The sequence below is a fragment of the Sphaerodactylus townsendi genome, linkage group LG13 (genome assembly GCF_021028975.2).
Source record: "Sphaerodactylus townsendi isolate TG3544 linkage group LG13, MPM_Stown_v2.3, whole genome shotgun sequence".
NCBI lineage: Eukaryota > Metazoa > Chordata > Lepidosauria > Squamata > Sphaerodactylidae > Sphaerodactylus > Sphaerodactylus townsendi.
In genome coordinates this window covers 11935479-12493704 of record NC_059437.1, presented here as the reverse complement: position 1 = coordinate 12493704, position 558226 = coordinate 11935479, and the positions used below count along the sequence as shown (strand labels likewise).

Genomic DNA, 558226 nt, shown 5'->3' with positions numbered 1-558226 from the left:
ATTTGTATTGTCAAAGGCTTTCACGGCGGGAATCACTTGGGTGCTGTGTGGTTTCCGGGCTGTATGGCCGTGTTCTAGAAGCATTCTCTCCTGACGTTTCACCTGCATCTGTGGCTGGCATCAGATCCTCTGAAGGTGCCAGCCACAGATGCAGGCGAAACGTCAGGAGAGAATGCTGCTAGAACACGGCCATACAGCCCAGAAACCACACAGCACCCACAGCTAGTAATTGTTTGGAACGGCTGAGATCCCTTCCGCACATGCAGAATAATGCACTTTCAATCCACTTTCATAATGGTTTGCAAGTGGATTTTGCTATTCCGCACAGTAAAATGTTGACCCTTGGTGGGGTTTTCACGGCAACGGACATTCGGGAGTGGTTTGCTATTGCCCTGCCTCCACATCACAACCCTGGTATTCCTTGGAGGTCTTCCATCCTAGGAAGCTACTATTTGCAGTACTCATAAATTTCCATTGGGCAAAACAGTATCTCCCCAAGGCTGTTTTGGGTTGGGTTGGAATTCTTAAGCTCCCTCATCCTACGCACCTTGTTCCTGATCCAAATCAGCCCCCGCACCCAGGAATTAAGTTCCAAACACAGAATTTACAGTCCCCACCTTGTCATCAGGACTCATGGTAAAAGAAGCTTAATCCTTAAAAGAAACTTAGTGAACTATGTTGGCACTTACTAACAGCTGCAAGTGTAATAGTTGGATCCCATTGGAAAACTGAAAAAGATCTTAACGCAGAACTCTGGGAAGATAAAGTTAGAGAACATGCTACAATTGCCAAATTAACAAATCTTGTAAACAGACAATCAAAACAAGAGTTTGATGAGAAATGGGAGCTGTATTTCTGAAATGAGACTGGATCGATTATGCAAGAACAATAACAATTGTAAGGATATTAATTTGTTATTGATTAGGGCATTAATAGCTGCTTACTGGATACTTGTTTTGGAATTAAAGGTTAGAAGGTGACGAATTTTAAAACTATGTAATGTTCTCTCTAAATGATATTAGTGTAATTCTGAGATCCAATGTGTTAACTAACGTATAAGTTTATGGGTAGCTGTATTTTCTTTTTCCTCTTTCTATATTTTCTTATCTGTTTTTAATCTAAAATTGAGAAAATTAATACGAATATTATTTTTAAAAAAACAGGACTTGGAGCAGATGTTGAGAGGGATCGACATGAGGGCATTGAATCATGTAGTCGGGCCTTTAGGGGTAGAGCCCCTGTTTAGTATCCCAAAGATTTCCAAATCTATCTCTGACACAGAAGAACCAAAAAGACCCTGGAGAGCCATTACCAGTCAAAGGGAACACCACTGAGCTTGACTGACAAAGGGTCTGAATTGCCATAAGCCAGTTTTTGCACATGTACATTACTCCTTCAATTATAAGCATTTATATGAAGAACAGGCATTTCAAGGAGCGCACAAGCTTCATCTATATACCGTGATATTCCATCCCCAAAGCGGCGTTAGGCATTCTTATTGCCAAATGCAGTATCCTATTAGGGCAGAGGGGTCCCCCCCCCCCCCTGTGGGTTGGGAAGGTGTCCTTTGTCCTGTTCGCAGCGACTGAAAAATAGATGTTGGTGCTTTTAACGTGAAAGCCATCAAGATACTTAAAGACGAACTTGAGCTCAGCTAATTCTATTAAACTGCCAGATGCCAATGAGTAATACTGTCCAGTTCATCATAATGTCAGCCTGGCTTTCTGCAGCGAGCCGGCGTACATTTGAATATATACAAAGTTGTTGACTGAGAACCTCACAAGTGTTTCATGTAGATGAAAAAGGTATTTATCCCCATTGTCGTCATTTAGACCCAGCTTTCTAAATTTATGTTTGTACTTCTGTTGATTTATTTGATATTTCTCTTAGCCACTTTGGACTTAATCAAAAGCACTTTCTGCTTTATGCAGAAGTAAATAAGGCTATTTCCTCAAAAGCCGCGCAATTCTAACACTGTAGAATTAAACTCTCATTTTTAATCCACAATACAGAAGCTGAACACTGGGAATTGGCAAGGAGTTGTGGGGCGGGCTGGATAAAATTATTAAGCAATCCGCCCTACACACTGGCCACTTATGCATGCAGTACTTACCCTGCAGCTGTTTGCGTTGCAGCGGGATTTCTCGTGTTTTTCTATTTACTTTGCAAAGTGTCAGGGACAGCCGAGCTGAGCCACCATTTTGTCACCCCCCCCCCACTTCCTTGTTTCTGCAGCTGCCATTTGGAGAGGTTGCCTGCCATCTTTCCCCCCAAAAGGGTTTACATCAGAGGTGGGATCCAGCAGGTTCTCACAGGTTCCCGAGAGTAGGTTACTAATTATTTGTGTGTGCCGAGAGGGGGTTACTAATTGGTGATTTTGCCACGTGATTTTTGCCTTAGTTACGCCCCTCCTCTCAGCAGTAGCGCGCAGAACTTGAAGCAGTCTAGCAGGAGGTGCACTGGTGTGCGTGGCAGCCTGCGCCTGCGTGCATTCGTTTCCCGCCCAAGGACCGGCGCAGCGGCTGCGTCCTTGTCACAGCCCCGCCCAGGAATGCCCCGCCCTCGGAATGCCCGGCCACGCCCCCGTCGTACCCCGCCCAGCCCCATTAGTGCTACGCCACAGTTTGAATCCCACCACCATGGGAACCTGTTCCTTAAAATTTTGGATCCCACCACTGGTTTACATGATCTATTGCTTCTGACAGACCTGCAGCATTTTTTTTTTAAAAAAGATGCCCCTCTGATCCTCCTGAAAAGATGCCCTGAAGAGAGGTGGAACTGCTGCAGTGTGGACAGGGAAAGGCAGAGAGGAGCAGGAAACCTAAAGAAAGCTGAATGTACACTGGTCACTTTCCCTGTAAAGAAGACAAAACTTTGCACTTTAACTGGTTTTGGAAACTGCATGGAGAGTCTGATCTGAGAGTGTGGTGAGTTCTGAAGAGTGGAAAACAAGTGCATAACTAAGAAAGGGAATGTCTCACACCAAAGGAGACCATAAGTGCGCATATGAGCATAGTGTACGGTGACCAGAAGTCCCGCTTTTGGCGGGACAGTCCCGCCTTAAAACAATTTGTCCTGCGTCCTGTGGGTTTTTTGAAGTGTCCCGATTTTTGGAAGGCTGCCGCACTGCCTTCTGGGGCGCACCCCAGAAGGCAGTGCGGCAGCCTCCCGCGTACGTGGCTGCAGGAGCGCACTGCCTTCTGGAGCGCTCCTGTTTCCCGCCCTGTCACAGGGCGGGAAACGGGAGCGCGCCAGAAGGCAGTGCGCTCCTGCGGCCGCCTGCGCTGGAGGCTGCCGCACTGCCTTTTGAGGTGCAAGTCAGTGCGGCAGCCTCCCGCGCACGTGGCCGCAGGAGCACTGCCTTCTGGGGCGCTCCCGTTTCCCGCCCTGTCACAGGGCGGGAAACGGGAGCGCCCCAGAAGGCAGTGCGCTCCTGCGGCTGCGCGCGCATGTGCGCGTGCGTGCGGCCGCCCGGCCGCCTACCCGCCCGTCCCAGTTTACAAAGGTGTCCACTTGGTCACCTTAGCATAGTGTAATATTGGGAGATCTGAGGCTAGGTTTTTTTTTTACAAACAAAAGAAAAGCCCTGCCAGAACAAACCAGTTGTCCGTCAAGTCCAGCATCCTGTCTCACACAGTGGCCAACCAGTTGTCCCGGAGGGCCAACAGCTGGGCACAGGGGCCAAAGATTCCCCCTGATGTGGTCTCCTAAAGCTGTTATTCATCCTGGTTAAAATAAGCCACGGCTGTGCTATATCTGAACCAAGACATAGCGTTAACAGAAGTGCTGGATCTTCTTTATATGGAGTTAGAGATTGGCCTAAAAATTATTTTTTAAAGATAGGCCAAAAAAAAAGGTAATAATGGCTTCTTCAGGAAGTAAACCTTTTTAGTCAAAGTTTGTCGCTGACACTGCACCGTTATCTGTCAAGTCGGGTTGCATCAAAGCACCAGGTGATGAAAAAGTAATGAAATGTGACTGATGGAACTTGAGGGAAACTGTTACATATTGTAAGCTAATGTGTCAGCATTTTTGCTGGACTCTCTCTGGAATGCTTTTGGGTATCATACCTTAAAAATCAAAGCTCCTGCCACAAGCCCTTGTCCACTCATACTTAATAAAGCAGCTTTATAAAAATGCATTGCCCATTGATAGTGATGGAGGATGCCGTGAAGCACTTTGCTTGATTGTCTTGAAAGTTATTTCAAACAGAGTTGAAATCTGATGTTTGAAAGAGATGGTCTAGTCTTGACCTGGATGCTGCAAGTTGGCTTGATCTCAGAAGCTCAGCAGGTCAGACCTGGTTAGTATTTAGACGAGGGGCCACCACAGTGGTATACCAGGTCTAAATGGCACCCGGAGACTAAAAACCCTCCAGGCGCTCCCCCCGCAGAGGCCCACTTACTCGCAAGTAAGTGCCACAGTGCTTACTTGCGAGTCGTGCGTGCTGTCAGGCTCTCGGACGTGGAAATAACAGAGACCGTAGGAAAGTCCTAAAGCAGTTTATTTCTTACAACGCATAGAATAACAATAGAAAGCAGGATCTGAGCTAGAGAGCTCAGATCCAGGAACTATATTTTTCAAAAAAACCCCACCCGTTTCGCCCCACACCAAATGTCCCTTACAGTTTCTACAACATTTGCACTACAGAGCTTCAAAGAACCTGGGAACCGTTCACACCTTCTTGCAGATGAGCTGGCGCCAGGAGGTTGCCAGGAAGGGAAGCGGGAAACAGGAAAGCATTTACAGGAAAACATTTGCAATTCCCACACAGCAAGACATCTAGGCACTGACAGGCATGGTCCTGACACGCGCAGCACTCACTGTGTACTTTCCCCACAGGCTCTGAGATTTCGCTTCAGGGAATCTGCCGCTTGGGCAGCCTGTCTCTATGATTTCTTAAAAGGGCAATGCTGCAAAGGAGCAACCTCCTCTGTAATCTTGTGCCTTGAAAACACTCATGCATGATCACCATAAATTGGCTGTGACTTGAGGGCACTTTCCAGAGCCATCAGGCGGCTGATGTTGTAATGAGATTAGCTAGGTTAGGGTTGCTTCCAGTTGGAACTTTTCTTCCAGTCTGGCGTTCAACAGAAACTCCCCCTGCCCCCAGCTGAGTATCCACACTTTTTTTTTCTGAATGGTTTTTAGCTGTTTTCAGGAACCTTCTTTAATAGGATCAGCCAACATGTATTTGCATTCAGTGTGAACAGGGAACATTTTTGCTGCTCTTGCCTATATTAAAATCACTTTCCTTGGGCATTTCCCCACTTGCCACGACCCCCCCTTATGCCGTGTGCTGCTCTCAGTGTGCGTCATTTCTGGCGCGCGCCCAGGCTTCCCCACGAGCGCGGGGTCATCAAAAGGCGCTGTTTGGAAGAGCGCCAGGAATGACGCGCGCTGAGGGGGCGCGACGGCGTCAGCATTGGGGCGGCTGCGTTGTCGCAGCCCCTGTAGTGGGGAGTGCCGGGGGATCCTGCGCTACTTGCCTACAGTAGCGTGCAGCTACTGGTAAGTGGGAAAATGCCCCTTGTCTCCCACTCCGTGGCCACCCGACCCCCATGGCACTGGAAGGTATTGTGGGGAGGGCTTTAAGAAGAGAGAAGAAGAAGAGTTTGGATTTATATCCCCCCTTTCTCTCCTGTAAGAAGACTCAAAGGGGCTTGCAATCTCCTTGCCCTTCCCCCCTCACAGCAAACACCCTGTGAGGTAGTTGGGGCTGAGAGAGCTCAGAAGAACCGTGACTAGCCCAAGGTCACCCAGCTGCATGTGTTGGAGTGCACAGGCTAATCTGAATTCCCCAGATAAGCCTCCACAGCTCAAGCGGCAGAGCAGGTTCCTCCAGGTTAGAGTGCACCCAGAGGTGGGATCCAGCAGGTTCTCACAGGTTCCCGAGAGTAGGTTACTAATTATTTGTGTGTGCCGAGAGGGGGTTACTATTTGGTGATTTTGCCATGTGATTTTTGCCTTAGTTACACCCCTCCTCTCAGCAGTAGCACGCAGAACTTGAAGCAGTCTAGCAAGAGGTGAACCGGCGTGCGTGGCAGCCTGCGCCTGTGTGCCTTCGTTTCCCGCCCAAGGACCGGCGCAGCGGCTGCATCCTTGCCACAGCCCCGCCCAGAAATGCCCCACCCCCAGAATGCCCGGCCACGCCCCCGTCGTGCCCCGCCCAGCCTCACTGGTGCTACGCCACAGTTTGAATCCCACCACCATGGGAACCTGTTACTAAAATTTTTGGATCCCACCACTGAGTGCACCTGCTCTTAACCACTACGCCACTGCTGATCCTTTGTCATTCCTATTTCACTGTAGTGTTACAATGAAACACCAATTGTTGGGGATTTTTAAGCCTGAAAAAGGCCTTCTGGGAAAGAGAAAGGGTGACTGGGTGGAGGAAAGGGCAGAAATAATTGCCACAAGAATGCTCTGTAGCAATGAGAACTCCATGGAGAATTGTTACCCTTCAGTATCAATGCCAAATATTTGAAAGAAGATATGAATTGGAATCTTATCAGTATATTAGCCTTTTTGAGATGTTCAAAGAAGGGAGAAGGATTTCTTATCATACAGAGAGAGCTACACATGCAGAGAGTGGAGTCGCTGCACATATGTCTCTCTCCTTATGATCAGGAATTCTAATTCCTGTCCCGATCAACACAGTGAACACAATATGCACAGGGAACCAGTGTGGTGTCGGCGGATTCTTATCTTGTGAACCAGGTTTGTTTCCCCACTCCACGTGAAGCCTACTGGGTGACCTTGGGTTAGTCACAGTTCTCTCAGAACTCCCTCAGTTCCACCTATTTTACAAGGTACCAATTGTGGGGAGAGGAAGGAAAAGAGCTCCCCCACATGTCCGGGAAATATTCAATCCTCCCTTCCCGACCAATGGTTGACATCAGTGGTGGGATCCAAATATTTTAGTAACAGGTTCCCATGGTGGTGGGATTCAAACTGTGGCGTGGCGCCAATGGGGCTGGGCGGGGCACGACGGGGGTGTGGCCGGGCATTCCGGGGGCGGGGCAATCCTGGGCAGAGCTGTGTCAAGGACGCAGCCGCTGCGCCGTTCCTTGGGCGGGAAACTAATGCACGCAGGCGCAGGCTGCCACGCACGCCGGTGCACCTCCTGCTAGACTGCTTCGAGTTCTGCGCGCTACTGCTGAGAGGAGGGGCATAACTAAGGCAAAAATCACGTGGCAAAATCACTAATTAGTAACCCCTTCTCAGCACACACAAATTATTAGTAACCTACTCTCGGGAACCTGTGAGACCCTGCTGGATCCCACCTCTGGTTGACATTCATCAGTTCTCTAAGTGTAAGAAATCCAAAACTGGTGAGCAGTCCAAAACAAGAAAAATTATACTCTGCCTCCTGTCCAGATGATTTTTTATTTTAAAGTTATAAATTGTTCAGTTGCTTTACATCAGCAGGGGCAAACTGGAAAAAAAAATGCTATCCAAGTGACTTTATCAAATGCACTTGGTTTTACATAGAAGTAAATAAGGGGATTTCTTCAGAAGCCTCAAAATGCTAGCATTGTATGATTAAGCACTCGTTATGCCCTCACCCCAGTCCGGACGAGTTTTATTTCAAAGCTATAAATCGTTTGTTTGCATTATTTCGGCTGGAGCAAAGTACACACGCTCCATCAAGAAAGGGATGGTGAAAAGAGACTAAGAAAAGGAAGAACGGAAGAGCGTTCATTATTCATGACCATTAGAAAAGACACAAGGAGAGACAATTGACAAAATAGAATATTTAATTTATCATTGATGTAAAGAAGAACCGAAAACCGAATTTTGTCCGGATATTGAATATGCGTGTAATGATCAATTTTCCCATTGATTTTTCTAAAGGAAAAACTACACATGCCAAGGCTGTAAACCTCTGAACCCCCACGCTACTAATAAGTGGCATAAACGGGCAGTATTAGCCTCTTTATGCCCTGTTTGTTGGTTGGGCAAGCAGCTGGCCATTGGGTGAATCTGGATGCTGGGCTAGACGGAGACACAGGTTTGACCCAGCAGACAACTTCTTATGTTCTACTTTATTCCTTAGTGTTCAAGGTTTTAAAAACTAACATCTTGGATTGCATTTAAAACATGTTCCCTAAATTTTTAAAAAAGAGATAGAAATTAGAATAATCTCTACTGGCACAATATTTTTAGCCCACTCTAGAATATTACTGATTATATTCCAAGACTGTTTTTCAAAGGTGGGCTGCAATATTCTAAAAGAAAAAAGAAGCTGGTGTCTTCACATGGGTTATAAATGCCCATGGCTGTCATAAATTGAAACAACTAGGGATATAGGTAAAGTTGTTTTCCTTTGGCATGCCCAAAGGATTCACTTATTTTATCAGGTATTCCAAAAAGCTCTCCTGCCTAGGCACTGCCCAAACCACAGGGCTAGGTTGACATGCTGGGACTAAGGCTGCTAACCAGCCTGAAGAAACACGTTCTTTCCATTTAATAGAGGCTTATTTACTGTTTAGGTAAAGTTTCCCCTTCAATCGTGTCCGACCCTGGGGTACCACTGCAAGCAGTGATTTCATAGGCAAAGCCGTTTTTGTGGGATAGTTTGCCATTGCTTTCTCCGGCTATTCTTTACCCCCTAGCTATGAGCTAGGTACTCATTTACCGACCAAGGAATGGAATGGATGGCTGAGTTGACCATGAGCCAGCTGCCAGGATATCTGACCCACAGGGGGCTTGAACTCCTGACCATGTGAGTGGCAGTGCAAGCACTTAACCATTACGCCACGGGGCTCCTGTTTACTGTTTACCAGGATGTTATTTAGCTCCATGTCATGAAAACTTCTACTGCCCATTTCTACATTTGAAGCCTGTATGGACGGACAGGATATTTTTCTCCAGGCCAACTGGGAACCCTAGCCATGGCTCTGTTTCAAGTGTAAGAGGCCCTATAGCAGTACCCCCCCCCCCCATCCCATGGTAATGTATACATTTTTAGTAATTTCTTTATATTCAGAGACACCTCCTGGCTGAAACTGTAAACTATAGCGTGGATAGCCTGTGCCTAAACCTCGCTCTTCCAGACTCACTCTGTTTCAACAAGGCTGAAACAGGACTGTGTGACTATCCTATGAGGAGGCCCTCAGTGCATGATGGAACTTGGGTCAGAGTTGTGTCATCTGAGAGATGTGACATCTTAAAACCTCATTGCCACCCACATTCTTCCTCAGCCGACGAAAGACAGTTAGCGGTGGCTCTTCAGCAGATTAACAGGGGTAGCTGTTTTTGTTTATCTGCCCAGTCAAGGACAATTTACAGTTCAGTTACTCTGAAGGAAGGACTTGTTGATCCGAGTACACGCCTGTTATGGCTCCAGGTAGAGGGTGATAGATCTACCCGTCACTGTGTGATAAAGTGCCGCCTATAGGGAGGCTGTACACAAGATAAATAAAACACTGGTAGATCCGTTGGGTTCAGCTATTTAACAAGTAGCTGTGGTGTGTAGGTGCAGGCATCCATGGAGAAAATGTGGCACCTTGAGGGCCCCCAGACTCAAGCACTTTTTCATTTGCTGAAAAATTACACCCCTTCGTATAGGAGGGAGAGAAATATTTTACAACTACCAGTAAATCCCATTAAAAAATGAAATAAAATGGGCTCTAGACAGGGAGGAGGGTGGCCTGTTCTCCCCCCCGCCCCTGCTTGGGAAACAGGAAAGGGTCCCCAATCCTCCGTGCAGGGTTCAGAGAGCTGAGCCTCCATGGAGAAACAGGCTGTTTCCCCCACCCCTGTTCCTTGTTTCCCAAGCCCTGTGCAGCTTGGGGAACAGAGAAGGGCCCCCGATTCTCCATGCAGGGCTCAGCTAGAGAAGCAGATTCTTTCCTCCCTTCTTCATGTTTCCCGAGCTCCATGCAGCAGGGAGGTGGGAGTCCAATCCTCTCTGTTGCAGATGGCACGCTTCTCTCCCCACCTCTCTTCCTGAGGTCCACAGATCTTAGGAAAGGAGGCAGGGTGATTGGAATGGGAGGGACCAACTTCCAACCAATGGCTGCACAGGACACACTTCGTGTGAGTCCTGTATGCCCATTGACTGGAGGTTTGTTGTCGGACATTCCAAACCCTTAGCAAATAAGCTCGTTCTCGGGCAAGTTGCCAGGCAGTTCAATAGGATTTACTTCCTAATCAATATATACCAGTTAGTTATTAATTAAATAGCACAACCACAATGCCAGAAACTAGGTCTCTACCTTAAAGAATTTATGGTCTAAAAGTCAACATAAAGGGAGACAGCACAGAGCGGGTAAGGAGGTAGAGGTGAGATAAATTGAGTGGATACCTGTACATATGCCGATGCCTAGTTTAGAGAGGACAAGGGGTTGTGTCCAAGCCTTCCTTTATTTTATTATTTCATATATTTTTATTTGGTTTCTATACCTCCCCTTGGTTTCTATACCCTTCCCTTTATGGGCTCGGGACCAGAGGCGTATCTAGGGGAAATGGAGCCCGGAGCAAAATCTGAGACCCCTTTCCCACGGGCTCCATTTACTTACAGGGTGTGTGTGTGTGAGAGAGAGAGATCAAGCCATCTGCCAGTCTCATGGAGGAAAGCCAAGGTCTAGTGCTGGGCAGGCTGGAAGGGCCTAAGTTAAGGTGACCAGATGGTCACCTTTGTGATCTGGGACGGGGAAGTGGCCGCGTGCGCACGCAGCCGCAGAAGCACACGGGCTTCTGGGGCTCGCCGGCGAGCCCCAGAAGGCCATGCGCTCCTGCGGCCGGGCGCACTGGAGGCTGCCGCACTGCCTTGCGCCTCCAAGGCAGTGCGCCAGCCTCCCAAAAATCGGGACAATTTGTAGAATCTGCGGGACGCGGGACAAATTGTCCAAAGGCGTGACGGTCCCGCCAAAAGCGGGACGGCTGGTCAGCCTAGCCTAAGTCAGCATGCCAGCATGGGCTCTGGCTCCGGAGGGTCGGTGGCTCTTAGGGCCCAGCCTGCTGGCCTGCAAAAGCTCTCACCCCACCTCGCAACCTCCACGATGTGCGCGGAGATTTTCAGGTCGATAGGTTTCTAATATCACATATGTGTTGTGGGGGGGTGGGGGTGATTTTGTGCTTCCAAATGATGAGATGGGGGTATGCCCCTACTTGGGGCAGTTTCCAACACAATATATACAAAGGGCCAAAATAAACATTGCATGTCAAATCTCAGATGTGAGTTCCTGGTGGGAACTCAATTGTCATGTGTGTGAGACGCTTGCCAGCTGATGAGAATCGTAGTCCATGAACATCTGGAGGGCCAGAGTTGGACACCCCTGCTCTAATGTATGAACTCTTTCACAGATGAATGAACGAAAAAATGTGAATATTGTACTGGTTGTGCAAACTGGCTGCGCCAATTGCGCAGGGGCTTGTGTGATGCAGCGACTCTCTTCCATACATTTATGGGGCAAGGAAAGGCCAATCAGATCAAAATTTCCACTATAGCAAATTGGGGAAATCTATTTTAATAAAAAGAGAATAAATTAACAGAAAGTCCAAACAGGCAGATATACATACTTCTAAAATCATGCAGGTTAATTTAAAAGGGGGGCACTCATTTAAAGCGTTTTGATGATGCAAATAAAACATTTTGGTAACCAAAGAGGGTAAAAACAATACAGAACTCCTCGGAGGAAGTGTTTTATTTCCTGCCTCAAAAAAGTTTTCCAGTGTCTGTGCGGAAAGGGCCCAGGTGTGGCGGAGAGACCAAAGAGATTTAAGGGACTAACTGCACACTGTGTTTTTCAGCATCATCCCCAAGTCCCTTGTGATTATCTATCTATCTATTGTCTGTCTGTCTGTCTGTCTGTCTGTCTGTCTGTCTGTCTGTCTGTCTGTCTGTCTGTCTGTCTATTTATTATTTAGATTTTTAAACCGCCCTATCCCCGAGGGGCTCCGGGCGGTGTACAACATAAATCAATACAATGCTAGATTGGGGAGCGAACCATACAAATACACAATAAATTACATAGGCTCCATCCATGTAGATATTCATTAAAAACTTATTAAAATTCCGTTAAAACAGCGGTTAATACGATAAAAGGCACCCGGTAAGCCCATTTTAAAAAACCCTCCCCAGAGATGGGGAATTCCTGGACCCCTCCATAGGAGGGTTACCCAGATGTAGCAGGGCAAAAAAGGGGGCACCACACTCAGCGGCTGGTCACTCCAAAGGCCTGGTGGAACAATTCAGTCTTGCAGGCCCTGCGGAATTCACCAAGATCCCGCAGGGCCTGGACAGCTGGAGGAAGAGTGTTCCACCAGGCCGGGGCCGTAAAGGCCCTGGTCCGTGTGGAGGCCAGCTGCATCATTGAGGGGCCGGGAACCACCAGCAAATTGGCCTCTGTTGAACGCAGAGGCCGAATAGGGACATATGGGGTAATGTGGTCCCGAAGGTACGAGGGTCCCAGGCCGCGTAAGGCCTTAGACATGCATCATTCTAAAACACATGGGGTCTCAGATTTTGGAGGTTTCAGGATGTTTTGATCTCTTGCCGCTTGTGTTAGAGTGGCTGTAGGGAAACTAGTCTCAAATTGAACTCCCATCTGCAACATGGAAGAAATAATTCTGACTTACTTGGTGGAACTGTTGCGAGGATTACAAGAAGAGAGCATATGTTAAAGACTGTAGACATGTGAAAAGTGTTGTGTAAGTGACAATATTGTTTTATCCCATAGCCATGAATGGGGCATATCCACAGATACACAGTGTACATCTTCTGGGAAAACTTTGTCACAACTCATAAGAACATAAGAAAGAGCCTGCTGGGTCAGACCAGAGTCCATCTAGTCCAGCACTCTGCTACTCGCAGTGGCCCACTAGATACCTTTGGGAACCTACATGCAGGATGTGAAAGCAATGGCCTTCTGCTGCTGCTGGTCTGCTAAGGCATTTGCAACATCAGATCAAGGAGGGTCAAGATTGGTAGCCATAGATCGACTTCTCCTCCATAAATCTGTCCAAGCCCCTTTTAAAGCTATCCAGGTTAGTGGCCATCACCACCTCCTGTGGCAGCATGAAAGATGTGCTCATTGCTTCTTGCCTTTTGCTCCACATGGCTTCCTAAAAACCTCGATCTGAACCCACTGACCATGACAGTAGCCATTCCTTTTATTTCATTCATAATTAGATCAGCATGTTTATAAATACTTCTAAACTGTTTGGCATGGAGTCTTTTGCCCCATTTGTTTCCAGTAGGGGGCAGCAAAAGACACAGAAACAAGGCTGCCTCCCCCTCCCAGCCCATTAGAAATTAACAACACAGGTTGGACGCAGAAAACAAAGTTGAATGAAGGTTATTTTAATTAAAGAAATTGGCAGAGTTAGCACAATTCCATCTCCTTCCCCACCCCACCACCCCGTCAATTTCATAATGCTTTTAAAAATTCACAGCAGCCTCTGTTTAGCAAAATCGACTTCCCTCTCTTTCTGAGTACAGTTCTTATTTTTTTTTAAAAAAAAATAACTTGGCATTTTCACATTCAACGGTCGTTCAAGGAGATGATTTATGGATGACTGGCAAGAAAGGGGGTTGGTTAATATGATCCTTGAATCTAGGAAAGTTAACAAAATAACCTGGATATTTTGAAATTCAGATATATTTGGACAGGCTTTTCTTTGCTTTTTTTAAAGTGGCATCCAGAAGAATTTGCTGAAAAACGTTGGCCCAACTGGCTGAGGGTGTTATATCCTGACAGGGCTGCAAGTACCTGGAAACCAAAATGATAAATACTGCGCCCCCACCCCCCGCCCCGCCAGTTTTTGACCAAACTATTTAAGGTGAAGAAAGATGTGCATAATTTGAACAGTGAGTCCAACTTTGGTTGCAGTCAGACCTCTATGGACCACCTCCTAAATGTATCAATTTAAAGACTGCATAGAATCAACAAGCAACCCATCCTTCCTGTTCCCAAGAGAATCCGGCTGTGCAGACAGCCAATTGGCTAGCTCTGGTGACAATCATGTAGCCACTCCTCCCTCCAGTAGTCCGCAGTATTGTTTGGCTGGTCTGCTTCTTTATGTCAGTCACAAAGCTCCTCCTTCTCTTGCCCCTGAGGAAAGCGCTAAAGAAATGAAATGAAATGGAGTATTTTAAAACGTACTGAATAAATGTTAAAATAGATACACACACTATGTGGCTGAAAGAAAAGATTTTGTTGTTTTTAAAGATAGGTCAGTGGCCTTCCTTCCTTCCTTCCTTCCTTCCTTCCTTCCTTCCTTCCTTCCTTCCTTCCTTCCTTCCTTCCTTCCTTCCTTCCTTCCTTCCTTCCTTCCTTCCTTCCTTCCTTCCTTCCTTCCTTTGTCTGCATTTCTCCTGACTAAACTCAGGACCCAAGGCAGGGGATAACAACATAAAATGCAAGACAGCTATATAAAACGACAGCATTAAAAATATGAAAGCATTAACAAAATAAACATAATACCCACAAATTAAATTGAAGTCACCACAGTAAAAAGACCTGAAACAGAACTGGAAAAATGTCCTTGTTAGACCCGCACTCAGGCTGGCTCTGAAAAATAAGGACAGTAATTACATAAGAACCCCGCTGGATCAGACCAATAGTCCATCTAGTCCAGCGTCTTGTATCACAGTGTCTTGTCACACAAGTTACTCTGGAGGGCTGCACAGGGCATAGAGGCTGTGGTCGCCAACTCCTGCTTGGGAAATATCTGGATATTTAGGGGTGGATCCTATGGAGGGGTAGGATTTGGGAAGGGGAGTGATCTCAGTGTGATACAAAATTATTCAGTGCACCCTGCACAGCAGCCATTTTGTCCTGGGGAATTAATCTCTGTCAGCTGGAGATCACTTGTAATTTGGCAAGGGTTTTAGTCTCTGCATGGAGGCTAAGGCCTTTCCTGGTGTTGACTTCCAGCACTGGTATTCAGAGGTTTACTTCCTCCGAATGTGGAGGCTCCCTTTCAGCACCATGGCTAGTAACTTGAGAAATTAATGCTGCGGTCTAATAGTTGCTGTAGTCTTTGATGTCTCCCTCTTCTAGAATTGGAATGTAAATTGGAATGTAAATTGACAGTTTTCAATCTGTGGGCCTTTGTTTTGTTTTCCATTTCTGTTGGCATATTCTTGTTCTGGGATTTTGATGGACTCCATTTCTATGGCTTGGAATAACTCTATCAATATCCCATCTGCTCCTGATGATTTGTTTCTTCCAATTGCTGTCAGTGCAACTTTCACTTCACTTTCTAAAATTGTAAGTTTTTCTTCAAAAGTTTCTTCTTTAAAAGAATCTGTCATCCTTTCATCTCTGAATAATTCTTCAGTGTACTGTTCCCATATTTTCTTTATTTTGTCGTGTTCAGTTAATGTATTTCCATGTTGATTTTTCAGTGGGTTTTTAATTTTCCTTTGATTCCTTTGATCATGTGGACCAGATTTCTCATTTTCCCATTGTTGTTGTCTTCTTCTATTTCTTTACACTGGTTATTATAATAGTTCTCTTTGTTTCTACATATGAGTTGCTAGATTGCTGCATTTAGACTTTTGATTCTGTTTGTCACGTCTTTACTTTGACCTTGTCTATCTTTAGCCATTTTCAAGGTTTCCTTAGTCATCCATCAAGGCTTTTCATTTCTTTTGGCTACAGGAATAGTCTTTGTGCATTCTTCCTTTCTAATATCCATGGTTTCAACTTATATTAGTAATGCAAGTCTGTTCTACATGATCTTCAAACTTTTCAGGAATGTGGCTTAGATAGTATTTTGGCAATAGAGAAGCAAACATAGGAGAAAGTTATACAGTGGAATACCATGCAAATCAAAGGAAGCTCCTTTGGTTTCACTCAAAAAGTGTTTCAAGAGACTTGTTAGCCAAGTAGTATAGAAATCCAAGATAAATGCTGGTGTAAGATGTTCCCACACAGCAGTGAGTTGATACTAATCTGTACAAACTTAATAATAGGTTCTGTACTGAAGTTTTGCAAACAGGTAATTTTCTAGATGTTGTTTACCCTTCTGGGAAGATCTAATAGGAGAGCCAAGCATCAGTTCTATGATCGTACTTTGGAAAATTCATGGAGATTTGGGGATGTTGGCTGGGATGGGCAAAGTTTAGCAAGGGGATGGAAAACAGCAAATATGAGATACTGTAGAGCCCAGCCTCCCAAACTGCCATATTGTCCAGGGGAACTAATCTAATCTCTGTTGTCTGTAAATAAGTTGTAATTCTGTGAGAACTCCTGACCCATTTGGCAGTCAGTCATCCTAGTCAGTTCAGCAAGGTGACACAGCACACGTCCCTATGTTCCCAGAAATGGATCTCAGCAAGGATCTCTGACCGTGGTGGCGAGCCTTTGGCACTTCAGATGTTATGGACTACAATTCCCATCAGCCCCTACTAGCATGGCCAATTGGCCACACTGGCAGGGGCTGATGGGAATTGTAGTCCATAACATCTGGAGTGCCAAAAGTTCGCCACCACTGATCTATGAGAAAGAAAAGTAGGAAAAGAACGCGAAGTCCCTCTTGTGGATGCTCATAGACTTTTTTTCCCAGGGAATGTCCCTTTTTAGGGGAAAAGACTTTTCTGCTACTAGCGGATCAGGCCAAGCCTGACTTGGGTAGAACCCCCAAATGTACCCCAGAACCCCTGGTCAGGAACAGCAATAGCTAAGATCCAAGTGAGGCTTAATGTTGGAAAGTATTGGGGGAGGCATTTTTGTGAGCCACAGATCTTCTTTGAACAGAGGAGGCACTGCCTTTGGCAGAAAAAAAAATCTGCTGATGCCTACAGCCGGCCTTGAGAGTTTGGAAGGATTTATGTTCATCATTCTTAAGTAGTAATCAGTTTTCTTACAACTGTTCCCTCCGATTTCCAAGATTATTTAGTGTCAGCAGCCTTCCATTCTCATGATTTGCTTCCCTTAGTAAAACTTCGGCTCGAAATAAATTACTCAATAACCAATACAGCTTGAATATTTTAGCAGTGCTCCTTCAGCCGTTTGTTTGCTTTGAACTGTAATTTTTCCTCGTTAGCAGCCCACACAGCATGGCCGGTTAACAATCTGTTTACAGAGAAAAGACTTTCCTCTCGTCATATAGACAAGGATATGGAACGCTGCCCCTCGTAAAATGACCATACTGAAATGATCAAGTGGATAATATCCTTTACCACCTTTCAACTGTCCCGCATTTTCCGGGGCATGCTGGATTTGGGTCTGTTTTTCTGTTAAACCATCCGGGAAAGAACTTTGGCTGAGTCCTAGAAACAAAAAAACAGACTTCATGTTTGCATAGCCCTTTCAACCTGCACTTTACGCTTTTTAATTCTTGCAACAAACCTTTAAGGCAGAGGTGGGATCCAGCAGGTTCTCACAGGTTCCCGAGAGTAAGTTACTAATTATTTGTGTGTGCCGAGAGGGGGTTACTAATTGGTGATTTTGCCACGTGATTTTTGCCTTACTTACACCCCTCCTCTCTGCAATAGCGCGCAGAACTTGAAGCAGTCTAGCAGGAGGTGCACCGGCATGCGTGGCAGCCTGCGCCTGCGTGCATTCGTTTCCCGCCCAAGGACCAGCACAGTGGCTGCGTCCTTGCCACAGCCCCGCCCAGGAATGCTCCACCCCGGAATGTCCAGCCACGCCCCCGTCGTGTCCCGCCCATCCCCATTGGCGCTACGCCACAGTTTGAATCCCACCACCATGGGAACCTGTTACTAAAATTTTTGGATCCCACCACTGCTTTGAGATCGTCATGATCCCTTCTGACCAATCCAGTGACTTGGACTTGGAGTCTTCAGGGGAGGGGCCTGAGGAGCTAGGGCCAATGATTGAGGAGAACCAGAGAGATCAGGGACAGCCCAGCTCCACTGTGGTGCCTGTTGTCAATGGTCCAGCAACACTGGGGCCTTCAAGGGAGGTCTCTCCACCAGACCCAGAAAAAGTGTCCAGGTCTCTGCTGGCCGGGATGTGTATCTGGGCCCATAGGATTGCCCTTCAGTCATGAGTCAGGGATGGGGGTAGGGTTGCCAGCTCCAGGTTGGGAATCTCCTGGATATTTGGGGGTGGAGCCTGTGGAGGACAGACTTCGAGGAGGAGAGGGGGCACCCCCTTTGAGGGTCCATAACTTTGGACCCCCTAAACCAAACTGCACCAAACTTTGGGGGTAACATAAGGACAGTTTCCAGATGATACCTTGACATTTTGGTGCCGATACATCCAAAAATGTGCCCCCTGCAGGAACATCCCAGAAATTTGCCCAAGAATCTTTGTTCTGCATTGAGTTTTCTGTATTGCTGTCCATGGGGGTTGCAGGCTGGGGGGGGGGGGACATTTCTGAAGACACAGTCGCAAAACTTTCAGGGTCTCATCAGGAGACTGCCCTGATGATACCCCCCAGGTTTGATGCAGTTTGGTTCAAGGGGGCCAAAGTTATGGACCCTCAAAACTGTAGCCCCCATCTCCTGTTAGCTCCCATTGGAAACAATGGGGGATGGGGCACCCCCTTTGGGAGTCCATAACTTTGGACTCCTTGAACCAAACCTCACCAAACCTGGGGAGTAGCATAAGGACAGTCTCCTGATGATATGCTGAAATTTTGGTGCTGATAAGTCTAAAAAATTCACCCCCTGTAGGCACCAATGTCCTGGTGCAAAAAAAATGTGGTCGTGGTGGAGTGGCCGCCCATGGGGGGGTGGGGGGCATCCAACTCAGGTTTTGCCCAGGGCTACAGTTTGCCCAGGGCTGCCTCGTTATGCCCCTGCCCATGGCAAATGATGGTCACTAAGATCTCTATTCTGTTTGTTCATAAATCCATTTCACTTGTTTCAGTGGGTCTCCCTTCAATGTGCCTATGCTCAGAATAGCAGCCGTTTTAAAATGGCATCTTCATTATAGGCAAGTGCTTCCCTACCGGCTCGTTGCTTTGTGGCATGTGAGGCTCATGCTGGACATCATTTGTTTTCACCCTACTGAGTCTCTGCAGGACCTAGCACTTTCTTGCCTGCTGTGCTTTGGAAGAGAGAGCAACCCAAATGGTATTGGCCTTTTTAGCAACAGCATCACATTGAAGGCTTATGCCATTCATTGTACCTTTCCCTATTTACCATAGACCATGGTAAATTGGCCATGCTGGCAGGGGCTGATGGGAATTGTAGTGCATGAACATCTGGAGTGCCATAGGTTCGCCACCATGGCCATAGACAGTTCCTCTTTTCTGTCCTTGTTGGTGGTAAACTCCCTGTTTTATATCTGTAGTTGTTTTCTGTCCTTGGTCAAACTTGTGAGTAGGAGTTCTTAGCATTGGTATTCTTCAAGGTCCACTCCTTTGTGATGTTTAGCAGCTAAATTGAACAGGATGTTTTAAAGGAGCAGCAGTGGCGTAGTGGCTAAGAGCAGGTGCACTCTGATCTGGAGGAACCGGGTTTGATTCCCAGCTCTGCCGCCTGAGATGTGGAGGCTTATCTGGGGAATTCAGATTAGCCTGTGCACTCCCACACATGCCAGCTGGGTGACCTTGGGCTAGTCACAGCTTCTCAGAGCTCTCTCTGCCCCACCCACCTCACAGGGTGTTTGTTGTGAGGGGGGAAGGGCAAGGAGATTGTAAGGCCCTTTGAGTCTCCTACAGGAGAGAAGGGGGGGTATAAATCCAAACTCTTCTTCTTCTTCTAAAGTGCAAGAACCTTCTCTGTGTCCCCATGCCTTCAGAAGTGAGGTGAAGAGCCAGAAGCGGCAGGGCTTTTCTGGAAGTCGCCTGGTTTGTGAAACACTGGCCCCCTTTCCTCACATCTGGCGTCTTCACTTATCATTTTCTGATGGCAGGCATTTTTTTTTCCAAGTTGCTTTGAACTGATTTGTGTCTCTGTTTCTTTATTTTATGTGATGTTTCATGTTTTTCAGGGCTACTGTGGTTGATGTTGGCCCGGGTTGATCTAGCAATTGTTCTTCCTTTATTTTTATGGGGTTATACTTTATGTATATTGATTTCGATACTGGTTTTATATGGTGACAGCGTTTGTTTTCTTTATTGTATACCAGTTCGCACACTTTTAGTGGAGAGATAGTATATAAATGTTTTTAAGTACATTTTTTTTAAAAAAAATTCGTGAGCAGAGAGGGATGCTCTTCTGTCTAGCATGGTGTAGTGGTTAAGAGGGGTGAACTCTAATCTGGAGAATTGGGTTTGATTCCCCACTCCTCCGCATGAAGCCTTCTGGGTGACCTTGGGCTAGTCACAGTTCTCTCAGAACTCTCTCAACCCCACCTGCCTCACAAGGTGCCTATTGTGGGCAGAGAAAAGGAAGGAGTTTGTAAGCTGGTTTGAGACGCCTTATGGTTGAGAAAAGTGGGATATAAATCCAAACTCTTCTTCTTCTAGCGCGCATCCAAATAAATGCATGCACATGCACAGTGAGGCACCATGCAGTGCACTGCCTGCGGCTTGATTCACTGCAATTACTGAGGCAATATTTTGAACAGTTGACACTGCCATTCGAGCCAAATTTCTAGAGCAGCTCAGAAGACTTGATGTCACTTCCAGGCACAGGGTGTCTGTCTATGATATCACTTCCTGGCAATATGCCATGATTCCCACAAACCCTCATCTTTACCATAGAGACTGGAGCAAATCCCTCATCAGTGACATTTTCCACCTTCATTTTGTCTCTTATCACTAACATTCGTGAGGGTGGAGGCCTGAGATCGAGGGTGTGAGATTTAGGGTTGCCAACCATGGATTGGGATTGGAGATTGGGGGGAGGAGAACCTGGGGAGCGGGGGTTGGGTTAGGGTTTAGGTTAGAAAAGGGAGGGACTTCAGCAAAATATTATGTCATAGAGTCCATCCCCTATAGCAGCCTTTTTTTCCCCAGGGAAAATTATGTCTGTAATCTGGAGATCAGTTGAAATTCTGGGAGACCTGCAGGCCCCCACTGGAGGCTGGAGGCTGGCATCCCTATCCCCCACTGCCCCTGGGCAAATGGCAGCACTAACTAAGAACTCTGGCCTCATAAAGACTCAGTTTGTAGTCTTCTGTTCTTCACACCCACCATTCCTTTTCAGCACTCTCACATTTTGCCATGCCCTTCCTCTTGCTCAGCTCTTGCTCAGGCTGTGAAGAAGAAGAAGAAGAAGAAGAAGAAGAAGAAGAAGAAGAAGAAGAAGAAGAAGAAGAAGAAGAAGAAGAAGAAGAAGAAGAAGAAGAAGAAGAAGAAGAGGAGGAGGAGGAGGAGGAGGAGGAAGAGGAGGAGGAGGAGGAGGAGGAGGAGGAGGAGGAGGAGTTTTGATTTATAACCCAGTGGCATAGTGGCTAAGAGCAGTGACTAAGAGCAGGTGCACTCTGATCTGGAGGAACCAGGTTTGATTCCCCGCTCTGCCGTTTGAGCTGTGGAGGCTTATCTGGGGAATTCCGATTAGCCTGTACACTCCCACACACGTCAGCTGGGTGACCTTGGGCTAGTCACAGCTTCTCGGAGCTCTCTCAGCCCCACCCACCTCACAGGGTGTTTGTTGTGAGGGGGGAAGGGAAAGGAGATTGTAAGTCCCTTTGAGTCTCCTACAGGAGAGAAAGGGGGGATATAAATCCAAACTCCTCCTCCTCCTCCTCCTCCTCCTCTTCTTCCTCTTCCTCTTCTTCTTCTTCTTCTTCTTCTTCTTCTTCTTCTTCTTCTTCTTCTTCTTCTTCTTCTTCTTCTTTCCCTTCCTCTCCCCAAAAAAGACACCTTGGAAGGCAGATGGGACTGAGAGAGTTCCGAAGAACTGTGACTAGCCCCCAAGGTCACCCAGTAGGAATGTAGGAGTGTGGAAACACATCTGGTTCACCAGATAAGCCTCTGCCACTCAGGTGGAGGAGTGGGGAATTGTTGGCATTTTTGCAAGTGTCTGTCACAATTCAGTTACAAAGGGTTAACTGTTGGTAGGTAAACCAGTTGCTGAGGTCACTGTTTATGACCTATTCTATTGATTTGCCATTGGTCAGATTGACCACCCTTGCGTAAGTGCCAACAGGCACATAGAACAGACGTTGTAAAGTTAACTGTTTTTCCTTTGAGCAAAAGCCATGAGCCACAAGGTTAGTTAGCAAATAGCTGCAATGTGTAGTCTTTGACTGTGAATATGTAATAGAGTAGTACAGCATTTATTGTTTCATCCCATGTAACCCTTCCCTAAGCTAGTAAAATACTTTTTATACGAAAGCAACTCCAAGTATCTCTGGCTATTCTTTCTGTTCCTGGTTCCGCAATCTCTGCTTGTTAAAGTGAATATATTTGAATATATTTTAAAATATATTTAAAAAACTGCAAGAATCAAACTCGGTTCTCCAGATTAGAATCCACCTGCTCTTAACCACTACACCGGCTCTCCTAGGGACCTTCCTTCACCGCTCGCCCCCCTCACAAAACAACTCTGTGAAGCAGGTTCGATTGAGAGACAGAGTGACTTGCCCTTGGTCCTCCAGAAGGCTCCAGGGAAATTTGAAACTGAGCCTCCTAGATCTTAGCCGAAACTTCTAACCACCACCGCTCCGTTTAACCCTTCCTCCTCGCACTTTCATATCTACCCAATTTCTTCTTTGCTATGGAGAGAAAGGTATTATGTTATATAGGGGACGATGGAATTTCCCTTTCCATATAGAATGATCATGCTGAGACCGAATCGTTGCATGAGCATATTATATGTGTGTGTATATAAAACCAGCAATGAACATCTGGTCACAAAATGCTTTTTTCGTATGAACTGGAAAAAAAATAAAGTAATTGCGGGGATGGGGGTGGCGAGTAGAGATGCAATAAAATCTTTTGGCTGCTTGTAACTTTCGGGACTTTAAAATATTTCCCCTCCCAATCAATATGTTCAGGCAAAGTTTTCAAATGGTAACAATCAATTTTTAACAAGGGGGAAGGGGGGAAAAAGTCTGCTCTGTCAAAAACGTCTCCTAAATACTGTTTATGTATTAATTGGGAAGCTTAATGGAACATTTTATGCGTCTGAACAACTAGTTTACATAATTAAAATCTCCTTTGATCTGTGAGCAAATGATTTAATCATAATGCTCATTAGGCTAAACGGGTCTTCCGTGTGATTGTATCAAGATGGTATGGAAAATTCTCAGACCTTTTAGAAATTATTTGTGTGGTTGTTAAGCAAGCCTGGAGACCTATTTGTGAGCAAATCGCTTTTTGTTTCTTTTTATGAATGTAATTGATTCTAAAATCATTCAGATGAAAGCATTCTGCGCTCCCCCCCCCCCCTTATCTGATCTTGTTTTCTGCAAGAGTCTTGCTGCGGCGTAAGTAGCTTCTCGGTCAGTTTATGTTGCTGAAACGCTTTGCGACAGAAATGACACATTGATAAAGTAATCTGATTGTTCTACACTTTACAAAAAGAATCAGACTTTATTTCCCTGTTAAGAAGACATTAATTGTTTCCCTTTGAAGGAGAAAGACACGCGCATTAAGCGGAAGAGCCGGACTGTTAAATATTCAACCATCGATACACTTGAGGTAATGTGATTGGTTTATGTTTTTCCATAATAAGCTTATAATGAGAGATTCAGAATGGGTTTCATGGGCCCGTTGACTAGGGCGGCCAGCTCCAGATTGGGAAAAGCTTGGAAATTACGGGGGTGGAGCCTGAGGTGGGCGGGGTTTGGTGCAGGGCGGGACTTCAATGGGTATAATGACAGAGTCTACCTTCCAAAGTGACCATGTCCTCCAGGTGAGCTGATCTCTGTTGCCTGGAGATCAGTTATAATAGCAGATCTCCAACCACAACGTGGAGGCTGGCAACCCTCCCTGTCATAGACAGGCCCTCAGGAACCAAGGATGGTCCACACACACACACACACAGGTCTTAGCAGGTTCAGACATTTAATGTGCACAGAGCAAGGAATCCAGGCAAGACAAGAAACAGTAACCTGCAAACGAAACCACAGTGTTGCTGCCACAAGCTAGATCAGCTGCAACCTCTCTTTTATAGCCAACCTCCCATTCCCTTGTGCAATTACCTCTTGCAGCTAGGTTACTGTAGACTGGCTTCTGAAAAGACTCTGCATCTACTCTAGCTCGCCCCATAGCTGCTAACCTGCTGCTGCGTCTCCTTTGCTGTAAGCTAGCACGTAGTCTCCTCCTGCATTGCTCCTGGAGCTCTGGAGATGGGGGGGGGGGGCGTGAGAGAGTTGTCAGGGTTCCCTGTGGCTCTGTATCAAGGGGTTGAAGAGTCTCGGAGCTAAGCTCTTGCTGGGGAATCTCAAAGCTTGGACCTGGCTGTGGATCCCAGCCTGAATGCTCTGCCAGAGCTCAGAGACCTGGTCCTGCAGGAATTTCTGGCTGTTCAGTCTCTGCATCTACAGGTGGTGCCTGAAAGGGAATCTGGAAACCAAGCACTCACGCATACTCTACTTACTCTACTCTACTCTTACCCGCCCTTGCACTTACTGCTACTTGCCACCCTTGCCACTTGCCACTTACCTTACTCTACTACTTGCCTTGCCACTTCTACTTACTTACTTACTTACTTACTTACTTACTTACTTACTAGATTTCTAAACCGCCCTCCTCCGGAGAGCTCAGGGCGGTAAACAACAAGCGTACATGATAAAAGGACTTAGTTCTAAATGCTGGCACTGTGGAGACCAAGAGGCATATTATAGTCATATGTAGATAGAATGAGTAGAAATAGAAATGTTTTGGACAATTGTATTGTTATATATCGAGAAACTGGTGAAGACAAATATTGATTTAAATAATGACAATGTTCATGGGTGTAATGGAAGACAGAAGGGTGGATAAACAATATAGTTATATGTATAAAATAATGATTAAAGCAGCACATGCAACAATAGCCTTGGGCTGGAAAGAAAATAAAAAATGGACACTTCAGAAATGGTTAGAATATATCTGGGAACAAGTGACACTTGATATTTTCGATATATTATCCAAAAATAAGACGTGGCAAGATAAACAGAATGAAATTTTGAAGATATGGAAAATATACGTGGACTGGATGAAAGAAGCTCGAGTCGATGAAGAAATATGGGAGAAGAGGCTACACAGAATGAACTTACTGCTGTTTGTTTGACAGAACTACGAAGAAGTAATGAGGGGGAGGGAGAAAAGGGGGGGGAAAGTATCGTTTGAAAATGTATGAAGAAGGAAATTATTATAAACTGTAAAATTCAAATGATACAATAATTTTTTTTAAAAAAGGGCGGTAAAAAACAGAGATAACAGTAAAACAATAATAAATTACTGTCCCCTCTTCTCTATCTGAGTCTTCCTCCCATTCAGACCAGGTTGAGCCCTAACACGACCTTTTCAACAGCTAGGCAGTGACCAGCTTATTTTAATTAATTTCTTGCATCTATGTTCCATCCCCCTTAAGATACATACGAATACAATGTCTGTTTGCTTCTTACTACAGCCTTATGAGGTAGATTAGGCTGAGAGCGAATGACCGTTCCACATGGGCTGACCAGACGTTGGAACTGTGATCTCTCCAGTACATCCAATGTTCTAACCACAGGGCCTCATAACAGTCACATTTATATACATGTGCTCATTTCCTCAGTTGTTTGAACTGTACCGCGTGAGGATAGTGGTAGAAAATGTTTCTTTACACCCTACTGGGCCAGTGCAGAAGAGAACGTCTTATTTATTGGTTTACTAAAGTTATATCCTGCCTATAAGCAAGATCTCTAGGCAGCTGCAACATGAAAACATCCCACATAAAATCATCCCTTAAAAAACAACATACAACATACAAAAGTTATTGCCCTCAAGAGGTCCCGAGGAAGCGGGGAATCATACCCGGTTCTTCAGATTAGAGTGCACCTGCTTTTAACCACTACACCATGCTGGCTCTCTGCAGGAGGAAGGTGAGCTTCCACCTGTAACCTCAGTGCTCAAGCAGGTACATACGGGCTCAGATGTTCTTTTAGGTAGGCAGGCCAAAACCATTTAGGACTTGGTATGTATGGTCTCCCAACTAAATATTATGCAAATATGGCCCAAGGGGGGTGTTTGTCATTGCCTGGCTTTATGCAGAAACCCGTGACTTCCTTGCTGGTCTCCCCTCCAAGTACTAACCAAGCCTGACCCTCCTTAGCATCCAAAATCTGACAAGATCAGGCTAGACTGTGCCATCCAGGCCAGGTCACCAGGGGCCGTTGGTCACACATCTATCTTGACAGCTGTGCTTCTCACCATCGACTTCAGTTCAGTAGTTAGTCCTGAAGATCCCAGAGAATAATTTTGGCACAGAAAAGCAGGCACGGAAAAGGAGTTTTATGCATTTGCTCGCTGGGTATCTCCCCCTCCCCCTACTTTACAGTAGCTTTTATAAGCATTCTTTCCGGGCCGTTTCATCTGCTAATGATGAAACGGCAGTCACACGGAAGAGAACTGAGAAAACAGCCGCCGACATCTCTGAATGAACCTCTCCTCTCACACGGCAGTACTAACACTTCACATTTTAGCATTAAGCCACTAGATCTTTGCAAAAGCCAGGTCGGAAGAACAACACTCTTCAACTGAATGACTGGTGTTATATTACAAGGCCAGCCCTAAAAGGAGGCTGTAGAAGAGGACAGATCTGGGACACTCCAACAAGGGCGCAAGTGGCAAGTGGTTGAGGCTGCGATCCAAAACACGCTTACTAGGGATCTCAGTGGGTCTTCTTGCTGAGTAAGCATCCTTAGGATTGCATAATAGGAGCCCAAGGGAATCCCCAGGATCCTGTTAGGGCCACTGGGCACACCTTCTCACCTGTTACAGCCCTAGTAGAAAGGAAGATGGCCTGTTGCCCAGAGTTTCAAGCAAGATGGCTGTTAATGGGAAGAAGGGAAACTCTCACCTGGCAAGAAATCGATGGACCAGGGTAGGATGCCCACCTATTCCCTCATTCCCTTCTGGCCTCAGCAGTGATGCTGTCAGGGTGCAGCCAAGGTATGTGTCATCCCACCTGAAGCACTGGTTTGCCCCACCTGGGAACGTGCAGGTCCGTCTAATGAAGTAAGCCAACTGTAATAGCCTTGCAATCCTGCTCAAGAGTAACAAGAGGTCACCCTAAGAAAGGTCCATCTGCACATTACAAAGGAGCAGCAGTGGCGTAGGAGGTTAAGAGCAGGTGCATTCTAATCTGGAGGAACCCGGTTTGGTTCCCAGCTCTGCCGCCTGAGCTGTGGAGGCTTATCTGAGGAATTCAGATTAGCCTGTACACTCCCACACACACCAGCTGGGTGACCTTGGACGAGTCACAGCTTCTCGGAGCTCTCTCAGTCCCACCTACCTCACAGGGTGTTTGTTGTGAGGGGGGAAGGGCAAGGAGATTGTAAGCCCCTTTGAGTCTCCTACAGGAGACAAAGGGGGGATATAAATCCAAACTCCTCCTCCTCCTCCTCCTCCTCCTCCTCTTCTTCTTCTTCTTCTTTTGCTAGACCATGTCAATTTCATGGGGTCTATTGCTCCAGCAATAGACATTCAAGGTTAATCTTTTTTTTTTTAAAGGAAGCCCTTTGGTTAGTTCAGAAATGGTGGCTCAAAGAGTGGGAAGGATTGCTGTGGTCTCTGTGGGGAAAGGTTGGGAGGCCCAGCAGGAACGAGAGCAGCGGCCCAACTCCCAGGCTTCACCGGCAAGAGTCAGTTAGCGTCTAACACCAGCATAGCTGATCACAGGGAGGAAGAATTTGAACAGTCACTTCTTCCTGCAGGCAACCAGGCAATCTCATAGAGGCAGGGGGCAAATGGCTGCAGATTCAATCAACCCCCTGAAACTGATGCAATCAATCTGCGGAGCCTTCTTCAACTGGGAGGCAGCCTTGCAGTGCTACTCAAAGCAGAGTTACACCTTTCCAAGCACACAGTTTTTAGTGGAGTTAGAAGGATGACACAGCTGACTTTTGCAGAGGAAGAGGGATCAGAAAGAACAGAGCTCAGTGAGTTTTTGCTTCTGCTAAGAGGAGATTATGAAATGATGGCCGATGTTTTCCATAATCTCCCTTGTGCCTTTCTAGAAGCCTCAAAAAAAATGTGCCCAACCAACGTGGCCCCCTTTTTGCACTTGATACACATTGATTGGTTATCCTGTTCCTAATGGGGCTTGAAATTAACACCACTATTTTTATTTACTCCCTTGTTAGCGCAACCGAGATCATTGGTAAAAACCATCACATCATGATCCAAAAATGCATTACCTACCATCCACCGGCAATGCTCTGCTGCTACTTCATAAGCTGTGCAAATTAGTTTATTGGTACTCTAGAGCTAGGAGAGGATGAAAGAAAACCTGCTCAGACTGTAAGGGATAGCCTGCTGTATTTAAACATTTGAAAAGTCCAAGAAAAAAACCCCTTGAAGCACATGACTTATTAGTTCTTTTCCTGTGCTCACAGCTTGGGGAATATGCAGAGGTATAGCTCCAAGGGGACAGGGGGTGCATGATGTACCGTGCGTGCGCCCCTGCAGGGGCGTGGTGAGGGTGTGGCAGGGGTGTTCTGGGATGTTCCGGGGCAGGATGGAGGCGAACGGGGCATGGCAGGGGCTGAGGATGCATCAGTGCTTTTCCCCCTCGCTCCGTCCCTGGGAATATGTCATCCTCGGCCCACCCTTCCAGGCATAATTCTCCAGACTGATGGGGGAATATCACTGCTTCCACTTCCTTTAGGTAGCTGATGGTGCCCTTGTGACATCAGTGGCCACTATGCCAATCCCCATCTTCATCTCAGACCTATTTGCATGCACAGCAACCTTGCACTCGGGAAAGAAGCAAAAGCTAGCATGCTTGGCCAGTGTGGAACCAAGGAACCAAGAATGAACGTTGCTGTAGTGGTAATAACAACCCCCAGCAAGGATGCAGAGTGGCTTTTTTTTTGCAAAGGAAATTGACTGAAAATGGAAGCTATGGGGGAAGCGTAAGTGCATAAAGCTTGGGTCATACAAGGTGACTCATCAGGAAGAGCATTCGGACATCAAAAGGGCTCTGTTATGGGGATGGATCTATACATTCGCTTTCCTACCTTTTATTGATCTTTGCAATGTAGAGGCTCCCAAGAACTGGACATTCCTCTTATCTTGAGAAAGAGCAATGGCTCAGACATTCTCGTTCTGTTTCACACCGTCTTTGATGTGGGGGGCGAAAGGGGTGTGATGGGTGGAGGGGAACTTTGGGGTTTGCCCAAAGACAGTTTGCTAGAAGTGGAGTGGAGGTGGTTTGCTGTTCACTTCCTCCCTGTAGCACCCCCAGCTTTCCTTGGTGGTCTTCCATCCAAGTACTGCCCATGACCAACCACAGTGGCGTTGTGCTAACAGGGCTGGGGGGGGGGGGCGACGCTCTGGGTGAAGCTGTGGCGGGAACACAAGGTGTGGCATGACCAGGGTGTGACGGGGGTGTTTCAGGCTGGGGGTGGGCGGTGCTGCGGCAGGAGCACAGGGCGCGTGTGTGCCCTGGGCGTAGTTTTCCCTCGCTCCAACCCTATTTGGCTCCCAAACTCTGAGAAACTTGGGCTAATCTGAACTAATCAGGTTTCTAGAATGAAAAGGAAGTGTCATATCAAAGGAGAAGGAAACATCACGTTTGTAAAAGGCCTTGCCTTTCTCTAGGTTTCATGTGTCCAGCATTTACTATGCATTTTGCTAGTTTCATGTATTGCTGGCAAAATGGAAGAAAATGTAAAGTTGACTTTTAATGGCCGCTACCATTTTTCAAATATTGCACCTATTGTTGGATTTCTGCAAAACTGAAATTAAACTTCATGCTGTTGAGGACATTCCAGCGAATGGATTTTTGCATCCAGCTGAATGGGTCGTATCGCTGAAGCTCGCTACCATGTGCCTTTCTATCCTCAGGCGTGTGTTGCAATTATGTTAAGTATACATTTGTTTCTTATGCTCGTGCTGCTAATGGTTTGGATGAGAATGCATTTTCCGTCGGGAAGAAATAGACGACTAAGGAGGGGGCATAATAGGAGTTTATAAAATTACGTACGGCGGAAGTGGATCGAGGGAATTTTTTCTCCCGGTCCCAGAATGCAGAACCCCAGGGCACCCCATTGAGTGGGTGGACAATTAGTCCAAAACAGACAAAACGAAATATTTCTTGATCCAACAAGTAATTACACTGTGGAATTTGCTGCAAGAAGATGTGGTGATGGCCACTAGGATGAACGGCTTTAAAAATGTGTTAGGCGGATACAGGGAGGAGAGATACATCAATGGTTACTAAAGGAACCTCCATGTTCATAGCGAACAAACCCCTAAACAACAGCAATTGGGGGCATCAAGGGAGGGTATTTGTGCCAGTTCGTTGACCATCCAGGGCACCTGTTCAGCCACTGCATGAAACAGGTTCTACACTAGCTGGGGGCAGAGGTGGGATCCAGCAGGTTCTCACAGGTTCCCGAGAGTAGGTTACTAATTATTTGTGTGTGCCGAGAGGGGGTTACTAATTGGTGATTTTGCCACGTGATTTTTGCCTTAGTTATGCCCCTCCTCTCAGCAGTAGCACGCAGAACTTGAAGCAGTCTAGCAGGAGGTGCACTGGCATGCTTGGCAGCCTGCGCCTGTGTGCATTCGTTTCCCGCCCAAGGACTGGTGCAGCAGCTGCATCCTTGCCACAGCCCCACCCAGGAATGCTCCACCCCAGAATGCCCAGCCACGCCCCCATCGTGCCCCCCAGCCCCATTGGCGCTACGCCACAGTTTGAATCCCACCACCATGGGAACCTGTTACTAAAATTTTTGAATCCCACCATTGGCTGGGGGTCTGCAACCTGCAGCTCTCCAGATGTTCATGGACTACAAATCCCAATTGGCCACGCTGGCAGGGGCTGATGGGATTTGTAGTCCATGAACATCTGGAGAGCCGCAGGTTGCAGACTCCACTGGACCACTGCTCTGATATAGTAGGGCTCTTCTTATTTTCTAAGAGACAGATAACTATTTGGTATTCATCTGAACCGTAGCCCCCCACCAGTAGTTGCAACTCAGATGAAGGAGCTTAATTTTCCAATAAAGGTTCCGTTTTATCCAGACCAGTCCCGTGTTCACATGCATAGGCACACAAACACATGTCCTCATCGTTGTGACATGTACATCTGCGCTTTATTTATTGTTTCTGCAATATTTTATTATCTCATATGCAAGGGTACTTTGAACAGTAATTCAATTTAGTATTAATTTGGAGATTGCGCTGCTTGGTTTACAAAAAAAGGGACTTAAACGGGGTTGAATTCCTGTATGTGTTTACGTTCATCCACAATAAAACCAGCCACTGCCAAAAGAGGGAAAAGAATTCAATATGGCTCAGTCCAGTTAACAAATAGAGTTATTTGGAAGACAAAGCGTGGCCTGCGTTAGGGCCAAAATAGACCGGAGGGCATTCATATATGCATCGTGACTTTTTTTTCCATTCACAAAAGTGGAGGGGTGTAGGTGGTCTATTCCGAACCAGAAATGGAATATGTAAGTGAGCGCAGCCCCCTCCACACTGTGCTTTATTTATTAAGCACTTTTCTCCTTCGCCAGCTCAATTCCAATATTGGAACCAGGCTGGAATAAAGTCCTAAAACTGCCACAATGCCCAGAGATAAAGCAAGGAAGGCAGAAATCGAAATGTTCCAGCTGTAAACATGTTTCCCATTAGAGTCAATGGAAACAAGAATAAAGACAATGTGTAACAACAAAAATAAAAATCGTTGAAGCCTAAAACGAGCTGAAAATATGCATGATTAAAATGGTGCATGTTTGTATTGCAGAGGGGTGGGTCTATGGCTCGGTGTCTGATTGGTTGCATTGAACGCAAAGCTCCCAGTTCAGTTTCAGATATCTCCAGGTAGTGTAACCCCCATGCCCAGAATGGGTTGGCCCAGAATGGGTTGACCCAGTAAGGGGGTGGAGACTCAGAGCAGCAGAAAGGCTGCAAGAGCTCTTTGCAGAAGACAAGGCTACCAGACTCGGACCTTGATTTCTATAAGCCCTTAACACCTTGTTAAGGTAATTGCAATATTGTTGGGAACTACTGGGAAGGTAGTTGTTGTTTTTGCTATGTTGTAAATGTTGGAGTTTATTGTTTCAGGGTTTTCTTTTGTGGTTGTAATGGGTGAGAGTTCTCCTGGAGACCTTCATCATGTTGCAACCTGTTCATCAAGCCCTTGGAGTCTTCAGGAGCCAGCCAACTTGCAAAGAAGAATTTGGACTTGGCAATATCAGTAGACTGTAAATAGAAGGACTTGAAATGCAACCTGAACAGGACCTTGAATTGTAACGTTAAATGTTGATGTTTTAAAAGTGTAAATTGTAAAGAAAAGTAAACCATTTTGTTGTTTAAAATTTGTTGTTGCAACTCATTCCAAGTACTGCCCCACAGAACCCACAAGCTGAGGTTACAGTAGCAGACGAAAAGGTAGTGGAAAAGGATCAGGAAGAAGACGATGCCCAAAACAAATCCTTCCTGAAACCCTGGAAAGTTTATTCAGAGTAGATGCTGATCATGAGAGACGAGAGGTCTGACTAAGGCTGATTCCGCACAGCAAATATACAGCGGGTTGCAGTCGTTATAAAGGAATCCATTAACACGCATGCCATGCAGGCAGCGATTGGAGCCAATGGAAACAATCCAGGTTGCTTTCATGCCTTTGCATGGAGACACTTCTCTCTTTCTCTCTCTAATTTCCTGCTACACATGGGTGCTACACAGGCATTCAGAAATGAACCCCCACAGTCAGGCTGATTGTTTCCAATCCCAATACAACCCCAATACAACAACCTTTATTAGGCACATTAAAATAGGCTCCAGAGCATTACAGACATTTCTGAAGTACAAATCAAAAGTACATTCAAAAGACAGACAGATAAACTGCATCTAGCATCGGACGTTACTTAGAACATTCTGTCACTTGTAAAAGAAATTTTGCTACTTTTTCCAAGAGCATGGCCTCTGTGTTATTTAACAAAAGCTCCACAACAGAGTTGTCAGAGTCTCTTTCAGATTTGTCTAAGACCCGCCTAGGAGAGAAATTCCTAATGCCCACACATCTCGGACAGTCAAGTATAATGTGAGCAAGAGTCTCCACTTGGTTTTTACAGTGTGGACAGACCCGATCCTGGAGAGGGATCGATAGGTAGCGACCCTTTGTAATGGCCAATGGGAAAGTATTGCATCTGGCCCTTGTAATAATCCATCTCTGTTGGGGTTCAGTTACTAGTTCAAGATACTTGGCTATGTGCCCCTGTTCTGGTACTATTCTGACAGAAAGGGGTGAGCATGATTTATTTGCTTGGCCCAACAGGTTATGGTATTCCTGTTCTAGATGTCTGCTTTTTAAGGTTTGTCTGGGTGACAGCATACAGAGATCTTCAAGTATTAAACCCGAGAGAGTAGATTTTTGATTTAAGAAGTTGATACCATTCGGAGGCAAATAGGTCTGGGCTGATTGTCCCATAATATGATCAGTGGCACCTTCGTAGCTACGCATGTGCGGCATACAAAGGAAAATAAAAAGCCCCTCCCCCCGGAATGGCAGGGCACTGGCAGGTGGATTCTCCCTGCGGATGGTGCGGTGGGAGGGAGCCCAATAAAATGCCTCCTGCCTGGCCGTTTGCGCAGGAGCGGCTGCAACCTGGGATTTTGTAAAAGGATCACTGGCTTAACGATTTTCGAAAATCCTGGGTTGAGAGAAATAAAATGGGACATGCTCATTTTGGGGGCGGGACCTGTGGGAAGTCCCTCTCTGCAAAACAGTTTGTATCGCGTCCTGCACCAGTTGCATTTGCTCCGTGTGGAATTGACCTGAGGGGTCAAAATCTGCTCCGCCTGTCCCAGGTTCGACTCGAACGTCTCTGGTAAAAAGGGCCTCGCTGGATAGGCACTAGAAAGTCCTTCCTCTGTCTGAGACCCTGGACAGCCACTGCCAGTATAAGAAGACTTGACCCCAATGGTTTGATGTAGTCATGGAGAGAGCGGTAGGGTAAGCAACTCCATGTTCGGAAATTGTTGTACATTTGAGGGTGGAGCCACTGGAGTTTGGAGAGGGGAGGGACCTCTACAGGGTGTAACACCATACAGCTCCCCCCCCCTCCAAAGCTGCCCCTTTCTACAGGGAAACTGATCTCTGGGGATTGGTTGTAATTTCCAAAGGTCTCCCAACTCAACCTGGGGGTTGGCACCTAGGGAAGCCATGTCCCCTCTGCCACTGGTGAGTGATGGGGGAGGAGGGGTTGGGTTGTCACATCCAGGTTAGGAAACCCCTGGAGATTTGGGGATGGAGCATTGGGAGGACACCACCATGCAAGTCCAATGCCATAGAGTCTATCGTCCAAAGCATCCATTTGCTCCAGGGAAACTGATCTCTGTAGTCTGAAGATAAGATGTAACTCCAGGGGATCCTCATATCCCACCTAGGCTGGCATCCCTAGAGAGTTCATAAGCACGTTGGCCTTGTTCCCCACTTCTGCATGATCCCTGGTTTACAAGCACAGAGCCTAGGTGAGGAGGAAGTGTCCTCATGCATGCTCTCTCCCCATGATCAGCAATGTTGGAAAGCACAGGAAGGAAATGCATACCCCGATACTTCCTCCCTCTGTTTGCAGCCTGCTAACTACCTGGAGATGGCATGAAGGGGCAGGGTGGAACCAGCGCACTCATGCCCACCATCCTTTCCCATCTGTTCAGCCAGTGTGTGGAGGGGTCCTGTGTATTGGGCTTGTATAGAGCAGCTTCATGTGGTCATCATTGCAGAGCAAATGAATGCAGCTTATAGCAGCTGGACTAGGCCCTTCAATAGGGTGGTCAATTTGGGATTGGGAGATACTGGAAGATTTAAGGGTGAGTCTTAGGGAGGGTGGGAAGGGGAGGGGCCTCTGCAGGATGTGATGTCATAGTTCCCATCCCCCAAAGCAGCCATTTTCTCCAAAGAAACTGCTACCTGGAAATCAGTTCTAATTCCAGGAGATCTCCAGGTCCTAACTAGAGTTTGTCAACCCTACCCTTCCACAATGTGTCAACAGCTGAGTGTGCGTGTCTGCCTGGAGTAGCAGTATTTTTCATGACAATAGAGATGTCACACATGAGTTTCTCTTGTCATCTGTGAAATACCGAAAGGTACACAGAAAGAAAAACTCCTACAAAACCTGATGCTAGGATTGCTGTTTAACGGGGGCATGGGGTAGGATTTGACGGTTTGGTTTTCTTAACTCAAAAGTTTACTCCTAGTGTTTGGGCTGTCGCTGTACTTCTGCGAGCCAGACTCCCAGAATAGATTCAGGGAAAGAAAACATACAAAAATATACAACTGGTTCCTTCAATCCTCAGTATTATAGTCAATTATGGGAAGAATGTGCTTGCCGTGTGATTGAGCCACTGAGGGATATAGCAACAGGACTGTATATTTGCCTAAATATGTCCACCCGTGGAAAGGAACAACAGATTTTGGAACCTTTCCTCTTTATACAATGGAAAGAATAGCACAGACCAGCTTGTTCCCGTCATGAAAAATGGCGTGATCTCTTCTGTTTCTTCAGCATGACATTGTAATTTAAGAGAGGATTTTAATCTCATGGTTCTGGGGGCATAATCAACTATTTCAAACAGAGGGGTTTGGCAACAAGCCCTAGCAACTTGCCCTACTACGTATGTTTCATGCAGCATTGAATTCTGGTGACACAGACTGTCCTTCCAGTGAATCTGATACAGGGACCGGGAGAGGTGCTTACTGGGATTTAGAGTAGTGCAGGTAAAAGGATGTCTGACTGTAGAGCAGAGTTGCCCCCCCCCTTGCCTCCTCTCATGATGGTCTGACACCCCCCCCCACACACACACACACACCGCAAGGGAAATTTGAAAAGCAATACTACCCCTGCTTTCTAGATATTGTCACATTTAACAAGCAGGATAGACAAAAGCAAAACAAAAATTATTATTATTTATTTTATTATTTATTTAATTTAATATACCGCTCCATCCCCGAAGGGCTCTGGGCGGTGTACAACATAAAACCATAAAACCATCATAATATAGCTTCCATAAATACAATTAAAAACAGCAGTTACTTCCTAAGATAGGCATCTTACGAAAGACCTTATTTAACTTAAACTTTACTTAATCTTCCTAAAAAAGGGGGGGGGGACAGTGGGTCTTGATGATATTGAGAACCCATGGAATAGAGGGGGCACACTCAGTGGCTGGCTTCTCCAAAGGCCCGGTGGAACAATTCAGTCTTACAGGCCCTGCGGAAATCGCCAAGGTCCCGCAGGGCCCAGACAGCTGGAGGGAGAGTGGTCCACCAGGCAGGGGCCAGAGCCGTAAAGGCCCTGGCCCGAGTGGAGGCGAGCCACATCATTGAGGGGCCAGGGATCTCCAGTAGGTTGGCCTCTGCCTAACTGCTAGGCTGAAAACTTTGCATCAAGCATGTTTGCCAGGCAAATATACCTTTTAGTTTATTTATTTACTTATTCTCCACAATACTTCTGCCTGAAACGATGAAGAGGTCCTATTATGCATAAAGGCTGTGCCTTCCACTCCGGACCCAGGGCCAGCTTCACGGCTCCTTGGCTCCCTGCCTGCGTGGAGAACACTCTACCACCACCAGCTGTCCGGGCCCTGCTTGGGACCTTAGGAGAGTTTCCGTCAGAGGGCCTGTGGCAAGACCGACAGTGCATTCCACCGGGCCTTCGGAGAGACCAGCCGCTGAGGGTGCCCTGCTTTCATCCTCCCCCCTGCTGTATAGGGTCCCTAACATCATCGGGACCCATCACTCTTCTTGGGAGGGTTGCATATGGGTTCGTGGGATACTGTTTTAGAATGAAAATTTTAAACTTTTATATATTTATGTTTATATATGCTTTTATATTGTTCACCGCCCTGAGCCCTTTGGGGATAGGGCGGTATACGAAATCAAATAATTAATAAATAAATAAATAAATAAATATTAGAGTTATATAAACCTCACCCACTGACGTTTTGTGATTGGCTCCACCTCCTGTAGCTGCCATTTTGTGACTGCGCCCATCAGCCTGTGGCAGAGTTCTGAAGTTACTGCAGTCTCTAATAGGTTGGGGAGACCTGCTCTAACCACTGCACCACCACACATTTTCATCAGCTGTGCCTTACCCGCAAGCTGCACCCAGGACTGACTTGCCTTGTCCTCACTGTTTGTCATCCAGTTTGAGCAGTAACCCAGACAACTTTGTAGCTTTTCATTAGTTGTGGCTACAGGTTTTATATATCTAGCAGGAAGTATACTTTAATCTGGAGAACCAGGCTTGATTCCCGGCTCCTCCATATGAGCGGCAGGATATCGTTGGGTAAATCAGTTTGCATTTCCCACTCCTCCACACGCAGCCTGCTGGGTGACCTTTGGCTAGTCACAGTTCTCTGAGAACTCTCTCAGCCTCACCTACCTCACAAGGTGCCTGTTGGGCGGGAGAGTGGATGTAAGTCACTTTGAGACTCCATAACGATAGAGACAAGCAGGGCATAAAAAACAACCCTTCTTCAATAACTACCTACTATTGGTGGCTGTGCAGTGACTGTATGGCAAGATTTCTCACCTAGAGCTATGACTGAGTCAAGTCACGCCAATTCAGATGAACACTAGATGATAAGGCACAGGATTTCATGTGTGTGCATGTGTGAAACTATTTCTGTGACAGGGCAGGTGGCATGGTATGGCCTGATCCCATCAGATTTCAGAAGCTAAGCAGCAGAGGCGGAGCAAGGGGGGGACTGTGCCTGGGGCACCCATGTGACATGCCCTGTGCCCCTGCTGCAGCGCCGCCTGCCCCCGCCCCCAGAATGCCCCCACCACAACTCTGCCACGCCCCTACCGCAGCACTGCCTGGGGCGTTGCAGCCCCCCCGTCCCCGTTGGCGCTACACCACTGCTAAGCAGGGTTGGTATTTGGAAGGGTTAAATACGTTTATTTTTATTTGATTGTATTCATCCCTCAAATCATTGGTGCAGTGGGCAGTAGGTACAACAGCTGTAGAGAATGGATGTGTTTCATTAACTGATGTGCAATCGGAGGAAATTTCCTGTTATATTATCCTCACCCACAATTCCTTGTGGGCCCACGTTGTTGAAAGTCACACTGGAGCTCCTGCTAGCAGCCAAACCCACATTCTAGCAATGTTCCTGTGCCAGCCCTACCCAAGGCAACAACTTAACAAAATGGTATTACAGAGAAATGTACAAGTGAGTCATTTTGACTTCAATGAACTATTTGGCAATTTATTGGTATATGCAATTTGGGCTACTAAATTGAATATGGCCTAGCATTGTGAAGAAAGGCCCCTGATTAAAAATGGAGGATATTAAGATAAAGAATATGTCCTCAATTTGATAAATTAAACTTCACCTCCCTGTTTGAGCATCGTGATTATTTTGATGTTTCATAGTGCTCGACAACAGTAATAATAATAATTATTCTAACCTTTATTTTTTTATGCGCACAAGCTCTGTTTTTTGCTTTTGTGCCTGTAAATGGAAGAATTCTTCTGCTTTATCAGCAAAAAAATACCCCACTAAAGCGAACCAACAGGAAAAGCATAGATGAATTTTGCACCCAGACCTGAAAGTTCATTCTCTTCGGTCATCACTCACTGCTTTTTCGTTTATTACAAAATTATAGTTAAAAAAACAATGTTTCAGAATAGCTGAAAACTCCAGGCTATTTCATGTAATTGTTGCAGGTTTACGAAGTAAATAACTGTAATTGCTAAGGAAATTCTTTTGTTTCGTTCACAACTAAGTTATGAAAAAGCTGCCTAAAGCTTTTTGGAGATATAGGCTAGGGTCAAATGTTCACAAGGACTCTTTTTATTGCATAGTCTCTGAATCGAAACATGGGTAACTCATGAGCTGACCTCTGGTATTTTCACACAATTCACCATGGGAGTCAAATTCTTAGTTGCTTCCATAGAGAGCTATTGTTCCATTGACCTTTTCCCACTTACCTTTTTCTGAGGGTTGAAGCCCACAATTCCCAGCGCGCGGCATCCCTGGCGCGCGCCTGGGCGTCCCCACGACCCCGCGCTCTGCGCTCTGCGTGGGGTCATCAAAAGGCGCCCTTTGAAAGAGCGCCAGGGATGCCTCGCGCTGAGGGGGCGCAACAGCAGCAGCTTCGGGGCAGCTGCGCTGTCGCTGCCCTTCTCGTGGGGAGTGCCGGGGGACCCCGCGCTAATCTTCTCAAGTAGCACGGGGCTTAAGGTAAGTGGGGGAAGGCCCCATGTTCCCCACCAAATTGCTGTGGATTTAATTTTGGCTTCCAAAGAGAATGGTGGCATTTCCTCCTACCTTCACTTTATTAACCAATGTGGATGCTGAACTAGATGATCTGATACAGCAGGGCTCTTCCTATGCTCTTATCCTCTCCTTCCATTCTTTCCATTTGCAGGAGTCTGGATTTTAATGCCGAATAAAGGTTTTTGAACTTTGAGTCTGGATTAAATGTATTTACAAGATACAATTCCCCATCTGCATAAATACTTTATGCAGAAAGATGGCGAGAGATGTCAGGTTCCACTAGGCATGTTATAGGTGTTGATGAAGATGGGCTGTCTTGCTGTCATCTTATCAAGTTAATTGCTGGAGATGTGTACAGTCATTTGAGCTTTCCTCTGAAACTCCAAAATACGACGGATAAATCCTTCACTTTGTTCAACAATGCTTGGGGGATTGTCCTAGAATTGAGTAGATCATGATGCATGGAGGTTACATCCCTTGACCCAAAATAATCATATTGTAAGTTTGTTGTAATCGTTGGGAACCAGAATTGTGCAGTGATTAAGAGCTTGAGCCTGCATTGTGCAGTGGTTAAGAGGGCCTCTAATCTGGAGAAGTGGGGTTGATTCCCTGCTCCTCTCTAGGAGCAGCAGGATCTAATCGGGAAAAGCAGATTGGATTTCTCACTCCTCCATGTGAAGCCTACTGTGTGACCTTGGGCTAGTTATAGTTCTCTCAGAACTCTCTCAGCACCTACCTCACAAGGGGAGGGGAAAGGAAACTGATTATAAGATCCTTTGAGATTTCTTTTGGTCGAGAAAAACTGGGTATAAAGAGCCTTCATGTTGTTGTTGCATTTTCTTGGTTGTGGGCTCCTTATGGCCAGCTTATACCAGCTGAGAAAGGAGTCTTGAATATAACTGAGGGGGAGCCATGGATTCCTACCTAAAAGATATGTGATAGGTTCCATTAATACCGGAGATTATATTGCATTATGCCTAAAGTCCCCATAATCCAGGAATTAGCCTGTCTTCAACAGGACCACTGTTCAAATGTGCAATAGTCAACAACAACAACAACCACCACCACCACCTTTATTTGGCATTTAAAAGTAGGTTCTAGAGCATTGCCAGACATTTTTGAAGTACAAATCAAGAGTACATTCAAAGTACAGACAGGAAGACTGTATATGGTGGTATACATTACTTAGAAAGTTCTGTCACTTGTAAAAGAAATTTTGCTACTTTTTCCAAGAGCATGACATTTGTGTTGTTTAACAGAAGCTCCACAACAGAACAGTCAGAGTCGCTTTCAGATTTGTCTAGGGCCAACCTGGGAGAGAAATTCCTGATGCCCACATATCTTGGACAGTCAAGAATAATGTGAGCAAGAGTCTCCACTGGAGATTATATGCATAAAGTCCCCATAATCCAGGAATTAGCCTGTCTTCAACAGGACCACTGTTCAAGGGTGCAATAGTCTTGCAGCAGGTAAGAGCACAGACAACTCAGTCCTGCCAGGAAAAGACAGGAAAAGCAGGAAGGGAAATTCTGTTCTGCCTGATCCTCGCAGGATTAGAGGGCAATACTTTCTCCTCCTGCTTTCCCCTATGAGAGGAGACAGTGGCCATTTATGCATGTACTACTTATCCCAGTGATGGCGAACCTTTTCGAGACCGAGTGCCCAAATTGCAACCCCAAACCCACTTATTTATCGCAAAGTGCCAACACGGCAATTTAACTTGAATACCAAGGTTTCCGTTTAGAAAAAACAATTGGCTCCAAGGTGTGCTTTACTCGGGAGTAAGCTTGATGGCAGTTGGTGGCTTTGCTTTGAAGCAACTGTGCGTTTCACATGAGTGAATCACGACCCTAGGAGGGTTTACTCAGAAGCAAGCCTCATTGCCAAAAACCGAGCTTACTTCCAGGTAAAGGATTGCGCTTTCGTTCTTTGCATGAAAATCAGTGGGGTTTAACAGTGCTTAACAGGGTTACCTACACTGCTTCCCCAAAACTAGGTCTTAAGTTTAATGCTAATAATCGAGCCCAGGCCAGCCTAGATGTGTGTGTGTGTGTGGGACTCTGAGTGCCACCTCTGGCACCTGTGCCATAGGTTCGCCATCACTGACTTATCCCATGCCTGAGAAGCAGTAACTTCTTTAACTTTTCTTCACAGTGGGGGTTTTCTGTTTACAGCATTTTCTCCCTGTGTTTTTTTTTTTTTTGCTTCTCTATTCCAGCAGATCTGCCATTTTGCCCATCCCCTGCCTCTTTGTTATTGCTGTGCCTCCTCCATTTGGGAGGCATATTTGCATAAAGGACCAGTGTTCATTTAGGCACCAAAGTATGGAAGGACGGAATGCACTCCCCACCTTTTATTCAGTCAAGAGTAGCGTTGGTGCAGAACGAGAGCATACTCCTGTTTCCCATCCCCCTCTGTTCTCCAGGTTCCCAGGTCACAGATGTAGCAATCAATCAACATGCTTCTAATGCATAGGTGTCAAACTTGCAGCTTTCCAGATGTTATGGACTACAGTTCCCATCATCCCCTGCCAGCATCATGCTGGCAGGGGATGATGGGAACTGTAGCCCATAACATCTGGAGGGCTGCGAGTTTGACACCTATGTCCTAATGCATATATTCTGTACAAATAGTACTGCTGAGCACTAGAAGGGCGGATGTGTTTCAGTGGCCTTAACCCCAACCACTTTTCTCCACACAGCCATTTCTATACAAATGAATACCTGAACCTGACCCCTGTCTTAGGTTCCCAGAAGGACCACTCATACGTCTCCTATTTCTCCCACTCTCCCTCCCTAGGGAAGACAAGATTTGGTGAGCAGGGAAACTGGATGGGTGCCTTGTCCTCTTGCAACCATGTCTCCCCCTGCAGAAAACAATGGTGTGGTCTATATGGCAAACAGGATGCCTCTCAAGTTCCTGGCCTGTTTGACCAGCACTAGTAAGGTGAGGCTAGGTAGGGCAAGGGATCAGAACACAGGCAGTTAGGAAAGAGAGATCTTCAAGGGAACGGGGAGGCTGTCCATCATTAAAGTCAAGTATCTTCTCTAGATGCTCACAGATGAGAACTGATTGGTTCCTTCCAGGCCACCTGCTTCCCCATCCAAGAAGGGGAGTGCCATAGAGTGGTCTGCCTCCCTATGGACTAGGGTCGATTCCGCACTTGGGTTATCGACCTACGTTGGAGCTGCGTTCGATCTAAGTGCTCCGCACAACCACTGGGATCAACGTGGTTTTGTACCAGCTTCGCCCTGTGTAACAGTCAAATTTCCGACTCCAGTTGGGAACTACTACTTTGTCAGGGAACCACGCTCGAACTCAGCTCGATTCCAGTAAAGTGCAGAATCTCTGGTGCCAGGAGTCCCCCATTCAGCCAATCACAGCTGAGTGTTTCAGGCATGCGTACAGCTGGCCAATCAAAAAATGCCACCTTCATCCCTCCATACCTGTGGCAGTTTTTTAAATAACGTGTGTGGGGATAGACAGAACATGGCCGTAGAACAGTAGCCAATCGGAATGGAGCGGCGAAGAGGCACAGGATGGGCCGCTTCCAGCCCTCCGAGCTGGGATCAAGCTTCTGGTGCAGTGGAGGGAACAACAAATGAAAACTTTGACCCCTAGAGTTGAAAGAGTACCCTTCTCAGGGAACTGGGTAGAACCTATTTTACTCATGTGCGGAATCACCCTTAAAGACTCCTTCTTCCCACCAGCAGATGTGATGCACAGTGAGTAAGCAACTGGTGCCTGACCTCTAGGTAAGGGCATGCCCTTGAAAAAAATCATTACAGTTTTAGATCCGGGCTTTGGAGGCCAACACTGATATTCTCTCTTCTTTTCCCACCTCATTCTCTCCTCAGCTATTTGCCAATCTATCTTTTATCTGCCCCCCCCCCACATCTTCAGCTGTATTTATTATTACTATTATTAATGTACTTTGTTTACAACCCACCTTTCCCCCCAAAGCAGCTCACACCATTCTCATTTCCCCCATTTTATCTTCACAAGAACCCTGTGAAGGAGGCTAGGCTAAAACTATATCACTGACCCAAAATCACATTGTGACCTTTCACAGCAGAGTGGGGATTCAGATCTGGGCCTCCCAGATCCTAGTCTGAAACCTAACCATTACACCATACTGGCTTTTGAGGGGTGACCACTGTTGAACCGTTGCAAACAGGCAAGATCTGGCAAGAAGCACAATAGTTGGTCACAAGACAATTGCTGCCATGACTAACTATGATTTCTCCTTCAAAGACAAAAAAACAGCCATGGAAAGAGCCCTGACTCCTCCCCCTGCCTTTTACTGTTAGAAGCCAAGGCGTGAAGACTGGCAATACTATTGTGGTTGCCTAGCGATGGGCATTGAGGGCATCCATTTCTTTAAGGTCGAAGAGCTTCTTATATCATTGGGGAGAGGGGTTAACCCCCCCCCCATGAGTTTTCTTAAGACTGCAGATTTAGTCTGACATCCTGAGGCGTTTCTTAAGTTTGTTGAAGAATCTGTCTTGTCTAACTGTGGCTCTAATCTCTAGATTTAAGTATCCACAGATAGGACCATGTGGAGAAGTAGATATGCTGATACTGTCCATTAACCCTTTTATAATGTATATATATTTTATCATGCTTTCATGTCAACACTGCTGTCTTGAGTGTTAGTTTTTTAGTAACAGGTTACTTTTTTTACAGTTACTTTGAAACTTATTCTTAATCGCTAAGTAACAGTTTTATGATTAAGTCGTGACTAATGCGGTTAACATGTGGACACGTATAGAAATATCTAAAGTTTAGGATGTCTTCAACTCACATCCCAGTGGAATGACTGGCCGCCCACACACGTAACTTAATAAATTAAGAAAATGTCTGATATTTCGGCAGAGAGGGTACCCAAACACCTACCAACCAACTGTTCGCGCGTTTACCCTGTGTTAGCTTGTTTAGCATATCATGATACCAGACACAGAAGCCCCCACACTGTGTTTGTTTGAAAATCACCTCGAAATAATGTACTGAATCTTTCCAGTCCAAGGCAATTCAAATGTTCTTTGCCAATACACCCTTATACAGTGGGGGGTGCAAAGGTCTTCTGTTTAACATAACCCCTCCCTCAATCAAACAGATATTTATGCATGTGCTTTGGAGTTCTTCATTCATCTTATAGCAAGGGACTGGTCCACATTTGTAAAGGAATGCACATAAAGAGCATGTAACTCTACAGGAATTAACTAGGGAAGTTGCTTGTGCAGGAAATGGCTGCCATATGGAGCATAGGGGTGCCAGGGGTGGCTGGAGACCTTCTGCCATTACAAAAAGTGGCCGAGATTTAGGGAGGCTGCCATTGCCGCTTGGGAAAGGGCACTGCGAAGAGGCCTGGCTGTGCCCACCCTTAGAAGGGCGGAAGCAGTGGCGGGATACAAAAATTTTAGTAACAGGTTCCCATGGTGGTGGGATTCAAACAATGGGGCTGGTGAGGCGGCATGAGCCAGGCGTGGCTGGGCATTAAATACCTGGGGGCTCCGGGGAAAGGCATTAATAATTTCTCTGTTACTGTAAAAAACTCTTGCTGTAAAAAAAAGTTCCTAATTTCCAGCTGCTATTTTTCTGTCCATAATTTAAACTCATTATAGCAAGTCCTATCGTCTACTGCCAACAGAAACAACTACTTCTCCTCTAATTGACTGCCTGTCAAATACTTAATACTTTCAAATACTTCATTTTGTTTCTAGAAATCAAAAGAAGGATACTTTCCTTAAACAAGGAGCTTTACCATATTACTAAAACATGTTTTTAAAACAGCCCAACAGGGAGAATGATCCCGTTTCCTACCTTCGCTAATCAGCCGCATAGGAAACAACAGGACTTTATGATTTTTGGACCTAATGGAATTTCTAACGGAAAAGCAGACCCAATTAGTAACCCCCTCTCGGCACACACAAATAATTAGTAATCCACTCTCGGGAACTGGTGAGAACCTGCTGGATCCCACCTCTGGGCGGAAGGCAGGCAGCAGCCATGCCTATTAAGGGCAGAGACGTCATGATGCCATGGGCATGTGATATATTCAAGAAGGGCTGGTCGGGAGCCTTGCAAGTCTCCAACCAGCCTGAAGTCCCCTTGTTGTACACAGGGGGCAACGCATTTTCCCACCCACCTCAACCTTTTTGAGCTATGTTAATGCATGTGTTCATTGTCATAGCCAGACCAGTGGGTTGCTCATGGGAACTGATCTGATGGTGAGGGGAGCTGCCCTCTTTGGCGGTACCTCCATAAGAGGTTTGGGGTGGAGCAAACCACGAGTCAGGATGCCCAGGTGGGAGCTACTGAAGCTTCCGCCCCTTAGTGGTATAATGGTTCTTCAGCATGGGGCCTTCCGCCCACCTGAGTTCCACTATTGCTGCATTGCGCAAAACGGATCTACAGCATGGAGCCTACAGCCCAGCTGAGCTCCACGTTTGCTGCACAAGGTTATTGGCCTCCTCCAACAGGTGGGTTGGAGGAAGGTTTCATTTGGGGACAGTACCAGGGCTGGCCAGTGTACAGATCAGGTCCTATGCTGCGCCTCACGCTTCTTTCATCCTTGGTCAATAAACGGTTTTGACTATGGCCAAAAATTTACCCCACAGACAAGAGTGCTGTGTTGTTATTGTGGTTTGGGGACCCTGAGCAGCACCAGTCCTGCCCTCGGATGGAAACAGATCTCCAGGCAACAAAAATTAGTTTGCCTGGATAAAATGGCTGCTTTGGAAGGTGGACTTTATGGTATTACATCCCATTGAAGTTCCTCCTGTCTCCAAACCCCATCCTCCTCAGTCTCCACCCTCAAAAATCTCCAGATATTTCCCAAACCAGAGCTGGCAGCCCTTAATAGAATCCCACAAATGAATGTGACCCCCATTGCTGGCAACTGGTTAACAGAATTCCGGAAGCACCACTGGACTTTTGTCAAATCCTGCTGCAAAAAGAACTTCACCTTGCTATATTGTGGGGAATTCCTTTATTGTATCCTATTGTATAGTTATTTTAACATAGTCCCTTTAGGGAAAAGATTTGCTTTGGTTTCACTGTTGACTTGGTGGGTGTTACTGACTGTAGCTATAGGCCCTGTTGTTTTGGTTCTGGATGCTGTAGACCATGACACTGCTGGTGAGGATAAAACTAACATGACCATGCTAATGTACAGCGCAATGTTGGAATTTCCTTTGTTAAAGTGCTTAATTGATTTATCAATGTCCTCCTTTTTCCAGGGTTAGTGCCACATTCATTCCTCCTGGAAGTGCTTGACTACTTTTTCTTCCCATAGCAATTGTGGCGTAGGAGGTTAAGAGCTCGTGTATCTAATCTGGAGGAACCGGGTTTGATTCCCAGCTCTGCCGCCTGAGCTGTGGAGGTTTATTTGGGGAATTCAGATTAGCCTGTGCACTCCCACACACGCCAGCTGGGTGACCTTGGGCAAGTCACAGCTTCTCGGAGCTCTCTCAGCCCCACCCACCTCACAGGGTGTTTGTTGTGAGGGGGGAAGGGCAAGGAGATTGTACACCCCTTTGAGTCTCCTGCAGGAGAGAAAGGGGGGATATAAATCCAAACTCCTCCTCCTCCTCCTCCTCCTCCTCCTCCTCCTCTTCTTCTTCTTCTTCTTCTTCTTCTTCTTCTTCTTCTTTTTAATTCTCAGATGGCTTTTAAAAATAGTTTAAGAGACTACAGAACCCATGAAGCTGTGCTGCTGCGAGTTCATTGTACAAACTTGACAACATCCAGGCCCTTGTCTTAAAACAGTGAAGAAATGGCAATTTCAATGGTACCAGCCAGAATCTGCCGTAGCTGAGATCTCATAACAATGTTTTTGAAATAATCCAGAGGGACACAGAGAGGACTTTCTACTACCATTTCAAACAATAGGTGAGCAGTGGCTATATTCGTAAAGCCGCAACACTGGATTACAGCCAATAATTATTCAAATGTTTTCCTCGTTATTGCTCCCCCCCACCACCACCCCAGAGAGTTTTTGGATAAGAAATCACTTTCAAAATGTGTTGTCAGAAAACCGCCCTAATGCAATAGAAATGTTTCCAACTTGTGCGGAGTGTCATACACAATGTGTTGATCTATGCTGGCTGCTTCATCGCAGTCTGTTTACCAAAAGGAAGAACTGGAACACAGCAGAATGGGTTTATTATCTGAAAGGTGCTCTTTGGAATGCTAAATAATTTTGGGGAAAGCATTAGAGGAAGAAACATTGCGCAGAGGGTTCATTTCATGGGCGCACAGGGAAGAAAGGATGGATTTGCACAATCACTGTGCCATTATCTTTCTGTGGCTTGGGAGCAGGGGTGCACAAATGGGATTGTCTTGTTTACATTTTCTGTGTTGTCATGATGAGCCTTTCCATCTCACCCATTTTCATTCCCACCGGGGTCTGTTTTAATGGCAATGATTCGATTGGATTTGATTAGTACGTTGAGAAACACATTATATGCTGAGCAGGGAGAACCTGTGTCAGAAACTGGGTGTTTTCAGATTGAAGCTGGTCCCATGATATGTGCAAATATCTCTGTTTGGGTGTACAATGAGATACTACAGTGTCCACAGGCCTGGCCTATGAATGGCAACTCTATTTGACAGCTGAAGCTGAACCTGGGTCATTTAAAAATACCATGAGGGCCTAATCCTGATTGGCCCACAGTGTGGTGGGACCAGGTTCTCTTGTTATCCCCAAACAGCCTTTTCAAGGGTTTCATCTCCCTGTTCACACAGCCTGGTAACCACACATATCAGGAAGATCTATGTGCCATTAACAGGTCCCTGGAATACCTGGGTATAATGTCTGAAAATGTCAAGTACAGCTTATGTATATACACATAGTGTTTTCTCTGCAAGATCAGGAAAGCAAAGTTCATTTCCTTTCCTTTCCTTTCCTTTTCCTTTTCTCTATTCGCAGCAGTAGTTATTTTATGGGGGGTGTTGGTGGTGGGGGAGTTAAAATGGAAACAGCTACAGCTCTATAGTGTTATAACAACCTGTCTGTTGAGTTCTTTCAAAGGAATTCTCTGCCCCGTCACCCAGTTGGCGTGTGTGGGAGTGCACAGGCTAATCTGAATTCCTCAGATAAGCCTCCACAGCTCAAGCAACAGAGCAGGGAATCAAACCTGCTTCCTCCAGATTAGAGTACACCTGCTCTTAGCCACTATGCCACTGCTGCTCTATTAGACCAAAGATGCGGGGGGGGGGAGGGGGAGGGGGCAGGGGGGAGCAGCAGACAACTTCCCCAAATAGAGGTTGCACATAAACAACAAAGTGTAGATCAAACTTTAACCCCTCGTTCTACATCATTCATGTGGATATATCCAGTCCCTGAAGGATACATGGATGGTAGCTTAGCTTGATTCCACAAGGGTTTCCTATGACATAGGGTCCATCACGTACACCAGAGCCCTCAGAAAAGCCACTCAGCGTTGTCTTTTCATAAATTATCTGCTTATTTCAATGTATTTATTGTAGAAACTGACACTCCACTGTCTATCCCAAGGACATCTCAGCCAGTAGCACCACACGTTCCCAGTGTAGGCATGCTGTGAAAGGTAGCCGAAGTTCAAACGTTAAAGGCACCCATTCAAAAAGATGTCCGCCATGATGTGTGAAATACATTTCCCCACAGACGGGGCAGAGAATTCCTTTGAAAGGTCACAGTGAGATCAGAAGCAGAAATAAATATACACGTTAAATCTCTGTCTTTAGAGGCTGCCATGGAAGTCATGAGAACAAAAATATTCAGGACAAGCAATTTGTTCTGAACAGCAACTAAAATATACCCCTCCACGCATATTAAAAATTTTTTTATTATAAATGCCAGAAAGTTGGTGTTCTTTCCTCCTGAATTCCTGATTTGAAGAACAGTGGACCTCCTCAGAGAATAGGCCTTTTTGTGCAAGGGGTCCTTTGAAGATCAAAGTGATAAAGGGGCTGCTGCCCCTGTCTGTTTAATGATCCAAACTATTTCCAAAATGACTGCTCTATGCATGAAGAGAAATCATTTGCAGTATAAAGACAAAGTAGGATTGTCAGTCGGGTGTGTGGCAGCAGGGGGGCATGAGGGAACGCTGTTGGATGATTGTGTTACATCAGTTCTGGGCAGTGGTGGGATCCAAAAATTTTAGTAACAGGTTCCCATGGTGGTGGGATTCAAACTGTGGCATAGCACCAATGGGGCTGGGCGGGGCACGACAAGGGCGTGGCCGGGCATTCCAGGGGTGGGGCATTCCTGGGCGGGGCTGTGGCAAGGACGCAGCCGCTGCGCCAGTCCTTGGGCGGGAAACGAATGCACGCAGGCGCAGGGTGCCACGCATGCCAGTGCACCTCCTGCTAGACTGCTTCAAGTTCTGCACGCTACTGCTGAGAGGAGGGGCGTCACTAAGGCAAAAATCACGTGGCAAAATCACCAATTAGTAACCCCCTCTCGGCACACACAAATAATTAGTAACCTACTCTCGGGAACCTGTGAGACCCTGCTGGATCCCACCTCTGGTTCTGGGGAAATGTGGTCATACCTATCTAGAAATTGTCAGAAACTCTGTGGTAAAACCATCAAGTTTCTGGCAATTCTTAGAGTGAAATGACATCACTTTCATGTCTCCTCCAGAAGTAACACTGTTGGTTGTTTTTTTTTCTTCCACTAGCTGTTGGGACACTGGCAGGCAACAGGAGCTGGGAGCAATGTATCTCCTGACCGTAGTAGGTAAATGGAAAACCTAAGATGAAGTGGAAAAGCAGAACTGGATATATCCAGCTATGGCTGTATTCAGAGATCATATATAGGAAAACACGTGCATGTTCCTCATTCCTTTCTCCTCCCATCTTGGGGCAAGAATTGTGGTTAAACGCTCACTTTGGCCAGCTGAAATTCACTAATGTGAGAGCATGGGTTAGCCAGAGTTAATTTCCACCTTCCAGGAGGCTACGTTCATATGATTTAGACTCTTTGTTGATGAGGAAAACTATCTCCATTGAACCAATGTGCCTGCATTTGAACACTAGAGTAACAGGAATCAGTATTAAACAGCAGTTGTTGGCATGAGAATGGATGGGGAAGACCAAGCTCGGAGGTGGGATCCAGCAGGTTCTCACAGGTTCCCAAGAGTAGGTTACTAATTATTTGTGTGTGCCAAGATGGGGTTACTAATTGGTGATTTTGCCACGTGATTTTTGCCTTTGTTACACCCCTTCTCTCAGCAGTAGCACGCAGAACTTGAAGCAGTCTAGCAGGAGGTACACCAGCGTGCGTGGCAGCCTGCACCTGCGTTTCCCGCCCAAGGACTGGCGCAGCGGCTGCGTCCTTGCCACAGCCCCCCCCAGGAATGCCCCGCCCCCAAAATGCCCAGCCCCATCGTGCCACGCACAACTCCATTGGTGCTACGCCACAGTTTGAATCCCACCACCATGGGAACCTGTTATTAAAAATTTTGGGTCCCACCACTGGAACTGATCTACATCATCTGGAGAGCAGTGGTAGTAGTTCTGGGGGGCTGTCATCCCTGGAAGCAGGGAAGGAGGGCATGTGCCTGCTGTGTGTGAGCAAAGATGCCTCTTTCCCAACTTAAAACAGCCCTGGGGAGCAGTCTGACAGGGCCGGGCTGAGGGCAGTCTGGCGGTGGCCCAGCCAGGCTGCTCTTTCGGCTGGTGGAGGCTCTGCCAGCTGATAAGAGCAGCCTGGCGGGGCCGAGGGGAGGGGTGGGGGGCAATTCTCCACCCCCCATATGAACAGCTGGGGACATGTGACCCCACATGTCCACATGAGTGCTCCACCCCTTACTGTAGCCCTTTTCCCCACACATCACAGCCTAAATCTGAATTAAACCACCGCATGCCTGGGAATTGAGTTCCCTTTGGGGGAGGGCGGTTTATAAATATAATTAATAATAATAATAATAATAATAATAATAATAATAATAATAATAATAATAATAATAATAATAATAATAATAATAATAATAATAATAATAATAATAATAATATGAAGCTCATAAGTAATGCAGGATCTCGTGTAAGGTAGCTTTGCGTGATGTGGGCAGTGCTGTATTTTGACACGATACGAACTTGAGTAAGTTCAAAACCACAATGTTTGATGTAGTTTAAAAAGACTTAGAAAATTGTACTGCCTCTTTCCCCATTATGTGTTGGACATTCCTGTATTTGTTCTGACAGCACTGACAAAAATCTTTTTGAGATTTCTTTTTGTCCTTGACACTACCTGGCCAGATTCCCATTCTGAAAATTAATATTTATACCCAGATCTCAAATTGCCAATTCAGTAACGGAACAGTCAGAGATGATCTGACTCCTGTGCCTGATGCGTCATCACACCTTGCGGGTCTGTGTTCATTCTACATCTCCATAAATATACTTACTCATCCAATTAGTGTTCCGTGAAAAGGTAGCAGAAACTCTCCAGTAGAATGAGCTTTTAATGCAGGGGTGTCCTTCTCTGGCCCTCCAGATGTTCATGGACTACAATTCCCATTAGCAGGCAAGGGGTGATGGTAATCATAGTCCATGAACATCTGGAGGGCCAGAGTTGGACACCTCTGTTTTAATGCTTCAGGATCATTTTCAAAAGTTTTTAAAAAATAATATCCTAACCATTGTTGTACAGTCAGTGGAATCCCTAACTATTGGTTGAACTCACGTGATGTCACAGCAGGTTCATTTACCACTGTTCATAAAAGGAATGGTCAGTTGTATTGTATTACTCATGCAGTTGTTGCTGTGAGGAAATTGAAAGGTTTGCTAGTGAGGAATAACTTTATGTAACATTAAAACAGTGCATGCAGAGAGTGGCTAGTTTACACATTATGGAGTAGACGGGCTGGATCTGAGGTTTCTCTCTGTGTAACAGTCAGATATGAGTGGAAAAGAAGTTTCAGGTTTACCCTCCTGCTCTATTTTCCCAATCTTAAACAACCTCAGTTGTGCTGTTTGGCCCTTGGGGAAATCTACGTGTTCCCTAACATAAAGATAGGTATCCCCAAAACACCAAATAGCAATCCCCAGGGGCAGAGCATGGGGAAATTGTGCCTGAGGTGCGCACACGCCCTGTGCCCCTGCCGCAGCACAGCGCCACCTGCCCCTGCCACGCCCCAGAATGCCCCGCCCCAGAACGCTTCCTCCCAGGGCATCGCCCCCTCCATCCTGTTGGCACTACGCCACTGGCAATCCCCTAGACTGTTACCTATGTAACAATGATGGGTGGATGTTATAATGCTTTGTGGATTTGATCTATGTTAAGAGTGTAATGCACGTGTATCTGTGTGCTGTCAAGTCACAGCTGACTTATTTCAACCTTGTAGGGTTTTCAAGGCAAGAGAGGTTCGAAGGTAGTTTGCCAATGCCTGCCTCCATGTGGGCTGAGAGAGCTCTGAGAGACCTGTGACAGGCCCAAGGTCACTCAGCAGGCTTCATGCGGAGGAGTGGAGAATCGAACCCAGTTCTCCAGATTAGAGTTTGCCACTTTTAACCATTACATCATGCTGGCTCTCAAAAACACAATAATTATGCTTTAAAAAAAAGAAGAAGAAGCTTACAACAGAACCAGAGATTCTGCAACAGTATTTACTTGTGTATTATACACAGAACCAACCTATAGGATTACTGGGATGATCTAGATGGGGATTTGAACTAGAGTTGTCAACTAAGCTGAGACCTGGAGATCTCCCAGTATTACAAATGATCTTCAGACTACAGAAATTCCCCTGACAAAGTGGCTGCTTTGGAGGATGGATTGGATGGTGTTATGCCCTGTGGAGTACTCTTCCCCCCCCCCACCCAGTCTGCACCCCCAAAGTGTCTATAAATTCTCCAGCGTTTGGGACTCTTTAGTTCGGAGAGGAGACGGGGGATATGATCGAAGTCTATAAAATTATGCAAGGGGTAGAAAATGTTGACAGAGAGAAATTTTTCTCTCTTTCTCACAATACTAGAACCAGGGGGCATCCATTGAAAATGCTGGGGGGAAGAATAAGGACTAATAAAAGGAAACACTTCTTCACACAACGTGTGATTGGTGTTTGGAATATGCTGCCACAGGAGGTGGTGATGGCCACTAACCTGGATAGCTTTAAAAGGGGCTTGGACAGATTTATGGAGGAGAAGTCGATTTATGGCTACCAATCTTGATCCTCTTTGATCTGAGATTGCAAATGCCTTAACAGTCCAGGTGCTCGGGAGCAACAGCGGCAGAAGGCCATTGCTTTCACATCCTGCATGTGAGCTCCCAATGGCACCTGGTGGGCCACTGCGAGTAGCAGAGAGCTGGACTAGATGGACTCTGGTCTGATCCAGTTGGCTTGTTCTTATGTTCTTATGTTCTTAAATATCCCAACTTGGAGCTGGTAGGTCTAATCTGAAACCAGATCTCCACATTCCTCACTGGACATTCTAACCGTTGCGCCATACTACTGCAGATGACGTAATGGAAAATATAGTGAAATAGGCCATTGAGAGCTACAGCCGAGCAAGGTGGACTGGATTTTGCTCCCTGGTCCCATAACTTTCCCATCATCTTCTGATGGGGGATTTCTAACAGCAATAAATGGACTCTAAATATTTATTTTCAAAGTCCTTTGGAGATAAACCTCTAGGTATTTTCTTCATAGTTGTGGCCAGCCGAAGGCTTTCTTTGGCTGCGGTTTTCCTTTCAGAGCAGAGACTTTAAAACTACTGGCCTGCCGGGAATTTTTCAAGGCGCACAAATGCAGAAGCAGGAGCGGGAAGGGGGAGAAAGCTGGCGTCAAATGAAAAGGCAAAGAATCACTTCTTGGGCTACTAAATTAATTATCTTCAAAGTTTTCATTAGCAGCAGATTTCTTATCAGCTCAGGCAAATTTTAAATTGGAAACTGGACAGATTTCCCTTTTATCAATAGTGCATTAGTTTCGCCTTTATTCCCTTGCCCTTTATGTTGTTTTTAGAAGATTGGTACGTGGAAGTCACACTGGGTTTCTTTCGTTTTGTCTGCAAATCTGTTTTCAGAATCTCATCAGATTCGTGGAAGCGAAATCTGTTAGTGTTCAGTTGAGCTCCTGACGGGGAGCTAATGTGGAATCATATTTTTGCCTTTTGCAATCCCACACCTGCACAGTATTTCTGTAAGAGTAGTTTATTGTTGTAAATTGCTACTTTGTCAACCTAGGTTGTGTAAAGTTTAAAAGCTCAATCTTGCAGGGCATCTATGGTCGATTCCGCACTTGCGTTATTGACCTAAGTTTGAGCTGCGTTTGACCTAAGTGCTCCGCACAACCACTGGGATCAACGTGGTTTTGTACCAGCTTCGCCCCGTGTAACGGTCAAATTTCCGACTCCATTTGGGAACTACTACTTTTTCAGGGAACCATGCTCAAACTCAGCTCGATTCCAGTAAAGTGCGGAATCTCTGGTGCCAGGAGTCTCCCATTCAGCCAATCACAGCTGAGTGTTTCAGGCATGCGTACAGCTGGCCAATCAAAAAATGCCACCTTTGTCCCTCCATTCCTGTGGCAGTTTTTTTAATAATGTGTGGGGATAGACAGAACATGGCCGTAGAACAGTAGCCAATCAAAACGGAGCGGCGAAGAGGCACAGGATGATCCCGCCCTCCGAGCTGGGATCAAGCTGGTTGCAGTGGGGAACAATGGCTTCGACCTAGGTTAGTACCCTTCTCAGGGAACTGGGTCGAACCTATTTTACTCATGTGCGGAATCGCCCTATATGAGTCTTTCTCCTGACACTCCTGTGTCCAGAGTGGCCAACCTCCAGATAGGGCTTGAAGAGCGACTGAAATTACAATTGGTCTCTGGACTATAGAGATCAAGTCCCATGGAGAAAATGACTGCTTTGGTGTGTGCAATGTATGGCGTTATACCATTTTGAGGTCTCTCCCCTCTCAAACCTCAGGTGCACTCTAATCTGGAGAACTGGGTTTGATTCCCCACTCTGACACTTGAGCTGTGAAGGCTTATCTGGGGAACCAAATTAGCTTGTGCACTCCAACACATGCCAACTGGGTGACCTTGGGCTAGTCTTCAGAGCTCTCTCAGCCCCACCCACCTCACAGGCTGTTTGTTGTGGGGAAAGGAGGGGAAGGGAAAGGGAAAGGAGATTATAAGCCCCTTTGAGTCTCCTTACAGGAGAGAAAGAGGGGATATAAATCCAAACTCTTCTCTTCTTCCTATGCTACACCCCCCATTCTCCAGGAATTTCCCAAGCTAGAGTTGGCAACTCTGTTTGTATACCTCCCTCCCTTTAAAATATGGTAATCTAAGACCATATTTCTGGATACCATTGCAGAGTCTGTTATGATTATTTAATTGACTGGCTAAATTTTTTGCATCCAGACCTGAAGCTTGGGTTATGTGGTTGATGTGTCGATAAACCAGGAAGGTTGTATTAGATCGTACTTTAAGGCACCACGAGGGTAGTTAACTGGTTGCCAGTTTTAATTGGTTTTATGAAGGATGTATTTTTGTATTGCATTTTGTAAGCCATGCTTACCCTGTCTCTAGACAGGACGAGGCGGGATATAAATCCAGCAAAATAAAATAAACAAAAATAAAATGCAATACTCACTTTGTTGTGTGTGAGTTGTGCTTAACGCACAGGTTTGAATCCCATCTAAAATTTCTGGGCATAGAAATGTAGACTCCAGAAGCAGCAGTAGAGGGAGCTGGACGGTTTCTGTGGAAGGGGGAAATCGATAAAGATCATCTCTCCTCTGATGGGATCAAACTCACTGCATCATCTTTAAAGACAAGAAATAAGTAAAAACTGTACGTACAATTCAGATCAGAACTCGTGTGATGCCATGAGAGGAATTTATAAAAATGTTTCACAGAAATGTTTGAAAATTTTGAAATACATGTAGGATGTACTCAATCAACCTCAGTTTTACAGCTTAAAATACACCATTTATAATGGGGCTAACAAGATGGGTTTTGCATTTACACGAGGCTGATCTCTGGCTGCACACTGAGGCCAAATGCACTAGGACTAAAGGGCAGTTCTTTTCTACAAAATCTCCCCATATCCCTCACATAATGATTTTGCACTGAAATAATGCTTTCAAGCCCCCATTTATAAAAGGGACGGGAAATAGAGTCCCCCCCCCCCAATTAATAAATACCAATACTTGGTTTTATTGTGTTAGAAAAGGAAGGAAGTTTTGTTCTTCATAAACCGATTTTATATTCTGTCGTTTGGGGCTGTTAGCCTTTGTGCGGCATTTGATGTTGCTGCTTGAAAGGCCGGTTGCCATGAAAACCAGGTGTTCTGAGTTAATATTTACAATTGTTGCAGTGTTAAACAAAATTATAGAAGGCTAATAAATAGTCGAATCCCTTCATTTAAAAAAAGAAATTGAAAAGAAGGCACTTTGAAATCAAAGTCTTTCCTCTTAGCTCCGGTCTAACATTATGCCCAGAAGTCCATCTCCAAAAAAGCCTTCTGGAGCCTTTCATCACCTTGGAACTTCAGGGAAGGATGATGAGGGAGCGAGGGGGTGATTTTACTTAATAAATGGTCTACATCTGAGGTAAGTAATAGAGATAAAGTGGAGCCCTCTCTGTAGGGAACAATCCCTTTGTAGCATTGCTTGAAAAGTCAACTGATAAATAGCACGAGGTTCCTTTTTCCTAGTTAAACGGTCAACAGGGAAGCTGTTCAGCTTCTGTGAACAAAGCTTTATATCGGCGAAATTCAGCGCTCCTGATGGGAAATTCACTTGCTCCTGAACTAGATGTGAAGTGAATCGGAGTATGAACCCCTCAAGCTGGCTCAGCCACTGGTCTTTACAGAACTTGGCAGAACCTGGTGCAGGAACCATCCCATCCTATCTTATCCCCGCCTGAAATTGACAACCCTGATTCATCCCCGCCCTAATTATTTTCGTTCATCTTAATCCAGTTCCTCTAAATGTCTCAGGTGTTTTTTTCTGAGGAGGACCCCTTGGATGTTTTGTTTTGTTGAGGAGGGGTACTTTGGGTTAAGACATGGTGGTAGTTTGAATGCCCTCAGCCAGTGGTTCCCAACCTTCTTGGTATAATTTAAATTTACTTGGTACTGTGATGTATCTCAGACTGGTCTAAGATCTTTTGGCACTCTAAGCCAGTGATGGCGAACCTTTTCGAGACCGAGTGCCCAAATTGCAACCCAAAACCCACTTATTTATCGCAAAGTGCCAACACGGCAATTGAACCTGAATACTGAGGTTTTAGTTTAGAAAAAACGATTGGCTCCAAGGTGTGCGTTACTCGGGAGGAAGCTTGGTGGTAGTCGGTGGCTTTGCTTTGAAGCAACCGTACAGCTCTTCCAGTGGGTGAATCACGACCCTAGGAGGGTTTACTCAGAAGCAAGCCCCATTGCCAGCAAACGAGCTTACTCCCAGGTAAAGGATCGTGCTTTAATTCTTCGCATGAAAATCAGGGGGTTTAACAGCGCTTAACAGGGTTACCTGCACTGCTTCCCCAAAACTAGGTCTTAGGTTTAATGCTAATAATCGAGCCCAGTGGCCCAGGCCAGCCTAGATGGGGGGGGGGGCTCTATTTGTGAGTGCCCAAAGAGAGGGCTCTGAGTGCCACCTCTGGCACCCATGCCATAGGTTCGCCATCACTGCCCTAAGCAGACTGACATTGACATCTACCCAGTTCAGCATTCCATTTTCTACAGGGGCTAACCATGTGTTTTTGAGAAACCAACAAATGTGTAGCTGCCCCCCTAATCCATGAGATTCTACGAAGACACATTTTACTTGTTCAACCTGTATAAGCAGTGAAGAAAAAATACAAACTAATGTATCACTGTAGCAAAGACTGTACTATCTGAGACTTTTAAGGAAGCAGCAACTGGATGGAAAACTCCTGGTGTCCTTTTACCGCTGTGCTATAGAGAGTGTCCTAACCTACTGCATCTGTGTATGGTTCTCCAGTTGCACAGTGGCGGATAGGAAGGCGCTCCAAAGGGTGATCACCACTGCACAAAGGATTATCGGCTGCCCTCTCCCCTCCTTGGAAGAAATCTATAATGCCCGAAGCCTAAATAAAGCCCAAAATATTCTGAGGGACCCGTCTCATCCAGCACACTCTCTTTTTAAACTGCTACCATCTGGCAGACGATACAGGGCCCTCAGAACTAGGACAAAGAGGTTTAGAGACAGCTTCTACTCTAGAGCTGTGGCTATGCTAAACTCCGCTGCTTCATATTGATGTATTTGGGGCTGTGTAGGGATGGGTGGAGGATGATGATGTATGAGTCTGAAATTGTGTGCATCGAGGAATGCTGCTGTAAATTTCGTTGTGCGTGCACAATGACAATAAAATGCTTATGCTTATGCTTATGCTTATGACATGCAAAATACTGTTTCCAGGACCAAAACTTGGTTTTCCAAGGTACTGAAGAGAGCAATGGAAAGGTTAGGGGTAGCCATGAGTGGGGGAGGGCTGGCCTGCAACCCCCTTTCAGATGCTTTAAAACAGGGGTGTCCAACTCTGGTGCTTCAGATGTTCATGGACTACAATTCTCATTAGCCCCTGCTGGCATGGCCAATTGGCAGGTGGCAGTGGTGGGATCCAACATTTTTAGTAACAGGTTCCCATGGTGGTGGGATTCAAACAGTGGCGTAGCGCCAATGGGGCGGTGCTGGGTGGGGGCGTGGCCGGGCATTCCAGGGGCGGGGCATTCCTGGGGCGGGGCTGTGGCAAGGACGCAGCCGCTGCGCCGGTCCTTGGGTGGGAAACGAATGCACACAGGCGCAGGCTGCCACGCACGCCGGTGTACCTCCTGCTAGACTGCTTCAAGTTCTGCGCGCTACTGCTGAGAGGAGGGCATAACTAAGGCAAAAATCACGTGGCAAAATCACCAATTAGTAACCCCCTCTCGGCACACACAAATAATTAGTAACCTACTCTCGGGAACCTGTGAGAACCTGCTGGATCCCACCTCTGACTGATGGGTACTAACCCACAAGTTAGAAACACTGCCCTAGGCTACAGGCAGACCGCACCTCGGCCACCAATCAGCCATGGAGCTCACAGGGGATTTAGCGTACCTTTGCTCCTCAATGAGATACTCACCTGTAAATTCTACAACGGATAAGTAACAGCTAAAAAGACTGCAGGTGGTAGGGAGCCAGGGATGACTGATTACTCGGATTCGTAATTCATTTTGCAAAAGTTTGTTAGCCTACTCTTTTCACCTTAATAGCAAATCTCAAACAGGATTAGAGAAGGTGCCCCCCCCCCCCAATGAATTTCTCATGGGCAAGATTTGCAGACTGCAAACAGCTTTCATAAGTTTGGTTTTCTGGCTGAAAAGGCTCCAAAAATATGCCTAGATTAAAACTCGTCTTTTCCAAACAAACGGGCTTCACATTCCATATTCTCATTGCTGATCTGTTATTTTTTTCCCCCTCTTTAAAGCAAACAGAGATATGTTAACTGTTGGGTGTGACACAGAGGAGGAAGTGATTCATTTTGATGAAACATGTCTGAAATATTGGCGCTGATTAATTACTTTAGCAGAAGTGTACTGTTTCTTTTGTATCTCCGGCGGATCACAGTATCTAACATATGCTGGATTTTTGGCACTCCTCTGTTTACAGAAGTTTCAAAAAATATTTTGAGCGGTTGCACATGAAATTTATTTAATTTCCCTCCAGAGAGGAAACACTCATAATGTTCAGCCCAAAGACAAGCATTTCCACTGCAGGCTTTTCTCATTTCTGATGACAATCTACCAAACACTTTCTCAGCTTTCCCCACAAGTGCTATTTTGGGAAAACAAGCAAACAGGAGGCGGTAACACCTGAAGTCCCGGCCCGAAGCAGCCTTGCCAGCTGAGGGCTGACACTCCACCAGGAGTTTTGGTGGGGGGTAGGGCTCTAGCAACGTCCCCTCCATCTCTTTGGGAGAACCATAGAGTTGGGAGAGGGGATCGCTGGAGTGTCAAGACAGCACGTGACGTCACTTCTGGTTATGGGACCAGAAGCGAGGTTGTCATGACAGCACCTTTTCCCCCTGAATATTTCTCCCACTGTTATTCCAAGCAGGGGGAAGCAGGGTCAGCAGTACACATTGATATGGAGACTCTTAATGGCCCCTTCGGCACACGCAAAATAATGCGTTTTCAAACCACTTTCCCAACTGTTTGCAAGTGGATTTTGCTATTCCGCACAGCTTCAAAGAGCACTGAAAGCAGTTTGAAAGTGCATTATTCTGCCCGTGCGGAATGAGCCGATAAGATTGTTATCTCCTGCAGTCTATGGCAGAGGTGGCACTCAGAGCCCTCTCTGTGGGCACGCACACACAGAGTTCATCATGGGGGGGAATCGCCCCCCCCCCACATCTAGGCTGGCCTGGGCCCCTGAACTTGATGTGCGTGCACCACAGTGAGCAGGGAGGACTCAGCTGGCGGGCCTGGTGCCTGTGCTCCAGGTCACTGCTGCCCGGGGGTGGTGGTGGTGCAGAGGCAGCAGAGATGCTAGAGAGGTGCAGAGCGGTGCATGTGGGACTTGCTGGAGGCTACAGCAGGCTGGCCCCTGCTTGAGGGGGTTATTCAGGTTAAATTGCCGCGTTGGCACTTTGCGACAAATAAGTGGGTTTTGGGTTGCAATTTGGGCACTCGGTCTCGAAAAGGTTTGCCATCACTGGTCTATGGTCTCCCTCTTCCTTTAGAAGAAGAGGAAGAGTTTGGATTTATATCCCCCCTTTCTCTCCTGCAGGAGACTCAAAGGGGCTTACAATCTCCTTGCCCTTCCCCCCTCACAACAAACACCCTGTGAGGTGGGTGGGGCTGAGATTCAGCACCTTTAGTTCCACTCCACTCCATAATTTTGTCTGCACATCCAGAACTTGCAAAGGGACAACCTGTTAGTGTGTGGTAGCAAAATAACAATAAAAAACTCTTTTGTCTTTTCCTTAATTTCTCTAACTCTTTTCCACACTATTCTTCATACTTCACTTGGCTCTCTTCTTTTCAAGTCTGCCATTCTTCTATCCCCATGTCTAATCCCCTCTTTATTTTTCATTCTTTGTACCAACTTCTTCCCATCCATCCTGGTTGGAAACTTGGTGGTGGAAAGTTAAGGTGATCTCATGGGGTTTCCAAGGCAAGGGATGAGCAGGGTTGGTTTGCCAGTTTAGTAACCCTGGAGTTTCTTGGAGATCTCCCGTTCGGTACTAATCAGGACCAAACTAGTGAACTTCCGTGATCTGACCAGATTGGGCTTGCCTGGGCCATTCAAGTCAGGGTAACTTAGAATGTGTTAAATAGTAATATAGCAGCAAATCTTTCTTATTATGGCATATTTGATCACTTGATTCTATGGCATCATACTCCACCGAGGTCCCTCCCCTTCCCAAACCCTCCCCTTCCCTAGGCCCCACCCCCAAATCTCCAGGAATTCCCTAACCCAGAGCCAGCAATCCTAAAGATGCCAAACAATGTCAGCTGTTTATATGACACCCCCGTTTTTTATATATTCTCTTGCCTGCTGTGCTTTCTTTTTGCGGTCCTCAAGGACGTTCCTTTTCGTTCTCTGCACTGTTAGTGCCAAACCAATTTTAATGGACTTTTGACTGTTACTGAAATTTGTCCCATTTTTCATGGGGAAGGGGAGAAATTTGTGAAAAACACTTTCACTTTCTGGTTCTGGTGGGTTTTCCGGGCTGTGTGGCCGTGGTCTGGTGGATCTTGTTCCTAACGTTTCGCCTGCATCTGTGGCTGGCATCTTCAGAGGTGTATCACAGAGGGAAGTCTGTTACACACTGTGTCCAGTGAGAAGGGAATGTTTTATTTAAAAAAATTATACCCCACTAAAATATTCCTTTCTCACTGTACACAGTGTGTTACAGACTTCCCTCTGTGATACACCTCTGAAGATGCCAGCCACAGATGCAGGCGAAACGTTAGGAACAAGATCCACCAGACCACGGCCACACAGCCTGGAAAACCCACCAGAACCAGTTGAATCCAGCCATGAAAGCCTTCGACAACACCTTCACTTTCATTATCTTATGCTTTTGGCAAACATGCGTTGCTGCTGGACTAGGTGTTTCTAGCTGTATAATGTCTGTGTGTAACTGTGTATGTATTCATATCCTGCCTTGTTGGGACATTTCCTGGTAATTTAAAGGTCTAATCTGCCCCTTGATTTTCCTTCCTTGTTACCCTTTTTATTGGAATTTCCGCTTGCACAATTAACATCCAACCACAGACCTATATAAACTACAAATGGCACCAAATCATTTTCTCATAATATAATCAGGCTTCCGAGTTAACATTCCATCTTTTCAATGTGAGAGTCTTTCTCCTAATGATGAAGATGTTGAATCAGGTATTGTTTTCCCTTTTGAACACAAACTATTAAAATTTCAAATTAAACCTTTCCTCTTGTTTTATATTATCACTTCCATTCCGTTGCCTTTTCCCCACCTACAACAAGAACTAGGTTACTGCCACTGCTCACATTTTATTTTCATTTTAAATTTTGCCTGCAGATTTCTCTGAACATACAAAGAGCCTTATGCCTCTGCGGTCCCCTTTTTCTGCACAAAACCAAAATCAAATGCTAACTTCAGTTCATCTTACATGTACAGGAACTGGATTGAAGCAGTGGTGCAGTGGTTAAGAGCAAGTGTACTCTAATCTGGAGGAACCGGGTTTGATTCCCTGCTTGAGCTGTGGAGGCTTATCGGGGAATTCAGATTAGCCTGTGCACTCCAACACACGCCAGCTGGGTGACCTTGGGCTAGTCACAGTTCTTCTGAGCTCTCTCAGCTCCACCTACTTCACAGGATGTTTGTTGTGTGGGGGGGAAGGAAATGACTTTGTAAGCCCCTTTGAGTCCCCTTACAGGAGAGAAAGGGGGGATATAAATCCAACGCTGCTGCTGCTGCTGCTGCTGCTGCTATACCTGTTATGACACTTTAATTCCAGGACTGGCATGGAATTATCACAAACTTTCTAAGTGTTTGGGCTGAAACTGTCAGAGCACAAATAGAGCAACTTTCTGTGAAGGACAAGAAAGGGCAGCAGAGCAGACAAGGCGTTACAGATGTTAACCAACTTGGCACAACTAAGGAGATATCATAATCACTGATTATTGCTGCTGTAAGCAATTTGGGCACTTTTTATTGATTATGTTTGGATTTTACCCAGTTACTGAAGTAGGTCGAACCCTATACTACATTCACTTCCCTTTTCTTCACCGTCTCCTGGGCTCATTCCGCACACGCAGAATAATGCACTTTCAAGCTGCTTTCAGGGCTCTTTGAAGCTGTGAGGAATGGCAAAAACAGTTGTGAAAGCAGCTTGAAAGTGCATTATTTTGCATGTGCGGAATGAGCCCTGGTAAACTGCAGTACTGCAGTCAAAGCTGTGCTCAGGGCCTGAGTTCCATCCAAACAGAAGTCAGTTTCAGGTAACCAACTCAAAGTTGACTCAATGTCATGTTTTCAATTCCTCCCTTTACCATGGTGTATGTCTGCACTCACTCTTTCCAAATGATTCCTGGCCACAATTTTGTGATTTACAAATGTTTTTGGAGATTTGTGCAGAAAGGGCCAATATGTGCACATATAAGAACATAAGAACGAGCCTGCTGGATCAGACCAGAGTCCATCTAGTCCAGCACTCTGCTACTTGCAGTGGCCCACCAGGTGCCTTTGGGAGCTCACGTGCAGGAGGTAAAAGCAATGGCCTTCTGCTGCTGCTGCTGCTGCTCCAGAGCACCTGGTCTGCTAAGGCATTTGCAACCTCAGATCAAGGAGGATCAAGATTTGGAGCCATAGATTGACATCTCCTCCATAAATCTGTCCAAGCCCTTTTAAAAATTATCCAGGTTAGTGGCCATCACCACCTCCTGTGGCAGCATATTCCAAACACCAATCACACGGAAGACTGTTTCAAGGATGGGAGAAAGCTAGACTAAGAAATATGGTTATAGCACAAGCAGTGCACACTAATTTCAGTGGTGATGCATGGTTCTAATTCAATCCTTGTACCCATTCTTCTTCCCTTACCATATTCTCTTCTGATCTGACAGATCTTCAATAAGATTTAAATAATGGAAAGGAAAGAAGGGAAAAAAGACAAACAGAAGTTGAAGAAGAGTTTGGATTTATATCCCCCCTTTCTCTCCTGTAAGGAGACTCAAAGGGGCTTACAAATTTCTTTCCCCACCCCCCACCCCTGCAACAAACAACCTGTGAGGTAGGTGTGGCTGAAAGAGCTCAGAAGAGCTCCCAAGGTCACCCAGCTGGCATGTGTTGGAGTGCACAGGCTAATCTAGTTCACCAGATAAGCCTCCACAGCTCAAGCGGCAGAGCAGGGGAATCAAACCCGGTCCCCCAGATTAGGGTGTACCTGCTCTTAACCACTACACCAAACTGGCTCACCATGCTGGAAATGAATGTTTCTGTATGGAGAAGTGGTGGTGTTTCTTGAACGTTTCTTTGTTATCTCATCCCTCCGAAGGGGGAACTACGCCTGGGGCACGCATCTGCCCCACACCCCTGCCATGCCCCCGCCCACCCCACCCTGGAATGCCCTCGCCATGCCATGCCACACCCCGGAACACCCCCACCAAACCCTGCACAGGTGCGCACGCCTGGGGTGTTGCACCCTCCCCCGCTTCATTGGCACTACACCACTGCATCCCTCTCCTGGCTGCATTTTCAAAGAATGGGTATGATGGCACTTTATATCAGTGGAGTAGAGCGGAGATACCCATAGTAGACAAGGTGGGTCCAACGGCATACACTCAGCAGTCTCCCACCTTCATGGAATAAGACACTTCACACGAGATGTTCTTTCCACAGGAAGGCTTTACTTGATAGTTGCAGCTTACAAACACTATGCAAAGTTCTTAAACTACACAGGACTAAGCACTAAGATAAGTAAGAAACCTAAAGATACATAGAGAGTTCTATTCACAGCTTTATAATGTTCAAGCTAGCACTTTGCCCAGCAACAGTCTTCCATAGGCACAGAGTCACAGTCTCTTGCACCAATCACGTTAAAAGTTGACTATCACAAGTCACTCCAGACTTTCTGGCTCTGTTGCTGACCCAGCTATCTGCTGCCTAGGAAATCGACCCTTTTTTCCACATACCATAACACTTTGAAACCCAAGGAAGAGGCTGAAAAGCTGAACTGTGGAGTGAGGGAATTTGGAGCCATGAAACAGGAGTCAGGGAAAGGATTGAGGTCTCTCAGCCAATCTTCTGCTAAAAAAAACCCCGTCCTGTTTCCCTGTGCTAATGTGCAGATGTATTAATGTGCAGTGGTGCTGGATCCTGGCCTACACTTGGAAGGTGATGTCTTCTCCACCGTATGCAATCATCATTTTTTTCCTAGGATGTCCGAATGCAGCCACTGGATTCTGTGGGAAATCTCTGAATCCATAAGCACAAACGCTATAAAAATCAAAGATGAATTTAGGAGGGGAGGGAAAGAGCGGAAGGGGACACTCAGCAGCAACGCCATTTCGCTGTGGATTGGTTGCTCTTCTCTTTCTTGTCTGGCCATCTGTAAAACTTGAGCGTGTGTAACCTCTATCTGTGGGTTCTGTGGGGCAGAACTTGGAATGAGTTTGCAACAACAAGTTTTAAAAACAAAATGGTTTACTTTCTTAACATATAACATCAAACATCAACATTTAACATCACACTTCAAGGTCCTGTTCAGGTTGCATTTTCAATTCCTTATATTTACAGTCTACTGATACTGCCAAGTCCAATTCTTCTTTGCAAGTGGGTTGGCTCCTGAAGACTCCAAGGGCTTGGTGAACAGGATTCAACATGATGAAGGTTTCCAGGAGAACTCTCACCCATAACAAGCATTAAAAAAAACCCCTTAACAAGGTATTAAGGGCTTATACAAACCAAGGTCCGAGTCTGGTAGCCTTGTCTCCTCCAAACTACATGAGCTCTGTAGCCTCTTGCTGCTTTGAGTCTCCACCCCTTACTGGGTCAACCCATTCTGAGCATGGGGGTTACACGTGCCCTTTGGCTTTTAGGCCTTTGGTGCTTAGCCTTTGGCTTGGAACTTCTGGACAGCTCAAGAGGTAGCCTGACACTTTGCTGTGGTTTATAGGTTTATGGCTATTGTCTCATTTGTTTGTTTGTAAGCTGCTTTAGGGTCCTCTAGAGAGAAAAGTGGAGTACAAATATCTAAATAAATAAAACAAACAGCTAAAAATCATCGGTGACATTGCGGAAGGGATTCAGAGAGTGCCCGCAAAGTTAATTTACGCACCTGCCTCTCTGCGAGATAACAAATTTCTCCCACACTGAAGGGCTCTCTCCGTTCTTAATAAGCGATTGCTGAGTGGAGAAAAGACGGGCTTGACATTTCTTTCCTCCTGCTCAAAAAGCTGAGCTGCTGATTTCTTCAACATTTCTGTTGATCTCTGCATCCAAAGGGAAGGTCAAGGCCGAAGACACTGAAAAGAAAGAGGGATATATATAAAGTTTGGTTTCTTGCCAGCCATTGTGTCTGTTTTTATTTGACAACAATAATTGCCTCACAGGAGGAACTCCGTTTAAAAACCCAGGTTGGTTTTCATGTTGAAAACAATCAGGAAGATATCCAGCTTGCACAGAGCTGGGAATCAAAACCCACCCAGCTGAAATACGCTTCAAATAGTTGGTCTGATGTCCTCAAAACAGGGTTCTTCGTTTGTAGTGCGGCTGTTCACACTGAGCAAGTTTCTGACAGAGGGATGAGCAGATGTACTCAATTCGATTTAGGTCCTCTTTGCCCTCTGTTTCACCCATCCTTCCTTGTGATCTTTAACTAGGAGAATTTTAACACTTGATTCCAGAACTGAAGGATTGGCAATTTGCTGCAGTCCATTTTCACCTCCCCACTGCAACTGCGTTATCAAATGCTCATGTCCAAGCTGGGAAAACATTGCAAAAAAACAGAAAGCAATTTTGATGTCACCATATCTATGACTGCACCAAGGTTCTTTTTTGTGTAGGTTTGAGCACTTATACATTGATGAAGCACCACACAGAAAGGAATCGCAAGGTAATCACAGATAGGATTATTATTATTATTATTATTATTATTATTATTATTATTATTATTATTATTATTATTATTATTATTATTATTATTATTTATAAACCACCCTCCCCCAGAGGGCTCAGGGCGGTGAACAAGACAAATAGATAGAGCACGATAAAATCCATAATATCAAGGTTTAAATAATCATTAAATATGGCTCTATATGTTAAAACAACCCAATTAAAATGCAGCATCCTAATATCAAACACAATGATAACATCAAGACTGTGCGTGTATTCATTTACACCAGGGATCTTCAAACTATGGCCCTCCAGATGTTCATGGACTACAATTCCCATCAGCCCCTGACAGCATGGCCAAGTGGTAGGACTCATGGGAATTGTAGTCTGTGAACATCTGAAGGGCCATAGTTTGAAGACCCCTGATTTACACAGACAATGCTGCAATGAGGAATTACTCTGAGGTTAAGTAAGTAAATCTGCTTCCTACTCTGGGTAATTCAGAGGCATAGTTGGGCCAAACTTTGCCCGGTGCGCATTGTGTTTTTTCCACCCCCCCCCATGCCCCCCACCCACCTGTGGCGCCCCCCCACGGCACACACACCCCACCCCCATTTCTACACTTACCTACGTTCCGTGTTAGCCCCAAGGTCTCCTGGGAACTGTAGTTCCTCAGGCAATTTTTAGCCTGAACTGTAGATAGGCCTCTTTTTTCAGCCTCAAAAAGTACTAAAAAAGAAAAGGAACATGTGTGTGCCATGGGGGGGCACTGCGGGGGGAGACTAGGGAGGAAAGGGGGAGGGGCCGGGGAGGGGGGCGAGGGTGGGGAGGGGCCAGTGCACGACACACACACCCTTTGCGCTCCACCACTGGGGTAATTAGTATTTACAGTAAGAAAGATGTTTTTGTCCTTTCAGTTGTCTTTCACTTTGTAGCCTATTTACTATGTCCCACAGAATTCAGTAAGAGCCACGGAGAACAAAGTCCACACCTGTGTTCATAGCTCCACCCCCTTCTTCTACATAGCCCCATCTGGATTCTATGTCTTGGTCACAGTAACATGGGATAGGATAGAAGGCTAAGAACTGGGAGAGACCCATGCAAGGGAGGGACCTGCAAGGTGTGTGTGTGTGTGCGCGCGCGCGCGTGTGTGTGAAGAACTCCCCTTGCCTGCTTACCAGACAGCCTGCCAGTGTTACTGTCTTCTCTGTCTGACTGCCTCATGAGGTGGCTGGCAAAGATAATAAGGAGAGCAGGATACTTACCCACCTGCAGTGCTTCTACTGGCCAGGTTCATATAATGCCAGCTGCTTGGACTCCTGTTTCCCCTCCCCACAGCATTGCCCCAGGGGCCTGTGAGAAACTTGTAGGGTGAGGGGAAATCCTAGTGACTGGAGTGCCCCGTTTCTGCCCTGCTCATTCACTCTGCCTGCCTGCTACTCTGCCCGATGGTCTATCCGCCTGCTGTCCCTGTGCTCGAGCACAGACTATGTTCCTCTCTGGGGGCCAGGATTTCAATCTCCCTCCTTTCTTGTTAAACTTTTCTAATTTTCTACAAACCTGGAGGGTCCTCCACATCTGTAGATAAACCTCCTTTCTGTGTACTTGGCCTCAATCTCTGGATTTAAGGATCTGCAGCTAGGGCCAAGTTGAGAGTTAGATATAACAATATCAAATAAACAGACTGACAGCCTCACCTTTTGACTGCTAAATAAATACATTTGAACTTTCCCTGTAACTGGGCCCCCCCCCTCCCCCGGCAACCTCCATACAAGGCATTTGTTTTCCTAGAAAGGAAAATGCCTTTGTGAGAAGTTCAGCATTTGTTCCGCAAAGGTATGCCAATTTTTTTAACAAAACAGAAACCCTTTGGGAGAAAAAGTGCATATTTGTGTTTTGATTTGTTTTGGTTTCGTGCTGCCTTACAATGAGCAGTTTGAGCAACATTCGTGCAGCCATCTGACTCCGTAATAATACTTTAGAAAACGTTTAAATGGTTGTTTTAGATGTTGGATCTGAAACAACAAGCTCCTCTCCATCCTTCTCCCTCTCTTGCTCATTTTCCCCTCCCTTTCCTCTCCTCTCTGTTATCCTATCCCCAGTTTCCCAGCAGGTTCAAACGCAGATGGCTGCCGTATTGCGACAGAAGCAAAAATGCTACATTAATGTTTAAAGGGATTAAAAATCCTCTCGGCAGTAGTGGCATATGTTACTGGTTAATTGTAGCAATGGAGGCTTCCCTGCTGTTTTAAAACATGGACTCATTTTACATGCTTTTCTGCAGAGTAGTATGAAATGTCAACTGTGTGTTGGTATAAGTCTGGAATCCAGTCTGATGAGAGAAAAAAAGTCATTAAGAACAATGTTGTTTTTGCTACCTAACAGCTTTTGTATCCAAATAATGTTTTGCGACGTTGCCAACGTTGGTGGCGCGATGATCAAACAGTGCAGATTGTGTTTTGTGTGTGAGTAGCTTGGCATTGGGAAGATTTGGAGGGGGTGATATCTCATGTCGTGGTTCCCTACGTTTCACTCTGACAAAACTGTCGTATCTAGTGCATTTGGCCTCATCCTTCCTTCAAGGAGTTCAAGGTGGCATGCGTGGTCCTTCTTCAACCTTCTGGGGCAATTTTAGGCTGAGAGTTTGAGTCTTGCCCTCTGTTTCCCAGTGAGGTTTGTATGGACCAGGAGCAGATACCAAAAGTTCTCTCACACCAACTGCTCAGCTCAGGAGAAGAGAATGGAGCTGATGAACTTCACTGGTCTTCCCTCTTTGGACCTCCTGACAGCATCCTTTGGAAACCAGTGCCCTCAAGATAAAACTATCAAGTCCATCCTGGGAAATTCTTGGAGGTTTGGAAGCAGTGCCTGTGGATTTGAGGAGGGGATTCATGAGTCTATGGCAGTGATGGCGAACCTTTTCGAGACCGAGTGCCCATATTGCAACCCAAAACCCACTTATTTATCTCAAAGTGCCAACATGGCAATTTAACCTGAATACTGAGGTTTTGGTTTAGAAAAAACAGTTGACTCCAAGGCATGCGTTACTTGGGAGTAAGCTTGGTGATAGTCGGTGGCTTTGCTTTGAAGCAACCGTGCAACGCTTCCAACAGGTGAATCACGACCCTAGGAGGGTTTAGAAGCAAGCCCCATTGCCAGCAACTGAAACTTACTCCCCTGGAAAAAGGTTGCACTTTAGTTCTTCCCGTAGAAATGGTAGGGTTTTAACAGCGCCGCTGGGGTTACCACATGTCATGCCCAGTGGCCCAGGCCAGCCTAGATGTGTGTGTGGGGTGTGTGTGTGTGATTTTCCGGGGGCCCACACATGACGAACTCTGTGCACGCGTGCCCACAGAGAGAGCTCTGAGTGCCACCTCTGGCATCCGTGCCATAGGTTCGCCACCACTGGTCTATGGTATATCAAAGAGCTGACCATCATGTATCCCCACACTGAACAACAGCTGTGTGTATTTTGCATGTGCATGAAGCTTTAATATATGCAAAGTGACCACTGGATATTTTCATGGTTTTGGGGTTGTGTGTAATGCAGCTGAACAAACATGCAAAACATATGCATCGCCCCTTTTCAGACAATATGGCAAGTGTGTGTTTCAGAAGCACTACAGGTAGCACACGCTCTAGACATGTGCATCGTCAGGCTCCTGGTAGGTGCAGATGTAACATCTAACTAAACCTTTGGTGTAGATATAGCAAAGAATTCATTCATGCTCAGTGCTCAGAGAAAGACCGGTTGAATGCTTGATGGTTGCCTCCCTCGTGCCCTGTGTCTGTGAGCTTCCTCAAAGGCACCTGGTCAGCTTTTGGTCTGTTCTATCATAATGACTCTTACGCTATGACGTACACACTCTCTTTTCGACAAGCACTTATGTTGTTCCGAGGACACTTTTAACTGCTGTGGTCAAGCAATTAGCATACTGCTGAGTAACATCATTCTTCCGAAGTCCCTATTCACAGATTAACATTTCTCAGTAATGAGTTCCAAAGATTATGTAGCTATTATGCTGTTATTGTCTAGGGTTCTCGTCACTCCACCACTCCTGGCTTATATTTCAACCCAAGAAAATGAGAAAACTTTAAACCACTAAAATGTGCTGCTGACTACCCTCAAGGCCCCTTCCGCGTGGGCCAACAAGCACGGGCTAACCACGGAATAAAACTCGTGTTGGGGGGAACTTTGCACAGATCCTGCTCCTAACGCGAGTCTGCTCCACATCCCTCCCCCCCGCAACCCGGGTTTTCCAAGAATCGCACTGTCAGCAATTCTTTTGTTTTAACGTGGATTGCAGTCGCGGCTGAGCAAACGGCTACCCCGGGAAGCATGCTACTTGGCCATGCTTCCCCATTTTTTTCAGTCTCTGCCTCTCTGTTGTGTAGCTATGGAGAGGCACAGGGACGGCAGCATGGCTGTGGAGGTCCAGGCTTCGTAGTAAGTGGTGGGATCCAAAAATGGAAGTAACAGGTTCCCTCGCCAGCCCCCCCCCCCACAGCAAAGGGGGCAGAGGCGTACCTAGGCAAACCTGAGCCCTGGGCAAAACCTGAGTTGGATGCCCCCCCATGGGCAGCCACCCCACCATGATCCCCAAAACATTTTTTGCACCAGATCATTTCTAAATCATCATCACCTTATAGAAAATGCCACAAACTCACAAATCTGAACACAGCAATGGTGAAACACACAGGTTCTTTAATAGAGACTGGTGAGATAAAAGGTACGAAAGGCTGAGAATCCATGAATTGCAGTACCTGAAAGGGATTAACCCAGTTCAGGGAGTTACATTATTAGTCGCAATTGCTATATGGAACCTTCACGTTCAAAGGCAGGATGCCTCTCGGGGAGGCGAGGGCGTGGAGACAGAAAAGCGGACCCAATTAGTAACCCCCTCTCGGCACACACAAATAATTAGTAACCCACTCTTGGGAACTGGTGAGAACCTGCTGGATCCCACCTCTGTTCATAGCTATGCAGCAGAGGAAGGTGAGTGGGAAAAATGTGCCTCCGTGCAAAGGCATGCGCCCCGGCCAATGCGCTTGCTGACCACGGGACGCCCAGCCATGCGAACGACCTGGAGCTATGATGAGTTCATTTATACCGCCTGCAACCCTCTTTACATTTGCTGTGCAGAAAAGGCCCAAGTCACACTTCAATGACACTGGGTTTTCTTTCCTCTCCTTCACTGGGCCAGGATGTTATTCTAAAACAAAGCACTCGACCTCTCTCTTCGACCTCCGAGCCCCAGCTGGATTGGAAAAACCCAAAGAAACAGCATAGAAGTGGATGCTCATTCAGAATCAAGGAGCTGTGTGGTGTGCTGATTGACTACAGGACAAAGTCAAGGGAAACTTACATTCAAACTCTACTCTTCTAAGAAGCTTATTGGAAGACCTTAAGCATTATAGAGTCCTTGTTGTGTTTCCAGACTAGCCCAGCACGCATGAGAATTTGGGCCCAGAGCAGTTCATTTATTTTATTTATCAAAATATTCCAACTCCATTGTTCCCTTCTAAGATTAAAATATACACCTGTGAGTGAGCGCATTGCCCTCTTCCTTCCATCTCTATGCATTCAGCTATGAATTTAATCCTATGCTCATGCATGTTCAGTCCCAATGATGGGGGACATTTGAAAAGAAGCCTTATTGATCATGGGAATAGATTCTATATCCTTACAGTTTGTATGTGTGTAGGGTATTGCTCCCTTGTGAAGCAAATGTGCAAAGGTAATGATGGGAGTAGGCAGAGGAGTAGCTGGGTCAGAGTGGGCCCAGTGCGCACTCTGTGTTTTCCCCCTCCACGGCGCCCTGCCCCCCTGCCCCTCACCTTAGTTCAGCCTGGAAAAGCGGCCTGTTCCCTTCAGGCTGAAAATGGCCTGGTGGGAACTACACTTCCCATGAGACCCTGAGGCTCGCAAGGTCTCCTGAAAAGTGTAGTTCCCACCAGGCCATTTTCAGCCTGAAGGGAACAAGCCGCTTCTCCAACCTGCACTGTTTCACTAAGGTAAGCGTGGGGGGTGGGAGGGGGCACTGTGGGGGTGATTTTCTGCCCCCCCCAGGTGCTTGCCCAGTGTGACGCACGCACCCCCACCGGCCCCCTAGTAGCTCCACCTCTGGGAGCAGGTGTTTAATTTTGGTCCTGCAAGATAAAGTCAGGGATCACTGAGTGCAGTCCCATTCCCACTCTACACGTGTTGCCCCTATTCTCACATGTGGTCCATGCAATGAATGTGTGCCTGCAGGGGCAGTGTCTTTGCAGCATCAAGTCCTGACCTCAACCTCCATGTTCATTGCAGTTTCCAACTCATTTATATATGGCATGCAAAGCCTTAGCTAATGGCTGGGCTTGGATAAGAGTAGTTTACAAATAAAAGGAGAGGAGAGGAGTGGCTCAGATACAACCCTAACAGTGCCATGCTATGCAGAGTTACTCCAATCAAAGCCAATTGAAATGAACGGTCTTAGATGGGAATAACTCTCTTTAAGACTGCAGAGCCAGCATGATGTAGTGGTTGGGAGTGATGGACTCTGCTCTGGAGAACTGGTCTTGATTCCTCACTCCTCCAAATGAAGCTTGCTGGGTGAGCTTGTCACATATCTCTCAAAACACTCTCAGCCCCACCTACCTCACAAGGTGTCTGTTGTGGGGAGGGGAAGGGATTGTGATTGTCATCCACCTTGAGACTCCGTACAGTTGAGAAAAGCAGGGTATAAATCCAAACTCTTCCTCTTCCTCTTCCTCTTCCTCTTCCTCTTCCTCTTCCTCTTCCTCTTCCTCTTCCTCCTCCTCCTCCTCTTCTTCTTCTTCTTCTTCTTGTTCTTGTTCTTGTTCTTGTTCTTGTTCTTGTTCTTGTTCTTGTTCTTGTTCTTGTTCTTGTTCTTGTTCTTCTTCTTGTTCTTCTTCTTGTTCTTCTTGTTCTTCTTCTTGTTCTTCTTCTTGTTCTTCTTCTTGTTCTTCTTCTTCTTCTTCTTCTTCTTCTTCTTCTTCTTCTTCTTCTTCTTCTTCTTCTTCTTCTTCTTCTTCTTCTTCTTCTTCTTCTTCTTCTTCTTCTTCTTCTTCTTCTTCGTTGTAAGCAGAATTACCCTTCAGTGGATTTGGAAGGATGGAACTTTGCTCAGGATTGCGCTGTCCAAGGTCCTGTAGGTCACACCGGTGACCTGAAAAAAGGTTGCTTTTATGATTTGGGGAGGTTTTAGATCTCTTATTTTCTGTTTTGTATTTTAAATTGTAATCTGCCCTGATCAGCTTGGCAGAAAGGCTCTCTAGAGATGCAGCAGACTCATAAACAAGAACTCAACTATCAGGTCTCTCCTGCTTTGACCTCCCCAGAAAATGAAGGATTTTATATTAGGTTGTCAGTGACTCTCAACAATGTTCAAAAGTTGTTAATAACTAGAAGAACCAACATGTTGTATATCTTGAAGTGTGCCTCCTTGTTTCTTTTGTGCACTTGTTGTCTCTGGCCAAACAGGTTTCGCAGGTTTTGGACTAGCTGTTAAGAACCTGCAAAGTCATGAGCAGAGGCAATGATAGGATGACGGCACATAGCTGTGGGAGGAGAATGAGGTGAATGTCTCTAGTCTGCATCCTTCACGGTCCTTCTATTGCAATCTGTGTATTATGCCTGCCTGTCACTCTTCCATCCTATAGATGGCAGCATGATTCCTGCATATACAAATTTATACGACTGGATGGAACCAGCCATACGAGAAAGTGCAACCAGATTTAAGGAAGATCCTTGATCGATAAGGAAAATAACAAATGTATATATTTTTATTAGATAAACGTCCAATCTTGGCAAGGGTTTTGTCAGTTATCATAATGTTCCAGCAGATCACACTTGTGACTTCCTAGCGCATGACTTGTGCATGGGTTCCATCTGATGGTATGTGCACCGTAACTGCATGATGTCTTGCATGGAAGTGATGGTGATATAGGAAAATTGTCAAGAAGTCTGACAATTTGTTTTTTGAGGTGTGGTACACATAGTCACCTGATATACATTTTGTTGGATTGTCCTGCATGTCCAGGGTGCCTATTTGCAAACTCCCCAATATATATAAAAATCAGCATGGTGTGGTGGTTGAGAGTGGAGGACTCTGCTCTGGAGAACCAGGTTCGATTCCCCACTCTTCCACATGAGCAATGGACTCTTATCTGGTGGAGTTGTTTCCCTGCTCCTGTACATGAAGCCTGCTGGGTGACCTTGGGCTAGTCACAGTTCTCTCTGAACTCTCTCAGCCCTACCTACCTCACAAGGTGTCTATTGTTGAGAGAGGAAGGGAAGGAGTTTGTAAGCCACTTTGAGACTCTTTGCAGGAGAGAAAAGAGGGGTATCAATCCAAACTCTTCTTTTTGGCTGATTCCGCATGGGCCAAAAACAGCAGTGTGAAAACGGTGTGAAAATGGTGTAAAAGAGTTTAAAACGGTGTAAAAGGGTTTATACTGTTTTCACACTGCTTTCGCACCACTGTTTTTGGCCCATGCGGAATCAGCCTTTCTTTTTCATCCCTGTACATAGATTGGGCCAGTCACACACTCTCAGCTCTGACCCTGGCCGATATTTCTATGGGAGACCTTTAAGGAATACCAGAGTCATGACACAGAGGTTGGAGATGGCATTGAATTTCTGAATTTCTCTTGCCTTGAAAACCTCGCCATGTTCAATTTCAGATTAGAAAATCTGCAATAGTTGCCTTTTCTCTGTCCGTCTCTGGATCCATCACCCTCTGGGCTGTAAAAAAAACAGTGGCAGGTGCTAAACAGTGAACAGGAAAATGGGTTGGGATAGGGCAGGGGTCTGCAACTGGCGGCTCTCCAGATGTTCATGGACTACAATTCCCATCAGCCCCTGCCAGCATTGGCCATGCTGGCAGGGGCTGATGGGAATTGTAGTCCATGTACACACACACACACACACACACACACCAGTTAGGGTAAATATGTACAGTATTTCTAAGACTTGAGAATTCTTCTGATGAAGAAGGTGGCTACTCTCACCTGATGCTAGATTAAATTGGGTCAAGCTTCCTGAAATTTTACTGGCTCTACAACCAAGTATGAGGGAGAGAGAGATCATGAGAAGCATGTATGGGAAGACCACGTTTTTGCTTGTGTAGTAAGCTCACCCTATATGACACGCTTCACTAAAGGTAACTTACTACAGGACTTTCATGACCTTTGGAAGAGTTTAAATTATTTAATGCCTTCATTTTCAGGTTCTAAAAGAAAATTATAGAAAAGCTAGCTTCTGGCACTCAGTTTCCTTAAATGGGCTTTTCCACTGTTCCTGTGGGCGATGCCATTAACATACCCCCCCCTCGCGTATGCTTTCTCTAACTCCACTCCTTGCTTTCAGAAGTTTCATTTTGAAAAGGGGGGGAAGATGGAGTCAACCTCTGCCGCATAAAAAACCCTGTTGGGAAAGGCAGATGTGTTTCACTAGGGCCACTGCAGCACTTTAGCAGAAGGACCTGCTGGGTAATTTAGCTCCTTTGATCAAGAAAGCATCTGTTTGAAGATTATAGAAATCCTCTTCCTTTGAGCTAAACATCTGCTCTGCTGCAGCTGACAGTTTCCACTGGTGCCTTGGAACTCTTAATTCTTAGCCAAAGGAAAAAAAATAATGGATAGGAGACATTTAGCCATGGGATCCATTCTCTGTACTGAGGACCACCCATGTGCCCACTGTCATCTACTGTGGAGCACCTTTAGAGCATCCAGTCTCTGGCCTTTCTTCTTCCTTTGTTGTTCCTGAGCAGCAGAAGTGTGTGAGCCAAAGTGTGTCCTCACCAGTAAACTTCTTCTCACTTGCCGTTGCAACAAAACACAGTGTTAGCAGCTACCTGTGCTATCACCTGTGTGCTAAAGGTCTGCTGCATGGAACTGCTCCCTAGTGTTATGGGGCAGTAGAGTTCCAGAGATAAACATTATTATGAAGATTCCATTACAGCCTTCAGACAGGCCTGTAGTCAGAATTTTTTAATCAGGGGGCAAATGAGTATATAAGGGGGCATCCTATTTACTAGCAGCAGTGGCGTAGGAGGTTAAGAGCTCATGTATCTAATCTGGAGGAACCGGGTTTGATTCCTCCAGCTCTGTCACTTCGAGCTCGTGGGAGGCATTTATCTGTAATCTATCAGATTAGCCTATGACTTCCACACATGCCAGCTGGGTGACCTTGGGCTGGGGTCACAGCTTCTCGGAGCCTTTCCAGTCTCTGCACCCACTTCGCCAGGTGCTTGTTGAGCAGGGGGGAAGGGCAAGGAGATTGTCAGCCCCTTTGAGTCTCCTGCAGGAGAGAAAGGGGGGATATAAATCCAAACTCTTCTTCTTCTCTATTCTATATTTATAGCCCCATTTTCCACTTGAGACTCAAGGTGGATTACGTGGTATAAAGCAATGTAATCAAACAGCATTAGAGATCTCTGAAGCAAGGCAACAGGACGAGGGTTACAAAAATGCAAAAAGTACAGAAAAGTATTAGATATGCTATGTCAAGCAATGAAGAAAATGGAATCACAAAAACTGAAAACAATGTTGTAAGATCTTGACAGAACAGTATGCTCTGTAGCATGGACTGCAGTCCTGTTCTTTATTATCTTTATGAAAATGCTATCCCAAACAACTATCTTACATAGTTTGCAGAATTAAAGAAGTGTGGGAGCCCTTCTTCCAGTTATTGACAGCTGAAACGGCAAATACAATCTTCTTTTCTCCACACTTTTTCTGCAAAGGGAACAGAAAGTTCCGTGTCATCCAAAACAAGAGTTTTCAAACCAAGAACTCCCATCTTTCCATCTGTAGCTAACTGTTCAGTGTTCTTATTTTGTTTTGGGGTAAACAAGCTGAGGTTGTGATTTTCCATACCTAAGTCTAGAGAACAAGTTAATTTAGTCCTCTAAAACTTTTGGTCTCTGCTGTAGCTCCTTGTGCCTTGAAATTTAGCCATGGTTGGGTTATTGTTAGGAAACTCCGTCCATTTTTTCACAGTGATTGGGTTATTCAGCTGGTGCCAAATGAGACCTCCAACATTCATGCCTACCGCTATAAAAAACTTTTTAAAATGTTTTGCAAAATCTTTAAACACACTTCGAAAACTTCAAATCTCATTAGCTCATGGTATTTCTAATGGCGCCCTCCAACAAATGTGCGGCGATCAGCAACTGCATGCATAGGCATGCATTTTCTGTGGAATGGCCCTCTATGAGGACGCCGGAAAGCCCCAACACTCTTGTCATTCTGCAAACTATGGCCGCTTCACATGACGGGTTACCAATGCTGGGGCTTCAAGATCGCCACTGTTCGCGCATGAACGGTCCTGAAACTACCGGGAAGATGGCGCCTGCTACCGCCGTCGGATCTAATCTACCTTTCCTTTCTGAGATCACACCGGGTCCACGCTGCCGCCGGAAAGCTAGGGACACGCTTCCGTTTGGCGCCGATCAGCTCTGAGCACAGCCCTTGCTTTAACAGCTCACTGGGGATGGCGTTTTTGCCGTCCCCAGGGCGCTGTTTTTGGCCAGTGCGGAAAGGGCCGATGTAAAGCAGAATGGTACAAATGGGCATTTTTATAAACACAATAGAGCTACACGAAAATGGAATAACTCAAGAAAGAGCTTTTTATAAAAGCAACAGGACTGTGGATTATATCACCGTATTTATGAATTATCTGTTTGCCATATGTATTATCCTTTGTAATGCCATTTTCTGCATTATTTGAAATATTAGGTGTCATGATTTTTGCTCTGTTTCAAATTGCTATAATCCTAGCCTTGCTGCATTTTTATTAGATATCTCATCTGATTAATTGCTTTGATTTACACTGTGTAATTTGTTTTGAATCTCATTGAGAAAGGTGGACTGTAAATAAAATAAGTAAAATGCATAGTAGCAGGCTGTGAGTAGGATTTTTTTTTCTAAGTGAACACGAACATGTCAAGCAACAGTGGCATGATCCCTGAGCTCCCCATGGGCAAAGGTTTTTTTCCATCTTCAGAGCGAAAACCACAACCCTCCCTGGTGAATGATTCCTGTGGGGGTCACGTACATTAGCAAAAAAAAAAAGTTCTCACTTACCTCTGGGCCTAAATACCTTATTATTTGTCTCTTGTCCTGTCAAAAAACAATTTCCCCAGCACAAGCCGCTCTTCAGGACTTCTGCGGAACACTGTGTCATTCTCTCTGCCTTTTTCTTTGCTTTGTTCCAAGTCTGCTACAGCATGATTTTTACCCCTTCATCATTTAATCTCTCTTTCTCTCTTTAACTCCTACATCATTTTACCTCACTGTTTGCAGGCTCTTAAAATCAGGAGTGTTCAGCCTTGCTAACTATTCGTTCTGTTTTCGCCAATTGCACAGAGAATAGAGAATTGGAAAGATTTATGACAGGATTCACCAGTAGCATAGTGCCAAGGGCTGTTGCACCATCTGGTGCCACTCTTCCAGGGCATGGGTGAGGGTAAGTTCCGGGCTGCCTCGGGCATGGCAGGGGCGCTAGGGTGCATGCGCCCTACGAAGGGTTCCCCTCAAGCCTCGCCTCCTGAATTCACATCTTTTGCTCTCAACTTTCCTCTTCTAGTTTTACGTGAAGAAGAAGAAGAGGAGGAGGAGGAGGAGGATGAGGAGGAGGAGGAGGAGGAGGAGTTGGATTTATACCCCCCTTTCTCTCCTGCAGGAGACTCAAAGGGGCTTATAATCTCTGTCTTGCCCTCACAACAAACACCCTTGGTGAGGGTGGGCTGGTAGGTCGGAGAGTCTAGCTGTGACTAGCCCAAGGTCACCCAGCTGGTGTGTGGGGGAGTGCAACAGGTTGCTAATCTTGAATTCTTGTGATAAGCCTCCACAGCTCAGGCGGCAGAGCGGGGAATCAAACCCGGTTCCTCCAGATTAGATACATGAGCTCTTAACCTCCTACGCCACTGCTGCTCCTAGAGAATTTACACTTGAAAGACTTATGACAGATTTCACTATCAATTTAGTCTCAAGATACAAGATAATGCACTTTCAATGCATCTCGCAGCTAAACGGAATAGCAAAATCCGCTTTAAAACAATTGTGAAAGTGAATTGAAAGTGCATTATTCTGCACGTGCGGAAGGGGCCCTAGTGGTGATTGGAGGGACATGACAAATAATTGATGGGGCACCGCCCCCTTTTGCCCCACCATGGCTACGGGCCTGCCTCCAGAACTAACTAAAAATCCTTCTTGATATCGATGACGTATGATAAAGCAGGTCCTACTTTATTAAGCCATTACCTGGATGATCTAGGCTCGCCCAATCTTATCACATCTCAGAAGCTAAGCAAGGTCCATCCTGATTAGTATTTGGACGGAAGGTCATCAAGGAATATCAGGGTCACAATGCACCGGCAGACAATGGCAAACCATCTCTGAATATCTCTTGTCATGAAAATCCTAAGGGGCCTCCATAAGCCAGCTGCAACTTGGTGGTACTTTCTACCCTCCACACCTTTGCCAAGAAAATTCCCCAGGTTGCTACAGATCACACTCTTCAGTTGGCGGGGTGTGCTAGGGGAGAACATTTGATTGGTTGTTCATTTCGGAATTGTTCTTCTATGCTGTGTGATCGTAACACTTTATAAAAACTGAACTCCAGAACTTCATCTGACTGATCCACGTGTGCTAAATAGGGATTTGAGAAAATCATTACAACAATCTGAGAGCTCTGGTCTTTTTTCTTTTTTTGCTTAAAAAGCCATGTTCCTAGCCCTGATGGACGCAGTACACAAAGCCTAATTAAAGAAGGCTGAGCAGTGGCTCAGGGCATGGTCTTCTATGCTCGACATATATCCCTCAGGCTTCCCATTCCTAAAAGAACAACCTGTAAAAAAATGAGCAATGTATGAAGAGAGTTCAGTTGATCAGTTCTGTGTAGTGACTCACTTGTGCCAAAAGTTCAGGATGGATGACTGCAGAGGCATGGGGGGGATGGCACCCGCGAAAACACCTAAGGTTCCTGACCCCCCCAGACCCCTGCAAACCCTCCCCCCCCCCCCCGTGCCCCTATTTATTGTAGGCCAGCAGGAGCCTCCGCTGCAGGCTGCCCTCAGCTCCAGCTCCCTGCTCCCCTGCCAGGCTGCCAGAAGCAGCAGTGGCGTAGGAGGTTAAGAGCTCGTGTATCTAATCTGGAGGAACCGGGTTTGATTCCCCGCTCTGCCGCCTGAGCTGTGGAGGCTTATCTGGGGAATTCAGATTAGCCTGAACACTCCCACACATGCCAGCTGGGTGACCTTTGGGCTAAGCCACAGCCTCGGAGCTCTCTCAGCCCCACCTACCTCACAGGGTGTTTGTTGTGAGGGGGGAAGGGCAAGGAGATTGTCAGCCCCTTTGAGTCTCCTCCAGGAGAGAAAGGGGGGATATAAATCCAAACTACTACTCCTCCTCCTCCTCCTCCTCCCTCCTCCTCCTCCTCCTCTTCTTCTTCTTCTTCTTCTTCTTCTTCTTCTTCTTCTTCTTCTTCTTCTTCTTCTTCTTCTTCTTCTTCTTTCAGCCGGCAAAACCTCTGCCGGCTGAAGGAGCAGCCTGATGGGGCAGAGCTTCAGTAGGGAGGGGCGGGGAATCCATTCTCTGCCCCCCCCCCCCCCCCCCCCCATCGCGACCAGCTGGCATGTGTCAACCGGGAACATGTGACCCCACATGTCCCCATGAGTGCTCCGCCTCTGCATGACAACCATTACAAGCTGAAAGAACAAAAGAGATCCCTCTTTCATAGAGGCACACTCCAAAAGTTGCAGAGGAAACTGTTGGATGGAGGAGGGAACTGATCCAAATGACATCAGCAAAAGCAAAACATCAGCACAAGTTGAACAAAAAGGACCTGCTCCCTCTTCTGAATCTCAACAAAAAACGTGTAGATTTGACCACAAACAGCAATTGCGGAAAATCTTCTGGAATAGGGCAATGCTGATTGAACCTCTTTGTTTGGTAGAATTAGGGTAGGGGAGATACAACTGGACCACAGTTCCATAACAGGAGAGATGGTCTTTTAGATATGGAGATCAAACAAAATGCAGCTCCACAGATACTAGATTGATTTACCGCTCTCCAATGTCTGTAAAGCTGTGCTGATGACCTGTATTCAGTTCCAACAAAAGTTGGTTTCAGGTAGCTGGCTCAAGGTTGACTCACCTTTCCATCCTCCCAAGGTCGGCGAAATGGAATCCTTTCTGCGAGTAAAGTGCAGCTGATTGGGGAAAGCAACAGCAAACCACCCCATAAACATAGTCTGCCTAGTAAACTTTGTGATGTGACGTTCACCCCATGGCTCAGTAATGCTCAGTAATGAGCAGCAGTGGCGTAGTGGTTAAGAGCAGGTGTACTCTAATCTGGAGGAACCGGGTTTGATTCCCTGCTCTGTCGCTTGAGCTGTGGAGGCTTATCTGGGGAATTCACATTAGCCTGTGCACTCCAACACATGCCAGCTGGGTGACCTTGGGCTGGTCACAGTTCTTCTGAGCTCTACATGTGTCACCTCAAGCTCCTTGCAGGAAGGGCAGGGGAGAAGTATAAACAAATACATGTACAAGATGGCAAGTTGGCTAATGTTTGATGGGTGAGCAAACATGAAGAAAGGATCTTTCTGAAAAGTCTCAACAGCAAGGAATTCAGAGGAAAAAACGTATACCACAGTACCTCTTATCCACTGAGGAGTGGGGGGAGGGAAAGGAGTTTGTAAGCCCCTTTGAGTCTCCTTAGAGGAGAGAAATGATATAAATCCAACTCCTTCCTTCCTTCCTTCCTTCCTTCCTTCCTTCCTTCCTTCCTTCCTTCCTTCCTTCCTTCCTTCCTTCCTTCCTTCCTTCCTTCCTTCCTTCTTCCTTCCTTTATTTCTTTCTTATGTTCTTCTTCTTCCTCTTCTTCTAATGACCCAGTGCTTGCCCAGGTTTACCTTTACCTTTTTAATGACTGTAATGCCTAAACACGATGTATAGCTAGCAACTGAGGGGAGAAGCCAGCTCTTTTGGCCAACAGTTTCCAGTGTAGCAAAAAAAAAAAGAAAAGCCACCCTGGATGTTACTGTTACCAGTGGTAGACTGGAAGGAACACCAAAAGTATTGTGGAGAAACAGGTAAGGTGCACTCTTGGTCTTCCCTGCCACAACTATTTCTGTCCCTGCGTAAACCTTTACATTAAAACAGGACAACTCCAGCATGAGCCTCTTTACCTCACTCATTCTCACCTGACATTGAAAGTCAAGAGATGTCTGATGGAGACAGGCATGTGGAAGGGATCCTGCCTCCCAGCCATCTCCAACCCACCGCTTCTCCCTCTCTTGAGTTGGTTATCACCAAAATAGGAACTTCGGGCGTAAAACACCGGGCCGGCTGTCTTTTCTGTTCATGCGTGATTCCCTGCTCCATCTGCCTCTTTGGATTGGCAGGAAAACACCTCACCAATTGGGGATTTCACCTCATTAAATCATGTCTCATCACAGGGTTTGGGATCACTGTGCAAGCTCCTTTATGCTTCACAGCAGTCACCTAATGCCCAGTCAGACAAGCTTAATGAATATGATAGGGCTAGAATGTAACGCAAGCTAATTAAATGTCATTAAGGCGCTAAATACACCATCAGAATTTCTTAGCTTTATCCGAGCCAGCTGAATCTGCATTTTACAGATACTCAGCGGAATTAAGCTCTCTGTCAATGGGAATATATTTTTCATGCCTTTAACGCGGGGAGGGAAATACCAAGAGAGGTTGTGTGTAGTGATGCACTGCTGACCCAGCGCAGCACCGTGGTAGAACGTTGGGACGCCTAATGGACCTAATGCCACTGCTGGTCGCGACCGCATTCCCCACTCCTCATTCCCCCCCTATGAGTCACTGGGTCATGAACTGTCTGCCTCAGGTCACCGGGCTTAGGGACAATGGTCTCTGCCCCCAGGTGAGGATTAGGCTCAGATCCACGCCCCTCTCCGCACGTAGCCAGGCGTGAGATCATGGGCGCACTACATGATGATCTCCAGGTCTCCTCTGGTCTCCCTCGCCATCTCCCTACCGCACCTCCTTTACACTTTACACCGAATGCACCTTCTAATAAAGGTGCCGGTAGAGACCAGTACAGGGGAGAGTTGCCAGGATCAATGCAAACTCGCTGGCTTCCTGTTGCTGACGCCTCCGCCAGATGAAACCTCCTCCTCGCTGCTCTCGGCCTATTCCTTAGCTTAATGACCCCAAGCGGGTTGGAACTTCAAGCTGGTGCTGAAAAAAACCCGGGAATCCTCGAACCTCCACCCTGCTCACCGCCAGCCAGGGGCAAGGGTCGCGCGATACACGGAAGTCCGCTGGATCGGGCGCATCCAGGGGACTTCACATCAACTGCTTCGGTATCGCTTCGGTCCTTCTGGATCGGCGCGATCCAGAGACATCGGCCCTAGGGACATCTCTTCGTCCGGGACGGAACATCGGGTGGAGTATGGGAGCTTCGCAAAGCAGGGCTTATGACAAGCACGCTGATCGAACTGAAAGCTGCTTAACGAAATGCGCAGGGTCCCCGCAAAGAGGCAAGTTGGAGCTGGCGCAAATCTGGTTGAGGAGATTGAAGCCTTCAGTGTCCATGGTACCCAGAGGGGGACATTGGAATCTTATGGACTGTGGGAAAACATCGGCGACTCTTTCGCGATACAGAGCCTCGCTACCGATAAACGCTAAGTCGCTACCGACGCGGAGATAATGTTTTGTCGCCATCAGTCTGCAGCAGACCTATGGCTCCCTTTGCTGTAGGTCAGCCTCCTTCGATCTTCAATCTTCAATTTCACCAACCCCGAATTTTCTATCCACTAAATTCGGACGCCTGTCCTCCTTCTGCCCCCCCTCGCCTTCACCCAATTCAAACTTCTCCTCATAGCTCAGTCACCTTCCCCTTGTTCGGCCTTTCATTTTCTCCGGGCCACTGTGACCGCCAGCTTCACCGCACGGCGCTGGTCCTCTCAAGACTCCTCGCGAGAACGATAGGCCACCGCATCTGCAGAAGAAAAGAAACCTCTGACGGAAGACGATGCCGAGATTCTGCATTGTGCCCCCGCCTAATTCGCTACAGATAATTCGAGGGGAGGGTGGCGCCATCTCGGGCGGTTGTCGGTAGTACCGCCTTTTAAGCTATAATATCCTTCACTGAGCTCCGCAAAAGCGTAAGGGACGAGGAGTCACCAGCCCTTATGTGAGAGGCAAGTATGCTAGAGGCGGTCAGCGAGGAATCAATTTCTAATGGTTCCGGACGACTGGAAGACTTCACCTTCCGCGATGTTCTGGAGCTCCTGCAACAATTTAGATCTGGAGAGCCGCAGTTCCTCACGGGTACGTTTATAGCAGCCCGGGCGTTCTCTTTACACAGTCAGCTTCAGCTTTACGGCTTTGATGCCTTCAGTAACCCCAACAATCAGATCGTCTGTGCCGTGGCCACCCTTTACGGCACGCCTTCTTCTGAATGCGCTTCTACAAGGCGCTTTTGAAAGTCCCCAATGCCGGACAGCCAACCTTAAAGTTTTTTCTAGCATCTTCGGCAGAAGCCTCAAGAGCTCCTATGCTGAGCCGTGAACAGGTTCTTTTGCAGGTTCTCGAAGAGGCAGGTTGATTAACGCAGTGGAGTGCCCAGGGCGACCTCATGCCTTTGCCAAGCGAGAACGCTGCTGAGTGCGTCGCAGTTTATCACAGGCCTAGGAAGGAACCCCGGAAGGCCGACATGTCGCAAAGCTTGCCAGGATATCGGTCTTTTCGCCCCATCGCCAGTTTAGTCGCCGCCGCTCCTCGGGCTGCCATGAGGCAGCCCCGACGACTAGTGTTTCTAATTCGCGCAAGCTGTGACATTTCCGGAGGAATTGTAGGCTGCCCCGGGCGGGGGCCTTCATGTAACCTCGGTTTTGAGGAGGGTCTTCTCCCTCAGAGGGCGGCGACCCTCTAGGAAAGCTCTAGGGCCGGCGCCCTAATGCCCGGGCTTGGGAGGCTCAAGACTCCGCCATCTCCCTGTAGCCCGAAACTTTCAAGATCCGCGACCTTCAAACCCTCTTCCCCGGAGTTCTACATGAGATCTTCGCTACTCCAGCTCAGTATGGTGATCCCATCCCCACGGGAGCATCCATTAGGCTGTCTTGCTAAAAGCTTCCGCCATGAACAGGGTTGTTCATCGCCCCAGGGGTCATCGACCCCATGCACCAGGGAGCCATCCACATCCAAGTATGGACAAACATCCCGCAGAAACTGCCAAGTTCACCGAACACTTGCCTCTATGCTCTCACTTGAGTCTAATCTTAAGTTCAGCTAATCTAAATCTCGCTTGCTCGCCTTCTCCTCTTACGCCTATATACTTCCTTGCTCTGCTAGCCCTTCTACTTCCAAAGTCACTATGCCCTCCGCCTAGTGCTCCCAGAATGGCACGCATTTCAAAAATCTCTGCAGAGTCCACAGTCACTGAATTGCAGCAGAAAGGAATGTTTGACGGAAGAGGACTGCCGCTTTTGAGTCTCTTCCTCTGTAAATGCCCCATAGGCCAATCTACAGGTGACAATGAGGCATGGAAAGTGGGGAAGATGTTTCGCGACAATGGCCTTAAGCCAAAAAGTCCTTCGTGGAAGAAGAAGCCCTTTGGCCCTCTCCAGCTGTGGGTTCAAAACCAGATCTCATAGCCTCTGAGCCTGTGCAAAGCCTCTAAGCTCAAAGTCTCTAGTAGTAGCAAAATCGCCAGCACCTCAGAGAGAGCAAAATCTCAAATCAGAGCGTAATCCTCCCTGCTACTTCTATATGTGCTCTTGTATGCCTATGTATGTTCCCAGGCTGTCTTGCCCCTTCAAGAGACTTCTAGAGACCCCTCATAGGGATTTTTCCATTGCTTCTAAGCTATGCTCTTGTGCTTCAATTAAAGTTTTTCCTTCTGATTATGTGTGCTAATGTTTTGAAGTGCTTCGCCTAATAAGGTATTACAGCACTTTAAACGGGACACAGCTCGTATGCGTTCTAGGATACCGGGATGGGGACTTGCTTCAAGCCGCTTCCATCTTAGTTTAAACCTTCTTCAAAACTTCCTTCAAACCTCTCTCTTTGAGTAGTCCTTTCTTCCGGTCTATTCTGAGCCTACTACTGCCACATTGGCGTATGCCAGTTTACATATGAAGCCAAAATCATTTTCATGCTCCCACATTTCCTTCAAGCGAGGCTCCCTGGCTAGTCACAGTGCCAAGGGGTCTCTCAGCCATTATTCACCTATATCTTACACAGCCTCCGGCCAGGAAGGTAGGAAGCGAAAGGCTCAAGCAAAGTCTCTTACGTGGAGGGAAGGTAGAGCTGACTTCCCAAACCTTCTGCCTTCCTTTCCTGCACACTCCTCCCTTCTAATGGGCTGGACGCACTTTAACTTAGATCTAGGATCTCGGGATAAAGGGTTTTGCAACCCTCTCAATTCTGCTCCTGTGATCAAAACCTCGCCCAGGAACTGTTTTCTTTGCATCTTCTATATCTTTCCTATAGACGCTTATATTTGATATGACTATAATTGTGAATTGTTCAAGTTGCTTTTAAAACCCACACCTTAGACGGTGATTGGGATTGTTTTACAAACAAACATCCGACCTGATATGACTCCTCCTTCTCCTAAGCTCTCGGCAATTCCCTCGCCTTGTATCTCTTAACTTTGAATGTTGCAAGTGATTTGTCGAATGGGCCAACCGCGCCTAACGAAAAGCTTGGCCAAAACAACGAAAAGGGGAGTAGTTCCCCCCCTATTGACTCCAATCAAGGTCTCTATCCAGTAGACCATATCCAAAGTACTTCCTTCTATTCTCTATCGTACCGTTCGGCCTCCCCACTCAGGGCTCGGCTTTCCATTGTCATCTATAAGAACGACTAACTCAGCCAGCACGCTAAAACCTGGGGAAAAGCTGCCGCTTGTTTCTTTCTATACAGGAGTCCACAGCTCGCCATGCCAGGCTGTGCCCCCTATCCCGAGATGGAGCCGGGCCTCCTGGAGGATCCCACCTCGCCGCCTCTGTTGAGAGAGCCCGACCACCCTCCAGCCTGGGCCAAGATGGTGGGAGGGACCTCTCTGGAACCAGTACACCCATTCTTTCCACGAGATCGCGAACCCAGGCTGCCATTCGGCCAGCTATGGTTCAAAGGTTGACGCCAGGTGTCGCTGCTCCTCATCTACAGCCGCCTATTCTCTCCTCTCTGCCCCTGGCTGAAACTTGGAATTCGCAGCCAGAACATTCCTGATAGATTTAACCCCTGAACTCTCCTCCGCTTCGTTTCGCCGCCATCAATTGCTGCTGAACACTTCAATAACCTGTTTCGAGAATCACTGAACTCCGTAATGCTAAAAGACTATCAGTAGCTCTCCTCTACTCTGAGAAATCCATGGACTCTAACGCCATCGCCTCTGTAGCGCTTTGGTAGTCAAACAGCAAGAGCCATGCATTGGACAATTATGCAACCACGGCTACCTTCCTTCCTTTATTTCTTTCTTATGTTCTTCTTCTTCCTCTTCTTCTAATGACCCAGTGCTTGCCCAGGTTTACCTTTACCTTTTTAATGACTGTAATGCCTAAACACGATGCTAAACTGAGGGAGAAGTCAGTTTTGGCCAACAGTTTCCCAGTAGCAAAAAAAGAAAGCCACCCTGGATGTTACTGTTACCAGTAGACTGAAGGAACACCAAAAGTATTGTGGAGAAACAGGTAAGGTGCACTTGGTCTCTGCCACAACTATTTCTGTCCCTGGCAAACCTTACATTAAAACAGGACAACTCCAGCATGAGCCCTTACTCTCACTATTCTCACTGACATGAAAGTCAAGAGATGTCTGATGGAGACAGCATGTGGAAGGGATCCTGCCTCCCAGCCATCTCCAACCGTTCTCCCTCTCTTGAGTTGGTCACCAAAATAGGAACTGCGTAAACACCGCCGGCTGTCTTTCTGTTCGGCGTATTCCCCTGCCCATCTGCCTCTTGATTGGCAGGAAACACCAATTGGGGATTTCACCTCATTAAATCATGTCTCATCACAGGGTTTGGGACACAAAAGGGGGGGGGGAAGCCCTTTATGCTTCACAGCAGTCACCTAATGCCCAGTCAGACAAGCGAATGAATATGATAGGGCTAGAATGTATCCGTGCTAATTAAATGTCATTGGCGTTTAAATACCCGATCAGAATTCTTTAGCTTATCCAGCCAGCTGAATCTGCATTTACAGATACTGTGCGGAATTAAGCTCTCTGTCAATGGGAATATTTTTCATGCCTTAACGTGGGAGGGAAATAATAAGAGAGGTTGTGTAGTGATGCACTGCTGACCCAGCAGCACCGTGGTAGAACGTTGGGACGCCAATGGACCTACGGCCTTGCTGGTCGCACCGCACCCCCACTCCTCATCCCCCTATGAGTCACGGGTCATGAACTGTCTGGCTCAGTCACCGGGCGCAGGGACAATGGTCTTGCCCCCAGGTGAGGATTAGGCTCAGACGCTTACGCTCCTCTCCGCACGTAGCCAGGTGAGATCATGCAACAGGAGGCATGATGATCTCCAGGTCTCCCGGTCTCCAGGTCTCCCGGTCTCCCGCTCATCTCCCTACCCACCTCCTTTACACGCCCACAATGAAACCCTAATAAAAGGTGCGAGAGACCAGCACAGGGAGAGTTGTCAGGATCACGAAATCCCGCGCCTCCTGTTGCTGACGCTCTCCGCCAGATGAAACCTCCTCCGCGTCTCGCCTATTCCTTAGCGACGACCCTGCGGGGTTGTCTTCAAGGTTGAGTGTGGCGCGATCCCATCGGATGTCTTCCTCGACTTTCCCTTCTGGTAATCCCGTCTGAAGTGTCAACATGGTGGACGGTCTGTTCGGACTGTCGACAGCATTCTGGAAGAGGAAGGGCTGTCCTAACGCTTGATACCTGAGATCCAATACTTGGAGAGGCCAGCGTGAGACAATCTGCATGCTCTACCCCTGAGCCGTGGGCCCTCCCCAGCAATTAAGCAGCCTGATACCAATACAGACTACTGGTCTATCTACTCAGTACTAACTTCATTGACTGGTAGTGGTTTTCCAGGCTATCACTGAAAAAAAGCATCTCCAACCACTTTTCTCCTTGAGAAGCTAGAAATTAAACTAGGACCTCCTCCCTATGAACTGCATCCTCTGTCTCTGAGCCTCTCCTCTTTGCGACTCCATGGTTAATGAAATCTTTGCAGTCTCTCCCTTTCCATGTTTGTAGATATGTGTATGTGGGATCTGCCTACATAGAACAACTTCATGCATTTGTCAAAGTGGGAACTGGCTCATGAAGTTGGGGTGCTGTGTGGTTTCCGGGCTGTATGGCCATGTTCTAGCAGCATTCTCTCCTGACGTTTCGCCTGCATCTGTGGCTGGCATCTTCAGAGGATCTGATAGTAGGAATGGAAAGCAAGTGGAGTATATATACTGTGAGGTCAAAAGGTGAGGCCCTCTGAATAGAGTAGCCTGGCATGTGAGTCACAAAGAAGTCTGTAGCCTGGGAGTAACAATGAAGATCGCAAGATGCAAGCGAAACGTCAGGAGAGAATGCTGCTAGAACACAGCCATACAGCCCGGAAACCACACAGCACCCCAGTGATTTTGGCCGTGAAAGCCTTCGACAATACATGACTCATGAAGGTTTCTGCCACAGTAAATCTGCTAGTATTTATTCTGGCTACATAAGACCAGCAGCTATTCTTCTGGAATGCATTCTTTGGCCATTTATGCACTCGGGGTCTGCCCTGCAGTGAGCGTACATTCCCTGCGGGTCAGAGTCTCAGTTGTGCATACATTCTTCCCCTTCCTGAATTCACCGCATCAAAGTCCAGAGAAGCCCTGGGACTTCCAGACACGCCAAAAAGTATGACTTTTCCTCAGCTTGCTTTGGCTTCGCTCACCCCTCCTGGTTTCCCCTGCTTACCCGACAGCAGTTCCAACCAGTCTTCAGGCCAACAGAGCAGCCCAAAGGGTATTTTTCTTTTTAAAAAATTTCCTGGCCAAAACCAAACTAAAAAAAGGTGGCAGGCAACATGGGAAATGGCAGGAAGCGACTGGTTTATCAGGAGAATCCCCAGTTTAAACAGACAACCATGGGACAAACCCGGTGTGAGGAAAAGAGCTGCAGGGCAAGCACTCCGTGCATAATAGGCCTCTGATTCTGTTCTGACTAATAGCCACAATATAATGACTTTAAAAATTACATTTGAAAAATGGAAGAGACTATTTGGCAACTCCTACTTAATTGATTCAAATAAACTGACTAAAAATCTAAACATTGTAGCCCCCCCCCTTTCTGCTTCTCACATTCAAATCATCCTCACAGTGAGTGATGAAGGCTTCTTCTCCCTTTCAGTTGAACACTTTTGGGTGCCATAATAAGCCAGAAGAAAAGCAATTAAAATGCGGAGGGATGACTGAGCAGGTGAGGTTTCCTTACCTTCTGGACGTTGTGGCAGATGAGCGAAGCACACATGGAGCCTTGGAAGGAGGCCAGCTTATTAATGGGATTTGACCATGCAAAACTTGTTGAAATCCCTCTAGAACTTTGCAGTGCTCCATGATTAGCGCTTTACCGAATTCTCAGCAAAGATATTGTGTCATTTCATGGCCTGGGGGATGATTCCTGGAACTGGCATTTGGAAGATGCATCATGCGTCTCAGTTTTCTTCTGTTCTGGTAATCGTGAGGTCGGGAAACTTATTTTGCCAGTGAACGTTGGCAAAACGGGATTTTCTTATGTATTTATTATTTAGATAGCTCTTAACTGCAGTGGGCATGGAGAAGTTGGAAGGCAAGTCTGTGTTGGAAATGCATAGAGCCAAAGTACCAACAAGACACAAGATCAGAAACCATTGAAAAATTATTTTAACTTGAAGTATAATGTATTAGATTTAGGTAATCACCCATATTTTATTATTTTCCACACAAGTTTGTATAATGATAATTTACTAATTTTTGGAAAGAGAAGTCTTTAGAGTAATGAGTAACGAAGTATATGATATCAATCTTCCAATTGGGGAAGAAATGATTTTAATTGTGTATACTAATCACTGTACATTGTTTCCTGTACGGATTTTTTTTTACAAGATCAAGCATATATATATACTACAAAATCTTTGTAGTATACAACTATTTACTTTAATAAACTAATAAAAAATACACAAGGTCAGGGAAGACAATTGCAAATCATCATTTTAAAAAATTTCAGATGTCACCTGAATTTTATTTATTAGGACTATAAGGGAAAAAAACTTATTCTGCATACCAAATTTATAACATATCTAACTTAAGCTGCATGAACAGAAGTAGCTAAACATTGGAAATCAACAAAGATACCCCCTTTACATGACTGGTATGTTAAAATATTGATATATATGGACCTAGATCTTTTAACACTTTCTTTGGAGACGAATGAAAAACAGAAGAAAGAAGACTCCTGAACTCCTTTGAAAGAATTATCCTGGAACAAATGTATTATTCAATTCTGTAAATTTCTTAACGATTTTCTTTCTGATTAATTGACCTAATATTATATTATCTTGTAATTTTACAATTGTATGATGAATCAGTAGGCAAATAGAAATACTGGTTTTTGTGGGTTTTCCAGGCTGTGTGGCTGTGGTCTGGTGGATTTTGTTCCTAACGTTTCACCTGCATCTGTGGCTGGTATCTTCAGAGGTGTATCACACAGGAAACGCAGCGTTCCCATGCAAACTGCACAGCCGAGAATCCCCCCACCTGAGAATTCACCTTACCTGAGAATCCATCCCTGAGGAACCCCCCCCCCCATCTGAGAATCCCCCCCACCTACCTACACAGCATGGCAGCTACAGAATCCACTCTAATGGTGGCTGCCTGTGGAATCCACCATACTGGTGGGTGGAAGGGGGTGGGAATTGAGTGCTTTTGGCTTACTTAAGGTGACCAGATTGTCACCTTTTAAAACCGGGATGGGGGTCCCCGCGCACATGCGCGCGTGTGCATGTGCGCGCGGCCGCAGGAGCGCACTGTCTTCTGGGGCGCCCCCCTGTTTCCCGCCCTGTGACAGGGCGGGAACCGGGAGCGCCCCAGAAGGCAGTGTGGCAGCACGGAAGGCTGCCGCACTGCCTTCTGGGGCGCTCCCCTGTTTCCCGTCCTGTCACAGGGCGGGAAAAAGGGAGCGCCCCAGAAGGCAAAATCGGGACAGTTAAAAAACCCCGTGGGACACGGGACAGATTGGTTTAAGGCAGGACTGTCCCACCAAAAGCGGGACATCTGGTCACAGGCTTGCTGTAGTTCGCACAGGTGAGCAAGAAGCGTTTGAAACCCTGGTTAAAGGGAAAAGTCACAAATTTAGTGACTTTCATTTAACCAGGATTGTGACAAATAGAAGGGGTTAGAAGCATTTGGGAGGTGAGTTCTGTGAGAATCCCTCTCCCTCCAACGCTTTTAAAAAGGGCCTCAACCTGTTCCAGTTGGCCCGTGCAGAATCAGCCGTAAAGACAGCTCCTGTGGCCACAGGTCTGAAGTACCAGTGATACGATAACAGCAGACTCGAGCAAAGAAAGCCGGTTGGCTTGGAGGTGTGGGGTGGGGAGAACAAACCAGCAAGCTAACAAAATATTGCAATTTTGATTTAAAAAAAACAACAAATCTGTCTCTGTGAAGTTCACTCTGATCTGTTCATCAAGTGATAAGTTAAAATGATACGGGTGTATCACATATTGAAGACACCCAGTTTGATTTCTCCTGTCATGCCTCAGAACATTTAAATAATGCCACAAAGGTCCAGCAAAGAAAACAGATGGTGAAGCACGAAGAGAGGCGCATCCTGGATCTCCACATGTCAGAAGCAAGAGAAGGCTTATTTCATGGTGGGAGGATTTGCCTTCTTGCTTTCTCTGCCCATCAACATTGAAACACATGCCCAAAAGTTTCCATATGTTTGCTACCATATTAGTTAAAGTAACTTAAATAGAGCAGAGGAGCATAAACTCCAACTGTTGCTATATAACCAGGAGAGATCTCTATTTTCTGATACTGGTTCCTGATGAAACCCTATCACTGTTTTACCTTTGGGGAAACTGTTAAGGGAGGACTTTTTAAAATATTGCAAGCGTGCACACGTGTTTGACATTTTTTTTTGCCGGTGGAACAATTTTTTAAAGGCATACTTTAAAGGCATACATAAAGAATGAAAAAGGAGGAAAAAAACACCCCAGACTAATAAAAAGGAAAAAGGACACAAAAATAAGTTTAAAAACAAAAAGTACATTTAAAAGGCTCCTGATTTCGTCTGCACCAAATATAAACACACTAAAAAATGTACTACTTGCTCTGCAATTACAGTTATAAAATGAATCCTTAATTATTCTTACTAATGAGGTTCACACTTTCTCTTTTATATCTATTTTCTTGCTCTTCTAGTCTTCAAAATCAAACAAATCATTTGTTCATTTTTTCCCCCTGTCTTATGCAAAAGGTCTATCAGGGCTTTCCAATCATCAATGAATTGGAATAAGTTCTTTTCTCTCATCAAAGCTTAGCCTTCTCTGCCACTTCCAACAACTTCACAAGCCATTCTTCTGTTGCATGTATAGATGAAGGTTTCCGGTTTTGCACACATCATGTTCTTGCTGCTGATGTCATACATAAAAACAGTCGAATGGGGGTGTGATCCAGCCCTTACCCAGGCCCACAATTATAATTTACTATGGGCTTGGGCGTAAGCAGCTGCACTGCCTGATCCTCCCTCCTTCCGTGGGGCCACTAGGAAGGAGCCCTGCCACTCAGAAAGGGCTACTGACCTGCAGAGAGGTGAGGACAGGAAGGCCCCTTCCGCACACGCAAAATAATGCGTTTTCAAACCACTTTCACAATTGTTTGCAAGTGGATTTGGCTATTCCGCACAGCTTCAAAGAGCACTGAAAGCAGTTTGAAAGTGCATTATTTGGCATGTGCGGAACGAGCCGAAGATTTAGGGTGCTGGCCTGACAATGCTCCCAGCAGTGCTCCTACTTGTAGGGGGCCCTCTGACACTTCCCCAGACAAACTCCCAACAGTTCCTACCAAAGGAAGTCTACTTGACACACCATCTCCAGCTTTAAACGAGTCTGGCTTGCTCCAGAGGTGGAGCCTGACCTGCATGAGTCAGAGCCTGTCACTCAGCAGATGTCACCTAGCCGTTTCACTTTGGGAGGCTTATGGAATGCCTGGGGCCCCTTCCTTCTGTTTTTTTGTCTTGTGTTCCTTATTTGAATTGCCTTCTAGTTTGCTTTAATCTTTGTTGTTTTTTTTACATACATCCTGATTTAATGTCTGTTTCAAAGACCCTAGTTGGGTGGAAAGAAGAGGAGTGAAACCATTTTTTTTCAGTTGCACCAAATTCATTTTAATAACCATGCTTCAATAACTGCCAAATTGGACTATGCGAGGCCTGCACCATCCTTGGCCTGGCAGAATGCGCATTCACAGCCCTCTCCAGCTGGCCCATGCATTTTCATCACCCAAGGCCATGGGGCCTCTTTCTGATTGTTTGCATGTAACTAGCAATAGTGCCTGCCGGTTGCCCTCATCTGTCTTTCCTAAGGGAGTAACCTGCCTGTCCCCAAAACAATATCTCTTTTTCCTGCCCGGGAATGCGAGGGTGGGGGGAAGTCTTGGGATGAGTCAAATTGAGTTAATTTAGAGTGTCCAGTCGCTGAGTGGCGCCCCCCCCCCCCCACCTTATGCTTTTGTGCATCTATTACCATCTTAATTCTGGTTCCATCTATGTTACCCTCCTAGAGAGGGATCTGGCCTCTCCTTCTTTTGGGGGAGATTTTAATGAACTGGGTATAGGACGCCTGTAATTGCTATGTTGATCGCAGTTTTAATAGATTTTAATGGATTTTAGCTAATGTGTTGATTGTTATGTGGTCACTATTGTGAACCTCATTTATTGTATATATAGTAATGTTGTGCACCGCCCAGAGCCCCTTGGGAATGGGGCGGTCTATAAATCGAATGAATGAATGAATGAATGAATGAATGAATGAATGAATGAATGAATGAATTGTAACCTCTGAGTCAAATTGAGTCAAATTGTAACCTCTGAGTCAAATTGAGTCAAATTGTAACCTCTGAGTCAAATTGAGTCAAATTGTAACCTCTGAGTATATACTGAGGCCTAGAGAGCCGAAAGCCTGAATAAAGCTCTTGAATCTACCTTGAGTCTTATTACTGACTGGAGTACCAGATCCTTACAGACTACTACACTTTTACTGCAAAAAAATTCACAGGTATAATGCTACACCAGCTATCATAACCTGCACCAGTTTTCATAGAGAAATAACGTTGCTTAGCCTCCCCAATAAAGAAAATTAGGAACATTCAAATAGGGTGCATATTCAGAATCACAATAAAAATTACCTAGAAGTAAATATAATTGGATTTGAGATTTTTCATCCCCACTTTTTCAATTCAAAAATCCCTGTTTCGTTTTTTCCTTCTCACTTGTACAGATTAAACCTGTGAATCTTTTATTAGCATATCACTTCCTCTACCCTTGTGCCAGATTTTCCCCGCCCCATTAAATAAACAAAACTTTAATTTGCTTTCTATTCAACGGCCATACCAGTGGCAGAAAAATGATGCGTACGGGCTTTTAAAATAACTGGCTTTTAAAAATTGGCACGAAGCTTCATTAAAATGGTGCACAAAAGAAATAAATCAGGAAAACCAACAACAAAAACAGGCAAAACAAAAGGCCCACATTGCTATTGTCCAATAATAAAAAGGAACAAAAAAGCACTTCTTCGTAGCTTCTAACTCATGGTGCAATTCGCTGCATCCAATACTCACAGCAAAGTCACTCACGATTCCCAAAGAGCATAAAGAGTTCAGACAGTAGCAGATGACAATCAGCTTGTCTGAGGTTGTGTTTCTCCCAGCCTTTCATATATTCATGCTCACCAGCCTCCCCTTCACAGCTTCATTTTTTAAAAAAATCTTGCCCAGTTCCTTAATCATACAAACATACACAGAGTTCTGATGGTGTCTTCTTTCAGCTCATGATTGTAAGTGTGAAAAACACGCTGTGACATTTTTATTCAAAGATCTGTAATAAAGTATCCAGGAGGAAGTAGGTTGAAGTAAAAATGAAATCCATCCCTCAGCCTATCTTCTTTCAGGGAGTGACATTTTCTAGGAAGATTTTTCGCGTCTTTTTTGAGCGTGTGCGCGTTGGGCAAAAGTTTGTCACCCATAATTTTTATGAAGATGACAATTGAACAGGCCATCTGGTAAGAATTAATTTATGCCTTTCTACATTTTAAACAACCTGGCTATTTTTATTCTCTTCATCCTCTCCGAGGGAGTGCAACGTAATGAAGCATGAGCTGGAACTGGGCCACACCTCAGCTGGAAAATGTCAAATTCTATCATGCAGCCTTCCAAAGCATAACTCATAGCTGGGTTTTTTTGAAAAGGTACAGAAATATTGAAATGACATCGGAGCGGTTACAAGAAAATACTGTGTCTCGTGACAGCAGCAAGATGGGGACAAAACAGTTTAAAGAGTATTGAGAGGACTCTAAAGACACTTTGGTGTGGTGGTTGGAGTGTTGAGCGTGGATGAGGGAATGTTGGATTGGGAAATCTGGGTCCATACCTGCTTCCAACCATCAAGCTACTGTGTGACCTTGTGCCCCGCTATGTCTCTCAGCCTAACTTACCTCATACTGTTATTACGAGGGGGAAAGTAGTATCATTCTAATTGTGAGCTCCTTGAAGGAAAAGTAGGATACAGAAGTAACAAATGAATGTTATAGAATCAGACTGTGGGCTTCTCACAGGAAAAAAAAAGATTTATATAGGGCTGCAAGTTTGAAATGCTGTATTTGGGTCATATATCAGCTAACAGTGGCTCATTCCGCACATGCAGAATAATGCACTTTCAAACTGCTTTCAGTGCTCTTTAAAGCTGTGCGAAATAGCAAAATCCACTTGCAGTTGTGAAAGTGGTTTGAAAACACATTATTTTGCGTGTGTGGAAGGGGCCAGTGTGGGCTACAATTGTAGAAAGCCATGTAGAGGTTTGGGGGTGAATGTGCACATAGCCAGAGGAATTTTGAAAGTCTGTACTGCATTTAATAATTTGGAGATATCGGCACTTGACCTTTTATTTATTTAACTTTTATTGTATCCCCTCCTCATTTTTTATTTCACCTTTCCACCAGCAGTGATAGCAAAACAGCCACGAAAGAAACAAAGTCATATAGAAACAGGATGATAAAGGATCAGAAGCAAGACAGCCAGCGACACAAACAGGACTTGCAAAAGAACTGGTATTATGGCCTTGTTCTCACTGAGGTGTTTCTGATAGCCCACTTGGGGCTCACTTAACTGAATGTTCCTACATGCAATCACCTTCACCTAGAAAGCTAGATATCAGGGAGAAGTGCTCTAGCCAAGCCTGCTTCCTGGCATGATACTTTTCTATATGTAAGGAATCTTTTGTTGTAAATGTTCCAAAAGTCTAAGAACATAAGAACATAAGAACAAGCCAGCTGGATCAGACCAGAGTCCATCTAGTCCAGCTCTCTGCTACTCGCAGTGGCCCACCAGGTGCCTTTGGGAGCTCACATGGAGGATGTGAACGCAATGGCCTTCTGCGGCTGTTGCTCCCGATCACCTGGTCTGTTAAGGCATTTGCAATCTCAGATCAAAGAGGATCAAGATTGGTAGCCATAAATCAACTTCTCCTCCATAAATCTGTCCAAGCCCCTTTTAAAGCTAGGTAAGTGTCTAGTTTAAAGTTGCTGGGGGAAAACCAGAAGTAATGCCTCATCACTGCAGAATTTGCTGGAAATGCTATGGCTTTACCACATATACATACACATGTTGGCTGTTTAGGAAGGGGATTTAAGTTGGTTGATAATCAGTGTTGGTTCTTTATTAAGGAATACTGGCCTACTTTGCAGGGCTATTCTGTGGATTGAGATAAAGGCCTTTTCCACACTTACCTAATTTCAAAGGTGTTTTTGATCCCATGGTCTACCTTGAAATCTGTCCACGCTCCCCTCCTCAAAATGTTGTTTCCTGGCTGGCATAATTTTTTAAATTTTTCCATGCATGCACTGTGGCAGTGTTTCTTAGGCCCCTTCCGCACACGCAAAATAATGCGTTTTCAAACCACTTTCACAACTGTTTGCAAGTGGATTTTGCCATTCCGCACAGCTTCAAAGAGCATTGAAAGCAGTTTGAAAGTGCATGATTCTGCATGTGCGGAATGAGCCTTAGTTTCGCTAATTTGGTTTTCAGAAAAAAATGGCCAAAAAAAAGGAAAGAAAACTCACAAAATAATAAACATTGAGAGGAGAGGTGAAAAGGACAGAGGTGAGGGACTGAAAAAAATTGCGGAGCAAGCACCAAAGGGGAGGTTGGGCCACTACAGAGGCGGTGTGGATTAAAAAAAATTGGTTTATGTATGTGTGCATTGTGAGGGCAGCTAGCTTAAAAACGTTTCAACAACAACAACAACCCCCCCCCCCCCAAACATGGTAAAAGTATTTTCAGAAACAATGAGGCAAAAAGTGTTTGGAAGTATTGTCAGAACCAAATGGAGGGGACGGGGCAAGGAATTTCTCAAAGGAAACATTTTATTAGTGGGCTGGAAATGATATAAACGGCTTTGTGGGGGAAGGCCAATATTTGTGCCACAGTAGTATGAGCACTGGATTCGGACTGCCAGTTCTTAATAAATTCCACGAGACCCTCTCCTTCTCTACCTACAATCTCCCCAGCCTACCCAATAGCAAATCATCCCATTTACAAAGAAATAGTTTTCTTGGTTGACTCAACTCCTTGCTTGTGGTGGCGGCAGAAGAAGCTGTGATGCTTATCCAGTTTGACCCCTGTTTTGATTCCAGTTTGACTAGGCTGACCAGACGTCCCGCTTTTGGCGGGACAGTCCCGCCTTAAAACAATTTGTCCCGCCGCTGGCCCCGGGCGTGGAGTTATTCTCAAAGCGTCCCGATTTTTGGAAGGCTGCCGCACTGCCTTCTGGGGCGCAAGGCAGTGCAGCAGCCTCCTGCGCGCGCAGCCGCAGGAGCGCATGGCCTTCTGGGGTGCTCCCGTTTCCTGCCCTGTCACAGGGCGGGAAACGGGAGCGCCCCAGAAGGCTGTGCACTCCTGTGGCTGCGCGCGCATGTGTGCGTGCACAACTGCCCGCCTACCCGCCCGTCCCGGTTCACAAAGGTGACCATCTGGTCACCTTAAGTTTGCCCCCAGTTTTGATTCCCAAAACTGCCTTCGTTTTAAATGGAGAAATGTGGCTTAGGCCCCTTCCACACAGCAAATATATAACGGGTTGCAGTTGGGATAAAGTAACCTGTTTTCCTGTTTGTGCATTCACATGCATCCATGCAGGCAGTGATTGGAGTGCACGGAAACAATCCGGGTTGCTGTTGCGCCTTTGCACAGAGACGCGTCTCTTTTTAAAAATTTGCTTCCCACTGATGCGTTGCCACACAGGGATGCATAAATGAACCCCTATAGCCGTGCTGATGTCTCACGATACAAACATCTGCACCTGTGTAGCTATGCAGATGTAAGCCATTTTGTAATGTAAGCAAAATTTTAAAAAAGGAAAACAGAGGTGAATTAAGTTCTCCCTGCCCCGCCATTTGCTCGCGAGCAGCTGCAACCAGGAATTTTTTGAAAAGACTCGCTAATAATGCGATTCTCAAAAAAACTGGTTTGGGTGAAATAACACGGGGCAAACTCATTTAAGGGGCAGGATCTGTGGAAGTTCCTCCCCAAAACTTTCTTTTTACTGTCCTACACCAGTGTTTATTGGCCTGTGCAGAATGGGGCTTAGAGGGGTTTTTTAACAACTAGTCACACAGGTTCATGTTCAGTATTTTCTTCTTTTTATATTTCCCTTTTTTATATAATAAAAAGTAATACAAAAGTGATTGAAACTGGGAAGAGCAGCCATAAAGGAGATAGAAAAGTTTCTTAAGTGTAGGGATGTGTCACTGGCAACCAAGATCAAGTGAATTCATGCCATAGTATTCCCTATTACTGTGTATGGCGGTGAAAGTTGGACCATGAAGAAAGTTGACAGGAAGGAAGTAGATTCTTTTGAAATGTGGTCTAGAAAGTGAGTGTTATGGATACCAAGGACCAGCCGGAAACAAATAAGTGAATTCTAGATCAAATGAAGCCTGAACTCTCCCTAGAAGTTAAAACAATGGAACTGAGGCTATTGTACTTCGGTCACATAATGAGAGGACAAGACTCACTGGAAAAAACAATAATGTTGGGGAAAGTTGAAGGCAGCAAGGAAAAGAGGAAGATCTAATATTAGATGGATTGTCTGTACGAAGGAAGCCACATCCTTCAGTATGCAAAATCTGAGCAAAGCTGTTAACGATTGGATGTTTTGGAGGACACTGATTCATAGAGGTGCCATGAGTCAGAAGCGACACACACACATGCACACACACACACACACACAAATGGCAGGTAATACAGAATGATGGAACAATTATATATTCTGGTGTTCTACAAAAGAATTCTTATTATCTCTATAATGATTTTTTTTAATCCGCGTAGTCTTTATGACAACACCCACACAGAGACACGATTATGGTCCTGAAATCTTGAATTCCAATAATACATTACTAACATCCACTTTCTACAAAGTTCTCAGATGTTCACCGAGTGTTCTAAATTGGATCCAAATGCTTTATGAATTCTCATACGGCCACCTGGGAGTTGTAGTTTGGTCTAGTACAGTGGAACCTCGGTTTTCATTGCCTTCGGTTTTCATCGGTTTCAGTTTTCATCAATTTTTTCAGGGAAAAATTTGTCTCGGTTTTCATCAATTTGTCTCGGTTTTCATCGATTTGCAGTAAGGTGCAAGGGTTTGTGGAGAAAAATCACCCAGACAAAGCTGTTGCAGGCCGTGTCTGCAACTTGTTTAATGACAATGTCTTGCCCCATTTCAGACAAATCTTAAAGAGGCATCAGAAATAGACCTCTTTGGACAGCTTTCTGGTGCGACATTGGTCCACTGGCTCTGAAGCTGGTCCTAGTGTTATTGTCCGTTACTGTTTTCAGCATTAAACACTATGTTTATTCACCCAAAAATGTGTTTTGGGTATGTTTTTTGGAGTGCCTAGAATGGATTAATTGGATTTACATTGATTCCTATGGAAAAGTTTGCCTCGGTTTCCATCGGTTTCGGTTTTCATCGATTCTTTTCGGACGGATTACCAACGAAAACCGAGGTTCCACTGTATGTTCTGCGATTGCACCTGCGTGATGATTGCTACTGACTGATCAAACCCACCGACTGATCAAACCCACCGACTGCCACAAGCCCAGGCACAGGCACATTTTCTCATAATGTAGCTGTTTTTAAATGGTACATGACATGATGACCCTGGGGAAGACATAATTCAAGCAAGCTAGTGAATAGTTTGCACACTGCAAAAGGGTAACTTGGCCTGCTGCCATGCAAAATGCTGCCATAGGCCAAAACACAACATACTGCTCTGAAATACAAATCTTCAATGCAGTCGTCTGAGGTGCTGGACTCAAAACAGGCATTGTAAAAAAGATAAATTCAATTTCAGAATAACGTATTTATAAAAATGAAATTAACCACAATTCTATTCCCAGCATTGTCCAGATGGCTGATTGGGAAGGTTTAGAAGCAGAGCATGGAAGGTAAATACCCTCCTCTGATCACTGTGCTCAGGCCCTGATGTTCAGAGGTACATTGCCTCTATACATGGAGGTTCCACTTGGCTCTATTTGCTACCTGACATCAATAGACTAGGAATTTCTCTAAACTAAACTAAGCTAGTCTCAACTAGTATCCATTCCCAGTTCGAGTGGTAGTGAATCCCTTATGATCAGTACCATCTTCTGAGCTCAGGGTCTCTTAATCCCTAGTGAGTACATACAGGATCACATTTTAAGCTTGTTTAAAGTCAGAGGCAAGTTGTCTCCAGCGAAAAGATATACTTTCCCTCTATAAGAGTGCAATATTGAACACGGCCGAGCCGGCATCAAATCTAAGTTGATCACACAGTCAAGGAGAATTACTCTGAGATCTGAGCACACCGAGGGGATCATTGTACATTGAATTTCTCTAGGTAATATGTTATAAATCTCCATGAGAGGCTCAGCTTTTATTGGACGTGCAAAAGGTGCTTTTTTTCTTATTAAATGCAAGAGATAGTCCGGGGGGGGGGGGGTGTCTAGCCTTCTAAAACATCTCTATCAATTTCCCCTTCCTTCCCAAGGAGCTCCGGAAGGCTGAAAGATACAGTATGGTAAAGCGTTTCTTCTTGGTTTTAAACTACTGGCCTCCTGGATTGAAATTCCCTCTCTTACAAGGAATACATTTCTATTTGTTCAGTTACAGCAAATAAGCTTCCAAGATTATTCCAAGAAACAGACCATTTCCCCCCCAGCAGGAATGAAGATGATGGCCATTTGGTTCAATTACAGTAAAATATCAGGGAATTTGCTATGCCTGAGCTTTCAGCCCGGTATGTAGCCAGAGCTGTGTTTGTTCCATGATTTCAGCAAACTATATAGCAACGGCATGGGATACTGGATAGCAGAATCAGCTTTCTAAGAATGCTACGCAGCTGTCACTTATGACTTAAAGAAACAACTTTGGGGGTTTCATGTATCCATTGATCAGTAAAAAAGAACCGATTTGTACAGCATTTATTGGCAGAAGCTACAGATGGGTGATTATTTTTCTGGTTCAAATGGCAGTTCTGAGTTTCTTGCCAAGTATTAGGAGAAAGCAAGCCATTTCTCAAAGTCCCCTCTAGGCCTGCAATATTGGAATATGGGCATCCTATTACCTCCGGGGACAAAAACTTCCGGCACCAACTGTGGCTGGGTGTTACTTGGAAATTCATGCCTCACACACCCCCCACACACCCTCATGGCCACAAAAACAAGAAACAGTTTTAGATTGGGGACAGTGACTGCATCCAGACCACAGGAGAGCGCTTCGCTCAACTATCAACAACCTACTGGGGATCCCTGGCCTGAAAGTTGTCCAGCTGTCCTCAACCAGAACTAGAGCCTTTTTGGTTCTGGCCACGGCTTGGTGGAACACTGTCTGATGAGACCAGAGCCCTGCAGAACATTATCACAGCTCCACAGGGTCTATACGATGGAGTTGTTTTGGTCATCCATCTAGCAGGCCTCTCCTCTATTTTATTCTTTTATATTTTATGGGCTTTTTTTTACATTTTATTATCTTTATTGATATTTTATAATTGTAATTAACCCTACCCTCCGGGGTAAAAACGGCAGAGTTCCGCACATGCAGAATAATGCACTTTCAGCCCACTTTCACAATTCTTTGCACGTGGATGTTGCTATTCCGCACAGTAAAATCCAGCTGCAAAGTGCATTAAAAATGGATTGAAAGTGCATTATTCTGTATGTGTGGAAGGGGCCTAAGACAAAAAAAATTGTATTTGTATTTATTAGATGTAATATCCCAGACCACTCCTTTCAGGCTCGGGGTGGCAAACAACAATTATAAAACAGCAAAACGTTTACAAACATTCAAGTCCTTAATAAATATGAACTATCAAGCGGCGACTGATCCGAATTATCATTGTTTGGAGCCTACACGACAATGGGCCACGGTCAGGCTGACAAGAACAGTGTTTAGACAACAATGGCTACAAGCTGACAAGAACTGATATCAGCTGGAAAAAAGTTGATGGGTGGAACCAGCAAAAGCATACACCTTCCTGTCCACTCAACATGCAAAGGCATTTTCACGGTGATCTTTCTAAAAGAGTTTACCAAGCCCGGTATGAAAAAGGTTGTGGCAAAGACAATGCAGAAAGTGGATAGCCAGGAGGTGATATTATGTAACTGCTCCAACCTCTGACGCTTGGATTAGATACAAACCCAGAGCAAAACCTTCTCATGGAAGCCAGCGGCCACACAAAACATTTGTAAGAAATAAGACGGATCTGGTCCTCAGCTACCAACAATGGAGGAATGGAGGGAGAAAGTTCAAACCTTATACATAATGGATAGACTTTCATTTCAGATTAAGTAGTTACCAGCGGAAGATTATAAACAGATCTGGCTACCTTGGACAATTTACCAATCAAACAAATATAACGTCAAAATCTCTCCAATAAAATATTAATTGTATTTGAACTTTTATTTTTAGGCTTTAAGGAACTTAAGTCTAGATGAGGAAATATCTGTAATGTCTTTGTTAAGTTATATCTTATATCTTATAGATTAGAATAATAGTCGTTAACAGGACGAATTATATTAAGGAGATTGAGGGGAAGTCAAAGGGGAAGGTGAATGGGTGGGGTGGGAAGATGGGGGGAAAGTGGGAGGGAAGGAGTTATTGATTAATTAAGGAAACTGATATATGAAACGAATATACTAGACAACTATCAAATGCTCCCTTTTTAAGTTATGTATAAACTTTATGTTAGACGATGTATGATTATTTACAATCAATTGACGAACGAAAATGTACAGCTGATTATTATTTAATAAAGTTATAAAAATTTTTTAAAAAAGAAATAAGACGGATCTGGTCCAAAGATAGGAAAGATCATGATCAGACAAAAGAATTCTCGGTCAGGAGACACCATCATATTCTTCACAGCCATTCACTTGCCCCTGATCCTGCGCGGCAGGCCCTGCTTGTTGAAGCCAACTGTGAAGTTTGGGATGATTTCACAAACTTTCGTTATATATGACCCCTGGGCCACCGAACTCCCCTCCTCCCTGCTTTTATTTTGTAACTCTGGATTGCAGCATGGAGACGGGTGACAGGTAAAATCTATAACCACGTTTGCCTCGCCTATAAATTATCCTACACCTGCCAGTGTGGGTAAACAACTTGGGATGCAACCAGAAGTTCCACCTGCTTTGAAGCCACCCATTTTTTATAAGGCAGACACTGCCGGAATAACAAAACTGGGAAATGTATAATGAATACACACAAATCTGTCGCCTTCCAGGAGTGCCTTGTCTTTGCTATCTCTCACTGCTGTCCTGTGCCTTTCTTGGGCTGATTCGCAGAACTGGGATATAGTAACCACAGGTCATTGTCCGTGCCAACTGGGATGTTTAATTCTATGATGAAGAATCCTCCACGGGCCTCTTGTAGGGCTCAAATCACAAGTGCAACAGCTCTCCTGAAACCAGTAATTGATGTGCGTGGAAATCCAGTTTGAACAATCCGAGCGATCTAGCAGCCAGGCTTTTTCCAGCCTGTACCCAATGGCAAAAAGCAGTGGAGTTTTGGGTTATTCCCGGCCAGATGATTATCATGTTGAGGTTATTCTGGGCAGATATGACAAAATCCTAGAATCAGTGTGGTGTAGTGATTGACAGCAGCAGACACTAAACTGGAGAGCCAGTTTTGTTTCCCCACTCCTGCACATGAAGCCTGCTGGGTAGCCTTGGGCTAGTCACAGTTCTCTCAGAACTCTCTCAGCCCCACCTACCTCACAAGGTTCTGTTCTGGGATGAAGAAGGGAAGGAGTTTGTAAGCCGTTTTGAGTTTCCTTATGGTTGAGAAAAGCAGAGTATAAAAACCAACTCTTCTTCCCCTCCTCCTCTCCCTCCTTCCCCTCCTCCTCCTCCTTTGGCTTGACACAGATACAGTGAGTTAGCTATTAGAAGCCTTGAGATAGAACCAGGGTGGCATAGTGGTTAGCAGGTTGAACCCAGATCTGGGTGACCTGGATTCAAATTCTGACATTGCCAGACTGAATAGGACATCAATGAGGTCCCTAGACCTTGGGTCATCCCGCAATTGAGGGATTATTAGTCACAACTACACAAATTTAATAATAATATGAAATAATAATAACACAATACAATAATAATAATAATAATAATAATAATAAACATAATAATAATAATAATAATAATAATAATAATAATAAACATAAGAACAGCTAAGAACTGGTGGGAGCATTGTCCAGAGAAAGTAATGGAAAATGAGAAGGTCAAGATCCTGTGGGACTTTCGAGAATCCAAGCAGGACAAAGCAAAGTTGAAACAATAACACACCAGTGAACATCCACCATGACTGAGGGACAAAGAAGAGAAGAGGTATGGAGCATCACTGAGAGGGGTAGTCCTGCCGGTGACAGGTCAGGGGTCATTGAAAAGAACAGGGAGAAGGTCACTAGATAATTGCTGATTTGAAAATCGAGCTTCAGCGTCTATGGCACAAACCAGCTGAGGTAGTCCCAGTGCAGTAATGCGGCACTCTGGGAGCCATCCCAAAAACACTAGGGCAGCACTTAAAACATCTTCGAATTGACAAAATTCAACATCCGTCAAATTCAGAGAGGCAGCCTAGCTAGGATCCACTCTGAATTGACTATTTAGATACATTCGACCCTAACTTCCTGGGCCTCTGGGTGAGGCTCGAATTGTAATGAAGGCCAACAACCAGCTAAAGATCTGGCAGCTGTGAAATCTACAATAATAATAATAATAATAATAATGATGATGATGATGATGATGATGATGATGATGATGATGATGATGATGATGAAGAAGAAGAAGAAGAAGAAGAAGAAGAAGAAGAAGAAGAAGAAGAAGAAGAAGAAGGACCATCATAGGGTCATGACAAAGAAGAAGAAGAAGAAGAGTTTGGATTTATATCCCCCCTTTCTCTCCTGCAGGAGACTCAAAGGGGCTTACAATCTCCTTGCCCTTCCCCCCTCACAACAAACACCCTGTGAGGTAGGTGGGGCTGAGAGAGCTCCGAGAAGCTGTGACTAGCCCAAGGTCACCCAGCTGGTGTGTGTGGGAGTGTACAGGCTAATCTGAATTCCCCAGATAAGCCTCCACAGCTCAGGCGGCAGAGCTGGGAATCAAACCCGGTTCCTCCAGATTAGATACACGAGCTCTTAACCTCCTACGCCACTGCTGCCTAATAAAGGTTAAAAGAAGGAGGAAGAACCGTTATGTATTGACCTGAGCTCCTTGGAAGAAGGTCAGAATTAAAATGTACTAATTGGAAAGATACAATCATAGTGCTGTAATGATTTGGGACTAGCCATTGACTTTCAGCCCGTTTTCCATTTGTAATAAGGGGAGAGTCATCGTAATGCTGGTCTACTTTTTGAGGTTTTGCTCCAATAAAACTGTATTGAGATTTTGCTAACACACACGATGTTATCAACAAGAAGGCAAATGATAAATGTACAGAAGCCTTTTATTTGTAGGCAGCATTTAGGATCAGTGTTTCCTTGTGTGCTCTGCTTTCAGGGTTGTTTTTGTCATTTTTTGGGGTTTTTTTCTAAGTGATGAGCCTTTTACTACACTTTTACAGCATTCCATGCAGCAGCGATCGCCCTGCTTTCAGGCAGAATGTGAACTGCTGTGTCATCATCTCAAGAGCACAGGGCTGAAAGATGGGCCAGCTGGTTATTTTGGATGGCACTGCTCTGTTTTGGCACTGGATCTTCCAATGAGTTTTTAAATTATTTGTCCCTAGTTCACACAGACCGGCTGTTTGTGCTGCTTGTGCACATCACCGCACGCACTCGCCTGATTTCTTATTTCTTTCCCTTATTTATCCTTCCATCAGCCACAGTGACAGCTTGTAAATAATAGTGCATAATGGAAGAGCATTTACTGTATATGACATTGCTGCACGTTTTCAGGAGGTGGAATATTTACAATTTCTGTTTATTTACTATATTATAAAAGAAGTGACCTTGGCTTCGAAGCATAATCTGCAGGGAAAGAATACACGCATTACGCATACAGTTCTATAAATTCATGCAAGCTTTCATTGGGTGGAATCAACCGAGTGTCATTCAGGTTCACTAGCTGCCAGCAGGACAACAGATGTTGCAATAAATCCACCATCTTTTTGGCCCATTGTTTTCAGCAGAGGTGAGCAAACGGCCCCTATTTTTTTTGGTGCTTTTAAAATAAATATGGCTGCGAATTCCTTTTCTCTCGGACTGTAACTCCCTGGTCCACCGTCAGCTCTCTGACACCCATTCCAACCCCTGGTTTTCCATAATTGAAGAAAAAATTGCCTCTATCGGACTGTCAGTGGATTCACTTTGCCCTTTGTCCTATTCAGAAGCTTATAGGAAATTACAAGGTCAACTATTGGATAGAGAGTTCTCCACCCTAATCACCGCAGCCAAGACAACATGCTCCCCCCTGTATTTTTCTCTCCCATTTGAACTACCTGTATTGCTTAATAAACCCTGTTCAAAGGAGTGCCATAATGCTCGCCAGGTTTAATGTTATGCCTTCTGCCTTGTTACATGGCAGATTTAATAAGCAAGAAAAGGCTAAAAGATTGTGCCCATGTAATGATGGCTCAGTTGAATCTCTGGCCCACCAATTACTTCACTGTCTCAGATTCAAGGAAATCAGATCCAAGTATGTGAATCTCGCTCCTTTACATTTACCCCATCTCCCCGATTTATTTAGATTACACTGCTTGTTGGAACCCTGATCCTTCTCTCTGTATGATAGTGGCAGACTTTCTCCTGGAAATTACTAAATGCCAGTAGATTTCCCTCGTCCTAACATGTATATCCTGTATTGTATATGCTTTTTAATCTGTTTTTATTATTGTTGTACTGCTGTCTATGCCAATAAAGGCTTGCTTCTGAATATTTCTTTGGCTTTTGTCAGTGGGGGTTCAGTTCAACCCTTTTTGCTCTTGGCTTTGCAGATTTGGTTGCTTTGCCTAAGTACGTCGTTTGGTTGCTTTCCACAAATCACATAGCATTTATTTGAATGACTGTCACCCAGAGAGATTCTGCAAACCTTAAAAAGCAGACTTCTAGAACAGAGATACCATATCTTGTTGGGCCAAGCAAATAAATCACACTCACCCCTTTCTGTCGGAATAGTACCGGAACAGGGGCACATAGCCAAATATCTTGAACTACTAACTGAACCCCAACAGAGATGGATTATTACAAGGGCCAGATGCAATACTTTTCCATCGGCCATTACAAAGGGTCGCTACCTATCTATCCCTCTCCAGGATCGGGTCTGTCCACCCTGTAAAAACCAAGTGGAGAAACCTCCACCGAAACATTTCAGCAATAAAAGGTGAAGTCCCCAAAAAGAGTTGTTTTACCTTTACTGTCCATTTACAATTATCCCAATATTCTTCCCTAGTAGGGATCCCCACCCCCACCCCCCAGGTGTATCAATGCATGGGAAAGATTTATGGGACTGGACATACAAATAGGGTTCAGCTTTGCGGAATTACGAACCCTTTTAGATATGTGATGTTATTGGAAGTAAAATGCATGATAAAATACAGCAAATGAGAAGAAGTTAGTACGGCTCGTCTCGTTTAGTATGCTACTCATTTCTCCCACATGTTGTCCTTTCGCAAGATTTTTATGATCAGTTATTGAAATTGTCATAAACACTTCTGGCCATTATTCAAGGCAACATAATGGAAATTCGTGTCGCGGCAAAAGCATCCCAATATTGAAGAACAGAAATATTGTCTCGAGAGCTAGTGCGGCTTGGGTACCGGTGAAAGGAGAACTGGGCGTGGAAACACTCCGCATCTGAGGAGCTCAGGGTTCAACGAGACAATGTGTGAAATATCAGTGATTTGGACGTGTAAAGAAGATCACAAACAGCCCCAGAAAAGTACTTTGAAAATGTTGGAAGTGAAGGACTTCCCTGCCTCTGTGACAGAGGAGGACTTATCAGTGAATCAGATTGCTAGAGGGGGTCGACGCTGGGCACCTTTTTTCTACCACTCTGACACTATCCCTTTAATGTGTAGAGTTCTACTCTCAGGCAGGGGCGTACCACCCATGGGGACATGTGGGGGCAAATGTCCCTGGGCAGTGCCCATTCAGTCATCTGTGGGGCAGAAAAACGCCCCCACACCCCCCCCGTTCCCCCCATGCGAGCGAGCGAGACCAGGGAGGTCAGGAGGCCTGCTGTGACAAACTGATCAGCGGCGAGCGGCCCCTTGGTGGGTGTCTCAGGCACAAGCCGCAAGAGTCTGGCAGCCCCGGCCTCCCTGTCAGGCCCGAGGACGGCCCCCATGCCTGACAGGGAGGCCGTGAGTGAGGCTGGGCAGGCGGGGTGCGCCCCCCAGAAAACTCAGTACTTACCTCAAGCTCCATTTTCTGTCAATTAGCCTCTGCTCTCAGGGAACTTCCTTCCTTCATGCTTCTCCTCCACTCTCCACCATTCTTACACATGCCTTCCATCTAGCACCATGTGTGGAGAGAGGTGCAGACATAATCTCTCACTGTCCAGTTAGATAGACTGGAATGGAGAACCTTTCTCTCCACTTTTCTATCCAGAATGGCGTTCACTAATAAAGACTCCTCCTATTAGTTAGAAACTATTAATTGGCTCCACGATTCTTTTGTTGCCAGCTTGCACACACGTGTAGGTAAGCTTTGATGTGTTTTCCCTCAGTGCACTCTGCTGTAATGCAAAAGTACTGGTGAAAGGAGAACTGGGCTTAGAAACACTTCACATCTGGAGAGCTCAGGGTTCAAGGAGACAATATGGGAGATATCAGTGATTAAGATGTGTGAAGCAGAGGCATAGCTGGGACAAACTGCACCCGGTGCGCATTCTATATTTCCCCCCATGGCTCCTCATGTTGCTCCCCCCCCACGGCGCTTCTTCCTTCCTTTTTCCATTGACTTTCCTTCTGGTTCCTTTCTTAAAGATCTCTTTCAGGCTGCAAAGATTCTTGTTCAGGTAGAGTATAAAAAATGGCCTGATGGGAACTATACTTCCCAGGAGACCTTGTGAGCTCCAAGGTCTCCTGGGAACTGTAGTTCCTCAGGCCGTTTTTACTGTGCACAGGCCTTTTGCAGCCTGAAAAAGTTCAAGAAAAAGGAAAGGAACTAAGGTAAGTGTGGGAAGGGGGGGGCGCCACGGGGGGGTGCTGCGGAGGAAAGGGGGAGGGGCCTGGGGGAGATTTTCTGTGCCCCCAAGCGTGCACCTGGTGCACGGCGCACCCCCTTTACCTTGTAGCTCTGCAACTGGTGTGAAGAAGGTGACGGTCAGCCCTAGAAAAGTACTTAGAAAAAGGTGGAGGGGAATCACTTAGCTAGAAGCCATGTAATCCTTTCCTAGTACACCTCACAGTCCCTCTGAAGCAACAATTAATGGGCAACTGAAATATGATGGTGGGCAAAGTAGCAAGTTTCCCTGTGCAACTTTCTACCAGCTCAGCACCTCACTCAGGTGCTGCAAAGATGTGTTTTGTTTACAGTCCAGGGTCGATTCCGCACTTGAGAATCGACCTAGGTTCAACCTTGGTCCCTGAACAATACTGACCTAGGTCAATTCCGCTGTAATTCCTACAGCAGCCAAGGTTGTTCCGCTGGAGCCGACCTCAGAGGGCGGGATCACCTCGCCACCTCTTCGCTGCTCGTTCCTGATTGGCTGCTGTTCTACAGCGGGAAACATCAACGTGCGTCCCTTTTTTGTTTTTGTTTTTTCACATAACGGCAACGTAGCCACAAAGCGGTGCTCTGTAGCTAAAAGCAGCATGTAAACGTGCGCTGTTTATATGTATGGCCGTCGCTTCGTATACAAGGAAAATGTTTTTTGAAAGGCACGCTTTTCCCCGCTGCGAATCTCCCGTTCTGCGCATGCTCAAAACACTGAACTGTGATTGGCTGAATGGGAGAGCCGTGGTAAGGATGATTCTCCACTTTATCAGCTTCGACCTGAGTTCGACCTGAAAAAGCTGTACCTCCCTGGTGGAGTCGGAAATTTGACAGAGGGGGCGAAGCTGGGACGAACCCGCGTCGAACTCAGCCGCTGTGGGGAGTACCAAGGTCAAACCCAGGTTGAGCCTAGGTCGATTCAGCAAGTGGGGAATTGACCCAGGAGTCTGTAGCCCTTGCAGAGGCTATTCTGGTGTTGCTAAATATGCAGGCATAGTTCCTGGCACTGGTAGCAACTCAGTTGAAAAGACAGACTGAGTACATGAGAAGTTGCACAGAGGAGCTTTTTTTTGCCTCAACTCCAGCTTAAATTGTGAAATTGGGAAGACAGAAAAATCTTTGGATTGGGAAATCCCTGCAGATTTTTAGGGTGGAGCCTGAGGAGGGTGGATTTGGGGAGGAAAGGAAATTCCATTGGCTGTACAGCCATAGAGTCCACCTTTCCAAAGCAGCCATTTTCTCCAGGTGATCTGATCTCTGTCACCTGGAGATCAGCTGGAACCCCAGGAGATCTTCAGCCACCACCTGGTTACCCTATATGTGGAGCTAATTGCAACTTCAGAGGGGCTGTTTCAATGATTGAAAAGGCATGGGAGAAAAGGGTTAAACGCCATTGACCTTCTTGCTCTTCAAACCAACCATCTGGCACAGCTGGCTTACTTTGTGAAAACAACCGGAAGTCTCTAATCGTGAATCTTTGGTGTCTCATCTACTTTGATTTTTTGCTATATCACCTCGAGTCAATCGAATGCTTCAGCAAAGCTCACAGGTTTGTCATGAGGACAGAATGGAATAGTTTCATTCATAAGCCCTGCAGGAAGGGAGTAATGTAAATGTGTGGAATTAATGAATTTTTCCATCAGTTATCATCAACAAGATGGGTTTTAACTAGCTAGGACAGAGGTCCTTAACAGTGGGGACATTTGTACCCCCAATACCTTTCCTGGCACCTGCCATATGTTTTTAGGAAGGTGATGAAGCTAGGTAGGCCATTTGCCAAGCAAGGCTTCTGACTGACTTGAAGATTTGATTGGCTGTGCACGTTTTTTAAAATGTTGCTTCGGCAGTAGCTGCTACCACAGCCGAAATATCAACTCTGTGTTGATATTGGCAATCATTTTGTGACTGGTTCCAGCTCCTTGTGGTGGCCATTTTGTTGTTGAGTCCACCATGCCGTGTCAGAATTCCAGATGTGCCTACAGGCTCAAAAAGGTTGGGAATCCATGAGCGAGGGACTGTCTGGCCTGCACTTTGGCAGCAATATCACCATTCCTTTCCATCCTATCCCAAAATGAAATAAAAGCATTTAAAAGCAATCAACCTCTCTGTTCCCGCATCATAAAATCACAATATCTATATTTGGTCATTAGTGTAGTGGTTAAGAGCAGATGCACTCCAATCTGGAGAAACGGGTTTGATTCCCATCTCTGCCACTTGAGCTGTAGAGGCTTATCTAGTGAACCAGATTAGTTTGTGCACTCCAACACATGCCAGCTGGGTGACCTTGGGCTAGTCACAGTTCTTCAAAGTTCTCTCAGCCCCACCCACCTCACAGGGTGTTTGTTGGGGGGGGGGAAGGGAAAGGAGATTGCAAGCCCCTTTGAGTCTCCTTACAGGAGAGAAAGGGGGGATATAAATCCAAACTCCTCCTCCTCTTCTTCTTCTAAATTCCTGTTTTTGAAGAACTGGAACTGGTACTTGCACCATTAGCCACAGTTTTCAGTTCTTTTGGTTTGTTTGTGTCTTTCCCCTCTGTTTTAATAATGTGCGCATGTGTACTGATAAAATACTGCAAGAAAAATCTTGATGAGACTACATCATTGTTGTGGTTGGCGTTTATTGATCAACCCATGCACTCTTGTCTAGTTGTAAAATCACGCACAAAGAAGTCTTAAAAACCTGGATGTGTTTTTTGCTTCGTAAATGTGTATATTAGTAATGCAGAGCAGAACACAGATGGAGGTTTACAGAAGTTGTCGGTTGAATAGCAGCACAAACAAGCAAAAGAACCAAAAACCATGGTCTGAAGGGGAAAAGAACAGTGCCATGCCATTCATGTCTTCCACCTGTGCTTCTTTGTGGAGATCTGCGTAATAGACTCCAGCAATTCCCTCAGCAAAGGGATTTCAGGGTGCTATGGGAAGTGCTAGAGACACATCGGCTGATTCTGCACGGGCCAAAAACAGTGGTGTGAAAACGGTGTGAAAACAGTATAAACCCTTTCACACCGTTTTAAACCCTTTTACACCATTTTCACACCGTTTTCACACTGCTGTTTTTGGCCCATGCGGAATCAGCCATCCTTCTGAGGAAGCGTTGGCGAAACACGTTGGGGCACTATAATCGAATGAAACTATTATTTTCTTCATCAGGCTGTTGTTTTCGGTTCTTTCACTTTGTCGTCTGTGCGGCCCTCTCCTCCTCCTTTCTACACAGGTTAAAACATGCCCCAAACCTGTCTCGTTTAAATTATCACAGCCCATTGTTCATATGTTTTCTTAGTAGGGATGCCACAAACAGCACAGATGCCTTCGTCAGGAGAACTTCCCCTATTCAGTGGGGAGGAAGCAGTAGTCGTTTAATTCCGGATCATCTTCAAGGTGCTGGTACTGACCTTTAAGGCCTTACGCGGCCTGGGACCATCGTATCTTCGAGACTGCATCACCCCATACGTCCCTACACGGCCTCTTCGATCAGTTGAGGCAAATCTACTGGTGGTCCCTGGCCCCTCGGCGATATGGCTGGCCTCCACACGGGCCAGAGCCTTTACGGCTCTGGCCCCAGCCTGGTGGGAACGCTTCTTTCCTCCAACTGTTCAAACCGGCCTCCTGGGCGGGACTCCTCGTGAGTTCCGCAGGGCCTGTAAGACGGAGCTGTTCACGGGCTGGCCTTTGGAGGAACCGCCGCTGATGGTGCTCCCCCTCCTTCCCTCGCCCTGACACCTGGGCCAACTGTCATCTCAGACTCGCCACTCCTCCCTTTTGGAAGGGGGAGGGAATTTTTAGATTGGAACATTGGACGCCATCTCTCCCCCCCCCTTTAGGGGAGGGGAGGGAACTATAATAGCAGATTGCTGAACGCCATCTATCTTATTGTAATTTATTATATTTATTAGAAATGTTTTTACGGTTGTCGCTGCTTTTAAATGTTTTAACTGCCTATATTGTTTCCTTTCATGTTGTACACCGCCCAGAGCCCTTCGGGGATGGGGCAGTATAAAAGCTCAAAAAATAGTTAAATAGTTAAATAGTTAAAGTTTAAAAAAAATATTGAGGGGAATCTATTCACTGAGCCTCCATCCTTACCACTAGCTCAGTCGGCTGTCTTTTCCGAACATTTTTGCATTCTAATATGGATGAAGTAGCTTCAGGAAGTAATTTCCTCAAGGTTTCTTCCCCCCCCCCTCCTCCCCGAGCTGCGTAACCCTTTTCATATGTAATTACGCTCACCGTACATTAGATAATGCCGCATTTCCCTCAGCTGTATACACATCTATAAATCATTAATGAGGCAGTTAACTGAAACAAAACTATAAAAGATTTGCATTACCCAGCAGAACGTGGCTTTAATTGACTTCCAGTTATTTACAATTTATTTTTCCCCATTTGGAATAATAATAGCAAATAATTTTTTTTAGGTTTTTATATGTGTTTTTTATGGTTTACGGAAGAAGGTGCTGACTGTACGTCCAAAGTTTTTCCACCAATATCTTCTCCCTCGTACACAGCCTCATATTTTTCGCATTAAATGCTGTTTTGCTTCTGTTCGTATGTTACCACAGGCTCGGTCGTCTCCAGCTCACATACAGGCTGAGCAGCCTTGAGCTAGTCACCTGCTTTCCACTTAACTTGCCTCAGAGGGTCATTGTGAGGCTAAAATGGAGAAGGGCTGAAAGTGTGATAAGGGGAGGCAGCATGGCGTCGTAGTTAAGAGCGGTGGACTCAGATCTGGAGAACCGGGTTTGATTCCTCCTTTCTCCACATGGTGAATTAGATTTGTTTCCCTGTTCCTACCCATGAAGCCTGCTGGGTGACTGTGGGCCAGTAACAATTCTCTCCAAACTGTCTCGGCGCCACCTACCTCACAAGATGTCTGTTGTGGAAAGAGGAAGGGAAGGAGTTTGTGAACTGCCTCGAGTCTCCTGACAGAAGACAAATGCAAAGTACAAATCCAAATGACTACTACTATGACTACGACTACGACTACTATTACTATTACTACTGCTGCTGCTGCTGCTGCTACTTTTCTCGAACAGGGCTTATCAGCCAGCTTTCCCCAGCCTACAGGCAATATTCTATCCCAGTGTTTCCCAACCTTTTTTGACATCACAGTATCCTTGACCTCATATCTCATGGCACCCCTGCCATCCCCCCCCACCTTCCCCTCCCAGTGCCCCTGCATGCCACCCCCTTCTCCTCTCAGGGAAACCACTCGGGGGAGGGCGTTTGCAGGAAGTTGCTGCTGACCTTGCGGCAGGCCCTGCCCCCTGGACAGCTCCATGTCCTTGCTGGGGCCGGTGGGAGACACCACAAAAGTGAGGGGGGGCGGTAGCATTGCCGCGGTACCCCTGGGACATGCTCACGGCCCCCCGGGGTACCACGGAACCCTGGCTGGGAATCGCTGTATCTAGAGTCTATCCACTGTATCATACTGGCTGCATAAATCTATTTGGGCAAAACAGAGAAGGTAACGTAATGCTGGACAGAGAGGAAAACTCTGAAATTGTGAGCACTATTCCAGTTTCCTAAAGTACCGTGGTTATCATGGAGAACAAATATTGGCTCATTGTTAAATATCACCATTAGAGTAGTTAATTCTGGGCTGGGAAATTACTAGAGGTTTGGGGATGGAAAAGCAGAGTTTGGGGACATCATGTAGGTCTGATGCTATACAATCCATCCTCTGAAGCTTCTATGTTCTCCCGGGGAACTGATCTCTGTCATTGGAAGATCCGTTGTAAGTTCAGGAGAGATCTCCAGACGTCACCTAAAGGTTAGTAACTCTACCATGCTTACTGACTGTTGAATTACAGAGCCATCCTTAGCTGAGTTACACCCCTCTACTTCCACAGTCAACGAGCATGGAAGGCTATAACTAACTCTGCTTAAGGCTGCAGGGTTATATTATGTAATTTGTGCTCATCAAAAGCCAGAATAATTGATCCTTGGAAGATGTAGCCAATCCAATCAGCCATGAGTAACCTTGACTTTTTTTTTTAACAATCTTCCGCTCAATTCCTCCTCCCCTCCTGCTTAGAATTGTGTTGGGTTATATTCCTGTTGCACTTTGTTATGGTTTGTAATGTAAAGCAAAGCCACTAGACAAGTCAGGGGTCAATCGGACTGCCAGTAATTCAGGTGCCAGCAAATTGGTCCTCCCTCTTCACCATCCCTGAACTTCACAGACCTTTATCTCATACATGCCGGCCTAGCCTACCCCATTAATTTGCCCGGGAAAGAGGTGAAGTTCCTTAAGTTTAAAGAGGCTGCCCCAGAGGTGTGACCGGATGGCAAGAAGATTTGTTGTTTTCATAACTGTGGTCAGATGACTTCCCCAGTTTTGCTATAAATCACCATAAACTGGAAATCGTTATAATGCAATATCAAAAACTGCAAAAAAAATCTGTTTTTTTCAAAAATACAGCTCCCATAGTAACTGAAGGCCATACTTCCCTTGCAAACATTTTAAATCTTTTAACATAACATCTTTAAAATCTTTTCACATACACGCTACAGGGGTCAGTTCTATCAGTCACAGACCAGGAAAGGGATTTGGGCGTCTAAGTTGATAGTTCCATGGGAATGTCAACTCAATGCATGGCAGCTGTGAAAAAGGCAAACTATGCTGGGGATAATTAGGACAGGAATTGTCATGCCCTTATATAAAGCAGTGGTGCGACCACACTTGGAGTACTGTGTTCAGTTCTGGTCGCCACATCTCAAAAAGGATATCAAAGAGATAGAAAAAATGCAGAGAAGGGCAATGAGGATGATTGAGGGATTGGAGCACCTTCCTTATGAAGAGAGGCTGCAGCGTTTGGGACTCTTTAGTTTGGAGAGGAGACGTCTGAGGGGGGATATGATTGAAGTCTATAAAATTATGCATGGGGTAGAAAATGTTGACATTTTCTCTCTCTTTCTCACAATACTAGAACATTCAGTTGACATGGAGGTGAAGCTGTGATGTCATGTCCAGTATGAACCTGGAATTAACATCACCATGTTGGCACAACACTCTAGGATTCCACCGAAACTTGATGGTTCTACCTTTGAGGTTGGGCCAATGCACTGATGCCATCAGATTTGATGTTTGCATCAGATGTGATGTTTCAGTACACCATTTTTCTCCTGCTTGGCTGGGCCCAGGGGATGAGAAGTTTCTATCTGTAGTGGGAGAACTTTCCATGACCTTTTTGGATCTTTGTACCCTCTTGAAGGCTGCCCCATAGGGAAAACATACAGACTTTGACAGTGTAGTACCTGTATGCTTTCCCATCTTGTGCATGATTCAGATTGAGAAACTAAGTTTGAGTTTAATTTATCACAGTCAACGGACCCGTACTAGCAACCATGTACAAATTACAAATACAGTACAAAATCCTGCTAACTGTATCATATAGAAATATGCCTGTTGCCCTTCACTATTAACATAAGAAGCTTCTGGGGTTCTCTGATTTTTAATTTTGAATCCTTTTCCAGAAAACTGGCAACCTCCAGTGTGATCCTGAAGTTCTTGTCTTCTAACAGATAGTAAATGCAAGACTGTACTGAACTTCCTCTCAGATTGGTCAATGGGAGGAGAATCCTTTGTTGGTACTCATTATGGTAAAACTTGCGAAATAAAAGAATGTGCCGCAGGATTCTGGTATCCTGGAAATTACTGGGACCCAGTCTAAAGGAGTATGGAATACATGTAAACCTAGCATGGAAGTTTTCTGATAGGGATGCATTTAACCTTGATTTCGTAAGCAGCCTGCTATAATGAAAAATAGTCAAGGTCTTCAGATAATTTGCACAGCAAAAAGGACCCATGTAGTTTATATGAAATGGGCTGGAGAGCAAACAGCGTGGAAGTGGGACCAAAGATTGTGAAACTGGTACAAGGAGGGATGAATTAACCACCTTTTCTGATCCTTGGCACCGAACAGGTGTCCTGAACAGATGCAGTTTCAAATTAAAAAATACCCATTCATGGATTGCTAGCCATCACATCGAATTTGGTTTTGCCTAGACCAGTGGTGGCGAACCTATGGCACGGGTGCCAGAGGTGGCACTCAGAGCCCCCTCTGTGGGCATGTGCAGAGTCCCCCCCCGCCCCCCACATCTAGGCTGGCCTGGGCCGCTGGGCTCGATTATTAGCATTAAACCTAAGACTTAGTTTTGGGGAAGCAGTGTAGGTAACCCTGTTAAGCACTGTTAAACCCCACTGATTTTCATGCAAAGAACTAAAGTGCGATCCTTTACCTGGGAGTAAGCTCGCTTGCTGTCAATGGGGCTTGCTTCTGAGTAAACCCTCTTAGGGTCGTGATTCACTCGTTGGAAGAGTTGCACGGTTGCTTCAAAACAAAGCCACTGACTATGACCAAGCTTACTCCCGAGTAATGCATGCCTCGGAGCCAACCGTTTTTTCTAAACTAAAACCTCAGTATTCAGGTTAAATTGCCGTGTTGGCACTTTGAGATAAATAAGTGGGTTTTGGGTTGCAATTTGGGCACTTGGTCTCAAAAAGGTTCGCTATCTCTGGCCTAGACTCTGGGGTCAAGGAAGGTGGGGAAAAAGGATAACTATCAAATCAACATGGTAATTTGGATTTTCGGATGGAGCCTCACACTTGGCTGGTCTTCCTGTTAAATGATACACTCCTCCAGTGAATTAACTTTCTTCAAATGGAAGTGTTACTTACCAGTCTGCTCATTAAGTTGGGTTGAGACATAAAAGTCCTGCGCTTTGCTTAGTCAATATTTATCAGGCGTGAGCTAACAACAGATCCCTTCTGAAGCCTCTCAGTTCCCTAAATCTCATTTGCCAGGGCTTTGACATTTAAAACTATTCTTGGAAGGGCAAATTAGAAATCAATGAAGTGCTCACCGAGGTAATACCAATGCAGGACAAAGTAATGCAGCGTGTTCTTTGAGGAGGAAAAAGATGCTTAGATTTTTCTAGAGTAGAGGTTTTTTTCCGTTTGTTTTACATTATGCAAGGTAGTTAGGATTTTCAAAATTGCTTCCTTAAAATTCCTGGCATTCTTCCTTTACCTCGGCATTAAACTTTCTAAAATGCTGCAACGACTTTCAGCAATGTTATATTGGCAGTACAGCCTGATGCCTTAGTAGACTAGGCCCGGACACCATTTGGCTCCCTTCCTAGCTAGGAGGTCAGTACAAGGAAAGAACATTCATGAGATCCAGAAATGGGACACAGGAAACCAGTTTGATCCAGAGAATAGTGAATGGTGTACATAAGAACATCAGAAGACCCCTGCTGGATCAGACCAGTGGCCCATCTAGTCCAGCATCCTCTCTCACGCAATGGCCCACTAGTTATTCTGGGTGGCCAACAACAGAATATAGAAATCAAGTCCTTTCCCAGATCTTGTTGTTCAGTGCTGGGATTCAGAGGTTTTGTAGCTCTGAATGCTGAAATTCCCTTTAGTCCCCATGATAGACCTTTGCGTGTGAATGCATCAAGTTGCAGTTGACTTATGGCAGTCAATTTATGGCAACCCTGTAGGGTTCTCAAAACAAGGCTGCTTCAGCTCGGCCACGCTGGGGGGGGGGGTGTGTTGGCGTGTACACACTCACCCTCGTGCTCATTTTCTCTCAGCAGACTTGGTTTCTTTATGTGCCTAATTATTCTATTCTCCCAAATGCTGCTCCACCCCTGATCCATCTCAGCTGGGTGGAAGCCCACCTCCCTAATTCCTGCTCTCTTTCTCCCCCCCCCCCCGGACCCTGGGAGGTCTTCCTCCGGTGTTGTTCCTCTGGTCAAGCAGACCTGTCCTGCTGTGTTCCCTTGTTGAAGTGTTCGACCTGCACCTTTCTTGGGCTCCACCATTCTTGCAAACTGGGCCTCAGCAACCAGCCGTGAGGTGCCCTCATGCTGCCAGCTGATGGTTCCCTGCCTGGCTGAAGCTGCTCCGACTGCAGTGTGTGGCAGCAGTTCCCGGTCTCACCGCAACATCTTAGTGCCCTCCTACTGGAGATCTCCCAGTGCCGCCTTTTATGATGTGGCCTCCAGGTTAGTGTGGGGAGCCGCAGGAAGGAGGTCTGAGGAAGCTGGCAGAATCAATGCCAGACAAGAACACTTGTTCCTGCTTCCCAACTGGACTTCTTGTAAAAGGTTCACTTAGTACAATGTAGTTGGAGTAAAATATTTGCAGAATTTTGAAAAAGCAGGTTTCCATTATACCTTTGTAAAGGGGTGTGCTGTATATTAGGGATTACATTTGACGCAGGCATAAATGTAAGGCTTCTTTGAGGTGGGGTTGTCCTTCCCTAAAAATGACACATCAGTTTGGCTTACTTCTGGCCTCCTCATTTTCTCTGGATGAACAGGTGGTGGAGATGGTTAAGTGTGTGCTTTAGCTGTTGTAGCTGTTCCCTGGAACAACTGATGTAACCAGCATTACACACATTTTGGGAATATTCAGACTAGAATACTGTAACATGGGCCAACTATGCACAAGGTATCTGGTGCACGATGGGGGCAAATATCCGTCATGGCAACATTTCTAGTACCAACATAATTCCTTGAGCCCCACTTTCACTTTCCATTCTCTCCGTGGTAAGACCACATCTAGCATGACTTTTAATTGGCTTCACCACCAGAGCAGGCAGATTTGCCAGTGAGCATAGCTTTGCCCCAGACATGTTCCCTCTCCCAGGCTAGCCTACCTAGCTCCACCCTTCCCACTGTCTCACACTGCCGTCCATGCCATCCTTGCCTTCCCCCTCTCCCCCCTTTCATGTTGTCAACTCCTTTCGGCTTCTCTAAATGCTCATATCAAGATATCAATATGTTGCTATAATAACAACAATGGAGAGGGCTTTTCCAAGGAACAGTACAAGTAGGGTTTCTTTTGTGCTCCATCCCACTTCCCCCACTCTACTTCAGCCCTCCCAAATGACTGGGAGAGATTTTTAAAACTTTATTTCAAACATGCCTTTATTTTAAAAGAAGTCTCTCTCTTCTCCTGTGGCAGCAGCAGGGACAGGAAGTATGTGTGTGTGGAAGGGAAGGGGAAAGAATATCAAGTCTAGACATAATCCCCTTATTCAGCAGAGTGTGGTTCAGGGAATTGCTTTGCCTCGTTCATCTGGAGGGGATTATTTTTGGGAAGGGATACAATATCAATATAACTGCATTAATAGAAATATTGACATAATAATGATTTTAAAGCTTTTATAAATCCAGCCAAATCTTGGCACTACCAGGTGTGATGAGATCTGTGCCTTAAAGGTTGAGTTGATGGGCAGAGAGAATCAGGAGAAGCAGAGGCCTGGGAGAGTTATCTGCCGAAAAAACTCTGCGGCACGAGTGAGTGCCTCCTCGCATGTAAATAATAAAACACAAAGAGATCCCACTACAAGCCTGCTGCACAGTGAAACGTCCCAAGATAAGTGTTCCTTGTAATAACAGGCCATGGTTTGTGTGGGGCTGCCATTGAAGAGGAATCAGAAACATCAACTGGTACAAGTGCAGCAACCAATATGATAAAATATGTCCATCTTGAGTACTTTGGGGGAGACTTGGTTTCAGAGATGTTGGGATGAAGTTGATCACATCCTTGGGCGAGTGGTGGTGATAGTAAACAAATTATGTATCCCCAAATATAACGGAAGGCATCAATAAAGAAATAAAGCCATTTTCAAAGTCAAACAAAATGTTTTTAATACTGTAGTTTTTAGCAAGAACATTTTAACAAAGAATGTGTACTTTTAACTTAATATGGTACAACAGAGAAACTATACTTTAAAGTTTCCATTATCTAACATTCTACTGTATATTCACTCCTTTCCGTCTTATTTTAAAAGACCAAAAAAGCCAAGCGGAATTGAGATTTTTTTTTTTTAAAAAAGCATCAATTGATAATCTCCTTCTTAGATCATCTAATTGGAGGGTTTTTCGCTCGTTCACATTCTTGAATTGGTCAGTAATGGAAAGGACTTTTTTTTTTACATCATCATGTTAAAAAATGTACACACTGTTCTCTCCAAAACGTAATATATATTGAGTTTCAGCTTCAGTAAACAAAGCTTAAATTTATAAACACAATTGAAACAGCTCCATGTTTGGACAGTTTCAGTGATAAAACTGGGCATGTTGTATGAACAAGCCCATGAGAACCTTAACGTTCATTGTGCCATAGCTATAGTGTCATAGCTAATTCCTTGACCAAAGAAACAAAAATGTTAGTTTTTCTTTTGGGAAAATCATTCCTGTGTGTGCTTAAAAATACTAAAACTTTTATTCTCTCTCCCTCTTCCTCTATCCACTGGGACCTAAAATGATCTGTCGCGACAGGGTTTGATTTGGTTTGGCAAAGCTTACGAGAAGCTTTGGCATTCCGAAATTTCGGCAGTTCTCGGGACAGGAACAGCGAATTGCTTGAAATTGTCCAGGTTTTCAATGCTACCAATCCTGTTCTTCACACAGCACTGAAGGCATCCAAGGTTAGAAGGGACTTCTTTCATGAATTATATAGTCTTCGAATTTCATATATATTTATATATATATATATCCCCCCCCCCCCAATTCATAATAAGTGTCTTCAGTACATAATGGTAGGTTTGATGTATGTTCTGTTTTCTGGAAAAAAAAGAAAGAAAAGAACACAGAATAGTAATTCCATATATTACGTTTTCATATTTTAAAACTCTGCATTTAAATTGCTATTTAAGACTCATGCAAATGTTGCAGATTTTAATAATTATAGGACATTCCCGGTGGGCTACCATATGATGTTAGACAATAAGAGCAAGGTAAGACTGCCAAGAGCTGAGTCGTTGAGGTAAAAGTACCTCCTCCTGCATGCCAATGAGCTTCTCATAAGACCACAGTTCCTTGCGTGGCATCACTGAGCCAAACTACACGAACTTTTTTGCATGCGCTTTCAGGTGTTACCCGCAGCCCCACAAAAGAAAAAGAAGAAAAAAGAAAGAAAGGAGAGCCTGAACGAACTGGGAATGGTGCCGCAGTGGGAGGAAGAGATCCTGCCTCCCTGCAAGCAGTTTCTTCTATGAAAACTACACTGGGGAGAGGGGATTATTTCAACAATTTTGCTGTCCCAGATGCAGTACTCTAAATGGAGCAGCAAAATTAGCGAAATCCCTCCCCCCCCGCCCCGTGTGACTTTCACACAAGAAAACTGCTGGGGCGGGGGAGGGAGAGAAGGAGCCCTCCGTGGTGTCGTTTTGAACCTGCGTGGGTTCTCCATTTACAGAAGCTGTTCCCTGCAGCTATTATGTGGCTGCAGGAAATATATGAAAAAAGTAATGTATATAGCCAGCTTCTAATCTTCTTGCAGGGCACTGGTGTCTGTGTAATAATGAAAAGAAGCCTCAAATGCTGCCGAGAAGGTTATTGCTCCTTTCCAAGTTAGTAAAAGTTATAGTCTGTCTCAGAAAAAGATGTCAATAGGGTTGTATAGTCCTCCGCCACAGAACTCAACGTGCCGGACCTTCTTTGTTGTAGAATGTTCTGCCTGGGTCCTAGTGCCTCCCTAGCCCTGCTCCCCCTCTGTCCGTTTGAAAGTAAAAATACGTTTTGGCATTCAATTTAATAATAATAATAATAATAATAATAATAATAATAATAATAATAATAATAATAATAATAATAATAATAATAATAATAAGAAGAAGAAGAAGAAGAAGAAGAAGAAGAAGAAGAAGAAGAGGAGGAGGAGGAGGAGGAGTAGGAGGAGGAGTTTGGATTTATATCCCCCCTTTCTCTCCTGCAGGAGACTCAAAGGGGCTTACAATCCCCTTGCCCTTCCCCCCTCACAACAAACACCCTGTGAGGTAGGTGGGGCTGAGAGAGCTCCGAGAAGCTGTGACTAGCCCAAGGTCACCCAGCTGGCGTGTGTGGGAGTGCACAGGCTAATCCGAATTCCCCAGATAAGCCTCCACAGCTCAGGAGGCAGAACTGGGAATCAAACCCGGTTCCTCCAGATTAGATACACGAGCTCTTAACCTCCTACACCACTGCTTACACATCATTATATACCCAACTCAGTTACACACCTTTATCCTGGCTAGCCTTCCCACAATAAAAATGAAGGATAATTCTCATATTTGTTCACGACTATATTTTAATGAGGAAGCATGCCATCTTCTCATCTGCTGCACCTCAGCCAACTGAACAAACATCTTTTTTCTGAGACAGAGTACAGGAGTCATCATAGGTGGAGTATTTCCTCCAATAAGTGGTGTGTGTGTGAGAGAGAGAAACAGTTCTTCTGTTTCTGTTGATGCTGTTGCTGGGACGCAGGCCTGCATGATCTAAGAGCAAGGCATTGTTTTCCTCTTATGCAAATACATGCAAATTTAATCCATTAATTTACTAAAACTAATAGAATGAATTAAGGTTTCTTTAATTGAGTGACAACCCTAATCAAAATAAAACTTTTGCTAATGCGGAGCCACTTGATTGACCGGGTGATACTCTCAGAGCTCTACGCCAGACCTTCTGGCTGCAGGCTGAGAGTGGGCTAGTTCATCACAAAAGCGGAATTTTTCTTCTAAAAAAACTCATAATTTTTCCATTCAGTTTTATGACAATAAGCAGGGCATTTCTTTGATGATTTGCTTCTCCCCCCGGTTTAGGAATAGCAAGTGTGGTCTGGGGGTCAGAGTACCGGAGAAGGATGGGGTGACCTTGGTTCCAATCTCCACTTGGCTATGAAGTCCAGCAATTGACTTGGGCCAGTCACTCACTACTTCTGCCTCTTACAGCTCTGCTAACCTCACTGTGAACATAAAGAGTGTGTTGCTTGAAGCTCTTTGGAGGTAAGGTGCATCAAAAAAAAAAATCAAGGGTATGGACTGGAGGACAGTAGAGAGCCCAGAAGCAGAAGGGTGTTGTGTGCATGTGCGTTGTGCTGTCAAATTGCCTTTGGCTTGTGGCAATCCTATGACTTAATGATCTCTAGAACAGTGGTGGCGAACCTTTGGCACTCCAGATGTTATGGACTACAATTCCCATCAGCCCCAATTGGTCATGCTGGCAGGAGCTGATGGGAATTGTAGTCCATAACATCTGGAATGCCAAAGGTTCGCCACCACGGCTCTAGAACATCCTATCATTAACAGTCTTGCTCAGTTCTTGAATACTGTGGAGTGTGGTTTCCTTAATCAGTCCATCTCCTATTGAGTGTTCTACTTTTCCTGCCTTCAACTTTTCCTAGCGTTATTGTCTTTTCCAATGACTCCTGTCTTCTTATAATATGACCAAAGTATCGTAGTCTCCCTGGGTGTTGTGGGTCTTCTAGGCTGGTAGATTTTGCTCCTCATGTTTTGCCTGCATCTATGGCAAAAAAAAATTACCAGACCGCAGCCTGGGAAATCCTCACCACTCAGTTGATTCTGGCCATGAAAGCTTTCAACAATACTTATGATAGCCTCAGTCCAATCCTTTTAGCTTGTAGGGAGAGTTCAGGCTTGATTTGGTCTATAAGGTGTCATGTATAAGTCGGCAAGTTGGCCACTGAACCAAAGACATTGCATCTCCATGGGAGCATGAGAACAAGCTCATCCATAGCAGCAGCGGAAGGAGAGTTGGTTTTTCATACCCCCTTTTCCTGTACCATAATGAATCTCAAAGCAGCTTATAGGCACCTTGTGAGGTAGGTGGGACTGAGAGAGTTCTGAGAGGACTGTGACTAGCTCAAGGTCACCCAGGAAGCTGCATGTGTAGGAGCGGGGAATTGAACCCATCTCCAGATGAGAGTTCGTCACTTATGTATAGGAGCAGGGAATCGCACGTGGTTCTCCAGATGAGAGTCTGCCACTCTTAACTGCTACACCACACTGGCTCTCACAACTAACACGGGGTCTGGGGACAGTAGGGAGCAGTATCCCCATGGGAGGGACTGCTCCCCATCTCCCACACCCATAAAAATGTAGAGGTGATGGCAATGCTGTTGGGCCCCCTGATGCTCAGAAGTCTCTCCTTTCCCCCCTCATTTTCATCAGCAGGGTGTAGTGTTTAAGAGCAGGTGTACTCTAATCTGGAGGGACTGGGTTTGTTTCACCGCTCTGCCACTTGAGCTGTGGAGGCTTGAGCTGTGGAGGCAGCAGTGGCGTAGGAGGTTAAGAGCTCGTGTATCTAATCTGGAGGAACCGGGTTTGATTCCCAGCTCTACCGCCTGAGCTGTGGAGGCTTATCTGGGGAATTCAGATTAGCCTGTGCACTCCCACACACGCCAGCTGGGTGACCTTGGGCTAGTCACAGCTTCTCGGAGCTCTCTCAGCCCCACCCTCACAGGGTGTTTGTTGTGAGGGGGAAGGGCATGACTATAAGCCCCTTTGAGTTCCTGAAGAAGAGAAAGGGGATATAAATCCAAACCCTCCTCCTCTTCTTCTTCTCTTCTTCTTCTCTCTTCTCCTCTCTTCTTCTTCTTCTTCTTCTTCTTCTTCTTCTTCTTCTTCTTCTTCTTCTTCTTCTTCTTCTTCTTCTTCTTCTTCTTCTTGTATATTCCAACACATACATGCCAGCTGGGTGACCTTGGGCTAATCACAGTTCTTCTGAGCTCTCTCAGCCCCACTTATCTCACGGGGTGTTTGTTGTTGGGGGAAAAGGGCAAGGAGATTGTAAGCCCTTTTGAGTCTCCTTACAGGAGAGAAAGGGGGGTATGAATCCAAACTCTTCTTCTTCTCTATGGTAGACGTGGCTTAACAATGAAACTGAAAACAATCCTTTTAAAGGCTGGGGGTATTTGTGTGACTCATGGCAGCTACCTGCCCTAGGCCAGTTTGAAAGTGGAGCTGAGCTTCCCCCCTTTCCATAGTGGTGACAGGTGCAGCATCTAGACAGAGGTCTCTCTGCTGCCACCCCTTTGAACCAGACCGAAGTAGGTTTATTTCTGATCTGGCTTAAAAGAGAAAAACAAAACAAAACAAAACAGGACAACCGTGAGTAATACTCAGAATGAACACAGTGTTGTCTGGATCTTCTCATTTCATTTAGGGGGTTTCCTGGATTCCATGCTGGGGAAAAAAATCATGTCTGAAAGCAACCATATTACACACATAATGCATATACAAGAGCAGATGCCCCTACGTTAAAAATCAGTGTTTTCCCCGAGAGAAGGGAGAGCCACTTAGAATATTTTTGACCCACTCTGGCATTCATTATCTGATAAAGGAGAAAAAAAAATATTTCTCCTCCTTCCGTAAAACAAATCTGACAAATGTGCTGGTTTTAAACTCACCAAGGTGGTGGGGAGAATTCAAATACTACACAGCTGTAAAGAGCATGAAGCTACCTGCCTGTTAGTCATAGAATGGATCTAAAATTCAAACAGCTGCTCCAGCAGCTATCAATGTTGAAGGTTGCAGTAAAATAACCATTCTGAAATAGCATGTGCGCAATGCTGAAATCTCTCCCTTCCCTATTTTACATATGCCAATATCGAACCTTCGTACGGAAAGAAGCCGTATTGACCTGCTAACAGACACAGACCCTCCTAGCCATAGCCAAGTTTTGCCACATTTCAATTTCAAAATGCATTTCAGCTATAATATGAGTGATTTATCATTTAACGGGAGCTGTCAAAGTAAACTCCTAGATAAAACAAAAACATCTGGAACCATAAACAGGCGAGCGCGGGAGCTGAATTTTAATCTGCATCCAACATGTTCACTTCATTACAAACAGGAAACAGCTAATTAGTAATTGAACATTTCATGTTTTTAAGAGGGCTCGTGCTCTCTGAACAGAGATGATCTAATATGGAGCTTGGACATAAACACGGATCGAGATCTTGCCAGAGGAATGCTCAGGAGCCTGGGAAACACCAACTAAAAACAAACTGGGCTGTGGCTTATGTGGTCTTTGCAGCTTTGGGTCCCAAGGTACGAAGAAACAAGAGTGCAAGTATCTTCTTTTGAAGGAGCTGTGGCTCAGCGGAAAAGAATCTGCTCTGAAGGCAATGGTCACAGTTTCAACCCCAAGGATCCCCAGTTAAAGGATAGAAGATATCAGGAAAGGCCGCCTTCTCCTTTCGGCCTTGGAAAACTGCTACCAGGTAGATTAGATAAAACTGAGCTAGGTGGACTAATGGTCAGACTACTTCTAAGGCGGTGGTGGCGAACCTTTGGCTCTCTAGATGCTATAAACTACAATTCCCATCAGCTCTTGCCAGCATGCCCAATTGGCCATACTGGCAGGGGCTGATGGGAATTGTAGTCCATAATATCTGGAGTGCCAAAGGTTCACCACCACGGCTCTAAGGCAACTGTTATGTTAACAGATGAAATTAGGGGCATTTCCAGGCATGTGGAGTCAACAGTGGCGTAGCTGCCATGGGGACATTCGAGGATAAACACCCCGGGCGCCCCTGTGGGAATCACATGGGGGGCCGGAAAAATCACCCCCCACACTTCAGGGAAGGAGGAGGGGCATGGCTGGGCCTCGGCGCAATGTGAGCGCACCGCCTGGGCCAATTAGCCTCTACGCTAATTTCAGATTGTCATGGGTTTGCAGAACACACATGTAAACTGAAGCTGCTGTACTGTTATTTATTTGAATGATTTCATATCCTGCCTTTCTACACAAAGGAATAAAGCTAATTTACCAGGAAAACAAATATCAAAACGTTCAACTGAAAACCATACAAATATTTAAAACGAACAAATATTTAAAACAGGAGATGGGCCGTAAAATGCTATCAGGAGTCAAATTCAGCAGACTAAAATATCTGGCAAACAAGAAAACACTGAAAAAGCAGAGGGAATGAAATAACGTAGCATTTACAGTCAACCAAAGGCAGTATGAAAAACACTAAAAATCCAGTACAAATAAATTGTTAATTTAGTTGATGTTTTCTGCATTGGCCTTTTCTAAAAGTTATTTTAGACCCTTAAGGAAAGACCTGTTTTTAAGTTATGCAGAAAGGTCAAAGGAGAACAGAGCAACCACACTTCCAAGAGCTGTGCACATAGGTGAAGCTACAAGGGGGCGGGGGAGGTGTGCCTTGCATCGGGCGCATGCCTGGGGGGCGGAAAATCACCCCAACCCCTCCCCCTTCCCTCCTGCGGGGGGCAGGAGCGGGGCCCATGAGGGACGGGTGGTGGTGGCAGAAAATGCAGAGTCAGCACCAGGCACAGTTTGGCCTAGCTACGCCTCTGGCTGTGCATTCAACAATATGGGGGCCATCCCCGAAAAAGCCCTGCCATGAGTGTCTGACCTTTCTGACCATACAAATTTTTGAACAGGGCACCGCCAGCCAATTGTAAAAAATCTTAAATGTGAAGTTATAGTTCAGTCTCAGACTTGTGTGATTTCATTCACACATGTAAGTCGTCATCATTCAATGGTGCTCTTGTCACAGGATTAAGCAGTATGAACAAAGCTTTATGATACGTGGCTAGATCTTCCTCCTTTCTCTTCCCAGCAGCTAAAAAACCCCCAATCTTGCTGGAAACTGGGAGGAAGGAAATAAGCCAGGGTCAAAAATTCATCCCGCATGGAATTTTCAGTACCTATCGATGTTTCCATTTTATAGCATTTTTACTGTATTACATAGTCAAGGTTTAAATAAATCTTTCGGCCATAAACGTATTCTTTTATTAGGTTTATCTCACAATCAAATATTCACTTATGTGAGCCTCATTCTATTAAAAAATGAAATTAGACAAAGGTGAGCCAAACTGTAGATTTACAGTAGTTTAAAGCATAATTTAATTCTCCTGGGATAATATTGACAATATAAAAAGGGTATAAATGATATTCCCTAACACTAAAATATGCTTATGAGCCCCCTGTGCATGATAGGCTGTTTTATAACCTACCGTGAAATGCATGACTGCCTTAATAAGCAAGACATTTAGAAAAGGGGTTTTCATATCCACTACATTGTGTAACATGAATAAAGATCTCACAGTTTTGCCTATGAGCCAAATCCTACGTTAATGATGGTAATTTCCCTTTTGGATGATATTTTCTTTCCTAACAGGGTAGTTATTACATGCATAGAGGTTTCCCTCTGCTCTGTATCTGGTACCATGAAAGAGAAGAAGAAACACTAATTTTGCAGGCAAGGACCCGACTCCAGTAGCAGAAGGGACCCTTTGGTGTTGCACAACCGAAGTATGTGTGGCGACCATGGCAGAAGTATGCAGATCACAGACACTTCCAGTGTGTCAATCTTGACCCAAGCATGCCCTCTGAGGGCTAATCTGGGTTTAAAACAAGTATGTGGTAGAGCCCTCTTGGAACTACCCCACTTAGATTTCAGTGCTCCCTCAGTTACACCTCAAACAAGTTCTGTGTGTAAGCAACTGGAATAGGGATGCCAAATCCCGGGTAGGAGTGGCAACAGCGTGTGCATGCACGCATGAACACACACACACACACACACACACACACACACACACACACACACACACACACACACACACAAATCCCTCACCTACCATCCTGAAGTCCTACTGTCTAAGAAAGCTGTACCATGTGCATCTTTTAAGAACATAAGAACATAAGAGCAAGCCAGCTGGATCAGACCAGAGTCCATCTAGTCCAGCTCTCTGCTACTCGCAGTGGCCAACCAGGTGCCTTTGGGAGCTCACGTGCAGGATGTGAAAGCAATGGCCTTCTGTGGCTGTTGCTCCTGATCACCTGGTTTGTTAAGGCATTTGCAATCTCAGATCAAAGAGGATCAAGATTGGTAGCCATAAATCTGTCCAAGCCCCTTTTAAAGCTATCCAGGTTAGTGGCCATCACCACCTCCTGTGGCAGCATATTCCAAACACCAATCACACGTTTTGAATGACTAGACTGCTTATAGGCCACTGATTTTTATTGGGGAGCATATCTCCCCCCCCCCCCTTGGCAATCTTCAAATCGTTAACTTTGGGTGGCAAATGGTGTACATTCACTGTTTTAGAAGCCTTTGCTCTCCAACTGAAGAACAGCAATAACAAGAGTTTTTATATAGCTTGCTTTTCTGTACCTTTCAGGAGTCTCAAAGCAGCTTGTCACCTTACCTTCCCCTTAGTACAACAGACACCTTGTGAGACAAGAGGGACTGAGAGAGTACTGGAGGAACCGGGTTTGATTCCCAGCTCTGTCGCCTGAGCTGTGGAGGCTTATCTGGGGAATTCAGATTAGCCTGTACACTCCTACACACGCCAGCTGGGTGACCTTGGGCTAGTCACAGCTTCTCGGAGTTCTCTCAGCCCCACCTACCTCACAGGGTGTTTGTTGTGAGGGGGGAAGGGCAAGGAGATTGTAAGCCCCTTTGAGTCTCCTGCAGGAGAGAAAGGGGGGATATAAATCCAAACTCTTCTTCTTCTTCTGCCCCGTTAGATATTGCTAAAACCTCTTCTACAGTAGCCTGTCCTGCCAAGAAGGTAGTGGCTCTTTCAGTTAAAGATATGCCAGAAAACCATAATATATCTTGTTGAAGGCTTTCACGGCTGGATTCAACTGGTTCTGGTGGGTTTTCCGGGCTGTGGGACTGTGGTCTGGTGGATCTTGTTCCTAACATTTCGCCTGCATCTGCGGCTGGCATCTTCAGAGGTGTATCACAGAGGGAAGTCTGTGTGTAACACACTGATGTTACACACAGATGCCAGCCACAGATGCAGGTGGAACGTTAGGAACAAGATCCACCAGACCACAGCCACACAGCCCGGAAAACCCACCACAACCAACATAATATATCTGTTACCAGCAGTCAAAAAGGAGTATCACTAGCATGCAAATGGGTCAGCAGCACGAGCTGCACGGCACCTTTATATTAATCTAAGCTTTTATAATTTTAACTGTATTATATACTGTTTTGTTTCATATGCCAATAAAGGCTTACTAAACTGAAGATATTAATCTAAGCACTGTTGGCCCGTTGCAATGCCCTTCCATCAGCCATATCAACAGGGAGATTCACTAAAACCCCTTACCGCCAAAGGCTACGCATATGCAACGGGAATTGTGTTGACTCTATAGACCATATTTTACTTTACTGTCCACTTTACACAGTACCCAGAGTCAAATACTTGTCACCCCTGCTACTCAAAAAAGAGTATGCATCTGACTTGCAAAAGATTACCTTTCTGTTGGACAGCCCCAGTAGTGATGCAAACGATGCAGTCACCAAATTTTGGGATTTGTATACAAAACAGCGCTTTAGGAGCAAATCCTGAACATCAGCCTTCTCTACCTGTACATTTATTTTAGTTTCCCTCTACTTGGTTAAGTGGATCTGTGTATATAATGTTGTTATGCCAATAAAGGTTCTTTGTTGTTGTTGTTGTTGTTGTTGAATCTAAGCACAATTACAGATATGGGTCTCAGAGATGCAAATTTACCAGTTCACACAAACCCCAATTTTGAAAAGGCATCTCCAGAAGCACAAAAGCATAAGAAATTTTAAAAAGAAGCAGACCATGGGTACCCTTCAGGTCGGGGTGGGGGGGGGGGGTGGAATTCACAATAGAGCTGAAAGCCCTGCTCTTCAATACAATTTAAGATTATGCTGCAAAAAGAACATAAGAACATAAGAACAAGCCAGCTGGATCAGACCAGAGTCCATCTAGTCCAGCATTCTGCTACTCGCAGTGGCCCACCAGGTGCCTTTGGGAGCTCACATGCAGGATGTGAAAGCAATGGCCTTCCGCTGCTGCTGCTCCCGAGCACCTGGTCTGCTAAGGCATTTGCAATCTCAGATCAAGGAGGATCAAGATTGATAGCCATAGATCGACTTCTCCTCCATAAATCTATCCAAGCCCTTTTTAAAGCCATCCAGGTTAGTGGCCATCACCACCTCCTGCGGCAGCATATTCCAAACACCAATCACACGTTGCGTGAAGAAGTGTTTCCTTTTATTAGTCCTAATTCTTCCTCCCAGCATTTTCAATGTATGCCCCCTGGTTCTAGTATTGTGAGAAAGAGAGAAAAACATTTCTCTCTGTCAACATTTTCTACCCCATGCATAATTTTATAGACTTCGATCATATCCCCCCTCAGACGTGTCCTCTCCAAACTAAAGAGTCCCAAACGCTGCAGCCTCTCCTCATAAGCAGGATCAGAAAATTGGTTCGGCCAAAGCAGACGGTTTGTCACGGATTTCCAGCGCACACGTTTAAACTTTTTGTAGCCGAAATCCAGCAAGAGTTCAGTGTTTGGCCAGATTACACTGTACGCTTGCAGTAACTATGATTTCCCTTACAAAGATTTTGCACTCCCGGTCTGGACATCTTTATTGCTTATAGAAGATCCGGAACCTTCTTTTTAAGAAAAAAAGAAACGGAAGGTCAAATGCTGGGTGAATTCTGCCTTTCTTGGAACCTGCAGCCCACCGGCAGGGAAAGATCATAATACACAAAACTTGACTAAGGTATAAACATGCAAAAGGAGAAGCTTCCCCGCGATCATAAAATGATGTTATTTTCTGTTCAGCAGTTCATGTTACTGCTGTTCATGCTAATTAATTAAAGGAGCTGTTGCCGTAATGTGCAAACAGGGAATCTGAGAAACTGAGAGGGCTTTTAGGTCTCCCAGTGAAGTTCAGTCAATCTGGGCGCGAGCAATCAAATGTAATGAAATCGCATGTCAGTGCTAAGCTTGCAAAAACTGTGAAGTTTGACTGGGGAGTAAAAGGATTATAATTAGATTTCCAATAGGATAATAACTAAATGGCAGAAAGCAGTAAAGAGAAAATATTACTTTGTTAGCTAATGGTGCTGCTGTTCGGCTCGTGTTTTTTTTTTTTTTATCAGTGCCGCTTGTAGTTGTGCTAATTTAATTTGCTTTTATCAGCAAAAAAAGAGGCACCACTCGAATGGTACTTGAATGTCATTTGCAAAAATCATTGATCTGAAGGTGCACTTAATGACACCCAGTATGTTTGTTTTATGGGAAACGGAGATTGGTTGATAAAAAAAGGACTTCTGGATGCGGCCGGCAGCCCGCTGGTGAGTTACAGCATTCAAAACAGAACAGGACGCAAAACAAGCAGCTTTTTAACAGCCTGACAGCCCAGCTGTGTGCTGGACATCCTTGTGATGCTCTCGTCTTTCATAAGGAGGGAGCCCGGGATAGACATATTGGAATGCAGGTGGAATCACACTAGCACAGGGCCTAGAAAATCTAGGTATGATTCTCTAGTCTGATTTTTTACACTGCTTCACTGCATTGATGGAGATCTCTAGGTGTGATTCTCTAGTCTGATTTTTTGCACTGTTTAACTGCACTGATGGAGATCTCTAGGTGTGATTCTCTAGTTTGATTGCGAGGCCGGGCGATTGCGCCAACACCAAAGACACTCAGGGACCGGCCCCGCATGGACGGTCCTTGAAGCAGTTGGCAGCCGGCGCCGCTGAGCGCCGGCGCTCAGCTGACTGCCACCTTCGGAAAGCCCGCATCGCCGCGTTGCTGCCTGGGGACATGCCTCTGCCTCTGGGCGCCGCTTCTGCTCCAGCGCGAGGGGGGGGGGTTGCAACCTCAGGCTCATGACGCCGGAGGCCGGGGACAAGGTGAGCCGGTGGGGAGGTGGCATGAAGTTGCTGCTGTTCGCCGGGTAGCGGTTACGCCAGCTGCTTAAAAAAGAGCGCTTGGGAAGCGCTCTGGGGAACGCCGCTTCAGGCTTCCGCTGGCGGCGCGAATGACGCCGCTGCTGCTGCAGCTGCCCCTCATATCGGCGGCCTGGAGATCGTTTTACACGCCTCCAGGTCGGGCCACTGATTTGTCAGTAAGTGTTCGCCTAGGTGTGATTCTCTAGTCTGATTTTTTGCACTGCTTAACTGCACTGATGGAGATCTCTAGGTGTGATTCTCTATTTTGATTTTTGCACTGCTTAACTGCACTGATGGAGATCTCTAGGTGTGATTCTCAAGTTTGATTTTTTGCACTGATAGAGAGCTCTAGGTGTGATTCTCTAGTTTGGTTTTTTGCACTGCTTCACTGCACTGATGGAGATCTCTAGGTGTGATTCTCTAGTTTGAATTGCACTGATGGAGATCTCTAGGTGTGATTCTCTAGTTTGATTTTTTGCACTGCTTAACTGCACTGATGGAGATCTCTAGGTGTGATTCTCTAGTTTGATTTTTGCACTGCTTAACTGCACTGATGGAGATCTCTAGGTGTGATTCTCTAGTTTGATTTTTGCACTGCTTAACTGCACTGATGGAGATCTCTAGGTGTGATTCTCTAGTTTGATTTTTTACACTGCTTCACTGCACTGATGGAGATCTCTAGGTGTGATTCTCAAGTTTGATTTTTTGCACTGATAGAGAGCTCTAGGTGTGATTCTCTAGTTTGGTTTTTTGCACTGCTTAACTGCACTGATGGAGATCTCTAGGTGTGATTCTCTAGTTTGATTTTTGCACTGCTTAACTGCACTGATGGAGATCTCTAGGTGTGATTCTCAAGTTTGATTTTTTGCACTGATAGAGAGCTCTAGGTGTGATTCTCTAGTTTGAATTGCACTGATGGAGATCTCTAGGTGTGATTCTCTAGTTTGATTTTTTGCACTGATAGAGAGCTCTAGGTGTGATTCTCTAGTTTGATTTTTTACACTGCTTCACTGCACTGATGGAGAGCTCTAGGTGTGATTCTCTAGTTTGATTTTTTGCACTGATAGAGATCTCTAGGTGTCATTCTCTAGTTTGAACTGCACTGATGGAGATCTCTAGGTGTGATTTTCTAGTTTGATTTTTTACACTGCTTAATTGCACTGATGGAGATCTTTAGGCATGATTCTCAAGTTTGATTTTTTTACACTGCTTAATTGTACCAATGGAGATCTCTGATTGCGGTCAGGGTTGTGGCCTTTTCAATTCTTTCCCCAGTTCTGTTTTCCTGGCTTCAAGCACCTTCTGGACCCACAAAGTGCCCTTCTGCGGGAAATACATACAGGCAACATTTAAGCAGCTCTGATCCTTTCGCAAGCCGTGAAAGTTGGTGGCCATAAAAAACTAAGCAGGGTATGAACATGCAAAAGAAGAAGTCTGCCTCATTATGGTAAAACAATTTTTTTAAATGTAGCAGTTCCATTACTGCCATTCATCCTAAATAATTAACTGTTTTACAGGACTTATGCCACCCTTTGGGTACCTTATTGCGGAATACACCATCACATGTGTTTGAATCTTGTGCGATCATTTTCTATATTGGAGTCATATTTAGGCAAATATTGTATTTATCATTGTGTGCTTATGGTTCAGCGCATGAGTACGGGTTGGAAACAAGAAAATATAGACATAAGTTTATGTTATATTGAGTTTATTGACCTTTGAGTTAATTGACCTTTTGGGTGGCATAAATCCTGGTGACAGAGTTCTTTGGGTGTGTTTTGTGCTCCCCGTGCCGCCGGAAAGCCCTCTTGGAGATGGCAGGGCAGGGCTGCAGCAGCGCTGTGACCCGCTTCCGAGGGCTTTGGTTGGGGCTGTAGCAGAGGTAGTTTGCCATTGTCTTCCTCTGCACAGTGACCTGGCATGCCTTGGTGGCCACCCATTCAAGCACTAGCCAGGACTGACCCTGCTTAGCTTCTAAGATGGGACGGTACCAAGGTAGCCTGGGTCATGCTGACAAACTATTCCAACTCTATAATCTTTATCACACTCCTGATCTCCTATTGGACAACCTATGGACAAAGACCATTTCTCACCCAACACTTGGCACTGCCCATGTGAGAGATTCCTGAAGATGGCTAAGACACATTCCCTTGGACAAAGGCTATCCATATTTTTTTCCCGCAGATGCTTCAGGCCATTCTGCTTGATGGCAATAAAAGACACTTGTGGACTTGCTTGGCTTCTGCCCCGTTGTGGACCTGTCTCTGATATACTGCCAGTTATTTAAGTAAAATCCTATGTGCCCCATAACGTACCTTGCATTGCTGCACTGTCATGTTGGGTTCCATTGTGTTCTACTTCCATCTCTGGGATTCCAGCATCTGCAAGATCAAGTCAAAAATATGCACACAATTGCTCATCTATATTTGGATGATACACTCAAACTGGACCAGTATTTAGTCTTGGTAGATCTTCTTCACGGAAGAGGTGTTTCCACAGAGAGGGGGAATTACTTTTGCACTATGTTTCAAACACTCTCCAGGCAACCAGTTGGCAACTGGGTCATGCTATTACCAAGAACAACTACCCTGTTTCCCCGAATATAAGACATCCCCGGAAAATAAAACGTAGTAGAGGTTTTGCTGAAGTGAGAAATATAAGGCATCCCCCAAAAGTAAGACGTAGCAAAGTTTTTGTTTGGAAGCACGCCCGACGAACAGAACACAGAAATATAAGACATCCCCTGAAAATAAGACATAGTGCATCTTTGGGAGCAAAAATTAATATAAGACACTGTCTTATTTTCGGGGAAACACGGTAGGAAACTCTCCTGCATACAGGGGCGTACTGTCCAGATGGACATATGGGATCAAATGTCCCCGAGCTGCAGCCATTTCATCATGTGGGGGGCAGAAAATCACCCCCTACACCCCTCCTCCTTCCCCCTGGGTCCATGCACTGACTTCTGGTGCAAAAAAAGTTGTTTGGTCATGGTGGGGTTCCCACAAGGGGGAGGGGGGACACTCAGATTTTGCACCGGGCTACATTTTCCCTAGATATACCTCTGCCTGTATATGTTGACTTTCAAAAGCATGCAAACTGTGCCCAAGCACGCATGACTTTTCCCTCTCAAACAGAACTGCGCTGCTTTGCTCTTCCTTTGCTTTTGAAATCTAGCTTGCAATGAGTATTTTTAGATTCAATCACTTTAGTGTTGTTACAAATGACTTATTTTTATGCACTTTGTGATGGTCTGTAATGGACTTTTGCTACACACAATAGATTCTGTGGCTACCTCTGCTGACTGATGCTCTTCAGCTAGGACGAGGACTGGATCATTTTCAGGTGTTGCTCACTGCTGCCTAAAATGGATCCACCCAGCTCTACGAACCTGCCTTGTGCCACAGCTCCACTTAGCTCAGTGCTGACTATTCTGATGGACTGCCGTTTTCCTCAAGAGGAGAAATGTCCTCCCCGGCATCTGAGATCACTCGAACGGGCAATGGCAGTGACAGAAATTGGCACCTTGTGAAAACAAAGACTGTGGCATGGTCCCTCCACCACCTTATGCTTGTGATTTACACTAGACAAGTGTTATCATGTGGGTAACTATCAAGGCTCTACCTATGAGACACAGACTCATGTTCATCCTGCCTCTGATACAGTGTTTTACTGATATTCATTGAGGGCTGGAAATTCCAGCATGGAGAAAGCGAAAAATCTTTCTCAATGCTTGCTAGCTGAGACCATTTTAAGAAGAAGGAGAAGAGGAGTCTGGATTTACACCCTACCTTTCTCTCCTGTAAGGAGACTCAAGGTGGCTTACAAGCTCCTTTCCCTTCCTCCCCCCACACTTTGTGAGGTAGGTGGGGCTGACAGAGTTCCGAAGGACTGACTAGCCCAAGGTCACCCAGCAAGAATTTAGGAGTGTGGCAACACATCTGGTTCACTAGATAAGCCTTTGTCACTTAGGCCCCTTCCGCACACGCAGAATAATGCATTTTCAAACCACGTTCACAACTGTTTGCAAGTGGATTTTGCTATTCCGCGCAGCTTCAAGGAGCATTGAAAGCAGTTTGAAAGTGCATTATTCTGCATGTGCGGAATGAGCCTTAGGTGGAGGAGTGGGGAATCAAACCCAGTTCTGCAGATTAGAATCTACCTGCCCTTAACCCCCACAACATGCTGGCTCTCACCTAGACGTTAACTGGATACTTATTTTTAGGCTCTTTGTGATGGCTCTCTGTAATGGACTTTTGCTACAAGTTAACAGGTTCTCTCGATACCTTGGCTGACTTATGTTCTTCAGCCAGTTCAAGGACTGGGTCATTTCCAGATGTTGTTCACTGCAGCCAGGTGTTGTTAGCTGAGACCATTTTAACTGGAGATAACTGGAATGGACCCGTGGACCTGCTGCATGCAAATCACATGACTTGCCACTGGGCTGCTGTTAAGTTCTACCACAAAGTCCAACTAGCACATTACCATTTAGCATCCTGAGACCGTCACCCGATGTCGCCTGCTTAAGCGCCTGCTCCACCTGTTCCCGCCTCTTCGATTCAAACTCAAGGGCTTCCTGCAATTTCCTCTTGGCTTTCTTTTCTTTCTTCAAGCGCTTTTGAATTGTTGCTGAAATATGAAAAAGCATCATTTTGAAAGCATCAACGGAACCTTCCTTGAGATCACGGAGGGCACACTTCTCTGTTGCCATTCAAGCTCAGCTTTGGTTTACAGAGCTACACTTTCTCTTTTATGATGGACACAGTTCATGGAAATTAGATAATGGCGATGCTTTTGGCTATTCATTTTAACATCAAAATGAACATTTCCTGGCTCTGTGTTTCAGATCTATTTCCATTTGAAAATCACATATCCTCTGATTCACAGGAAAGAAAAACGCTTTGTTTCCATGTGCTGTGATGTTTTACTCCTGAATATCATCCCAGTTTGCCAATCTGTGACCACGATAGAATGCTTAGCAAGGGCAATGCGGGGTTTATGCCAGTGGTGGCGAACCTATGGCACTCCAGATGTTCATGGACTACAATTCCCATCAGCCCCTGCCAGCATGGCCAATTGGACATCTGGAGTGCCATAGGTTCGCCAGCACTGGTTTATACCATGTTTCAAATGTTATTGAGCAGGAATGGCAACACACTCTGAAATATTATTCACATTTCAAATTAATTTTTAGCTCTTGCCTATTAATAAGAGCTGTTTATACATCAGCCCATGGAATAATTATTGGCATACATTTTCACACACGTACACAAACGGCACTCATTGTAGATCGGGAATACCACTTGGGTAATTAGACATTACGTTTCTTAAAAGACCCAAGTCTGGGAAACTGATTCAGCTGGGAACTATGATATTGGAGTGGGGTGGGGGGAGGACTCTTGCCTTCCACTCCTGGCCAGAAATGGCACCAAGAAGGAAAGTTATTTCCCCTTTTAGGCTGCTCCAAAAGAACAAAACACCGCATATGGAGCAGCCAAAAAAAATGGGGAAGCAACTCCCCTTCTGACATTGTTTCACATCAGGGATGCAGAGGGAGATAGCAAAATGGCCTCTTCCTGCCATGCTACTGTACCGTGCTCCATCGAGCTCACCTTGATTTTCAAACAAATGGTCCCCACAGCTGTTGTGTGGCTACAAGGAAAGAGTTAAGGAACCCGGTCTTGACTCTAAATGGGATGACCCATGGGCAGGTGTTGTTCAATACCGGAACAGACAATCAGAGGCATAGCAAGGGGGGAAAGTGCTTGGAACACCCCCGTCCTGGAACGCCCCCGCCATGCCCCGGAATGTCCTCACCACACCCCCACAGGGGCCCGCGCCCAGTGCGTCATGCCCCCCTGGCCCCCTTGGAGCTATGCCTCTGCAGACAATATTGGCTGGCAGCTCAACCCTAAAAAAGGTGTCTAGAAAAATGGCAAGATGCATTTCAGTTAGAATTACCTGTTTTTACACAATGCCTACAGGGATATCTATCCTACAAAGATGATCCTTCGTACAAAAGCTAGTAAAAATGGTAACACAGAAATGTCTTTTAGCACTTTATATAAAGTCAGTCAGATTTGTTTGGCTTTATATTCAAGGTACAATAATGCAATTGTGTATTAGAGTATTTAAGTAGTAATTTTCAAGTATTTTGGAAACTGGGCCAAAAGAATCACCTGTTCAGCTTGATATCCTGTGAAAGTGTGACTTTCAAAAATTCTTATGGACTTGACCTTTAGAGTCTCTTCTATATTCAGAACATTGTTTTCCAATTTAAAGATTATTTTCGTAGCTATTGTGCAATAAAGCTATATAGCATGATGTGTTTTAAAAATGCTTTAACAAACTTTACATTGGTAAATTTATTTATTGTGCTGGTATAAATTGGTTTTAAATGATATGCATAAAACTTTAAAAAAAAGGCTGTCTGTACAGTTCAGTGATTTCTCGTAGTGCAGGCCTATGAGGCGTTGTAGCTTTCTATGCCCACTGAGTTTGATGGATTTAGCAGGTGCCCTGGATGAACCTGGGCACCTGGATCAGAGCGTGCAGCCATAACCTAGCAGGTCTTGAACCAGGCATGTTAGAGCAGCCCAGGGCTATGTGGAGATGCAGGTTACAATCCATGGCTAGTCAGAGTAGTAGTGGTGATGGTGAACCTACGTATTTACTGACCGCCTCCCAAAAAACTGAAGAGGGGTGCTGGGACAATACCCGGACCTGGATGGCCCAGGTTATGGTTGATCTTGTCAGTTAAGAAGGGTTGGATACTAGTACATGGATGGGAGACCGCCAAGAAAGTCCAGGGTTGCTACTCAGAGGCAGGCGATGGCAAACCACCTGTTGGCCTCTTGCCTTGAAAGGTCTACGACAGTGGTTCTCAACCTTCCTAATGCCGCGACCCTTTAATACAGTTCCTCATGTTGTGGTGACCCCCAACCCTAACATTTATCCATTTTACAGATGGGGAACACTGATGCAGAGAGTCTTAGGCGACCCCTGTGAAAGGGTCGTTCGACCCACAAAGGGGTCCCGACCCCCAGGTTGAGAACCACTGGTCTACGGGATCACCGTAAGTTGGCTATGACTCAATGGCATTTTCCACCACCATTGGGATGACCCTGCTGAGCATACCAAGGCTGACAAAAGTAGCAGTTTGAGCTGGTGGAGATGTCTACTTCCACACTGGCGGTTGGAAACCATAGCACTGAATATCACAATGGATATTACGGTTGATGTCAGCATCCTCTCATTCATCAGTAATTTCCTAATAAGCCAAGCAAAGTTCAACAGCCTTCAAGGGTCATGTACATTTTTATATGAATGATTAGGAGCCCAACCAAACTCTTAGAGCCCAACCAAAGGCACATTGGTTGAAACGAACAGTCATGCAAATAAGTACAGTTTTGATTTGTTTTTCTTTGTATATTTATAGATCAGGGTGTCCAGGATTGTAACATGAATTGTGAAGAGTCAGTTCATCATGTCCTTCACCACTGTATTGTCGAAGGCATTTACGGCTGGATTCAACTGGTTGTTGTGGGTTTTCCGGGCTGTGTGGCCGTGGTCTGGCGGATCTTGTTCCTAACGTTTCGCCTGCATCTGTGGCTGGCATCTTCAGAGGTGTATTACAGAGGGAAGTCTGGACACAGCTGGACACAGTGTGTAACAGACTTCCCTCTGAATCTTTTTAAAGTATGTATTATAGTTGTTATTTGAATGCCATTAAAGGTTTCAGTTCAGCAAACAAGCAAGTAAAATCTTTGTTGCTGTGAATCAGTGGGTCAAGATGGCGGGGTACATCACGTGGTTGTGACCCTATGAGAAGCTGCTGTTGGTGGAGGCTAAGAAAGCGCGTTGGGGAACCAGTCAATTTCCCAGCATCCGCTTCTCACCTTTGCTTTCTGGCAGGATTGTGATAAGGCAAGGGAGAGTAAAGCAGAGAAGAGGTGAAACTCTGAAGATTCAGAACTGGGGGTTGCGAGGAAAAGATGGGTTTGGTGGAGACGAAGTAGAGAGGGCTCCAAGATAACGACAACTGCATGTGACAGATCGACAGTTCCCCACCCAGCCCCGCTTACCTCTGCTTTGTAGCTCGGCTGTGAGTTGCCTTTCCAGGCTCTCTCTCAGTTCTCTCTCCCGACACAGCTCCATCTTTAACTCTTTCTTCTCCTGCTGGATCTGTTTTTCCTGCACGCGAGCGTTATCTACAGCAACTTTCAGCAACCCCTGTAAAACAGGCACATGCAACACCTATTGAAAATAGCATCCCGCAAATGACCCACGAGCGAAGGGAGCAGAGAATGGGTCTTAGGGAAACTATTAAAAGACCTGCAGAAAATGAGCCCAGGCAAGGGGACATTTGCTGTTCTTTTATTTTGGTCATTCTCAACTTGATAGCCATTCGGGGGGCACTCACTGGTTGACCTTATTGTCAGAGAAGCAAAACATTAACTTCTAGGATGATGAACAGCTATTGCAAAAAGATTTCAGAGGAGAGAAGGGGGCGGGGGTTGGGATCCAGGCAGTTATTATCAAAGGCTGCCGTTGCTGGCTCCTTGCACTAACATAAAGCCCTTCTTGGGCTTAAAAGCAGCTATTCCTCCACAATCTACATTCACTTATAGTGTGACCTGGGCACATAGCTCAGGGTCACCATGCCCAGTGGGCTGAATGGCTGGTAACATTTATGTAAATAAAAATATAAGATTTGTCAAAGGCTTCCATGGCCGGAATCAATAGGATGTTGTGGGTTCTCTAGGTTGTATGGCCGTGTGAAGGCTCCTGAAGAGAAAATACTATTGGAACACGGCCATACAACCTAGAAAACCCACAACAAGAAGAAGAGTTTGGATTTATATCCCCCTCTTTCTCTCCTGTAGGAGGCTCAAAGGGGATTACAATCTCCTTGCCCTTCCCCCCTCACAACAAACACCCTGTGAGGTGGGTGGGGCTGAGAGAGCTCAGAAGAACTGTGACTAGCCCAAGGTCACCCAGCTGGCGTGTGTGGGAGTATACAGGCTAATCTGAATTCCCCAGATAAGCCTCCACAACTCAAGCGGCAGAGCTGGGAATCAAACCCGGTTCCTCCAGATCAGAGTGCACCTGCTCTTTGCCACTGCTCTTAGCCACTCCGCCACTGCTGCTCCATTAGCATCCCAGGATGCTAATGGTAAGCAGTTTAGGCTGGTTTCCCACCTGTGGCAGACTAGCTGACACACCTTGGTAATAGCCAGATGAGCCTAATGTATTTAATTTGATTTGTTAATTTGATTTAATATCCCACCCTCTGCATAGGGCTGTCCTTGAAGATGATTTGGAAAATTCAGCTGGTACAAAATGCAGCAGCCAGAGTCCAGACTGGGGTTCACCGGACAGATCACTAGTCTACCAGTGCTGGCTTCCTTTGTAAGGTCACTGTAAGCTAAACTATACCTTTGTAACCCCACTGACTTCTGTGTTCTATGCTTCGGCTTGCACCACAAATGGCTTGGGTCCAAAGTTTCTACTCCTGTTTCTAATTTGTTTCTGCTTTTATTTCTACTTCAGGCCCAGTTATCTTAAGAAAACCTGCTCTGTCCAAGGAGAGACCAACAAGAATCCAGATTATGAACTTCTTTCCTTAAGGTGAAAGTTATTGCCCCAGTGGCTCAGGTCAATACAACTCAGAGAAAAAAGAAACAACTTGCTCTCCTCCTGTCTGATAGAGATCCACAGCATAGAAACTTGATAACTCGGTACTTCTCATGGATTTTAAAAACAAAATCTTAAAAAACAAAATCTTGAAAAATGAAATCTTAAAAATTTTAAAGTGAAGACTTGTAAGAATTGTGAACAAGGATATGACATAATCACCAATTTTACCTTTCTATAACATCAATTTTAACCATAACTTTTACCATCTTAACCTCTAAATGTTTCTGACTATATGTATACGTATGTGTATTTTTACATTTTACACCAATGAAGGTATTTGTACTTGTACTTGTCCTCCCCAAAGAGGCCCGACTGGCACTGTCTCCAGTGACGCAGCTGCCACAGGGACATCTGGGGACAAACGCCCTGGGTACCGCCATGGGAGTCACATTGGGTGTGTGTGTAGAAAAATCACCCCCACACTTCCAGGAAGGAAGAGGGGCATGGCTGGGCCTTGGTGTGACGTGTGCATGCTGCCCGGGCCAAGGCTTGCCCGGACGGAGTGCGCACGTTGCACCGTGGCCCAGCCACGCCCCTCCTCCTTCCAAGAAGTGACTGAGTCTCACCCCCCCGCAGTGCCACGGGGTGGGGCCAGGGTGCCATTTTGCCCCAGGGACCTCCCCCCCCCCGCCACGCCACTGACTGCCTTCTGGCAGAGACACAAAACATTTTCATTCTGGGAAGCCCTTGAATTATGAGTTTAACTGATACCAGTTTTGATGTTTAGTAATGTGTTATGTCTATAATGGATATCCTATGAAAAATCCTTTGTCCTATTTTATGTTCTTATGTTAATTTGGATCTCTTGTCAGCCACCTTGGGTGATTATTAAAGACAGGAATAGATCGTACAATCAATATAACTTAAATAAAAAAGCCCCCTTCCTAAATGGTGCCAGTGCCCATTCTGGGTTACGGCATAGTCCACAACATGAAGGACCATCTCGCGGCCCTCCAGATGTTATGTACTGATGCTGGCAGGGGATGATGGGAAATGTAGTCTATAACATCTGGAGGGCTGCGAGTTTGACATCTATAATCTAGACATTCAGATCTCAATTACTTCCCTGCTCAGGGCAAACTTCATAGGGTTGGGGGAAACATCACAGGAGCATTTTTACCTGTATATTGGTTAATAGAGTTTCTACCGATGACAGCCCATCAGCAAAGAGAAAAGGCGTAGGGAAGCCAGGCGGCAAAGCTTGTCCAGCTAGTTGGACTTTTTCCAAGGTTGGTTTCATGATTGGGATGGCAATCTGGACCTCTTCTGTAATGAAAAGATAGGAAGGAAGGTGAGAAAGTGTCTCCTCTAACCTCTCACTGTCTGACCATGAAGGAGACAACAAAAAGTGAGCTCAGACGAATGTCTAGGATAGGGAAAGGATTTCTCCAGGTTATATTTTGATTATAAGCAGAGTTATTCTGCAGAAAGAAAAGCAACATTCTACATCTGGTAGTTTTTATTTGTTTCTTGGATTCATAAAACCAACCTGTCTCCAACAAGAGCATAATGAAGTGTATTACAATGATTTTATTTTTGGATAACCCTATGAATTTAATACTTAAAGCCACCCACTCTGAGCTTTCACTATTTCTGGATTTAGACTCAACTTTTCTCTACGACAAGGAGCCTCAAAACGGCTTCCAAACTCTTTCCCTTCCTCTCCCCTCAACGGACCCCCTTGTAAGGTAGGTGGGGCTGAGAGGTTTCATACGTAGGAGTAGGGAAACAAACCTGGTTCACCATATTGGAGTCCACTGCTCTTAACCCACCACCCCACACTGTTTAAACCCCCCTTTTTTTTCAATCCAGCCACCTTCACCCCCAGCTTCTTTTCCACTCACAGGAAGCAAAACCCAGGAAGGGTGATTTTGAGCATCAACGTCATGAAAAATAATAAGCCACCCTTCCTCCATGGGTCTTTTGGCTCAGACAGTCTCCTTCAGGCTGCATTGAGTTTTTTTAAAAAAGGGAACTGGAGGGAAGATTATTAGAAATCCATGTAATGTGCAGTTTACTTATGCTATTTCTCTCCCTCCCCTCAATCGGGAAACCAAAAGATTGATTGATTGATTGATTTTTATACAGCCCTATCCCCGAGGGGCTCCAGGCGGTGTACAACAAAATTAATACAATAAATTAGGGCAAACCATACAAATAAAACAACAGCAGCCTATAAAACTCCAACATTAAAACACACTGAGTTTCATTAAAACAGCGGTAATTTCATAATAAAGGCACCTGGAGAATCCTTTCCTTTAAAACCCTCCCCTAGGGAGCAATCAGACTCCTCCATAGGAGGATAATCTTGATGGAATCGAACAGGGGCGCCATATCACATCTTTTCCCTTCCTTTGTTTTATCCTCACATCAAAACCCCATGAGGTAGGTTAGGCTGAGAAAGAATTATATGCCCCACGAGGTAGATTAGGCTGAGAAAGAATTATATGCCCAAGGTCACCCAATGGGCTGCCATGACAGACCGGGGACTGAAACTCGGTCTCCCGTATCCTAATCCAACACTCCCGCCACTGCACATAAGAACATAAGAACATAAGAACTAGCCAGCTGGATCAGACCAGAGTCCATCTAGTCCAGCACTCTGCTACTCGCAGTGGCCCACCAGGTGCCTTTGGGAGCTCATGTGCAGGATGTGAAAGCAACGGCCTTCTGCGACTGTTGCTCCCAAAAGCACCTGGTGGGCCACTGCACCACACAACACATTTGTGTCATGGTAGCCCACTCTGCCATGGTCGCTCGTTGGGTGACTGTGGAAGAACAATTATTTCTCAGCCTAACCTTCCTTGTGGAGTTTTCATAAGAGGATAAAACGGAGGAAAGGAAGATGGCGTTATAAACCCATTGGCTTCCCCAGTGGGGGCATAATTCAAGTGGGAGTGGAGCCCCCAAAGCAGTTGCGGAGATCCTCTATTCGCAACAGCTTCTCTGAAGTTTTCATTCAAGGGGCGACTCAACGGTGGATGGAGCTGCCCACTCAGTCGGGATCATGACAAACACCAGATCAGCTCAATTAACTTTGTATTACCCATTTTGGACAGAAGCTCCCAGAGACATTTTACAGACGCTTGCTGGCGTGTTTCTGGATACCTGACACATAACCCAGAAGCGACAGTCACTTTTTCATATTACTGAATCTCTGCTTAGGGAGTGTTTTAGCATTCACTCGGAGCACATTAAGCGCCAATGATTACTTTAATAAGTTGTTAATAAGAATCTGCCTCGTCGTGTCAATTCCATTAATATTTCAGAAGAAGGTATAACCAACCTCTCCCCGTCCCGCTCCCCAAGTCCTCCAGTTACACACGAGAACACCGAGTTCTCTCCGAGTCAAAGACTATATACAATCCCTTCTGTTTAAATATTTCATATTAAGGGTCAAGTTCTGAAAATTAATTGCTTGCTCGCATGAGCGACTGGTGCCAAAATCGCTCCTCTGTGAAGCACAGTAAATAAAAGGGATCTTTGAACATAAAGGGAACAGAAACAGAGAGAGAGAGAGAGAGAGAAAGAGAGAGAGAGAGCAATGAATGAATTGTGTATAAACTGCTTAAAACAATCTAGCAGCCTCAACTATTTGAGGAAAGGGCTGGGGGTGGAGAGTAATGCCATTAAAATGGCTGAAAGGAAAATTCATATTGACTGGGCAGACGGGGCGTACGGTCTATGGTTTGTAATGTTGCCGTAGAGTAGATTGAAGTTTCAAAATGGTATTAGTCTTCTTTAAAGAGATAGACACGGCTAAATTAGGTGCTGCTGGCTGCGGTGAGGATCAAATGCAAAAAGAAATCATATTTCACCAGAGCTAGTCAACAGCAGGAAAATAAATAGAAATATAAGAGCTATACAGGCAATGATTCATTTTGATAATCTGGCCCAGGAGAGACACAGAGAGACAGCATCCAGATCTCAGCTCCCACCAAAAGACAAATAGGACACGGAGGGTGGGAATTGGGATGACAGCGTAGCAGAGGTCACATCGATTTTCAGCAGCCGTTTTCACACAGATGAGATAACCCTGCACTCCATTTGGCCCATTGTTCATATCCTACCTGTCTCACAAGCCATAAATTTCCAAGTCCTCGAAAAAAAAAAGGGGGGCAGTAAAGAAGGATTCTACTTATGACTTCTTATGATTAAGTTTTTTGTGCTAACCAAACATGCTCTTCGACCAAGGTCACATTGCATGTTAAAGTCTGTAATAGCTGCGAAAGACTGGGGGTGGGGGAAGAGTATTATGGTTTAGCGTCTATGGGTGGAGGAAGGGGGGAAACCCCCCCACAACCACCCCTGTCAAACAATCCATCATTTTTCTCCCTGATTGAAATCACACACTGCGAAGATGAATGATATAAGCATTAGAAATCTATTTCAATCTTGTAATAGGTCTTCACATCTGAATGGTGTCTACCTTGGGGCAGGGGGGGCTTTCCAAAGAAGCACACAGGAAATCAGAAATATATTAAGACCTTTCAAAGAAGAAGAAATCTTAATTACCAAAGCCATCGCGAAACAAGCAGAGAAGGTTAATATTGTTCTTTCTCTGTAGATGGGGGAAACAAAGGCTTTGCTGGGTATGAATTCAGGACATATGTATTTCAAAGCAAAACAAAGCAAGCTTCATTTGCAGATACATGCAACGCGACCAGAGAAACAGGAAATAAACAAGAACAACTGTTACCGAAGCAAGGTTACAAGCAACATTTCCATTTATCGGAGGAACATGAAAACTGCTTTTATGGAGCTTGTTTGTTTAACCTGCCATGCCTTGTAATAACATCCTGGAATCTATTTAGAGGGCATCCTTTTTAATTTCTAGCATGGAGCACAGATGAATCGGCAAGCCAGGCAGGTTAAAAAAAAAGAGATTGCATTTGCAGGGCATATAAAGTGAAATGCCTGGGAATGAATGGGATGCAACCTCCGAAATGATACTGTTAAAAACACTGTGGGGATCCAATACATCATGACGCTCTCGTTCAAGTAAACATGAAACAAACGGAGAGGGGTTGTGGCTTGGTGGCAGAGCATCAGCGTCGCAGGCAGAAGGTTCCAGGGTTCAGTCCCGGGCGTGCCCAGTTAAAAGGGTCTCGGTAAGCAGTTGCATCAGTGGTCTGCCAGGCTGACACGTTACGAGGCCATTTTCCATATATTCTTATTTTCCAGGCATGCATAGTGTTGGGGTGCTGTGTGGTTTCCGGGCTGTATGGCCGTGTTCTAGCAGCATTCTCTCCTGATGTTTCACCTGCATCTGTGACTGGCATTTGTGGCTGGCATTTTCAGAGGATCCTCTGAAGATGCCAGCCACAGATGCACGCAAAACGTCGGGAGAGAATGCTGCTAGAACACGGCCATACAGCCCGGAAACCACACAGCACCCCAGTGATTCCGGCCGTGAAAGCCTTTGACAATATACATAGTGTTTCTGGCTCTCCATTTGCTTTGGTTCAGAAGGCACTAATAAAGGACAGAAAGATGCCCCTTCCACAGAAGTGTCTGGAGAACTAGGAATGACTCCTAGCTGGGATGCATCAATCAATATTCACAGGCCAGTTCTACGCAGCACCCCTTCATCTAATACACAGGTGTCAAACTAGCAGCCCTCCAGATGTTATGGACTATAGTTCCCATCAAGGGGGTGATGAGAACTGTAGTCCATAACATCTGGATCAGGGGTCTTCAAACTATGGCCTCCCAGATGTTCATGAACTACAGTTCCCATCAGCCCTGCCACTTAGCCATGCTGGCAGGGGCTGATGGGAATTGTAGTCCACAAACATCTGGAGGGCCATAGTTTGAAGACCCCTGATCTGGAGGGTCACGAGTTTGACACCTGTGATCTAATCCATTCTCCCTGCATCAAATGCAAACAAGAGACCTCAACACCCTTTCTTACCCCACTCCACCACCTTTATAATCCAGTCTGATAAAAAGTGCTGAAAACTTGAGCATAATTTTGTAATAATAAAAAAGTACAACTTGTCTGGATGTTTAGATAAGTTCATATGCAATTCTAAGTGTCTGATGAAGTCATATCTGTGAGGTGTTGATGTCCAACATGGCTCGAGTCTAAAGCTCTTTGGGGCTTCCACTTCTGTGGAAGGGGCATATTTCTGTCCGTAATTAGTGCCTTCTGAACCAAAGCGAGTGGAAAGCCAGGGACACTACGTATGCCTGGAAAATAAGAATACATGGAAAACAGTCTGGTAATGAGTAATCATTTGGATGGGAGTCCAGTTACCACCTTAGTGACCAATACGATTTTCAGGGCATAAGCTTCTTCTGACGGTCACAACTCCCTTCCTAAGATCTGAGTCTTTTTATCCCCGTTAAAAGGTGGGGTGTGTGTGTGTTGTGAAGGTCTGCTTTTAAGAGTCCCCTACCCTATTAGTGCCAGCTGATCCTCCTATCATGAGACTTTCCTTTAAAAAAAATCCTTTGAAAGTGTCTCCTCCACCTCTCCACTTCCTGTCATGATTTCATGGTACTTTACATACATTTTCAGGTCTTCAAGGACAGGGCTCTCTGCCTTCAATGACTTACTTGCTCCGCTTCCTCCTCTTTCATTGCCTCTCTGCCAGGAGGTGAGCCGTCCTTTTCATCAACGAGACAGGAAGGATCCCTCCTCCTAACCAGGCAGGTGTCCAGAGCCCCCAAATTTACAGCTTTCACCTTGCAATTCAGCTGCTGCGTTCAAAACCCCGGCTGTTCTTAATTACACCTTCTGAATGCAAAGGGTCAAAATGAACGCTGCTCTGAGGAGCAGCTGATTAATCCATGGGCTGAGTTTTAAATCAAACTTTGGATTCAGCTTTAAAGGGGTGATTTATATCGTCTCGTGTCGTGCGCCCCTTTCCCTTTTTTCTTTCCTTGTCCAGCGGCACGATCCGATCAGTGATGCTGCTTACACACTAGATAACGCAGTTCCCAGTTCCCCGAGCGCCCTAAAACCTTTGTGAACTAATGTAAAACTAGAGAAGCAACTAACTGGTCCATCAGCTGACTTGCTGGTTCACTGGCCTCTGCTCACCCATTTAGCCGAAAAACAAAGTGCCCCCCCACCCCCCCGCCGGAGATACATCAGATGCAAACTTGTAATTGTTTTCCTCGCCTCTATTGGGAGAGTGCACGGCAGAGGCTGGTGGGCGAGACCAGGAGGGCCCCCTCCCAAATGCAGCCCTTCCTTGCACAATGGACCATTTACTGCAAGAACCTTCCAGTGTAAGCTTAGCAGTGACAGACATGGGGAGGGGGTTGTTACCAGTAGTGGGATTCAAATAATTTAACAACTGGTTGTTTACAAGCACCATTTTAATAACCGGTTCTGCCGAAGTGGTGCGAACCGGCTGAATCCCACCACTGGTTGTTACCCTCTTTGTTTCCCCCTTGCAATCCTCCTGATCCAGGTGCTCAATCTGTTAAAGCAGCCCTCCCTCTTTTTAATATAAAGAAGTCAGATTAGATTTCAAATGCTGACTGTACCTGCGAAACAGTAATTAGTGCTCAGTTGGGCTGCCGTTTGAACTTGCAGCTTCATTATGTTTTCTGCACTTCAACCGTTTCAGTAATATTATGATTGATACTTTATTGATGTACTTATTTTACTTTTTGAAAGCCCACATTTTTAGCATAATATCCCCAAGGCAGAAACCGTGATTGACTTCTGCCTTGGAAAATGTGGGTTTTCAAAAAAAACAAAATAAACAAATAAGATGTTTGAACGGGCAAAAAAAAAAGTGTCTTCAAAACACCGAATTATTTTTAATGGTAAAAATGATTCACTGAAGACGAGCATCAGTAGACACATATCAAATTCTTCCCAATAATAAAGAAGAAATCACTGGGGACGAGGGTAGAAAGATGGATCAATCGGTAGCACTGCCATTCTCCTGAGCTATTCTAGTCAAAAGAGTTTTATTCTAAATAAATGAAACAGCCATTTACATTGGAATGGAGACTTTCACCAGTAGAATGTAAAATGACAATTTTATACTCACAGGGTGATTCATCCACTTGTTAGCAACGATGCTTAGATAATTTATACAGGCATGACATTTACATCAATGTGGCTCTCATTAATAACACTGAAAATTATGCCTATTTATAACTGGTACATATTTACAATATACTTTGATACCATAAGTTACTGTCAACAGATTTTTTAAAAAGAAATAGATTATTCTGATTTAAACCTTCCAGGTGGGAAGGAGGAGACGGGGGGGAAACACCCGCCTTCCACTTAAGAGATAAAAATGATTAGACAATCAGAAAGAAATGAAGTTCATTGTATGGGCGAAAAACATCAAAACAGGAAAGTCACAAAATGAATATTTTTTTAAAAAAATCATCAGCATTTAAGTTATTAGCAGACTTTTTAAAAAATCCATGCTGCAAAACCTAGATGGAAACCACTCAAGTTTTATTTAGGCTGCTTTTTCCAGCATGAATTGGAAGCATCTAAATTGTATCAACAAAGAGAAAAAATAAAATCCATAACAATAAGATAAAAACAGAATAGTTAATATTGGTATCTCAGTCACTCAAAAACAATGTATTTTTAGGTCAAACTATATGTTATAGTTCACCACTATTTTAGGGAAGAATCTGACCATTTTAAAAAAGCTGCAAGAATTCAGCCTGCAGAGAGGGGAGGACCAGGCAATCTTGTACCCACCCCACCCCCAACATCTTTTCAATACTGGCACAGTCATGGGGGGGGGAGGGCTGTTTCGGCACTTGAAAAGACAGGGGGGGGCAAGATCACTAGTCCCCTTGTGTCACAGGTCTGATCAGGATTGCAGCTTTAAAAAAAATGTGTTAGTGGCCATAGTGTTGGCCACCATAATATCCAGTTTGGCCCTACAAGGACCTCTCAGATGCTACATGAGATAAGAAGGTCTTTCTGAAATGTTAGCGAAATGGAACAGTTCCTCAGTTCTAAAGGTACAGGTTCTAAAGGAAGATTATTCCAAAGCATTGGGGCCAAAGCTGTGAAGTCTCTGTTTCTAGTAGCAGATATTGCAATATTTCTGTAAAGCAGAATTTGTGCACTGGATTTCAGCCATTGCCCATTGTTAGGCTCAGATACGATCCAGAATCTACTCACATAATTACAAGCCCAAATGGATATGCTTTGGAAGATAGTTGCAGAATGGGCTACTGATACATAAATTAACTATAGGCTATAAAAACTCTACCCTGTTTCCACGAATATAAGACACCCCCTGAAAATAAGACGTAGCAGAGGTTTTGCTGAAGTGCGAAATATAAGGCATCCCCCGAAAGTAAGACGTAGCAAAGTTTTTGTTTGGAAGCATGCCCAACGAACAGAACACAGAAAAATAAGACATCCCCTGAAAATAAGACATAGCGCATCTTTGGGAGCAAAAATTAATATAAGACACTGTCTTATTTTCAGGGAAACACGGTAGCAGTGTGCAGTGACTGAGGGAGATGCCCAGGCAGGGATCCCCAGTTTCAAAGTTAATGAAAAGGTCAGTGGGAATATCATTTATTTAATCTCACTTGCCCTTCCAAGGAATATATTGCCATACATGCCCCCCCCCCCCTTCACCATGTCCTTCATTTCATCTCGCAACAACACTGTAATTTAGGGTAGGCACAGAAAGAGAGTGGCCCAATAAGGCCGGGGATGCTGTTTGACTTAGCGTGAACATGGGGCACCTTGGGGCGGGGGGCCAGCACTCAGAGCACTCTGCACCCCCAGTCTGACACTTGGAACACTGGGCTCACTGCTAACACAATCAGCTGGCATTTTACACTGCAGGGAGGGGCTGACCCAGTGCAGAACAACGCTCTGGTACACTGAAGTCCACCCCGCCTGCATCGTTGAGCTCTCCCTCTGAATTTACTTTGTAGGTCGTTTGGCCAAGCAGCTGGGAACCAGTGGTCAGAAAGCTAACAAACAAATGAAGACCTCCCCCAGTATAAGGAATGTGTGTGTGTGTGTGTGTGTGTGTGTGTGTATATATATATATATATATATAATATAAAAGGAAAGGATAACACAGGAAAAAAGGGAAGGGAAGAAAAGGGGGGATACAGTAGTAACAACAAGAGAATCTGCATGAATAGTTTGTAAACTGAAAGAAACATCAATTACATTCAAAATAGAAATGAGAGGCTTAATACATAAGTTTACCAGCTTCTACATATTATCACACTCATGTCAATAATTCATTTAGAATTATTTGTGATGATCTTCTATATGTAAAAAGTTACGTATATTAAAAAACCATTAGTTTGTGTTCATATTTCACAATTAATTTAGCAAAGAATAAGCTTCATATTCATATGCATAAGGAAATGATAAGATTCCCACTTTGCTTATGGATTGTATTCAAATGTTCTGTTCATAAAATTAATCCGTTTTAACCATAGCTAAATATTTTCTCACATTGTCTTTACAATTCAGTTAGATGGGAGTCCAATCAGATTTCCAAGTGAAGGCAACAAAACTCTTTCTATAGTTAGTAAACATAAAATTTGTTCTTAGTATTGTTCTAGTAAATTTAACAAACGGATACTGAACAAAATATTTGTATCACAACACACACACGTATATATAAATGAACCAAGTTTTTCTTAAGTTTCTCAACAAATACTCCTGTATTTTTATTAGTGTTAACTGTTAAGAAAAAAGTGTCTTATAAGATTGTTAGGAAATATTAGATTGTAAGGTGAAATGGTCAGGGTCTAAGGGTCAGTGTCCAGAGGGAACTAACCCAAGTCTGAAATGAGAGCTGTCACATATATATTGTGGATATGATCATGTTTTGAACAAACGAGTGTACTATCAAGGAAAACAGAGAGCATGTGACATGTTGTTTACCATGGGCCTTTCCCCACTTACTTTAAGCCCCACACTACTCTCCTCAAGTAGCGCGGGGTCCCCCGGCACTCCCCACGACAGGGGTGGCGACAGCGCAGCCGCCCCGACGCTGTTGCGCCCCCTCAGCGCGCGGCATCCCTGGCGCTCTTGTAAAGGGCGCCTTTTGATGACCCTGCTTGGGGGGGTGGGTGATCGTGGAGAGTGGGGAAACGCCCCATGACTCTGCTATTCTGCCCTGCTACAGGCTCTGCTGAGTCACACCTGGGTCCACTGATACTTTAAGTAGCTGCAGACTTAAGTAGACCTTTTGCTCAATAAGAGAGAGGAGGTACCACCCTGGAGCTGGCCCGGGCGGTGGTCAATTCGAACACCAGACCAATCACCTTCAGACAATTGTGTGGTGGTGGCAAAATGTAACCAATCTGGTATTTGCAAAGTTAAAATTGCCTGCTTGAAAGACTGTATTAAAAGTGTCTTTGCAACGTGTCCTTTGGACAATGTTCTTTTGACTGACTACAGCACATTGTCCCGCTATTATTGAATTAAAAGCTTATCTGCGTCTCTGAACCAATCCATGTGACTCTGTGTAACTGGGAGACTGTTGGCATTTTCCAATAAGATCATTAAACCTGGAAGGGACCGCACAGGGCAGGATCTTCTGCCTCCCAGCAGCCCCTCTTGACAACTGCATATGCTGATAGATTGCCAAGGAAGAATGGGGTGGCCAGTATAGTCAAGGTAGCATGTGATGGCCCATGCTAATGTCCATGTCTGTCCAGTCACCCTGCCTGGGGGAGTTGGTCTGGCCAGTCTGTGTTGGAAGGGCACTGGGTCGGGGGCTTAGGGCATGCTTGGGTCACCAATACCTATGTCAAGGCTCGATGAGTTTGGAGGTCACACTCTCAGAAGATGGGACCCAGGACCTGCACAGTCGAGGGGACCAGCACGGTCCCCACAGTCGAGGGGACCAGATCGGGACAATCTTGTTTGCAATTGATGCATTGGGCTGACATCCAGCAATGTATCCAGATATAAGGATTGCCCAGAATACTCTCAGGGATGTCAAAACTCAGACAGCGCTGCTGCTCCTCTCCCTCATTGGTGAACCCCTTCCCATGTGGATGCTGGAATGCTCCACACTGCTCTGGCATGGGTGTGCCCAAATTATTTGGGGATATGGGAGTTAGCAGCGCAGGTGGGGAGGTGGGCTGCTTATAAGTGCCTGAAAGACCCTTTCCCCGTACTACCCTTGCCAACATGGCTCCTTTGGGCCTGCTAATCACAATGCGATGGAGTAGGTCACTTCTGAGGGAGGGCAGTTAGCTATCATGGGGGTCTGGGTGCCTCTGTCTGAGGTATCCTTTCCCTACCCCCGGGTTTTGGACTGTCCTTCAGGTTTCTCCTCATTTTGTTAAGGAGGTGGGTTCCGACAATTGCTGGAAGCATATCTGCCCACTCCTGCCCCTGGGCTGGTTCACTGGCTCTGTCCTCCTCTATTTTCCCACCTCCCTGATGGTTATCAGCCTATTCATCTCTCTCTCACACACACGCACGCACGCACGCACGCACGCACGCACGCACGCACGCACGCACGCACGCACGCATGCTGGCTGCTGTGCCGCCATTCCAGGTCTACAAACTGTTTTTTTGCTCTGCCATCTTGGAGCCGACTGTGGTGCAGCGAGCCACTGGAGGCGGCTCGGCTGTGTCATCTCACTGCTGTACCAGCCACGGCGCAGATAATTCCCTGTCTGGATTGTGCTAGAAATCAGAGCCCAGATCTACCAGCAGTGGCGTAGGAGATTAAGAGCTCGTGTATCTAATCTGGAGGAACCGGGTTTGATTCCCAGCTCTGCCGCCTGAGCTGTGGAGGCTTATCTGGGGAATTCAGATTAGCCTGTGCACTCTCACACAAGCCAGCTGGGTGACCTTGGGCTATTCACAGCTTCTCGGTAGTGGTTTTCCAGGGCTCCAGGCAGAATTTTTTCACATCACTAATCCATTATTAACTGCAGTAGCTGGGGATAGTACCTATGATCTGCATGCCAAGCAGATACTCTACCACTATCCCTAGTTCTAATCCAATACTCTAGCACATTGGATCTCCACAGCAGTTTGGTGCTCCACGCAAATGCTGAGGAGTATCCCTTTTTCCCATCTGTGCTTGCTACAACCATATTGTATACATAGCAGAGGGCTTTTGTTTGTTTTAGGAGCGGTGGGATCCGAATAAAACTGACGACGTTAAAAAGGCAGGGAATGCAGGACGGACAGGACCTAGGTCCTTTAATGCCAGCCCCCTTGCCGCTTTTGTCTACATTTCTTTTCTTTTCAATCCACCAACTTCCCATCAAGCCCATTTTTGTTTTTAGATGAAATGAGGGTGTGTTGGTTGGTTTCCCACAGAGATTTTAAAAACCCTCGTATGTGAATGCGAAAGTTGCCAAGCTGGGGGTGGAGGGTGGGGGAATTGTAAAGAATCTTGAGTTTCCTTGGCAGATCCAGCCTTTCCATATTAATGCTGAGATGATTTCCCCCCCTCCCAACTATTTTGTTGCAAATATTTATGACTCCATATGGAACAACAGATGTTCAAGGAAATGCATGGCAGAGAAGACTTCATTTTCAGCAATTATCCCGCTACTTGTTGTCACACTGTAGGTGGTTTTAGCGCATCTCTTTAAAAGCCACCCGGTCCCTCTCACACACTGTAAGGACATCAGCTGAGATTGTTACGATCTCCTCTCCTCTTTCCAAAATACATTTGCTCGGAAAGAAGCAGTATTCAATTCATTGGAGCTTTGTGCCACGGAAATTTTGGGATGCAGCGGCTGCTTGGCTGGGATTGGGAATCGGGTGCAGCCTCTGGCCCAGAGACCTGGCCTGGATCGCCCCAGGCTAGCCCAATCTTGGGCGATTTCCCACTGGCCATTAATCCTGGGATAGTCACCTGAAATATCCAGGTTTCTTTGCGATCTCCCCACTGCCGAACCGCGGAACACAGATCAGTCCCATTTCTAGTGCCTCCCTCCCCACCCTTATCACGGAATTTTCCTGGACCTACCTGTATATGCACCTTTTTGAAAAAAACACCACTCCAATGGGAGATAATGGGAGATTGGGGCTACACATTTGAGGGTGCATAACTTTGGCCCCCATGAAGCAAACTTCACCAAACCTGGGTGGTATCATCAGCAGAGTCTTCTAAAGATACTCTGAAATTTTTGGTGCTGCTAGCTTAACAACTGCAGCCCTGACAGCAGGCACCCCGCCAAGGGGCAGGCCTAGACGTCTTCACTAGAAACGTGAGGATGTTGGAACCTGGATGAAAAGGTGCCGATTCTTTTGAAACTTGGTTGTATCTAGATTAAATTTTCAGTGGGAATTCAGCCCTTGTCTGATCTCAGAAGCTAAGCAAGGTAAGCTCTGGCTAGTATTTGGATGAGGGGCCTCAAAGGAATTCCAGGGTCATGACACAGAGGCAGGAAATGGCAGAACACCGATGAACATATTTTGCCTTGAAAATCTTACAGGGTCTCCATAAGTCAGCTGTGACCTGACAGAACTTTCCATCATCACCTCTGGCCCAGATCCCAAATTTCACCCAACTTATAGCCCTGCCTCAACCAGAATTTTCTAACCATGGACCAAATTTCTCTAAGCATGGACCAAATTTCACATGACCCTTTTGTACCTGACGGCACCATCCAACTGGGGCGGGGAGAGCAAAAGGGTTTGGGGGGCAGTGTGGCCTTGTGCTGGCACATTTGCCCTCCCCAGGGCACTCACCCCGGCGGAGGGGGCAGATGCACCGGTGGACACCCATCCCCCAGCCCTACCAGGAAGTCCAGTCTGCTGTAGGACTGAACTAACAATGGCTCCCTCCTAGGGTTTCGGGCACAGCACCTGGCCCTTGGGATTACACCACCCTTTTGGTAAGACCTATGGGGTTTTCCAGCGGTGGAGGGCTTTTGGAGTTCTTCCTTGGTCCCCATGTCGCCGGAAAGCCCTCTTGAAGGAGATGGGGCATTGCCACACTGGCATCGTATCCAACTTTGGATGGGGCTTCCCGTTATGATAAGTGATAAACCAAGTCTCTTTTTAAGCATGAGGGAGTTACACATACTTAGAAAAGGGATGCCTTCAAGGATGACAAGATAGGCCAACCTCTCTTTCCAAACCTCTCAGTTTTAAATATAAAATTTGCTTTTGTTATGACCCGTCTTTTGTTATGACTTGCTCAAAAGGAAGGTGGACTTATAAATATTTCAAAAATCAACTGATCAATCCAATGGGATTATTCTCTGGCCAGTGTATTGATTCTACAGACTGAGGGGCCAGCTGTAAGTGATGCCCTGTGGTTTTTAACACAGCCATAGCAACGATGGGTTGAGAATCAGGACAATGGTTTGTTTGTGTATGTGTGTGGGTGAGTTAACTCTTTCTGCTCTGGTTATATTTACCAATCCAAACTGATCCAATTTGATCTGGGTACCACACAGCTGCTACTACCTTAAAGACAAAACAACGGCCCAAGGCTTGGATTCCAAGCCATAGTTCCGCTTGAGCTGGACCTTTTGCCACTATGGAGTGGTCTGTACAGTTCTTTCTATTGGAAGAAAGAGCTTCAATCCACGTAAGATCAGCATTTTTCAATACATCAAAAAGTATTTAGGGTCACAGGAAAGCATGGCTTAATGGACAACCACCTTTGTAACACAACCACCTCTGAAACACTGTGCTTTGGGTTATTCTTTTGCAATTTAACCTTTAATGCAGGGGTATCCAACCTACCGCCCTCCAGATGTTCGTGGACTATGATTCCCATCAGCCCTGCCAATTGGCCAAGCTGGCAAGGGCTGATGGAAATCATAGTCCATGAACATCTGGAGGGCGGTAGGTTGGATACCCCGGTTTAATGCATCTGAGAGCAATGTGTTGAACTCTGATAGTCTTTGCTCATCTCTCTGCTTTTTTATTTTATCAACAAAAGATTACAAGAAAAGAAAGTTAACAGGGATATCAATAATAATGATGATGCATTTTAAAAATGATTAAAGTGGATCTGCATCCTCAAGCAATGCAGGTCCACTTATTATTAAAAAATAGAAGAGATAAAAAATAAAAGATAAAAAAATAAAAGAAAAACTAACAAGAAGGAAAACAAAGAAAAGGGGGAGGCTGTTGCCAAGAGCTCCACAGCTCACTCACACTGCTGATTCTGGATTTTTTCAGAACTAGTGGGTCTAAAATCCAGACCCTTCCAGTCCACCTGTCAAATTTAAGGTCCCCTGTATCTAGGGAGGCGAGAGCTAAGAAAAACTTTACAGCTGGCAAAAACAGCCCCTATTAACAACGTGTAATTTGGGAGCATTTCAGAGGCTCAACCAGAGTGAAACGCCATTCCACCGGAAGTGCCACCTCCCTCTCTGCGTTGGAGGAGCCAGAGCCCAGACTTGCATTGCTATGCTTACTCTTCTGGGACAAAGAGATGCTTCGAGGGGCCATTTCAGACTGGGAAAATGGCACTGCTGGTGGTGGAGGAAGGTGAAACCTGCTTCCTGTGTGCCACAGTCCTGAACCGAATCTGGAACCCATGGTCCTGTGTTAAAAATAACACCAACACCATTCAGGGGTTCATTCATGGTGCTCCCAATTTCTCGTGTCACTTGGCTGCCACACGATGCAAAAACTCCACTGTCATGTTACTGTACCCAGTGAGATTGTTTTTATTTTACCATTTTAGCCATTTGATTTTGCCGTTGGGTTTTTTATTTTCCTTGGACGCTGTTCCGTAAGTGCTGTGTACTGAAAAGGAGAATGCAACGAAAGCTGATACGTAAGCAAACAGACCATTAACAGCAATAGCGGCATTAATAATCTGATCCTGGGAAGCCAACAACTAAACAAAAGCCAAAGGAAGAACAGCTAAAGTCTCCACTCAGCATCAACGAGAGCATGCTGGGAGCAACTGTAAGCACAGCGGCCCAAAGAGAACTGAGTAGGAAACCCGCAGAAAGACCAAATCCTCCTTACAGCAGTGTGGATTTTGAGACCAACACAACGGCCCACGATGGAAAACATTCCAAAATCTGCTTTGCTGTTTATGTGCAGGGGAGAGTTACGAGGACAGAATTCCTGGGTACCCAGAGAGTCAGACAAATCATGTGGTCATTTGCTTTCTCGTATTGTTTGGGTTGGGCCGGGTGGTTTTGAGTAGAGGGGAAAAAAAAGAGATGAGATCTGGGAATCTTTCTCTGGAGATCCATCATCGCTCTCAATTGCCCCGTAAGCCTATGCAAGGGCCACAAAGAAGAATGATTATGGCAGAAAATCATGTTCAGACTAATCTAACAATCTCACAAACTTTAACACGATTGTTAAACTGCACTTCTTAACATATTAGCAAATATATGGATACATTAAACCCTTTGATCCCTGCCTTAAAAAAAATCCTTGAAGCTGATAGGAAACGGTGTTTCCTACTTCCTGTTTTATTAAGGTTTATTTTACAACTGTATTAAATAGGTTATAAAGGACAATTCTGCTATTATACCCTTCCCTGCTTAGACTTAATAAATATTATATCCCACACCATCCATTAAAGCCAAGCAGTGGAGAAAATAAGTGAGCTAGTAATCTCCTCCGCAGATGTAAAATACCCTTAATAAACTTGGGGTATATAACAGTCAGGAACGAATTACTCATGTCTGCTTTAATAAAATAGTACCCTTAAAGTAGTATTATTCTTAAAGTGCTGACATTCCCACCAGCACAATGAACAGATCCTTTCACAGTAACACAGATTGTTAAAAACGGCAAGATATCTTCCCCGCAATAGAGAGTTTGTGTCCAAGCAGATACCAGGTTTGTCGAGGAAATATCCAGGGAGCAATAAAGCTGATGGGGAGCATATTTCTCAGTGGTATTTTAGCACTGTGAAAAATTCAATCACAGGGAAAAAAATGTTTTGCTGTAAACATTTGAAGAGTCATATAAAAGCAATAGCTTCCCTGCAGCACCTGCTTAAATAATTTTAAGAAGCAAAATACAGTTGTTTGCCCTATCTCTGAAAAGCCACCGGAGACTGTTGCCTATTAATAACCCTAAAGGCATCCAGATAGAGCCCTGGTAACAATCTGGCATAATTATCAGTCAAAATAAAGGACTGTTGACCAGTTGTGCTAATCTGTTCAGGCACCATCCTGTGTCACCCAAGATTATCCAACAGAAATACGACTAGGACATGAAAGTTCTAATCCGCTCACACTGCAATCCTATGCAAAATTACCCCCTTCTAAAGTCCACTGAAGTCAATGGGTTTAGAAGGATGTCACCCTTCTTCGAGCAGTACATTTAGGGTTCTATCACAAAGGCTTCCTGGAAGCCAAATGGGAAAATAGCCTGTGTGCTGAACGCAGGGAGGGCGTGGTCCAGTCTCGCAGGACAGAACAAGCGGTGTTGGCTCCTTGTCCATCCTGAATCTACTCCCCATCAGTGTCCACATAGGGAAGGAGCCAGTGGTGGGATTCGTTCCACTTCGGTTCGTACCACTTCGGCAGAACCGGTTGTTAAAATGGTGCTTGTAAACAACCAGTTGCTAAATTATTTGAATCCCACCACCGGAACTGGTTGTTAAATTATTTGAATCCCACCACTGGAAGGAGCTCCAACTTCTTGTTTTGGTTGCCCTTTTTGGCAACTTCTGCTGAAATGGCTGCTTGCAATGTTCAGGGTCCAGGAGACCCAACCCTGCAAATCCCTCCACATGCATTCACTGTCTCTGGATTTCATGTTCTGCACAGGGGTCCTGGTGGCAGAGGAAGAGGAAGTGGCGCGGCCACCCTTATTGGCCTTTCCACTGAATTGCCTCCAGGACTTCCTGGAACACAGACCATTAGAACTATTTGCAAAAACAAACCACACAAATGACTCAATGAACACAGCAAAAGCAATCATAATGAATGGGGAATGTACATCAGTCTTGTTTAGTACCTGTATATTCCTCCCTTCCCAAGTTTTTTTGGGGGGGAGGGGGTGATGACTGCAGAAAAATAGGGCCATTCACTCTTTCAGATTAATGAAGTGGCGTATAACCTCTGTACTTCAATTGTTCTCAAACAATAAAACATGTTCCTGCTTTTACAGCCCATTCTGTTTGGATTTATATCCTTCAGTAATAGCTTTTGACTGAAAAAAAAGCTACTTGCTCTATCTGTGGGAAAAAAAGAAAAGAAAAGATAGTGTCCTAAGATCATGCAAATTGGACTCTGAGTCTAGAAACAAAATCAAGCCCAAGTAACGAACTACAGAAACTTTTCAATTACCTGAAGAAAATGTCCTAATGGTTAAGAATGTGGCCTGTATCCACCTTCACCTGGTTGCAAACTATAATTCAATGCCCATTTTAAGGTCAGACCAGGAGCACCGGATCTCTGGAGATGCCATCAGCCTCGTGTTGTTTCAGTCAGCAAAACTATTGTTATATCTAGCGCCGTTACCAAAATTCTGCATTACTCCATTCCAGAATAGGAATTCGTCCAGCTTGCCTTTATTCCAACCCGATCACAATCCCTCTCTCCATTGGATTATATCCTGAGCCAATGAGTCTCCTGGCCTGCCTGATATCAGGGCCCCTGAGAAATGTAGTTTTCCTAAAGTGCCCAAGTCTTTCAATTAGATGTACAATGCCATAGAAATTAATGTCCCATATCAGGGCACTTGCTCTACTTTCTTACTGACTTTTATTATTCTGCAGGAAGTCAGTTGAGAGCTGCCGTCTCCCATATAAACCTGAGATGATTGTTTGAGGCCACGCTCAAGCCTTTGGGAGGTTAGGCTGGTAGCTACCATAGCCATGGCCTTCTTTGTGGTAGTGCCCTGATTATGGAATGCCTTCTCCGCAGGCAGCAATTTGGTACCCACCCTCCTATCTTTTAGACAAGGAGCTACAGTGGTGGGATCCAAAAATTTTAGTAACAGGTTCCCATGGTGGTGGGATTCAAACTGTGGCGTAGCGCCAATGGGGCTGGGCGGAGCATGACGAGGGTGGGGCCAGGCATTCTGGGGGCGGGGCATTCCTGGGCGGGGCTGTGGCAAGGACGCAGTCAGCCAAGGCCGGTCCTTGGCTACGGGAAATGAATGCATGCATCATCGCGCGAGGCTGCCACTGAACGCCGGGTGCAAAAAATACCTCCCAAGCTAGGACTGCTTCAAGTTCTGGCGCTGCTTACTGCTGTTGAGAGAGGAGGGGGGCGGCTTAACTAATGGGCAAAAAAATCACCTGGCAAAATCACCAATTAGTAACCCCCTCTCGGCACACACAACAATATAATTTCAATTAGTAAGCTACTCTCGGGAACCTGTGAGAACCTGCTAGATCCTACCTCTGAGCTTACACCATTCCATCAACTCAGGGTGAATAATTCCATGCTCTGAAAGACTTACTCAAGCTCAACAGATTTGGAGTTAGTGCGAGAATGGGACACTAGTTAGGAACCCAATGGACACCCCCTTGGGTTCTATGATGGAAGGTAACGGGTGTATTAATGAAACAAATAATTATCTTACTGCTTTGTTTGTTCAGTCAGTGTTGTGCAAGCGGGTGTGGGTCTTGACTGAAGGTTTTAATAGTGGGTTTTAATTTTGCATAGTTTTATGTTATGGAATACATGAAGGTGAAAAAGCTGGGTAAACAATTTTCTACTGCACAAAACAGCCCAATACACTTGATTGAGGCTAACTGGATTTTTGTTGTACCACCGGGCTTAATCGTCTGTCTAACACGGATGGTGGGCTAAGTATTTTTCCTTCTCCAAACAAACATTTTTTTGTTGTTTAAATAACATTAGTGTTACGCTAAACAATCTTTAGAGGGAACCTACCATGTAGACCACTCATCTTTTTGAAGCATGTCAGTTTATCCATCATGAAAAAGCAAATGAAATTCTGTGGGAGAAGGCGAACGGCGATAATTAAAAACCTAATTTTGTACGCGCCAACGTTGCAACTACCGCGGACATCATGAGCGACCCCTCGATTTATCCTTTTACCAAGTTCAGAATCGCATGCTCCTTTCCAAACAACATCCTTCATAATGGAGAACATTTACTTTTGACATCTCACTGAGTTTCTCCCTGCTTTGCCTGGCCAAGTTTACTTTTTAATTGTTTGAAAAGCATGACTGTCGTAGGTCAGTGGTGGCTTTTCTAATTCAGCTTTGTTGTGGCAAATGCCAAAGGTTGGCTAAATGATTTAGTGCCATGGTGACTTGTTCATTACATTTGTTAGCCTCTGTTCCGCTTGATGCACTCAAAGTGACATACAAAAAGAAAGGGGGGGTGTATCTGAAACAGCCCCAAATGAATGGCAATTAAAGACAGCAGCAGAAGCCCAACCCAAGTTCCAAATTGTAGAATAACATGCTGCAGAACTGCATCTCAAAGGCAGTTCTGGATATCATATCCTGCAGTAGCCCATCAGTAGTTAACGGAACAAAGCCTTCTGACCAAGGAAAGTGCTCAACTGGTAAATTAAAAAAACAAAAACAGATCAGACACAGGAAAACAGGTTCAGATCACAAGGCCAAATTGGATTATGTATGGCAGCAAATGTGATTTTAAATGTAGTCTCACACACAGCCAGAACTGTTCCCCACAAAGATGCTTCAGAACTGAAGGAGGAGGAGGAGGAGGAGGAGGAGGAGGTGGAGTTTGGATTTATATCCCCCTTTCTCTCCTGCAAGGAGACTCAAAGGGGCTTACAATCTCCTTTCTCTTCCCCCCTCACAACAAACACCCTGAGGTGGGTGGGGCTGAGAGAGCTCCTTAGAGCTGTGACTAGCCCAAGGTCACCCAGCTGGCGTGTGTGGGAGTGCATAGGGTAATCTCGTTCACCAGATAAGCCTTCACAGCTCAAGTGGCAGAGCAGGGAATCAACCTCGGTTCTCCAGATTAGAGTGCACCTGCTCTAAACCACTACACCACGCTGGCTCTACACCACGAAGGCAGGAAAGATACAGGGATCTGAACTCTTCTTCTGCAAGTGAAAATCAGTTTTTCTGCAAAGGAAAAGCCGCATAACCTCTACCTCATGAAGTTGACAGATAAATGAGGTCAGAATTAAAGAACAACTGGTATGAGAGGAAAGTGTGGCATGTTGTGACCCTTTGGGTCAGCCTCGCACACTCTCAGCCTAACTGATTTTCCAGAGCTGTTGTGGGAATAAAACGCAGGAGAAAGTGGAAGTTTGTTGTATCCCTTTGGGCCAGCCTCACACACTCTTAGCCTAGCTGCCCTCCCAGAGTTGTTGTGAGAATAAAATGCAGGAGAAGAGAACAACGCAAGCCACTCTGGGTCTCTACTGGGAAGAAAAGCAGGATATAAACGAAGTAAATTAAATAAATAAATAAATACTGCAGTTGTAGTTAAGTTAAAACCTACAACAGAATCAGTTTGTGACAAAAAAAAACCCAATTATGGTGTGGTAGCAGTGAAAGGTGTCAAGATGCAAGCAGCTTGTGGCAATCCTGTAGAGTTTTCAAGGCAAGAGGTGTTCAAAGGTGGTCAACCATTGTCTGCCTCTGAATAGTGGCCCTGGAGTTCTGAGGTCAGTCTCCATCCAAGGGCTAACCAGGGCTGAACCTGCTTAGCTTCCAAGAACTGATGAGATGAGGTTCGCCTAGGCCCATGGTGGTGAACCTATGGCACTCCAGATATTCATGGACCATGTTCAATTGGCCATGCTGACAGGGGCTGATGGGAATTGTAGTCCATGAACATCTGGAGTGCCATACGTTTGCCACCACTGGCCTAGACTGTCCAGGTCAAGGCAGTTATGGTATCCTGTCAAACTACTGTGGGGCTGCAGTAAAAAAAAATCACCAGTGTACATTGCAGGATTTTGAAGAAGAAGAAGAAGAAGAAGAAGAAGAAGAAGAAGAAGAAGAAGAAGAAGAAGAAGAAGAAGAAGAAGAAGAAGAAGAAGAAGAAGAAGAAGAAGAAGAAGAAGAGGAGGAGGAGGAGGAGGAGGAGGAGGAGTTTGGATTTATATCCCCCCTTTCTCTCCTGTAGGGCCTTACAATCTCCTTGCCCTTCCCCTCTCACAGCAAACACCCTGTGAGGTAGGTGGGGCTGAGAGAGCTCCGAGAAGCTGTGACTAGCCCAAGGTCACCCAGCTGGCATGTGTGGGAGTGCACAGGCTAATCTGAATTCCCCAGATAAGCCTCAACAGCTCAATTGGCAGAGTGGGGAATCAAACCCGGTTCCTCCAGATTAGAATGCACCTGCTCTTAACCACTATGCCACTGCTGCTCCCTGGATTCTGCACAAACTGGATTCTGCACAGAATTATGAGAATTGTGGCAAAATACAACTTTCTCTCCCCCACCCGTCATGGACCTCAATACTCTTTCTGCCCATAATCACTATTAATTAAATACTAATAATACTATGGCTCCCCCAGTATAGTAACTGATGCTGTTCCAGAGCCTTTGTTGATCCTCAGAAGAAGCTTTTCATTCAGGCAGTTGTACTCAGTTGGGTGCAGAGGTTTGCTCAACTCTGTAGGTTAAAAACCAGATAGCCTTCATGGACTACATACTCCCAATCAGCCCCTGCCAGCATGGCCAATTGGGCTGGTGGGATTTGTAGTCCATGAACATCTGGAGAGCCGCAGGTTGCAGACCCCTGCCCTAAGGGAACGCCAAGCAAGAAAGCCCTTGTACAGGTCTCTTGATCTATAGTAAACAACTGAATATTTGAAACCAAAACATCTGTATGAAGGAACCAGGTTTGTAGAAGTGTGGTCGGCTGCCTGGTAACCACCAGCCTAGCGAGGTAGGACATATCCCTGCGTCCAGTAGCAAGGCTCGTTTGGGCGGAGCAAGGACCAGGAGGGTGATGCCTGGGGAGCTTCAGCAACAGGGCAGTTTTGGGAGTATGCCACAGGGAGGCCCAGGGGATAGCAGGTGAGCCTGGAGGAGGGAGCAAAGGCTAACTAGGCCCAGGTGGGTTAAGGAAGGGTGTAGCTATGGAGAACAGGAGCTTGCTAAGAGAGCCAGCATGGTGTAGTGGTTAAGAGCAGGTGGACCCTAATCTGGAGAATCGAGTTTGATACCCACTCCTCCAAATGAGCGGTGGACTATTATGTGGTGAATCAGATTTGTTTCCTCATTCCTACATTCCTGCTTGGGCCAGTGACAATTCATTTACAACTCTCTCAGCTCCACCTACTGAGTCTCCTTACAGGAGATAAATCTGGGGTATAAATCTAAACTCCTCCATTATTATTATGATCATTCTCCTCCTCCTTCAGAGCACAAACGAGGAAGGTGGAGTTTAGCTCAAGAACCAGGAATACAGCTGAGGCTCTATTGAGTGACAAAGGGAGAAAGGGGAGGAGCCAGAGGTGGGATCCAGCAGGTTCTCACCAGTTCCCAAGAGTGGGTTACTAATTATTTGTGTGTGCCGAGAGGGGGTTACTAATTGGGTCTGCTTTTCCGTTAGAAGTTCCTTTAGGTCCAAAAATCATAAAGTCCTGTTGTTTCCTATGTGGCTGGTTAGCAAAGGTAGAAAACGGGATAATTCTCCCTGTTGGGCTGTTTTAAAAACATGTTTTAGAAATATGGTAAAGTTCCTGGTTTAAGGAAAGTATCCTTCTTTTGATTTCTAGAAACAAAATTAAGTATTTGAAAGTATTAAGTATTTGACAGGCAGTCAATTAGAGGAGAAGTAGTTGTTTCTGTTGGCAGTAGACGCATCGGACTTGCTATAATGAGTTTTAAATTCCATGGACAGAAAGATACCTCAGCTGGAAAATTAGGAACTTTTTTTTTACAGTAAGAGTTTTTTACAGTAACAGAGAGAATCATTAATGCCCCGCCTCTTAGAATGCCCGCCACGCTCTGTCAGGTGCCTCACCTTGTCTCCCACATTGGCGCCAATCGCCACTGTTTGAATCCCACCACCATGGGAACCTGTTACTAAAATTTTTGGATCCCACCACTGGGAGGAGCCTGCTGGAGGGAAAGGGTACGGGAGCAGAGGAAGAAAGGGAAAACCAAGCCAGCCCAGAGGAGGAGGAGGAAGAAGAAAAAGCCAAAGGGAAAATGAGTTGTCGTCTCAGGGAGGTTCCTAGGCTAGAAGGCAGGCTATGTTGTCTCCCTTCTCCCTTGTAATGGATTGGATGAAGCTACCCATCAGGAGCTTGGATTGGTCAACTCCCAGTAAAACAACCTGCACAAGAAAGTAGTGACTGGGCTGGTGTTCTCAGGACCCCATGGAGCAGGTAAAATGTTCCCCTGCTCCCAGTGGGAATCACAAGACGTTTGATCAACTCACTCAGGACAAAAGGAAAGAAGCAGCATCACACATGTTAAAAGTGTAACCCAGGTTAAGGAACCCAGGCTCCATGCACTAACCCAGGAGGACACATTTTGAATGCATCTCGAAGACTCCTAGAAAGAAATGAGCTAAAAGCAAGGAAGGATTTGGGCCTCTAAGCCTGACTCCCAGGGCAATAAATTCTTGAGTCGGTTGTTAGTAGAAACATGCTGGTACCCCGAAGCTTTTCTGTCCGGGGTTTAAGAAATATGCCTTTATTGCTGTAGCAACACCCACCTACCCCAAATATAATAGCAAGTAATGTGATCATTGCCCTTGGCTGCCCCATTAAAGTGGGCAGTGAGCTGCTTCAAATAGCTGGGAGAGTTAAACATTAGTGCCGACTTAAGAAGGTTGGCATTTAACGGCCAAATGTGCACCGCGGTCTACCCAAACATAAAAAGCACCTTTCAAACTTAATTTTACTGAAATGTTAACGACCAGAACAAACTATAGGAGGCTGGAAAGGAAAAGTAATTATTTCAGCAGATGAAAGGAAACAGTAAATTAAAATTCCAGCTCGGGAAAAAAAAGGGTGCCGTAATTTATCTGTTTTAAGGAAACGTTTTAGCAAAGGGGACTGCGGGAGATGGGAGTTTAGTCGTCTCTCTGTATCTCTTTCTTTCTTTTGCAGACAAGCTCGTTCAAAGAATACCACTGGGAAAGTCGGATTAAAGTTCTTAACGGTCAACAAGTGAGCAATCTCTGAAATGCTCCCCTGGAATAATAGCAACTTAAAGATCTCCAAATGTCTGTTTTCCACAGCGGTGTCTGTTTCAGAGACAAATAACAACACATTGCCGCATCGATTCTGCCTTGTGCATGAGAGTAAATGGCAGAATAAGACACCACTCACCCATCTTCCAAACGATCAGAAGATACTTCTATGGAATTATGAGGCATTTCCCAATAGGGATGTATTTACATGTCTTTTGGTTATGAAATATTGACATAAAAGCCACGAGAAAGAAGGAAACCAATTGGGGAAAGTGGGGGAGAGGGAGAGGGGAGAGTCTGTTGTATTTACCTCTGCTACCACTGAGTGCCCCTGGAGGCACAGAGTGAAAAAGAATAAAGACAAATACGTTTCTCAGGGAGACTATTTGGTCATCATTGTCAGATCAGAATAGAATGGCGTAACAGCAGCATAAATGGACATTCGATAAACCCCGTAAGAAGGAGGGTGATAATATGGTACAAACATCATTTTCTCAGTTCCCAATGTTTTGCTAGGGCGGGAAAGCTGCTCAATTGACCAGTCAGATATTTTCAATTGCCTGCCTATTCTTTGCCTGATCAAATAGTGTCAAATATTCCCTGAAGCCAAGAACGGATAGTCAACAGCTTTCTTTTCGTATTTCCTTTCAGCGCTGTTTGTTAGCAACGGTTGTTTGCCTTGTAGCCCCATTGTTGCGTGGGGGGGGGGGGGTAGACTTGGCAAAGCTTGTAGCCCCCTTCCCACTATAACCACAGGCGTTTCCAAAGAGGAAGAATTGGCTTGCTGCCTTCCTGAGCACAGCTGCCTTTAAAAACTGACTTTGCTTTATGTATAATTGCTCCTGTTTCACTTTGTGTTCCGGGATAAAAGTCAAACAGAAGAACTGTTCAGTGAGTCGTTCACGTTTCCCTAACCCGGCATCGTCAAAAGTTGTAACAACTCCTTATGTTTAAAAACAACACATGGATTTCAGTGTTTCACAGTGACATAACTAATTTGTCTTTGTAGCCATCATGGTAATTAGTTAAGAGTTTTGGACTAGGACAGTGGTGGCGAACCTTTGGCACTCCAGATGTTATGGACTACAATTCCCATCAGCCCCTGCCAGCATGGCCAATTGGCAGGAGCTGATGGGAATTGTAGTCCATAACATCTGGAGTGCCAAAGGTTCGCCATCATGGGACTAGGATCTGGGAGGCCCAGGTTCGAATCTGCACTCTGCCAGGGAAGCTGGGCCAATTGCACACACTCAGCCAAGCCTACCTCACAGGGTTTCATGAGGATGAAAAGGAGAAGAGGACACCAAGATAAGGCAGTCTGGGACCTGGGGGCGAGGAGCAGTGGTGTAGCGCCAAGGAGATGGGGGAGTTGCGCGATGCACTGGGCATGCACCAGTGCAGGGGCGTGGCGGGGCATTCCAGGGGTGTGGCAGGGGCGCAGGGCACACGCATGCCCCAGACGCAGTTCGTCCTGGCGAGCGGAGGGGGAGAAAGGCAAAATATATATAGAAATAAATAAATAACTAGGATAAGGAATAAAGGTACAGTATTTTTATTGTTGTTTAAATATAGCTTATTCTTTATAATTCCTTGATGGCATGTGATAACTTGATTGACCAAATCTTTTTTCAACTACCTAACCCAACCACCCCTCCACATAGCACTAAGGATTCTGGGAAATATTCTACTGGAGGCACATTCACTTCAATGGGGGGGGGGCACAAAGGCCAAGATTGTTGGGCCTCAATTTGGTCCCATGTGTTCAGACAGTAAGCCCTAGGACCGTGGTGGCGAACCTTTGGCACTCCAGATGTTATGGACTACAATTCCCATCAGCCCCTGCCAACATGGCTAATTGGCCATGCTGGCAGGGGCTGATGGGAATTGCAGTCCATAACATTTGGAGTGCCAAATGTTCGCCACCACTGCCCTAGGACCACCCAACAATTCATCATAGCTGCCCATTTATACGTTCCAATATTTTATTGCCACGAATCCAGAGGTTTGCCTTCGAGAAACTCTTTCCAATTGAACTCAACAATGAATTTCCATCTGATTATCACAAGACCCCCTGTGAGAGACATGTTCATGAGCCTTATTCTCACAAGAAGCATTACATCTATCTGCCCCATATTCCATGCCTCTGAAGACTCATTTTCATTCATTTGAAATTGTATCCATTTATTCTGTAGCAGCCTTCCTGGGCTTCTAAATCAAATATGTTAGCAAACTGAATCAGGCATGTTAGCAAACTGGCTTTTACTTTTCACATACTTAGTGATTTCTTTTTCCTTTCAAAAACTCTGCCCCGTTTTCGGTTCACACTCTGGAACTTTCTTTTTAAGGACTGCACAGCTTCTTATGTGAACTTCTTATGTGAACATTTTCACAGGTTCTGTTATATAACCAACAACAGGCCTCAAAGCTATAAAACCCCTATTGAACAAAATGGAGGGCTACCAAGAGTGGGAGAAGATGAATGGGCTTGTGGAGGAGGGAAGAGAAGAACTGGAAATAAGGAAGAGTAAATTAGATTATCGGGCGGGATTGTGAGGGCGAAGAGCGCACATTCAGCGGTACCAGTCCGATTTAAACTTAACAAGATTCATACGGGAGGGGCCTTGCTCAGTGGGAGAGCATCTGATTGGCACGCAGAGGGGGACCCCTGGTTCAGCCCCCTGAATCTCCAGTTAAAGGGTGGCAGGATTGTGAAAGATCTGAGTGCCTGGAGAGATGCAGCCAGTCAGAGCAGGCAAGGCTGACCTTAATAGACTTATGGGCTGATCCAGAACAATGCAGCTGCATGTGAGTTATAAACAGAGTTGGGATCCAGCAGGTTCTCACAAGTTCCCGAGAGTAGGTTACTAATTATTTGTGTGTGCCGAGAGGGGGTTACTAATTGGTGATTTTGCCACGTGATTTTTGCCTTCGTTATGCCCCTCCTCTCAGCAGTAGCGCGCAGAACTTGAAGCAGTCTAGCAGGAGGTGCACCGGCGCGCGTGGCAGCCTGCGTCTGTGTGCATTCGTTTCCCGCCCAAGGACCGGCGCAGCGGCTGTGTCCTTGCCACAGCCCCGCCCAGGAATGCCCCACCCCAGAATGCCCAGCCCCGGTCCCCTCGTGCCCCGCCCAGCCCCATTGGCGCTACGCCACAGTTTGAATCCCACCATCATGGGAACCTGTTACTAAAATTTTTGGATCCCACCACTGGTTATAAGTATCTCAGAGGAGGAGGAGGAGGAGGAGGAGGTGAAGAAGAAGAAGAAGAAGAAGAAGAAGAAGAAGAAGAAGAAGAAGAAGAAGAAGAAGAAGAAGAAGAAGAAGAAGAAGAAGAAGAAGAAGAAGAAGAAGAAGAGGAGGAGGAGGAGGAGGAGGAGGAGGAGGAGGAGGAGGAGGAGGAGCAGGAGCAGGAGTTTGGATTTATATTTCACCTTTCTCTCCTGTAAGGAGACTCAAGGTGGCCTACAAGCTCCATTCCCTTCCTCTCCCCACAACAGACACCTTGGGAGAGAGTTCTGAACAAACTGTGACTAGCCCAAGGCCACCCAGTAAGAATGCAGGAGTGCGGAAACACATCTGGTTCACCAGATAAGCCTCCGCCACTCAGGTGGAGGAGTGGGGAATCAAACCCGGTTCTCCAGATTAGAATCCACCTGCCCTTAACCACTACACCATGCAGGCCAAACTCAGAACGTATCTAGTTGTATCTATAACTCATAGTTAGAGCTGAAACATATTCAGCATCATTTGGAGATGTGGAGAGAATGGAGGGAAAACAAATACACCCTGATTTTTTCTTTAAAATATTTCCTGTTTGAATATTTCCTGGTTTTTTTAAGAACAGCATTTTAATCATGAACTGAGGAACAAGGAACTGTCTTGAGTAAGTAGGCAGAGCATGTACATTGCCTAGGAAGAGTAATAAAGGTAGCAATTTTTTTTTGCCCATACTGATCTCATTCCAGGGACACCTGACAAACTTCCAAAATGCTTCAACTTTCCTTAAAAAACTATATATTCTTTTACAACCTTTAAAGCCTTTCCAGATGATGAGTTTATTGCACAATAAACACACAATTCTTGCTCCTTTGTTGTTACAGGAGATCCAGACGTCTGCTCCTAAAGCAATATGTTGTCAGCTACAAACCTATATTCTTATTTCCTGTCAACTTCTTCCTCAAGCATCCTGAGCCTCACTGGATGTGTTCTCCACCAGCTGTAGGGGTGACGAAGCACTTCCAAGATGGTGCCAAATACATGCATTAAAGAGAGCCTTAAGAAAATGAGAGGTATCTTGCTCGACAGTGTCCTGTGTCATGGATCAGTGATCCATTGAGCGATCCAGTGATCCTACATCACACAGAAACCAACTAGTTGCCCTAGAGAGCCAACAAACACGGTGCAGAGGCCAAAACTTTCCACTTATGTGGTCTCTTAGCACTTGTATTCAAAGGTCTACTGACTCGTGACATGGAGTCATTATTTAATCATCTTGACTAGCAATTATTGATGAACCTCTCTTCTGTTGGACCCCCTGTACGAACGACCTCCATTTTGGTCAGCGGCAGCAAATTTCAAAGTTTAATTACCTTGCAAGTGAAGAAATACTGAATCAATTGACCATCAGTCTCACCGGATGAGCCTGAGTTCTAGCATTATTAGGAGATGTCCATTTTCTCTCCCCGTTTTATAAACCTCTATATGTCCCCACACAAATCATATTTTTTTTCCCTAAACCGAAAAGCCTTCTATGCTTCCAAGAATGATTGCTGTAAGATGGGGACATCTTGTCCCCCAAAACGGCACCATCTCAGAGTAATATGTGACATTCATGTGTGCCACCACCTCGAAGGTATCCCCTCCCACCACGATCTGAGGCAGGGAAACAGCAGGCACTATTAATGGTGCCTTTCCTGATAACGTTTACTTTGCCTTGCTTATGGTACCTCTGATGAAATATTTACAGCCTACTTCAGAGGGTTATTGTAAAGAGGATGGCAATCTCATGTGTACTGCTTTGAGCTCCTTGGAGAAAAAGTAGGAAAAAGGCTGGACAAGGAACATATAAATTGGGCCCATTAATTATTATGTCTTGTATAGAGCCTAAAATGCTTTGCACAAATATCTACAGAATGTATCAGCAGATCAATGACAGACCGAGAAGACCAAGATTCAAATCAAGAACAAACCTGCAAAGCATTTGTATCAAATTCCACCATCTTAAGAGAGAGCTAGGATTAGGGATCAGAGCTGGGGAGGCCTGGATTCGAATCCTCATTCAGGCATGAAGGGACCTTGGGTTAATGTCTGAGTAAAATGGAGGAAGAGAGGGCCATGTCCGCTATTCTGATCTCCTTGGGAGAAGAATGTTACACAAATACAAGACCTAGATGATAAAGAGGTAATACAAAATACAGAGTTGCTTGAGTAGAACTGATTTCTGAAAGATTATATCAAAACGTAAAGAATTTAATGGTGGTTGCTTTTCTTCAGGATTGTAATTCTCCCTAAACTGAGCCCTTCGGGGATAGGGCGGTATACTAAATTTAAATCATCATCATCATCATCATCATCATCATCATCATCATCATCATCATCATCATCATCATCATCATCATCATCATCATCATCGTTAGGTCACCATATTAGAATCCCAATTCATTTTTTTCTGAGTTCTGATAACTAATGCTTAGTTCTACACCTGTGCTCTTAAATCCTTTCATCTTGGGATTATGGGTCTTTTCTCTGTCTGAGATAAAGAGGCAAGAGCCGAACACAGTAACAGGACTTCCAACAAACTGGTGATCTTTGGCAGTAGTGGTCAGTTCCCTGGCTAGAATTTCTATGCAGTGCTTTACGAGAGGGTTGGGTCTATTGTTAGACTGGCTTTTACAAAAGATTGCTATCCATCTTCAGCCCTTGTGACAGGGTAGGTTAAAGATCTAAAAATAAAAACAAAAACACCACCTCCCCCCAAAACTCTCCCAAAAGCTGAAATAATACCAAATAATAAAAAAGCTCTGCTGGGTGGGAAAGCAATGGTCAGTTGAGGAGCAGACTCATAATTTGGTTTGACTCTTGAAAACTGCCCGAGCAGTGTCTGTTCCAAACAATAAATCCCAGCGTTTCAAGCTGAGATTGCTAGGGTGCACCGCTAGTACGGATACATCAAAAAACAAGTTTGTCAGGAAAGGCTCTTTGGCAGCCGGGATCGAAAAATCGCAAGCTCTACCCGCAACGTATACATTTTATTTAAGGGGGGGGAAATGTGAAAATTCAGTCTTCCACAAAAGAAGCAGTGTCATGAGAAAACTTCGGAGTCGAAAAGTTCTGTAAACGCTGCATTTTCAATATTGGAGTGCCAGTCTTCATTCATTCTCTGACAAGGTTGTCAGTCAAATGGCAATCTCGTTTTGTTAAGACTTTAACCAAAGATCAAAGCAATGATACTGCTGAGTTCACATTATCTTCCCAGAGATAACAACTTGAAGACTTTCATATACTGCATCGATATTAACTTTGTTCTGGCCCCTTCTTCCCAAGCAAATCAAGCGACACGACGTTTTGGCAGCCCTTTCTAGGCCCTCGTGTCGTCTCGATGTCAAAGGGACCCGTTTCCCCATTCCCTCCCACCATTCCAAGCTCACTGCGACGGGGTCCAAGCCTTGCATTCTAGTAAACAGGTGGCAATTAAAAAAAAAGGAATGAAGTCTTTTCTCTTTCCCTCCATCTCCTCCTTGAGATATACTGGATGTCTTTTATTCAATAACAATAGTTAGACAATAAAAAGATGAGTGAGCAAAACCACGGTATATCATCATTTTGCTCCTGACTTTAGCCCAATGGCAAATGAAAGGCATCCAGAATCAATTCCAAGAAGCTAATAAATTCCGCCGGTGAAAGCAGGGAAAATATAACTTTTGCAGCCTCATCATCCTGCTGATTTGTAAGCAAAGCTGGCCCCCGTTGCCGAACGGTATGTCACCTACAGTTTCCCTTCCAAGTGGGTAATATAACATTTCCACGGAGCTTATATTCAGAGGGCTAAACATATTTATATCTTTGTTCTCAAAACATATGTCCAGCTAATATCATAGTAAAAATAAAAACGATCTGCGGACGGGAAATAATCACATTGATCGCTATCTGTTATTTCTCCACGGAACGGGTGACAGAAAGGTACATCTCCACACAAGGGCACACCGGGAAGGGCGGGGAGGGGGGGGAGGTCCTTTAGTTACAACTGTTGCAAAGATCTTTTAAAGTTGATTTTCCAAAAGACTTTTCTAATTGGATTAAATCTTTCCCAGACTGCATGATGATGTCACAAAACACCTACACTGTGGATGTTCACTTCAAATACTGATGTTTTTGGACATCCGCCATTACCTAGGGCACAAGAAATGATGTCCCCGGAAGGGCAGCTTCCATGCTAAAAATGGAAGAAGAATTGCCCAGCTTTGCTCACACCAGGGGTAAGTAAGAGAGGCAGGAAGAGGCTGTATTGGACTGAAGGAGATAGTTGAGAGTTCCCAGTAGAACGTATTTGTTGTGCTCCCTGTGGGGCCTTTTATCTATCATGTATCCATGCAATTGTTCCTGATTTATGTAACTTTTTCTGACTATGCCAATAAAGGCTTATGTATGTATGACTGAAGGAAGCATATCTAAATTCTGATGTTAGGGGGAAGAAAGTTCCAAGAATCATGTCCATTGTGAAGGAGCTGTAAAATGGAAGCCTCGTCTTGAGGCCTCCTATAATCCCGGAATCTTCCCCTTTCTGATCTACTCCTAGTCTACCCTTGCTCCAGGTACATCGCTCAGCGTAATGTCTTGGGAGGGAAAAGCAGCCGGGCCCTGTGATCTACCAGCGCAAAGATGCAGATGGACAAATGTGCATCCTCATCCGTTTGGAACTCCTCTGTGCCAAGTCAGACAACTGGCCCACCTGTCTTGCTACTGACTGGCTGTTGCTCTTCCGGGAGAGTTTTTACTGCTACCTGAGATCTTTTACTTACGTGTGCCAGGAACTGAACCTGAGACTTTGTGTATGGCGAGAGCCAACATGGTATGGTGGTTAAGAGAAGGATGCCAACTTGGAGAACTGAGTTTGTTTACCCACTTCTCCACCTGAGTGGCAGAGGCTTATCTCGTGAACCAGATGTTTTTCTGCACTCTTACATTCCTCCTGGGTGACCTTAGGCCAGTCACAGTTCTCTCCAAACTCTCTCAGCCCCACCTACCTCACAAGGTGTCTGTTGTAGGGAGAGGAAGGGAAAAGGAGCTTGTAAACCACTTTGAGTCTCCTTTCAGGAGAGAACGGTGGGGTATAAGTCCAAAACTCTTCTTCTCTTCAAAACTTGTGCTCTATCATTGAGAACATAAGAACATAAGAGTCCATCTAGTCCAGCATTCTGCTACTCGCAATGGCCCACCAGGTGCCTTTGGGAGCTCACGTGCAGGATGTGAAAGCAATGGCCTTCTGCTGCTGCTGCTGCTCCTGGGCACCTGGTCTGCTAAGGCATTTGCAATCTGAGATCAAGGAGGAGCAAGATTGGTAGCCATGGATTGACTTCTCTTCCATAAATCTGTCCAAGGCCCTTTTAAAACTATCCAGGTTAGTGGCCATCACCACCTCCTGTGGCAGCATATTCCAAACTCCAATCACATGTTGCGTGAAGAAGTGTTTCCTTTTATGAGTCCTAATTCTTCCCCCCAGCATTTTCAATGAATGCCCCCCGGTTCTAGTATTGTGTGAGAGAGAAAGCTACGAGCTCTCCCCTAAAGAGTCCCTCTTTGCCCCATTCAAGCTTACTTCCCCAACATCAGGCACGAGATAGCTGGCTCCTTCATACCAAAGGTCTATCTAGTGCACCATTTTGTCTTCAATAGTCACAGGAACCTGGGTCAATGGTAAGGAATCTGCCTGGTGTGCAGCAAGTCCCAGGTTCAATTCCTGGCATGGCCAGATAGAAGGACCCGGAAAGTAGGTGAGGTGGAAGACTGCTAATCTAACACTATTCATTACTGCCCTGGATAGACAAAGCAATATGACTCCCTGAAGGCACCTTAATGTCACAGAAGTTAGTAACAAAGTCCTGGGAAGCTCCCAGCCAGCAGCAGTACGGAGGAATCACTGTCCCCTTTCCTGCTTTTTGGCAGTATTTTCTAATCTCCTGCTTTTGGGAATATTTTGTAATATGTTGAGAATGTTCTTCAGTTGCAGCTACCAGACCTTATCATAGTTCATAGTACTAGCATAACAGCCCAATCCAAGGACAAGGTGCTGGCTACAGCGCTGTGACCACGCCCGCCTGCCCGCCCCCCAAGAGGCTTCCCAGTGGCGTGGGGAGGCTTGCAAAGTGAACAAGCCTCCCCATCACCAAGATGCCTGTATGGGGTTCCATAGACTTATGCCACCTTTTCGGTGGCTTAACTCTGAACTGGCAGCCGCCAGCATACAGCGGGAAAAGGCCAGGAGGAAGTTGACTAACGTTGGCTCCTCCTTGGACACACGCACTACGCTGCTGTCAGTGGCAGGAGTGCTGGGATGCTGGCGCTGCAGCCTAATGCTGGGGATGGTCATGGAGGCTGCACACCAGAAGTTTTGCCCACTGGCGGATTCAGGCCCCTCCCTTTGGATGGGGCTGTTTATCACACGTGCCAAAATATTCTCTGTGAAGTCCAGCCTCCTCCACCTGTGAGGAATAATCATTTCTAACATAAGCAGAGCCCTGCTGGATCAGACCAATGGTCCATCTAATCCAGCACCCCATTTCACACAGGAACCATCCGGTTGTCTCCGAGGGCCAGCAAAAAGGACACAGAAGCAAAGGACTTCCCCTGAATTTGCCTCCTACCACTGGGATTCACAGTTTGCTGCTTCTGATTATGGAGGTCCCTTTTAGTCATCATGGCTAGTAGTCGGTGATGGATCCCTCTTTCATGAATCTGCGAAGTCCCCTTTTAAAGCCCTCTGGCAGTGAATTCCACAATTTACTTACTCATTCATGAAGAAGAGTTTATTTTCATCTGTCCTGAATCTCTGCTGGGAGCTCTGAATTTTAGTGTTGTTGGAGGGAAACCTTCTCTCCTCTTTTGCCACCCCATGAATAAGTTGGTAATCCTTTCCCATGTCTCAATGCCTTATATTAATTTTTTGCTCCCAAAGATGCGCTATGTCTTATTTTCCGGGGATGTCTTATTTTTCTGTGTTCTGTTCGTCGGGCATGCTTCCAAACAAAAACTTTGCCACGTCTTACTTTTGGGGGATGCCTTATATTTCGCACTTCAGCAAAACCTCTACTACGTCTTATTTTCAGGGGATGTCTTATAATCGGGGAAACAGGGTAGCTGTCTTTCTTCTCAGTTGGTGCCTCACACTCGTTGGGCTCAGCTCATATGGAAGATGCTTTTTAGTGACGACATTTTTAAATGGTGCTAGCTGAATGAGAGCCGGTGGGCTACAGTGCTTAAGAGCAGTGAACTCTAATCGAGAGAACTGGGTTGGATTCCCTACTCCTCCACATGAAGCCTGCTGGGTGACCTTGGGCCAATCACAGTTCCCTCCAAACTCTCTCAGCCCACTGGAGGCAGGCAATGGCAAACCACCTCCGAATGTCTCCATCCGTGAAAACCCTCCAGGGATGCCAGAAGTCAGATGTGACTTGATGGCACACGTACATTGTTGAAAAGTTCCACGGTACACTTTGTGTTGATTAACGAAGGCATCTAAAAATAAACAAGGACCCCCCCCCCCCAAAAAAAAAAAAAAACACAACCCACCAACTTATGGACCAAGAGGATTCAGACTTGTTTTTAAAGATGAATTACTGGAGTGGCTGCATGCAAATCAGCCCATTTTCCATTGTATCTGTGAATCTTACATCAGTACCCTCTTTTCTTTCTCGATGGGTTCCATGAGAAACTTGAAAGACAATCCTGCATCTCTTTATTTATATCCTCCTGCCTTTCACTGCCATCCTTGTGACACTGTTTCTAAAAGCCAAGAGCAAAAGATGCCCGTTAAATGGTCATTGCTACCATATGCGCATTGAGCACCATTACAGGGAATAATTGCTGCCAGGGAAATAGTAGTCAGTCAATTAACCCCTAAATCACATCTTGAATGGCACAGTAGATAAAGGGTATGGGTTCAAGTCTCAATTAGGGTGACAGTTTCTCAGCAACCCCCTTAATAATTTGGTCTTGGGGTCAATTAAATTCCTTAGCACTGAATTAATGGTTAGAGGACCGATTTGGCAACTTCTCATTTAAAGGTTAGTTATGGAGTACCACGGCTGGACTTATCAGGTTTATTGTCATCTAAGTTTTGAAAGACCAACCAGTGGTGCTTAATGAAGGGAAAAAATCTTCTTCTAAAAGGAAAAGAAAATGACTTTCGGGAGTAATCCTAAACAGTTCTACTCGGAAATGTTATTCAGCGAAGCCTATTCCTGGGAAAGGGTTCTTAGGATTGCAACGGTTGAGAGTCCACGCTAGCAGCATACATCTGCTTTATTCAGCTGTAGTGTCAAGACTGAAAACTCTACATTGTATAAGGCTCGCAGCTGGTAGCTGTATACTATATTACAGTTTCAAGAAAACCATACAGGAACAAAATAGATGAATTCTCTAATGTGATACATTCATAAATCTTATGACTCGATACACACCAGCAAGAATAAGAACATAAGAACATAAGAACAAGCCAGCTGGATCAGACCAGAGTCCATCTAGTCCAGCTCTCTGCTACTCGCAGTGGCCCACCAGGTGCCATTGGGAGCTCACATGCAGCATGTGAAAGCAATGGCCTTCTGCGGCTGTTGCTCCTGAGCACCTGGACTGTTAAGGCATTTGCAATCTCAGATCAAAGAGGATCAAGATTGGTAGCCATAAATTGACTTCTCCTCCATAAATCTGTCCAAGCCCCTTTTAAAGCTATCCAGGTTAGTGGCCATCACCACCTCCTGTGGCAGCATATTCCAAACACCAATCACACGTTGCGTGAAGAAGTGTTTTCTTTTATGGCTAGGTACAACTCAAAAGAAGCACTTGTGCTGAATTACTTTCACCACCACTATGGTGTGTCAGTTTCACAAACACAAATACACTTAAACCACTGCCATCCCGGCTGACGTATACAGAGGTGTAAGATTTATGAATATATCACATTAGAGAATTCATCTATTTTGTTCCTGTATGGTTTTCTTGAAACTGCGATATAGCGTGCAGCTACGTGCTGTGATTTTTCTGTCTTGACATTTTTGTCACACAGATCCCCAACTTTTTGTATCATGGAGGATTCACTTATTTGAACTGCAAGCACACAAACCCTCAGCCGGGCATCCATCTTGGAACTGGGCCTGTACTAACTCCACCTTCCTCAGGAGCACGTCTAGTCGGACTGCTTGACAAAAAGTATCAGCCACTTGACATGTGGTGGGAGCAAAATGGGAACATATATTATGGCAGTCGTAACGTCCTACTGGCAGATCGTTCTGGTGGGTGCCCACAACAACCCCTCTGCCGCAAGTTAGCTTTGGTCTGATTTAAATGTGGTGCTGGCGGAATTAGAGCTTACCCATGAGAAGTTGCATGTACATCCACCAGAGCTGCCCCGCGCCATTTCCACCGGCAGATTCGCCCCCCCTCCCCCGGATGGGGCTCTCAGCCTCTCTCTTCAAATACCAACTCTGTCAGCATCTTTATTTCCTCTTATTTACACACTGATGGGACATTCAAGCTAGATATGTTAGTTTGCTGTTCCATCTGGTAGTTATCTAAATTCTTGCCATTCGCAAAGTACTTTCGTGCTACTCTTTTTTGGGAGAGCGGGGAATAAAGTCCAGGACTGCCTCTGGGGAAGCAAAAGACATATGCCAAGGTACTCTACTGTAGCTGTTGAGATTGATTCTTTTTGGACAGCATTCTGTTCAGTAGGCGCTGGAATCATATAAAACAAACACCAAAAGAGAGAGAGAGATTTATATACAGTTAAGTTCCCGTGCCAAACCACTGATCTTTTCTTATCTTCCAACTCATTAATTTTCACCCTTTGCTCAAAAATGAAAACAGTCCATTGGAAAGATTGTCTGTTATTACCAGCACCCCCTGAAACAATTTCCAAAGTTTTCTCAAAACAACCATAACAGATGCCAGAACAGTTGAAAGCAGAATTAGAAAGCAGGATGCTGTGAAAATAAAAAACTTCAAAACGAACGGTGGAGAGAGGGATTCTGTATATGTGAATGATTGAGAATAATTCCAGAAGGGGTAGAAGCAGAGAACGCTTACCCCTGACAGAATAATAATGTCACTCAATCGAATGCTGTCTTTGTAGGGAAATGGAAAGGGATACGGCCCTTCTAAATGATTTTTGGATCATACTTCCAGCAACGAACACTGTTATGTGATAACTCAGAAAACAGGCCAACTGTTAGCAGTCGAAATCCATCGGTCTTGGCACGCTGCGCGGCGAACAAAAGATGCTGCCTCCTTTCAAAGCCAAACCTGCCATCTATTTTATACATTTTTTAAACTGTGTTCTCTAAGCACATTCAGTTTTACCAGCTTCTATCAGAAATGGTTGTATGTTATGTCTAATCCTCTCCCCCATCTGCTAATTTGGTTACATAAAAAAAGAAACTGAATAATGTCAGTTGCCTCACAGGTTGTAAAGGCAGCCTTTATTTACCCGTTTATATATTCTGCTATTTTTACATCTTTGATTAGTTTTTCTCTCTATTTTTGTACTGATCACTCCCATCCTCATTGCTCACATAACACTGTCACGTTTTTATCCTGGCTTTCCTTGACAGAAGTCAGGGCAGCATACAAAATTATCCACTCCTTCATTTTGGCCTCACAACAGACCTATGAGGCAGATAAGGCTGGGAGACAGTTACAGGCCCAGGAATATGCAGTGGCAGAGCGGTGATTGAAACCAGGGACCCCCGCTAGATGCTACAAGGTTGGGTTAGCTCCTGCCAGATTCTAAATTGGTCCCTCCCTTCTCTCTGTTGAACAATAACTCTCCAAGTTGGATATGAAGATGTTTAAAGATGCTAAAGTCAGTTTTGTTCATCAACCTTGAGCTGCAGGAATACAGCAGGTTACCGATGCCTCGCAGTCATCCATATGGAAGGAATGAATAGAGTTTAATACTTAGAAATGCTATTATCACACTTCCAGTGCTTGTTAATGAGCTAAACATGTACCAACCACAGATTCAGCTTGATATTTCAAATCAGTGGGATGGCTCAAGACTAAATTTTGTTTTGTTTTTAGGAGTGAGGTAATTTCTACCAATTCCTTCTTCCTGTTGCAGACCACCAAATGTGCCTCTCAGGCCGTTCCTGAGGTGCCCTTGTCCCTTAGGAGCAAAATTTCGAATAGCGGCAGGAGCAGGAGAAAGAAGGAAGTTGTCTTCACTGACGGAAGACCCTTGTGTGAGCAGAAAACATAGTCTGGATTCAATCCAATATCTGAAATAATTCCCCATTCTGAATGCCCTTCCTGTCCATACCTCTTTGTGGGCCCTCCCCTTTTCCAGTACACAGATGCTCCTGTTCTTAGGAGCTGTCTGAAGCTATTTCCCCAGTCTGGCCATCACTCAAGCTGGGAGCCGTTCAGATGAACCAGGAAACAACCACCCTTTATCTATTATATACCACACTGTTACCCCACCCTATCCTTCAAGGAGCTCAGGGAGGCACCCTGTGAGGTAGGTTCGGCTGCAAAGTTCCAATCACAGGTTCACTATACATGTTAAAAAAGAACATTGATAGAGTTCTATGGAGTGGGGAAAGTGGAAACTAGGTTCTTTTGTGCAGCTGTTTTGGTAAAATAAATAGTTATTAAAAAAAAACAGAAAAGGAAAGGGATACCTTAGGTTCTGAGATGCTCAGGAGAAGGAAGGTAATAACTATTTTAAATAACAATAAAAGAAATGCTAAAAACAACCTAAACGTCATAGGCCTTCTCCTCTCCCGCCTTCCTTACTTTTGGTCAGAAAAAATTCTGGTATGAGTACTTGTGAATGGTGGTAGAGAGAGAAACTTGGGGGCGCAGCTTTGAATAACCCTTACTTGAGGACCAAAGTATACATGATAAGTGGCTCAGAGACAACACGTTTGTCAATGTACAGTGGAATAAGTTAAACAGATACATGCTAAACCAATTCCGTTTACCCCACAAGCAGAAGAACAGCACAAAATATTTAGAAGGATAAGACAATCTACAGGGGCAACACTCTGCTCCGCAAGGCAACGTGATACCTAATTTCCCTGATACGGTGATCAGGGCTGGCTGCGGTCCGAGTCTCCTTTCGTTTTCCCACTCTTAGCGGTTTTCAAGTTCAGCGTGCAGGTCATGGCAATTCTGCTAACAAGGTATCCTGCATTGTAACAGGCGTAACCCTAAACCACGCCTGAAGACTTAATGCCTGCCTCTCGTATCAATTTCAAGAAAGGGTAAACCTTGTACATGGGTAACGTTTGACTTTTTTGCCTGCTTTCCCCGAATAGAACAGTCTGCTGCTAATTCTGCATCATCAAGTGTCCATAATGGGCTTGTTTGTTACCTCAGACTGCCGTAGCTGAGCCTGAATGTCAAAGGCCTGAAACTGACAAACCACAAGTAGAGTACTGCTCAGACCGGGCAGTGCCGACTCTTTCCCTCAGCAACCTCTCTTGTGCTTGCCAGGAAGCTGCTATTAGGAGATCCTCCTGAATTTCATCAAACGTGGCAGAGAAGACTAGCAGACGGAAGGGGGAGTTGGTTATAACTGGGGATCCAAACCACAAAAATTCAACATTTGTTGCAAGGTTAGAATCTCAGTTTCGTCCACTTTGAACAGATTTTCTAGCAATTTGCCCCATCCTAGTGCCACCCAGTACAGGAGGAGAACTGTACTAGAGTTCCTATCAGTATATGACAGTGATGGCGAACCTTTTTGAGACCGAGTGCCCAAATTGCAACCCAACCCCCACTGATTTATCGCAAAGTGCCAACCCAGCAATTTAACCTGAATGCTGAGGTTTTGGTTCAGAAAAAAAGGTTGGCTCCCTCTTCCTCCATCCCACCTGCTCGAGCAGGGGCCAGCCTGCTCTAGCCTCCAGCAAGTCCCTTGCGCACTACTCTGCGCCTCTCTAGCATCTCTGCCTCCTCTGCACCCCCCCCCCTCGGGCAAGCAGCCACTCTGAGCACAGGCCCCAGGCCCGCCAGCCGAGTCCTCCCATGTCGTGCTCAGTGGCCCAGACCAGCCTAGATGTGTGTGTGTGTGTGGGGGGTGATTTTCCGCCCCTCACATGACATGACAAACTGTGTGTGCTCACAGAGAGGGCTCCGAGTGCCACCTCTGGCACCCGTGCCATAGGTTCGCCATCACTGGTATACGAAGTGGCCTCATATTATGAAATTCTGATTGGCTACATGTTGTGAAGTTATATTGTGAAATTCTGACCTGTCGGTCACAAAGTTTGTGGCTAACGCCTGCACTCTAAGGAGCCCTGGGGTGCAGAGCGGTAAGCCGCAACACTGCAGTCAAAGCTCTGCTCTCAACCTGAGTTTGATACTCCATATCTGTGAGACCGCCTCTCCCCACATTGCCCTTGAGGACCCCTCTGGTCTGCGGAGGGGAACTTGTTGGTGGTCCCGGGTCCCAGGGATGTTCGGCTGGCCCTGGCCTGGTGAAACGCTCTCCCTGGTGACGTCCAGGCCCTGCAGAGTCTGTCTCACAGAGTTGAGACAGACTCCGTAAAACAACTCTGTAAAACAGAGTTGTTCCGCCAGGCCTTTTCTGCCGGGCAAGGCAGGCACCCCTTTCTTTAAAGATCATTTCTGGTCCTTGTCAGGATGTTGCACGTGCATCCGTTTTTATGTCCCCCCGTTAGGCTTCTTTTATGTCATCTGCTTTCTAGTCTGTTTTCGAGCTAATATTATTTATCATGTTTTCAATGTTTACTTTTATACTATTTATTATATTTATTGTATGGGTTGTTTGGTATGCTTTTATTGTGAGCCGCCCTGAGTCCTGTGGGAGATTTGGTGGGATATAAGTGTAAAGAATTAAGGTGGGCTCAGCCTTCCTTCCTTCTGAGGCTCGTAAAATGAGTACCCAGCTCGCTGGGGTAAAGCGCAGATGACTGGGGACGGCAAGGACAACCACGCTGTAAACACAGTAAGTATTGTGATGTGACATTAGCCCATGAGTCAGTAATGATCCGGTGCTTGCACATGGGACTACCTTTACAACTTTAACCTGCTTTCTAAACTGAGAAAGGAGTGGCCGTGACTCACCGTGGCTGCCACTGCTGCTGGGGAAGGGACAGGCAAAAACACAGCTGCCTCATCCCCTCCCCACTTCTTGCTTTGCAAGACCTGGCTTGGGCTCGCGAGGCTTGGCCAGCCCACTGCGCATGTGTGGGCTGGCCTATGTCGCCCTGATGTCACGGAGTGGGGGTGGGGGTGCGAGTGGCTATATATTTGCCTTTGTCCAGCTCAGTTCACCCGAGCAGGACCCGAGCAGGACGCAAACATGGGACTACCTTTACAGCTTTTACCTGCTTTCTAAACTGAGAATTATGACAAGCACAGTTGCTACCAGAGTCAGTTCCAGGGTTTGACGGGCTTTGGGCATAGAGTGCTCGCACCCCCACCCCCCCACCCCGGGTCCTATCTCCACTTCCAGGGAAGGTGCTCTTGTTCCTCCCCCTCACACCTCCCTTCCTCCCCCCTCCTACATGCCCTCCATCGGCCTGTGCACCCTTCTCCTGCCTGCTCATGACTCCTTCTGACGGAATGCCCTTTCCTCAGTGGCACAGGGAAGTGTGTGCAGCTGGGTGTGCTGCTGCTGTGACTGTCACCATCCATGCTCTGCCAGTGCTGGGCAACCTAGGCAGATGGGAGCACAGAAGGAGGAGCGCTTTCAAGCAAAGGGTGAGGAAAAGGCATTTTATTTATTTATTTATTTTATTAAGCCAGCTGGATCAGACCAGAGTCCATCTAGTCCAGCTCTCTGCTACTCGCAGTGGCCCACCAGGTGCCATTGGGAGCTCACATGCAGGATGTGAAAGCAAGGGCCTTCTGCTGCTGCTACTGCTCCTGAGCACCTGGACTGTTAAGGCATTTGCAATCTCAGATCAAAGAGGATCAAGATTGGTAGCCATAGATCGACTTCTCTTCCATAAATCTGTCCAAGCCCCTTTTAAAGCTATCCAGGTTAGTGGCCATCACCACCTCCTGTGGCAGCATATTCGAAACAACAATCACACGTTGCGTGAAGAAGTGTTTCCTTTGATTAGTCCAGTAAAGGCAAATGGTCTCTGAGTCCACCATTTTGCAAGCAAAGTACAAACAAATGTATCAGGGTAAATCTTGTGAGTCCCAGAGTCCCTGTTGAAAAACAAAGTGTGACCTAGGAGATATCTTCAAAGTGTGACCTAGGAGATATCCTCCCCTTTGCCCTCTGCTCTCTGTGTTCAGATGGAACAAGAACACACCATACACGCTGAATGCTTCGGGCGCAGAGGTGCCCCAATAAAATAATGGTTGGGTTTTATGCTGGAAATATGTTGATCCACTCACAGTTATAAAACAGCAAAAATTTCATGCTTACACAGCACAATACTAGTAGCTAATGAATATACAGAAAACAGAAATGTATATGTAGTTAACAAGTGTAGTTAACAGAGACATACCATGGCTATACAACATGTTGTGTTTTACAGTGGTAATTTATTGCCCTTTTCTTATAGAATGCTGACATTTTACACAGCCTGATCCTATGCATGTTACTTGCAAGCTAAGTTCGGTGGCACAGGATTGCGGCCTAAATCACATTAGAGTGTAGGTCACCGACTGCCCTCCCGGTCCAAATACCTGCTTTCCATAATTTGCTCAATGTCTGAAAAATTCCAACTTACAGCAAAGCTGGCATTTTATAGCCTGCAGAGCTATAAATCATTTTTTAAATCATGATGATATTACTCAAACCAGATGTGAAAACATATGTTTGCCATGCTTGTGTAAACTGCTGACTTGTCATACTTAATAAATTTTGATACTTTTGAGTTAACTACATACCACCTTAATAATAACTTTAAGAACCTCTGCAGGAATAAACAGTATTATTTTTGCCTCGGTAAAGACAAACGGGCAGGGTTTTAAATAGGGTTTAAGACAAATAAATAGTGTTTAAGACAAATAAAATACGAGCAGCAAAAAATGTCTGGGCAGCCTATTGCCCATAAGATAGAGGTCAGACATAATTACTCAATTATTATTATTTCTTTGAATTAAGAAACTGTCCGGGCCCTGCGGGACCTTGCTGAGTTCCGCAGGGCCTGTAAGACGGAGTTGTTCCGCCGGGCCTTTGGAGGAACCGGCCGTTGAAGGTGCCCCCCCCCCGCTCTTCTCTGGCCCTGACATCTGGGCCAACTGTCATCTTAGACTCGCCATTCCTCCCTTTTGGAGGGAGAGGGAGTTTCTAGAATTGGAGCGCTGGACGCCATTGTCTTGCAAGTTCCTTTAAGGGAGGGGTGGGAACTAGAGTAGTAGGTTGCTGAACGCTAATTATTTTATTGTAATTTATTATATTTACTAGATATGTTTTTTACGGTTGTCGCAGCTTTTAAATGTTTTAATTGCCTATATTGTTTTCTTCTGTGTTGTACACCGCCCAGAGCCCTCCGGGGATGGGGCGGTATAGAAGGTCAAATAAACAAACAAACAAACAAACAGATAAATAAATAAATAAATAAAAAACCCGCCACCCCCACACACACACGCTTAATATGTACACAGTTGTTGAAGCAAGAATCCAGATTTAGATAATTTTGCCCTATTGTTTGCAGCGCTTCGTAGGCCTAAACAAGCTCATCAAAAAACTGGGGATCACAGAAACTCCTCTTTGTGCTGCTTTTAGGCAGGCAACTGTTAGCTACTTTACTGTGACACGGTGAACACCGCAAACTCTCCAGTGAGTCATGGTTTGGAGACACCAGAAGACACACCACTGTCACGAATAAGAAAGGAGGGCCATTAAATTATGCTGACAGAATGACACAAACAGGCATCTTTTATCGATAGCAAAACATTCCTTCGCTTAGAGCAAACAAGTAAATGTGGATTCATTTCTGAATTAAGTACCGGTATTTATCCAGCCCAGGGCTCTGTTTCCCTTGGCTCTTTCATTTCATACACATATTAACCAGTTTAGGCTGATAGACCTAACTTTTCAGGCATTACATCTGACCACACACTCAGGATGAACATGCTACACCAGGTCTTCTTGGTAAGCAGAATCTTCATTTCTTCTGAAAAGGGCAATGCGTAGATTTTCAGGCTAGGCGCACGAATCAGAAGAAACAGTGATCCTGCACAGTCAAGACCACAGGTGTCAAACTCGCGGCCCTCCAGGTGTTCATGAACTACAATTCCCATCAGCCCTTGCCAGTGTAGCCAATGCTCATGTTGGGAGGGACTGATGGGAATTGTAGTTCATGAACATCTGGAGGGCCGCGAGTTTGACACCCCTGGTCAAGACAATGACCATGAATTGCACAGCAGACACTGTGATGGTGAATGGTGTACTACTTAATTTATTCTGAGATACTTTTGGCGTTGCAGGAGCATAGGAGGAATTTACCTTTTTCCTTGGACAGTTTTCTCGGGTGCGGCCCAGACTCTTGATCCACAGGTTCACCTTCTCTAGTATTCGACAGCATCGCTAAAGGTAAGTTAGAGAAAGAGAGAGAGAGAGAAAAGCGCCACTGAACTATACATCTACCAAAACTGAAAACAATGCCTTTCTACAGAATGCAACTCAAAGATGAGCAACTGCATTCTTTGTGGCCACTTTGTCATCATTATGCAACATGGGGGTTATAATTTAACATCACATGACCGAGGAGAACAAACTTTGCAGTTGTGGAACTCAGGAGGTTGAGGATAACTGGGGACTAAGCAAAAAGCCCCAGTTGTACAACCATTTGGAAGAATTCATAGCACTACCCTTTAGCACATCAATATCATGTTTGTATTGTGAAATTGTGCTATGAACAACTTTCAAATGGTCTTGCACCCTATTGGGCTTGATGTGTAATGCTAAGTTACACTCAGTCACGTGGGTTCCATAACTGTTGCCATAATTGGTTGCATTTGTGGTCCTTGATTGCTCTACATTATGGTGCATGGGTATTGATAAGCATAAGCATAAGCATTTTATTGTCATTGTGCACGCACAACGAAATTTACAATCTGGAAGGGCCAGGGGAAGGGAGCTAGGGAACTATCTCTTCCTCCCCTTAGGCGTGGCCGACTGCGGCAAGAGGCAACTGCCCTGCTGAACAGGGCAAATGGGCAGAGGCGTAGCTAGGGAAAATGGAGCCCGGTGCAAAATATGAGTGTTCGTTTGTGTTTTTTGTATTTTTTTAGTGTTTTTTTTTTCAGTTTTGGGCCTGCAGGGTATCTTTAGGAGACTCTCCTGATAATACCAGCCAGGTTTGGTGAAGTTTGGTTTAGGGGGTCCAAAGTTATGGACTCTCAAAGATGTAGCCCCCATCTCCTATTAGCTCCCATTGGAAACAATGGGGGATGCGGTCACCCCCTTTGGGAGTCCATAACCTTGGACACCCTGAACCAAACCTCACCTAACTTGGGTGGTATCATCAGGAGAGTCCCCTGAAAACTCCCTGAAATTTTGGTGCTGCTAGCCTAAAACTGCACCCTGTGCAGGCCAAAAACTGAAAAATACTTAAAAATACAAAAAACAAACCTGAATTTTTTGCTGCCCCCCCCCCCCCAGCGCGCGCCCGGTGCAACACACACACCCGGTCCCTTTGTAGCTCCGCCTCTGCAAATGGAGAACACCTCTTGCCAAGAGTGTCCACCCGGCAGAGCCCCAGAGCGGAGTGAAGCTCCAGTATGGGGTATCCGCCCGTGGGAGCTTCGCCATGATGCAGACACGATCAGATCAAGACCCATGCTAGGCCTCCCGCTTCTGCTTGATTAATAAAATGGCTATGGCCAATTGATTTATCGAGCAAAAAGAGTGGTGTGGTTATTGGGAGAGGGCTTCGCCCAGGAGGTTCCCACCCTCGGACGGCAATTCGTACATGTACTGCAATGTCTGAGATAACTTGTGGCCATATTTTCAGGAGAAGAGCTTAAGACTACATCCTCTTTGTCTAAAAAAGCATCCATTCACAAGGATGAAACAATGCACATCCAACAGATCAATCAGAGGCCGACTACCCACAGCCAGTTCTGCCCCACCTTTGTCCCACGTTGGTGCAAAAGTCGCGTCAGAAGTGCCCTCGCTTTCTGCAGAGAAAGTGAAAAGCACAGGCGGGGCAAGAGGAAGTGCACTGGGACAACAAATCTTGCCCCAATGTACCTCATCTCTTGGCGCGCTGCCGGAAGGAAGCACATTGGGACAAGATTTCTTTCCCTGACGTGCTCTACCTGCCAGCGTGTGGCAGCTGCCAAAAGGGTAATCGGCCAAAGTCACATTTCCAGAAACGACTATTCAAGGTTGTTTTTTCAAAATAGCTGTTTCTGATGTTCCACACACTAACCACATCAATCCTACCTTCAAAGAAATCCAAGCTGGAATAAAATGATGGCTTTGTATTGTATGTTTTTAAAAGATTTTTAAAAAATTAATTTTAACCCATGCAAAAACACACACAAAAATAGAAAACAGTAGAAAAAACCATCAACCATAAACAAACAAAATAACAATAAAATGGATCTGAATGTTCAATGAATTATAAATGCGATACAAATTTAAGAGAGAGCCTTCCATCTTGCTTATTTTGCCCTATATCCTGCTATTCAAATAATACCTATTGGCATACATCAAATAAACAATTACTTATACACTTAATTACTAGCATATTAATATTAACATATTCATATGGTTCCTCTGAATCCAATTTAAATCTCCATTAGTATTATTATTAATTTAAGTAATTGATTCAGCAACATATAAAAATACAATTTCCACTTCTCATCAAATTCAGCTTTGAATTATATGTTGATATCCTTCGCCCACTCTCAAGGGACCAGCATGTTAGAGAACAAAAGTACCAAATCCTACAGAAAGGGCAAATATACTTGCCTGTATGAGGCAAAGCAAGTCAGGAAGAGAAGAGAAACAGAAAATGAACTGAGAGCAATTGCCTCTGAAATGTTCACGTTAACTAATTAAGAAGAGTGATTCATTGGAAGCATTTGGATGAGAAATGCTTTTAATAGATCAGAGGATTTAAAGAATTGGTAATTATCTGTAATTCTTCTCAGATAATAGAGAAATATAGACAGCTAGATGTTAACAGCCCAAACTGATGGATGACAGTTCAAAGACAATAATAAGTGCCTTTGAAAAAGTAATTCTTTAACTGAGCACTTGCAGAACTAGTCAGATGTGGTTGCTTTTAGGCTCTTTGGATCGCTTACTATTATTTTCCTTTTGGCTGATTAAAACATTACGCTCTCCGCACTTAACAGATTAGAGAGAACAAAAAGGAAATTCCGAACCCCATTCTTTAAAGAAAAAAAATGCCTATTTCACATTAGGTTTTGATGAATGCCTGCCATCACATGCTTTTTAAAACTTAAAACATTTATTTTTAGGCAGTTGGGAACATGCTTTGACTGCAATTTGTCACCTACTTAGAGATGTGAAAGCCTGGAAAAACTGTTAAAATTTAGGAATACGAAGGCTCTGTTTGCCTGAGAACTACTTTTCAATTCAAAAACTGGAAATTTTTAGGGAATTCTGAAAAACGCTGCAATATTCTCTCTTTTGGGGTGGGTAAAATGCTCTTTGAGATGCTGCTCATTTGGGATATTTCAATACGAAGATGTTTACGTCAGACAAATTACAGCATTAAATAATTCCTGTACAATACTGTAGACATATACAACACAGTTTTCAATTATGTTATTTAATCTTTGAAAATATATTAATACTAATCCTGCCGCTAGTTAATATACTATAGTGCACTTGATGATTATATAGTACTGAAAAATTCAGTGCTGTCAACATTATACAGTTGTGCTCGATATCCCAATATGCTGCTCGTTCTATTGGGACTATTTGACACTTTGTCCAAATAATATACTTTTTTATTTACTAAAAATTGTTCTGTATTTTCCAGTTTTGCTTCTTCTTCTTTTTACCTTTTAAATTGCAAGAACTAAGATTTGGCTTTGCCAACTCCAGGTTGGGAAACACCTGAAAATTTTCAGATCACTATCATAGAATATCTAACAGTTGCAGCTAGAATTGTATGGGCGAAATATTGGAAATCTAATCATAATCCATCCAAATTTGAATGGCAAATTAAAGTATTAGAATTGGCAAAACTTGCAAAAATAGTAGATGAAGCCGATTATAAGCTAGATCATAATTATCAATTACAATGGGAAAAATGGATTCAATATATCCAGAAAACAGTGTTGTAATAGTTAGAATCACATATAAGCTTAAGGAAAAAATACAAATAGAGACTTTTGGAAGTCTGCTCACATATATATTTTTCTTTGTAGTTTTTTTTCCCCCTGTCTTTTTTTTTATGTGGGTGTATGGGTGTGTGGTGTCGAAGGGTTAGGGTTAGGGTGGAATATATATAAGTTTATGTATGTAACTATAGGTGTATGTAACTTTGTCAATATTTTGTTAACATGTCTGTTTCATATTTATGTATTTTTCTTTATACATTCTTTTGTTATTAATAATAAAAACTTTATTTAAAAAATTTCAGATGTGCCTGAAGAGGGCAGGGTATAATGCCATCAAAAAACTCCATAGTAGTAGTTTTTCTCCAGACTTGATCCCTGTCATTTGGAAATCACCTGTAATGCAGGGACATTTCCTGGCCCCACCTGGAGGTTGGCAACCTCAGGTTAGGCAGTATAGAGTGCAGCAGAGTACATATAGCTCTCTGCCTAGTATTGGCCAGATTCACAATTTTGTTTATAGAGATCAAAAGCCTTTAAACTTCCACATTTCCACTTTTTTTCTGCCATCAAGTTGCAACTGACATGGCACCCCCATAGGGTTCTCAAGACAAGACACATTCAGAGGTAGTTTGTCACTGCCTGCCCCTGTATAGTGACTCTGGTATTCCTGTGTGGACTCCCATCCAAACAACTCACCAGGACTAACCCTGCTTTATTTCCAGTAACTAACAAGACCTGGCTATCCTGGGCTATCTAAATTCGGGCAGAAAGAAAATGTGTGGAAGAGCCATCACAACAGAATGAAATTTTGAAGATATGGATAATATACGTGGACTGGATGAAAGAAGCTCACGAGGCTACAGAGAATGAACTTACTGCTGTTTGTGTAACAAAACTATGAAGAAGAAGCAATGGGGGGAGGGAGAAAAGAGGGAAAAGTATTGTTTGAAAATGTATGAAGAAGAAAATTACTATAAACTCTAAAATTCAAATGATACAATAAAATTTTTGTTTAAAAAGTGGAAGTGCCATCATAGCCAATTTACGGCAATTTTGTAGGGCTTTCAAAGCAAGAGATGTTGAGATGTGTTTTGCTATTGCCTGCCTCTGTATTTAATTGTTATGAAGTGAGGTTTATTGTAGGCTGGGTTGTTGTGGAATTGTAGCGGGGATATTGTTATGTTATCTTGCTGTTGTTACTGCGTTATTGTTATTTCATTTGATATACTATGTTACTGTTATTATGTAATTATCATATTGTTACTGTTATGCAATGTTATATTAAAGTTGTGAAATGCTATATTAATGTTGGGGATGTTATCATAAGTTGTTTAACTTGCTCTGAGCTGTTAACCGGATAGTATTATTTTGATCTTGAATTGTTAATTTGTGGATCCACTGAAATTGATATTGTCTTTATATGTAGCCTTATGGTTTTGTATTATCATATTGTTATTCCTATTATGTTGTACACCGCCCTGAGCCCTCCAGGGGAGGGCGGTATATAAATTAAATATCCTATTCTAACAGTAGACTTCCTTGTTGCCTTCCCATCCAAGTACTAACCAGGGCCAATCCAAGTTAGCTTCTTAGATCTGGTAAAATTGGACTAGTCTGGTCCATCCAGGTCAGAGCCTGAATTCCATAAATCTGCTGAATAGTAAAATTTTATATTCTAAGTTATAAATGCTGCACATTATACTGTTAATACAATAAAGTAACTTTAGGTTAATACAATAAAGTAACTTTAAACTTTAGGTTTAAAAAAGATATTTTTCAATTTCCTTCAACATTTCTCAGTTTTTTCCCCAACTTGCCCCGCTCCTGCAGGTTTTTGTATGGCTTCAAAACCTCTGGAAACTGCATGCTAACATCAACAGATGAGTGCATGCAAGCATCAAAGAGTTACATTTTTTCAAATGTGATTCTCAGGTCTCTGGTCACATAATTATGTGGTCAATGTAACTTGCCAATCAAGTGCTAGAAAAGCAGGCTTTTCACTCCCCTCCATTAGGCACATGCAAACTAAAATGAATGCTCAGGGTGGAGGCTTCTATCTGTATATGTTTATTCAATTTCTTATCTGTCTTTCTCCCTCTGGAATTTCCCCCAATATTACAATTGTTGCAATATTAATTTAGGCCTCTCCCGACTAAAGAAAATACAACAATATCTCTAAAACAGCAGGAAATAAAAATCCCAGTACCACCAAAATCATCTTCAAGCACTTTCCTTGGCATATCTAGAAGAAGAAGAGTAGAAGAGAAGAGGAGTTTGGATTTATACACCACCTTTCTCTCCTGTAAGGAGACTCAAGGTGGGCTACAAGCTCCTTTCCCTTCCTCTCCCCACAGCAGACACCTTATGGCCGTGGTGGCGAACCTTTGGCACTCCAGATGTTATGGACTACAATTCCCATCAGCCCCTGCCAGCATGGCTAAAGAACTGTGACTAGCCCAAGGTCACCCAGCAGGAATGCAGGAGTGCAGAAACACATCTGGTTCGCCAGATAAGCCTCTGCCATTCAGGTGGAGGAATGGGGAATCAAACCCGGTTCTCCAGATTCACCTGCTCTTAACCGCTACACCACGCTGGCTCTCTACGTAAATAACTTTGTCTCAGAGACCTTATCTATATCGAACCACCAAAGTTCTGGATCCTCTGGTCCAGAATACAAATTCTGGTGGCTCTAAAACACTGTGAATTAATTTAAGGAATTACAGAAGACATTAACTGAAGTCAACATATTAATTTGCTTTTAAAAAAATCCTTGAATCAAACACATATCTATCATTGGAAATGCTTTAAAATCAGAAGGTATACAAGCAAATGCAGGGACTAAGAGTATTTTCACAATATTTCCTTCCATTTAAAAAAATCTATATTCTGTGTTCTTCAGGGTTTAACCAGACATGAAAATATTTAAGAATTAACAGTTTATTTCGTACTCATTTAATTTCTCTTTCCATTTATTTTGTGCTCAGGTACTTTGATACAAGAACAAAATGCCAAAATGTATTTTTGCTTTCCAATGGGTGCGGGGGGAGCAGGGCTAGGTAGGCACTAGGTCCCAGGCGGAGCATTCTACCACAAAGAAGGTCTGCCATGTTGAGTTCTGTGCCGGAGGAATATACAACCCTACTAACATCTTTTTCTGAGACAGACTATAAAGATATGAAGTGGATTTACACTGAGCTGGTCGATCTTTTCAGTACTGTCCACTCTGATCAGCAGTCACCTTTCAGAGTAATAGGTAAAGAAAAGTATTTTCTTACACCCAGAGGCGTATTTAAGGAAAATGTAGCTCGGTGCAAAATCTGAGTCCCCGTCCCCCCACGTATGGGCAGCCAAACAACTTTTTTTGCACCAGGTCTTGAAGTCAGTATTTGGACCCAGGGGGGATTTTCCACCCCCCACGTGACTAAATGGCCGCAACCCGGGGACATTTGACCCTGTATATCCCCCTGGGTGGTACACCCCTGCCTACCCCTGATGCCTGAGATCCTGTAACTAGAGGTGCCAGGGACTTAACCCAGGACTTTCTGCATGCGAAACCTGTGTCTTATCACAGCCTCTCCCACTTGTCATGACTTTCTTCAAAATTCAATGGAATGAGAATAACCAACCAATAGTACCAACCGATTCTGTCGGGTGTGTTGTCAAGCTGGGACGGAGAACTGGAAACGCTACTGCTCTGATGTGAAGAGGCATGGCTCCCGGGTCTTTGACTCTCTTCCACAGATGGGGCAGGCGAAGGGCTGTCCTGAATCCTCTCCTTCAAAAAGAAGCACACCAACTATTAAATAATCTTTGAGCAACTTAAAGTGTCTGCTTTAGAATGCCAAGAGTTCTGTGTAGCCTTGACAAAGTAGTACTAGTTAGGACAATGGAACAATGAAGAAAAATTTAGGAGATTAACACATTCACAAACTGATTCAATATGTATTAATGTGCATATGAGTAAAAATGACAGTTCCTTTGTTTTCAGCTGATGTATGCCGGTATTGTAGAGAATGCCATTTCAGAAGAGGCGTACCTTTCTCTGTGCCTTTTTGGATCAAATGCCCGTCACCCATGATTTTTGTGAGTACGTGAATTACATTTGTAAAAAGATTTTTTTAAAAAATCTGCCTGATGAACTGGGAGCTACTTTTTACTTGATCAAGCTTTCAAATGATTGATTTAATATGTAATCGTAACAGCCGTTCACCAATTATAACTATAATAATGATGGGGATAATCTGCAATCTTTTGGGGGACACTCCGTATTCGGCTACCTACTGCCCTCGTATCTTGGAGTACACCTGGGCATGTATACTGATGGCAGCGACATGTGACAACTCCTCTTCCTCCAGAGCAGAGGGAGGAAGAAATAGTTTAATGTATTGTCGAAGGCTTTCACGGCAGGAATCACTGGAGTGTTGTGTGGTTTCTGGGCTTTATGGCCGTGTTCTAGTAGCATTTTCTCCTGACGTTTCACCTGCATCTGTGGCTGGCATCTTCAGAAGATGCCAGCCTCAGATGCAGGCGAAACGTCAGGAGAAAATGCTACTAGAACCAGGGTCTGCAACCTGCGGCTCTCCAGATGTTCATGGACTACAAATCCCATGGCCAATTGGCCATGCTGCAGGGACAGATGGGAATTGTAGTCCAGGAAAATCTGGAGAGCCACAGATTGCAGACCCCTGTACTAGAACATGGCCATACAGCCCAGAAACCACACAACACTCCTCCAAAGAAATAGTTGTTTGTAACCGCTAAACCGCTGCTGGCCCCGTCCAACAAATCAATGTCCTACTAGCTGCCTAACAGTGTCAAGCCTTGATGCCAACCTGAAAATAACAAATTCTGCATCAAATTAACTCACATTTGACCCTAAGAAATGCAGTTAATTTTCGCCATCTATATAAACTATGCAAATATGCCTATCAGTGCTATTCTATACACAACGATTCCTCTTTAAGCCCATTGAGTTCAATGTGTTCAGAAGGATGTAATTCTACTTAGGATGGATCATTCTACCATGTTGACAATTTTGAATCATTTGCTACATTTGCTTAAGGGTGGGAAGTCCCCATTCATAGCGGGCCAATATCAGCTTAGTCCACACGAGTGACATACATGCTTTCTTCTCTCCTTATACTCTGTCACTGTATCCCTCCATTCTTCTTTGGAGACAATGCAGGGGCCTGAAGCCCCCACCTTTGCTCCCAAGATTCCACTGGGGGATATGCACGGACAACATACACAACTGTCATTGCAATCTTAAGGATTAGAAACTTGCTCTTGAGAAACAGAAGAAAACATCGATTCTTGTGTACCGTTTTTGTGCTTGCAAAGTGCAATGGCAGGGTCATGGAAGACAATTCTGAGCACAAGTTGTACTTTTCGAGTTAAATCAAGTACTAGAGAAACTGCTGTAGTCTATATAAACAAATGGCATCCTTTGACTGGATTACATATAAATCTTGCAGATCCCAAATAATCTGCAGGCAGAAGGCGGAACAGGATGACAGACGTTCCTGCTCTGCCTTCCCAATAAACTCACAGAATGAAAACATCCACAACATTGCAAAATAGAAGTTACTGAGTTCATCTTAACTAACTGGTTATGTCAATTTATTAATGTGGGGGCTGATATTTTGATTCACAAAATATCTGTCCTCCGTATAGCCATACAGTAGAACTATAAACAAAAGTTATGTTGGTGTCAGTGCAAATTGAAACATTGAAATAATAAACATGAAAAGATTCCTTGCCTGCCCCCCTGCCCACTGTTTCCATTCTCTGGCGGGAAGGAAGGGGGCAGTAACGGCAAGGCGCATACCACTTGGAACAAACAGATGCAGGCGAAACGTCAGGAGAAAATGCTACTAGAACCAGGGTCTGCAACCTGCAGAACTCTCTCTCAGTTCCTAATCGTCACTTACTTGTGCTTTGTTATATGCAAACAGTTCTGTGCCACAATGTATTGTCAAAGGCTTTCACAGCCAGATTCAACTGGTTCTGGTAGGTTTTCTGGGCTGTGTGGCCGTGGTCAGGTAGATCTTGTTCCTAACATTTCACCTGCAACTGTGGCTGGCATCTTCAGAGGTGTATCACAGAGGGAAGTCTGTTACACAATGTGTCCAGAGAGAAAGAAATGTTTGGGGTATATATTGTCCATGTCCCAGCCACAGATGCAGGCCACAGATGCAGGCGAAACGTTAGGAACAAGATCCACCAGACCACAGCCACACAGCCTGGAAAACTCACCAGAACCAGTTCTGTGCTTCGTTTGTCCCAGCACATAGAAGTCAGCGGGGGGGGGGGGGGGACAGCTAGGTAAGCTAGCAGTGGGCACAGGGAAGATGTCAGGGTAAAGCTGTGCTCACTGGCAAATCTCCCCCACTCTAGCAACAAAGAAAATTAAAGTCGCACTTAAAGTGGTGTTGCTTGGCGCGGAGAGAATAGAAATTGAAAGCAGGGCTCAGGGAAATACATCTGTACAAGAAATCTTGTCCCAACAGACATTCGCCCCTGCAGTTTGGCAGACACCTTGCACATAACTGGTCACTGTCACAAGTAGTCCTTTGGTGTTTTAATCAATTTGCCCCACTCTTGTGACGAATGGTTCGTCCGTAATTTATTAAAGGGTGGTGATGATTTTGTGCACCAGGTCTACCAGGCACCAGGAAAAGGAGATATGTTTTGCCTTGGTTTGAGCTAGGTGCTATAAACACAAGATGGAAAGGCTGGACCCCCCCCCCCTTCAGTTGTTTGGTGTGCTGTCATTCACTTGAGGAGAAGAGAGCCCTTTTATATTGAGCTCTGTCTCAGGTCTATCCCAAGCTGAACCGAAGATCCTAGGTAAGATGGCTAGCAGGAGTTTTGGGGCAAGGACATAAGGAATGCAATGTTGTGTATATCACCACATTATTGCTGAGGAAAATCAGGAAGTGATGCAGGGTAGCTCTAGGAATTGCTGGGAATTCGATGGGTTTACCATAGTGTTTCTGGTGATTCCTAGAGCTACCCTACACCATTTCTGGTTTTTCTCTGGAGGTAATGTAGAAGTGCATGCAATGGCAATTAAAAAAAATTCTTGCATTCCTGCTTGGAATAGTGGGCAAAGGGGGCTGTCATAGCAAGAAGCCTGGAAGCTATAACTTGACTCCAGACCTGAGGCCAACCAAGTTTGGCTCTATCCCAAGACCCACCTCTGATGCATCCCTAGCCCACCTTTTCGTTCAACTCCCAAGATTTGTCCCAAGCTTTATTTCAAGTCTTGGTGACTGTTGATAGTCCTCTGTCTTGTACTTGAAGCTATACTCTCAGTGATAAGTGCAGGGAGCTGTAGAACAGAGCTGCTTTATTGTAATACTTAGCGTTTGTCTATTCAAAACACATTTTCACCGGGAATGTTGCCTAGAATGTGTTTTTAATAGAATAGTTATTATACATTCAATAACAAGCGGACCTCAACATCATGTAACAGATGCCTATCTTTTATGCACAGTGAATCCTCAGTGGATTTTTTAAACTAAGTACCTCCAATTTAATGAACGTACAATAACTAATATAACTTAAAAGAAGCGTTTAATTGCTGTACTAATTACAAATATTTGTTAAGCTTAACTAGATAAGGAATCTATTGCCACCAAGGTTCTATATCATCAGGGGTTTTTTTATTTCAATCAGTTTGGAAAAAAACAAAAATAACATTAGTTCATGATTGTCACACACATGATAAATAGACTGTACTGGTTAAAAAAAAATTCTGGGTACTAAATAGAATATGTGGATTGGCAAAGAACCTTAAAAAGATTCAAGGAATGTCTGACTCCAGAATTATTTGTTCAAAATATTTATACTGCTAATGCTCTATTAAAATTATTTTTTACATTTTACATTGTATACATTTGCATCCCATTGCTCTCCAGAAGATTCAAGGCAGCTAACAACATAAATTTATCGGTATTTTTATGCCACCCCTTCTCTCAGGATCGAAGAACAATATACATAGTTTTCCCTCTTCCATTTTACCCTCGGGAGGTCCTTCCAAATAGTAGTTAAACAAACAAACAAACAAACAAAAACATGGCAGCAGTGTATGGACTTCGGAAATAGAAGACAGAGCTTCAAAATCCATCTGAGGGTCCTGACCCACTTTGAGTGCCAATGGGAGAAAAATAAAAACATTGGTATCTTGTGCACTGCAATAATGTTACTTCTGGCAAAAACTTGGAAGCCCAGTCAGGTAGCTCAATTCCAAGAGTTGCCCAGTGACATTTCTGGCTATTCCCCAGAAGTGATGATGATGTGCACATAGTGCTGTGCCTCTACATGACCCTGCCCCCAAAGCTCCAGGCAATTGCCTGATAGCTGTACTCATGAATTCAATGAAGCCAATTGCAGCTGCTTCTATGTGATAAAGGTAGAATTTTTCAAGAATTCCGAATTATAAGGCTTGTTACACTTACTGATCAACTATCTTCCTCTTATGGAGGGGTGATCATATTCCCAACTAGGTTTGGAGATTCGGGTGCACCAAATCCTGGATTCGGCCCCAAACTGGGCACATTTGGACATATTCGGGCCAAAATTGGCCGAATATGTCCTGCCCGAATATGAACTAATCCGAATGCAAGGCATTCGGGCTTTTTTGGTATTTTTGCCATTTTGGCCTGCAGGGGGTGCATTTCTAAAGCTAGTGACACAAAAATTTCAGGCTATCATCCAGACTCTCCTGATGATGTCACCCACGTTTGGTGAAGTTTGGTTCAGGGGGTCCAAAGTTATGGACCCCTCCCCAAAGTCGGTGCCCCATCCCCCACTGTTTCCAATAGGAGCTAACAGGAAATAGGGGCTACCCCTTTGAGGGTCCATAACTTTGGCCCCCCTGAACCAAATTTCACCAAACTCAGGTGGTATCATTAAGACCCTGAAATTATGGTGCCAGTAGCTTTAAAAATGTGCTCCTGACAGGCACCCTAAGAAATTGCCCAAGAAATGTGCTCCTGACAGGCACCCTAAGAAATTGCCCTTGTCACCATTGTACCCAATGGGGAATGTCTGTGCACATTTTTGAAGATAGTGGCACCATACTTTCAAGGTGGCTCTAGGAGGCCCTGTTGGTAATAGCATGCAGGCTTGGTGAACTTTGCTTCTGGGGGTTCAATTTTATGGGCCCCCAAAAGGCTTATTTTGTTTCCCTGCTCCTACACATGAAGCCTGCTGGTTGAGTTATCTCAGAACTCTCTCAACCCACCCCCTTTGGGAGTCCAGGACCCCCTGAACCAAACGTCACCAAACTTGGGTGACATCATCAGGAGAGTCTCCGGATGATACCCTGACATTTTGGTACTGCTAGCTTTAAAAATGCGCCCCCTGCAGGCCAAAACATGAAAAAACACCTAAAAATTTAAAAATCAGATGGACCCAAATTTTCTGGGTATAGCCAAATATTTGGGTATATCCAAATATGTTATTTGTTTTATTTGGGCATACAAATAATTTTATGCCCGAATAAATCTGAATCCAAATTTTACCAAATTTCTAGGGTATTGACCAAGCCTATTCCCAACTCTTTGCCATGTAAATAACTTATGATGTGGACTAAGCACTCCACAGGGATCTTTGTATGCATGAAGGCTCAATTGGCATTATTCTTCAAATGGGAGCACAGTTCATCACATGACTTAGACTTAGCATGCAATAAATGCACCAATAGTGTGTACTGCTCACATTTTTCTCAGATATATGGCTGAAGAGAGGGGAGGTTTACCAGGCCTACACCTGGCAATCCTGGGAGCATTTGGGGTTAGGGCATAAGGAAGGGGAACACTGAGTGGTGTAGTGACATCACTTCCTGGAGAAGGCCTAGATGTGATATTACTGCATCGAGCAATATTGAAGGAATTTCCTCAACTCTATTACATTTATTTAGATATTTATACACCTATTTTCACCCCAGTTTTTTTTGGGGGGGTGATCTAGGAAGGCTTACAACAGCACCCTTCCCTTCTCCATTTTATCCCCACAGCAACAATCCTGTGAAGTACATCAGGCTAAGAGAGAACAATACTGGCTCAAGTCCACCCAACAAACTTCCATGGCAGAGTGGGATTCAAACCTGGGTTACCTCATTCCTAGTCAAACACTCTGACCACTAAGTGGCAGGTAAAAAATCACTTTGACTAAACATTGTTAGTAGCCAAGCACGAGATGGATAGTGTTGCTGTTCCCTGTATAAGCAGCCGTGAGGCTCTCAGATAATCGGAATAAATTACGCCACAGTGATGAGATTCTGCAGACTGTCTGAGAAACTCTTTTATTTCCAAGGGCCAGCACAAAAGACAATCGCTGCTATTTTTTGCCATAATATATGCCAGTAGTTTGTTCTTTGCACGTAAACAGATCCATTTTTCAGCCCCGTAATCAGTATGCATCTATTAAGCTACTTAACAGCAATGAGCTGTGGTTCATTAGGTAGCTACTGTTGTGTCTCCGTCTAGTTAAAATTTCACAGCAAGTTAATCTATTTTATTACAAATGAGAACACAAGCAATTATGTCCCCGCCATTTTCCAAACACAGGGTTAACAGTATTTGTAACAAATCAATGAGGACATTTCAATAGGAAAATTGCAAATCTCAAAGCCTTAACATCTTTTTACACCTTGATGACTTCATTTTGCCATTTGTGAATTTTACAGCCCCGTCACTCTTCATATATTTCAGTTTTCTTCTCTCGAAAATAGCTGTCGTTCCGCTAGCCCAACACATTAAAGCTTTCCTTCTGGAGAGCATATCCTCCCCCCCCCACACACACACGGGTATAAATATTAGGTTACATCTAAAATAAAGTCACATTTTTCAAATTAACTGTCTGATCCTCTGCACTGTTGTGATGGGGTAGCATCATATAGCATCCGGAGTAATGATACAAGCTTACGAGCAAGAGGACCATCCAACCCTTGGATCAAGGGCTGGGATACAACTCTAATAATAACACTGGGAGGTGTTTGCAATGACATCCAAAGACTTGGAGAATCCCCACCTCACCTGCCACTGGAGTGGAATTGCTGGCGGCAGCGTGATAGCAAAGAGTATGAGTGATGAGCCAAGGATTTCTCAACTTTTTTCAGACCTCAACCTTGTCCTCAACAGGAGATAGGCAAGCACATTATTGCTGATTGGCTAGTTATTATTATTTTTTAATTATTTATTATATTTAATAGACCGCCCTATCCCCGAAGGGCTCAGGGCGGTGTACAATAAAACCGTGTTACAGTGGTACGGGTTGCTGACATTAGTGAGGGTAGCTAATCACTACAAAATAGTGAATTTCTATGGATTCGGGGGCTTCAGTTTATGTGCTACCTCTCAATCATTAACAGAAAGGGCAGGAAGAAATTCCTCTTTTTTCAACTGTTCAGCTGCAACAGGAGCTGGTGATTTCGACAAATGAATCATTATGCTCCTGCAGGGAGGCTGGGTGTGTGGGGGGGCAGTGCTTGGTAACGAGCGGCTCAGGTGGGCGCCGGGCAGGAGGCTGGCTGCTGCCTTCCCCGGCCACTACGCACTGAGTGGGATCTTGGGTAACATCTGGGATTTCTTCTCTCCAGCATGTTATAAGGAACCTGATTTTTAACCAGCTGCTGAAGGGTAGAAGGAGAAGACCACTTAGCCATCCGGGGGGCCATTTTGATTTTTTGCTAAGAAGCTCTACTTTCTGGTGATATAATGCCCAGACTTGTGAAATAGGAATGCTGGCCTTTGCTTAACGTTATGTTTTTATCTCTGTGTGCACTGTGAAAACTTGTAAGGGAGGATAGGGCATACTCACTTTCAGAAATAATCTACATATATTTTGGAAACCAGAACCAGAAACATTTTGGAAATTTTAACTATTTGCTCCTTTGTGGTACCAATAGGTAATCTATCTTATCTCTTCTCTTTTCTTTACAGAACTGAACCATAAATTTCCCTCCAAAGGTCTTTCTGGCAGTATTAAATCCTTTTGAAGGACAATATATTTCTATGCCTTACAATAGAATGGTTTGGCTCTGAAAATGTAGCTCCAATGCCTGATATTATTCATTTTAGCCAATACTTAGATTGCTGGTATCAAATCCATGTTTCCTAGTTGTCTGTGACACCTTCTCTTAACACTCACGGGCATCCCCTCTGATGTGGTACACTTATAGCAAATGCTACAGGAGTGGCCCTGAAACTTTTATTGTTATTATTTTTATTTTATTCGATTTTTATCCTGCCCTCTCTCCTAACTCTGAGCCAAAGAGAGGTAGTATTGTCCACCAACTGGCTCACTGTGATAACAATGGAGGTGTGCTAATGATATCATCACAGGGGATAACATAGTTGAAAAGTTGGTTCTATTATCTGTTGAGACATAGAAGAAGAAGAAGAAGAAGAAGAAGAAGAAGAAGAAGAAGGAGGAGAAGAAGAAGAAGAAGAAGAAGAAGAAGAAGAAGAAGAAGAAGAAGAAGAAGAAGAAGAAGAAGAAGAAGAAGAAGGAGAAGGAGAAGGAGAAGGAGAAGGAGAAGGAGGAGAAGGGGAAGAAGGAGAAGGGGAAGGAGAAGGAGAAGGGGAAGAAGGAGGAGGAGGAGGAGAAGGAGAGGAGGAGGTTGGATTTATACCTCACTTTTCTCAGCTATAAGGAGTCTCAAAGCAACTTACAAACTCTTTCTTTCTACACAACAGACACCTTGTGACGTTGGTGGGGCTGAGATAATTCTGAGAGAAATGCGACTAGCCCAAAGTCACCCAGCGGGCTTCATGTGCAGCAGTTGGGAAACAAATCTGGTTCAACAGATTAGAGTTTGCCGCTCATATGAAGGAGTGGGGAATCAAACTTGGTTCTCCAGATAAGAGTTCACCTGCTCTTAACCACTGTACCACAGAAGAAGAAGAAGAAGAAGAAGAAGAAGAAGAAGAAGAAGAAGAAGAAGAAGAAGAAGAAGAAGAAGAAGAAGAAGAAGAAGAAGAGGAGGAGGAGGAGGAGGAGGAGGAGGAGGAGGAGGAGTTTGGATTTATATCCCCTTTCTCTCCTGCAGGGGAGACTCAAAGGGGGCTTACAATCTCCTTGCCCTTCCCCACTCACAACAAACACCCTGTGAGGTAGGTGGGGCTGAGAGAGCTCCGAGAACTGTGACTTGCCCAAGGTCACCCAGCTGGCATGTGTAGGGGCGCCATTACAGGAAGCTGTCTGAATTCCCCAGATAAGCCTCCACACCTCAAGCGGCAGAGCTGGGAATCAAACCCGGTTCCTCCAGATTAGATACACAAGCTCTTAACCTCCTACGCCACTGCTGCTCCTAGTTGTGCTGGTGGGCCTGTCCAGTCAGCTGTCGAGTATTTGCTCCTCCCAGTTCGAACTGAAACTGTTTTGGGCAGCCTTTTCCTTGGCCTTCTTCTGTGCTTTTCGCTGCAGCAAACTGGTGTCCCCATAAAGTAAGTTTTGACTTAATGGCACTTAAGTACGTAGAACCTGCAGAGGAAGCCGGTGATCTAGAAGATCCCATAAACGCCATACTTAAGCAAATCTGATTACAAATTTGCGTGTTCCCTGTTTCTGGAACATTCTGGGCGGATGCCACTGATTTTTACTTTTGGATGAAAGTACTGAAGATGGAGAATGTCTTTTGTATGAGAGCACTCTGCTCCAACGGACCACATAATCTGCACTGGGTCTGGGTAGGCACGTTGGCGCCTTCTCTCCCAAAAGCTCTCATCCTGGTTTCCTGCTAAATGCCCCAACAACAAACACCCAGTCTCTCTCTCATTTCGAAATCCAAATTCAAAACACTGTTGTTTCTCTCTCTTAGATTTACAGACACCCACTGAAGTGTAGGAGCCACGTAAGGGGTAGTGGTTAAGTGCTTGCACTGCCACTCACATGAAGATCAGGTTTGCTTCCGAAGCCTGTGGGTCAGATATCCCAGCAGCTTGCTCATGGTCAACTCAGCCATCCATCCATTTCTTGGATTTGGTAAATGAGTACTCTAGCTCATAGCTAGGGGTAAAGAATAGCAGCAGGGGAAAGCAATGGCAAACTACCCACACAAAGAGGCTTGCCTTTGAAATCACCGGCTCACAGTGGTACTGCCCACAGTGGTCGGACACGACTGGGAAGGAGGCATTTACTTTACTTTACTGAAGGGCATTTTCTAAGAATTCCTCCCACTGGGAACAAATATGGAATTACCTACAGCCATTGGGAAACACTGCCATTCTTGGATGGTCAAGGTCTGGACTTCATGTACATGGCAATCCAGTAGACAGCTAAACCCCTTGCTCCATGCATACATAGAGACTCATGGTGCCTGAATCAGCTTACGACAGTCTTGGGAAACCTCAGAAGTGGCAGGTGAAATTTTTATAGATAAACTGAGCATCAAGTTTGAGCCTTGAGCATTCCGAAAAGGCTGTGTGACAGATAAGAACGCTTGTTTCAGAACTTGCCTTAAGACACAAAACTAGAAGTGTCCTGCAATTGTTAATCTATTAATGAGTTCCTTAAGGACTTAATGGCATTTCTCTGCTGACAAGTGGGTTTTGGAGCTCTGTCAGAATACTGGAAATTTTATTCATACGTTTGTCTTGATATTTCCTGTTAAATTGATGAGGCATTCCCTCTTGCAACCTACTGGGCAGGACAATGTAGGAGTGAACTCACTAATGAAACCAGAGATATACAATCGACTGTTGAAAACAAACAAACACACAACTGTGATTCAGCATCAGATATCCCAAAACGACATTTTAAGTTTGCAAATGTATGGGGAAATGAGACCCAACGATGAAATTGACACCATCTAAACATTATTTGTCATTAACTCTTTTAAATGAGTGTTTTAAAATCACTGTGGTTCTTCTGCTTCCTTTAGGGAGAACTCTCCAATTGAAACAGTTGCCTTCAATGAATCAACTATCTGTGCTGGGTATCTTCATTATACACAGTATGGAAGAAGAAGGGTTGGATTTATATCCCCCCTTTCTCTCCTATAGGAGACTCAAAAGGGCTTACAACCTCCTTGCCCTTCCCCCCTCACAACAAACACCCTGTGAGGTAGGTGGGGCTGAGAGAGCTCAGAGGGCACATGTGACTAGCCCAAAGGGTCCTTACTATTCTGAGATAAGAAGCCACCGCCACGGCTCAGGTGTAGGCCGGGCTGAATAAAGGCCAGTTCTCTAGATCAGAGAACACCTGCTCTTAACTACTACGCCATTGCTGCTCCTTCCAGTATTCCCATATTTCTGAAAATGGAGAGTTAGGTTAAACTACAGTGGGGAGACCAAGGCTAAAATCCCTGTGCAGTTATGAAACTCAGAGGTTGACCTAGGCCAACCATGTACTCTCTTTCTCAATCTATTTAACCTCACAAAGTTGTTGGGATAATAAAATGGTGTGTTTATGGGTGCTATGAAAGAAATCATGAGTGCTGTTTGGAGAAAGGAATGGATATGGTAAAGCTCCCAATCCAGAAAAATGGTAATTCTGTTGACCGGATCTCTGAAATTTGATAACACACTTCAGGTTCTAGGCTCATCCTTCTATAGGCAAAGGACAGAAGAACTTATAGGAATGGATGGGTGGTATCATCCCTTAGAGCCTGAATACTAATGGCTTCCACCACTTGAACAGAGCATCTTTGTATGGTCTAATTGAATCTGAAGAAAACAATTTAGTCCAATAGAATCTGAAAGAAAAAGTTCCTCTCCAGGACGTACAGTGGAATCTCTGTTTTCGTTGGTAATCCGTCCAAAAAGAATCGATGAAAACCGAAACCGATGAAAACTACTAAAGACAACAGCAGTGGACATCTGTTATCTTTTACTAGAAAAACCTATGTGAGGACCATTGGAATTCATGGATCTTAAACTCTGGGCCCTGAGGAACAAGCACAGTTCCTACTAACTTTTCACTATGTGACAATTGTGTGCCCCAGGTGAGTCAGTCGAAGAAGGGGGGTTAGAGGACCAAATGGCCTGGGCAGGAGGCTGAAATTTAGACACTTCTTAACTGGCATTTCACAAATTTAGAAACTTGTTTTTATGTTGACCATGAATTGTCACTTTTTATTTTTATTATGGATGGGGCCGCAAAAGAGGGATGCTTCCTGGATTTCTCTGCATCTCCAAGAGAGCCTGACATGGGCAGAGAATATAATTCCTTCTAAACTAAGGAATAATCCGGCTAGTTATAGAAGCCAGAGGACCGTATGTAAATTTCCTCCCTGTACAATTTCCCAGATGTCCTTGGCCGAACCATTTCTCCCAGGATTTCCTTCCATATATAAAATTTTAACTTGCATCTCTGAAAAACACACAAAGTATCATGCAAAAAAGATAACAAGGCAACAGTTCCAATTAAAAACACACTAGAAGCAACATCTTCAACCAGCTGCAACTGAAACTTGATAGCAGTTTTAAAAAAATAACCTCAGGGTCAGCCCACTGACATTAGCTTTTAAATATATTAACCTGGCAGGAAATCGTGAAGAGATCAACATGGACTTGGGATAGTAAGTGTAATTATCACAGCCATAAAAGTTTGGAAACTTTACAGTTCTAATGTCTTCAAAAGAGGGGAAGCAAAGTGAAATTTCACCCACTGATCTAAGGGAAGGTCAGGTTTGACTCAAAGTCCACTCTGTCATGTTCCAAAAATTCCCGTCATTGTACACCCAATAAGTTTTGACCAATAATTGACCAAGATTGACCAATAAGTCTCTGACCCATGCAATCTCTTTATATGGGGACTATCTTTTCTTGTCTCTGTGGTATGTCTATCAAGTCAACTGGGCTTCTGGCCTAGCCTACAGACCCATTCTCATTCGCTCCAACTGTTCTTGGTCTTAGCAAATCATGACTATGTATCCAACTAACAGAAACTTCACAAAATAATATTTCCTACTGCCCTTTTGCTAGTGAGAATTCCTAGTGCTCCTACCCCCTCAATTCCTTTTCATGGTCCCTAGAAGTTAAATTCCTGGGAATGGATGAATCTCATATACAGTACATACCGACGTTAATACAAGCGCATGAATACTAAGGCACTATTTGTGCACATCCTGCCATTTTATAGCCTGCAACTGCCAGAGCATATTCTCAGCTGTTGATAGCATATTGAACTGCAATTATCTTGTTTTAAGTACACCTTAACGAAAAGAGCCACAACCCTCCTTATTTTTTTCAATCTGTGGGAGACAGCAGAGAAACAAATACACAGCAGGCAGAGTAATGACTTCAATGTACGAAAACTGTGTCGCCTAGGGACTTTGATAAGTGACCCTCGGGATCAGAACTGAGTGTTAACAAGTATGTCCCTAATTTAATCTGTGGCTCATTCCGCACATGCAGAATAATGCACTTTCAAACTGCTTTCAGTGCTCTTTGAAGCTGTGTGGGCAGCAAAATGCACTTCTTGCAAACAGTTGTGAAAGTGGTTTGAAAACTCATTATTTTGCGTGTGCGGAAGGGGCCTGTGAAACAATGGTGGGTTGAAACAGAATGGTTGTGTAGAAATCTCAGAAATAAAAAGGATTCATAAATAAAATGGCGGAAGGATAGGAAGACTAAGCCAACCTTCAAAATAAACAACAGAGTCAGCTGACACTCTCTTCGGTCAGTCATGTCTTCTAGAAACAGAGAGCGTTGACATTTGGTTTAAAACTCTGATCTGGGAAATGACTCATAGCAAGCCAACTTTCAGACAGAGAAAGTTTTCTCAGCGGAGCTGTAAATCCCTGAAGGCAGGGATTTATAATAGAGTTTCTGACAGAGTCTTAACTATAGAAGTGCCAGTAGAAGCTGCTAATCACATTAGGTGAGATTATAGATGGCAGAGAAGTCTTTTGATACCTGGCCACCGTGGCTCTCCCTAATTTATAGTGCTCTTGTCAAGAAGAAATCAAATTTCATAGTTATGACATTTCTTTCCAGAGTACTAAATGTTAACTTTGCTGAGCAGGCAGATTTGGGAGTGGGTTGGGGGCAGGGAGGAGAGACAGCTTTGTTCTAAATGGCAAATGTAATATATAGTGGGACGAGACATGATAACTTCATTCAAAGACTTCCATTAAGCAGACCTTTCTCGGGCCAGTGAGAAGCAGGCAAAGATATACGCTAGATATACAATCTATTGGGGATGGTGATGAGCGAGCCACTTTGGGATGGGTCCTGCGAAGGGTGAGGGAAAGATGCTTGATGCTCCACGAGCCCCCCCCCCCCAAATTCTCCCTTCCCCCTCAGGCTCCGCCCCCCCATGGGGAGCCCCATGGATAAAATGGTCTCAGGCAGGGCAGACTCCACTGCAAATAGGGTGTTGTCCTTTCCACTATTTTGTGCCAACAGAGAATTTGCTCCATTGTGTTTGTTCCGTCAACAGAAAGAGGAATTGGGACAAACTCATTTTATTTCCCCTTCTCTCTATAGATCCCTATGCCAGTGGCATTTTGCCCAAGGGAAAAATACATTGGGTCTAAAGTGGGCAGGGGTTACTAAAGTGAAGACAGACTGTCTCTTTTTGTATTCTTTCTTTTTCAGAAGAAGAAGGAGGAGGAGGAGGAGGAGGAGGAGGAGGAGGAGGAGGAGGAGGAGAAGAAGAAGAAGAAGAAGAAGAAGAAGAAGAAGAAGAAGAAGAAGAAGAAGAAGAGGCGGCAGCATTTGGATTTATACCACACCTTTATCTCCTGTAAGGAGACTCAAGAAGGCTTCCAAACTCCCTCCCTTCCTCTCCCCACCTTACAGATGCCTTGCAATGCGGTAGGTGGGGCTGAAAAGAAGTTCGAAGAAGGAGCATGACTAGCTAAGGTCACCCAGCAGGCTTCATGTGCAGGAGTGGGGAAACAAATCCAGTTCACCAGATAAGAGTCCACTGCTCATGCAGAGAACTAGGAGTCAAACCTAGTTCTCCAGATTAGAGTCCACCATTCTTAACCACTACACCCCACTAGCTCTCAGATGCCTGTAGAGATCTTTAACTGACTGAAATATGTTCAGTCCGGAAGATCCAGATGTAGAGCTGCAGCATTCTGAACCAGCTGACGTTTCACAAAATGCTCTTTAGAGACAGAGGCATATAAAACACTAGACAACAGTTGAACCTGGATGTTCTCTGAGCACAGACAATTCTGCCAACTGTCCAGCCAGGCTTGGAGACTTACCTTTATGACTGAGGCTCCGGCTCTCGAAAGGGGGCTGTGCATCTGAGCAGCAGCTGCCATGTTAGCTATAGTATTGAGATGGTTCATTTGATTCATAGCCATTGCGACGGAAGCAGGAGGTAGGCCAACCGGAAGGAGGGGATGGGGCATCATCATGAAGGGCAGATCTATCCCTGGAGAGGGGAAAACCCAAAAAAGATACGGCCATTACTTCATACATTCAACTCTGTGAACACTTAAGTCATAATAAGATAATGATTACTCATTATATAAAACATTCATTATTATTTATTTAGAAGACTAGTTTCCTGCTCCCAAAGATGCTTTTACAACCATCACTTGGGACATGGCTGCTGAAGGACAGAGTTGAACGTTTTTCTTTCACTGCTATTTTCTATACTGGTCCCTCCCTCCAAAAAACATGAACATACAAACAGTTGCTACCCTGTTTCCCCTAATATAAGACATCCCCGAAAAATAAGACATAGTAGAGGTTTTGCTGAAGTGCGAAATATAAGGCATCCCCCGAAAGTAAGACATAGCAAAGTTTTTGTTTGGAAGCATGCCCGACAAACAGAACACAGGAAAAATAAGACATCCCCTGAAAATAAGACATAGCACATCTTTGGGAGCAAAAATTAATATAAGACACTGTCTTATATTCGGGGAAACACGGTAATAGCCCCAACTAGCAGGAAAAAACAGTTATTTGTATGGTGCTATTTCTCCATCAACCCCCTTGGTTCCTGCAAAGGTATTAGCAACTCTTGGAGGATATGATTTTGGGTTAAATCTTCCTCTCCAGCATGCTTTTGCCTATCAAACAGGCACCATCGCTGCTTTGAAATAAAGACAAGACAGTGGAAGATGACGCACTTTGTGTGCATTTGTGCAGCAAGAAAGGTCTGGCGCAAAACATTAAAGGCTTTAAAGGTTAAATATGATTCCCTGAATGGTGACTCTAGCTCAGTTCAGACATCATGCAAAACCAACTTTATTTTAACTATTGTTTGTTCATGAAACCAGGATTCAGCACCCAGAAGACTGCTCAGCAACCCTTCGGCTTGCGAATGATGGTTTCCCCTCCCTTGTTGGGTATCAGTGTAGCTGTGCAAAGCTTGGCAAAGTAGGACTAGGGCAGTGATGGCGAACCTTTTTGAGACCGAGTGCCCAAATTGCAACCCAAAACCCACTTATTTATCACAAAGTGCCAACATGGCAATTTAACCTGAATACTGAGGTTTTAGTTTAGAAAAAAACTGTTGGCTCCGAGGCACTTGGTGCTCCGGAGTAAGCGAGTGAAGCAACCGTAAAAAATACAAATGGGTGAATCGCGATCCTGGCAGAGTTGATCAGAAGCAAGCCTCATTGCCAGCAGCTGGAGAAACGCTACTTCCCGGAGTAAAGGATCATGCCCAGACCAGTCTAGATGTGTGTATGTGTGTGTGGGGGTTGAGTTTCCACCCCCCTCCCACATGATGAACTTCTGGAAAAGTGAGTGCCTACAGAGAGGGCTCACAATTTTACCTCTGGCACCGATGCCATGGGATTACGCCACCACTGGACTAGGAAATAAAGCCATGATATCTCTACTCATCTATCATGTGAAACCAGCTTCTAGGCTGCTCAGACACGGCGTGGAACCAAGGTTTTGGTCGCTAACCCTAATTAACCCCAGGCTGCACCACCACTACTCACTGGCCAGCGCTTAGTAAAGGAATTTACCTCAAACCAGGATCCAAATCATACTTATTAACTACAGTTGAAATTTTGAACTTGAACCCTGTGGAACTGCCATAAGGATTGTTTTGGCTAATGAAAATGTTGACCGTCTTCTTCCATTCTTTTTGAGGAAATTATTCAACATTCCTCGTTGCACAGTTGATGTGGCTCTTTGTTCGGAACTGGACCAACCGGCCCTTGAAGCAAAGGCTTGGTCACAAGCATTTAGACCAGCGATTCCCAAAGTGGGATGCCGCTAATTGTGGTGCTGCAGCGATCCAGAGTGGGCGGTGATAGCCAATGAGTAGAAACATTAATACATATATCTTTCTGTTTTAATGGCTATTAAAATTTTAAAAAATTAATTTCCAGGGGGCGCTAACAAATATTTTTTCTGGAAAGGGGGCGGTAGGCAAAATAAGTTTGGGAACCACTGATTTAGACTGTTCACCGAGTCATATTTGCTTCTTAAAGACTATCTGGCACTCCTGAAAGCAATATGGTTTAAGATTGTCTTTGTGAAACTCCTGGCTCTCGGTCTTAACCTGGACATTATCCAGGACTTGGGTCTTCATGCAACATTTGCTTCAGTGAGAAATTGCGTGAAGTCAATTGATTACCGAAGCTCTTCTTTTAGAGCACACGACACCTGCCCATCAGAATGCTGTGGTTATCCCCCACACTGAAATCTCTTCCGTCCTTTACGTACATATCTGTTGAGTTCCCAAAGCCTTTTAAGAACATTCAGCCAGGCCAGACGAAACACCCACTCCTCGGCAGTTATGAGGGGAAGAGTCATTCATTTACCTTATTTAGAATAAACCTGTCCCTGTTTCTTAGGTAACACCGACACAGTTGCACATATTTTTGGAGTGTTTTTTTGTGTGCCAATCTCAGGAGGCATTAGATTTCGCCTCGTTTGCCAGTCGATGCTGATATATATATTCTTATAACCTCGTCGCGTATGTATTTGCTGACAGGGAACCAAACAGAACTCAAGCAGTCGCTTTTCAAAAAAAAACCTCCTTTTGTCTATTGGGTAATAAGCGATTAATAACTATTCACTGCTCGAGACTGATGTATCATAGAGCTTTTATTGGATAAAAAGGAAAGGAAAAGGAGGGGAAGAGTTCCTACTATTCCACCCTACAGAAGTGCAAAATTTGGGGGTGAAACTGAGGAAGGGTTTAGAGGCTAAAACATTTGAAGGTGTATTTTACTTGTACAGTAGATAACTTGACTTAAAAAGAAAGATTTAGGGTCGTGCGTTCTTATCTGCCCCCGAACTCTTGGGAAATAGGGAGGGGTATGTATTTAAATAAGGAAGAAACCAACAAAGAAAAAGAGTTATGAAACAGTGCCTGTGGCATCTCACTTGTCTTCAAACCATACTAACGGCTCCGCCCCACCCACCCCGCCAAAGAGCTCCCATTGCAAACATAAGTCTTTGTTCCTCATGTTGCTACAGGCAGCCTGGTAATCTTTCCTCATATAAGGTTGAAACTCCCCAGACACCATCTGTCCATATACTGAGTTCGCGTGCCTGCTTAAAGTCAATTAACTGGCTGCAAGCGAGTGACAGGTTGTACGCATCATCAGGTTTAAGGCACAATACATCAAGCCTCCGCGAAAGGGGCACGAAGGAAACGCATCTCCAGCTCGCAAATCAGAACATAATGCACGATATTCAATAAACCCTTGAATAGCCTCGCGGAAGACGGCAGAGGAATCGACGATAACAACAAAATTAGAAAAGAAAATCTGGTGAGAAGGGGAAAATTCTGCACGAGGAGAGGAGCTCTCCAGTTGATTGAACGAGACAACTCTGAGCACGTCCAGGGTGCAGAACATAAAACTGCAGTCGGTTCTAAGCAGTGACATCTTTCTAAGTCCACTGACTTCAGTGAACTTAAAAGGATTTAACTCTGTTTAGGACCATATTGCCAAAGAATCCAGGGCATATTTAAGTCATGCAAGCTGACTACTACAATCCCACATCAGTGAAAATGCTAAAGACTTTCAATTATGAACAAAACCAAAAATTACGGTATTGTAAGACCGATTCAGCAATACTGGCCTCCCAGATGACAGTGAGGATCAAGGAAAAGAAATCAACTTATTTCAAATAATTTGCCCAAATGTGAGGAAGACACAAATGAAAACTTAGCAATGCAGATCTGGTTTCTCCTCACTCATTGCTTTCTCCACAGTCGCTTTCTTGTCCCTGACTTGTATCACTCCAACAGGCAATTTCAAAATACATTCTCTTCCCTCTCTTGCACAGACAATATCCTCTTTGTACACAGAAAAAGAAAAAAAAGAAAGGCAGGATAATGTTACAATGTTGATTGACAACTGGCGAACCATATCAAAGTACAAGTAGAGCTACCAAAGACCACCCACCCCTCCTCCATCCGCCAGCTCAACACCTATGGCTGGAAACCTTCTTTTCTAACACTAAAAAAATCTGGTTGATCTAAAAAATGCCCACCTACCCCCCACCCCCCTCAATTCTGTTGGGCTAACATTTTTCCAAACTGTTACGGGCACTTTTCACATTCTACTGAGGTCAAAAGCAAAAATATCCCATTGATTACAAAAAATTGAATGTTACTTTTTTTTAATGCAATGTTCAAGAATACAAAGACCTTGACTGCTTTTCATTCATCAAGATTTGGAGGGAACACCATATATTTCTTTCTCTTTTTTTCAATGCAACGGGATGTAAATAAACAGGGTGTAAAATATTCATGAGCATGTGCAGGACTGAACTCCTGGTGAAATTCTGTATAATTCTACACCAACCTCAAGTTGGGGCCTGGAGGTTCTCCAAGAATTACAACTACCTCCCAGAGTCCAGATATCAATTTCCTGGGGGAAAGATGGCTGCTTTGGAGGCTGGGCTCTTTGACATCACTGCCACTTCTTAAACGTCATCCACTGCAAATCCGCCCCCCCCCCCCCAATTTCCAGTAGTTTTCCAAGCTGGGATTGATCGTTCTAGACAGAAGAGGAGGAAAACTTTTCCATCTTTTGTTTCCCCCCCCCTCCATTTATTTCCCATGGGACACCAGGACCGATGCCCCTTCATTGGACCATCCTTCTTGTCTATACTCCTGCCAGGTCTACATTTTGGTCTCATTCCTCAGCTTTGTTTTAACTGTGCCACAGCCATATATATACTGGAAAAATACTTTTTTCCATTTTGTTCCTTGTGCCTGAAGTTGGAGTAGGCCATATTCTGAATCCTTCATGGTCTAATGCAGGGGTCTGCAACCTGTGGGTCTCCAGTGTTTCCATGAACTACAATTCCCATTATTGCCACGCTTTGGCAGGGGCTGATGGGAATTGTAGTCCATGAACATCTGGAGACCCACAGGTTGCAGGCCCCTGTTCTAATGAATCCATATTCACTGGTAGAGTTGCCAGATCTTCTGCTACGGTGGGAGACCTCCCTCCAAACATCTCCATTGACCACCACTACTCCAATCAATGATGGAAGAAAAATGAAGGGAAAAAAATGCTGTCAGCCTCTGAGCTTGTTTGTCATTTCTTGATACAACATGGGAGTGACAATGGGTAGCTCTAGGAATTGCTGTGAACTCTATGGTTTTACCACTGTGACTTCCAGGCCACTGACATAACTCCCATGACCCACACCTCAACTGTCTCTCTGGTTGCCAGGCACATCTAGCAACCCTAGACAGCAGTGTTCCACGGGCAAAGGCCCCACCATTTACCCAGTGCTCAATGCCCAATTGACACTGATAAGGATTTTCTGCTGTCTGTTTTCATTATGTGTGCTGCTTTTAGCCTCCTTGCTTTGGTTGTTTTTTAAAGGTTGCTTAATATGCTGGCTGCTTTTAAGGGTTATGTAAGAATCTATCTGTGCAGCACTGCTGCTCAGATGCTATGATATTTGTTTATATCTGATGCTCTAATGGAGAGGCGTGGGGGGGAAGTGGTGCCCTTGGCAACACGCGATGCTCGGACGCCCAGCCCCCTCGGCCTCAGCAACGCTCATCTTGGGAACCTGTCAGCGGGCACCCTTCCACCCCTTTGGCCGTACCGAAGGAGAACAGCGTGTGGTAGGACAGGGCTGAGGGAGGGTGTGAGGCGATTCTCCACCCACGCATGACCAGCTGAATGGTGCACCGGGGCATGTGACCCCCACATGTCCCTGTGGCTGCTCTGCCTCTGCTCTAATGAGTGATCATTGTATTAAAGATGCACTATATTACTGAGCAGTTATTAGCTATCATTGATTCTTCGGGTTGAAAAGTGGAGGATACTCGTATGTGGAAAGAAACCAATCCAATCTGGAGTTAGAATCCAGAGCAAAAGTTAACAGTGGCAAGTCACGCTTGTCAAAGAAAGGCCAGAGACGACACACCAAGCACAGTTGGGCACGGACAGAGAAGTTCTCACATTTCGCTGTCATCACTGCTGCAAGAAGTGTTCATCATGAGTTTTCCTCCAACGTGCTTTGTTACCCCTTACCCCAGGAGCCAAACAGGGCCTGTGTGAAGGGGGAGGGTGTCTGGTTGGCGATATGCCAAGAAGGGTTCTCCCTGGTTCTCCTTGCCCTGTGCTATCTTTGTGACGATCCTGGACAGTAAGTTAGTCAGCTGAGTGTGCGATTTGAACGCAGCTTCTGATGTAGGTCAGAACAGAGGCCCGCATGAACAGCGCACTGTACAGCCACAGATGAATGACTGCATTTACTAGCTAAAGGTAAGAGAAGTCACTGTGCATATGTAACCCCCATGCTCAGAATGGGTTGACCCAGAAAGGGGTGGAGACTCAAAGCAGCAGAAGGCTGCAGAGCTCATGTAGTTTAAGGAGGAGACAAGGCTACCAGACTCGGACCAACCTTGGTTTGTATAAGCCCTTAACACCCTTGTTAAGGTAACTGCAATGTAATGTTAGGGAACTAGTGGGGAAGGTAGTTGTTTATTTTGCTGTAATGTTGTAAATGTTGGAGTTTATTGTTTCCAGGTTTTTTTTTATGTTTGTAATGGGTGAGGAGTTCTCCTGGAAACCTTCATCATGTTGAATCCATTCCATCAAGCCCTTGGAGTCTTCAGGAGCCAACCCACTTGCCAAGAAGAATTGGACTTGGCAGTATAAGTAGACTATAAATATAAGGACTTGAAAATGCATCCTGAACAGGACCTTGAAGTGTGATGTTAAATGTTGATGTTATATGTTAAGAAAGTAAACCATTTTGTTTGTTTTTTAAATTTGTTGTTGCAAACTCATTCCAAGTTTTGCCCCACAGAACCCACAGATAGAGGTTACACATACACTGTGTGAGAAAGACAAAAAGACTGGCAAAAGGTCACCCAGTGGGCTTTGTGGCAAAGTGGGAATTTGAAATTCATGAAATTCTCTTAACCTTCCTCAAAGACCAACTATCAGGATCAAACAGTGGGTAGAGATACCTATGAGAGCCACAGTGGTATAGTGTGGTTAAGAGTGGCAGGCTCTAATCTGGGGAACTGGGTTCAGTTCACCTCTCCTCCACATGAAGCCAGCTGGATGACTTTGGGACAGTCACAGTTCTCTCAGGATTCTTTCACCACCTCGGAACGTCTCTCACCTTGAAAAACCTATGGCGTTTTCCTCCTCCTCCCCCCCTCCTCCTCCCCCCCCCCACCACCAGAGATGCCACATGTGCTGCCCTGGGATTCTTTGGAAAAGGGTGGGATAAAATTTGTAAATAAAACTTGGGGAATATTGGTTTGCTCCTCAGTGCAAATATAAAAAAGGATTCTGTGAGCACACCTCCTCCACCTTGCTGGAGAGAGCCACGCTAGACTTAGACCACGGCTTTCTACTCCCGCCTCCCGCCAGACCATGCAGAAATACAACTCAGAGTTTGGGATTTAAGGCCCATGTACGTACTGTTAGTAAGCAGGTGGTTCTGCTGCAGAGGGCTGAGTGGATGAGCAGTTCCCAGACTGGGCTGCCCCGACAGCGATGCATGGCTAACTCCGTGGTGGGACCCGGTAGTGATGGGAGATTGGAGTTTCTCTTTATCCCATGAGGATTCACTTCCACCTGAAAAACAGCAGGCACAATAGGTTTTCAAAGGTTCTTTGTGGAGGAGAGGCAGCCGATCGTTGGTCCTTATCTGCAGAGAATGACAAGGACTCTTTTCCTACCTTGATGGACTAGCCACAGTGGTATACATCTCCAGATGTTCATGGACTACAATTCCCATCAGCCCCGGCCAGCATGGCCAATGGGATTTGTAGTCCATGAACATCTGGAGAGCCACAGGTTGCAGACCCCTGGGCTAGAACTTAAAGGAGGAGGGCTAACTAAGAAAGATTGACACCACATACATTCCAGCTTAAGCAAACCGTTACCCACTGGGGCTGGCTTGGCAATTGCATGAAGTCCCACATTCCACCCAGTCAGGATCCTGCTACAGTAGAAACAATTGGGTAGTTTCTCAACAGGAAAAGCATACCAGGGCTGCTTTTGTGTACAATATCATCATATAGGTACAAAAATGAGTATTAAGTGCAGAACTCCCAGGGAAAACAAGCTTCTGGTCCGAAGAAGGAGAAGAAGGAGAAGAAGGAGAAGAAGAAGAAGGAGAAGAAGGAGAAGGAGAAGGAGAAGGAGAAGGAGAAGGAAAAGAAGAAGAAGAGAAGAAGAAGAGAAGAAGAGAAGAAGAAGAAGAAGAAGAAGAGAAGAAGATGAAGAAGAGGAGGAGGAGGTTGGATTTATACCTCACTTTTCTCAGCTATAAGGAGTCTCAAAGCAACTTACAAACTCTTTCTTTCTACACAACAGACACCTTGTGACGTTGGTGGGGCTGAGATAATTCTGAGAGAAATGCGACTAGCCCAAAGTCACCCAGCGGGCTTCATGTGCAGCAGTTGGGAAACAAATCTGGTTCAACAGATTAGAGTTTGCCGCTCATATGAAGGAATGGGGAATCAAACTTGGTTCTCCAGATAAGAGTTCACCTGCTCTTAACCACTGTACCACACGGACGTAAAAGGGGTGTAAGATTATGCAATCTATGTCTGGGGAAACTGCAGAGTAAGCCTATGTCCAGCAGTCAGAAAGAACATTTTCATTGCCCTGGACAGGTTGTTGCTCTTTCGTATGATGGAACAATTGTGTACCCATGGGTATAATTTATAAAGGTCAGAGAATGCAGCTTTTTTGGCACAATTTGTATTAACTTGGCACTGAAAGTTGCTTGATTTTTGTACAGGCAGACGTGGCGTAATGATTAGTGTTGACTTAGGATCTAGAAGACTGGTGAAAATGCCCACACTGCTATGAAGCTCTCTTGGTAACCTCGAGTCTAAACTATCCAACTGGTTGTTGTGAGGTTAAATGTGAAAGGAAGAACCTGCAAAGATCGTCATGCCCTTATATACAGCAGTGGTGCGACCGCACTTGGAGTACTGTGTTCAGTTCTGGTCGCCACATCTCAAAAAAGATATCGAAGAGGTAGAAAAAGTGCAGAGAAGGGCAACGAGGATGATTGAGGGACTGTAGCACCTTCCTTATGAGGAGAGGCTGCAACGTTTGGGACTCTTTAGTTTGGAGAGGAGACGTCTGAGGGGGGATATGATTGAAGTTATAAAATTATGCATGGGGTAGAAAATGTTGACAGAGAGAAATTTTTCTCTCTGTCTCACAATACTAGAACCAGGGGGCATTCATTGAAAATCGCGGGGAAGGATAATAAAAAAGGACTAATGAAAGGAGACACTCTCTTCACTTAGCGTGTGATTGGTGTTTGGAATATGCTGCCACAGGAGGTGGTGATGGCCACTAACCTGGATACCTTTAAAAAGGGCTTGGACAGATTTATGGAGGAGAAGTCGATCTATGGCTACCAATCTTGATCCTCCTTGATCTGAGATTGCAAATGCCTTAGCATAACAGGTGCTTAGGAGCAGCAGAAGGCTCTTGCTTTCACCTTCTGCATGTGAGCTCCCAAAGGCACCTGGTGGGCCACTGCGAGTAGCAGAGAGCTGGACTAGATGGACTCTGGTCTGATCCAGCTGGCTTGTTCTTATGTTCTTAAAGACACTGGCTAGCATTTCCTATAACAAACAACAATTGACAGAACATATTGTTTTAGTGAGGACATCTACTGTTCTCATGAAAACTAAACGTCTTTCAGCATCACTTAAATACATTTTTTCCTATAAAGTAGGAAGCTAGTATAGTGTCTAGATCGAGGGATGTAATTGTACCTTTCTATTCTGCATTGATTAGACCTCACCTGGAATATTGTGTACAGTTCTGGGCACTCCAATTCAAGAAGGAAGGATATTGATAAGCTGGAACGGGTCCAGAGGAGGGCAACCAAAATGGTAAAAGGTCTGGAATCCATCCCCTACGAGGAGAGACTTCGAGAGCTTGGTATGTTTAGTTTGGTGAAGAGAAGGTTAAGAGGTGACATGATAGCCATGTCTGGATATTTGAAAGGATGCCATGTTAGTGAGGGAGCAAGCTTGTTTTCTGCTGCTCCAGAGACTAGGACCAGGAGTAATGGGCTCAAGGTGCAGGAAAAGAGATTCCACCTAAACATCGGGAAAAACTTCCTGACAGTAAGGGCTGTTCGACAGTGGAATGCACTACCTCAGAGTGTGGTGGAGTCTCCTTCTTTGGAGGTTTTTAAAGAGAGGCTGGATGGCCGTGTGACAGGAGTGCTTTGATTATGTGTTCTTGCTTTGCAGGGAGTTGGTTGAACTTGATGGCCCTTGGGGTCTCTTCCAACTCTATGATATGGTAGCAGATGCTGTGGTTGCTCTCATTCTAACTTTGCTTCTCCCTTTCAACCTTACGTGTGCTGGTTATTCATAGCTCTTTTGTTTCCTGAGCTGGACTGGTTATTTATAATCCTGCCCTACCTCTTTTCCAAACCCTATTCAATACTTTATTTTCTCAGACTCTGTATGAATGGATCACTCAGAAATGATTGTAATAATTTTTATTCTTCTTTTGAGACTCGATAAAAATTCTCCCCGTTGTCAAAATACTTCTCATTATTCTACAGAGCTTGGTCGAAGTCTACAGGGTTTGGTCAAGGGCCTTTAAATTTTGGCTGCACTTGAATTATACACATAATAAGCACTCTCTGGTTCACCTAATACTATCAGATACCCAGAGTAATTCATGGTTCTCACTGATAGAGAGGAAGATCGAATCAATTGGTATACCCCTTGACTCCCTTCTACCTTTAACTTGTTCAGAATCATATAAATTATTAAAACAAAAATTGTTGGTGAGAGAATGGAACTATTTAACTCTGGCAGCGAGGAAAACTTGTTCACCTTTACATCTATCAATTCCCTTACAACATAACAGAATGGCTCCTCCTATCTGTAATCATATCTGACCAATCCAGACCAGAGAAGAAGAGTTTTTTCACTCAAATATTTCAATGTTTTCCCTTCTGCCATACTACGAGGTAGATATAACAATCTAGAAATGTGCAAAAGGGTGGGTTCATGTGATGCAAATCAATTAGAAACATTAACTCACCAATTATTCTGTTGTCCTAAATCGGCAAGTATTAGAGTCAAATTATTCAAAGATCTAAACTCCTATAGAAGGATTCTGGCATACGCTGGTGGAGAGAACTCCCTCTTGCATAAATTAAAATTCCCCACAATAATTTACTCAGTTGCAGACCACTAATTTAGGTAATACTACCACCACCTTAATTTGATCAAGGAGACGGTCTGTTTGGAGGGACTAGCTCCTGGCTAAATCACTGCCCTATTAGGTCTTGATTTATGCATCCTAGAAATGCCTTGTTCAAATTTTTTTAGTGTCTGTTGCTAAAGTGGTCGTTTATCAGGCTTCAGCACCTTCTTTAAGATTTCTAGAGGTTAAAGCTCATAAGCAGAGAAATGCTCGCTTCTTTACTCTAAGACTGTACTGTAAACCCACATGCGTGAAACATCCCAGAGCTACCTTGAGCTCAGGTAGTCGTTTCACTTTGAATTGTTGATAATAATAAGAGTTTGTAGGATACGTTTTTTTTTCCCTCCCGGGATATCTTTAATGTAACACCTTCCCAGGACAGAACACGGCAGAAGGAAGGAATATAGACTAAAATACAGGGAGAAAAATCTAACCCCACTTGTTTTGTCTTGGGAGGAAGGTGAGTGGGAGGTAAGCTATGGTTTGAGAATACAGCTTTTCCTGTGATATCTTGAAGGTACCTGTACCAAGTTAAATTCCTTTCCTATGATCAATCCTCTGTTTCTAAATTTCGGAAGACTCACTGACAGCGCCAACTTAAACAAACTTACACCCTTCTAAGTCCATTGACTTCAGTATTCTGGTTAGGATTTCACTGTCAATCTCTTTGCTATCCAATAGAGAAGCTGGACCCACCCCTTTATAGCACAAGCATTCCCCACCAGCCCAAACTTGCCAAAAAAAAATTCTTATTGCACTGCACAAAATACGTGTGTGTGTGTGTGTGTGTGTGTGTGTGTGTGTGTGTGTGTGTGTGTGTGTGTGTGTGTGTGTGTGTGAGAGAGAGAGAGAGAGAGAGAGAGAGAGACTGAACTATGCAACATACTGTAATATGAACTATACAATCAATCTTGTTCAGGATTGCCAGTGACAGCAAGAGAAAAATATAATTTTAAAAATGGTCATTGGTGTGACGTCACTTCCAGGTTAACCCAGAAGTAATGTCATGCCTCTCGAGGAACTGGCCAAAACTTTGCGGTAAAACCTAAAACTCTCTAGCAATCTCAGAAATCTCTGGTTTTATCATAGTTTCACCCAGTTCCTAGAGAAGCATGACATCGTTTCTGGGTTTTCCTGGAAGTGACATCACACCACTGGCTACTGCCCCATCTCTCCTTCCCTTATTCTCTTAATTTTGTCTGTACGTTAAGTCCCTTGCTGTAATTATCATATATAGGCTAAATTATTCAAAGTGGAACAAACCAGGCCGAGGTTCATTCCTTTCCCTGCTACTCCTTTAATAAAATCATTTGATTAGATTTTGTATCGGTGAAGTTGGCGGGGCCGGGGCGGGGGGAGGGGGGTATCTGGGTTATTGACATTGCCAGGAATTCATTAACTTGATTTCCAATTAGAATTGGTAATACTTGGTTGACATGTAAGGGACAGTGGCAGGAGGGAAAAAATGTATCTTAATTGAAGATGAACGTAACAGCACAGAAACACTCAACATTCTTTATGATAAGCACTTGGCTAATAAAAGTGATTAATGCTATCAAACAGAAAAAACTTGAAAGATCAATGATTGAGGGGGGGAAAAAAGGAAACACTCCATCATTTTAATACTACAGCCAAGCTATGAATTACCTTTACTATTACAGATTTGCAATTTGCAAAAATGATGAGCAATGCATTGACAAAGAAAGATGCATTTGTGTCGTGCTAAATTATACCATATGTTCTAATATAATGTGGCATAATTACTGCGGCGTTCAATAGCGCTGCTATATTTGTGCCGATTGTGTCAGCATTTCCGTCGTAAAATTAACACGCTGGACCTTGATTGTCCCAAATTCACACTGACAGAAAGTTGGGCAGATCACTGACTACAGCAGTGTATTCTGAGGGCCAAATCAGAAGGGAGGCTGGAAGAAAAATCTTTTGATAGGAAACCAGAGCCATGCAAGGCCCAGTCCAGGAAAAGGTTAACCCTCCTGTCCTGCATGTGTTTTCAACAAATTTAAACTGAGCGTGCTGCCCCCCCCCCCCCCCATTATCAAGAATTGTAAACAGACAGGAAAAGAGAGCGGGTTCATCTATTTTCTCATTCAGGCCCATACAAGTGGGTTTTGATCAGTGTTTTAATAGGTGAAGTCACTTATCAGAAAGGCTGGAAAGTTTATTCACAAATCCCCAGGATCACATCTGTTTTCCAATAGTCTATCTTTCCAGCAATTCCTCATAAGACCCTAGTTTGTTCTCTGAAACAGAAGAATAAGTTAATGGGTGAGTGCCTCTCAGCAGAGGAGTGAAACAGAGGAGTAAATACAAGGTTGAGGCTTTTATATTATGTTATGTTACATTACAGCATATGTTATATTAAGTGCCATCCAGTCACTTCTGACTTACAGTGACTCTATGAATTTATGACCTCCCAAATATCCCATTGTTAACAACCTTGCTCAGGTCTTTCAAACTGAGGCTGTGGGTTCCCTTATACTAAGAGTCAATCATCTCATGTTGGTCTTCGTCTTCTCCTGCAGCCTTCAACCTTTCCTAGCATCACTGCCTTTCCCAACAACTCTTGTCTTCTCATAGTGTGACTAAAGTACCACAGCCTCATTTTAGCTCCTAGGGACAGTTCAGGCTACTCTGTACACTCCAACACACGCTAGCTGGGTGACCTTCGGCTAGTCACAGTTCCTCAGAACTCTCTTAGCCCCACCTACCTCACAGGGTGTTTGTTGGGAGGGGGGAAGGGAAAGGAGTTTGTAAGCCACTTTGAGTCTCCTTGAAGGAGAGAAAGGGGGGATATAAATCCAACTCTCCTCCTCCTCCTCCTCCTCCTCCTCCTCCTCCTCCTCTTCTTCTTCTTCTTCTTCTTCTTCTTCTTCTTCTTCTTCTTCTTCTTCTTCTTCGCAGACCATGGTATCCGAAACAATCTCTTCCAACTTCACATTTCAAAGGAATCTACTTTCTTCCTGTCAGCTTTCTTCATTGTCCAGTTTTTACACCCATACATACTAACAGGAAATACAATAAACAATATTGCTAGGTTCTGTGCAGCGGCACTTGAAATACATCGCAGGGTGGTCCATGCCACAAAATAGGCTTATATTTGATAGTTATAATTACAGTACTTTATCGGTAAATTTTATTATCCCCTTGTGTCTATTGGTTTTTTTCAGCTTCAAGCCTTTTGCTTTCTTTTAATTGTGTGTACTAGATTTACCTTATACTGGTCTGTGACCACAATTCAGATTCTGATCCAGTCCTTGCAAAATGAGGCTGTGGTTACCTTGATTGATTCAAGCCATCTCATGTTTTGTCTTCCTCTTTTTCTGCTGCTTTCAACTTTTCCTAGCCTTATTGTCCTTCCCAGTGAATCTTGTCTTCTCACGTGACCAAAGTACAATAGCCTCAGTTTAGACATTTGAACTTCTAAACACCATTCAAGCTTAATTAATTATTAGATTGATTTAGCACCCTTCACTAGAAGGCCCAGGGCAGTTTACAACCATCAGTAAAACAATACATAAAACAGCAATAAATACTTTAAAGCCACATTTACAGTTTACACTCAGTGGCAACAGCAGAAGTGAAACTAAAAAGTAGTTTATTAAGGTCAACCATCATCAATGAACTGTAACTTAATCTAAAAATCTTTCAGCAAGAACTCTCACAGGTTCTCATTTCCATTGAATGCATGGGTCCCATCTTCTATTATTATCCCATTATTCAGTCTGATGTAAATGGGACCTCCGCAAAGGAAGGAACCAGAGGAAAACAGAATTTGACCTAGATACTATATTATATTTGCTTGAAAGATTCCAACATATATTATTGAGCAGGGGAAGCTTTCAGGTCGTGTTAAAAATGTAGCACGTGGAAGTAACGAACAATTGTTTGAAAACGTATATCATGCAGGTATTTGTCTGACAGACAGGAGTTGCTTCAAAGCTCGGTTGAGTTTACAATCAGTGGCAATAAGAGGAGGGAAACTAAAAAGCAGTTTATGAAGGTCCACCATCGTCAATGAAATCCTTTCTTAAAAATTCCTGCTTTCCGTTTCTTCAGTTCTCTCCATTTTTTTGTGAAAAGCAGCAGTGGTGTAGTGGCTAAGAGCAATGGCTAAGAGCAGGTGCACTCTGATCTGGAGGAACCGGGTTTGATTCCCTGCTCTGCCGCTTGAGCTGTGGAGGCTTATCTGGGGAATTCAGATTAGCCTGTGCACTCCCACACACGCCAGCTGGATGACCTTGGGTTAGTCAAGCTTTTCGGAGCTCTCTCAGCCCCACCCACCTCACAGGGTGTTTGTTATGAGGGGGGAAGGGCAAGGAGATTGTAAGCCCCTTTAAGTCTCCTTACAGGAGAGAAAGGGGGGATATAAATCCAAACTCCTCCTCCTCCTCTTCTTCTTCCTCTTCCTCTTCTTCCTCTTCTTCATCTTCTTCTTCCTCTTCTTTCTTCTTCTTCCTGTATCTTCCCCAAAAGCCCAATTCAGTGCTATTTCTATGCACATTCCTTGCAGCTACCAGTTCTTTCAGACTGGTTTGCCAATTATACCTGCCTGATTATGCCTTGAGCTATGAGGAAAAGAGTGTGTGTGTGAATGCTTTCGTGAACAAACAATAAATATAAGCTTTCTTGCATTTAGTGCTCTCCTTCTCACACCCATTGCACAAACCAGGACCTGACAGGGTTGCTTTTCTTGAGGAGGAATCTGAAGCTCAGTCATTTAGCCCATGGCCCCAGAATCTTCCCACCCTGAGAAGTCAGGTGACACCTGGGGACCAGTCAAGTGGCACTGTCTGACACAAAAATTCCACACCTGTTAAGTTCCCTCAGTCTAGGCCAGGGGTGTCCAACTCTGCCCCTCCAGATGTTCATGGGCTACAATTCCCATTAGCCCCTGCCAGCATGGTAATTGTAGTCCATGAACATCTGGAGGGTCAGAGTTGAACACTCCTGGTCTAGGCCATGCCACTGGGAAGGCTGCCACTAGTCCAGTGAGCTTTGGCCCAGTTGCTGACTCTAGCTTGACCACTAGCTGACTGATTTCTGACAGACCAGGGCCAGCTGGTCTGCCCAAAGCATTTGCCCAGCCTTCCACCTGAGCGCCTGGCAGTCACACTCCACACTGGGGAAACGTAACGCAGAAGAGAAAGACATCTGTTAGAAAAATTGAAGGGGTGTGTGTGATTAATGAACTTTGCCATCTGGGCCAGCAATTTATCACGACGACTGAAGCTTGTGAAACTCCAATAGACAAACAAGTGGATGATGAAGCTTGGTCAAAACCCAGGTTTTTCCCTCACAAATGTCCTTTAACTACTCCGTGACAATCAGGAATAGAGGCAAGTTTCTAACTGGTCAGGTTGTGTACTCAAGGCTATATTTGACTCAGTGTGGAAATACGGATTTTGGTTTTGTTCTGTTTTTGCTGCTCTCCTCTAGGCATTTTCCCCCCACTAATATTGTCCTATATGTGGAGTACCATAACAATAGCAAATTAAATTATTTCTTCTGCCCTTTATCCAAGAAGCTCAGGGTGGCATGCTTAGCTTACGACACAAAAACGCTGCAAGATATATTTGTGAAATATAAGGGGCATAAATTAACTGGCAAGCTTCTAAGCTGCTCCTATAAGCCTCTTCCAAATGGGCAGGAAGTAGAGGCCCCTTTGAAGAAGAAGAAGAGGAAGAAGAGTTTGGATTTATATCCCCCCTTTCTCTCCTTTAGGAGACTCAAAGGGGCTTACAATCTCCTTGCCCTTCCCCCCTCACAACAAACACCCTGTGAGGCGGGTGGGGCCGAGAGAGCTCCGAGAAGCTGTGACTAGCCCAAGGTCACCCAGCTGGCATGTGTGGGAGTGTACAGGCTAATCTGAATTCCCCAGAGAAGCCTCCACAACTCAAGTGGCAGAGCTGGGAATCAAACCCGGTTCCTCCAGATCAGAGTGCACCTGCTCTTGGCCACTGCTCTTAGCCACTATGCCACTGCTGCTCCCTCCTTTGAGATACCTGCATAGACGAGGCAGGCCTGGGAGGCATATTACAACTGCACCTTACCCACTTCACCTGTCCTTCATTCAGTTAAAAAGAATCAAGAAAACTACAGTTATCAACATCGTCAATAGGGAATCCTGACCAGGGGAAGTCAAAATGGAAAGAATAGATACTTAGTGAGACCTTCTTGCCCCTGATTACACCCAAGTGATTCCTTGTTTTCTTTCTTGCATTTTGTCAGGTAAGTGAATGCAAGGGCTGGATTTAGCTGAAAGCTAGAAATTTCCTGGAATTACAACTGATCTCCCCTTCTGCACAGCACCGGGAGGGCAGGTTGCAGGAGGGATACAATAACCCGCTCTCCTGCTGTCCCGTTCGCATGCCTCCGTGCAGGCAGAGAATGGAGCCTGCGGAGCAATATGGGCTGCCGTTGCGCCTTCACATGGAGGTGCGTCTTTTTTAAAAAAAAAACTCACCTCCCATGCTGCATTGCTGCGTGTGTGTGTGTGGGGGGGACCTTTAAAAACTGGGAAGCAAGCACTTCCTAGGGAAGCTGTTTGCTCATGAGCGGCTGCAATCCGCGTTAAAACGAAAGTATTGCTGATAGTGCGATCCTTGAAAAACCTGGGTTGGAGGGGGAAACACGGGATGGACTTCCCTTAGTATCAGTATCCAGCCGATGTTCTCCCTCAACACGGGTTTTATACCGTGGTTAGCCTGGGTTTATTTGCTCATGCGGAAGGGGCCAGAAATTAGTTATTCTGGAGAAAATGGCTGCCTTGTAGGGCAGACTTTATGATTTCATATTCCCACTAAGGTTCCTCTCCTTTTCAAACTTGGCCCAAATCTCCAGGAATTTCTCCATTCTATTAGAAGAACATCAATTTGTTTAAACAGGTAATGCACTTTCTTTTTACCCATAAAGTTTGCTTTCAAAATAGTTTGACTCTTCATCTTATTATACAGTTGGATATGTGAAAGTATGGTTTACCCATCTATAATATTTAGCTGTATATCATATACAAAAAAAATCAAACAAATGGTGTTGGCAGAATTAGTGTATCCATCTTTTTTTTTAAAGTTCAAGATGTGATCTGGATTGAAGCCAAATGTTTCAAACTGTTTTAACACTGGCGGTAACAAAACATGTTCTTAATATTTTTAAAAATTTGTTCTGAACAAAAATGTTTACCAAGCAGATTGTGCCTATATTATTTAAATCCTTGAGGCAAGATCCATATTTACGGGCCTTTTTTACCGATTTCATTTATCATTTATTGACTGCTCACAGGGAAAAACCATGGAAATCTTAACATATAAAAATACAAAAAGTAAGAAAAGTAAGACAAGGGCAATAAAGGTGAGCTGTGAGCAAGGTGAGTAGGGTTCCCAACTTCCAGGTGGGAACTGGAGATATCCTACTATTACAAGTGGTCTCCAAGTGACAGAGATCACTTCACCTGGAGAAAATGGCCGCTTTGGAAGATGGGCTCCATGGCATTACACCCTACTGAAGTCTTTCCCCTCCCCAAACCCTGCCATGATCAGGTTCCACCTCCAACATCTCCAACCCCTGGTTTTCCATAATTGAAGAAAAAATGTCCTCTATTGGACTGTCAGTGGATTCACTTTGCCCTTTGTCCTATTCAGAAGCTTATAGGAAATTAAAAGGTCAACTATTGAACAGAGAGTTCTCTACCCTAATCACTGCAGCCAAGAAAACGTGCTCCCCCCTGTATTTTTCTCTCCCATTTGAACGGGGCCACTTGTCACACTACCTGAATTGCTTAATAAACCCTGTTCAAAGGAGAGCCATAATGCTCGCCAGGTTTAATGTTATGCCCTCTGCCTTGTTACATGGCAGATTTAATAAGCAAGAAAAGGCTAAAAGATTATGCCCATGCAACGATGGCTCAGCTGAATCTCTGGCCCACCAATTACTACACTGTCTCAGATTCAAGGAAATCAGATCCAAGTATGTGAATCTTACTCTTTTACATTTACCCCATCTCCCCGATTTAATTAGATTATACTACTTGTTGGACAACCCTGATCCTTCTCTCTGTATGATAGTGACAGACTTTCTCCTGGAAATTACAAAACGCCAGTAGATTTCCTTCGACCTAACATTTATTTCCTGTATTGTATATGCTTTTTAATCTGTTTTTATTATTGTTGTACTGTTGTCTATGCCAATAAAGGCTTGCTTCTGAAACCTCCAACATCTCCAGGTATTTTCCAAGTCAGAGTTGGCAACCCTACAAATGAGCCATTGAGGAGGAAAGGATTCCACAGGCCCACAGATCTCTGAGAGCAGGCGCTGAAAAAGACTTCCGTCTACCTGGAGAGCCACTGCCAGTCAGAGAAGACAATATTGAAAGGAATGGAGTAAGCATCTAGAAGAAGAAGAAGAAGAAGAAGAGTTTGGATTTATATCCCCCCTTTCTCTCCTGCAGGAGACTCAAAGGGGCTTACAATCTCCTTGCCCTTCCCCCCTCACAACAAACACCCTGTGAGGTAGGTGGGGCTGAGAGAGCTCCGAGAAGCTGTGACTAGCCCAAGGTCACCCAGCTGGCGTGCGTGGGAGTGCACAGGCTAATCTGAATTCCCCAGATAAGCCTCCACAGCTCAGGCGGCAGAGCTGGGAATCAAACCCGGTTCCTCCAGATTAGATACACAAGCTCTTAACCTCCTACACCACTGCTGCTCCTAACTCAGTATAAGGTAGTTTCAAATGTTCATAATGAGCAGAAACTCTGCTCCCCCCACCCAATACAGAGTAAGCACATTACTGGGTTTGGTCTTCAGGCAAAAGGTTCTACACTACAGCAAGAGAGAGAGAGAAATCATTACAAACGGATCAGGAGCAAAATGGAATTAATAGTAAAGACGCTCGCATTTCTGAATCAGTGGGAAAAGAGGGCCTATTTGACACAGACAAGATGGATCTATTTCCACGGCTGATGGAGGGATGAGAAAAAACAGTGCCTTTGAAAAAGCCCAACACATTTTCTATCATAATTAAGGCTGTTGAGGGTCCACATCATTTACTAAATAGTGAATGCAGCGTGTAAATTAAGACGATGATCCATGGCTGGATATATTCCAGATAATGTCCGTATGATAGATGCTAAACAAGAAGAGAAGGAACAGAAAGCCGGGGAACGGAGACGGAACATATAACATTTCAATCAGAGGCAGAAACCTTCTCATGGAAACCAATTCAGCTGAGCCATTCTCAGAATTTATATTAAAAGAAACATTATGCACGGCAGAGATATTATCTTTACAGAGGGAAATGAAGATATAATATCCTCTTAGGAGTATTATTTTATTGGCTGAATCATATCTTTTAGTTGCACTCTATACACAGAGGAAGAGGAAAGAATCAGATCAAAGGTCCTGAGGACAGCAGAAACCCTACTCCATATCCCTGGATCTGAGCTGTCTCCCTGTACAGGAGCACAAAACCTCCTGAACCCTACAAGGCAGCTGATTCCACAAAGATCAAGAGGCCAATCAAGAGGCCGTTCCAGCAAAAATGAAATGAACAACAAAAAACATGTTGCATATAAAGGCAGCTGTGTAGTAATTTTATGTGTAGTAGACATATATTCAACCATATATATCAAACCTATATTCTAACACCCTTAGTGCAAACATTACTACAACAATAAATACATAACGACAGCACAAACTTCTTCTTCTTCTTCTTCTTCTTCTTCTTCTTCTTCTTCTTCTTCTTCTTCTTCTTCTTCTTCTTCTTCTTCTTCTTCTTCTTCTTCTTCTTCTTCTTCTTCTTCTTCTGTTTGTTTGTTTGTTTGTTTGTTTGTTTGTTTGTTTGTTTGTTTGGATTTCATAGACCGCCTCGTCCCCAAAGGGTTCTAGACGGTTTGCAACAACAACATCCATAATCAATAATTAAAACAACAATTAAAAACCCTTAAAATTCAATAAGCAGCGTACCAATCTCTAAACAGAGACAGCTTTAAAATCCCATGTTGGTGGTGCCTGTTCCCAAAGTTGGGAGGGGGCAGCCAAAAGATGAAAAAGGCATTGCCGAGGATGGCGAAACATGGCAGGGGCTTCACAAGGGGCAGCCAATCCGCGGCCAGCCTCTCCAAAGGCCCGGTGGAACAACTCAGTTTTACAGGCCCTGCGGAACTCACCAAGGTCCTGCGGGGCCCGAACAGCTGGTGGGAGAGTGTTCCACCAGGCAGGGGCCAGGACTGTAAAGGCCCTGCCCTGGGTAGAGGCCAGCCGCATCACTGAGGGACCGGAGACTTCCAGTAACTCCGCTGCCGCAGAACGCAGTGCCCTGTTTGGGACATATGGGGTAAGACGGTCCCGCAGGTATCAGGGCCCCAAGCCGCGAAGGGCCTTAATAAAGCTTAATACCAGCACCTTGAAGACGACCCAGAATTCCACCGGGAGCCAGTGTTACTCCATTTGCACTAAGGGTGCCCCTCCCTGGGGCACTTACCCTGGTGGAGGGGTGAATTCGCTGGTGTGTGGCTGCCACTGTCCTCCCCAGAGTTAGGATGTGGCACATGATGCTGCAACAGCATCCCTGTACCTCTGCCACCAGCACAGCAGGGGTGGTCCAGGGGCACAGCTGGAGGAAAAGCCAACTTTGGGCAGCTCACTCCTGGCTGTTCGCTGCCTTATGCTGGAGGCGGGTTGTGTAGACTTAAGCTGCCAAAATGGCAGCGCAAGTCTATACAGCCCCATAGAGGCTTTACAGTGGCAGAGAAGCGTTTCTTTTTAGCAATCCTCCCCACGCCACTAGGAAGCCTCTGCAGGAGGGAGGATGTGGTGCCGTGGCCGGCCGCCTGGCCGTTTGGATGGAGCTGCCCGTAGAAATCAGTTCACCTGGAGAAAACAGCCACTTTGGAAGGTGAGCTCTATGGCATTATACCTCACTGGAGCCCCTCCCCTCCCTAAACCCTCCCCTCCTCAAGCTCCACCCCCTCATCGCCAATTATTTCCCAACCCACACCTGATAACCCTGTGTTTAAGTGAATAGGCCTGGGGAGTCCAACTTGGGCCAATAAGTGGGATTGGAAGGAGCCAAAAAAATCTGGACTTTGAAGGATTATGGAGTGTTCAAATGAAAGAAATTGTGGTCTCATGCACTGGCTTCTTGTTCTGAGCGCAAGCCGAGCCCTATCTTTGTGCAACACTTTTAATTTAATAGAAATAACTTTACTTGCAAAAGAAGAAGGAATGTTCATTTTGACCTTAGGGGTGGTTCACAGATGCATGCATCATCTGAGTTCTCCACCTATGAGACTAGCTCATACATGTGTGTTCACCGCTTCCAAAGAGACATCTAATACATCAAGGAACTTTGATTTCAAAGTGCCTCCAAGTGTCTTCTATCGGTTCTCCCCACTTAGGACGGAACTGTGGTCACCCTTTTTCGTGACCCTATCGATAGCAGAAATATTGCAGATAAAATGAGTGCTGGGGTGTGCGTGAGTCAAACGTACATAACAAGATAAACAAAAATAGCATACAACAAAATTGAGAAAACTGTCAAATAAAGTTGATGGGACCCAAAGGATTCTCCTGATCTTGCAAGAATTGATTTTTTCTGATACAACTTTGCTTTCATCCTACGTGAACACACCAGATATCACATCATTGGCCCTGGATTAATCTTTAACAAAAACAGGGGCTGTCCTGAGGGACCTGAATCAGGGACCTGAATCAGATACATGAGGAATCCTAAAAGATCCTCATCAGAGATCTTTCTTTGTATGCCCCCACTTCCAGAGAAATGGGGTGGGCAGGCACATAACTTTCTTAGTGGTGGCACCTTGATTCTCCACTCACTCACTCAATGCTAACCATGCTCCGATTCAGTCACCAGCAATGATTCCCTTCTCTCATTTCCACGTGATGGATGTATTGTGGAGGATGTTGTTTTATGCTGGTGCTATCATTGTAATTATTTTAAATGTGGTTGCCGTATTTATATTTTTAATGCTGTCTTTTTGCTGGGTGGTGGTATTCCTTTGGAAGAGGGAGTTCTTGGAAATCAGGAGGCGTCAGCACTCTGGATCTTAGTCACTGTTATTTCAAACACGGTTCCTTCAAAGGATGGCAGTTTTATAAGATGCAAATCTGTTCCATAGTTTAAAGTGGATTTTAAAACATTTCGAAAAACTAATCTAAATTCAATCCAGTGACAGCATTTTCTTCTTTGTGTTCCAACTGTTTCTATCTATTTTTTAAACTGTGTGGTCTGTCTAAATGAAATCCACACTGTCCACTACATCCGTCTGCCTGTAACATTTGATTTGTTGCTGCACGTTTTGGGATAGAGGGGGAAGGATGGAAAATTGAATTTCACAATAATGCCTGCAGTATCCAAGCTGGCTGAAATCTTCAAAATGGGGACATAGTGGTGGTAGGGCTTACGACATCTAGGGGCAAGGGGGTGAGCATTTCATCACCCCTACGGCTCTCTTTCTTCCCACACAACAAGCAGAAGGAAAATAAGCATTTGCAAAAGAAGCAAATATTTGCAATTAGATTTGAAACCAGCCTAATTCATAGAAGTGACAAAATCTAGATGACCTTAGGATAGGGATGCCAACCAGTGTAAAACTGGGGTACGGGGGGAAATGGGGGGGCACTATCATGTTGATGGTGTGGTGTCATTTCCAGGCCAAGCCTGGAGATGATAGCACATAAGAACATAAGAACTAGCCTGCTGGGTCAGACCAGAGTCCATCTAGTCCAGCACTTTGCAACTCGCAGTGGCCCACCAGGTGCCTTTGGGAGCACACCACCCAAGAAGACTCACTGGAAACTATATGGAAACCCAGAAGTGATGGTATGCTGCTGACATGTTGGGTTGCCACCTCCAGGTTGGGAAATAACCTGCGACAGGAGATGGACATGTATGTGGATTCTCCTGGACCACTCAGCAGCTTTTGACACCATCGATCATAGCATCATTCTAGACTGCCTATTTAGACTAGGTCTGAGAGACACCTACTTGGAAGGTATTCGGATGGTGGTGCTGGAGGATTACCATTCAGTCCCCTGGCTATGCTCTTTAACTCATTTGGCCAGCCGGGATAACATCTCACTTCTGTGGAAAAATCTGGCCTCCGCAGGAAGGGGGAAGGGGAAATAATTTTAATCGCCATCGGAACTTTGAATTTTATAATTTGTATATGGTTTTAACTGGGATTGGGGTGAAATGGATTTTAACTGTTATTTGAATGATGGACACCGCCCTGAGCCCTTCGGGGAAGGGCGGTATAGAAATTTAATTAATTAATTAATTAATTAAATAACTTCTACATGAAACTGCTGGATGCTGTAATCTGGTGTTTTGGGCTGGGTTGTCACCAATATGCAGATGATACTCAGCTATAGCTCATACCTCTGCCTGATCCAAGGGATGCTGAAGAAAAACCGAACCAGCACTTGGGGGCATTTTGGAGTGGATGTCTGGGCCCTGCAGGATCTTGTTGAGTTCTGCAGGGCCTGTAAGATGGAGTTGTTCCGCCGGGCCTTTGGAGGGACCAGCCGCTGAAGGTTCCCCCCTCTTTTGGCTCTTTACATCTGGGCCCCTCTTTATCTATTGGGGCTCGCCGGCCCTCCCTCTTGGGGAGGATTTTTAAATATGGGGTTTTGTCGGACGCCTCTTTCTGTTCTTATTGCTGTTTTTTAAAAGGTTTTAGCAATTATATTTAAAACTGTGTTGGCTTGATTGTACTGAGATTTTATGTTGTACACCGCCCAGAACCCCTTGGGGATGGGGCGGTATAAAAATCTAAACAATAAACAAACAAACAAATAAATAAAAACACTTAACTCCTAAAAAGCTTAACCCCTAAAAGTAAAACAGATTTGTTTGATGACTCATAACTAAGGCTGACTCCACATGGGCCAAAAACAGCAGTTGAAAACAGTGTGAAAATGGTGTAAAATGGTTTAAAACGGTGTAAAAGGGTTTATATTATTTTCACACCGTTTTCACACCACTGTTTTCGGCCCATGCGGAATCAGCCTCAGATTCCCTCAAACGTTTCCCCACCACTGAATAGAACTGAGCTGCCTGGGAGAACTCCCCCGTCAAGTGGCCCCTCACACCCAGGGACGCAGCTACAGAAAATGGCGCCCAGGGCAAGCAGTGAAATTGTGCCCCCCAGCCTGGCCTTCACTGAAGTGGAACAGCAGATTCGGGGTGTGCACTGACCAACTTGTGTTTACAGGAAGGAAGGAAGGAAGGAAGGAAGGAAGGAAGGAAGGAAGGAAGGAAGGAAGGAAGGAAGGAAGGAAGGAAGGAAGGAAGGAAGGAAGGAAGGAAGGAAGGAAGGAAGGAAGGAAGGAAGGAAGGAAGGAAGGAAGGGAGGGAGGGAGGGAGGGAGGGAGGGAGGGAGGGAGGGAGGGAGGGAAAAGACAGCTATGCTCACATTCAGGAAGGACTTTTTTTACAAGTGTGTGCCAGACCCACAGAAATACCGTATTTACCTGAGAGGAAGAAAACCTTGAATGTAAAACACCCCTTCCCCATTTTTTTTAAAAAAAATACGGTTCACACGCTAGATTACTTTTCCCCAGCCCCGTTCTCCGCAGGGAGAAAAAGTAGTATTTCTTTTGCTAAATACAGTTATGGTTGGACTTTGTGACTATGGGCTGTGGTAGCCAAAATGAAGTGCCCAGAATCAGTAACCCTATTGCAATGCCTACCTTGAGCTCTCCCCAAATGTCCCAGTATGTTTAGGAAGGGGGTGGGGCAGGGAGGTGTCTGTACAAGTTCCAGAATTATGTTGCTGAGTGTCTGAAACAGGGTTGTCAACTCCAGGCTGAGAAATTCCTGGAGATTTGGGGACAAAGCCCGGGGAAGACAAGATCTGGGGAGGAGAGCGACCTCAGCAGAGAATAATGCCATAGAGTCCACTCTTCAAACCAGCCATTTCCTTCCGGGGAATTGATCTCTGAAGACTGGAGATCAGTTATAATACAGGGGGATATTGAGGCCTTACCTGGAGGTTGGCAACCGTAGGAATTCAACCAGTTCAGAAATGTAACACAATTCTCCCAAATTGTCTTTGTTACAGACGTATCCATCTGTCCACCAACAATTACCAGGGCACAACTTCTGAATTTTTTAAAAGCTTTAGATAAAAGGTAATAAAATCAGGCAAATTATCTCAACTGTTTTTAGAGGGGGCTCATGAGGAAAGATACACTAAGAAACCAACAACAGATTCCCCCCAAATCTGCTGCAAATTATGGGGCAGGGGGAGACCAGTCAGACATTTTTTGAAAAGGTACAGAGAAGACCAGAAATCTATTGAACAAAGCAATTCCCCGAAGAAGCAGGTTTGCAATAACCTCAAATGATAAATGAATGGCTTACAAAAGGCATTTCAGCATTTCATGCACTGGTTTGCACAGCTGCGTTTAGGCTGTTCTGTACTGCGCACTCCGTGCAATCTATAAAACCGGTTAAGTTAAAATATTAAAAAATGGAGAACTCCAGTGATGGCTTTACTGGTCTACTTCCAAAAAGTTATCAAGTGGTTCAGCAGATGTAATTACTGCTCAGTCCTGCCAAGGCTTTGAAATGTGCCCATTAATTCAGCAATTCCCAAGCTGTCCATCAGTCAGTCATACTTAAAAAATATGTCTGTCACAACTTAGGTGTGGTAATCTATTGATAATTGTACAATAAGAACTCATTTTGGCCAAAAAACAAAAAAAGCTCCAAAAACAAAACAAAAAACGCAGAATATGTTTTTCAAAGTTTCTGGGCGGCCTCTTTTATTTGCGCTGCAAGCGGTGTGCAGGAAACAGACATTGTGGGCATGATTTAATACCAGTGGCTTGTCATCGGATTTCTCAAGCCTGGACCATACCTTTGCTGTGCCACACAGAATGGAAGGGCACCAAGGATACTGAAGCTAACCTGAGCTACCCTGGGAGCCCAAGACGAGCTGGGCCTGCGGCTCGGCATCTTCTTCTAACATGGAGGATAACTTTTCCCACCATTCCCTGACTCAGATTTCCTCTTCTATTTTTTTTAAAGTTTTCCCTCACTCTTTTACAGCGTAAGCCTAAAAAAAAGTAAAATCTTTCCAAGTCCTTTCAAGTCAACGGGCTTAGAAAAATGTAACTCTGCTGAATATCACATTGTTATGCTCCCATTCAATGCTTTTCTTGTTCAAAGTTGTTAACTGATGCACAGCTATTTGAGTGTAAGAAAGTCAGTGTGGTGGAGTATGTACAGACAGGCAGAGCTGCCGGATCACCTGCTAAGAGCAGCAGTGGCGTAGGAGGTTAAGAGCTCGTGTATCTAATCTGGAGGAACCAGGTTTGATTCCCAGCTCTGCCTCCTGAGCTGTGGAGGCTTATCTGGGGAATTCAGATTAGCCTGTGCACTCCCACACACGCCAGCTGGGTGACCTTGGGCTAGTCACACCTTCTCAGAGCTCTCTTAGCCCCACCTACCTCACAGGGTGTTTGTTGTGAGGGGGGAAGGGCAAGGAGATTGTAAGCCCCTTTGAGTCTCCTGCAGGGGAGAAAAGGGGGATATAAATCCAAACTCTTCTTCTTCTTCTCTGCCGCCGGGATGTGGCTTCAGGCACCTTATTTAGGCACCTAAAGTTGCTTTGGTGCCTAAATAAAGCCCCCCCCCCCCCGGCTTTGGGCACCTTATTTAGGTGCCTAAAGTTGCTTTGGCCGCCTAAATAAGGCGCCTCCCTGTGCTGACCGACCTCTTCCAAGCCGGATCGGTGTGGGGGAGGAGACATGCAGGGGGCCATTTTTGGCCCCTTGTTGCGCCCGAGGTCGCGTGACCCCTCCAGTTCCTCTGGCCCGCACACCCTTGGTGGCCATGGTCCCAGCAGAAAACCCACAACAGCTAGTTGATTCAGACTGTAGAAGCCTTAAACTCACATCCTTTCTTTTTCTTTTCTTCTTTTGTGGAGTCCAAGTGGGCACTCCATCTTCAAGCCGAGGCATGTGTGAAGGGCAAAAGACTGCCCTGGAGTAGATAACAAAAGGCTGCCCCAGAGTAGACAACAAAGTAGACAGCAAAATCCACTAAAAGCCTTGGGGCCAAACTAGATGTGATGTGACAGAAACCTCATGTTTGCCGTGGGGATACTGCCACCATTAAAAAATGTCTCAAGGATGGAGCATGGTGGGCTGAGGCACTCTCGCCTTCCCATTCTTTTCAGGTGCCAGAATGCCCCATGGCTGTTGTCACTCCCAAGCGCAAGGGAGTGACAAGAGCAGCTCAGCCTGCCGTTCAGCAGCCTCAGAGAATTTTAAAATCATTTATGTGCCACCTCTAGTTAGGCCCCCAAAGGTGTCTGTCCCCGTGCCTTACTTCCGGCCACTACTCGTGGGCAAGGTGAAGGACCTGGAAAACCACTGCTGGTCTGAGGAGTCAAGAACGCCCTTGATAATTGATGGTCAGATTAATTTAAAAGACACTTCAGTTGTTCAACAGGGGACCTATTCCTCCAGAGCATTTTTCATAGAATCATAAAGTTTGAAGAGACCCCAAGGGCCATCAGGTCCAACCCTCTGCAATGCAGGAACACACAATCAAAGCACTCCTGACAGATGGCCATCCAGCCTCTGTTTAAAAATCTTCAAAGAAGGAGACTCCACCACACTCCGAGGTGGTGCATTCCACTGTTGAACAGTCCTTACTGTCAGGAAGTTCTTCCTGATGTTTAGGTGGAATCTCTCTTCCTTTTCCTTGAACCCATGACTCCTGGTCCTGGTCTCTGGAGCAGCAGAAAACAGACTTGCTCCCTCACCAACAGGACATCCCTTCAAATATCTAAATATGGCTACCATGTAACATCTTAACTTTCTCTCCACCAAACTAAACATCCTAAGCTCCCTAAGGAGCAGCAGTGGCGTAGGAGGTTAGGAGCTCGTGTATCAAATCTGGAGGAACCGGGTTTGATTCCCAGCTCTGCCGCCTGAGCTGTGGAGGCTTATCTGGGGAATTCAGATTAGCCTGTGCACTCCCACACACGCCAGCTGGGTGACCTTGGGCTAGTCACAGCTTCTCGGAGCTCTCTCAGCCCCACCCACCTCACAGGGTGTTTGTTGTGAGGGGGGAAGGGAAAGGAGATTGTAAGCCCCTTTGAGTCTCCTACAGGAGAGAAAGGGGGGATATAAATCCAAACTCTTCTCTCTTCTTCTCTTCTAAGTCTCTCCTCTTAGCGCATGGGCTCCAGACCTTTTACTATTTTGGTTGCCCTCCTCTGGACCGTATATAACATGTTTATATATGTTCAGGACCGCATATAAATGGTAAACAAATCCTTACAGTTTAATGTTTTTACATCTCTAGCACCCACTGGGCTGCCACTAGCTCAGATCACCAGACTTACAGATGGCGCCCCAAGCTTGTCCCCCTTGTGCAACCTAAAGGGGGGAGGGGCTGTGTGGATTGTGGCCGACGCGTACACAGGAACAGTTTCCAAACTTTACTAAGCATCTTGCCAGGGTGAAATCCTGGTGCTAAGCAAGGAGCACCTTGATGATCGTTTATAAAAATACTGACAGCTTGCGTTCTCACACCCGTGCCCAGCAACACATTTCTAAATGTTTGGTCCCATTTCTTGCGAGCAACGCCATCTGCCAGAGGTGGCATTTCGGAGCTGTTTACTCTGACTACCTCCAAGAAGTCATCTGCCACTATCTAATGCCGCCTGAATAAAGGGGATTAAGACTCTGATGCAACAGAGACTATTGATAATGTGGTATAATTGGGAAGAAATGAAGATAAATGAGGTTGAGGATGGAGAGGCAATTAGTTGAGCCGCCGGTACAGCTGTGTTCTCGGCCCAGCTCCCTTGGCCTTTCCTTTGGTGAGGTATGCGCAAATTAAACATAATGACAAATGCTTGCTTCCCCCCAAGCTCTTCATTTTGGGAAGAAAAAGTTGATGCTCGTTCTTGACATCCCGTGTAATACAATTACTACTTTCTTGAAGAGCAATAGATCACAAGGCCTTTTGTGCCGTCTCTTTGATCTACTTGTTACCACAGACTATACGTATGACAGGTGTATTTGCTGCAGAGGCCCTTGAAGTATGTGACAGGTGCCTTCCTCTCTGCTCAAAAGGGCCAAATCCAGATGTCTACCAGTGAAAGTCTGGTATTTGGTAGCCATCCCCTGTAAACCATTTCTTTCTTTCTTTCTTTCTTTCTTTCTTTCTTTCTTTCTTTCTTTCTTTCTTTCTTTCTTTCTTTCTTTCTTTCTTTCTTTCTTTCTTTCTTTCTTTCTTTCTTCCTTCCTTCCCTCCCTCCCTCCCTCCCTCCCTCCCTCCCTCCCTCCCTCCCTCGACCAAGCTGGGCTCAGGACAGGCCCCAATACAGTTAAAATGTTGAACTTACAATAAAAATTGCCATATTATGTAATACTAAAACCATAACACTTCACTGGTGGCAATATTGTCATGGCGGGATATCTGAGGGGAACAAGAGGAACCAAATTCAATACAGGGAAGGGAATTAGTAAATTTGCAACGCTAAAAAAACAAAAAATGGGGTGGAGGGAGGGGAGGCCCGTTAGATAGAAACTATCGCTGTCCGCAATCATAGGCCTGCTGGAACAATTCAGTCTTTTGGCCTTTGGGGATTGCCTTGTTAAAACTTGCAACATGGGCTGACACAATTGTCCTCCTTTAGGTTCAGATAGAACATTCGGATTCACTGTCTCCAGTCTGAAAAGAATTCACATCAGTGCTAAGACATCGGGCCAGTCTTGGTGTTGTACGATGCCCATTCCTCAGTCCCTGCACTGCCTTCTTGTCTGCACCTGGATCTTCACAAAGCCCTTGACCTTTTTTCCAAACACCATCTTGTCCATTATCTGTCTGCTATCATAAGACATTCCTGCCAGTGACCTTCACCATTGAGATGTCTCCTACACCCACAAGAGGCTCTCCTTTGCTGCCATTATGCCTAGAACTGCCTCCTAGAACACTTGCATGATGCTATTTCTCTTCCTTCAAGTCCCCCTCAAAACCAACTTTTTCTTGATGCCTGTGGCACCAACCCATTAGCTCTCCTTTCCCTACTCAGCCAACAAACTCATTTCTTTCTTTGTTCCCACTTCCACTGCCTTCTCCTTTCAGAAACAGAATCCAAAATGCAGCATTCCAGTGATTCACACACAGAGAAAAGGAAAACTATTATAATAATCAGTGTAATGAAACAGAACAACAAAAAAGAAAGAACAAGAGATCTATTCCATAAGATCCAAGAAGTCAAATAGAAATTTAAACCACAGCTAGGTATGCTGAAAGATCAACATGGAAATACATTAACTGAACAGAACAAAATAAAGGGGGGGGGGGGCAATGTACTGAATAACTATAGAGATGAAAGGATGACAAATCCCTTCCAAGAAGAATCTTTTGAAGAAGGACTTACAATTTTAGAAAGTGAAGTGAAAGCTGCACTGAGAGCAACTAGGAGAAACAAATCGTCAGGAGCAGATATCAATGGAGCTATTCCTAGTTACAGAAACAGAGTCCATCAAAACATTGACAAGAATATGCCAACAAATATGGAAAACAAAACAATGTCCTCCAGTCTAGAAACAGACCATTTACATTCCAATTCCCCAAAAAGGAGTTGCCAAAGATTGCAGCAACTATTGGACCTTTAAGACAGAATATGGAGAAACAGAATGGTTTCCAATTGGTAAAGGTATTAGACAGAGATGTATTTTATTTCACTCTCTTCAATATGTATGCAGAACATATCATTAAAAAAAGATGGATTAGATTGAGATGAAGTGGACGGATAATTGGGGAGAGGAACATTAACAGTTTGAGATATGCCGGTGATACTACAATTAATGGCAGAAAATACAGAAGACTTGAAACGACTACTGCTGAAAGTTACTGGAGAAATACTCAGCTTTAGGGTGGACAATAAGGAAATTGAAATTGCTGAAGATTTTCTATTCCATGGCTCCATAATTAATGGAAAGGGAGACTGCAACCAAGGAAAGTGCACAAATATATATATAAACACAATATATATATATAAACACTTCTTTTCTTTATCTCTTTTGGGTTAATTAATGTTACCTACTATGTAAGTCGCATCCCAGATGGGTTATTTTGCTATTTGTTATTAAGATCAGTAGAATGGGGTTTTTAAATTGGCTCTTTATCAATATAAACACCCATGAGAGTTAAAGGATATGAATGTCAAGACACTTAGAGATGGACATATAAGATTGTTTCTTATGAATAATGATAACAATATTATTTGGAAAAACTTTGGCAGTGTATCTCTTGGAAACTATAAGGAAGTATTTAATAAGTGATTATAGAGGGATTCTTTATCATTAGGATTCGATTTTTAGTATTATGTTGGACAAATATACATTTATGTCTTTATTTTAATTAATTCAATAAAAATTTGATGAGTGACAGAAGGAGAATAAGACTAGGAAGGGAGACCATGAAGGAGGTAGAAAAGATTCTTGAGTATAAGGTTGTGTCGCTGGCAACAAGGATCAAGTTCATTCATGTCATGTGGGTGTGAAAGCTGGACAATGAAGACAACTGACATAAAGAAAGTAGATTTCTTTGAAATGTGATGTTGGGAGAGAGTGTTATGAATACCGTAGACCACCAAAAAACCCCACCCCTGAATAAGTGGGTTCTAGAACAACTCAAGTTTGAATGGTCCCTAAATGCTAAAAAGACTAAACAGATGCTATTGTACTTTGTTCACATAATGAGAAGGCAAGAGACATGGGAAAGGACAATAATACTAGGAAAGGTTAAAGGCAGCAGGAAAAGAGGAAGACCCAGAATGAGATGGATTGACTGTATAAAGAAAGCCAGGGCCCTCAGCAGTGGCATAGCACCAAGGGGACAGGGGAGACGCACCGGGCGTGCGCCGGTGCGGGGGTGTGGTGGGAGTGTTCCAGGGCTGTGGCAGGGGCACAGGGCCCACGCGTGCCCTGGACACAGTTCCCTCTCACCATGGCTCTGGCCCTCAGTTTGCAAGACCTGAGTCAGCCTGTCAACAATGAGATGTTTGGGAGGACACTGATTCATGGGGTTGCCATGAGTTGGAAGCTACTTGATGATGCTTAACACACATAGGCTGATTCCGCATGGGCCAAAAACAGCAGTGTGAAAACGGTGTAAAAGGGTTTAAAACGGTGTAAAAGGGTTTATACTGTTTTCACACCATTTTCACACCGCTGTTTTTAACCCATGCGGAATCAGCCATACACACAGACACAAATGATCATAACACCACTATTATCTAACAATGTGTAGTTCTAGTCTTAATGAGACCAGACAATGTTGAAATAGATGGATCATCTTGGTATAAGACTGAAGAGAAACGTATTATTCTTAGGGTTGATGCAAAGAACCTAAGAATAAATATATTGCAATAAAGGCAATGAACTGTAAACATGTTTTCCCTTATTCTTAATTATATGGAAGTATCCTGTTCTTTTCTTTTTTTAAAAAAAATGTGAAGCCCAATTATATTCTCTGTTTTTTGGGCAGTCCCTTCCACAGGCCAGGCAGCTGGGCACAGTGCCTCGGCCACATTGCCTCGCTGCTCCTACAGAGTCTTCCCCGTGGCGGGTGGGAGGCTTAAAAAAGCAAAAATGATTCCCCACTGCCAAGAAGCCTGCACTGGAATTAATGGATTTATGCCACTTTTAAGGTTGCATCTGTTTGAATACCTGGCCACTGGCATAATGGGGCGAGTGGCTGGGAGGAAGCCAACGAATGTCGGCTCCTTCCCCGATCATGGCCCCGCTCAGCTGGCTGTGGCAGCAGGGGTGCTGGGATGCCCCTCCGCTGGGGTAAGTACCCTGGGGAGGGCGAATCCACCAGCACAGCTACATGCTGCTCCCATGGGCAGATTCACCTTCCTCCCCACCTTGATAGGGCTCTGAGTTTTGCAACAGAAAGACATTTTTGTAATAATCTGCTTAGCTGATATATAGGCTCATTCCGCACATGCAGAATAATGCACTTTCAAACTGCTTTCAGTGCTCTTTGAAGCTGTGCGGAATAGCAAAATCCACTTGCAAACAGTTGTGAAAGTGGTTTGAAAATGCATTATTTTGCGTGTGCAGAAGAATGCGTGTACATTCTTGGCCGGCCAGCTGAGAGAAGGCAGCTTCGTAGGTTCACCCCAGAGCATCCTGAATACAGCAAATGACGAACAGTGAACAAGGCTGTAGTCATATATCCAAAATATTAGGCTTAATAAATGTCAACCCAGTAACGGTCAAGCCAGAGTTCTGGTCTGCCTGCATGCCAGAAAACATCTTCTTATGACTGTACAGATTCTCCTATCATCACATTTCTGAATGTCTACTTTTGTGGGTAATTATACTAATGAGTGTTACTAGGGTAAATGTGACCTTTATCCCATTTGCTTTCAGCTGTGTATCAACAGCACATTCTTTACAAAAATGTTAAGTCTGTGAAACGAGCAAGATAAACATTTACAAGGAACTCCTTTTACTTTAGATCTTGTGGATCCCCCTTTTTTAAGAAAGGAGGTGACATCGGATCTCCTGTTCTGTGTAAGTCAGAATGCTGGACTTATTACCAGGAGAGCCATAAGAACTGAATAGAGCTTTTTTTAAAAAGAGAGAGAGAGAGAGAGAGAGAGAGAGAGAGAGATACATATCTTTTAAAAAACCCCAACAACCTGCAAGAGTATCAGAAAAGGATTTAATTCCACCCAAAACAAGTTGTGGAAACAGGATACCCTTGAAGGTGACTTGAAAATAAGTACTCTATTTGCAATTCCAAAGCACAGACAGATTTTTGTAACCGATGGTCCAAGATAATGGCCGCAGACTTTCAAGTGGTCTTTAGAGGTCCCTGGTATTGTGCGGAGAACAAAAATATCCAAAAGGTTCTTCTCTCGAGCACCATCAGTGTCAAGGTTAATGAGCTAAAACTAGTTAAACTGATATTACCAAATTAATGACTTTTTTATAGTACACTGCATGGATTTTAACAGAAAGCCTAATGTGGAATAGTTAGTCTTAATTGAATTAGAAGGTAGTGAACGCATACAATTAAGCTCACTGAAGACAGTGGTATTTTAAGGTAATTGCATCCCATTCTAGAGCTGTCTGGACTATCCTTTTATTCAAAAGATGCTCCGTCATTGCTCTACAGTTGCTGCGATCCGGTCCAGATTCAGGAGCTCAGAAGTTCACACCATTTTCTTATGCAAGCAAATCTCTTTGCTATGTATTTCAGTGGAGGGAGCTGATCCTACTACTGTGGCCTAAAATGTGCTAATAGAATTCTGATAAGCAGATCGGCTCCCTTCAGACTATAGGATGGGGGATGCCATGCAAGTGAAAAGGTAGCTCATCAGGGAAAGGTTTGTTCAGTTCATCATCAAATGGATTGAACATCAGCTGAACAGGTTTGAATTGAAGTTTTCCATCATTTTGATGTCCCAACTCAACCTTTTTTGCACCAAGGTTGTATTTATTTTAGCTAAATTCGTATTTTAACCTTTTTGAACAATGACTTTACACACAACAGCAACTGGTTTAGGTATATACCAACCATAAATAATATTAAACAAATTTACACATGTCTATTATCTACTAAAACTATCTATATTTTTCTGCTCCAAGTGGGAGACTAACAACAACAAATGCAGCTTTTCCAGATGGTTTTGTGCATCCCTAATCTATGCAAGAACCAGTCTGATGAGGCGCAAAGCTGGGAAGATCTGAATTCAAAGCCCTACATTGCCAGTCAGAGGCCCTTTCCGCACAGCAGAAAGGGCGCCCCTGCACCGGCAGGAATTCTGCCGGTGGAGGGGTGGGAGCCGTTCGCTCGGGAGCGTGCGAGCGGCCCCTGCAGAGGCTGGCGCAGGAGAGGCGGCTCCGCACGGAGCCGCCTCTTCCCCATCCCTCTCCCACTCACCTCGTCGCCTTTGTCGCCCTGCTGGCCTCCTAAGACCCGCCCACGCTGCCCTCCAACCTCCAGGGGTCGGAGGACAGTGAGGGAGGGTCTTAGGAGGCCAGCAGGGCAACGAAGGCGACGAGGTGACTGGGAGAGGGACAGGGAAAACAGCATGTTCCCGGCGGTGCCGTTTGCACTGCGCTGCCGGGAATGCGCTGTTTTCCAAGGTGGCCTGATGCCGCCCTGGGGGTGGAGGAGGGGAGCCATGTCGGCGCTGCTGCGTTTTAGCAGCACCGCCTGTGCAAATGGCTCCCTGGGGACGGTGTTTTTGCCGTCCCCAGGGCGCCGTATATGGCCCGTGCGGAAAGGGCCAGACTCTCTACCCTATTTGCATGACATTCTAGGAATCCCCACCGCTCATCTCCATGGCAAAAACCATAGAAATTAGGGGAATTCTTAGTGCCATGTGATGGGATCCCGCCAGTTTTATTCCCGCTGATCCACCAAACCAGAGTGTGAGCCAAAGCAGGGAGGGCAACATCCTGGAATGGTTGCCACAATGGGCAACTGGTAAGGCTAACCTTCTTCATGGTTGTTGTGAAGATGGAAGGCAGAAACTATATATGCAGGCCAGAACTGCTTAATTTCATAATAAATATGTCTGCAATACAGGGACCACAATATTGCTCAGTGATTCCCAGCTATGCCATTTAGCATACAGAACCTGGCGAGTTCAATTCCTGTGCTTTTCATTTAAAAGGATCTCACACAGCAGGCCAGGAAAAGATCCTGTGGCTGAGACTATGGCTGATTCCGCATGGTCCAAAAACAGCGGTGTGAAAACGGTGTGAAAACAGTATTTTAAACCCTTTTACACCATTTTCACACCGTTTTCACAATGCTGTTTTTGGCCCATGCGGAATCAGCCTTTGACAAGCTGCTGTCAGTCAAGGAAAGATAACCGTGGCATCACCAGAATCTACGAGTTAACTCAACATGGCAGCTTCATGGGGGTTGCCCAAAAGAGTATGTTTGTAAAAGTTCTCACACTTCAAAGTATTTCTTTTTTAAAAAGACGCAAGGTTAAACACTCAGGATTACACAAAAGCCCATCCGAACAAGTTTGAAAGTTTTAAATATCACTTCATGTCAGAGCTAAAAGGTACACTTAGCCTTAATGCCTTATCTGGGCGATAAAGTTCATGAATAGATAATGAGAATGGAACAACTCCGCTACTGATTAAATGTCAAAAAAAGGATTTTATTGTCAAATGTTCAGGAGATACAAGAAGATATGCAACAAATAAAAGAGGAAAGCTCCCTCCTCGCCAAGTTAAACAATTTCACAAAACCGTACAAGGCGGAACGTTTGTTGTCATTATCATCAGTTCTGATCAAAACTTTATGTTCCCTGCACTGAAGAACAACAAAAAAGTTTAGAAAAGAATCCAAATTCTATGCCCTATTTCTTGAACGACCATATATCATCCTAAATCTGCCATTATGGGAAGGGTTACACAAATTAAGCTAATATTAATGTAGAGGAGATGAAAAATGATACTTCTTCAACCGCCCTCAGAAGTCCCAAAAGTAGTCATGGGCTTCAGAGATGGTGGTGGTGACATGGTGTCCAGTCTGGTGAGAGTTCGAGGCCCAGCTGAGACTGAGGAGGTGAACTTGTCTCAGCTATGTATGAACAAATCAAACTGCCTTTTACTACCAATCTCATAATTATCTGCAGCATCTCTCCGGGTATCAGATAGAGATCTTTCACATCACTTTCTATCCAACCCCCTTCTTCAGATGCTCAAGACATGGAATATTTTACATATACTCTACCATTGGCCATTTTCTCCATTTTTTTTAAAAAAAGGCGGGGGGGGGGGTTGTGATAGCCAGAATGCCTAGACCAGTGGTGGCGAACCTTTGGCACTCCAGATGTTATGGACTACAATTCCCATCAGCCCCTGCCAGCATGGCCAATTGGCCATGCTGTCAGGGGCTGATGGGAATTGTAGTCCATAACATCTGGAGTGCCAAAGGTTCGCCACCACGGGCCTAGACAGTCTCATATCAAGGTAACTTTTGAGTCTGGACAGGATACAACTCATTTGGGCCTGCATGGCTACATTTCACAAACCCAGCTAGAAGCTGTTCGGTACTGACTCAAGGTAACCTTAGTCAGGGCTTATAAAAGGGGCTGTTCACAGTGGGTATTCAGGTGCTACAAAGTGATTTTCTTAAACTTCTTTGAGGGAAAAGCTCATCAGAGTTTTGCCATACATTTCAATGTGTGTATTTTTTTTCATATCGGCTTCCACTCTTCCATCCTTTTCCACCCTCTTTCCTTCAGTAGGGTTCAGTATTTTGCACTTGAATGAGCTTCCCCCATCAGTGGTTGAAAGGCGTTTATCTGTTGTTTTAAACGATGTTTTAAATTGATTTTACCGTTTGATGTAAAATGTCGGAAGCCACCATGAGCCCATGAGGGAAAGGGCGGCATACAAAACTAATGAAATGATGAGGATGATGGAAAATAATAATATAGGAGAGTCAGCAGGGTACAGAGGTTAAGAACGGTGGATTCTAATCTGGAGAACTTAAGTTCAATTCCCAACTCCTCCACATGAAGCTTGCTGGGTGACGCAGTTCTCTCAGAACTCTCTCAGCCCACGCGGAAACAGGCAATATTAAACCACCTTTGAACATCTCTCGTCTTGAAAATCCTATGGGATCACCACAGTCAGCTGTGACTGGACACTCCCCAGTCCGTTCATTCAGATTTCCACTCTTAATGCTAATAAATCCATTTAAATCACATGCATTGTACAATGAGGAAGGGAAAAATATGTTAAGGCTGGCAGTGCCCTTCTAAGTGCCCATATTTTGTTTGGTTGGAAGCAACATGGCAGCACAATTATAACGTTAATTAATGCTGATTTGGCAAATTGCTACTCTGGCGAGTGGGCCAGGTCTCAAGCCCAGTGCCAAAAGAAAGGAATGCCCACCTGCAGCCTTTGCAATTTGGCACAGAATTCACCTGCCAAAATGTCACGAGTCCACTAAGTGCGGATTCTGACCGATAATAAGGAGGTCAGATAGCCACTGGCATATAGGATACCAAGTACGGCTTGCCAGAAGAATCCTACAGGGAAACAGTCCTGTTCGACAGTTTTGAATTAAGCAGCCTTTTGCTAGGTCACTATCTGGACGGGGAATTGCTCAGGCGATCTCAGTAAATTCTTTTCCAGGTGGACAGCTGTGTTGATCTGTGGGAGAAGAACAAAGCTGGAGTTCAGCAGCATCTCAAAGACCAACAAGAGAGGCAAAAGAGTCCAAGTGCCTTTCGTCAGGTATTTGCTGTTGGTCTTCAAAATGCCTCTGGACCTGAATCTTGCTCTCAATAAAGTCTGCTTTCTGAAAGAAAGGAAGCATTTCAGAATAATACACATATTTATCATTTATTTAAGACACCGATCACCTGTTAGAAAACGTCCAAGTGAGTTTGTACCAGGGGTCTCCAACCTATGGCCCTCTAGAGATTTTCATGGACAACAATTCCCATCAGATCTGCCAATTGGCCATGCTGGCAGGGGTTGAGGGGAATCACAGTCCACGAACATCTGGAGGGTCATAGGTTGGAGACCCTTGGTTTACAAGATGGTGTGTGAGTATTCTTGTCTCCCAGTCAACAGGAGTCACAGAATCTTACATGGTTATCCTGAGCAAAAGTCTCATTTCACAAAAATTCAATACAAATAAGGCTGCAAGTCTTTTGCCTTTTCAGAGCAACTGACCTCCACTCCCGAAAGCACACTGGGAAAGCTGTGTCTTACATAGCCTCCAAGTTCTCAGTGAGACGGTGGTCTGTCTCATGTTCTCAGGAAATGCATTCCATAGAACAAGAGCAGCCGTCAAGAAAACCCAACCCTGAGCACAAACACTTCTCGCTAACCCGAGTGAACTGTTAATAATCCCTGGTCCGGTGATCACATCTGCCTCTTTTACTTACAAATAAAATAAAACAATCAAGAATGTTATTAAAAGACCGGGAGTAATAATGTGAAAACCCATCAAGTACATTGGGAAATTTCTTCTGACTTAGTGCTGAAAAGCAAGTCAGAGTCCACACTTTAAAAGTGTCTGATGTCATGTAGGTTAGTGACTCACAGTCACAACCAAGTGGCCCCGTGCCCAGCCGCAAAGCTGCAGTCCTCGCCCACAAAGGTGCTTCCTGTTGGCGTGGGGAAGCTTAAAATGCTGAAAAGTCTTCCTGCTGCCGAGAAGCCCCTAATGGGCTGAACAGACTTACACTATCTTTTGGATGGCGTTAAGTCTACAGTCCCAACTGCCAACGCAACAGGGCAAACAGATGGAGGGAGCCAACTAAAGTCAGCTCCTCCCCCGGCTCGCCCTGGCTGCACTGGCAGTGGGGGTGCAGGGACACTGGTGCCACGTCTGGCACTGCAAACGTAACACTGAGGAGGGCCACAACGGCTGCATGCCAGCAGATTCATCCCTCCACTAGGGCAAGCCAGGGAGGTCAAATTTGCCAGTGGGGCTGCATGCCCCTCCCACCAACAGATTTGCCCCCCCCCCCCGGATGGGGCTCCATGTATAAAAGTCACGTCCCTCTGCAGCCATGAAGACCACGCATGATTTGTTTATAGAATTTGCTGCCACAATATGAGGTGATGATAGCTCAGATATCATTTTCAAAGGGACTGGATAAAGTAAAGGAGCAAGGGTCTATCTGCTTTTTCTCCTCTTTGCCATCAAGTCTCACATGACTTATGGAAACCCCTGGTGCAGCTTTCAAGGCAGGAGACATTCAGAGGGGGTTTGCCATTGCCTGCCTCCGTTTCATGATCCTGAAATTCCTTGGAGGTCTCCCATCCAACTGCTTGCCAGGGTCGGCCCTGCTTAGCTTCTGGGATCAGATAAGACCAGGCCAGCATGGGCTATTCAGGTCAGGGCATGGTCTATCTACTTAATAGCTATCAGACATGATGGTTAAACAGAACCTCCATGTTCATAAGCAGTGAACCTGTGAACTCAAGTTGTGGGAGGGTGGCTTCAGTAGGGAAGGTTTATTGCTTTCAAGCCCACCTTGTGGAAGACCCCTGGTGGGGCATGATGAGGCACAGATGGACTTTTGTCCTGATCCAGCAGGACTTTCAGATTCAGTGGGCTCAGAAGGGTGTAATTCTGCCGAGGAAGGCGCCGTAACTGGCTGCAGACAAACCAGTAGCCCACGGTCTCAGACTGTCCAGTTTCCTATATGGAAATTTTCCTTGCCCATCTTACAGGATTATTGTAGAAGCTAAAAAAGTTGTGCATTCTGAACGCACTTTTTTTAAAAAAAGGTGATATAAACAGGGTTACATTGTGAGCGCAGCAAAAGAATGGCCGAGCAGGCTCCACTCCTCTTTCACACATCACCCACCACTGGAGTCTTCAGATGTTCTCTTGGCCCAAGGCCGACATATCCACCTCCATAAAGAAAGCCACCAATGAGACAATTAACATTCCTGTCGTTAGGAACCAACTCTACCTTCTCCGTAAATCGGGGTGGTTTTTTTTTTCATTGTTGTGTGTGAGTTTGATAAAATAAGCTCTGATTAAAATTGGCATTTATGCAGCTCCTGCTGTTGGCAGCTGTATAGCTGGCAGAAACATTTTCGGCACAGCGTGGGAGTTGTGAATCCTAAGAGATGAGGCCCGTTTGGCTTCAATTTTTTCATGTGTGTGGTGGAGCAGGCAGGATAAACTATTCCAAACTTTCGGTTCTGGGGATTTCACTCTTCCCGCTTTTGAGTTACAAAAATAATACGGAAGACAAGGCAAAGATTACCTCAGCGGTCGACCTGGCAAGTCAGCGTTCCAAAAATGCAACTCCTGATGACTGTGTGAGAAGCTGCTAGTCAGGGGCAGTTCAGAAATGCCTCTCTTAAGAAAAAAAAACACTGTTACATGAAACTTCTATACACAAAACCGAGAAAATGGTCAAAACCTTTGCATTATGTATAGGTGGGTGGGGTTGCTCATGAATTAGGCTTCCTCGCCGTTTTGACTTCCAAACGCGCGTTCATTTTTGCTCTGCCCTTTTGCATATTAAACCTGCCTGTCTTTGTTCCAATGCCATTTTGTAGCCTTGCGTGGAAAATCCTCTATCCCGGGCACGAGGAAGAGCCAACGTGATGGTCAAGCAATCTTGAACACTATTACCGTCAACTGTAGACAAATGGAGCAAAAATGGCATAGGACGTAAATATGGCGCACAGTCCCATAAAAGAAATAAATGTGTTGGAGACACCAGCAACGCAAAGAAACTAACAACCCAATCCACACCGGGGGGGGGGGGGGGGGGGTCCATAGAGGAAAAGGCAGAGGGGTGTACAGTGTTTGCCTCCTCCACCACGTAAGGGGCAGTCCCACCAGTGACAACAGCTGGTGGCCCCCCCTGCTCTATGGTGCTGAAACCCAGAAGTCCAGAGTGGAGCTGTGCTAGTGTCCTGAGTGGAAGCCAGTTGAAAGCGGGGGGGGACGGACATGCCAGGGCATTTCTGGGGGTGGAGTCGACGTTAGCGAGCCTCCACTGACATTCCAGCCTGGGTACGTCGGCCCGCAGGCTTCCGGACTTATGCCGCACATTTGCGCAGCCTAAGCCATTCAAGTCAATGCGCCAACTTGGGCAGCAGAAGGGATTCCAAGTTTCCCTCCTTGCTGTGCCGCCCGAAAGCTCCTTAGGAGCTTGCTTTGACACTGCTTTGGCCGTGCCACCTTCACCCACCACAACGATCAAGATTGCATTGTAAAGGCTCTCATTGGCAAGTTTTGAAATTAACAAAAAATCATGAAGAAGATCCAAACAGTTTTTTCTACTGCCAAAAAGGGAGGAAGGCCAGGTTTGGGTCCATAAGATGTGCACAGACAAAAGCAATGGCTGGGATTAGGCAAAACGAGTTGACTGGATTCAACCTTATGTTGGTACAACCTTCAGAGTTGGCGAGAGACAGTGTAGTGTAGTGGTTAAGAGCAGTGGACCCTAATCTGGAGAACCAGGTTCAACTCCCCACTCCTTCACATGAAGCCTACTGGGAGATATTGGGCCAGTCACAGTTCTTTCAATGGGTGGCCGTAGTCAGCTGTAACTTGATATCTATCTATCTATCTATCTATCTATCTATCTATCTATCTATCTATCTATCTATCTATCTATCTATCTATCTATCTATCTATCTATCTATCTATCTATCTATCTATCTATCTATCTATCTATCTATCTATCTATCTATCTATCTATCTATCTATCTATCTATCTATCTATCTATCTATCTATCTATCTATCTATCTATCTATCTATCTATCTATCTATCTATCTATCTATCTATCTATTAGATTTTAAACCGCCCATCCCCGAAGGGCTCTGGGCGGTGTACAGTAGGCCTGCAACAACAATACATAATAACATTAAACACAGCAGGCTAAAAACAACATTTTACACATAATAACTAAGTTAATTTAAAACAATTTACAAATCTATAACTATTAAAAACACAGCAGCAGCAATATTATATGGCACCAGATCCCAAGGCCGGGAGGGGGCAGTGCTGATTAGATAGTATATCAGGCGTGCCAATGATGGTATGGCACGCAGCACAAGGGCATTCTAGAGGGGGAATCCGTGGCTGGCCTCACCAAAAGCCCGGTGGAACTAAACTGTTTTACAGGCCCTGCGGAATTCACCAAGATCCCGCAGGGCTTGCACCCATGATTTACCCATGATTATGATGCATATGGGACTAACAATGCCATCCTAGGCAGAGTTTTAAGCCCAAGGACTCTCCTCCATGAAGTCCACTAAATCCACCACAGCGGAATGGTCCCTCAGTTGACATTTAGTCAGTGGACCAGCATCCCTGAGGAAGCGGACACACAATTGCCTAAATTTGATACAATCACAAAGGCATTGCAAATGCTTTTTGTTTAAGGTTGCTCTGGAGGGCAACTGAATGTTTGTCCCTTGTGGCTGGGCAACTATGAGGGAGTTGTATACAGAACGGTTTTTAATATGTTGATATTGATCATGTCTTACGGTGTTGGTTCAAGCCTGCGCTTGTAAGCTGCCTTGAGCCACTGTGGTCTCTAAGTAAGGCAAGGCACAACTATTTTTTTAAAAATAAAGGAACGGATTGTCACATGAAAGTCCCGTAGGCACAGCTATGCCCCAAAAGGACACAGTGCATGCAGTTCCTAAGCAATTCAGAGCCTAATTTCTAAAATGGTAATTCTGGGCCTCACCATGCAAATCTAAGCAGGGTTACACCCAGTGGTGGGATCCAAAAATTTTAGTAACAGGTTCCCATGGTGGTGGGATTCAAACTGTGGCGTAGCGCCAATGGGGCTGGGCAGGGCACGACGGGGGTGTGGCCGAGCATTCCGGGGGCGGGGCATTCCAGGGCGGGGCTGTGGCTGCACTGGTCCTTGGGCAGGAAACTAATGCACGCAGGCGCAGGCTGCCACATACACCAGTGCACCTCCTGCTAGACTGCTTCAAGTTCTGCACGCTACTGCTGAGAGGAGGGGCGTAACTAAGGCAAAAATCATGTGGCAAAATCACCAAATAGTAACCCCCTCTTGGCACACACAAATAATTAGTAACCTACTCTCAGGAACCTGTGAGAACCTGCTGGATCCCACCTCTGGTTACACCCCTCTAAGCTCACTGCCTGAAAAGCCATTCACTCTTACACTGTTTGTTAGTTATCCAAGTTGATTTGTTCATTTGTTATCCAAGTCTGCTCAGACCACACCATAAATTTCATCCACATATGGGCAGGTGTAGGAGGGCAGCATGAGCAACAGCCGGAATATTTTTAAGTGAGAGTCACAACCGAACTCCTTTATATGTTTACAAATATGACCCATCTAATACCTTCCCACCTAAAAGACTCCTATGATACTCTGGCTTGAAGGAAGGAAGGAAGGAAGGAAGGAAGGAAGGAAGGAAGGAAGGAAGGAAGGAAGGAAGGAAGGAAGGAAGGAAGGAAGGAAGGAAGGAAGGAAGGAAGGAAGGAAGAAAGAAAGAAAGAAAGAAAGAAAGAAAGAAAGAAAGAAAGAAAGAAAGAAAGAAAGAAAGAAAGAAAGAAAGAAAGAAAGAAAGAAAGAAAGAAAGAAAGAAAGAAAATATATAATGTAAAAACCTCAAAACAATTTCATAAAGAAAGGGGTTTTATTATCACAAACATTCCTGCTTTAAAAAAATCAATCTCTACTTTTTTCTGTGTTTGCACAAACACATTTCCTGTCAATAGCTTGAAAAATGATATAGATTTAGGGGGATCGCGGTCTCAGTGTAGCATCTCTCATATTATTATTCCAGTATCATCTGTTACAAAGTAAGACCAATTCCCACATCTAATTACAAACAGGATTTCAGAGTCATTAAACAAAATACATTTCCATTAGCGCTGCTGTAAGAAGATAGGGGGGAAAAATGAAGATTAGTGCATACTGAATGTCTCTTTCTGTCTTTTTTTTATTTTTTTTGCATGCTTTGAAGTGCTAGACCTCTGCACTCCGAGACTATAAATCTGTAAAAAGATAGGGGAAAGGTGGCAGGCATATGGTCATTCCAAAGCATTTTTAAACTGTGTCACTTGCCGCTTCTCGCCATCTTTCGGTCGCTATCATAAAAAGGTTGCCACCAAATTCTACCTACAGCTTAAAGGCAGAGGTTTTTTTTGTTGAGGTGAAGTACCTAAGGTATTTCAAAGAGAAACCAAAAACTGTTTCGGGTCCGGAATGCTCAATTCTCGGCTAGTTCCGCCGGTATCCTTCTCACATTTCGCGAAACGTGGGCTGTGTGTCTCTGCCGGCATGGTGTGGTATGGCTGACTGCTTGGTCACAGTTGCTTCTCCTCCACATGCTGCCAACAACTTAAGAGCTAACTGTTAAAGAAGTCTGACATTTTATGTTGACACGTACTCCTTTGTAGTCTCTGTGTGCTTACCTATGAAAGTGTAACTCACTGGGTGTCCAAGGATGCTAAGGAGTATGCACGCAAGACCGTTTAGCACATGTGTGTTTTTGCACAGCCTCATGGGAGTTGTACATAAATTCTCACCCCGCATCTATAAAAACTTAAAAACTAATAAAAGGGGCGTACGGGGGTGTATTGCAACCCCTTCCCCCTGGCCAGGTGGTCCCACACTGAACTAAAAGAAATGTAGGAAAGGCACGAATGAGTTGTGACCGCAGGGCACATAGAAACTGTGCAGCTGCAAAGCTGCTTAGCATAGCATTCAGCTTGGAAACTGAACAGCAGAAGGAGGTGACTCACACATTAGAAAAGAGTGCAATGAAGGCAAGTTCACTCAACGCTTATGTTCTCGGCATCTCTAGTTTCAGTAAATCCAGCATCACAAGGTGGTTCCAAACCTCTCTAGACCACTGAATTTCAGTGTACAAGGACAAAACCAAACATGATGCGGAGGATCCATGACCGGATCCTTCTGACTTACATCTCCTGGACAAGAAGCAGCCAGGGAGCTTTCTATTTGTGCATAGATCTGACTAGAGCTGTCCCTTCAAGCATCTGTACTTTTACTTTTCCCTGGGGGGTAGGGTTCACAGAGACATCTGGGATGTGATGAGCTCAATGGAGAAATGGTGCATGGGAAAGAAGCAGTTCAACCTATGGCATTTCTCCAATGAAATCCAGAGCCCTCGGTGACTTGTTTTAAAATAACAGCAGTCATTTAAACCATCTCATGATGGATTTTCTGTATCTCAGGTGATTCGGTCCTGAAATTTCCAGGCAAATTTGGAGGGTTATGCCTGTGAAATGAACTGGGGAAAAACAGAGCTCCGATAAAATCAGTGAAAATTCTTAATGGGATTAAGCATCTCTTTTAGAGTTAATTCTCTATCTGAAGCCAAGTAAGTAATGTGCAAAAAAAGTTAAACCAGCAAACGGTAAGACAATGATAGAAACAACCCTGACACAAAATCATAACTGCTAGCAGAGAATGAAAGATGCATTAGTGACCCTTTCTCAAACAGATGCCAATCCTAAAAGGGTGTACCTCCAACTCATACACAGAACTCTGGATGCTACAGTCACTATTGCTCTTAGCAGAAAGAAGCCATTGATGTTGTCTACAGTTAGAGGAGGTGAAAGGCAGGAATGCCTCTTCCTCTCCATTATGCCTGAATCCAGCTTCAACGAAGGGCAATTCCCTCTTTGGTTTCTATCTATTATTGATGGAATCATGACAGGAAGCTAGGAACAGCTGCGTACACTTGAGATTTGTCCATCAATTGTAGAGATATCCTGCCCTTGGCTCCACTCCCCATGCCCTTGAGAAACTGAGAAGCAGGAAGAAATTGGCCAGAAAATGGCTTCCCTAAAGACGCTCTAGAAATTCTGTGTAAAGATCAGGGGAAGTTCCTAGACCAGTGATGGCGAACCTATGGCACGGGTGCCAGAGGTGGCACTCAGAGCCCTCTCTGTGGGCACTCGCAAACAGAGTGTCCCCCCCACATCTAGGCTGGCTCAATTATTAGCATTAAACCTAAGACCTAGTTTTGGGAAAGTAGTGTAGGTCACCCTGTTAAGCGCTGTTGCTTCAAAGCAAAGCCATCAACTGCCACCAAGCTTACTCCTGAGTAACGCACGCCTCGGAGCCAACCGTTTTTTCTAAACGAAAACCTCAGCATTCAGGTTAAATTACTGTGTTGGCACTTTGCGATAAATAAGTGGGCTTTCGCTTGCAATTTGGGCACTCGGTCTCGAAAAGGTTCGCCATCGCTGTCCTAGAGCATTACCTAGAAATAACCCATGCTCCCCAAACTGGACCCTCTCCAGACACCTCCCTCAAAATCTCCCTGCATTTGTCGAGGCAGTGCTGGAAACCCTAACCCAGGAATTCCTTTCTCATGCTTGGATCCCTTCCATGAAGAACATAGATGGTTTTAGTGAAGTGACCAATACGCGTTATGGTCATGAAAGCTGCAAATGCAGGCTTCCCAGGACAACTTTCCAGCTATACATAAAAACAAGACTTTATAAATCAACCAAAACAAACAGTTAAACAGTCTGGTGTGGACTGAGCACGCTTCAGGATGGATGTAATTTTGAGAACAGTTGAAGGTTGGCTGAAGTAACAAAGGGTAGAGGGAACCCAAGTCGGCTCGAGTCCCTAAGCCTTTAGAAAATCCTGGAAGAGGAGTTCGGGAGAGGTTCCAAATAGGGCTCCCTTTCATTGTGGACTTCCAATACATTTTGGATCGAATCTGAATTATCAGTTTGAATTTTTTCACCCTGTGGGCAGCATTGACAAGAATGCAGGTAACTTAAGTAGCCACAGTATCTGGGGACTTGTCTTCGATGGTGCCTCCGCATTTCCAAGACATGGAAAGAGAGGCCCAGTGTACATTACGCACACTTTCTGGATCTGGAATAAGAGAGGATATGTGAAATGTGTGACGATTCAAAATGTGTGGAGCACAAAGTTCATCCAAAGTTACGGTAAGGCTGCAATTAGTCGTTTGCTATTACTCTTAGTAGAAAGAAGCTATCTAGGACAGAATGTTTATTTATTTATTTATTCATTCCACTTTTATACCGCCCTCCCCCAAAGGGCTCAGGGCGGTTTACAACATAATTACAGGGAAGTGGATAAACAGGATAAAATGCTAAAAATTAATACCAGTTAAAATGCAGCGCTCCAAATCCATAAATATTTAAAACAGATGGCGTTCAACCATTAACTCCTCTAACTCTGAGAGGGGAACAGCGGATCTCAGTTGTTAATGGGCACCTATCAGCAGCCAGCCTCCCCAAAAGCCCGGCGGAATAACTCGGTCTTACAGGCCCTGCGGAATTCATTTAGGTCCCGCAGGGCCCGGACAGCTGGAGGAAGAGCATTCCACCAGGCAGGGGCCAGGGCCGTAAAAGCCTTGGCCCTAGTGGAGGCCAGCCGCATCATAGAGGGGGCGGGGATCTCCAGTAGATTGGCCTCTGCCGAGCGCAGAGACCGACGTGGGACATATGGGGCCAGACGGTCCCTGACCGTCAGTGTGGCATAGCAGTCGGAGTGTGGCATAGCAGTGTGGCATGTTCAGGGTGGCATAGCAGTCGGAGTGTGAAACCGTAAGTAGAGAAGCCCAGTTGCAGATCAATAAGAACATAAGAACTAGCCTGCTGGATCAGATCGGAGTCCATCTAGTCCAGCACTCTGCTACTCGCAGTGGCCCACCAGGTGCCTTTCAGAGCTCACGTGCAGGATGTGAAAGCAATGGCCTTCTGCTGCCACAGAAGTTTGCTTGGTGACTTTTGATGAGTCATTCTCTCAGTCTAACCTCTGTTTTAGGTCCATATCTGAATTTAATTGGTTTATGATACATTTTACTGGTTTTGTGATACATTTTTAATTGTAATGATGAATTTTAAGTGTTTTTATCTTATGATGTATTTTATTATTACTATTTTGATTTATAGCTGCCTTGATGGACTTGATTGGGCAGCAGGGTGGGATATAAATGCTGCAAATAGTAAAGGCAAGAAGAACACTGTATTGTCAAAGGCCTTCCCGGTCGGAATCAACTGGCTGTTGTGGGTTTTCTGAGCTGTGTGACTATGCTGTGTTAGTTTTTGCTGCTACTGCAAATGCAATTGCGACAGCAATTCAACTGGAAATGAATTCTACCAGACACATGCTAATGTGCCTAACCCCCCCTGTGAGGTAGACAAAATATATACCCCATCACGCAATCACTCCAGTGTCACAGAAAGGAACGCTGCTATTACGGAGAGTGTGAACAAGTTCACGGCTTTCCCCCTTTCCCTCTTTGGCACTTTTCTTCACACTGCTGGCAGCCTTCAGTCCCCTGATCTGCTCTTGCTTGGGGACAGACAGTTTCCCCCCTGCCAAGAAGACCTGGGTTGACACTCCCGAATATGAAAAGCACTTCCAAATTAAAGTAACGCCGCATCAGGCAATGACATCTATATCAGGAGGTGCACCCCAGAGCAGATAGTTTGCCGGTACTGTATTCTGTTCAGTAGGAAGCACATCACAATGGAAAGACAGCATCAGACCAAAGGAGCAATGAGGCGCTTCCCTGTTCCCTCACAACACTCAACCCCTTTAAACAGTTTCATTCTTTTGGCAAAAGTACGAGGAAAACTACCAAAGAGTTGTGAGCAAAGCATTCATGAAATGCCTCTCCTTCAGGGCTGGAGCGAGGGGGAACTGCGCCTGCAGCACGTGCGCAGCCTGCGCCCCGCACTGGTGTGCACCTGGTGCATTGCGTGCACCCCGTCCCCTTGGTGCTACGCCACTGCTCTCCCTCCATTTCAGCTCAGTTCTTCGATCCAGTGATATGCAAGTGGAAACTTAAATGGACTCAGTACAGTTATGTTTGCACAAGATCTTGAGAAACACCACATGCTTTCCTCCCTATTGATTATAGTGGCTAGAAACAGGATCTGGTGCATGAAGAAATGCAGGCATGGGAATATAGTGAATTTGACTTTGCACAAGTGACTACTGCATTTTTTTCCCTTGAGATTCTCCTTGAGGAAGAGCTTTAGTTCAAGTGGAAATTTTGCACTGGATCCCATCCTATCTTTGAAATTATTATTTTCCTTCTAAAAATGTAGCTTACATGTAATGCCACAATATCGATATTGGATTGGATCCTATCATTCTTCCTGGTTCAGTGCAAAATCTTCCTTTTGCCAGAGGAGCAGAATGGCAGGACTCTTTTAGACATCCAAAAGGAAAAAAAGATCAGTGTGGCACCCCCAGTGGATGGGGCGGCCCTCCTTTCTTGTCCCCCCGGAGGTCCTCCAGCACCTCTGGCTCCCCTGTGCCCTTATAAGTGAGCAAGGAGGTCTCACTAGCTGCCTCTCCCTTATGATGGGAGCCACCATGGTGTAGTGGTTAAGGGCGGATGGACTCTAATCTGGAGAACCGGGTTTGATTCCCTACTCTTCCACATGAGCAACAAATTGTTATCTGGCAAACTAGATGTGTTTCCCCACTCCTACATTCCTGCTGGGTGACCTTGGGCTAGTCACAGTTCTTCAGAACTCTCTCAGTCCCACCTGCTTCACAAGGTGTCTGTTGTGGGGAGAGGAAGAGAAAGGAAATCATCTTGAGTCTCCTTACTGGAGGCAAAGGGAGAGATACAAATCCTACATATATATATATAGGCATTGGGGTTGGGACTAAGTCCGCCCATCCTCAGTCACATGGCCCTCTTTCCCTGTCCCTCTTTGCTGGCCTTCAACCCCTCTTATATCTTCCTCTGGCTCCACCACTCCCAAATCCCAAGGCCTAGCAAGTGGTGTCTATCTTGGTCCCCCTTGGGCTGCTCCTTCCCAGCTCCCTCACTGCTTTAGGGCTTACCCCCCAACGTACTGGGGTCATGCTGTGCCACTAGAAGCTTGAGGCCACCCTCTTGCTCGCCCTGCAGCCTCCATCTTCATTTCCCCTCTCCATCTCGCAGTGGGCTCCTGCCAGTCACAACTGGCATGGCAGAGTGAGGTGAGAGGCTCTGGAGCCCAGGATTAATGGGGGAAAGGGGGGTGGCTTGGCCTGGTGGGGGCACCCCACCATGGTTGGACACCTGGTTCTCCCTGGAGTGGCCTTGGGGAGGGGGGGAGGTGCGTCAGGAGAACCAGGACCAGCTGCCATCCCAGGACAATCTGAGTTAGAGCAGTGGGAACAGATGCTTTTAGAATAAAGGCACTTCATAAATTCATTTTTTTTTTAGCACTTTTTAAATCCCACTTTTCCTCCAAAGAGCTCAGGGCAGGGATATCCCATCCTCCACGTTTTCCACACAACCACCCCACGAAGAAGGAATGCTGGACCTCCTCAGAGACCGCTGGTGAGAGAAAACGGGGGAGGGATGGAGCATGTGCGGGAGCTGCACTGGTGCTCTGATGTCACCACTCACTCTGATGACACTGACTCTTTCAATTTATTGGAACGAACTGTGAATGTTACAGGTTTCTTGCCTCACGTACAATGTTTATGAGATCTTATACAGTTTTAATGATAATTTGTTACTAAGTTACTAAGGAGCAGCAGTGGCGTAGGTGGTTAAGAGCTCGTGTACCTAATCTGGAGGAACCGGGTTTGATTCCCAGCTCTGCCACCTGAGCTGTGGAGGCTTATCTGGGGAATTCAGATTAGCCTGTGCACTCCTACACACACCAGCTGGGTGACCTTGGGCTAGTCACAGCTTCTTGGAGCTCTCTCAGCCCCACCTACCTCACAGGGTGTTTGTTGTGAGGGGGGAAGGGCAAGGAGATTGTCAGCCCCTTTGAGTCTCCTGCAGGAGAGAAAGGGGGGATATAAATCCAAACTCCTCCTCCTCCTCCTCCTCCTCCTCCTCCTCCTCCTCCTCCTCCTCCTCCTCCTCCTCCTCTTCTTCTTCTTCTTCTTCTTCTTCTTCTTCTTCTTCTTCTTCTTCTTCTTCTTCTTCTTCTTCTTCTTCTTCTTCTTCTTCTTCTTCGTACTGTCCCATTATGCTTCTTAGGTTGCCCAAGTGCCCTCACTGTATGTTTTGTTATTACATCTATATCCAGTTGCATATTACTTACAATATAATCACAATATATCTTTATGAATGGTGTATGACTTATCTATTGACTTTATACTCGAAGTATTTGCATATACCAGTTAGTTCATTGCCTTGTGTCTCTATATATACAGTCCATACTTCTAAGGCTTGGCTGGCCTCAGAATTTCTAGCTCTGATGTCACCTCCAGTTGAAAGCCAAGGCGACATAGTGAATGCTCTGGCATTTACAGAGCTTTTTGCAAACAGAGCATCCAAAGACATCACTTCTGCTTTTTATCAAAAGTGATGTCAGTGAGCTGGCATGGGAGGGACTGCCCCCAGTTTCTCCCTGCAGTTTTTCCCTTGTGCCTGAAAACCCTCCTGTGAAGTCGTTTAGGCTGAAAGACACCATGGTCACCTAGCAAGCTTCATGGCTCCGTGTGGATCCGAACTCAGATCTCAATTTGACACTGTAACCACCCTGACCAATCGCAGTCTCAGTTTATATATACCGGTATATGTGTGTGTGTGTGTGTGTGTGTGTGTATCTATTTTATTGATATTGATGCAAGCACGCACACATATATCTATATGTGTGCTCGTGTGTGGGTATTCACCGAAGCAAAGAAATGCACACAGTCTCAGGTTCACTTTATCGATAGGAAACAAATGTTTCTGGAAACCTGAAATGGCATTTGGTTTTGTTTTTTTGTTTTTTTCAAATAAAAGCCAACGCATTGTTCTTAGAAACTTGTCATTTTTACTTTCACGACAAAATAACAGCCTAGGCAACCTGCTTTTTAGAATAAAAGACCTACCTCTTTTGACTTTTCGAGTACTTGAGAATTTAAAAGAGGGAATTATTTTATGGGGTAAAAAAAAAACTTTAAAAAAATTGCTGACTGTGTAATAGCTAGGTACTTGCGGTGGGTGTAGAACATGAAAGGTTACAATATGGATCCATGCCTACGCTTTTTCCTTTTCAACTCCAGCCCCGTCCCTCCTGCTTCTGCTAACTCGGCAATCATACCGCTGACAGTTTTCGAGGTTTTCTAAATAATGCATAGGATTTTCTTTTAACGTGTCAGTGCAGAAGTATCAATTCTGCCCTCGTGTCATTTGTGATGCTGATTTTCCTTGACAGCATTCCATTAAACCAATGAGTTTCTCCCCTCCTGATGCTCCTTTAAATATTCCTCTGAGTGATGTATTTGTGGTTTTTTAAACAGATTGTGAAGGATGTTTGCATTTAGGAGGAAAAACTGCATGGCAGGTACATGGGGCCGGGTGCAGGGCGGAGGAGGGGACACACACACACAAACCAGAAATGCTTTGTGGGTATGTTTACCCTACAAAGATTATTCTCTCTGATTCCTCAATTGCCAGGAAGGTTTTTCAGCGTGCGCGTGTGCTTTTTTGTTGTGGGATCGGCTAGTCTCAAAATTAAACAACACTGCAGAACAGCATTTGGACACACACACACGAAATATTCTGGAAGCATTTAGTATCTTGCTTGGCAAAGCAGGAAACAGGAAGAAGAGGAGGATGGAATCTTTTCCATCACGCGGGTTGACTCCAGATTTTAGCAAAAGGAACTCATCTTTTTCCTTCCTTGCCAGGTAGGTTGAACCACCTGGTTTTAGAATGCCCTATTCGGGCTTTTGATTATACTTTAGATTTTAGATTTTATTAGCCACGCTTCCCCGGAGGGCTCAGGGCGACACACAACACAATATAACAGTTTAAAATACAATTAAAACCAATAACAATAACTTACTAATGAAACCTAAACAAGACTCAGAGGCCCCTTCCGCACACGCAAAATAATGTGTTTTCAAACCACTTTCACAACTGTTTGCAAGTGGATTTTGCTATTCCGCACAGCTTTTAAGAGCACTGAAAGCAGTTTGAAAGTGCATTATTCTGCATGTGCGGAATGAGCCAGAATAAAAAAACAACCTCAGTTGGCGATAAAACCCTCCTTTCCCTCTCCCCACAGCCCACTGAAGGCCGGGACAATGGAACCACTCTCAGTCTGGCTGGCCAAATGCCTGGTGGAACAGGTCCGTTTTGCAGGCTCTGTGGAAACTCGATAAGTCCCGCAGGGCCCTGGTCTATCTAGGGAGCCTGTTCCACCAGAGGGGGGCCAGGACTGTAAAGGGGCTGGCCCTAGTAGAGGCCAGCTGGATGTGTTTTGGGCCAGGGACCACTAATAGACACTCCTCCGAGGATCAGAGGGTCCTAGCGGGGCAATATGGGGAGACGCCATCCCTCAAGTATGCAAGCCCAAGGTCGCTTATAGCCTTAAAGGTTAAAGACTCCTGCAAAGACTCCTTCATCAAAGAGAAGAGAAACTGGTAGGTGGCTACTGCTTAGAGCTGATGTTTCTGTATCCACTTTTCCCTACATGCAAGACCTCAGCACCCTGCCACAAATAATTTCTGATGCACTGAATTAAAAAAACAAACAAACAGGACACCAATTTAAATAATTGAGTGTTAATAGTTGGGTGGTTTTTTCCCTCCAATTAAGCAACTTTCAGTTGTATGAATCAGGATTACTGGTGTTTCTTTCTATATATACCCAAAGTGGAGAAAACACTGCTGCTGGAAATTGAGTAAGGCTGGGAGCAGCAGTGGCGTAGGAGGTTAAGAGCTCATGTATCTAATCTGGAGGAACCGGGTTTGATTCCCAGCTTTTTCCGCCTGAGCTGTGGAGGCTTATCTGGGGAATTCAGATTAGCCTGTATACTCCCACACATGCCAGCTGGGTGATCTTGGGCTAGTCACAGCTTCTTGGAGCTCTCTTAGCCCCCCCTACCTCACAGGGTGTTTGTTGTGAGGGGGGAAGGGAAAGGAGATTGTAAGCCCCTTTGAGTCTCCTGCAGGAGAGAAAGGGGGGATATAAATCCAAACTCCTCCTCCTACTCCTCCTCCTCCTCTTAATCGTCCCATCAAATACTGCTTTGCCAACAGACAATTATTTGACCAGGGACAAATATTCCATAAATGCTTCAGAAATGCCCCAGAAGATGGAAACCGCCTTGATCACTGTTGACCTCAAATCATTATTCACAGACCTTTTCTATTTTCTAAGCCTTCACTAAACAAAACCGGCAATCAAGTAAAAAGGTTACAAAATTGCCTATTTGTTTTAATTAAAAGAAAACTGAAGTTCTCATGGTTTCTTGTCTTTGCGTCGAATAACTGATTTGAGGAAGCCAGGGATACACATGTACTGCTAAAGATAAAGCGTACTGCTTAGGATAAAATCTTTGGCATGGTTGGCCTTCAGTCAGTCAGTCTTCATTACAGCCTGCAAGCTCATCACTGGCCTTAAATATCTCAGCACTACGTATAAATGAAACACAGGTCCTTGTCCTCTTCTTTCATGATCTGGACCGATCTTCTCGGCTTTTGGTACCACGCAACAACCTGGAACCCAGTTCCAGCACCACTGGGTTTGAACCCCTGCCAAGTGCGTTGCTAAGAAAGAAGAAAGATTTGGTGTTGACTGCCAATAGCTTTAAACAGGCAACTCATAAGTAATTTCTGCACTCATGGTAGCATAAATGTGAGGTATTAGGAGGGAGAAACTGGTCACACAGAGTTCTTTCTGGTCTTTTGAACTTAGACTCATACTCCATCTGACCTGACTCAGAGCAAGTGCACTCTAATCTGAAGGGACCAGGTTTGATTCCCCGCTCTGCCACATGAAGCTGTGGAGGCTTGTCTGGTGAATCAGATTAGCTTGTGCACTCTAACACATGCCAGATGGGTGACCTTGAGCTAGTCACAGTTCTTTGAATCTCATTCAGCCCTCACCTCACAGGGTGTTTGTTGTGGGGGGGAAGGGAAAGGAGATTGTCAGCCCCTATGAGTCTCCTTCCAGGAGTGAAAGAAGGGACAAAACCCAACTCTTCTTCTTCTTCTAATGTAGGAAAGCCTTTAGAAGAATGGTGGTATATTAGCAAACCCAAATATTCCTAAGAAAGGAGAAGTCTCAGAGGTGGGATCCAGCAGGTTCTCACAGGTTCCCGAGAGTAGGTTACTAATTATTTGTGTGTGCCGAGAGGGGGTTACTAATTGGTGATTTTGCCATGTGATTGTTGCCTTAGTTACGCCCCTCCTCTCAGCAGTAGCGCGCAGAACTTGAAGCAGTCTAGCAGGAGGTGCACCAGCGTGCGTGGCAGCCTGCACTTGCATGCATTCATTTCCCGCCCAAGGACCGGCGCAGCGGCTGTGTCCTTGCCACAACCCTGCCTAAGAATGCCCCACCCCCGGAATGCCAGCCCCGCCCCCATCGTGCCCCGCCCAGCCCCATTGGTGCTACGCCACAGTTTGAATCCCACCACCATGGGAACCTGCTACTAAATTTTTTGGATCCCACCATTGAGAAGTCTGGAAAACCAACTGGAATCGAAGTGCATTGTAAGCGTGTGGCAAAGCCTTTTTGAAAGCAAAAATACAATATATAGCACACGACACAATACAGGTAAGCTACAAATGATGGAAATGAGGCAGAGCCAATAGAAGTAAAAAGAATTCCTGATGGTAGTGTGCATATTTTGTGGGAAATATTTAGTTTGAAACCAAATAGTACAAAAATTAAGGCATGTACCCTTAATTAATGGGAAGATTTGTTTGTTTGTTTATATTTATATTTATTAATTAAACTTGTTATACTGCCCATCCCTGAAGGGCCCTGGGCAGTGCATAAAAGATAAAACCATTAAAACATCACTACAATAAAATAATTAAAACCGAAATAATCAAATGCTACAACAGAACAAGACAAAAAAGGCCTAATATCAGATGGCACTCAAAGAACCTCTTATCCCCTGGGAGGAGACTGGATTAAATATAGCAATAACCAGGTAAGAGGGGGATGGCGGGGGAGGCAATCAGCGACCAACCCCCGCCCCCTCCCCACGGCCTAGTGAAACAACTCCGTTTTCCAGGTCCTGGTGGAATGCTCTGTCCAGTGAGACCAGGTTCCTGTGAGACTTGATGCAGTTCAGGAGGGCCTGTAAGTTCCACCAGGCAGGTTGGGGCTGTTACAGCTTCTATTATTCAAACAGCTTCCCTCTCCCCACCCCCTCCTTTTTATTTTCAAAAAAATCTTCTGGTTTTTTAATTTCATACCTATGAATGCCAGTCCCTCTATATCGTCCCCAGTGCTGTGCGGAACTTCCCAGAGCCGTGGTGGCAAACCTTTGGCACTCCAGATGTTATGGACTACAATTCCCATCAGCCCCTGCCAGCATGGCCAACTGGCCGTGCTGGCAGGGGCTGATGGGAATTGTAGTCCATAACATCTGGAGTGCCAAAGGTTCGCCACCACTGTTAGAGTCTGCGCAGAACTGAGGCGCCCTGGAGAGCTCCCCCTGCAGACAGACCCTTATCTGCGCAGCACCAATATGGTGGCCGCACGTCCTGCACACTCATGTGGCTTACAGGGAACGTTGCCTAGGAGACATTTTAATTACCATGTAAGTTTTTTAAATTGCAATATAACTTATGTTTTTATTGCTTGTAATGTGTTGAAAGCAGCCCTGAGCCCCTGAGGGAACCAAATAGCCAACAGCTTTTCATACATAAACCAACGTTTCTTATAAAGAGATATTTAAGGTTAAAATAGATATTTTGAGGACAGAAGATCAGGGAGGTGGTAAAATTGGTATCATCCCACTGGACAGAGCTTGAAGCACTTAAACAGCAAGTGGAAAATTGTCAGATCCTAGTAAAGGGGCCATAGTGCTTAAATCCCACAGAAACCTCTGTGGTACTTTGAAGTAAGTTTTAAAAAACACAGTAAAATGTTTTTTTAACTCCCTTACAAATCTTATTTAATTCAACCCAGAAATTTAAACACCTTCCCAGTTCCAGTGAAACCATAAAAAAAAAAATAGCCAGGCGATCGTCCTTTGTTTGGGTAGAGGGAGTGCGTAAAAGAATTTTCATTCCTGCCTCTTTGATGGAAAACACAATGTAGTATTGCATGAAGGGGAGGACTTTATTCTCTCTCCCTCTCTTCTAACTCTTTGTTACAGTAATACATATAATAAAAAGCCCAAGAATAACAAACTCACCCGCTGTAAACCGATATTTCTGATTTGACAGCTACAGTTATAACCATTCAGGAGCCTATTTCCCACAAACTCTCAACAGCCATAACCTTTAGTGATTAATTATAAAGTTCCAGGAGCAATAGTACACAGACTAATTTCCTAAAACAATAAAAAGGCAGAATTTCTCATTTGGAGCTAAATGAAACACGAACAGGTTGTTATTCATGCTGAAATCGAGATGCGGAGTCATGTTACAACCATTACAGAAGCTATTAAACACAACCTCGAATCAAAGAAACTGTAGGTCTGTCTCCTTAAAATAAAATGTTTCCCTCACTAGCGTGGCTCCTGACTCGGTTGTCGAGCCGCTTCTCGCCTCTGTCAAGAAGTCGCTAGCAAAATTCAATCTCCTTTTATTTTCCTTTTACACCATCGTTTTGTTTATTTTTGTCAGCCATTGAGGCAACACAAAAAACAAACATTTGGTAATTTTTTTTTTTTTAAAAAAAGACAAAACACACAAATGTGCACACAAAATTGTTATGGGTGTTTCATAACAGAAGGAACTATCTGGCAGCCTCGGATTTTGGGGCCGTGCCCAAAGAAAGGCGCTTAAGTGAAAAGACTTCGGCACACAACATGAATGTGGCTGGAAACAGCATTCTTTGGGTATGAAATAAAGATCTGATTGACCGGTCGGTTGTGTTCTTGCCTTCCTTTAAGGCAGTGGTTCTCAACCTGGGGGTTGGGATCCCTTTAGGGGTCGAACGACCCTTTCACAGGGGTCGCCTAAGACTCTCTGCATCAGTGTTCTCCATCTGTAAAATGGACAAATGTTAGGGTTGGGGGTCACCACAACATGAGGAACTGTATTAAAGGGTCGCGGCATTAGGAAGGTTGAGAACCACTGCTTTAAGGTCTAAGAGCGCTCACTGTGGATCAGGGCCGGCACCTGATAAACTTCCATTCCCCCGCCCCAGCATCAGACAGTGACGGTCAGAAAAACTTGCAGTGTGATGGTCCCAATCCTCTCAGTGAATGCTCCTAATGGCAGGGCAGGTTTGTTCATGTAACAGTGGCGCCATGTTCAGCACCACACCCATGAAAAGGATCTGTCCATCCTGATGGCAAACACTTTGAGTCCACAATACAGCAAGAACTACCTTATTCCAAAAGACCGCGTGCACACGCATCTACTGCCAAGGAAGGGAGGCTCCTCTGCTTGAGCATGTGGTTATGCCACTGCCTGTGGTAACCCATATCCTCTCCTTCCTCTGTTCTCCTTGCACCCTTTGAAAGTGGGAGCTACTAGAAGTGTCCAGTCCCCCAACCCAAGGAAGGTGAGAACTGCCAGCTTCTCCTCAGTCAACTCTCATTTGTTCCAGAACGGTGAATGATGGAAGGGAAACAGCTGCCAGCGACAGGTTCACTTACCTGCCCAGGGCATCAGCACCTTGCCAGTGTGGTGTAGTGGTTAAGAGCAGCGGACTCTAACCTGGAGAGCCGGGCTGGAGTCCCCATTCCTCCACATGAGCAGTGGACTCTAATCCAGCAGATAAGGTTTGTTTTGCCACTCCTACACATGAAGCCTGCTGGCTGACCTTGGATCAGTCACCGTTCTCTCTGAACTCTCTCAGCCCCACCTACCTCACAAGGTGTTTGTTAAGAGGAGGGGAAGGGAAGGCGATGGGAAGCTGCTTTGAGGTTCCTTAAAGGTACAGAAAAGCGGGGTATAAAAACCAACTCTTCTTCTTCTTGCAGCTACCACCCAATAAAGATCAACCAGGTCAACCTGTGGCTTCAAGGCCCTGGCAGCAGTCCCAAGATGCCCAACCTTGGCACCAACAGGTAAGCTGGTTCCTCTGCCTCATATTTGCAATATGGGGACAACAACAATAGCCTACCTTTGAGGGCTGTTGTAAAGAGTACTAAGCTAATGCACGTGGTGCACACTCAAAACATGTTACAATACCTGGTTGTTATTATTATTTTGCCACAAAAAAGCGGCCGCGACTTACCGTGGCCACCATTGCTGATGGGGAAGGGACAGTGGTGGGATCCAAAAATTTTAGTAACAGGTTCCCATGGTGGTGGGATTCAAACTGTGCCGTAGCGCCAATGGGGCTGTGCAGGGCATGATGGGGGCGTGGCCAGGCATTCCGGGGACGGGGCATTCCTGGGCGGGGCTGTGGCAAGGACGCAGCCACTGCGCCGGTCCTTGGGCGGGAAACGAATGCACGCAGGCGCAGGCTGCCACGCACGCCAGTGCACCTCCTGCTAGACTGCTTCAAGTTCTGCGCACTACTGCTGAGAGGAAGGGCGTAACTAAGGCAAAAATCATGTGGCAGAATCACCAATTAGTAACCCCCTCTCGGCACACACAAATAATTAGTAACCGACTCTCGGGAACCTGTGAGAACCTGCTGGATCCCACCTCTGGGAAGGGACAGCCTCCTTGTTGGCTGCCACCTTCCCTTGGCCTTGCAAGCTCCCAAGTGTTCACGAGGTTTTCCAAGCTCTAGGGCGCCAAGCAGTGATGCTGGGCACCCTGACGTTGGTGGGGAGGTGGGCCTAGGCAGCCTTTATAAGGCTGAGCCTGGTGCACGTGGTGCACACTCAAAATGTGTTACAATACCTGTTTATTATTATTATCTTGCCGCAAACAGTTTTTCAGCATAATCATTTTACCCATGAACACTGCTATTTGGCACAATCAAAAGGTGTGATCAACATCTCTTAGGGGGAAAAAAATGTGAGGGTAACAAAGTCTTCTCTGTTGGCAAAAGGGGGAGGGATCCTCCATTGTGTTTGTAATTTTCCTGTAAATGATGGACGGCTTCCAAAAAACATTCTGATTTTGGGAATGCAACGTGAGTCACGCTGCACAAAGACCAAGTTGGAAGGGCAAATCATCACCTTCGTTGCTGCAAATCAGCAGCTTTTAAAGATGAGAGACCTTCATGAAATGGCTATGCTGGTCAGTATATGACACCCCAAAAAACCAACTCCGGTTTCTCCTTTGCATGAGCAAGTGATGTGAGGCAGGGCATCTCCCCCAACCCCCCCACAGCCACCCCCGGATAAGCTCTGTTTACCTGCGTTGGAATTTAGCTCTTCATTTTCGGATTCGGTCCCATTCTGGCTCCCGCTTCCGTGGAGGCTGTTCATGGCCATCAGCTTCATCTTCTGCAACTTCATCGCCTCAGCCATGGCCGCCGCCGTTAGACCTGGCCGCAAAAGAAGAGGCAGGCAAAGGGTTTAAGGCGGCGAACACTTAAAACCGCTTCAGAATTCTTTGGAGCATCCTGCCTTCTGCGTGCAGTTGCTAAACTGGGCTGACGGGCCTTAATTATGGTCATAGTCACAAGTCCAAGTTACAGGGGGATGGCATAACATACAGCAATTGTGCAGAACCATTTGGGTCTGGGAAGTGCCTGGCTGGGAGATCTCCTGGGAAGCTGTTATAAGTTCCATGTTGAAAAAGAAGTGGAATTGAAATGTGGTAGATAAATAGCCGATGGAGGGGGTTATTTGTAAAATGGGGGGGGGGGGCTGGGAGCCACAGGGGTAGGTAATACCAATCTTGAGCCACCACTGGTCTGATTAGGTATACGGCTTCATGTGTTCGTGTATTCAAACGCTACACTATTTTCTAGCATGGGAAGGGACGTTCCCCATCCCCGCCCCAATAATAGATATTAAGTCAGTCTGCGCCAATAAGTGGGAGAATACACTTCCATATGACTATGTCAGTTTCCTTATCTCTTGACTATTCCATCCTTAGTAATTCAGCACAGAATGTGTGAACACCCTGTGAAACCTCTGTGGATGAGGTTTAATCTGTGACAGTTTTTTCACACTTGCAAGTCATCAATTAACCCTGGAAATATTATGTGATTGATGTCTCTGAGTGTGTGTGTGTGTGTGTGTGTGTGTGTGTGTGAATGTTTCCCTAGTATATTTACAGAAACAGAAAAATGATTACCTAACAACCACAGGTCTTCAAAGGCAATGGCTTCCCTGGGCTCTTGGGCACAGAAGGGTCTTTCCCAACACCTGGTACCCAAGAACCTTCACAAAGAAATGCCACAAATTGACTCAGAGACTTTCTTCATGCAAATCACATGCGCTACTACTGAGCCATAATTCCTCACTTGAAAGGTTCCATTATGAAATCTTGCGGCAAAGGTGAGGTCTTGGAAAACTCAAATTAAACTTCAACATACTATCCTGCACGGCAGGCCGCTTTTCATGAATATTCCCTCAAAACTGTCCTCTGGCCATACAGTGATCAGCACCAACACCTACTGAAATCATGTTAGCACGGTACACAGCTAGGAGTCAGAGTGAAGGGTACAGGAGGGCCGTATGAGGCTTTAATGTTCTCTCTGCCTGCCCAGATGGTGCCAAGTAAGGTTTCTGTAACTATCTGCCTGCCCAGTGAACTTGAATGCAAATATGTGAGCACTGTTCTCTAACCAAAGATTTTATTTTATTTTTTTAGTTTGGAAACGGGTTTGATGGTGCCCCTCCCTCCACATTAGTCGGAAAGCTTTTCTGTCAAAACTGCGAAAGAGTAAATTAACGAAAGAGGAGCTATGAGCAATCAAATCTGGAGGTACGCAATTAATTAAAATTGAACGGCAAGCCAGAGCGCTGCTGTACAGTCTCTCATATTAAAACAAAACATTTAATTAAATTAACAGTCAACAATTTGCAATGAATAACATTCAAAAGGTGGAGGGAGGGTGGGGGGGAGAAAACGCCACAGACAGTATTGTTTCAGATCAGAATGCTTCCGTTCCTGTGTACGGATCAGCTGTGTGTGCGGGTCAAACGTGATGCTCTAAAAACAAGGACAATGAAACATCTGGCCGCATAAAACGTTAATGTGGGAAATCATATTGAAACTAGAAAAAGGGGGAATCGGTTTCAAAAAAATCCTTGTCTCGGAAGGTTCTGACAGCGAGAATTCTAGATGTTTTTCATAATTTAATTTCTGCAGCCTGCATCTAGGTTCAACTTGTTACTTAAGAAGTTAAATACTATCAGTGTGCTGTAGTGGTTAAGTGTGGGGGACTCTAATCTGGAGAACTGGGGTCAATTCTCCACTCCTCCAGATGATGGCTGCGGAGTGACCGTGGGCCAGTCACAGTTCTTTTTGGACTCTCTCAGCCCCACCTACCTCACAAGGCCTCTGTTGCGCACAAAGGAAGGGAAGAAGTTTGTAAGCTGCTTTGAGACTCCTTACTGTTGGGAAAAGCGGGGTATAAATCCAAACCCTTCTTCTACTTTATTTATTTTTTAATTTGGGTACTGATTTCAATATTTATAGCTTGATTTCCTCATAGCAGCTTGTAATCATGGTGATTTCTCCTCTCTAGCCTGATCTCATCCACAGGTGGCCAACCTATGGCGCTCCAGATGTTCATGGACTACAATTCCCATCAGCTCCTTCCAGCATGGCCGATTGGAATTGTAGTCCATGAACATCTAGAGCACCATAGGTTGGTCACCCCTGTAGTAGCTGTTGTGGGATATCTATGCTCCCATGAAGGAAAAGTGGGATAACAGAAGAAGAGGAAATTTAAATATATAACAATGGAAAATGACCTATGCTTTATTAAACATGAAACGCTAGCCTAAAGGCTCAGTCCCTAAGACACCCAAAGGCATTGCTCAAGGCTAGCGCCTTAACAAGAATACCTTTGCAGCTACATCACATTTATTTCTGCAAGCATCTTCTCCAATTCACTATGGAGACTTACAGAACATCCACTGTTCAATGAAAGACCCTCCATGCCCTAAAACAGAGGTGGCACTCAGAGCCCTCTCTGCGGGCACGGCAAACAGAGCCCCCCCCCCGCCCCCCACATCTAGGCTGGCCTGGGCCGCTGGGCTTGATTATTAGCATTAAACCTAAGACCTAGTTTTGGGAAAGAAGTGTAGGTAACCTTGTTAAGCGCTGTTAAACCCCACTGATTTTCATGCCAAGAACTAAAGCGCGATCCTTGACCAGGAAGTAAGCTCGGTTGCTGTCAATGGGGCTTGCTTCTGAGTAAACCCTCCTAGGGTCGTGATTCACCCGTTGGATTAGTTGCACGGTTGCTTCAAAGCAAAGCCACTGACTACCACCAAGCTTACTCCTGAGTAACACACGTCTCGGAGCCAACTGTTTTTTCTAAACTAAAACCTCAGTATTCAGGTTAAATTACCGTGTTGGCACTTTGCAATAAATAAGTGGGTTTGGGGTTGGGGTTTGGGCACTCGGTCTCGAAAAGGTTCGCCATCACTGCCCTAAAAGGTGAGTGAAGTCTGTACCGATATGCAAACAGCAGGGAAGAATGAGCAGTTCAGACCAAAGTCTATGACAGTGGTGGCGAACCTTTGGCACTCCAGATGTTATGAACTACAATTCCCATCAGCCCCTGCCAGCATGGCCAATTGACCATGCTGGCAGGGGCTGATGGGAATTGTAGTCCATAACATCTGGAGTGCCAAAGGTTCGCCACCACGGGTCTATGATATCACATGAGGACCCTGATGATCAGGACCCTGGACAGATCTCAGGTATGGGTTGGATGCCAACCTACAACCAGATAGCAGAGCATTCTTCCAGCCCTACACTTGACCACACAAAACTGCTTTCTACTGAGTCAGACCAATGGTCTATCAAATCAGTACTGTCTACTTTGACCGGCAGCAATTCTTCAAAGTCTCAGATGCAGATCTTTTATACTACCTGATGCTTTTTGCTGGCAAGACCGAAGACTGAATCTGGCTCTGGCTCTAGCACTGTCATAGTCCCCCCTTCTAACTAGCCCATGTTCCCAAAAAGCACTGAAATGAGATGAAAAATCTTTGTGCAGCATGGCTTGCGTGGGTCATGGCAAATAACTCTCCCGTGTCAAATGTATCATGTCATTAAAGAAATCTTAATTGAATAATACGTTTTCATTTGAGCAAAAGCAACAGCTTTGAAGCTTCTATCCATTTCAAGATGATGTATGTGTAATCGTGGAAGAAGGATTCCCTCCATCAATATCAATTCCGTCCACCAATATCAATTAAGAGCCCCTTGGTGTGATAGGTTCTATGCTGAAAGAATGGAACATGAACACCATCTTGGTAGTTCGCGCTTTTTATTGGATGCATATTCTTTATTGTTTTATGTGTATGTTTTATTAATGTTGTGAGCCACCCTGAGCCCAAAAGGGGAGAGGCAGCATATTAAATTTGATGAATAAGTAAAATAAATAAGAGTGGGTATGGTTCTGTTAAGATGTTGACTATCTGCAGTTTTTTCAACAAGTTCCTATTTTTTATTTGCTTTCTGATTAATTTGGGAACAACCTTTCGTTGTGGACAAGAAGAAAAAACCGCTCTGAAAAGCGGTTAATTTTGTAGATCTCATATTCTGAAGAAAACTATGAGCATGTATGACAGAAAGGAAACCAAGAGGGAAAATAAAGCAGGGCAGGACTGTATTTTTCCTTCCATTCTTCACTGAGGCCTGCTTATGATGGTTGATTGATTTCAGGACATTTTTCTGTTCTTTTTAGAGTCTAGGCTACGGGAGTGATTTGTCAAGTTTGCAATACTTAATACTTTTAGTGAGCCGCACTCTGGTGACCTTTATGATACTCAGCCCAGTTGACTGCCTGACCCTTCTGGTGTTAGGATCATGAAGAAGAATGTGAAAAATGAGAAAGTGGGACAGGGAGGTTGATTGCCCAGATGATCAGCAGAGCGTTCCACGTTCTACAGGATTTGGAATATATTCTTAGAGTGGCAACTGCCCCCCTATTAAATATTGTTAAATGGTGCAATATTGTACACCAATTCATTAGTTTATAGGGCTTGGTTGAGAGCTTTAAAATTTTGGCTTCGCCTGCATTTCTCGCATGATGAGCACTCGCTGATTCACCTACTTTTGTCTGATACTCAGGCTAATCCATGGTTCTCTCTGATCGAAAGAAAGATTGAATCACTTGGTATATCTCTCGAGTCGCTTTTCCCGCTATCTAGTTCAGAATCCTACAACTTGTTAAAACAAAAAATTGTTGGAAAGTTTAATGGATTAATTTATTTAGGGCTGCTATGAAACTTGTTCACCCTTACATCTTTCAATTTCTATATCAAAACAGGATGACTCCCTATTTGTATTTTTTGACTAATCCAATGCAGAGAAGAGCCCTCACACTTGCTCGCTTCAATGTTTTCCCCTCCGCTTTATTGCATGGTAGATTTAACAACTTGGAAATGAGCGAAAGGGTTATGCTCTTGTGGTGAACAACAAATTGAAACATTGGCACATCAACTGCTTTGCTGCCCTAAATCTGCTAATATCAGATCAAAATATTCCAATATTCTTTCTAGGATACCTAGTGAAATGGGAGAATCAGGTAGACTTCCTTTCCTTCTGGACAATTCTGACAATGAAACTTGTGAACTGGTAGCACGATTTTTACTGGAGGTGATGCACAATCAATAATTTATATTCTATTTTAAACCTTTGTATTTGTATACCTTTTATCTCAAGTTTTTTATTGTGTTATGATTATTGTTATGCCAAATAAAGGCTTATTATTAAAATATTAAATTATAATATTGTACACCACTTTGTTTTCCTTTTCAGATGTTGGATTCCACTGAGGCAAATATACATTATAAGTACGTGCAGTGAAGCCCCAACATTGTTGGTCAGTCACTCTGGAAGAGCTGAGTCTGCAATGATTTGATCAACACTGTTCCCCCAGAAAAGACAAGTTGCTTATGTCAAGTAGGTAAGTTATGGAAGAGTCAAAGATGAATTCAACATGGATTAAAGGAGTGTACAGAGTGGCTATGACCCAGGGTGGCCTAATCTTGTCAGATCCTAGAAGCTAAGGAGGGTCAGCCCTAGTTAGACTTGGATGGCAGACTATCAAGGAAATCCCAGGTTGTCACCCAGAGGCAGGCAATGGCAAACTACTGTTCTTTTGCCTTAAAAGCCCCATGTGGTCATGATAACTCTACTTTCCATAAGGTTGAACTTCAGAAGACCAAAGTCAGGACCAAGGTCGGCAGACATTGTCTAAAGCCCGTTCCACACAAACTTTTTAAAAATTTTTGAGGTAGGAAATAAAACATTCCCTCCATGGAGTTCCACGTTGCTTTTTCCCCCTTACATCCTGAAAAGTTTTATTTCCAGCCTCAAAACATTTTAAATGAATCCCCTTTTAAAACAATTATCTTGTTTGAAATGTTTTCAAAACATCTTCACTTCCTGTGCGAACTACTTGCTGTTTTCCACAAATATATTCTACAAACGTTTTAGGTGATTTGTGTGGAATTCTGTCATGTCACCCCTATGCCTAGAGCAGTGAAGAACCTTTTGGCAGCTCAGCTCTGCAGAAAGAGCTAGAGTAAAGACCACAAAGAAGTCATTCAAGCTCTCAAACCACCCGAGGCCTCAAAGCTCCCAGAGTTTTTATGTCTCCAAACAAGCAAAGCAAAACAAAGAAAAGAAAAGATTCAAGGGTATTGGATCAAAACAGTGCTCCGTTTTGGGGCCTAGTGGTGGCAGGGGCTGATGGGAATTGTAGTCCATGAACATCTGGAGAACCGCAGGTTGCAGACCTCTGGTCTAGTAGCTCTGGAAGAGCTTGGTGGTAGAGGTTTGAACAGCATTCTCAACATAATGCATTTTAATTAACCCATCTGCTGTTAGCTGGGTCAGTTAGATAAAGTTTTGGTGCGAGTGGAAAGGAAACTACTTAGGGCAGTTCTGCTTGGACATGGGGTTGCACAAAAGCTACAGGGACACATAGGGGTTCAGTATCATTTCTAAGAAGTAGATACATGCTACTGGAGCAAGGAAATGTACAGATGGTTTCATAAGATTTTATTTAATTTGCTCCTGAAATGATCAGAAATACCTTGCACTGTGACTTGTGCAGGCGGGAAAGACAGTAGGGATACAACTGCATTTATTTCGTGCAAGCAGATGGCAAGGAGGGGTTTTAGCACTTCCTCTTGTGCAAGGAGGCACCCACAGAAACCTTCTGTGAGAAGCAGTCCCTTGTTTTTACTGTAAAGTTTCAGCTTGTGTTTACGTAGACTGTTTTATGTAAGTTGCCTTGAGGCTACTTTGTGTGAGGACAGGGGGCATAAACGTGTTTTAATTAATTCCCCACTAGGAAAGTAGCATTGGGAGAGGCTGAACCAACCTCTTTCCTCACATCAAATTGTCTGAAATGAAGAGAAATGAATACGTGAAGCTCCTTTCAAAGAAATCCTAGTACAGTGGTGGCGAACCTATGGCATGGGTGCCAGAGGTGGCACAAACAGAGTTACCCCACCCCACACATCTAGGCTGGCCTGGGCCACTGAGCTTGATTATTAGCATTAAACCTAAGACCTAATTTTGGGGAAGCAGTGTAGGTAACCCTGTTAAGTGCTGTTAAACCCCACAGATTTTCATGTGAAGAACTAAAGTGCGATCCTTTACCTGGGAGTATGCTCAGTTGCTGGCAATGGGGCTTGCTTCTGAGTAAACCCTCCTAGGGTCGTGATTCACCCATTGGGAGAGTTGCACGGTTTCTTCAAAGCAAAACCACCGACAACCACCAAGCTTGCTCCCGAGTAGCGCATGCCTCTGATCCAACTGTTTTTTAAAAAAACTAAAACCTCAGCATTCAGGTTAAATAGCCGTGTTGGCACTTTGCAATAAATAAGTGGGTTTTGGGTGGCAGTTTGGGCACTCGGTCTTGAAAAGGTTCGCCACCACTGTCCTAGTATCACAGCTGTTTTGAGTCCCCTCATCTACAGAAGGGTCAAAGGTAAGCAACATGTGATCTACCATCCAGATATTTTTTAAAATTTTTTTACAGAATTTCTGGGGGGGGGGGGTGACTTATTCTATGGCACTCCATACTCCACACTCAATACCTTCCTCTGTGCAGAAATTCCCTGGAGATTTCACATCCAAGTGCTGACAAGGGTCAACCTAGCTGAGTTTCTGAGAGCTGATTAGATTGGACAAGCCCAGAGGTGGCCAACCTATGGCACTCCAGATGTTCACGGACTACAATTCCCATCAGCCCCTCCCATCAGCTGGCAGGGGCTGATGGGAATTGCAGTCCGTGAACATCTGGAGTGCCATGGGTTGGTCACCTCTGGGCTAGCCTGTACCCCCAGGTCAGGGTCATCACTAATTGCTTCCCCTCTAAAACAAATCCCATGCATGTACAATTCTAACACATCAAGGAAAAGATTAATGGCCCAATCTTGGGGGGGGGGGCACAGGACAGCTTCTGGAAGTGGCAGAGGGTTCCATTGGCCTCTTTGCCCCCTCCACCAGCAGAAGGGGAATCCCCACCGGTGGAGAAAGTAGAGACATTGGAGTCCGGGTGTCCCACAACTTGGTGGCGGAAAAAAACAGAAGTAGGACTAGGGAGCTACACTGGTGTCTAAGTGGATGCCGGTGCAGGGGGGTGGGATGGGCCAGGGCATTCCCAGGGGTGGAGCCAATGTTAGTCGGCTTCCACCTGGGCTTTGGAGCCAGGTATGTCCTTTCAGGTGGCATAACTCCATTTCAGACTAGACTGGGCTTTGCAGGTGGCCAAGGAATTTCTCTTTGCTGCTGCCTCCCCAAGTCATCCGAAAGCCCTGTGGACTGGGCTGCTTGCTCCATCCTCAATAGAGCAATATTCAGTTATTAAAAAAGCCACTCCTGTAGTTTGAAGTGGTATACTCTAGGAACAAGTTTGAATCTCCTCCAACGTTTGCGTGAACTAGAACTCTGAAGTTTTGATTTTTAAATCAAAAAGCATTTTCTTATGGAAAGATCCTTCCTTCCACTAGATAAATACGCATTCTACTGAGAACACGACAGTCTGGAAGATATGCAACAGATATTGATTTACCAAAGCCTCTGTTGACTCCACCAAAAGATGCACCAAGTCATGCCTTCATGTTACACAGATATCAGAAACTGAATTTGAGCTGCTACAATAAATAGAGCCAAAATTTGTAGCTGGGATTTCCTATGTGCCAAATGAATAAATCACACTTGTATTTTACAGGTAGGATTTAGGGGGCTAGTTACAGCCAAATAATTCATTGGAACAATCTCTCTGATGGTGACATTATGCGATCTTCTATCATGCAACCATTGCCCAGTTCCATATCTCTAAGACGCAAACCCACATCTGAACGCAGAAACACTGACAAATCATGAATTTCATCCCAAGGCAGCACAGAATTTTTGAATAGTGCGTAGGGTTTTTGCAGGCAACTGCTCAATTTCGCCTTTCCTCCATAAAGCAATCTCACCCCAGTCTCTCTTTCAAATTAATACAGCAACGATCAATTCTATTAAAGATTATTTCTGGTAATACCTCATTCCAAAGGGCTGTAAACGTTGTAAATTACCTTGGGACCCTCCCAGTGGTGTAAAAACCATGCCAGCGTTCTTCACAGTTTCATACCAGAGAGGTTTTTAAGGTTATAGTCATTTTTTTTAAAACTCTGAAGCATTCAATAAAGTTTTTGATCGAAATAATGGGTGGATGCTTCCCCTAGCCTACCCCTCTGACTGACCAAAGTTTGAAGCCTTCCTCCAATTCACTTGGCTCGGAGAATCACTTAAGATGGAGGAAGTTTCCTTCAGCTGGAGGAAAGCTCCTTTCTAAGGCTCATTCCGCACATGCAGAATAATGCACTTTCAAACTGCTTTCAATGCTCTTTGAAGCTGTGCGGAATGGCAAAATCCACTTGTGAAAGTGGTTTGAAAACGCATTATTTTGCGTGTGCGGAAGGGGCCTAAGAGAAGTGGTGCAGATTTAAAGAAAGAAGGCAATTTCTGGGCTAGAGCCCTAATTTGATAGAAGCTGATTGAACAAGAAACAGAACCGTAACCCAAAAAAGTGTTATAGAAACTTTTTTAAATTAAAAAATTGCAACACCTGTGTTTATTGGCCCGTGTGGAAGAGGCCACAGTTGGGCCCAGGTGAGGAACATCTACCAGATGTATACCATTTGCTTCAGGAGAAAGGTGGTGTTCATGAGCACTCTGTAGTGGAGATATCGCTATGTTATATTGTTGTTGTTGTTATTGCATTATTGTTATTTTATTTGAAATATTATGGTACTGTTATTATGTAATTATTATATTGTTGTTGTTATGCAATGTTATATTAATGTTGTGAAAGGCTATATTAATGTTGGGGATGTTATCATAAGTTGTTCAACTTGTTATGAGCTGTTAACCTGATAGTATTATCTTGATCTTGAATTGCTGATTTGTGGACTTATTGAAATTGATATTGCCTTCATATGTAGCCTTATGGTTTTGTATTATTATATTATTGTTCCTAGTGTGTTGTGCACTGCCCTGAGCCCTCCGGGCGAGGGCGGTATATAAATATCAATCAATCAATCAATCAATCAATCAATCAATCAATCAATCAATCAATCAATCAATCAATCAATCAATCAATCAATGGCTAGCAAAGGATTTGTTCCAAACAGATTTTCTGCAGCTGAAAAAGAGATCAAAGGCCAGCAAAAAGTTCACCAAAAGCTTGTTCTGAATATCATGAACCCTGCATCGACCAAAGCCATGCGTGCAGAGGAGAAACTGGACAAGGTTGAGCAAAAAAGCAAAAGAAACCACATACATTCATCTTGCTTTTTTACACAATTCCCAGTCTTTCAAAAGGGACCCTGCACAGAAGCAGTTCCTTGCGTGTGATTAATCTGATTGACTTATATGGCGCTATCAAAGTGCATGGCAGTGTATGGAGAAATGTACCCAAAAAAACATGTCCCGAGGAGTTCATGATGTCAATTTCAAGAGATAAAGGAAGTGATATGGATGTACAATGGATGAACGCAAGCAAGTTCAACGACATGTCTTGGCCTATGAAGTGGCTTTAAAACTAAGTCAGGCGAATAGTCCATTTGGTGGGTCACTGTCTGCTTCGAGAGGCCGTCATCTTGAGTAACTACTACTCAACATGCATTTTAGCTGAACAGAATGGGGACTGGACCATATGCATGCAAACACTGAGCTACAGCCCTCTAAGCTAAGAGTTCTGAAGAAGGATTGGAAAGAGAGAAATGGTACCACTTAGCTCCTATGGGACAGGGTTCTTTGTTAGAAAGAAATGTGTCAGCTGCTCAGTACAGTGTATTGAAAGTGTGTTACTGAAATGATTAATAATAATCAGGAAAATCATGGAGACATAAAAAACAAACAAACCCCAAACCAATCCCAAGATTATTTTATGGAGGAACAAATGGTTATCAGTAACTGATTCCACAGAGACCCAACCAAAAATCTTGTAATTCAGTAGAGAATGAACCTTTTGATTATGCACCAGTCAAGTCTAACTGATGAAGAGGAAGGAATATTACAAAAAAGCAACTACCTGTTATCAAATTACAAAGCGTTTTTTTAAAATCAAAGGCCCCAAACAGGTAATAGATTGACCAGCAAACAGGTTTCCAATGACCTAAGGGGGCTTTCTTGTTCCAGTTAACAGCCTCTGAAGAATGCTTCCTTTTGATTCTTGCTCCGGGCTCAAAATGATTGTCCTATTTAACCAGTGTTCTGTCACACACACCAGAGAATCCTATTTACTTAGATGCTGGTGAAACATTAAAAACACAATAGCATGATTGTCTTTGGAAGAAAATTTTTCAAGATTGGTTCCCCCCTCCAATCTTTTTTTTTTTTTAATGGAGGGGAGGGAGAGATCAAAAAGCAAACTTTAATAGATGTTTGACTAAGGTCAGACTCCCAGGAAATGGAACACTGAAGATGAAAGCGAACAAATAGATTTGGCTTTTGATCTCGACCAAATCCATTTGGCATTGTTTAGCTTTTCTATAATGCTTCAATTCTAGAGTGATATCATGGCCGAAATGAACCGGCCTTCCATTTGAAGTGTTTCTTTTTTCTCCCTCTCTCTTTTTAATAGCTTTTGTAAAACTTTAACATGTATCACGGGGGGAAAAAGTTGAGGTGGGAGAAATCAAAAGCGTCCAAAGGATTGCCTACAATCGTTTTGGATCAGATGGTTCTTTTCCAATATACAGGGGAGCCTGTCGGAGCTTTCTCTAGATAACAGCTCTTGAATAGCCACGGTGGCTTAGAGGGTCTCAATTCAGCCAGAGCACCAAACCACAGCTCAGGAAGTTTTAGTGGGATGGCTGAATTGATAAACCATGGTTTTCAATCAGGTAGCAAATCTGAACTGTGTTGAAAGGAACCAAACGCTTCCCAAACAAGTAACTTGGGCTGCCTGGAACATAACTTCAGACATATGCTTAAAGAGGCAAATGGGCCTGATACTTTGTATCATGATCAACCAAGCCAGGATGGCATACCGAGCAATTCAAGTGTGGGTTCAAGATCTGGAAGACCCAAGTTGAAATCCCCATTTCACCAGTGAAGCTCATTGGGTAGGGTTGCCAGCCTCCATGTGGGGGATGGAGATCTCTCAGGATGCCACTGTTTACTTATTTGAAACATTTATTCCACTTCTCCTGGAGAAAATGGCTGCTTTGGAAGGCATTCTATATAGCATGATACCCTGCCAAGGTCCTTCCCTCCCTAAACCCCAAAGCAGGCACTTCCATGTCACCCCATGGGTCACCTTTGCCTTTAACACAGCTGATACTCCCAAACATACTTGTACTGAGTTTTTGCTTGATGTTTTTATGCTTGTTTATGGTTTATTGCAATTCCTCTAATTATTTATTCATTCCCCCTTATGACTGATTAGTAGTAATTAAGGCATCGGAACTTTGTACTGAAATTGTTGTTTTATTGTGATTGATTGTTGTAAGCTGCCCTGGGCCTACTTTCAGGGAATTCTACTGCACCCCACTGTGTCTGACTGGAAGGATGAAGGGTTAAGAAAATGTCCCCCAGCTGTTTGAGAAATCTAGGTGGGTTCTTAAACCAAAATCAGAAAGGTGAAAAAAAAGCAAAACAAAAACTTGACAGCCTGTTGCACGTTAAACCTCAAAAGGGAAAGAAAAATCGGGGTAGCTCAAGCAATGTACCAGCAAACTAAAAAAGCAAAAAAGATACAAGATAACTGGTGACAAATTTATTGTCATGTAAAGCCTCTTCTCCTTTGGGGGGCTTGCTGGTGTATTAACCCTCCCCTCTCCAGAGGGTTATGTCCATACATTTACATCAACACCGTAAAAACAATTTAAAAATACCTCCAGTAAATAAGGAATCTAACATCATTCTGTCACTGCTGTTGAGTGCAATTAAATAAGCATTTCCTATACTCTTAATAATTGTTATTGAGGGAATCGATAAACATAAGAACATAAGAATATAAGAATTAGCCTGCTGGATCAGACCAGAGTCCATCTAGTCCAGCACTCTGTTACTCGCAGTGGCCCACCAGGTGCCTTTGGGAGCTCACATGCAGGATGTGAAAGCAATGGCTTTCTGCGGCTGCTGCCCCTGAGCACCTGGTCTGCTAAGGCATTTGCAATCTGAGATCAAAGAGGATCAAGATTGGTAGCCAGAGATCGACTTCTCCTCCATAAATCTGTCCAAGCCCTTTTTAAAGCTATCCAGGTTAGTGGCCATCACCACCTTCTGTGGCAGCAAGTGTGTTGAGGGAAACACACTGAAAGCAAAGTTTGTTGCGACAGAGTATATACCGGCCTATAAGACGACTTTTTAACGCAGGAAAATCTTAACAAAAGCCGGGGGTCGTCTTATAGGCCGGGCACCCCCCACTCCCTGCTCGGACTTGCCACCGCCTAGCCCAAGGCTCTTTCCTGCTTGCTGTGCGGCTCTTGCCCGCCTGCCCGCCGCCACCGCCGCCGCCAGCCCCACACATCCCCCTCGGCTCAGGCTGGCTCCAGGTTGCCCTTCAGGCAGTCAGTCTGAGCCTCTGTCTATGATTTGTGGTAATTCCTCAAAGACTGCTTCAAGGGAAAAGATTCCCCTTTAAGCAATCTTTGGGGGATTGCCCCTTTAAGAAATTCAGAGCAGGGAGGAGCCTGGCGGGAGATCTCCCTCTTCCCAGCCAGCCAGGCAGCCTCCGTGCAAGAGAGGAGCTCCAGCTAGCAGCTTCCATACGAGGACTGCAGGCTGGGGCACCCCTCGTTTCCACGGAGGCTGCCTGGCTGGATGGGGAAGAGGGGAGATCTCCCCTCTTCCCCAGCCAGCCAGGCAGCCTCCGTGGAAACGTCCGTGTCCCGTCCCCGCAACAATTAGCCGGCCTCCACCGAGGCCAAGGAAGGCCACCCGGGGTGCCGCCACTGCTCTGTCCCGCCCCCGCGACGATCGGTTGGCCTCCGCCGAGGCCAAGGAAGGCCGCCTGGGGTGCCGCCGCTTCTGCTCTGTCCCACCCCCAGGACAATCAGCCAGCCTCCGCCGAGGCCAAGGAAGGCCATCCGGGGTGCTGCTGCCGCTGGGGCTCTGTCCCGCCCCCGCGACGATCGGCCTGCCTCTCCTGAGGCAGAGGCCACACAGGGTGTCGCCGCTGCCTCTGCCACGGGGTAGTCTTATATGGCGAGTATGTGCCGAAATCTATATTTTAACTGGAAAAGTGGGGGGGTCGTCTTATACCCCCAGTCGTCTTGTACGCCGGTATATATGGTACGTGGGCAGATTTAAGGATGGCAGTGAATAATCTGAAAACAAGGGGCCTGTGGGCAAAATTGTCTGTGAGCTTTTCTGGGTACTAGTCCCAAAGACATGAATGGGCACAGTGCACGCACATGGCACAACTCTCGGGAATTTGTCATCTCATCGACAGCACAGAATAAGTACTTCATTTTGTAAGCTGTTCATAGTTCCTGGAGTGGAGCGAATTGAGTGAAAATATTTAAGTAAATAAATGAGGCTGTTCCTTTTAAAAGGACTTTGGGTTCAATAATTTTGGGGACAGTATGAATGTTTGTAGCTGTCTGCTGGTTGGTTGCATATGTCTTTATGCCCATTTATTGTATTTATTTTTTAAAAAATTTGCCCTGCTTTTTCAGCTCAGTTAAAAGTTCACTGTGTCAGTTGTAAGATGCTTCCAACTAAGAGAAGCAAGCTAGGGTTCTTCACAAAAATAAAAAATGAAGAGGCTAAGCTTACTTCATGGATGGTTTTTGCCTTAAATTCGGAAAGGTCTCCCAGTTCTATTTAAAATGGACAAAGTTCCTTTCGGGACTCTGTGCTCTGAAAGAACAGAAATTTCAGACAAGGAAGGGAAATCAATTTTATATGTCTTTCACTGGGAAATTTATTTTTTCCCTTACATGAGAATCCATAAACAAATGTCACTCTCACCATTTCTTATACTGAAACATCCACCAGATGATGACACACCCACATTCATTCTTGCTTCTTTATTTTCTAGGGCCTAAGTCTGCTAGTGTGCCATTTTCTTTACTCAAAAGTACACTGCAATACAATCTAATGAGTCCACCCCATGGGCTTAGACTGGAGTAGCTTTGCAAAGAATGGCAGCATGGAATGAGCATAGAAATAGCTTGAAGCGTATAGAGAATCCACATAAAGCTTGTAGAGCAATCTGAAGGTAGGGCACCTTTCTAGAGAAACTACAAGGCTAGCTATATTATTCATGGTCTTTGTCTTAAATTTAGAAGGAGCTCTAAGGTCATCTTAGAACTGGACCAGGCACATTTTCCATGCGCTCTGAAACAGAAGAAATTCCACAGACGGGAAAGAAATCAAATGTATGCATCTTTGATCTTGAATGAGACTCCCTCCGTAAGGAATATGCATGGGGTGGGGAGAGTAGAGAGGTCTGCACCCAGGTCCCATTAAATTGGGGGAAGGAAGAGCCGAGATCCTATAAAATGCATTTTGAAAGCTTTTATTCTCATCAGATTTGAATTAGAAGGACAAGAATGGACCCTCATTTGCTCAAATCAATATAATTACTTCCTGAGAAATATTAATTTTCAATTAGTGAAATATCCATCAAATATTGGATGCGGGGGGAGGTGTGCTAGTTGCATGCGAGCATCCATGATGGCATAAAAGGATGGTTTGCCAATACAGAGAAAAGCTGTGTTATTCCTCCTGCGCAATCCCTACGGGGGCATTCAGAAGGCTCTTTCCTAGGTGAAAAGTTGCCCTCCCCCCCCCCCCCAAGCACTATATGGACTTCTCTGCAACAGGTTTTTGATGAAGCTCAGTTTGGATGAAGCATCATTCCCACCCCACCCCCCAAAAACCACAGTTTTATTTCCCTGTCACTATTTTCCTGGTTTTCTTTGATTTTTCCCTTTTTTTCCACACAAGAAAAATCTGAAGAAAAAAAATATCCTGTTTCTCCGAAAATAAGACATCCCCTGAGAATAAGACGTAGTAGAGGTTTTGCTGAGGTGCTAAATATAAAACACTCGCCGAAAGTAAGACGTAGCAAAGTTTTTGTTTGGAAGCATGCCCGTCGAACAGAACACCAGAGCATGCAGCTATGGAGCTGAAAAATTAAGACATCCCCTAAAAATAAGACATAGCGCGTCTTTGGGAGCAAAAATTAATATAAGACACTGTCTTATTTTCGGAGAAACACGGTAGGAGAGCAATGACTGGCAAATTATGTTGTGTATGTGTAAGGACCGGGGGGTGCCATTAAAAAGGTGAGCTGCAATAGTAACCTGGAATACAAAAGCCCCCCCCCCCATTTCCTGTATCAGTTTTGCAATGCTATCTGTGCTCCCCATTCCAGAAATGCAGTGCTGTCATGTATCATCAACAAAGCTCAGTTTGTTCTTCAGAAGAACAAGCCCAGAGTCTATGGGTTCATATACTCCCTTCCTTGTCCCTCTCCCTCTTGCACATGGCATGGAGTTTAAAATTTCCCAGGCTAGGAAAAAATGCAGTCAGTTGTGGCGTGGAAAATGACAACGTACTGTTGGTTCTTTTGCCTCAAAATCTCTTAAACCCAAACTTAATCCTGATGTCGAATCCTGGTTTGTTGGCAAAGGAACAAACTGAATTTGGCGCACTAGTCGATTTGGTTGCCACAAGGAATTGCAGTTGGTTCCAAACTCAAATGTCTTCAATGTCTAGGGATAGGGCAGTAGAGAAAACTAACTAACTAACTAACTAACTAACTAACTAACTAACTAACTAACTAACTAACTAACTAACTAACTAACTAACTAACTAAGCTAAATAAATAAGTAAATAAATAAATAAATAACAAGCGGGGAAAGAAAAGATGGACAATTCAAGGACCTCTTGGCTGATTTATGCCATCAGTGGCTGGAGAAAGCCATAGAGATTCAGTGATGTCCAACGTTAATAATTTCCAGGAGACTGCTTGCATGTACATGTCCCCAGAAGGACTGCATTCCCAGAAAAGGATCAGGAAGCAATCTTTCCCTATTTCATGCAAGTTCTCCCTTGTACTCTGAAAACTTGAGGGGTTTCTCGAGCAGGGGTCTCCAACTAAGGTAGCTCATGAGCCACTGGTAGCTCTCCCTGGCTGCTGAAGAGTAGCCTGCACATCCCCCAGAAGACCTAGCAGAAATTCCCGCGAGTCTCTAAGACTTGGGAGGGCTCAACTAGCTTGTTGTATCTCTTGGCATGAAGGGAAGTGGAAGTGTTAGTGTTAGTGGCTGTGGAGAGAACCCCAGATGACAGCGAAAGAGAACAAAATTTGGGAGCATGTCCTCAAGTGACTATGGGGCAGAGGTGGGATCCAGCAGGTTCTCACAGGTTCCAGAGAGTAGGTTACTAATTATTTTTGTGTGCCGAGAGGGGGTTACTAATTGGTGATTTTGCCACGTGATTTTTGCCTTAGTTATGCCCCTCCTCTCAGCAGTAGCGCGCAGAACTTGAAGCAGTCTAGCAGGAGGTGCACCGGCATGCGCGGCAGCCTGTGCCTACATGCATTCGTTTCCTGCCCAAGGACCAGCGCAGCGGCTGCATCCTTGCCACAGCCCCGCCCAGGAATGCCACACCCCCGGAATGCCCGGCCACGCCCCGTCGTGCCCCGCCCAACCCCATTGGTGCTACGCCACAGTTTGAATCCCACCACCATGGGAACCTGTTACTAAAATTTTTGGATCCTACTACTGCTATGGGGAAGGAGTTTAAGCAGCTGTGGCAGGGACTGTGGGCACCAATATTCAAAGCCAGGAAACAGTAGGGAGGGGGAAGGCGCTAAGGACATTTTGTTTGTTACTCAGAAGTAGCTCTTGTTAAAGAAAAGGCTGGCAACCGCCATATTAGAGCTTCCAGTACGTACACGGCAGCACTGCCCAAGAGTCAAGGAATCCCACTTTATTTCTTCATGCTTAATACCTGCGTAGGTAATTACGGCAGGATAATTATGAAAGCAAAAGAGTGAGCGCGGCACTTTCTCTTCCTCAACTGCACAAAAATTATATGGAAATAAGCAAAATAATGTTTTATGAATTAGGTTATTAGTATGAAAATCAAAGGGCATTCCCCATCTGCTGGAATAGGTCACGTGACTGATTTATGCCGTAGAGTCTGAATTATTGATACACATGCTTATATATTATATTTTATATGGGGCATCGTGGGAGAAGACCATCTGGCACAAAGACATCAATGCAAGCACCTTTGCCTAAACAAACAGTAGCAACCAGACGCAAAAATGATCACACTGAAATATGTAATGGGCAAGGGCTTGTTTCCCATTCTGTGGGATGTGTCCAAGCTGAAGTTTAAAAAAAAAAGTCAACAGGGCAAAAACAGGGGCTCCTTCCGCACATGCAGAATAATGCACTTTCAAACTGCTTTCAATGCTCTTTGAAGCTGTGCGGAATAGCAAAATCCACTTGCAAACAGTTGTGAAAGTGGTTTGAAAATGCATTATTCTGCATGTGCGGAAGGAGCCTAAGCCACTTTCAGGAGTTCAGTTTTCAAGTTAGAGGCAAGAATGTTTGTGTGGTTCAAAAGGAATGCGTTCCGGTAACCATCAAGCTGCCGAGGAAGTTGGCTAAAACCTTCTTTCGAATACCAGAAGACCATAGCAGGCCAAGAGGTGGGCATCTATGGGCCAGATGTGGTTCAAAGGCTGCCAGCTGCCTACCACAGTAGTAAGATTTTAGAAGAAGAGATTGGACTTATACCTCAAAGAGGCTTACAAACTCCTTCCATTCCTCTCCCCCACCACAGACACCTTGGGAGGAAGGGGGGGCTGAGAGAGTTCAGAGAGAACTGTGACTGGCCCAAGGTCACCCAGCAGGAATGTAGGAGTGGGGAAACAAATCTGGTTCACCAGTTAAGAATCCACCATTCATGTGGAGAAGTGGGGAATCAAACCTGGTTCTCCAGATTAGAGTCCACCGCTCTTAGCCATCCCACCACACTAGTTAATTATGAGAAATACAGGACTATATAAACGTTATTGTCCAGAGATGGAGACAGGGGAGACTTCAGACTTACCAGGGGGTTGCTCAGACTTGGGGTCAGAACCCTCTTGAAGAGCTTCCGCTGCCTCAACAGATTATCAGTAGCAGCCTCAAGCAGTTCAAAGGGACACAGAAGGAGGGCAAGGCCTCATCAGTGGTTGGCATGGCATCTGACTTTTGATGACCTGTAAGGCACTTGCAAGATGCTTGCCATAGTCACTACACCTGTGCAGCTTGCTGTGGTGGCTTCGTAAGAGCCCAGGAGAAGAGCCAATGAGGAGCAACCTGGCTTCTCTCCACAGGCCATGCAGTGAGAGCCAGCAAGAGGAGGCATAAGGTGACCCACAACCTCATAATTATGAGGACTTGAGGGTCCACATGGGAACCAATGTTGTGGTAGATCTTTGACAGCACACAGCCTCATGTCACCAAGCCATGCACGTCACTCCAAATCACAACCCTCCGAGCATATCACATACCTGAAATCTCAACGGATTCCAAGTTACAGGAGTGAACTGGTCCTAAGGAACAAACAGTATCAGACAGACCACCAGCATGGTGCACTGGTTAAGAGTGGCGAATTCCAATCTGGTGAACCGGATTTGATTCCTCCACATGAACAGGGGATCAAGTGAACCAGGTGTGTTGGGGGAGAGAAAGGGAAGGAGTTAGTCAGCCGCTTTGAGAGTCCTTACGGTTGAGAAAAGCGGGGTATAAATTCAGACTTTTCTTCCTCTTCTTCTTCCCACATTATCCAGACCACCATTAAGATCTGCCTCTAAAGCTGTCCTCTCTGCGCCCCTGCCTTCAGAGGTGAGCTGGGTGGCAGCTAGAGGAAGGGCTTCTTCAGTGCTGGAACCTCACTTATGGAATGCCCTTCCCTTTGAGGCTTGTCTGGTGTCTCTGGTGGAGCAGCAGTGGCATAGTGGCTAAGAGCAGTGGCTAAGAGCAGGTGCACTCTGATCTGGAGGAATCGGGTTTGATTCCCCGCTCTGCCGCTTGAGTTGTGGAGGCTTATCTGAGGAATTCAGATTAGCCTGTACACTCCCACACACGCCAGCTGGGTGACCTTGGGCTAGTCACAACTTTTCAGAGCTCTCTCAGCCCCACCCACCTCACAGGGTGTTTGTTGTGAGGGGGGAAGGGCAAGGAGATTGTAAGCCCCTTTGAGTCTCCTACAGGAGAGAAAGGGGGGATATAAATCCAAACTGCTGCTGCTGCTGCTGCTGCTGCTGCTCCTCCTCCTCCTCCTCTTCTTCTTCTTCTTCCTCTTCCTCTTCTTCTTCTTCTTCTTCTTCTTCTTCTTCCTTTCCTTTCCTTTCCTTTCCTTTCCTTTCCTTTCCTTTCCTTTCCTTTCCTTCCCTTCCCTTCCATTTCCTTTGGGAACCAGGCCAAAACGCTTCTGTTCACCCAGGTTTTTAATTAAGGGGTTGATCTTCTAATGCTATTTTAGTCTGTAATCTACTATTTTAAGCTGTCCGTGGTCTGATTTTACAGTGCAGGTTTTTTGGCTGTTGTTTTTAAGCCACCCTGGGCATGTTCCTGGAGAGAAAGCTACACATTTTCTAAATAAACAAATGGCTGGAGCAAAGAAGTCAATGCTATAGCCCTTCGCCAAGAGGATAAGAATGTAAGAGCTCTGCTGAATCAGATTCAAGATCCAGCAACGTGGCTTCAGTAAAGCAGATGTCTCTGGGAAGGTTACAATTAGGGCATGAAGTCAGTAGCTGTAATTCTCCCTTGTTCTCCAGCAACTAGTATTCAAAAGTAAGCTTGGACTTATTCACCATGCCCCCCCCCCCCCCCCGGGCACATCCTCAGAATAAGAGCAAAGGTCTTAGCCCAATACCCTGCTTCCAACAGAGGTCAGCCAGGCAGTTCTGAAGCATGGTAAGAAAGCACATTGCTCTTGGTTATCCACAGCATCTGGTGAGAAAACACACTGCTCTTGGTTTTCTGCAGCATTCAAAGGTAGACTGTCTCTTTTCCATTAATTAATCAAGTATTGCTGTTGACAGGCTAATCTTCCATGAACACTTGCTAAGATCCAGGTGTCTGTTTCCTTGTTTATGTAAATTGCCTTGAGGCTACTTTGTGGTGGGTTTTCTGGGCTGTGTGGCCATTGTCTACACCTCTGTGATACACCTCTGAAGATGCCAGCCACAGATGCAGGTGAAACGTTAGGAACAAGATTTACTAGACCATAACCACACAGCCCGGAAAACCTACCACAATCAGTTAAATCCGGCCGTGAAAGCCTTTGACAATACAATGCTAGGGAAAGTTCCTTATGAGGAGAGGCTGCAGCGTTTGGGACTCTTTAGTTTGGAGAGGAGAAGTCTGAGGGGGGATATGATTGAAGTCTATAAAATTATGCATGGGATAGAAAATGTTGACAGAGAGACATTTTTCTCTCTTTCTCACAATACTAGAACCAGGGGGCATACATTGAAAATGCTGGGGGGAAGAATTAGGACTAATAAAAGGAAATACTTCTTCACGCAACGTGTGATTGGTGTTTGGAATATGCTGCCACAGGAGGTGGTGATGGCCACTAACCTGGATAGCTGTAAAAGGGGCTTGGATAGATTTATGGAGGAGAAATCGATCTCTGGCTACTAATCTTGATCCTTCTTGATCTGAGGTTGCAAATGCCTTAGAAGACCAGGAGCTCAGGAACAGCAGCCGCAGAAGGCCATTGCTTTCACATCCTGCATGTGAGCTCCCAAAGGCACCTGGTGGGCCACTGCGAGTAGCAGAGTGCTAGACTAGATGGACTCTGGTCTGATCCAGCAGGCTAGTTCTTATGCTCTTATGTTCTTAAAGTTGAAGGCAGCAGGAAAAGAGGAAGACCCATGATGAGATGGATTGAGTCAATCAAGGAAGCCACTACCCTCAGTTTGCAAGACCTAAACAAGGCTGTTAATGATAGGACATTCTGAAGGACATTAATTTGTAGGGTCACCATGAGTCAGAAGCAACTTGATGTCACATAGACCCAAATGTTTCATTCTGCAGCCATAGCCTTATCCTCCACTATGTAAAAATCTAACCGGGTGATGCGTCAAAGACTCAACAGAAGGGGGGAAAAGAACATAACCATTATTAACAACAGCTCGGAACGTACTTCAGCAGTTCCAGCACATGAAAAGTCAGCTATGTACTGTATGGTACCATAGCGTCCATGGGCACACATAGACATACATTTGCATACATTTGCTTGAGACAAGACACACCCACTCTCTACCCAGAGGTCAGAATCATAGATTCCTAGATCTGGATGGGATTTTGTAGACCATCAAGCCTGCTGAGAACTGCAGGAGATTCAGAGCTTGAGCATCTCTGATTCAGCTGGCTGCCCAGATCTGCTTGAAGACTTCTGGCAAGGGAGACCTGCTCCCTAGTAATAGGTTCCATTGTCAAACTGCTTTCACTGTTAGGACTCAAACTCAGAGGAAGACTCAGACTCAGAGGAAGGAACTGAGCCTGGAAGGTAAATTCTAACACCATTTTAACACAGTGAAAAGAGGGACAAAATAGTGTGATGGTTTAACAGGGAAAAGAACCAGAGATGGGGGTCAGGGGCACATGGAGCCCACATGCATCGCAGGAAGACCACAGATCACATTTGGGGGTGGAGGCCATGGCTTAGAGGTAGAGCAGCTGCTTGATATGAAGAAGATCGCTTGATATGAAGATGTCTTGATATGAAGAAGATCCCTGCAGGTCTAACTAGCCAATACTGGTCTTTATGGACCAAGTCTTGTTCAAGATAAAGCTGCTCCATGTGTACGTATGGAAGCTTCCGGCCATATAAAGCAAGCTACTCACTGAATCTTCACAAAGATTGTAACAAACTGTACTGTCTATATCTTTCAAAAAATTAATACACCCTCTTTTAATGAACTGCACTGAATATGGGAATATGGTCTATAAAGTTTAGACGTAAACAGAAGAAATTGTTGGCTCGTTAAAAAAAAAAGCTAGAAGCCAGGAAGACATCCATCGCATCCTGACAGCTGCAAAAAAACCCTAAGATTTGTTTTTTGTACAAACATCAATGAGCAAAAATAACATTTTGCTCTGTTTGTCCTTATTTCGAATTAAAAGCTCGTGGCTGTTGATGTTTGCCGAGAACGTCTAGCGGCTTATTAGGCTGCTTTCTGCATAAGGAAGAAAACAAGAGTCCAAAGCCCAGATTTAAAAAAAGAAAAAAATCTGTCGAGGAAATGAGCTATTTTCCTTTCCTGAAAGAAAACTCCCAACACGGCGGACACAACCCTTACCAATAATGAGATAAGAAAGGCAACGTAAACCTAGGCAGAATCAACAAATCTATTCTAAAGAACCCCCACCAAGAATCCTGGAAGCAGGACAACTCGCTGTCTGGTCCAATTTTCTTTAGTCATAGCAGAAAGATGAGGAAGGAGATCTGCAGGCCCGGAGATCAGCTGGCCTGAGTCATAACTTCCAATTCCACTCAACTCGCAGATGACTGATTGTTGACTTCCGTTCATCTCTTTTCTTTTGCTGGCCAACACGAACAGAAGGCAAAGATGTCTGTTTGTCCCCTGATATATTAGTATTCATTACAGGGGGAAAGTAAATAGTTCTCATTTCATCTTTGGTGTGCTACTCTAAGACATTAACGTCTAATAACAATATTAAAGTCATATTACAGATCTTCAATGCGTGGGGGTAATAATGCTGTCTCATTTCATAAGGATGCGCATTCATAGCCAGATAGGCAGTGGCTACGTCCACACCCCGTGCAAAGCTAGTTCATTTTAACTATGGATTCTGAGGCTCATAGACCAACATTCAAATCCTACACTTTCTCTATAAATGCTGGCTCCATAGCCTTCACTATTACATATACACACCTACTCAAAAGCCAGGGGTAGCCCGTTGAAGATCTAAGGTACAACAAAGACAGATATATTGACGTATTATCTACAATGCTACGCTGTTTTAAAAAATGGAACATGGAACAAGGCAAACTTTATATTATAACAAACACAGCACTGAGTCTGAGTTGTATTTATTTTATATAGATATTTATATCCTGCTTTTATCCTCAAAGGAGACCCAAAGCAGTTTACAACTTCATTCTTCCCTCCTTCATTTTACCCTCACAATCACCTCCTCGATCAAGAGAGAGAGGCTGGCCCACGGTCATCCATTAACTTTCCCAGAAACAGAGGGATTTAAACTTGGGATTCCAAGATCCTAGTTCAACCACAACACCAAGCCAACTCTATTGTGTGCTGAATTTCCATGTTCAGAGCTCTCGTTGCAGGTGCAAAAAGGGAAAACTGATGTGGATCAGGTCTGTACAGAAGAATTTAAGCCTCCATTCCCTCTTTGCCCTGTTTTCCCAACCTGAAACAGTCTGGGGAAAGGGTTCAGGGAGAGGACTGAACTTTCCTGTATGTTTGGTTTGGCCCTCCAGGCAGCTTGCAAGATCCACAGACATCAAACAATCTTAGCCCAAAAATTAAACATCTGAATCAAGTCCCCCCCCCCCCAAACAAATGGATAATGGAAAGGGCCATCAAGTCACAGCCCACTTACTGCAACCCCTTGTGGAGAAATCAGCCAGATATGTCCAGATGTGGTTTGCCACGACCTGTCTCTGCGTAGTGACCCTAGACTTCCTTGGTGGTCTCCCATCCAAATACTAACCAGGGCCCACCCTGCTTAATGTCAGGCCTGCGCCATTCTCGGCCTGGCAGTTCGCATGTCCACACCAAGGTCACAGATGGTTCATCCATTATCATCGCCCGAGACCGAGGAGGCCTCCCCCTGCTTGCATGGAACTAGTCAACAGAGCTTAAACATTCACTCTTATCTGCCTTCCTCCGAAGGAATGAACTGTCTATCCTAAACAATGCCTCTGTTCCCACCATCCTTTCTAACATTGATACTATGGGAATGCGTGGGTTGAACCTTTCTGTAACTTTCAGGTATATACCAGTGGTCAGAGAACCAAACCCCAGTTTTGGCTATCTGAGTCCTGGGCTGACACAGTTCCAATAAAGATCTTGAAACCTTCCTGAGTTACACTTTGGTTCTGAGATTTGATGCAACTGAGCTAATCTGGGCTATGCAGGTCAGGGCTCGCCAACTAAATGTCTCATAACTTGTGTTTTGGCCCCCTGCGGTCTTCTGTGTTTCTCTTCTTTCTTTTTTTAAGGAAAAGGGCTTGTGTTTTAAATTGGCAGCTTTCATTGCAGCTTGTGTACATTCACTCTTGTATAGACGATTGTAACTGTTTCAGGGGCTTTTGTAGTGGAGGAGTGGGGGTCGAAACGTGAGACAACACAAAACAAATGCAAGAAAAAATGCTCATCTAGTAAAAAGATTGCGCTGTTTGAGAAACATACAAAAGGCACGAACTGGAGCATAAACAAGATCTTGGAGCAGGCTGGGCAAAAGGCATGTTTGATTCATTATTTTACTTCATTATTTTAAAGGATTCGTTCTTGTAATGAAACCGAACAAAATACAAGACTGGAGAGAGTAAAGGGCAATCATTTACTACATAAACACACTTTCAAAGCTTCTCTGCACATCTGCTTTGCACCTGCGCACGTAAATTTGAGGGAATGAGCAAGCTCAGAATTAAGAGCCCTTTTCTTGCCCTGAAGAAATTGGCTTCATCGTTGACAAGGGGTAGGTATGGATGTGAGACTGCTTGGAAGCACCCTGTAGCCTCTTCTGAGCTTTCAGAAGGACAAGTTGGATTATGTGTGATAAGTAAAAGGATTCCACGAGATTGCCCTCTGAATGGTGCTGTGGCATCCCGTGTGATCACAGCTGTTATCTGTGTTAACAGCCAAGATATATCTGGGAGAGGTATCCTCAGAATGCCTTAACTGTATTTTTCAGCAGTGTGCTTTATGGCAAAATATTTCATGTCAGCAACATTGGCTTCAAGCAGAGTTACTTTAGGCCGTTTCTGCATGGCAGCGGAAACGGCTGGGTCGGCGCTTCTCGCGCCGACCCGAAGACGCTGGGACCGTCTGCACGGATGGTCCCGGGAAGAGGCGGGCAGCCGGCGCCGCGGAGCGCCGGCGCCCGCACGACCCGGCTTGTCCCTGGGCCTCCGGCGCGTCGCCGAGGCCTGGGGACACGCCCCCCTGGCCCTGCGCGCCTGCAGCTGCACCCCCCGTGCGAATGGCGGCCTGGAGACGGCGTTTTTACCGTCTCCAGGCCGTCATTTTCTGCCCAGACGGAAACGGCCATAGTTTTGAAGCACTTTCAAGCAGTAGCCAGTTACTGCCTAGCTCTAAAGGACACCGGAGGACAATCTAGAGTAAGACTGTTTTGCTATGCGACTGATTCAGTCTTAGTCTTGAACTCGATTGCACAGATAGAACTATTATTTTGAGAAAAACATAAAGGTATATCAGGCTGGGTCTACTGCTCAACAACACGAAAATGAAGAGCTCAACTAAGTTCATACACTTATCTTGGGAAGGAATTTTTTTTTTAAGTACCGGTAAAGTAATGTTAACAGTGGCTCCTTCCGCACATGCAGAATAATGCACTTTCAAACTGCTTTCAGTGCTCTTTGAAGCTGTGCGGAATAGCAAAATCCACTTGCAAACAGTTGTGAAAGTGGTTTGAAAACGCATTATTTTGCGTGTGCGGAAGGGGCCAGTGTGTGAATGACCCAATGTGAACCAGAAAGGTTCCATGGAAGGGCAGGAATTCAAATCTGGGTCTCCCAGATCTTAGTCCAACTACATTATACTGGTAGCACAGTAGCGTCTCAGGATTAGGCAGACTCGGGTTCAAATCCACGCTTTGCCAAGGAAGCCTGCTGGTTAAGCGTGGTCCAGTCTCAGCGTAACCTCCCTCTCAAGGTGCTATGAAGTTAAAACAGAGAAATCACACAGGCTGCCCTAGACTCTTTGGGAGAAATGGTGAAGTAAAGAAAAATGTGATTGACAGAAAAACAGACAGACAGACAGAGTATCTGCTTTAATTCTTCCCCCTTGAAATCAAATTTGAAACCACTTAAGGCTGGCCGGCTTGCACCCTCATTTTCTAAATATAACACGGCACAAAGTAATCTCATCCTGTGCCTCTTCGATTGAAAACAGGCACAGTGCATACCAAGATGCTCCCCTTTGCTCACTCCACCTCCACATTTACTCTCAAGAATGTTAAAAGCAATTCAACATCAAATCTGCCCTAATGACTTGCCAAATTGTATTTCAATCAAAGCCATTGTTTAGGCTATAAGAAATCTCCTCTGCCTGCGCATTTGAAAGCAATTAGTAGTTTCTTTTAATTTGTGTAATTTTTAAAACAGGGAAGCCAATTATTTAATTGAACATTTATACAGGAGGGATAAAATTATTCCCAGGCTCTGTGGCTTTTAATTCATAGAACTGATTAAAAAAAATAACTAGAAAGGTGCTTTCAGTGTTATGGTGGACAAGGTTGACTGTGAAGGGGAAAGCACAGGCTTTATTAACATTAGATGGTTCTGCAAGAACAGACATTGATAAGTTAATTTCATGTGCTTTGTCTAGTCACATTTTCCACCCCCCAAAAAACTACAGATGACTTTAATTGGCTCAGCTTTCCTTGCTGTAGGGGGGAAAAAATCAACCGAAAGAGAAAATTTGGAATTCCAAATGGCCATTAGGTTTCCAAATGGCCATTAGGTAAGGAAGTTTTAAGACCATTAAAAAGTTGCTTTCTTTTCCAAGAGTAAAGGCAAGATCTAAGTGGGATGCTTCATTACCTTTCCTACCAAATGCACTCAATGATGTTTTCAGCAAATGATCTTTGACACTGAGCTCGGATTAAAAGACATGGAATTCAATGGAATTACAGATGGTCTTGATGGCAGCGCAGACACCCCAGGCTTAACACACGGAGGAAAGGAAGGCTTCCTTAGTAACAGAAATGCACACTGCTTTCATTGTTCAAAGCACTTCGCGCGCATCATCACAGTAATCCCTACAACAGCCCTGTTAGGCCAGCATTAATATCCCTATACCATAGATCAGGGGTAGCCAGCCTATGGCACTCCAGATGTTCATGGACTACAATTCCCATCAATTGGCCATGCTGGCAGGGGCTGATGGGAATTGTAGTCCATGAACATCTGGAGCGCCATAGGTTGGCTTTTCTAGCCATAGATCAGTGGTCACTTCAGATGTTCATGGACTACAATTCCCAACAGCCCCTGCAGCATGGCCAATTGATGGGAATTGTAGTCCATGAACATCTGGAGTGCCATAGGTTAGCCACCACTGCCATAGATGGAGAAATGAGCTGATGGAGCGGTCTCAAAGCTAAGTGGATGTGGCGTCCTGAATCACACTTCATTCTCTTAACCGCTCTCCTGATTTCAGAGGGGAGGTAGGAAGCTACCAGGGTCTCCTATGTTGTGGCTCCTTATCTATGGATCCCCCCTCCACAAACTTCCCACCTGATGCTGCTGATGTTTTTCCAGGGTGTCAGGAATATTTTTGTTAGTTCCATTTTGACTTTTTAAACCAGGGCAAAGGTGCTTATTTGTTTACTTCATCTATACCCTAACTTCCTCCCCAATGGGAGGGTGGATTCGGTGGGGGGGAAGCCTCAGCTGTGCGGTTCACACAAAAACACTGTGTTCCCTGTGCGAACTATGCTGCCTCCTGCCGCTGCACCTGCCGTGCAAAAGGCAGCACAGGCAACACGGGTTTATGTAACCCATTTGAGTTGCCTGTGCAGAATCAGTCAAAGTTACACAGAGTGCTACTCTCAGGAGTTCTGTCCATCTGGTCACTTCCCTTGTCTTGTTCTGCCTTTGATTACCATGAGGGTTTACCATTCTTTCCACAGTCTAGATCAGGGGTAGGGAACCTGCGGCTCTCCAGATGTTCAGGAACTACAGTTCCCATCAGCCCCTACCAGCATGGCCAATTGGCCATGCTGACAGAGGCTGATGGGAATTGTAGTTCCTGAACATCTGGAGAGCCGCAGGTTCCCTACCCCTGGTCTAGATAGATAGCTAGAAGCCTTAACTTAGCCATGCAGAGTCTATTTCTTTTCTAAATAACAAGTCTAAGTGTAAACAAGTCTAAGTGTAAACAGGCGAAATAGCTCCGTATAGCACTAACACAGAAAAAGATTAGCAACTACGACATATTAAGCACTTTTCATATTTTAAAAAAATAATGGAAATAGAACATGCAAAGCAAACAAACGTTAGATTTAAAAAATCTGGCCTAAGTATTTAATTTTTTAATATAATTAAAATTCAAAATACAAAACTAACCAAGAAGTCAGCATGAATGTTTAACGCTACTAAAATATACTGGGTAGCCGCTTCTGAGACTCTTTCGTCACTATCTGGTCGTAAAAACTTTATTTCTCCATTTGTTCTCCACCCATTACGTTGTTTTTATTCCACGCTTCCTCCGAAGAGCTCCAAACAAGGCACTTAGATCTCTTCCCTTCACTTTATCCTTGTGAAGATTACATTGAGAGAAAGGGACAGGCCTAAGGTCACCCTCTAAACTTGGCAGCTGAGCAGGGATTTCAATCCAAGTTTCCTGCCACTCTAACTAGTAGATTTCACCAATATGTGTTGGTGCACTGATGTCTATATGTACGCCATAAGCAAGCATAGGACTAAACTGTTCATAGTCACTCAAAGAAAAGAAGCAGAAGAGTTTGAATAGAAGAGTTTGCCTTTCTCTCCTATCAGGAGACTCAAAGTAGCTTACAAACTCCTTTCCTTTTCTCTATCCACAACAGGCACCTTGTGAGGCAGGTGGGACAGAGACAGTTCTGAAGAACTAACCCAAGGTCACCCAGCAAACTTCATGTGGAGGATAGGGGAAACAAATCCAGTTCACCAGATAAGAGTCCACTGTTCACATGGTGGAGTGGGGAATCTCCAGATTAGACTCCACTACTCTTAACCGCAACACTATGATGACTCTCATTTCCATAACCCACTAGCATCACACAGTGCCCAAAACTTATATCCTGCCTTTCTGCCCTCACAAGGACCACCAAGTTGGCTAACGTATTACACAAGAAAATCACATTTTAAAATAATTAAAACCAATATGCAATAACTATTAAACAATTAACACCAGAGCTAAAATACATACAAACCATAAAAACAGTTATTAAAGGAAGGATCACTGAGGAAACGCTGAACAAAACGAAACAGAAATCTTCACCTACTGGCACAAGATGGCAATAGAAGAGAGAAGGTGAGTCTCTTTGAGTTCTAGAGCTTTAGTGCCAACCCTTGTTCTCTTGCCTGCCCAAAACTGCGAAGGTGTGATTGTATGTTAAAGACTATAAGTTTATGTTTTGACCCGCCCTGAGCCCTGCGGGATAGGGCGGGATAGAAGTCAAATAAAATAAATTACATAAATAAATAAGAGTGGTATGATTGCTGCTGATATTTTCCTTGAAAATTGCCCCTGGGTCCTGGCATTCTTAATTATTTTGTCTTGCTTTTAAAGCAGACCTTTAGAACCCTCCATGGTTTGGAGGTTTTTAATATCTGAATTTTGTGCAGAGTGCTGGGCATGCTCAATTTGCAGCGGTGTTCATCTCTTTCATGCCTTCATTCACCTTGGCATCACCAACCCGCCCATCTCCACTGAGAGAACAAAAAAGGAAACTGGGTACGATAGTATGCATGACTGCCCAAAGATAACTTTTTCAGTAGCATGTTATCAATGTGCATGCATGGGCTGGTAAATAAGTAGGGGAACAGATTCAAATGAACTCAAGGAATGGAACACCTCAGCAAACTGAGCACTGCCTAATTCCAGAATTATTTTTGGAAATGTTCCTAGTTCAATTGGAATTCAGAGGGAGAGGAGTGCAGAGCGGAAAAATCCAAAAGAACACTCAAGGAACAGAACAGAGGGAATCAAACAATCTCTGGTTGTCAACAATCTGGCAGATTACAATAAATGTTTTCTAGGTGCACTTAGCTTGATGCATCACAGGTTATGCGGGTTCCCAGTTTATGCTGGTCTCCCAGTTGGCCATGCAAATTTAATTATCTGTGGGACAAGCCAAATGTGATGTCTTCCAGATGTTCACTGACAAGTACCCATACGTGTCATGTCTAGCTAGCTAGCTAGGGCAGAAAGAGCAGCAGCGAGTGTCTTCAGTTTGTGTTTTCAGCTTTCTACCACCACCGAAGCTTTCCAAAATTAACAGCCTGACACATCCACCCGTACTTCATCCATGAGTTAAAGGGACAGATTGGGAAGGTCTGGGATGCAAGCAAAAAGGGCAGCAAGGACCAACAAGGGGACTCGGTTGAGAGGGAATGCAAGCAAGCCTGCAATCCTTCACTGAAGCATCTAAGCCAAGAGTCACCTAACATGGCGCCCAAGCCATGCAGAGTGCCATGTAGAGATGTCAACCTTCAGGGAGGATCAGGGAATCCCCTGGAATTATACTTCACCTCCAGATAACAGAGATCTTTTCCCATGAAAAAAATGGCGGCTTTGGAAGCATTATATGTATTCAGTGACGTCACTGTCTTCCCCAGGCTCCATCCCAAAATCTCTAGGAGTTTCCCAAAAAGGAGATTTGCCAACCCTAAAACACCACCCCCATCATCTTCCTCTGGTAGCCAAAGAGAACCTGGAAACCCTAGTGCCAGTGGTGGGATTCAGCCGGTTCGCACCACTTCAGCAGAACCGGTTGTTAAAATGGTGCTTGTAAATAACCAGTTGTTAAATTATTTGAATCCCACCACTGCCTAGTGCCCATCTCTGATTATCAATATCAGGGTCTAAGAAAATGGGTGGGGCCTGGTGAGGTTATTGAGCATCACAGATTTGATTGGCTGTGCAGATTTTTAAAAATATGTTGTTTCGGCAGCAGCTGTAACCACAGCGCAAGGATTTTCAGTGTGTGATGGAAGCTAAAGCTTCCACAGCCATTTTGTGACTGGTTCTGCCTCCTGAGGCAGCCATTTTGTGACAGTCATATTTTGCTTGCATCTACCATGCCGTGGCGTGATAATTCCAAAAGTGTCCACAAGCTCAAAAGTTTGGAGACCCCTGATCTAAGCAGATGGACACAAAACCTTCCAAGTACCAATAAGGATATATGGTGAGGTACTAGAATGCAGAAAGGTCAGTGAATTGCCAATGGAAATCTATTGCATTGGGCCAGGGAAATGGATCAGATTCCTACTGCAGGTTTTCCCCATCTCCAAAACAGATCTCAATTTGTTAAACATTGCAGCATCACAGAAAACATCCCAAGCTGATGATTGGCATTCTAAAAGTTTTACAAAGAAAATTGGACCAACGGAAGGGGCTTTCTTCAGAAGATTCATGAATACGATACGAAAGAGAAGGCAAATGAGGGGAAATTCCCACACAAATCTCTTGTTAACTTCTAGTAGGGTAGGATAATGCCATATGACACTTATTTCCACTATCAGCTTCGAGGTGATGCAATATGCAAAGGGCCTTTTAAATTACATTTCAGCCCTTTGATGATGCCCCAGTTCCTACTAAACTCACTTATCTTTAATATGATAATTTCCTGCACCGTCAGTGGCCTCGGAGTGGGGAGGAGGAATGTGGCAAAGGATTCAAAGACAAGCAAATTTAATTCAGAGACCTTCAGAATAAGAAGCAATAAAGTCCTCTGGCCTTTGTGGGAACTGCACACTTCTTGGTTGCCCATGGCTGCCTTACGTTCTGCCTAATGCATGTCCACCTGCAGAGAAGCTGATCTGCCCACAACTGTGTTTCCTCCAGCCACCGAGCAGCTTTGGTAACTGCTTCTAAGGGTTGAGCAAGTCTGCTGGCCAGAAGCTTCCTCGGCTCTAGCTCTCCCCTCAGCACCGAAGAAATGCTTTGGATGGCCAGAAAGAATTGGGTTGATAGGAACACTGTTGTCCATCTGAGACATACCAGCTTGAATAGGTTCATTCCCGTTCATTCCCAAGACTTAAGGGTGCTTCCATTTTTTAAGAGCGAGCAGTAATATCTGCCCAGGTTCCTCCCACTGCAGTCTCCCACTGATCCAAAGGGTCGGCTCTGCGTTTCCTCCCACCCCAGGTTTTTCAAGAATTGCATCCTGAGCAGCAATGGCGTAGGAGGTTAAGAGCTCGTGTATCTAGTCTGGAGGAACCGGGTTTGATTCCCAGCTCTGCCTCCTGAGCTGTGGAGGCTGATCTGGGGAATTCAGATTAGCCTGTGCACTCCCACACACGCCAGCTGGGTGACCTTGGGCTAGTCACAGCTTCTCGGAGCTCTCTCGGCCCCACCCACCTCACAGGGTGTGTGTTGTGAGGGGGGAAGGGCAAGGAGATTGTAAGCCCCTTTGAGTCTCCTGCAGGAGAGAAAGGGGGGATATAAATCCAAAGTCGTCGTCCTCCTCCTCCTCGTCATCGTCCTCCTCCTCCTCCTCCTCCTCCTCCTCCTCTTCTTCTTCTTTAGTTTTAACGTGGATTGCAGCTGCAGCCAAGTAAACGGCTGCTCTGGGACACACATTAATTGTCCGCACTTAAATGTAGCTAGTGCTGCTTAGCTACTGAGGGGCACAGGGCCGGCAGCATGGCTGTGGAGGTCCATGCCTGCCTGGCTATGTAGCTACACAGCGGAGGGAGGTGAGTGAAAAAAAAAACCCGTACCTCTGTGCGAAGGCACAACAGCAACCCCCATTGCCTCCGTAGGCTCCATTCGCTGCCTGCATGGAGGCATGGAACCGCCCCGATGGCAACCCACTGTACTTTGCCCATGCGGAAGGGGCCATTGATGAGAGGGAAGACAGAATGGTATAGCCCAATCTCATCAGATCTTGGAAGCCAAGCAGGGTTGGTACTGGGAAAGGAGACCATGGCAATGGCAAACCTCTGCATAATTAAGAACATAAGAACATAAGAACAAGCCAGCTGGATCAGACCAGAGTCCATCTAGTCCAGCACTCTGCTACTCGCAGTGGCCCACCAGGTGCCTTTGGGAGCTCACGTGCAGGATGTGAAAGCAATGGCCTTCTGCGGCTGTTGCTCCCGAGCACCTGGACTGTTAAGGCATTTGCAATCTCAGATCAATGGGTGGGGGGGGGGGGGGGTGGGGGGGGGGGGGGGTGGGGGGGGGGGGGGGTGGGGGGGGGGGGGGGTGGGGGGGGGGGGGGGTGGGGGGGGGGGGGGGTGGGGGGGGGGGGGGGTGGGGGGGGGGGGGGGTGGGGGGGGGGGGGGGTGGGGGGGGGGGGGGGTGGGGGGGGGGGGGGGTGGGGGGGGGGGGGGGTGGGGGGGGGGGGGGGTGGGGGGGGGGGGGGGTGGGGGGGGGGGGGGGTGGGGGGGGGGGGGGGTGGGGGGGGGGGGGGGTGGGGGGGGGGGGGGGTGGGGGGGGGGGGGGGTGGGGGGGGGGGGGGGTGGGGGGGGGGGGGGGTGGGGGGGGGGGGGGGTGGGGGGGGGGGGGGGTGGGGGGGGGGGGGGGTGGGGGGGGGGGGGGGTGGGGGGGGGGGGGGGTGGGGGGGGGGGGGGGTGGGGGGGGGGGGGGGTGGGGGGGGGGGGGGGTGGGGGGGGGGGGGGGTGGGGGGGGGGGGGGGTGGGGGGGGGGGGGGGTGGGGGGGGGGGGGGGTGGGGGGGGGGGGGGGTGGGGGGGGGGGGGGGTGGGGGGGGGGGGGGGTGGGGGGGGGGGGGGGTGGGGGGGGGGGGGGGTGGGGGGGGGGGGGGGTGGGGGGGGGGGGGGGTGGGGGGGGGGGGGGGTGGGGGGGGGGGGGGGTGGGGGGGGGGGGGGGTGGGGGGGGGGGGGGGTGGGGGGGGGGGGGGGTGGGGGGGGGGGGGGGTGGGGGGGGGGGGGGGTGGGGGGGGGGGGGGGTGGGGGGGGGGGGGGGTGGGGGGGGGGGGGGGTGGGGGGGGGGGGGGGTGGGGGGGGGGGGGGGTGGGGGGGGGGGGGGGTGGGGGGGGGGGGGGGTGGGGGGGGGGGGGGGTGGGGGGGGGGGGGGGTGGGGGGGGGGGGGGGTGGGGGGGGGGGGGGGTGGGGGGGGGGGGGGGTGGGGGGGGGGGGGGGTGGGGGGGGGGGGGGGTGGGGGGGGGGGGGGGTGGGGGGGGGGGGGGGTGGGGGGGGGGGGGGGTGGGGGGGGGGGGGGGTGGGGGGGGGGGGGGGTGGGGGGGGGGGGGGGTGGGGGGGGGGGGGGGTGGGGGGGGGGGGGGGTGGGGGGGGGGGGGGGTGGGGGGGGGGGGGGGTGGGGGGGGGGGGGGGTGGGGGGGGGGGGGGGTGGGGGGGGGGGGGGGTGGGGGGGGGGGGGGGTGGGGGGGGGGGGGGGTGGGGGGGGGGGGGGGTGGGGGGGGGGGGGGGTGGGGGGGGGGGGGGGTGGGGGGGGGGGGGGGTGGGGGGGGGGGGGGGTGGGGGGGGGGGGGGGTGGGGGGGGGGGGGGGTGGGGGGGGGGGGGGGTGGGGGGGGGGGGGGGTGGGGGGGGGGGGGGGTGGGGGGGGGGGGGGGTGGGGGGGGGGGGGGGTGGGGGGGGGGGGGGGTGGGGGGGGGGGGGGGTGGGGGGGGGGGGGGGTGGGGGGGGGGGGGGGTGGGGGGGGGGGGGGGTGGGGGGGGGGGGGGGTGGGGGGGGGGGGGGGTGGGGGGGGGGGGGGGTGGGGGGGGGGGGGGGTGGGGGGGGGGGGGGGTGGGGGGGGGGGGGGGTGGGGGGGGGGGGGGGTGGGGGGGGGGGGGGGTGGGGGGGGGGGGGGGTGGGGGGGGGGGGGGGTGGGGGGGGGGGGGGGTGGGGGGGGGGGGGGGTGGGGGGGGGGGGGGGTGGGGGGGGGGGGGGGTGGGGGGGGGGGGGGGTGGGGGGGGGGGGGGGTGGGGGGGGGGGGGGGTGGGGGGGGGGGGGGGTGGGGGGGGGGGGGGGTGGGGGGGGGGGGGGGTGGGGGGGGGGGGGGGTGGGGGGGGGGGGGGGTGGGGGGGGGGGGGGGTGGGGGGGGGGGGGGGTGGGGGGGGGGGGGGGTGGGGGGGGGGGGGGGTGGGGGGGGGGGGGGGTGGGGGGGGGGGGGGGTGGGGGGGGGGGGGGGTGGGGGGGGGGGGGGGTGGGGGGGGGGGGGGGTGGGGGGGGGGGGGGGTGGGGGGGGGGGGGGGTGGGGGGGGGGGGGGGTGGGGGGGGGGGGGGGTGGGGGGGGGGGGGGGTGGGGGGGGGGGGGGGTGGGGGGGGGGGGGGGTGGGGGGGGGGGGGGGTGGGGGGGGGGGGGGGTGGGGGGGGGGGGGGGTGGGGGGGGGGGGGGGTGGGGGGGGGGGGGGGTGGGGGGGGGGGGGGGTGGGGGGGGGGGGGGGTGGGGGGGGGGGGGGGTGGGGGGGGGGGGGGGTGGGGGGGGGGGGGGGTGGGGGGGGGGGGGGGTGGGGGGGGGGGGGGGTGGGGGGGGGGGGGGGTGGGGGGGGGGGGGGGTGGGGGGGGGGGGGGGTGGGGGGGGGGGGGGGTGGGGGGGGGGGGGGGTGGGGGGGGGGGGGGGTGGGGGGGGGGGGGGGTGGGGGGGGGGGGGGGTGGGGGGGGGGGGGGGTGGGGGGGGGGGGGGGTGGGGGGGGGGGGGGGTGGGGGGGGGGGGGGGTGGGGGGGGGGGGGGGTGGGGGGGGGGGGGGGTGGGGGGGGGGGGGGGTGGGGGGGGGGGGGGGTGGGGGGGGGGGGGGGTGGGGGGGGGGGGGGGTGGGGGGGGGGGGGGGTGGGGGGGGGGGGGGGTGGGGGGGGGGGGGGGTGGGGGGGGGGGGGGGTGGGGGGGGGGGGGGGTGGGGGGGGGGGGGGGTGGGGGGGGGGGGGGGTGGGGGGGGGGGGGGGTGGGGGGGGGGGGGGGTGGGGGGGGGGGGGGGTGGGGGGGGGGGGGGGTGGGGGGGGGGGGGGGTGGGGGGGGGGGGGGGTGGGGGGGGGGGGGGGTGGGGGGGGGGGGGGGTGGGGGGGGGGGGGGGTGGGGGGGGGGGGGGGTGGGGGGGGGGGGGGGTGGGGGGGGGGGGGGGTGGGGGGGGGGGGGGGTGGGGGGGGGGGGGGGTGGGGGGGGGGGGGGGTGGGGGGGGGGGGGGGTGGGGGGGGGGGGGGGTGGGGGGGGGGGGGGGTGGGGGGGGGGGGGGGTGGGGGGGGGGGGGGGTGGGGGGGGGGGGGGGTGGGGGGGGGGGGGGGTGGGGGGGGGGGGGGGTGGGGGGGGGGGGGGGTGGGGGGGGGGGGGGGTGGGGGGGGGGGGGGGTGGGGGGGGGGGGGGGTGGGGGGGGGGGGGGGTGGGGGGGGGGGGGGGTGGGGGGGGGGGGGGGTGGGGGGGGGGGGGGGTGGGGGGGGGGGGGGGTGGGGGGGGGGGGGGGTGGGGGGGGGGGGGGGTGGGGGGGGGGGGGGGTGGGGGGGGGGGGGGGTGGGGGGGGGGGGGGGTGGGGGGGGGGGGGGGTGGGGGGGGGGGGGGGTGGGGGGGGGGGGGGGTGGGGGGGGGGGGGGGTGGGGGGGGGGGGGGGTGGGGGGGGGGGGGGGTGGGGGGGGGGGGGGGTGGGGGGGGGGGGGGGTGGGGGGGGGGGGGGGTGGGGGGGGGGGGGGGTGGGGGGGGGGGGGGGTGGGGGGGGGGGGGGGTGGGGGGGGGGGGGGGTGGGGGGGGGGGGGGGTGGGGGGGGGGGGGGGTGGGGGGGGGGGGGGGTGGGGGGGGGGGGGGGTGGGGGGGGGGGGGGGTGGGGGGGGGGGGGGGTGGGGGGGGGGGGGGGTGGGGGGGGGGGGGGGTGGGGGGGGGGGGGGGTGGGGGGGGGGGGGGGTGGGGGGGGGGGGGGGTGGGGGGGGGGGGGGGTGGGGGGGGGGGGGGGTGGGGGGGGGGGGGGGTGGGGGGGGGGGGGGGTGGGGGGGGGGGGGGGTGGGGGGGGGGGGGGGTGGGGGGGGGGGGGGGTGGGGGGGGGGGGGGGTGGGGGGGGGGGGGGGTGGGGGGGGGGGGGGGTGGGGGGGGGGGGGGGTGGGGGGGGGGGGGGGTGGGGGGGGGGGGGGGTGGGGGGGGGGGGGGGTGGGGGGGGGGGGGGGTGGGGGGGGGGGGGGGTGGGGGGGGGGGGGGGTGGGGGGGGGGGGGGGTGGGGGGGGGGGGGGGTGGGGGGGGGGGGGGGTGGGGGGGGGGGGGGGTGGGGGGGGGGGGGGGTGGGGGGGGGGGGGGGTGGGGGGGGGGGGGGGTGGGGGGGGGGGGGGGTGGGGGGGGGGGGGGGTGGGGGGGGGGGGGGGTGGGGGGGGGGGGGGGTGGGGGGGGGGGGGGGTGGGGGGGGGGGGGGGTGGGGGGGGGGGGGGGTGGGGGGGGGGGGGGGTGGGGGGGGGGGGGGGTGGGGGGGGGGGGGGGTGGGGGGGGGGGGGGGTGGGGGGGGGGGGGGGTGGGGGGGGGGGGGGGTGGGGGGGGGGGGGGGTGGGGGGGGGGGGGGGTGGGGGGGGGGGGGGGTGGGGGGGGGGGGGGGTGGGGGGGGGGGGGGGTGGGGGGGGGGGGGGGTGGGGGGGGGGGGGGGTGGGGGGGGGGGGGGGTGGGGGGGGGGGGGGGTGGGGGGGGGGGGGGGTGGGGGGGGGGGGGGGTGGGGGGGGGGGGGGGTGGGGGGGGGGGGGGGTGGGGGGGGGGGGGGGTGGGGGGGGGGGGGGGTGGGGGGGGGGGGGGGTGGGGGGGGGGGGGGGTGGGGGGGGGGGGGGGTGGGGGGGGGGGGGGGTGGGGGGGGGGGGGGGTGGGGGGGGGGGGGGGTGGGGGGGGGGGGGGGTGGGGGGGGGGGGGGGTGGGGGGGGGGGGGGGTGGGGGGGGGGGGGGGTGGGGGGGGGGGGGGGTGGGGGGGGGGGGGGGTGGGGGGGGGGGGGGGTGGGGGGGGGGGGGGGTGGGGGGGGGGGGGGGTGGGGGGGGGGGGGGGTGGGGGGGGGGGGGGGTGGGGGGGGGGGGGGGTGGGGGGGGGGGGGGGTGGGGGGGGGGGGGGGTGGGGGGGGGGGGGGGTGGGGGTGGGGGGGGGTCGGGTGGGTGGGGGGGGGGGTGGGGGTGTGGGGGGGCGCGTGGCGTGGGGGGGGGAGGGAGGGCGGGGCGGGGGGTGGGGGGGGGGGGGGCGGGGGGGGGGGGGGGGGTGGGGGGGGGGGGGGGTGGGGGGGGGGGGGGGGGGGGGGGGGGGGGGGTGGGGTTGAAAACGTGGATTAGCCAAGTAAACGCTGCTCTGCTAATGTGGCTGCTGTCACTGTAGAAGTTCTTCATCACTTCGCTGGAGCTGCTAAGGTCCACTACTACAACTCAGCTTAATATCTTTGATTCATTGAATTTTTGGAGATACTGACTCTTTCTACTGACTGGAACGCAATATGACTATCGCAGGTTTCGTGCCTCATGGACAATGTTTATGACATGCTCTCATTATATATGTGTTTATTACCTTTCTATCCAGTTAAATAACCATAATATATCCTTATGAACAATCTTTATGAACGGTTTATGAAGTATCTGTTCAAATTACACTCAAACTAACTGCTTATACCTCATTGCCTTGTATCCCTATATATACAGTCCTTGTTTTTTAGGCTTGGCTGGCCTCATATCTTTCAGCATTTGTGGGAAATGCCAGTGAAGAAGCATTCAAAGATGTCACCCTTGCTTGCTCTCAAAAGGCTTCAATTATATTCAGTGATGTCATCATGGAGACAGATCTAACTGGTTAACATATTGCCATATCACCTGGGTTGCATGCAGTGGTGGGATCCAAAAATTTTAGTAACAGGTTCCCATGGTGGTGGGATTCAAACTGTGGCGTAGCGCCAATGGGGCTGGGCGGGGCACGACGGGGGCGGGGGCAGGCATTCTGGGGGCGGGGCATTCCTGGGCGGGGCTCTGGCAAGGACACAGCTGCTGTGCCGGTCCTTGGGCGGGAAACGAATGCACGCAGGTGCAGGCTGCCACGTACGCCGGTGCACCTCCTGCTAGACTGCTTCAAGTTCTGCGCGCTACTGCTGAGAGGAGGGGCATAACTAAGGCAAAAATCACACGGCAAAATCACCAATTAGTAACCCACTCTCGGCACACACAAATAATTAGTAACCTACTCTCGGGAACCTGTGAGAACCTGCTGGATCCGACCTCTGGTTGCACGATCCTCAATTGGCTGGCATCTCCCATGTTACTGATCCCGGAAGCATGTCCTCTCCCTTCATTTGCTCTGTTTCCCCTCAATGGCCTAGCCAAATTTCCCTGATTATATACCACTGGGACAGTATCCTGTTCAATACATGATCCCCAATTGGTTGGGTTTGCCTAAGTGACTTGATCCAGGAAGAAGAAAGAAGTTGTGGCTAAGGGAAACAGAATAGCACAACTGCAGCAGTAGACAGGAGAAATAATCGCAGCAAATAGGACAGGAAAAGAAAGTGAATATTCTCACGATTAAAGATTGGAGGGGCTATTTCTCTGTACACTCCCCTTCACAAAGTACTGTTTCTCATCTGAAAACTAAATGGGGGAATATCTACTGTAGTCCTGATGAATTTTTATTCACACAATCGGGGTAATGTCAACAGAGGTATAGAAGACTATGTGTGCCTTTGAGAGAAAGGCATACTGGGAACTCGAAATTCCTATTCATGTAAATAGATGCTACAGTCCTCTGTGAAAATCGTTGGTGTTCATGGGCTCATGTGAGTAGGTCACTAGCATGAGCTATGTTGGCACCATCAGCTGGCTCACATAGCGCATAAACTGCCTCTGAGTCACTCTCAAACACGTTCCGGATCTTTGAAACAGCCCAGGGGTCATTGCACTGAGACAAGCCGGGATTCTGTCTGCATTAAGTACGCTGGCTGTTACTTTTCATTTCCCTCCGGGATTCTGGCTTGTGCGTCCTTCATCTTGAGATCTGGAAGCGTAGCTCATCATTATACAATCACTAAAGGTAAGACATAAAAGTTATCTCTCTCAAGATGTCAGTATGATTAGGACTTCAAGGTTCTACTCTATTTTTCTCTTAGGGAATGTAACTGAAACTCACAGGCCTGAGAACTAACTTTTGGATTTCAAGGCACCTTCATTCCGAAGACCTCTGTAGTTTTGAAACCTTCAAACACTATTGACTCAATATTTGGAATGCTCAGAAGTAGTTATTTATTTTATTTATTTATCTATTATATTTATACTCTGCCCTTCCCCCCAAAGAGCTCAGGGAGGCTTACCATGGAATAAAGCCTAAAATCATACATTACTAGTGTGCCCTGGAGATTACATGACTCAGTGATCCTAGTGCCTGTGGAAAGATTAAGCAAGCTCCCAATAGCATTCCATGGGCCAGTGTTTGAGGCATCTCATTGACAGTCAGTGTGGTGTAGTGGTTAGAGTACTGGACTAGGAGCTTGGAAACCTTGGTATGAACCTCTACTCGGCCATGGAAGTGCAATGGGTGACCTTGGGCCAGCCACTCTTCCTCAGTGTAACCTATCTCACAGGGTTGTTGTGAGAATAAAATGGAGGAGAGGAGAAAGATTTAAGCTCTTTCAATCCCCACTACAGAGAAACACAGGAAATAAATAAAGAAAATATAGATTTTAAAGGCTCAGCAAATATAAGTGTTTTGGGGAATAATTTATATTTGCTGGGGCCATTTTGGACAGATTTGAACAAATTCATTCCTCCTAAACTCAGCTGAGTAGGAATCCCAGCACCTCTTCCATGCAGATGTTCTACCAAGAAACTCGCTTACAAGTCACAGGCACTGGCATAGAAGACAAAAACAACACAAAAAACACAATCTGCTAAAGGTTCCTCCACATATCCCTCTGCTCTGGAGCAGAGAGAACCAAACCCCACAGTCTTACAGTTTGGGACTGCCAACCAATGTAAGTACTTTGGTTCCACAGAATTTGTTAACCAGCGTTTTGTTCAAAATTAATATAGATACAACCACAACCAGTTACGATAATGAAGCCGGCCTAACAAATCAGAAAATCTCTTAATAAAAGCTTGATTATGTTCCCTCCTCTTCATTAGCACAGTAGCTGTTTCCATAAATTATCTCAGAGAGAAGAATCGGGCTACCAACCAGCCCATCACCAGAGGGTGGGGGGTGGGGGTGGAGAGAGAAGACATTTACAGTGCAATTTATTAAAATGCAAACAAAAACATTCCATCAGAGTTCTTTCAATTAATTTTAGTCTCTGTTTTATAAAGATTTAACTATTCATGCAAAAAAACCAACAACACACACACACAAAAAACCCTGAACGAGAACATTTGGGGGAGAAAAACGAAAAGTGCTGACTCCCAACATCGCTTTACGGCCCTCTTTAAAAATACAGAAGTGATTTTAAAAATAATAGCCTAAAAATAGTTTTAAATTTTAAAAACTAATAGTTTTCCTCCCAAATTGCAGTTTTATTACATGGCTTCAATTAGCAATTTCTCCTCCTCCTCCAACGATACAAATTGCTTCCCCCTTCCCCTGTACCTCTGGAGAAAATTATGAGATGATAGAAATACTAAAAAGACATCAACCAAACAGCAGACTGAACCTCAATTGAAAGCATACGTCTCCTTCGTTTTCCAGAATTATTTGCTTGTGTGAACACACTGCACATGTTTAGCAATTCCTGAAAAGTGCGCCCAAAACATGTTCCTTGCCTATGATTACACATATTGCTCAACCAGAATCCATTAGCTATCAGAGTTAATATAGAGAACTTCTAAGAATGACAAATAATACATGCTTTCAATCTAAGCGTGGCCTTGGCTTCCTTTGAAGTCATTAGAGAAGAGGTTGTGGTATTACTTAAGCCATTATGCTGCGACACGTGGAAAACGTTAGTTTGCAGGTGCACAGATGACTTAGTCCAGATGCTATGCAGCTACATCTGGAGTATAAACACTAGAGTGGTTCCTGGTTCCTTTGTAGTGGAAATCTCATGGGTCAGAAGGAAAGGTTGAATGCACAAGCAATGGGGCACGCGTATTGCCAAAGCAAGGACCAAAGGTTTCAAGATACTGAAGCGGACTTTCAGAACAAATCACTCTGGGATCTGATAGCAACTGTGGCTTGGCTGTCAGTCATGAATTCCCTGTCATAATGTGCATACTCCAATGCTATAATACTCGAACAGAACACTTGTGCATTTCTCATCAATGATGGGGCAGTTCGAGACCTGTATCTGGGAAGTGCATGAATATAAGGGTCCAACGAATGAGAAAGCCCTTGTATGAGTTCTGAAGGTTCCTTGCAGACCAGGATGGTCTATATCAGGCTAACGATGTTGCTATATCAAAAGATAACAGATTGGTTTCTATCGGCAATTTCATTGGATGGAAAGATTTCCCTTCACAGAAATGTCTGACTTCCATGCCACTCCCCCTTCTGCTAATAGCCCCAAATGGCCCCCAAACACTGCTCCTATGGGATGGAGGACCTCCAGGGAGAGCATGCAGAAGGTGTTAGGAGTATGCCACAGGAAAGGAAAATTTGAGGCCGCATTCATCTCAACATCAGCCTCTATCAGCCAAGCTTTTTAGCAAGGAGGCCACAATTCACAGGTCCACTCACAAACACAAGAGTCAAGTTGTTTCATACTGAGTAGTTAGGCCATTGGTCCATGCAGCTGAGAACTCAGAGAGTCCTCTTTTCCAGCCTAGTACCAAAGATCCTTGAAGGGGAGATGATAGGGACCAAACCTGGACCCTTGGGTACACAAAGAATGTGCTTGAGTATTTTTTCTTTTATGTACACTGAGAGCATATGCACCGGAGACAAATTCCTTGTGTGTCCAATCACACTTGGCCAATAAAGATTCTATTCTATTCTATTCTATTCTATTCTATTCTATTCTATTCTATTCTATTCTAAGCTATGGGCTCTTTGCTTGCTGCCTTACAGACTATCAGGTTTTATAGCATAGGGCAGGCAAGCAGGCTTGTGGGCCTTCCTTTTCCTACCCAGGAGTACAACAAGTCCCCCTTGTCCATGCCACAGGCTTTTCACCTGTAACTTGGTTACCTATAAAGCTAGATAGACTCACCCTTAACTTTTTAAAGTCAAGGTTAAATATATTAAAATGATGATTCCTTTCCCCAATTTTCTTCATCCCCTGAGCCTGTGTGGGCTCCCTCCCACTTAAAGGAAAAACACAAACTTTTCAACTGGTTCAGATTTTTGCTTTTCTGGCTCTCATCTGTTGACTCATGCTGTACTGCACAGCTTCATTCTTCCTTGCTTAGATTGGAAACTAGGAGTTTACACGTTCCATAGATCACACACATAAAAAGACTCCTATATTACTTTCTAGAAAAGCAAACCACATTTACCCTTGATTCATCAGGCTTGTTCTGTTTAATAGGTTGTTATTTATTATTCTAATATTTTCTGGGATTTGGGTGGCTGTGTGATTATACCTTTTTAACTTCTCCCCTCTCTCCTATTTTTTTCCTTTTTGTTAGCAAATCTAACTATATCTTCAAAAAACAGTGTTGAGTACAAGGAAATGGACCGATTTAATACACAGTTCAGCCAAAAAGACATGTAAGTACCTTTTCAGATTCGAATAAAGATCCATCTGGACTGGCACCATGTCACCAGAAATGGGCTTTGAGAAGCTCCATATCAGGATGTGATGGAGACAACAGTATTCCCATTGTTTATCCACAGCCTCTGCCAACTGAAGGTATATTGCCTCTAAATGTGGAAGCTCCATTTTCAGCTCTCATGACTAGCAGCTACCATTTAAATGTAATCTCCATTTATAGCCTAAGTTTATTTCTGAAAAGCATCAACCATTTTGGGATAGTCATAGGCACATGATACATCATGTGAAGAATTTCTTCCTTTTGTTTCTTTTGAGTGGAAAGTCAAAATACTTTCACTGAAGCTTTAACTCAAGCAGGTGCAAATTCAAACAATACAAATGGAAGCATCGAAAAGTTTATGCAGCAATACAAAACACAGGTCAGGTAAAACTTACATTCTAGAGGGAAAAATATAATTCGTACAATATATAAATAGGAGTAAACACCTTGTATTTGAAGAGTCTTGAGCTCTGCAAACTTTTTGTGGGTTTCATCAAGGAAAAACAAAGTTCTTATATCTGGAAAGAAAAACACTGTTAAAAGCATTTACATAGTATGGAACCGGAATGCTATCTTTAATCTAGCACTACTTATAAATACAGACAGAGCAGGAAGGATGGAATGTTCAGATTTCAAAACTTCCTTAGAGGAAACCTTCATTCATTTTAGAGCTCGCAGAACTCCGAGCTGTGCATGACACAGACACATTCAGAAACACCATATGGTACAGCCCTACATGGACCAGCACTATTTTTAGTCATTAATAGAAGACTCCATGACTGAATGTTCTTCCATGTCATTGAGTCTATGAAATGTCAGGATCATATAACTATTCGGGATCCTGCCTTGGACCAGCTTTTATTGGTCACAGAGTTCTGGCAATTAGAACAGATCTAGCCATAACATCTTGACATTAAGCTATGGACGTTTCCGTTTGATATATTTTCCCTTTGCAATGCAGTGCCTTTTCCCAAGCATCAGCCACAGGTTACGGCTACTGTTCTCCCGCTTCCTATGTCTACAGACTTATTACCTTCTCTGTGAACATGTTTCCCACTTCCAAACTCACGGCACCACAGATCAGATAATCCCTGCAGTTTGCATAAGTGGGGGAAAACAAAGAAGTCCAGCGTGCATTTGGCTTCCTTCGGGTTTTCCTCTCCACCTATCCCTGTACATGCAGGAGAAGTTCTGACCACTCCTCAGGTGGCATTTCCAAGGGATCAATGGGGTTTCCTCTTTTTTAAAAAAATGTGAAACTTTCAGACTATCACAGGAATAATAGATTGTTTAAAAGACTCCAAAATAGGGGAAACAGGCTTCTTCCGACCCAGGAGCATGGCAGCTGGCGTCAGAAAAATTAATGAGGCACTTCCTCGCATGTAAACTAAGAAATGTAGGAAGACCCCACTATACAACAAACAGCCTAAGGGTAAGTACTCTAAATCAGAGGTGTCCAACTTTGGCGCTTCAGATGTTCATAGACTACAATCCTTTTTCAATTGGACAATTGCCAGCAGGGGCTGATGGGAACTGTAGTCCATGAACATCTGAAGCACCACAGTTGGACACCCCTGGTCTAAATGATATATCTGGTCATATTCCTGGTTGTGAGGTGATGCCGTGGGCCCCATGTGCTGACTGCTGCCAATGCTAATCACGATACAGTGCCCCTCTCTTTCCACCCTTTCTAGAGCTCTGGGCACTTCCTATCCCAAGTCACTGCTAGATTTTTAAAGGCAGAAGTTAGAAGGCAATATTTTAGAAAGAAAATGTCAACACGTCTCTCGAATGGTTTAGATTCAGAACTGTCTGATGAAAGATATCACATGCCTCCTTCCCCGTGAGCATAATATAACCATTTAGAATGTCATGGTCTAAAAATATTATAAAAGACTAATACAGAATTCTTAAAGTGGATTCCTGAGGTCACAAGCTATCAATTTAACATATCAGTGGCATGTGGCAGCACTTCTAAAAAAAAATACATACACGTCATGTGAAAATGGAAACTTTTCTGTGATTATTATATTATTTAGACTAGCCCATGTATGGACTCAACTGGGCTTTGGACTTTGCCAGAACACTGGTCATTGAGAACTGTCCATGGTCCAATAACCATGACTGACGGTGGGGCTTCATAGTGACTGAGATCTGTTCCACATCCTACTAGTTAACAAATCCTCAAATCTTGCCCAACACCCCATGAGCTCTTAACACAGCTCTAATAGGAAGCACTGCAGAATAGTTCAAGGATGTCCTATGCATCTAAAGCAGTGGTGGCGAACCTATGACACGGGTGCCAGAGGTGGCACTCAGAGCCCTCTCTGTGGGCACGCACAAACAGAGTGCCCCCCCCCCCCACACACATCTAGGCTGGCCTAGGTCACTGGGCTTGAATATTAGCATTAAACCTAAGACCTAGTTTTGGGGAAGCAATGTAGGTAATCCTGTTAAGTGCTGTTAAACCCCACTGATTTTCATGCAAAGAACTAAAGTGCAATCCTTTACCTGGGAGTAAGCTCGGTTGCTAGCAATGGGGCTTGCTTCTGAGTAAACCCTCCTAGGGTCGTGATTCACCCATTGGAAGAATTGCACAGTTGCTTCAAAGCAAAGCCACCGACTACCACCAAGCTTACTCCCGAGTAACGCATGCCTCGGAGCCAACCGTTTTTTCTAAACTAAAACCTCAGTATTTGAGTTACATTGCCGTGTTGGCACTTTGCGATAAATAAGTGGGTTTTGAGTTGCAATTTGGGCGCTCGGTCTCAAAAAGGTTCGCCATCACTGATCTAAAGGCACACGAACAATCACAAGTGGGGATCAAAACTGAGCTCTACGTGGATTTTATTTTTTTTTAAACCACCCTATTCCAACTGCAGGCTTTATCCAGACTCCCTCTACCCTTGAACAGCACTACTTAAATTCGTTTCCTCGGCCTGGCCAATGCCTGCCTCTCGTACGAGTCAGGTACACTGTAAAATTTCAATGATGCCTTTAAATCTGAATGGTTTCAAGCTGTTGTAAACTCCTGCAGCAATCAAAAATAATCTGTCATGGGACCGAAAAGTATGTGAACACTGCCACGGCTCGATCTGACGTTAGATTTATTGGAGGGTAAATCATGTCATTTATGCATCAACTCACAGGGGGAAAGGGGGAAAAAAAATCCCTGTGCAGTTAATTTAATAATATACTGGAAAGGAATGATTACTGTTTCAGGTGCACCAGTGTTTACAGCACAGTGGATGGTCTGCTCCGGCAGCTAATGTTACTTGTCAGAGTCCTGGGATTAACAAGCATTTATCTTAAAGGAAACCCGTTAAGAACACTTCCAAAGCAAAAGACCCATCTGTAAGGTTCTGGAGACCCTGTCCTACCACGCAGCCTGTTGAAAAAGGGAACTGAAAAGGTATATTTTACTCACAGGCAAAACAAAAATGGCAGCTCCTGTGCAGAAACCAAGTAAACAAGTACAAAAAGGTACATCAGAAATAGCCTTGTAAATCACAAATTGAAAACACCATCTGAACCCACAACGTTAAGAAATGTGACAAGCCTCCAATTGTAAACAATATTCCATTCACCAATGATAAGTGTGTACACATATAGAAAAATAAACAGTATTAATGGAGAAACATACAAAACATCAAAAAAAGGGAGTTGATACATGACAAACAACAGATTGCCAGCCAAACTCTGTTCTGAGTGGATCGTCATCGGACTATTTCTGGGTTTTTCTGCTCAAACCATGTGCTGACGTTATTTTGCATCTTATGCAGCAGAAATGAGAGGAAACGGAATGAACTGGGTAACACAGAAATGGTCTGATGAAGATCTACTCCAGCAAAACTCTGTGGCATGCCACCTGCGGCTCTTCTATGTACCACTCCCCAGTGTGGCACCCACCCTATGTTTCAGGAAGATGGATGGATGTCCAGTAAGGTTTGCAGTCCCTTGGCCAGAAAGGAGGCAACTATTGAGGGGAACAATTAGGCTACAGTTTTTATTCGCTACAATTGCAGGAGCACGGACGCAACATGGGGATGGGCAACCCATCTGCTACCCTGTCCTTCCAGCCAGTCTGCCAGGGGGGGGGGGGTCCGTGCAGTGCCAATACATGGGATCCACCTGGCCACAAGCATTTGTGTGGTTCCCCTATCACCTGTTGAGGGGGAATCAGCTGATAGTCCCCGAACTGGGCATCCCCCAGAGCCTTTAAGGGGGCTCTCAAATGGGGGAGGCAGGTATGCAGACACAGCCTCCACTCACACGGCCCTATCCCCAAACTGCCAGAAGAGTGAACCCCTGCCCCAAGATATGTGGCTGGAAAGAGAGTACAGCCTTGCCTGCTTCCAGCTATAAGGGGGGAGGGAGGGCCAACACAATGTCCCCAGGCTGCAAGTCCACATGACCACCTGTCTTTCCCAGCAGGCACTTCAGGAAGAAGACCAGAAGATTTCATCTGGCACTGCTGTCCTGCCCCCAAGCCAACACTGCCTGCTAGAGCTGGCTGAGAGAGCTCCTCTCCGTGCCCTGCTCCTGCCCCATGCCACAAATATGAGCTGATTAGGACTCAGGTGAGTCCGGAGCTTGTGATAGCAAGTGGTTTCCGTTTAGTATGGTGTGAGGTTCTAACCACCCCATCTCTTGCAGCATTAAAGAACAACTTGAAGGGTACTTTTAACACAGGGTAGCGTCTGTCTTTTGACATCCCGCATAATAAAGAGCTCTGAAGGACTCAGAAGCTTGCACACTGCTTTGTGTCATAAGTCTGCCTTCCTCACTCCAGATACAGAACAGAAGGTGAAGGTTCAACAAGGGTAGGGAAAGACAAACTGTTATTTTGTGTGCATTCGGTGGAGAAGCACATAGGGCACATCATGAAGCTCTTATGTGTGTGTGCGCGTGTGTGTTGTGCGTCTGCTTCTGACTTTTGGCGACCCTCTGAATTCATGATCTCCACAACACCCTATCGCAGTGATGGCGAACCTATGGCACGGGTACCAGAGGTGGCACTCAGAGCCCTCTCTGTGGGCACGCGCACACAGAGTTCATCATGTGGGGGATGGAAAATCACCCCCCCACACACACACATCTAGACTGACCTGGGCCACTGAGAACAACGTGCGCGCACCAAGGTGAGCAGGGAGGACTTAGCTGGCGGGCCTGGTGCCTGTGCTCCGGGTGGCTGCTGCCTGAGGGGGGGGGGGGCGCGCAGAGGAGGCAGAGATGCTAGAGAGGCACAGAGTGGTGCACGCAGGACTTGCTGGAGGCTAGAGCAGGCTGCCCCCTGCTCGAGTGGGTGGAGCAGAGGAATAGGGAGCCAACCGTTTTTTTCTAAACTAAAACCTCAGCATTCAGGTTAAATTGCCATGTTGGCACTTTGCGATAAATAAGTGGGGTTTGGGTTGCAATTTGGGCACTCGGTCTCAAAAAGGTTCGCCATCACTGCCCTATCGCTAATAGCCTTGCTCAGGTCTCATAAACAAAGGGTCGAGGCTTTCTTTACAGAGTCAAGCCATCATGGTAAGTCTTCCTCTTCTACATGTCCCTTCAATCTTCCCGGCACTATTGCCTTTTCCAGTGACTCTTGTCTTCTCGTGGCTCTTATGGCTGAGGGTAAATGTGACTGTGGTGCTCTGAAAGCCATGGAGTCAGTATTGCTGATCTACCCCTTTCTGATGTTCCGTATACATCTACATTTATACTGTTCATTGTTCTTTACTAATACAGTGGAACCTCAGTTTTCATTGCCTTCGGTTTTCATCGATTTTTTCAGTGAAAAATTTGTCTCGGTTCTCATCGGTTTGCCTCGATTTTCATCAATTTGCCTCAGTTTTCATCAATTTGCAGTAAGGTGCAGGGGTTTGTGGAGAAAAATCACCCGGACAAAGCTGTTGCAGGCCATGTCTTGCCCCATTTCAGACATGTTGCAGGCTGTCTTGCCCCATTTCAGACAAATCTTAAAGAGTCGTCAGAAACAGACCTCTTTGGACAGCATTCTGGTGCGACGTTGGTCCACTGGCTCTGAAGCTGGTCCTAGTGTTATTGTTTGTTACTGTTTTCAGCATTAAACACTATGTCAGTGGTGGCGAACCTATGGCATGCGTGCCAGAGGTGGCACTCAGAGCCCTCTTTGTGGGCACGCGTGCCATTGTCCCGGTTTGGGCACTCAGCAGTGACATAGCGCCAAGGGGGGGAGAGGTGCGCGATGCACTTGGTGCGCACCCCTGTGAGGGCATTCCGAGGGTGGGGCGGGGGTGTATTGGGGCATTCCAGGGGCATTCCAGGGCAGGGCGGGTGTGGACGGGGGTGTGGTAGGGGCACAGGGCACACGTGTGCCCTGGACGCAGTTTCCCCTTGCTCTGCCCCGGCACGCGATCACTGCACTATGTTTATTCACCAAAAAGATGTGTTTGGGGTATGTTTTTTGGAGTGCCTAGAATGGATTAACTGGATTTACATTGATTCCTATGCAAAAGTTTGCCTCAGTTTTCACCGGTTTCGGTTTTCATCCATTCTTTTCGGATGGATTACCAACGAAAATCGAGGTTCCACTGTATATGCTTGTCACATCCGTCCATGTTCTTGGGGTGTTTTTCAATTTGTAGTCTGCAGGAACTTCACAGTTTGGGAAGACCCAACATGAGCCGGACGGACTCCATAAAGGAAACCACAGCCCTCAGTCTACAAGAGCCGAGCAAGGCTGTTGATGATAGGAAATTCTAGAGAACGTTAATTCATAGAGTCTCCGTAAGTTGGAAGCAACTTGATTGCACTGAACACACACACACAGTTTACCAGACATTACATGGGGATTTTCTGTTTGTTTTTTATATGCCTGCTTGGGCATTTTATTTTTGTGTTTGTGTGAGAGGGTAGCTAGTTTCCTACCGGGCACTATTAACCTTCGCGCTGTTAGGAATAAGCGTTAATTTTAGGTATTGCAAAATATATATGTATTTTTATCATTTTTTTTAATCCGCTGTTTTAAATGGGGTTTTAATGTGAATTGTTGAATTGTTGTTATTGTGTTGTTCACTGCCCAGAGCCCTTCGGGGGAGGGGCAGTATATAAAAATGATTATAAATAAATAAATAAATTTTGTTTTCTGTTCTCTTTTATACTGCTTTTTAATGTTAATCAACTGTGTCTCCTTTTAATTATGATAGATTACATTTTTGATGCCGATAAAAGCTTATGCATGTATGTATTTTTTGTATTTCTGCTCCGGTTCCTACACAGACCCCACTAGACAAATGTCCAAGAGCCACAGCAGCATAATACCTAGAGAAACAGGCACCTGAAGTCACTAGAGAAACAGGCACCTGAAGTCAAAAATCACCTACAGTAGTGTAGTGTAATGGGGCTAGGGCTCTGTGAAGCTCTCTGATTTTCCACTGCTCTGTGAAGCTCTCTGATTTTGGGTCAAACCGGCAACTCTCTTTTGACCTAACCTATTTGGTGGTGGAAAGTGCCATTAAGTTGCAGACAGTTGATGGCAACTCCATAGGGGTTTCAAGGCATGAGACAAATAGGGCTGGTTTGCCGCTGTTTGCCTGTATGTAGCAGCTCTAGACTTCCTGGGAGATCTCCTCTCCAAGTACTAATCAGGACTGAGCTTTCAAGATCTGGCCTTCTAACCCGCTTACCCAGATAAAATGTGAGATGCATGCTAAAGGGCTGCCTACTCCACTGTGGGCCTTGTTAAAAAACAAACAAACCCGGTACGCCACCGGGAGAGAGATCCTACCAAGGCAAGTAAGAAGTGGCAAGAACGGTCCAGTGTGGAGAGAGCAGGGGGGTACCAAGCTTAAATGGTATCCGGGGGCATGACCACCTCCCTCCCCGCCCCCCGGCCCGGCTCCCTGCGTCCCACTTGCGGGAGCCAGCAGGGAGGCCAGGGGAGGCTAGGGCTGGGGGAAGGGAATGGCTCGGACGAGCACTGTAGTACCCCGCCCTCCCTGCAGGCCAGCTCCTGCAGGACCTGGGGAGGGCAGAAGCTGGCTTGTAGGGAGGCCAGGAGGGGGGCAGGGCTCGGCGGTGGGCACTTGGGTGCATGCCATTTCATCATGTGGGGGCTGCCCGGTCCCCCCCTCGTGACAGTCTTACCCCATGTCCCCATTAGCGGTACGTCACTGGGAGAGAGATCCTACCAAGTGGCAAGTAAGAAGGCAAGGCAGAGGTGCTCTCACAGAGAGCCAGTCCAGTGATCTGAAACTTTTATCGGAATAAGGGAGTATCGTTTGATCTGATTTTACCTATTACAAAACAAAGGTTCCCTGCTGGTCCAGCAGTTTTATTTGTATCTGTGCCGAACATCTTCGCCCCACCTTTCCTCTAAGGAGCTCACTGCAATGTTCCTTCCCCCTTTCTTCCTCCCAACAACTTCATAAGGGACATTATACTGAAAGTCCATGACTGGCCCAAGGTCTCCCAGCAAGCTTCTGTAGCAGAGTCGGGATTTGAACATGGGTCTCTTGCATCCTAGTCTGACAGTCTAACCGCCACACTGTGATGGCAGCCTACCCACTCTTAGCATGGGTCATGTATTCCCACCTTCCCATCCTAGGATCAGCACTGCATGGTGGTACAGGGGTAACATTCCTGTCCGATATCACTCAAGTTCAGGAGCTGCTGTGGGTCCCTGTCCCCTTCCCTTGGTTATGATTAATATTTCACCAGGCCAATAACAGTGGCAAGAACTGGTACTTCTGTACTCAATGAGAAATTCAGTTATGGAGTTCACTGCCAGTAGAGATAGTGATGACCACTAGAATACAGGCCTTGAAGAGAGAATGGGACAGGCTCATGGAGACCCCATCAAGGGCTACTAGCCTTGGTGGACAAAAGGAACCTTCACAGATTCCAGTGCTAGGAAGTGACGTCCAGAGAAGGACTTGGCTTCTTTTCTTGACCCTCTGGAACATGTGGTTGGCCACTGACTGAAAACAGGATGCTAGACTACATGGACCACTGGTCTGATCCAGCACGGTTTTTCTTATGATCCTGAGTGGTCCACTATTAATAGCAGGCAGGTATACCTATCCAGTCTGAGACAATACCATTTTTACTACATTCTCACTCTTCTGTTCTTTTGGCAGGTGAGGGGGAGACTCCTAAGATTACATTCTCATTATGTGGGTCATCTCTGGGGTCAGATGCTTCCTAAACGGGCAGCGACGGGCCCTTTGCTATTTTAACACGGCTGCCTGAGGAGGCCATGTATCCAAAGGCAGCCAACGGTGCTCACCGATTCGCATTTGCTAAACAGAACCGCTGAAATATGCATAGCAAGCGACAGAGAATGAGCTTTTGAAAAAAATAAATAAAGCAAAACAAAGAACAGCTTCGGAATAAACAACGGCTTGACTTATCGGAAGTGGCAGCTCAGATGGCTCAAGGCCTTGGATTGGTTTTGCCACTTGGTAATTCGACTGATTCACTTGAGTGGCCAGAAGAGGACATTTTCTGCCTGATTTCAGCATAATCTAGTCACCTGCTCCATGATTGCCAAGGCCAAGCCAATTGCTTTCGGTTCAGCACCGAGAGGGTGCCGCTCATCCCTCGCGTAAAAGGAACCGTTGCTGCACATGTTCCCAGGACTATTGAGATGTTAATGATAGTGGAATAAATCTTTTTCTTTTGCATATGAGGAACAGCCCCTTTACACTTTTGCCTACCGCACAAAGACATCATCTGCACATCAGCATTCGCTCCCACCATCTCCCCAAGGAGAGAACATTTCCAGGGAGGGGGGGATGGAAAAGATATTAGAAGAAGAAGAAGAAGAAGAAGAAGAAGGAGGAGGAGGAGGAGGAGGAGGAGGAGGAGGAGGAGGAGGAGGAGGAGGAGGAGGAGGAGGAGGACGAGGACGAGGACGAGGACGAGGACGAGGACAAGGAGGACAAGGAGGACAAGGAGGACAAGGAGGACAAGGAGGAGGACAAGGAGGAGGGCGAGGAGGTGGTGGTGGAGGTGGAGGTGGTGGAGGTGGTGGAGGTGGTGGAGGAGGAAGAGGAGGTAGAGGAGGAGGAGGAGGAAGTGGAGGAGAGTTGGATTTCCCTTCCCTCCTCACCACAAACACCCTGTGAGGTAGGTGGGACTGAGAGAGCTCCGAAGAACTGTGACTAACCCAAGGTCACCCAGGTGGCGTGTGTTGGAGTGCACAGGCTAATCTGAATTCCCTGCAGAGCAGGGAATCAAACCTGGCTCCTCCAGATTATACCTACTCCTAACCATTATGCCACTGCTGCACAACGCCACTTCAACCTCCCAAATTAGGAACCAAAGAAGAAGTTCCCTGGTGGAAGAAAAGGGGACACCAGAAGCGAGGGAATGCTCCCAGTCAAGGGTCTACCCAGAAAGTGGGGAGGAAGAGGAGAAGGTGGAGGAGTTTGGATTGATACCCCACCTTTGTCTCCTATAAGAAGTCTCAAAGGAGCTTAAAAACTCGTTTCCCTTCCTCTACCTACCTTGGAAGATAGGTGAGGCTGACAGAGTTCCGAAAGAACTGTGATTAGACCGAGGTCACCCAACACTCTTCACATGGAGGAATGGGGAAACAACCTGTTTCACCAGTTAAGAGTCCACCTCTAATGTGGAAGAGTGGGGGGAATTGAACTCGGTTCTCCGGATGACAGGATTGCACTGAGAGTGTTGAAACAGGTGTTGCTACATTCTTCCACACATTCAAGGAAACTGGATGCATCATGAGAAGAACCAGCAGAATTCCAGGGGGATTTTCTAGCCTGCATGCCTTTTGTAAGTCCTAATAGGAAGGGCATGAACTACAACATAAGGGGGCCAGGGGAAGGAAGCTGAAAAATTACCTCCAGTTTGGCAAACCCCCAAATTTTTCTGTTTTTTTAAATTATGTTCTTAGCATTGCTGTGATTGTTATCGTAAGACATTAAAGAAACAAGCAAACAGCAAATGCTTCTGCAATATCCAAGACAAGGCTGATGAACGTTACTGTAACCCCCCACCCCCAAAATGGCACCCCTGAATAGCCCTTGCACCCCATGGCTCCATTTGCCGGTTCAAGAGATCATGAGTATGGTAAATGTGTATATTTAAAATCAAGCATGTAAGCTCTTTCCTTTAAAAAGGCACAGCCTACCTTAGATAGCTTTAGGATTGGATTCGTACGTTAAACAAACAAGCAAGAAAGGATTAAAGTCTTTCCACAGATCTCACATGCTGGTGAAAATACCTGACACAAGCTTGAGTTGCCAGTAATATCTTCAGCAATTCCTGGAGATCTGGGGTGGGGGGGGGCACAGCTTCAGGAGGATGGAGTCTGGGAAGGGGAGGGACTCTAGCCGGGATGTGATGTCATAGAGTCCACCTTCTGAAGCTGCCATTTCCTCCGGGGCAACTGAACTCTGTAGTCTGGAGGTCAGTTGTAAGTCTGGGAGACCGAGAGGTGGAGCGAGGGGGAACTGCGCCCAGGGCGCACGTGTGCCCTGCGCCCCGCCGTGGCGCCATCTGCCACGCCATGCCCTGACCAGGGCATCACACCCCACCCTGCCCAATTGGCGCTACGCCACTGGGGAGACCTCCAGGCCCCACCTAGAGGTTGGCAAACCGAAGATAAGGGACTAATGCAAAGTCTTTTACTGCTGACTGTCATTATCCAAAAAACCCATTTAATCAAATCTTGAATTACATAATCGTCAATTAAGCCATTTCCTCCTGTCTGAACAGTCACCCACTGCTAAAGCCAACGAAGGCGGAGGGAGCCGGGCTGCCTCAAATTGATTTAACATTGTTTCAGCCTATTTTCTACTTGACATATGTTCCTGCATGATTCAGCTACCTTTCCCCAAATCAAAGTCCATGATCTGGCATTCCTAATCTGCTAATAAAATGAAAAGGTGACCTTGCCTAATTTAATAAGTCAGTGTAGACATACTCTTTCAACATGTTAAGGAACTCCTGAAAGGTTATCGTAGCTTTCTTTTAGAAAAAAAGGTTGCTCTTCCCTTTCCAGCCAATTTCTCAAAACGGTCTTTCTCGTCATTGGCACACAGCTCACTGTAACTTTTAAAAACCATCATTCGGATTAAGATATTTTGATTTTTGTCACTGACATTGATATGTATCCATTACAATCCATGTGCTTGTTTTTCATGTAAAAGTCATGCGCTGCAGATTAATAAGGAAGGTCTCTAATTGGGATAAGATTACATTTTTGTACATTTTGGCCCCAAATTTGGTGTTGAAGCAGTCAAGTGACTAACCTCAATAATCATCTGTGTGTCCTTAGGACACACGTTAATATCCAACAGACAAATTTAACAGGAGAAGCGATTCCTAGCCTTTAGTTTTGCTTCTGAAGCAGAAAACAGAGAACAAGTGTTGTGCATTGGTTGCCCTAGGACAGTGGTAGCGAACATGTCAGCATGGCCAGCATGGCCAGCATGTCAGCATGGCCAATTGGCCATGCTGACAGAGGCGGATGGGAATTGTAGTCCATAACATCTGGAGTACCAAAGGTTCGCCACCATGGCCCTAGGATCTGGGAGGCCCGGGTTCAAATCCCCTCTCTGCCATCAAAGCTTGGTCACTGGACCAATCACACACTCTGTGCCTAACCTACCGCAATGGAGAGGACACAATGTAAGTAGCTTTAGGTTCCTACTGGGAGAAGGGCAGGTGATAAATGAAATAAGCAAGAAAATAAATTAGAAATTGGTGATCTAGAACAGAGCTTCCTACCCTTTTCTCACTCGCGTACTCCGTGGCAACCCATTTCTCTAAAATTGTACCCCACATTACCCCATATGTCCCTGCCAATCTATTGGTCCCCGGCCCTTCAATGATGCGGCTGACCTCCACTCAGGCCAGGGCTTTTATGGCCCTGGCCCCTGCCTGGTGGAAAACTCTTCCTTTGGAGTGACCAGCTGCTGACTGGAATGCCCCCTTTCATTCTCATATCTGGGGTCCCTTTAACACCACTGGGACCCACCTTTCCTCTCTCCTTGGGAGGGTTTAATAAGGGTTTATTGCTGAGCGCCGATTTATTGTACTGATTGCTGTATTTTAATAGATTTTTATATTTATAGTTAATGGAGCCTTATTAGTCTGTATTTTGTTTATTTGCCCCGTTTTTTTTGGATGTATTTTGTTGTGAAATTGTGTTGTGCACCGCCCAGAGCCCTCTGAGGGTAGGGCGGTATATAAATCTCAATAATAAATAAATAAAATAAATGAGCAAACCCGTTTTTTTTTTGCACACTCCCAAACACTCTAGCATGAATCCCTAGAGGTATGAGTCCACCTCGTTGGGAAGCAATGATATAGAAAAGGGTCATGAAAAACATATAGTGTACAGTTCTGGGCACCACAATTCAAGAAGGATATTGACAAACTGGAACAGGTCCAGAGGAGGGCAACCAAAATGATAAAAGGTCTGGAATACATGCCCTACGAGGAGAGACTTAAGGAACTGGGCATGTTAGGTTTGATCAAGAGAAGGTTAAGAGGTGACATGATAGCCATGTTTAGATATTTGAACGGAGGTTGTGTTGGTGAGGGAGCAAGCTCGTTTTCTGCTGCTCCAGAAACTAGGTCCAATGGGTTCAAGGTGAAGGAAAAGAGATTCCACCTAAACATTAAGAAACACTTCCTGACGGTAACACCATTCAACAATGGAATGCACTACCTCGGAGTGTGGTGGAGTCTCCTTTGGAGGTTTTTAAAGAGAGGCGGGATGACCATCTGACAGGAATGCTTGGATTTTGTGTTGGACTTGATAGCCCTTGGGGGCTCTTCCAACTCCATGATTCTATGATTGTATGAACCTAAATGAGTCACTATTTATTATTTGTTTTTAATTACCAGCATGTTCATTACTATTGTTTCCCTGACTATTGCTCTTCAGACTAACTCCTCCCCCTTCTCCAAATGATTTTTTGTCTCCTTCCTCTATCAGTCACATGGGAGATCAAACTGAATCAGGCACAACTACACAGCCCAGTATAACCAATCAAAACTGGCTGTTCAGTGACAGTGCTGATGGTAAGTGAAGGTCGTTCTACACAAGTAAGGGTTGCATAAAGAAACAGGTGGGCATTGATCCTAAGAATGCATTTCCTCCTTCAGCAAAAATGGAAGTGAACCCGGGGGCATTCAGTGAAAATGCTGGGGGGAAGAATTAGGACTAATAAAAGGAAACACTTCTTCACGCAACATGTGATTGGTGTTTGGAATATGCTGCCACAGGAGGTGTTGATGGCCACTAACCTGGATAGCTTTAAAAGGGGCTTGGACAGATTTATGGAGGAGAAGTCGATCTATGGCAGCCAATCTTGATCCTCCTTGATCTCAGATTGCAAATGCCTTAGAAGACCAGGTGCTCAGGAGCAGCAGCAGGAGGAGGCCATTGCTTTCACATCCTGCACGTGAGCTCCCAAAGGCACCTGGTGGGCCACTGCGAGTAGCAGAGTGCTGGACTAGATGGACTCTGGTCTGATCCAGCAGGCTAGTTCTTACGTTCTTATGTTCTTAAGTGGTTTTTTTATGCTGCTGTTGGGCATCTAGAACAGTTACAACAAAAGCAAAGGATGTTTGGTGAGACAGAACTTGCTTTCTGCTGGTAGACTTCTTTGAGTAGACTAGGTGAACATTTTCGTTTCATATTTAAGATTTAAGACATGCACCATAACTGTAGCATACCTTGAATACCTTTGATAGTCATGTAAGCTATGACATAGAGCACTTAAACGGCAGCTGCACCATGTACAACATGAGAATGGAGAAGAGTACAGAGGCCTGTAAGTACTATGGATGCTGCTGTTATCACTAATACTACTACAAAAACCTAACCCATGTACAAAGTTTCAGAGGAACTCCTGACAGGGCAGAAATAAAGGGGGAGGGAGGAAAAGAAGATCTTTTGCTTACTTAAGTTTGACTGAGGAAATAAATGGCTTTGGTAGAAACCACACATTCTCTCACAATTCATAAATACATGGAATAATTATTTCAGGGGGAGTCGTTTTAATCTAATTTACTGCATTTTTATGGAGTGCTAGGCCAACTTCTTATTCGCGGTCTGTCAGAACGGCAGCAAATTATGGCAAACATAACATTAAATGCTGTGCCATAAAGCAAATATTTATCCAATTTGGGATTCTGTACATCTTAAAAAGTGTGATGGCTTGCTTTTCTCACGTCAAAGGCAAATAAGTGTCCGCATTATTTCTATTGGCTGTACAGACTACAGGGGGCATCACTATCAGTCAAGCAATTCCAAGAGCTGCCGTTACCACTTAAGATTTTTATTATAATACATGACTCTCTTTTATGTTCCAGTGGAGAGACCGTGACAATCCTTTAAAAAGAACCAAATTACAATCCAAGAACATAATGCAAGCCCACAGGATTACAGCGGCCTCGAAAACGTGATGACTACTATTAGCAGTTGAGGAACTTATAATTTCCTTATAACTTTTCAAAATAGAAAGCACTACTGTTAACGGTCACGCTTTGCACAGATCTAGGCCCACTGCTTTGAGCTCTAGAATCATCGCATCTTAGTCTGACAGATCTCCCAGAGCGAAAAGCATTAGCAACTCTGGGAAATAGTGTCCCAGCTGTTCGGTAGAAATTTTTGAGGTCTCAACTGATTCCCAGCCTTTGAATTGTCTCAACTGATACCCAGCCTTTGAATTGTTTGGACGTTACGGGGAATCCTCGTCCTGAACTACTGATGACCTGCTGTCCACAAAACAAGATTATCTTCTCTCAAATAGACCAGGCTCCCAAAAATTACAACCAGTATCTGCTACAAAAAGCTACTTTGGTTTGTTCATATTGCCCCTTGGTAACTCTGGCTGGCTTTCAGGTTCTTCCAGGTCAACTTCTAGCCCTTGCCCGGGGAACTAGATGAGCTCAATAGAAAGAACATTATGTCCTCAACCTGAGGACATAAAGTTCCCCCAGTTGTGTCTTCTATCTTCCTCGCTTCTCTTCCTTTTTTCAGTCTTCCATTGACAAGTTCTCCAGAAAGAAAAGTCTGTGGAAGTTCAAGTAATCCATTGTTTTAGGATTTGGAAGGATGACTATTATCAACTCTGACAACTTCTATCACCGGCAGAGTACTACAAGTAGAAACTACTAGTATAACGATTGTACACATATAACATTAAATTCCCACATTCCATCTCCGGAATTCCAAATTGGATATTGGGTGTGGCAGCCAAGAGGAACTAAGAGAATCATTTCTGAAAGGAGGAGGAGGAGGAGGAGTTTGGATTTATACCCCCCCCCCTTTCTCTCCTGCAGGAGACTCAAGGTCACTCAGTTGGCGTGTGTGGGAGTGTACAGGCTAATCTGAATTCCCCAGATAAGCATCCACAGCTCAGGCGGCAGAGCTGGGAATCAAACCTGGTTCCTCCAGATTAGATACACGAGCTCTTAACCTCCTACGCCACTGCTGCTCCTACGCCACTGCAATGGGAAGCTTGGGCTTGGATGAAGACTTTTCTATTAAAGTTAAAATTATATACTGCAGCACTCAAGAAGGCACCTTAAAATGATCAAGGAGGATTATTATGATTCCCATTGGGATAAACTTGTAGAGTGATGACTTTAAGAAGAAGAAGAAGAGTTTGGATTTATATCCCCCCTTTCTCTCCTGTAGGAGAATCAAAGGGGCTTACAATCACCTTTCCCTTCCCCCCTCACAACAAACACCCTGTGAGGTGGGTGAGGCTGAGAGAGCTCCGCAAAGCTGTGACCACCCCAAGGTCACCCAGCTGGCGTGTGTGGGAGTGCACAGGCTAATCTGAATTCCCCAGATAAGCCTCCACAACTCAAGCGGCAGAGCTGGGAATCAAACCTGGTTCCTCCAGATCAGAGTGCACCTGCTCTTAGCCACTGCTCTTAGCCACTACACCACTGCTGCTCCTAGCTTCTCTCAGGAATTTCTTCTGTTTCCCTTCAATCAGTCACTAGACAGGAAGCTCTGAGCATGATAAAGGAACATTTATTTAGGTATAATTACAACAGTACAATCTGTAGAGCACGACGTGTTTGTTCTACCCAAGTTGTCAGTATTCTTCCATTTGGCCAGCATCCCGACTTCTGTTCATATTTGACTATTTCGGAGTATAGGCATGCCTAAATACCTTACCTTCGAGAGTTTTGCAAGGAAGCTATCTTAAGATACTGTAAGAATATAGGACTGTGGTGCAGGTAGGGGAGCGACTCTGTATCACATGATTTTTTAAATGCAACTGTTTGACTGAAACTAGAAATCTTACTTTTTCTGTTGTTCCAAAACACAGATCAAGAGAAGACATCACCTCTTTCATTAAAAGATAATAACAGACCTAGAACTCTCAGTTCAGTTGTGAAATTTTATGTCCTCGTAATTGATTTTCACACATGTTCAGGTGTGGTCTGGGTTTTTTTTTTATATTTTAGGAGTTTGCTTGAAACTAACAAGTTAAGAAGCATTCTGACATAGAGCAAGAGAGATTTAATGTGTGAGGATACTGACAGACCTGTCCTGTTCATTCAGTGGGGTTCAAATAGTTTGAGCCCCATCCAAAGAGGGGGGCCCAAATCTGCTCTTGGTAGCAGAGTGCTGCCGTGCCACCAGATTCATACTCCTGGGGCACTTACCCCAGCAGAGGGGTGATCCTGCCGGAGTGCAGCTCCCCCGCCCCCCAGATGCTGGAACATGATGCTGAGCACTCTGCCAGCATCCCGGGGCCCCTGCCACGACTGCTGGCACAGCAAGGGTGGGCCGGGGCATGGCAGCCTTTGCTGGCATCAGGCTAGCAGGCCCTGCTTCAGACTTTAGCCACCACAAAAGTGGCATGAGTCTACTGACTTCCATAGAGGCAAATGGGGAGGTTGTTTCGCCTTGAAAGACTCCCCACACCACCGAGAAGCCTCTATGGGAGCAGTGGGGCAGCGCTGCATCGGCACTGTGACCTGCCGTCAGGTATGGCTATAAAACCTCTAGATTAGGTTTTTAGTTCGGCAGTCCTTTGTCAAGCCAATAATTGTTGTACAAAGTATTATTTTTCCTTACTCCTCTAGGAGCACAACTGTTTTTTTCTTACGAGAGTTTCCAAACTGAATTTCAAATTTCACTTGAATGGCTCTTCTTTAAATAGTCCTTCTCTCTGGATATCAGGATCTCATGTGTATATTTGTGATAGAAAGATAATGTTGAAATGATACTCACCTCGTGAGTTGGAGTGTAATGGGTGTAATGTTTGTGACAGTGTCTGAAGAGATCAGGCAGGGTCTGCAACCTGAGGCTCACCAGATGTTCATGGACTACAATTCTCATCAGCCCCTGCCAGCAATTGGCCACGCTAGCAGGGGCTGATGAAATTTGTAGTCCAGAACATCTGGAGAGCCTCAGGTTGCAGACCCCATTCTGTGCGTGTGTGGAAAGTGCTGCCAAGTCACAGCCAACCTATGGCAACCCAGGAGGGTTTTTGAGGGACTAACAGAGGTGGTTTGCCATTGCCCGCCTCCGCACCATGACCCTGGAATTCCTTGGAGATCTCCCATTCAAATACTAGCCAGGGCGGACCCTGCTTAGCTTCAGAGATCTGACAAGATTGAGCTAGCCTGGCCTACTCAGGCCAGAGACTTTTATTAGGTTAGGGTTAGGTTATGTTTTATGGGGTAAGCTGCTCTGAGAAGACTCCCTGGTGAAGCGGCATAAACATTTTCTAAGTAGATATATACACAGCTATTTGTCTTGGTGAAAATAACTAATGGCCAATTCACATTATGACTAGACACGTAGCGGCTATAAGAAACACAATTGTATCAGGCCGTGATCATCTGTGGTAAAATGCTCACGGAGCCAGAATGCCTAGATGGAAGATTTCTTGGACAGAAGCCTCTCTGAGAAATAATAATTTACTAATGATTTATTAATAAGAGCCTAGGGTGCTGTACAAAAATTGTTTTAAAAAAACAGGCCGTGTCTACAGGTTTACATCTAAAGACAATATCTTGGGAAAGAGAAGCTGATATCAGATATAGGGAAAAGGAAATACAGATTCAAAGAGGACACACAAGCCAATAAAGCAGGGTGGGGTTTTTTTAAAGCAAAAAACCATGTGCCAATAACTTAAATCCACATTCAATAAAAATTGCCCCTTCCACACACACACGCACACCCCAATTTAGATTTATTTAACCAATCATTATACTCTGACTTAAACATCTAGTTTGTATACAGGGCTTGGTCGAGGGCCTTTAAATTTTGGCTGAACTTGCATTATACACATAATAAGAACTCTCTAGTTCACCTAATACTATCAGATACCCAGAGTAATTCATGGTTCTCACTGGCTCATTCCGCACCTGCAGAATAATGCACTTTCAAACTGCTTTCAGTGCTTTTTGAAGCTGTGCGGAATAGCAAAATCCACTTGCAAACAGTTGTGAAAGTGGTTTGAAAATGCATTATTTTGTGTGTGCGGAAGGGGCCACTGATAGAGAGGAAGATCGAATCAATTGGTATACCCCTTGACTCCCTTCTACCTTTAACTTGTTCAGATATAAATTATTAAAACAAAAATTGTTGGTGAGAGAATGGAACTATTTAACTCTGGCAGCGAGGAAAAACTTGTTCACCTTTACATCTATCAATCCCCTTACAACATAACAGAATGGCCTCCTATCTGTATCATCTGACCAATCCAGATCAGAGAAGAGTTTTTTCACTCGCTCACTTCAATGTTTTCCCTTCTGCCATACTACGAGGTAGATATAACAATCTAGAAATGTGCAAAAGGGTGTGTTCATGCGATGCAAATCAATTAGAAACATTAACTCACCAATTATTCCGTTGTCCTAAATCGACAAGTATTAGAGTCAAATACTCTAGGTTGCTTTCTATGATACCTAGCGAGCTGGATGAACTAAGCAGACTATTGTTCTTATTAAATAATTCTGATGCTACGTTCTGTAAAATGGCTGCGAACTTTCTGCTGGAAATATCCCATAAGCAACAGTATGTATGAATCAACTTCATTTGTTATATGTTGCAAGCTTGTATTTTGATGCGATTTAGATGTGATTTTTATACTGTTTATGCCAAATAAAGGCTAAATGAAATAAATATTTATTCATTTTTATTGGTAGAGAAACCCTGCTTTCTACAATCCGGTGAGGCATTTCTCCTGAGCACGTGATCTGTATAAAATACTTCTCGTTTTGGTCTAGTTTGAGGGCACAGCAGATGGAACGCAGGGTACTGTGGGATCTGCCATTTATCACAATGACAGTGCGTGGGTAGCCGTGATCCTCTCACCACAGGGGGAAAGTCAAATGCGGAGCAGGATTCTGAAGCTGGACTTTGTCGAGTTTGGCAAACACTTGCGCTGCTCATTAACTTAATCATATTAATTTATTAGCCACATACATCAAAGTAATTCACTGCAGAATTGTCACCGAGAACCATTTATAACCGTTAACGTTCTCCACAAAGAAGGGAAGCGAGGCCGTCACTCTGAAGGAGCACGGTTTGTTTTGATTGTTCGTAATTCCTTTTGAATTAAAAACAAGAAAAGAAAAGGCAAACACTGGTTGGTTTCTCACAGCTATGACGGATGGTTCGATTTCCCCCCCCCCCCCCCCGCACTTTCAACAGCCCCCTTTTGACACTTTTAAACATCAACTAGATGCACTGAAATTAAAGAAGTGAAGCTTTTTCTGACCACTAAGCTCCCTGCTGGGAAAAGCTTCACTGGATTCACTGTCGTGTTAGACAAGTTTGCAAATTCTAGAAGTCACCACAATCCTTTATTTTTTCCATTGGCTCTAGTGGCATGGTAAAAATGTGTTTGATTTGCTACACCCCATGTGCCCCCATTTATACTCTTTTTGTCTAATGGCTGAATCTTGTTTATTCTGCCCTTCCACCAGAAGAGCTCAGAGCAGCAGATGCGGCTCTCCTCTTCCTCTATTTAGGTTTCACAACAACCCTGAAAGCCAAGAAAGGCTGTGCGAAAATGACCGGCCCAAGGTCACCTAGGGTGTTTGATGGCAGATTTGAATCTAGGGCTCCGCAGTCCAACACCTAAACTTTTCACCAACCTTTGCAGGGGCAGCCATCTCTGGTTTTAGTTTTTTTGTTTTGTCTTTTTAAAATACGGCTCTGTTTCCTTATGATCTTACCTTAAGCCAACCCCTTGCCTTTCCCTTAAGCACCTAAGCAAAGAGGTTCTGGAATATGGTTCAGTTGCTTCTATTCTGTAATAAATAGATCCCAATCTGAGTTTAAGCATTCAGTGAAATATTCTTAATTTTTTTGGGGGGGAAAAACACAGTAAATCCATGGAAGGCCAAACATTGGGGCAGACCTGTCAAAATAAGTAAATCAGATATGGCTGGGGTCCCCGACCTTTTCATGACTTTGGTCACCTTTGGAGTTTTGATACAGGGTGGTGCGCTCAACTACAAGATGGTAGCCAACCACAAAATGTTAGACAATGAAGTTATGCATAACTCTAAGGGGCTTTCCGCACTACAGCAGGGAGCTAAGGTCGACGCGGTTCCCTTCAGTGGGGGGCGATTCCAGGCTGTCCGCACAGCAACTTACTTGGCCCCCTGGAACCGAGCTAAGTGGGCGGGATCATCTTGGTGCCTGTTTCGCTCCTCGGTCGTGATTGGAGCTTGTGTTACCACGGGAAACGGGAGCTTTCTTTTTTAACAGTTTTTACATTTTACAGTTACATGTCCGCCATGACTCTCCCGTTCTGCGCATGCCACAAAAGCGGCTCCTGATTGGTTGAACGGATGAGGTGTCGTTTCGATGCATCTGCACCGAGCTTTGCGATGCATCGAATTTTGTTCCAGCAGAAAGGTGCAGTTCATAACTGCGACAGGGATGTCGCAGTTCTGAGGGGAGAGGAACTGAGACAAAACAACGTTGAGCTCAGTTGCAGTGCGGATACACTGAGGTGAACCTAGATAGAAACCAGTACAACTCTGTCAGTGCGGAAAGCCCCTAATAGTAACTCTTCAACATTTCGGGCAGAAGCTGTGTTTTACAGGGATGCGGTAATGATTTTAAGGTTGGATCGAAATGATTGTAGGTTTGTGTGTCCTTAAACTGAGTGCCAAATAGGAGAGAGAGGGGGAGTGGCCAGAATAAGGCAGGTGAGCTGTGATTGGTTTTTGTGAGGAGTCCTGAGTGGGGAGGAAAAAAGGGGGGAGGAGGGAGAGTCAGAGGGAGAAATCCAGAGGTGGGATCCAGCAGGTTCTCACAGGTTCCCGAGAGTAGGTTACTAATTATTTGTGTGTGCTGAGAGGGGGTTACTAATTGGTGATTTTGCCACGTGACTTTTGCCTTAGTTACGCCCCTCCTCTCAGCAGTAGCGTGCAGAACTTGAAGCAGTCTAGCAGGAGGTGCACCGGCCTGCGTGGCAGCCTGCGCCTGTGTGCATTCGTTTCCCACCCAAGGACCGGCGCAGCGGCTGCGTCCTTGCCCCAGCCCCACCCAGGAATGCCCCGCCCTCAGAATGCCTGGGCATGCCTCCGTCATGCCCTGCCCAGCCCCATTGGCGCTATGCCACAGTTTGAATCCCACCACCCTGGGAACCTGTTACTAAAATTTTTGGATCCCACCACCGGAGAGATTTGTGTGTAAGGGGTGAAGCGGTGTGAGAGGAATCTTGGCTGTGTTTTTACAAGGAGAGGGGGAGAAACTGAAGTTAGTTTTGAGATGTAGTAACCTGAAAGGAATAAAGAAACTGCCAGTGTTAAGAGTGTCAGAACTCTCTCTGAGGAAGAATTGGAGCATGTCAGAAAAGGACAGAAGCTGCATGGGTGTGACAAAGGGTGACATAATTTTAAGAAAAGAATAAAATAAAAGGAGAAATAAAAGAGTTTTAAAAAATTTTATTCCTGGTGTGGCATCCTACGAAATAACGATAGAGAAATAAATGAAGAAGAGAAAAAGAGAGAAAAAGATACAGAGAAGAGAAGAGAAGAGAAGAGAAAGAGAGGAGGGGGGACTACAGATGCCTTTAAAAATGAGCAGACACAGTAATGCAGTGGAGATTCTCGCGCCATGGTAGCAGCTGTGGCTGAAGCAAATTTTAAAAAATCTGCACAGTCAATTAGGTTTCTCACGGCCAATCAGGAGTCGTGCTGGGGCCAAAGAACCCCCTGGCTCCACCAGTTGCCTCAAAGAACTTGGTGGGTGCCAGGGAACTTAAGCAAACCATTCTGTCTTTGCCACCCTCCATCAGCAATATGGGGGTAGCAATACTGGCTGGCCTTATAGGACTGTTGCAAAAGTTAAGGTAATGTATGAGCACCTAGAAAGGGCTACGTTGAAATGGGCTACTGGTATTACTTCAGAAGCCAAAGGAGTGCAGACTGTGGCAGAACGGCCCGTTCCACACATGCAGAAGAATGCACTTTCAATCCACTTTGCAGCTGGAGTTTGCTGTGCGGAGTAGCAAAATCCACTTGCAAGCAACTGTGAAAGTGGATTGAAAGTGCATTCTTCTGCATGTGCGGAAGGGGCCAATGTATTAAGAAGGCACTAGGTAGGTGGGAAAGAACCTTTCTCACTGTGCAACGGGAGAGAAGAGCTTATGTAATGTGAGGACAGAGGTGTGAAAAGCCCACAAGCATGTTCCTGTGTTCACTCTTGTATGTGATGTACGCTAGGAACTGCTGATCCCAAACAGGTCACACTTCACAGCATCTGATGGGCTCCGGCGGCTGTTACTATGCAGCAAACCACTTGTGAACAGAGGTTCATCCAATGAGGGAATATAAACTGCCACTTATAAAAAATGGCCTTACTCTTAAGTCTTCAAAACAGCCAGACAAACAAAAATGTAGAAGAACAAGGAGAGTTTGGATTCATGCCCCCCCTTTTATCTCCTGTAAGGAGACTCAAAGGAACTTACAATCTCCTTTCCCTTCCTCTCCCCACAACAGACACCTTGTGAGGTAGGTGGGGCTGAGAGAGTTCCGAAGACCTGTGACTGGCCCAAGGTCACCTAGGAGGAATGTAGGAGTGGGGAAGCAAATCTGGTTCGTCAGATAAGAGTCTGTCGCTCACATGGAGGAGTGGGGAATCCAACCCGGTTCTCCAGATTAGAGTCCACCTGCTCTTAACCGCTACACCACGCTGGCTCTCTTTGCATGGCGAGCTCCCCTTACTACTGTTTGTTTTTATGGACGTCTTATTAACATGTAAAGGGGTGATTGCCTTGACAACAATGATCTTGCTCTGTGCCTAGGCAAATATTGACTCCCCTTATTCTAACTGATAAGGCACTACGCGTGGCTCAGACCGACGCGTCCTGCATTTCTGCATTCTGTCTTGCAAACAGAAGCTGGACGAAGGGCTCGAGGAGGTTTAGAAGCCAACTGCACAGAGCAAGAAGCTATTGTTTGTCTCTCACATCTGCTGGAATCCTGATCGAACCAACACTGATGATTTAGCAAGGAGGGCCACCCAGCCTGCTCCTTCCACAGCTTGGATCTTTGGGAGGATAAATCTTTTCTGTCTGGAGATTACCTCAGTCTGCCCAGCTAAGGCCAAACAACACATTCCATTTTGGCATGAGTTGGGGTCTGGGCGAACAATTCCCAAGACTATTGTGGGTGGAGAAAACAGTGCAGGATGGAAGCCAAGAGTTCTTCACCCCCAAATCTGGGTCCTGCAAACCTTTAAATTGTTTCCCCCCTCGGCTGATGTGTGGCTGCAGGAAAGAGAATTGATTTCTTACAAAATACAATGTGTAGTTTGGCCCTTGGAGGTTATGATTTCCAGAGAGACAGGAGCTTCTCACGCCTCTGTTTCAATAGCATCCAGGATTTGAGAACCAGTCGTGTATCTAAACACCACAGTCCACTCAGGGGAAGTGGACTCTGTATTACATATTTTATTGCATTGTGAACTCCATAAAGGGGAAAGGGAGGCTTTAATTCATCCATTGTTTATCCAGTACAGAAATTTAACTAGAGTTAATTCCGATTCAGTTCTTGTGAGAATTTTGCTGGAAGACCGAGTTTCTCTTATATCTCAGCAGGTAGCCAAATTTTGTATGCTGGCATATAGTAAGAGAAGAGTCATGTTGGGACCAAGAGCCAGACCACAGGAGGGTGACCATAATAATGCTACAAGCTGATGATATTTTTTGTGTGGATTTCTGTATCGTGGATTTCTGTACAAATTCGATTTTTCTTTTGTTTATTGTTCTTCCTTTTTCTTGTTCTTCTCTACTCTTTTTTGCTGGCCTAATGGCCGTAATAAAACTGACTGACTGACTGACTGACTGACTGACACCACAGTTATGGCTATCTGGCACTGAGAGGTCTATCTGCACGAATTTATTTATCCTATTTACAGGAGAAATCTGCTAGTTGTGGCTTCTCCCAACCCCAAAGCGAGGGGCTGAGATACTTCTCAAGAGGTAAACAAGTACCAACAAAAAGCAGGGGGTGAGGATTATGTGGATTTCACATGATGATCGGTCACTTCTGTAGTCAATTCTTTAGCTGTTTAAGTAAAAACTGAAATTATAACACACAAAAAAATGGCTGGGGATAAAGATCCTTTGCCTGCCAGCTTTAGGGCAGCTCTATACATGACCACCGAGGAGGGAGACATGAGCAGAACACAGACACTTCCCACAACAAACATGTGCCTGATGGCCATCAAACATGTCACAGTATTCAGATGTGCACACACTGATATTTAAAGATGTGCAGGTGTATGACTCCCACCGTTTACATTGATTTAACCACTGGAACTATCTGTTGGCTGTCATCTCCACAAAAGACTCACGGCAGCTCCCAAGAGTTTGAAGAAGAGTTTGGATTTATAATCCCCCCCTTCTCTCCTGTCGGAGACTCAAAGGGGCTTACAATCTCCTTGCCCTTCCCCCCTCACAACAAACACCCTGTGAGGTGGGTGGGGCTGAGAGAGCTCCGAGAAGCTGTGACTAGCCCAAGGTCACCCAGCTGGCATGTGTGGGAGTGCACAGGCTAATCTGAATTCCCCAGATAAGCCTCCACAGCTCAGGAGGCAGAGCTGGGAATCAAACCCGGTTCCTCCAGATTAGATACACGAGCTCTTAACCTCCTACGCCACTGCTGCTCCCTGACCCATAAAACACTACCCTAAGATATCATTCAAATGCTGATAAACTAAAAAGATGTAAAGATGATAGAGCATCAACCAAAGCACAGAGGTGTTCCCTTCTCCCCTCTCCTCAAATAAAAGAAACGTACTCAGCTAAATGCCAGGGCAAACAAACAAAAAAATGCTTTCACGTGCATGCTGGAAAATAAAGCTCTGGCCAAAGGGCTACAGAAGGGCATTCCACAGAGAAGGTCCAGGCACTGTTCTCTATACAGCTAGCCAGTGGTGGGATCCAAACATTTTAGTAACAGGTTCCCATGGTGGTGGGATTCAAACTGTGGCGTAGCGCCAATGGGGCTGGGTGGGGCACGACAGGGGTGTGGCAGGGCATTCCTGGGGCGGGGCATTCCTGGGCGGGGCTGTGGCAAGGCACTTGGCAGCTGCTTCATGCAGATCCTTGGAGTGGAAAGCGAATGCGCCTTGAGCGCCGAGGCTGCCACTGCGCCCGGTGCACCTCCTGCTAGACTGCTTCAAGTTCTGTGCGCTACTGCTGAGAGGAGGGGCATAACTAAGGCCAAAATCACGTGGCAAAATCACCAATTAGTAACCCCCTCTCGGCAGACACAAATAATTAGTAACCTACTCTCGGGAACCTGTGAGAACCTGCTGGACCCCACCTCTGCAGCTAGCCTCAGGCAGTGGGGGCACAAAGAGCAGGGCCTTTAGTGAGGAGCTTAACCTGCGAGCACCAGATCATAGGGCTGTAGGCGGTCCTTCAAATACCCCTATATAAGAACATCTAGGGCTGCGGGAAATATGCAGTGGAAAAGTTGGCTGAGTCTAGGAAAGAAGTTCCGGACTCTTTCACCGGACTGAGGGAGGTAAGGTAGTTCCGCCACATCCATCAAAGCAAGATCAGCCTAGAAAAATTGTATACAAGTTCCATTTAACTGATCTTCCTTCCCTATCTTTTCCCTCCCCTCAGCTTCCCTCGTATGTCTTGTCTCAAGCCTGGGGCAAGACCTGTCTTTTATTGACATAAAACGGGTTGGGATACAATTGTCAGGAAAACGAGAAACACACACACAAATCAATAAGATGTAAATAACGCATCTGCATTTGACTGGCTGAACAGTCATCTCCATAGGAGCCTGGCGTTTTGAGAAAATGAGGGAAGCAGTTTTCACCCTTCCCGCAAAGAATTTAGGAAAGTATTTGTCGAGTTTATAAGGCCCTTTGAAATCAACATTTCCCCCCCATCACATAACCAAGTATCTAATGACACTTTCCCTTTAAGGAAATTACGATTAATGAAAAACTAAATCGCAAATCCATTAGGTTTTAGTCAGCACAGCAACACCGCCTGGGTTTTCATGAATGTTCAAAAAAAATCCAATAATGTAACCTCTGGTAAAGCTTGAAAAGCCCTGAAGGACAAGGCAGTTAGATCAATATTAGTTTATTTCAACTGCTGTGCAGTGCGAAGAGAGAGAGCTGATTATCCCCTGGATTTTATTACCTGTTGGGGAGATAAGTCCTGGTGATAAGAGGCCGGGCACTCCGTGGGGCAGAAGGCGCGTGTTCTCTTGTATCGCAACCCCCAGAGAGCGCTTGGGGGGTCTCCCTGGTCGTGAACTGTTGAAACAAAAGTGAAAATAAACTTTAAGTGCTCTTTTGTCAAAAGGATTTGCATAGTAATGCACTTTGCATTGATTTTTTAAGGCCCTGAATGGCGGAGTCCTTGGCTGTTTTCTAAGCACACTCCCACCACTTTAACCCTTTCTGTTCTCTCAAGATACCAAAAGACGCTACACGTTTTTATCTGGCCTGTCCTCCTAGAACAGGGGTAGGGAACCTGCGGCTCTCCAGATGTTCAGGAACTACAATTCCCATCAGCCTCTGTCAGCATGGCCAATTGGCCATGCTGGTAGGGGCTGATGGGAATTGTAGTTCCTGAACATCTGGAGAGCCGCAGGTTCCCTACCCCTGTCCTAAGCTCCAGGTGGCAAACCTAGTTCTTTCCCACCTGGTTCTTTTCCCTTAAGGTTGCCAACTCCTGGTTAGGAAATTCCTAGAGATTTGAGAGTGGAGTCTGTGTAGGGCAGGATTTTGGGGAGGAATCATAGAGGAGTATAATGCCACAGAGACCACCCTTCTGAGCAGCCATTTCTTACTTCTTTACCATTTTATTGCTATTTGCAACTATTCCTTATTGTAAGCCTCCTTCGAGAGGTGGGGCATAAATATTTTAAATAAAACAAACGTTCCGACCATTCGGCCCCAGCTTCCCGTCCCCCAAGACTGATTTGCTGCTTCTGCATGCAGTGTAAGGGACTCAAGTGAATGTTTCCCCTAGCCTATCAAACTTGCATATTTTTCAACCTACGGTACAAACGTTCTAGGAGCTGAAGCCAACAAAGAGTTTAAACCATGATATAAAAGACAAGGAATTTGAATTGCAAGGACTAATTTAAGTCCCAAGTTTTGGAACACAGGGGAGAGGTCTCAGATAACAAATACAATATTTGATATCAGATAACAAATACCAGATAACAAATACCATATTTGTTATACTTGATATCAGACAACAAGTATCAGATAACAAATTCAATATTTGTTATTCCAATCATTCATGAATAGCAACTGTGAACGAAATAACATGGATGGAAAAACCTGGCTTATTATATTTGTTGTCTATCTGTCTTCCATCACAGTACCCAAAATCTTCCAACTAGGCTTTGATATACCTCTTTAGTTTCAGGAAGGGTCAGTTGTTAAAAATGGACCATAACACTACAAAACCCATAGTGCAGTATGACAACAGATGAAATGTCCCTGGACAAAAGGATTTGACGCCTTTAAGACTAACTAAATACAACAAACTGGCCAAAATTTGTAGCTGAATTCTATGTTTGGGAGAACTATATTTCACCCAGATGACTAACACAGCTTTTGACAAAACATTGTGAAACACAACCATCCTGCAACAATAGATGAGAGGTTCATAGCAAGACCATTCCCTTCTCAGCAAATTACTTTTCCCGTTCACTAAGAAATGCAAGTTAAACTTCACTCCATCAAGCTTGTAGCACCAAAGCGCTTTATCAAAAGGCGACAAACTTGGTGTTTAAATGGCAGAAATTTCTGATATCATTGCACAAAGGTGCCATTACTGCATTCACATTTCGACAAGATGGGTGCATACCATTTGTTTTATTGTACACCTGTCTGGTACTCTGTGAAAAACATGAAATTATTCTTCACTTTACTGTTGGAGCCCCGCACCTTTCTTCTCTTACCTAGATGAAAGTTCAGTTCAATGTTTTTATAAATGTGCTTTTTTTCTTTTTTTAACTGGCAAGTACATTTTTAGTTGACTTTGGGGAGTCCTATACAGTACAATTTGCCATGTCATGATCTAAGATATGCTGCACAAATCAATACACCTGATCAAACAACAGCTTCCAGCTCCCAACAACCTGCTTGAGCTCAGAGACACCAAGTGCTGAGCCCGGTGGGTTTACACTCGTATCCCTAGGTCTGAAAGCAATTAGACCAAAGCAAAGCACTGAGCACCATGTCTGGGAAAGTACTTAGACTCAGAGCTCCTTGGTTCTAGCTTGATGTGCTTTTACCGCACTGGTTTCCAGAGCACACATAGAGGACACATAGGCTTCTTCCGCACAGGCAAAATAATGCATTTTCAAACCACTTTCACAACTGTTTGCAAGTGGATTTTGCTATTCCGCACAGCTTCAAAGAGCATTGAAAGCAGTTTGAAAGTGCATTATTCTGCATGTGCAGAATGAGCCATAGTTTGCAAAGATATAGCAAGTTAGCCATGATAAGATATCAGATGCATTTTTTCCTTCAGGTCTTGAGTCTTGTACTTCCAATGAAGTACAAGAACCAACACAAGATATAATTTATAGAGGCCACATGTGCTATGGGTGAATCTGCATCAACCTACTAGCTGAAGAAGGAAGTGAATTTTTGCGAGTGAACATTTTTAGTGTAAAAAAATGAAATCTGGGGGGAAGGTACCAAATGTTTTGGGGGAATGAGCCCTGAATCTTCTTCTTTTCTGAACTCTTTTGTTTCCATATGCCGCCAATCTTGGTAATTATTATGGAGCTTTCCCCTCTTCCTGATGGCTACGTAATCCAATCAATCGGGGATCGGTTTATTAACAGACTGATGATACCATGATGCCAAATCCCTCTGGAAAAGATGGAGACTTTATGCAGGGGACAAAATATTTCCCCAAACATATCCTTTGCCTTCACTCAGCCCTATATTGGCTCACTGCAGTTAAAAAAATTACAAGCTTTAGTAGGATGCCAGGAAGGAGTCATGAGCAGAGGACCCCCCCCCCCAATTCTGAGAACCCCAGTTTCACCAGAAGGCGATCAGTTTTCTGGAAGAGTAAGAAGAGAGGAACATCCTTGTAGCCTAGCAGCCTCTAAATAAGATTGAGGTTCAGTCTTTCTTCTCTACCTGCAGCTATTAAAAGCAGAAGTGTCCAAGTCTGGCACTTCAGATGTTCATGGACTACAATTCCCATCAGCCCCTGTTGGCATGGCCAATTGACCATGGGAATTGTAGTTCGTGAACATCTGAAGCACCAGACTTGGACACCCCTGTAAGCCTGAGCACAGCCTAGCGGACTCAGTGGACACCGGAAAATCATTGGAAGTACAAGACTCAAGACCTGAAGGAAAAAATGGCATCTGATATCTTATCATGGCTAACTTGCTATATCTTTGCAAACTTCTACGTCAACTTTTATCTGTTTGTCTGCATAAAACTGAACAAAGCAGACCTGCTGATGGATGCCGTGGCTGTACTTTCAAATTTACAAGAATCAGATGTAAATTTACATATTAATCAAGACAAATAAACATGTGGTGATTTAACTAGGAAACAGTCTGATGACAATTTAATCAGCACAGGTTGAAAGGTCCATCACTACCGCATCCTGTTGCAGTGAAAATATTGATTGTGTTACTGATTTCGGTAATGCCTTATTTTTCAGGGCACAAATAACCATGTAATTACTCTTTAATTGAATGGTGATTGCTTGCTAGTAATTATTAGGGCTTTTTTTTTGGTTTAATTACAAGATTATTTACACTCAGCAATATAAAACAATATTCCATCATTTGGGGAGGGTTGCAAGATGACAGCTATGGTCCATGGATCAAATACCCCGACTTTGAATTTTGTTTGTTTGAAGGACAGAGCTAGCACCTGTGCCCCTTCACATTAAGGCTCATTCAAACGTAACACCAAATTGTGGTTTGACATTGCATCCCAACTATCAAACCATGCTTTGGAATTGGACACCAATCCGTGGTTTGAAGCTGGTTGATAAACTCTGGTTTGGGCTTACATTTGATCTGACAAAAAGAATGGCAAGTGACAATTCACACCTCATTTCCTTTGTAAAGGATGGAGGGAAGAAAGAAATCAAGGTGCACATTAATAAAAACTCATAAAAGGACTGTAAAAACTATTACAAAGGAGGGATAAGCACAAGGAGCAATACAATTGGCAAGCCTGCAGCACCCAGTATTTCTAGGCGGTCCCCCATGCAAGTACTAATCAGGCCTGACCCTGCTTAGCTTCCAAGACCAAATGAGAGTCAGGTGTGTTCAGGGCAGTATGGATCTGTTCCCCAACATCCTTTAAAATAGAGATGCACTGAACTGAACCTTGGCTGATCTGCTTGCAAGGAATCTACTAATCTATGGTTCTTCTGATTTTATAAATGTGGATAATGCTTTCAGGATCACACAAATCCAAATGATGGAGCTTTAAAGACCTGACTGGGAGGTCAGTGGTTCATGGTAAAAATCGAGGAGATCCGCTGAGTGCAACCACCGCATCCAGTGGCAGGGAGTTCCATAATAATGATGTGCTTGTTTTAAGCCAGGAGTGTCAAACTCTGGCCCTCCAGATGTTCAATTAGCTATGCTGGCAGGGGCTGAAGGGAATCATAGTCACATCTGGATGGCTAGAGATGGACACCCCTACCATAAACCAAAGGTATTGGGCCACCATTATCATCTCTTACAGCTTACTGCTTGGTCGATACAGCACATGAGAGAATGTGAGGCACCTTGGTCAGATACTGCAATGGATTCTAAATAGGCTTGGTCAATACCATAGAAATCCGGATTCGGATTTATTCGGGCATAAAATTATTTGTATGCCCAAATAAGACAAATAACATATTTGGATATACCCAAATATTCAAGATAGCAGCACCAATATTTCAGGGTATCATTCGGAGACTCTTCTGATGATGTCACCCAAGTATGGTGAAGTTTGGTTCAGGGGGTCCAAAGTTATTGACCCCCAAAGTGGGTGCCCCATCCCCCATTGTTTCCAATGGGAGCTAACAGGAGATGGGGTGAATCCTCCTTTGAGAGCGCATAACTTCACCAAGCTCAAGTGGTATCATCAGGACAGTCTCTGTATGAGACCCTGAAAATTTGGTGTCAGTAGCTTAAAAAATGCACCCCTGACAGGCACCCCAAGAAATGGCCCAAGATTCTCTGCTCTGCAGTGCCTTGGCACCATTGTAGCCAATGGGGAATTTCTGTGCAGGCTGCATATTTTTGAAGATAACCAGACTTTCAAGGTGGCTCCAGGAGACCCTCCTGGAAATAGCACGCAGGCTTGGTGAACTTTGTTTCTGGGGGTTCAATTTTATGGGCCCCCAAAAGGCTTATGTTGTTTCCCCGCTCCTACACATGAAGCCTGCTGGCTGAGTTCTCTCAGAACTCTCTCAACCACGGCCCCCAGAAGCAAAATCCCTGCTTCTGCAGGGCCTGCAAGATAGAGCTATTCCACTGGGCATTTCCTAGGGGCCAGCTGGGTTGACACTTACTACCACTGGCCTCCCGTGGGACAGGGTGGGTTTTAAGTCGCCATCTTGTTCAAAAATGTTGGCTTTTTTAATATTTTAAAAATTATTGCTATTTTAATTGTTTTATATTGCTGTATTGCCGCCCTGAGCGGGATATACATTTAATTAACAAACAAACAAATAAATAAAACCTTCAAAAGAAGAGGAGGGACATGCTGGATCCTGTTTGGACAACCACTACTGTGAAGGCAATTTGGTTTTGCTCACTATTATTGGCACTAGCATTCCTCAGCACAAGCCAACTGCATCCCACCCAGACTGAGCACGAAATCTTTACGCTGAAACAATCGCTGTTAAAAGGGCTGGGTGGATCTGAAGCCCTTTTGACAGTTCAGCTCTACAAAATTAACATTGGATGTAACGTTTTGCAGGATTAATGGAGAAATATTGTCCCGCAGAAGGTTGATTTCCTCTGGGGGTCTAGCCCACCATTTAGGCATAATTTACCCTGATGCTCTGCCTTTCATTTCCTGGCCTTCATTAGCGAAACTGAAATAGTATCCTATCCCTCTGAGTGCGAAGAATAAACCAACTGGAAATACATTTCAGCAGTACTTCATGTTTCTGAAACGGAAGTGGATTACCACCCGGCAACATTAACTTTGCTGCCTTCCTATAAACTTTCGGGTCTTGGCAGTTATCTAGATGAGAAGGGAAAGCACTGCATCTTTAGATGCCAATGAGATATGACACATTCAAAAATATGTTTGTTACGAGTGGTGATAAACGAGGGAGCCGATGCTGTGGCTGTGAAGCCTTATTTATTTTTTATATATATATTTAGATTTAGTGGAGAGTACTTCATTTTTGACACCTGCTACTTATGAATCAATGCCAGGCAATTTGACAAGCTGCTCTGATTTGGGTGAATTTCTGCCATCGCCACCAATATCCTCCGAACAAGTGGATTAATAAATTACTTATTGACTGTAGAACCTTTTAAAAGAGGATAGGGTGTTTGACTTTGCAAATGCTAACATACGCAGCTCATCCACAGTCCAGCTAGGCTGATGTAGCTAGAGTTAAGCTACTTCAGCTCAATGGGGGTTCCATGGGCTTAGATCCAGTTCCTTCAACACGACTGGGTCATTGATTGCTAGATCTCTTATATAAGAGTGTCCTATTGGACACCAAGGCAAATGCTTACGCTGTATATGACGCAAACAAGAACAGCCTAATATTTATTTATTTATGAACTGAACGTTTGTTTGTTTATTTATGGACTCTCTCAGACCTGGCTACCTCACAAGGTGTCTGTTGTGGGGAGAGGAAGGGAAGGAGTTTGTCAGCCGCTTTGAGATTCCTTAAAAGAAAGGCGAGGTATAAATCCAAACTCTTCTGCATCTCTTCTGTTAAAAAACTTATATTCCACCTTTCAGCCCAAACAGGGCCATCAAGGAACTAACAACTGAAGGTGGAAAATTTTAAAATCCATTATAAAAACAATTAAAAACTAAAAATGAAACATGGATGGTGGTGGAAAGCGCATCAAGCTGCAGCTGACTTATGGTGATGCTGCAGGGTTTTCAAGACACAAACTGTTCAGAGGTGGTTTGCCATTGGCTGCTTCTGCGGAGCAACCCCGGACTTTCTCAGGGTCACCCACCCAACCCTACTTCTCTGCCAAGATATGACAAGATCAGGCTAGGCACAATCAAGAAGACCCTCTCTTCTGCAACTCATGCAATGATAAAAAAAAAACACTCAGGATCTAAAAGATGGTGATGGCAGTGTGGCAGGGATTTTTTTAAATTCGGTAAATTTCGGGTTTGAGTTTTTAAAACTTGGAAAATTTCGGCAAAGAAGCCGAATGGTTTTGGCTTTACTCTGCTTTACTGAAAATTTCTGGGTTTTTAAAACCTGAACCCAAAATATACTAAATAACCAAAAAAATGTGCTCACCCCTAGTTTCAATAAGATCACATCATGAGTTATGGTCTGCTGACACTTGAGGCAACCTTGCTCAAGCTTTGGCAGGTCTGGATCTGGTCAGTGCCTGGATGGGAAACTTCCAAAGAGTCCTAGGTTTGCCATCTGGAGGTCCATTTAAAAGAGTCAGCATATGAAGGCAAGTAATGAATTAGCAACCAAAGTCTCCAAACTGGATTTATGATGGAACAGGCTAACATCTGACATTTAGGAATTTTAAGATGTAAACACCATACTCTCTTAAAAATTAAAAGAGTATGGGCTTCACATATTAAAATTCCCAAACTTCAATATAAGGAATAGTCTTTTTGCCTTTCCACAATTGTATTAACAGCATCAAAATAATCCTCTCCCCACTTGGGCTTTCCTCTCACATTTGCAAGACGCCAGAAGAAGTTAAACTCTACATGACCCTGTTGAGTGTTTAGGAAGAGAAAGGAAACTTTGACCTCTCCGCAACCTGATTCTGTCCCCTCTCCCATTGGTAAACTGATCACTTGTCTAACTACTGAACTACATTGTATTACCAACCAGATCAAAGGCAACAACCGGCCAACTCAGCAGCGGGAGGGAAAAAAAAACCAACCATGCAAAATGGGCAATTAACATTAATCATACATGAAGTTGTTTAAGCGGATAACTAGAACCTGGTCTCTATAGCAACCCCCGTAAAACAGGGCTGGGTGGATAACGCTTGGACTCTCGCTTACTATATTCTGTGGGAACTTGAGGCTGTTGTGGCTTGGCCCCTGCTGACCAAGCAGTGTAGTAAAAATACACTATGCTACTCTACAGTGCTTCATAATGTTGTGTGTAGATCAAGCGTCACCAACCATTTCTGGGCTACATCCATTTTTACATAGTGGGAAAAAAGTGTGTGCAGATGTATACCCCTTCTTCCATCTATTTTTTAGTTAGCATACTAAGTTGGGACGAAAGCCAGCATGGTCTAGTGCTGTGGTGGCGAACCTTTGGCACTCCAGATGTTGTGGACTACAATTCCCATCAGCCCCTGTCAGCACGGCCAATTGTGTCTCGTTCTGCACCCTTGGACCACTTCCTCCCCTCCTTGGGCAGCAAAGCCGTTTCTACAGAGTACCTGCCCATATAAAATGCTCTCCCTAGGAAATCCTACTTGATGGTATCTGCTAGTGGTTAATGTGTTGGGCTAGGACAGGGGTAGGGAACCTGCGGCTCTCCAATTGGCCATGCAGGAAGGGGCTGATGGGAATTGTAGTTCCTGAACATCTGGAGAGCCGCAGGTTCCCTACCCCTGGGCTAGGAAGATTTGGTTTGAAATCACTACTCAGCCAAGAAGCTCAGAGGATAATGAGTCTCGGACAACGCTTCTCTCTCTCAGTCTAATCAACCTCACAGAGTTATTTTAAGGTTAAAATCAGGACTCGGATGAGACCTGTGTCCAGAGTCACCTGAAGAAAGGTGACTTGCAAATGCAGGAAAAGTGGGTTAAAATCACAATCAATATTTAAGATAGAATCATCTTTGATTCAGTTGGTCGTTGCCTGGGCCGGCTGCTGTTTCAAGATTCTCATTGATTCCATTTAATTGATATTTGATTTTTAAAAATAGTGAACAACCAGAAATTAGCTGCTTTTCTAATTGAAAAAAATGCAACTCCAGTGTTTCAAGTAGAGGAAATGGAGAGACCTCCTTACCAGCTTCCTCAACCGCCCACATGCCAGGAGTTATGCAGATATTAGGCAACAACAACTACTAGGATTTTTGCTCTAACACCATTCGCGTCCACCTAAACAGTTACATCATGCGTAAACAACATCCTGGCCTGTTTTGACTCTGATGCTGTCCAGAGAGCAGTCATGCAAAACAGGATAGGAAAATGAGCTAGGAAAGGACTTGAACCTCAGAAGGCCTCTCTTTACGTTTGCACACCATGGCACGCTAACGGCTGAACAGCAACCACACTTTGACGGAGCCAATTAGAACCTATTATATAAATGATGACAACAATAAAACATCCCTTATAAAGATTTAATTCCCCCTCCCTTTTTTTGCATCCTCTAAGAGAGACAGCCGAGAGAGCAACCAATTTAAGGGTTGACTACCCAACTGTCAGAAGCTGCAACTGTGAAGCTATTTTATACCTCATTTACTTGACCTACTTGCCTATTTAAATACAACACATTTGAGATTTGCAGCTTTATTATTGTTATTTTAAGATGGAAACATAGGTGGAAATCCAGCATTACACCAACTGTGATTCAAACTAGCCAGTGGCAGTCTGGCCATTAAGGCCCAGAGGAAAAGTCTTGGTGGGTCAATGGCTGGGGGGGGTACCACTTGTGGGACTGCACTGGGGCAGCCCCATATGAGATGAGCAGGAGCCATTGCTGCCATGAGAAAGGCAGAGCAGTCATCACCGCCCTGCCCCCCCCCCCCAGTGATCAAGGAGCCATTGCTGACACCATGAGTGAAGGGAGCAGCAGCTGCCACTGCTAGCCCTAACCACAAGCAGTTGGAAGTTGATAGCCTCCAGCCCTGCCTCATAGGACTTGTACATGAACCAAGTGGCAGTAATTACACTTCTTCTTTTCCTTACCAATCCCAATCATGTTTCCTCAGAATTAAGGAAGATTAGATATTGCTGCTCTGTCCTGCAGCAGAGGAACATTACCTTCAGGGCAGAGATTTCTGTACTGACACAATCTGTGTTATGGCACTGCTGATCCTGAAAGCTCCGTGGTTAGTGAAAGCAGGAAACCCCCAATGTTTTCCCTTGCTTCGGGGTTTCCGCTCCTACCAATCTCTGCCCCCTTCCCCGCCACTATTCATGGGTATTTCTGAGGGATCTATGGCCGGCTTTTGCCAAAAAGCACAAAAATAGCAACGTAACAAATATTGACAGAACATAGAAGTATCAATATAGAAACTGTAAGGGCTTTAAAAACAAAGCCAGTATTCTTGCGATGACCAGGAGTGGCCCGGAAGTGTGGGTAGGCAAAATGCGCAGCACGCAGCGGGGTGCCTCGTCGTACGTAAACAGAAAAACATGAGGAGGCCCTGCTATGACCCCACTCAAGAGTAAAGAGCCCTAAGGAAAAGACTCCATGAATAATGGGCCTCACTGAATTCAGAGAGAATCACTTTTAAATAAATATACATATAATGGCAAAGTTCATTCCCAGACTAGCTGAAACTGACAAGGTTTTTCATGTGTAGTAGTTAGCCTGCCAGACTGCTACCAAGGAAGCCTGGGTCCCAGCACCTGTTGTGCTGTAAAACTAAGGTGACCAGATGGTCACCTTTGTCAACTGAGACGGGCGGCCGCGAGCGCATGCGTGCGCAGCCGCAGGAGCGCATTGCCTTCTGGGGTGCTCCCATTTCCCGCCCTGTGACAGGGCGGGAAACGGGAGCGCCCCAGAAGGCCGTGCACTCCTGCGGCCGCACGCGGGAGGCTGCCGCACTGCCTTGCGCCCCAGAAGGCAGTGCGGCAGCCTTCCAAAAACCGGAACACTTGAAAAAACCAGCAGGATGCGGGACAAATTGTTTTAAGGCAGGACTGTCCCGCCAAAAGCGGGACGTCTGGTCAGCCTATGTAAAACTCACTGAATGATCCTGCACCAGTCATTTCCTCTCAGATTAACCCTCCTCACCAGATTGAACTGGGGATAAAATGGGAACCAGACAGTCAACTGGAGCTCAAATTAATTGTCACCAAATCCTGACCTGGGTAGCGCACGCTATCTTGATCTTGTCACATCTCAGAATCTAAGAAGGCATGACCCTGGCAAGTGTTTGGGTGGGGGACCTCCAAGGACTATCAGGGTCATGAGGCAGAGGCAGGCAATGGCAAACCCACTCCTAATGTCTCTTGCCTTGAAAACCACACCAGGGGTCACCATGTCAGATGTGCCTCAATAGCAAAAGAAAAGGTTCAACTGAATTGGTTGTCATAATGAATTTAATTGCCAATTCTTCCATTTACCTGGAATGGGGTCTTGCGCTTATTTTAATTAGTATACAAGTTTCTTTAAAATCTGAGTTTAGCCACGGTTTATTGTATTCCTTCCTTCCTTCCTTCCTTCCTTCCTTCCTTCCTTCCTTCCTTCCTTCCTTCCTTCCTTCCTTCCTTCCTTCCTTCCTTCCTTCCTTCCTACCTACCTACCTACCTACCTACCTACCTACCTATCTAGATTAATGGACTGATGGATGGATGAAGGGATTTCTTTTCCAGGATCAACTTAGGTCAGCTTGTGTGCTATCAAGTTGAATGTTTCAAATATTCCAAAGCCAATCAGATGACTAGCGTCATAGATGTTCCTTTATGTACGGGATTCATTTGATATACTGTGAGGAAAAGCCTTGTCCCTTTTGATATGCTAAAAAGCCTATTTTGTTGACAATTCTAACCAGCTATAAAATCTGAGAACTTTTTTTTTAATAGAAAGCAACCATTTCTCTGCTTATCATGCCCCAGTGTTGTATTCTATTTTCTGCCCTGGTAAATTTAACAGAACCTAACAAAAACATTTGCTATAATGTGAAGAAATACCCCAACGTCCAATATCCAAACATATTTTTCTTATCTAATGCCTAACCATAAAACCACTCTTAGAAGCCAGATGCATCCTTTATAGCAAGTGCTAACCTTTCAAAAATTTAAGTTAATTATTTATGAGGGAAAGGCATTTTAAAATATGTTTGAAAGCACTATCGGAATGTACTATTGAATGTCTTTGGAGCACATGATTCTCCTCCTAATTGCCTCCGACTGGAGCTGTGCAAAAAAAAAACATACATAAAGAGCGAAGCGCACAACTCAACGTTCTACTTCCTTCTAATTTTTCAGGCAGGGCAGAAAGCTTTACACCCACATAAAGAGCCGGGAAGTCCCCGGTTTGAATCTCACCACAGACACAACCTCGCAAGGTGGCTCTTAGGCAGTGGTGGGATCCAAAAATTTTAGTAACAGGTTCCCATGGTGGTGGGATTCAAACTGTGGCGTAGCGCCAATGGGGCTGGGTGGGGCATTCCGGGGGGGGCATTGCTGGGCGGGACTGTGGCAAGGACGCAGCCGCTGCGTTGGTCTTTGGGCGGGAAACAAATGCATGCAGCCGCAGGCTGCCACGCACACCGGTGCACCTCCTGCTAGACTGCTTCAAGTTCTGCGCACTACTGCTGAGAGGAGGGGCGTAACTAAGGCAAAAATCACGGGGCAAAATCACCAATTAGTAACCCCCTCTCGGCACACACAAATAATTAGTAACCTACTCTTGGGAACCTGTGAGGACCTGCTGGATCCCATCTCTGCTCTTAGGCAAAATATAATTGGTCCCTTTTCTCAGTCGCCTCGTCTGCAATATGGGGACATTCACACTGGCTTGCTTTCCAGGGCTGTGGGATGGATTACTGAGGCAATCTATGGGAAATGTTTTGTATACTCAAAGCAGAATACAAACGCTAAATGGAGGAACAGTAAAACATAAGAAATAGAAACAGTGGCAAAGGACTTCAAGCGCTGAACATCTCTAGCACCCGCCTCTTAAAAACACTCAAGGCACAAAGTACTTTCCACCAAAAACATTTTCAGAATGAGCACACCTAGCAAAACTAAACACACCACAGCCAGGACGATATAATGGTCAGAGCAGGGGTCCCAAACATGGTGTCTGCTGATAGCAAGGGTTTTCAGAAAGTAGGTGAGGCTTGAATAAGCTGATTTCAATTTTAAGTTGATTTTTCAGTTGAGTTCAATTTTAAATGTATTTTATCTAGTTTGGATTAGATTTCAATTGGATTAGATTTCAATTATTATAGCTGTTTTGATTGTTTTAATTGTTCCATTCTATCGAATTCTAGATGTTATTTATTGTTGCAAGCCGCTGTGAGCCCTTGTAGGGAGGGTGGCATATAAATCTAAATAAATAATAGGTTGTTGCAAATCTGATAGATACTCCCAGAAGAGTGTTTATTAGCTAGTTCAATATATAAAGTGTTTATGCAAGAGAATATTTTATAACAACTACAGTGATGCATAACCTCTCTCCCTGACTTTTTTGTGGTTGGCACCACCATTTTGTGGCGGCCATTTTGTGGTTGTAACCACAACTCTATGCCAGATTTCCAAAGGGGTTCACTAGCTTAAGAAGCCTGGGAAGCCTTTCGTTAGAAGTGTCTGACCAGAATCTGAGGCTCATTCCGCACATGCAAAATAATGCACTTTCAAACTGCTATCAGTGCTCTTTGAAGCTGTGCGGAATGGCAAAATCCACTTGCAAACAGTTGTGAAAGTGGTTTGAAAACGCATTATTTTGCGTGTGCGGAAGGGGCCTGAGAGAGACACATTCAAATCCTCATCCCCCCACCAAGCTCGCTAGGTAACTCCAGGTCAGTCACAACTGCCTTTGAGCCTTCACGGTAAACTTGCTAATCTCATTCTTAAACAGCATCCTTCAGCTGCTGCTCTCTGTACTCAGCACCTTTTTTAAAACGGAAGAAGCTGTCAAAAATGCCACTCAGGGTGGGTGAATTGTGGGATGGAAGAGAGCCAAGAGACCTCCCGAGCCATCTGTACCTCTTGCCACTCACTTCTCCTCGATGCCGCTCTTGAATTTTACCCCTTGGTTCTAGAAAATATAAAAACGTCCAAAATTCCCCCCTCATCTTTTGTTTAGAATGTATCATGCTTTCATCCCATTTGAAGATTATCTGAGTGATTCTGTTTTATCTGCAAAACTATCCTGTGAGGTTGGCTGGTTTTGGTCCAAGTGAGCAAGTAAGGATTTCAACTCAATTCCACACCCAATCTTTCAACCACCCTTCTTTCCTCAAGCAACAAAATACTGGGGTTTGAACGTGAACTTCCAAGGCACAGAGAGAAGGGGGGGGGGATGCCTGGTCTTAACCGATGAGCCAAACGTCTAGGAGAGTTTATTCTGTTCTCCTGGAAAACCTAACATGTATGTTTCCGTTAAAGTAAACTGCTTAAACTTTACTAGCACAAATATTTACCTTGGTTAAAAGGGGGGGGGGGTAATCCTCAAATCCTGTTTAAACCATAGAATACAGAAAACTATGGTCCTTTGATTCCAAAATAGGAAGTAGGCGTATCCGGATTCTTCTATTTCTAACATGATTCTGTTTTTTTATTATTGCCCTTCCTACAACAAAATAACAATAATTTCTCTGTCAGCTGCTCACGGTGGATGCCTTCATTTTCTTTGGACTTTTTTTTTTCATGGTTATTGATTTCCTGCCCCTTGAAGGGGCTTTGTTTCTGGCTCTGCAGGCAGGCCATTAAAATAAAGGTTGTTAAAACTAACAGGGGAATTTTTTTTTTAACTAAAATTAATTTTTATCTTCATTCACATTCCCCCCAAGTTAAATGCAAGTATGAAAACTTTTTTAAAAAGTAGTGCTTTCTAGCCCCGAGGCGACATCTCCCCGTAACGTTATCGTCAAACATGCAGGGAAACTGTAAATGCAACCATTTAAAAGGGGCACCTTTGAAAAAAAACAACAAGCATATCAGAAGTTGTTTTGAGACAAAAAAATATCAAAGAGATTTCAGGCAGCTAAATAAGCCTATAAGTCATCTCAATAAATAATTACAGCAAAACATCTTCAGATCCCACAATTGGTTAACCTGGAAAATGAGTGACTATTATGGCAGCATACAATAACCGCCATCTCTGTTGCCCAATCAAATGCAATGTTACTCATTAAACCTGGTAGATGGGCTAGCCAATTCCTACCCAGAGGAATTGCTGCCCTATGTTCTATCACCTATAATGTGTATCTAATGTGCCTGTAAGTACCAGTATCTTCCCTGTATCTTCCATGTTCCATTATCAAACTCTGCATAGCACATATTTGTGCATACAGGCGCATTATCTTAAGGAAAAACAGCAATCGGGATTGATAAACCAATGGGTAATGCGCACAGCTCCGACAGTGTGGCAGGATGGAAATGTTAACGAATGGACAAAATGTGCAAAAGAGGGCACCCCTCTTCTCCTACTTTAGGTGGTCCCTATTACATCTATGGGACCCACCGTTCCCCTCTCCAAGGGTGGGGTTTTTAGACTGTTGGACGCTATCTATAGTTTATTGCTGCATTTTAAATGGGTTTAGTTATTTTAATGTTAGAGCTGTTCTATATTTCTATAAATTTTTTCTGATCGAGTTCTCTTTGTTATTTTGTTTTATGTTGTACACTGCCCAGAGCCCTACAGGAGTGGGCGGTATATAAATTTAATTATAAATAAATAAATAAACAAACAAACAAATAATATGGGATATGCTAGAACTCAACAAGTCAACCTATTAAGAAATAGAGCTGTAAGAATTTGTTTACATTTTAAGTTCAATAATATTACATCAACAAGAACCTCAAAACATACCCAGTAGATTCATGGCAAATATGAATTTAGCTGAAATGTGTGTATAAAGCTATCTCCTATTACCTTGGAACAGCAGAACTGAATATATGAAACATCATCTAAGAAGCCTTCTCTAACACTAACCCAGATCTCAAATGCTCCTGCGCATATTCCTCATAGTTACACTGCCTCATGGGTACTATGATAAGAAATAACCAAGTCAATCTTTAATGGGTCAAGGAATCTTATGCCTATATGAGCATTATACATGATTTAGTTGGCATATTTATTCAAAAGGAAGACAACCTGGAAAACAAGACAACACCCCTCCACAAACACACACACTATACACTGAAAGGCTTTTATTATTGAGCACAAGTGTAACTCGTATGCAAATTTAATACAACACCCCCTCTCTTTTTGATGACATATCTGGAAAAAAAAACTAGTCTTCCATTTGAGTAAAGAAGCAGATTAACTACCATAGTCACCTTGGTGTGGTCAGTGAGTGCCCCCCCCCACCCATGTTCATTTCTGTTACACCCAAGAATGACAAGCCCTGGGTGATTTCTTGGAAACAGGGAAACCCTTCTGTGCAGATATCTTAGTTTGTTGTTGCCATCATAATGCTTTCTAATTCTCCAGGGTGGAGAATTCACTGACTGGGACCTAACACAGATTCCAGGAGTCTTTACAAAAAACCTTGACTCAAATTTAGAACTTCCCTCACACACACCAGCCTTGTTCACAAGTTACAATGAAAGCATGTACAATCCATTTACCATGTACACTTGATTTTGTTTCTTTACGTGTACACTGAGTAATTCTTATGTTACATTCAATACATGTACAGCTGAATGTGTGATTTAAACTACATTGTTCCCCAGATACTGGTCCCTGCTTTGCTTTGGCCCCTTCCGCACACGCAAAATAATGAGTTTTCAAACCACTTTCACAACTGTTTGCAAGTGGATTTTGCCATTTCGCACAGCTTCAAAGAGCACTGAAAGCAGTTTGAAAGTGCATTATTCTGCATGTGCGGAATGAGCCTTTGTAAAATGAGTGCACACTGGTTGTTTCTTACAAACAGTTGTATGTACTCAAATGCTGGCTGCACGTGCGATCACTGTAACAGGTAAACAGGACTACCACAAATCCCAAATGTGGAATTCAGTGGAAACCTTAACATTCATAAGGTCAGCCAACTTTCATAAACATATCTCTCCATGAATCAAGGACTGGGTAGCTCTGTTGTGTACTGTGACACACCTCAGCATGCTCAACCAAGCCAGGGGGTGTGATTTATCCGCACTGCACTGTTTTCAATAGGATAAACATTCAATGAACAATTCAAGCCAGATAGCTGTGCAACTAGTCTCTCCGTGACCCCACTATTTGACAGAATGACACTTTTCAAAAACATTTTTAAAATCTATCAAAAGAAGAAAGAACGACCATCTTTCTGAAGTTGGATAGATGGAGGAGAGATCTACTGGGTAGGTTTGTTTAGCTCATTTGTTGGTTTCTCTCCTGCCGCGATTTCCATCCCTGGACACGTAAGGCCTTTTTCCGCTGTGATACCCATTTTGGAACTCCCTCTCCAGAGAGAGCCACCTGGCACCGTCACTTAACCTCGCATTGGTTTAAGTCGACCCCTTTTCACAGAACGCTTCTGAATAATTCATTTCGCAGTTTTCTTGCGAACCAAAAGGGATTCTGTTAAGGTGTGATTTTTTTTTTATTGGTGTTTTCAAGCTATTGTTTGGTACCTCTTCTTTCACAATTCTGTGCGGCAGCTGCCCTTGGCTTTTATCATTTCTCCAGCTCACCAATTTATATTTTGTCGGTGGCCTCAAGGATGTTTTAAACTTGAAAGGCAGGTCAGAAACTTTATACTTTCTTTAAAAGTACACGAGAGTTGAAGACGAGTTGTGTGTCCCTCTGTTTGGGAGAGGGGAGGAAACCCAAGTATTTTATTTGATGTCTCTCTTTGGAAAGGAGAACATTTGCAACATATAGTTCCCCTCCGCACCCCCGGCCCAGCCTCTCTCTCCACGTCCTGTTTAGATGGGAAGTATATACTGGTTGTCAGAGAGATGGGAACAGGTCAGCCATTCAAGCTGAGTTTAAAAACCAGGGCAAGGGTCAGAAACGTTGACAGTTTTTGCTTAATAAACCTCATTTACATCAGCTTACAGGAAAAGGAATCAATTTCAGAGTTCTTCAAAGTGAAGAGTGGAAAGAATCGGGGACTCTCCTTTTTTGTCAACCTCTGAGCGGAGTTCATTTGTTTTCCATTCTAATCCTTTCTTTTTATACGATTAGCGACTGTTATTTAAGTTAAACTATTCATTTTGCCTTCAGATATGCAATGTATTACAAGCTGCTTTTCAATTAATCTTAGCCCTCGAAGACTGCAAACTCTCTGACAGCTTCCTCAGGATTCTCACGGTTCTGTGAGCATTTCACAAAAATTACTCTTCATAACTGTGCACATTATAATTTACACATTAAACGCAGCAGGTTTTCACCTTAGGCTGGCTGCCAAGAATAACCTCCCCCCCCCCCACACCCCGCCTGCCCGTTCCCCTCTTAAATTCTCTTTCTTTTGGTAAAATGATAATTATGAATGTGCAACTAGCCGCAAAAGGAAAGAGCAGGGAGAAGCGTTTCGGAAAACAGTCTCTTGCTGAGTGCCTAAACCCTGCAGATGATGAAGATGAAGTGTATCTCAAGCACCACTATTACCTTACACACCCACTCCACCATCACATAAAATGCAACAAATACATAATGCTTTGCATTGATGCAGCACGTTTCAATTGTGCAACAGACCTGCATGTTTAGTAGACCTTACAACTGTCAAGTAAACTGTGTTCGTGCGAAATCGAGGAGATCTTTGCGGAGTTCCTGGCTGACTTGCCATTACAACGCAGGTGCAGGTGGCAGGACGTTAAAAGAAGGTTGAGTTTTGTCGTTAACTGGATGAGCTTGGGAGACGCTCAGACCCACGTGTTTCCTTGCCTCTGTACACAGGGACCTAACCCCTCACCAAAACAGTGTGGACACATGAACCAAGATGGAGGGAGAAAAACATTACTGAGACTTTGTACATAATATTCTACAAATCCATACTCAGTGTATTCCTCAACCACAATTGGGCCCACCATTCTGCGACATTTCAGTCCTCCCCTCATATACACACAAAGGCCCCTTCCGCACACGCAAAATAATGCGTTTTCAAACCACTTTCACAACTGTTTGCAAGTGGATTTTGCCATTCCGCACAGCTTCAAAGAGCATTGAAAGCAGTTTGAAAGTGCATTATTCTGCATGTGCGGAATGAGCCAAAGACACTCACAAAGTTTTCTCTGCATTTGTTTTTGATTTTTTAAAATCCAGTTTTTATCATTCTTTACAGGACATCTTATACTGTCTTACTATATCATTTATAAACTCCTTGAATTACAGCAAGAAATGCAAACTATGGCCTTTCTTACACAAGATGTTTACAACATATCTTGCCGCCAAATGCCCCCCCCCCCTTTTAATTCCACACATTTTTTCCTTCTATTTTATTCTGGAAACATTTTCCCATCATTTTTCCTCATTTTCCCAAGTACTTTTGCCATGATTTTTAATTTTTTGATCAGTTTCTGAGCCAGGTTCCCTTGAACACACAATCATGCTGAAATGGTCTTTATTTCTCCATCCCACCAAACACCTGGCCCTTACCAGGTAGTCACCCAACCTCCCCTTCAGCCATTTTCTCTTCTCCCTCATCCTTCATTTCAAAAGGATTTTTCCCCCTCTTTGTCCTATTACGTTAGCGGTGTAATGTTAGAGCAGCGGCACAAGTCAGGCCCACCGTATCAGCTTTGTCAACTTGATCAATTTCATTAGCAACGTAATGTTAAGGTAAAGATAGGCCTAATTAGGAGCAAGTGAAATTGACAAGGGAAGTTGCTTTTGCAAAAGGAAATTGACAAAGAATTGTCACAGTAATGATCTTGCATTACTGCAGCTCTAAATTGGTCAAAAATGTAGCTCTTTGTGTGTGTGGCAGGGTGGGTAATAGAGACTATGTGTTTCTGTTCCTGCAGGTAATGGGGACTGCTCCGGGGTGGGGGTGGGGGGTGGTTGGCTGCCATTTTGTGTAAGTAGTTCTCAATAGTAGAAATGGAGGCTAAGACTTTAGAGTTCCAGCACAAAGGAGAAACGGTGGAGGGTTGTTCTGCATCATGGATGACATCCTGCCCCCATCAGGAACAACAGATGTTCAGCAGTAGCATGTAGAATAAATTATTATTATTATTATTATTGTAGATTTCACAGCTGCCAGATCTTTAGCTGGTTGCTGGCCTTCATTACAATTCGAGCCTCACCCAGAGGCCTAGGAAGTTGTAATGTATCGGCGTAGTATTCGTGCGGATCCCAGCAGGACTGCCTTCTGAATTTGACAGATGTTAATTTTGTCAATTCGAAGATGTTTCAAGTGCTGCCCTAGTGTTTTTGGGATGGCGCCCAGCGTGCCGATTACCACTGGGACGACCTCAGCTGGTTTGTGCCATAGATGGTGAAGCTCGATTTTCAAATCGTGGTATCTAGTGACCTTCTCGTGTTCTTTTTCAATGACCCTGCTGTCACCGGGGACTGCTATGTCGATGATGCTCACTTTCTTGTCCTTGATCACGGTGATGTCTGGTGTATTGTGTTTCAACACTTTGTCCGTTTGATGATGATGATGGTGATGATGATTATTGTTGTTGTTGTTGTTATTTGACTTTTATACCGCCCACACCCGGCGGGCTCTGGGAGGTGTACAACATTTCAATATAACATAAATAAGCAAAAGGAGCCCTCTCAATAAATTAAATACAATATAAGATAAAATAAAGGCTCTAAGCATCGAATTAAAACCATTTAAAATACAGCATACAAAATGAAGTAAAATATAAATGTAAAAATATAGCGTCCGGTCATCTAAAAAAAACCCCTCTTAAGAGGGAATGGAAGGCCCAAGATGGAAAAGGGCCACAGTTGATAAAGGGAGGAAGGGACAAGGGAGGAAACGATGGGGGAACAGAAGTGTGCAGAATGATTTCACAGACAACATTTCCAAGACAGAAGGTTTGGCCCCTGGGAAAATCTTTGGCTCATTCCACACATGCAGAATAATGCACTTTCAAACTGCTTCAATGCTCTTTGAAGCTGTGCGTAATGGCAAAATCCACTTGCAAACAGTTGTGAAAGTGGTTTGAGAACGCATTATTTTGCGTGTGCGGAAGGGGCCTTTCTTTTGTCAGTTGTAGTGCATACTTTCACTAGATCATATTTATCACAACCACATTGAATGGGAAACTAAAGGGAACATACACGGTGAAATTTGACAAAATGCTACATTTTCTTCCACTGCTGCTGAATTGTCATGGGTAAGTGCTTAAGAAAGGGAAGATCTTGGTTGTTTTTCTTTGCAGCTGGTGTCATACTAACAAAATCCCCAAGGTTTTTATTTTTATGACTTACTTTAGGCTCCATTCAACACTATCACCTATTTACAGATATGGGATTAATAAAGTGCACTTTTAATTCAATAACAGGGAACATGCAATCCTGCTATGTAAGGACAGAACGCAGACTGCAGTTTTTGGCTTGGATGTAATGGCAAACTATGACTTGCCACAAAGCATAAGTCTTTTTGTTAGATCCCCACAAGTAAGGGAAGGCCGGGGCAAATCATACAAACTCAAGAACCCCCCAAGATCATTCACAAAACAGACATATATCGTTACTTCCTGCCTCTGGCTCACACCTCACACTGCCAGCCATCATATTAAAGCAGCAATCAATTAATGGACTCACACATTTATCTAGTTTTCACAGTTTTGTTTTGTTTTGGTGCAGGAAGGACTCAAAAGCTGCAAGCAATACTTAATGGGGGTCCATCAGTAAAGCATAATGCAAAGTCTATGGGTGAAACAGCTGATAGGCTGCTAACCTACCCTCCCCGCACACGCACGCACACACGCGCCAATGAGCCACACATGGCTCTCCAGAGATAAACAGCGCAATCCGTTTTAATGTTTGCTACCACTTAAGGCTGCAACGTCTAATTTGGAAGCCCCTGCCTTTACAAATACAGGTGTTTCCCTTTGGCTAATTGCACATGACTGAAGCCGAACTGTTGATTCGTTGAAAATCATCTTGTAATCCTTCTGGGAATCGAGGAGAGACTACAGTTTGACGCAGGCTGTTCCCTGGAGAAAAAGCAGGCTTTGGAAGGCCTGCTTCAAGTAACAAGACCCACCAAGTAAAAAGGCAGAGGACTGTGCCGTATGCAGAACAGTGATCGAGCCAGCAGGTGGATTCTAATCTGAGGAACCAGGTTTGATTCCCCACTCCTCCATCTGAGTGGCAGAGGCTTATCTGGTGAACCAAATGTGTTTCCGCACTCCCATAGTCCTGCTGGGAGACCTTGGGCTAGTCACAGTTCCCTCAGGAATCTCTCTCTGTTGTGGAGTGAGGAAGGGAAAGGAGCTTGTAAACCACCTTGAGTCTCCTTACAGGAGAGAAAGGTGAGATATAATCTCCTCCTCCTCCTCTTCTTCTCAGTCCTAGTTAACAATAGATCAGACACCATCTGAGCATGCACAAAGGTGCTTTATACTGAATCAGCCCATTGGTCCATCTATTCAGACTGGCAGCAACTCTCCATGGTCTCGGATGGTGGTCTTTGACATCATCTGCCACCACAGACTGAACGTGGGACTTTCTGCAAGCCAAGCAGATGCTCTGCCACTAAGCCACAGCTACCACCCCCGCAGAATTGCCGGCAAAAAGCATGCGTATGAAGTTGCGGTTTTAAACCAGTTCTCTGTTCATTCGCTATCAATTGTGAACAGCAGAAAAAGACCTACCCAACATCCGCTACGTGAACTGAGACCTTCAACCAATAGGTGCTCTAACTAACTCCCAGCTGCAGCCTCTTAATGAAGTTTATGGGAATTTTTATCTAAAGCTGCCTTGTGCCAAATGCTCCATCTCAACCCGTATTGTTGGTTCTAAACTGCAGTGTCCCTCTAGAGCAGTGGTGGCAAACCTATGGCACGTGTGCCAGAGGTGGCACTCAGAGCCCTCTTTGTGGGCACGCACGCCATCGCTTCAGTTTGGGCACTCGGCAGTGGCATAGTGTCAAGGGGACGAGGGGTGCGCAACGCACTGGGTGTGTGACCCTGTGGGGGCATGGCGAGGGCGTTCTACGGGTGTGACGGGGGTGTTTCGGGGCATTCCATGGCAGGGCGGGGGCAGGCAGGGTTGTGGCAGGGGCGCGGGGCGCATACGTGCCCTGGACGCAGTTTTCCCTTGCTCCGCCCCTGGCACTCGGTCTCTAAAAGGTTCACCATCACTGCTCTAGAGCCTCATGCAGAGAAAAGTGTTTCCCCAACAGCTGCTCCTGAAAACCTTCAACTGGCTATGCCAAAGCGTAAGCCTGGAACCTGCAGATCTTCTGCATCTAAGCCTTTTTTTGTGTGTTACCTTTACAAACGTATGATTTATACAGGGTCATACCAATGATCCATCTAGCTGAGTGAGGACTTCACTTCTGCCTAGAGTCCTGAGAGATGCAACTGCCATTTTTACAGATCAGCAGGCTAGAGGCAAAGCCACGGGGGCCTATTGGGTTGGATCACGGATGTTACAACAAGCCTGGGACAACAGTGGCACCAGCTGGCCCTCACAGTCTCAGGGGACACTGGGCTCCCGCTCACCTGCATCCCCCCATGGCAGTGGCCCTCCAGAAACATGCCCCGTAAGTTGCAGAGCCTTAAATGGTCCCTTCATAGATCTTGCTTGATGTCATCAGCCAAACATATAATGTCTGGTATAATCCAATTCTACTATGGAAAGGGAAACCAGTCTGTAACAGCTGCCCTGAAAAGCTACCAGGCAAAGCTCCTGCTTTATTTCTTTATGGGTTCCCAATATGGATTGGTGATGTCCAATCGGATGTCGAGCGTATTCAATCACAATTCCTGAGAAGGATACTGGGAATTGTAGTCCATGAACATCTGGAGGACCATAGGTTGGCCACCCCTAGCTTATATCATCATTGTTCCATCTTCCATTTTATCTTCGCAACAACCCTGTCCAGTCAGTTCACCTGAGAATGAGTGATGGAAATGGTTATCTGGTGGGTTTCAATGCTTGAACCTACGTCTCCCAGATTCGAGTCTGGCATTCCACCCACTAAACCTATGCTGACTTCATGGGTTCAACTACATCAATTCATACATTAAGTGTACGTAATGAAAGATAGCGACATCACATAATTTGTATGCACAAGTGAACCAGCCCTTGGTTTCTCAACCCTTGACGACTCACTCCTGAATGTGTGAGCAGGCCCCTTGAAAGCCAGGTGATCCAAAAGTTCAGTTCGTTGCCTTGCGACAATCGCACACATCAAGCCATGATTTGCTAAGCCAGTCATTCCTCCCCAAATTGCCTTCTGCTCCTGCCTCTGTTGTCATTCATTTTTGATCACACGCAGGCACGGAGATCTGAACGCTTTCCCACTTTTGCCAACACGCTCTCCAGGCTTTGACGAAGTTCCCAAACACACGGCAACGACTCCCACAGAACACTCAACTGCAATATGTCGTTTGCCAATGTGTGGCATGCTTCGAGATTGACTGACAGCTCTCACATTCCCAAGGTGGCCCTGGCCAGTAACAAGGTATATAGGATTGGGAAGCATTTCCAAACCGCGAGCATGCAAAATAGCACCAGAGATGCCAAGAACATAATTATCAATGTTCTTTTAAGTAAGCCACACATGAGGAAGGCATCCTCGTTCCATCATAAAGACCTGTGTACAGCTGCAGCCATATGTGGCTCACCAATAGTGAATACATTCGCATTTTAAATCTTCCAGAGAAACGTTATTATTGCTGCAGCAGGCCTGGGAAAGGGTAAAGAGGACAGTCGAGATGGTAAAAGCGAACCTCATTCTTTGTAAACTAACTTAAACTGCTAACATCAAAGTACTGCACCCACCCACCCACCCGCCATCACCAGAGGAGTGGATTTAGCTTCTACTAAGCAAAAAAAAGAAAAAACAGAGAGACAAAGAATGCTGAATTTTTGAACACACTATCAATTATGCAAATCAGGCACTACTGCATATAATCTGTTTTTCATAATCCTTTTTTTTTGGGGGGGGGGGGTTAGCCATATGGAAAGACCTCTCTCCTGATGCCCTGGTTGGAAAATCATGGAAGCTGTCTTTTAGCCTGTCTTTGTAACTTGCAAAAGCCAGTGTGGCACAAGCCGGGGACTAAAGAGACCTGAGTTCCCAAGCCCACTTTGCTGTGAACCTCACAAGGTGAGTCTGGGCCAGTACAACAGGGGAAGGGAAATGTACGTAAGCCGCCCGAGACTCCTCTGAAGAAAGACCGGGATAAAAGGGAGTAAATCAAATGGCTGCTGTTATTCTGATTTTTTAAAAATGGAAACTTAGGTCCTCAGAGTTCAAATTGGGCAACAGATTCCAAATTCTGCAGTTGCAACTGTAGAACAACAGAATAAATGTGATTTATTTGAATCTGTGATGCAACTCCTCTGCCTAACTGGTTGATTTTCAGTCTCCCTGGCCCGTTGCACCTCAGACAGCTTCTCTGCCTTTTCTACCTTCTCGATCGCCTTTTTGCACTGTTGCCTCTGACTTGTAAGCTAGAAAGCTGCCTAGTCCTTGAAGGAAGCACAATAAGCTTAGCCAGTTTCTCATCCCTCATCTGATTCTTTTGCATGCATTAACAAATGTGACTATTCAAAGTGATCGAGGGACCCTTACACATGTGGGAATGACCTCAGAGGGCCACTGGGGTTTGAGTGTTGACATTTCACACTCAGGTAAGGAAGTTTCGGGGCCCTGGCAAAGTTAGTTCTCTATCTTAGCCTTCATCCGACTCATAGATTTGTTCAGCAGATAAAAGGAGATCACCATTCATGGTGATGGAGCCCCTGAGACTGTGTTAAGAGGAAAGCCTGCTAGGCCACAAGCCAGAGATCCACTCACAGACATCAACAAAATGATTGGACAAGGCAGATGCAGCATTCTCTTCCCCTGGCCCATTTAACCCATTCAAAACAGAACTCTTGTGTCAGACACGCACCTGGTGGGGAAAGTGAATGTACACATCTCAGGTTGAGGGCAGGTGGAAGAAGATGTCAATCTGTCTCAAGTCCCACTTCACTGAGCCCTCCAGGGGTAGGGCAGTTTATCAAATCAAATCAAATCAAAAAATGAATGAATGAATGAATGAATGAATGAATGAATGAATGAATGAATGAATGAATGAATGAATGAATGAATGAATGAATGAATGAATGAATGAATGAATGAATGAATGAATGAAGGCAAGCGCAAAGGTTCAGGATGAATTTCCAGCTTGCCACTTGGCAGCCCAACAGATAAAACACTGAAAAGAAGCCATCTCAGTAAAAGCAACTCTCAGAAATGAAATACCGGTTTCTTTGTATTTGAGACAACCTTCACAATATTAGCCTTACCTTTTCTTTCACATCCACCTCGCTCCAGTCTTCTAGGAGAGAAAATTATACAACAGTCGAAACCCCATTCCTGGGGTATGAGCAGCCGTATCGTGCCAGAAGAACAGAATGGCTGGGGCTATGCCAGCACTGGCAGAATCATTTCTTCAGGCCGAAAGCAATTTCTGCTCCTCCCGTTTCCTGACTGGTCCTACAGCGATGAGATGGGGCAAGTGGCAGAGAGTGAGTGAACTGATTGGCAACCCCCTGGGTAGTCAACAGCTGCCCTCAGCTTGTATAGTTGCTCATCTCTTTCAAGACAGCAACCTGAGAGGTTTTCAAGTCAGGGCTGGATTTGGTTTTCAGACATAGATTCATTCAACCAGGAGTTTTTTATATGCCTTTCGGGAGCCATTCCTTGTTTTTTGTTTGTTTTTCCCTCCTCAGTTTATAACGAAGCGGATCTCTTAGAAATTTGGTTTGAAGGTGAAGATTATTTTTAAAAATGGCCCTATGTGTATTCTTTGCCATTTCACCCACTTTCAGCATACGTCATTCGTACCTCCTCTATATAATCCTAAAATGTGTTGTCTGATTGGACCCCACAGAGTGAGACAGTCTTAATCTACTGCTCCCTCCAGCCACCCCTAAGAATTATGCCCCTCTGCAAATGGGTGGGCCTTGACCTGGATAGACAAAGCTAGTGTGATCTTGTCAGATCTCAGAAGCTAAGTAGGGTCAGCCTTGATTAGTACTTGGAGAGGAGACCACCAAGGAAGTCCAAGATTTCTACACCTACTCTTGCCTTGAAAACCTTATGGGTCAACATAAGTCAGCTACAACTTGACGGTGCTGTCCACCACCATCACAAATAGGTGGGGAAAACAGACGGCCATGAAATGGCAAGGGAGCACAAGGGGAAAAATATTGGGGGGAGGAAAGTCTGGGAAGGAAACAGCACTATGGAAAGGAAGTCACAGTAGTCAAGGAGCATCATGGACACCCTTGCACTTGTAGGCTCACAAATATCAGCTCCACAGGACCTGATTTCAGGAAAAAGTCACTGGAGAAAAGGAATGACAAAGAATGATGGTTTGTGACAGGTTCTGAAAATGAAGACTTCTCCCCACCCTCTTACCCCCCCCCCAAAAAAAGCCTTGCCACCTCTTCAGAAAAAGCACCACTTGACTGGGGAAAAAAATGTAGGGTGCTTCCACATTGTCGTGCTCGACCTGAGATCGACTAGAGTCCGACCCGAGTCCTCCGCACAGACGTAGCGTCGGACTCGTGTCTGACTCGACTCACCTCCCTCTCGCCATTGAATTTCTCGACTCTACTGGGGAGTTGAGTCGACTGGCGGACTCGGGTTGCACTCGAGCCGAAGCCGACGTGAGTCTGCGAATCTCCGTCACTCCAACTCTGCCATGTAGCCAATCCCACAGCTAGAGTATTTAGCCACATGCGCACTTGAAGGGGAGACTTGTGGCGGCCTTGAAAAGCTTTGGAAGGCATGCACATAGAACGGGGGACACAACAACCAATCGGAGCAGCAGCACAGGGAGGTGGTCCATGGCCCCTCTGAGGCTGCGGCTCGGAGGACCTGAGTGTCGGCTGCTGTGCGGAGGAACGGGAGGACTCGAGTCAAGGTAAGACTCCGCCGACACGAGTCAAACCTGAGTCGACTCGTGTGTCCGGAAGGGCTCGTAGAGTAGAACCAGGAACTCCAAACCAGAACATCTCTCATCATCTCGACGGTTAAACACTGCTGGCTGCGAAGGCTGGAGAAAGCACAGACCAGTGTAGCAAAAACCTGGCACATGCTCATTTGGCCTCTGAATTATGTATGCATTATGGTTGAAACGTCCCTCATTTGCAAGTATATAAAACAGTTAACATATAACCTACAATTCTATTAAAGGGGCTGATGTGGGTTATGAGGAGGGGCCGGTTGTGTATTTTTAGACTTCTTTTCCATTAATACGCACCACAGTTCCTGGCTTCTGAAGGGATAGCTTTTGCTTAAGTAAACACAAATGACAGAATGCATTCTCTCATTATCTGAAGAGGTTATTTTCAAGCTCCATCTTACATACAAGCCCGCTTGTTCAGAGGCTTCACGCTCTCCGTTCTAAACAATTTCTGAAAGAAGTTCTTTCATAAACAGGACAAGTTTAATACCGTCTTGGGTGAAACCTGCTTCCAGTCTGATTTCCTTAACGAATTTTAAGGTTTCAAGCTTCATAAATACATTATTTACGGCAACGGTTCTCACCATGATCAGACATCGCAGTCCCATGCCGTCGTTTCTTAAAGACAGCTATCCTATGTCTGGGAGTATATAATTAGAAACGTATTTCTGTGGCATTGCATTTGCCCCACTCAATTCATTTACCGTTTATAAATAATTCACGAATTATGGGTTTTTTTTTCAGTTTTAAAGAAATGCTCACTTACAGATAAAGTTTCAGAAAAGTTGTTCCGTCACCGAGGACCACATCTTTCTACTTCCATCCTTCACGGAGATTAAAAGTCCATTCATTTTTTTTAAAGTGCATGTTTATTTAATGCAGACACCTATCTCTGAAGTATTTCCTGTGATTAGGGATGTTCCACATTCATTTTCAGTACTCAAAACTTGTTAAAATCTCTGGGAAAAGTTAATGTGGATGAGAAAAGTTGTGGCACAGTACCAATGGTGCGTGCAGAAAGACGTAGTTTTGGACTTTGAGACAGGCTGTGGAGCTCCACCTGACATTTTTGGTTGCTTTTTGGAAGGACATCCTGCTAGCGCACGTCAGAGCAAAGGCATCTTGCCCTCTTGCTTCTTCTTGTAATCACTCAGTGAAGAATAAGATTTCTTTTTTTTCAGCAGGCAAGTTCAGAGACTCTAGCTCAGTGTTTCCCAACCTTTTTGAGGTCAGGGTACCCTTGACCTCACTCTTCATATCTCACGGTACACCTGCCGCCACCCTCCACCTTCCCCTCCCGTTGCCCCTGCTTGCCACACCCCCCACCTTCCCCTCCCAGGGTGAAGGGTAGCACGGGGGGGTGGGGTGGCTGCTGACCTTGTGGCAGGCCCTGCCCCATGGGCCAGCTCCATGTCCTTGCTGGCGCTGGTGGGAGACACCACAAAAATGAGGGGGAGGGGCGGTAGTGTTTCCGCTGGGGTACACCCTGGGGCTGATGCTCCACGGGCACCCCAGGGGGTACCACAGTACCCTGGTTGAGAATGGCTGATCTAGCTGCTCCCTTCCTTTCATGTGGCTTTGTCTCTTCTGATGTCACATGGTTGTAGTTCTTTGGGGGCCTTCTGCTACTTGGGTTTTAAAGATAGCTTCCTGGTCTGGAAAGCATGAAGACCATTGTGACAGACCCTGGGTAGGGGATCATCACAGAGACCAAGGGGTTCAGTCACCCAGAGCCAGCTGGGGAAGCAAGAAGAGCCTACCAGAGCAGGGAGAACTAGCCTTCTCATGGGACAATTATGGCCAGGAACACCCAGAGCCAGGTGGAGAAATGGAAAGGCAGCTAAAGACTGCGGCAGGGAGAGGAAGTAAAGGAGGGGGAGGAAGAGGAGGAGGGAGGGGGAGGAGGAGGGGGAGTTCATTGGATTTATAACCCACCTTTCATTCCCATAAGGACTCTCAAAGCAGCTCCTCTTCCTCTCCCCCTCACAGGCCCCTTGTGAGGTACGTGGGGCTGAGAGAGTGACTAGACCAAGGTCACCTTGTAGGAATGTAGGAATTCAAAAACAAGTCTGGTTCACCAGGTAAGCCTCTGCCACTCATGTGGAGGAGTGGGAAATCAAACCAGTTCTCCAGATTAGAGTCCACCTGCTCTTAACCACTACGCCATGCTGGCTTTCAAGAGGAGAAAGTTGAAAGGGTTAGATTGATGGGCATGTATGAACAACTCAGTGGAGTCAGAGGTGCAACTGGAAAACAGAGAATGAAAGGTAAGCTGTTGTTTTGAATCCTGTAGTCTCTTTGTCTGACTGGAAGTCCATCCTTCACCGAGCCTACTTATGCCATTCAAGCTACGTCGCCTACCTGCTCCTACCCAGAAGCCTGTGACAAACCACTTTTGCATTAAGAAGTCAATGCTTTCTTTCCACGTTTGAGAGCCACTGTCTGTGCCAGTACACAATATGGACATAGATGAACCAATGGTCTTTCTCAGTAACTTTATACATTACATTAGACCTCCAGTTTGTTAGGTGATTCGAATAAAAACAACAGTCAGAAGATGAACCCATCTGAATGTTTTCTTATTATTGTTAGGTTATAACTTTGTTCTATCATTGTTTTATAATGGACTGTTAAGCATGTTATTACTATGTACCTGTATAGATGTTATGTTATTTTATTGTTTGATATTCTACATTATTATTGTTGAAATGTATTGCATATCATGTTGTTAGCCGATCTGAGCCCTCCAGGGATAGGGCGGGGTACAAATATAATTGAAATGAAAGAGAAATGAAATAAGCATTTTGTTACATTTCAATTACACATAATGCATGAAGTGTAAGGGCATGATAGGCCATGGTAATCCTTTGCCACCATTTTGAATCTACCCAGCAGACTTCCATAACAAAGTGTGGATTCAGATTTGGCTCTCCCAGATCCCAGTCTGACCCTGGGATCACGCTTGTTCTCAGCCTGATCCTATACTGCAACAAGATCAAGCATCAGGAGCAAAAAAGACTTAACAGGTTTAACAAACTGGGCTCATCCAGCATAAAACTCAGCTTGGACAAAAACCAACTTAGATCTTGTTGTGTAAAAGGCTGGATTCAAACTGCTGTGTGCACACTTCTCTAACTTGGTTGCCAGGTCTTGGACAAGTCACTTTCTGTCCACTTAGCCAACTGACCAAATACAGAAAGTGAATTTCCGAGCAATTCCCACAGAAACCTTATCTGAGCTTTGCTCTTCCAGAACAAAACGGTCCATAGTGAAACTGCTAAATCCAAGTTCAGAAGCACTTTAGATAGAAGACCAACAAGATTTTCGGGATATAAGCATTTGCGAGTCAGTTTCCCTCGTCAGAGTTTTGACTCTCCAAAGCATATAACCCAAAAAACTTGTTCATCTTTAAGGTGCTACTGGACTCGAATCTAATTTTTCCATGGCAGAAAAACACAGCTACCATATGAAATTATGTTGTAGTAGTGGTAGTGATTTTTATACCCTGCTTTTCTTTACATTCAAGGAGTCTCAAAGTGGCTTAAAATCACAATCCCTTCCCCTCCCCACAACAGACCCCTTGTGAGCTATGTGGGGCAGGAGGTCAGGCTGGCCCATGGTTTCCTACCGTGTTTCCCCGAATATAAGACAGTGTCTTATATTAATTTTTGCTCCCAAAGATGTGCTATGTCTTATTTTCAGGGGATGTCTTATTTTTCTGTGTTCTGTTCGTTGGGCATGCTTCCAAACAAAAACTTTGCTAAGTCTTACTTTCGGGGGATGCCTTATATTTTGCACTTCAGCAAAACCTCTACTACGTCTTATTTTCAGGGGATGTCTTATATTCGGGGAAACAGGGTAGTAGGCTTCATGTGTAGGAACAGGGAAACAAATCCAGCTCAGCCGATAACAGTTTGCTGCTCATGTGGAGGAGTAGGGAATCAAACAGCTCTCCAGATAAGAGTCTGCCACTCTTAACCAATACCCCACACTGACTCTGTAAACATGTACAAACTGATCACCCATCAGTACAACAAAAACAGCCCAGATGCATCCTTAGTCAGACTTCCTCAACACACCACTGATTAAAAATGAAGGAAGGAAACCTCTGGAACTCAAGCATGTGAATAGTAGGACCTACAAGCCTACCCCACCCCCCTTCCAGACTCCAGGAGCCAAAAAAGAAAAAAAGAAAAAGAACGACTGAATAAGTCAGGGTGCCTTTGAAGATATTTAATTAAAATCTAATCCCACATTCTTAAAGGCTCACATAAATTAAGTTGTCATTCAGGAGATTTATGCATTCACATTTGCATATTACATACAATTCATCAATTACTCATGTTTGAAAGCAATGCCTTTCTCAGGAAGCAGAGCTGCCAACCATGCCAAGAGGCGCACTGAGACACACAAACGGTGCCCGCTGGTGCCTCGGAGAAAGCGGCTTCCATATGTCTGCTCTTCCTCTGCACAGCCGCACGGCCCCAAGCACGCTCGCTACAATCACACTTTTCGCTTGATGCGTCCTTTCCAATGCTCAGACTCGTCAGTTAATGGCAAACTGGTTCGGCTCAGCTCTCGGCAGGTAGATTGGAGGGAAACACCGTGACTCCCGCCGCAAGCATCCACTAGCCAGTCCCTGCAACATACCATAAAAACGGCACTGTCTGAGCCTTTTCAATTCCCCTATCTTCTGGGAAGTTTGAAAGAAGAACACTCAGACAGGAGAGCCTGCAAAAGATTATCCATCCGTCAGTATTTTGACACACAACCGATGTATGTTGTCTGGCTATCCAGAGCATATACCCCATCCTTCCTAAAAGGAGCTCAAAGACACTGGGTCTCGTTTGTCTATTCCCGTTTTATCATTGCTGCAACCACATGAAGGCAGTTAGGCTTCCCCCAAAAAAATACTTAAAACAAAAATTTCCTTTTGCTGCTAAAACTCTGCTGTTAGGCATGTTGCCTGAAAATCTTCCAAAGAGGCTTAATGAACTGCGCTGGCACTGATTAACAGCTGCAAGCGTAACAGTTGCATCCCATTGGAAAACCGAAAGAGATCTTAATGCAGAACTTTGGGAAGATAAAGTTAGAGAATATGCTACAACGGCTAAATTAACAAATCTTGCGAACAGACGGTCCAAACAAGAGTTTGATAAGAAATGGCAAAACAAGAGTTTGATGAGAAACGTATTTTTTTTATTTGAGGCTGATTCGATTATGTAAGAATAATAACAGTAAGAATATCAATTTTGTGATTGATTAAGATATAAGTAACTGCTTATTAGAACCTTACTGCCATTTTGGAATTAAAAGGTTAGAAGGTAACAGGTTTTTGAACTATGTAATGTTCTCTCTGAACGATATTAGTGTTGTAATTTTAAGATCCAGTGTGTTAGAGTTTTTATCTCTCTCTCTCTCTCTCTCTCTCTCTCTCTCTCTCTCTCTCTAGATAGATAGATAGATAGATAGATAGATAGATAGATAGATAGATAGATAGATAGATAGATAGATAGATAGATAGATAGATAGATAGATAGATAGAGAGATAGATAGATAGATAGATAGATAGATAGATCTATATCGATCTATCGATCTATCGATCTATCGATCTATATATATATATATATATGTAGAGAGAGAGAGAGAGAGAGTTAGTTTGTTTACAGGTAACTGTATTTTCTTTTTTCTCTTTCTATATTTTCTTTTCTGTTTTTATATTTGAGAAAATTAATAAAATATTATTTTTAAAAAGGCAGGCCGACCGAGCATGTGACAAGGTACAAATATGCACTCTTTGACATGCCAACCAACCAGGGCCGGAGTGAGGGGGAACTGCGCCTGGGGCACGCATGCACCTTGTGCCCCTGCCACGCCCCCACACCGCCACGCCTCCACACTGCAAATAGTTAAGAACAATATATTAACTAGGAATGTTACCTCCACCTGAAAAGAATACAGACTAGCCATGAATGAGATGTGAAAAGCGAAGTTGCTTTCTTGTGACTATGAACTGTGTTAATATATAAGAACATTGTTGCTTAATTTATAAAATTGTTCTGATGACAAATATATATTACTATAGGAAAACTTCAAATATGGCAGTTAAAAATTATTGAGTGAATTCCTTGAAGACAACTTACATTGAAAACGCTATTATGCAAAGGCGTTTGGATTCCTTGACAGGACATTGACGGAAGTTCCCCTTTGCAGCAGAGCGCCTTTTTGCGGGAACTCCGTTCTGTGCCCGTTTACTACAAATCTATTTACTTGTGGAGATTTTCCACGTATGAACTTTTTACTATGCTCATTCATTCATGAACTCCAGAAAATTTTCATAAAAAGCTGTATAATGAAATGTTATAAAATGTGTATATAAAAAAGTTTTTTTGATTTATGAATGACTGTACATTAGGATGTGAACAACACGAATGTGTTTTTGATTTTGTGAATGAAATTATCATTAGACATATATAGAAACCGTTTATACAATTATTGTCCATTGAGACAGTATATTTTGTGATTTATTTCGCCAGCCTGTGTACTAAGTGCTTTCTTTCATATCAAACTTTCTAAGTTCACAATACATCTGTTCTTTTTAATGTGAGCACTTACAAGTCAAGAGCGGGCACTTGATTAAAAGAGGCATTCTTTCTCCCCCCCCAGGCACACAGGAAAGAATGCCTCTTCCGAAAAGATGCTTTTTACGACACCAGCATGCAATACTGAAAAACACAGAGGGAATATTAATTTGTTGCTTGAAACCTTTTTTTTTAATTCATAGGAAGTTTATGCTAAATGGATTGAGTAAATTAAGAAACTCAAACTACTAAACAACTGAAACTTCTTTAAATGAGTGATAGTCAGAATCTATATGGCTGCTTGTACGTGTGAGTTTTTGCCATAACAATGTGGCTAGTATATACTTTGGACATCTCTCTTCAAGAGATGAGCCTACTGGTAAGAGATCCATCACACAGTACTGCTTCTTGATCTGGCCTTCAGTGTTAAATGCTTTGTGAAGTTTTAAGAGGGGAAATAACTATTTTCTGCTTTCTTTCCCTGCCACAATGAGAACTAGAAACTTGTTCCGTGCAGCAAATATGCCCCTGCCAATTTAAGACCTGCTAAAGTTTGCATGATGAAACAAACATGTGATATTTGTTCATTTTCAACATATCAAGTTGTTAGTATTCTGACTGGCAGATTTTTCCTCCCTTTATTAAAAGTGTTTAACAAACAGAATGCATAATGATACAGTTTCATGATGGGCGGGGCATTTATCATCTCTAGTTATTTGATGACTTGTCACAACACGGAACGCTGCAGTCACTCACACAGTATGATGTGATGCCTTCCAACATGCATCAAAAGTAGCTTACATTTTACAAATGGCATTTATTTAATACCCATATCATAATTCTGAACTGCCACTAACTGTACTGATAATCAAATTATGTACTTCCCTTGAGAGAAGTTGATTAAGAACTTGATAAAGCTTCAAGCCCCAGAATGCAGGGGGGGAAATAAGTTTAGGGTAAGAAACTTTTGCTAGGCTGGAAAAAATATCAGAAAATTAAAAGCTCTCCAGTTTTAATTTCACATTAATGTGAAACAAGATAGACTTCATCACATTCTCTAATATTGCAGGAAATAGATGAATGCGCTATATTTTCATGAGTGAGACAATTCAGACGATACAGTCGTCATCTGAGTTACGGACGGAAGGAGGAGTGGAAACTTACCAACACTACTCCACCCCCCCTAGAACAGTAGCCACATCTCCAATACCTCTGGGTACTCAAGCAATGTGATATTACTCAGTTGGGTGAATGCAGGCTTGATATGCACAGTTAAACAAGAATATTGTGTGTACTTGTGAGGATATTAGTGTAAGGGCAAATTAAAGTGAAAATAGGGACAAATGAAGGCTATACTTGACCAGAGAGATTTATGGGAGTATGAGCCCCATTTGTGCGGGGGGGGGGGGTTCCTCCAGTGGAAGCGGCACGCAGCCACACTGGTGGATTTGCCCTCCTCAGGGCACTTACCCCAGCAAACAGGCAATTTAGCTGGTGTAAGGCCTCCACCATCCCCCCTCTGCAGCGCCAGTGTCTAATCACCCCTGCCGCCACTGGCATAGCAAAGGCAGGCGAGGGGTTTGGCTGGGCACCCAGCCATTCACAGGGTTATGCCGGCAGCTGGGAATTCAGACTTATGCAGCCTTTTGGACATAATTAAGCGTCATAGAAGCATCTTGACAGCAGGGAGGCTTGTTACTATTTGAACCTCCCCACACCACCAGGACCCCTGTTTGGGGGCAGCAACCAGGCACCCAGCTCTTAGATGGGGCTGCTCATTAAGAATGTTACTTTCCTCCACTAGTCACCACCTCAGGGATTCTCCTCAGTTGCTTGGGCAGGTAGAGCAATCTCGTAATGAGGTAAAAATGGGGCGAGAAGGCAGAGTAAGGAAGCGAGCTGAGAGGGGATGCCCTTGGAAGTTTGGGGAGGCTTTCCCTCCTTGCCTTACTCCCCAAAACAATGGGAGAAAAAGACCAGAGTGGAAATGACGTCCCTTAGCACACGACATCCCATCCACCCCAAACCCTGGATGTGGCATTAAGTGTGGCGGGTGATGCTGTGGCTGTCCAGTGTGTCACCCAGGGGGGTTATGTCACTTCCAGGTTTGAGGACAAATACTATGTCACACATTACTGGACATAATTTCTACACATCAACTGCTCCTGGAGAAAAACGTGCTGTAGCAAAATAATTAATCTTTGCCAAAAAATAGCAACTGGGAAGGTAGAGAAAAACATAATGGCAGGTGCTCATTAAAGTGTGTGTTTGGGTTCTGCTGTAGTGAAAACACTGTTTGTTTCGGATTCATTAAAAATATTTATTAGCCACCTTTCTACTTTACCGAACTTAGGGTGTCTTAAAATGCACATAAAGCAACAAATTAGGTCACCTCTGAATCCAGCAACTGGAGCAATGCAAGTCCCACGTTTCTGGCCATGAAAAATACTCCGAAGCAAGATTATGTGAATGATACAAGGACAGTTTCCGTTACCCCCATGACAGTGAGCCTCTGAAACAACCAACAGGGACTGTCTGTTGAGAAACAGGGTTAAGATCTGACAGTTGGGTTTTGACAGTAGGGGGTTGGAAATGCGGAGAGGAGAGGAGGGTTAATAGTTTAAACAGGAGAGGGGTGAAGGACAACCTAGGAATAATGGCCCTGGAACCAAGCCAGTGACAGAATTATTGCTGGTTGCTGAGGTCTAACTGTAATATTTTGTCCAGGGTGTAACTTAGTATAGCAAACCTGCATGGGATGTGTAACTTCCCCACTCGCCTCAAGGTATTAAAAACCTGAATCCCACACCACTTGTTTGTCAGTTAAGATTTACCTCAGTTTGTATTTTTTCCCCCTGCTAAATACACCTGATTCCTGTTCTTTGGAAAAGAAATCCATCTTGACCCTACCTTACCCTTAGTTATCAAATGAAGGCTTGAGTGGGTTTATAGCCAAGCCCAGATGATATCCTCTGAATCTTTTCAATTCCTGTTGGAAGGAAGAGATTGTGACGTGGGAAATCCTTTGAAGTGGTGTCGAACCAGAGTAAATAAAGTAATTCACACCTTTAACGGGCCAAAAACCCAATCTTGTATGTGATGGCACGTGAATAGGATGGGCTTTGTAACAGGTTGAAACAAGCAGAAGCCAACACCTGGGTTTTCCCTACAGCCATTGCATTTTACAAGAAATATGAGAATAATTCCCCAGATGTAGTTTTCCATATGCTAACACAAAGAGTGCCTTTAAAAATAATACACAAGAAGGAATCTTTATAAATAACCGTCACCAACAATAATCTGATTTACAACATTAACAACACTTTGACTCCTGTAAAAGTGGCAAATATTTAGTCTTCTTCTATGTTTGAAGACTCTACACTTTTATCCAGCCATACTTTCAAAGTAGGCCTTTTCCACATAACTAGTTTAAAACGTTTCCAGTCCTCTAATTCTTAGTTTCCCCCCATGGTGTTTCACACGCTTTTTCCCATTTGGCTGTGGAAACGTTCCCAGTTAACTTTTTCTCCGTTGTTTCTAAAAATGCTTTCACCATGATGGTTTTTTCAATCTAGCTTCCCTCAGTGCAACAATACTGAAACTGTTCTTTTCCCCGCCCAAAACTATGCCCGTTATCCATGCCCCTCAATCTCCGCTTCAGTTCTTGGTTGACCATTTTTTCCATCTCTCACCTCACTGCTTCGCCTCTCTCCTCTTATTTTTTATCATTTATTGCATTCTCCTTTTCCCCCCGTTTTTTTCAGATCATCGAATTAGGGATGCTATGAATCATCACTGCAGTGCATGCATAGAAAAGAAGTTTTAAAAACCCAGATGGCAGCCAGGGAAAAACGTTCTGAGGAGGGGAGCGCAGATACATTCTGGAGAAAATGATGGGCTTGAAAATACCTTTGAAATGGAGTTAATGCGGTGTGTGGAAAAGACTGAACTCAGAGTGATATACTTCACTCTTTCATTCCCATGATAACTTCACAATAACCCTGTGAGGTAGCTAAGGAGAGAGCGACTAATTCACTGAACTTTTCGATAGAGCTGGGATGAAGCCAGGACTCCCAGATCCCAGGCCAACACCCTGCCAATCAATCAATCAATCAATCAATCAATCAATCAATCAATCAATCAATCAATCAATCAATCAATCAATCCTTTATTGGCATTAAATGTGTCAACAAAATAAATATCAGTCAACCTTAACTACTACAGCATAATTGATCTTTACAGAGGAAAGGAAACACTGGCCCTTTCCGCACGGGCCATTTACAGTGCCCTAGGGACGGCAAAAACGCCATCCCTATGGAGCTGTTCGCATGGGGGGCGCAGCTGCTTCACAGCCGCGCCACCCTCGCTCCTTCCCAGTGGCGCGAAGCCGCCATTTTCCCACCTTTCTCCGCGAGCGAGGTTTTTGGAAAATGGCGGCTTCCAGTCGCTGCCGTGCGAACGGCAGCAGCTGGAAGGCGCCATCCCTCCCCCCTTTCCCAATCAACTTACTTTCCCTGCAACCGTCCAGCACATTGCCGAGGCCTGGGGACACGCCCCCCCCCGCCCTGTGACTCCAGAGCACGCTACTGCCTTCCTCGGACATTACCGCACCGCTTTCTGCTTAACGCATCCTTAGGGGGGGGGGGGGGGCACTGTTTGAACCAAGGCAGCCACTGTTTGAACCAAGGGGAAAGAGCTAGGACTAACTAAGCCCATTTGTAGTGTCATGGTTAAATGGTGGAGTATGAACCTCAAGATCCAGGTTCAAATTCCCAACGGCTTGACGTTTGCTGGGTGACCTTGAAGTAGTCACATTCTATCAGCCTAGTTACCTCACAGGACTAAAAAGGGAAAGGAAAGAACAAGGTCCTTAGATTAAGAGCAGGACAAAAAATTACTAAATGAAAACGTTTTGAGGTACAAAGTGGCATAGGCTTCCCAGTATTATGGAACAGAGCTCCTTGAAATCCACTCCCCTAAGTTTCCACCCAAATGACTGCTTGGAATTTCTTCGTGAATCAGACATCGCTTTTTATAGCGGAAGTCCACTGTACCACTCCTCCATTTCATATATTACATCCTGGATTTTTCATATAGCTACTGTGACCATCCCTCTTCTGTAATCTTTCTCAGTTGAGGGAGGAAAAAAATCAATAACGGTTCACCTGTTGAGCAGCTTTCTGAAGGAACCATCAAAAGAAAACACCCAAATTACTGGTGATTGTGATCCGCCAAGCATTCTTTATACTCTTTACTCTTATTTAAAGAAAGCAAAAGGATTCAGTTTTGCCCTTTGGTGGGAAGGGCCTGTAGCTTCAGCAAAAGCTACAGTTTCACACACCATCCAATTTACTCAAGCATTCAAAACAAACTACATTTTAAGGTTTAATTTTCAATTAAATAAACTCAAACATTGCTGCCGACTGCCACTGAGAATTTGAATTGGCCAGCAGCCAGTTCAATCCGTTCGTTGTTTTCCTTCCTGCCAAGGGGGGAGGGAGGCAGCAAGCAGCCCTGTGAATAATTTTTCTGAGCTCCAAATTGTAATTAATCTATTTAAATATGAGCGTTCGGCATTTGTAATCTCTGGGATTTAGGGGTCAGGAGAAACCATTCCAACTGCACCCCCAAACTCCTTCTGAATTATTTATTTATCACGCAAAGGATCACACAATGATAACCTTTTAGACACTGAACAGTTTTATGCCAACCACACATAATCAATCATCAACTGCTCTTTCCCATTTAGGTAAGATCCTAAAGAGACCAAAGTATGTTTTAGGTTGAACAAAAGGAAGAACCTGCAGTATGACTGCTAACCGTCTTCCCACTTGGTCAAGACCTGAGCCAGCTGGCTTTAAAGTATGGATGACGGGAGGTCCAGATATAGTCTGAACGGACATGATCCAGCAGCCACGTTGAAGTGAAACAGATCTAGGTCTACTGAGTGCCCAGCTGGGAGACCTTCTAGGAACCCCATGCAAGATATCTGGAGTATCGTGAAAGAACAAACACAGGATATAGTTTTAATGACTAAATATATGACTTTCAACAAGGCTCAGTCATTTGATACTGTCGAAGGGAAATAAAGAGTGAAATCTATTGTCGAAGGCTTTCACGGCCGGAATCACTAGAGTGTTTTCGGGGTTGTACGGACGTGTTCCAGTAGCATTTTCTCCTGAAGTTTCGCCTGCATCTGTGGCTAGCATCTTCAGAGGATCTGATGGTAGTAAAGCAAGTGGAGTATATATACTGGAACACGGCCATACAACCCAGAAAACCCACAACACCATAAAGAGTGAAACTGTTTAACTTTACAGGATTTTACTGAAATGATATAACCACCTTAGCGCTGAAGTTCACAAGCTTCCTGCAATGCACATAGGGTTGCTTTATACTGAATCGAAACCCTGGTCTATCGAAATTAGCAAAGTTAGGAATCTTATAACCTTTCCCCTGACACAAGCATAACTTATAAGAAGTGGGACAGCCACTATATACGTAGACACAGGTTCTGTTTACTAGCTACAGTGAGGCCAAATGTCCAAGACCATTCCTCACTCACGCCTGAACTTCTTCACACACATAACCCATGTTCCTCGGCCATGTGTGAATCAGCCTTTGCTACTGACTACATCACTTCCATGTTTCAGCAACGGGTGCTCATACTCTAACAGGTAGACAGTCCCAGGTTGCATCTTTGGCAGTGGTGGCGAACCTGTGGCACTCCAGATGTTCATGGACTACTAGCCCCTGCCAGCATGGCCAATTGGCCGTGCTGGCAGGGGCTGATGGGAATTGTAGTCCATGAACATCTGGAGTGCCACAGGTTCGCCACCACTGATCTATGGCATCTGAAGTTAGAAGGATCAGGAAGACTGGGAAAGAAGCAAGAGACTTTGGAGAGCTGCTCCATATACAGCGCTAGGCAAGGCAGACAACTGGTATGAGTCCAAACTTCATGTGCAACCTGTGGCTCGGAGCAGCTCATGAACAGCCATTAGAAAATTGTTATGTGGAAGCAAAGCTGCTATCAAAGGTTAGCCAAAGCCCATAGTCTAGCTGCCGCACTGATGACAGAAGTCATCTTTTTCCCAATTGAATGATATTAGCACAGAAAACAGAGCACAAGACCACTTACAAGAGGTGCTAGTCTCCCAGTTCTTACTAGAAAATGAAGCTATGGAGCATAAATCATTGGTGTTCCAGCAGTGGTGTAGGTGGTTAAGAGCTCGTGTATCTAATCTGGAGGAACCGGGTTTGATTCCCCGCTCTGCCGCCTGAGCTGTGGAGGTTTATCTGGGGAATTCAGATTAGCCTGTGCACTCCCACACACGCCAGCTGGGTGACCTTGGGCTAGTCACAGCTTCTCGGAGCTCTCTCAGCCCCACCTTACCACTTTCACAGGGTGTTTGTTGGGCAGGGGAAGGGCAAGGAGATTGTAAGCCCCTTTGAGTCTCCTGCAGGAGAGAAAGGGGGGATATAAATCCAAACTCTTCTTCTTCTTCTTCTTCTTCTTCTTCTTCTTCTTCTTCTCCTCCTCCTCCTCCTCCTCCTCCTCCTCCTCCTCCTCCTCCTCCCCCCCCTCCTCCTCCTCCCCCTCCTCCTCCTCCTCCTCCTCCTCCTCCTCCTCCTCCTCCTCCTCCTTCTTCTTCTTCTTTTGGGAACCCCTGGCAGAAAACCTCTTGTGAGTATTGTCGGGGCAAAGAGCAAGACAGGCAAATGCAGCTATGGTGTGGCAATAGAAATGGGTCCGTGATTCAAAGCCTGTAATAAGGAATACCAATCAGCACACTGGTGGCCAAGGGCCTACAAAAACCATGCAGTCTAGCCCAGTGGTGGGATTCAGCAGGTTCGCACCACTTCAGCAGAACCGGTTGTTAAAATGGTGCTTGTGAACAACCAGTTGTTAAATTATTTGAACCCCACCACCGGAACTGGTTGTTAAATCCCTCCACTGGTCTAGCCTATATAACCGTGGTGGCGAACCTTTGGCACCTTTGGTCTAGCCTATATAACCGTGGTGGCGAACCTTTGGCCAATTGGCCATGCTGGCAGGGGCTGATGGGAATTGTAGTACATAACATCTGGAGTGCCAAAGGTTCGCCACCACTGCTATATAAGAACCACAGAACACTTATTGTCCATATTGTCCATATCCACAACAGTGCCCAGCTATGGGTTCCCTGATGCTCATTTGCTTGACCAACCACTCCTTCCCCAAAGCAGAGAGCGAGAGTCAGTCCTGGCATTCCTCTGCCTCAGTGGAGCAGGAGGGACTTCAGAAAAACCCTGGAAGCACCATCTTTGTGATACTCAGAAACAACCATCTCCATGCTTCATTTGCTGACTCCTAACATTCTGTGATTGCACCCAGCTCCCCATTCTCAAAATTCAATGAGAAGAAGATGAGTTTGGATTTATACCCTGCTTTTCTCAACCGTGAGGAGTCTCAAAGTCCTCTCCCTACAACAGACACCTTGTGAGGTAGGTGGGGCTGAGAGAGTTCTGAGAGAATTGTGACTGGCCCAAGGTCACCCAGCAGGCTTCATGTGTAGGTATGGGAAACAAACCTGGTTCACCAGATTAGAGCTCACCGCTCATGTAGAGAGCACTGGGGAACAAGGCTGGGGGACCCAGTTTAAACCTTGCCTGACTAAAACAGAATTATATACCGGTAAGTCCTCTACCATTGCAACAGCATGAACTGGCCATGCACCAGAACACCATGAAAACTCAACCTTAACAGCCCTGAGGACAAGAGGTAAGTACCATTTGACCGCTGCGTCTCATTGTGGGTAACCAACAAGTAATTTTATTCAAGAGGGAGGAATTGTGCCTCCTTTTCTCCCAGCTGCCCCCCCCCATTCTCAAGAGTAGGGAATGTTTTCAAAGGTTAAAATAGCACATACTTTGAAAGGCTGGAAAGTCAAGACTAGTGGAAATGTCCCTCGGTGGCACAAATTCCAAGGAATATAATATACTTGTTTTACAAATCAGTAATTATATCCCAGAAAGAAAAGAAGAAGATAAACATTTCCCCTCTGTTTGTTTTTCCACTTTCACTACCACGCCATCCTCTCTCCTCCCTGGCCACATTTTGCTGACATTTACAAACATTTCATGTTGATCTAACGTGGGTCACATCAATCACCCATACAGTTTCAATGACACTCTGTTAAATAAACTGTCATGAAAGATTTATAGAGAATTTGATAAAAGGGAAGAAGATGTAGTTTAGCTTTTAAAGATGCATTACTCCCTTTTTCAGCGGTGTAAGATCAACTCTAAAACAGTATTAAGCTATTTTCGGGGGGAAATTGTAGAGAAAAAAACGTATGCAGTTTTACCAATGCTCTTTTGCTTCCTTCCGTTCTCCCTATGTTTCATCATACTCAACCTCTTATGAGGACCAATGGATGGTGAAGGGCTCAAACAGCAGTAGGCACCCTAGGGGCATCCAGTGCTGTAAACTAAGCAGTAGCTTCGTAGTTGGACTGAAAATCTATAATGGGTGTACAACTGCTCTCAGTGTTGTACCATAAAAGATGGTAGGGATGCTACAAAAGTTCTCATCAAATTTGAGGAGGGGCTGTAACTCAGTGGTGGAACACAGACTTTGAACACAAAAGGTCCCAGCTTGAGTCTCTGGCATCTCCAGCTAAAAAGTTCTCACGCAACAAGCGTGAGGGGAAAGACCATTCTCTCCCTCAGATCCATCAGTCACGGCGGACAATACTGATGGACCAACGGCTTTCAGGTATGACTCAGACAACAGCAACTTCAGTTCCATTTTGGAACTAAGAAATACATGTTCAAATACATGGTAGCAGCCTACAAAAGGGTGTGGCCTTTTAAAAACATCATTACTGTACAACTGTGCTGACTAAACTCACCCCACGTGTGGAGCTGGCAGTTCATAAAAATGCATCTTTCACCCACTCTCAAAATGCTGATTGTGTAGGAACCACCAGACATGTGAAATTAGTAAGGGACCCACAAGCACAAGTTAAATACGTCTCACTTCATGCTGGGCTCTAGTTGCAGTGTTTGGCTCCTCATCTGTTCACCTGGGCCATCAGGAAGCTGGTTTTTCATCAAGCAGTTGGGCTGTTTGCAAGCACTTCAAGCCTGTTCAACAGTTTACTTTCTGCTTATACAAACAGTACAGCGCAGTGTAACTGACAGCATTTCACAGGAATGTTCTCACACAGCCCAAAAGGAGTCATAGTTTCCTTCTCAACAGACCGGACAGCACTGTTTGCTGCTGTGTAGCCAAATGTTTAAAAAACAAACCAGTTGATCATTGATTTTGTAAATAAACTCTATTAAAAAATGTGTTTTTAAAAAAATGTCTGACCATACAATGTTTATCTAAATCCACATTATCTATGTTAATAGCACAAATCTTCTGGTTCAGCATGTGCAAGGGAGAGAAGACAGAGCAATCTGTGAATTTCAATAATATGATCTCACACTAACCTGGGGAAGATTGATGTCCTTACTGCGCAGGTGCCAAATTAGGCCACAGATCATAAAGAAACCAAGCTGCAGCTGGTTCTGGTGGGTTTTCCGAGCTGTGTGGCCGTGGTCTGGTGGATCTTGTTCCTAACATTTCGCCTGCATCTGTGGCTGGCACCTCCAGAGATGTACCACAGAGAAGGATCCATTGGATACTCACCGTGAAGGGTCTTTCTACTGTAGGTAAGTGGGGCATCTTGTGTGGGTGTGTTCTCCACCATTTGCAGAGAGACAGGAAATGATGAAATTCTTCCCAGTGCTTCCTGTGAGGTCCTGAGGTCAATTAGCTTCAGTATCCCCTCCTGGCAAAGTAGTATAGCACGTGACGTCACAGGAACATATAGCCAAAAAAGATTGGGAAGAAAAAACAACGGCTCGGCAGTAACAAAGAACAACAATAACAACAGTAACCCTAAACGTTAAACAGTCTGAAACATGAATTTAGTTGATTACTAGGAGAGTAAAATCGGGAACCAAATGAAACTAGGGAGGGCCAAGATGCCCCACTTACCTACAGTAGAAAGACCCTTCACGGTGAGTATCCAATGGATCCTTCTACTGTAGGAGTGGGGCATCTTGTGTGGGACCTCCCCGAGCAGTGTCCCGAATTCGGGTGGGTTTCTTTATTCCCCGATGATACTCTCCAGTACCCTTTTGCCAAAGGCCGATTCTGCGGAGGCTAGGGACTGAATTTTATAGTGACGAATGAAGGTGGAAATGGAAGACCAGGTAGCGGCCTTACAGATGTCTTCCACCGATGCATGATTTCGGAACGCGGCGTTGGCCGCCGCGTTGCGAACTGAGTGAGCGGTGACGCCCATAGGGATCGGTAAGTCTGATGCCTTGTATGCTTCGCAAATGCACGCTTTCAGGGTACTACTGATCGCAGCCTTAGACATTTGCGTTCCTAAGTTGGGAGGGCTGATGTTGATGAACATACTCTCCGACTTGCGCAATTCCTCTGTCCTAATTATGTAGGCTTTCAAGGCACGCCGCGCGTCCAGGGTATGCCATGATTTCTCTTTAGGGTGAGAAGGATTTGGCATGAAGTTTGGTATAACGATCTCCTGGCGCACGTGAAAAGGAGAATTAACCTTCGGGATGAAGGTAGGGTCTGTGCGCAGGCATACTCTATCCTGGTGAAAAACGCAGAATTTTGAATTTACTGAAAGGGCCCGGAGTTCCGCTACTCTTCTTGCAGATGTTATCGCAACTAGGAATAGCGCTTTCATTCGTACCCACTTGATGTGCACCGTTTGTATGGGTTCGAACGGGGACCTAGTGAGTGCCGACAGGACGGCGTTCAGTCGCCAAGAAGGAAACCTGTGGACTACCGCAGGTTGGGACAGTTTTACCCCTCTCAGGAAGTTTAAGACATCTGGATGCCTGGTAATAGGGTTGTTGTCCACACAAGGAGTAACGGTAGCTGAAATGCCGCCAGTTGTCTGGGCGTGAAGGTGGAAACACTTGAGACCCATTGAGAAGCCTTGTTGCAGAAATTCTTGAAATGACGGAGATGGATGGATTTGTGGGATCAAATCGTTTGCGATGGCACCACCTGACATAAGCCTTCCATGAGGAGTTGTAGATGTTGACTGTGGACCTGCGTCTCATTGCCAGGGATTGTGTAGCCACGACTTCTTTCCTCAATATCCCTTGCTCCTCAGGTTAGTCCGTTCAAGAGCCACGCGGTCAGCTTGAACCAGGCGGGATCGGGATGCACTATAGGACCCTGTGTCAGGAACTCGGGAGTGATTGGCAAGATCAGTGGATCTGAGAGGGACAGCTCCAGGATGGTGGAGAACCAGGGTCTCCTGGGCCATCTGGGAGCTACTTTGGCGATTTCACTGCGGGCCTCTGATATGATCTTGCGGAGGAGGCGTGGGATTAGGGGAAAGGGAGGGAAGGCGTAGAGAAGGCCCGGGGGCCATATCAAGTGCGGCCCTCACAAGCACTGCCTGTGGGTGGTAATGCCGGGTCATGAACTGCTGCAATTGGATGGTTTTTTTCTGGGAGGCGAATAAATCGATCTCTGGAGTACCGAAGGTGCGGCAAATCTGCTCGAAGACCAGTGGATCGAGGCGCCATTCGGTTTCGCACAGGTTCTCCCTGCTTAACCAGTCTGCCTGGAGGTTCTGGACCCCTCTGATGTGTAGGGCTTCGAGTGATACTGTGGTTCTGTTCCTGCCCAACTGAGTATTTTGCTTGTTTCTGCATGGAGTTTTGCTGACCTGAACCCTCCCTTGGTTGTTGATATACATCTTCGCGGCCACATTGTCTGTTCTTATGACTATGTGTTGATGATGAATCTGTGGCCGGAAGTGTCGAAGGGCGAGAAGAATCGCTCGGGTCTCCAGGACATTGATGTGTAGTTGCGTTTCTCCCTGGGACCACGTTCCCTGGACATACTGGTGGTTGAGAGTGGCCCCCCAGCCCTGGAGGCTGGCGTCCGTGAAAATTTGAAGGCGGTGAGAGTGTAGGTACCGCTTCCCCCGTCTGAGGTTGGCACGTTTTGTCCACCACAGCAGACTCTGCCGAACAGCTGGGGTAATGGTCAGCCCTTGTCTTTCTTGGCAATAATGTCCAGCTGGTAGGCACGCAGGAATCGTTGGAGAGGTCTCGCGTGAAACCGCGCCCACTGAGATTGGTCGATGACCGAGATGAAGATTCCCAGAAGACTTGCCAATTTTAGTAGGGACGACCTTCTGTTGGTCACGACCTGTAGAGTTGTCTTTCTGATTTTTTCCACTTTCCCTTCTGGTATGAAAAGGGAGTCTTGGACTGTGTCCAGCACCGCGCCTAAGTGTTCTAGTCGCGTAGAGGGAGTGAAAGAACTTTTTTCTTTGTTTACGATAAAACCGTAATACGCCAGTGTTTCTTGAACTACTTCGATGTCGGTGATGGCTTTGGGGACGGAACGTGACCGAATTAGGAGGTCGTCTAGATATGGATAGACGTGTATCCCCTGTTCCCATAGCATGATGACCGGGGCCAATAGCACCTTTGAGAACGTTCTTGGGGCTGTGGCCAGCCCGAAGGGCAACGTCTTGAACTGGTAATGCTGATCCTGGATGGCGAATCTCAGAAATTTTCTGTGGGCACTGTGAATTGGGATGTGCAAATAGGCTTCGGTCAGGACGGCGAAGCCGTGGGTAGATCTTGATGGCGGAGCGTTGCCGTGATTGGACCGGCATGGGTTTCCATCCTGAATTTGGGAACTGTAATAAACTTGTTGATACGCTTTAAGTTCAGGATTGCTCTTCCAGTCCCCATTTCTTTTGGGGACCGTGAAGAAATGCGGTAATAAGTCCCTAAGAAACGCCTCCGGTACCGGGTACTGGCCTCGATAGCTTGGATTTTGGCTCACAGGTGGGAGACTGCTTCCAGAGTTCTTTTGGCTTCGGTCGGATCAGCGACAGCGCTTAAATGAACAAGTGGTGGTGTGGGATGACATTGAACTCTATCACATAACCTGTGGAGACGACTTCCTTTGTCCACTTGTCCACATGGTCTCCTTGCCATCGGTGTTGGAAGTGTTGGAGACGTCCGCCCACCGGAATGCTTCGACAGTCATTGTTTGTTCTTGTTGGAATTGAAGGGCTTGCCCGGTTTGTTGTATTGTTTGAAGGGTTTGTAGCCCCGAAAGGAGTGTTGGTTCTGCCAGTGTGGTCTCTGACCGTCGCGTTGTGTGCGGGGTAAAGCCTTGTGGGACCTGAATGTAAATTTGCTGTTGGTTGATGACCTATCGGGTGCCCGAACCGACTTTGGCATTGTCTTCTTGTTGTCCTTGGTTTGGACAAGAACTTCGTCCAACTCTTTACCAAAGAGCGCTCCCCCAAAGTATGAATATCCCGCTACTACGTGCTTTGATTGTAAGTCGGCTTGCCAAGGGCGGATCCAGGCGTTGCGTCTCGCTATCATGTTGGAGGCTAGGGCTCTCGCAACCATGAAAATACGGCATCGAAGGTGCATGCCTGCTATAAAGGAGTTTTGTTGTGAGAACTCTTTTCAATGCCTTCTCTGACCCCTTTAGCCTGTAGCTGGCATCATCTCGGGTTAGGCTACGCTTCAGCCACACCATGGAGGCTCTAGCTACGGTGGATGGGAAGGCGTGAGGGTCTTGATGGCTGCTGCCAGCCACTGTGGGACTCTACGAAAGGCTGCTCTCAGATCGCCTGTCAAGCTGGTCTTCTTAATGTTGTCCTCCCCTTTGGCTACTACAGTGCTTCTGGAATGTAGAATGGACACAGGGGCATCTACTGGGGGGTTCTGAAGCAGAACGTGAAACTGTGGGGGCATCAAATATTTTTTCTTAAAATTCAGAGGCAGGCCCTTATGGGCAGTGGGATTAAGCCATTCCTTCTGGATCCTTTTAACGAAGCATTCGGGAACTGGGAAGTATTTTTCTCCCCCGTTGTCATTGGGAAAATAAGAAGATGTACCTTTAGGGTACCCCTTAATTGGTTTGTTGGAAGTAGAGATGGAGGGCTGGGGAATTTGTTCTTCCGCGTCCTCTGGGTCGCGTAAATCGAGGGCGGAGACAGTTTTTGAAATTAAAGATTGGATTTCCTCTAATTTAAAGAATTGAATGGATTGCTCTGTAGGTGGTTCGGGAGTTTCCTCTGTGTCAGAGAATTTTTCTCCCCCTTCAGAACCATCTAGGCTAGAGAATTCTTCCTCCTCCCCATAGGGTAGGGCTAAAGGGTCCCTTCTGTAAGAGCCGGAGTCCTCTCGATGGGGACTGCGGGATCTATGGGGCCTAGAAGTGTGGCGGGCAGCAGCTGCTCTTTGCTCTCTGGCATCGAGTGCCTTATCAATTTCACGACTGAGGAATTCAGCAAAGACAGCAGGGGGCGCGTTCATCCAGGACGAGCCTGGAGTCAATTGCCCTGAATTCAGATCTCCCTGCGCGGGAGACGATGGGTCTTGCCTGTTACGTTCACAGGAAAGAACCAGCTGATCAGAAGGCCCGCTTGGGGGTTCGCTTGACTGCCCCAACACCCTGGGAAGGCTGGGGGAGTCAGCGGTGGAGTCTCCCATAAAAGGCGCGCCCTGGGAAGGCGCAAGACTCCCGGTGGTTTTATTCTTCTTCTTTTTCTTGGCGGGCTGATGCGATTGCGCATGCCCGGAGGCGCCGGATTTTCCCGCGCGCTGCGATGCGGCGTCTTTTTGGGCCGATGTGGAGCTCCCCCCTCCCTCCTTATGGTCAGTCACGGACTTTGCTGAGCCGGGTGCGTCAAGCTTCCGCAGAAAAACCGCATAGGCTTCTCGCTACCGGGGAGAGAATGATCTTGCTTCCATGACTAATCGGTCGACTACTGGAAAGGAGGGAGGGGGGAGGTGACGGGAGAGAGCGGGATGTTTTCAAGCGGCGGCTGAGCTACCCCCGATAGTCTTTTCTCTCCCCCCAAGGCTTACTCACCACTCTAAGATCGACAGACAAGGACACAGACTGAGACACACAGAACACTTAATAGGCTTTTTTGCCAGAGCCACAAACGTTCGCCAAGTCTGCTCTCTGCAGAGACAGGAAAAATACTGAAGCTAATTGACCTCAGGACCTCACAGGAAGCACTGGGAAGAATTTCATCATTTCCTGTCTCTCTGCAAATGGTGGAGAACACACCCACACAAGATGCCCCACTCCTACAGTAGAAAAGTCTGTTTCACACTGTGAACAAGCTGCAGCTGTTTGCCTGCTGGATGTGTCTGGTGTAAAGTTCTCACCACAGATTCTGGGTAGAGAAGTCCCCCTCCCGGAGTTCTCCCAGAATTATGATTGATTTCCAGACCACAGAGATCAGTCCCCTCTCAGAAAATGGCTTCTTCGGTGGGCGGACTCTATGGCATCAGCACCCTCCCCAGACTCCGACTCCAAATCTCCAGAGATTTCCCACATCTACGTTGGCTGTCCTAATCTTGGATCTGAGCGCTTAATTTCTGTGTAACCTTTCTACTATTGATCGTATTTGGTTTTACAGACATTGGGATGACTGGATTGTCCTAGAAGGGATTTAACAGCACTTTTAATTCATATCATGATTATGTATAATATGCACAGTCATGTGATGACCTTCTATATACCGTGTTTCCCCGAAAATAAGACAGGGTCTTATATTAATTTTTGGTCCAAAAGACGTGCTAGGGCAGTGATGGTGAACCTTTTTGAGACCGAGTGCCCAAATTGCAACCCAAACCCCACTTATTTATCGCAAAGTTCCAACCCGGCAATTTAACCTGAATGCTGAGGTTTTAGTTTAGAAAAAAACGGTTGGCTCCCTCTTCCTCCGCCCCACCTGCTTGAGCAGGGGCCAGCCTGCTCTAGCCTGAACAAGCTCCGCACACACCACTCTGTGCCTCTCTAGCATCTCTGCCTCCTCTGCCACCGCCCCCTCCCCCCAGCAACAGCCACCCAGAGCACAGGCACCAGACCCGCCAGCTGAGTCCTCCCTGCTCACCACGGTGCGCGCACATCATGCTCAGGCCAGCCTAGATGTGTGTGTGTGGGGGGGTGACTTTCCACCCCCACATGATGAACTCTGTGTGTGTGTGCCCACAGAGAGGGCTCCGAGTGCCACCTCTGGCACCCGTGCCATAGGTTCGCCATCACTGTGCTAGTGCTTATTTTCAGGGGATGTCTTATTTTTTCCATGATTTTGCACACACACACCCCCCATGTGACCAGATCAGCTGCACCAGGTAATCTGCAACCAGGGTTTATTTTTGGAGTAGGGCTTATATTTCAAGCATCCTCCAAAAATCCCGAAAAATCATGCTAGGGCTTATTTTCGGGATAGGTCTTATTTTCAGGGAAACGGGTACTGCCATCTCTATACATCTGTTTCAGCAGAGAAAGAAATAAACTTCATTCTGCTAGCTTTCAGAGGATTGATCTCGAACAAGGCAAACATCCTCTGTTGTTAAGAGTTCCTCAGTCCATTATTTCCTTCATTAATCACATTCCACCTCCCCAATGTTAGCTTTAATTTTCAAATTGAGTGTTACCCTTTCACATCACTAACAGGGTCTTAATCCGGCCTGATTTAAAGGGTCTTGCTTTTTTTTCATCATTGGACTCAAAAGGAAAGAGAGGGCCAAACAACCTATTTGCAGCCAGCTCTTTTTCCCCATTCAAAAACTCATTTGTACACAAAAAAGGTTCAATCAAAAATGGCGAGACGGAACTTTCGGTCCTCACCATGCACTCAACAACCATATTCTTTACCAAGCAGTGTTGATCCAAAACAGCACTCTTTAATAAGGGCAGTGCATTTGAATTTAAGAGCAAGAAGAGTACCTTCTCAGAATAAACGATTTCCACAAGAAAAATCAACAAGTCAAAACATCTATTGACAGTGCCTCAAAGTCACCGCCAAACATTTGGGAGAAGACAGAGTTATTACTGGATCAGTGCCTTCCAACAGAAACAAGATTACCCAGGATTCAACAGGAAGATGATAGTGGATCTGGACAGGCAAAATCTAAAGATCTCTACACACAGTTCATTTATCACAAAATAACATCAGAAGATCTATAGTCTCCATGGCACTACACTTGTAACAACAAAGCCAATTCAACCATGGAGTTTCAACAAAGAGCCACCTCAGTTATTCAACTGACAAGACAGACACTGAAAACATGCAGTAGTAACAGTGGGCAATCAAACAGTAGTCTGAGACGCAACTATCAACATCTGTACTTGCAGAAAAAATAAAAGACTGGATCTTTGAGAAAGGTGGGCTAAAAGTAGACACAAAGGGTCCAAAAATGGCAGGGACTGTGTACAGCACAGGTGTCAAACTCACGGCCCTCCAGATGTCATGGACTACAGTTCCCATCATCCCTTGCCAGCATGATGATGGGATGGGAACTATAGTCCATAACATCTGGAGGGCCGCGAGTTTGACACCTATGGTGTACAGCAGGGGTCTGCAACCTGTGGCTCTCCAATTGGCCATGCTGGCAGGGGCTGATGGGATTTGTAGTCCATGAACATCTGAAGAGCCACAGGTTGCAGACCCCTGCTGTACAGGAAAGGACCAAATAGTCCAAGAGCTTCAGAAGGTGGGGAACCAAGGACTAAATCCTACCGATTGATTTCAACTAGTCAGCAAAATCTGGCAATCTCCAATAAATATTAATAATCCAACAACCTAGCTCAAAGGAAGAACAAACTTTTGCATGAAGAAGATCCCAAGTTTAAATCCTTGGCATCGCTAGTGAGCAGATGCAGGGAGAGAAAACCTCCACTTGTCTAAGTCACACTGCTAGCTAGAGAAGATGATGCTGACCTAGATGACCCAGTTCTCTGACTTACTACAAGGAGGTTTCATATGTTCTGCAGTTGTCCACAACAAGACTATTGTACCGAAGGGCATCCTCCACCAGTGCCTCGGGCTGGTATTTTGGGGTGGGTACCTTTGTGGTCAAGGTGTTCTGAGCGGCCTCTCAACCTGACATTTCCTATTTGCCCCATCTTCATCAGAATTTGTTAGAGGCTGCCGAGGGAACCACAGAACGCGATTTACCGACAGTAATAACCTTCTTTTGTCTGAGAGGATTACTGTCACTCAGCACAAAACAAAAGAGGCAGGAACCCTAAACCACCAGTTCTCAGCATTCGCCATAACCTTTTTAGATCTGTTATTAGAGCAAAATGTCATGGGAAAATATAAACATTTCCAGAATTCCTTTTTTTATTCTCTCTCTCTCTACCTACAAACAAACTAAAACTAAAATTCAAGGGGGGAAAGCCTTGAATTGGTTTGTTTCCTGTCACTGAAAGCTAATTCCAAGAATCTTCTGCACTAAGTTTCTTTCTAATGGCTGACTTTGTAGATTGTTCTGATGAGGCATGTTCATGTCACATGATAGTTCATCAGAGGCACACTTGTCAATTCAACTCAAACTAAACAGACTGTGTTCTTTTTTTTTCCAAATCAGAACTCCCTGATCATTCAAACACCATTTTTATTACAAACTCTGTCAAATGAAAGGGGTTTTTTTTTGTAATTCATCCAAACTATTAATTCACTTTTATATTTTAACGGTTTCTTCTTTGCAGAAAATTAAACGTCAAGTCCCAGCTGCCTTCTGGCAAGTGGGGTTTCCAAGGCAGGAGACCAATAGCCCCATCTAAAGGGGCAGGGCGAATCCACTTTGGGAGTAGAACAGCTTCCTGTGCGAACAGCTCCCCATGGACCGGTGTTTTTCCATCTCTGGGCTGCTGTTTCCCCGTGCGGAAAGAGCCTAAGCTAGCCTGGGCCATCCAGGTCAGGGAATAAAATGATTTCAATTTATTAATTTATTAGACAACCATGTGTGATGAGCAACTCCAAATACATTCAAGCAAATAATGCATTAACAGACAGACAGACAGACAGACAGACAGGCAGGCAGGCAGGCAGGCAGACAGACATGGTAGGCAAGCAAGCGAAAGAAAGAAAGAAAGAAAGAAAGAAAGAAAGAAAGAAAGAAAGAAAGAAAGAAAGAAAGAAAGAAAGAAAGAAAGAAAGAAAGAAAGAAAGAAAGAAAGAAAGAAAGAAAGAAAGAAAGAAAGAAAGAAAGAAAGAAAGAAAGAAAGAAAGAAAGAAAGAAAGAAAGAAGCTGTCTTGATTCTTTTGGCATTAGTAATTGAATGTGGCAAAACAATTTATTGTCTGCTGTTGATATGCAAAACAAATCTGTCCAGTATTCAGAGCTACTGCGTTGAAGAGATGTAACCAAGTATAAAGGATTTTGTTGTTAAAAGGAGAGAAGGTGGGAAAATCTCATGATTCATTGACATTTCTTCAAATATTTTGTCTATTCAAGCCCTAGACAACAGCAAGATTATCTTTCGATATCAAAAGTGGCAACTGAAGAACATGGAGAAAACAAGCTGACGTCGGAGCTCGCAGATAAGGATGTCAAAATATAACGTATTCGCCTACAATATCGATCATAGCTTCCCATACTCCAAGATCATGCATTATCTGTCAACATTCTTTATTTCTTGCTAGGGGTTAAGTAACGACCCTGTTCAAAGAATGCCTTTAGAGAGCTGCTCTGTCTTACACACTGTTCACCTGTTAGCTTCTAAGTAACTTTGAAGTAACGTTTGTTGAATTCCTTGTTGATGTGGCAGGCATTTATCAATTTCAGAAGGGCATCAAACCACTCGCAGTGGCGAAGAACACCTCTGTTAGCCTCATCCCATGTCTCTGGGATATAATACATCCAAGGGTTGGCTTAGGACATTTTTATTTCCCAAATGGTCAAGGAGACTCCAGCAGTGCCACCTGAGCCCGCTGGCAGTCCCCTCCTCTGCCCACTGCCCCTTCCCTTCTTAAAAAAGGCAAACTCTATGCTGGGGATAATTAGGAAAGGAGTTGATAATAAAACTGCAAGGATTGTCATGCCCTTATATATATAAAGCCAGTGAAGCACCGAGACTTGGAAAGTACTGTATTCAGTCTCTGGTCGCCACATCCTCAAAAAAGGATATCAAGAGATAGAAAAAGTGGCGCAGAGAAGGGCAACGAGGATGATTGGTTGATTGGAGCACTTTCCTTATGAGGAGAGGCTGCAGCGTTTGGGACTCTTTAGTTTGGAGAGGAGACGTCTGAGGGGGGATATGATTGAAGTCTATAAAATTATGCGTGGGGTAGAAGATGTTGACAGAGAGAAATTTTTGTCTCTTTCTCACAATACTAGAACCAGGGGGCATTCATTGAAAATGCTGGGAGGAAGAATTAGGACTAATAAAAGGAAACATTTCTTCACGCAACGTGTGATTGGTGTTTGGAATATGCTGCCACAGGAGGTGGTGATGGCCACTAACCTGGATAGCTTTAATAAGGGCTTGGACAGATTTATGGAGGAGAAGTCAATCTATGGCTACCAATCTTGATCCTCCTTGATCTCAGGAGCAGCAGAAGGCCATTGCCTTCACATCCTGCATGTGAGCTCCCAAAGGCACCTGGTGGGCCACTGCGAGTAGCAGAATGCTGGACTAGATGGACTCTGGTCTGATCCAGCAGGCTAGTTCTTATGTTCTTATGTTCTTAATTTCAGACATTTTTAAACACAGCGCAACAAGCGTGAATGCCCTATTGGGCTTCCTGAACTGTCACAAGGAGCTGTGCAAGAGTTTGGAGCATGCCATTAGGTATGCATGGCTTGCTATGCTGTGTTTAAAAAGACCCGGGGGAAGCAAGACAGCAAACATCATTGATGGCTCCAGTATCTAAATGTGGTAGGCGGTAAGGCAGGGAAGAAGTGGTGGTGCAAGCGGTCTTCACAAAAATGTAGTGTCAAAGGCCATCATCTCACTTTACCCTACCTAGTTACAGAGCTCATTCTGGATGGCACAATTCTAATATCACACCAAATCAGAGTTACGGAAACGTATGTCTCAGTTGGCCAACTATGGCTTACAAATCAGAAATACTGCTTTGAAGTAGGTTCGCAAAGGCTGGGTGAGGCTAACTGCAGTCTTCCATCAGATCTATGAGCAGATTCTCACATTAGCTTGTATCTGTCAGGTGTGTACTGATAGTTTTCCTCTGGGAACTTATTTCCCATATGCACCTGAATCCAACTGAGATCAGGACCCTGGGGCACAGGGAAAGGGGGTTTAAGCTTTTCACCCCATTCCTTTTTCCTCCTCCCTAACTTTATACCTACTCCATTTTCTCAGCCCCCTTTTACTTTATCCCTCGCAAAACACAGAGTATTACATATGATCACCAACATGATAAACGCTATGCGATCCGACAGAGGGAAAAACAGAAAAAAATAATTCACAACAACAAAAAAAGTAAGATCAAAAAACTTCAAGCTAGTTCCTTACTGTCAAACAGTTGTCAGAAGAGAATAATTTTCCAGACTGCATGGCCGTGGTCTGGTGCTTTTTGCTCTTAACGTTTCACCCACATCTATGGTCGGCATCTTCAAAGGCATGTCAGCGTAAGATGTGTTTCTCGCCATAGGTGCAGGCAACATATAAGGAGCAAAAACTACCAGACCACAGCCAAGAAAACACAACAGCCAGATTCCAGCCATGAAAAGCTTTGATAGTACAATAATTGGTTTTATTTGTTACAAGTTCCAAAACACCAGACTGAGCATATCTGTTTGCCTTTTATTGAATTCGGAATATTTCTATGCTGCCTCCTCACAGACCTGTTCAAAGTGGTTTGCAATAATAAAACCACACAATATCTTTTAAAAGTCACTAAAAACAAGCCATTGGACATCAACAGCATAAAAACCATCCATAAAACAGAAAGAGACTGTTAAAGAGATAAGAGAAAAGCCCTATTTGTCCGGCTGGCTTCTACAAGGGCCAGGACCTTTTCAGCCCTGGCCCCTACCTGGCGGAATAAGCTCCCCAGTGAGATAAGGGCCCTGCGGGACTTGAATGAATTCCGCGGGGCCTGTCAGATGGAGCTTTTCCACCAGGCATTTCCATTGAGCCAGCCGGCCTGATCATCACTGTCATTGGCCTCCCAGGGGTGCAGTAAGGGGGGGATCTTTTTGCCATCTGTGGTTGGTTTTGCTGTTTTAATTGCTGTTTTAATTGTTGGTTATTTATTATGGTACATGGATTTTATATTGTTGCTGCCCTGAGCACTGCAGGGGAGGGTGTGATATAAATAAAAATATAAATAAATAAAAATAAAAGCCTGGGTAAAGATTATTTTAGCTTGGTGCCTAAAAGGAAGTAAAGTAGGTGAACCTCAAGAGGAAGTGTGTTCCAAAGGCAAGGGACCACCACAAAAAATTCCTTGTCTCTAGTCACTACCTGCCTCACCTCTAAAAGTAGGGGTACAGAGAGCAGGGATTAACAGGTAAATCTTTACCAGGCAGCTGGATAGCATGAAAAGAGACAGTCCTTCAGGCAGCCTGGCCCCAAGCCTTTTCTGGCCTTAACAGTAACATAAGAACATAAGAACTAGCCTGCTGGATCAGACCAGAGTCCATCTAGTCCAGCACTCTGCTACTCACAGTGGCCCACCAGGTGCCTTTGGGAGCTCACATGCAGGATGTGAAAGCAATGGCCTTCTGCTGCTGCTGCTCCTGGAGCCACCTGGTTCACTTAGTGCTGTGAGGGCATTTCCTGCAATCTGAGATCAAGGAGGATCAAGATTGGTAGCCATAGATTGACTTCTCCTCCATAAATCTGTCCAAGCCCTTTTTAAAGCTATCCAGGTTAGTGGCCATCACCACCTCCTGTGGCAGCATATTCCAAACATCAATCACACGTTGTGTGAAGAAATGTTTCCTTTTATTAGTTCTAATTCTTCCCCCCAGCATTTTCATAAGATGGGCAACCAACACAGAGATGGGCAACCAGCACACAGGGGTCTTACAATCACTACAACCAACCCCCGGATGCTACATTTTGAAGCAACTGAAGTGTTCTAACAGTTTTCAGAGGAAGCTCCAGGAAGGACACTTTTCAGTGTTTTGTTTTGGATGAGATCAAAGCATAAGTCACCATGGGCAAATTGTGGTTTTTGAGGAACATCTGTAGTTGGTGAACCACCCACATGTGATGAAAGGTGCTATGTGCAACAAAGGAGACCTAAACCTCCAACCATATGACAAGATCTAGTAGCACCCCTGAGCTACATATCTGCTCCTTCAGGGAGTGTACAATCCTCTCCAGGACAGGATGGGTCCATAGTCCCTGAGCAGCTTCTGCCATTGACCAGCTATAGCTTAGTCTTGTCTGGATTCAGCTTCAGTCTGGTGGCCCTCATCCACCCTGTTACTTTCTCCAGGCACTTACTCGGGAGCTTCACATCCCTCCAGATAGAGCTCCATATGGCCACAATCCAACCCAGAATCATGTATACTCAAGACTACAGGTTCTGCACACAAAGCCATATGGTGGGTTGCAGCTTCTCTTGAGAAAAAAACGATCATATACTTGGTATCTTGCTTGATGCCACCTGCTCGTTTCCATAGCTCCTTTGTTCCTGAGTCATGAATGGGACTATCGCTCAGGACCCTCTTTCTCCTCAGACTCAGACTTTCTTGCCTCGATGTCTTTTCTTTCCCTCTTTTCTACCTTCCTTATAGTGCATACTCCTTCAGCTCAGGCGTTCTTCTCTCTGTGTCCCGAACCACCAACACTGGTCCCATTTCCTTTCAAAAAGCAGATAGTCTGTCCTGTCCGCAGGGTCACGTGATTTTGATGTTACTACCAAACCCCCTTGCTCTCCAGAAGCAGAGTAGGGTTCCAATTCCAGCACAGTTAAAAAAAACCCCAACCACCCCTTCATATTCTGGTGCGATGCAGACCAGCTTCTGGGGCCCAAGGGACATCCAGCTTCAATTTCTTACTAAGCTCACTAGATAATGTGAGAAGCAACACTTCTCAAACAAACTGTTAAAGTACTTTGGATAAAGTACTTTGTATGAAGAGATGTTTATATAGCTGGGTACTCTATGACTGAGAGGCCTCTCAAAAGATCCTAAGCATCCTCCCAAAGGACTGAAGTCTGTGAGTTTCCGTGAGAGACTGGGCTGGCAAAGGGTTCACGTAACTTATATGCCCTGATCCAGCAATGCATTATGAAGGTTCTATGCGACCTCTGGGATCTCCCAAATCAGCAGGCTTCACTGTGAAGGAGAGTCAGGTCCATGCAGAACTGTCTCTCTTCTGAAGGTCTTTTTGGCAGGAGCTCCATTTGAGCACAGCAGCATGCATAGTGCAATGGATTCCAATAATGGTCTTAAATATCTAGGATGTTATTTCTTACCTGGGGTTTGGCCAGAGGTGGGATCCAGCAGGTTCTCACCAGTTCTCGAGAGTGGGTTACTAATTATTTGTGTGTGCCGAGAGGGGGTTACTAATTGGGTTCGCTTTTCCATGCCTCCCCGAGAGGCATACTGCCTTTGAACGTGAAGGATCCATATAGCAATTGCGACTAATAATGTAACTCTCTGAACTGGGTTAATCCCTTTCAGGTACTGCAATTCATTGATTCTCAGCCTTTCGTATCTTTTATCTCACCAGTCTCTATCAAAGAACCTGTGTGTTTCACCATTGCTGTGTTCAGATTTGTGAGTTGGGGCATTTTCTATAATGTGATGATGATTTAGAAATGACCTGGTGCAAAAAATTGGGGGGGGGGGGTCGTGGTGGGGTGGCTCCCCAATGGGGGGCTTCCAACTCAGGTTTTGCCCAGGGCTCAGGTTTGCCTAGGTATGCCTCTGCCCCCTTTGCTGAGGGGGGGCTGGCGAGGGAACCTGTTACTAAAAATTTTGGATCCCACCACTGGGTTTGGCTTATAATGTACTGTGATTAATCTCTGAGCAAATAAACTGGGAGGTGCTGAAATGAGAATATAAATAAAACAGCATACCCATTAATTTTGAAAGATTATTCTATTAAACAAAATATTATATATTCTTCATTATTACACTCAACTACTAACTCCACAACCCTCAAAAGGCTTCTTTAAGTACGCTGAACGGTCACACTAGGATCAACACCCCAATAATTTATTTGTCTCTACCACTATGGAACGACAGAAAGCAGATTCCTAACACACCCATGTGTCTCTTTGGACTCTAAAATAAGAAAGCTTAATCAAATTTCACCCAAAATTATTTTTAGAGAAAAAAACAAACAGCAGCTCATCGTAACACAGGGGGTTTTTTTGTCTGAGGTCATTAATAAAAAATCCCAATTAATAACAGAAGACTGGCCCTTAAGCCAAGTAAACGTTTGCGTAAATTTTTTAAAAAGCTATTTTTCGCTGACAGAAAAGGATTAGCCCAGGCAATTAATTTTTAAAGGGCTTGACTCTGAATTAAAACATTCTCTGTAATGCACCCCCAGAAGAGAATCGAGTGGTGGGCTTTCAAACGGTGCTCGCAAACCTAAGAGTTCAGTGCTGGTTCTGAGAGATGTCCCCCCCTTCTTCTTTGCAAGGTTCTAAGCGAAGGCAAAAGGTTAGCTTTTAGTTTCAAACGTGTGTTCGCTAGACTGACACCAAGTTCTTTTTTTCATGCGCATGTTTTAGATTTTCTATCCCCCCCCCCCTTTTAAATGGGGCCACTGCATTGTCCGTGCAGCGCCGTCTGCCTCCTTGGGAAGACCTTGTTGTCGTACCCCCTTCGAAAACTTTTGCACAGAAGTGTTGTGAACCCCTTTGTGTAAGACCCAACCAGGAGGGTGCCAGGAGCTGGTTGCTACGGAGCCATCTCATAAATCATCAATTATTGTCTGTTATTATGAAGGTGACAGCCTCATAAAGAGATTTGCATTTTCGGCTAATTTTGAGGGCTCTCTCTTTTTTTCCCTCCGCCAGACATCATTTGCTTTGTAAAAGCAGCGTCATGACAACCGTAGAACACTTAAGCTTGTTATCGGGGTGTTCAGGCGTTCACTCGGACCCTGTCAGCTTGCCATTTAACCATGCCGGGCCACTTTGCATTATTGAGTAGATTATCTTTACAGTTCATAAATATATTTCCAAACACGGGGATCGCATAATGGGCAAGAGCCAGCCAAAGAGATGGAGGCCTTCCGGTTGCCATGACAACCTAAACTGATCAATTTCCTGTCACTGTTTTAAAAGCGCCACTCTCCTGTGGCCGTAAACACTAATTACAAATGCAGTCCGTTTTCTCACATGTTCGGCGTACAGATTAAAGCGGTTCATGCCTAATTTATCATTTAACATGTCCTCCCACATTCATAGTGCGGAGCGGAATGAATAATAACTTTACTTGTTTACAGCATTTTCAACTTAATTTCACTAATTAGTTTTGCAGTCGCAAGAATCTTCGATGTAACCAACTCAGCAAGGCGGCTGGAAAAGCATTCCCCCCTATAAAAAAAGGTTCTTTCTATGAAGAGTTTGTGTTCAAACAAAACCCTTTCTCCTCTTCTCACAATAAATAAGCTCACACGTACTTTGCATCCATATGCACTGTGGTTTCCCCCCACTACACCCATTACTGATTTGTATTGGGAAGTTATCCTGTGAGTTGAAGACAGTCTGTTTCTAAAGTTGGCCTATCCTCTGATAAACTGAAAAAGTCACGCAGGCATTTGGATTTATTTTTATTTTTTTAGTCTTTGTTGAACACTGTCGGTCCAAATGACAAAGGTGACATTCCAACATTGGAACAACGAGCTCAAAAAAGTACAATTTTCTTCTAATTTTAGGGCTTACTCTAAGTACATATTTATACATCTCATCGTATCACAGATACACATCTCAACTTATCAGGAGTGAAATCAGAATACTAGAAGGATGAATTGTCCATATATATGTGGAAAATCCATCTTTCCATTATTCAGATTTCACTCTTGATAAGTTGAGACCACTGGGCACGGGTCAGCCATGAGAATTTTAGAACCCCCCTATGCTCTCAATGCTTCTACCCAAAGGACAAGTTTTAAGTATTTCAACAAAGCCTACGGTACGGCTTAGCTCTTCACTGGGTGGGGGGAGGATTGATGATGTCATGAGGATAGTATAATGTAATTAGAAAAGCAAAAAAAAAATATTAGACGGAATTTGAGATTCACCCCTCCGGGACTATCAGTTGCTCTGCCTTGCTTATTTCTCTTTTTGAAGGCCGCTACCCCAAGGAATTGCGGAGGAGAGACGAGAGTTTGGGTCCGATGGCAGTATTTGCACTTAGTGTCGCCACAAAGACAGCTGCTCGACAGCCCTAGGCAGCGCCTCCCTGTCATCAGCTTTTACAAAAGGGCTCCTTCCCAGAACTTCTGTTAATCAACAGAAAATTATACATCCAAAGAAAGTTAAAACCCTCTAGTGGGTCTCGGGGGAGCCAACAAGAGGGAGCTAGGAAGCACTTCCAACTGCTTCGCAGCCCTGGCAGCTGCAGCCTCAACACTCTAGGGGCTGGGAATTCAGTCCAACAGCCTGCGCTCACAGGTGCTCCACGCTTCCCCCAGCACCAGCTCAGTGACTTTATAGCAGGATTTCTGCAATACCGCAGAGTCAAGGTTAAAGCTCCAGTGCCCTTATTTCAAAGGGAAATTTGGTCAGCGTGAAGCAATGAAAACTAATCTGAGCACAGCTAGCCGTCAGTCGGGGAGCACGGGCTGGGGTGGGGGTGGGGTGGGGGAACCCAGCAAGCACAACAACAACAAAAGCTTTGATTTTTTTCCCCTTTTCAGTAGCCAGGAAAACAGCCACATGAACCACCATCACGACTCCCCAGCATCCTCCTTTGAAATACTCCTCAAATACGAGAAATGAACGACATATTGTTGTTGTTGTTGTTGTGTTTATTCAGCATAAATGAATGGCATATTGGAAGGAAGAGGCAGGCAGGCAGGCAGGCAGGCAGGCAGGCAGGCAGGCAGGCAGGCAGGCAGGAAGGAAGGAAGGAAGGAAGGAAGGAAGGAAGGAAGGAAAAGGAATTAGGCATGTTTTAATCTTTCCTTGGGGTTAATGAGCACATTTTGATTTACAGGTCACATTTAAACTAATAGAACCAAACAGCCCTTTCCTTTTTCTTGACTGTTCCTTTACATACAGTCCCCATTTTTCTCAAATCCGAAGGACCACATTCAGCAAAAATGAATGAGAATATCCCAGAGTCCTCATCTGCTTTACCATCTAAAGAGGTAGTGAATTACAGAGGTATGTTGAGAACCGACAGTACTAGCCTTATCCTGGTAATAGTTACAAGAACACTTTGGGGTAAAGTATGTACTGTATTTTTCAAGTATTAAAAGTATTAAGTATTAAAGTACTATGGCATTCCAGTCTGGCTTTGTTCCAGTGGGTGTTTGGGATCCTCCTCATCCCTAAACATATTAATTTCTAATAGCATACACCAGTCTCTCCCAATAGATTCAGATGTGACAAGCATGGAACAGTTACCATGAGGGCCAAACTTAGATGTAATTTTTTTTCCCAATGAATTTCGGGCAGGGTTCTCCCAACTCAACTCTCGATTGTCATTCCCTCAGTCAGACAGCAGCTGCTAGGAAATTATTTCCCAAGTATCTGAAGGGCCTGATTGGAATCAGGGCCATGGTGTGGGGTGGGGCTTAAGCCTTTCCCTCCCCGTATTTTCCCAAACCAAAGTGGCACAGGGAGGTATCTACCCCATTAGTAGGCTGCGTGTGTCGCCTCTCCCTGAATATTCCGTGAAATGTTTATAATAAGCATGCAAATATATTGGCTGGATCACGTGATCAATTTCCCATGTTATTACATTAAGGGCCGCTGCTATGATGAACCATATAATCCACCCCCCACCCCCACCCCGGGTTGTGGGTGATAAAGGTTTTAGTTTGTTTGTTTGGTTATGGTATTATCTACCACATGAAAGCAGTGTTTTGGGAAGATCTGTAGCCAGTCAAACGTTCTACCTCCGGAAAGGTCAGCTTGAGTAAGAATAGCCCATGAGGTTTAGTACATGAAGGGTTTTCATTTTAAAAACAGCAGTTTCCATACAGAGAACAAACTTCTAGAACCCTCATGAGCTGCCCAAATTCCTGTGCTGATTTCACAAACATTAAGATCAGCATAATCCATACACACAAAATTGAACATAGGAATTGTTTGTGTCAGAAATGTGTAACTTGAACAAGAACCGTTGCTTTTTAAATTTCAAGAAGTTTTCACCTACTGATAATGAACGCCTCTGTAATCAGTAATAGCCTCTGTCCCTCCTTCAAGCACACTGCTATGCTCACAGTCCAATAGCTAAGGCATTTTTACCCATGATAACTTAAGAATGAAAAGAGTGATCATGGCATTGAAAAACCCACCTGGAGCCCAGATGATGTCTGAATGGGCTGGGCAGAGCAACACCAGTGGACCGTGGAGCTTTACTCCTAGGGGTGTGGTTAACCAGCACTGATGTGCTTACCCAGATGTATCCTTATTCTAAAAGTCAACATTTTCTTAAGTTGAAGCTGAGAGGCACCAATTGAAGAGGCAACCTTTCAAAAACAGTACTTCACTGGGGACAGCCAATACTTCAGGTAAGGTGGTAAGCCCTCTGGACCCACTTGGCATAGGGGCTTGGATGGAGACTCTAGTTTTCTTCACTTAAGGATTTTGTTCCTCCACCACCAGTTGCTGTGATCAAGACGCCTTTCTCCCTTGATCTTTTGTCTAGGACCACCTCATCTGTGCCGTGCTAATCTGCGTTCCTCTTGCCATACGTTTTCTGGTTGCCCTAGAACAGTGATGGCGAACCTATGGCACGGGTGCCAGAGGTGGCACTCGGAGCCCTCTCTGTGGGCACACGCACACAGAGTTCGTCGTGTGGGGGTGGAAAATCATCCCCCCACACACACACATCTAGGCTGGCCTGGGCCACTGAGCACGACATGTGTGCACCGTGGTGAGCAGGGAGGACTCGGCTGGAGGCCTGGTGCCTGTGCTCCGAGTGGCTGCTGCCCGGGGACGGGGAGGGCACAGAGGAGGCAGAGATGCTAGAAAGGCACAGAGTGGTGCACATGGGACTTGTTGGAGGCTAGAGCAGGCTGGCCCCTGCTCGAGCGGGTGGGGCGGAGGAAGAGGGAGCCAACCGGTTTTTTTCTAAACTAAAACCTCAGCATTCAGGTTAAATTGTCGGGTTGGCACTTTGCAATAAATAAGTGAGGTTTGGGTTGCAATTTGGGCACTCGGTCTCAAAAAGGTTCGCCATCACTGCCCTAGAATGGCCCACATCTGATATCTTTAGAGCTATGCATTAGCTAGAAAGGGATGAATAATTTAAGCACACTGTTTCACTTTTCTTAATATGAAAATTAATTAGTACCTTTTATATCACCAGAACAAAAGTGGCACGTCTTTCTGACAGCACATGTTTGACAGGTGAGCCCTCCTTTGAAAGGGCTTTCGACGTTCTGGCCGTGAATCCCCTAAAGGAACAGATCCCTTTGTTCTATCGTGATCTCCAGGCATACTAAGCAATGTGCTTTTGATCCTTCCTACAACTTAATACCTGAATATCAGTGTAGCGCATAAGCACTTACTGCTCTTAAGAACCCAGCTTGAACCTACTGAGCTAGCCATTTACATGATGTTTCCTTGGGATTACCTATATTCTTGTCCACTCTGACCTTGTAATTTTGTCGCAGTTGGGAATGTAATGCAGAGTGACTAAGATAATGTTGTTTACACAGCCTTTAAGTGGAGTGACATTATAGTCAAGCAAGTGTCACATCACCCAAAGTGAAGGAAGACTTAATTACCATAATCCTGTGAATACTAAAATTCCTTAGCCATGTGTAGCATAATAATGTAATGTTCTGCATGTTAGGTTTGATAACCTGAAGAAAGAACACGCGGCTTCCGGTTTTTGTTTTCTCTTAAGGTGGAAACTATCTGATTTTTGGACTTTTGGTCAAACTGAACGTGTATTCTATTTTATGTTTTAAACAAGTATTTCAATATCTAATCTACTTAAGTCGAAGATGGCAACTGGTGGGTCATTTGTGAGCAAGCGAGGACGTTGCCCGGTTTCTATATTTTCCCCCTCCCGTCCCCTACCGTCACATTGGACCAATATTGATGACTTCATTGTGTAGAATTAATGGGCATTATAACTGTGGTTTGCACTTTGTCTACAAACCTGAATTCGAAACCAGGTTTAAGCCACAGCTCATCGTCCTGGTTTCTAAGGAAGACGAGCAGTCAGTGTGGACATCATGGCAAATTGTGAGAAAGTCTTCCATCTTGATGAAGGACACTAAGGGGAGGAAGGGGAGTGCCTAGTGCAGTGGTTCTCAACCTGGGGGGTCGGGACCCCTTTGGGGGTTGAACGACCCTTTCACAGGGGTCACCTAAGGCTCTCTGCATCAGTGTTCTCCACAGAGGTGGGATCCAGCAGGTTCTCATAGGTTCCCGAGAGTAGGTTACTAATTATTTGTGTGTGCTGAGAGGGGGTTACTAATTGGTGGTTTTGTCACTTGATTTTTGCCTTAGTTACACCCCTCCTCCATTCCTCAGCAGTAGCATGCAAAACTTGAAGCAGTCTAGCAGGAGGTGCACCGGCGTGCGTGGCAGCCTGTGCCTGTATGCATTCGTTTCCCGCTTAAGGACCGGCGCAGCAGCTGCGTCCTTGCCCCACCCCCAGAATGCCAGGTCACGCCCCCGTTGTGCCCCGCCCAGCCCCATTGGCGCTACGCCACAGCTTGAATCCCACCACCATGGGGACCTGTTACTAAAATTTTTGGATCCCACCACTGGTTCTCCCATCTGTAAAATGGATAAATGTTAGGGTTGGGGGTCACCACAACATGAGGAACTGTATTAAAGGGTCACAGCATTAGGAAGGTTCAGAACCACTGCCTTAGAAAATCTCAGGAAGCAGGTGCAGAGGAAGATCCTTCTCTGCTTGTTACCCTGGAGAAGTACTATCAGATGAAATATTGAACTAACTGGAACAATGACCAGGCTCTGCAGAAGGTGGCTTCTTAAACCCAAGAACCTCTGAGGCTTACTCTCAGACCTGTGTGTCAACAATTGAGTAATAACAAGAGATAAAATACTGAGGAATATTAGAGAACTAAGACCCCCATTCAGATCTTAAATACGAGCTCAGGGCAATACTGTCTTGAGAATGAAGGCTGGGAAAACCCCGGTTTTGGATATGTCCTAATGGCAAAACCTTTCTGCAAACGGAAGACTAGCTTATTAGTATTAGAAACAGAGAGCTGGAAAGGCTGTCAAAGGTCATCTAGTTCAACCCCCTGCACAATGCCAGAAACTCACAACTACTTCCTCTAGTTCCTTAATAAAACCCTGCACTGATGCTGGGAGGAACGAATTGGATATTGTAGTATATTTGTGCCATAACAATCATTCACAGTCTAATTTTCTGATGTGGACAAGACAGTTGCGTAGTACAATATCCACTGTGTAGAAGCAGCCTTTGAAGTCATTGTAAAAAATGCTGTCTGTTCATTTGACTCAAATACACTTAGCAAACATTATATTCCATGCCTGTCTAGAAATGCAAAATTATATGTCCTTCTAACCTGTAATGATTTTAAAAACTAATTGCAATTATGTAATACCAAAGTGACAAATGTACCTTTAATCCCCACCTTCAAAAAAAGAAGCCAGTGAGTATTAACCTTAGAAAATTGTTATTCAAATCTGTTGATGTCTTGAAGCTAATGCATGATAATTTTATCAATGGAGATCGAACTCTTCAGCCTCTATGTAACTTCATTAGTTATTTCTACTTAACAGGCAACGGTGGGGGGGCAAAGTTTGTGAGCTAGGTTGAATCACAGCTTTATTTCACTGTATCCACTCATATAATTAGTCTCATTGTGGCCTCATGGATTACCAGAAGGCATACCAGGCGCCGCGCTAAGTCCATAAACTGCAGTTTAAGAATTAGAATGTAAAAGATTGTCTCCCCCCCCGTCCCGATCCTGCTCTGTTTTTTCCTTCCTCTGTTTTCCACCCACCAATGGAGTTAGAGAGATGTACCTCTGTTTATGACTGCACAATTATAGAGCTAAAAAGGCACTTATTTAGTAATAATTTATTCTACAATGGAATCAGCGACGTCAGTGGTACTCAATTATCACCAACCAACAAAGCTACATGACTTCTGATGCCCCATCTAACCGAACATACACATACAATGACATAATATAACTATAACATTAAATATACAGCTCTAACCTTTTTCAATTATCAGAGTACCTATGATCATGTTGGACTGTCGTTCTTGATCACAGCTGCAAGAAAGCCAGTTCTTGTGATTTTAGACTGAAAGGAAGGGCTTGAAAATCAAAACTTATGACCCAAAAACAACGAGCAAGTTTCGAGTTCTCCATACATCTTTATTAGCATGTTAAAAACAAATGCTTTCCTTGTGTTAGAAAGTTCCCTTCAAGTTGAACTCTAATGCCACAGTAAACGATGTAATTAGAACACTTTCCTGTATGCTGCTTTTAATGGGGTAGTTTTAACATATATAGAGCCACTGTTTAATGTTTATTAATTTAATTTGATATTATTGATTTTATTGTGTGCTCTATTTCTATGTTTTGTTCACCTCCCCCTGAGCCCTCCGGGGGAGGGCGGTTTGTTTATTTATTTATTTATAAATAAATAAATAAATAAATAAAATAAAAATTAATAATAATAATAATAAGAAGAAGATTGCTTGTTTTGTTGTATGAGTGAATTCAACAGTAATACACCCCATTCCGCCACCTCAGCCAGCTCCATTTGTAGATTCAACCTCAAATACAAAAATCTCCACCTCCACACCCTTGATATAATCATCACAGACAAGTTATGTTGTTTCAAAAATAAAAGTGCCATCAAGTAACTTCAAAAATAAATGTGCTGTCAAGTCACAAAGAGCAGCAGTAGAATAGTGGTTAAAAGCAGGTGCGCTCTGATCTGGGGAACCGGGTTTGATTCCCTGCTCTGCCGCTTGTGCCGTGGAGGCTTTTCTGGGGAACTAGATTAGCCTGTGCACTCCAACACATGCCAGTTGGGTGACCTTGGGCTAGTCACAGCTTTTTGGAGCTCTCTCAGCCCCACCCACCTTACAGGGGGGAGGGAAAGGAGATTGTAAGCCCCTTTGAGTCTCCTTACAGGAGAGAAGGGGGGGTATACACTCTTCTTTTCTTCTTCTTCCAATTCACGGTTTCACTTGTAAAGCAATTCATGGTTTCACTTGTAAAGCAAATGCATATTGAGTTATTCTTATAAACAGATGTACAACTTGTGCTTGCAGGTTGTCCATGTGTTCACTGTGACTTGTGAACAGTATCAGTGACTCCACCAAGAAGTGGACTACAAGATGAGGCTGAGAATCGGGACAGAATTCCACCCAGTACTGACAAAAACATTTACATGGGTCATTTTGTTGGCATGGGCTGGACCAGGAGTCTGCAACCTGCGGCTCTCCAGATATTCATGAACTACCATTCCCATCAGCCCCTGCCAGCATGGCCAATTGATGGGAATGGTAGTTCATGAACATCTGGAGAGCTGCAGGTTGCAGACCCTGCCGCTGGACATTTCCATATGAATATCTACCATACTGTTTCTCCACCCCGTCCTATCCCATGTGCTCAGTCCTAGTTGAGGGAATCTAAAGAGCATCACTCAACAGAGCTGAAACAGCTCCACTGGTTACAACTCGTACTGGGTATTATTCAAAAGGCTGGTCTCAACTTATAAAGCCCAGACACGATCTGGGGTCACCCGTAGTTATGCCAGCTGCCTGGGGTGCTGATTTGACAGACAGCCAGGCCATGCATTTTTTTAATGAAATAAATAACAGAGACAAGATGCTAGGAAAGAATCAAAGGGAACATGAATCCAAGCCATCCCCTTTCATGGCGACGTGTTTGACCCTTTCTGAGAAATAAATACTAATGTGGATCTTTTGTCTTTAGAGCGTATCATTTCCTCCGTCATCCCACACAGACAATGGAGAGAAATCTGATCCACACACAGAAAAAAAAACAAGTTCAGAGTATTGGCAAACGATCAACATTTCCATCACAATGTTAATTTCATATATGTCAAGGATTTAGAAAAGGTGAAGTGAAAGGCAGGTAGAATAACTGCCTCCAAGAAGACCTATCGGGGAAAGAAATCACAAGACACATTTTCAGGGCGGACAAAGTTCAAAAAGAAACATCAGCATAATCCATCAAACACGTACATATTGATAATTTAATCTTCAAGTGGGAAAATAGTAATTTGACAAAATGGAGCTCACCAGAAAAAAACAAACACATTATTGCCAATTATAATTACAATTCAATTCTGTCTACCTTGACTTTCATGCAGAAACACGGCTTTGTGGCAAAGGCTAATTGATTTATTAGAGCATAAGTTTTCATTGAGTTGAGCTATTTCGTCACAATTAAGGACACAGTTTCTTCAGAGTTACTTTCACCAAATATTAGTCCTAAATAAAATGGGAGAGTTTTAAAAGTCCCACAAGAGAGAGAGAGAGAGAGAGAGAGAGAGAGAGAGAGAGAGAGAGAGAGAGAGAGAGAGAGAGAGAGAGAGAGAAAGAGAGAAAGAGAGAAAGAGAGAAAGAAAGAATAAACACAAACTAAGTTTAGTGGCATTTCCTTCTTAGGGTGTTATGGGTTTTCCAGGTTGTATGGCCGTGTTCCAGTAGCATTTTCTCCTGACGTTTCGCCTGCATCTGTGGCTGGCATCTTCAGAGGATCATCAGGAGAAAATGCTACTGGAACACGGGCATACAACTCAGAAAACCCACAACACCCTAGTGATTCTGGCCATGAAAGCCTTCAACAATACATTCCCTTCTTAATTATTTAATCACTGTGCATACCTGTGCTTTTGTGCATGCACAAAATGCCACAAAAGTGCTATATACAGTAAAATAATAAATAAGAATAAGAGACAAACAAAAAAGCATGCTGTCAAGTTACAGTTCATGGGATTTTCATGGCAGGAGACTTCAGAGATGATTCGTTATTGCCTGCCTTTCCATAGTGACCTTGGGGGGCCCCACCCAAGTATTAACCAGGGCTGACCCTGCTTAGCTTCTGACAAGACCAGGGGAGCCTGGGCCATCCAGATCAGGGCCCAAAACAACTTGTCTTCCAACATTTTAAAAGGTGAACACAGGGACTGGCTCAGGACACCACAAATTACTTATGAAGCCACCAAACCACCACGCCACTGTTGAAGTCTGAATGTCACTGGATAAGTTTTGCATTTATTTACTTACAATACATCTATCCTGCTCTGTTTCAAAAACTAAGGTCTTCTTTTACAAGTTTTTCAAGTCTTCACCACTCGCTGTAAATAAGCCTCACCAGCATTTGAAACTGAAGACTGTACAACGCCTGTTATGTTGGGTGTTTACATGGCAAGTTTACCAAAAGCCAAAACTGAGCTCCACTCCGAAGAATGGACAAGGGTAGCACAGCCCACTAACAAGATTTTAGTGGGGCGTCATCAAAAGATAAAAAGTGAGGACCGAAACAGAGACTGTTCCAAGACTTAAAAAGATAATTAGAGCATGCACAACCAACGTGTACAGGTACCGTGGACCCCCTCCCCAAAAATCCAAGGGTTCTACACCAAATCTAGCCTGAACTGTCCCTAGAAGCTAAAATGGTTAAGCTGAGGCTGTCATTCTTTGGTCACGGTTTGAGAAGACAAGAGTCACTGGAAAAGGTAATAATGCTAGGAAAAGTTGAAAGCAGCAGGAAAAGAGAAAGTTCCAACATGAGATCGATTGAGTCTATAAACCAGTGATAGCAAACCTTTTCAAGACCGATGGCCCAAATTGCAACCCCAAACCCACTTATTTATCACAAAGTGCCAACACGGCAATTTAACCTGAATACTGAGGTTTTAGTTTAGACAAAACGGTTGGCTCCGAGGTGTGTGTTACTCGGGAGTAAGCTTGGTGGGAGTCAGTGGCTTTGCTTTGAAGCAACCGTGCAACTCTTCCAACGGGTGAATCACGACCCTAGGAGGGTGTACTCAAAACAAGCCCCATTGCCAGCAACTGAGCTTACTCCCAGGTAAAGGATCACGCTTTAGTTCTTTGCATGAAAATCAGTGGGGTTTAACAGGGTTAAGTGCTTCCCCAAAACTAGGTCTTAGGTTTAATGCTAATAATCGAGCCCAGCGGCCCAGACCAGCCTAGATGTGTGGGGGGGACTCTGTGTGTGCCCACAGAGAGGGATCTGAGTGCCACCTCTGGCACCCGTGCCACAGGTTCGCCACCACTGCTATAAACGAAGCCACAGCCCCTTCAAGACTTGAGCAAGGCTGTTAACAATAGGATGTTTTGGAGGACATTGGTTCATAGGGTCACCATGAGTTGAAACAACAGAACAGCACTTAACCCGCACACATACAAAACCAACACACACAGCCATTCTCTGGAACTCGATTCTGCACTACACTGTCGATTCTACAGTACCTTAAACCATGGATACATTAATCAACAGGGTGGATCCTACTCTAGCCTACCACTCCACTGAGCAAAGTTTAGTTATTTATTTATCCACTAATTCAAATACATAAACCCCTGTGTTTCATTCCTGCCAAGTCTGAAGCCTTCCTCCAGTCTAAGCAGCCTTTCTTCAAATTAAGTGGCTCTTCTGTTGGAGGGGAAGCTGCTTAAATTGGAAGGAGTCTCCTTAGGCTACAGGAAGGCTATTTGGAGGTTGGTTGGAACCACCCCCGTACATCACAAATATATAGAATCAACTCAGCCAGCTTGATTTTCTTTTTCTTCACAGTTCATCCTTCCACAGCTGTTTTCTTCCTTCCAAATCCCTCCTGTACATAGAATTTGTGTGAGATTTTCCCTCAACAAAATACCCTCCTATGAACTCCACATTACTTCAATCATTAATATTCCAAGACTAGCTTTCTCCTTTCGGTACCCGGAATGTTTGTGAACATTCCAACTCATCAGAGCAGCTCAGTCGATAGGTAGCTTGTAGGAGGCAGGCAGTGACTATCGTCTTTTCACCTAAAGACATTTGTTTGGAGGTAGGTAGAAATAATTCTTTCAACTCTCGCTTTTCTTGCATTATACGATTCTCATATTTTGCCATAAGGAAAGTCATATTCCAGCCTTTTCTGGTTAGATTCACATATTCCTGTTTGCCAACTCAGGTAAAGCAAAGCAGAAGAGAGCAGCAAACCATGCCTACAGACATTTTAAAGTTTAAAACAAAACCCAAACTGCCTAAAGCAGTGTTTCCCAACCTTTTCGACGTCATGGTACCCTTGACCTCGCTCTTCATATCTCAAGGTACCCTTGAGGTTCATTTGAATTTTTTTTGCCTTTTTTTAGGGTTTTTCCCTTTTTTGGCCTGTAGGTGGGGGGAGTGGCAAGCAGGGGGAGGAGAGGGGAGGGAAAGCAGCATTGACAGACGCATTGTTTGTTTGCCTAAATTCGGCATGGATTTGGGGGGATTTAAAGGGAAAGCTCCCTTTAAATCTACCCCCCAATTCACACCGCATTTAGGCAAATAAAACAATGCTGTTTAAAATGTTGTTTAAAGGAAGCCCATGAGGTTTCCAAACCCCCCTCCCCTTCAAAATCCATTTGATTCCGGTGGGGGGGGGGGCAGGCGGTAGCATTGTCAGGGTACCCCTGGGACGTGCTCATGGTACCCCAGGGTACCACGGAACCCTGGTTGAGAATCACTGGCCTAGAGAAATCCACTACTGCAAAAAGACGGCATCCAATGTTATTGGAATCTCAGGGGCGATGGCAAACAAGACCGCTCTACCAGGCTGGCTGGAGTGTCTCCTTTGGTCTGGGTTTCCTCCTACAAAGCTCCGAGACTGCCTAAGTGTGTTTTCCTTTGAGAAGTAGGGATTTTTCAAAAGAGACTGGAGTTTAATTGTTTCCTTTCTAGACAAACATGCTGTCGGATTGATGCTGATGGAAAGGCCAATCGGATGTCAGAAGGACAATGCTACAGTGGGATTACGCCTCGAGGTCCGTGGCAGGACAGGCAAACAAGCAAAGATCTCCGATTGCTGGAAAAGACCCTTATAAAATAAATCGAAGATAACAGGCTCTCGTTTTATCCTCCCTGGCATTCATATCAACTCTGCTTCTGTTATGCTAACGACTTGGGTTACTTTCTTATTAAGAAATGCTTCTGATAACATTCCCGTGCTCTCATCTGCGCACATCTGGAATGCAACAGAAAGGGCAAAGTGATTAAGACTTAAGACATCCTGTATGTCATGGAAACACTCAGTGCTCTTGCTTATCAAGAGGGGATTTAAAAAAATTAAACCCGAAAGAAGAAGCAGCAGCAACTGCCGGTAATCCTCAAGAGTGACTGGAAATCTGTTCTGCCAGTTCATGCTTAGAAATGGAGAACTGGTTCACATGTGCGTATCACCTGGAGACAGCAGCCTCCGAGCGTGGTTTAGTCATGCAAACAAACCACCGTGAGTCAAAAGCAAGAGATGGGATGTCCCCACCAACTTAAATGAAAAGCTGCTCGGCAAATGGGGTTCAAACATTCCACTGCAGGTCAACAGATGCAAAGGAATCAAGTGATGAGAATTAAGTGATGAGAAACACCTCAAGCAGGCCACAGAAATGCACAAAAGGGCGATACAGCCCTCAAATCTGCTCTGCATGCAGAGGTTTGCAGGTTCGATACCTGGCATCTCTAGTTAAAAAGATCAGAGAGTAGATGATTGAAAGACCTCAGTCCAGGACACTGGAAGACAGCTGCCAGTCAGAGTAGCACATGGACCAATGATTTGAGTTCCGTATGAGCTAGATTCTCACATTTGAAAAAAAAAACAGGTCCTATCCATGGCAGCAAACTACTACTTCCAGATGCGGGGGGGGGGGGGGGTTATGGCCAGCTGCTGCTAAAAACAGAATGCTGGACTAGCCAGATCTAAATGTGATCCAGCAAGACAGTTTTCATGTTTCTAAGATCCTCTTCTCCCGGCCTACTGCCCATGGTCCAGCCTTGAAAGGGAAACAGATAGATCGTCTTTCAATGGTGGCAACTCACTTCTGGAATGCTGTTCCTACCTGCCTGGTGCCTGCTTTACAATCTTTTAGGCTCAGGGCTAAACATTTCTTTTGACCTAGACTTTTAACTGAAGGATTCCAGTTTTGATTGTCTGCTTTTAGCTCGAGTGCTGCTTGATGAATATCGTCAATTTGCTGAACATTGTTTTATGCTGTTCTTATGCCTCTGGCTTGTTTTTATTATTATTTTAATCTCCTTATCCTGTAGGCATTATGTTTTTACCAGCAGTAAAGCCCATTGTACGTACAAACACAATGGGCTCTGGAAAGCTGTTTGTGGGAACGGTGCCCTCTGAGGGGGGAAATGCCTCCTACCTTTACTACCCCTTGGCCCTGCTGCCCCAACTTGCAAAGCCAGGGTCCCACATTGCAAACAGGCTCCTTGCCAGAGGCAAAGCTACCAGGGGATGGGGGGGAGGGGGCGCAATGAACCAGGCGCACGCCTGCAGGGGGCGCCAAAATGGAAAAAATATTTTAAAACTTCTGTTGTGTTTTTACTTTGTCGGCCTGCAGGGGTCACAGTTTTTAGGTTAGCGGCATCAAAATTTCAGGCTACCCAAAGGGGGTACCCCATCCCCATTGTTTTCAATGGAAGCTAATAGTAGATGGGGTTTTTGAGGGTCCATAACTTTGAGGGTCCATAACTTTGAGGGTCCATAACTTTGAGGGTCCATAACTTTGGACTCCCTGAACCAAACTTCACCAATCCTGGGTGGTATCATCAGGAGAGTCTCTTGCTGATACCAGCCAGGTTTGGTGAAGTTTGGTCCAGGGGACCCAAAGTTATAGGTCCCCAAAGGGGGTGCCCCATCCCCCATTGTTTACAATGGGAGCTAATAGTAGATGGGGCCACCCTTTTGAGGGTCCATAACTTTGGACCCCCTGAACCAAATTTCACCAGACCTGGCTGGTATCAGCAAGACACTCTCTTGATGATATCAGCCAGGTTGGGTGAAGTTTGGTTCAGGGCATTCAAAGTTATGGACCATCAAAAGGGTCCATAACTTTGTTGATGGATCTATATACGTGAAAATCAACATAGTTGTTTCTGGTAACAGCAGCTCACACCTTATTAAAAAAACCCAAGGTATTCTTGACATGCACAACTCCGACAAGTCCCCATGGGAAATTTCCTACTTACCTGTGGCTTCTTTGTCTTTGATAGCAAGTGGTTATGAGCATGTGCACTCTAATCTGGAGAAGAAGAAGAGTTTGGATTTATATCCCCCCTTTCTCTCCTGTAGGAGACTCAAAGGGGCTTACAATCTCCTTGCCCTTCCCCCCTCACAACAAACACCCTATGAGGTGGGTGGGGCTGAGAGAGCTCCAAAAAGCTGTGACTAGCCCAAGGTCACCCAGCTGGCGTGTGTGGGAGTGCACAGGCTAATCTGAATTCCCCAGATAAGCCTCCACAACTCAAGCGGCAGAGCTGGGAATCAAACCCGGTTCCTCCAGATCAGAGTGCACCTGCTCTTAGCCACTACACCACTGCTGCTCCAATGCTGGCAGTTCTGAGAACTGAGTTTGATTCCCTGCTCTGCCACTTGAGTTGTGGAAACACTTGAGTTGTCACTCCAACGCATGTCAGCTGGATGACCTTGGGCTAGTCACAGTTCTTCAGAGAGCTCTCAGCCCCACCGACCTCATCAGGTGTTGTGAGTGGGGAAGGGAATGGAGTTTGTAAGCCCCTTTGAGACTCCTTACAGGAGAGAAAGGGGAGATGTAAATCCAACTCTTCTTCTTCTTGATTGGCTGGGGAACTGTGTAGAAGGAAAGGGATCACAAGGCATTCAGGGCTGACCCAAGCACAAGACTTCCCTTTCTTTCATAAGCTTTCATAAAAATATTTCTGAAAATGGAGCATGAAACAGTACACTGATGCTCAGGCTCAGCCAGTAAACCATCTTTCTCTTGGGACAGCGAAGCAGGGTGGGCGGGCCCTTCAACCCATATGTCATATAACACGGAATAAGGAATTCCTGTCTGCATTATTCTCCCCTCTGAAAAAGAGGACGCTTCACAAAAATCGGGCGCGCTCAGAGGAAGCTTCTCAGATCACAGAAATGCCTCCTGACAAGCAGCTCCAACATTAAGGTAGTTAGGAGGAAAAGCACATGACTCAGGGCACGGACAGATCACAACATGCGCTGCTCCCTCTTCTCGTTGCTATGTCTTTAACGCCAAGATACAAATCCTGACTGGCCCTTACAGGACTTTCATCTATTCCGGTCCATGCAAAAATTGCATTATTGAATTTTTCAAAGAACCTCCTTAGATGAGACAACAATCCTGATGCCCCAGGGAAACCCACACACGGCGAACGCAGGAAACAGCCCTTCCTCTCAGGAACTAGTGTTCAGAGGTATATTGCCTCTGAAGACACAGGTTCTATTTAACTATCCTTGCTAACAGTTGTTGATGGATCTATATGCCTTACGTTTGCCTAACCCATTCTTTGAAGAGGTCCATTTGAAGAGAAGAGAGACCCGCCAGGGTTTATTTATTCGCTACAGTTTTAACCTACCCTTCTTCCCTTCGTGGCTCTACCCCCTCTGCCGTTTTATCCTTACATCAACACTGCAAATAGATTAGGCCCGTGGTGGCGAACCTTTGGCACTCCAGATGTTATGGACCACAATTCCCATCAGCCCCTGACAGCATGGTCAATTGGTCATGCTGTCAGGGGCTGATGGGAATTGTAGTCCATAACATCTGGAGTGCCAAAGGTTCGCCACCACTTAGGCTGAAGGAAGGTGAGTTACCCAAAGTCCCCCAGAAAGCTTCCATGGCAGAGCGTGGGTTTGGATCTGAGAGACTAATGCTCTCACCGTTTGTATTTGTACCCCACTTTTCTCAACCATAAGGAGTCTCAAGGAGACTTACAAACTCCTTCCCTTTCTCTCCCCACAACAGCCACCTTCTTAGTTGGGGCTGAGGGAGAACTATGAGAACTGCAACTAACCCAAGGAACCCAGCAGACTTCATGTGGAGGAGAGCGGAAACAAATCCTGTTCGCCAGATAAGAGTCTGCCACTCATGTTGAGGAGTGGGAAACCAAACCCACTTCTCCAGATTAGAGTTCTCCACTCTTAACCACGACACCATGTCGACTCAACACATTTTATAGGTTGCATCTGTGCAAAGGATTTATTGTATTGTCGAAGGCTTTCATGGCCGGAATCACTGGGGTGCTGTGTGGTTTCCGGGCTGTAGGGCCATGTACTAGCAGCATTATCTCCTGACGTTTCGCCTGCATCTGTGGCTGGCATCTTCAGAGGATCCTCTGAAATCGGCCATACAGCCCGGAAACCACACAGCACCCCAAAGGATTTATTGTTGTCTGCCCTGAATCTACTGCCAATTAGTTTCACTGAGCAATCTCAAATTATAGCAGAGAGAAAGGGAGGAAATTATATCAACTTTCTCCACACCATGGCATCAGAGGGACAGAAGATTGGGAATCTGCACTCTGTGAAACAAGGCAGAGCTAAATTAAAGTTTAAAGTACACTTTCTGAGTATCTGTGTGTTTGTTGCTAAACAAATCCACTGTGCCATTTCCTGGCTTGGTTTTATACACCAAGCACTGGGTGGCCACATAGACTACCCTGCTTTTTCGGAGACTGTTTTCACAAAACTCGGCTCACGTGATGTTAATGAGTGGAAGGCAGATGTCATAAATTACAGCAAATCCAAGCACAGTCGTCCTCTCCTGATTTTTTTGAAGCAGACAGGAAATGTACTAGAAAGATTTGTTTATAACAACCACTTGATTTCCTAGGACCATGACAGGAAACGCACAATAAAGATTCAGTTATAACAGCCACTCGATTCTTTTTTTTAAATTTATTTTTAAAGGAAGATGCGATTTAAGCATTCAACTGCACCCCTGTAAAACGTAAGCCCTCAAATACTCTTTAAACAAACCGCTTTTATCTGTCACACATGTACAAAAGCATTTTTCCCCCCGTAGCGTGGCTCGCAAAGTTATTTAATCGCTGAGAAAGTCCTGTCAGAGAACAGTGACTGGCATCTGTGTTGAAGCAGGAAAGAAGAGGGAGGCAGAATCCCTGACAAATCTCCCTTTTATGAAAGGACGGAGAGCGTGTCATCTTCACTGCGCGGCTGCTTGCTGTTTGGAAAAAACGCTCCAGGCAAGTCCTGTCTTTTCTGTTCTTCCATCTTTCTTCTCCCAAAAGGGAAATAGAGGAGAAGAACAAGGGGAGAAAACCACAACATTTGCAATTTCTGTCCTTTAAAGTGGATCGTGCACCTGAGGCCAACACTGATGCTATTGCCTTGATCTCAAACGGGTTGCGGAGGAAACCTTTCTTGGGGAAATGTTCTCTTTTTGCTCAAGATATTACGTTTAACAAACAGACAGGTTTTTTTGTCCAAACCAGAAAAGTCAACCAGCTGGTTTGGCTAGAGATTTCAGAGTGCTGTCATGATCTTTTTGGGTAGCCCCTTATTCAACTAATGGGAGTCGGGGGAGAGAATGCAAACTGCACCCTAAAAAACATGAGCCTCTAAATGAGGGGGAGGGGAAGCATAGTTACAATTCCCAACAAACCAGCAACCATCTCACCTGTCAGCTGCAACTACATTCTAGCAGGTGTCAGAACTCCTCCAGGACGGAGTTCCCTAAGCAGGGGTAAAAGTAACTTACATTTCTTATGCTGCTGACTGACCCGGATCCACAGGAGCATTCCGCAGATGGAGAGATTCCCACCTGCAGAGTGTTTCCCTTTTCTCACCTCCTGCAGCTTGAAGTGACCCATTGTGCTCCCCTAGTAGAAACTGTTCCATCCACGGAAAGGCTCCAGTAGATTCAGACAATACAATATAAAAAATTCAGAAATCCGGAAATGTAACGACAAACTAGAACAATATCCTGCCACACCAATGACTACCAAAACTGAGGCTCGTTCTGCACGGGCCAAAGAAGCAGCTGCACACCGGCATAATTTATGCCGGTGGAGCCTTGGGACTGCTCGCACGGTCCCATGCGGGCGGTCCTGAAGCCACAGCTGCCCGCGGAGGCGCCTCCACATGAAAGCGCCTCTTTTTCGGCTTCCCCACTATCCTTCTCTCCCTGTGGAGCTTCACAGAGACGGAAAAGCATGCCCTCACTGCCCTCCAACCCCCGGGGGTCCAAGGGCAGTGAGGGCGTGCCCCCTCGGCCCTGCGGACCTCCACAGGGGCAGAAGGTAAGTGAGGGGAACACCAGAGGTGCCTAAAAGCGGCGCCTCCATCCCGGTGCTGTTTGCATGGCGCTGGCTGGGAAACCCTGGCTCATTCCGCACATGCAGAATAATGCACTTCCAAACTGCTTTCAGTGCTCTTTGAAGCAGTGCGGAATAGCAAAATCCACTTGCAAACAGTTGTGAAAGTGGTTTGAAAACGCATTATTTTGCCTGTGCAGAAGGGCCCCCTGTTTCCCAAAAAACACACTCATTGAGCAAGTTTTAAAACAGCATTTCCCTGCTGGTTGTGGGGGGAAAGCACAGAGCCGCCTCGCTTCAGAGGCGGCAGCCATGCAAACAGTGCCCCAGGGAAGGTGTTTTTACCGTCTCTGGGGCGCTGTTGTTGGAACGTGCAGAACGGGCCTTCGAGACACACAAAGGTAATATATTTTGTGCAAAGAAATCAAAAGACCAGGGAAGTCCAGGTGCGTTAGGACGACTTTAGGACTTACCTGCATTTGAGGCTGTGGTACCAGCACTTGCCTCAATCTTCTATTTACATCATCTTCTGTTCTCCTCTTCAGTGAGCTCCAGACTTGAATTTTTAATTGTACTTTCATTTATGTTGTTTTCTTGTACATGGCTCATGTCTTGTAATACATAATTATCCTTTATACATGTATACTACACCTTCTCAGTCTTCTAATTTCTTTGCATAAAATATATTATCCTCATGTGCCTCTAAGGCCCCTTCCACCCATGCAGAATAATGCATTTTCAATCCACTTTCAATCCATTTTGCAGCTGGACTGTACTGTGCAGAATAGCAAAATCCACTTGCAAACAATTTTGAAAGTGGACTGAATGTCCATTATTCTGCATATGCGGAAGGGGCCAAAGTTTTGGTAGTTATTGGTGGAGTAGGGTTTTTTTCTAGTTTTTGCTCCAGTGGATTCAGATCACTGTCTTTTTCAGGGGGCTTAAATCAGAAGATGGGAGCTAACACCTTCACCATTTCCTTACCAGAACTCTGTACCAATGAATCCCACTTTAGCCCCACTTCCTAGGAAGGAAATTCCATAACCGTGGCATGGGGCCGCCATTAAAACTGCCTTGCTTCATGTCCTTGTGTGGACTTGAAGGAATGTGAAGCAGCAGCTGAGGCTAACCCGGTCTGTACCCGGACGAGAGGCTACCTGGGACAGCAATGGGTGTCACTTCAAGTTGCATGATGGAAGACAGACGGGATATAAATTAATTTAATAAACAGAATGATATGGTTGAGTTGCAGTGCCCTTTGGCTGTAGCAATAAAGTTTGATTGATGGGAGCAAAGGGTGTGATGGATAGCTCAGGAAAGGGGGGAGGGGGGTTGGCCACCATGCCACACAGGATTTTTGTCTACCATCACAATTTCAATTTCCCGCCTATCCCCCCCCCCCCCCCACACACACACACACACAAATGCACTAGGGCTCCCAGTGGGAAATGAAAAAGAAGACTGCAAACTGAGATCAAGGGGATAAGATATTAGCCTGAGTAGAAAACCACCCAAGCCTGGAATATACCCTAAGGCAAAACTGACAGGCGCAAGATGGTTTCTTTTCAGAACTGAACAAGGACAAAAGTTTAGTCAGAAAAACATAGGGGAGAAACACAGACACTTCTGTTAAACTAACCCCCCCCCAAACCCAAAATTCATGGGCTTAACTGTACCAGTAGATTAACCTAGAGGTAGAATGTCTCTTGATTTCAAAACATGGAGATGTTTGTAGTAGGGAAGGCATTCAATAAAGAAAGATTGAAGAGAGGGGGGTAAGGAGCCCCTTGGCATAGAGTGGTCAGCTGCAGTATTGAAGTCAGAGCTCTGCTCATGCCCTGAGTTCAATTCCAGCAGAAGTTGGTTTAAGAACATAAGAACATAAGAACAAGCCAGCTGGATCAGACCAGAGTCCATCTAGTCCAGCTCTCTGCTACTCGCAGCAGCCCACCAGGTGCCATTGGGAGCTCACGTACAGGATGTGAAAGCAATGGCCTTCTGCAGATGTTGCTCCCGAGCACCTGGACTGTTAAGGCATTTGCAATCTCAGATCAAAGAGGATCAAGATTGGTAGCCATAGATCGACTTCTCCTCCATAAATCTGTCCAAGCCCCTTTTAAAGCTATCCAGGTTAGTGGTCATCACTACCTCCTGTGGCAGCATATTCCAAACCTGGTTTCAGGTAGCCAGCTCATGGTGGACTTAGTCTTCCATCCTTCCGAGGTTGGTAAAATGAGTACCCAGCTTGCTGGGGGTAAAGTACAGACGACTGGGGAAGGCAAGGGCAAAGCACCCCATAAACACAGTCTGTCTAGCAAACTTCATGATGTCAGTAATGACCTGGTGGTTGCATCTTCACAGTTATAAAGAGATGGACTGTTTTTCCCGTCCTTGTCAGCAACGGCTGAAATATTCCAGGTTGCCATATCTAGGTAGCATCATCTTCAGAGCACATACTGCAGGGGTCTTCAACCTGTGGCTCTCCAAACATTCATGGACTACATTCATGGACTACAAATCCTATCAGCCCCTGCCAGCATGGCAGGGGCTGATGGGAATTGTAGTCCATGAACATCTGGAGAGCCACAGGTTGCAGACTCCTGAATACTGTGTTTGTTCCTCATGAAAAATCAAGCATGTTGAACGCTATTTAGTCCACCCGTTGCATTGTGCAAGCTCCTAGTAACTACCTCCAAAAAAGGTGGAGAAGGATCAAAGGAAATGTACCCGCTCATGCTAGGATCATGCAAAATATGTCAAAGAGAAAGGTAACATCAATCGCAGCTGAGACTTTTTTTTTCCCTTGGAAGGTGGGAGCAGCCATGTTTCTCACTCAACAATTAGGCAGAACGATGGCTGTGCATTCAGTCTTGTATTTCCAGATCTACAAGTACTACCGTGTTTCCCCGAATATAAAACAGTGTCTTATACTAATTTTTGCTCCCAAAGATGTGCTATGTCTTATTACTTTGCTATGTCTTACTTTCAGGGAATGCCTTATATTTCTTATTTTCTTATATATTTTATATATATATATATATACACACACACACACACACATACACACACACACACAGAAGACATATTCTTATATATATTCTTATATATATTCTTATATATTTTCTTATATATTTCTTATATGTCTTATTTTCTGGGGGTGTCTTCTGTGTTCTGTTCGTTGGGCATGCTTCCAAACAAAAACTTTGCCATGTCTTACTTTCGGGGGAATGCCTTATATTTCGCACTTCAGCAAAACCTGTACTATGTCTTATTTTTCAGGGATGTCTTATATTAGGGGAAACAGGGTAGCAGTTTACTTTTTCAAAGAGAAAAATTAAAGTTAGGCATCCAGGACAGTTAGTGACGCAAATGAGGATCGTGAGGATTACCACAAAATGCCAACCAGAGAGAGAGAGAGACAGAGAGCCAGACAGAGAGACAGAGAGACAGAGAGACAGAGAGAGAGCCATACAACTCAGAAAATCCACAACACCCTAGTGATTCTGGCCGTGAAAGCCTTCAACAATACATTCCCTTCTTAATTCTTTAATCACTGTGCATACCTGTGCTTTTGTGCATGCACAAAATGCCACGAAAGTGCTATATACAGTAAAATAATAAATAAGAATAAGAGACAAACAAAAAAGCGCATTCACTGCGGTTCCTTTCCAACTTTTTAGCATATTTGCAATCTCTGCAGCCAGAGAAGCTAAAAAGTTTCCCTTTTTGTTAATGCCATTTGAGTGCCTGGGGAGCATTTGCCTTTGAGCTGTGTGGCCATGCAGCTTACCCATCTCCAGGTGTCATATTCTTTCCCATTGCTTTACTGAGCAACATTCACACTTGTTTTCCTCTTTCAGTTCAGCCTGTACTAATTGTTTCAATTATTCCAAATTCTTCTGGCTGTGGTCATCAAAGGGAACACAACTCAAATCTACTGCTCTCAGTGAGATAAGATGGATTCCAAGGAAGACGAGTCTCAGATGCTTGACCGGGTTAATTTCCCCAAATGGTATTTATAAGTTCTTTCAAAAAAATAAAAAAGAGGTGACATTGCCCCTCTCCCTCCATCGCCATAAACGAGCTTGCATTTTTCACTTAAGCTCTTTGCAACCGTTGTTCCTTAAACAGCACACATACTTAAGATGATGCTCTGGAATTTCATCTTCTATTGCAATTTGTTTTCCATTTTTAAAAACCATGATAGACACACTACTGCTTAATTGACTGCTCCTGCAATCCTAAGTGCACTTACTTGGATGCAAGTTCCAGCTAAATCAATGACCCTTAATTGTAAGCAAGTGTGTTAGATTTATAACCGCAGCCTTTATTCAATAAGAGGAAACAAACAAACAAAAGCAGGCATGGATTTTGCGCACTCCTCTGTGACCCCATTTCCTTAGGTTAGTCCTGATTCTTCTACTGGGCAAGTTGTTGCCCCTATTTTTACCTTTAAGAATAAGAACATAAGAACATAAGAACAAGCCAGCTGGATCAGACCAGAGTCCATCTAGTCCAGCTCTCTGCTACTCGCAGTGGCCCACCAGGTGCCAGTGGGAGCTCACATGCAGGATGTGAAAGCAATGGCCTTCTGCGGCTGTTGCTCCCGAGCACCTGGTCTGTTAAGGCATTTGCAATCTCAGATCAAAGAGGATCAAGATTGGTAGCCATAGATCGACTTCTCCTCCATAAATCTGTCCAAGCCCCTTTTAAAGCTATCCAGGTTAGTGGCCATCACCACCTCCTGTGGCAGCATATTCCAAACACTAATCACACGTTGCATGAAGAAGTGTTTCCTTTTATTAGTCCTTATTCTTCCCCCTAGCATTTTCAATGTATGCCCCCTGGTTCTAGTATTGTGAGAAAGACTACATTGTGAGGAAGACTACATTGAACCCAACCTAATGTTCAGATCAACTTTTAGGGTCCAACCGGACTTGATGCTAAAAAACCCTTCATGATTTTGATCCTAGAAAGCAGCTGTGGAGTCCACCATTGTGACTCTGGGGAAAGGGGGCATCATCTTCTCCTCTTCCTGGCCCCCTTTCTCATTGAGTTGCTTTTATCTCCCACTGCAGAAAAAAAGGACAAACGTCCACATCGCAGCTGTTTTCTGCCTGCACGTATACTCATCCCCATTTTCAAAGTCTAGCCTTGTGCTTTTCCAAAGCTCAAAGTAAGATACAAAGCACTAATCAGAACACTTAAAATGGCAACTGAGCAGCACTATCACAAAAGATCTCCTCTTAATTTCCGCAGCTAAAAACACCCATCAATCAGTCTGTCCCTTCTCTAATGTCTGTCAAATCTGGGCATTTTGGTAGACTTAGCAGAAATATATGAAGTAGGGTGAGCAACATGTGTGCATTAACGATAAAGGAGAATGATCGCACCAAGGAGGACTGACCCTGTTAAAGGAATAGAACCTTGAAAAGCAGATTGTGAGAATGTACACCAGCAGCGACTGTCAACAACGTACGTGGGTCCCACCTGTTTACTTACCTTCACTCATGAGCATTGGTAAAACATCTCAAAAAAGCAATCTGAATAAGTACAATCACATCAAAATGGCTTGGTTGCAATATTTCCTCATATACATGTTTTCTGTACTCAATTTCCTCAAAATGGCTTGGTTGCAGTATGTGCATAAATGAGCACAGTCAATCAATCAATCAACCAACCTTTATTGGCATAGAGAATCTACAAAATATTTATCAATTAGGATACATTGCCATCTCTGCTCACTGGAGTTGGCTATTTCAGTCTTGTGCTGAGCTTTTTAAGTCCTCATAGCAATTATGAGAAATTTGGCAACCTTCACCGTTGTTACAGGGTGCTGATCGGCTAAGACAGAGGTCTGCAAACTGTGGCTCTCCAGATGTTCATGGACTAGAATTCCCATCAGCCCCTGCCAGCATGACCAAGGGGAAGGGGTGATGGGAACTGTAGTCCATGAACATCTGGAAAGCCACAGTTTGCAGACCCCTAGGCTAAGAGATATGATCCTGGGGTGTTGTGTGGTTTCCGGGCTGTATGGCCGTGTTCTAGCAGCATTCTCTCCTGACATTTCGCCTGCATCTGTGGCTGGCTTCTTCAGAGGAACACGGCCATACAGCCCGGAAACCACACAACGCCCCAGCGATTCCGGCAGTGAAAGCCTTCGACAAGATATGATACTAATTCTTTGTTGGGAATTCTTTGGCCATTTGTTGACAAAGGTTCAATAAAAAGTTTCTGCAGGAGTGTATAAGGATCATAATGGAACTGCAATAACACAAGTGCTGCTGTTTGGGGTTGTTTCTGTGATTAGGAGCAGTATCTTTTGCCACAAGAAATGTTCATATATCTGCCCCAGAGGGTTGCCATCGGAAGGATGTCTAACTGTGCCAGCATAAAAGACCGGCGTTAACTACCGAGATGTAAGATGGGGGAAATAGGCAGTCAAAACTCTAGAAGCAGGAGTTAAGCCCAAGTTCCAGTAGAGAAAAAATCCTGCGTGCCAAAGGGTACAGGATTTGCTGCTCTATAACCAGTATTCAATCCCGAACACTGGAAAGGAGCACAGTCAACGTATGAAGGAACAAGAGGCAAAGGAAAGTGGGAGACCACCAAATTAGATGTCTTGTCGAAGGCTTTCACAGCAGGATTCGACTGTTGGAGTGGGTTTTCCGGGCTGTGTGGCCGGAGTCTGGTGGATCTTGTTCCTAACGTTTTGCCTGCATCTGGACAATGGACTCCACCCAAACACAGGATTTTCATTCACCAATATTGCTGCTGCAGGGAATGCTAATGTGAATCACTCCCTGGACTGAAAACCCCCACCTGCAATACTATACTATCAACCACACATTTGCATAGCAAGCTCCACCTAAACACTTACTGATTGGTTCCCCACCCAGGGACATGAAAATTTATACCCCACTAAAACCTTTCCTTCTCACTGGACACAGTGTGTAACAGACTTGCCTCTGTGATACACCTCTAAAGATGCCAGCCACAGATGCAAGCAAAACGTTAGGAACAAGATCCACCAGACCACAGCCACACAGCCCAGAAAACCCACTACAACAGTGATGGCAAACCTTTTAGAGACCGAGTGCCCAAACTGCAACCCAAAACCCACTTATTTATCGCAAAGTGCCAATACGGCAATTTAACCCAAAAACTGAGGTTTTAGTTTAGAAAAATGGTTGGCTCCGAGGCATGCGTTACTCGGGAGTAAGCTTGGTGGTAGTTGGTGGCTTTGCTTTGAAGCAACCAGGCAACTCTTCCAACAGGTGAATCACGACCCTTGGAGGGTTTGCTCAGAAGCAAGCCACATTGCCAGCAATCAAGCTTACTCTCAGGTAAAGGATTGTACTTTAGTTCTTCGCATGAAAATCAGTGGGATTTAACAGCGCTTAACAGGGTTACCTACACTGCCTCCCCAAAACCAGGTCTTAAGTTTAATGCTAATAATCGAGCCCAGCGGCCCAGGCCAGCCTAGATGTGTGGGGGGGGACTCTGCTTGGGCGTGCCCACAGAAAGGGCTTTAAGTGCCACCTCTGGCACCCGTGCCATAGGTTCGCCACCACTGCACTACAACCAACAAATTAGAGATTATGTTTCTACTCTGAGTTTTCTTTTAGAAAGTTTCCTCACTAAAGCCGAACTGGGAAGTCAGTATAGAGCAAAATTCTGGAACAACAAAGGCACAGAAGGATAAAGGTTATGGGAGAACCCATTCATCTCTGAAATAAACCTACTTAGGAGTAAGCAGTAAACATGTCCTCTTCTGCTGATCGACTCAACCTTTCTCTCAAGGAGGGGTTCCCTTTGTTGTTTCAGAACTGGTTCCTGTGCAATGTGCACCTCTACCGTACACAAACAGTGGCCTGTCATAGGAACTAGCCTCTAACTGCATGAATTTCCATATGCAAAGAGCTCCTGACTGTACCCAGTGACATTTCATTTCATTTTGTCACAATGGTTCCAGTGTCCCAAGAGCTTTCTCCATATCACCATCTATCAAGGGAACGCAAAAGTACACAAGTTCTGCAAATACTTTGGCGGGTATGAACTACAGCAATGTGGCGGTTCTGGTACATGAGCTAATCATCAAGTATGCAAATCTTCCACTGCCCTTCATCATGATTTATTTTAGGTAATCTACAGTAAATCTTTATTATGTTTTGGCAAGAATGCTCTTTTTTGCCTGTTTCCCAGAAAGTCCATCTCTGGTGTGCATGTTTAAAAAGGAATGAAAAAGGAACCACATTTTATCTCATCGCAACATTACACCACTGAAGAAAGTTTGTATGAAGATGTTTTAGCAACTGTTACCGATAGGGTAATGCTCTCAACACCAATTAAAAGGAGACTTCCTAGGAACAGTCATAAATTAAGTACTCCCAGATTTACCAGTATTTCCAAAGAGAACCGCCATTTTATACTATTCCTGTAAAATCCAACATGGTATTGTGGGCTGAAAGTCGGAAAATGATCTGGGAGATCGAGGTGCCAATCTGAACTCTTCTGCAAATCTTACGGATGATCTCAGAATCACAGTCTCTCTCAGTTTAACCTACCTCACCGGGCTGTTGAGAGGGAAAATGGGGGAAGGGATGCCTATCACCCTGAGCTCCTTGAAAGTACAGCAAAATAAAAATATATAATAAATACCCCCAATTCTTACAAACATGTACTTGTTGCAGAAGTGAGTCTGTTTCTGAGACCTGAATCCTATGCAGCACCTCTTCAGAGAAGCGATGTTCCATTCATGCACTATCATTATGCTACCCTGCCTCACAGGTACAGGCAGCCCGGTGTAGTGGTTAGCGTGTCAGACACTAGCATCTGAGAAACCCAGGTTCAAGTGCACACTCAGCCATGTAAGCTTGTTGGGTGACTGGCACCAGTCACTTACTCTTAGACTGACCTACCTCAAAGAATAAGTCCCCATTGGGAAGAAAGGCAAGATATAAATGAAGTAGTGTGTGTGTTTGTGTGTTGGACTAGGATCTGAGAGAATCAGGTTTGAAGCTCCATACTGCCAACAAAGCTCATTGGGTGACCCCTGGGATAGTTTTCCTTCCTTCCTTCCTCCCTTCCTTCCTTCCTCCCTCCCTGCCTCCCTCCCTCCCTGCCTCCCTTCCTTCCTCCCTTCTTCCTTCCTTCCTTCCTTCCTTCCTCCCTTCCTTCCTCCCTTCCTCCCTTTCTTCCTCCCTTCCTTCCTCCCTTCCTTCCTTCCTCCCTCCCTCCCTTCCTTTCTTCTTCCTTCCTTCCTTCCTCCTTCCCTCCCTTATTCCTTCCTCCCTCCCTCTCTCCCTTCCTCCTTCCTTCCTTCCTCCCTCCCTCCCTTCCTTCTTCCTTCCTTGGGAGGATAAAATGTAGAAGGGAGAACAATGTCACAAGCCACTTCAGGTTCACGCTGGAGAGAAAAGTACAGTGCAAACATCCAAACAAAAACAAACTAGCTAAAATCAACAGCTGGTTCGAAGGCAGCGTCTCAGGCTGGGGTATCACTCCCCATGGTGTGGCAGCCCTTGAAAATGGTACAACAGTCTCAATTCTGGTTTGTGGATTGCGATTCCACACGAAACCACAGTTAGACTAAATTATCGAGGGCAAATCCACTCAAGGACTGCTTTTTTATTCTGTTTTGCCAGATAGCCTGCAAAAATATAAGTCAACTGCCAAAGTTTGGTGTAGTTGTTTTAGATTCAGATGTATCTTAAAGAATGACTTTTAATGTATTTATTACTGACCTGTAATGCTTTTAATCGATGTTAGTAAATCACATTGAGGAAGGAAGGAAGGAAGGAAGGAAGGAAGGAAGGAAGGAAGGAAGGAAGGAAGGAAGGAAGGAAGGAAGGAAGGAAGGAAGGAAGGAAGGAAGGAAGGAAGGAAGGAAGGAAGGAAGGAAGGAAGGAAGGAAGGAAGGAAGGAAGGAAGGAAGGAAGGAAGGAAGGAAGGAAGGAAGGAAGGAAGGAGGGAAGGAGGGACGGAGGGACGGAGGGACGGAGGGACGGAGGGACGGAGGGACGGAGGGACGGAGGGACGGAGGGACGGAGGGACGGAAGGAAGAGTATAAATGAATTAAAAAGAAAAAACCAAGCAAGATGTACAAGAAGATTTTCTTCATTACCACATTCAACAGGATTATACAAAAATGCACAATAATTTTTGAAAGAGCACTTTCATTCCCCTACTGCAAAAAATCATATGTATTTTAAAGGAAATTTCAAGCTCTTGGACTGAATTACATTTATGGCCCAACGGAGCAGCCCATTTAAGAAAAAAAAGTGCTATCAGTGACCTTCTCATCTTGGCCTGAGCAAAACTAGACAGGTGGCCAGCCAGCACAAAAAAAGTAGGTGATTATGCACATTTTTTTAAAAAAAATCTTACAGGCAGGTATCTTTAAAGACCTTGTTGAAAAAGTTGGCAGACAGCCAGATGGATATGCGAATGGACAAGCTGTTCTTTCATTTCTAAAAAAAGTTACAGAAAGTTATATTCACATTTTCCTTCAGTAACATCCACGTTCAAATCCATTTTCAAGGATGTCTTGAAGCACGTTGACCAAACATATTACCCAAACTTACCTCAAGATGTTTCTGAAAGCATAAAAAGGAGCATGACACGGGAAGAAACCTCCCTAGAAAATCTAAATCTTGTCATAATCCTTCAGACACTCATGAACGATCTCCCAATTGTACCTCATCAGCACCAAGTTACGATGCTGAAATCACTGAAGAGGGGTTTCTTAGCGGTTTCCCACCATTTTGAATCATTTGACAGGATCAGTCCAGGAGCCCAGAAGTGACTTAACAAGGGACTTAATTTGCTGTCCTCGGTTGTATCTCAGTGCCCAACCCGCCCGCATTCACCTCTCACTTTCCCTTCCCAGTGTGTGCTTCCTCCTTCCCCAGGAATCTTTAATGACAATACAGAAAACTGTGCCTGCCCAATGACATTTCCTGAACTCTCAGAAATTGCCACCCACCTCAGTTCCCTAGCCTGAATCCACTGCCTAGCCTCACTCAAAGTTAGCCATGCCAAAGGAGAGCCAGCGTGGTATAGTGGCTAAGAGCAAGTGAGTTCTAATCTGGAGAACTGGGTTTGATTCCCCACTCCTCCACCTGAGTGGCAGAGGCTTATCTGGGGAACCAGATGTGTTTCTGCAAACTTACATTTCTGCTGGGTGACCTTGGGCTAGTCACAGTTCTTCGGAACTCTCTCAGCCCCACCTGCCTCACAAGGTGTCTGTTGTGGGGAGAGGAAGGGAAAGGAGCTTGTAAGCCACTTTGAGTCTCCTTACAGGAGAGAAAGGTGGGATATAAATCCAAACCACCACCACCACCACCACCACCACCACCACCACCACCACCACTACTACTACTACTACTACTACTACGCTCTTCTTCTTCTTCCTCCTCCTCCTCCTCCCCCTCCAAACATTATGGAGACATCTTGCCAAGCCATGTTTTGAGCGAATGGAACTCAAAATACAGTAGGAATTGTCAAGCACATAAGCAAACACTGGTTTAGAGCGGCACATAAATTCTGCTTCACTTTCTCCATGCCCAGCACTCCCAATCTGGCGGTGCAGACAATTCTTGAGAAGGAGATGCAACTTTAGTGGTTTGCCCATTCAGACAAATACCCTTCAAACTGTGATCGACACCAAACCACGGAGACTGCAACAAGTAGCCCTTTCTTCCCACTAGATACCCGCAGGGAGTTTATGATAGCGGCATGGTGAGGCTTCTGCTCAGCATCTGGCAGAGCTATCCTCCTCCGAATCTAAACCGGGTATAAAGGGCATACAGGCAGGCCTTTCTCTACTCAAGGCTTGGAGGGCCCTGCCAGTCAGAGTAGACAATAGCCAGGTGAATAGGTGAGGGCTGTCTTCTTTGTTACTCACAGACAATGTTTCTTCACCCACCCTGGACACTCCAACAGGCATATATACTCCACTTGCTTTTCCAACATCAGATCCTCTGAAGATGCCAGCCACAGATGCAGGCAAAACGTCAGGAGAGAATGCTGCTAGAACACGGCCATACAGCCCGGAAACCACACAGCACCCCAGTGATTCCCGCTGTGAAAGCCTTCGACAATACATTCAACAACTGGTTGTTTACAAGCACCATTTTAACAACTGGTTCTGCCGAAGCAGTGCGAACCTGCTGAATCTGGTCTCGATTCTTCATTCTAGCCTACCTCATTGGGTTTCAGTGAGGATTTAAAATAAAAAGGACAATATGAACGCCATCCTGAACTCACTGGATAAAGGAAAGGTAATGCCCACAATCACTGCTGTTGACAACACCAGAATCCTACAGTCGTTTTTATCTTCTTTAGGAGTTACAGAGGCCACAAGTACAACAGCTGTCTGGAATATAGTTGTGTTTACATATAAAGTCAAAAATATAAAAGATGAGAAGATCTTTTAAGCAAACAAATATACAGAACTCAAAGGAAACATGAGTATCTTTCATCTTATTAAAAAAACACTCATGCAATCATTTCCTTCTGCAGGCTCATTTAGCTATATCAAAGAAAAATGCCGACACCACCTCACAAATTTAAGATCACCATCACACACATAAATATCTGAGCTGCCTCGCGAACATAAATTGTGCGGCAGTGAATGGGAGGCTGTACAAACGGTTCTGTAACAAAACAACAACACAATTATTACAGCAGGGACAGTCCTCAGAAGGATCCAAAGATTAAAAGAACATCCAAAAACAAAACAAAACAAAAAGATTACCCTTTTTCACCTCTCAAGAGAGCAATCTGGCAGGTCAGGTTCGAGGTGCATCTGAAAGAAACGGGGGGGGGGGAAGGGGGGGGTTGGCCGCCCTTCAAAACCAAGTGCAGGAAAGAACAAAGGTTTGGAAAATTTAGAGCAAACTTGAACCATTCAGATCAAATTAAGAAATGGTTTCACGTATTCTTGTTACTGATCGTTATAAGTTTGTATCGCTATATAACATTTAAAAGCTTATCCTGTACAGAATGCTGCCCCACCGGAATATCAACTAGAATGGCAACATATACTTTGTATTGTCGAAGGCTTTCACGGCCGGAATCACTGGGGTGCTGTGTGGTTTCCGGGCTGTATGGCCGTGTTCTAGCAGCATTCTCTCCTGACGTTTCGCCTGCATCTGTGGCTGGCATCTTCAGAGGATCCTCTGAACACGGCCATACAGCCCGGAAACCACACAGCATCCCAGCATATACTTTATTTTGCGTAAATTTGTTCTGCATCCAGGAATCAGTCTTCAAAAGAAGCTGTATTTTTTCAAATGAGGAAATATTATTTATTTAATATATTTGTTGTCCCAACCTTCATTCGGGAAACTCAGAGCACAGTTGATAGGACTGAAAGTATGACAGGGTCAAGATCACTCAATAAGAGGGCAGAGAGAGGATCCAAATCTGGTTCTCTTAGATCTCAATGCTCTAACCACTACACCATCCTGGCTCTGATTATATTAGATGTTGACAAAGGAAATGGAGAGGAAGAACAATGTGTAATGGGACTTGTGTGGTTAGTAAAAACATGAAACAATAGTATTCATGCAAAAAAGTGCAGTTATACAAAATACAATGTCCATTTCCCTGATGACAAGAAGCCCTGTCCAAGCCCCTGGTTTTACAACCTACCTGATGCCACGTGTTTTGTTGCAACAATAAGAATTAGTAACTCAGAATGACTTCGCACAAAGTGCAAAGCAAAAATTAATGCTGAATATGTCTTACCACTGGCTAAAATTCTTTGATCTGGTTGTTGGCAGGGCTGAAAGAGGGATGCCAACTTCTAGATCAGTGGTGGCGAACCTTTGGCACTCCATATGTTATGGACTACAATTCCCATCAGCCCCAATTGGCCATGCTGGCAGGGGCTGATGGGAATTGTAGTCCATAACATCTGGAGTGCCAAAGAATTGGCCATGCTGGCAGGGGCTGATGGGAATTGAAGTCCATAACATCTGGAGTGCCAAAGAATTGGCCATGCTGGCAGGGGCTGATGGGAATTGTAGTCCATAACATCTGGAGTACCAAAGAATTGGCCATGCTGGCAGGGGCTGATGGGAATTGTAGTTCATAACATCAGGAGTTCCAAAGGTTTACCACCACGGCTCTAGATGGTGGCTGGAGATCTCCCGCTATTACAACTGATTTCGAGGTGACAGAGATAATGTCACCTGGAGAAAATGGCCTCTTTGGAAGATAGACTCTATGGGCCTCCCCTCCCCTAACCCTGCCCTCTTCAAAATCTCCAGGTATTTCCCAACCCGGAGCTGGCAAGTCTAGGCTTGAGGGAATTTGGGGGCCAGGGCATATGCAAATACAATCTTAGAATATTGTCTTCTCCAAATCAGGACTCCTGAAGTCAGCTGCTGGAACTGAAGACTCTGGACTTGATCTGCACATTGACAGGAGGCCCGATGCGTAGTATAAACATTAAACCCGGTCAAACTCATTTCATACCTCCTTCCAATAAAACAGACCAATATCTTACATCCTTTTCCCATCCTGGGCATAGAGAGGGCTCTAAAGCCTGCATATACCCATCTCCAAAGACCTCACCAGGATACAGTTGGGTCTCAGACCATGGATGTATTCAGACGTCAAAACCTAATTCATTTGTTATGAGAATGAACAAGGAAGTCCTGTGACTCTGTGTTGCCTCCTCTTTCCTTCCCACAACCCTGAGATGGAAGATGTCTTGGTTTAGAACTAACCACAACTTTATAGCTAGTTACTGGTACAAACAGGGTTTGTTTATAGGGTTTATTTGCTGTTTGCAAAGAAGGGCTCTACACAACTCTTTTAATCTGGTTGAGCATAAAAGCAATCATGCACTTCTGGGATTGTCTTGTCCACACAGTGACAGGAAAAGTCCAGTCCACACAATGCTGAATGGATTCAAACCTAGTTTGTAGGTAAGAAACAAGCAGCACTTTGTTAAAGCGCTGATTTTGGCATCAAGAAAACTGCAGTGAGTTCTGTACCAGGAAATCATCAATCTCAGTATGGTGTGTGAGGGAAAGACAGAACTTCTCAGACTCGTGCTCGGACCAAACAAACATACATGTGCTTGTCTGAATGCAGTCCATGAAATTCCCAGGTCAGATGCTTGAAATCGAGAAGGTCACGTCCGTGTAGCATTTGTGCTACTACATTTTTAAAAACAGACTCGGAAGGGAATGGCTGTAGCTCTCCATTTCCGAAGCATTTGTGGTCCCACTATCCCTAGCCAGAAGCAAAACAGATGGAGGAACGCAAATATCCACACACGTCTCTGAAGAAGTAACTTTCACTGTCAAGGAATCACTGAAAAAAACCCCAGAAGCTTCTCCCTCAAATCACTTACGATGTCTTCATGCACTATTCAGATCATTGGACAAGAAGATATGTTTCTCAAAGAAAATGTTGCGGCAAAACATAGAAATCTAACATGATCGATGCGGAGAAGGAAATCTGTGTGGTCACCAAAACCCCACTTTAAAAGTTTTAATTATGTTTTAATTTAATTAAGTTTTAATTATGTCCTCAGAAAAACAATAGGGTCAATTGACAGAGGACGCCATCTTGAAAAATTCCCTCACCTCAGAAAAGCAATGTTCTACCTGAACATTTAAAAAAGAGAGATCCCCCAAAAAATGCAAACACAAAGGAAAAAATGTGGATTTTTCAGCTGCGGTGGCGGCAGTCATGTTTGTTGGGGGAAAGGATGGCAAGTCTTTAATTATTAAACCAACTACATTTAGCAGATGGTCAAAGAAAAGTACTTTTCAAAAAAAGTTGCCCAGAGGGTTATATAAACGAACAAGCTAAAACAGCTGGCAGCTGGCGCGTGAAATCAATAATGAGAAAATGAATCCTACTGTATCTTTGTTTTCATTGTCTGGCTAGAGACAGTGAGGATGCAGAAAAGGGGGTCTTCATAAACCAGCTGAACGAATCACATGAATCCAATCCGGAAATTTTAAAAAGAAGCAGACCGTGGGTACCCTTCAGGTCGGGGTGGGGGGGTGGGGGATGGGGGGTGGGGGTGGAATTCACAATAGAGCTGAAAGCCCTGCTCTTCAATACAATTTAAGATTATGCTGCAAAAAGGAATATATTTTTAAAAAACACAGTTATTAAATACAACATTTGATGGTCCAACACATCAAACACAAAGAGAACTTTGTTGCTTTGTTAGAAAGGACTTGTGATCTCGGCAGATATAATTGCTAAAATTGCAACGTGATCTGTTGCCACAGCCAGCTTGGCGTGGTGGCTAGAGTGCTGGATTAGGATCTGGGAATCCCAGGTTCGAATCTACCACTCTGCCACAGAGCATCACACTCTTTACTTAACCTTCGTTACAGGCCTGACATTGTAAGAACGAAGGAGAGCTGAGGAGAAAGTTGTAAGTTGCCCCGGCAAAAAGAAGGAAATAAATATCTAAATTTTTAAAAAAATTAAACCACACAAATATAGATTGACAAGTGTCAACGATAGTATCTGAACAGATCTGAAGCTCCTTGGATAAAGCTGTCAACTTTATATGCCAACTCAAAGGCTCAAATAATGCTGAACTGAGAACAAGGATTGGTCTAATACAGTGGTTCTCAACCCTTTAATACAGTTCCTCATGTTGCGGTGACCCCCAACCCTAACATTTATCCATTTTACAGATGCAGAGAATCTTAGGTGACTCCTGTGAAAGGGTCGTTCGGCCCCCAAGGGGTTGCGACCCACAGGTTGAGAACCGCTGGTCTAATATAATGCAGTCACGAAAAGGAAGTTGAAGACAGCCAGGGTGACGCTCCCAGGTGTCTTCCACTTCCCTTGGTGTGATCAAGTGGCGTAGGAGGTTAAGAGCTTGTGTATCTAATCTGGAGGAACCGGGTTTGATTCCCAGCTCTGCTGCCTGAGCTGTGGAGGCTTATCTGGGGAATTCAGATTAGCCTGTACACTCCCACACATGCCAGCTGGGTGACCTTGGGCTAGTCACAGCTTCTTGGAGCTCTCCCAGCCCCACCCACCTCACAGGGTGTTTGTTGTGAGGTGGGAAGGGCAAGGAGATTGTAAGCCCCGTTGAGTCTCCTGCAGGAGAGAAAGGGGGGATATAAATCCAAACTACTACTACTACTACTACTACTACTACTACTACTACTACTACTACTACTACTACTACTACTACTCTTCTTCTTCTTCTTCTTCTTCTTCTTCTTCTTCTTCTTCTTCTTCTTCTTCTTCTTCTTCTTCTTTTTTAATGGTTCCTCCTTAGCAGCACCTTTAAGGCAAACCAGATGCACGTGGCCTACCAAACCCAACAAATGACAATGAAATGAATGAAGCAAACAAAGAAACAGGAAAGTTTTGGTATCAATTTCCTTCCCTTCTAAGGATCAGTTCTAGTATTCTAAAAACATCTTCTCCATCCAATTAAGGTGCTGGACCAACAAATCAATGCCAATGGAAGACACTGTACATACTCAGATGAACTCCCATCTATGCCTTCTTATATTATGCAGATGAACTCTAGCTAAGCCCTGTCTTTACACCGTCATAAAGAGGTGGGGGGGAGGGATACATAGGGGGGGAAATTGTTAATTGTTGCTGGAAACACACACAGATGGTCTGGTCTATAACATCCTTCCAATATTTTTAGCATACAAATTGTGCACTCTGCTCCAACTAGGACTGGCTTTATTATTTTATCTGATTTTATGGGTCCGTGGAAACAGCGCTCCAATCACCCATCAGTCATTCTATTCGCGGCCTGCCATTTATCTAGCTAAGCAAGTAAGCCTCTCTCCTGAACCTCAAGATTAGCTGTTTTTCCAATTATTATCGACAAGGCGTATTGGAAGGTTCACTGCAAATACAAAAGACTTACAGTTTGCACTAAGGTGTAGAAGTAAGGGCTTCCTGGGGACAGCCAGACCAGGATAACGCCATTAACATTTGGTCATTTAGTATTTGCAGGGGGGGGGGATACTTCCTGGAGCCAATAAAATGTTGGCTTCCAGCCTATTTCACAAAGGAGGGAAACAGAGTTTAAAACAACCTAGCTACAGTGAGTGTCAGTCAGCAGTGCCTTATGTTCTGCAGGCTGAAATAAATAAGATGCAAAGAGACATCCATTTTGACAGATATTAGATTAAAAAGAAGAGATTCTCGCTTTGATGTTAGCAAGACTTGAAATTCAAGTCATCATGGCTTGGCTCCCATTTTAAAAAAAAAAGATTTGTAAACAACGTTTATTTCCAGAAGCTCAATTTACCTTCTGTTATCACATAAATTCTGTATAAATAAAGAAAGCCGTCAATTTTCTTCCTCCCCCCCCTTTCCTGCTGTTGAGCAAGACTTAACTCTCAATCACAGAATATATAAAAATGTTAAGATTGCTGGCACAGAGTATTAATTTTGTCTGTTCATTTGTTTAGGAATCCCAAAATAAGATTCAGAAACATTGCTTATAGCACAACTGTAAACGGAAGAGGCCCTGGAATAATAAAGATAAGACTGTCCCATTTAGAAAGGGAAATTTTTACATTCCTGGGTAAACATGGGTAGCTCGTAAATTGAGAAGTGCTGTTTAGCCCTGTCAATGTGACCCACGTCTAGATGAACCTTTGTGTTCTCCAAGAAAACTTAATTAAAATATTTACAGTAGAATTGTTTTACCAAGGGCTTGGGAGAAATTTAACCCTTTCCGATACATTTATTCACTCTGGCTGCACTGATGTTGCATTCAAATTCAAGAAGGGCCGGGGGAGAACAAAAAACGCCTATCCAGTTTTATGTACCGAGTAGTTCTTGACGATTCCTAGATGTGGTTACAAGAGCATCTCTCTGTTGTTCTCTTTCTCACACACTGAGCTTGAAGTGCTTTTTGTCTGACTACTTTTTCATTCACCTTGAGCTTATTAGGAGCTTTGGAAGTTAGAGATCCATTTTGGGCAGGTGCTGCCTTATGTACATAAGAACATAAGAACAAGCCAGTTTGGATCAGACCAGAGTCCATCTAGTCCAGCTCTCTGCTACTCGCAGTGGCCCACTAGGTGCCTTTGGGAGCTCACGTGCAGGATGTGAAAGCAATGGCCTTCTGCGGCTGTTGCTCCCGATCACCTGGTCTGTTAAGGCATTTGCAATCTCAGATCAAAGAGGATCAAGATTGGTAGCCATAATCGACTTCTCCTCCATAAATCTGTCCAAGCCCCTTTTAAAGCTATCCAGGTTAGTGGCCATCACCACCTCCTGTGGCAGCAAATTCCTGTGGCAGCATATTGGATGACCAGATCAAGGGATAAACGTATGGTGCAGAGATGTGAGTGTACATGCCCAGGAACTTTCTGCTCAAAGGATACATCAGAAAGTGGCTACGGAAGCATCCCACTGGATTATTTCAGATATTCCATCAGGCTCTGAGCACCATGCCTCCATACAATGGGGGAAAGCCCCATTCACTGAACCTTCCCAAGGCATCTATCTCACAGATGTTCTCCTTTAGGAACCGCAAAACAAACATATCCCAAGCCGTTTAAATTCATGTGACTAGACTACTGTGTCCAGATGGTAGGGTTTTATAGGGGCACTGTATGTACTGTACTTCAGAGGCAGACGTTGATCATTACTTTATACTGAGAAGAGGCCATCAGAACAGTGAACAGGCAAAAATGCATCTTCTAGCTGGTTTAATTTTACTGTAGCTGTAAGCACTGAATGCACCAATTTTAGTTTAATTTCAGCAGACATAAGTCCCAGAATTCCTTTCCAGTGGCACGGCTCCAGTCTAGAACAAAGGTGTTTACCTTCGATTTCCTACTGAACAGCAGTTTTCCAGATCCTGCTAACATTTTGCTCAGACAATTAGAAAAGCACAGCAGCAACCCATGCAAGCTCAATTCACAACAGGGGTGACAACTGGCAATCAGTAGGAGTCCATGGAGGGAAGCGAGGACTTAAGGGGGGGGCAGGATGCAACAGCATGACATCACTTCTGGGGAAAACCCAGAAGTGGCATCACAGATCTCCAAGAACTGGTGAAAACTCTATGGTAAAATCATATAATTTCCAGCGAGTCCTAGAGTTGACTCAAGTCCTTTTCCAGGTTTTCCATGCAAGTGACATCACACTGTTACCTGACGGTGATTTCTCCCAGCCCCCAATACGTTTCTCCCACCAGGCACAAGCATGGCGGCAGGAAACAGAATCTGGGGACAGGTAATCTTCCACCCCAGCAAGAAAATAGCTTCTCATGTTCTTTTTTTACATGAGTTACCTGAAGGTGCGTCTTCTTGTTTACAATTCTGCCTATCAGTTTAGTGGTATCCCCTCACCTGGGTATCCATTCACCAACTTTTCAAGTTAGATGGATGCCCATCCAAGAGAAAGTCTATTCCAGTGGTGGTGAACCTATGGCATGGGTGCCAGAGGTGGCAGTCAGAGCCTTCTCTGTGGGCACGCACAAACAGTGCCCCCCTCCCCCACATCTAGGCTGGCCTGGGCTGCTGGGCTCGATTATTAGCATTAAACCTAAGACCTAGTTTTGGGGAAGCTATGTAGGTACCCCTGTTAAGCGCTGTTGAACCCCACTGATTTTCATGCGACGAACTAAAGCGTGATCCTTTACCTGGGAGTAAGCTCGGTTGCTGGCAATGGGGCTAGCTTCTGAGTAAACCCTCCTAGGGTCGTGATTCACCCGTTGGAAGAGTTGCACGGTTGCTTCAAAGCAAAGCCACCGACTACCACCAAGCTTACTCCTGAGTAACGCACGCCTCGAAGCCAACCATTTTTCTAAACTAAAACCTCAGTATTCAGGTTAAATTGCCTTGTTGGCACTTTGCGATAAATAAGTGGGTTTGGGGTTGCAATTTGGGCACTCGGTCTCGAAAAGGTTCGCCATCACTGGTCTATTCTGTACAGAGCTTCCTTCCAAGAGATGCTCCCCTGTAGGAATTAGGCAAAGTTTGTCTTGCGCACTTGGGCTTTTAACTAGATTCTTTGTTTTGCTTTTGCAGCCCAGCTTTTCTCCTGAGTGGGCTCCTGGTTAATTATAACTTAGATCAGCGATGGCGAACCTTTTCGAGACCGAGTGCCCAAATTGCAACCCAAAAACCACTTATTTATCGCAGTGCCAACACGGTAATTTAACCTGAATATTGAGGTTTTTGTTTAGAAAAAACGGTTGGCTCTGAGGCGTGCGTTACTCAGGAATAAGCTTGGTGGTAGTCGGTGGCTTTGCTCTGAAGCAACCGTGCAACTCTTCCAACGGGTGAATCACGACCCTAGGAGGGTTTACTCAGAAGCAAGCCCCATTGCCAGCAACCGAGCTTACTCCCAGGTAAAGGATTGTGCTTTAGTTTAACAGTGCTTAATAGGGTTACCTACACTACTTCCCCAAAACTAGGTCTTAGGTTTAATGCTAATAATCGAGCCCAGCGGCACAGGCCAGCCTAGATGTGTGTGGGGGGGTGGGGACTCTGTTTGCGCGTGCCCATAGAGAGGGCTCTGAGTGCCACCTCTGGCACCCGTGCCATAGGTTCGCCATCACTGACTTAGATTATGTTCTGCTGCTTTGCTGGGTAATGGTGCTGAGACATCTCTGCATACAATTACCTCACTAGCTGTTAAAGGGTGTACGTCTGACTTCAAGAGCTGGCCAACCCATGCCATCTCTTGCTCTTCCATCAACACACCCCTGTTCACAAGAGTCTCACCATAAGCAAACGTCCGATTGACTTTTTTAAATGGAACTTGCACTCTGATGTTGTTGCTAAATTCTGAAATCCCTCTAATTCAAAAATTAAAGAAGAAGGCAACATTTTCAGTTGAATTCTGCTCTCATTCCCTAGGTTGAGTAAGGGTGCCACAGTTACCCCAAAGGAGACACTGGAGACGGAACTCCCCGGTCAGGAGGTACAGTGTTGAATTTCCAGGATTACCAGCCAGCCAAAGTAATTGCTTGACACTGCATAATGTTTCAGCTTTGCTATAAGCTGCCCTACAGACATGCTGTCAGATTGCCATCAAATTCATTCATCCGGCATTTGTCAGTCTGCAGGCAGACAAATATTGACATCAGATCAATGAGCGATAATGCAGAGATTATAGGGGTGGAGTTGTGGGGCTCAGCGGTAGAGCAAATGATCTGCATGCGGGAGGTTCAAGCACACTCATGGATCTGAGTCATAGATCTCAGAGACAGGTACCAAGAAAGATCCTTCTCTGCTCAAGATCCACAGGCCAGTCTAAAAATGTTCTAGATCAGGGGTGGCCAACCTATGGCGCTCCAGATGTTCATAGACTATAATTCCCATCAGCTCCTGTCAGCATGACCAATGAACATCTGGAGCGCCAAAGGTTGGCCACCCCTGGACTAGATGGACTTACGATTCAGCTCATGTGAATGTGGTCTTGTATTAAGCTGTCAGGTAAGGCCAGGGGTCTTCAAACTACAGCCCTCCAGATGTTCACGGACTACAATTCCCATCAGCCCCTGCCAGCATGGCCCAATGACAGGGCTGATGGGAATTGTAGTACATGAATATCTGGAGGGCCGTAGTTTGAAGACCCCTGGGTAAGGCGCTTCCACAGAAATATCTTGTGTGAGCCCACGCAGGCATACACAGCGCCATCAAGTCACAGCTCACTTACGGTGACTCCAGCAAAGGGCTTTCAAGGTAAGTGAGAAGCAAAGGTAGTTTGCCATTGCCTTCCTCCACAGAGCCTTCCTTGGTGGTCTCTCATCCAAGTACTGACTCTGGTCTGGTCCTTTTTCTCCTAACGTTTCACCTGCATCTATATTTGGCACCTTCAGAGGCTCGTCACAGAAGGATGTGCTTCTTTTCAATGCACAGAGAGATCAGGAGAAATCAAAAGAATTTTTTGTTAGATGTGACCCCTCTGGGGGAATCCACTTTTAAAAGGCAAGTTTATTTTTAAAACTCTAGACAAAACAGAGACCTTTTTTTAAAAAAAGAGAGAGGGAGAAAAGACAGAGATTTAGATGCAAACATGAAAGAAAAATGAAGATGAAATTGTGCAAGATCCAGCTTGTTGATTGATTTTTATTTATTTACTTGATATTATCCCTGGCGGGAACCCAAAGTGGTTTACATCATTACCCACTTCTCCCTTTTATCCTCACAATAACCCTGTGAGGTAGGCCAGGCTAAACGTGTATGACTTGCCCAAGATCACATAGCAAACTTTCACGGAAGAGTAGAAACTTGAACCTGTGTCTCCCAGATTTTAACCACTACCCCCATTGGAAGGAAAAGTGGGGAAAGGTGAACTCACGCTTTATCAAATCTCCATAATCTATTGGATGCACACATCTCTTGTCTTTTAAAAAAAATACTGTGTACCATTTTCTGCTCTAAAAAGGGCGTTCAGTGGAGTTCACTCAAAACAGTGAAATGAACGTTGTTCAGTTCAATCACATTCATATCTCATTCTTCCCCCACAGAGACTGAGGACTTTATGTAGTTGTCTCCTCTTCGCTTTTATATACAAAACCACCCTGCGAGGTTGATTAGACTGATAGATTAACTGGCCCAGTGAGTTCCAGCGATGAGGAGGATTTAAACTCAGATTTCCCATATATTTGTCTGATATATTAGCTAGCTTTAATAGTCCACGTTGCTTTATCAAACAGCATAACACCCAGTGATGGGATCCAAAAATTTTAGTAACAGGTTCCCTCGCCAAGCAGCCCCTCCCTCAGCAAATGGGGCAGAGGCGTCCCTAGCCAACCCTGCGCCATGGGCAAACCCTGCGTTGGATGCCCCCCCCCCCATGGGCAGCCACCCCACCACGCCCCCTAAAAAAGTTTTTGCACCCGGTCATTTCTAAATGATCATCACAGCATAGAAAATGCCCAACTCACAAATCTGAACACAGCAATGGTGAAACACACAGGTTCTTTGATGTAGGGAGACCTGGTGAGATAAAAGCACGAAGCTGAGAATCAATGGTGCAGTACCTGAAAGGGATTAACCCAGTTCAGGGAGTTACATTATTAGTCACAATTGCTATATGGAACCTTCACATTCAAAGGCAGTATGCCTCTCGGGGAGGCGAGGGCGTGGAGATGGAAAAGCGGACCCAATTAGTAACCCCCTCTCGGCACACACAAATAATTAGTAACCCACTCTCGGGAACTGGTGAGAACCTGCTGGATCCCACCTCTGATTTCTGGGAGAGGCAATGCATAGGAATTCCGGCCTCCAGATGGAACCTGGGGATCCTTTGGAATTACAGCTCCTCTCCAGACTACAGAGACCAGTTCCCGGGGAGAAAAAGGGTGTTTTGGAAAGTGGACTCTGAACTCTATGGCTTTGTACCCCACTGAGGCTCCCCCCAGGCTCAATCCCCAAATCCCCAGGAGATCTGAATCTGGCAATCCTACCTTGCCCCCAATCCCACACCAATGGCCAGGTGCGTACCGGCAGCCCTACTTCTGTGTAAGGATAGTTTCCTAGCCAGATGAAACATATAGTAACTTCACTGAGAGAGCATTCAAGGACTTGGTTATAGATCTGTAAGAAATTTTTCTCTCGAATTTATATCTCACACTAGATGAAAACCCATATTCCAGTAGCTGCTACACAAACCCAGGGTGAGGAACAAAGTCCACCTCCCCACACCCCGGGAACTACCCCCGTTTCCCCGAAAATAAGACATCCCCTGAGAATAAGACGTAGTAGAGGTTTTGCTGAAGTGCTAAATATAAAGCATCCCCCAAAAGTAAGCCGTAGCAAAGTTTTTGTTTGGAAGCATGCCTGTCGAACAGAACACCAGAGCTGTGGAGCGGAAAAATAAGACATCCCCTGAAAATAAGACATAGTGCATCTTGGGGAGCAAAAATTAATATAAGACACTGTCTTATTTTCAGGGAAACACTGTATTCATTTCGTATACAAATATTATCCTTCTGGTGTTTGCAGAAAACTTAGTCGTTTTCAAAGATTTTCAGGGCTCTTGTTTTTCTCCTCATGAAATCCTGAACGTCTGTTTACACTGGTTACCGATAGCTGTGGTTTTGAAACATTTTTTTTCTGACCAGATGTCATTTTAACAGAATTGACTTGTTCAGTGTCCATAGCGAGTTTTTTTATAGTCTCAAAGGCTCCTTGTGGCGTTATTTTCCAACTCTGCCCAAGTAGAGGAGAGAGGTGTTCAGTTATCATTGATATTTCAATCGCTCTTTGTAACTGTCAGCCACTTTCAGGAAGGAGTCTCTGGCTTGGTGAGTGGGACAGACCATTGTTCAAACAAAAGAAATAAAAGCTATCCAAGAGCACAGACAGCCAGAAGTTGGGCGGTCAACAAAGAGATGGCAAAAAGATGGTGCCAGGCAAACCTCTCTCCGCAGTCTTTTGCCTTTGTATCTGATCAGCCAAAAGAAAGCAGAGAGTCACTGAGATTTACAGATTTAAAAGGGATCCCATGTGCTGGCTGAGATTATAGGTGGGACCCATAACAGTTGAATCCTACTGCTCTAAAAAGGGAACGGACAGATGACCTCCAGCGGACCCATCAGCTTCTTCTGCAGATTCGGTGTAACGGCAGCCTGTTCTCTCTTGCAAATGCATCTCCCCCTCCATCTCCATGCTTAACTGTACAGAAACCTCACCGGTGCTCGTGTGCACCAAGGTCAGAATTTCTTTTTCTTTTCTTTTTCTTTTTTTACTCTTCTTTGATTAATGCTGAGAGCTGCAGCGTGTTTAGACAGGGTCACGACCCCAGGCATCCATTTAATCAAATTTCTCTGCTGCGAGTCCCAGTGGAGCCATCACAACAAGAAACTCTCTCAATGAAGAAAAGGGGAAGGGGAGAAAAAAAATAAGGGATGCGGGGAGAACGAGGGAGAAACGCGCCGCGCATCTCGCATTGTTTACACACTGTCGAGTAATTATTGCATTCTCCAGATCTCCACCGGCCGTCAATGGAGAAGTTGCCTCCTCGGAGAACCCAAAGAGATGATTCAGCGGGATTGGATACATTTGCTTCCCCCCTCCCACCCCAACAACCCAAAAGCCAACTGCTTGACTTAAGGACTTCTCTGTGAATACTAAAGAACCCGGGGCCCAACTTACTGATCTCGCTAATTATTATAGGAACTCCTGAATCGGCTAAACACTGAAAAGTCTACAACAACACATAGCATCCCTCCAGCTATCTATATGTCCATGTGCATTTGCCCATTCACTGGGGGAAAAAATAGGCCTGGCAGAGGAGAAATCCCCACTGTGCTGAGTTCAACTCCCCCCTTCTCCCCGCCCCCAGGACCTGGAGAGCGAGGGAAGACGAATCCTGTCAATTTCATACCCAGAAATCAACTCAAAAGGAGGAGGAGGAGAAGCAGAAGAAGAAGCAGAAGCAGAAGAAGCAGGAGGAGGAGGAGGAGGAGGAGGAGGAGGAGGAGGAGGAGGAGCAGCAGCAGCAGCAGCAGAAGCAGAAGCAGGAGGAGGAGGAGGAGGAGGAGGAGGAGTTTGGATTTACACCCCACCTTTCTCTCCTGTAAAGACTCAAGGCAGCTTACAAACTCCTTTCCCTTTCTCTCTCCACAACAGACACCTTGTGAGGTGGGGCTGAGAGAGTTCTGAACAAACTGTGACTAGCCCAAGGTCACCCAGAGAGACTATAGGAGCAGGGAAACTAATCTGATTCACCAGATAAGAGTCTGCTGCTCATGTGGAGGAGTGGGGAATCGTGCCCGCTTCTCCAGATTAGAGTTCACCTGCTCTTAACCCCTACACCATGGAAAGAGACAAGATGGGGCAGAGGAGAAGCAGGGTGGTGCCAATGACCAGAAGAACCCAGTCCTGCACTCTAAGTCCCACCCTCATAGAGGCAACGGTACAGATATATCCATGAGAACATCGTAAGAGCCTTGGTTGGGCTCACTCTCATTTTTCATGCAGCCGACTTCTTAAATTTTTGTATTAGACACCCATGATGCTCAGCTTGGAGAAAGAGCCAGACCGCTGTATTGGTAAATTTAGCTTTTTTAATTTATTTGAAGCCCCCTTTTCTCTCCCGATGAGGATCCAAGCAGGTTACAACACCATTCTCCCTTCTACTATTTTATCCTCACAACCACAATCCTTGGAGGAAGGTTAGACCGAGAGTGTCTGACTGGTTGATGGTCACCCAGTGAGGTCCCATGGCTGAGCAAGTATTCAGACCTGGGTCTCCCAGATTCAAGTCTGACATATGATGATGATGATGATGATGATGATGATGATGATGATGATGATGATGATGATGATGATGATGATGATGATGATGATGATGATGATGATGATAGATTTCACAGCTGCCAGATCTTTAACTGGTTGTTGGACCTCATTACAATTTGAGCCTCACCCAGAGGCCTAGGAAGTTGTAATGTATCGGTGTAGTATTCATGCAGATCCCAGCAGGGCTGCCTTCTGAATCTGACAGATGTTAATTTTGTCGATTTGAAGATGTTTCAAGTGCTGTGCTGCCCTCCTCCTCCTCCTCCTTCATCATTATCATTATTAATAATTAAATTTCATAGACTGCCCAATCCCCAAAGGGTTCTGGGTGGTGTACAATAAGCAATCAATGCGCAATAAAATACAAATCATGAACAATAAACATTAAAATCCCACTATAACAATTAATATTAATCATTAATAACAATAATAATAGATCAATAGCGTCTGATCCTAAGGCTGGGATCCTAACACTACACCATACAGGATTCATCTACTCCAACTGGCCGTGGCTCTCCGGAACATCAGCCAATAGGAGATGTTCCTCGTTCTGCTACCCAAGAGCATGTTCACATAGCACATGTACTGTGCCGCCCACTTATTTTTTTGCCCCTCTTCAGAACACAGCTAACAGGCCCAGCGCCTCCGCCGCCTCACGTAGTTGCCCCTGCTCCCCTCCAAAACACTCCATATTTGCTCAGGAGTTTCTCAATAACACTGTGATCTTTTTTTCAATGCAGCCTTCCATCTCCAGGGCAAAAGAGCAGAAATGAGACCGGAAGGCAGGTAATGGAGGAATTACAGTTTGCCCTTTATTTAATAGCTCCATCCGTCAGAGTAATAGAGCCAGACTTGAGCAAACGGTAACCTATTTGTATTCACCCAACCCTTCCTAATGCTGCTAACCTGAGAAAGCAGAGAGGAAAGTGGGGGCAAGGGAGAGGGAGCACAAAAAATAATAATAATCTGGGTCTAATTGCAGTTCAGAAATTAAAGGTGAAGTCCACTTTCGAAGCGTAAGCGTAAGCAGAATGCTCCCATCTCAAACACAAACAGACTCTGGAAGGGAAGACAGTTACAACCAGAGGAAAGGATGCCAAGCCGGAGGATGCCGGGGTTCTCCAGAGAACAAAAACCTCTTTCCAACCTTGCTGGAATGCACACCTTGTTCCCTTTGGCCTGTCGAAATAAAAGCCATTCTGGCTGGTTGACTCATCCGCAGAGGGCAGCTCCTTTCTCCCTCTAAGCAGGCCACACTACCGCCTGCACACACATCGATCTGGCCTCTCGACTTTTGTACCCCCGACCATGAACCCAAGGGAAAGAGATGCCTCTAGTGGCAGATTATGGATGCCACTGACAATTCAAACACGGAAAGGCAGTGCTGCCCCATGGGGCCCCACCTACCAGCAGCGACTTCAGCTCTTGAGCCATTCGTTTCAAGCGGGCTTCTGCAGAAGTAGTTCCAAGTGGCTTAAGTCAAAAAGGTTTTGCTTTTTTTGAAAGATGGTTAGCCAGCTACCTGTCTTCCTCTTCAACTAACGACATCAAGTGACCACTGAGTGAACTAGAATGACCTTCATTGTGGGCAGAATCCTGTTAATCTGGTCCATGCCCCATCTATATATATAAAAATCTATCAGTGCGTTTTTCTGCTGACAGGTCATCTCCCAAACTACTGGACCGATTGCTTTGAAATTTTCACACAACGTCGCATTTGCATGCGGCCAGGTTTCCATACTGTTTCCACACCTCCTGTTGTGTACATGTCACAACTGTGCCAGTTGTTTTGTACATGCCACACATGTGACAGTTGGAACCACAGTTCTGTTCCACAACAGCGCCATCTGCTGGCCGTCAAAGCAACACCCTCTGATACAAGGGAAACCAACCATGCCTTCCTTGAAAACCACTGATATCTGGAGTGAAAGGGATGGGGCGGGCCATCTGCACATGGCCCACCCACCCTAGCAGAGGAAAGGGAAGGTGAGGGAGGGTCCGGGGGTTTGCTGGACCAAACGCTCTGAAATTTGAACACAATGTAGCTCATGCCTCCCGGCGTGTTTTACGCTAGATAATTCGCCTGCAAGGGAAGGGAGTGAAAGGGACAGGACCAGCCACCTGCACATGGCCCACCCACCCTAGCAGAGGAAGGGGAATGTTAGGGAGGGACCGGCCGGGTTGCCATGCAAGGGAACGGGAGAGAGGGGGGGGAGCGAGGGGCCCCTTGCCCCTCCCCTCCCTTGCAAACATTGTGCAATGACACATGTTCGAACCGTTCTCTTCCCCTTTTCTTTCTTTTCCACTTCACCAGACTCATGGCCAGGCCCACTAGTTTGATATAAATTTAGAATCCAGATTCCTCTCTAATATCCCAACGGAAACATTTTGTTACAATCTCCAAGGACCATAGTAATGTCCATAGTAATAATGTCTAATAAATTATCTTTCTGGTTATAAAGATCAATACTCAGGGTGTCTTCCAATAAAATCCATTCGCAACCATTACAAGCAGATAATAGCAGCTATTAAAATTTACACACACCGGGGAGAAAAACCTAACAAGACTATCAGGGATTTTAAAATGAAGTTTTCTGCAAACACCGCTGAAGAAAGAACGGGCCACAGAGCAACGGCAGGCAGGTTTCAAAGCGCAGGGGCAGCGGCCAAGAAACTTTTATGCAGGTTCCTATCGTATGCCTCTGACAGGGAGTTCCCAAAATAAGACTTCTCTGGCCAACTTCAAAGCATGATCCGCTTTATAGGAATGGTGATCAAGAAATGATAGGTACCTGCATCACCTCTGTGAACTCAAGATCGCCAGCATGGTCCCAATCAACAACTTGCCATTTGGGTTCAGAACTGGCAAAATGATTTTCTATTCTATTCTATTCTATTCTATTCTATTAATTAATTAATTAATTAATTAATTAATTAATTAATTAATTAATTAATTAATTAATTCATTCATTCATTCATTCATTCATTCATTCATTCATTCATTCATTCATTCATTTATTAATTATACTGCCCCATTCCTGGAGGGCTCTGGGCAGTGTACAACATAAAACCGTATATAAAATCATCATAATAGAACTTCCATAAATATAATAATACCTTTTCTACTTTTTCTCCCCATGCCCTCGTTATTTCCTTGCTAGCAGAGAACCAGTTGGGCATCATGGTTAGAGCCAGTGCGGCGTAGTGGTTAAGAGCAGGTAGATTCTAATCTGGAGAACCGGGTTTGATTCCCCACTCCTCCACCTGAGTGGCAGAGGCTTATCTGGTGAACCAGATGCGTTTCTGCACTCTTAGATTCCTGCTGGGTGTCCATGGGCTAGTCACAGTTCTTCAGAACTCTCTCAGTCCCACCTGCCTCACAAGGTGTCTGTTGTGGAGAGACGAAGGGAAAGGAGTTTGTAAGCCACCTTGAGTCTCCTTACAGGAGAGAAAGGTGGGATATAAATCCAAACTCTTCTTCTTGCTGGATAGAATCAGGTACCTGGTTCAGTCCTCATGCTCTGCCACGGAGCATACCAGGTGACCCTGTATGAGTCACTCACTTAGCCTAACCTTACCTCTCAAAGCTTTTGGGAAGAGAGCAAATGAGATGCTTGGAAGAAGGATAGGATGAAAATGTATTAAGATAACCTTGTCTAGCCGTTTGTGAGCCTAAGGGCACAGCTTGTTTCTTTTGCATACACATCAGCCACCGGTACTGTGAACCAAATATTAACCAGCATAAGATCTTTCTGTAGAAAATAAACTGGATTCAAAAAATAGGTTACAAATGCAACGTTTAAGATGTTACCTGACTGAATTGCAGCCCTGCATAACTGACTTCTGTCCTCTTTACAACTTGCACAATTATGATTTCTACAATGTCGGGAAAGCTTTCAGTTTACCCAGCTCCGACATGCATTCTCTTGCTAAACTTATGTTCTGTACCATAGCTATCTCATATCCTTCCTCCGTAACTGCTCATTTACCATTTCGAAAGGTAGCCATTGCATCACTAGCTCTGCACCAGAGAAATACGTTTGGACAATACAGAAAAGCAATCGTGGCATTTCTTGTATGAATTAGCATGAACAAGACTCTATTCTGCCCTAGGTGTGAAAAAGGACTAGATTGCAAACTGCATGCAACCGAGACCCCACCGCCTGCTGTAACTTTCCAACCCACAGAGCTTGAGCATCCCAGTTTTCACTTCAAAACAAATGAAATAAATTCCTAAGCCATCATGGTAACAGTGAATTCTGTTTGCAAACACAAGCCCAATACAGTCTGCCAATTAACAAATGAAGAACAAAAGAAAAATAATGCCAAAGAATCCAGAGAGAATTTTGATTTCTATTTACATGTCAAAGATCTGTTCAGAAGTTAAATAAGAATTATACACTTACTGCAGTGATTCCCAACCAGGGTTTCGTGGTACCCTGGGGTGCCATGAGCATGTCCCAGGGGTACCATGACAATGCCACTGCCTGCCCCCCTTCCCCACACCGAAATCAAATTAATTTTGAAGGGGGGGTTGGAAGCCTCATGGGCTCCCTTTAAACAACACTGAAAAACAGCATTGTTTTATTTGTCTAAATTCGGCGTGGAGTGGGGGGTAGATTTAAAGGGAACTTTCCCTATAAATCCCCCCAATCCATGTCGAATTTAGGCAAACAAACAACGCGGCTGTCAACTCTGCTTTCCCTCCCCTCCCCGTTTGCCACTCCCCCCACCTACAGGCCAAAAACGGAAAAAACCCTAAAAAATGCAAAAAAAAAATCAAACAAACCTCAAGGGTACCCTGAGATATGAAGAGCGAGGTCAAGGGTACTGCGACGTCGAAAAGGTTGGGAAACACTGACTTAATGTAACAAGAACAGAAAAGAATAGCATATAACCCACCTCACCCCTTTATGAATACATCACACAGTGCCTGGTGGTCCATGAATAGTCTGTTTATCATCTATTAGGGCAAGGGTCTTCTTAGTGGCTGCCCCTTCCCTCTGAAGCTAGATCCCCAAGGAGGTTCAAGCCTGCGGGATCTATTAGTATTCTACAGTACATGCAACGCTGCCTTGTTTTATGCAATGTTTTATTAATCCAGAAAAAGGGTGAGATGGCTTGCTGTCCAGATTTGTTCCGGCATTGATGACTTGTTGAATTTCAATCAAAATGTGTTTTATTGTATTTATGGGTTTTATTATCTACTTGAGTTTTAACACCATGTTTCTGTACACTATGAACCAACCCGAGTCTTATGTTGAGGGGAAGATGTGGGTTATACATCAAATAAGTAAAATGGGGGAAATGACACTTTAGCCAGCAGGCAAGTCTACAACACTGACTTAAAAAGTTTAAAACAACCAGCCTATTACGTGGCTCTGAAATTCTATTATATATAGTTATGCTAATAGCTCTCTCTGTGAGTCAATACTGGCTGATCTGATCAAATCAAATATAGATTAACTGACTGAATTGTTTAATGCACATTCCCTCTCTCCTGCGATTCTACAGATTCTAATAGGATGGAGGAGGAGAAAAGACTCAGCACCCTCATATAGAAGAAGAAGAAGAAGAAGAAGAAGAAGAAGAAGAAGAAGAAGAAGAAGAAGAAGAAGAAGAAGAAGAAGAAGAAGAAGAAGAAGAAGAAGAAGGAGGAGGAGGAGGAGGAGGAGGAGGAGGAGGAGGAGGAGGAGGAGGAGGAGGAGGAGGAGGAGGAGGAGGAGGAGGAGGAGAAGGAGGAGGAGGAGGAGGAGGAGGAGGAGGAGGAGGAGGAGGAGGAGGAGGAAGAGGAAGAGGAAGAGGAGGAGCAGAAGAAGAAGAAGAAGAAGGAGAAGGAGAAGAAGGAGGAGAAGGAGGAGGAGGAGGAGGAGGAGGAGGAGAAGGAGGGGAGAAGGAGGAGAAGGAGGAGGAGGAGGAGGAGGAGGAGGAGGAGGAGAAGGAGGAGAAGGAGAAGACGACGAAGACAAAGACAACGACGACGAAGACGAAGGAGGAGGAGGAGGAGGAGGAGTTTGGATTTATATCCCCCCTTTCTCTCCTGCAGGAGACTCAAAGGGGCTTACAATCTCCTTGCCCTTCCCCCCTCACAACAAACACCCTGTGAGGTAGGTGGGGTTGAGAGAGCTCCGAGAAGCTGTGACTAGCCCAAGGTCACCCAGCTGGCATGTGGGGAAGTGTACAGGCTAATCTGAATTCCCCAGATAAGCCTCCACAGCTCAGGCGGCAGAACTGGGAATCAAACCTGGTTCCTCCAGATTAGATACACAAGCTCTTAACCTCCTATGCCACTGCCGCGTCTTTGTTTGGGACAGACCAGGTAGCAACTGTACAGAGCTCGCAGTTCCTCAATCCTTCCCAGCCCTTCTTCTGGAGATACTTGAGGCAGAGATGCCAGAGTCTTCCACAAGCAAAATACAAGCTATACCACCAAGCCATGGCCTCTCTCCTTCCTCAATTCCAGCTGCCTGGGATCTCTGTAACTGAGGTAAGCTAGTCAAACTGGCATAAAACATATGCTCGCAGTCTGACTAACCCTTCCATCTCGGAGATAGAAGGTGGATCTTAAGATTGGCCCTTTCCGCACACACCTTTTAAAATGTTTTCAGGCAAAAAATAAAATATTTCCTCCATGGCGTTCTCCATTGTTTTCCCCTCACCTTCTGCAAAACGTTTTGTTTCCAGCCTGGAAACGTTTTCTCTGAAAACCCTTTTACAATGGTTCTTTCGTGTGAAATGTTTTCAAAACGTCTTTTCTTGCTGTGAGGGCATATTTAAAACATTTTCTCTTTCCTGCACTTTTTCCACACCCTTGTGCCGTCCCCGAACCTCTCCCTCGGCACCATTTTATTGCATCCCTGAGTTCACTCGGTTCCTTCTCACATCTTTATTATCATCAGTTCTGGGCTTTTAGAAAAAAAAATTGGTTAAATCTTCAAAGCATCAATTACACCCAGCAACGGAGAATCCATGCATCGAGTCTTCAACATATTGATTCTACAAATAGCCAAAAAAGGAAGAAAAATCCTCTCACGGTGGTCATGAAATGTTTCAAGGAGGTGAGTACAAACGAACGGGGGATGGGGGTTTGAAAACATTTTGCAAATCTTCTGCAAACGTTTTAGACAACTTGTGAAGAAAAGGTCTCTGTTCAGTTAAATGCCACTGTTCACACCTATGAGTCTTCAAGTGTGGGAGAAAAGTAGAACATGGGGAAAAACACGAAAATAAATATGAACAAGAAATCAGAGAGAACAGCTAACACGAACTGACTTTAATTCAACCAACCTAATTTTTCTCAGCAGTTTGGGCTGCAATCCTCCACGCAGCTATGAAGCCAATTAAACCTCTGAAGCAATATGTAGAATTTCTCATCTGGGTAGATCATGGGACACACAGCAGAAATAATAACATGCTCCAGAAACACCATAGGAAGATACGCATGCTTTGTAAAATAAATCGTCCTTTTCAATATATTTCAGATTTCAGGGAAAAGAAAGGGGGCATTTGTAGCTTTAAAGGGTTACTATAGGTCATAGGACACCTTATCTCACAGCCCCCCACATCATTCCCCCCTTATTAAGAAAAAGGGAAAAAAAGCCATCATCTCACTGCTAATTGTAATGTATCATGTATTTCATCTCTCTGAAGGGCGCAACCCAGGTTCTTGCTCCAAAATAAAATACACCAAGGGAAAAATTTGTGTAGCACTACTACACCATTTACAAACTGCTTCGAAATAAATTAAGCGCTTCTGCTGTTCATTAATCCCTCGGTGCTGCCACTTTCGCACTTGTGCTCAGTAACAGAAAATCCTCGACTCTCGGTTCTGAGGGTGGCACCTCTATTTCTCCTCATTCTCCCTTCCCTAAGCATACAGATGGTGACCTTTCTTAAGCACACCCTGGAGATAAAGCCTAATATAAGTCAGAGAAGAAGAGAGAACAAGGCAGATGCTACCAAACACAAAATTCAGTCCAGCACCCTCAGCCAAAAGGATGAGGAAGCTCAATGTTTAGCTAGCCGTTCCTCAATTCCAACAATTAGGCTAATTTTTTGAGTGGTGGTTTTATTTTTTTGTATTTCTTTTTGTTTGAGCTTTTGAATATCTATACCACCTTACGGGGAGAACCTCCATGGACTTAATACAATACGCAAAGGTTCTCTTCAGGCTTACAATCAATATGTCAGTCAGCTAACAATTTTGTTTCAACAAAAATTACCGAATCTCCTGAGGAGGAGGAGGAGGAGGAGGAGGAGGAGGAGGAGGAGGAGGAGGAGAAGAAGAAGAAGAAGAAGAAGAAGAAGAAGAAGAAGAAGAAGAAGAAGAAGAAGAAGAAGAAGAAGAAGAAGAAGAAGAAGAAAAGGAAAAGGAAAAGAAGAAGAGGAGGAGGAGGAGGAAGAAGAAGAGGAAGAAGAAGAAGAAGAGGACGAGGACGAGTTTGGATTTATACCCCACCTTTCTCTCAAGGTGGTTTACAAGCTCTTCTCGCTTCCTCTTTCCCCAACAGACACCGTGTGAGGTAGGTTTGTCTGAGAGAGTTCCAAAGAACTGTGACTAGCCCAAGGTCACCCAGCAGGAATGCAGGAGTGTGGAAACACATCTGGTTCACCAGATAAGCCCCTGATACTCAGGTGGAGGAGTGAGGAATCAAACCCCGATCTCCAGGTTAGAATCCACTTGCTCTTAACCACTACACCACGCTGGCTCATGCTGAGAGACCTCCTGCTCCCTGTTGCCTCCATCCCCCACCACTCAGATGGATAGCAGATGGAAAATGGCAATGGAGATTGAGGGGGGCATCACCAGCAAACAAGCCAATGAGGTCACTTCATGTGTGATGTTCCAGCCTTCATCCAAAACTCTATGGTTAAACGACAGAAATCATGCCATGGACAGCACTGACAATGCAACTCACTGCTTCCTTCATCTCTCCCCAGGTGCCAGGCACAGACAGCCCTATACTGAAATGCCTAGCTGTATGCCATTTTACCCGTTCTTTGATTCTGCGGCCCTAGTCTTTTCTGTGTGGCTCCTGGGATATTTTTTTTAAACCAGAGATTGCTTTTCTTAGCATTTAATTTTAGTCAGGGCAAATATGGTTTCTGCTTAACTGTCACAACTGGTTTCGCTTGATCTCACTAGAACAAAAAATGGACTACGGCAATAAGGGAAGATGTGACTCAATGAAATCAATAAGACCTTTGGCACCAACACCAAGGTGAGCAAACCGTCAACAAGCATTTCACTTACATTTCCACTCTGAGTAAGCAAAAACGAAATACAAAAATTAAATCTAACATGCTTGCACCAGGATTGCTAGGCAAAAAACTAAGCAGTCTGTGGAAAGCAAACTAAACACCAGCTAAGAACAAAATGTTTATGTACATCACACAAGTAATATTAAACTGGAAAGTGAAGCAGCACATTTATTATTTTATTTTATTCATTTTTACCCCATTGTTCTCTCCAACAGGAACCCAAAGTACCTTCCATCACTCTCCTCTGTTCCACTGTATCCTCACAAAACCCCTGAAAAGTAGTTTAGGCTGAGAACAGGTAACTGGACGAAGGGCACCTAGTGAGCTTCCATGGTGTAGTAAGGATTCGAACCCAGGTCTCCCAGACTTTAGGCTGACATTCTAACCATTACACCACAAGTTCACAGTAATTTCTCTGACAGCAAAATTCACTGATTTATTCCTGAGAACCTGCTCTAGAGTCCATTGCCACAATCCTGCAACCAGATTCTGCAAACAGAGAAACCTTCCAACATTACCAACACTCAATCTTCTCCATTCTTTGGGCAGAATCAGCAGATGCAGATATTTATTTTATTTATTTATTTATTGTTACAGCTTCTATACCGCCCCATCCCCGGAGGGCTCTGGGCGGTGTACAACAAAAAATATAAATAGACAAATTATAAAATCTTTAAAACAGCGATAACAATAGCAGTAAAAGTAATAATAGAGGCGTCCGACTAACCCCATTTTTAAAATTCTCCCCAAAAAAGGGGGAGGAGGGTGATGAGTCACATTTGATAATGGCCAAGATGAAAGGCCAATTGGGGGGGGGGCACCTAGAGTTGGACACACCTAGAGTTGGTTGATACCAGAAAAATTCAGGCTGATTCGGATTCAGATTTTTCTCGGATTAATAGATTCCGATCTGCCGATCTTCGAATCTGGTAGATTCGGATGGGTCTGAATCTCTGGGAATATCCGAGAAATTCGGATGCATTTTTATTTTTAGGTGTTTTTGCATGTTTTGGCCTGCAGGGGGTGCATCTTTAGACGTATCAGCACCCAAAATTCCAGGGTATCATCAGGAAACTGTCCTGATGATGCCCCCCATGATTGGTGCAAATGGTTCAGGGGGAGCAAAGTTATGGATTCCCAAAAGGGGTGCCCTATCCCACATTGTTTCCAATGGAAGCTAAGGAGATGGGGGCTACCCCTTAGAGGGTCCATAACTTTGACGGTCCATAACTTTGACTGTCTATAACTTTCCTTTTCTTGCTGGCTGGGAGGGAGCGGTTGGAGGTGATTTTACTTTCCCCCTTTTTTATTGCCATGGGGTGTGGAGTTTGGAGGGGGGAGGTTTGGGGGGTTGCAGAATGGTGCGGCAGCAGGTGGGTGTGTGAGTGGGGGGTTTCGGCCAGCCGAGCCACGTTTTGGCACGGCTGCTGATCTGAATCGGTGTTTTCGATGCCATGGTTTACCTTGATGTTTGTCTATACTCCCCTCCTTGAAATGTTTTCTGGCTGTTGTGTTTTTTTCCTGACTTTTTCCACACATGCGCTGCAGCAATGTTACACAGCTTCCCTGGTTCAATGGTTCATTAAAAAAATGGAGGGGGCAGGAAAATGGGGAAATCTAAGAGGAGGCAGGGGGAGGAAGAGGTTGGGGACCAAAAAATGGCAGAGCAAGCACCTAAAGAGGGGGTTGGTGCAAGGACATAGGTAAGATGAGGGTTCTCGGGTTCAACCCCCCCCATTACAGATCCGAAGCTCCGCCCCGCACTTGTGGGTTTTTATTTTTAAGTGTTTTTCAGTTGTTTGCCTGCAGGGAGCACAGTTTTTAGGCTAGCAGCACCAAAATCTCAGGGATTTGTTGGGAGGCACTCCTAATGATACCACCCAGGTTTGGTGACGTTTGGTTCAGGGGGTCCAAAGTTATGGACTCCCAAAGGGGGTGTCACCATCCCCCATTGTTAATAGTAGCTAATAGGAGATGGGGCTACACTTTTGAGGATCCATAACTTTGGACCCACTGAACCAAACTTCACCAAACCTGGGTGGTATCATCAGGAGAGTCTCCTAAAGATACCCTGAAAGTGTGGTGCTGTTAGCTTAATAATTGCACCCCTGACAGCAGGCACCCCCTAAATTTCCCCAGATTGTCCTTTTAAATCCATTCCCTTTGGCACGGATTTAAAGGGAGAATCTGAGGTCCCCAGTTTAAACATGGAAAGTGATGCTGTTTCAGGGTGGGGGATAATCCACCCCAAAACAGCATCACTTTCATTGTTGTTTTAATTGGGGACCCCAGATTATCCCTTTAAGGTGGATTTAAAAGGAGAATCTGGGCTCCCTAGTTTAAACATCATTGAAAGTGATGCTGTTTTGGGGGTGGATTCCAGAATCACAGCAGCTACCCATAGGGGGGGGGGCGCCGCAAAACTCAGAATTTGCACCGGGCTCCATTTTCCATAGCTACGCCTCTGCCCTGAAGGGAGGGCAGAAGGGACTGTCACCTGCCGGCTAGGAGCCTAGTCAGTGGGGGCGGGGGCGAGTAGGGGAGTCTGCCGTCCCTGGCCTCAGAGAGCTGCTTTTACAAGCACTGAGGCAGGGGATGGGGCTTGGGGAGGTGGGGCCACGCCCCCGGGGCAGGTGGGGGCATGGCCCTGCCCCCCAAATTCCCCCATTAAAATCTATACCTACATCATTGGGTTGGTGATTGAACAGGGTGTGTGGAAAATGGTCTGCCATTTTGGCAGAAAAGAAAGATCATACCGTGAGGGAAGCCGGCTTGGAAACATTTCAATGAGAAACATCACTGTTAAAGTGTTTTCAGAAACAATGGAGAAAAAGGTGGTTGGAAATATTTCTCTTACCAAATGAGGGAAAAAACCAGTGCAAAACTCCACAAAGGAAACATTTCATTTGCCGCCTGGGAATGATATAACTGTCTACAGAGCCATTTTGTTGTTGATTTTTGGAAGGGCGTGCTGCCAGTGCTCGTGGATAGAGAACAAGAGGGTCACACTCACTGCCTCTCTCTGCACACACACCAACAGGATGGTGAGTTCACACAGTGTTGGAGAGCATTCCTTTCTACCATAGGCAGAGCTCCACCTCTTCCTACCACATGATTCTGACATCACATCACAGTTACGCTACTTCTTGTTGCACACAATGGAGTGCTTTGATGTTGACCGGGGGTTAAAGATGGGTCCTGGGTCTGGCAAGATAGAAGACCACTTCACATACTTAATAGTGAGCGCAGAAAGGATGGATGTAAGAAAACAAAACTAACCTTTGGCTTCAATGAAGCACTGGCAAGAAAAACATGGGATAGAGTAGGTACAGTGGTGGCGAACCTTTGGCACTCCAGATGTTATGGACTACAATTCCCATCAGCCCCTGCCAGCATGGCCAACTGGCCGTGCTGGCAGGGGCTGATGGGAATTGTAGTCCATAACATCTGGAGTGCCAATGGTCCTCACTGCACCACGTGAGAGTAGGAATGTATCAGGAATTCCCAGGGCAAAACTGTTAACTCTCAAACAAGATGTAAGTGTTCATCTGGAAGAAAGCAGCTGGAAAAGGCCTCAAGCTTTTTGTTGTTGTCATCTGCCCAACCTCAAACAGTGGAAAGGCCTTCCCTGATTTACCAAGTTCTTTGTTCCCCTGCCATATGTCCACAACAGCTACTGCAACTGCTTGAAGCCCAGGGAAAAGCAAGTGAATGTTTGCACAAAGTTGGAAAGCAATAACTTACTGTAAGAGGAGATGCTGCTAAAATAAAAATTCAAAACCATGTCACCCCCAAATGTGTAGTTGACAACATGAATATTATGCAATTATGACTGTCATTTTATTACTGTTATTAATTTATTAGTATAATTGCAATTTTTTTTCAATGTCATAATGTGATAATAAAGGACTTGTCATTACTGAGTTAACCTCAGAACATTCTCTGAGTCCCTCAGGGGAGAGGGTGCTCTATCGCTTTCAGTCCAAAATGAGCTGTCACAAGTTACCGCAACGCATATATTTGATGACTACATTATCTTGTAATTAAGTGTCTCAACAAATTTCTCCTTTTGATTGACAGGTAGTTAAGACTATCTTTGACCAAAGGGCAGTTTCTTTATATTTCAAGAATATTTTTTCCCTCAAGCACTGAAAGGAGAAGATGAAGATTTAAAAATTTAAGTGTTTAAAACTATATATATATATATATATATATATAAGATATATATATTAAAATCTATAGTTAGTTATTATATATAAGACAATGGCAACTGTAGCAAACGTTATTTTCCCACTGCTTCTGCTACTGTATTAATATGACAACTCTGACAGATTCAGGAAGTCTTTGGCAAAGTTGAAGTGCATTTTTTTTTCCCCTTAGTAACACATGATGACATCCTGCTTTCTCCTAATCTCCTAAATTCTTAAACATGCCCTCTGCCTCTCAGGTGTGTGCAGACCACCCAGAGGCAGAAAGGCAAGTTTTGCCATAACTGTGGTCTCTGCCCATTTTAGATATCATGCAAACCATAATTATCACAAACCGTGACTCTCAAACCATAGTTTCTGATTCTGATTTGCTAGCTGGTTGGAAATCTGTCTGTGGGATGACACTTGGACCACAGTTAAGTTTCACTTACTTACTCTACTTACTTACTTACTTACTTACTTCACGTACTCTCTACTCTACTCTACTTAATTGCATTTCTATATCCCGCCCAATCCCTGAAGAGCTCTGATGATATCTATATTGGAGCCTCCAAGTGATGAGAGATCATTTCTATTCCATGTGGCATTGCACAAAAATATCCTACATGGCTCTGACCACAAGGAGCAGAGCTGTGCCCTCAGGACAATATATGGTAGCTTGGCTTTGTTAAGCCCACAGGAGCATCTCAGCTAGGGCAACTGCTTCTCCCCTATGCCATGTGGGCAACCACCAAGTGATGATGATGCTAGATGCACTTCAGCCTCATATATATATATGACATGCCTGAAGTTTGCAGAGGGTGGGATAAGTTTGTGGACAGCATGCGCGCACACTGGGTCCGACATTATGGAGAAGACTATTAATATGCAATATGGATTCCACCTACATTATAATGTACCAACAAGTAGTCACATATCAATGGGAAGCCAGAAGGGTAGAAATGGCAGATGGTACTAAAAAAATGGAGGGGGGGAGGAGGAGGAGGAGAAGGAGGAGGAGAGGAGGAGAAGGAGGAGGAGGAGGAGGAGGAGAAGAGAGGAAGAAGGAGAAGAAGGAGAAGGAGAAGAGGAGAAGAAGAAGAAGAAGAAGAAGAAGAAGAAGAAGAAGAAGAAGAAGAAGAAGAAGAAGAAGAAGAAGAAGAAGAAGAAGAAGAAGAAGAAGAAGAAGAAGAAACAACAACCTGCAAAATGTGGCTTACAAGCTCCTTTCCTTCCTCCCAGAACAGACACCTTGTGAGGGTAGTGTGGGGCTGAGAGAGTTCAAGAACTGTTACTAGCCCAAGGTCACCAAGAAGGAATGTAGGAGTGCAGAAACACATCTGGTTCACTCAGACAGATAAGCCTCCTACCACCAGGGTGGAATCAAGGGAGTGGGGGAGGGAGAATCAAAACCAGGGTTCTCCAGATTAGAATCCACCTGCACTTAACATGCCAAGGCACACATGCTGTGGCTCTCCCAGGGATTCGTGACATCCCTCAGCCATGAAACTCACACCTCCACCTGACCCCCCCCACTGCCAGTCAGCAGCTCTCTCTCTGTCTACCCAGTGATAAGGAGGAGAAAAATGAAAGAGAAGGCAAGCCAACCATGGCCATGTCCGGGTTAATGTCTATTAAGCTCTTAATAAAACAAACAACATTGACAGGATAAGAATGTGCACATCTGATATGTCATTCTGTGCTCCTGAAAGGAAAGCAATGAATGATAGACACCATCTATCTATCAAGTTTAACACCAGCTTCAATATGGTTCCCAATGGCCAGTAAACAATGGGACAAAGCACTGGACAGATGCAGGAGCAGAATAAACCCAGCTTTGCTCTGGAGAAAATTATTAAATCCAGGAACATTTCACAGGTAAACGCAAGCATCTGGTCTCCATGGGGCTGAAATTAAAAATGCATTATATAGCCCGAGGTGCACTAGGCCAGATTATTCATGGCGCAGCTCTTTAAAAAATGAGTGCAAAACAGTGCAATATTTTATGAGCTGGGTCACAGATTAATTTTTTCAACTCCTTTAAATTTCATTACATTTAACTATCTCTCTTTCATATTTCAGGCACCAATTAGTAAAAAAAACATTGGGATTAACTTTTGCACCAGAAGGCAAACCAAAGTTTCAGGGAAAGTACAGTTTGCTGAAACATTTTGATTAAATTCTTGCGCCTGCATAATGCCGAAATGGCACACGCTCTTCAAAAGATAAGCACCTTCCATTTTCATTTGTAATTCCCGCTTGGCAATCAGAGGTGTACAAACCAAATGGATAAGTCACTGAGCTCAGGCCTTGAAATGCTACAGTCGGTGAGCAAATTGTTGTCAGAACAAACGGGCCACCTACCACACCCAATCTCCACTCTTAGCTAGCTACAGATATAGTTAACAAAACCCATCCACCACCACGCTTAATTCTTCTTTAAAGATGTTTATTCCATCTATAGGTCTGTCTCAAGGGAAAAAAAAGATGCCATAGTGCACAGCTGACTACAACGGGTTACAGTGGAGGAGGGTATGGAGTGATGGAGACGGAGGAGAAGAAGCAGAAGCAGAAATGAAGAAGCAGAAGGAAGAAGAAGAAGCAGTTTGATTTATAACCTCCCTTTGTTCCTGGGTAAAGCAGAAGCTAAGAAGAAGCCCAAGAAGAAGAAGAGGGAGGGAGGAGGAGGAGGCGGCATGGCCCCAGTGGCGGGTAGAGGTGGCTAGCAAGCAGGTGTACTCTAATTCTGGAGGAAAGGGGTTGGATTCCCAGCCTGTCACCGCTTCTGGAGCTGTGTGGAGGCTTATCTGGGAATTCTTGGGGAGATTCAGCCTGTGCACTCCCTCACACACACCAGCTGGGCTGACCTTGGCTAGTCACAGCTTCAGGCTCTCTGTGCTCCCACTCCACCTCACAGGAGTGTTTGTTGTGAGGGGAGAAGGGCAAGTGAGATTTCATCAGCCCCTTTGAGTCTCCTGCAGGAGAGAAAGGGGGGATATAAATCCCAAACTCTCTTCTTCTCTCTTCTTTCTTCTTCTTCTTCTTCTTTCTCTTCTTCTCTAAACCTTCTTTCCCTTTCTCTCCCCACAACAGCACACCTTGTGGAGCCAAGTGGGGGCTGATGCGGGGATTCTGAACAAAACCAGGATCTCAGGCTTAACATCAACCAGCAGGAACAGTAGTAGTGGAGAGAACAAATCCAGTTCACCAGATAAAGAGTCCTGGCCACTCATGCTCTTAACCACTATACTCACACTGGTAGCAGCTCTCTCCATGATCTCAAAGCAGAGTCTTCCTCATCACCTGCTATCTGGATGCCAGGGATTGGAACCTGGACCTTCTGAATGCCAAGAAGATGTTCTTCTACCTGAGACTATGGGTGTATTTGTGGGGAACAAGGTGGAATAGAGGGTACTCCCAGAGGCCACTCATGCCACAGCCCCCTTCTCTGTATTTCACAGTCTGCCAGTTGTAATTGGGCCTGAGGACTTCTTGAACCTTTGGAGAGCAGGATTCTCCACCACTGACACACCTTTCGGGTTTTTTCCTCTGCACAAAAGACATGCTATGAACAGCAGCTACAGATAAGTGCAACCCTGTTCTCTTCCCTTTGGAATGCCTAAAAAAAAGTGGTTCCCTCACCTTCTCTCCCCACAAACACACATACACAGGCTCACTGGAACTCTCGTTGAATTCAGAGGGACTTATACACAATCTTGCTATGCACCGGGATGCAGTCTCAGAGTCTGTGCTTTCCTCCTTTAGAAGAGCACTGCAATTCATCATGATTTAACCTATAGACATTTGAAGGTTGAAGAGCACCCTCAGAGGGGTCGTTGGACCTTCACCCAACTGCAAGATTCGGAGGCTGAGCTACAGTCAATATATATTTATCTTTCTGTTGGGACTATTACAACTGTTCAAGAAATGCTGACCTTTGAAACTTCCTAAAAGCTAGATGCAGAAGAGTAATGATCCCTAAAGGAAAAGTATAAAAATATCGCAATACGATAGCTTCAAATCCAAAATGCAATATACAACAAATCAAGAGTAAGCATTCCAAGTACACTTTAACACTGCTCAAGAGGAGGGGGAATCGCCTTGCTTGTGCCAACTCTAACTCACATCGGTGTAGGTATAAACTGCAGGCCCATAAATCCATAAATATTTCCAATCAAGGTTTCTTCAGGAACACAGAACACACCTTTCAGCATGAAAGTTGAAATACGCTTCCTAATATAAGATACAGTGTCTTATGTTAATTTTGCTCCCAAAGATACCATAAGTCTTACTTTCAGGGGATGTCTTATTTTTTCTGTGTTCTGTTCATCGGCACGCTTCCAAACAAAAAAAAACTTTGTTACTACGCCTTACCTTCGATGCCTTATATTCTCACAAGACTTCAACAAAACCTCTACTATGTCTTATTTTTTAGGGAATGTCTTATATTCGGGAAACAGGGTACTTCTCTGATTCCATGAAACAAAACAAAAAAGTGAATTTGTCATAATGTGCATCAGGAAGATGAACGAACTTCCCACCAGTTCCCTTTCTTCATTGTTGTACAATGTGTTTGTACTAAAATTTACTCTTCCTTAATTCTGGGCAAAGCAGAAGGATTTCTCGTTCCCAAAACTGGAAGCATGCACAGTTTGCAACAGCAATATCTCCATAAATTCCTTCCGCTTCTGTGCACACACCGTTAAAACACAATTCCAAAAAAAGCAATCTGTAATTCCTTCAAGATGCTTTTTTGTGAAGTTTTTCAGTGATGAGAGCCAGAAGGGCAAAATGGCTAGGATGTCAAACTAGGATTAGAGTTCAAAACACAGATCAAACATAAAGCTAACTGAATGACTTTGGACCAGGAAAGAACTATGCACACCGGCTCGATCTCCTTGGGGGACGAGCAAGAGAAAGATCTATAAACAATAACAACAGTTGAACAGATGTGGCTGCTACTTACTGATAAAACACCACAAAATAAATCTTGATACCAGTTGTACAAAGAAGTCCATCAACGCTGCTCTTGTATGGTGTTCAACCAATGCACATGTGCACAGAAATACGGGATTGGGGGGGGGGGGGATGCACAGGAACTAAGAGCTTTGGCAGACTGCATCTGCTTTGTACAAATTTCAGAAATATAAAATAGGACAATGCCATCTTGGAAACAAGGCCCTGTTGTTCAGAATCCAAAATCTATGGAGAAATGAGTATGAGGAGAATTTCAGAGGCACTTCTATTGGCTGAACCTGTGAGATGCATAATTAAGATCCTCTGCACTTTATGGATACAAATAGAATGCTTTGTTGGCATTCAATATTTTCAAAAAGATGTACAAATTTGTTCTACAATTAAAATATACAAGAAAGTGAATCCATCTTTGTTACGAAGTGCCAACTCATTGGATAATCCCATCTGATTGATCAGTGATTGATAGATTTGTTCATTTACTTCGTTCAAAGTTTGTCACATTCACACATTGTAGTTTTACTTACACACACACAGAGAGAGAATATTTCACACATGAGAAAAGTGATGCAAAAAGGATGTAATGTGTGAAGAATCCTTCTAAAATGTGCAACATGATATGATTTCTGAGACTTTCAACATTACCAATTCTAAGAGGAATTATATTTATGTTTGGTAGGTAGGTAAAATGTATTGTGTGTGGGCAAAGACCATAACAATGCAACAAAAGCAACTGTCCAAGCAATAATAAATATAACTATAAAATATGTTCCTTTTTTGTATCAATGACGCTAAGCAACTGGAACTCACACAGGAGTTCATCTAACTTTTGCTAACTATTTTTAGGAGTCAGTGTCTACTGGCACATGAACTCTTACAAGCTAGGTATACCTCCCCATGCATATTTCAAAGCCAATTGCTTCCAAAGAATCCTATGGGTCTTGGGAGAAAACCTTCCCCACACTATTATGAAGTGATAACACCATGGGGTCAGTCAGTGGAATTTAAACACTATTTCACTTGTTCATTTTTACCAAGAACGTGAACTTGAGATTATGAAACTCTTTGAACCAGTACTTAATGGTCCACCTTCACTGCATTCCAATGCTAATGGCTCTACTTTGGAAACTCTATGGCAGGCTTCACATGGGCCAAAAACAGCAGTGTGAAAACGGTGTGAAAACAGGGTAAAAGGGTTTAAAACAGTGAAAAGGGTTTACACCATTTTCACACCATTTTCACACCACTGTTTTTGGCCCATGCGGAATCCGCCTATAATTCTATACAGCGGCATGGGGTAGAATCTCCTTCCTTGGAGGTCTTCAAAGAGAGGTTGGATGGCCATCTGTTGGAAGTGCTTTGTGGGTTCCTGAATGGCAGGAGGTTGGACTTGATGGCCCTTGTGGTCTCTTCCAACGCCATGATTCCATGATTCTATGGAGTAACAGTTAAGGCTCATTAACTGGCCTCAGTCCTGATTCCGGCACTCCCAAAATGTTGTCCCTCATCCTGAAAACAATTCTGGCTTCCTGGTTTTCTACCCCAAAGAGAACTCACCCAGCTTCTATAGTTTGAGGACCACATGAACTTTTGTAAGGTTATCTTCCCCAGACTACCAGTTGTGTTCCTCATTTGTGATGAGCACAGACCTTCTACAAGCCATGTTAATATTGATTTCATCTGAGGGTAGATTCAATATACTGTACTCATACCATATGGTCCTCTTAGAGGAGTCAACCACCTGAGAATACATGTGGAGAATATTTGTTTCCCTACCACTTCCTTTCTGGCACTCATTCTCCAGTCCTAAGCAAGTGCTGACCTAAAACAGGAATCTGAAGGAGACTATTGAGACAATCAGGTAGAAACAGGCCTACATCATACTCTGCCCTCACCCTCAAACACTCCACACCACCAGCGCGTTGAACGATTAAGAATTCAGATCAAGGCATCTTATTAAAGAGCAATAACCCTCTCCCTTTCTTATTCTTCTGTAAACTAATCAGAAACTAATGACTTGTGCTAATTAAAAAGCTATAATTAGGGAGAGGCCCCTAAAATATTGCAAGGATTTCTGGTTAAGAATCTGGGGCTTATGCTTGCTGTTTTTTCTCCCCACAATCACAAAAAAAAAATAATAACATGTGGAATCCAGCAGTCACAACATTCTATGCATTCTGCTTTCAATGTATTTCCTCCAGCAGAGAAGATTTGTTGTCAAACCACTAAGATCAGATTGACACTATTGTATTGCAGAAGGCTTTCACGGCCGGAATCACTAGGGTGTTGTGGGTTTCCCCTAACATCAGATCCTCTGAAGATGCCAGCCACAGATGCAGGCGAAACATCAGGAGCAAATGCTACTGGAACATGGCCATGCAACCCGGAAAACCCACAACACCCTAATGACACTGTTACTGTGTTTTGTAGATACAGCAGCAACCCAGACAGTGTACTTTTCATCCACACACTAAAACCACTTTTTGCTAGATACGGTTGTAGGGATGAGCCGCTGATCCAGCAGCACCGTAAGTAGAGCGCGGGAATGCCGGCGCTCCTACGATCTTCTGGTCGCACCGCTCCCCCGCCCCTCACCCCCCGATGAGTCACAGGTCATGAACTGCCTGGCTCACAACCACCAGGTGTCCCGTACAAAGGGACAATGGGCCCTTGCCCCCAGGTCAGGATTAGGACCTAAGACTTAGCAAAACCAGGTGAGATCATGCGTCACATGAAGTCGATCTGCTCAGTCTCCTGCTCTCTCCTGCTCTCCTTCCGGTTTCTGGTCCGCCCTTTTACACGCCCACAATAAAACCCTAATAAAAGGTGCCAGAGGCTAGCACAAGGCAGAGTCGCTAGGATCACGGACCCCCGCGCTCCAGCTGCTGGCGCTCTCCACCAGATGTTACTTCCGCGTCTCGTCTCGTTCTTACGCTGACCTCGCGGGCACGACTACATACGGTGATTTGAATCCTGACATGGATGGCTCAGGCTAGCCAGATTTCATTAGATCTCAGAAGCTAAGAATGGTTGACCTCGGTTAGTATTTGGGTGGGCAACCACCAAGGAAGTCCAGGGTTGCTACACAGAGGTGGGAACTGATAAAGCACCTCTGTTAGTCACTTGCCTTGAAACCCTCATGCAGGGTTGGTTGTGAATTGGCAGCACTTTCCACCTCCATGCTGATCTGAAAACCTAATAACTTTCATCCTCCGTCACAAAATTCCATACAGATTCCCACTATCCATAATGTCACTTCATGGCCCGGCCTGTTTCTGAGATCAAAAACTGGTATCTCCATTGAGAAATAAGATCAACACAAAATGACCCTCTCAAGTACACCACCGAACCTCAGTATTAAACACATGTTTCGAGGGCAGTTCGGAGGTTCAAGATGGTGGAGAAAACAGCAGCTCCTCTGATGACCAGTGCTTTGCACCAAGATCATATCACGGCTATCCTGAGGAGACTGCACTGTTTTCCGATGCACTACCAGGCTCAATCTGAAATGTTGGTGCTAACCTATAAAGCCCTATATGCCAATCCATGGCAGCTCCAGTGAACTTGGATCTCAGCCTCAAAGTAGGAAACCAGGCGGCCATATGAACCAAACTAGCAGTAAAGTCCACTTGAAGGGTAAGAAATACAGTGGGCCCAGATTGAGCGAGGAAGTGACAGCAAAGTAGGGGACTGGAAGGGGAGGGTTAGAGCTTGTTCAGGAGGGAGGGTTTGCTGGGGGTGGGGAGGAGAGCAAGGGGGCTTTTGGAGCCTGGGGCAGGAGGGACTGGGAGGGCTTGCTGGAGGTAGGGGAGAGGGCAAGGGGGCTTTTGGAACCCCGGAGCAGTAAAAGCGGCCACAGGTACCGCCTGCTCTGGGTTGGCAGGATGGAATGTCCAGTAACTAAACTTTCCACCATCAAGGGAGCAGGACCTCAAGTCGTGCTACCTTATTGGTGGAGGGTTCGTCGTTGGACATCCCATCCCTTAGCTTTATTTGGTAAAGATAGAAGACAATACTTCATATGTTCCCCAAAAGATTTAGAACAAGTTACATGTAACTTTCTGAAAAGGCAAGAGCAAAAAGGACTGAACAGCAACACGAAGGAAAACACTTATATGGGGATTTCTGGAAAGCGTTTCACTTCATTATATGGCTTGGCAATATTAGCAGCTAGGAGTCTACCGTTATGGCAGCTGTGTCAATTTTGCAGCAGCATTAATGAAAACCCAGCAAAAATGTATGTTAATTACATTTGAAAAACAAAACACTTATTATACAAATGCTCTGGGAGAAAAGACAGGCAGAGGGAGGTCAACCCATCGAGGGCAAACCTACAAGCTAGACATTTTTCTTGAGCTTTACTGATGTCCACTTTTTAAACTGCACCTTCAGTTTGGGGGCTTTACTAATGGCAACTTGATGTATATAGCAGACTTCAGTTCTTTTTAAGCATGACACGCTGTTCGTTCCTATGTGAATCAGAAGCCTACCAGTCAGCCAAGTGGAAGTTGGGGAGTGAGATATGCACTGTTGCCATCTTACTTGTGGGAATTAGGCAATGTTTGGATAGAAAATACACATTGCCCATTGTCTACCAATATGAGATGGTGTTCACATGCATTGTCGCTCCCCAATACATGCAGCCAGAGGTGGGATCCAGCAGGTTCTCACAGGTTCCCCCAGAGTAGGTTACTAATTATTTGTGTGTGCCGAGAGGGGGTTACCTAATTGGTGATTTTTTGCCGGAGATTTTTTTGCCTTTAAGTTCGCCCTCTCACTCTCTCAGCAGTTGCTTAGCCAGCCAGAACTTGAAGCTTACTCCTAGCTTAGGAGGCAGCGAAGCGTCGTGTGCAGCCCAGCCTGCGCTTCAAGGCAGTGCATTCCGATTTCCCGCCCTAAGGACCCGGCCTTAGCCCGGCTGCATCCTTGCAACAGCCCCTCACAGGAATGCCCCGCCCCCGGAATGCCCAGCCACGCCCCCATTGTGCCCCGCCCAGTCCCATTAGCACTACACCACAGTTTGAATCCCACCACCATGGGAACCTGTTACTAAAATTTTTGGATCCCACCACTGCATGCAGCTGATGGGTTGATGGCTCATGTGAACAGAATGAAATATCTGCAGAGAGCTATGCTCAAGTGACAATGCTCTCCACATGATGAAAAGCTCCATACTCCATGATGATTTGCGGGCAAAAGCATTGGTAAAGAACAAGACCAATTTGTCCGGGATCTTACAAATATCTTTTGTATTATTACCCAGAACAGGAGTTAACCCATGTTGAAATCCCTGTATTGTAAATATCACATGAGAATGAAGTAAACAGATGGTCTGCAGCAACCAATGTCCCCTGTAAGCTGCACAAATGCACAGACACTTGGCCACCATATTGGTGCCACGCGGACAAGGGGTCACCCAGCAGAGGGAACTCTCCCGGGCAGTTCAGTTCCTAGAAGACTTTCTCACAGCACCTTTGGGACGCTTTTAGAGGGGCTCACTGCTGGCAGCAACTCCTTGACCAGTTTAAGAGATCTGAGTTTAAGGGAGTTCTCAGGAGGAAGCAGATGTTTGGGGAGAAGATTAATCATTGCTCTCCAAGACTCTATAGAGAGAACCACCTTGCCTCGGATTTCAAAACACAATACATGAGGATCAATGGATCAACCGTCACTGAGCTTGAACATGAAGATCTGCATGTTCACCATCACTAGCACCATTCTTTTGTGTCCTTTACCGTTGTCTGAGAGGCTAAATGGCTGGCAATCCCCCAAAAAGGGCCTTTTGGTTGCCTATGGAAGTTCCCCTCCACAGAAGGACAGCATCGCATTAATATTTCGCACACATTGGCCCCCCTCTCTTCTCTGACTATATATGGATTTTAACTGTATTGTATGAGTTTTGTTTAGTTATTTTAATTGCTTTTATATTCTATATTTTAAAAGTTTGTTTTAATGTTTTTGATTGTTCATTGTCTTTGGGAAAGCTGAGTGGCAAGGTGACACAAAATGTATTGTTGAAGGTTTTCACGGCCGGATTCAACTGGTTCTGGTGGGTTTTCCGGGCTGTGTGGCCATGGTCTGGTGGATCTTGTTCCTAACGTTTCGCCTGCATCTGTGGCTGACATCTTCAGAGGTGTATCACAGAGGGAAGTCTGTTACACACTGTGACACAAAATGCTTTAAATAGGTAAAACCCAGGACTATTTCCTTTTTTTAAAAAGCAATAATAACTGTGGTTTTTCCATAGCATTCATGAACACATCTAAAAACAAAACAAAATGTAAAAGCAACTTTAAAAAATCAGAATACATTTTGGAGGAGGACCAAGCCAAATTTTTGCAGGTTTCATGTATTGCTTCAAGAAGTAACCCCTCCCCCCGCCTTCTACAGCCCCATGACAAAATAGCCATTCAATTACCCAGGACCACACTATAACTTGCAGATCATCACTGGAGTAATCTCCTCTTCAAACCATTAGGTGTGTCCGTACATTGCATTTGGGGAACAACAGCACAGTTTCACTTAATCCGTTTTTAATCTTGCAGCCTACAATTCAGAGAAGATCCAAAGGATCTTCTAAATTACCTGGATACTCAAGGGACAATAGTGACACAGCTTTTCTGAGATTTGGCCCAATTCATAACATTTATATATCTTTCTCCCCCAAATACTTAGTGGGGATCTTGCACTGATAGGATTGTTGCTATATTTCCCAAGCTGTTATGAAATCTTGCCTTCATCATAATTAAACAGCTGCTGTAATCATCATAATAAATACAGTTTAAATTACATTGAAATTAATACTAAGCTGTTATACATATCTGAGTGTTTTTTTTTTTTTAAAGGAATGGGATTCTTTCTCATTGAAACTAACATGGCTTATTACATCAACAATGTTGGATCTTTTTTATATATCTGAGTTACTGCTGCACCAACATTAAATAAGCTAATTTCAGTTAACATATTCCCTTAATCAACTAGACACACAACGGGAAATGGTCAAATGATTATTAAAAGGGGGGGAATAAAAGGATACAACTCTAATTCCATTATCTGTGCTTCCTGAAAGTCGTAGTCACAAGTGATTACCCAGAGACAAAAAAATCATGTTTATCAGAAAAGAATTCATATATCTAGAAACTGAAAATTCAGTCATCTTGCAGTGTCCAGCTCAAAGGGAGACACTAGTGTAAGTAATTCCCTCGGGCCTTCTTAGAATTGCCACAAAGGTTGGGGAAGAAAGACATAACCACACAGACACAGAAAAAAAAAACTATCTGCGTTTTCAGTGGCAGAAATAGCTATTTTCGTGGATTTGCTTGATTTATGTAGCGGATATATCAAAGAATTGTGTTTATGCAATAGCAATGTAGTATATAATAGTAGGAATGTGGATTTACATTTAACAGTAGGTTTAAGGATTATCTGTTTTATGGTGGGGATTTCTCCATGTCATGAAATGAAGTAAGCAACTTAGCAATAATCACAATGTACCCTGGTTTTCCATTATGTGCCCTTCAAGGCTGGCTCCAATACAAAGGAACAGTCCAAACCAAGGAGACAATAAAACCAACGATTACAACTAAAATGGAGCATCAACATAAAAGGCGAGTGTTCCTCTTGGGGAAACGAGACAGAAGCTTCATTTCAATAATAAAAATTTTGGGGTGTGCAAAGGGGCAGGGCCATAGCGTTGAAGCCAGAAAAGCCCAAATTCCACCCCCAAAACCTTTAATGGCATACAAAGACAGTGAGTTACAATAATCTATAAGGTGTCATAGAATAAAAATAAATAAGTATCAGCTAAAATAATCACTTCAAACTTCAATTTAAAAAAATATAAAATTGATAAGTGAATGTAAAATTAGCCCTGCTACTTTGAAATTCCCAGTGTCTGTAAATAACAGACTCTGGGCCAGTGTATTTTGACTCATCCTCAGGTTCAAGCATTTATCCGAACGTGAGGGGCAGGTTGTTCGAGATGTGGTTCAATGATATGTAGATCTTAGTCCAAATTCAATTACCAACACCTCTACATAAAAAAAGTATCAGGAAGAAAATGCAATGATGGGGAAAGCTTAGGGGAAATGGACTCAGAGTTGGTGCCAGATTAATGGGGGCCGAGGGGGGGGCAATAACCAGAACACACCATGGAAAAAGGTTCTCTCTAGTCACTGCTGGGCATAACTTCCAAATAGGATGCACAACCAAGTAGGTCCTAAAGGCACCTCCAGGGCCACCATGTAGTAGCAGAGTGCTGGACCAGATGGACTCTGGTCTGATCCAGCAGGCTTATGTTCTTATGTTCTTATGTCCCAACCGAAAAGTTTTCCTTTAAGATAAACCCAACACAAAATATATATGTAGGGGAAGAGATTTAATTCATGCACAAAGATTCCTAATGGAAACATGCCAAGTTGCAGGACATGAGCTGTTTTCTATGCAGGGAGGTTACAGGTAATTCCCTTTGTCCAGCAATGTCACACAAGCATTACAAAATAATGTGTCAATCTAATCCAGGAGAGGCATCAAATTCATAAGCAACATCTCATTTGTCAAAGCAGTACAAATGGTGAATGTTGGTGAACTTTCTCGCTTTCTCTTTCTAAATTCCTATCCTGGGGACATCATTTTGAACCATGTAGATTAACTTCTCTCTATTTAGTTTGAAACCACCCTACAACCTAAAAACCACTTAACACCTAAATGTTTTGTTTGGTTTGCAATTTAATGCCATTGGTCATCAATCAAAATCTGACCTGTGAAGATACCAATTTTAGCTGGATATATTGGTCCTGCATAATCTTGTCTTCAATGCAGATTTCAGGAAAAGAAATTCTTCCAAGATCTCTAACTTGAATTCACTGTGAGTGAATCTGAAAATCTGGGTTTCTTTATCAGGTGCAGAATTTTTACTTGGAATTTCACTGAAAAACTGAACTAATGTGGGAAGAAACATTCCTGATCACTCTAACAAGCCCCAGAGATGCATATGTATCACTAGGGAGCAGCAGTGGCGTAGGAGGTTAAGAGCTTGTGTATCTAATCTGGAGGAACCGGGTTTGATTCTCCGCTCTGCCACCTGAGTTGTGGAGGCTTATCTGGGGAATTCAGATTAGCCTGTACACTCCCACACACGCCAGCTGGGTGACCTTGGGCTAGTCACAGCTTCTCGGAGCATTCTCAGCCCCACCTACCTCACAGGGTGTTTGTTGTGAGGGGGGAAGGGCAAGGAGATTGTAAGCCCATTTGAGTCTCCTACAGGAGAGAAAGGGGGGATATAAATCCAAACTCTTCTTCTTCATTTCTCTTCGTACATCCACAGCCACCACACGATCTCCTCTGAAAAGCCCAATGGGTCAGCCAATGATCTTGGGATATTAGGCATGAACAGGAATGTTACCTAATTATAGGAACTACCAACAATACATAAGCTGCAGAACATCTATATGATCCTACAGAGGCCTCTTTCAAAAGAGGATTAAGACAAATTCCCATTAAGAACTTTCCAGTCAGTTGCTATTAAACTTTTCATACGACTCAATCAAAGCTTCGTGTTCAAATGCAGTATACCCCTGAATATCAGTTGCTGGGGACAACTACATGAGGAGGACTATTGAATTAGATTTGCCAGACCAGTGCCAACAAGTAGTCAAGGCTTTCTGGGGGTGAACTGATGTACTTCTGTGCAATCCCAGAAATGATGTCATCACATTGGGGCAACACTCTATGATTTCCCAAAACTCTTGTTTCAGTGGAATTCTAGAGAGTGGCTCCAATGTAATGACATCACTTCCAGTTTTGCACCAGAAATGACATTGCAGCATTCAAGCAACATCAATTTCCCACCTATGTTTCCGCCACCAGTCTGCCTTTATCATGACACTCTGTATTTGCTTTTCATGTTCTATTGGAAAGTCTCCTAGAGGCATCTTATTGATCAAAACAATGAGGATCAGGAACAATGTACTTACTAGATGGTTGGTTAGGTTATGAATCCAACCTAGCAGGTCTTTTCTTATGCCCAATTGCATCATGTTTTGTTTTGTTTTAAAAGAGGGAGGTTGTAAAAAATTGGGGGGCTACAAACAGCCCCTAATGCAGAAACACTACTTCCAGGAGTTCTCAACCTTCCAAAGTTTTGCAAAAATATTGGGATTCTGCCATTGGCTGGTGAGATAACTACAAAATGGCTGCTGTGCTGAGCCACCCTGAAAAAAAAGGTGTGAGGTTATGAAAAATTGTGATCGTGAGCTCTTCAGCATTTCCCCAGCCAGAATTTCTGCTTGATGGAATGTCTTATTAAACGAGCATACTGTTCTGCAATATTTTCGGCATACATGACAAAATAAGTATACATACTGTGCTAGCTAAGAAACTCCTAATCTAGTAGTATCTGTCTTCATTTTGTGGATTATCCAACATACTTATGCAAATAGAAAAAGGAAAAATGGTTCCACTCCTACAATCATTCATTTACATTAGGCTTCTCTCTTACGAAAGCCCAGCCATTTCTAACCTAGCTTTTACTTGTAGCAATGATAATTAGCACTGAAGAGCTGGTGAGAGTCCCTTGCAAAGATGTAGTCAGAGAGAGATTCTGGCCAGATTTTGAGAGGAACGTTTTGAAAAGTGGACAAAAGGTGAAGCAGTGATGCTATTACCAACTTCCACCAGAATTATTAAATACATTCAAATTAAGGAGATGAAGCATTTTAACCATACAGTCCAATACTGCTTCTACAGTCCCACTGGATTTTTTTTTCAGAACATGATTCCATTATGTGTGAAGGTTAAGTACTTTACATAAAGCCAATGTCAGCATTACACTATAAACACTGAAAACTCAAAAAGGCTCACCCGAACCTGCCAACATTGGAAGGTACCAGGAAAGGTAGCTGGTACTGTGGTGTCCATGAGAGCCATGTTTAAATCTCCTACCAATAATAATAATACACACTAGTTCACAGACTCAGTACCTCTGAGCAATTGTTGCTGGAGTGCAAAGTTAAATCCAGGCTCTCCTGGGTGGTCACCACTAATTTCCACTGGTAAAAATCAAGATCTACGGCAATTTTAGGTTTACTTACCCTGTTTTCCCAAATATAAGACATGCCCTGAAAATAACACATAGTAGAGGTTTTGCTGAAGTGCGAAATATAAGGCATCCCCCCGAAGTAAGACGTAGCAAAGTTTTTGTTTGGAAGCATGCCCGACGAACAGAACACAGAAAAATAAGACATCCCCTGAAAATAAGACATGGCACATCTTTGGGAGCAAAAATTAATACAAGACACTGTCTTATTTTCGGGGAAATACGGTATTTACAAAAACGAATGTGCTGGACTCAGTTTGATGCTCTCTATAGGGATCTATGGGGTTCCGTAATTAATCAGCTCACTTAGTAATCTTTATAACTGCTTTCTGGGGTTCATTCTTTGATTATGTTTTGTTCCTGTTTGTGATATAATGAATAAAATATTTAAAAAGCAAATGGCCTGAATGTGCACCTCTTACAAAAGCAGGTCAGCATTTTGTGAAATACATGCACGTGGGACAGGTGTCCTAAAAAGGTAGAGGTCCCCTGTGCAAGAGCCAGGTCATTACTGACCCATGGGATGACGTCACATCACAACGTTTACCAGGCAGACTTTGTTTACAGAGTTGTTTGCTATTGCCTTCCCCAGTCGTCTACATTTTACCCCAGTAAGCTGGGCACTCATTTTACTGACCTAAAAAGGCTGAGTCAACCTTGAGCTGGAGTACCTGAAACAAACTTCTGCCAGGATTGAACTCACACCGGGGGCAGACCTGTGGCTGCAGTAATACCACAGCTTATCACTCTGCACCACAGGGCTCCTGATATATAAAAATTCACTGTCTGCAGAGTGAAGTTCAAGGCCCTGAAAGGAGCTAGTGGTGCTGGTTATACAGAGAATATTTTTGTAGGACTCCCAACACAAAACTGCTGAGCAAAAACATCACATGCAGAGACACACAGCTAGTCCAAACAGCCCATAAGAACGGAAGGCTAGACTCCCTCTGTTCTCTCTCACCAAATATGCTGCCACAGGAGGTGGTGATGGCCACTCACCTGGATAGCTTTAAAAGGGGCTTGGATAGATTTATGGAGGAGAAGTCGATTTATGGCTACCAATCTTGATCCTCTTTGATCTGAGATTGAAAATGCCTTAACAGTCCAGGTGCTCGGGAGCAACAGCCGCAGAAGGCCATTGCTTTCACATCCTGCATGTGAGCTCCCCAAGGCACCTGGTGGGCCACTGCGAGTAGCAGAGAGCTGGACTAGATGGACTCTGGTCTGATCCAGCTGGCTTGTTCTTATGTTCTTATGTTCTTAAGGACCGCATCACCCCATATGTCCCCGTACAGCTTCTCCGATTGGCGGAGGCCAATTTACTGGTGGTCCCTGGCCCTTCGGTGACGCGGCTGGCCTCCACACGGGCCAGGGCCTTTACGGCTCTGGCCCCGGCCTGGTGGAAGGCTCTTCCTCCAGCTGTCCAGGCCCTGCGGGACCTTGGGGAGTTCCGCAGGGCCTGTAAGACGGAGCTGTTCCGCCGGGCCTTTGGAGGAACCAGCCGCTAATGGTGCCCCCTTTCTTCGGCCCTGACATCTGGGCCACCTGTCATCTAATGAGACTCGCCATGCCTCCCTCTTTAAGGGGGGAGGGACTTTTTACTATAGGAATGCTGGACGCCATTTTAATTTGCTGAGCTTTTTATATAATTGGAACAGGAACTGGAAATTTTTATCGCTGCTTTAAATGTTTACTTGTTTTATATTGTATTTTTATATGTTGTACACTGCCCAGAGCCCTTCGGGGATGGGGCGGTATAAAAGTCTAATAAAATTAATAAAATAAATAAGGGGGGAAAACAAGGAAATACTAGAGTTAAGGCCTTCACCCTATGCCTTTTTCTCTCAATTTTCACCTCAGTAGCAATGCATGTGAGATTAAGGCCTGATTTATGTGACTAGATTTTTATACACATTTTCCCTTGCTTATCCCCACTTCCATGACACCTCCCTTCTTTCCCTGCCTCTCTTACGATAAAATTTAGCTTGTAAGTTCCTGGGGGCAGGGGCCTTTCTTCTTGTACTCTGTGAAAATGCCAAGCCGGTTTGGAGATGGATTTTGTTTCCTCGAGAATGGAACGGCAAGAGGGTGAATATATTGGCACCTGCTGAGATCCGTGCGGCTGTGGAACATAATGTTTTATACAAGCATCCAGCCAACTTGGTGCAGATGGTATGTAGCCTCTCCATCTTTATTGCAAAGAATAAAAATGATGTACAGTATACCATGGGGTTATTCAACAAACAATTCCCTGGGATCACCTTTACAATGAAGTACAAAAGAGCTCGAGCATGGTTTATACGATGTCAGAGGTTTACGGAGCTCCAGCTACACACTCACAGCTGGTGGTTATGAAAAGCCAGGTCGAGTAGAGACTGACGCATTTCAGCTCCACATAGGGCATGCCAATGCTAAGAGAACCTGCTGCTTTGTGAATATTTCCAACTCGCTGCTCAGGTTTCCAGAGGGAGGAATGTTCACATCAAACTAGGATCCAGGCCCACTCCTTGATGGGGTGGGGAAAATCAAAGCCAACCTGCAGACTAGGGTTCCCCAACGTGGTACCTGTGGAAGCCATGGCGTCCACAAGTTCTTCCCTCGGCGTCCACCAAGCTTTTCAGAAAGTGAGTGAGGTCATAGTAAGGCAGGGCGTGTTACTGTCTGCCCTCATTCAAATGGAAAGGTTTACCACTCGATTATCAGGCGGACGGGTAAACAGCTGGCATTTCCTTATTCAGCAGGTGGTTCCATTTCCCCTTTGGGCTTTCTTCCCAGGAGGCATGAGGAGGGAGATATTCCATTCAGCTCCACCCCTGTGGCAACCATTTGGGATTTATGTCCAACTCCAGTGACAGTCTTTTTGGGGTGACACTCCCCACTCCCTCGCAACATTCCACACGTGCCTACAGGTTGAAAAGGGCTAGGGACACCTGCCAAGGACCGAAACAAGACCATTTAAAATCATCATGGGCCTTTCCCCACTCTCTTTCATCCCCCCTATGCCACGCGCTGCTCTCACAAGTATGCATCCCAGGCAGGCGCTACTGGCTGCCCCTAATCACCCCTCTGCTGGGGTCATCAATACCGTGCTGGGCACCCTTAAGAAGAGCATCTGGGATGCCACGCGCTGAGGGGGCGCGAGAGAGGTAGCGTCGGGGCGGCTGCATTCTCGCCGCCCTTGAAGTGGGGAGTGCAGCTGGACCCCGCGCTACTTTAGGAGAGTAGCGCGGGGCTTAAGGTAAGTGGGGAAAGGGCCCATATCTGACATCCAAGGCACTTGTTCATGTGATGCAAGATACTGTGGTAGACACACCGGTCTACTGACTAGTCAAACATTTTCTATTGATTGTGTCTTATTTGGCTGTGTTCTAATATTCCCTAAAACAGCAGAACATGTGAACAAGTGGCAGTTTGGGGTTTTTCTTTAAGTAGGTATCATTTGTTAGTCAGTATAACAATAAGGATGGCTCTCGGGCAAGCCTACCACAGTAGCAAAATTTTGAGTGGACCTCTATTACAATTATCACTGAAGCGGATGCATGCTGCGTCCTTCCCGGTGTTCAGGAATGTTTCCTTTTCAAATGTTCTCAAGCATGGGAAAAAGCACTCATGTGCAAACACTGTGTCACAAGCCAGCATTCATGCTAAGAGACATCCTCAGCTGACTGATGCCCATCCTCCTCTACAGGGAGCAGCAGTGATGTAGGAGGTTAAGAGCTCATGTATCTAATCTGGAGGAACCAGGTTTGATTCCCAGCTCTGCCGCCTGAGTTGTGGAGGCTTATCTGGGGAATTCAGATTAGCCTGTGCACTCCCACATGCCAGTTGGGTGACCTTGGGCTAGTCACAGCTTCTCGGAGCTCTCTCAGCCCCACCTACCTCACAGGGTGTTTGTTGTGAGGGGGGAAGGGCAAGGAGGACTACTGTGGCCCTTTGAGTCTCCCTATGAGAGAAAGGGAGAGTAAATCCAAAACGCTCTTCTTCTACATGTGTGCATGTAGGTGTGCATAATGAGGAATTACCATCTTGCTTGCTGCTGGAACCAGGGTTCCAGGGAACCCTTGCCACATGATTTGGCTGTATGCTCCACCCTCCCCTTGCTTTTTAAGAGTCTCTTTTATATTTGTATGTGTTGAGTGCCACTGAGTCACTTCCAACTTACGGCGACCCTATGAATTAATGTCCTCCAAAATAGCCTACAGTCAGCTGCCTTGATTAGGTCTTGCAAACTGAGGGCTTACCTTAAAGAATCAATCCATGTTATGTTGGGTCTCCCTCTTTTCTTGCTGCCTTCAACTTTTCCTAGCATAATTGTCTTTTTCAGTCACTTTTGTCTTCTCATGTGACCAAAGTCTAATAGCTTTAGTTTAGTCATTTTCATTTCCAGGGAGGCTTCATTTGATCTGGAACCTACTGTCTTTCTGGCAGTCTATGATATCCTTTTCTGACACTTTTATCAACTGGAAACCATTCTGTTTCTCCATATTCTGTCTTAACAGTAGCCTCTTGTCCAGAGTACATGTTGCACATCAAAACAATCAAAGGCTATGGCACACCCATTTCCTTTAAAACCAACTCTAGCTTTTCACAATCCACACAGTCAAAAGCTGTGCTGTAATCTAGGGCTCGATTCCGGATGCAAACATTAAACAGGCCAACGCGTAACTTTGAATCGTTCATGATTTACACAGGTAACGATTAACTGTTCGCACAGTTAAACAGTTAAAACGTTAAACTTTTATACGCTGTTTTTTTTTATCACATCCCTACAACGTACATTTCTGCAGTGGGAAAAGGTCCTGCCCCATCAAGGCACGCCAGCCAATCAGGGGAGACCGGCGATGCGAGCTAGCCTGGTAGTGGGGATTGCTAAGAGTTCTGCAACCAGGTGTGTCTGCTGTGTGCTCTCTGCGGTGGGGAGGGAGAAACTCCGATGAAGAGGACACAGTTTCACAACGAACAGGTTTGAAAATGCATTATTTTACGCGGTGCAGGCAGCCTAGGGACATGCTTTGGATTTTCTTCAGAAATTCTCTCATATGCTCCAGTAATCAATGTAAAAATTGCAATATGATCGCCAATACCTCTTCCTTTTCTGAAACCTGCTTGAACATCTGGCATTTCTCTTTCCATATTTGGTAGCTGTCTTCATTGTAAGATCTTGAGTATTACTTTACTTGCATGAGAAATTAATGTGATCGTATCAGAAGAGAATTGTACAAAGGGACAATCAACAGAAAATAGAAACACCCAGGACCTATACTGCCAGGGCTAGGACTGGAAAACCTTCCAAGCATTTCTTCATTTAAGACTCCTAAAGTTTCATGATGCCACAGAAAAGGAGAGTTAATAAATCAAAATAAGAGATAATTGAATTGTAGATTAGGTTCTCATTGGCTGGCTGAGATGTCAATAAAGGAAGGGCTTTAGCCCTTATTTGGGCTACAAACCTAAAGTGGTTTTCTGTTCCTGTTTGTTTAAAATATTTCCCCCCTTCTACAAGTAGACGGCTTATAAAATTGAAAAACTAAAAACAACAACAGTGAAACAATTACAAATAACGTACAAATAGAGACCTTTGAGCAAGAGTCTGCATCAAAATGAAAAACATACAGCTCCATCCGCAAGCCAAGTGGTTTTAACATGGTATCCCAAAATACATTCCTAGTTAGCCTTAAGGAGGGTTTTCCAATTTGATGTGGGGAGGCAAACAACCAAGAGCCCCCCTTTCCCCTGGAGAGCTCTCCACAGTGCATTTCAGCCCTTTGGAAGGAGCTCTTAATAGCATTTCAGAGTGCAACTAAATGCATTTGGGGGAATCACATGTTTTAATGTCACATCTAAAAACCAGCACTATTGGCAACTGCTTCATTGTTTCAAAGAAAATACACACTGAGGGTGCCACCACAGTAGAGGCCCTGGCAACCTCACCCCTGAAGGCTAGGATGCTGAACATGTGAAAGATTTGCAAGCTCGAGGGTAGAATGAAGAAAGATTCGTTCATACTTATGCCCTGCTCCATCTTAAAATGGCAACATCTACAGGATTTTCCCCATTTCATGGGAGCAGGTCGGACTAAACCAGTGGTTCTCAACCTTCCTAATGCCATGACCCTTTAACACAGTTCCTCATGCTGTGGTGACCCCCAACACTAACATTTATCCATTTTACAGAACACCGATGCAGAGTCTTAGGCGACCCCTGTGAAAGGGTCGTTCGACCCCCAAAGGGGTCTCGACACACAGGTTGAGGACCACTGGACTAAACAGTTACTGATTCAAGGTCATCCAGAAGGTTCCACATCAGAGCCACCATTTCAAACTGGGTCTTCTTGATCCAAGTATACCAGTCCTAGGTACAATGCCACACCATCTCTCTTCTTGTAAAAGTTCCAGATTTTGGTGTTGATAATGAGCTTCTGAAAGAGTCAAACTCTCGCTCTCTAAATGCTTCCCCCCTCCCAGAGCCTCAAAGATGGAGACGGAGTCATCCACCAGGCAGGCATCCCACTGGTTTAGCTGTAGCACCAGCCCATGCTTTCTACTCCACTAGCAAAAACCATCATGGCATAACCCTGCCTGCTCTGTTCTGCAGCTGCGAAAAAGATGCTGGCACCAGACTGTGAATCCCCGTTCATTTCTGGCCCACTCCCAAATCCTCAAGAGCATTTTTGGAAATGTAAAACAAATCTCCACAGCAGATATTCCTTTTCTTTGGAAAACGGGCTGACAATCTGTGAGGACGACGAACGCGTCCTCACATGTTCTATTTCAACGTGCCGGCAATTCAAGGGTTAAATACCTCAAGTCAACCCACTTGGCCAAATTGCCCCATTTATAATATTTAATCTTCTCGCTGCAATTGGGAAGCCTGAAGTAGGCATTCAGCGTTGCTTTTCCTTTTCTTTTTTTTTCTACTGCCGCCTCTTTTCCGCGCATAATGTTCTGTAACAGCTGCTCCCCCCTCCTTCCCACCCCTCCCCAAACAGTTCCTCAATACTAAGTAGTTAAAAAACATTTATTTATCTTCCCTTGCTTGGTTAAGACAAAAGAGGATGCACGTGGGGGGGAAGGGGGCAATGAGGGATGGAAGGACTTGCTTCTTTTAATTTTACTTCTGAGTAAAAACATAGTGATGTTCTGGATCATAAATCATTCCCATTTATCCGTCCCTGCCAACAATGGTTTTAATCTTCATTTACGACTCGCAAAGTCCGTTTTGTTGGGAGTGTTTGATAAAATACTCAATTACCATTTTTCTTTCTTGTCCCTGTCTCCCCCCACCCACCCCCACCGCTGACTGATACAAAAGGCTCCAGCGAAGAAGATAAACTGCAAATAATTTCTGAAGAACAAGAGTCAAGGGCGGTTTACAGTGATTTGCTTAAAGCAGATTATTCTTGGACAAAAAAACCCACAAACGACACGGTGGTTCAATATTTATTTTCTGGAGCCCGTTGTTTAAATATACTTTGGCACCTGCTCCCTCCAATCCCCCCTTCCTCCAGCGCACTCCAATTTGCAAGAGGTTGAATAGCTAGATCTGAATTCGGCAATCGGCTCAAAATCAATATGTGATCTTCCCTGCTGGCTTCAATGGGATGAGAAATACACCCGTATAACTCAATCTAATGGCCTGCTGAGGAGGGCAAAGAAGGGAACAGGGTGAGGCATAAGGGCTCCTCCAACAATGAAATATTGTTGAGTGGTGGTAATGAATTGGTTCTCCAAAACTCCCAAAATAATGCACTGAAACTCAACAGTGTTTATCAGCTTGCAACTCAGGCTGCTACAACACTCCAGATAAAAACAGACATTCATGTAACCTCCTGTACCCTCAATGCTCTTGGCCAATGATCACTGTCTGAGTTCAGTCCCCACTAGACATGCAGCTTCACCGCTGTTATTAAATTTACCCTGAAACTACCCATACATATCTCAAGGAGCTGTTCATTCTTTTGGCTAAAGCTACCCCAGAAGTGCACAACAGCCCCACAAAAGGTTATCTTAGGCCCCTTCCGCACACGCAGAATAATGCACTTTTAATCCGCTAAAACAATTGTTTGCAAGTGGATTTCGCTATTCCGCACAGTAAAATCCAGCTGCAAAGCGGATTGAAAGTGATTTATTCTACCTGAGTGCCTGAGTGACCATGCGCTCTTTCTTAGGAAAATGCATCCAGTTATTTATTTATTTATTTATTTATTTATTTATTTATTTATTTATTTATTTATTTATTTATTTATTTATTCGGTCTGATAAACCGCCCTACCCCCGAAGGGCTCGGGGCGGTGTACAACAAATAACAAGACAATACAACAAATCGAATAGCCCCAATTAAAACAATACAAAACCTTAAAACTATTAAAACTATTAAAACTATAGCAGCAGTAACCTACAAAAAATGAATGATAATAAAAGGCGTCTGGGATCCAACCCCCAGTGGACAAACCCTGGGCGGGAGGGGGTTGGCACTTTTAATGACCCTGGGGAAGGAGCTGATCCTTGACAGCGCCAGCAATCCATGCCACATTTTAACAAGAACACAAGAACAGTGACAAAATAGAAACAGTGACAGACTGGTGACAGGAACCAAAACATAGGGGCGGTCTCTGGAGAATTGGAACATCTGGCTCACAGGCCACTGACGACGATACCGAGCAAGACCACGTATGAGACATGGGGTCACTGGGGCACGCTGGGACAGCATAGGAGATGTAACAATATTACACCCCAATCTATCCATGACAATAAGACCAGTAATTCCCCTCATCCTACCTATAAATTGATACATGAATGCAGGCAGATTTTTAAACAAGTTTCTATAAAAATGCCCATGACCAATCAGGATGCCCATTTAGGAAAAGATGCCAGTTTGTCTGTCATGAGGGCTAGAACCTCTCCAGACACCCGTGACACCTGCCATTATCAGCCGTTGGGCTCAATTTTTAGTCCAATCAGTTGATAAAGTGTGATATCATGGTGTCAAGGATTATTTTTTTAAAAATCCCAATTAAAAACAAATTAGGATCTAAAGGCATTTCATAACCTATCACACCTGTAAATACATCTGAATTTGCACTCAACATAATTTAATAATTGAGCAGTTCCAGAACATACACATCAGGTCTACATCTGGAACTTCACAGAATCATTGTGCATTACTTAAAAAAACCTGTAATGGTGTTAGTATCTCAGATACATTTTTATAGCCGTTTTGTTCCATGTACTTCTGTCATGATTAACCTCTCTGTTTGCTCTGACAGCTGATGTCCTTCTTTAGATCCTTCCAGTGGTTTCTCACCTGTCAGTGACTCAAGGCATTTTGCTACCAGAGATGGCCGTAAGAGGTCAAGAAGACTTACAGGGCATGTGGGGCTTACCATGCTGTTTGCAGAGGGACCTGGGGCCCCAGCTTAGTCTGAAGTTGTCAGATATCGGAGACGAAGCAGAGTTGGACATGTCTAGTATTTTGATGGGGTTGCTATATGGAGGAACACATCTGCTCGTCTCTTGCCTTGAGAGCCCTGTGGCTCTTGGTTGTGATCATGGTTGTGGGTCATGGTCGCAACTCAACAGCATGTTCTTTTGCTTTGTGGGAGGGCAAGAGATGAGTAGCATTCACTCCTGACTTTCAGGCAGGGTTGGAAGAAGTGGTGAGGGAGCGCCAGATCAGCAGACAGGAAGGTCTCCCCGGGAGGGAAGAATTTACGGGCCACCCAGGTGCCCTTTGGGCAGGAAAATATGGCACCCAGAGGGCTCTCTAGAAAGGTCCCTAAAAGCAATTTTAACCCCACCAAGACAGACAAAGGTGGGGAAACCAAAACTGGGCTCGAATCACAAACGCACACCAGAGAAGAAGACAGACTAGAAAGTCAGGATGAGGAGTTCAAAGAAATCTATGCACTCCCTGTCAAAGCCGGAAAAATACTGAATAAAATGGAGTCCAAGCCAAGACAGGAAGTGACAGATTTCTTTTTTCTGCCTCCTTGAGAAGGGGTGAGAATCACCCAACAAGATGTCCTCCACCTTCAGGAGAAGTTGCTGTTTCCCCATTTCAATCCAGCACCTGAGACAGCTGCCTTCACCTTGTTTCACGGATGGTGTTTTCCCCACTATTTCAGATTGTAAAGTCCGTTTACAGAGGAGGGGGGGGGGGGGGGGGCAGAGAAAGACCTCTACAGCTCCATAATGTGTTGGGTACACGGATGGAACCTCATCAGTCAATTAACAAATAAAATGCTCAAGGCTCTAATTATAGGGTTTTTCTGATTTAACGCACATTGGAAGAACAGACTCTTTTTACCCACAGAAAGGGGTGTTTGGTTTCTCATATGTTAGGCATAGGATTAGAAGCTTCCACAGTTTGTGATTAAATAGAAAAACATTTCTTTTTACTTCAGAGACATAAAATGTGGGCTGTACAAGCAGGTTCAAATCTCTCCTAGAAAGCAACTATAGAGAAAGCCGTGGATCATATACAGGCTATACAAGAGGTGCCCCTTCTATTCTATTCCTCCGGTTTCGGAGTCCCCCTGTCATCTAGGGGACCCACTTCCTGTTCTGCTTCCCCCTCCTTGGGAGGGTTTAATCGGGGTTATTGCTGACGCCATTTTTACTGAATTTACCGCTGTGTTTTAAATTCTTAAATTTTAATTTTAATCTAATGGGGTTTTTGTTTGTATATATTGTATGTAGAATCTATGTTGTGCACCGCCCAGAGCACTCCGGGGGTTGGGCGGTATAAAAATCCCATAAATAAATAAATATGCTGCGATTCTACAGGGTCACAGGAAAAAAATGCCAGATGAGGCACTTGGTGTAGGATTTTGCTAGTCCATGTGGTCACAAAAAGACGGGTAAACTTGTGGGGGCTCTAAACTTGCTTGAAACAAATAATTAAAACTGAAAGAAACAGGGAGCTGAATCCGCACGAATTCTGCCACATTCTGCATTTTGTCTGTGAACAATGTATGTAGGAAATGCCTTTTGATATCTAAGAAGCCAGGGGGGTACTTGAATGTGATTTCTACTGGGCTGGAACAGATCTTCAGTGTTTTCATAAACCTCTTGCTTTTCTCCAAGACTTGAAAAGAACGGGACAAATCAGCTAATGTCCATTATCAAACAAACCACGCAAAATAAGAGGAAGTAAGGACGTTTCCTGAATCAGCATAATTTTTTTCAGGCTGCCTAATTCAATGCGAGCCAGCATGAGAGTATCATCCCAGGCTCTGCTTCAGGTACACCCTTCTTTGGTGGGCAAATGGATGGGGATTGGGGGCGGGGCCAGTGGTGGGATCCAAAAATTTTAGTAACAGGTTCCCATGGTGGTCGGATTCAAACTGTGGTGTAATGCCAATGGGGCTGGGCGGGGCACGATGGGGGCATGGCCAGGCATTCTGGGGGCGGGGCATTCTTGGGCAGGGCTGTGGCAAGGACGCAGCCGCTGCGACAGTCCTTGGGTGGGAAACGAATGCACGCAGGCGCAGGCTGCCATGCACGCCGGTGCACCTCCTGCTAGACTGCTTCAAGTTCTACGCGCTACTGCTGAGAGGAGGGGCGTAACTAAGGCAAAAATCACAAGGCAAAATCACCAATTAGTAACCCCCTCTCGGCACACACAAATAATTAGTAGCCTACTCTCAGGAACCTGTGAGAACCTGCTGGATCCCACCTCTGGGCGGGGCCTTCTGAGAGGTGGCCACCATAGTGGAATAGATTGTCTTAAGACATTTGCTTAGTGGTAGTTGATTAGTAACTTAGCTGCCATGTGAAAAAATGGGGCTATACATATTATATAACCAGAACCAGCCATACTTTGGGGTGTGGAGCCTGTGTCTGTGTGGAGGGACATAACAAAGCCCTGTAGAGTTTGGGATCCACATACTTGAAAGACCACTAAATCACATATGAACTTTAATGATCATTGCAGTCATTTTTGGTGGCTGTACTTCTGAGATTAGGTATGTGCCTTCCTGGAAAAGGGCCTTCTCGGTCATGGCCCCAGAGCTCTGGAACTGTCACCAGGGATCTGGGTGGCTTTTCACTGGCAGCCCCTTTGTGGGAGTGGACCCTGTTCTGGAGGATGCTCAGTTTGGGGGGTGGGGTCCAGTGAAACTACGATGTGGAAGGGACAGCTGTAAATATACAGTGTGAGGATTATTTTATATATAAATGTACAGCATTTGTAAATATAGCATGACCTGGCATATATGCATTTGTTTAATTATGGTAAATGTCGATCATGAATATGCTGTTTGTGTTTTATGATAATACGTTGTTGAAAAGTTCAGTGGTTTTGGTGTTACAAATTTAAACAGAGACCAAAACATGTTGTTAGTCAAGTTAACAAGTGTGCATGTTTGCTGGGTGAACTTTTCCTTCTACCTCTCAGATGTCGATGCGTATGCTGAGTCATCAGTTTGCAGTGCTACGTTTCTCTCAAATTTCGGTTTTTCAAGCCTGAAAAAACACTCCCCACATATTTCTCTTGATAACTTTTTTATGTTACTCATTACTTGCAGTTGGCTTTAGATAGCACTGGGTTCAACCTCTCTGTCTAATACAGTGGTTCTCAACCTTCCTAATGCCGCGACCCTTTAATACAGTAACCCCTTGTTGTGGTGACCCCCAACCCTAACATTTGTCCATTTTACAGATGGGGAACACTGATGCAGAGAGTCTAAGGCAGTGGTGGCGAACCTATGGCACGGGTACCAGAGGTGGCACTCAGAACCCTCTCTGTGGGCATGCGTGCACAGAGTTCATCATGGAGGGGATTTCCCCCCCACACACACACACATCCAGGCAGGCCTGGGCCGCTGGACTTGATGTGCATGCACCTCAGCGAGCAGGGAGGACTCGGCTGGCAGGCCTGGTGCCCGTGCTCCAGGTGGCTGCTGCCGGGGGGGGGGGGCATAGGCAGCAGAGATGCTACAGAGGCGCAAAGCGGCACATGTGGGACTTGCTGGAGGCTACAGCAGGCTGACCCCTGCTTGAGGGGGTTATTCAGGTTAAATTGCTGCATTGGCACTTTGCGATAAACAAGTGGGTTTTGGGTTGCAATTTGGGCACTCGGTCTCGAAAAGGTTCACCATCACTGGTCTAAGGCGACCCCTGTGAAAGGGTCGTTTGACCTCCAGGTTGAGAACCACTGGTCTAATAGCTGCCTTTGTCCAGCATTGCTCTTGTGATCAGAAGCCCTTTCTAGTAACATGTCAGTTGTTGGCTGTGCCCCTTTCTGGAGAATAGGGTCTTGCAATTATCATACCTGTCTTGGCAATCTCTTGGACCCATTGTTGGAATGTGTTTTGGTACCCTCAAAGACCACTGGGTCTTTGCCTTCCAGTGAAAAGCAAATCTCCTTTGGACAGGGTTGCAAACACCAATTATTTTGTACTCCTCTCCATTTCCTGGCACAATTTGTGATCCTGGTCCCCCCCACGCACCCACCCCCAAAAAAGCTCTCACTGTCTTGGACTGCTGGCACAGTTCAGGAGTATGACCCTCTTTGTTGCCCCTTGAGTTGACTTAGGAACTTCATTAATAGAACCTTAAAAATATTCAGAGCCCTTTGCCTTCTTTTGTCGGTCTATTTCTCACATCAACCCTTATGCCAGGATTATTTATAATTATCTGTGTCTTGGGAGGTAGGGATAAAAGTACACCTTGCCTGTGGCCACCTAGAGACTTCATGACAGAGATAACGTTTGACTTAACTGCTCTGCGACGCATTCTTCTAACCACTACATATTAGTATTTTTCTTCCAAGAGGCACCTTTGAGGGTTTTTTCTTGTATTCTTTAAAGCCAGCAAGCCAATGTGTTTCCTGTTCGCATTGGCCTTCGAAACACTTTGTTATTTCTTCCCAGAGTGATCCATTGTATACTTGATCAAATACCCCGCAGTATAAAAAAGACAGTATCTAACAGGACAATCAAAGAGTTTATAAAACTCTTAAGCTCTTTTTATGCAAAGTGCCATTTTTTTTAGAGTTCTCGTCACCAAACCTGAACCCCCTCACTCCACTGTGTTTTAGGCCTTCTGGAATCCCTGTGTCTTTTGAGGGTGGCCCTGTGTTACTTCTAATTTTATGGGTTTTCAGTTTGGCTAATTGTTCTATTGAGAGCCCTTTCAAATTTGGGAGAGACAGGAGCAAACCATCTGTAAAGAAATAAACATGACTGAAATTGGGAATGTTTCTTCTTTATCTAAGAAAGATGGATTTTGAAGCGGGGTGATGAAACCAGATATGTCGGCTCAAGACAAAGAATCCCATTAAGGTCTCTTGGAAACTTTTCACTTTAAGTGGGGGCTTTTAATCTGGTAAAGGGGTCAACAGAAGGATTTCTGTGGGGATGCTTCTGTAGTCCTTTAACCTTGCAGTTTGGGAAGGCTTTTTTCTCTCTGTTCTTCCCTCCCCCATTTCCCCTTTTAAAAAAAGAAACAATGAAGAGATCTGCAACGGACATGACATACAGATTTTTAAATAATGGATTGTTTAATGGAATCGCGAATAAATGGTAGCAGATTTGTCTGTCAAAAAATTAAATAGCGGTATTCTTTGATTAATATCAGAATCTAATCTAAAATAGTTTTAGCCATTTCATACAGGTGACATCTGTGCTTAAATATAATTTTCCTCTCCCTGTTCTGGCATGACTGTTAATTACTTACTCAATGTAGTTCAACATTTAGTTAATAAATATGTCAAGCTTTTACCATGGTGTTCTTTCTGCAGAGTTCTGAATTTGCAATTAGTTTTAGATTTACTACATGGTGACAGGCAGTGCTGTATAAATAGAGGTTAAACACACAATTTACATATTAATTTCATGATTCATTTATTCAATGATTTATGTGGATATAGATTGTATTTAATCTCTGTGCCGTAGTTGTTTCAAGCATGACGGACAGAATCACTATACCGACTGAGCAATAATGACGGCTGTATTGAGCTACAGGAAGTTGTTTTTTTTGCAGGGGGGGGGAGCTAGATTTGGAAATATGAAGATTCCTTCGTCAGAAACAGGGGGAGAGGAACTGGCAACTGGAAAAGTGAGGTTTGTTTTTTTTAAGGCACACAGAATCAGGATTGAATGTGTGTGAGTATGAACCTACTGTGCAGTGAGTCTTGGTGTTATCTTGTTCAGTGTTACTGAGTCTACCCAGCAGTGTATATATTCCCTAAGGCCCTTTAACTGGAGCTGCCTGGGACTGAACCCGGGACGTTCTGAATGCAACAGTGATACTCAGCTCCTGAGATACAGGCCATCCTCCTAGTCTACGCACATAGTCAAACTGTTGATCCATCAGAGGTGGTGGAAAGTGCTCCCAAGTCACAGTCAACCTATGGTGACCCTGTGGGGTTTCAGGGCAAAAGATGTGCTGTAAGCACCCCCTCTGCCCACTGCCCCTACAGGGTAGGCCACCTTGGCCTTTCAGGAGCTCGGCTACCTTTTGTATCGGTAAAGATGTGACTCTGGCTTGCGGTTCTAAGCTTTTTACTCCTGTCAGGCAGTTAACATCAGACCTGCAATCTTGAGTACAAAGCAAAATTAAGACTGTTTATGACCGTGCATAAAAACTTGTCTGTTTGCTCTAGAACACAGGTGTCAAACTCACGGCCCTCCAGATGTTATGCTGGCAGGGGATGATGGGAACTGTAGTCCATAACATCTGGAGGGCCGCGAGTTTGACACCTATGCTCTAGAGCAGGGGTGGACAATTATTTTTCCATGGGGCCGCATAAGAAACAGAAAATATTGTGGCGGGCCGGGCCAAAAGGCTGAATTCAATTCTGCATAATATTTATTGTATTTCTTTATATAAAAAAGCAGTAAATAGCATTGTTTTGACAGGCGGGCAAGACTAGTATATGTTAAAGTTATGCAATGAAAAAGTGAGGTTGCCTTCCAAAAAATGTAATTTATTCACACAAATTTCTCAAAACAATGGTAGACAAAATGTTAACATTTTTTACTATTTGTGACTCATACCGGCCAGTCAGGGTCATCCGACGGGCCGGATGTGGCCTGCGGGCCGTATAATGCCCAGGTCTGCTCTAGAGCATCCCTGGATTTGTTGTTTAACAGATAAACTTTCTTCTGCTGGTCTGTCCAGCACTATAGGCCCATCAATAAGGTTGAGAGGAACTTTGTTCTGGCCTGGTTATGAAGGGAGCAAGCAGATTTACTTAACAATGTAAAGTTTTACTGGCTTATTCTATGCTGACAACTTTCTGCACCATTTGGTTTCGTTTTTTTAACTCAAAACCAAGGATTAATCACACCACTGATTATTGCAGTTAAAGTCTATCCAATGATTGTGTTTTTACTAATGGTTAACGCATCAAATAAGATGACCATGCAGTAAAGGCACTCTGCTTTCCAAAGATGGCGCCAGCTTGTTTCCCTAACACGCCAGAAAAACATATCTTTATTTTAACCACCCAAAATGCACAGGAGTGCAGCAAAAAGAGCAGGAGCCCAGATCTTCTCGTTGAACAAGCAAAAGCTTGGCATGGAAGTGTTTTCCAAATCATGAATGGGTCCAGTAGTGTTTCCATAAGAGAGTTATGCTAAAACTTCCTCCAGAAATATCCCTTCCCCCCACCCCCAAAGTCTGTTTTCATCTCTGCTCCTTTTCTCAGTCCGACATTTCATTCTGGGATGGAGAAAGAGCCTGCTCTTCTCAGGGACAGCAAAGAACGACGTGAGATTTATAACATGCTAGGACGCCATCACGGTGATAGAGCAATCTTTCCACCAGACATCTCTCCATTACGAGAGCTGATGCCTCCTTGCCCCAATGCCACATTTGGCCTGATCTGTCAGCCCCGTCATCGCGGATGCTAACAGTAGAACCTCTGCAGACTCCGATTTCTCATCTTTAATCTTTTCAGGCTGATCTTCTTCAATAGACTGATAGAACATCGTTTCTCCACGGATCTTTTTAACAGAAAGATAATTTAATGGAACAGCACATGGAATAAACCATGTTCTCTCTTTAATTCTCCTTTGAAATGATTAAGTTTCCTCGACACTTTTTGAACAGTATACTTCTACCAACATGTTGTCAAAGGCTTTCATGGCTGGAATCCACAGCCGGTTGTGGCAGGCCGTGTTGCTGGGTATGGTACTTAGGAACAGAAACTACCAGACCCCAGCCACACAGCCCAGAAAAGCCGCAACAGTCAGATATTTCTACCACTGTTTTCCCTTCCCAATACCCTCAAAGAGCTGCAGGACTTTCTTGAGGCTAGATGTATTTATAGGATTTAATCAGAATGTAGTCTATCCCTGCCCAAAATCTTTAAGGCAGGCCATGTAATATATAGAAACAAGGAAATACAGCCAGCTACTGGCAATGATACCAAGGAATTTAAATTATTTTCTTCCTGCTCTTAGTAGACTTGGCTCTTTGGGACAGCAATTTTTTTTCCAGTTAGACCAATACTATCCTGACTTTTGGAACTGAGAGACAGATCTTGAGGACTAGAAACTTGTTGATTATAAATCCCTGCCTTCTGTCTGACCTGATTTATTTTCATATTTTGCAGTACTTTTTAAGGTAAATTTGGAACAGCACAGTGGTAAGCAAATATAAATTCACAGTTTGTGTGCTGTGACAACACACCTGTGCGTTTTTCTTTGTGTGTGTATGCAATGCTTTGATGCTTAAAATAACATCCCATGTCAATTAGAAGCCTTCCAAAACTGAGAAAGAAACCTCAGAAATGGGAACTTGATAGTACTAATGCAAAAAAACACAAAAAAACCCTGCATAAATATTCCGTTGAAACTGCAGCAGCACCATCAAAGACTATAGTTTGGGTCCAGCTGCACATTTTTAAACAGCTCTTATTTTAAAGAAAGAGTGGTATTTATGCAGGGACCTTGTCAGGGCTGGGCAAAAAGCCAGAAAGTGGATGGCAAAGTGCAAGAGTGAATCCAGGTGGCGAGGATCGGATGCCAGGCGGCGATGGCGGCAGAGACGGCTGAGTTCCTATACCTCTGAGAATTTGCTTGGACCTCATGGCCCATCTTGAAGACAACAGCAAAGAGAGCAGCAGTGGCGTAGTGGCTAAGAGCAGTGGCTAAGAGCAGGTGCACTCTGATCTGGAGGCCCCGGGTTTGATTCCCCACTCTGCCGCTTGAGCTGTGGAGGCTTATCTGGGGAATTCAGATTAGCCTGTGCACTCCCACACAGGCCAGCTGGGTGACCTTGGGCTAGTCACAGCTTCTCGGAGCTCTCTCAGCCCCACCTACCTCACAGGGTGTTTGTTGTGAGGGGGGAAGGGCAAGGAGATTGTAAGCCCCTTTGAGTGTCCTACAGGAGAGAAAGGGGGGATATAAATCCAAACTCCTCCTCCTCCTCCTCCACTTCTACTTCTACTTCTTCTACTTCTTCTTCTTCTCCTCATATTTCTTCTCCTCCTCCACTTCTTCTTCTTCAATCTGAAGGGCAGATCTTATTGGCCTCACCAGTCAGCTGATCTCAGTGTCTCCCTCAAGAACAGACTGGGCCACCAGGCAGATCAGCTGAATTGCGAGAAAGCCCTCCACCAAGCACTGTAGAATTGAACAACATGGCATCTGAGGCCATCACAGAGAATGGCAGCAGAGTTATCCCTCAGATGAGAAAGGATGCTTTTATAGAGGTCAGGTTGTAACATGTGACCTGCTCTGGCCAATGACTATAAAGAGGCTTCTATGGTGGTACAGCTAACTGCCAGGCCTCCCACCAAAAGCCCCAGCTGACTGTGCAAAGTAATGGTGGGAGATTTTTTTAAAAAAAGCTGGCGCAATGTGCGCACTACATCACTTCAAGGGGAAACCCAGAAGTGACATAAGGAAGCTCTAGGAATCGCCAGTTACGTAGCGTTTCACCACAGGGTTTCTCGCGATTTCTAGAGCTGCCCTACGTCACTTCCGGGATTCCCCTGGAACTGGCATAGTGACATAGTCAATGTAGTGTCCCTCCCATATACCTACCCCCAACCGTCTTCCCAGTTGCTAGGCTGAGTCAGCCTGGCTTCCCTGTCAAGAATGGTACCGGACAGGCGTTCGCTGAATCCTAATGTGACATCCAACAGGTTATTGTCTTCAGGATTTCCTACGTTTCAAGTTTTTGACAACAGTGAAGGAACCCCTCTGCCTTGCTCATATTTATCTTTCTTGCTTTATCAGGGCCAGAAGCGGTACCTGTCTGTCTGGTCCAATACCACTAGACCAGCATAACTGCTACCGCCATACTTACTTTTTGGATTCAGCAAAACAGAAGCCTGTCTTATTTCGCAGGAAATTAATTACCCAGTTTTTCAAAAGCTAACTCGCTCCTCATGTTGTGGTAGTTGCAGGCCAACAGCAGGAAAGCTTTTATACTGCCACGGCCCAAATCAATCCCACAGACCCAAGTGTTAATGCTTCATCTGCCTTTAAAAACAAACGTAATAATGTAGGAGAATCAATACTGCACACTCTTTATGGTGTGGAACTGCCGCAAAATCCATCGCACTAACACATCGAAGAACTTCAGCTGTAATATTATATATCCTAACTGCATATTCTAGCTTCTTGTCTTCGTGGCCTTTTAAACTCTTACCGAGGAAAAAAAAAAGATAGTGATGAACTGCAAGATTAATTTACAACAAAATTAACCCAAGCACCATCTGTTGAATTTTGCATGAGTAAAAATAAATATAAACAGCAAGCTAATCAGGGAGAAGGGATCGCTTCCAAAGGTATCAGTAACGGAATACGGTTCTCCTAACAATGGCGGGTTTAAATACAGAACCAACCTAGAAAGGATGAAATCAAACACAGAAGAGGTAAAAAGGTCCCACGATGAAAGGTAAAGAACAGTAAAGGAACCAGCTAAGGTAACTGTAACGCTCCAGGAACACCAAATCTTTAAAACTTAAACTGGAGTGGATTCAACCATCCTCCAAGGTGTCTTCCCACAAATTGAGTGGCCTTCCTCCTAAGACTGCAAGAAGGCCTCAACCATTGTTTAGTGGTGTGGGAGGCCAGAGGTAGGATCCACCCCACTGTGTCACCCCAGGGCAAGAGACACCCACTGATCCCTCCAGAGGCATATGGTGGGAAAATGGTGCCAAGAAACAGTGGTTCTCTGGGCATCCCCCCAAATACCCTTGTGGGTGGGGCTCAGAGGGTGGGGCCGCACTTCCTGGGCCCCGCCCCCCAGGCCTCACACACACCCAGCTCCCAGCTGGCAGCCGGCAGTCCCTTCTGCCCTCCACTCTGGGGAGAATAGAAGCAACTGAAAGGTTCCTGCTCGGTTCCTTTGCTTTTATAAACACAGGGGTGGGGTTTGGGGGCGGGGCCATGGAGAGCTTGAGGGGTGGTGTCCTCAGGCTTCCTTGGCCTTGCCCACATCAATGATGCCATGGGCGGAGGCTTGCCGTCTTCCTGGTCATGTGATTTTGCGTCCCCCACGTGAACAGATTAGTGGCACCCAGGGACAAAAGGTACCCCCCATCCCTAGGCAGATACGCTACTGGATCCCCCCCAGTACTGTGGTCAGCAGGTCCAACTCCACTGCCACCAGCAGCGTTGCAGGTCCAAAGTTTCTAAACCTTCATGAGTTCAGCATGAAAATAATAGAGACAAACGGGTATCCCATTTTAGTGTGTGTTGGGGGTCCAACTCTTCCTGTGTGCTTTAGGAGAAAAAAAAACAGCAATAGGCTACTCACCTGAAAGCAAGGCTGAAACATGCAGTAAGGCACAACAGCCTGTATTCTGTGATCACACAACATGAGTCCAGAAAAACTGAGAAGCTCAGCTTCTCAGGAGCTGCTTTCAAAGCTGCAAAGAAAAGTCATAAAGATGCAAGACCAACACATGATGAAATCCCTCAGGATCCGGAGGAGTTCTAAACAGAATCTGCAGTAGCCTGGAGATATAGTTTAAGGGTCCTGCATCCCATTTTAAACTTATATTATGCATAACTTTTACAGGTCATGTGCAGTGCAATCTGGGGGGGGGGGGGAGAGAATTGTGGTGCACCTGGGAACGGTGCAGCTGTGCTGCCTCCTAACAGGTTTGCTGCACTGCGGCCAGCAAGCCAAAAGCGACGTTCCCCCTAAGCAGCACATCGGGCTGTGCTTCCCTTTTAGTCTCACCTTTTATCCTCACAACAACCCTGTTCAGTAGATTAGGCTGAGAGAGAGGGAGGGGGGATCCCCCAGCAAGCTCCAATGGCAGGGGAGGATCTGAATCCAAGTCTCCCAGATTCTTGACTGACACTATAACAACGACGTCACAATGCACAAGCCCTGTGCTTCCGTGCTCCCTGTCCGCACCCCCACCTCTCAAACTGTGACTGAAAATAATGGGATGAGACTAAAGTAAGTCTCCATGGGTCTGTAGTGTTAATTAATCTTTAAGAGCTAGCCATCATTTACGGTTACATCCGAAGTGGGAAATTGTGGCTTGCCTTTCCTCACCAAACCAGTATGACGCTGGTTTGGCAACCCTGGTTCAGATGGGAAAGAGTAACTGGTCATTTGCTGATTAAGCTCCATTGGTAAACTGGGTTATACCACAACAGGTAAACAGGATGCTACCACCTGACTTTATGCACCATTGGGAGAATGGGGCTCATTTTGATGCACCAAATCACGTGAACCAAATCATGACCCCCTCACCCTACCTCTGGTTTCCTCTCCTCCACTTCAGTCAAGGCACGAGTTACAATCTAAAATCCAAAGAGTTTAACTTTTCAGCATCAGCAATATAAAAACAGACTCCTCAATATGTCATTCAACTTCCCCCACCCAAACGAACACAAACAGCACTAAGGACTTGAAAGAAAACATGCTATTTCACATATTAAAGTGCTGATATTTTGATTAATTTCATGTTTCCATGGGAGATAAGATAAGAGCCTCTCGTTCATTACGGTCCGCCACCAATTATGGTTCTTTTATCCAAGCCCAGATATCATCAGAGGAAAAACGGTGAGATGTTTTATTAAAGTAAACACAACATCAAATGAAGCATTTTCTTTACATGAACACTCTTTCAGTTGTTTAATCAACAGCAGATTTTGGGGTGGGATTCCCCCAAAAGCTAATACACAATAAATATTTTCATAGGCACACAGATTAATGTTTTCAAAAGTGTTAGACATACCTGCTACAGGTTTGTTTGTTTTTTGCCTTCCCAAAATAGCTTGATACCTGTTTCAAACCAAGATTAAATCCAAACAGTTTGCACGGGGAGCTGGGGGGGGGGGGTGTTACAGGCTTGAAAGATCTAAAGTCTTGTAGAGATTAACCAGACAAATATTTTAACAGTAAAACACTGAGAGCAAGCATAGCACAGCAGTTAACAGAATGAGCTAAGAGGTTGTCCATTCTAAATCTCTCCATACTCCTCCTCCCCCCCCCCCCACAATATACAGACAAATGTAAAATACGAAGAAAATAATATTGTTTTCCCTGGTGTAAGGATTACTGGGATGCTACATGTGGGGTCGTTTGAACACTGATAATGCTATAAAAACAATATTATTTCCCAACAGGATTTATTTAATGGTCTCTTCAATGCGGGTTCAACATAACTCCAGATTCATAGGGGAAAATACACATATCCTTGTGTATGAGCAACACCCAATTCTTACGCCAAGGCTTAATGGTTAAAGAACCTATACACACAAACATACATTTCAAGAGATTCTGATGGCATGGGAGGGGAATTCCTGTTTTGTTTTTCAGAAAACACACAGAATTTCTGAAATATATACAATGCTTCCTTGCCTTCAAAACCTAAACTTATTATGCTGTTTTGGCAATATGAAATATACCATTTATAATTTAGCTAGCATAGAAAAACTGTATTAGTCACATTTATGAAAGTAGAAAAGTCCTGGGACATAGAATTTCTTATCCCAACGTCAACATTGTTGACAACAGACTTTTCTCCGGACATTCTACCAGAGAGTAACCTACTCCAGACTTTCTTTGCATGCTTTTGTTGGTAGACAGTCTGACCCCTACTGAGAAGGACATGTCTTCACATGACATCTTCAACAGTGGTTTTGAAGGAATTACCCCTGGTAGATATACAAGTGCTGTGGGAGCATCTTCAGTTGGATGAAGCCAAACAGTGGTCTTACACCAATGACTCGAGCAGCGATTCTGAAGTGCCCTATTATCTGCACCACCAGAAGAGACAGCTGCTAGTTTGAGACACACTAAATTTGAGCGCTTCCATCATAGCTGGAAGCAAGAGGTACTGCAGCTAGCTGACTCCGACATTGTCAGCTGATACAAGGAGCCAATAGCAAATCACCTGAATCCTGCTCGTGGAACTCCTCAGAATTACCTTGGAGGTGGGAAGCACCTAATTCAAATTTCCTGCTTATCCGTCTGCATTGAGCATATTTCAAAGCAGCCTGATGACTGTTTAAGAAATACTTGCCCGTATATCCCTTTGCACATATTAATACAACCATGAGACAGAACTACATTATTGAAAACTGAAAATAAGTCATATTTTTATTTTGGTCTTCCTCTACAGAGGTCATGAATTTTTGATTTTTTTTAATAACAACCCTGTAAGGTAGGTTAACTTGACAGACAGCCAATTATTTGGGCCGCCCCAGAATGTCCCTGCCATGCCCTGGAACACCCCCGCCATGCCCCCACAGGGGTGCCCCCCGGTGCATCGCACCTCCCATCCCCTTGTTGCTACGCCTCTGCAAGACATTGGAGATCCAGGTTCAAATCCCTGCTCACTCTGAAACTCCCTGGGTAACTTTGGGCGCGCATCTTCGCACGAAGAGACATTTTTTGGGGGTCCCGTCCCTGCCTCCTTCCAAAGCTGCATGACTGACCCCCAGGGCCATGAAATGGCCCTTTGTCCCTGTGTGGATATCTAGCATCTTCACAGCACTGTAGGAATTTGAGCACGGGTCTTCTCTAGGTTTGGCCAACACTGTAACCACATAACCTTTAACCTCCCCTCATAATTGCCTCAGGAGTTCTTACAATGTGTTGGTACAAACAAAGCATCATGAAAGTTTCTAGAAAGCTTAAACTGAAAAGATTATCTCCAGAAAACAGTGAAGAGGGCATCAAAATATCCACACCCAGCCACATTTTTCATCTCTCTCTCTCTCTCTCTCTCTCTCATTTTTCATCTTACCCTTCCCCCAAAGAGCTCAGGACAGCATACATCGTTCTCCCTTCTCAGTTTTATCTCCACACCAGCCCTATGAGGGCTGAGCAGGGATTTGAACCTAAGTCTCCTGGTCCAACGCTTTCATCATTTCACCACACAGGCTCCCTCTTTTTGAAAAATGTCTTTGTCCCAAACCTACTAAAGTACGGGCTCACGGTAGACAGAAAACACTCTGGCAATTTCATGAAAAACTCCCCTGACCCCTCATTCCCCAGCAATTTTCGCAAACATTGCCTTCCATGAAAAATGCATGGGTGTATTGAAATTCCAGGCCGGAGCTTTAATCTCCAGTCACTTCTCTAAGAGGGACAGATCAGAGGAGTATAATTTGCCCTTATCATCCCGCTCATTTCCTGTGTTGACAAAAGAGATCCTCCTGTTAGTTTTTCTTCGACAAATGTGACCCCAACTTGATATGACACTTTATTTTTGCAGCTGTGTAAAAATCTCGCAAAAGCCAGGTGCTTTCAAAGCTGACCGTCCTGCTGGGGGTGGTGGGGGGAGCGGTTTCTCTTCTTGGAGAATAGTCACCTTTCTAAAGAATTGTGGTTACAGAAACGATTTTAGGTTACGCGTTTAAGAAAAGAAATCAGGCATACGAAAAGAAACAATGCTGTGAAATTTGTTGAGGCAGAGCAAGGAATTCTTCCCACAAAAAAAAAACTATAATTTATTCATATGGAGAATGTATTAGCCTCTTTACACAACAAACCTCAAAGCTGGGTATCCCAACATATTTACAAGAAGAAGAAAATAAGAAGTTTGGATTTATACAGAGGTGGGATCCAGCAGGTTCTCACAGGTTCCCGAGAGTAGGTTACTAATTATTTGTGTGTGCCGAGAGGGGGTTACTAATTGGGGATTTTGCCATGTGATTTTTGCCTTAGTTACACCCCTCCTCTCAGCAGTAGCACGCAGAACTTGAAACAGTCTAGCAAAAGGTGCACTGGCGTGTGTGGCAGCCTGTGCCTGCGTACATTCGTTTCCCCGCGCCTATGACCATGCGTGTGCAGCTGCTGCCCTTGCCACAGCCCCCCCCACCCATGAATGCTCCTGCCCTCGAATGCCCGCCATGCCCCCCCCTCACATGCCCTCAGCTTCAGCCCCATTGGCGCTATGCCACAGTTTGAATCCCACCACCATGGGAACCTGTTACTAAAATTTTTGGATCCCACCACTGGATTTATACACTGTCTTTCTCTCCTGTAAAGAGACTCAAGGCAGGTTACAAACTCCTTTCCCTTCCTCTCCTCACAACAGACATCTTGTGAGATAGGTAGGGCTGAGAGAGTTCTCAAGAACTGTGACTAGCCCAGGGTCAGGCTTCATGTGTAGGAGAGGGGAAACAAATCCAGTTCATCAGACAAAAGTCCACTGCTCATGTGGAAGAGTGGGGAATCAAACCCAGTTCTCCAGATTAGAGTTCAGCGCTTTTAACCACTATACTGCGCTAAAACCAAAATCAATTTAAAACCAGAAAAAGAAACATGAAAGGCCATAATGTTGAAAAATCACAATACAGGGATAAAAATCAGATGAAAAAAACAGCAATGCAGAACACATATCTTCATGACAGAAAGTTTACACCAATACAGAAGGAAAAAAACAATATGAAACTGCACAGATCTGCCTAGGAATGATATTCCATAAACGGGGCCACCACAAAAAGGACTCCGCCCACATAATTTCTGAATGTATAAACACAAAGAGATAGGCCTCCCTGTTTAGAAGTAAACAGTACTGAACTATTTCTACCAATAGTGCAGCATAAAGTCCAAGAGAGAGAGAGATCCTTAAAAATCGAGCTTCAGCAACCATGGCACAAACCAGCTGAGGTCATCCCAGTGGTAATTGGCACCCTGGGTGCCATTCCGAAAACACTAGAGATGCATTTGATACGTTTTCAAATTGACAGAATCAACATCTGTCGGATTCAGAAGGAAGCCCTGCTGGGATAGGCATGATTAAGTTGATACATTACATACGGGGTGTCAAACTCACGGCCCTCCAGTTGTTTATGAACTACAATTCCCATCAGTCCCTCCCAACATGAGCATTGGCTATACTGGCAAGGGATGATGGGAATTGTAGTTCATGAACATCTGGAAGGCCGTGAGTTTGACACCTGTGCTTGATTACAACATCCTAGGCCTCTGGGTGAGGCTCAAATTGTAATGAAAGGCCTACAACCAGCTAAAGCACTGGCAGCTGTGATATTAAACAAAATATAATGATGATGATGATGATGATGATGATGATGATGATGATGATGATGATGATGATGATGATGATGATGATGATGATGATGATGATGATGCCTAAACTCTGAGAGGAGGGGCGACCAGTCCACATGCTGCAAAAAAAAAATCACGTCTAGAACTGCACATATTCTAATCACCAATTAGTTTAACCCCCTAGGTCCTCTCGGCAAGGACACAGATAATTAGAGATGAATTCCAGACACTCGAACCTGTGAGAACCTGCTGGATCCCACCTCTGTCTCCATCCCACATTTCTGCAGTGACAATAAAGGTGGCCATGGAATAGGAAGTATATTCTCAACCATATATCATTCTTAAAAAACAACCGTTATTGTACAAGTCAAGTAATCAAAACTGTGCATCTATTTTTAAACAAAGTGATCTTAACATAATGGTTTTCAATTCTCACAGATTCAGCTTGATTTGTTTGTCTAAAAAGTTCGGCAAAAGTCTCCAACTGACAATAGTAGCTATCAGCTCTGAGGCTTTCTAAAATTAGGCAGAAGGCCCTCTTCCAGTTCTTTCAAAACAGACATTGCCTCTACTACTGTTCCCATTTCCTAGGGCGTTTTTGTCAGGCCATATGGGGGAGAGGAGAGAGCAGTTTTCATTTTGCAGTCTCTAAACTAGACAGGATTGAAGTGCAGCAAAAATATATGAGCCCCGGAAGTAGAAGTGGCTAAAACAGCACAAAGGAACTTAGCTAGCTGAAAGTAGAAAGTTCTATCTCGCTGTATCAGTCAAAAGAAGAATCTGGATTTATACCCCACCTTTCTGACTTGTAAGGAGACTCAAGGTGGCTAACAAGCTCCTTTCCCTTCCTCTCTCCACAACAGACACCTTGAGAGGCAGGTGGGGCTGAGAGAGTTCCAAAGAACTGTGACTGGCCCAAGGTCACCCAGCTGGAATGTAGGAGTGCGGAAACACATCTGGTTCTCCAGATAAGCCTCTGCCACTCATGTGGCGGAGTGGGGAACCAAACCCATCTCTCCAGATGCCAGCAGCAGAATTAGGCTGACTCCTGCCATTCAAGGCATGCTCACATACTATCCATGTCCCTTGTGGACAGTGGTTCTATACATTCTAGCAGTCTAGAACACACCAAAACAGTGTTCCTAGTACGTGCATAACCAGAGGTGGGATCCAGCAGGTTCTCACCAGTTCCCGAGAGTGGGTTACTAATTATTTGTGTGTGCCGAGAGGGGGTTACTAATTGGGTCTGCTTTTCCATTAAAAATTCCATTAGGTCCAAAAATCATAAAGTCCTGTTGTTTCCTATGAGGCTGGTTAGCGAAGGTAGAAAACAGGATAATTCTCCCTGTTGGGCTGTTTTAAAAACATGTTTTAGAAATATGGTAAAGTTCCTAGTTTAAGGAAAGTATCCTTCTTTTGATTTCTAGAAACAAAATTAAGTATTTGAAAGTATTAAGTATTTGACAGGCAGTCAATTAGAGGAGAAGTAGTTGTTTCTGTTGGCAGTAGATGATAGGACTTGCTATAATGAGTTTAAATTATGGATAGAAAGATACCAGCTGGAAATTAGGAACTTTTTTTTACAATAAGAGTTTTTTACAGTAACTGAGAAATTATTAATGCCCCACCCCCGGAATGCCCAGCCCCGCCCCCGTCGTGCCCCGCCCAGCCCCATTAGCGCTACGCCACTGTTTGAATCCCACCACCATGGGAATCTGTTACTAAAATTTTTGGATCCCACCACTGTGCATAGCCCATGTGTTCACACACGCATACACACAGAGGAAAATTGTAAAAAACCACAACTACAACAAGCAGCCAGGGGCTTCTCCACACGTATGGGCAGGTTCCTGCTCTAACAAAACACTGTACTGGAACATCTGTATTCCTTTATTTTGAGGAATATCAAAACATTACACAAACATATGGGAAAAAAACTAGTGATGGATTTGGGTTGTAGCAGGCAAATTCTCTCACAGCAGGCAAATTCGAAAGGAGCAGCCAGTAAAACCATGATGCTTGCTTTTGACTAGGTAACAAATCTCGAAGTGCATTCCACTCCTATCCATAGCACATAATATTTCCTCTTTTTTTCTAATGAAAGGTTGTGTCTAGGTTATGATAAGTTCCACCGGCAGAAGGAATATTATCTAATAGTCTTTTTAATTACATTTGGCTAAAGGCAAGAGTTCAGTCACAAATATAGTCTAAAACAGCCCAATAGATGTTTAATTATAGTACGGTCCCTGGAGCCAAACACTTGGCGTATTTTGATAATAAAGTATGTGCTATTCACGGAAGGGCAAACGGCTCCTCGTTGTGTGGAAGCACCCACAGGAGCAGACACAATAATCACATAACTCCACCAAATGAACTTCTCTGACTTAGCAATTAATTCTGTTCACACAGGGGATGGATTCTCCTCCCCACTTAAAAAGAAAAAGGGAAAGAAAGGAAAGGGTCACAATTTTCAAGCTTCAAGGAGCTTAGCGAATAAAACAACTGAAGGTCACCAACCAAGAGATGCTAAGGCCTGATTTCCTATTGTTTTATTTTTCACATTTCTTTTGCTAATATGAATGTAAGAAGAGCCCTGCGGGACCAGACCAAAACAGCCCTCCAGGTTGGCAAAAATTGAACAGTCGGATGCTTCTGGGAAGCCTGCAACCACGAAGATGAAGCGAATACCTTGTCATCCGCCATCTGCTATCTAGAATCCGGTAATGGGAGGTAGACTGCTTCTGAATACGGAGGCTCCATTTAGCTAACTTAAAGTGAAATTCTGGAGGGAGGGAGCATGATTCAATCCACCCCTTCAAAGTTCAAATTTTATTTAAAGAGGGAAATTGAACCAGTTGTCCAGCGAAGTAATCAAGACTAACAAATGACCTGCTTGAAGAAACTGTCTATCATGTTCTATTATATTGCCCTTTATATGCTGTAGAGCGGGAAAGACTACTTAATCCTCTCTTAGCTGATCTAGGCAACACTATAGATGCTGTCAAAACTTTGTTCTTATTAGACAGCAACTCAACTGTTACCATCGAACAAACTGCTAGATTCTTGTGTGTTGTCATCACTGAACGTTCCCAAATGCTTAGCAGACTCAATCCCAATTCAGTGGCTTAATATTCCAGCTCTCATGATGCTTGTTTTTTTTAAAAAAAATTTACCAGCCAATTTTAATCTCCATTGTATAATTTATATATATGCCATTAAAGGTTTCTAAATCTAAAAAAAACACAAATGACCTGGCACAAGGCACCTATCCTATAACTGAGCTGTACAGGGGAAAAAGTGTTTTGGCTAGGGCCCTTGTCACACAGTTATTTGTCTTATTTAATATTACCTTGCTTATCTGCCCAATGGGGACCCAAAGCAAAGTTCTTCTCTCCTCCATTTTTTTGTCACAACAATCCTGTGAGGTGGGCTAGGCTGAAGAGCATGCAACTGGCCCATTGTAGATGGTTATTTGAACCTGGACCTCTTCGATTTTAATCTAAGATTCGAACTACTAAACAACAGTGAAGGGGGAAAGTTGCATGTTTCAACATTCCCTTTTCGCATAAATATAAAGATTTTCTGTTGCCTTTTTTCTGTTGGTCATCCTAGAATTCATCCACATATCACCACGCTTGAATCTCCTGCAAGTATCTGAGCAGTGTGGCAAAGTTAAGCACTGGACTGCAGCAAACCATGATGTGGGATGAGGGAACTGATAATATTGCCTCATACAGAAGAAACAACTGAGGCCGTCGATGAAATCCAAATTCTGAGCTGCGAAAAAAGTACTTGCAAAACCTGTAGGAATTCTACGCACATTTGCACATTTTAACTGCAAAATTAATTGAGTTTCTACCAAGTCCTGGGAGAAAGGTGGGGAGTTAAGAAATCAGCTGGATTGCCATCCTTTGATCACTGCCTCTCTTCTAGTTTAAGATTTCAACAGGAATTTCACCACAGACTCCCACTTTCAAGTATAACTTGAGGGCTAGAAACTTATCAGTTAAGAGGCAGGGTTTCTGGATGCACTTACATGTGAAAATCACAGAACTGAGTAAACATCCCTTAGATCCAGGGTGTCCAACTCTGGCATCCCAGATGTTCATGGACTACGATTCCTATCAGCCCAATTGGCCATGTTGGCAGGGACTGATGGGAAGTGTAGTCCATGAACATCTGGGGTGCCAGAAATGGACACCCCTGCCTTAGATGAACACGCTCCATGGATATGTCTTCTGGGTCCTTACTCCTTACAATTATACATCACAGGACAGAGGAGAACAAAGAAATGCACTGCTTTTTTAAAAAATATATATAAATCCTAAACATTATTGTTATTTATTTTGTGATAAATTTTATTGGAAGCCACTCAGTCGGGAAAGTACAGTGGAAAAGCTGAATAAATAAATATCTGTGGCAAATATTTCCATCTACACAGGACCGGCAACAGAAATTAAGATGATTCTGAAGCATCCAATTCCTTTCCTGCTTCTCCCAGGAGAACAAATGAGTTGAAACACATCTCTCCACTAAAGATGCTCTTCCAGATGATTTCTTGTTAAGTGACGTTTAAAAAGATCTTCTAAGCAGTCAGATTCAACTGACTGGATGACATCTGTGTTATCTACAGCTACCTCTGAAACAGTCATGAGAAATTACTGTGATTAATCCCAATCTGCCCAGAGTCAATAGCATATCCTGCTATACAATATTGTAACATCAAAAGGAAATGGGGGTGGGGGGGGTGACATTGTATTTAAACACCCTGCATTTTGTGTGCGGATTAAAAATGGCTATTTTACCCACGGGAGGACAAAAGCAACAGTTGAAAGCACAGTGCAAATAAAGAGACGACATAATTTTCAACTGGGAAGAAGATACGTAAAACATATGGAAAAACAAACGTCAAGATCTGATTCGAAAGCAATCCCTCTCCCTACAAATTAATGTGGGCGCAACTGACATGAGATTCGCCAGCGCAAGTCAGGTTGAAATCAAGAAAGCAGCACCCACTGGTCATACCTGTTCAGAGGTGGGATCTCTAGAAGTGGTTACTAATTTTTTCTGAGTGCCGAGAAGGGGTTACTAAAGCAACCTCCCTGCCCAATAGGGACTGGAGGTGAGTGTGTGCGGCGGCGCCACTGTTTGAATCCCACCACCATCGGAACCTGTTATTAAAATTTTTGGATCCCACCACTGTACCGGTCTATCACGCAGTCACCTGGCCAAATCCAGAATTTGCTTCCAGGGGTCTGCCTCTTCTTACGTCATCATAAACAACGAGCAAGAGGGGGTCAGTGTAACACAAATGAACACAGAGAAAATGCAGTGAACCTAGCTAGCAGCAACAGCTGTGTAAGCTGAGAAACATTTACAAGGTGAAAAACCTTTCAAAACTATTCAGAGCAAGATCGCAAAATTCTTTGATGTCGTATAATCTATTTACAAATCTATGTGCAAAAGCTCAAAAGTGCACCAACAGCGCTGCATGATAATCAAGTTCCTTCAAGCAACCAGTTCAAGGAACTCACTGCACTGGAAAACTCTAACACATCAATGAAAATTTCTCATTAAGGATCGTTTCCTCTTTACAGATAAGAGAACCCACTAAACTTAAGCCAGTGTCCGGATATAATCTGACTTCCTACAAAATTTCAAGGGCAAGTGGTAAGTCTCGATATTGTCCAAAATCTATGTCAGGACTAGTAAGAAAAGTTGTTCCACAAATGAGACGGACTCAACCCAAATAACTTTGCTGGCATGAGCCGGCTGTCAGAGAAGATTCTCCAAAGCAAGTCAAGTTGACATCAGGAGCGGCACCCGCTGGTTATACCTGTCCATCTCCTAGTCAACTAGGCAAATCCAGAATTTGCCTTCAAGGGTCCACCTCTTCTTATGTCATGGCAGAAGATGCTGAGGTGTACCCCTCGCAAAGCAACATAGTTCTGTGGAAATCATTTCCAAAACAACCCCAAAAATAACCCTTTTGCACTCTCAATACAGATAAAGCCCCTCTTTTTTGGTCGAAAGGGGGGGGAGGCGCAAGGCAAAGGGTACCACTCTTTTTTTTATCCAAAAGAAGCCCCAAGGTCACCTGTCAATAACACAACAAAACCTCAGTAAATCACAGGGCTTCTCAAATAAATTCCTCATCAGTAATTAAAACCAGGCCTTGCCGGCCCTGCGTTATCAGCTCATCAAATTCATTGCTCATCTAGAATAACAGATCCACATCTGCAGTCATTACAGCACGCCAGATAAATCAATCCTTTCAATGATGCTTGGAGCCATCTCTGCTCCCTTTTAACCAGCCCGATATTTATTTCCCTCTGACACTTTTGACATTCTATTTACTGTAGGCAAATGGAACTCATACGGCACCTTGTAATGGCTTCACCAAATCCCATTGTGGGGCACATCTCTGAAGACGGATGGTTGCAATAAACAAGGGTTTTATGGTGCACGGGGTGAGCCGCCAAATTCCCCCCCTTTTCCCCCACCCCTTAGAATTTGGCTTCTGCAGTCAAAGAGGGGAGGAAAAGTTTATTACATTTGATTGCAGGTGGCGAAGCCTTCTGAAACGGAGAGTCAGCAGAAAAACTGTAGATGGTTGTGATTTTTTTGCTTCTGGCTTTTGCTGAAAAGAAACCCTGAGCAGAAATCTTTGCTGCTCTTATAAACTGGCAAGCAAAGGAGAAACTCTAGGTAACAGCTTGTCCCTCTTTCTCTCTAAAAAAAATAATTAAAAAGCAAAATAACCCCCTCCCCTAGTTGTATCGTAGTTTATCCAGTTTCCAAAAACACTGCAAGTTCAGTGTCAACTTACTCTGCAGATTTTTGGTCCAATCTTCAGGCATCTTTAATCTTACAAGAAAAAAAGGACTGGGGCATCCAATCTGAACCAGAGCGGCACAAAGAGGTGCTTAGCCTTTTCCTCTGCACCATTTACCCAACAGAAATCACATACATGCATCTGAAGTTACTACCCTGTTTCCCCGAATATAAGACATCCCCTAAAAATAAGACATAGTAGAGGTTTTGCTGAAGTGCGAAATATAAGGCATCCCCCAAAAGTAAGACATAGCAAAGTTTTTGTTTGGAAGCATGCCCGACGAACAGAACACAGAAATAAGATATCCCTTGAAAATAAGACATAGCACATCTTTGGGAGCAAAAATTAATGTAAGACACTGTCTTATATTAATTTTAATATATTAAAAATTAATTTAAAAATTAATATAAGACACTGTCTTATATTCGGAGAAACACGGTATTAGAACCAACAGAGGAAAAAGACAAACACTGGCATTGTCCTGTCTTTTTCCCCTATGCATTGTCCTGTCTTTTTCCCCTACCAGCACTCTTAGAAATTGCCAGCTCTCAGGAAAACAGCACAATAGGAAATGTTTAAGGATTCCTTCCCCATCCCCCCCAAAAGTCACACTCACACACATTCCCTTGAAGTCTTTTGAAAGTTTTTAAAAAAACCACACAGATGTATCAAGAGATACGATCACAAAGTGAATGCATAATGCATTATTTGATCCTCTTAGATAAAGATGCCAGCTGTCCAGCATTCCAAAACCTGAAAATCATAGAGGGGCTCTGAATGTCACAACTCAGTGATATCACAATGAATAGCAATATGAATGGCAATAAGTCCACTCACCACTAATAACGGTAACATGTCGTACAGGTGAATGCTGTCACACATGTGTAGCTTTGAAAAGATGGACTACTCACAAAAAAGGAAATTAATTATGGGATGTATTGTCGAAGGCTTTCATGGTCGAATTATTGGTTACGGTTTGTTTAGCAGAGTTTCGACGCCACTCGTGGCTGGCATCTTCAGAGGATCTGTGACATTCAGATCCTGTGAAGAAGCCAGCCACAGATGCAGGCGAAACGTCAGAAGAGAATGCTGCTAGAACACGGCCATACAGCCCGGAAACCACACAGCACCCCAATTATGAGATGGATCTCACAGATCCGTTTCATTAGCCTTTCCTCAGGCACAAATCACCTTCCCCTGATTCAAGAGGTTCTTCCAAATTGTAAGAATGGATTCGTGGAAGTTTATTTGGGACTAGTGTAAGTGTTGCAGTTGGATAGTAACAATCAGTGATATAACTTAACTGGGTAGAACCATTTGTGAAAAGGATCTGGGGTTTCTAGTGGAACACAAAATATGAGACACCACTGCGATGTGACAGTAAAAAAAACACAGACTAATGAAATTTTAGGTTGCATTAACAGAAGTATAGTGTCACCGTCACACAAGATATTGGTGATGCTGAATGTGACATTGGTAAGACCTCACATGGACTACTGTGTGCAGCTTTGGGCACCACAGTTTAGGAAGGATGTCAACCAACTGGAAGGAATTCAGCATAGGGAAATAAACTTGGTGAGGGAGATTGACGGAACGGGGAATCTTCACATTGGACAAAAATCTGAGGAAGAACTTCCTGGCTGTAAGGAGTGTTTCACACTGGAACAATCTCCATTATGAAGTGGTAGCTCTTTCGACATTGCAAGCTTTTAAGTATCAATTGGGCACAGAGACGAAGGGAGGGGGAACTGCCCCCAGGGCATGAACTGCCCACGCTCGCCCTCCCTGCCTCTCCACTCCCTGAAACACCCCCAACACACCCCACCCCAAAACGCCTCCGACACGCCCCCAGCCTCACCTCCTCACATGACTGCAATGGTGCCGCCCGGGACAAGCCGCCCCAGATGTCCCCATTGCAGCTACGCGCCTGATTGGAGATCTATTTATCAGGGATATTATAGTTGTAGTTCAGGATCTCCTAACTACAGTGTGGAAGGGCCCTTAGTACAAACAATGAAGATGTAACTGCATCAAAAAGCAGTGCCTCAACCAATGCACAGGCATCGCAATGCATGTAATGTTAAGTATGCATGGCTCTTGCCAGTCATCTGAGAGCCTCCTGCTTGTGCTCTTGAATGTACATATAGACCATTTAATATACATAGGTTAGGGAGGAGCTTTCATTATTCATGCAAGACAAGAATGGAATCTACTTCTCCTGGGGACATTTCCTTAAATTACTTATCCAGGAAAGGGCTTACAACTAGAACATATCCACACAGCAAGCAAGGAAGGTTTCCTTGGCTTCGATTAGCTGCCGAATTAGTGATTTAATTATCACTTCAATTAATCCTTCTCTCTCTCTCTCTCTCTCTCTCTCTCTCTCTCCCCCTCCCCCATTTCTAAGGCAAATAATGCCACATGGGGTGGGGAATTTCCACTTGCAAAACAGTGCAAGGGATCAAATGTTAAACCCAATTCCCACCCCACAGCCTTGATCCAAATCACTGGCTCCACACAGTTATGTCTAGTATAAAAATGCCAGGAAGATTCTAGCGTAGATTGTGGAGGTCACAGACACCAAAGTTCAACCCTTCGAAACGACCCAGGATCAATTCGGATAGTGGCCATGAAGAAAAAGGATAAGAGATTTTCACTTTTTCATCCCACGTGGGTTTGCAACTTGAAACCCAGCTCAGCATGCCCTTAATGCAGAGGTGGAGCTGCAATGGGAACATTGGGGCACCTCGCCCCGGGCACCGTCACTACAGTCACATGTCAGGGGCGGGATGGGGCAGGGGCAGGAGGTGGCACGCGGGCAGTTCATGTCCTGGGCGCAGTTTCCCCTCCCTTCGTGACCGCCTTAATGCCCCTTGAAAAGTGGTGGCCGGGGGGAATGGATGAACAGGGAGTGTAGAGTAGCTACATCCAGGCTGGGAAACTCCTAGAGCAGGGGTCTTCAAACTATGGCCCTCCAGATGTTCATAGACTACAATTCCCATCAGCCCCTGCAAGCATGGCCAAGTGGTAGGACTCATGGGAATTGTAGTCTATGAACATCTGGAGGGCCATAGTTTGAAGACCCCTGTCCTAGAGATTTGGGGATGGAGCCTGGGAGGACAGGGACCTCAGTGGGGTACAAGGCCATAGGGTCCATTCTCCAAACCCTCCCCCCCTTTGCCCCAGGGGAACCGATCTCTGTAACTGAGATTCCCAAGTCCCATCTGGCAGGCTGATATCCCTATAAGAAGCCAAGTCTTTGATCACAAATATTGGCATATACCTGTAAATATCAATCCTATTGTCTTGGTCCTGTAGGATTCCATACAGTCACTTAATATTTATGACAGCACATTCTTAAATGGTCAACAAAGTAAGAACATAAGAACTAGCCTGCTGGATCAGACCAGAGTCCATCTAGTCCAGCACTCTGCTACTCGCAGTGGCCCACCAGGTGCCTTTGGGAGCTCACGTGCAGGAGGTGAAAGCAATGGCCTTCTGCTGCTGCTGCTGCTGCTCCTGAGCACCTGGTCTGTTAAGGCATTTGCAATCTGAGATCAAGGAGGTTCAAGATTGGTAGCCATCGATCGACTTCTCCTCCATAAATCTGTCCAAGCCCTTTTTAAAGCTATCCAGGTGAGTGGCCATCACCACCTCCTGCGGCAGCATATTCCAAACACCAATCACACGTTGCATGAAGAAATGTTTCCTTTTATTAGTCCTAATTCTTCCCCCCAGCATTTTCAATGAATGCCCCCTGGTTCTAGTATTGTGAGAAAGAGAGAAATATATTTCGTATTGTGAGAAAGAGAGAAATATATTTAGTATTGTGAGAAAGAGAGAAATACCTTCCTTCTGAATAATCCTTTTTTTCCTTTCCCCCTTTTTTTTGCCATCAAGTCACAGCTGACTTAAGGAAACCCTGTGGAGATCTCCAGGCAAGAGATATTCAAACATTGCCTGCCTCTGCCTCACAACGTTGTTCCTTTGGACTTCCTTAACGGTCTCCCATCCAAGTATTAACCAGGGCGGACCCTACTTAACTTTCAAGATCTGACAAGATCAACCTGGCCTGGGCTATCCAGGTTAGGGCTCAGTAATCTCGAAGCCCTGTAAAATGGACCATCCCTTTACTACAGCCAGGAGGGACATTTAAGATCTGACAAAGTGGTGGTTTTCCTCAAGTTGCCCATAAATTTTGTAGCTGGGGTGAGATGTGAACCAAAGACAGGCTCACAGACCACCTTCTCATCCAATGCACACATACCAGTAGCATCTGTAGCCCTTAATAAATCTGTGGTAAACAATGAAAAGACACTGACCTCAGAGCCTATTGTGTGAAGGATTCACAGAAAATTCATCGGGAGACATTTTAAACTTCCTGTTTAAGATCTAGAAAAGCAACTGAAATGTGGCAACATTACAAGCAAAATCATAGTCTGATGTTAATCCCATTGACATAATCACAACAAATCAATGAATAAGCGATAAATTATTCCCACCTATCTGAGACCGTAAGCACAGGTGTACAGGTAGAAGCAGAAGATATTCCTGGCCAAGTCTGGCAGTAAATAGTTTCGAGCCACCAGAAGTAAATAACTTTCAAGCCACTGAAGAATTTCCCCCACTTCCTTCTTAATATATTTTTAATGCTGTTTTCATTTTAATTAGCTTAATACATTTCCAAAAAAAATGCACAATCTATTTCAGTCTGCAGTTCGGAGACCTTTGCATGGCTCCCTGCTGGAATTTCACAAATAAATCACAGCTAATAAATAGATGCAAAATTGGTGTGCAAGCCAGCCTTTCTTGGAGGGAGGAGATGTCATCATTTGGAAGTGGAAATTTATTTTCTCTTTTCATCTTCAAAGCATTTTGCAAGCGTTACCCAACTGACGCAGCCCTTTGCATTTTCCCCGTCGCAAGGCGGTTTGAGGTAGAAGCTTTCAGGGTACGCTGAAGCTGCCTTTCATGCCCAAGCATTAGGAGCTGTACACAAAACCAATGTGGTGATCTGTTCTTGAAAACAGCACCTCACCCTGCCTAATTTGTATCCCACCCCCAATTTTTCTGAGTGAATGTTACCACCTTTCTTACATTCCAATTGAGTCCTCCATAGGATGATGTGGTTTTTCCGGGTTGTGCGGCCGTGTTCCAGTAGTATTTTCTCCTGACGTTTCGGACAAAATGTCAGGGGAAAATTCTACTGGAACAGAGACTTACAACCTGGAAAACCCACAACATCCTAGTGATTCCAGTTGTGAAAACCTTCAACAATACATTGATGCATGCTCCTTGTTTCCTAGTTTCAGGGAGAGGTTACCTCATGGATCATCCAGCATACCAATTGGATTCAAGGGGCTGATGGGAATTGTAGTCCATGAACATCAGGAGTGCCATAGGTTGGCCACCCCTGCCCTAGCTATTGCCAGAAGTTAATGTGACTATATACCAGTGATGGTTGATTGTCTGCAAGTCGCAATTGCATGTCAGCTCTGTGCTTAACAGCAGTGGAGCAGCAGTGGCATAGGAGGTTAAGAGCTTGTGTATCTAATCTGGAGGAACCGGGTTTGATTCCCAGCTATGCCGCCTGAGCTGTGGAGGCTTATCTGGGGAATTCAGATTAGCCTGTGCACTCACACACATGCCAGCTGGGTGACCTTGGGCTAGTCACAGCTTCTCGGAGCTCTCTCAGCCCCACCCACCTTACAGGGTGTTTGTTGTGAGGGGGGAAGGGCAAGGAGATTGTCAGCCCCTTTGAGTCTCCTGCAGGAGAGAAAGGAGGGATATAAATCCAAACTCTTCTTCTTCTTCTTCTTCTTCACCTCAGTGCCTGTCCACACAGTTCTCAGGTTAGTGTACGTTAAAGTGGTGGAGGTGGAAAAGGTCATCCAATCGCAGCCAAATTAGGCAATCCCATGGGGTTTTCAAGGCAAGAGATACTCAGATAGTTCACCATCGCCTACCTCTGCATCACAACTCTGTACTTCCCCATACAAATACAAACCAGGGCCGGTCTTGTTTACCTTCTGAGAGGGGACTAGCCTGGTCCTGTGAAGATGCTGATAGGTCACCAAACGCAAGAAGGGAAAATGAGATGTGGCCAAGCACTTTGGGAGGAAACCCAAGCCTCTTTGATGCTGATGTGGGGGAATTCTGACCTAGTGGCATACAGGGCTCACCAGCCAGGAATGGACCCAACAAACAGAGAGACTGTCGTTGAAGAATTCGTTGTGCGCTAGTACACAAGGAGAAAGTCCATCCCACTGGGAGGGCATACAAGATACCCCCCTCTCTCTCCCCCTCTCTGTCTCCCTCTCTCTGCCCCTCCCCCTCCTCCTCCCTCTCCCTCTCCTCCCCCCAATAAACAAGAATGCCAAAGTTTTATGCTCAGATACAAACAACTGTTTATTTGTTTTATTGAATGTATAAGCCACCCTTCCCCATTGGGCAGGCTCAAGGCAGCTTACCACGATTAATACAACAATGCTGAAATTGACAATGTAAATTACTACAATATAAACAGAGCTCCATAAATCTTAAATTTCAATCAGCCAAACAACCAGGGGTGGGATCGAATTTGCTGTCAAATATAAGATCAATAATAAGAACAGCAGAAAAAAGAAGGAAAGAGAGAGGGGGAAATGAAGAGAGCGGGGAAGAGAAGGGGAAAGAGAGGCCAGCCAACTTGGACATTGTTGCTGCCCTCAAGCATAGCCCTGGCGGAACAGCCCAGTCTGCAATTACCCAGAAATGCTATAAAATATGCTGATGAGGATAGTTTGGCAGCTGCTATTCTTTTTATTAGCTTAGACTTCGGGTCTTTTCGGCTTGTTTACTCATGAACTTAGAAATCAGACTGACGTGTTCATTGTTAACTATGGTCTGAAAGGAATGACAAACAAGTACAGTGGCATAAGCAGAATTACAGCTATGTGGCAAGTTCACTATAGTCAGAGACAGTTTAATGACTACAGTTTGGTTCCCTCAGACCTATTTTCTTATTCTCTCCACAGTAATGCTGTTTCGTAGCTTTTTCAGCTATCCCACTAGGGCAGGGGTCTGCAACCTGCGGCTCCGGACCCGCGTGTGGCTCTTTCAGCCTTATACTGCCGCTCCACGTGGCCTGGAGGCTCAGAGGGTAGCGTGAGTCTGTCCCTCCAGAGCAGCCAGCATCCCCCCCTCTGCCTTCCCTGCAGCCGCCATCCCCACTCTGCCCCACGGAGCAGGCGGCTGCAGGAGAGGGGGTTTCCCTGTCCGGCGCCTCTGGCTCCCAGCACTGGAAGGAAAGGTGAGTGGAGGGGCCGGACTAGCCGCCTTTCCAGCTCAGTAGATCTTCGGGGCCATGGAAAATTGGTCCCAATGGCTCTTTGGGTGGTAAAGGTTTCCGACCCCTGCACTAGGGGCATGGACCAGAAAGTTCTCGGCCATCCTGTCCTTTCCCGGGGGCAACATGGCGAAAGGGTCCTTTTCTCAGGAGAACTGTTTCCTCGTTTTGTGATTGGTGTGGTAATCTGGAGGCAGAGTGAGCAGCTATATGGGTAGCAAAAGAGAAACAATTTGCAGTTCAGCAGAAACACAAACCAACTGCAAGAATTGTTAACACAGCTACAATTGCATATTTGAGTTATGTCTTAGGCCAGTTACTAACCTGTGGCATCCACCCAAACCAACCCCAAGGGTGATCTGCTGTTGGAGGAAGATAGCCCACTTTCCTCTACCTTTAAGGAGTTTCAAAGCAGCTCGCAATTGCCTTCCCTTCTCCTCTCTACAACAGACACCTTGTGAGGTAGGTGGAGCTGAGAGAGTCCTGAGAGAACTGTGACCAGCCCAAGGTCACCCAGCAGGCTTCATGTGGAGGAATGGGGAAAACAAACCTGATTCTCCAGATTAGAGTTACTTGGTGGATAACTTGAATAGTGGCTTTAATTTTTGTCAAATCAGGGGATATATTTCAAAACTGATCTACAGAAAAGTAACACATTTCTCCAAGTAAGGCACACACTCCTTGTTGAACAGTATGTTCAACAGCCTTATCTTCTGGCAGTATGTTACTAGTGACAATACTGAAATCTATATTGAGGTCCAAATCAACTTTGCCAAACAGGGGCAAGGGGGTCTTTGTATTATTGTAAATAAGGTGTCCATTATCACTGGAATATTTATGCCACCTAAAACACTTTTTTCTATTTCTGAGGAAAAAAATGGTCAGGGGTTAACTGTGAAGGAGTACATTTTATTTTAATTTTTTATATTTCTTCACTAAAATACAGCAGGTCTAAATCTATCTATTTTCTCTATTGCCTTTCTGTATTCTGATCCAGGATAGCTCATTCTGAATTACAGAGAGGAGGTTTTGCCCATAACCTGTTCATAACCATAAGAAGTTTATGAGTAAACAAGCTGAAAAGATCCAAAGTTCCAAAACCACTTCCAATATACTTCAGAATGGATATCCACGGGGGCCCCAGGAAATTACAGGCCAGTTATGTTACATCTCAGACTTTGCCCTAACTTTTATTTGTATGTTTAGTTCAATACCTTTTTGATGGTGGAAAGTACCATCAAGTTCGACATGACAGCCCTATAGGGTTTTCAAGGCAAGGGTTCAGAGGTCGTTTGCCATTGCCTGCCTCTGGGTCATGACCCTGGACTTCCTTGGCAGTCTCCCATCCAAGTACTAACCAGAACCGACTCTACTTAGCTTTCAAGATCTGAGGAGATCAGGCTAGCCTGGGCCATCCAGAATAGGGCACACAATCTTCTTATGTGTACCATTTCCCTACTGCCTTCCTGCAATCAACTCCATTCAGAAAAATATTTCAGCTTCAACCCAACTGCAAAGCCCATTTCTGCACACTGCCTTGCAGAAGCAATACCCCTACTTACCGGAAAGGAAAACTAGAGGTTTCCCCCCTACCCGTGCTGTCAAGAAATGCAAGAAAAACAGATGGTCATCACAAATTTACATACAAATTACTGTTAATTAAAAAAAACTGTGTGTGACCCTTTTTTACAAAAGAGGGTGGTAACGGATCATCTAACGTTCAGGGATGTCTTCCTTCTTTGTAAATACAATATTCATTCGGTTAGACGAGAGTATTGTAACAGGGTTTTTTTCAGACATCCCAAAGTTGTCCTTATCACTGGTTACCAGAGGAGTTCCGAGTCGTCTTCAAGGTGTTGGTATTGACCTTTAAGGCCTTACGCGGTCTGGGACCCTCGTACCTTCAGGACCGTCTGACTCCATATGTCCCAACTCGGCCCCTGCGCTCAGCAGAGGCCAATTTGCTGGAGGTCCCTGGCCCCTCCATGATGCGGCTGGCTTCCACCCGGGCCAGGGCTTTTACGGCCCTGGCTCCTGCCTGGTGGAACGCTCTTCCTCCAGCTGTCCGGGCCCTGCGAGACCTTAAGGAGTTCCGCAGGGCCTGCAAGACTGAGCTGTTCCACCGGGCTTCTGGGGAAGCCAGCCGCTGATATGTGCACCCCTTTAAACATCGAGGCCCCTGCTGTCCCTCCTTTAGGGGAATTTTAAATTACGGGACGCCATCTGTATTTTTATCTGTATTTTACTGTATTTATAATGGAAAGGTTATAATTTGAGCGCTGCTTTTAAATTAAGGACCAGTACTGTAGGTACGGAATTATTATGGTTTATTGTTTATATTCCTGTTGTGAACCGCCCTGAGCCCTCCGAGGGAGGGCGGTATATAAACCTAATTATTTAAATGAATGAATGAATGAATGAATGAATGAATGAATGAATGAATGAATGAATGAATGAATGAATGAATGAATGAATGAATGAATGAATAATTATATGGGTTGGGTCCCATAGATCTGTTCTACCCACACAGTTCCTTTGGAAAGAGGTAGGTGCCTTTTGCTTACAGGACAAATCTGCCAGATCCAACCCATTAAAATTAGAAATGGATCCTTACTTTAAAAAAAAGAAATCACTATTCCCACTGTTTCAGTAACTTCTACGCCGGCGACCCACTCCATTTTCTGCCTTTCTGCCTCCTTTTCCCAATTCAAAACTGTCCCTTTAACACATCACTCCTAATTAGATGATTAGTGCTTGGAAGGGCAGGAGATAAGTCATTTGCATAATTTAATCATAAAGAGAAGTTAAAGATACAGATTTTGCTGTTAGTTTGTACAATTATCTTCTCCAGCCCAGAGGCGGGCAAGGAAGGCGGAGAAGGAGGAAGGGAGAAAAGGGGAGGGCAAGATATTAATGTGATTAAACATTATTTCTGCAAAACAGGCAACTGTGTGTCCTGTATTAAAAACGGAGCTGGAGGCAAATGAAAGATTAATTTCAGAAGACAATCAATTTTATTCTACATGACTGTAATAAATAACAGCTCATCTGCAGACAAGTCATTAGGCCCAAGGAGGGTACATGTGTCACAAAGTCTAAATGACACACAGGGCTGAATTTTCCACCCAAAGAGGATGCGAAATAAATAGTCCTCCAGCTGCCATTTCAATCTGGAAACATGGAAAGCTTCGTCAAATGAGAAAGGCAGAGTTCGATTGAGCAGGGTTGAGACGGGCACTCTGGAGCAGTGGTCTTCAACCCATGGGCAGGGATCCGGAAGTGGGTCACGGAGCCCCTCTTGCTGGGCCGTGACCCAGACAGAGAAGCCATTTTTTTTGTTTCATTCTGGAAGGATTTGCTTCCAAAGGTATTAGTTCTCTTTGTCCGTTTCTCTGTACGCATGTCGAGAAGAATGGTAGTCAGGTGAGGTCACTAACTGGAGGAGAGGGTCCTTCAAGGCTCTCATCCTTGGCTTGTTCCTCACTACAGTTTGGCACCCGCGTACATTCAGTCTCCAGCTCTGGTCCACTGTCCACAGCCTTCACCTTGACTTCAATAAGGTTCTTCCTGTCACATGACTCTGTCAACAAGATCAGTCGGTCTCATAGCTCTGGAAAAGTTGAAAAACATTTCTCTGGAGTGTGACGCTGCACCAGCTAGAGTACAATTGGCGTAAGACTTTCCCAGTGCGGAAAAAGTGCAGGTCTTCCAAACAATGCTCAAATTAGGGAGTAGCACTTGTAGGTCTGCACAAAAGATAAGCAGAGAGACTGAGGCTTTGTGACACAGCTGCCACCAGTAAGGAAAATTCTACTGAGGCTGGCAAATCAATTGGGAAACACTTCCTCATAAAAACAAACAAACATGCATTTTGATTATACCATAAACTGATCAACATCTTCTTGTTGGTAAGCAATGAATAATAGTCTTCAGATTACAGGACAAAATCTTCATATTGGTGAACAATGTCTGATGTAAATAAGAGTTTTTCTGTTCCTAGTATATCCTTCCAACACCTGCTAAGATCTGCAAAAACCATCATTATCACAGGAAACGTATTTTGAAGCAGCAAGACATGCCTTTTCTGTAAGTGACTCAACTTAGCGGCACCTCTCCCCAACCACTTATAAACACTTACATATACTGTTTCTAGGTTTAGATCTGGGCCACCCAAATGGGACTAGGCCCTCGGGCTTGTGGGTGAATAATCCAGTCATATCTCAGCCTTCCTACAGAAGCAGCACGTAATTCAATCAGCTTGTTTTAATGTCAGATTTTTGGACCTGGTGCTACATTTAAACATGGAGTGTAAACCGCCAAACGGCTACTTTGCTTTTTTTTTAAGCCCCTGCCTACTTTATTCTAATTTATAGCCACCCTTTCCTATCAAGACAGGTTGGCTTACAACAAGCACTTCAGTACAATAAACAAAATCAAATTATAGAATCAAAATCCAACTCTTCAAATTCTACAGTTTTCTGTTGCCCCCAAACCAATGTATAAAGCAGTGTACCAAAGGGAGAGAACAAATCAGGAAAAGGGATCACAGGGAAATTCCTGAAAGGAAATAAGAAAAAGGAACTAAGGAAATGAGTAAAGAAAGGGGGAAAGCGAGCAAAGGAGGCCAGCCCTCAACCACGGACAGACTTTTTTTGTAAAGACTTTCGAACTCAGAATAGTCTCTGAGCCAGTAGACCAATATATTCATTTAGATGTTTTTATTATTATTGTATTAAACTTAGTACCCCATTCTTCCTGGCCTAATGGCCAGGCTCAGAGCTGCTATATTTATATTTCACTTTTGCCCCAAAGCACTTTGCCCCTTCTCTCTTCCATTTTATCCCCACAACCACCTGTCCCCTGTGAAGTACATTAGGTTTTGCGCATATGACTGGCCCTAGAACATAGGTGTCAAACTCGCGGCTCTTCAGATGTCATGGACTACAGTTTCCATCATCCCCTGCCAGCATCATGCTGGCAGGGGATGGTGGGAACTGTAGTCCCTAGCATCTGGAGGGCCGCGAGTTTGACACCTGTGCCCTAGAACAACCAATGTAGTCCCATGGTAGAGTGGGGATCTGAATGCAGATCTTACTCAAACACTCTAACCACTACACCTCACTGGTTTATATACCGCCCTCCCCCGAAGGGCTCAGGGTGGTGAACATAGAATATGCAAGCAGAGTACAAATAAAATCAAACATACCACCAGAAATAATTAAATTATGACTCTGCACATTTTAAAACTAAGCCCCTTAAAACGCAGCGTACTAATTATACAGCACAGTAACACAATAACACAACAGATGGCGTCTCGCAACTAAACCCCCTAAGAGGGGGGGACGGCAGGGTCCACTGATGTTATAGAGGGGGGGCAATCAGCGGCCGGTCTCCCCAAAAGCCCGGTGAAACAGCTCAGTCTTTCAGGCCCTGTGGAACTCACTAAGGTCACTGTTCACTTACTTATCGCCTCCTCAACTGTTCACATAAATTCACTATGCAAATCGAGCAAAATTCCACGGGCTGCCAGCATTTCAAAACCCCATGCTTATATTTAACACTCTGCCTTTATAAACTCAATCAGCTGATTAATCTATTGACTTTATTTGCATATGAATTATCGTGGAGCCTCAACATAGGGTTCCTCTTTAAAGACCCCCAGGCAACAGAAGGCAGCTCCCAGTTTAAGAAACAAAAAGTGACCAATCAATCATTGTTCGAAGAAAAGGTCATCTTTAATAGTTTTCTTCCTCCGTTCCCTATTCTAGAAATACACAAGCCGAAATGTCTTCCCCCGCCCCCCAAAAAATGAACATCCACGCTGTCAAATTCAACCCCATTGATTAGTTGGGGTGGGGCAAGATTCAATCAATCTGTTCAAAAAGATGAAGAAGGTTGCAGCCCTCTGAAAAATCAATATGCATTACCCTAAAGAACCTGTTAACTGTATACCCCACCTCTTGCCTTGGACAATTGTAGGACACTGAAGGTTTTCGCTGGATTTATTTCAGACGGCTGGCACACCAGCCACGATGCCCCCCCCCCCCCCCCCACATCTTATGCATTCTGTAAACGACTCACACATTTGCAAACCATATCTTGCCCTGATGAAGACAGCTGTGCTGGCAAACCATTTGCATCCACCTGTGAGCGAGAAGAGACCCGGTTCACTTCACTGCCCTTCCAAGAAAGCGCTTGTTTAGATAAATTAACAGCTTTGAACTGTAAGACTAGAGTCATATTCAAACTTTACTCTGGAAAAAAATAATATTTACTAGTCAGGCACCACCGGGACAGCTGTGGGCTCTGCTCCGAAGGAAAAAATGAGGCAAAATAAATGGAAGAGAAAGAGGAAGAGAAAGACTGCGGCGTGACGCAGGGCTTAAAGTGTCAGGCTAGGAGACAGGTTCAAAACCCCTTTCTGCCATCAGAGCTTATTGGGTGAGTTTGGGCTAATTCTTTCCTCTTGGCCGAATCTACCTCAAAGAACTGATGTTGGAAGAATCAAATGGAAGGGTAGAGAATAATCTTGTAAACTGCTTTCAATTTCCAGCAGGCAGGAAAAAAAGACTACAAATATCATAAGAAATAAGCAAGCCCAGGTATAGGCCCAGGGTATGGCCTTGGAGGCACAGGATAGACAGAGCAACTTTGCTTGGTGCCCAGACAGGCCCTTGTGTCACTGCCATAGGGGACATTGCCCAGTGACCTTGTGTTGCAATGCCTCCAGTTTTATGCTGAAAGAAGGTGGGATATAAAGCAGAGGCGTACCAAAGGTAAATGGCGCCCGGAGACAAATTGTCTCCAGGGCGCCTCCCCAGGCTCTGCCCACCACCACCATGGCTCCACCCCCCCACTGCCCTCGACCCCGCCCATGTCACCATGAACATGGCCAAGGTCTAGGGTGCCCACTCCCCCCCCCAGCTGGGCTCCCAGCCAGCAGCCTGCCAGAAGAGACTCCAGCCCTGCTGCCTTGTTGTTTTTGTGTGCCTCAACTGACACAGATGGGGTCGAGGCACGCGAAACGACAAGGCAGCAAGACTTCCTGGTCACGTGGGGGGCTGATGTTGCGCCCCCCACGTGACCAGAAGAGTGGCGCCCGGGGACAAGGGGTACCCTTTGTCCCTAGGTAGACACGCCACTGATAAAAAAAATCAGATGTACCCAAACTTCACATACACGCTACAGGGGTCAGTGCTATCAGTCACAGACCAGGAAAGGGATTTAGGCGTCTTAGTTGATAGTTCCATGGGAGTGTCGACTCAATGCATGGCAGCTGTGAAAAAGGCAAACTCTATGCTGGGGATCATTAGGAAAGGAATTGATAATAAAACTGCAAATATTGTTATGCCCTTATATAAAGCAGTGGTGCGACCGCACTTGGAGTACTGTGTCCAGTTCTGGTCGCCGCATCTCAAAAAGGATATTGAGGAGATAGAAAAAGTGCAGAGAAGGGCAACAAGGATGATTGAGGGACTGGAGCACCTTCCCTATGAGGAGAGGCTGCAGCGTTTGGGACTCTTTAGTTTGGAGAGGAGACGGCTGAGGGGGGATATGATTGAAGTCTACAAAATTATGCATGGGGTAGAAAATGTTGACAGAGAGAAATTTTTCTCTCTTTCTCACAATACTAGAACCAGGGGGCATACACTGAAAATGCTGGGGGGAAGAATTAGAACTAATAAAAGGAAACACTTCTTCACGCAACGTGTGATTGGTGTTTGGAATATGCTGCCACAGGAGTTGGTGATGGCCACTAACCTGGATAGCTTTAAAAGGGGCTTGGACAGATTTATGGAGGAGAAGTCGATTTATGGCTACCAATCTTGATCCTCTTTGATCTCAGATTGCAAATGCCTTAGCAGACCAGGTGATCGGGAGCAACAGCCGCAGAAGGCCATTGCATTCACATCCTACATGTGAGCTCCCAAAGGCACCTGGTGGGCCACTGCGAGTAGCAGACAGCTGGACTAGATGGACTTTGGTCTGATCCAGCTGGCTTGTTCTTATGTTCTTCTTATGTTCTTATGTTCTTAACTCTTTGAATCTGTAGGCACCTTCGGAATTCTAGAAGAGGGGTATGGGCACAACCACACGACAGTTGCCGTGTCACAAAATGTCAGGGAGTGAAGTTACACACGAGCCTACTCATAACTCTTCAACGTTTCAGGCAAAACGTATATTTAACAAGATGCCTTTTAAAAATGACATTATTTTGAAATATTTTCTTGCATACATGCAGTTTACCTTCAGTCATACAGCTGTTGCTGAAGCAATGTTTTTAAAGATCTCAATGGCCAACCAGATCCAAATCCAAATCCTTTATTAGGCATAAAACCAGTGTGTGTCATGAATTCCAATTACAGTAAAAAGATCATTATTACACAACTTGCAGTACACAGAGTAAAAATGTAGCAGCAGCTTCAGAGATTTCAGCATTAGAGTTATTTAGAAGCTTAGCCATTTTTACCTTATCAGAAAGAAGCATAAATCCTGTTGGTAGTACAGTTCTCAAATCAGTTCTGATGTTGTTATATTTTGAAGCCAACCAGATCTCCAAGGGCTAGTTGGGAAACCTGTTGGAGAAAAGCTCTCACTCGCTTGATAAAAAGATTCGGTGGGTGCCAGGATAGGTGTCGGCAAACACAGACTGGATAATGTGAGGTTAAGTAACAAGCAGTCGTTAAAACACGCACATATTGTGACTAAGAAAAACCAGGGCTAAATGGGCTATCTGTGATCAGGCAACATAATCGGCTGCATCCTTTTATAGTAAAGCCAGGGTGGAAAGATAATATTCCTGAAAAGAAAATGTATGTTTCCAGCATGAGGCACACAGCAAACAGATGACCACAGCCTAAGGCAAGCAAATTCTGTTTGGGAAGGAAATAAAACTTAAGTTTGTATACATTCTTAGAACATATGCTGCCCAAGAGCAATCATGATGTTTTTGAGCTAGCTGCAAACAGCTGAACTTGCTACTGGGAAAAAAAAAGTGAGATCACTGGAAATCATATAGAAACCATCTCTAACTCTTCCCCTGAGGAAGCTCAGAACCCTGCTGTTCTTTAGAAGAGGAAAAAGAGTTTAGATTTACACTCCACCTTTCTCTCCCGTAAGGAGACTCAAGGTGGCTTACAAGCTCCTTTCCCCTCCTCTCCCCACAGCAGACACCTTGTGAGGTAGGTGGGGCTGAGAGAGCTCCAAAGAACTGTGATTAGCCCAAGGTCACCCAGCAGGAAACACATCTGGTTCATCAGACAAGCCTCTGCCGCTCCAGTGGAGGAGTGGGGAATCAAGCCCTGTTCCCCAGATTAGAATCCACCTGCTTTTAAGCACTACACCATGCTGGCTCACAAGACATTCTTCATTCATCAGGATCTTCACCGTAAGAAAATTTGTTTCTCTGTCTTAAAGTTCATCTCAACAGGAAGGCGTTTCATGAAAATCTGAAACACTGCAGGAGGCAATGATGGCAAGCGTAACAAGGCTTATGCCACTCCCGGACAAAAAGAGTTAATCACCAAGAATCAGGTTGGGAACAGGTAAACGAGGAGGTGCAGGAAAACCCTGTTAACTCAGCAGGAAGTCTTCTGGGAAAGTTCATATCCAAGACAGAAACACATATGGAGACATGATGCATCCTTGCAACACACAAGCTCAGTCCTTCATGTGAGCTGTACCCACTCTGTCATCTACTCTACTACCATCTACTCTGACCAGTAGAAGTTCTCCAGAGTCTCAACTTAGAAAGGCTACTTGAAATCCTTTCACTAAAGACGTGAGGAACTGAACTTCGGACCTTCCTGCACGCTCAGCAGGTGCTCTGCCATTCCACCAGGCTGTTGGCTGATGCCACGAATTAGTCCACATTATCCATCTGAAGCCGGCCTCCCCAGATTTCTATTTCCAACTGCACTTTAACGGCGCAACCTCTATCTCGTTCTTCCAACCCAAAAAATGTTTTATAGTAAAAGGAATTAAATCAGGATGTGGGTGGTACAAACTATTAGGCTTGGAATCTGGGACTTTTAAAAAAAAATAGGCATTTTGAGATGCATATGTATTCTTAGAATTAAGTCACTTATTACTGGAATTTTTATGTTTATATTTTAATCCTTGTAAGCCACCATGAGTCCAGAAGAAAGAAAGAAAGAAAGAAAGAAAGAAAGAAAGAAAGAAAGAAAGAAAGAAAGAAAGAAAGAAAGAAAGAAAGAAAGAAAGAAAGAAAGAAAGAAAGAGAGAAAGAGAGAAAGAGAGAAAGAGAGAAAGAGAGAAAGAGAGAAAGAGAGAGAGAAAGAGAGAAAGAGAGAAAGAGAGAAAGAGAGAAAGAGAGAAAGAGAGAAAGAGAGAGAGAGAGAGAGAGAGAAAGAGAGAAAGAGAGAAAGAGAGAAAGAGAGAAAGAAAGAAAGAGAGAACGAACGAACGAACGAACATAGATAAATGATTGGAAGACTTGATGGGAGATTCCTTCACTTGGAATTAACAGCCTGTGTCAGGCCCCAGAGGAAACCCCACAACACACAACCTTGTGGCAGACACAGGGCTGTGACTCTATGGTGGGGCACCTGTTTCACATGCAAAAGGTCTCACGTTCAATTCCCTGGCATCTCCAGGTAGTTATTATCTGAGACCCTAGAGAGCTGCGGCAAGTCAAGAGTAGGCAAGACTAAATCAGAGACAAAGATCTGACTTCATGTAAAGCAGCTGCAGGTGTACAAGAGAAAGCTTTCTTCTCCATTAAAATTCAGAATGGTAAGCATATAAAACATGAGCAATGTTCTCCAGACACACGGAGATTACTGTATAAGTCTTGTTTAGAAGGGACAGACAAATAAAGAAGGGGGGAGTAGCATTATATGTCAAGGATGAGTATAGTGAGGAAATCTGAGCATGGCAGTTCCGTAAGAAATAACAGCGATATTATGGTGAGGGTCTGTTATAGACCACCAATCCCGGCAGAGGAGCTGAATCAGAGACTCCTTGACCCAATTACAAAGTTCTCATAGAGATGAGACACAGTGGCCATGGAGATTTCAATCACCTAGATATCTGTCGGAAATCCAAGTCTGCTAAATATTAAAGGTCAAATAAATTCCTGACTTGGGTGCTATGTGGTTTCTGGGCTGTATGGCCGTGTTCTAGCAGCATTATCTCCTGACGTTTCACCTGCATCTGTGGCTGGCATCTTCAGAGGATCCTCTGAAGATTGATGATGATCCTCTGAAGATGCCAGCCACAGATGCAGGCGAAACGTCAGGAGAGAATGCTGCTAGAACACGGTCATACAGCCCGGAAACCACACAACACTCAAGTGATTCCAGCCGTGAAAGCCATTGACAATACAATTCCTGACTTGTCTTGCTGATAACTTCATTTTCCAGAAAATGGAGAAGGGAACAAAGGATCTGTCATTTGGAAACTGATACTCACCAACAGGCAAGAACTGGTTGATATGGTGAGAGTGGGCACCCTGGATACCATGTAATTTTGGAAGTTATGATCTTGAGCAGGAGAAAATAAATGAAAATACTCCTTTAGGAAATGGAAGGAAGGCCTTATAACAAGGATGAATATAAACAAATAACCAGTGCTTGTAGAAAAGTTAAAGTTCTGTATGAACTTAGGCTAGTGAGAGATGCTAAACACAACAAAAAAAAGAGTTCTTTGGTTATATTCAAAGTGGGGAGAAGAATAAGGACATGGTGGGCTCACTTCAGGGACAAGAAAGTAAAAGTCAACAGGTGGAGAGGCCAAAAATGCTCAATTACGGCTTTTCACCAGCCTCCTTTCTCATGCAAGGGAAATGGTGTTCAACCTGGCAAAAACAGAGAAGGGAGTTATAGCTTAGGATAGGCATAAGGGTAGTGAATAAACACCGAGTTTCTTTAAAGGAAACGAAGTCCTCAAGGGCAGATCAATTGCATTCAAGGGTACTGAAGGGTACAATGTAATTTCTAATCCTCTGAACATTATTTTTGAGCCTTCTTGGAGAATGGGTGAGGTGCCAGGAGGCAGGCAAATGTTGTGCCCATCTTAAAGAAGAGGAAAGAGGAGGAGCTGAGTAAATACTGACTGGTCGGCTTGACAGCTATACTTGGGAAAGTTTTAGAGCAAATCATCAAACAGGAAGTCCTTGTTCATTTAGAAAGGGTGACTATGATGGAAGGAAGAAGCCGTATTAAGGCAGAGCAAAGGCAAGGAAACAAAATAATGCAGAGGGAAGCCAATTCTTTTGCAATCCCTACATGTTTTGTGAGCAGGGGAATTTTTCAGAATCTTTTCAGTAATATTCTCAAGCATACATGGGGTAATCGCTAAAAAGATTCCTTTGATAAAGCTGCATGCAAAATATGTACGGGTTGCAAAGATTATTAAAGAATTGGTTTCCCTCTGCACCATTTTGTTTCCTTGCCTTCGCTGTGATTACTAAGAGCCAGCACAGGGTTCTCAAGAAGAAGTTATGTCAGACTAACTTTATCTCCTCTTTGAGGATACCTTGTTGGATCAGGGGAATGCTGCAAACAGAATTTATCTTGATTCTGGTGGGGCTTTTGATACGGTTCCACCAGATATTCTTGGTGACAAGTTAGTAACATGTGGTTTGGAACTTATAACTGTTAGGTGGACCTTTAATTGGTTGACAGATTGCATCCGAAGAATGCTTGTTAATGGTTCCTCATCCTCTTGGGAAGAGTGACAAGTGGACCACTTCAGGGATCTGTCCTGGGCCGTGTTGTTCGATATCTTTATAAATAATTTGGATTAAGGAATAGAGGGGGGTGCTTATTAAATCTGCAGATAATACTTAATTGGAAGGGGTAGCAAAACAAAGTAGCAGAGAGATGCAGGACGATCTTGATAGGCAGGAAAACTGGGCTAAAACTAAATAAAACAAAGTTCAACAGAGATAAATTCAAAGTTCTGCATTTAGGTAGGAAAAACTAAATGCATAATTATCGGATGGGGGAGACTTGTCTTGGCAGTAGTACAGGAGCTAGCATTTTAGCAGGCCATACACTGGACATGAGTCCACAATGTGATGTGGTAGCTAAAACAGCAAATGCAACCTTGGGCTGCATCCACAGAGATCATGCAACGTGATGGTATTGCTTTACTATGCTCTAGTTAGACCTCACTCAGAGTATTGTGTTCAGTTTGGGGCACCACAGCTTAAGAAGGATGTAGATAAGCTGGAAGGTGTTTAGAGGAAGGCCAGGAAGATGGTGAGGGGTCTGAAGACCAAGTCCTATGAGGAAAGGTTGAAGGAGCTGGTTATGTTTAGCCTGGAAAGGAGAGAACTGAGAGGTGATAACCATTTTCAAGTACTTGGAAAGCTGTTATATACAAGATGGTGCCGAGTTGTCTTCTGTTGCCCCAGAAAGGTGGACCAGAACCAAACAGTTGAAATTAAATCAAAAGAGTTTTCAGCTAAACATCAAGAAGAACTTCCTGAAAGTCACAGTACAGACTTGTTCAGAAAGCGGTGGGCTCTCGTTTGGAGATGTTTAATCTAAGGCTAGATGGCCACCGGAACAGCAATGCTGATTCTGTGAACTTAAAACAGATCGTGAGAGAGAAGACATAAAGGATGGATCAACGCATGACTCTCATCATCCAGACTGGCCAGGGATCCTGGAAGGTTTTTTTCTTCCTCTGAGCACAGAGCAGGGGTCACTGGGAGTGTGTGTGAGGCGGGCAGAGGTTGTTGTGAATTTCCTGCATTGTGCTGCGGGCTGGACAAAATTACTCTGGAGGTCCCTTCCAAGTCTATGTATGTATGATTCTATGATGCTTCATTCTACTGTTAAAGGAGAACACTGGGACACTAGGGGCCCATGTGGTAGAAGGCATTCCACACTTCCTTTTTTTTAAAGATTTCACAACTCCACCAGGTCCAAATCTTACCAGTAAAGGTTTCATTTCAAAGCAGGGTAAGGTTGGTGTAAGCTCAGGTGCGTTCCATGCAGCAGTCTTGTCAAAGGATTTTGGACCACAATCTTTGCTATCCATTACTTTCTGGAGAGAAATGCCAATGTTTTCCCAGAATTGGTACCTGTCTCACGTTCTCATGTGCTATTCATACATGGCTCAATGGTAGAGATCATCCTTTGAATGCAAAAAGGATCTGTGATTTAATCCCTGGTTCCATTAAAGATCTTTCCCTATCCAAGACCCTGGACAACAGATCCTATGCTGATGTTGTACTATTCTAAATCCAATGTCGGAAAGCTGTATGGGTTATAGCTAGAATGTTGGGCTAAAATATTATGTTATATATTATTTATGCCATGTTATTCACTTTTGTTTATTAATGTTATGTTCTTGCTGGTCGCTGTTGACTATTAGGATTCTTGATGTTGTTTATTGATATTACGTTTTGTTGGTTACTATTGAATGTTATGATTACTGTTGTTGTTATTTTGCAGCTGTTGTTCACCGCCCTGAGCCCTTCGGGGGTAGGGCAGTATACAAATTTAATAAACATAAACATCCTAGTCTGGGTAGACAACAATGAGTTAGACAAACCTATAATCTGTTTCAATATAATACGTTCATTCACATAGAAGTAGAAGAAGAAGTAGAAGAAGTAGAAGTAGTAGAAGTAGTAGTAGAAGTAGTAGAAGTAGAAGAGTTTGGATTTATATCCCCCCTTTCTCTCCTGCAGGAGACTCAAAGGGGCTTACAATCTCCTTGCCCTTCCGCCCTCACAACAAACACCCTGTCAGGTAGGTGGGGCTGAGAGAGCTCAGAAGAGCTGTGACTAGCCCAAGGTCACCCAGCTGGCGTGTGTGGGAGTGTACAGGCTAATCTGAATTCCCCAGATAAGCCTCCACAGCTCAGGTGGCAGAGCAGGGAATCAAACCCGGTTCCTCCAGATTAGATACACGAGCTCTTAACCTCCTACGCCACTGCTGCTCCTCATAACATTCAAAGAAACAGGCAGTACCATCCTTACTGGAACTCAGAACAAACAGGAGATTTTGAGTTAGAAGATACCGCCCTGAAACAAATACAGCACCGCCAAATTTTCCCCTCTGATGAGATGGAATATGCCCAGAGAACCAACATGGCATAGATTATTGTGATGTGAAAACATGGATGCAGACCTTTATTCTGCCACAAAGTTCAGGATATAACCTTGGGCCAACTTGCTGTCTCTCCACCTAGCCTACCACACTGAGTTCTGCGAATTAAATGAAAGAGGGGAAGGGGGCAAGCACACATGCTGCCGATGCCTTTGGAAGATAAAAGAACTGGTTCCACATCGGAATTTGTCTCCAAAAACCAATAAGCAAACAGAGAAAGAAAGCCACCCGAATCCCTGAAATGTTAAGAAATATAATATATCCTTTTGGGTTTTTTTATCAGGAAAGTGAGACAGAACTTGTGCAAGTCAGTGCAAACTAACTGACAGAATTAGTTAGTCTGGGATTATTATGGCCTATATTCTACCACTCGGCTCAGCAAAACTCAGAAGCCTTTCTCTAGAGAGCAGCAGTAGCGTAGTGGTTAAGAGCAGGTGTACTCTTATCTGGAGGAACGGGGTTGGTTCCCCGCTCTGCTGCTTGAGCTGTGGAGGCTTATCTGGGGAATTCAGATTAGCCTGTGCACTCCAACACAAGCCAGGTGGGTGACCTTGGGCTACTCACAGTTCTACTTACCTCACAAGGTGTTTGTTGTGAGGGAGGGAAGGGAAGGGAAAGGAGATTGTAAGCCCCTTTGAGTCTCCTACAGGAGAGAAAGGGGGATATAAATCCAACTCTTCTTCTTCTTCTTCTTCTACCCAAAGCAGCCATCCTTTAACTTCAGTGACCCTTCTGGCAAAAGAAGGGTGATCTCAGGTGGAGGAAGACTTCGAACTCTGCTGGGCGTGAGTCCACCTTGCGGCACAGTTCATGGGTGGGGATTCCACCAGTAACCCACCACTCTGCTGAGAAAAGCTGGTTTGTATATCTATTTGTTAAAATATTTACACCTCGCCTTTCCTTCTGACTCGAGTGTGACGCCTTCTTCCAACCTAAGAAAGCTTTCTCCAAATTAAGTGACTCTTAAGTGGAAGGGCCACCGTAAACACACAAAGAGAAGCTACCTGGAAGATGGTTGGATCCACCCCTGTATATCATCCATTTTATCAAATGTATCACATAATCAGATCTGGAGGTTCACACCTAACCAAAAAGACAGAAGCATTAATAAAAAAACAGACCCAGTCGGGGATTGCACTGCCTTCTGTTTTACGATAAACAAAGAAACCTGACTTCAAAACATCTTGCAAATTGCACAGGGTCTGGGAGAGGGAGAGCGGGCTTCAAGCCATAACGGTTTATAACTGTTAATCCAATACACCTTTTATACAAACCAATAAATACACAAGTGGAAAAACAGCACAGATGTTCATCTCTAATGCAATCTCCATCCAATTTCCTAAGTGCCATCCCTGTGTGCAAACTAGCTTAACGTTATGTTTAGCTTGCAAATTCTTTTAATAAATAATGAATGCAATAAAACCAGTAGATCAATGGCAAGCCTGAGAAATCATAAAGGGAGGGAGAAGCCTTTTGTGTTTGAGCCGTTGCCGATTTCAAAAACTTTAATCCACAGACAGATCAATATTACTCTTTTCCTTTTTAACCCAGCGCATAAATAGCGTGTTGTCTAAATGCAGTTTAAATGCCACTACCAGATATCTGTAACAAAGAACCCGATAGCATCACTGGACACAACAGGAATTGAATAGTTTGGAAACTTAAATGTTTACAGAGCGATATTAAACAGCCGATAAGGAATTGTAGATTTAAGCGCACAGGGAACGTAAACTTACTGCGGCGCAGTTTACTTCCTCGCTTAAGTTTCGAGGGTTTTGTCCGCAATTAATAAAACTCAACCAGGTCTGGCATAGAAGTGCTCCAGAAAGCAAAACAGACTTAGAAAGACAAAACATTGTACAAACCGAAATATATTTGTCTTCTGCTTCCATGGTAGAAAAGGAACAGAGACGTTCCCGCGAAAAGTACCAGTGTATGTAAATCTTATAGCTAGGCCACTAATTAAAGAGATATAAACACAAACACTGGTACCTTTTGGGGCAGACACAGCATTCTTTGTTGCAGCAATTAATTTTTCTAACTGAGTCGGTGGGGAAAGCTTCCCAATTCTAGACGTTGTCCTTCAAAAACCCTGCATTACTGGCGGCCCCCAAGATCAAAATCGCACAGCCCCAAGGGACAGTTCTAATATATCACGCAGAATAAATCTGAATCGCTGGGAATCATTACATCCTACACTAGCTGTTGTACTTGGTAATTCACATCTGATCAAAACGCATTAAAAAAAATCCACACATACATAGCAAATAATGGATTTGCCTCTCAGAGCGCTTTCTTTAAAAGCGGCCACGGGTAGAAGAACGTCAAATTTCTAACTGCTTTTTTTGTCCTAGTTCTAACCCTGAGTTTTTGTTTAAAACATATTTTGTAAAGTAATAAGCAAAGACAAACCAGCAGAAAAGATCTTGTTCGGAGAAGCAAGAGGTATTGCTAAGGCAGAAAGTGCATTGCTTTCTGCTACAATCCTGCGCACAGTTCCCTTTCCACAACCCCATCAGGTGCTGGATCGCAGCCTTTATTTGGAACGCAAAGAGCTGCCGGCATTCAGGCCGCTAAAGTTCTAAAGAACAGCTGAAGGTGTAAACCCAACTTATTGACTGCATGCGTTGCTTTATATATTTGGAAAAGCAGAGATGTATGGTGCTGCTTCTGTTCTTAATATTTAGCTGGTTGAAGCTGTTGTGGATAGAGATCAGAAAGCAATCATCACGAACGATGACCCATTTCTGAAGTCAAGGGCTCAGACAGAAGAGGTCTCTACTCAGAACTGAAAAAGAGATGCAAAATGAACGTGAACAGCGGCTTTTAGGCTTTGGCAATGGAGGAGACTCCAGCACTAGGAATCATTTAGGGCCACATGTTCCCACACCTCAGAAAAGATGCAGGAGTTTCATTAGAAGACCATTCTTTCCTGGGACGCAATTCCATCATAACATGATGAAGACAATCTCAAATTTGGCGACAGAATAAATTCATCATAATCTCATCAAAAAAAATTTCACATAAGACAATAATTTGGGGACAGAATATATATAGCAGATGTCGCGTTCAAGTGCTATTTATGCACAGCATCTTTACTTAATACACTGCATACTGGTTAGAATAAAAAACTTCATAAGCGACTTAGCAAAAGTTTTGGCAAAGCAAATCCTGGGGACTCCTTCACTATCCAACCACTTATTTTTTCAATGTCTTGATTGTAAGTAAGCCTTAAGTAGGAACCGGCCATATCTTAACTGTACAGTTCCTAGCTTGGTAGGTGTCTTGTTAATCATATAAATAAAAATTAGGAGGATAGACTCCGGAATTTAGCTGCAAGATATATTTCATATTTCTTTCTTTTTTAAGAAAAAAACCCCACCAGAATGTCTGTTTAAGGGTAAAATATAAAACTCTCCGGCTAAAATTTGAATCCTAGTCCCATAGTAATGTTTTGATATGAATATCTGTTCAAAACACAAAGTGAACAATCTCCCCCACAAACCCACCCCAAGGAAGGCTATATTTGTAACACATATGTCAAAATATAAGACAAGCACACTGTGCCTCTTAAGTGGCAAAACGTGAACACCAAAATAGCTTGGGGTGATCCAAAATCTGGCCATGGGCTGGAGCTAAGTCCTTCCCCAGCATTTGTTAGATCTCTCCAAGAAGATACATTTCAAGCACCTCATGCAAAATCTGTATGAAATAAATGTGCCAACTACATTAAAGAAGTCCATAATGCAATATATCCAGAAACGGCCGTATTTGAGAAGGGTCCCCCACCCAAGAACACCTCTTACATGTTGGGAAAATAAAGCCTTCCTTAAGTAACAGCAAGCGATTCTACTACAAATTTATTTATTTTATTAACCAATGGGATCCCTGATTGCTAAATGGAACATCCATGTTCATGCAGAAGGGAGGGAGACCAAACAACCAGGACAGCTCTTAACTTCATCCCCGCATGTCAACTTCCCAGAATCATCTGGTTGGCCACTGTTAAAATCAGGACGCCAGACTAGAGAGACTCCTGTTCAGATCAAGCAAGCCTTTTCTTATATCTCTTGTGTAACTGGGGCCCAGCTATAATATGGAGCCCCAAACCAAGCCCATAAAGCAGTTACCCTAACTCAGTGATGGCAAACCTTTTTGAAACTGAGTGCCCAAACTGCAACCCAAAACCCACTTATTTATCGCAAAGTGCCAACACAGCTATTTAACCTGAATACTGAGGTCTACGTTTAGAAAAAACGGTTGGCTTCGAGGCATGCGTTACTTGGGAGTAAGCTTGGTGATAGTCAGTGGCTTTGCTTTGAAGCAACCATGCAACGCTTCGAACGGGTGAATCATGATCCTAGGAGGGTTTACTCAGAAGCAAGCCCCCCCACATAACAAACTCTGTGTGCGCGTGCCCACAGAGAGGGCTCTGAGTGCCACCTCTGGCACCCGTGCCATAGGTTCGCCACCACTGCCCTAACTTGTCTTGCAAACCACAACTGTAAGAAAGGGAAGCTCACTGAGGGTTCCACCAAGTTGTAGTAAGTGCAAATCAAGGCCTCCAATCAAAAAATTGGAATACGAGGGTTTGATCAAATTAAAATTTAACTCTTTAAAGTTCCATACACTGCAACCTAGGTGATTTACACAGCAGTCCTTACCAGCTATGGTTAAGAGCTGTGATTGATTTCAGACAGAGATTTGACCCTCTATTTGGCTGTGCAGACTTTTCTAAACCTGTTGAAGTCCATGCCCTTAGGAGAATGTAAGTCTGCTTATGATTGCCCCAACAAACAGGCCCTCAAATCTCTCTGAAATCACTCAAAACTCTTAGCTATGGTTCATCCATGTCCCAAGTTACTCAACACCAACAGATGAAGGTCTCCTATCGAGCGGGGATACCCAGTACATTAATCACCAGCTCAGTGAAAGAAAATCCTGAGAGACTGTTAAAATATTATAATGCTGGTAATAAACTGAATTTAATACAGTGGGGCAAAACGTCACAGTGTAGTAACAAAACGTTGCCCCCACCCCTTTATCACCCGTGTGTTTTAATTTAAAATAAAATCATCTTTAAAAAAAATCAGGACTCTTCATGCAACTTTATGATCTGCGATCTCAAGTTCCACTCAACAACTTTTCTTTAATCTTCAACCATGTTACTGGCTGTTGATTTTTTTAAAAGGGTGCCTGTAACTAATTAGTTCAAGCAGCAGCTACCCAAGGAACCTTTTACAAAAAAAAGAAATACACACACCCCAGCCAAAAAAAAAAAAAAGGTAGAAAAGGGCTTGTTTCCTGCCATCAATTGGTATGACTGAAATCCCTTTTATAATGACATTTTCAACATACTAAGCCTTCTCTGACTTATCCCAGCCATCCTCAGTTGCAATGAAATATTAATGTTGAGAAAATGGTTATACTATTAAAAGGCCTTGTACTATATTTAGATTTGCATATTGATTTCCACCAGCACAGAATAATTAATTGTGCAGTACAAAATTCCACTAATTTAACCCTGTCCCAGGCTAATTAGGAAGTTAAATTTGAGGGGAGGGCGGAGGGTTCCCTTTGAACAATGTGAAGTTTATGGTTTTTCTCCCTCTTGCTAAAGAGACAGTTTAGGAGTTCTTTTTTCCCCCCTTACAAAACCTGGGGAGAGAAAAGAAAGAAAGGTTACCGCCAATTTAAAAGCTTCAGTCTCTTTGACATTGCTGGCAATGTATGGGAACATTAACGCATCTGTCACGATAACAAGCTAAGAATAACATCTAGACATCAAACCAAGCAGAGAATCCATCTGAAGTGATTCATTCTGATCCGTCTCGTTGATTTATTAAACGCAGGGCAACATCTGCAGCCTCACAGAGCCGCTTGGCAAAATTAATGCAAGATCAATTCAAATGGAGAGAAAGAAAAAAAAGGGGGGTGCAAAAGGAGATAAATCAAAACACAATTTGCATGCAGTTCCACAATCAGGCTTATTGGGTGCAAAATGCTCCGTTTCTCCTTCCCAGAGCCAATGAGTTTAAATGTGTGGCTGTGTTTTATATCAAACCCCCCCCCCCCCTTGCATCTTTTCAGAATTGGAGGATTCTTCAGTGACACTGAAGGGTTCTTCTGCAAGCTGAGATGGTGAAAGGAGAGAAAACACACAGAGAAGAAATGATTCCAAAGACCTTTTGACTATGTTGCTAGAATACCATTAATGCCTAATTATTTTTATTTTTTTTACTTAGGAGTACAGAACAAGCTGTTTTTATTTAAAGAAAAACAGGAGATGAAGGAAGGTTTGCGAAGAAATTTTTATTTTTTTTACTTAGGAGTACAGAAATTTTTATTTTTTTTACTTAGGAGTACAGAACGAGCTGTTTTTTAAAAAAACAAACAAAAACAAAACAGGAGATGAAGGAAAGTTTGCTAAGAAATTTGCATGTGAGCTCCCAAAGGCACCTGGTGGGCCACTGCGAGTAGCAGAGAGCTGGACTAGATGGACTCTGGTCTGATCCAGCTGGCTTGTTCTTATGTTCTTATGTTCTTATATAAAAACTCAAATGTGTAACAGATATGTACACATTTTCCCCCTTCTTGGGGAAACTGCAGCTGGTGAGATCTAGCACTCTTGAAATTGACAAGATTTACTCAGTTACTGTTCCTTCCAATTAGATTTCTCCTATGAATGAGCCCATAGGAGATTCAAAGAGGAATAAGTTTTAAAAAATTAATTTTGGTGAGCTCGCCAAAGTGTGCGCGCGGTGGGGGGGAATCATCTCTTCCTCGAGCCACTGAAAGTCTGCACCAGTTTCAAACGTTGTTCTCATTCATAGCAGATCAACTAAGCAGCTGTATAATTATGTCCATTTTCCAGAAAAGAAGCGGCAAGTAAGAGAACAACGGCTATGGAAGGACATAACCAAGGGACTGCCCATCACGCATTTTTAATGATAATGCTGTGCTAGGTCAACACCAAGACTCCCATCTAGCAGCACATTAACACTTTACAGAGTTATAATTTAATATATTTTCAATCAGTCCTTCGACAAACATCTTTGGAAAAGTATGAAGCTACATCCACAATGTATGCAAAAGGGGAAAAAAAGGCAGTGCCCTTTCGGCAAGCGGGCATTACAGGTCAATACGCATATTAAAATCTGTGGAGTGGCATGTGACGAGAATGCCCTAATTATAACTCTGACAACATTCCTCGAATATAAAACAGCCGCACGGACTTTGCAAGGGCTCCTTTTGACAGACCCTGCAACCGAATGCAATACAATACAGTGCGCACGAAAGCAAAAAAAAAATGCTTTCTAACGAAAGCTCCCTCGTTGTTTGGGAACATGCTAAAGTTGTCAGTTTTAAAGGCTGGGTTGGTGGTTTCTTTTCCTGCACTTGAACACTTGCCTCCCTGGGATGAGAACAGAGGATTTCTCAACCGCTTGACACACATTTCAGAGATGTAAGTTAGCGCATGGCAACACTCCACAAATCCTTGGCTACGTTGATCAAAAAAGAGGATTCAATTGGGGCTGTGCCCAAATTGCTTTAATCCATATCGGCCACCTCCAGCAACTTAGAGACCTACGTATTTACTCAGATGTCCTTATTATTTCAGCAGGGCTTACTTCCAAGTCCAGCTTTAAATACGAACGATGTACAAAGTTCTAAACCCTTGGAAATATTCCAGGGGACTCGACCAGACGAGAAGGAAGACCGCACCGGAAACACAGTTCTATCGTATACCCTGCAACAGCCACACTGCCGTAAAACATCACAAGAATGAACAAGTCAGTAATTGACTGAATTCAAGGCTACTCTATAATTTTAACTAATTTCAGCCAGCCCCAAAATCAAAACACAAATGCTGGAGAATAAACAGATTACCACAGCAGTCTTAAACATAGTACAAATTCAGTTTTGTTCAATGGGACTTCTACACAAGGTTTTTAGGATCTGGGGATACACTTTCTACTTGTTTGCATTGGTTAATAAAAAAACCTCTCTCTGTCAAATAAAAAGTTCTCCTTTCAGCTTGAAAACTTACAATCTTACAAAATCTTGCAAAAAGCACTGAAAACTTCAAAACCCATTTCAAAAGGACAGCTGCAGGTGATTTCATGCCAAGACTTCATGAAATCTTCATACTGCTTCACCTTCAAACAAAAGAAAAAAGTATCCCCAGAGAAGGATGCAAATGGACGAGTGATTATTTTTGGAACAATGCATATGCAAAGATTTGTCCCAATTGTCCAATGACATCAGGGTCACTAATTTATTTATTTGATTTTTGGTTTCGGTCATTGCTCAACCAAAGGGCAACTTACAAGATTAAAACTGTACTGTAAATTAAAAAAACAACATAAAAGCAGATTACAAAGTTCACTTTTCCAGGTATAGAAATGTAACTAAGGGTTCCTACCTTGTACAAGAACACATATAACACAAAAATAGGGCTAATTAGAATAGATTGACCTAAGGAAAGGAGGCCTCTCACATCCGTGACCTATTGGAGTTTTACTAACAACTATAGTTTGGACCGCCCGCCCCCCCTCAAATCTAAATAGATTTGTTTTGATTAATTCAGTCATTGGATTTGTTAGACGTGGCACAAAAAACCTAAAGTATGCAACTTCATAGCACAATGAGCCGTATTAAAACACAGCAGTTCCCTTTTAATTTGCTCAAGGAAGCAGGGTGTTTCACAAACCATCACAGGAACAGGACAGCTTGTTCAAAGAGGAGGCCCGTACCAGATTAGGCAGGCAAGTGAAAACTATAAGTCCCTGAAGTACAGGATTCATTCTGAGAAAGTAGAACTTATATGGGATACACAACTGTTGCTCACTTCTTCCTATGTGCTTCTTTTACTGATTTATTCTAATTAGATATATATGCCGTGATCTCCCACCCTTTAGATCTTCTTGTTTTTATTCACGGTTCGCATCTCACCATTCGTTGGAGCTGATCTTTCCTCCAGGCAGCCCAATCACATTGCCCCATCCCTCCATCCCATTCCAAAGTCGGCTCAGTTGGGTTTTTCTCAATAGCTCTGCACCTCCAATCCCATCTCTTGCTCAGAGCCACATTGCTGTCATAAGACAGGTAATGCAACCCCATGGAGAACCAAACTGAACACAACAATTGCAGAAGACTTTGGTTGGAACCCTACGGTTCCCAGCAATTTCTGCGCAGTTACATATTAATATTAGCCAAACATTTTGCACTGGGCAGATAGCAGGCTCCCAAGTCAACTTCTGTGGAACGGAGTAGAGAATTAGAATCCAACAAGGTACCCATCCCTGGCAGGATTTGTGACACCCACACCCTCTTTAAACCAAAGGGCCTTTCCCACATCACAAATGGCTTTTGAAAGTCACCACAATTTCAAAAGTGTTTTGTGGTATGGCAGGAGAAACCGCTGTTTTGAGAAGCCAAAATCCCTGAACTAGTTGAGCAGTTTCTGGAACCATTTGAACCTTAACTGGTTTTGAAAACAACACTTCCACACTTCACGTGCTAAAGAAAAACTAGATGTGTGCTTCCCAGGGAATCGGCTCCCACCCTATTAAGTTATCAAGCTGCACTTACAAAGTTAACAGCCCGCAGGCTGAAAAGTGTTGTCAGACAAGCCAACGTTATTGAATTCAACCCTTTCACAGAGTGAAAAGGGTAAAATTTGGCAGGAAACAAGTCTAAAATTGTACCTATTACCACAACAACAATTAGTTCAGTGATCAAAGGCCTAGACCAGTGGGTAAAAAACTTCTGATGAACAAAGACTATTTTGAGAACTACTTTTGTACAGCAGGTCAAACATTTTCAGACAATGGGGTCTGAGCAGAAACAACCACCTGACTGCAAATGCAGAGAAGTTGCAAAACATTTGCCCGACAGTGAGTCACAGCGGACCTAATCAAACTGCCATGTGGTTTTAACATACAAACACCTTCTTTGCTCACTCGCAAAAGAAAGAAAGAGAAAAAAAACTTGGGAGCTTTCAACACAAGCCCTGCCTGATAGGAGAGAGGGCTGCTTTAAAAAAAAGAAAAGAAAATCTGATCCAACAGACTTTAGGACCTCCGTAGTTTATCACATTTCTGACTTACTACCATGTCCGGAAGGTTTGTGCTTCTGAGCAGGTTTATAAAAGGAAAAGGAATTTATACGATCACAAAAGCCAGCACCTGTAAAACTTGGAGAAAGCTGTCAGCAAACTCCAGGGTTACAAACAGATGAGACTTTACTTTCTCCGGAAAACGCAGGCAGGGCAAAGCCTACAAACACAGATAACTGACTGGGCTGAGCAAAGCAAGATTATTTTACAGATCTACAAAGCCACTGTCTATAAATGTGGCAAGCTTTTCACAAGCTCCTAGAACACAATACCCTCTTCTCGTCACTCCTCCCATCTCATTTGCAGCCCTGCTTAACTTCCCATGCGGTGGGAATACATTCCCATCCTCCAGCAAACTTGGACATCATAAAAGATGGGAAATTTCATCAATGAAATAAAAAGTACTAATAGGAACTTTCCTCCCCGGTCGTAATGAAAATGCTAAACGGTAAATGCGTTCAGCTTCCGAGTACAGTGGCACATGTGTTTTCCGACACATCCCTGTTGCAAAGACAATTGCCAAACTATTGCAGAAATAAAAGAGCTTGCCAGCCCCATTTATTTCTGCGAGTCTGATACATAGCCCTCGCCATTATCAACGTGGTAATCTTGCCCTGGGCAAATTGACTGGATAATCCCCAAACATTAAAAAAGAAAAAAACCCTCAAAAGGTTTTGAACACCACCGGCATACACAAAGCCCTCTATCATATCACGGTTAGAAAAAAACACTTTCTCTCACCTGCTTTGCATAATCTCATTCATCCCCAACCCCCTTCGGGCAAAGAGCATCCTAATGAGGCCAGAATCCCATTGAGCTTTTGAGGTTTAGGGGTCAGTGCTCTGAGATGACCATATGGGGAGAGAAGGAGCCTGGTACACGACTTCTGCTGACGGGAGCATCTTTCCATGACAACTCAGTTTCCAGACTGACCCTACTGCATCCTCGGATGCAGGGCAGCTGGTACTCCCCGGAACAACAAAACAGGCACTCGGCCGGCTGGACAGCAGAAGAGGCTCCCAGGCCTGGGCTCACGAGCAGTCCTTTCCGGCACCGCAAGGCTCACAATAAGCAAAACATGGAAAGAATATCCATGGAAAAGAAATGCCCGTGCTGCAGTTATAGTGTTTATGCACAAGACTGAGAAGGCACGCCGCCAATAAAAACTGATTTAGTAAAATAAGGGGGGAAAGTTTAAAAGTCCTCAAAACTCTGCTTCTCTATCACCACTGTTCCTCGAGCAAGCTCAGAGTTCTTCACAATTCCGTCCAATTCCATAGAAAAAGAATGTTTATCTGGAGCTACACTGCGACAACTCACGCGCTCTCACTCCCAATTCTCAAATTCACTTTAAAAGGCAACAAGTGAACACGGAATCAGATCCTCTACTTTGAAACACATCTGTCTGGAAAGCGAGGCTTGCCGGTTCCAAAGCAGGCTACTTCCCGGGAAGAAGCCCGGTGCGGTCCCAAACACGTGTGCTTCAAAGTCAGTAGAGATCCAGTCAACGGGACCCTCTTCCGAAGAGAGCGGAGCCTCACGTTTTGAGCTCAGCACCCCAGCGCAATAGTTTCACACATTTTCCCACCACCCGCCCACAAAACTTATTATTTTGCAAAATATACGAAAAGCAAACTTCAGAGTTTGTTCTGGCACATGCATGTCCAGCGTAATGTGTGAACACAGCCTCAGATCCCACACTCTGGGGGTGAGACTGCCTTGCCCCCAGAGAATCCCACTTCTCCGCTTTTATTTTAAAGGAAGCCTTGTGGTTTCAAAAGAATTGCCTGGAAACCCAGATTGATCTGGCTGATCTTAAAAAAAGAAGAAGATATTTTGCTGTAGCCAAAGCCAAGCGATTACAAAGGATGCTACTCTCCAATAAGTTTGTCCAGGGCTGCAGAGCAGCTCCCCAGTCCAAAAGGCGCATACCTGCAAGCAAGCCCAAATTCTTATCCCTACAAGTTCAGCTTCCACCGACCCTCGTCCCAAACTGCCCCAACCCCTTCTGACACAAGGCATCTTTCCCCCACGACCCAGTGTTGACGGCTTCCAACATCAGCCTGGCCCACTCACCCCACCCGCCCTTTGCAAGTTGCTTGAAAAGGACTTTATTTACAAAGACACCCCCCTCCCTTCCCTTTGGCGTCAATCCAACAGGTTGGGTTTGGGTTTATCCCAAGATAGCCCAACTCCACCAGACAGGAGCAAGTTGAACTGTCCCAGAGGCGACTTGCTCCCAAGTCAGCAAAGGCCAAAGAGCACAGTTTGAGTTAGAAGAAAACACCATCAGTTTAGTCAACCACAAGGTTGTGTTTACACCTCGCTCTTCAAAACATCCCTGAAAGGGAGCCGGACTTTGTTTCCAAGTAAACTTGCGCACTTCCTCATCATCGCCCCCCCCACCTTAACTTTAGCAATACAAGCCGCGAAGCAACACCCCCCCCCCCCGCTCCACATCCCAATCTGAGAATCGCACCCCCACCCCCCAACATTAAAAACCCTTGCGGAGTTACTCCATCCCGCGGCTACAGTTTTCAGGAACTTTGCCCCCCCCCCTCTTTGCCAGGGAAGAGTTGGAGATGTCAATGAAGCTGGAGCAAGTCTGCCCAGGACGGGACAGCGCACGCCGCCGGGGATCACCCACCCACCCTGCAAGGTAGCCCACCCCCAGCACTTTACCTGGCGTTGGTGCAGTCGTTGTACAAAGTTTCGAAGTCCTTCCTGGTGATGAGCTTGCAGCGATTGACGCCCGGCTGGATGGCGCCCAGCCCGCGCAGGATGCGCACTTGCTCCACGGTGCAGACCACGGGCGCGATGTCGAGGCGCTTGAGCTTGGTGTAGACGGTGTGCAGCCCGCCGACCAGGTGCTTGAGGAAGAGGTCGAAGACCTGCGGCAGGCAGATCAGCTCCTGGCCCTCCACCACGAACGAGGCCACCTTCACCCCGTGCAAATCCACCATCTTGCACTCGGTCCCGCCGCCCGGGTGGCCGCCGCCGCCGCTGCCGCTGCCGGTGCTGCTGGCGACGAAGCCGTGGATGAGGCTGCCGGCCAGGCGCGGCGACTCGGCCGGGCTGGAGGCGTAGAGGGGCTCGGCGCGGAACAAGCCCCCCGAGCTGCAGGCGGCCGCGCTGCCCGTGCCGCCGCCGCTGCAGCCGCCGCTGGACGTGGCCGGGATGCCCGGCGGGGAAGCCACGGCCATGCTCTCCGCGCCGCCCCGCTCGCCCGCCTGGCCGGCAGCAGCAGCAGCAGCAGCACCCGCCGCCGCCGCCGCCGCCGCCGCCGCCGCCGCCTCCAGCCCGGCCGGCTCCACTTTCTCGCTCTCGTGCGCCAAACTGCGGGCGGGCGGCAGCCGGGGAAGCGAGGAGGGGCCGCGGCGAGGCGAAGGCGGCGGAGGAGCCCGAGCGGCGGCCGCACTCCCCCGACCCACCGAGCGCCTCGCTCGCCCGCAGTCGCCTCCCCCTGGCCGACCCAGGGGCGGGGAAGGGGCGGGGAGCGGCCGAGCCCCACGGCCAATGCGCCGCGCCCGCCCGGGGAGAGTTGCGCGGGGCGGGGAGGGGAGGGGCGGCACCTGCGAGTGGCCGGGGGGAGGGGAGGGGGCGGGGCGGGCGAGGCGAGGGCGGCCCGCGGGCCCCGGTGGGGGGAGTCCGGACGCGCCCCGCGGGCCCCCCTGCTGCTGCTGCTGCGCTCGGCCGGGCAGCCCGGCCCCGCCGGAGGGTTTCTCAAGCCGGCCCCGCTTCTTCTTCCTCCGGCCCGCCCGCCTGCCTCGTTAGCGCCGCGCCGGGCTTGCTTCTGAGGAAAGTTGCATCGCCGCGCGCGCCTCTTATCCTGCTCGCGAGCCCCTCGCCTGCAGTCCGCGGTGCTGGATTTCCCCCCCGCCCCCGAAACTCTGGTTCCTTGGGAACTTACTCCCGAGTAAGTGACGCGGCGTTTCCCTCGGCAAACATTCGGGAGCGCGCCCGATTTAGTCGAAGAAGGTGCGTTTGGGACACGTGCGGGACAAACTTCGTCCCCTTCCGCACCTGCAGAATAAAGCACTTTCGAGCCACTTCCACATTTGCTGGCGAGTGGGTTTTACTGTTCCGCGCAGCTGCGACGTGCATTGAAAGTGTGTTATTCTGCATGTGCGGAAGGGGCCCTGCATTGAAGCCAGGCTGGGGGATTCGCTCCCGCTTCAAAAGGAAGGGGCGGGAAGCACGGGGTGAGGTGGACCGGAGCTGATGCTTGTCACTGTTGATTCCCTTGAAATGTTTTAGATCCTGCTGTTGGACCCGAACCTCGCGAAGGCGATTGATAAACCCAAGCAGTAACATAGTTTTCAACATCAGAGAAA

At 45.1% G+C, this 558226-nt stretch overlaps 1 protein-coding gene across 3 annotated transcripts; it reads right to left on the bottom strand.

The window, feature by feature from the left end:
* Window positions 1-123836: 123836 nt before the first annotated feature.
* DACH2 (dachshund family transcription factor 2) lies at window positions 123837-557227 on the bottom strand. 3 transcript variants are annotated; one of them, XM_048514020.1, is made up of 12 exons: window positions 556575-557227; window positions 350522-350637; window positions 323342-323428; window positions 278131-278262; window positions 223647-223802; window positions 216018-216190; window positions 200483-200618; window positions 147527-147672; window positions 144792-144939; window positions 141193-141336; window positions 139023-139088; window positions 123837-124780 (listed from the first exon to the last, which is right to left on the bottom strand). In XM_048514020.1, the coding sequence occupies exons 1-12, from the start codon at window positions 557093-557095 to the stop codon at window positions 124743-124745; spliced, it is 1863 nt and encodes a 620-aa protein (XP_048369977.1). In that variant the 5' UTR covers window positions 557096-557227; the 3' UTR covers window positions 123837-124742. The 3 variants fall into 3 exon arrangements, with proteins under 3 accessions (XP_048369977.1, XP_048369978.1, XP_048369979.1); XM_048514021.1 differs by lacking the exon at window positions 323342-323428 and adding an exon at window positions 193023-193103 and having other exon boundaries at window positions 556575-557176; XM_048514022.1 differs by lacking the exon at window positions 323342-323428.
* Between the last annotated feature and the right edge of the window lie 999 nt (window positions 557228-558226).

Coding starts and splice junctions, on each gene's coding strand:
- DACH2 (XM_048514020.1), bottom strand. CDS start 557,095: ATGGCCGTGGCTTCCCCGCCGGGCATCCCGGCCACGTCCAGCGGCGGC. Junction 147,673..200,482: donor CAACACACCCGACAGAATCG/GTTGGTACTATT, acceptor TTTTCATTACAG/AAGAGGTCCAGATTGCCATC. Junction 139,089..141,192: donor CGGTCTCAGGATGCTAAATG/GTAATGTGCTAG, acceptor TTGATCTTGCAG/ATGCTGGAATCCCAGAGATG.